General features: G+C 40.4%; 3 protein-coding genes across 5 annotated transcripts in view; all 3 read right to left on the reverse strand.

Moving 5' to 3' along the window:
- Nucleotides 1-61,320: 61,320 nt before the first annotated feature.
- Nucleotides 61,321-399,757, reverse strand: LOC134359358 (copine-8). Its single transcript, XM_063072488.1, has 20 exons — nt 399,449-399,757; nt 327,235-327,275; nt 293,213-293,259; nt 291,428-291,531; nt 273,280-273,319; nt 268,601-268,677; nt 199,280-199,343; nt 189,469-189,572; nt 185,345-185,449; nt 181,738-181,779; nt 170,479-170,554; nt 143,414-143,467; nt 135,960-136,021; nt 120,653-120,699; nt 104,653-104,834; nt 96,144-96,271; nt 87,514-87,616; nt 76,700-76,757; nt 74,417-74,490; nt 61,321-67,081 (listed from the first exon to the last, which is right to left on the reverse strand). The coding sequence occupies exons 1-20, from the start codon at nt 399,523-399,525 to the stop codon at nt 66,893-66,895; spliced, it is 1,674 nt and encodes a 557-aa protein (XP_062928558.1). The 5' UTR covers nt 399,526-399,757; the 3' UTR covers nt 61,321-66,892.
- Nucleotides 399,758-427,927: 28,170 nt separating this feature from the next.
- kif21a (kinesin family member 21A) lies at nt 427,928-570,148 on the reverse strand. 3 transcript variants are annotated; one of them, XM_063072489.1, is made up of 35 exons: nt 569,757-570,148; nt 530,194-530,416; nt 529,621-529,803; nt 528,775-528,924; nt 520,419-520,553; nt 518,567-518,734; nt 516,583-516,698; nt 512,478-512,673; nt 510,519-510,708; nt 510,024-510,087; nt 508,873-509,070; nt 499,180-499,264; nt 498,987-499,098; nt 496,465-496,653; nt 494,753-494,952; nt 491,333-491,440; nt 488,667-488,735; nt 485,515-485,732; nt 484,557-484,704; nt 482,601-482,792; nt 480,795-480,896; nt 479,144-479,309; nt 472,630-472,650; nt 469,233-469,290; nt 467,317-467,371; nt 466,706-466,932; nt 458,851-458,970; nt 454,554-454,592; nt 453,255-453,391; nt 451,501-451,681; nt 449,499-449,663; nt 438,953-439,070; nt 431,611-431,781; nt 430,686-430,885; nt 427,928-430,580 (listed from the first exon to the last, which is right to left on the reverse strand). In XM_063072489.1, the coding sequence occupies exons 1-35, from the start codon at nt 569,801-569,803 to the stop codon at nt 430,487-430,489; spliced, it is 4,845 nt and encodes a 1,614-aa protein (XP_062928559.1). In that variant the 5' UTR covers nt 569,804-570,148; the 3' UTR covers nt 427,928-430,486. The 3 variants fall into 3 exon arrangements, with proteins under 3 accessions (XP_062928559.1, XP_062928560.1, XP_062928561.1); XM_063072490.1 differs by lacking the exon at nt 472,630-472,650; XM_063072491.1 differs by lacking the exon at nt 454,554-454,592.
- A 6,306-nt stretch (nt 570,149-576,454) lies between these two features.
- The window catches only part of LOC134359360 (ATP-binding cassette sub-family D member 2-like), a 52,935-nt gene continuing 52,673 nt past the window's right edge, over nt 576,455-576,716 (reverse strand). Inside the window, exon 11 of the transcript XR_010021092.1 lies at nt 576,455-576,716. This exon is cut by the window's right edge and continues 118 nt beyond it. The gene's annotated coding sequence lies outside the window, so the exon portion shown is untranslated.

Below are 576,716 nucleotides of genomic sequence, written 5' to 3' on the forward strand. Positions count from 1 at the left end.
AAAAAGAGGTTTATACAGTGCAAAACAAACATATCAAATGTACAGTTCATAACAGTTAAGGTAAAGCACCCATAGTAGAATTGTATAAAGTTAGTTACCATCCCACCCTCCCACTACCCAACTCCAAGCCAACCTTACGATATATAGAAAAGTTGATCAGAACTTTTATCACCACAGAGCTGTATTTATAAAAAGAAGGTATATTGCCTACTACCTGAGCTATAATGTGTTTACACATCAAAAAAAAACTTAAGTCTTAACCGAAAGAAGCTGGAAGTGCAGTGTAAGTGCAAAAGAAAAAAGAGGGTTAAAACCTTAATCTAAACAGGAATCATGAAAATATTCAAGAAAAGGTTACATTAGATTAGATTAGATTATGAGGACACGCAGTCCTCTTTTATTGTCATTTAGTAATGCATGCATTAAGAAATGATACAGTTTCTCCAGAATGATATCACAGAAACACATGACAAACCGACTGAAAAACTAACAAAAACCACATAATCATAACATATAGTTACAACAGTGCAAAGCAATACCGTAATTTGATAAAGAACAGATCATGGGCACGGTAAAAAGTCTCAGAGTCGCTCGAAAGTCCCATCATCTCACGCAGACGGTGAACCTCCAGCGCCGCAAACTTGCCAATACAGCACCCTGGAAGCATCCAACCATAGTCCGACTCCAAGTCCGTCCGAAAACTCCGAGCCTCCGACCAGCTCTCCAACACCGAGCACCGAGCACCATCTCTGCCGAGTGCTTCGACCCCGGCCCTGGCAACAGGCAATAGGCAAAGCCGAGGATTTGGGGCCTTCCCCTCTGGAGATTCTCGATCGCACAGTAGCAGCGGCAGTGAAGCGGGCATTTCAGAAGTTTCTCCAGATGTTCCTCCGTGCTTCTCATGGCTGTCTCCATCAAATCAGGATTGTGCATGGCCCCCTAGTTAACACATACGATATCATTCAGAATGGCCACGCATGCTGTGTCACGCCGCCATCTTCTCCCCACACCTTTTGGAAATTATGTCCAAATTAAGAAGTAAATAATGAATCTTTACAAGGTCTAAGTGGGACATAATGTCTCTGAGCCATTGAGCATGAGTGGGTGGGGCAACATCTCTCCACTTAAGAAAGACTGCACATCTGGCCAAAAGAGAGGCAAAAGACAATGTACGATGCTTAGTCAGACTCAGATGCGTGTCAACTTCTCCTGAGGTGCCGAAAAGAACAATCAGAGGGTTAGGTTCCAAATAGCAATTAAGTATATGGGATAAACTTAAAAAGACATCTCTCCAGAATTTCTCCAAGCTAGGACAAGCCCAGTACATATGAATAAGGGAAGCCCCGCCCCCTTTACACTTGTCGCAACAGGGACTATTATCAGGATAGAACCATGATAATTTAGTTTTAGACATATAAGCCCTATGTACAACATTGAACTGTAAAAGGCAGTGGCGAGCACATAAAGAAGTTGAATTAACTGACTTGAGAATTGAATCCCATACCTCGTCAGACAGAGGAAGATTTAAATCATGCTCCCAGGCAGTTTTAATTTTGTCAAAGGGGACAATAAGCATACACTTAATGCAACTCAGATTTTTCCTCTATATTTATTGATTATGTATTTCTTCAAACAGCCATAAAGTTAACAAATTTCATGACATATGCTGGTGATATTAAGTCTGATTCTGACTCTGTCATTGAAATGTCGCTTCATAGTTTGCACTATGTCCTCTTGAATACCTCACAGAATAGTTTGTGGCACCAAAAGATCTAATTAGGTTTTGTATGCCTCCGACCTTATTACTAGCAGCAACCTCTTGTGCATTGCTACATTACTTTACATTGAATAGTTCACAGCCTATGGTATCTCTTGTGTTCAATGCTGAGGGAGAATGCAGAGCACACCAGGACACCAGCCTGCAGGATATTCAACTGAACTTTATTGATAACGCTGTTTGTACAGTGTGTGAACTCCTCCCATATGGGAGTGGCTAACTGAGTGACATAGGAAAACCACTATTAACTACCACAACAGTATCATTAGCCTTTAGGACATATTCACTCTTTCAACTACAGGACAAATGGCTGAGTTCATTTGCTCTTGTTGACTTAACCAACATATCCACTGCTTGCCATCATCACCACACGTTTCAACTCAAGAGTTCCATTTTCCAAGTTCTTGCTACTCTCACACTGTTAAGTTTGAGAATTTTTCTAAAGCCGCTATAAAAAAAGGCAATCAAACTGGCATGTAGCTAAAAGGCAACTTCTTTATTGAAGGCAGTAGCTCTCAACTGAAACCCAGTGAATGAGTACAGCATTGCATCAGTGTCTTACAGTGTGCTACAGCAGTATGTCAGTTCTTAAAGCAAATTTATACCTGAATACACAACAGTGTTCATACAAAATCAGTGAGAAATAACAATTAGCTACAATTAAAAATGTTAGGAAAGGAACATTTGGGGAAAACTTGGAAGCATTTTTGTTTTAGCATGTGAAAATGCTGAATGACGTTACAGGAATCATATATATTTTAAAAAATGAAATTGCTTCATCCTTATTGAAAGTAAGAAATGAGTGTTGAATTTGATATCAGCATGTTGCCAATGATATGGAAAACGTTTCCTGGTTTATTAATTTGCATAGATATTTCCTGCAGGACCAGAAATCATCTCAGATATAGTGGAAACTCTCTACTGTGAATTGTCTCCATTTACACTGGCAGATGCACATTCCATTTTGTCATTTTTTGATGACCCTTATTCTGATAGTTCAGATCATTGTGCATTCTGCAGGGCAGTGGAGCAGAAACCGTGGGTGTTTGTGCATTGGAATGGAAGCCTCAGGGGAATAAATCCTGTGTGTGGATGAGAAATCAAATGAAAAGCCAGATACTGCAGGACAGAACTGGCTGATATAGAAGAAATTGTAAGAGTTTTGAATGTCATTTGCAATGTTGCAAATGTTTTGGTTTGCAATGAAAATTCTGTAGGGGTATTTGGAATAAATTACAGCCACAAATCACCGTATAGCATATTTTAGTATCTTGGTATAACTTTTGTTTGATCACACGTGGTTTAAAAGAACATCTGCATGATTTCTAAGCAATGACTTAGTATTTGCTGTCAGAACAAAGGTGAAGTTAGCTGTGTTCAAAACCATTTAAATGCAAATGTATTAAACATCTGAGGAAAGGATCAGTGTTTGACTTCCAAAGACTGTTTTCCAAGAAATGCACTGCTGGCAACTTCATTAGAAACAGCCCACCCCAATACCTTTCAAAGCATAGTTGAGGACTTCAATCAAACTTCTTTGAAGAAGTCTCTTCCTAATTATTATCAGCATATAACCTACAGCACCAGAAGTCCCGACAAACTTGACCACCGCTATATGATGATAAGAAATTCTTTAGTGTTATCATTTCAGCATATCTGTCCTAGGCCCAGCACATAAGGAACACATTCTATGATTCTATAAAATCTTCCCTAACACTGAGTGATTTTTCATGTCAAGCAATAACCTTTGAAAGCCCAAAACCAGCAACAACTAATTTGGAACTACCTGAAATAAAAGGCATCATAGCAACACTTACAGTACGCTGGATGAACTCAGCAGGTCGGGCAGCATCAGTGGAAACGATGAGTCGATATTTCGGGCTGGAACCCTTCATCAGGAGTGAAGAATGAAGGAGGTGGAAGGATTTGAAGAATGCTTGTAGGTTCAGTTGAAAGACCAGTAATTTGAAAGACAAAGGGGTGGGGGAGGGGAAGCATCGATGTCATAGGCAGGAAAACAATGGGTAGTAGAAGAAGGAGGCGGAACCATGAGGGAGGTGATAGGCAGCTGGAGGAGGGGGCAGAGTGAAATAGGAATAGAGGAAGGGAGGGGGAGGGAATTACTGGAAGTTGGAGAATTCTAAGTTCATACCAAGGGGCTGGAGACCACCTAGACAGCATATGAGGTGTTGCTTTTGTCAGATGTCTCAAATGTCCTCTTTCTTTAAGGATTGTGGTTTCCCTTCTATCATCATCAATGATGCCCTCACCCGCATCTCCTCTACTTCCCGCATTTCGGCCCTCACCCCATCCTCCCACCACCACAACAGGGACAGAGTTCCCCTTGTCCTCACCTACCACCCCACCAGCCTCCGGATCTAGCACATTATCCTCCGCAACTTCCGCCACCTTCAACAGGACCCCACCACTAAGTACATCTTTCCCTCTCCACCCCTCTCCGCTTTCCGCAGGGATCGGTCCCTCCGTGACTCCCTTTTCTGCACGTCCATCCCCACGGATCTCCCACCCAGCACTTATCCCTGTAAGCGTAAGTGCTACACCTGTCCCTACACCTCCTCTCTTGCCACCATTCAGGGCCCCAAACAGTCCTTCCAGGTGAGGCAACACTTCACTTGTGAGTCTGTTGGGGTCATCTATTGCATCCGGTGCTCCCGGTGCAGCCTCCTCTACATCAGTGAAACCCGACGCAGATTGGGGGACCGCTTCGTCGAGCACCTCCACTCCGTCCACCACACCAGACAGGATCTCCCGGTAGCCACCCACTTCAACTCTGCTTCCCATTCCCATTCAGATATGTCCATACATGGCCTCCTCTACTGCCATAATGAGGCTAAACTCAGGTCAGAGGAGCAACACCTCATATACTGTCTAGGTAGTCTCCAGCCCCTTCGTATGAACATAGAATTCTCCAACTTCCAGTAATTCCCTCTCCCTCCCTTCCTCTATCCCTACTTCACTCTGCCCCCTCCCCCAGCTGCCTATCACCTCCCCCATGGTTCTGCCTCCTTCTTCTACTACCCATTGTTTTCCCGCCTAAGACGTCGATGCTTCCCCTCCCCCATCCCTTTGTCTTTCAAATTACTGGTCTTTCAACTGAACCTACAAGCATTCTTCAAATCCTTCCACCTCCTTCATTCTTCAGTCCTGACGAAGGGTTCCGGCCCGAAACGTTGACTCGTTGTTTCCACTGATGCTGCCCGACCTGCTGAGTTCATCTAGCGTACTGTAAGTGTTGCTTTGATCACAGCATCTGCAGATTATTTTGTGTTTATAAAAGGCATCAATATAGTTGACTGCATTTATTGTTGCTGATTTCTCGAGCACTGTATTCTCTTTGCTCACTTTTGTCGCGAATGAACAGTTTCATAAGGCCGCTTATGGGGAAAGTCCTGCACACCACTGTTTCAGAACATAAGATGCATAATGCTCCATTACCATTTTTAATCAGGCCAAATCTTTCACTGCACCACTCTTGAGAATCTCTGCTGCTTCTCTCATCGTTTGAATACTTTTCTTTCTTTGTGATGTATCTGACATACTGAGCGTGCTGAAAGGGGTAAACATAATTCACAAATATCTCACCGATAAACATAAATAGCAAAATTTTACTAATATAAATAAAATGGTTTTCGCAATAAGGTATTGATGGAGATGCTAAACTACATATACTATTCACTCTTATTAATGTTGAATATTCAGCGTTCACTCAGAAATGACAGTAGAAAAAAAAAAGCAGCACAAAACCAATGGCAACTGGCCCTACCATTTTCTATCCAAATACCGAGGTGTACACCAGGTCTGTGATGACTTCAAAATGTATAATTCAACCTTACGTGTTCTCGCAGTTACCTAGCCGATGCCAAGCTGGCATAATATATTTCCTGTGAAAATACCTCACTGCTCTTAGATTGTAAAAAAAATTATTCACTGCTTCATTTGGCAATAAATATTATCATTATGTAGGTTTTCATTATGGGTAGGGTTTAAAGAATCAAGGGTTGTGTCATCTTGGGCATGCTTGTCATAGATTCACCAGCCCTGACTCCCATGCATCAGATCTATCAGAGCAAAATTACATCCTGCTCAGAGAAACTTGTAAATTCCTCCTCAGAAGCATACAGGTACTGCTTTTAAATAGAGCCTGTCCCACAAATGAATCAAGCCTGACAGTATATCTCCCAGGATTATCAATACCTTACAGAAAATATCCGTAACAGCCTATGAGTTCCCCTATCCATTGTGAGCATTAACCCATCAGCGATTACAGGGATAAAACAGCGGACTAGTAAGCCCCAATTTTGACTCCAGTCACCTCATGGCAAACATGGACAATGAAATCTTCTCCAGATTACTGTCTGCAGACTTCATTCAGTTGATGAATCAGTGCTCTCGCATGGTGAGCATATAAAACAAAGTCACAGAATGTTGTCTGAATGAGCAACTAATGCATTTATCACTAAGAATTGTGATGTTTATGTGATGGTTAATGACTTATGACTGTTGGCCACTTTTGCCATTTATTATAGTCTGTGTTTTTTGGGGTTTTTCCACTCAACATTTATTTTTCTTTTTGGTCTTTTTGGGTATTTCCATTTAACTTTATTTTACAGATCATTGGGATCAGTTACACACATAGTTTCTACTTTAGTGATCCACATAGGACCATGTTCATCGCGCGCGTTGTAGAACTGAGTTGCTTTAGGGACAACTGCCCATGACATTGGTAGAAGTAAACACCAAGTACTTGTGGACGCAAAAGGTCCTGTCTTCGTACAAAGGAGACTTCTCATCACCTTGTTTAACACTACCAATCAGCTGAATGGAATGAATTAACAGCTCAAAGCTGGGCGGCCATGTGACACAGTACACCATCAATAGTGTAAACTACCACAATCTGTAATTTCATGGCCCTGCGCAATTCTCACTGTATTCGTATTATCATACCAGGGCATCAAGCCTGGTTTATCAAAGTGTACAGAAGAGTATGTTAAGAGCAGCACCCGGCACACCTAAAACGATGTGTCAGCCTGGTGAATCTGTAACACCTACATGCTAGCATAAAGGGCCCAGCATGCTATTTAATAGTTAAAGATACAATCAGTCTGGAGCATGGCAATTTCACAGTACTTCAAATAAAAATCTTTTTCTGTATCAAATACACTCAGCTACTTTCTGATAACATGTGGATTGTATCAAATTACTCAGGTTACCCAGGTATGGTTTTTTTTAATGAGGACTTCGAGCAGAATGTGATGTGAACTGTCCACTTGGCAGACCTAGCTAAAATTGGTTACACCTGCTACAGCTTATCTCTTGCACTTGAATTTTACGTTCCACCAGAAGGATGGGATGTTCAAGGTTGTTTAATTTTTACTGTCATTTATGGATGGATGTGGCAAGACTGCAATGTCAGATTCAGATCCATTGATCATGAAGTTCAAAGTAAATTTTATTATCGGAGTACTTACATGCCACTACACATAACCCTAAGATTGTTTTTCTTAGCAGATCTATAGAACAGTAACTGTAAACTGGATCTGTAAACTATAAGCACCAGGAATTGCAAACTGCAAACAAACTGTGCAAATGTAGATAATAAATAAATAGCAATGAGTAAAAAGCTTGAAATAACAAGACAAAAGAGTCCTTAAAGGATTTATAGTTTGCTTAAGAGCCGGATGGTTGAGGGGTAATAACTGTTCTTGAACCTGGTGGTGTGAGTCCTGAGGCAGCTGTACCTTCTACCTGATGGCAGCAGTGAGAAAAGAGCATGGCCTGTGTGGTGAGGATCTTTGATGATGGATGCTGCTTTTCTACAGCAACTTCTCATGTAGATGTTCTGAATGGTCGGGAGGGTTTTACCTGTGATGTACTGGGCTGAATCCACTACCTTTTGTCGGATTTTCCGCTCAAAGATGTTGGTGCTGCTATACCCAGGCTGTAATGCAGCCAATCAATACACTTTCCGCCAAACATCTATAGAAGTTTGCCAAGGTTTTCGATGACATGCCGAACATTCGCAGGCTCCTGAGGAAGCAGAGGCGCTGTTGTGCTTGCTTCTCGAAAATATTTATATGATGGGTCCAGAACAGGTCCTCTGAGTTAGTGACGCCTGGGAATTTAAAGTTACTGACCCTCTCCATCCCTGATCCCCTGATGATTATTGGCTCATGGAGCTCTGGTTTCCCTTTCCTGAAGTCTACAATCAATTCCTTGGTCTTATTGACATGGAGTGAGCTGTTATTATGGAGGAGATGTTTTTGCCAGTCCAAACTGACTGGGGACAAATGAAGAAATCCAGGATTCAATTGCACAAGGGGTTATTGAGGCTCAGGTCTTGGAGTTTACTGATTAGTTTTGAGGGGATGATCTCTTATGTTTTAGATTCATTTGGTGCTGTCTCTGAAGGGTAGGTCCACTGGCTGGATAAGTAATATTATCAGTGGAGATAGGATAAGTCATTTGGTTACAAGTACTGAGGGACAATAACTCTGTTGCTGCTGATGGCCCATAGTGTTGTTTGACCATAAGTCCATTAGATATAGGAGCAAAATTAGGCCATTTGGCCCATCAAGTCTGCTCTGCCATTTCATCAAAGCTGATCCAATTTTCCTCTCAATACCAATCTCCTGCCTTCTCCCCATATCCCTTCATACCCTGACCAGTCAGGGATCTATCAACCTCTGCCTTAAATATACATAGAGACTTGGCCTCCACAGCTACCTGTGGCAAAGAGTTCCACAGATTCACCACTCTCAGGCTAAAGAAATTCCTCCTCCTCTCTGTGATGACATCTTAAAAAGATGTCCTCTGTTCGGAGACTGTGTCCTCTAGTCTTAGACGCTCTACCCATAGGAAACATCCACTCCATATCCACTCTATCAAGGCCTTTCACCATTCGATAAGCTTCAATGAGGTCACCCCTCATTCTTCCGAATTCCAGTGAATACAGGCCCAGACCCATCAAAAGCTCTTCCTATGACAAGCCACTCAATCCTGGAATCATTTTCATGGATCTCCTTTGAATCCTCTCCAGTTTCTGCACTTACTTTCTAAGATAAGGGCCCAAAACTGCTCACAATACTCCGGCTGAGGCCTCAGCAGCACTTTATAAAGTTTCAATGTTGCATCCTTGCTTTTATATTCTAGTCCTCTTGAAATGAGTGCTAACATCACATTTGCCTTCCTCACCACAGACTCAACCTGCAAATTAACCTTTAGAGAACCCTGCACAAGGACTCCCTTTGCACCTCAGTTTTTCTCCCTATTTAGAAAACAGTCAACCCTTTCATTTCTTCTCCCAAAGTGCACGACCATACACTTCCTGATACTATATTCCATCTGCCATTTTTTTGCCTATTCTCCTAATTTGTCCAATACTTTCTGTAGCCTCCCTACTTCCTCAAAACTACCTTCCCCTCCACTTATCTTCATATTGTCTGCAAACTTTGGAACAAAGCCATCGATTCGTTCATCCAAATCATTGGCATAAAATGTAAAATAATCAGTCCCAACACGGACCCCTGTGGAACACTGGTAATCACCAGCAGCCAGCCAGAAAAAGCTTGCTGTATTTCCACTCTTTGCCTCCTGCTAGACAGCCACTGCTTTATCCATGCTAGAATCTTGCCTGTAATACCATGAGCTCCTAGCTCCTAGCAGCCTCATGTATGGGACCTTGTCAAAGTATACAACATCAACCGATTCTCTGGTATCTATCCTGCTTCTTATTTCTTCAAAAAATTCCAAGATCTATCAGGGAAAATTTTCCCTTGCAGAAACCATGCTGACTACATGGTTTAGTCAGTAATCCTTCAAAGGATTTCCGAAGAATAGATAGAGATGTGTTACAAGTTTTGATACCTTGGACTCCAGGCTTACCTGTTTCAGGAGCAATATTGTTTCCATCACCCAGTTCAGTCACCAATTTTACTTCTAATATTTACATCTTTCTCCAAAATATCAAAATAATAATGTAATGTAATATAGTTTTGCTGTTTTCTTCTACTGAATGATTCAGAGGCTGAACTGTAGGATATCAGAACTATAAACAGTGGCCTACTAATTGGAATGCAATGTTGTTAAGACTGTGCTGACCAGCGAGGGACACTTGATCTTGAGGTTCTTTTGCAATATTGGACTGGGTAATTCCTAACAAGTCTGATGTGACCGCAGCATCAGCCACACAGCAATTACATTAGTCCTCATCCACAATTTCTTCTGGAATGTTGCAGGGAAAATTAGAGCAAGTTTTCCCAGGATCAGCAATTGCTAGGTAATCTGAGACAAGTAAATCTTAGACATCCTGCATCAGATTGTGACACCACCTTTTATCCTTTTGGTATTTTAAAGCTTCTCAGTCCTCTAATTTCCCACTAACTTTTGCTTTATTATTTGGCCTCTCTTTGGTTTTTATGTAGGCTTTGTCTTCCCTTGTAAGCCACAGTTGTGTCATCTTTCCTTTCGAATACTTCTTCCTCTTTGGGATGTATATATCCTGTGCCTTCCAAACTGCTTCCAGGAATTCCAGCCATTGCTGCTCCTCTGTCATCCCTGCCTGGGTTCTTTTCTAATCAGTTCTGGCCAAATCCTCTCTCATGCCTCTGTAATTCCCTTTACTCCATTATGATACTGATACACCTGACTTCAGCTTCTCCTTCTCAGATTTCAGGGTGAAGTCAATCATATTATGATCACTTCCCTTAAGAGTTTTTTTATCTTAAGCTCTCTAATTAATGCTGGTTCATTGCACAACACCCAGTCCAGAATAGCAGATCCCTAGTGGGCTCAACCACAAACTGCTCTTGAAAGCCATCTCATAGGCACTCAAGAAATTTCCCCTCCTGGAATCCAGCATCAACCTGATTTTCCCAATCTACGTGCATATTGAAATCCCCATGACTATTGTAATATTGCCCTTTTGATATGCTTTTTCTGTCTCCCATTGTAACTTGTAGATCACATCCTTACTATTGTTTAGGGGTCAGTATACAACTCCCATCAAGGTGTTTTTACCCTTGTTGTTCCTTAGCTCTATCCACAATGATTCAACACCTTTCGGCCCTATGTCACCTCTTTGTAATGATTTGACTTCATTTTTTACCAATAGAGCAACTTTGCCCCCTCTGCCTTCCTGCCTGTTCTTTTGATACAATGTGTATCCTTGGATATTAAGTTCCCAGCTATAACCTTTCACCCATGATTCAGTGATGCCTACAACATCATTCCTGCCAATATGTAACTGTGCTGCAACTCCGTATACTGTGCCCATTCAAACACAACACCTTTAGTCCTGTATTTACCCATTTTGATTTTGTTGGACTGTTATGTTGCAACTCATCCTGTTGACTGCAATTTTGCCCTATCAACAGCCTCTCCTCATCACACATTGCCTGTGTTTGTAAATCAGCTACCTTATCTTCAACACTATTATCCGCCTTTCCTACGATACTCTTGCATTGAAATATACGCAGCTCAGGATTCTAGTCGCACCATGCTCAACCTTTTGATTCCTAACTTTGTCTGAGGTCTTACCAGCATCTGCCTCCACAACCTCTCCACTAACTGTTCTGGTACTCTGGTTCCCATCCCACTGCCGCTCTAGTTTAAACCCCTCCCAACACCCCCCCCCTCCCCTGCAGCATTAGCAAACCTTCCCGCTAGGATATTAGTCCCCTCTCCAATTCAGGTGCAAGCCGTCCCTTCTGTGCAGTAGCCATCTTCTCTGGAAGAGAGCCCAATGATCCAAAAATCTTATGCCCTCCCTCCTACACCAACTCCTTAGCCGTGTATTAAACTGTATAATTTTCCTACATCTGGTCTCACTAATATGTGGCATGGGTAGCAAATCTGAGATCACAACCTTGTTCATCCTGCCCTTTAACTTAGCACCTAACTCCCTGAAATCCCTATGCAGAGCCTTGTCTCTCATTCTACCTATGTCATTGGTACCTACATGAATCATTTCTTCTGGTTGTTCACCCTCCCACTTAAGAATGCTGAGGTTTCAATCCGAGATACCCTGCACCCTGGTACCCGGGAGGCAACATACCATCCAGGAACCTCATTATCCCCCATAGAACCTCCTGTCCATTCCCCTAACTAATGAATCCCCTTTCACCACAGCATGCCTCTTCCACCCCCACCCCACCCCCATCTTCCCTTCTGAGTTACAGAGGCAGACTCAATACCAAAGACCCAACCACTGTGACTTTCCTCTGTTAGGTCATTCTCCTGACAGTATCCAAGATGGTATACCTGTTGTTGGGGGAGATGGCCACAGGGGTACTCCACACTGGCTCCTTAACCCTTTTGCCCTTCCTGACTGTCACCCAGATTCCTATGTCCACCTCCTCTCCATACATCCTATCTCTGACCCCAGAATGTTAGAAGCTGCAGCTGGATGCACTTCTCAAAGTTGTAGTCGTCAGGGACACTGGAGGTCTCCCTGCCTTCCCACATCCCCACAAGAAGAACATTCAACTATCCTGCCTGGCATCTCTACTGTCCTAGCTGAGTAGATATAAAGAAAGGAAGGCAGGAAAAAATTTAACTTACAGCCTTGCTTTTTCTTTGCTTTCATTGACTGAAGCCTCCCTTTTGCTGAAGCCTCGAGAAACTAAAGCCTCAAGATCACCACTCTGACTCTGTCCACTCAGATGATGTTTGATGCACTTGCCCCTCCCTTCCTTTAACTAGATCTTGCTAATCAATCCCAAAAGCCAACTGGTCACTGGTCAAACTTTTTTTTCGCTGTAGTGGCCCACTGCTGCTTTTTATACTCAGGCAGTGGATGTGGTTGAAGTTGCCTTCTCTCTAAACTTTCGATGTCCAGATTGGCCACTGGTCGAAGCTCTACTGGTCTTCATCCAACGCTATTGACGATTGCATCTTCCACATCTTTATTTTCATTGTAATATCCAATATGATTGTCAATACCTTCAAATTCATTATAGTTCCTAACTTGTTGAAGTAGTGAAATCATTTCATTTTCACTCTCGGCCATTTCCAGCATCTCCAAGTCTAAATGCTTGAAACCACAGTGAGCAAAACGGTTCTAAATTGTCTCACTGCTTATTTTTCACCAACTATCAGTGACAAAAATCACTGATTTTTGAACACAAGCACACACAGCTAATGTGATCTTAAAAACTGTTCGCTCTAAGCACAGTGTCGTGTCTAGTGGCCACGCAAGTGTACGTGTCTGACGCTTGTTTGAATCTGTTCAGCAACAGAGTCCTGCCTGAATTAAGTAGAGTTGTGTTCCAAATAAACGAAGAGAATCCTGGCTATTTTTTCTATTAGATTTTGTTCTTTAAGAGTTGTCCCAAATAAGTGGCTGCCCTGATTAATTGATGGCCCAATTAATCAGAATCCACTGTATTTCCATTCACTTAGATTGTTCCCTTTAGATAACAGTATAGAACTATAGAACAAACCATTTCATAAAATCTAAATACAGAAATTTTTTTGTAATTTTTTTCTAATGTCAGCTATTTATCTATTGTTTTCATTCTTATTTTTATTATAGAACCTTTCAATAGAGAACTAAGTCCACATACGTGAGTTTTTTGAATTACTTCTTGTGATGTGGACATCACCTGCTAGTCATCTTTATTGTCCATCAATAATTGGTGGTACTGAGCAGCCATATTGAACTGCCTCAGTGCTTCTATGTGAAGATATGCCGTTGGCATTGATGGAGAGAATGTTCCAGGATTATGACGCAATAAAATTTAATGATCAACGATATATTTCCAGGTCAGGATGGTACACAATCTTTGAGAGGAACCTGAATGAGATGGTGTTTCTTTCTTCTCCTTGGTGGTATAGCCATGGTTTTGGGAGGTGCGGTCGGAGTAGACTGGGTGAGAAATTGCAGTACATTTTGTCAGTGATATACACTGCAGCCTTTGATGTCAGCACGTTTGATGGGGTGCTTTGTCATGGATGTTGGCTCATTTATTGTGACTTATTAGAGCTGCACTCATCCATGGTGGTGGAGATTATTCCATTGCGCTCTTCAATTGTGCCTTGCAGATGATGGAATTTGAGGTGTCAGGAGGTCCCACAAGGTACCCAGCCTATGACTTGTTGCTGTAGCCACAGCATTTATGAGGCTGGATCTTTTCAGTGTCCGAACACTGAATGGTAGAACCCTTAACAATGGTACTGCTATTAAGTGCTAAGAGTGGTTTGTTAAACTCTCTTTTATTGCTTTGGTCTGTGCCTGGCTCTTTTTTAGTACGAATGTTATTTAATATTTATTAGCCCAAGCCAAGCCGGAACATTGAGACTTGCTGCATAAATGCATGGGCTGTTTCAAATACAGAGCTATTGTGAATGGAATAAAATATTACACAATCAACAGCAGATATTCCTCACTTCTGATCTTAGGATAGAATGAAGGTCATTTATGAAGTACTTAAATATAGTTGCGTCAGAGAACTCCCCTGATATCCCAGGGCTGGGATATTTGACATGAGAAAAAACAACCAGCATGTATGAGGTATGACTTAAGTAGGGTTGGCAAACCTTTTTGAGAATGTGTGCCCAAATCAGCAAATATCATCTAAAAAATTTTTCTCATGTGCCATGGTAATTTTGAGCAGAGATTATTGTTGATTAATGAACTTGTAACAATAATTATGGACCTTTTAAGGAAAAAGGGTAAGTCTTGTTGCCTATTTATCTGTATTTATTGTTTTACTATTAATAAAAGTACAACAGAGATATTTTATAAAACCTGTTCAAAAATTATTAACATTAGTCTTTCAAAAAGATAACTGAAAAGTAACATTTCCAAATACTGTTGTTGTGCCTCGTATGTAACATACGAAATGTGAATGTGAAATTATAAACTTTAGTGTATATTCATACAAGGTCAAGGAAGGGAAAATGAATTTTACTCGCAATGAGACTTATGTTGCTGGACTAACAACAACAAATACTTTATACCCAGTTTATGTTTGGTTTTTTGAAGAGCTTTGCATGTGGCACTGCTAGATAATGGTCACTATTACAGTCTGCACCTGGATATGTTTTGCATTGAGTCACTGAGTTTCTAAATCTTTGGTTTATAATAATAAAGTCAATTTGATTTCTAGTGTTATCACCTGGACTTTTCCAGGTCCATAAGTGTCAGGGATGGTTTTTAAAGTAGGTATTGATAATGACCTGATTATTCATCTTGCACCATTCTACCCATTTCTCACCTCGTTCATTTCTTTCCCCAAGTCCAAATTTTCCTATGGTATTTCCATCAGCACCTTGTCCTACCTTAGCATTTAGATCTCCCATGACAATAACAATATCTTGAGATTTGCATTCATTCTTTGCTTGTTCAAGCTCTTCTTAGAATTTATCTATATCTTCATTTGTTCCATCTGTTGTTGGTGCATGTACCTGTATAATTGCTAAATCAAATGGTTGTCCTCTGAATCTAACAAGGAGCATTCTTTCTGATATTGCCCAACGTCCTAAAACACTTTTTGCCATGTTTACATCCATAAGAATTCCTACTCCATTGGTATGGGATGTTCCACAAGAATAAACTAGTGTTTTATTTCTAATCTGACATGATCCAGCACCTATCCAATGAACTTCGCTAATTCCCATGATGTTAATCTTTAGTCTTTCCATTTCATTAATCACATTGTCCAATCTTCCTGCTTGATGTAGGGTTCTTACATTCCAAGTGGCAATAATTTTCTTTTGTGTTACTTGAATTTTATGAGCAGTAGCTTGATGACGGTCGGGGATCCCCTGCTGGCCAGAATCAACCCTACCGAGCGAGGCATCTTCAGAGTTGTCTTGAAGATCCTCTTGACGCTGTTGTTGTGTGATATATTTTGTGAGTTTGACCATGGTTTTCTTAGCAAATTGCAATGGTAGTTTGCTATTGCCTACCATTGGGCAAACTAAAGAAATCACCGTTTCTCTTCCCAAATGTTCATCCGCCTATACTATAGCCGTTGACATTTGAGGTCATAGCTCATCCGCCTTCTCCATCATATGTTCAGTTACTGAACCTGCCGGATCTTCCGGTGGCCTTCGCTTGTATCCTGAGCAGGAACCCTTGCAGGTGCTACCGTTCCGGGTCAGAGCGGCCCTGGGAGCAATGAATGACAAAGGGGTAACTCCACTTTCCTCAAAGCTCTGGAAGTCCCCAGTCAGAGCCTCATCATCGGTTGCAGTTTAGAATCATACCCAGGACTGAAAGTAAAACTTAAAAGACTAAGGAAGCAAATACCTAAACAATCCCTTGACTACTTGCAATTAATTAAAGAAGAAAACTTAAGACAAAAATTTACAATTGAGGTAAGGAATAGATTGCAAAGTCTAGAAATAGAATTTGTTGAAGATGATAGCAATCATGTAGAAATGAAATTTAACTCTCTAAACGGTGCCTTGGTAGAATCAGCAAAGTCAGTGATTCATAAAAAAGAAAATAGCACAAAGAATAAATGGATGACAGATGAAATCAAAAATCTAATGGAAGAAAGGAGACGGAAGAAAGCAAATCCTATAGAATATAACTCCATAGATAAAAAAGTTGAAAGCTTATGTCAAAAAGCCAAAGAAGAATGGTTACTTTACTTTATACTTTATTGTCGCCAAACAATTGGTACTAGAATGTACTATCATCACAGTGATATTTGATTCTGCGCTTCACACTCCCTGGACTACAAATATTAAATATTAAAGATATTAAAAATAGTTAAAATTAGTAAATATTAAAAATTTAAATTATAAATCATAAATATAAAACAGAAAAATGGGAAGTAAGGTAGTGCAAAAAAAACCGAGAGGCAGGCCCGGATATTTGGAGGGTATGGCCCAGATCCGAGTCAGGATCCGTTCAGCAGTCTTATCACAGTTGGAAAGAAGCTGTTCCCAAATCTGGCCATACGAGCCTTTAAGCTCTTAAACCTTCTCCCGGAAGGAAGAGGGACGAAAACTCTGTTGGCTGGGTGATTAAACCAGGAATGTGAGCAAATAGAAAGAATCTCTATTACAGATCCAAAAAGGTTACATCAACAAATCAAGAATATCACTGATAAAAAGCTCCTCTGTTCTTCAGGTGGATGTTTGAAAGCAAAGGATGGTACCATTATCATGAAAAAGATGAGATTATGAACAGATGGACTGAGTATATTCAGGAATTGTTTGAAGACCATCGAGGTGAAAAACCAGAAATTAAGAAAAACATTGAAGGTCCAAGTATTTTAAAATCTGAAGTTTGTAATGCAGTAAATAAGATGAAGAAAGGAAAGGCAGCAGGTCCTGATGAACTAGTAATTGAACAAATTATTGCCCTTGAGGATTATGGAATTGAAAAACTTACTGATTTAATCAATGACATTTATGAGACTGGAATAATACCAGAAGAGATGAAAAAATCAGTATTTATCACTCTTCCTAAGAAAGCTGGAGCAATAGAATGTGAATTACATAGGACCATAAGTTTAATGAGTCATATCACGAAGATACTTCTAAGAATTTTGATGACAAGAACTAAAAGTAAGATACAAGCTGAACTAGGCAAAGAAGAATGAGGTTTTGTGAAAGACAAAGGTACGAGAGACACAACATTGCTGATAAGGATACCATCAGAACGAGCCATTCAAGTGCAAAAAGCTTTGTATGTTTGTTTTATCAACTACACAAAAGCATTTGATAAAGTGAAGCACAATAAGTTATTTGAAATATTACAGAAAACTCTAGATCTAGATTTGAAAAACCTCTGCCTAATCAGAAATCTGTACCAGGAACAAACTGCTGCTGTAAGAATAGATGGAGAAGTGAGTCAGTTTACGAAAATCAAGAGAGGCATTAGACAAGGGTGTGTTTTCTCCCCTGATTTATTTAATGTGTACAGTGAAACAATATTACAAAAAATAAGAGACACCTTGGGAATCAAATTTGGCAGTGAAAACATGAATGATTTCAGATATGCGATGACACTGTGTTAATTGCAAGTACGGAGGAAGAACTACAAAACTTAATTGATATAATTGTTGAAGAAAGTGAAAAAATGGGTCTATCTATCAATTGCAAAAAGACAGAAGATATGGTGATATCCAAAAAGAAGGAGAATCCTATCTGCAGGCTGAGAATAAACGGGGAAGACATAAAACAGGTACAGAACTTTTGCTACTTAGGAAGCTGGGTGACATCAGATGGCAGGTGCAACTTGGACATCAAAAGGAGAATAGGGATGGCAAAAGACACCTTTGCGAGAATGAAGGGTATACTGATCAATACTAAACTAGGCATGACAACCCGCCTCAGAGTACTGAAATGTTTATCCGGTTATGTTATATGGCTCAGAATGTTGGACAATATCTAGTAACATGAGGAAACAAATTGTAGCAGCAGAAATGTGATTTTTGAGGAGGATGCAAAGACAAAGATCATGGACAAATCGAATATCTATCAAGGATGTCATGAACAGAGCAAACACAAAAAGAGAAATAATGTATGAGATCATGAAAAGGCAATGTAACTTCATTGGGCATGTGATTAGGAAAGAGGAGTTAGAATGCATGGTAATTATGGGAAAGATTGAAGGGATAAAAGCAAGAGGAAGACAAAGACAAATGATGATGGAGACAGCAGCCAGAGAATTGGAAATGGATACCAATGAACTGATCCACTTGACCCGAAACAGGAGTGTGTTGGCCATGGCAGTCAAAGCTCAAACTGGGCATGGCACCTGATGATGATGATGACGATGATTCTTGTAGCATTAGTTTCACCAGTAATTCTACTGCTGTAATTAGACCTAACCAAGATCATCACTGAAAACAATGACCCACATGAATATGTACAATACTGTGCAAAAGTATCATATATGTAGAAGTCTTTTATATATATATATGGGGTGCCTAAAACTTTTGCATAGTACTGTAGTAATTTTATATGTATATATTGCACTGTACTGCGGCCACAAAAAATGAATTTCATGACATATTTGAATGATGATAAACCTGATTCTGATGTGGGTCTCTATTGTGGACTGAGAGTGGGAATGGGGCTGGGAGAGGGGAATCATGGTTAGGTCCCAACATCCTTTGTTCCCACCAGATTTACAAACTCGCTTTCCACTCCACATTGACAAATGTAGTACTGTGCAAAGTGTTAGGCACCCCAGCTATATATACATTAGACAGTTAAAAGTTTTAGGACTGCAATTCCAGAGTTTCAGAACCTCATTGTCTTGATTCTTCTGCTTTGATTCAATCACGAACCTATCTCTTTAAAGATTTTCTAGGTCAACTCTTAAGTTGACAATTTTTGTCTCCAAATTGAGATGCCTTGTAAATAAATTAATTGCATTTCAAAATTATCACAATCAATCCACAACATTTCCAAATTCAGTTTGTCTAATGCTACACTGCCTCCATGGTCCGGATCGGGGTCCCTTTAAATTTACCTGGTTTATGTTACAATCCAGACCATAGATTCCCTGTTTTCCCATGCCCCTCAACTTTGGTGATTAGAGGCAATTAACACTCGGCTGAACCGGTAGTTTATAGTCTCTAGCTTTCAGTTGTTCGGCGTGGGAGCGTCTGCGAAGTCATCTAAGGTACGGTGTGCCGATGTCATCTGGCCAGAGCAAGCCTAGTCTCTGCCGAAGCGAGTGCCAGTAATTCGCCTTTTCCTCACCAGAGCAACCCTGTCCAGTTACCTCGCCAAAACGAGCCTGCAAAGTTTCCTCACCGAGGTGGGTCCGTCAGTTAACCAGCCGGAGGGAATCAAGAACCGCTACTGTTTCTGGGCTGAGTCGAGAGCTCGCCACTACCCGGAGGCTCCAAGTCAAGTCCTGGCTCCGGCGGCATTCTAGCACCAAGTCAAGTCCTGGTCCTGGCGGCATTCTAGCACCAAGTCAAGTCCTGGCCCTGGCGGCATTCTAGCACCAAGTCAAGTCCTGTCCCTAGCAGCATTCAAGTACCAAGTCAAGTCCTGGCCCTAGCGGCTTCCCAGTTCTGAGTCAAGTCCTGGCCCTGGCGGCATTCTAGCACCAAGTCAAGTCCTGGCCCTAGCAGCATTCAAGCACCAAGTCAAGTCCTTTCCCTAGCGGCTTCCCAGTTCTGAGTCAAGTCCTGGCCCTGGTGGTCTGTGATTCCTGTCCTACCCCCTTGTCTGAATCCCTTCTCTGCCCCTCTCGCCTCTAGTCCTCGTCTGCAGCCCCCACCTGCACTTCGGTCTAGTTCCATTGCCGGAGCTAGATAGGTACTGTCTGGTGTTCATTCATGTTGGTCTTGTCTTGTCTTGTCCTCGCCTCCGTGGGGTAAGTCAGGCCGTCTTGCCGCTGCTCCGTGGGGGTCATGTTTTGTCTTGTCTGGTCCTTGCCTCCATGGGGGTAAGTCTGGCCATCTTGCTGTTGCCCCGCGGGGAGTCATGTCTTGTCCTATCCTCGCCTCTGTGGGGTAAGTCAGGCCGTCTTGCCGTTGCCCCGCGGGGAGTCATGTCTTGTCTTGTCTTGTCCTCGCCTCCGTGGGGTAGGTCAGGCCATCTTGCTGTTGCCCCGTGGAGGGTCATGAGTCCCGGCCCTATGTCCTGTACCCAAGGAGGGGTCCTGGCTCTCTGTTCTGTGTGTGAGTCCCGGCCCTATGTCCTGTACCCAAGGAGGGGTCCCGGCTCTGTGTTCTGTGTGTGAGTCCCAGCCCTATGTCCTGTACCCAAGGAGGGGTCCCGACTCTGTGTTCTGTGTATGTGTCTATGGTTCCATGTACCTGCTCTCCCAAGAGTGAGGCTCTGTTTTCCATGTTCCTCCTCTCCCTAGTCCATGTCATGTCCATGCCTGGTTCTGGGGTCCGAGCCCGAGGCAAGACCCAGGTACTGGGTCCTTGCCCAGTCTCGGGCTTGGAGTTCATACCCTAACCTCTTCATGTCTCCTATAGTGCTGGGAGCCGATTCCGAGTCCTAGCCCAGACCCTTGGTTCCAGCCTAGTCGTAGTCCTTGTCCAATTTGCTATTTCCTGCTCCTGCCTTGCTCTCCTGGTATCGTACAATAAACTAAATCTAAGTAACCTCACAAGATGTGTCTTGCATTTGGGTCCACCCTTGCTCCCTATGCCCCCGCCAGTGTGACAGCACTATATGAATTTTGGAATTTCTTCAAATGACCTAAATTTCCAGTTCAGGATTGTTGGACCAACATGTTTTGTAGACAGATTGACAAAACCTGTCTCCACCAATCATACTGGATACACCATCAGTTGTCATGGAAACAGTATTTTTGAAAGGTTAACGGTCAAACAGACAATTCATTTACTACTGCCTTACATATTTCAGCCCCAGTGGTGTATTGTTTCCAAGTTAACCATTTTGTTGCGTATTTCATTTCCCCTACAAAATCTAGCAGTAATGGCTCACTCAGCTGATGACATAACATCAGTGCTGTCATTAAGACAAGTTGAAAGAAATTTACATGAACTAACTAACAAAGAGAGCAGAACAACTAACATCGTTTGTTAGTTGTTCTTCTCTCTTTGTTCCCATCATAAGTATTCTACCTTTTACTGTATTTCTGATCATTGGCAAATCCTTAATCTGCTGAATATTTTTTCTTTTCTGGAAAATCGTCAAAAAAGAGCAGGAGCACACTCCAGCCATGATATTCCCTGTCACTGAGTAGTTTTCCATGTTGAGTAATAATCTTTCAAACCTCAAGACCATCAGGAACTACCTGAAATAAATGTCATCAAAATATTTGCCTGCATTTTATGTTGTTGGTTTCTTGAGAAATGCGTTCCTTTTGATCTTGCTCACTTTTATTTCAAAGCACTTATGAACAGTTTCATAAAGCCACTTTATGGAGGAAGTCGTGCAAACCACTGTTTCAGAACTTAAGATGCATAATGCTTTATTAACATTTTAATCAGGCCAGATCTTTTACTCCACCACTCTTGAAATCTCTGCTGCTTCTCTCATTACTTGAACAGTTCTGTTTCTTTGCTGGAGTATCTGACTATTTATACAAGCTGAAAAGGGATAACACAATTTTAAAATACCTCACCAATAAATCTAAGTAACATAGTTTTGCTAATATTAATGAAATGTGTTTATTGAGAAAAACTAAATATTCATGGAGACGCTGAACTACATGTTGTACTTACCGTTGCAGCCACTGAATGCCCATGTTCATTCACATACAACAGAAGGGAAAATGAACAGAGCAAGCCCAAAGCCAGCTGGCCCAGCCATTTACTACCCAAATACTGATGGGTAGTAAGGAATATCATGGCTGGAGTGTGCTCCTGCTCTTTTTTGACGATTTTCCAGAAAAGAAAAAATATTCAGCAGATTAAGGATTTGCCAATGATCAGAAATACAGTAAAAGGTAGAATACTTATGATGGGAACAAAGAGAGAAGAACAACTAACAAACGATGTTAGTTGTTCTGCTCTCTTTGTTAGTTAGTTCATGTAAATTTCTTTCAACTTGTCTTAATGACAACACTGATGTTATGTCATCAGCTGAGTGAGCCATTTCAAAATGCTGTACCCATTTTGAAATGAGCATTTCAAAACGTATCGTCGAACGTCACGTGTTCTTGCGACTACCTAGTTGGCGCCAAGCTAGTGTGAGAAACATCTCACAGCAGACAGGTTGTAAAATAATTATTCACTGCTTCATTTGGCAGTAAAGATAATCATTATGTATCTTTCTATTATGGGTGAAGTTTAAAGAACGAGAAGCAGCATTGCCTACAAAGTTTTTGCACATGCCATTTTGAGCATGTGAGCCTTAGGTCCACCGCTCCTGACTTAAGCTGTTAGGAACTTTTTCCCTTGATGTTGATTGACTTCAATTTTACTCATGCACCTTCAAAGTTCAAAGTAAAATTTGTTATCAGTGTACATATATGTCACTACATACAACCCTGAGGTGCTTTTTCCTTTGGGCATTCTGTACTTAGTAAATCTATGAAATAGCAACTGTAAGCAGGATCAATGATCAACAAACTGTGTAAATAAAAAAATAAATAAATAGCAAATATGAATGAATAGCTCCCTTACGCCACACTTGGTCAAATATGGCCTGTTGTCTAGGAAAGTTGCTCACACCCTCTTTATCTTTTTGGACCATATTTTGCCCAAGGCTGTGAATAGATCCTGAGCTGATTGGTCCTGGTGAAACCCAAACTGGATGTCACTGAGTAAGTTATTGGTAGATAAGTGTCAGTGTAAGTAGGTATGGTTGATGATAGCTTCTGTCACTTTGCTGGAGATTAAGAGTAAATTGATTGGACAACAATTAGCCAGATTATATTTGTCCAACATTTGGTGAATAGGACTTAATTAGACAATCTCACATTGCTGAGTAAATACCAGTGTTATAATTGTACGGAAACAACTGGACTAGGGGTGGCCTTGGGTCTGAGATGTTGACTAGTCCCATAGCCTTTTCTGTATACAATGCTCCAAGTCTTTTCTTGATACTACATGGAGTGAATTAACTTAGAAAACCACTGGTTTCCAGGATTTTTTCAGTACATTATTTTGTTTAATTCAACGATACAGACCAGAGTAGGCCCTTCCGGTCCTTCTAGCCACACTCCTCCAGCAGCTCCACAACCATGATTGACCCTAGCCTAATCATGGGTCAATTTATTATGACCAGTATGTCTTTGGGCTGTGGGAGGAAACCAGAGCACCTGGGGAAAACCCACGCATTCTGTGGGGAGGGCGTACAGAGAACCATTACAGAACGGCGCCTGAATTGAACTCTGAGTTCCGTCACGCCCTGAGCTTTAATAACTGCTACCCTACTGTGATGCGTGATGATGGAGATCTCAAGAAAAAGCTGAGATGGATCATTTATTTGGCCTTTCTGAATGAATGTTATTCTGAATGCTTTTGTCTTCAGCCACACCATCAGTGAGCAGGGGAATTAACTTGAAATATTCTCCTCGTATTGGATATTAAATTGTTCAACACTATTCTGTTCAAGTTATTCATCAAATTCATTAATTTCATAGCAATTTTGTGAAGCAATCCTGCTGTATTTATTCAGCTGAAGAAGCCAGAGATTAATTAAAACTTATAATTACTTATCTGAAGATTTCCTAATTTATGGAACAGCAAGAACATCTTTTACCTTACCATTTCTTATGTGTCTCTTCTTAAATAGAACATTATCCCAAATCCTTTTGCAGATCAATTTCTTTTTGTACTTTAGGGTTTTGTCTTCCTGATGTTTTTCATCTTCCTATCTCCCACTCAATAAATAATGAACAAATCTCACTGCAACACCTACTTTGTCTGTAAGAAAGAATAGAGTTAATGAGATTTTAATGCACAAAAACGAGAAGCAAATCCCCAAAATCACATGCTTAATGAAGAATTGAAAATCAAGTTAGCAATATTCCAGTTTGATTGGACCAATAGACTCCTCCAATGTCCAGAGGTCAAAGTGATTCCTACTTCCAACATTCTGAACGATGGAAGCTCATTTTTAAAATAAAAAAGTCTCTAATATGATTTCAAAAAGAGAATCATACGAATCTTGTATGTAGAATTTTTTTGAAAAATTTAATCAAAAATGTAACTTTATCTTTATATAAAAATGGCCAAAAATTGTTAGAGAATCAGTAATATGCTTTTATCAGTGTCTAATTAATCCAGCGGAGTGTAAAAGAGCCACTTGCATCAGGTTCTTCAAGGTCAAGTGTACATAACAGATATTTGCAGGCCCCTCAAGTAAAAGGGAGACACCTTCTCCCAACCTTATTGGAGTCACTAGAGTCACTCTAGATTAGTAGTAGTTAGTAAAGCCCATCTGGGAGGTAATCATGAAAAAAATTAACTCTAATCATGGTAACGCAATGTTTCACCGTGATTTATCATTTGCAATTTAACACTTGAACATTCAAGCATTCTAAACTTCATAATACATGCCAATGGAATGAGTTTCCATGAAAGGAGGATTGATGCATTGTACAGAGCTTCAGTACTCTACTGAAACTTTCATTCTTCACTCAGGTGTCTAAAGAATGAAATCAAACCTAACACAGAAGAATCTCAGATCATTGAGCTATCACTATATTTATTCACCTTCAGCAAGCTGATGGGAGTATTTTAGTTTTGAAGACAGGTGAATCCAGACTGTTCAGTGATGAGGAGATGCATATTTGACATTGCCAATCAAATTTTCTCGTCCTATCGTTAAGAAATAGATGGTGAATTTTCCAATGCTGGCCCTGATCCATTTCTGGTGATTCAATTTAGAATCAGGTTTAGAGAATCATAGCCTATGTGTTAATAATTAAAATCAAACTAATATCTCTTTTTTTTCCTATTCAGGGTTCTTTTGAAGACCCTGACCTGGAGTTACATGCTGACTTTGGTTCTTTGCAGAAATGGGACCCGCTCTCAAGGCCTCATGGCTGGCTGCTTTTCAATATCCCAAGGATGCGGCCTAGAAGACTAGTCCACCTTCAGTGTGCTGGATTTTCATGGCTCTGGAGGCAAGTGGATTCGAGGTTGGTGCCGCCGCCTGATGTGTTGTGGGAGTACACAGAAGATCGAAAGCAGTGAGCCGGCTGCTGGCTGTGTGCCCAGAGACCCGAATTCTTTGGGCACAGAGCTCGGAAAAAGTGATGCAACAGGCTTTTAACACCATAAATCAGTGAGTTGTTTTGTTATGTCTCCCCTCTCGCTGTGAAACAGGGACACCTCTTTTTCCCTTATTGGGGAGAGAGAGATTTCCCTTATTCGGGAGAGAGAGAGAGACTATGTATGTCGAATTACTGGGTGAATAGGTAGTCTCTGGGGTACTGCAAGTCTGTGTCTTTATTGATGCCTTGCTGCATGCTTGAGAGCTCGGTGCAAATGTTTTCTTGCTGGTGTGGGAGGGGGTCATCACTTCGCTGCTGATTATGTGTGGGAGGGGCTTTGGGGTTCTATCATTTAGCTGTCATTCAGTCTTTGGGGCACTCCTCTGTTTTCATGGATGTTTACGAAGAAAAAGAATTTCAGAATGTATATTGTATACATTTCTCTGACATTAAATGTACCTGCTGAAATCTATTGAAACAGATTGTATTCAAACCAGTTGCCTGGCCTGTAAGTAGTTAGTATTCCTATAAGGTGTTGTGTATTTAATGTTTCAATACTATTTGAGTAATCTGGTTGATTAAGCATTCTTAATTTTTATATCATTCATTATGGTTATATGTAAAAATACGTGAATTGCATACCATTGCTACCACGTGATATGTGAGCGCCTGGATTAGAGTAAAAGACAAAGTTAGACTCACATTCCCAGTACTCTTGTTTTTCTTTTAATTAGTTTAGTGCTTTGGAGTTACAAAACAACAAAGGCAAGTCGCAATAAGGCAGAGCCATATCCATCTACTGATTCTGATCATTTTGCAACAAGATGTAGGGAAAAACTATCCATCTTTGGAATTCACATCCTCCCCTCTTTGTCAAATGATCAATTGTATAATGTTTCTTTATAAAATTGTACCTTCCTTTGGCCTTAACATGATTATGCAAAGAGTGATTAATGTGTATTTGAAATCTTGTCTGTAAAGATGTTTATAATTTTTCTTTTCAGTAATCTTGACCAAAATGTATGATGGCCATGTATTTTCTTTGGCTAATGTTTATGCTTTCAGCTCTTTGCAGATGTCTCAAGTGTTATCATTAACCCAGACTTTAGAACTGCTAGACATCAATAGTTTATCTGTTCGATGTTCCATTGGATGACTGCTTTAACATAATTGCTACAAGTAATGTATAATTAACTTTTAAGTAGTTGTCCATTATAATGAAAGCCAATTATTATTCAAGCTCTCACCTTGAATAATACTCGTAACATACCTCATTGACAGTCATGCTGCTTTGGAAATTGTGTGAAGTTGGTTCCAAGAGCTGTTTGAAAGCATAAGCATCCTAAATAGATCCAAAAGGCTGCCATGTGAAAATGCTAATGGTTTAGTGGGGAACACACATAACCGTAAGTGCAGTGGGTGTAGCCTGTTGTAGTCATTGCTTAATCAATAAGTTGATTCAATCAGTAATTAGAGCTTGAAACAAGGAAAATGCTGGAAGCATAAATCCACACTTCTTTTCTTTTTGCTGCACTGGGGGCCCCAGTGATGTTACACCACCTGCAGCAGCTACCACACACCCTTCCACCCTTCTGTCTTCTTCCAGAAATAACAGGTTGTCCCTGGGTAATGAACAGACTCCATTTCTCCTCAGTTTTGTCCGTAAGTCAGAAAATATGCAGAATTCACTGAATATACCTCCACAGTATGAATGCTATCAGAAACCTATAAGGCTGATAAGAAAGAACTAAAAGTAGAGAGTGAGAGAAAACTGATACTGCCATTCATAGCATTATCACGGATGCATCTCACCCTAACCATGGACTTTTTACTCTCCTCCCATCCGGTAGGCGCTACAGGAGCCTCCGCTGCCACACCAGCAAGCACAGGAAGAGCTTCTTCTCTGAGGCTGTGACCCTGCTGAACCTCACATCACAGCGCTAAGCAGTACTGCATCCGTGTTGTACTGTCTCAGTACTTCTATATTTGTGTGCTGGAGCACTTTTTTATTCGCAGTTATTTTGTAAATAACACTATTCTCTGCATTTCTGGTCAGATGCTAAATGCATTTCATTGGCTTTGTATCTGTACTCAGCACAAGGACAATAAAGTTGAATCTAATCTAATCTAATAGCTAACAATGCATGCACATCCATTGGGCTTTAGGACTTAATATTGTGGAAGCTAGCTCTGATGTAAGGTGTCTATAAATCGAGTGTTCTCAATGTGGGGATGGCCTGCATATACAAATTTGTCTCCTGTGCTCTCCTATTGGATTCTCCCTTCTCCAGCCCTTTATTTCTTTCACTAATCAACGTCCCAACTTTTTACTTCCACCCCCACTCCCAGTTTCACCTTTCGCCTGCAATCTTGTACTTCTTCCTCCCCGCCTTCTTGTTCTGGCTTCTCCGCTTCCTTTCCAGTCTTGATGAAGGGCCTCGACCCGAAACATCGACTGTTTACTCTTTTCTATAGATGCTGCCTGGCCTCCAGCATCTTGTGTGTGGTGCTTTGGAATTTGAGCATCTGCTGATTTGCTCATGGTTACAAATTTGAATGTATACAAGGTGCATTAGAATTTTATCAGCCATACCATATTGAATTTTCACAGTGGGGCCCAGTAAAGGATAGCGAATTGATGTTGTTGTGTATACCTGTTACTTCATTCTAGCACTAATCCTCTCAGATCTAGCCTTCAGTGCTCCACTGCTGCAGAGAATTAATAAGCAAGGTAGACTGCAGCAGAATGAATGAATCACATAAGCTTGCTGGATTCCTGGCCTTAACCATGAGAAAATTTCTATTTGTGATCTAGTACAAATTGTACAATTACTGAGTGTTAGCCCCTGCAGTTTATGGGGTGCTATGGGTCCTGAAGCACAACACGAGTGCAGTCTATGAGTACAGACAGTTCTCATATTTAATTGCAGCGTAGAATAGGCCCTTCTGGTTCTTCAAACCACATCACCCAGCAAACCCTGATTTAACCCAAGCCTCATCATGGGACAATTTATTATGACCAGTTAACCTACCAACCAGTACATCTTTGGACTATGGGAGGAAATGGGACAACCCAGAGGAAACCAGTGCAGTCACGGGGAGAATGTACAAACTCCTTACAGGCAATGGCAGGAATTGAACCCGGGTCACTGGTACTGCAAAGCGTTGTGCTAACCACTACGCTACCGTGGCGCCCAAATCAAACAGTAATAGCCATCTGATTCTTGGGGAAGCGGGCAAGGCTGGCAAATCGACATGCACAGTTAGTCTTGCAGTCATAGAGGCTTAGAGCATTTCAGCACAAATACGGGGGGCTTCAGCCCAACCATCTATGCTGACTACACTGTCCATCCATCTTGTCCCAATTTCCTGTGTTCAGCCCATATCCCTCCAAGACCCACTTTTCTAATCCTGTCCAAGTTCATCTTAATTGGAACTATCGTACCTGCCTCAACCATTTCATTGGGCAGCTTACTATCTTGCTGAAAATAAGGCAAAGTGAGCTGGAGGTTAGGGAGTTGAGGACTTAGTGTCCCTCAAATTGATGGGCAAAGCAATCGGAACAGGGGAGACTAGAACTCCGTCTGCAAAAGCTTGTCACAAGACTTGGGCTTGGGGCAAATTCCTGTCTCGGTATATTGAGGAGTCTAGGCATATCAATGTACTTTCAAAGCTTACCTGCTCCAAGTGTGCAAATGACAGACGACCATGCCTAAACTGAAAATAATCAGGCTTCAGAAACTAGAGTGTTGTGCAGCAGACTGCAGAGGCTTGTGCAAGATGTGCAGAAGTATCCCTTTAATCTAATATTTCTCAGAAAGCAGAGCTGTGAGTGCCTGGTTCTGTTGTGACTGACCTATAACAGTGCTGACCTACAATTGTATCTGATTTGGATTATGTTGTGCAATGATTTGTTCTAGTTTTTATGCACATCCTTAATGGAAAATGGGTGATTTGATTATCATAATAGGATGTGCCTGGTCAGACTTTCAGAAAGGTACAAATTGGATGGAAAATAAATACATGCATTTGCTTTTTCCACTTTTCCTCTGCAGAAAATTATATTTTTACAATGCACAACATTAACAGAATGTAGGGGCATATTTTCCTTCGAACTATCAGTCACCTTGATATAGGCTATATAGTTTGATTAGCCAGCTTGCTCATATGGATGTAGTAGGAGGTCACTTGGTTCACCAGGTACACGCCCATTTCAAAAGAGAAAAGTCAAGTTTGACCACTTTCCTGTCTGTTGAACCGCAGTTTGGAGAAGGGCAGCCATGGTCTGTAAATGTGTAGTGCAAGAATGGAGGGTACAAGCAGATAAATTACAATGCACCCTTAACAGAATCACTTTATTGCCAGTATGTGAAACACACCAGAATTGATTGTGGTTCGATGCCAAGCATAAAACACAGGACAATACCATAACAGACAACACAATAGCAACCAATCATTTTCAAGACAATAGTGCAAACAGCCATGAGTAATCAATATTTAGCAGGACAGTCACATGCACAAATATCAATAATCAAACTTAAATGAATGTGAACATATGAATAGGCTCAATAATTATCAACAGAACAAGGGGAGCAGGAAAGACCATTTAATGCCTGTGATGTTGTGCAGAGACAGTTAGGGTATTGCACCTGAGTGAGTTTTGTTGAGAAACTGGATAGCTACAGGAAAGAAGCTTCAGAGATGACGTGTAATTCTGCTGGTGATGGACTTACAGTGTCTTGCTGATGGCAATTTGGTGAATAGGTCACTGCCAGCGTGGGTGGAATCAGCAGTAATATTTTCAGCTCTTTTCTTCACTCTGGCGCTGAACAGGTCTTTTAATGTCGGTAGCTGACAGCCAATGATCTTCTCTGCTGAATGGACCACTCACTGCAACCTGGACTTGGAGAGGGAGGAGGAGGCGGGAAACCAAAAGTGATGGAGTTGGTCACAACACTCTCAATAATGGCTGAGGAAAAATTCATCAGGAGGTGTTGAGTTTTTGAAGCTGGCGTAGGAAGAACAATCTCTGCTAGGCTTTCCTAGTGATGAGCGTAGAGTGCTTGTCCCACTTCAACGTATTGGTAATGGTCGTCCGCAGGAATTTGTATGACTCGACTGCAGACACAGCCTGACCATTAACTTCCAAGGGGAGGGACATAAGTCAGTCCTCATTACCACTCTCTTGAGAGCATTAAGCTCCAAGTTGTTATGAGCACACCATGCTGCAAGGCGGTCTATCTTTCTTTGATAGCAGGTCACATTAATTGAAATGAAACCAACTACAGTTGCGTCATCCATGAACTTTAAGATTTTAATGGATTTGTCTGTGGAGGCACAGTCATCTGTATAAAGTGAGAAAAGGAGGCGTAAAAGAACACAGCCCCGAGGAGAACCTGTGCTTATAGACAATGGATCAGACACATAGGAGCCCAGCCTTATATACTGTTTCCTTCCAGTCAAGAAGTTTGTAATCCACTGATAGATACTGTAGGGTATAGCTAGCTGGATTAGTATGCTCTGGAGCAACTCCAGAACAATAGTGTTGAAGGCTGTACTATAATCCACAAACAAAATCCTCACACAGGTGTTGGAGCAGTCTAAATGTTGATGAATGTAATGAAGGGGTAAGTTAACTTGTTACATATCCCATGGGTATCTTGTGACTGTCTTATGAGCATGATGTAATGATCTTGTGGAGGTCACATAATGTAATTTTCCCGCCAGTGTGAGGTCACATGATGACCTGTTCTCAACATGTATGAAGGAGACCCCTGATGTGACGCAGTTAGTTTTTCAGTTGAGTTGTTGTTTGCTTCATTAGTTACTCCGTTATGCTGCGTATTCATCTCATGATGCAATTTCGTTTTAAAACGGAGTTTTACCTTCTATTGGAAGGTAAAATCATTGTGCCGCCAGTTTCACCAATCGCTGCCAGCTTTGTTGGTGTATTTTTGATTTACCTTTACAGTAGTATTGGAGAGTGAAGAGTGAACCTGAAGGATCGAATAAAGTTGGAGTCGTTTCTGCGGTTTAATGAAGGATCAACTTCATTAAGTCTTTGTTAAGAAAAGTGACCTGTATCTGAGATAACTCCTGCAAGAGCGGGGAAGTTTGTGCAGTGTTCACTTGCCAAAAAAAAGTCAGTTCCTTCAAGCCGTTTTATTTCCTTCGTCGTGGATCCTTTGGACAATCAGCAGTAATATCATGTCTTCAAAGAAACCCATTTCCAGAGAAGTCTCTCCTTATTGACTGTGTAAATCACTTGGGCTTTCGAATTTATCATTTTAAGACTGTGTTCGAATTTACCACTTTAAGAACCGTTTTTGAATTTACCCTTTTAAGAACTGTTCCAGAGTTGCCGTATAGCAGTTAACTTCCGGTTATAAAGCAAGTCAACTTAGATTTATTGCATCTTTTTTTGACGAATGAAAACCGGCATGGATTAGAATAGAATTAGATAAGATAGGAGAAAATACACCCGAAGATTTTATATATAAATGGGAATCTAAATGGATACGGGAAAAGAAAGAATTTCCTATATTAAAACATTTGATTAATCTATGGGATAAGATAAATATTGATGATGAAATAAAGAAATCTTTATTAGCAAGGAGACCTTTGATTCAAAACAGACTTATTCCTTTTTCAATGGATAATCAACTTTTATATAATTGGTACCATAAAGGGATTAGATGTATAGGAGACTGTTATGAAGGAGGTATATTGATGTCATTTGAACAATTAAAGAATAAATATAAAATATCAAATAACACTTTCTTTTGTTACTTTCAATTAAGGACTTATTTAAGAGATAAACTGGGTCAAACAATGTTATTGCCGAAACCTAATGAAATTGAAACTTTAATTCAAAAAGGAAAAATTTAAAAATTTACTTCTTTTATGAATAATCTGATTCAAAAACAGACTCTTAAACAAGGAATCCATAAATCAAAACAAAAATGGGAAACGGATTTGAATATTAATATTGATGAAACAAGTTGGTCAAGACTATGTCTTGATAGTATGACAAATACAATAAATGTTCGACTCAGATTAGTACAATATAATTTTTTACATCAGTTATATTTTACACCGCATAAAATAAATAGATTTAATTCAAACCTACCTGATCAATGTTTTCGGTGTAATCAAGAAATTGGTACTTTTTTACATTCTACTTGGTCCTGTTCCAAAATTCAACCTTTTTGGATAAATTTAAGAGTTTTATTGGAACAAATTATTGGAATTCAACTTCCACATAACCCTACATTATTTTTATTAGGTGACATTGAAGGGATGAAACCGAAACTTAAATTGAATAAATATCAGAAAGAACTTATAAAAATTGCATTGGTAGTAGTCAAAAAGGCTATTGCAGTTACTTGGAAATCGGATTTGTATTTAAGTATGGATCATTGGAATAATGAAATTTTTAGCTGTATTCCACTTGAAAAAATTACTTATAATTTAAGAAATAAATATGATACATTTTTGAATATTTGGCACCCTTATTTACAAAAGATAGGATTGTGTATATAGGTTCTCCGATGATGAAGATGTTGGTCCTTTGGGGAAAGAAACAAATACATATATTAAATTTATTTCGAATCCCATGGAGCATGTGGAGACCTTCCAATATCCAATCAGTTTTTCTTTCTTTTTTTTCTGTTTTTTTTCTTTTTCTTTCTTTTCTTTTAGGTAGGGTTTCTTTTAGGTAGGATTATGTATCGGGGGAAGGGTTAAGGGGAGGGGGGAGGGTAGATATTATTATTCCATGTAATCAAGTTTGAAAATTGAATTAAAAAATGATTTTAAAAAGTTAGTCATTTGAATATTTTTTGCTATTGTTGAGCAGAGATTAATAAATGTTTGTTTGTTTTTATAAAACCTGCTCAATTGATAATTCATTGTTGCCGATCATGGGACAAACTGCATCCTCTTATAAGAAAATCAGTGGGTCAAGAAGAGGATCAGTAATGGACTTAAGGTAGGCCAACATCAGAAGTTCAAAGGTTTTCATACCTACTGAAGTCAGAGTGAATGGCTATAATCATTAAGTCCGGTGATAGCAATTGCAGGGAGGTGTTACATATTTCAGTGATGACAGGTGCTAGCTGATCCGCACAGTGCCTAGGAGAACCAGGTGAGACACCATCAGCTTTCCTAATGTTTTGTTTTTCAAATAGTTTACGAATGTTATCTTGCTTCACAGAAAGATGGAGGGAGGGGCAAGAGGCTGAAGAAGGTGAATGGGGCAGGGTGAAGGGCGGATGGTGACATTGGTGTGTTTGTGAAAGGGGGAGTGGAGGGGCTCAGCATATCAGGGTCAGAGGAAATGAGAAGGGACAGATGCTGACTGTCCTGATCATCTGGCTATAAAGGTGATTGAGCTGACGGGCCAGCGTAGGGGAGGGGAGACCCGAAGCACTTCTGTTTGAAGTTGGTAAGATTTTGCAGAAAACTCCAGGCTGCCCAGTTATTGCTGTTGAAGTCTCCCCCCCAGTCAATCCATGAAAGTGGCTGTCACGACTTTCAAAGCTTTAATAATTGGCTGTTTTGCAGAGCTATATTCCTCTCTGTTTCCAGACCTGTAGGCATGATCGTTTGCAGACCTGAGAGCCCTAAATTCCTTGCTTAACCACAGCTTACCTCACAATGATCTTTTTAGGAGGACACACACCTTCACAGAAAGATATGTAGGATGTTACTTTGTTAGCCTATTCATCTACACTGCTACACTAACCTTCCACAGGCCTTCAAGTCCGTGGATCCTGAGCAGTCTCTCAGCCTTCCAACAGCCTCAGGAGTCCATCATATTCTGATGGTCCTGGTTGGTTTAGATTGTTCCAGGTTTTTTTTATATAGCTGGGAGCATGTAAGATTAGGACATGGTAAAAGTTCCCAAGGGGTGCCTGGGGAAAGTGGCAGAAAGTCCCTTTAATATTGGTGTAAAAGTGGTCCAAAGTTCTAGAAACATAGAAAACATACAACACAGTACAGGCCCTTTGGCCCACAAAGCCGTGCCAAATATGTCCCTACCTTACACTACCTAGGCTTTACCCATAGCCCTCTATTTTTCTAAGCTCCATGTAGCCATCCAGGAGTCTCTTAAAAGAATCTATCGTTTCCACCTCCACCGCCGCCGCCAGCAGCCCATTCCACGCACTCACCACTCTCTGCGTAAAAAACTTACCCCTCACATCTCCTCTGTACCTGCTTCCAAGCACCTTAAAACTACGCCCTCTCGTGCTAACCATTTCATCCCTGGGGAAAAGCCTCTGACTATTCACACAATCAATGCCTCTCATTATCTTGTACACCTCCATCAGGTCACCTCTCATCCTCCATCGCTCCAAGGAGAAAAGGCCAAGTTCACTCAACCTATTCTCATAAGGCATGTTCCCCAATCCAAGCAACATCCTTGTAAATCTCCTCTGCACCCTTTCTATGGTTTCCACATCCTTTCTGTAGTGAGGCAACCAGAACTGAGCACAGTACTCCAAGTGGGGTCTGACCAGGGTCCTATATAGCTGCAATATTACCTCTTGGCTCTTAAACTCAATCCCACGATTGATGAAGGCCAATGCACCGCATGCTTTCTTAACCACAGAGTCAACCTGCGCAGCAGTTCTGTCCTCATTTGTGGGTCAGCTAGTCATCTGATGGTATTTGGACAGATCACATTTCATGTTACAATGGTTAAAATCCCCATAATGAAAATGACAGTTTCAGGAAACCTGTTTTCCAAAACCGTAAATGTTATCAGCCAACTGGTGTAGTGCAGATGGAGCATTTCTGTAAGGGGGAACGTAAGTACTGGCCAGGATACCAGAGTGAAATTCCCTGCATAGGTAGAATGGTTTACAATGATTGAAAAGAGCCTCTGGGTCCTCGGGGGTGGGGGGTGAGGGGGAAGAAAGAATGGTGGACATGTCCCTGCTCCATCTGTTATTTTTAAACATGCACAAGCCACATCACTTGCCAGAAAGGGCGCTATTATGATCTGCTCTAAATAGTTGGTATCCTTGGCAGTTGAGCAAAGTTGTCTGGTATGTCTGTGTTGAGCCACGTTTCGACAAAACGAAAGGCAGAATTCCAGGCATAATCCTTGTTAGTTCTGAGGTGTACATCTTCATTGTAAGAGAGCGGACATTTGAAAGGCAGGTTGCCGGGAGAGCAGTATGGATCTCCATCTCCAGCATACCAGAGCACCCGTTCATTTACCTCTATACCTCCTGGTAATGCACACTTTCTGGCCGACATCATTGCTCTCAGTCAGAAGAAGCTGCAGTGGTAAATCCTCAATATCACAGACAAACACAGTAAATAAATCCAGTGGTACTGACTCTTATATCCATGAGCATTTCACCAGTAAAATTCATCCTTGAGTTTGACAAAAAATACATACATTGATATTGTTCTTATCACTTTCTTCAATCTGTTTTGGTCAGAACAGAGACCAAAAATAAAACCTATCATTGTCATATGTATGGTAATACCACAACACTTTACAGCACCAACAACCTGAGTTCGATTCTCGCTACTGTTTCTAAGAGTTTGTACCTTCTCCCCGTGACCGAGTGGGTTTCCTGCCGGTGCGCCAGTTTATTCCCACATGGGTGTATGGGTGGTAATTTGTGGACATCCCATGCTGGCACAGAAAGTATGGCGACACTTGCAGGCTGCCTCCAGCACATCTTCAGACTGGGGTCATTGATGCATTTTACTGTATGCTTCAATGTACATGTGACAAATAAAGCCAATCTCTATCTTTATAAAAATGGGAAAGTGCAACTTCAAATTGAAAGGATCTGTTTGTAACTTATCAGAGCACAACTAATGTTCAGGAACCACGTTGAATAAAAATGTTTACTGGGACGCAAGAAATGAGAAAAATGCAGACTATTATATGGAGATTGAAAGTGGATGTACTGGCCACATGCACACACATTTTGAACAAAGACATTACAATTGGCTAACTAAGCTTAGAAATTAAAGCAAAGATTGGAGCAATCACAATAGGCATGCTCAAAAACTCTTTCTGCCTTCAATTGCATTTTCACCACCAGAAATGTTCCATCAATGGTCTTATATTTTCAAGTTGAATGTGACCTCTTTTGGAACGTAGCAACCTCTAGAATATGTCAAACAAGTACTGATATTCAGATGTGATAACAGAGGTAATTGGGAATTTTCAAGTACAGGGAAAGATGCTTCTCAAGTAATTACAAGTGACAGCCAGGAGCCCATTGTTCCAGAAAGCTGTCAATGTGGAAGAAAATATTGTACAGTCCTCCTTCACTAATTCAATAGGTTCCCCCGGCTGACATGATCACAATAAGAAAACATGATTACGTTGAAAGTCAACAAGAAAACATAAATTTAAATTTGTATATTTTATTATTGTTATATTTCCCACAAAAGTGATTCATTTGATCATTTATTCCAAGTAATCCAGATAAGGGTTGATGCTGATACGCTTAATGCTCTACATAATGACCAATATTATGAATGAGTCATGAGTGAGAAGAATTGGATGTGAATTATCTTCAATATTTAGGATGGTCTTCTTTTACTTGTACATTTTTCAGGATGTGGGCAACGCTGACTAGGCTGACGATCACAGAGTGTCAATGGCTGGTGGTGAACCACTTCTGATGAAAATGTACCTGCAGTACTGTTGGGTAGGGAGTACCAGGATTAAGACCCGCGAATAATTTAGGAGGTGTGATATATTTACAAACAAGAATGGAGTGCCATTTGAGGGAAAATTTTGTCTGCTGTTCTCGGCCTTCTTGGCAGTAGAAGTCGTGGGTTTGGAAGTGTTGCCAGAATAGCCGAGGCAGGTAACTGCAGTATATTTTTGTAGATGGTATGCCTTACAGATATATTGTACCTTAGTGTAGGGAATGAATGTTAAAAGTGATAGATGGGCTGCCAATCAAGCAGTCGGCTTTGTGTCTGGATGGCATTGAATTTCTTACAGTTGCTGGAGCCATCGTGGTCCTGACTTGGTCACACACGGTCACATAGAGTTTTACAGTACAGTCCACTATTTCAGTGCCAACCATCACACTCATCTATACCAGTCACATTTATCTGCATTAATTTCATATCCCTCTGGGCTGGCTGGTGGTGCAACAACATCGGCGCCGGACCCGGGAGCAGAGGTTCCCAGGTTCGAAACCAGTCGGGTCCGCTCCCGAGTACGCTTTCCATCCATGCCAGGTTGAGTGTCCAGATCGCAACTCGATCTCATAAAATAAAGGGAAAAATACTGCGAAAATGCCTGTGTGAGGAGTGGCTCACCACACAGTCTCTCTCTGGCTCCGCGCCTTGTAAAAGCCATGAAAAAGACATCATCATGGACGCACGCACAGACTCGCACGCATGCAGGCACACGCAACAAGAAGAAAAAAAATTCATGTCCCTCTGTGGCCTGCATCTATCCTGCCTCCATTACCTCCTCAAGGAGCTCATTCTAGATACCCCTCAGATGTATGTCAAACCTCCTTCCTCTAACCTTCAACATAGTTTCAGCCTCCCTACACAAGGAAACCAATCCTGGCTCCCTATCTTATATGTTCTTTATGGAAGTATGGAAGGCATTGGATGTAAAAAGAAGAGTCACTCACAGTGGGATATACAGTTTCTAACATACTCTTGCATCCCTGTTATGAGACTGGTCCCGTTAAGTTTCTGCTTAATGATCATGCCATTGAAGGAAGCAGAATGGGTTTGTAGTGAATTGAGGGATAAAAATTTTATTTTGCTGTGTTTATATCCACACAAGTATTTTGACCAGCATAATATTTCAGATCCTTTAACATGCATGCGATGATGGTACAGATTGTCTGGTTGGTTGAAAAATATCACAAAAACATTAATGTCATTCTGATCTTAAATCTTGATCAGTGTTAGAATGATGGGGGCAAGATTTTAAATGGAAAAAAATGTGCAAATTTGTTTCAGTAAGATGGAGATCAGTAGTCTGAGGGACTTTATTAATGGTGATTGTGGAAAGTCCATGAGGAGGGATGCGTTTTGTGGAAATGTTCTGCATTTGTAAAGGTTAATGTAGAGCAGGCAGGTGAACTATTAGATACCAGATCACTGTGTGCATGGGACATGGTTGTCTAAGGTAAGGACAGTTGTGCTTTCTGTGGAATCAGCTTCAGTAAAACTCAGTGAGGATTTTCATATTGTAGGCCAGTGAATTTTGAAAATTATGAGGGAAGGGAAAAGAATAATACTGTTTTAGTACTTAAACTTGATGCAAATTTCACACTGCAACCATGTCTTTAGTGCTAACAAAAACCTAAATGTACAAACAGGAGTTGCTAAGAGAAGTGTTAGAATCCAGTTCTTTTCCAGATTAAACCTATTTCAAATACATTGCCAAGTTTTGTTAAAGCGTGTTCTAATAATTTTTAGGCCTGACCCACAGTCAGTTGTCCTCTAGTACAACAACTTCTATTTATGCAGCACACAGAAGGCATTAGGCCACATGGCCAAAAGCTTGTGTGAAAAAGATATATCTTGTGGAGTATGTTATTTTCTTTTAAAGCTAACAATTGTATTAGGTCTAGCCAGTGAAATATAGAGCTTCAGGTGCAGGTAGCTGAAACACACGAACTGGAGGTGGAAAGTCAAGGGTTATACACAGAAAACACAGAGGTTGCAGCTGTGGTTTTATATACATGAAGTGTGTAGAGTTGGAGAAGATTACAAAAAAGGAATGGTTTCTTCCTGCATTCTCTTAATTGGTGAAGATTTAACTCTAAATCTCTGTCTTGGGATTTGTCCTTTCCTGTTTCACCTTCAGAGCTCCTTAAACTAAAAAGGTTCATAATTTCATAAATGCATTTTGTGTTGAAAACGCTTGTTTGTAAACTTTTCAGCTGTTATTGATCATTGACAACAAATTAAGAGAGTAATTTTCTGATATTACATTGGCAGCAGAGTCTCCTCCAGCACCATAACTGGATAATTTTTGGCTTTTATTAGTTTCAGATTTAAAATGTCTGCTTTCTGTTCACATCATCAGCAGGTAACCTGAAATTTGCCACCCAATTATGTCACACTACAGGCAGCTAATTAGGATCACTGATAAGATGTTGTCTTTCTTGCTGCGGGTCTTGGATACTAAAAGTGAGGAGGTCATGAATGTCAGTAACAAAGGGTGTTAGATGTACTGTGGGGCTGCTGCAGCAACCTGCATTCTTCAGGCCCGTCCATGTGGAACATGCACACTTCCCTGTGAGTTTTCTCCAAAAACACCAGTTCCTCTCCTTCCCCAATCCTAAAGATGTACCGATTGGAAGGTTAACTATGGGGAGATCAGCTGGAAGGTGGGAGTTTATCCCCTAAATTTGGACCAGCCCACCCTCTCCCTCCCACTCTCCCATTATCCACTCCTGCATTCTTTTAATTGCTCTTCTTCTTTGACCCTTGCAGCAGCGGAGGTTATTGTCTATTGAGCTAAGTGGCATTTACCCATTACTCAATGTTGAAAAAAATAACTGAGTCCCCATCTGCTCTCCTTGCAGGTCATCAGCAAGTCTTCCCCTTTAATGATCCAATCACCCATCATTTGGCTTGCAATACGTGAATGGGAGTGTGGAGTGAAAGCAGAACCTGGCAACGTGATCCAGCTGTAGCTTTCGGATGGGTGTTACTGAGAACCTATTCTGACACAACTTTTCCATTTGTCTGGCATCCACTTATAAAAGAAACAGAACTTATTCCAGTTAAATAAACACTATCAAACTTTCCTTCAACATAACCTTTGAATCTTCTAGCCTTTTATAACCCCTTTTGCACCACTGCCTCAGATCCAGACAATCTATCTAATTCACCCACAAATAAACTTCTAGTCCCATATCCTGAGGTTTGAATATATTATGTGTTGCAGTTGTGTCAAATATGTGCATGAATGCAGGAAGACCTTCACTAAACTTGCATGCATGGACTGCTTTCTCCAAGAACGTCCAGGTCATGTTGACTTTCAACTTCCATGCCACAGATGTTTAATTTTCTGCAGCAGATCTCTGGCATGTTCCCTAACTTGCTGCACATCTGTGTATCAGGGAGGTCACAAAGACACTGGATTTGTGAAGGAACAATTTTATCTGCTTTCATTTCAGTGAGAAATAGGTGTTGTCAAGGGCACTGAGACTTACTACTATTGTTAACTTACAATAAAAAAAATATTCTATTACAAAAGAGGCCAATCTGCCATATTATGAAAACAGCAACCTGTCCTAATTCCATCCTCCAGTACTAAGTCCATAGTTTCACGAATCAAGGTTTTGAAGTTCATTCCCAGATATGTTTTAAATGTGATAAGGGTGTCTGTCTTTACAATATTTTGAGGCAAGGATTAGCAGACTTCTAACACCCTCTTGCTCTGGGGGAAAAAACTCATCTCTTCTCTAGCCTCTTCATCAATTATTTTAAATAAACATTTTCAGTTTGCTAGGGGAATAAGGTCCTTCCTTCCAGGCTCTTTGGACCTCTTATAACCTTATTAATCTCAATTAAAGTCACTCCTCAGCCTCTATATCTAAGAAAATAATATCTGCTTATCCTTTCTTTCCTCAATTCTGGCGACGTCCTCCTAAATCTCCTTGGCACCCTCTCCAGTAAAGGATTGGAATTGGTTTATTATTATCACACGTAGAAAGGTACAATGAAAACCTTGACTTGCATACTGTTCATTACACAATGCATTGAGGTAATGCAAGGTAAAACAATACCAGGATGCAAAATAAAGTGTAACAACTACAGTGCAAAGCAGGTAGACAATAAGGTACAAGGTAGATTGTGACTTTAGGAGTCCACCTTATTGGACTAGGTAACCATTCTAAAGTCTTCTAACAGCAGGGCAGAAGCTATCTTTGAGCCTAGTCAAGACTTTCATGCTGTCAGGTTCTATCTTCTGTCCGATGGGAGAGGTAAGAGGAGAGAATGTAAGAGTTTGGTGAGGTCTTTAATTTACCTTGGCTGCTTTACTGAGGCAGTGAGAGGTATAATAATAATAATAATAAGGCATCCGTTAGTCTTGCAGGACCATGGATCTGCCCCTGGAAAGTCTTCACTCTCCAGGGCGCAAGGTTGTATGGAAGACCAGCAGTTGCCCATGCTGCAAGTCTCCCCTCTCGATGACACCGATGTTGTCCAAGGGAAGGGCATTAGGACCCATACAGCTTGGCACCAGTGTCATCACAGAGCAATGTGTGATTAAGTGCCTTGCTCAAGGGCACAACACGTTCCCTTGGCTGGGGCTACGAACTCACAACCTTCAGGTTGCTAGTCCAATGCCTTAACCACGTGCCCACAGAGGTATAGATAGTCCATGAAAACCAGGCAAATTCCCATGAAGCTCTGAGCTGCGTCTACAACTCTCTGTAATTTCTTTTAGCCACTGGCAGAGCAGTTACCAGGCCAAGCCATGATACATTCAGATAGGATGCTTTCTATGGTGCATCGATAAAAATTGGTAGAAGTGAATAGGGGCATGGCAATTTATTTGGCCTCCTGAGGAAGTAGAGATGTTGGCGAGCTTTCTTGGCCATGACTTCTATGTGTCAGGACAACCTGTTGGCAATAGTGACAAATTAGTAAATTTGAGACCAACTTTGATTTTCTTCTCTGGTCTGCCGGGGAGAATGGTGAATGCAGATATGGTAGTAACATTTAGGAGGCATTTAGACAAGCACTTGAACAGACATGTAGTAGAAGGATATGGACTTCTATTTGGTAGATGGAATTGGTTAGATTGGCATGGTTGACAAAGACATTGTTGGACAAAAGGCCTATCGTGTGGTCTATTGCCCTTAGTGTGTGACTCAGCTAGTGAAAGGAAGCACCCTGTTTGTCTTTTAACCACCTTATTGATTTGTCTAACTATCTTAAAAGATTTGTGGGCATACACTCCAACATTATGTTAACATACAAATCAGGAGCAGGAGTAGACCACTGCTCCACAGACTCTCTTTGGCATTTAATAGCACCACATCTAATCTAATTATTGGTCTCTTTGTTCTTCCACACTGCTTAAATATTCAGATTTATCACATATTCCCTTGTTTTGTATCTCCCCAAATGCATGACCTTACACTTTGGATAAAATAGTATTTTCTATCTTTCTGCTCAACTGACCAGACCATGTATCTCTCCCTATAGTCTAAAACTTTCCTCAATACTGTCAGACACATGGTCAATTTTTCTCTCATCTGCATTTTCTTTATTAGTCCCCCTAACTTGAAGTCTAAATTAATGAAATGTGTCGCAAAAAATAACAAGGGATCAAGTGCAGGGCACTGTGGAACTCACAGCCTTGCATTTAAAATATCCATTGCCCTTTTCTTCCTCCCAGTGAACAATTTCAGATACAACAAAAAATAGAACATCCATGAGGAGAGAAACAGAGGTAATGTTTCAGGTCAGTTGTTTCAAGCCAATGTCCTTCATCAGAACTGGACGAGTGAGAACACCAGTGTGTTTTTAAATTGCAGAGCAGGGGAGGGCAGAAAGAACAGAGGGAAATGTTTCTGTGATTCAGTGTAGATAAAAGTTAGAGATAGTCATACAAGATTTAACAAATCCATTCCAACTCTCCTAGATTAATCTGTGCCTTTCTAGATGAAGATTAATATTGTCTGAAATATTGTAGAGTATTGCCAGGCTTGGCGATCAACCAAACTCCCAAATTAATATTGTCTCTTAAAATGGATTTCACCAATGTGCCCAGCACTGAAGTTAAAACTAATTGGCCATAAATTACGTGATTTATCACTTTTTTTTAACTACTACATTGGCAATAAAAATGGTGGAAACAATCAGCAGGTCAGGAAAGAAAAAACAGTTAACATTTTGGGTCAAGTATCTTCCATCCTATTTGAGAAAGAGTGCTTCACTCCTTTGCCACAGCTGAACAGGAAAAATTGATAAAACCTAGTCTCTGCAACCGCACCCCTTACTTCTGGCAAAATATCCAGTTTCAATGTTACTTTCTTATATAATTCATTGACTAATACTTGCATGTTCCTTTGAGTATTTGTGAGAATTGCCTCCCTCTTCCCTGTAGCCTCTGCCTCCCCCAGGTGTGTCCCAGAGATATGGATGCTTTCAGGTTTCAAACCAGGGGTCCATGGACCCCTTGGTCAATGGTAGGGGTCTATGGCATAAAAAAGTTTGGGAACCCCTGTTTTAAACAGAGTGTAGATATTCTCATTCTTGTAACAGAGAGAGCAGACTGAGATGTTACAAATAGTCTGCACCTGGGCTCTCTCAACCCACTCGGCTGTTGCAGAATTAACTAGACAGCAGATTTTCGCAATGTGATATTTACTAAAATCACCTTGTAAACTGTTCATTTGCTGAAATTTATGTAAGAAATTCATCCCTGATTATCCAGTTAATGTCTCCTCTCCTATTTCACTACCTCCTCCCTCTTCTTCCTCTTTTCCTCTTTGGTAACTGGTCTAGCTCTGAGCACCTTCTGCCAGTTGAGACTATCCTAGATGGATATATACTATTATCTGTGACTATCTGGTTAATGCCTTAGACTTGAATTCAATAATCTGTAAAAAGTTGATGATCTCATTAAACAGCCTTGGTGGAGTTATCTATCCTGCTGCTTAGGAGAGAATATTAGCTAGAGAGATCATTTCCAATTCAGCACAGCTGTTACCAAGATCAGACTTACAGTGATTAGAACCATCATCGGCTTATTTATTCCACTTTATCGCAGGTGTTAGCTGAGATTGTTCTGACACTCTTATTAATTTTGTAACAGACATAAGTGCCCACTAGGTGCTGAACTGGAACCTATTTAGCCCATGGCATCCAATTAACAACAGCTAGAGGGCAAAAATATGACCATGTTGTGGTTCTTGATCTTATCTATTGATCTGTGGCTTGAACTAGAAGAGGGGTCTTTGGAACCCCTGAAAATTTCAGTGATTGTATTTCCACCATAGTGAAACTTCAGAGATACAACAGCCACACTCTGGGTTGGTAGTTTAGGGGAGATGTGAGGGTTGAGGGGAAAGAGAGACCAAGTAAAAGCTGCTCTGTCCTGTCTGAGTTGTGATATTATTTTCAGGATTATTTTAAGGAACGTTTGGGTGACTTGTCTAGCTCTTATCTTTAATAAATTCAGGGGATTCCATTTCTGAAATCTCTGTTCGCGAAGGCCAAACCATGGCAAAATACATATATTATGGCATCAGATGAAAATTTTCTGACATACGAGGGATGATTGATAAGTTCATGGCCTAAAGTAGAAGCCTCAATTTTAGAAAACCTAGCACATTTATTTTTTTCTACATTCACACACTTAGTCTAGTGGTCATGGAGCATACGGATCCCTTCTTTGTAGAGGTCGGCGTCTTGGACCTCCAGAAGTGGTCCACAGCAGGGGTGATTGATAAATTAGTGGCCTAAGGTAGAAGGAGAAGAGTTATTAACTTCAAACTTTCTGCATTTTCACTCAAAGAGTTAAATTACACATGTATGTAACGAGAGCTGTACAACTCATCTCCTTCTACCTTAGGCCACAAACTTATCAATCACCCCTGCTGTGGACCACTTCTGGAGGTCCAAGATGCTCTTGTTACATGCACGTGCAGTTCAACTCTTTGAGTGATAATGCAGAAAGTTTGAAGTTAATAACTCATCTCCTTCTACCTTAGGCCATGAACTTATCAATCATCCCTGCTGTGGACCACTTCTACAAAGAAGGGATCCGTATGCTCCACGACCGCTGGACTAAGTGTGTACATGTTGGAGGGGACTATGTTGAAAAGTAAATGTGCTAGGTTTTCTAAAATTGACTCCTTCTACCTTAGGCCACGAACTTATCAATCACCCCTCGTACTCTATATTTCAATTACTGTGTGCATATCCTGAATGTGAAACAGACTGAGGAAATTTTAAGTTAAAACAATAAATTCTAGAAATATTTGACAAATCATGCTGAGTATTTGCAGCTAACAGAAAGATCATCTGCCCTCCCTTCAGCCCGTGCCTATGGTCTATGTTAGCAGTAACTCTACAGGTGCACGTTGCCCTGTTCACTTAAGGGTATTAATTTACTGCAGTGAGAAGAATTGCTCAGTGTATTTTGTGAAGCAAATAAATATCAATGGTATGTTGGAACAACCATGGTATAATGTAAATGTCAACCGACCAGGAATTGTTACAGACTAGGCAAACTGTAGTTTGCTAAAATCCTTAAAAATTAAAGAGTAGAGAAATGAATTGGTAAAAACAATTACATTTTCTTATTCAATAATTTCACTGAGATTTTTGCAATATGATTAAAAATTTGTATTTGTCTTTTTAGCACTTTTGCCATTGCTATGCCATGACAGTGCTTAAAAAAAGCACAAGCAATATATGTGTGGTACAGTATTTCTCCCAGGAGAGCTACTAAGCTGGGACCTGGAAATGTAATACCCTTCTTTTGCAGTCTGGAACTTGGAGCTCTGTGAGCCCCTACATGCACAGGGCATCTCTAAAGATATGACATCTTTGTCTATATTGTCTGTGTAGAGGTGGCATGACAGTATTCACCGCTCCATCATGTAATATGTTCTAGAGCACATTTACAGGCTGCTTGTGCCCTCCACAGATCTCTAAGGAAGTTTTATTTTTCCAAGGTGTAATTGTGCAAGCACATACTTCCTTTTTTATATAACTTCCTTTGCTTAAATACTCATAGTCTCCCTCCTGTTAATATTATGAAAGAAATTACTACCTGATGTTTTTTTTTTGGTTCCTGTTTTTTTCATGGCACCCAGGGGTATGTGGACCAACACTGTTCATTCCAGGTCTTCATGACTTTTACTGAAAAAAAAATTACAGATTATTGCTGTAAATACCCCTCCATGGTGTACCATGTGCTCACCTTGCCTGTGATCAAGCAAGATATTTCACGGCGACAGCTGGTGGAGCCCAGTGAGTTAGGCAAAATCTGTGCCCTCAGGTCATGACCCTTCAAGTGGACAGTATAATAAGGGGTGGAACAAGAACTGACAAGTGTGGGTGAGGAAGGCAGAATGGAGGCAATGGGTGGAGGGATCAAAAGTCTGGACATGGTGGAATCTAATCAGAAAAGAAGTTGGAGAATGGGAGGTGGAGAGGGCAGATAGGAATTGCTGGGGAGTGGAACCACTGGAAGTGCATGTGGGTGATGGGCAGATGGAATGGGTAGAGGAGGAAATAGAGAAACAGTAATGGGTTGGGATGAGTGTGAGAAGGACTGAGTTGATCAAGAGGAGAAAGAAAATGGTGGGGTGGGTGTGGTTGTAGAGAGCAGTTTAACTGAAATTGGAAAATTCACTGTTCGTGCTGTTGAACTGTAGACTATGCAGGCAGAAGATGACGTGCTGTTCCTCTACTTTAGTCTCAACATGGCAGTGGAAGAGGCTGAGGACTGACAGGTTAGTGTCCCAGAACAGGCAGGGACACCTCCTTTGTTTATGGGGGACTGTGCCTGCGTGGGGGTGGGGGAAATGCAGAGAGAGCAATGAAAAGACCTGAGAGTCACAGTGAGAGTCATTCTCTGCAGAAAGGCAGAAAGGAGAATGAGGTGGATGAGATAGCTGGCAGTGGTTAATATACCCATGAAATAATTTTTAATGTCTAGTGAATACAGTAAATATTCACCCCAATGGCAGGAGGAAAGAGAGCAGCGCGCTGCGCGTGCGCAGCCCTCCGGTGATAAATGATATCGTATCCGTTAAATAGGGGCCGTGGACAATTCTGATTTGATGGAGATGGATATGAAAGCACAGAGGAACATCTAGAAGAATTTCTGAAACGCTCATTCGCTGCTGTCGTTACTGCGCGGTCAGGAATCTTTTGGAGGGAAGGCCTCAAAATCCCTGGCTTTGCCAGCTGTTGGCGACCGAGATGGAGGTCGAATCGTTCGGATAGAGATGGCGCTCAGTACTCAGTGTCAGAGAGCTGATCAGAGCACGAAGTTTTCGGATGACTCAGAGTCGGACCATGGTTGGGTATGGCAAGGAGAGTTTTTCTTCCTTCTCCCGTCTGCGTGAGATGTGGGACATTTGAGAGACTTTGAACTTTTACTGTGCTCATGGACTTCTTCATCAAGTTATGGTATTGTTGCACTATTGTAACTACATGTTATAATTATGTGGTTTTGTTAGGTTTTTTTTCAGTCTTGGTCTGTCCTGTGTTTTGTGATATCACACCAGAGGAAATATTGTATCGTTTCTTAATGCATGCATTACTAAATGACAATAAAAGAGGACTGTGTGTCTTCATAATCTAAAAAAAAGCCATCTTTTTAAAAGTACCTATTTCTTGATACTAAAGCAAATTACTGCAGAAAACTACGAAATTAAAACAGAAGACGTTGAAAAGGCTTGGCAGATAAGTGGAAAGAGAAACAAAATTAATGTGTCAGGTTGATGATCTTCCATCAGATCTGAGGTATCCAAACATGGTTTCTTTCTTCTTATTTCCTTATTATACTGAGAGCTCAATCTGTAATTAGTGAATAGATTGAAATAACTTAAAGGGGTAGATCCACAGCTTTACCCCAATGGGTAGCGTGGTTGTGTTGCGGTTGGTGCAATCACTTTATAGCTTCAGTTGATGAATCGGAACTTGAATTCCTCTGCTGTCTGCAAGGAAGTTATACGTTCTACTTGTGCCTGCATGGATTTCCTCCGGGTGCTCCGGTTTCCTCCTACATTTCAAAGATGTACGGTTAGAGATAGGATTAATAAGTTGAGGGCATGCTATTTTGGCTCCAGAAGCATGGCAACACTTGTGGGCTGCCCACCACAACCCTCGCTTATTTGATTTGATGCAAATGGTGCATTTCATTGTATATTTCCAAACACATGTGACAAATAAAACTATTCTTTATCTGTACAAAGGTATGAAAGTTAGAGAACTAAGCTTCTTGGACATTTACAAAGAAACTTGGCTCATTTTTCTTCCTTTAATTTGAGTGGAATCAAACAATCCTATTCCAGCTGCAAGCTCAAACTCTCTATTATTCACATCATCAATCCTACACGAATCCTTACATCTGGATGCAGATACAAGGAGCTCTTACCTTTTTGAATCATTATGAACCTGGCATTGACGAACACGCAATTGAATTTTAATGATATGCAAGTGACATTTCCACATGACAACAGGATATATATTAGTATGCAAATTATAATGATGAAGAGCCATTATGTGAAAAGGTAATTTTGTTTCCACTGGAGTGTTAGGGAAGTGTGAAAAAGAGATGATGAATTAGAAAGGGCTGTCTGATGTGCTGGAAAGTAACTGATTTGGAAGTATGTTTTCTCAAGCTGTGTTACAAAAGCTTTATTTTAACTATTCTGTATAAAGACATCTGATACCTTTACAAAATGGTTTATACTCAGTACAGGGTCATAGAAAAGTACAGGCCCATCAGCCCATCTAGTCCATGCCAAACCCTTTGAACTGCCTACTCTCATCAACCTGCACCTGGCCATAGCCCTCCATACCCCTACAGTTCATGTACCTATCGACAAGTCTCTTAAACATTGAATCGAGCTCACATGCACCACTTGTGCTGACAGCTTGTTCCACACTCTCATGACCCTTTGCATGAATAATTTACTCCATAACTTCCCTATAAACCTCTCACCTTTCACCCTTGACCCATGACAGCTGTTTGTCGTACCACCCAACATCAATGGAAAAAGCCTGCTTGCATTTACCTATCTATATCCGTCATAATTTTGTATAGCACTATTAAATCTCCTCTCAATCTTCTATGTTCCAAGGAAAAATATCCTAACCTATTTAATCTTTCTTATAATTCAGGTCCTCCAGACTGGGCAACATCCTTGCAAATTTTCTCTGTACTCTCTCAACCATCTTTCCTGTAGGTCGGTGACCAAAACTGCACACAATACTCTAAATTAGACCTTATCAATGTCTTATATAACTTCAACATAACATCCAATCTCCTGTACGCGATACATTGATTTATGAATGCCAATGTGCCAAAAGCTTTCTTTACAATCCTATCTTCCTGTGATGCAATTTTCAATAAATTATAGACCTGTATTCCACAATCCCTTTGTTCTACCACACTCCTCAGTGCCCTACCATTCACTGTGTAAGACCTACCCTGGTTGGTCCTACCAAAGTGCAATACTTCACACTTGTCTGCATTAAATTCCATCTGCCATTTTTTCAGCTGGTCCAGATACCACTGCAAGCCATGATAGCTTTCCTCACTGCCCACTACACCCTAATTTTAGTGTCATCTGCAAAATTGGTGATTTAGTTAACCACATTATCATCTAGATTGTTGATACAGATGACAAACAACAAAGGACCCAACACCGATCCCTGAGGCACACCACTAATCACAGGCTTCCAGTCAGAGAAGCAACTATCTACTACCACTCTGGCTTGTCCCACAAAGCCAGAGTCTAATCCAAATTACTACCTCATCTTGAGTGCCAAGCAACTGAACATTCTTGAGCAATCTCCTATGCGGGACCTTGTCAAATGCCATGCTAAAGTCCATGCAGACAACACCTACTGCCTTGCCTTCTCAACGTTCCTGGTACCTTCTTCAAAACACTCTATAAAATTGGTTAGACATGATCTTCCACGACGAAGCCATGCTGACTATCCCTAATCAGTCCATGTCTATCCAAATACTTATATATCCAGTCCCTTAGAATACATTCCAATAAATCTCCCGCTACTGATGTTATGCTCACAGACCTATAATTTCTTGATTTACTTTTAAAGCCTTTCTTAAACAGTGGAACAACAGAGGCTATCCTCCAATCGTCTGGTACCTCACTTCACAAGATCACAAGACAAAGGAGTGGAAGTAGGCCATTCAGCCCATTGAGTCTGCTCCGCCACTCCACCATGAGCTAAACTTCTCCCATTTAGTTCCAATTTCCAGCTTTTTCCCCATATCTCTTGATACCCTGACTAATTAGATACCTATCAATCTCCTCCTTAAAGACCCTCAATGATTGGACCTCCGCAGCTGTATGTGGCAATGAATTCCATAAATCCACGACCCTCTGCCTAAAAGAATTTCTCCTCATCTCTGTTTTAAATGGGTACCCTCTAATTCTAAGACTGTGTCCTGGACTTGTCACAAAGTTTGATTTAAATACCTCTACTAGGGCCCTGGGAATTTCTGCACTTGCCCCCTGCAGGGTCCAAGGGAACACTTTGTCAGGGCCTGGGGATTTATCCACCTTAAAGGCATCCATTAGTCTTGCAAGACCATGGATCTGCGCCTGCAAAGTCTTCACTCTCCAGGGTGCAGGCCTGAGCAAGGTTGTATGGAAGACCAGCAATTGCCCATGCTGCAAGTCTCCGCTCTTCACGACACCAATGTTGTCCAAGGGAAGGGCATTAGGACCCATACAGCTTGGCACCAGTGTCGTCGCAGAGCAATGTGTGATTAAGTGCCTTGCTCAAGGACTCGTGACCCTTAAACTCTATCCCTCGACTTATGAAAGCTAACATCCCATAAGCTTTCTTAACTACCCTATCCACCAGTGAGGCGACTTTCAGGGATCTGTGGACATGTACCCCCAGATCCCTCTGCTCCTCCACACTACCACGTATCCTGCCATTTACTTTGTACTCTGCCTTGGAGTTTGTCCTTCCAAAGTGTACCACCTCACACTTCTCCGGGTTGAACTCCATCTGCCACTTCTCAGCCCACTTCTGCATCTTCCTCACCGGGACAAATTTATCCCTTACATCCTGCAAGAGATCTCTAAACATCGACCACATGTCCATAGTACATTTCCCTGCAAAAACATCATCCCAATTCACACCCGCAAGTTCTAGCCTTAGAACCTCATAATTTGCCCTTCCCCAATTAAAAATGTTCCTGTCCTCTTTGATTCTATCTTTTTCCATGATAATGCTAAAGGCCAGGGAGTGGTGGTCACTGTCCCCCAGATGCTCACCCACTGAGAGATCTGTGACCTGACCCGGTTCATTACCTAGTACTGGATCTACTATGGCATTCCCCCTAGTCGGCCTGTCCATATTCTGTGACAGGAATCCGTCCTGGACACACTTAACAAACTCTGCCCCATCCAAACCCTTGGAACTAATCAGGTGCCAATCAATATTAGGGAAGTTAAAGTCACCCATGATAATAACCCTGTTATTTTTGCACCTTTCCAAAGTCTGCCTCCCAATCTGCTCCTCTGTATCTCTGCTACTACTGGGGGGCCTATAGAATACCCCCAATAGATTAACTGCTCCCTTCCTGTTCCTGACTTCCATTCAAAAGAGGATCCTACTACATTACCCACCCTTTCTTTAGCTGTAATAGTATCCCTGACCAGTAATGCCACCCCTCCCTCCCTTTTTCCGCCCTCTCTATCCCTTTTAAAGCACTGAAGTCCAGGAATATTGAGTTTCCTTCCTGCCCTGGAACCAGCCAAGTCTCTGTAATGGCCACTACATCATAATTCCATGTATGTATCCAAGCTCTCAGTTCATCACCTTTGTTCCTGATGCTTCTTGCATTGAGGTACACACACTTCAGCCCTTCTACCTTACTGTCTTTACACTGTTTATTCTGCTTCTCTTTCCTCAAAGCCTCTCTACATGTTAGATCTGGCTTTACTCCATGCACTTCTTTCACTGCTCTATCACTCCGGGTCCCATCCCCCTTGCAAATTAGTTTAAACCCTCCCAAACCATGCCAGTGAACCTACCTGCAAGGATATTGCTCCCCCTCGAGTTCAGGTGCAACCCATCCAATCTGTACAGGTCTCACCTTCCCCAGAAGAGATCCCAATGATCCAAAAATCTAAAACCCTGCTTCCTGCACCAACTCCTCAGCCACACATTCAACTGCCATCTCCTCCAATTCTTACCATCACTGTCACATAGCACTGGTAGCAATCCTGAAAATGCCACCCTTGAGGTCCTGTTCTTCAGCCTTCTGCCTAGTTCCCAAAACTCACACTTCAGGACCTCAACCCTTTTCCTGCCTATGTCATTGGTCCCAACATGTATCACAACTTCTGGTTGCTTTCCCTCTCATACCAGGATATCGTGCACCCGGTCAGAGACATCCCAGACCCTGGCACCCGGGAGGCAACAAACCATGCGGGTGTCCTTCACACGTCCACAAAATCTCCTGTCTGCTCCCCTGACTATAGAGTCTCCAATGACGACAGCTCTCCTCTTCTCCGTCCCACGCTTCTGCACCACCGGGTCAGACTCAGTGCTGGAGGCCCTGCTACCGTGGCTCACACCTGGTCGGTCATCCCCGCCAACAGTATCCAGGATGGTAAACTTATTATTTAGGGGAATGGCTACAGGGGTGCTCTGCACTACCTGTCTGCTCACCTTCACTTTCCCCCCCTCTGACTGTCACTCAACGACCTGCATCCGACAGCCTAGGTGTGACTACCTCCCTGTAGTTCTCATCTCTGACTGCCTCATTCTCCCTTATGAGTCAAAGGTCATCCAGCTGCTGCTCCAGATTCCTTACACAGTCTCCCAGATCGCCCAGCCGTACGCACTTCTGGCAGATGTGACTCTGCAGGAGAGGGGAGTTCCCCCAAGACTGCCACATCTCACATGAGAGGCACATCACCGTCTGAGGAGACATTGTAAAAACTAACTGCGAGCAAGCTTATCCTCCACCTCTTCTCGTCGAAGCCTCTCGAGTCAAAGCCTCAAAGCTCCACTCCTTCACTGGCCCACACACTCACTGGCTGCTTTCCACTGGCCGCTTCGCTTGAGCTATCCCTCTATTTATCTGTTTGAGCTTTTCAAAATGCTTGGTCACCTGACCTTGATTGCCCAATCAGCTGCTTTCTGCTGAGTCTGAGCTATTCAAATCTTGATTGTCTAATCAACGATACCATAACCTTTTATGTGCCTCTATATTTTAAACAAGTTTCAAGAAGGATATGAACAGCTCTCAGTCATCTGTTCTGAACATTCTCTGTAAGCGTGGCTGGATGGATAAAAGTTGGTCATGAGTTGAATTATTTAACATTTAGAGGGCAAAGGTTGCATTATCTGATATAATGAAAAGAAAACTGTGCCTGAGCCACAAATGTCCATCTTTTTTATTTAAATTTCGACATTAACCCTAAGTGGTGGAAAATTGCAAATGCTTATTTTCATTGAATCAGAAGCATTACATACTATATATTTCTGAGGGAAGGCCTTCCTAACTTCCCATAGCTTTTTTGGGAGATGATAAAGACAGTACCTTTTGTTAGAGATAACAATGGTGCTGGGGTGCTTGACAACAAGCTTCTCTTCTGCATTTGTCAGGGAGATCTCGCCTTCATTCTGCAATCATACTGGAATATCACATTTGTGTTCCAGTATTCATTTCAGTCAGGGAAGAATGTCAGCCATAAATCCATAGTTTGATTATTGCTCTCTCATTAACTTAACATTGCCAGTACACTGTTCAAGAATTGTCTAATTGGATTACTTGTACACTATATTTTTTCCCTATAGAATTATAAAGTTATGAATCCAACACTTAGTCTTTCTGAAGTTGTTTGTCATTGTCTTTAAGTAATCCTGACACAGAATGCCACCCTGGAATTAAAATGTAATGACTGCAGCTTGAAGACCATAATACCTATAAATCCTTGTCAGTGACAGTGACAGGATGGCTGATGATAAACGCTTTGGGATTGTATGCATGAACCAAAGTGGCAAAAAAAACATCATTGTCTGGGCTGTTCTGCCAAGTGACAGATATTGCAGGTACTGATATTCAGTCCCCATATTCCAGAGGGGGAATGTGTTTGTGATCCAAGACAAAAATGGTTCAAAGACTCTTTGACTTATTATTGAACAATGGATAGACTGATGCCATTGTGCATGCTTTTATCAACCAAGGAGTTAAGGTTTCAAGCACATAATGCCGAGGGACAGCAGAGCGAAGGTTTTTCTGTTAGAGAATGCCTTCTGGCCACATTCAGAACCTCCTTTCTTCCTATTTCTATTGGGACTAACCAACTGTGACTGCCATTTCTCTCCCGTTTTTTCTTTCACTGGTGTATTCTGCCCTGTTCAACATTGTCCCAGTAGGCCAAAAAATACACAATTCACAACAACAGGAATATCTTGCACAGAGAAAAGAATTCAACTGTCTATATGATGGCTACATCATTTCACTCCATGAAGAAACCCGCCTTTTATTCTAACCTTCATCCTTTCCAACCTTGTCTACAACTTGGACCAAAGTGCTTTCTCTCTCGGTTCTGCTGAAAGGTCTTCGACCTAAAACTGTAGCTGGTTTATTTTTCCACAGATGCTGTTTGACTAGCTGAGTTCTTCCAGTATTTATGTCTGTGTTACACACAAATATTATTATGATGGATTGTGTTTCAAAAGTGCTTGGCTTAAGATTGTCTCTTTCTTGTACTACAATACGATGCATCAAATACTCAATTTTGGGCACCACATGGTAGCAAATCAGTTGTTTCTCTCTGCGCCTTGTGGTGCAACCTTGCCATTTCTTCAGCATTTGTCTGTTTATTATGAAGCCAGAGTTACTAGCTCGATGCTCAACCCAGCATAGATGGAAACCGTGCAAGAAGCCGGCTAGATTTGAATCCAGGGCCACTTGCCTCAAAGTCCAGTGCGGATGCCACTACACCATCAGCCGGCTTTGCATAGCAGTTAGTGTGATGCTGTTACAGCTCCAGGCATTCCAGAATTCAGAGTTCAATTCCGGCACAGACCGTAAAGAATTTGTACATTTTGTGTAGATTTCCTCCAGATGCTCTGGTTTCCTCCCACAGTCCAAAGACATACCAGCTAGTAAATTAATTGGTCATTGTAAATTGTCCTGTGATTAGACTAGTGTTAAATAAGTGTGTTGCAGGGCAATGCGTCTCGCTGGGCTGGGAAGGCCTGTTCTGCACTGTATCCCTAAATAAAATGAAATTCATTATACCAAAACAACATCATTAGCAAACAATGCATTAATTATGGAGATATGAGAGATCACAGGTACTGGAATCTGGAGCAACAAGCAAGGTGATGGAGGAATTCAGCAGGGTAGGCAGCATCTGTGAAGGAAATATTTGTTACAAAATGTAATTACAAAACTTATAGATATATTTAATGAATTATTGTTGAGATAAAGTTATTAGATTTATGTTAGACAATGATTATCGAGTTAAGTTACAATCACAGCTGTTAGTGCAATGCTATCACAACTCGGGGCATTCCAGTTTGGAGTTAATCTCCAGTGCTGACCACAAGAAGTTTGTACATTCTCTCCACCAACTACATGGTGCTCCAGTTTCCCTCCCCCCCCCCCACCCCACAGTCCAAAGATGTACCGGTTACAATCAGTCTTGATTTAGTTGAATGGTAATCAGAACTCCAGGGGTTAAATATGCTAGTCCCTCTTTAATTATTAACTTAAAGCTATAAAGAATCAAAAGGGTTGGAGTGTGCACAATCATGCCTTTAAAATGTTAAAAACTAATCAGTATCTGATTAGTTCATCAGCAGCAATGCCACCATTCCCCTCCTCCATTATCCATAATACATCTTCTCTGTTGAGACTGTGCTTTGTCTGCTTCCAGTAACTAGCAAGAGGATGTTTTTGGAGGCATTTCCATCGTGCTTAAAGAACATAATGATTATTTCACAATCCCTGAGGTAATGCCATACTCGTTAAATCAATTACAACAGCTACAATTTCAAATCGCACATCTGAGCTTCACCATTTGATGCCTAACCTGAGTCATTGTGAAGTCTCTGTAAAAGATCCTGTCACACACTGCTTCCTTGGTTTTGAATGCCACATGTTTGAGAGTCACTTGGAACCTCAACAATTACAGATGAACGTACATGGTAAACATCAAGATACATAAACCATTCCAACAATCTGTTACTCTCACACACCATGCTCACCCTTGCTTTGTGTGAATGTAAGAAAAATGTAATTACGGTGGTGTCTCAAATATTATATCTGGCATGGTAACAAGGATTTGGCAAGTCTGTCTGTGGAAAAAGCCCAGTGAGTAATTTGTCCATCTCCTTTAACTCTTAAAGCAAATCAGCCTTCTGATGGGAAATAGCTGCTCTTTGAATGAATTCCATCACCATTCCCTGCACAGATTATGACAAAGTTTATTCCTCGGCATCTAAGTAACTGGCTGGCCCCTAAATGGCACTGAGGTAGAGTGGAAGCTTGGGATCCCGTTCCATTATTTACTGAAAGTGTAGGTGGATAAGGTAGTAAAAAAAGTGCTCGAAGTTGCTTATCCATTTTTAGACACTTTCCACAGTCTTAAAGCTGATGAATGTAGCATCTTTCAGAATTTTTATTTTTTCACTCTCCAGTATATTGCAGAGAGTACCTGACCAAATTTATTTTATCTATAAATTCAGTTGGTTATAAAATTCATCTGATGAGCTGCTGTCTCAATTGAAGTGGGATCACTGAGCTGGGAAGCTCCCAGTGCTGACCTTCTTGAGCTCTCACTTCAGCTGATCTTTAAATCCTGGTTGTTTCCTTTAAAGACGAGTTATTACCTGTCTGATGTGGTTGTTGGTGGTTTGTTGCATGTCATGATCTGCTGTTTGTGTTGTTCTACTGAACATGGTGGCCCTGCTACATTGGCACTAGAAAGTACACCAACCCTAATGGCTGTTCCCAGCACATCCTTAGGTTAACACAAAGTGTATTTCACTGCATGTTTTGATGTACTGTGATAAATAAATAAATTTGAATCTGATTTGCTTCAGTAATGTGCCACACAGCAAATCCAGATTTTAATACCTCAGAGTATAGCATGAGGGACAGCCACGCATCAACTAACATTGGCACTACCAGGACAGGAAGAAAACAGAGAACGTGAAAACATTAAACAGGTCAGCTCATAACTGGGGGAGAGAAACGTTCAATGTGTCAAGGTTAACTGTGTGCCTATTATGGTTAGAATTAGCATTACTATAAAGAATAACTTACAGAGATACAATGCACCTTATTATCATTATTTCTTGGTTCCTTTAACCACGGATGCTGCCGGACCTGCTGAGTGTTTCCAGCATCTATTTTTTTAAAAATAAAATCACTTTCTGATCAGCTACTGGGAGGTTGATGGGAGGTGTCCTTCACAACAAGGAACTGCTGCAATTTACTAAGTTGAACGAGAATTATCAGGATAGAAACACAATCAAAATTATTCCACTTTGATAAAAGAAAGATCTATCTTCACTCCCTGACTTTGCTGTCCTTAGCAAAGCACAAACTTCCAATTCCATCAAGGCCAACCTTCCTAGATAAAAGTAGGAGGGGCTTTGATAGGATCTGTGTTCAGAGTCCTTTTATCCATGACAGGAAGGTCTATTACTAGAGCACATATGTTTAATGCGATGTGTGTGAGGCAGAGAGTGGTAGGTGCTTGTAATGTTCTGCCAAGGGAGGTGGTAGCAGCAGATATAACATCAATGTTTCAGACACACGAACGTGCGGGGAATTGACATGAGGTAGGCAGATACCATTAGTTATATAGCCTTCATGATGGGTACAGACATGCCAGGCAAAAGACAGCATGCCCTTGTTCCTTTACTCCACTGGGTGAAGGTTATGTCTTTATTCCTTTGCTCTATTGGGTGAAGGTTATGTCTTTGTTCCTTTGCTCTACAGTTCTGTGCACCATATTCTATGAAAGCGACCCATCACAAGGTTATTGAACTATTCAAGCCCTTAGATATATAGTGCCTAAATTTTGAAATTCGTGTCCTTATTTCCTTATCCGCCCATCATCATTTCTCCCTATCTGTGATTTCCTGTTGCCTATAATCCTCAAAACAACTGTTTCCTTCCTTACATTAACTGCCAAATTTCACTGAGATTTTTAAATATCTCAGAGACTTTGGCCCTGAACTGTCCTGGCAGATTCAATTTCAGCAAGGAAATAATAAAAAAATGTATTGCATGAATAAGATGCATCATATCTCTGATTTATTGTTTAAAGTAATGCTGGTTGTAGATGAACAGTTAACCTTTTAATTTTCCAATAACTAACATTAATGTCTAAGGTGGAGTCAAACCAATCAGCCTTGGCCCTACACTCATCTCGAGAGCTCGAGACAGTAAAAAGTCATATGCATTATATTATATATTGACCACAGCTCTGCCTTCAACACTACAATTACAAGAAAACTCATCACCAAACCTCAGATTCTGGGAGTCAGTACTTTCAACTGCAACTGGATCCTTGACTTCCTGACCAACAGACTGCAACCAGTAAGGAAATGTAGCAGCAACTCCTACATGATAATTTTAAACGTTTGAGCGGTGCACGAGGTTGACTCTACTCTTTGTATATTCATGACTGTGGCCAGCTTCTGCTCCAACCCCATTGACTAGTTTCCAGATAATACCACTGTAGTAGGCAGTATCGCAAATAACAAGAAATTGGAGTACAGGAAGGAGACAGGGAGTGTAGTAACATTGTGTCATTACAACCACATTTCCCTCAATGTCAGGAAAACAAAACAGCCGGTCATTTCCTTCAGGAATGTAAGTGGTGCCTGCGCTCCTGTCCTCATTGACTGTTGAAGTTGAGTTGGTTGAAAGTTTCAAGTTCTGAGGACAGAACATCAGATCAGCAGCGCAGCCAGGAAGTTCACCAATGCCTCTACTTCCTCAGGAGGCTAAAGAAATTTGGCACAATCCCATCCACTCTTACCAATTTTTATCAATATACCCATAGACAGCATCTGCTCTGGATGCATCATGACACATGCCCACAAGAAACAGCTGAGAGCTGTAAACACTGTGCACATCATGGAAACCTACATGATTCCCTTCTATGGACTCTGTCTTTCTTGTTGCCTAAGTAAAGCAGCCAGCATAATTGAATATCCCACCCACCTGGACATTCTCCCTCCCTCCCCTCCAACTGCATCGGGCAGAAGCACGTACCACTAGTCTCAAGGACAGCTTCTATCCCACTGCTACAAAACTGTCGAATGATTCCTTGCTATGATATACATGCAATCTTGATCTCACAATCTACCTCATTATGATTTTGTAACTTATTGCTTACCTGCACAGCACTTCCTCAAGCTGTTACAGTTAATTCTGCATTGTTTTATCAGCCTTGTTCTACCTGAATGAACTGTGTAATGATTTCATCTGCACAAACCATATAGATTAGAAGCTTTTCATTGTACCTCAGTATATATGCAAAATAATAAACCAATTCCAAGTATGAAGATTACCACAGGCAGATTAAAACATTCCCTCTATTTGCATGCTAATTTTGGGATAGAAATACTTCTATGCCAGCACAGAATTAATGAAGCAAAAATCAAACCGCTGGAAGAATTCAGCAAGTTGAACAGCACCTGTGGAACTCATCCCTCCCGCCCTCTCCTTTCTGTAACACAACTATCTTCCTTCTCGGTCCAAATGCAGAGCCTTGTCCCAAAACACTGATCAGCTCTTTGCCTCTACAGATGCTGCTTAACCCACTGAATTCTTCTGGCAGTTTGTGTTCTTCTCCCAATTCCAGCATCTTATGTCTCAACAAAAAATAATGACGTCCCTGTTAGGCAAACGGTAAAACGCTACACTTCAAATAAGAGATTGGCCATTGTTGATGCTCAGAGATGTGCGATTCCAAAGATTCACCACGATCTGATTAAAGAAATTTCTATTCATTTCTGTTCTTCTCAGCCTACCAAAAATTCAAGTGCAACGATCAGTTAGGAAGACAAGAGAATTTGAATAGAGTAAGGAAATCTTATTGCAATTGTGAATCTGGACCAGGAATATTGCATGTATTCCTGGTTTCCTAAGTTAAGAACTGCAAGAATGCAGGAAAAATTCACTAAGCCAGTTCATGGTATGGCAAGTTTGCTGTATGAGGGAAGGTTGAGTAGACCTTGCCTATTTTTTTTTGATTGTTTATAAGTTATAAAATTCCTACAGGGTTTGACAGACTGGAAACAGGGAGGAAATTTCTTAAGGTTGTACTTGTCTAGCACTAGGGGTCACAGTCTCGAAGGACAGAAATGAGTAGAAATTTCTCTGGAATTCTGCACGCCAGAGGGTGCAGTAGGCTCAGTTATGGAGCCCATTTAAAGAGATAGATCAGATTTCTGAATGTCATGGGAATCAGAGGATATGAGGATGATATAAGCAAATGCTGCTGAGGTAGAAATCAGCCAGGATATCAAGCAGAGTCTAAAGCCCAGGAGGCCTACTCTTATTTCTTTGTTCATAAGATTTTCAATAATACTGTACCGGAAAATAAACAACTGTAAAATGCTTGAAACATTCAACTGCATTCATGGAGAGGGAAACAGTGTTAATGTTTTAGACAATGATTCTTTATTAATTTCAATGTAGGCTTACGTATCTTAACACTAAATCATTATTACCCTGTTGCTATTAGATGACTATTGTCATTCCCTGATGCAGGCAAGTCAGGGATGGGTAGATCTCACCATTCTCCATACGTTAAAACCTGTGGTAGAAGGTGAAAATGCTAAGATCTCCATCTGCTCACCCAGATAGGCATAAAAAAAAGTGACTGCTTGAGTCCTCACCAACATTTATCCCTACAATAATACTTAAAAACTATTATTTAGTCCTTAACAATCAGCTGCAGGACCATGCTGTGCACAAATCAGTTGATGGCTTTCCTACATTGTGATGCTGATAGTAGTTTAAAAATGTATCTGATCAATCACAGAGCACTTTGGGACATGCTAAAGGTTGTTTTTCAGTCTGAGGGAAAGGTTCTAAGAATTGGATAAAAGGGGAAATAATGCATTTAAAATAATTCTTCTTTTCAACTAATGGTCATATCAATTTTACTTCAGAAAAGAGTATGGATTGAAAATTATATAATTGTAAATACAAAAAACAGACTACAGATTAATTCTTGGTGAATTTAATAGAAATTACATATCAAAAAATAAATCAGCAATTCCAAATAGCATTCAAAACTTAATGAGTCTAATTTCCTCCTTTGAGTAGTTGCATAAAATTGCTATTTATTTTAAACTAATCCCTTCAAAATAATAATGAAAATAATTCACATTAAATGTTAAGCTTTGTAAAACCAGAGGGAATTAAACACCTATGTATGCTGTCTATCCTCTGATTTGTGTGATTTGTCAAGATTATATTTGGATTATCAGAAATCCCAAAGTTAATATACTGAATAATATAATTTACATTCAAAGCTAAACATTACACATAAACAAAGCATAAATGATAACTCTGGACAAACACATGTAAAATTCCATGGGTCAATATCTATTTTGAGGAAGTAATAACATACTTCAAAGTTTTTCCAAAGACCAGAAGAGGGGCAGGTGATATGGATAACTTAAGACATTAATTTCTGGTAAAATATCAAGATATTTTACTCAATTTGAAAACATGGATGTGCAGTATAATGCTACAAAGGGGGTAATTACATCACCACTATGTATGATAATAATTTCTGAGGGTAAAAAAATTAGGATATTTTATTTCTAGTAACAGGCATCCTCGTCTGAATCCTTGAAAGCCAAACTTAGTTATTTAAACAATTTATAAAAATGAATTTGTTGATAGTTGCTCAGCAAAGTTGCAAATCTATCTGAGGTAACAGCACGAAAGAAGTGTTTGTACTTATGTTAATTTATAATCCCAGATTTTGTGAACAAAGATTCACATTGATACAGAAGCTCTTTATAATACAGGCTCAATTTATTTTGTAATTGCTATGTCATTTTATTCTGCTCTCTTAGAGGGAAAAAAATACATTTATAGTGGATGTTATAATTCTAATTATATAACATTTCCATGACTGACTTCCTTTATTCTAGAAAAAAATACCTGATACTTTTAATAAAAAGTTCTGTTTTGCGAAGGAGCAAAAATTTACTATTTCAAAATTGAAACAAATGAAAATTGTTTTTCTTGGTGGGATTATTAACCATTTCACATTATGCAGTCTAAAATGCTGGAGAAGTTAGCAAAATAAATGATCAATGTAACACATTTTGGCAGTTTTGAAGACTGGCAATACCAGCTTCAATCAATTTTAATTTTCTAATAAATTTTATTAGAAGAGATGGTGAAATAACATTCCTGGCAGCATCAGTTTCTAAGGAAACCTGGGATTCACACCAGATCTTTAAGTGAGGTATTGCACTGTTATTTTTTAACTAGAGAATACTTGAAACTTTACTGGGTTAAAGAAGAAACAATTTTCTCCCATGATAACCACTTTAAATTAATATTGTTAATAAAAAGGGTTGCATACCCCTTATCCAGCAAGAATACCTGCAACATATCAATTTGCTGCTGCCTTTTATATAGAGTTATATTTTCCCAATTTTAATTTGACTGATTACATCTCATATTTTATTTGTGAGGTTAAATGTTACAAACAACTGTTCTTTCACTGCAAGTCTAGAGAAATTATATTTTAATACATAAACCAACTGGTAGGGTGGCCAGGTTTCTTGAGTCACAGGCACCAGAAGTCAGCATGAACATGCTTTATCATGATGGCTGTGCCACTCTTGAGTATTATGAGTTAATAAAGTTTAATATTCTCTTAAATCTTAATGACACATAAATTTTATCACTGTCTTCTTACTTAGTGTTTAACAATCATCCGGTTATTTGCAATGCACATCAAAATAAAATGTAGCTTTACATTCCACATACCCTTAATGATGCTATATAGTAGTGCTCTATACACTGAGAGGAAAGTATAATTATTGTGTGCTAGCATCCACTAAGATAACCGGTGAATAATATCTTTCAAGTCAGTGGTTCGTCTACTTCTAATAATGTCAGAAAGTAACAGTATTCCATTTACAGTTTTACTCAATATTAAAATAATCACACATAATACTTCATTAAGTAAACAACATAAGGGTTAATGAAAACAACCTGTACGATAACATGTAAAAAGTGTATAGCATTATATTTGGTGCTAAACATTCAGAGCACAGTTTTGAAAAATCACTTCTCGATAGGACTTCACCACTACAACTTGAATTGTTACATGCTTCTTTGACAAACTAAACAGTTCAGTAATATACCATTAACTCTCAGAGCTGTTCAAATACGAACTTTTAGAAACATATAAAGATAATGATAACCACTTTGATAATGCTAGTGTTATTGGAATTCCATTTGATTACAAAATTTGATGATTATGTAGGGTAAAAGCCAAAGTCTGTAGCAAAACAAACCCTAAATAAACAATCCAAACAAGTTAGTAGGCCTGATTTTATATCGACATCCAAGAAAGGATAATACAAAAAGAGGAAAGGTTGTATCTCACTTTCAGTTGTATATCAATTGTTGCTAGATTTATACCACTACATAATAAGGCCATTAGATATAGGAGCTGAATTAGGTCATTTGGCCCATTGAGTCTGCTCAGCCATTTGATCAAGGTTATTCTATTTCCCTCTCAACCCCATTCTCCATCCTTTTTCCTGTAACCATTCTATGCCTTGACCTATCAAGAATCTATCAACCTCCACCTTAAGTACACTCAATGACATGGCTTTCACAGACTGTGGCAACAAATTCAATGTATTCACCACTCTCTGGCTAAAGAAATTCTTCCTCATCTTCGTTCTAAATGAACATCCCTCTATTCTGAGTTTGTGGCCTCTGGTCCTAGACTCACCCGCTACAGAAAACATTCTCTCTGCATCCACTCTGTCTAGGCCTTTCAACATTTGATAGCTTTCAATGAGATACCACCACATTCTTCTGAATTCCAGTGAGTACAATCCTACAGCCATCAAACACACTTCATATGATAAACCTTTTATTCCTGGAATCATTTTTTGTGAACCTCCTTTTAACCCCCTCCAGTGTAAGAACACTCTTTCTTTGATAAAGAGCTCAGAACTGCTCACAATATTCAAGTAAGGCCTCACTAGTGCCTTATAACGCCTCAGCATTACATTCTTGTTTTTATATTCTAGTCCTCATGAAATGAATGCTAATATTGCATGTGCCTTCCTCACCAACAACTCAACCTGCAAGTTAATCTTTAGGGAATCCTGCACGAGTATTCCCAAGTCCCTTTGCAAGTTAGATTTTTAAATTTACTCCCCATGTAGAACGTGCATGACCACACACATCCTGACGCTGTATTCCATTCTGCCACTTCTTTGCCTATTCCCCTAATCTATCTCAGTCCTTCTTCAGCCTCCCTGCTTCTTCAATAATGTCCGCCCTTCCACCTATCTTCAAATCTATCTTCCACCTATCCACAAACTTGGCCACAAAGCCAACAATTCTGTCATCCAAATCATTATACTACAAAACCCAACCCCAAGCAGAACGTCACTAGTCACTGGAAGCCAATCAGAAACGGTTCCCTTTATTCCCACTCCATGCTTCCTGCCAATCAGCCAAAGCTCTATCCATGCAAGAATCTTTTACCCAATAATACTGTATTTTGTTTGTTTTTGCTTGGGAGAGGATAGTGGACGTAAAATCTAATGACCTTTAGGTTCTTGATACACTGATTATATGCTTTCATTTTCCCTCTTGACAAAAATATACCATCTGATAAAATAGCTCTACTACCACACCAGCCTGACAACAACATTTATCCCGCAATTTTTTTTTGGGGATGCTCAAATGGTAAAGTACACTTGGTCCCATATTCTCTAATTAGTCTGATCATAAAAATTTATATCGCAGCTAATTCTAGTGTTTAAAAAAACTATGATTTAATTTAATATCATACAAAGGAATTTGACCCACAACAGGTGGCATAAATATAGTTTAGTAAAGGTATGAAGTATACAAAAGTCAGGAAAATTTTCTTTGTTTTGAGAGCATATATTTGTATTTTCCCTATTATGATTAATTGTTTTTTTTAAAGAACTTGGATTGTTTTTGATAGTAAACATGTTATATTTCAATTTGTTTTCTGATAAAGTTACATATTAGGGAATTGCTTTAAAAAATCCATAGATTTACAGTAACATAACAATTTCTCTTTATTCTAGCACCCCTTGCAAAAGCACAATGTTTATTTTAATTGTTATTTAAAGTATAATGTGAAAAATTTCCATACAAATGCAAAACATTAAATAAGCTGAGCATTAAATTTCCACAACAACGGGAAAAATTAAAAAGCTACTACAATGCTGGCTTAAAAAAAGTTTTAAAACCATGCCTCACTGGTAAATATCCAAAGACATAATGCAAAAAAAGTTACTGTAGTGGTTCGAGAATTTAAGGCCTTTTTGTACTGAAGTTAACCTAGCACACAATTCAAAGAAAAAGTGCATTTCTCATCCAGAACTGTAAATGCTATTGCAGCATGTGCTAAAAGAGCTAAACATACACTTTACAAATTAAATTACATTTTAATAAACAGAATTCAGAAGCATAAGACCACATATTGTGCAGTTACATTTCTGGCACAGTTACCTGAAAGGTACAGGTTTGCCCACGGTTGGCATAATGTAGTGCAGCATTTCTCAAAATTCCTTATACTTCATCCAATCCAGGGTTTCCCAACCTTTTTTTTATGGCCATGGACCCCGAACATGAACCAAGCGGTCCGTGGCCCCAGGTTGGGAACCCCTGATCAAATCAAACAGGAGGCTACAGGTCAAACTTTAAAGCTTGCATCATTTTTGCTATTTTCATGCCACATCTCAGTAGTTCTTCTATCTCCAGTTTTTGTTTCTCCTTTCTTAATTTTCAGTTTTCTCTTTGTTTTCACCTCTGCATTCTTTTGAAGTAATTGCACTGTTAAAAGGATAACGTGCGAGCGGTGAGTGACTGGAGAGGATCACCCACTAACTAGGCATGAGAAACAGAAGCGCTAGTTTGTTTGTGGCAGAAGGCCATGCTGGTTGAAGAGTTAAACCCATCAGCAAGCCTCTGCTGGCCAGATTTACGTGCCCCATTGTTTGAGAGTCACCGGTGTCCTGAAGCAGGCATCTTTATCCGAGTCAGGAACAAATGGAGGTGCATCAAAGTAATAGCTCACAACAATTTCAATATTTAAAACTGTGTTTACAGGAAATGTGTGCATATAAAAAGGATTTACTTATAAAAAGAATCTATATGTAAACATTAAAAGAAAACAAACTGCTCATTCTCAATTATTAACAAGAGTTAAGGACTTCAATTCCATTTAAGCTGCAAATTCTATCATTTCCTGTTCTCACTTCTCCTTTTTCTAAAAGGATGAAACTCTGATAAGAGAATAAGGAGCTAGCCCTGCCCCCACACTCCCGCAGAAAGCTTCAGTTCCTTTCTGTTCATGCAGCCTCTCCCTATGATTTGCCTCATGTTTTGGCACCATGCAATCTGAAACACCATGCAATCTTTGATGCTTTCTAAGTAGAATGCAGTCAACATCCATTAAGTCTTTGTAGTGCAACCTGATAATAAAATACAGCTGACACATCCAGTGTAATCAGTTCAGGTCAGAATGACAATTAGGACTGACGGGGTAACTCGGTTAAAGCTGTGTCTGCAAAGGATAACCTGGGGGAGTGTATGGAGGTGGAGCAGGGGATGGTTTAATTCCTCTTGATTTCATGTACGAGAGAAACTGGTCTGGAATCTCAGCTAAAACATCCTTTGCAAGTCGAGCCATACTCAGCACATGGTTTCCAGTTCTGTCAACATAGTCACGAAAAGGCACAAACTGAAAAACAAATTTTAAACTCTGATCATTGTAGTACAAAAGGCATGAAGAAAGAAATCTACAAGCAGATTGAAAAATAGTAAAAGCTGTGCATATTGATTAATATTTTGATCATAGCTGTTTTATCATTCACTTTCCAAAGTCAGTAATCCACATTAATAGAACATATTCTAGCCAGAGAAATACAAGGATTACTTTCTTATCTTAATGGGTGAAATATCACATTCCCCCAAAGGCAATTGCCATTGGATTCATGCTGTATGAATATTTTGATCAGGAAATATACCATTTGGCAGTCAACCTTTGACAGTTGCTTAACATTCTACGTATTTCAAATGTAAATCAATAGCTGATGCAGATTAAATCAATATAGATTTCATCACCGTAACAAAATGTCATCTTAAAGCAGTTTCAAGTAACTTCCTTTGGCTGCAAGATTTAAAAGAACTGCATTAGAATTAGGGAACTCTGAAAAACTTTATCCCGGAGGGCTGTGGAGGCTTGGTCATTGACTTCATTCAGATTTATTTATCACACGTACATCGAAACATACAGTGAAATGTGTTAACAACCAACACCCCCAAGGAAGCCACTGACACGATGAAGGAAGCCCTGAACACCATCAGACATGGAGGACCGACACTGCTGCCATAAACGCCAGCAGCGTAACGGGCAGGGCTCTGCACACCCAAGTGTGTGCCGGGGGCAGCCTGCAAATGTTAGCACCACATTCTGGTGGCAAGATAGCATGGCCACAGTGCTCCACAGAACAACACAATGGATGGATCTCCCAATATTGGATGGGAGTTATGTGATATGGTGAGAATGCTGACAAACGTCGAGGCAAAAGATTGTCCCCGATCTTGGTAAGTGATGGAGCAGATTCACTGGGCCAGATGGTCTGCTCCTGTTCCTGATAATTACATTCTTATTAAGAAATCTATTATAGTACAAGTAGTTAATTAATTATGTCTTACGTTAATCCTCTCTTCCAAAATTACATAAAAATTACAAGCTAGAAATAGGCTTTATTGAACACCATCTAATTTTCTCAACTTCCTCATTTTATATTTTTAAGCTGAGCTTTACATTTATTTGGAATCAGGAATACATGCTGATTTCCCTTAATATTCCAGTATTTATTTCAGTTGCGTGAGGGGGGTCACACTGTATCATAGCTGCAGTGGGTCATTAGAATCTCTGTGCTATCTGTGTACAGATTGCCCATTCTTTCTCTCTTTTATGATGTGGATGTCCTGGGTACTCTGATATCTTCGCACATACCAAATGCAGGCTCATAGTTTAATTGTCTACCTGCCCCAACTATATCGATCAGTCATATAATCAGCATGAGTTGATCAGTACTGGAAGGTTTGTGTTAAGCGGGGGCTTGGAATTTGACTGAAAGGCCAATGTCCGTGCTTTTCACTATGGCCTCCAGAATTATTGTATGTTTTCACTGGTTGCCTCTTGTATTCAGTAGGTGCAAGAATTCACTGTGAATGTTCAAATCACAAGTCTGTTCTAGATCCCACAGGGGTTTCATTTAAAAAAGAATTAAGCGGAGAAATCTTGATGGAACCAAACAGTATGATCAGGTGACTACCACAAGGGAATATAATTTTCCAAGTATCTTAAGAAATTAATTTTTAGTTTAATATGTTTATGATACTTCGGTAATTGGAAAATATGTACACGTGACTTTAACCATTAAAAAAAGAAAATGATCTGGAGAAAAGGTTGGGAAGGTCTGTTCATTATCTTGCTACGAGACCCCATTTTTCTAAGGACGACTTGCTTCCATTCCAATTGTCTGAGTTCTGAAGTGGCTCATGCCAATGTGGAACCAATAGTCTTAGCTACAGGTGAGACACTGCTCCTGCCATTTACCATAAGACCGTAAGATATAGGAGCAGAAGTAGGCCATTCAGCCCATCGAGTCTGCTCTGCCATTCAATCATGGGCTGATCCAATTCTTCCAGTCATCCCCACTCCCCTGCTTTCACCCCATACCCTTTGATGCCCTGGCTAATCAAGAACCTATCTACTTCTGCCTTAAATACACCCAATGACTTGGCCTCCACAGCCGCTCATGGCAACAAATTCCACAGATTTACCACCCTCTGACTAAAGCAATTTCCCCGCATCTTAGTTCTAAAAGGATGGACTTCAATCCTGAAGTCGTGCCCTCTTGTCCTGGAATCCCCTACCATGGGATTTACGCTGGGATTCCAGTGAAAGGTCTCAAGATTCTCAGTGCCAAGATAAATGCTCCACCTCTATTCAGAGCTGTCCTTCAGTTGAAGAACTATCATGACTTCTGCAGACCTATAGAGAAAATTGTTCCCAACTATAAATCTGGCAAGTCAAATTATTATCGTAGCTTGGATACGAGAGATGCTCAGGTAAGGGTTAAGTGGTAAATTTAAAGAGAAAGTCAAGGCCATGGAATGGAATACTAAGGTAGTAATGATTACAGATTCTGGCAGAAGGAAGAATGTGAGTTTTATAATATTAATCTATCAATGAATAATACTAAACCTGAGGATATTTGTGAAAATATTAAATGGAAGACTTTATTCATTTCTTTTGAATTTATTGAAGTACTTCACATTTAGACAGGGGTGAATAGCTTTGATGCAATACCATTAGAAAGATACAAAAAGCCTAGCAACTCAAAGTTCCAGTTTCCCTTATGTTTGGAGAGGACAGACTAAATTAAGAAATACCGAGTGACTGATAGAGGCAAAATGATGCACAATGAAGTGGAAAGACACCAAATCAGAAAATTGCTAAGTAGAATTGGTGAGTATGAAGAAAATCTTTATACTTACCAATTTTACTTTGTGACTATGAAGAAACCAGATAAAGAACACTACTTAGACATCTATGCAGTTAGCAATGAAGGCAGAACAGATACTGAATATTAATAGTTGAAAAAGACATAACTAATAGACAAAAGTAGTTCAGAGCATGAATTTAGAAGGGTTTACTGGAGCAACTCATTATTAGAATCAACTAGGCAACATAGATTGTGATAGATGTGATCCAGTGTGATGAAATAGGATTAAGTAGCAATATCCTGGAAAACATGTTATTTTGAATGAAGTGAGTTGGAGTTTAGAAAAATAGGGGGGGGGGTGGATTTCAATAAAACATATCAGATATTGAAAGGCCTAAATAGAATGGATGTGAAGAGGAGTTTCCTATAGTGGGGGGAGTCCAGGACCAGAGGGCACAACCTCAGAACAGAAGGATATACCTTTAGAACAAAGATGAGGAAGAATTTATTCCGCCTGAGAGTGGCAAATCTGGGGACCTCATTGCCACAGAAGGCTGTCATTGGGTATATTCGAAGCAGAGGCCGATATGTTCTTGATTAGAGAAGGCAGAAGAATGGAGTTGAGAGGTTTAATAGATCATCCATGATGTAATAGTGGAGCAGACTCAATGGGCCAAATGGCCTAATTATGACCCTTTGTCTTATGGTTTTAGTACAATAAACAGAATTCAAATGTAATATATATATCTTTGATATAAAGCGTGGATTAAATCAAGAAATTTGGGAATTAAATAATTATCTATTCCTATTTCAGACATACTTCATAATTCACATTTCACTGAGTAATTAAAGACTCCAGAGAAGGCCTTCCATCAACAGCTAAGAGAAGTTAAAGGGAGTATTGGACTGAGAGAAGGTTTCAGCATTGCCTTGAAATCTAGAAAAACAAAGATGGATTAAGAACAGGCAAAGGATGACCATAAATCAGATAACTATTGAGGATTGATAGGAAGCCAAGAAGGGAATTAGGATAGACTGGTGAGTCTTACATCAGTGGTAGGGAGGTTACTGGAGAAAATTCTTGGGGAGAGCATTTGAAAAACCATGACCTAATTGAGGAGAGTCAGCATGGCATTGTGCAAGGCAAGTCATGTCTTACTAACTTGGAGTTTTTTTTGACGAGGTGACAAAAAAAGGTAAAGGTAGAGCAGTGGATGTTGTCTACATGGATTTTAATCAGGCATTTGACAAGGTCCCTCATGGAAGACTTATCTAGAAAACAAAGATGGTAAATTGTCTGTTTGGATTCAGAACTGGTTTGCCCATAGAAGATGAGGTAGTGATCAAAGGGACTTATTCTAGTTAGAGGTCTGTGAGTAATGGTGTTCCACAGGAGCAGTGTCCCACCTGTAGCTAAGACTATTAGTTCCACATTGGCATGAGCCACTTCAGAACTCAGACAATTGGAACGGAAGCAAGTCGTCCTCAGAAAAATGGGGTCTCGTAGCAAGATAATGAACAGACCTTCCCAACCTTTTCTCCAGATCATTTTCTTTTTTTAATGGTTAAAGTCACGTGTACATATTTTCCAATTACCAAAGTATCATAAACATATTAAACTAAAAATTAATTTCTTAAGATACTTTGACTGGGAACTCTGCTGTTTGTGATGTATATAAATGACCTGGATGAAAATGTACATGGGTGGGTTAGTAAGTTTGCAGACGATACAAAGGTTGGTGGTGCTGTGGATAGCGTAGAAGACTGGCAAAGATATACAGCGGGATATAAATCTGTTGCAGATATGGAAGGAGAAATGGCAAATTTAACCCAGCCAAATATGAAGTGATGCACCTTGATAGGTCAAATGTAAAGAGACAGTACTCTGTTAAGGGCAAGATCCTTACAATTGTTGATAAGCAGAGGGATATGGGAGTTTAAGTTCATAGCTCCCTGAAAGTGGATACACAGGTTGATAGTGTGGTTAAGAAGGCATGCCTGTAAAGAAGCAAAATAAAACATAAAGAGCTTCTAAAAGTCCCTAAAACTGGACAAAGAATGAAAGGGGAAAATGAGGAAATGGCTGAGATTTTACACAATATATTGTTTCCACCAAATATATAACAGTCTATAATATATAACACACCTTAGATGAATGTCGTGTAAAGTAGCCAAGTTTACTGACTGCATAAGGCTAACCAGGATGGCAAGCTATGATAATGATGTGGATAATCCATTAGTTAGTAAACTGGCGGCAAGATGGGGCAAAATTCATGAGCTATGGGATTTTACAGTTTAGAAGGAAGAACTGAAAGTCAAGTATCATTATAATATTGAGAAACCAGTACAAAAATGGGGGTTAAGTGAGCATTGTCAAAGGTAAATGGTGTGTTAACTTTATTGCAAGGAGCTGGTGTATTAAGCATTATCCACATCCATATCACAACTTGCTTCTCTGTATTAACTTTATACAGTCAGCGAACTTGGATATGTTACACTCAGAATATTCATCTAAGGTACAGTATGTTGTTTTACTCAGTTATGTACATGAATAAGGATATCTTGTTATAATTTTGTAAGGATGCAAAAAGACCACACCAGGAGTTCTATACAAAATGAGGGATAGATAAACTTGGCTCTGAATTGAGCCTCACTTGACTTTTTTCCAGTGATGCAGGCTTTACTCTATGATGACAGATTCGTTTGGAGTGGCCAGTGCTTCCACAGGGTCAGAAAGGAGGTAATGTCATTGTAATAGGGACGATTGAAGATGTATCAACAGGGTATAGATACTCAAGTGAATCAAAAGACCTGTGATCATAGGAAAGTCAGCTATAATCATATCAAAAAGCTCAAGGGACCTGACAGAAATATCCCAGCTCAGATTTCTTGTGTCCTTATCTTATTTATCTGAAGTTGAAATAGAAAATAAAGATAAAGCTATTGCCAAGTTGAAAGCATCACAACAAACAGCATTGAATTCAACTGTTTTTTTTACAAAATATGACATTATAAAACCATGATAATTTAATGGCACTATTTAACTATATAGACCACTGAAATGATTATATGCTCAAAACAGTGACCATTATAATTTGCTTTAGAAATATTATAAATAGATTAAACACACTATAGTAACTAATGAAACAAAGCAATAATTTTTCAAAATATTGTTACTTTGAAATACATTTTTCCCAATAGAATATAACAGGCATCTAGGAAGTTGCCCTAGCATTTATCTTGAGATTTAGATGAATTACTCAAATCCTTAACACACTCCCCCATCGCATTTTCCTTTCAATATATTATGCAGCATATTGTGAGTGAATGCAGGCCGAATTGTGAAAATGAAGCAGTGCACTTCTCTGTTACATATATCTTGTCACTATTAATGACATTTTGGCTCCAATATTCGGCTGTTAAGTGGGAATGGAGATATCACCACTCATTGTGTTTTATGCTGTGCTTCCAGAATTTTAATGTTCGACCTTTTCATTACTCCAGCTGTAACTTTTTACAAGCAAGAGCTATTTGTTTTGACGACTTGCTTTGAATGAATAATCGTAATTCTTTGATATTTCTGGTATGAACTTTAACATCTTCCTGGTTCAAAAACAACTGAAATAACAGGTCCCAACACTATACATACTTCAGTAAGAATATTTCCCAAAATGTAAAAGACGTAAAATTTTGGAAGTTGAATTTAATGCTGTGGCATGCACGACACTTGCTGCTTTCCCAATCTCTAGTATATTTGTCCTTATCCCTTGCACATTATTTAGTTGTGTGTAGGAGCTGAAAGCTTAACCCTCAAATTAGCAAACTTTGATAGAGCAATTTGACCACGCAATAACCCTCACCTCTCTCCATCTTCAGAAGAATGAGAATTTACATATATTTCTCATTTTTTTTTACATTAGCAAAGAGTAATTACATTTCATTTCAGACATGCTATCATTTGGAAGTTATCGCCATTTCCCTCCTTTGTGATTTACACCTTTATGAAAATCCAATAAATACAGCAGCAGATTTGCATAAAAGTAACACTAGAGAATATTCTACTGCCTGTAGAACAGCTCCACTTCAAGGTAAGAAGACTAGCCTTTCATGAACCTAATGGAAAATTTAGTATTTTCTGCATGCATTATGCTGTCTGCTCATGAAAGCACTTTTAAAAAGTGGCCAAAAATAGAGTCAATTAATGACTGGTCAAGTATTTATCCCTGGAAATCAACTAATTCTGATTGAAGAGTTCCAATTCTCTGTTCAGAGCAAATGCCCAGGAGAACCATGAACAGTGTACATAATCATTGGTTCGGGGAGGTGGACAGTTTAAAACAAAACTTGCAATAATGTGGAAAAGGAAAGAGAAAATGGTCTCTGTATTTTAGTACAGTATCATGTCATCATATCCTGCAATGGAAAAATGCATTAAGTTTTGTATTCAGTGAGTAAAATAAAAACTCCTGTAATATTTTACAACTAAGGTAAAGCAGTTTTACATCACATTAACTTCAATACATAATTCAAAACAACATCCTACTGCATTTTACCTGAACAATATCCCTCTCAGCATATCTTCCTCTTGATGATATCCTAACCTCATCCCCATCCAGTTCCTCCATTGCTGCAAGCAAAGAATCAATGATAAAGTAAGAACATTTTTCTGATACAACAAAAGAGAGCAGACACAGAATTGGTTTAAATATTGTGCTTGTACACGTCTCTGCTCCCTTCGGTGCTACTGATAACATAAGATGAACTTTAAGGCTGACTTCATTGTTGCATAACAATAGTAACTTGAAATGGTGGCTTTTGATAGCAAGAGGGGTGATTACAGTAAATAAAAAATACTATCTTCCTTTTACTAGATCTGTAACTTTGATGAAATGCACCCACATTCACTGCTGACCTGAGGTAAGGATAAGCTTATCTTTTCCAGATCTGCATTGTGTCAATTTAATGCCCAAATAAAATAGCAAGGCTTTACACACGGGATAAATAGGAACAATGTTCTCCAAATTTATTTCTTTGCTCACAAGCTTAAAATGTGACATGGATCATGTTAAATCTTCTTCTCTCAGCTCCTCCCACTTCCTCCAGACTTGCAAGCAACAGGGTGGGAAGAGGTGTAGTCAAGGTAACTGCAGAGTCAGTGGTTTGTAAAGATGTCAGTAGATAACCTGTCTCTGGAGATGGAGACAGAGATCAAGAAAGGGCAAGAGGTGCCTGAAATGGACCAAGCGATTTTGAGGGTGGTGTGGAAATTAGTAGTGAAGTTGTGAAATTGACAAGATCTATACGGGTGGAGGAAGCAGCAGCAATGCAGTCTTTAATGGAATGGAGAGAGAGTTGGAGAACATTACCAATATAGGTTTGGAACATGGGTTGTACGACATGGACAATGGAAAGACAGGCCCAACTGGGACCCCTGCATGGCTATACCTCTTCCCACTGTCACTTGCAAGGATGCTATTCCCTTCTTTCAGTTCTTCCATTTCCATAGCGTCTGCGATGTCCTCTTTTTTCTCAGAAGGAGATTCCAATCCACTACAATCAATGCAGTCCTCACCTGCATCTGCTCCATTTCCCACAACTCTGCCCTCACCTCACCCAACCCCCTCAACATAACAGAAATAGGGTTCCGCTTGTCCTCACCTACCACCCCCACAAGCCTCCACATCCAGCACCCCACTCTCCATCGTTTTTAACAGGATCCCATCACCAGGCATATCTTCCCCTCTCTGCTTTCCACAGGTATCACTCTCTCCACATCCCCCTTTTCCGGTCATCCTTCCCCACATCCCCCTCCAGACACACCTCCTTGCAACTAAATTAAATGTTACACCTCCATCACCACTATTTGGGACCCTAAACAGTCCTTCCAGGTGAGGCAACACCCAACATAGAAAGCTGTTGGTGTCACTTATTGCATCTGGTGTTTCCAAGTGTGGCCTCTTCTCCTGTACATGGGTAAGATCTGATGCAAACTGCAGAGTCTCTTCTTCGAGCACCTTTTGCTCCATCTGCCGTAACATCTAAGATCACCTTATGCCGAGCTGTTTTTATTACACTTTCCACTCCTCACTATCCACAGCGTTCCCTACTGCCTGGTTGAGACCAGATTGAAGGAACAACAACTCATATTCCATTTTGATAGCCTCCAACCAGATGGTATCAAAATCAATTAGTCTATCTTCCAGTAACCACTCCCTTCTGGGCCAATAACCCCTTAACATTTCCCCTCCTCCACTCTTCTGACCTTCCCTTTATTCCCTCGTCAACAGACATCCCCTATTAGATTCCATGTTCCATCAGCCCTATGCCTCTTCCACCTCTCATCTCCTAGCTTCTCACATCATTTCAATTCATCCCACCACATTCCTTCACCTATCACCTGCCAGCTCGTTCTCCTCCCCTTCCAGCCACCCTTTTATTCTGGCTTCTGCCCCCTTTCATTCCAATCCTAATGAAGAGTTTTATCTCAAAACGTCAACTGTTCATTTCCCTTCATCAATGCTACCTGATTCACTGAGTTTCTCTAGTGTTTTGTATTGATCCAGATTTCCAGTATCCACAGTCTTCATGAGTCAAGCAAAAACCTAATATTGCTTTTACCTTAGCTTTCTTCAACAACCTGTCTTTGTTCTAACAATATCAACTTTATGTTATTTTCCTATAAATTAACATTATTTACAGTTTAGAATAAACCAGTCATTCCCCTATGTAATTCCATTGAAAATTCTGCCTTCTCTACCTTTTAAGCATTGATGGAATCAACTAAAATAAGATCAATGCTATTCTGTACATTGACATGCAAAGTTTAAATTTCTTACCGTCAAATTCTGCAGGCCCAACTCCAACAATAATTATTGACATCGGAAAACAAGCCGCCTGAGAAGATGAAGAGAAGCATTAAATTGGAACGAAGAAAGAATCATTGAGACTTTCCTATGTTTTGAAAGGTGAATGCATTAACAATGGTTCCATTAGTGTCGTAGAAATATGCCAAGACCATTTTTAGCATACAAGAGGATCCTCAGATGGTTCACAGAAGCTTTCTAGCTGTTTCAATGATTAATGTTAAGCATAGTGCTTAAAATTTACTAAGTGTTAAACAACGTTTGCAACTTGATAGTGTTTGGGATGGTGAACTGTAGAGTTGGAATAGCTAAAATAAACACCTTAAAATAGCATTTTAAATCCTGTTATATATAAGGCATAATCACTGTAATGCTTGCACATCCAATTCTGCTTCAGAATGTTGATACCATAACACATTAATTTCTCTCCTGAAATTTATATAATCTTCAAATTTATCAAAACTAATAATAATTTGGGAATTTGTGCACTATTGAACAAAAATAATCTCTTATGCTCAGCAAAGTGAAGGAAATCTATACTGGAGAATAGAATACTTATCGTTATCTGCTGTTAGCACCAAGTGTCAGCAGCTAGCAAATCAGTCAAGTTATTGAATGAAAATGAAGCCGAATAACTTTCTCCCAGTAAGTGCAACATTTCTTTTTTGTAATTTATTTTTTATTGAAGTTCATCATCAAACAAACATTTCCATAAGATGTATTTCAGACACTGTACATATATATCTTATATTCATATTTGTCACAAATCTCCACATAATATTTATCTGAGGTATACACTTATAGAAAAGAGAGGAAAGAAAGAACAAGCAAAAGGAGAAAACTCTGAGCCCTTAATCTCTTCTTACTGAATTCCAGTATTTGGTCTTAACAGAACTAACTCATATAAATAGACAGAAATAGGCCCAAGTTCAAGTCCAAAATAAAGGAATTCAGTACGAGTACATTACAGCTCAACACCAGAAACGACAAACTACACGAGAACAATATCTCCACTTGGAAATGTCAAGTAATGCTAGAGCTATCCATCCATAAAAAGATGAATCCATTTCTCCTGTAAACCTTACAGCAGAACAAACTGTACATACCCAACCAGAACAGTGGTTCTGGCAAAGGATATAAGCTGAAAACAGTACAATGCTTGATGTGAGTAACGGCTATATAATTGTGTAAATGCAAGCACGTTTGGAATTTAAACATGTGCACTAAGCATATAGGTTTTTAAACTGTCTGAAGATTTCAATTAGTCAGTCTCTCTATATATTCTGTGCAAAGTCCAACAACTGAGCATGAATGTACTAAGATTCCCTCATCTACATAGGAGAACCTCCTCTTACAATTTGCAAGGTCCCTTGCTATTATGAAGATTTTAGACATGAGGAAGAAAGGTAAGAAAAGGGCAATTATATCTTTAAAATATTTGTAATAAGGCAAAATGTCTATTGGTTTGCTTATTTTTAATATCTTTTTCCACTACTTCAGAGTTGCTGAGGGGAAGTGGCTGCTCACCCTGTTCTCAATGTGCGAGGGGAGCTGAGGCCTCTAGTGAAGTGGAGATTACAAAGGAACAGTCATATTAAAGTCAGGCCAGCCAGTGATGACAGGCCTGACCATAATATCTGTGAGGTATCCGTATAGCTCCACACCACTGGATTAACCTTCAATTGATTACAGTAGACAGAGGACCTGGGGATGGTTTGCAAATAAACAGCATCGAAGTGGTACCACAGAAGATTTAATATCACTGGCCTATGTTGTGAAATTTGTTATTTTGTGGCAAAAGATAGATTTTTTAAAAAAAAACATCTTAAAACATTGTTGCTTACTGAAGTAGGCATGGCTCTGACTGTGGAGTTCAGCTGTAGTAGTCCTAAATGGGATTATTTGATAATTCCCTTTGGAGCTGCACACATAGAGTCTTCTCTTCTGGCACCATCTTTAAAGGCGTGCATCTCTCATAAGAGATACTTTTTTCAGTGGTCATTACAGCAATAAGAATCTATACTTAAGTAAGACTTACAAAAAAATTGAATCCATACGAAACTATATTTTGCTAAGACCCATCGACCTGCATGTGTATCATAGCTCTCCGTACCCATCCCATCCATGTACTTATCCAGACTTCTCTTAAATCTTGCAATCAAACCCACATCCATCACTTTTACTGGCAGTTCATTCCACACTCACACCACCTTCTGAGTGAAGTTCCTCCTCCAATTCCTCTCAAATATTCCACCTTTCTCCCTTAACCTGTGATCTCCAGTTCTAGTCTCGCCCAACCTCACCAGAAAAAGCCTTGCATTAACCCTGTCTATACCCTTCATAACCTTATATGCCTCTATCAAATCAAATCCTCCCCCTCCCACCCCATTCTCCTACTCTCCAAGGAAAAAAAGCCATTACCTATTCAACTTTTCCCTATCAGACTGGTTCTCAAGTCACAGCAACATCCTTGTAAAATTTCTCTGCACTCTTTCAATCTGATTGAATATTTTCCTGTAGGTAAGTGACCAGAACTGTACATAATACTCCAAATTAGACCTTACTAATGTCATATACAACTTAAACATAACATCTCAATTCCTGTACTTAATACTCTGACTTATGAAGGGCAAAGTACCAATAACTCCCTTTATGATTTGATCTACCTGTGACGCCACTTTCAAGAAACTATGGATCTGTAGTCGTAGATCAGTTTGTTCTACCACACTCCTCCCTCAGTGCCCTACAGTTCACTATGTATGTCCTACCCTGCCTTGCCCTCCCAAAGTTCAACACCTCCTGTTTGTCTACATTAAATTCTATCTGCCACTTGTCATCCCATATTTCCAGCTGGTCCCACTGCAAGCTTTGTTAGCCTTCCTCGCTGTCCACTATGTACCCCAATCTTAGCATCATCCACAAATCTGCAGATTCATTTTACCACTTTATCATCCAAACCATTAAGATACACTCAGTGGCCATTCCCTTAGTTATCTCCTGCACCTAATAAAGTGGCCACTGTGTCTATGTTTGCTCCAACCCATCTGCTTCACGGTTTGACATGCTGCGCATTCAGAGATGCTATTCTGCACACCACTGTTGTAACGTGTGAATTGGCTGAACTCACTGGATGCATTTCTGTTTATTGCAGTATTCTCTGTAAAGGCTAAAGACTGCTGGGTGTAAAAATCCAAAATACTTATATATCCAATCCCTTCACATACCGTAACTTCCAAAAACTTGCCCACCAACCTGTAACTTCTCAGCTTGTTCTTAGAGACTTTCTTGAACAATGAAACATTAGCTATCCTCCTGTCCTCCGTCACCTGTAGCTAAAGACGTTTTAAATACCTCTGCCAGAGCCCCTGCAATTTCTGAACTAGCCTCCCTCAATGTTCAAGGGGCACCTTGCCAGGCCCTAGGGACTTATTCATCCTAATTGGCCTCAGAAACAGCAAACACCTGCTCTTCTGTAATTCATACATAGTCCAAAATCTCACTATTATTTTGCCTCAGTTCTATAGACACTGTGTCCAGCTCCAGAGTAAATACAGATGCAAAACAAAAACCAATTCAAGATTCCCCCCATCTCTTTCAGCTCCATGCATAGATGACCATGCCGATCCTCAAGTGGACTAATTATGTCCCTTTCTATCCTTTTGATCTGAAGATACACACATGTCGGGGCTGGAGCTTAGGATGATGGAGCCTAAACGGCGACTCCTTTGCTTTCACCTTCAGAAGCAGCTTTATTTCTAACTTTGATATCTCTGTTTTCTTTTCAGGGATCTTTTGAAGAACGTGACCTGGAGTTACACACTGACTTCAGTTCTTTGTGGAAATGGAACCCGCACTCAGGGCCTCACATCCGACCGTTTTTCGATATGCCAAGGATGCGGCCTGGAAAACGAGCACGCCTTCACGGTGGCGGATTTTCATGGCTCTAGAGGCGGACGGATTCGAGGTCGGTGTCAGCACCTGATGTGTCGTGGGAGTACATGGAAGATCGAAAGCAGCGAGCTGGCTGCTGGCTGCGTGCCCGGAGACCTGAGCTCTTTTGGGCACAGAGCTCGGAAAAAGCAATGCAACAGACTTTTAGCACAATAAATCAGCAAGCTGTATTGTTATGTCTCCCCTCTAGCTGTGAAACGGGGACATCTCTTTTTCCCTTATTAGGGACAGACAGAGAATATGTGGTATGTCGAATTACCGGGTGAACGAGTAGTCTTTGAGGTACTGCAAGTCCGTGTCTTTACTGATGCTTTGCTGCACGCTTGAGTGCTCGGTGGATGGTGCTGATGCATTTTTGCTGGTGGGGGAGGGGGGTTCGTCACTTTGCTGCTGCTGGTGCATGGGAGGGGGGAGTTGGGGGGGTCTTTGGAGTTCTAACATTTAACTGTCATTCATTCTTTGGGGCACTCCTCTGTTTTCATGGATGTTTCCGAAGAAAAAGGATTTCAGGATGTACCATAAATTCCGGTGTATAAGCTGAGAATTTGGCCCTAAATTTTGGTCCTAAAATTAGGGGGTCGGCTTATACAGAAGGTGCCAACTTTGGAAAAACGAATACACAGAAGACAGGCCATATTTATTGACCGTTTTTGAGTCAAATACAAATGCTTATGAAATCTGCACAAAAGAAAAGATCTACAAAACATATTCAGTTTCTCAGTTTACTTGTACACACTGTTGTCATCAAATGTTCAGAGCTTGAAACTCTCACACTCTTAATTATCTGACTCTCCGAAAATCGCGTCCCATTCTTCGGCAGTCATCGTAAGGATTGTCAATTTCTGCTTCGACATCGTCATTTGCAGCTTTACTGGCTGCCAAATCTCCATCGTCTTCATCCCAAAGCAAATGATCTTCAGTGCCATCCAAAGCATTGCTGATGCTGCACTTCTTGAAGGCCTTCACAATGCACTTGGCCTTCATTTCCTCCCACGATTGCACTACCCACTCGCAAACTGTAGCTAGAGATGCGGCCCTCATATTTCCCCCTGGAGTGAATGGCTGATTTCCAGACGTCATCCATTTGTCGACGCATGAATTCTTTGAATGGTTTGTTTAAACTCACATCTAGTGGCTGGAGCACAGACGTCAAACCACCGGGGATGACTGTAATGTCCGTATTTTCAGCTTTCAATGCTGCTTTTGTCTCACCTGACAAGTGTGCTTTGAACATGTCCCAGACAAGTAGCAACTTTTCCTTCCTGAAACCCTTGGGACGTTGACGCCACACCTCTTTAACCCACTTCAAGCAACCCGCTTCGTCCATCCAGCCGCGTTCTTGAATGTAAACAACAACACCCTGCGGGAATTTTTCTTTCTTTGGGAATGTTTTCCTCTAAAAATCACCATTGGTGGTAGTTTGGTCCCATCAGCCATACACGTTAACACAACAGTAAAATGTTGCTTCTCGTGTCCAGTTGTTTTGACAAGGACTGTTTTCTCCCCCTTCTGATTGACAGTGCTCGGCAACTTCTGAGCATTCTTTGTTTTTGTCTCAACACAAGATCACATTTATTCATAAATCGGGTGCACCAACTTCGCATAGCTTTGAAATTTTCGCTGACCTCACGGTGTTTTTCGGTCCATTTCACTGCTTGAACTTGAATCATTTCTCTGGTAACAATGTATCCAGACGATCGCTGGTGATTCACCCACTCTAAGACTTTTTCTTCCAGTTCTGGCCACTGGCATGTTTTCCTGCGGTTTGCACAGTTCGTCTTTGGCATTTCCCTCAGCGTGTCCTCTGCCTTTCTCCACTCTCTCACTTGTTTCTTGTTTACACTAAACTTCTTAGCAGCTGCAGAATTACTCGTTCCTTTAGCAAAATTAACAACCTTCAGCTTGAAGCCAGCATCATATCGCATTCGTTTTAATCTTTTGTACATGGTGGTCACAAACTCAATACTGGGTAAAAGTACTGATCCCTCCACCCCGTGTTAGGTTTTAATGAAATTACAATGGGCGCTAAATGGTTTCACGAGGGTTACATTTCAGAGGATTCTTCACCATTGGGAAGCTAATCCAAAACTTCCCTCCCTGATCCAAAACCTCTACAAAAGGGGTCGGCTTATACAAAGGTAACATGAAAAAGTCACTATTTTAACCTTGAAAATGGGGGGTCGGCTTATACCCCAGGTCAGCTTGTACTCCAGGTCAGCTTATACTCCGGAATTTACGGTATATTGTATACATTTTTCTAACATTAAATGTACCTATTGAAGTGGCCACTTTATTAGGTACACCTGTATATTAATGCACATATTGAATTAGCCAATCGTATGGCAGTTTTCAATGCATATAAGCATGCAAACATAGTCAAGAGGTTCAGTTGTTGTTCAGCACAAACATCAGAATGGGGAATAATTCTTGGTGCCAGACAGAGTAGTTTGAGCATCTCTGAATCAGCTGATTCCTGGGATTTTCACACACGAGTCTCTCAAATTTACAGAGAATGGTGTGGTAAACAAAAAAAATCTAGTGAGTGTAAGTTCTGTGTGTGAAACGCCTTGTTAATGAAAGAGGTCAAAAGAGAAAGGCCAGACTGATTTAAAGCAGACAGGAGGGCGACAGTAACTCAAATAATCATGTATTGTTACAACGGTTGGCATGCAGAAGAGCATCTCTGAATGCACAACGCATAGAACATCGAAGTGCATGGGCTACAGCAGCAGAAGACCACAAACATACACTCGGTGGCCAGGAATTATCTAATAAAGTGGCCTCTGAATGTGTCTGTAGCAGCCCTTTTGGGATTCTTCTTCATCCTGTCTGCCAGAGCAACATTATGCATTCTTTTAACCCTCCTGATTCCCTCCCAAGTGCTTTCTTGCATTTTTTATATTCCTCATGCACCTCATTTGTTCCTTGCTGCCTATCTCATTTTTCTTAACCATGGCTTCAATATCCCTCATAAGTCAAGCTTCCCCAAACCTATCAGCCTTGCCTTTTATTCTAACAGGAACATATAAACTCAGTACCCTCAAAATTTCACTTCTGAAGGCCTCCACTTAGCAACATCCCTTTGCCCAAAAACAACCTATCCTAATCCACATCTGCCAGATCTGATGCCATCAGTTTTGGCCTTTATCCAATTTAGAATCTCAACCCGAGGATTAGTCCTATCTATATCTAATTTAAAGCTAATGGAATTATGATCACGAGATCCAAAGTGTTCTTGTCGACACACTTGTCACCTGACTTGTCTCATTCCACAATACAAAGTCCAGTTTCACTCTCTCTAGTTGGCACCTCTAACTATTGATTAAGGAAACTTGTTTGACAAACTCTATTCCCTCCATTTTTACAGTATGGGAGTCAAGTTAAGACCACCTACTATCACAACCTTATTTTTCTAACAGTTGTCTGCTATATCTCCACAAATCTGCCTCTCTAAATTCCACTGACTATTTATATCTGTCCCTGACAATCACTGTTAAAAAAAACATTTCTTGGCCTTTGGAGGTGAGCATTCTCAGGAAACTATACCCAAGAACGATTCACCACTTTGTGACAGGCTCACCTCTCTACATACATCCAGAAAACAGAACGGCTAGGTAGAGATATTGAGCAAACAAGAATATCTGACCTATTTCCTTGTCCCATTTATACAAAGGATTAATAAGCCTTTGAAACAAATAGATTAAGTGCTTATGCATCTCACCGTACTTGCAATTTTAAGATTGATAGACCAAAAGAAAATAAAAATGATTGGTAATGAAAAATGAGCTGGTCCTCCTTCTAACGATTATCAAACATAAGGCTGTAATAAAGGTAGTCCTCCTCTCTCAGGCACTTGGCATCAGCACTAAGCATATCTAGGTCAGGTACATCACAGCCAGAGGCAGAATACTCCGCAGCAACAATATGCATAGATTTCAAACAAGCTAAAACATGTTCCTGCAACAGGATGACATTTTGTCCATTTCCCACATTAATCAGACCATCAGTGCTTCAGGGACAATCTGGATTTGGCAAGCCAGTATAATTGATTTAAATCATTTTAAGTTATTTACGAATTTTAATTGTACATATTTTGAAATACAATTCACGTTTCATCACCTGTCCAATAGCAAAGTGGAACTTGAAATTGTGACCTTCTCTCATTTGATATTCTCTAGATTAAAAGTGTTTTGGGAAATTATTAAGCAGGAGTTTGCATTCATTATGTTAGAAGGGTCCATTCATTCCTTTAGGCTCCTGGCACAAATAACTTCAAACATGCCAGTATAATTGGCACGAACTAGAAGGGCCAAGATGGCCTGTTTCTGTGCTGTAATTGATATATGGTTATATGGTTGTTATATGGTTATATGCCATTACTGGGCTCTTTTTTTCCTCTCTCTGTTGAGGACCCGATCTTGGGGCCCAGATTTGCATTTTAATGAGGGCTCGCTGACTGTAATTCTAAGGTGGTATAGACACCCACCAGTTGGACCCTATTAAAACTGCCCTGTGTTAACACAGCATTACTGACCTCAATTTGAGTCTATTATTGTGCCATAAGCAATGAACACAGCAAATTAAAAGCAACCTTACATCAGACTGGTTAACCTACTCTATAATTTCAAACCATTGTTATTAGCTTTAAATTAGTTATCAAAATGCTTCCTGCTACTGGGAAAATGTCATGTAGCTTTTTAAAATGCTAAAAATAAGACATAAGAGTGTAAAAATAATTTTCTGACATGGTATCTGAAGCCAACACCACTGAGAATAGCAATGAAACTATAAAATCAACCTCATGAATTATTTAACTTTCCTGGCCTTGCCAGAAGCACAAAGCATCTGCTGGTATGAAGAACGACTTAAAATTGGTGGTCGCTTCCAACAAAGCAATGATAATATGACGCAAAAACATCAAAAGAATGCCAGGACTAGAAAGTCATGAAACTTTCAGGCTTTTGTATTGTACCTATGGCCAGGCAAAAACTGTTATCAGTACTGAAACGTATGGATATCTTATGAAATGTAAGATCTAATACAACCAACAAATGGATGCAGCGTAAGAGGCTCAACATAATAGCAACTAAGCTCACACCACCTCCTATAGTTCTCCAAATTCTCTCAGATATTTATCAAGCTTCTCTGTGAATGCTACAACTGCTTTCTGTCTCCACTAATTTCCTGGCAGTGCATCCCCAACCATAACCACTCACAATATAAAAGATTTTACTTTTCTCACTTTTGGTCCTTTACTGAATCACCTTCATTCTATTTTTCCATGTTTTTAAATCTCTCTGCCATTAGAAACAGTGTGTTTCTATCTGCATAGTCCGTACCAGAGGTTCCCAACCTGGGGTCCACATGGTAGGGGTCCATGGCATAAAAAAGTTTGGGAACCGCTGGTCTACATCTTGATGAATTATAAATACTTCCATCAGATCTCGTAACCTTGCAGTTTCAAGAAGACCAGCTCCAGCTTCTGCAGTCTATCCACATAATTAAATCCCTGAGATCAATTCATTAAGTATCTTCTGTACCCTCTCAAAAGATTTCACATCTTCCCTTAAGTGGATCAACATTGTTATCAGTTCTTCATATGTTTGAACATTAGAGAGTCTGTTCTGATTTTGCAGGGTGAATTTGAGGAGCTTGTAGGCATTTTTAACGTAATCACAGTGACGTAGTCTGCGTCACTGGTTTATAGGCAGGACTGATGGCAGGGGAGCTGCGTGAACAATTATAGTGAGGACTAGGCCCCAAGCCGTGCTTGCAGCCATCCAGGAGAAAGGCATCAGAGTCGGTACTGGAGGCGGTCTGGTGTGGTGTCCACGTTGGTGTCGGTGCTGCCTTCCAGTGTTCACTCAGTGGAAAACCAGGCCTCAAGTCGCAGTGTTGCCTGTCTGCAGCCGCCCAGCAGAGAGGCATCGAGTCGGTGCCGGAGGTGGTGTGGCGTGGTGTCCATGCTGGCATTGGTGCTGCCCTCCAGTGTTCGCTCAGCGAAAGAACAGCTGTATTTGAACAGCTGCAGTTGAACATGGACTCAGGAACCTGGATTATATTTTTTTTTGTATGACTATGTTTTACTGCTACCTTGTATGTGCCTTGTGCTGTGTATGACTGTTGGTATTGTGTTTTGTATCTTAGCCCCAGATTAACATTGTATTGTTTGGTTGAATGGCAATTAAACTTGAACTTGATGTGTTTTCCATAATTGCTGGTATTTGCCCCACAACTACCATTGTTACTTATATTTTAAAATTCCCATATTCTTCACTTGTAAAATTTCCATATTCTTCACCTGTTGGTTCTTTCCTCAGCTACTGTTTGCGTTTCTCCGAATACTGCCTGACCTGCCGTGTATTTCTAGCATTTTCTATCTCCATTTCATATTGTCATCACCTGCAGTTTTTTTATTACTTGCTTTAATTTACCTTGTAGATCAATGAAAACTCTTAAGGGGCCCTGCAGCAATACCCAGGGATCATCATTCAAACTTTCTCTCTTTAAAAAAGAATCCCAAGCTGCACACAAATTGTCAAATGTAGCCTCAATGATGCAGGTGCTAATAATACAAAGATTTAATTATATCATTTGTCTTATTGATAATAACTTTTTTAAAAAAGTGCATCTATAATGAAAGTTCACACCCCTTAATAAGATCAACATTCTGGGACAAATGCAAAATGTCAATATTATCTTGACATGCACATGTGATATTTAAAAGAATGCTCTTCAAATTGGACCAGACCTCTCACTTCTTAACATTTAGTAATTTTGCACACTGTAGTGCTCCAAAAGGAACAATAAATATTTGAATGTGTCATAAAACTTACATTGACAATGGACTCTTTTGTCTGTGCCATATCAGAGATGACTCCATCAGTTATAATAAGTAGGACAAAATATTGTGAACCATCCTTAACAGAGGCAGCGTACCTGCAAAAGGAAAAAAAATACATTGGAATCTCAGAAAATATTTAAGCCAGAAGATGTTTACAATTTTAGATTGAGGTTACCAAGAAAAGCACAAGAGATTCTGCAGGTGCTGGACATCCAGAATAACATACATAAAATGCAAGAGGAACTCAACAGGTCAGGCAGCATCTTCGGAGGGAGATAAACAATTGACGTCCCTTCGTCAGGATTGGAAAGGAAAGGGGAAGAAGCCCTTCCTTTTTAACAATTATATAATACTAGCACAGGTATAATGTCTAAGACATTTTCCAATATTGTAAATCACCCATAGCATGCATTGATTAAAATAGATTTCAAATCACATTGTCTAAATCCGGTTCAAAGTACAACAGGCTGAAAGGAAGAATAGCTATCAATAAAAAGAATTCATTTAGTCCAAGTAAAGATTGCCATTTTAAGTCAAATGCTTTCAATCACTGACTACTTTCCCTCTGGTACTTTACACTATTTGAACCCAAGACTTTACATTTTGATGACAATTAATAAGTTGTTTGCAATTTCAAACTGAGATGGAGAATGTGAACAGTTAGTTGGTAGTATTCCAGAATTAGTGATATATTTTAATGATTCTTGTCTTCTACCTCAGAACAAATTCATTGTAATAGAGAAGTTATTCTTGCCAGTTTTGTTTTCTTTGTATATCTGACTGCAAAGACTTGGGAAGTTGCTTTGCTATAGAGAATGTTTCCCTCCCACAATTTCCTCAGAATCTATATTTAGAGATAATATCACACTCCATGTCAATTTAATGAAAAAGAATGCTGTTGAAAACCATTGGAAAAGCTACTGAAATTCATAAAACAGAGAACAATGTGGCACAGGAACAGGCCTTTTGGCCCATAATGTCTGCACAGACCATCTAAACTAATCCCATCCATCCGTACATAATCTATACCCTTTCATTCCCCTGCCTCTACACGAGTCATTATGCTCCCAATGAACCTGCCATTTACTGTACACTTTTTCTTGCATTTGACCTCTAACTTCACACTTGTCTGGATGAAACACCATCTGAATTTCCAAAGTCACTGTGTATCCCATGTGACTTGATCTTCCAGACTAGCTTAACATGATGGAATTGTTAAATGCCGAAAATCTAATATTCATGAAGATAGCAACCACTGCTTTACCCTCAAAAAAATGTAATAAAATTTGAAAGGGCAGGACAATCCAACAAAGCTATTCACATGTGACTTAGAAAGTAGTCACAACACAACAGCCCCAAAGCGTGAGCTTGCTTAAATTTACGTCACAGTATGAAAAATTAATCTTTCAATGAAAAATGCTGAAATTTGTTTATAGACTATTAAGGAAGCCTTAATGAATGTTTATTTGCTTCAAGCATCATGTTCTGTTTTGGTTAGAACTGTTTTAAGACATGAATTCTGTATTTTGTTAAACCACTTAAACTTCCAAATTATAAAATATAAAAAGTTACAAGTTTTAAAGAAAGCAATTTATAGGTATAGGCAATTTTTATTAACATTCAAGAATAAATTGGACAGATACATGGATGGGAGGTGTATGGAGGGATATGGTCCGTGTGCAGGTCAGTGGGACTAGACAGAAAATGGTTTGGCACAGCCAAGAAGGGCCAAAAGGCCTGTTTCTGTGCTGTAGTTTCTATGGTATGCTTTGTTTTGAAAGGAGAAAAATGCACCAAGATATTGCTTCCTTTAAAATGCGTAATTTTTATTGGATTATTAATTGATTTTAACTCAAAGTACTGACAAATTTAAATACAATTCTCTCTGTCAAACTTTTAAAGAAATATTGGAATCAAATAAAAAGACTTTCCGACATCCTTTAGATTAAAAGATGCTCTCAAACTTCAGTATCAGTACTGTTCACTTAAACACAGCAGTCAGATTCACTCACAGTGTGATTCTGAATTAGGGTCAGAGACAGAACATGTTTCCATCATTTTGGTATGAATTGAACCAGTTTCTTGTAAAGGATTGTGATCATTCCTTGTTGCCATTGAAGTTATTTATATGATAACTAGTTCACCTCCAGTGTGAATTGCTCCTGTCCAATGTATTCTGCTTAAAAGAGCAATCCGATATGGTAATTATACATTTCCTCTGACATGGATAAATATTTGCTCTCACCTCTTTAGTCAGATTTCTCCTCATGTTGCAAACATTATCTGTTAAGTTAGATCCTGGACCATTCTTCCTATAATCACATGGACTTCCCTCCTTTCCTTTAAGGAAGCAATTTCCTCCCAGATTTTAATGATATACAAGTCAGTAGATTAATTGGTCATTGTTAATTGCCCCAAATTTATAGGTGGGTGGTAGAATCTGGGAGAATTGATGGGCATATAGAAAGAATAGGTTACAGAAAAAATTAATGAGGGAGAAGACTACTCTGAGGGTCAGCATTATCTCAATGGCTAAAATAGTTTCTTTCTATGTCACACAGAAATACGTTAAATAGCCACTACAACACTGCATCCTGCCAAAATCCAGCTGCTGTTAACAGTTTTTTTTTATCTTTGTGAGCTTATGGCAATGTGCTAGGTTTCATTATTTTGTTTTTATTTTGTCCAGTTTTCAGAATGTTTTCATTATCCTGCTTTGGCACTTCGTCAGGATTGAGAGTGACTTGTTTCCACTATGGTTCTATGGCTAATGAGGCAAATGTGGGGGCAGCAGACTCTTCCACAGAAGGGGTAGGTGGTGCGTGTGGAGGCAGACAGCCAGATCGTTTGTCAGGGTTTCTGCGTGCTCCTGAAAGCTGGTCCTGCACTATGAACAGCTGTGGGTGAAAGGTTCCCAGGAGTTTGCTGCCTAGTAAGTTATGAATTGTGTGCCTGGTCTGACATCTTGTTTTTCAAGTATCCTTTCCTTCAGTTGCCCAAAAGCTGTGTTGCTGCATTGAAGGCAGTGAATTTTATGATTGATATCTGCCTTCCTGAGGAGATGATTCTTAAGATAGGTGAAGTGGCCCAGTATCCAGGATCTCACACCAAATCCTTATTATCAGACAACCACATGAAAAAGCCTGGATTATTCATAGTAACAAATAAATCAAAATATTTCACTTTTTCAGATTTTAAAGACATTAAATAAAATTCCAATGAGGCAGATAACATATGCAGTGAGTGTTCTTCACTCTTCCTTTTCCAGGAGTAGGACTAATGTTTGTACCAATGCTATGAGAGCATGGTTAGGAAGTGTTGGTAGCGGAAATCTGCAGCCACAGCACATCAGGGTGGTGCTCCATTTGGCGACTGGCCACCTCTTCCAAATATTTGTCATTAGAGACTCAAGAATAAAAATTATCTCCTTACTCAGAAACAAGAGAAAATCTGCAAATGCTGGAAACCGGAGAAACACACACAAAATGCTGGAGAAACTCAGCAGGCCAGGCAGCATCTAGGACAAGTGTACAGTCAACGTGTCGGGCAGTCAAGTACAGTCGACTGCACACAGTTCTGCCGAACGGCTTCGGCCCGAAAAATCAACTGTACTATGCTGCATGGCCTGCTGAGTTCCTCCAGCATTTGGTTTGAATATCTCGTTAGTGTTTGGAAGCAATTCAGCAGAAGTAGGGATCAAACAATGATCATAAATTGAATAAAATATATCCTTAACAATTATAATTAGTGGGAGACCCTGGAGTCTCCAAGCCTCCTGGACGTCTACATCTGCGCCAGGTGCGCCGAGATGCAGCTCCTAAGGGACCGCGTTACGGAACTGGAGCTGTAGCTCGATGACCTTCGTCTGGTCAGGGAGAGTGAGGAGTTGATAGAGAGGAGTTACAGGCAGGTGGTCACACCGGGGCCACGGGAGGCAGACAAGTGGGTCACAGTTAGGAGGGGGAAGGGGAAGAGTCAGGTCATAGAGAGTACCCCGGTGGCTGTGCCCCTTAACAATAGGTACTCCTGTTTGAGTACTGTTGCGGGGGACAGCTTACCCGGGGGAAGCGACAATGGCCATGCATCCGGCACAGAGTCCGGCCCAGTAGCTTAGAAGGGTAGGGAAAGGAAGAGGAGGGCAGCTGTGACAGGGGACTCGATAGTAAGGGGGTCAGATAGGCGATTCTGTGGACGCAGTCCAGAGACCCGGATGGTAGTTTGCCTCCCTGGTGCCAGGGTCCGGGATATTTCTGATCGCGTCAGAGGGTGAGGAGCCAGAGGTCGTGGTACATATAGGTACCAATGACATAGGTAGGATGAGGGAAGAGGTCCTGAAAGGAGAATATAGGGAGCTAGGAAGGGAGTTGAGAAAAAGGACTGCAAAGGTAGTAATCTCGGGATTACTGCCTGTGCCACGCGACAGTGAGAGTAGGAATACGATGAGGTGGAGGATAAATGCGTCCCTGAGGGATTGGAGCAGGAGGCAGGGATTCAAGTTTTTGTATCATTGGGACCTCTTTTGGCGCAGGCGTGACCCGTACAAAAAGGACACTTGAATCCTAGGGGGACCAATATCCTGGCAGGGAGATTAGCAGGGGCTACTGAGGTGACTTTAAACTAGAATGGTTGGGGGGTGGGAATCAAATTAAAGAGGCTAGGCGTGAGGAGGTTAGTTCACAACAGGGGGATGGGAACCAGTGCAGAGAGACAGAGAGGTGTAAAGTGAGGGTAGAAGCAAAAAGTAGTAAGGAGAAAAGTAAAAGTGGCAGGCCAACAAATCCAGGGCAAGCATCAAAAAGGGCCACTTTTCAACATAATTGTATAAGGGCTAAGAGAGTTGTAAAAGAGCGCCTGAAGGCTTGTGTGTCAATGCAAGGAGCATTCAAAACAAGGTGGATGAATTGAAAGTGCAGATTGTTATTAATGATTATGATATAGTTGGGATCACAGAGACATGGCTCCAGGGTGACCAAGGATGGGAGCTCAACGTTCGGGGATATTCAATATTCAGGAGGGATAGACATGAAAGAAAAGGAGGTGGGGTGGCGTTGCTGGTTAAAGATGAGATTAACGCAATAGAAAGGAAGGACATAAGCCGGGAAGATGTGGAATCGATATGGGTAGAGCTGCATAACACTAAGGGGCAGAAAACGCTGGTGGGAGTTGTGTACAGGCCACCTAACAGTAGTAGTCAGGTCGGTGATGGTATTAAACAGGAAATTAGAAATGTGTGCAATAAAGGAACAGCAGTTATAATGGGTGACTTCAATCTACATGTAGATTGGGTGAACCAAATTGGTAAAGGTGCTGTGGAAGAGGATTTCTTGGAATGTATGCGGGATGGTTTTTTGAACCAACATGTCGAGGAACCAACTAGAGAGCAGGCTATTCTAGACTGGGTTTTGAGCAATGAGGAAGGGTTAATTTGCAATCTTGTCGTGAGAGGCCCCTTGGGTAAGAGTGACCATAGAGTGGTGGAATTCTTCATTAAGATGGAGAGTGACATAGTTAATTCAGAAACAAAGGTTCTGAACTTAAAGATGGGTAACTTCGAAGGTATGAGACGTGAATTAGCTAAGATAGACTGGCGAATGACACTTAAAGGATTGACAGTGGATATGCAATGGCAAGCATTTAAAGATTGCATGGATGAACTACAACAATTGTTCATCCCAGTTTGGCAAAAGAATAAATCAAGGAAGGTAGTGCACCCATGGCTGACAAGAGAAATTAGGGATAGTATCAATTCCAAAGAAGTAGCATACAAATTAGCCAGAAAAAGTGGCTCACCTGAGGATTGGGAGAAATTCAGAGTTTGGCAGAGGAGGACAAAGGGCTTAATTAGGAAGGGGAAAAAAGATTATGAGAGAAAACTGGCGGGGAACATAAAAACTGACTGTAAAAGCTTTTATAGATATGTAAAAAGGAAAAGACTGGTAAAGACAAATGTAGGTCCCCTACAGACAGAAACAGGTGAATTGATTATGGGGAGCAAGGACATGGCAGACCAATTGAATAATTACTTTGGTTCTGTCTTCACTAAGGAGGACATAAATAATCTTCCAGAAATAGTAGGGGACAGAGGGTCCAGTGAGATGGAGGAACTGAGCGAAATACATGTTAGTAGGGAAGTGGTGTTAGGTAAATTGAAGGGATTAAAGGCAGATAAATCCCCAGGGGCAGATGGTCTGCATTCCAGAGTGCTTAAGGAAGTAGCCCAAGAAATAGTGTTTGCATTAGTGATAATTTTTCAAAACTCGTTAAGATTCTGGACTAGTTCCTGAGGATTGGAGGGTGGCTAATGTAACTCCACTTTTTAAAAAAGGAGGGAGAGAGAAACCGGGGAATTATAGACCGGTTAGCCTATCGTTGGTGGTGGGGAAACTGCTGGAGTCAGGTATCAAAGATGTGATAACAGCACATTTGGAAAGCGGTGAAATCATCGGACAAAGTCAGCATGGATTTGTGAAAGGAAAATCATGTCTGGCGAATCCCATAGAATTTTTTGAGGATGTAACTAGTAGAGTGGATAGGGGAGAACCAGTGGATGTGGTATATTTGGATTTTCAAAAGGCTTTTGACAAGGTCCCACACAGGAGATTAGTGTGCAAACTTAAAGCACGCGGTATTGGGGGTAAGGTATTGATGTGGATAGAGAATTGGTTAGCAGACAGGAAGCAAAGAGTGGGAATAAACGGGACCTTTTCAGAATGGCAGGCAGTGACTAGTGGGGTACCGCAAGGCTCAGTGCTGGGATCCCAGTTGTTTACAATATATATTAATGACTTAGATGAGGGAATTAAATGCAGCATCTCCAAGTTTGCGGATGACACGAAGCTGGTCGGCAGTGTTAGCTGTGAGGAGGATGCTAAGAGGATGCAGGGTGACTTGGATAGGTTGGGTGAGTGGGCAAATTCATGGCAGATGCAATTTAATGTGGATAAATGTGAAGTTATCCACTTTGGTGGCAAAAATAGGAAAACAGATTATTATCTGAATGGTGGCCGATTAGGAAAAGGGGAGGTGCAACGAGACCTGGGTGTCATTATACACCAGTCATTGAAAGTGGGCATGCAGGTACAGCAGGCGGTGAAAAAGGCGAATGGTATGCTGGCATTTATAGCGAGAGGATTCGAGTACAGGAGCAGGGAGGTACTACTGCAGTTGTACAAGGCCTTGGTGAGACCACACCTGGAGTATTGTGTGCAGTTTTGGTCCCCTAATCTGAGGAAAGACATCCTTGCCATAGAGGGAGTACAAAGAAGGTTCACCAGGTTGATTCCTGGGATGGCAGGACTTTCATATGAAGAAAGACTGGATGAACTAGGCTTGTACTCGTTGGAATTTAGAAGATTGAGGGGGGATCTGATTGAAATGTATAAAATCCTAAAGGGATTGGACAGGCTAGATGCAGGAAGATTGTTCCCGATGTTGGGGAAGTCCAGAACGAGGGGTCACAGTTTGAGGATAAGGGGGAAGCTTTTTAGGACTGAGATTAGGAAAAACTTCTTCACACAGAGAGTGGTGAATCTGTGGAATTCTCTGCCACAGGAAACAGTTGAGGCCAGTTCATTGGCTATATTTAAGAGGGAGTTAGATATGGCCCTTGTGGCTACGGGGATCAGGGAGTATGGAGGGAAGGCTGGTGCAGGGTTCTGAGTTGGATGATCAGCCATGATCATAATAAATGGCGGAGCAGGCTCGAAGGGCCGAATGGCCTACTCCTGCCCCTATTTTCTATGTTTCTATGTTTCTATGAAATCAAGTCACAAATGAAAGCAAGCATCCAAAGAATAAGTGAAAATAAAAAGTTTGAGGATGAGAAGCACATAAATACTCACACACCAATATAGTTTTATAACCTGGAAGTAAACTGTGCACCTAATATATTTGAATGCTAATAAAGTTTCATTATCACAGCTAAACATCCTTCCTTTTGCACAACTAGTAAAGCACACAACTTTGGCAAATGGTGGGGTACCCAAGCCAACCAGTATAATTGCCCCTATACCCATAGAATAGGTTGGACTAAGGCACAGGCAGAAGGTTCATCTCGCCAAAGGTTTGCAACATCGCAAAGTTGCAGGAATATTTGGGTCAGATATTACTCATCTCTTCAATTATATATTGATAAACAAAACACCTGTATGTTCAGACTTAAGTGGAACCACAATAGTTATACTTCAACTTTATTGAACAATACACTCATTACTACTTAAAACTTTCTCTAGTAAGCTTTAAGTTCATAGCTCCTGAGGGCAAATAACCTCACAAATGGACAAAAATGAAGTTCTCTTGCTTCTTTTGGTCAATAAAGCTACAAATGTCACTTCAGAGTTAACCTTGTGGTGCTAATGTGAATAAAGTTTCTCCTCAGCTTATGAATGCCCAACTTACACACAGCCTGTATAAACAAACCAACGTCAGGGAGTTCGATAGGATAGACTTGCTGGGGACCAGAACCCCGAGATAACCTGCGGCTGGTCTGTAGTAAAAGAATATTACTAGATTCACCAGTCATCAAAATGCTGTGGTATTACAGCATTTTAAAGATGTTTTAGATTATTCTATAAACACAACCTACATGAAATGTTACCCTTCATTTATAAATGCCTGAAGTACCTTGCTACATGATTAATTACTGGAGCAAAGTTGGTTGGTCCATATAGCTGCACCGACTTCAGACTCCGATAGTATGCTTCCATAACCCCATCAATTCCCTGGCAATATGGGTTATGAGGGTTTCCGTTCTAGAAAGAAAATTGAGAGAATAAAATAAACCACAGGCTACAAATTACTGATTGGTTACAATTTTATTCCACATTAGGAAAAATATTTAAAGAAAAAGATTGAAAGAAAACATTGATGCTTAAGTTATATTAGTGCCATTGTTCCCTCTCTAAACTACGAGGGTGCATGGCCACATGGTAACTGAAATGCTCCCACGCACATAGCCTTTGTTGCCACGCAGCTGGAATTTTCTTTTATATAATGTTTCATTGAAGTGCCATGCAGTTTGTAAAAAAAATCCTGCTCAGAGCAATGGTTGATCCACACAGCTGTAAAAAAAAATTAGACGGAACGTTGATTAATGCCAAGGTAGAATTATACCAGATGTCTAAATGTTGGCCCATGGACAGTGGGGAGTGGTGGGGGGGGGTTATTTTTTTCTCTCTCTTTCTTTCTCTCTCTCTCTCTCTCTCACTCACTCACTCACTGTAAGGAGAGAGTCTGGTTTGTTGGAAATCCACCTCAATGCTTAACCTTACATATTGGGAAAACAGAGAGGATATTCTACCTGTACTGTGATATCAATGCAACATATTTAGGGGAGTCCTGGGGTTAATCTTTGAAATGTCCTCAGAACACCTTTGCACAACCTTCACAGAACACTTGCCAGCTAAGGAGTGATGTGAATCCTTTTGAAAGAGCCACTGAAGTTCTGCAACGGAATGTGAAATACTTCTCCCCCACTGAGATTCCTGTTTTGGGTACAATTAGTTTCTTCAGCCCACAGTTGATTTTGAAACAAACCTATAACTGTTTTGCCTACAAAAGACAAATAGGAGCAAGCAGAATTTGCATGTACTTGCAGGCATGAGCAGAAAACCCAAACCACGCAATAGTCCCATTTATAGTAATTGCAATGCATTGCCTGTCAGCAGACCTTCTCTGTTATACTTGAGTCAAAACAACAGGTCATTCAAAATCTTAATTCAAAGACCCTAGTCATTGCAATTTATTTTGTTTTCCTATCTCAAAGTGGTATTGGCATTTAATAGCATTTTAAAGCATTGCTTGCTTTAAGTCAACTCCTAAGCTAATACTTTAAAAGTGCTGACTTCAACACTGCAGGAATGAAAATAAAAATGGGAGGTCAAATGAGACTAGACATCAGAAGATTACTAACACAAAGAAGCAAGAGTGCATGGAATGGAGTTCTGAATACTATGATGGGGGCAGTGATTTATGGTGGTGGGTGGTGACCATAGGCATTCTCAGGCTGTTGGAACTAGAGTTTGTTTCATGAGATCACTGTCCACCATAATGCTTCCAGAGGTTATGACAGTAGTTTTGTGCAAAGAAGACTCTTCAATTTACTTGACTATGTAACCTAGGCTTACTTTCACTCCTTAAAGATTAGGGGATAAAAGCTAACGTAATCTTTGCCTGAAGTACTCATCCTCTAACTGTAGCTATGTTTAAGTCTAAGCTAATGTTTCAGTGAAGTATGATGACATAAAAATTATTTGAAAGCTCCACAATCATATAAATTATATCCAGTACTGAATACTATTATTTTTTAATTTAACTGTAACTTCTTACACGTTAATATCAGTACATCTGTTAGATGGTTTGCCATAAAACCAGATATAGAAGGAATGATCTTTACTTTTTGGATTTAGTCATGCATTTGGCACAATTTTAATGTGTGCTCACCCATAAATCTGGTAATGCAATTGTAATGGTAAATAAGGTTTAATTCCTGCAGAGTTCCCTGGCACTGCAGATACCATACAGTCTTTTAAGAGACTCCTGGATAGGTACATGGAGCTTAGAAAAATAGAGGGCTATGGGTAACCCTAGGTAATTTCTCAGGTAAGGACACGTTCAGCACAGCTTTGTGGGCTGAAAGGCTTGTATTGTGCTGTAGGTTTTTTCTGTTTTTCTTATATTTCCTCAATCCTAAAGAAGACTGCATCCCACTAACATCCCAGTGGCTCTAACACCTATCATCATGAAGTGCTTTGAGAGGATAGTCATGACAGGCATTAATTCCAGCCTTCCAGACAACCTCAACCCGCCGCAATTAACCTATCACCAAAACAGATCTAGAGCAGATGCCATCTCCCTGGCCCTACACTCACCTCTGCAGTATCTGGAGAATAAAGACACGTATGTCAGACTATTGTTTCTTGACTTGCACTCCACCTTCAATACTACAGTTCCAAACAACTCATCACCAAACTCCAGACCCTGGGAGTCAATAGGGATCGTCTGCATCTGGATTCTTGACTTCCAACCAATAGACAGCCGTCAGTAAGGATAGGCAGCAACACTTCTGCCATGGTGCTCCACAAGCTTGCACTCTCAGCCTCTTTTCAACTCCTTGTGCACTCATGAATGCATGGCCAGATGCTGCTCTAACTCCATCTATACGTTTACAAGTGGCATTACCATAGTGAGTCGTATCTCAAATAATAACGAGCTGGAGCACAGGAAAGAGATAAAGACCCCAGCAACACGGTGTCATGACAACAAAATTTCCACCAATGTCAGAAGAGTGAAAGATCGGGTTACTGATTTCTGTTAGGGGGGAGGAGGGTGGTGCACATGCTCTTGTCTTCATGAACTGTGTTGAGGGTGAGAAGGTTGAAGGCCTCCTCGGAGAAAACATCAGCAGTAACCGGTCCTAGTCCAACCGAGTGGATGCCACATCCACGACAGCTCAGTATTGACTCTACTTTCTCAGGTGGCTAAAGAAGTTTGGCATTTTACCGATGCACCATACACAGCATCCTATCTGGATGCCTAATACAGATGCTCTGCACACGACCACAAGAAACTCAGGACTGCTGTGGACACAGCTCATCACATCATGAAAGCCAGCCTCTCCTCTGTCTATGCTCTTCACTGCCTCTGTAAAGCAACTGATGACTGCTTGTTTTTGAATCGGACAGCTAGATCAACAGTTGAATTGGGCTTTAATAGGTATTTTACCAGGTAAACATATCTCTGGAGATCATCAGGACCTTTGAGGGGCTTGTGCCCAAAAGACAGCTCCTGTGGTGCCGGACAATGTTGTGAATGAAGGCCAACACAAGCACATCTTTGCTCTCCAGACAATAAAGATAGTCAAGCTGGGGAGGGAGGAGGGTAGAGTGGGAGAGGGGATGTGGTTTAGAGGAAGAAGAATGGTTTGGAAGATGGAGGGGGATGGTGGGAGGTGGTTAGAACAGTGAGGAGTGGTTTGAAGAATGGGGTGAGGGGTGTAAGGTTTGGAGGCTGGAGGGAGGGGATCAAGGTGGCTGAAGGGTGAAGCAAGGAGGAAGGTGTTTTGGTGGATTGAGTTATAGAAAAGGATGGCGAGGAGGGGTGTTTAAGAGCATGGAGTGACCTAGAGGGTGGAGATAGAGAGGGAGGATTGGTTCACAGGATGAAGAAAAGGTTTTTCAGAGAGTGGATCAGTTCAGAGGATGGAGAATGGAATGGGTGGCTTGGAAGGTGCAGGGATGGGGTGGGGTTGTTAGTAGGGTGAAAAGAGGGAGTGGGTGTTTCAGAACATGGAGGGACAGAAGGGGTGAGGTGGTTCAGAGTGGAGGAAATGGTATGGATAGCTCGGAGAGTGGACAGAGGAGGAGAGGCGCTTTGGAGGGCAGAAAGAGGGCGAGGTATGGTTTAGAGGGCGATTTAGAGGATGGTACAATCATACAAAACGATTTTTTTTGTAATCCATGAAGGTTGTATTGTTGGCAGAATTTCAGATGGTGATGAGGTGTACAGAAGCGAGTTAGATCAGCTGGTTGAGTGGTATCACAGCAACAATCTTCCACTCTATGTCAAAAAGACTGTGGAATTGATTATGGACTAGGAAGGGGAAGTCGAGGAAACACATACCAGTCCTTATCAAGGAATCAGACATGGAAGGGATGAGCAGTTTCAATTCCTGGGTGTCAACATCTCTGAGGATCTATCCTGGGCCCAGTACATTGATGCAATTACAAAGAAGGCATGACAAAGGCTATATTTCATTAGGACTTTGAGGAGAATTGGTATGTCACCAAAGACTCTTGTAAATTTCTACAGATGTACCATGGAGAGCTTTCTAACTGGTTCCATCAGCATCTGGTATGGAGGGATCAATGCACAAGATCTATAAAAGCTCCAGGAAGTTATAAACTCAGCCAAATCCATCATGGGCACTTGCCTCACTAGCATTCAGGGTACCTTCAAAAGGAGATACTGCAAAACAGCAGCATCAGTCATTAAGGACCCTCATCACCCAGGACATGCACTCTTCTCATCACTACCATCAAGGAAGAGGTGTAGGAGTCTGTAAACACACACTCCATGTTTCATCTGTCATCAAATTTCTGAATGGACAATGAACCCACGAACACTTCCTCTTTTTGCACTACTTAGTCAATTTAGTTCTTTTTATATATACTTTCATTGTTATTACTATGTATTGTAATGTACTGGGGCCACAAAACAACAAATTTCACAGTGTATGCTGGTGATATTACTGCATACCTGATTCTGATTCTTTAGGTGACTCCAATGCAACAAACCACTCTCATTATAACTGATCAATGTATATGGCACCTTCTAAGCTATTTCTGACATTAAATGATGATTGGGCTCCTATACAATGTTCGAATTGACATGCTACAAAGGCAGAGAGGCAGGGGCATGGTTCAGCTACCATTGTTGAGTCCACATGGAAGTAGCAGTTGGCTCTTCACTGACAGGGTGGTAGAGTTATGGAGTCAATTTCAACAGCAACCAGTCTTTGAATCTGAATGTGGATTGTAGATAGAGTTTAAAATGCAGCTCAGAACAATGGTGTTCTTGGAGCCACAGACTGGGGTCTATTGCAAACCAAGAAAACACCCCATTGACCTGAGATGTCTGCATATGCATGAATGCAGATCAGACAAAATGCTGATTAACATTCATTTTAGGTATCTGGAGTGTTGGCATGAAGATCTAGATGTTTGAAATTATTTGCAATTCAAAGGAAGCATCATGAATATACTGTAAGAATCGAACTGTCGTGCTGTTATCTTTGACAGTTATCACGTAAAATTGTCATTTAATATCGCATCAGAGAGCCTCTTCTAAGAGTGTCCCCAGTATGATCCCTGCTTGTGTGTTGAATAAAGACTTCTATATCACCAGCTTCAGTGTCTTCTGGTATCTTCAATCAGTCACAATCGGTGGCATGCCAACCGGACATTTCTGCAGGTCATTACCACCTCATAAAGTCAATTTCACTACCTTAAAAGCAATTCCCTTCTCTTTTCGTTTGTATATACCCGTAGAATCATGGAAACATGAGGCACAGAGAAGAGGCCATTTGGCCCATTACATTGAGTGGCACAGTAGCATAGCAGTTAGTGTAACACTTTACAATGCCAGCAACCCGCGTTCAATTCCACTGCGGCCTGTACGGAGTTTTTACATTCTCCCCGTGACCTGGAGGATTTTCTTCTGGTGCTCTGGTTTCCTCCCTCATTCCAAAGATGTGTGGTTTAGGGTTAGTAAGATGCGGGTATGTTACGTAGGTGCTGGAAGCATGGTGACACTTGCGGTCTGCGCCCAGCACATCCTCAGACTGTGTCAGTCATTGACACAAACTACGCATTTCACTCTATGTTTCGATGTTTCAATGTACATGTGACAAATAAAACTAATCTTCATTTAGTTTTTCTTTCTTTTCCCTGCCAGCAAAGAAGTTCTTTAGTTAAATCCTAGTTCCCATCTTGTGTTAAATGTCTGCTTTTCACAGGCACATCTAGCTACTTTTCAAATGGGGATATCAGCCTCAACCACCTTTCCAGTAATGAATCCTTTTTCACCTCTTTGGGCAAATTGAAATTCCCCATGTCATAAATCCATGCTTTCCCATAATTGGTACCTCTGCTAAGATTCTTCCTGTTCACCCTGTGTGGGCCTCTCTCAATTCATATATACCTCGACTAATTCTCGTCTCAAGTTTCCAAAGCATGCTTTCTATATACAGCCAGTCTCATGACCAACTGGTAAACAAAATGTTAAAACAAAGGATACCACAAATGTTGGAAAGACTCAGCAATCATTATAAGCCTCTGGAGATTCATTTTGCATTTTCAGTTTACGTACAGCATGCTTCACTACACCATTTGGGTAGCTGGTGTTGAAAAGACTAAGTACCATAAATTCACTGGAGAACTCTTGGATGCTCTTTTGGCCCTCTTTAATATGATGAGGATTCTACTTACCAGGGTTTGGTCAACATGTTATGATGGAATTTTTAATATTTTTCCCAATTTCCAAGATAGGAATATTTTTGCCAATTAATAAGCTTGTAGGAATATGAGGGTGCCAATGCACCAACCATCCCATCACCCTCTGACCACTCCAATAAATTCAACCCATTGAGTTCAGTGGGAGAGATCACTAGCAGGGGGTTTATACCCATTGTGTCTGAAAACTATATTTTGGTTTAGTAAAGCATGAGTTAAAGGTTGATACAATACACCCTCCAGTTTGAGAGGGAGAAGATAAAGTTAGATGTATCAGTATTACAGAGGGAATTACAGAGGCATCAGAGAGGAGCTGGCCAAATTTGATTGGAAGGGGACATTTGCAGGGATGATGGCAAAACAGCAAAAGCTGGAGTTTCTGGGAGAAATTTGGAAGGCACAGGATAAATACATCCCGAAGATTTAATATTCAAAAGGGAGGATGAGGCAACCGTGGCTGACAAGAGAAGTTAAAGATAGCATAAAAGCAAAAGAGGGGGCATATAGTATTGCGAAAAAACAGTAGGGAGTTAGAGGATTGGGAAACTTTTAAAAACCAACAGAACTCAACTATAAAAGCTAAAGGAGAGAAAAGATGAAATATGGAGGTAAGTTTGCCAATATCATCAGTGGATAACAAAAGTTTCTTTCAGATATACTGTATAAAGAGTAAAAGAGAGGTGAGAGTGGATATTGGACTGCTGGAAAATGATGCTGGAGAGGTAGTAATGGGGGGACAAAGCGATGGTGGATGAATCTAATAGGTATTCTGCATCAATCTTCACTGTGGAAGACACTGGGAGTATGCCAGAAACTCATGAGTGTAGTATGAAACTAATGCTGTGCCTCAGAGGTTGGTGTTGGGACCGTCTCTTTTTAAACTACATACATTTCAATAATTTGGATGATGGAATTGATGACTTTGTGGCAAGTTTGCATTGGATATGAAGATAGGTGGAGGGGCAGGTGGTGTTGAGGAAGCAGGAGGACTTGGACAAATTGGGAGAATGAGCGAAGTAGTACAAATGGAATATAGCATAGGGAAGTGTACAGTCATGCACTTTAGTGGAAGGAATAAAGGCATAAATTATTTTCTAAATGGGAAGAAATTTTAAAAATCAAAGCTGCAAAGGGACTTGGGAGTCCTCATGCAAGATTCCTTAAAAGTTAGCTTGCAGGTTGAGTCAGTAGTAAGGAAGGCAAATGGAATGTTAGCATTCATTTAGAGAGGACTAGAATATAAGAGCAATGATATAATGGTAAGGCTTTATAAGGCATTGATCAGACCTCCATTGGAGTAGTTTTGGGCTGCTTATCTAAGAAAAGTTGTGTTGGCATTGGAGAGGGTCCAGAGGAGGCTCACAAGAATGATTCCAGGAATGGAAGGGTTAACATATAAGGAGCATTTGATAACTCTGGGCCTGTACTCACTGCAGTTTAGAAGAATGAGGGCATCTCACTGAATCTATCAAATATGAAAGGTCTGGATAGAGTGGATGTGGGGAGGATGTTTCTGAAAGTGGGTGAGCCTAGGACCAGAGGGCACTGCTTCAGAATAGTCCATTTAGAACAGATATGAGGAGAGTGAATCTGTGGAATTCAATGGCACAGACGACTGTGGAGCACTGAGTATACTTAAAGAAGAGGTTGATAGGTTCTTGATTAATCAGGGCATCAAAGGATATGGGGAGAGGGCAGGAGAATAAGACAGAGAGGGATAATAAATCAGCCATGATGAAATGGCAGAGCAGACTCAATAAGCCAAATGACCTAATTCTACTCTTAAGTCTTATGGTCTAAAGACACTGCCAACCTAGATAATATGATATTTTCCATCAGCTTTAGTTCCAGCCTCTGAACTAAAAGCAAATCGTTCAAATTGACACCAATCAAACATACAGTCCGATGGATTATGGTAGCCATTTTCACATGGGTGATAATGAGTCAAATTAAGTTTCAATTGTCTGAACAAAACTTTAATTTCTGCCATGACAAATAATTTCCTCTGCAGTAAAAAAGCAGGGTAACAATAGTAAAAGCAATTAAAGCCAAATATTTTGTTGCAGTACACAACAGATACTTTTTGTAATGGAAAAAAAAAGTATTTGCAATAAGGATCTCACCAAAGCAAATTCATGTGAAATTCTTCCATCTGGAGGCAACTTGGCACCAAATCCCAATGCTGGGAACATCTTGTCACTGTCGTAGTCCTGAATAATTTCTCCTACTGCTTTCAAAGCCATGGCATAAGTATTAAGTTGATAAGGATTCATGTAATGTAGAGAAGTTGGTTGAGCAGGATGGCCTAAAATTAAAACAATTTAAAATGTTACACAATCACATATCAAGATATTAAATAACACCAAAAGTGAAAAACAATTTCCAAGCCTTCAAACTGGAATCGTCAGCTGCTGCTGCATTAAAGGAGTGATATATTGCTCCCTTATGCCAAGTAAGCTGACATTAAATAATTGCTACATGGGGTTTTTGCACTTTATAAGCCGGCTGTTGTCGTTTTCTCCCATATACAAGTATGAGAAGGCATCTTGCATATTCACAGAGGGTAACTGATGGTTGGGCTCACTGTTGCTGCACCATTCGTGTGCTCCCCACTGAAAAAGCAAATTGGAAAAAGCTCCAGTGGGTTTAAACTCAGCCAGCTTCCTCATGGTCATCAGCCTCCCCACCGTCAAGGACATCTTCAAAAGGTGAAGCTGCCTCAAAAAGGCACTCCCACCACCCAGAAAATGCTCTCTACTTATAGTTACCATCAGAGAGGAAGAACAGGAGCCTAACTGCTAAACCATTCAAAATTTTAGGAATACTTTCTTGCTCTCTGCCATTAGATTTCTGAACAGACAATGGAACCATGAACACTACCTCATTATTTTTGCTCTCTTTTTATAATATTTATAAAATTATAGTATTTTGTTGTAGTACACAACAGATACTTTTTGTATAGAATAATTTATATTCTATAAATTACAATAAATTATATATATCTATATAGATATAAATACATATAATTTATTTATTATAATTTATAGAATAGTTTATGTTTGCACTATACTGCTGCTGCAACACAACAAATTTCCTCACATAAGTCAGTGATAATAATAATAATAAAAAAAAGAGGTTTACAGGGTTCAAGTGCTTTTTCTGGGATAGCCATACAGGCTGCGATGGAGGCAGAGAAAATGGAGGGGAGGGGAGTGAGTGAGTGAGTCTGTGTGTATGTATGTATGTATGTTTGTGTGTATATATACAAGTCCTGGTGGTAGCAAAATTCAGAGGGCAACAGTGGAAATATTAATGGAAGGAAAATATTCAATGATGCTGTATATGAAACTGTAAGGTTGAGCCCAGTTTATGACAGAGCCATTGCCCCAGAGATCACAGAGATGTTGTGATCATTATCACTGCAGCCTGTCTATAAAAGGGCAGAACAGGGAGATTAACACTATGGAATCTGAGAAAATAAAAAATAGCATTGCCATAAGGATTAAAGGCAAGAAATATTCTAAGCTTTCTGCAATAACTAACCCGAAGAAGAATGAATTTGTGAATGTAAATCCCAAACATTGTTAAACACAAAAGATAAACAGACTTACTTAATTTTTTAATCATTTATAAAACGTGGACTTTATTGGCAAGGTCAGAATTTAAACACTTTCAAGATGATGGTTGAGGTGACTTCTTAAACCATCGCTTCTATGTGGTGAAGAAATTCCCATGGACATTCGACAGGGAATTGCCCAACACTTAAACCAGGTGAAGGAGTAACAATCTGTATCTGAGGCAGAAAGTTACATGGAGGAACATCCTGCTGCCCTGCTTCTTGCTGTGGTAGTTCTGGGAGGGCACAATCTATCACATGCCTCTGGGCACAGGCTATAGTAGGTCAGATTATGCAGGTGCAAAAGCAAATCTTTAGAAAGGATGGCAGCGCGTTTGGAGTCAGCAGCCTCTCAGGGCCAACCAAAGGTGTTTTTGTCTTTTCTAAACTTTTTTTTATGATCACAAGACAATGCTGGACGCCAAGAACTTTACCCCATCAGTGTGCTGCTGTTTGGCAGAAGAGCTGGAACAGTTGGACTTGATGCAGGCCGTGTTACTGCCTGCTACAGAAAGGTATGGGAGTCAGTGCGCGAAAGCAGTGGGCAATCTAACATCAAGTGGCTGTCTGTGAACACAAGACCCTGTTGGAAATTGGTAATGTAAATCACAGCAAGTCTGTTTCCTTTGTTTATTGGGGAGACCAACAGTAGGCAGCTGCACGGCCTTGGTTTTAGCAAGGACTAGGCCTCTAGTTGTGGGCTTGCCTGTTGCAGCAGTCCAGGAGGCAACATAGTTTGCCATCTATTCTGGGTTGGGGGCTGGCCCCGCCCATTGTTGCTGCCATCTAGTGTTCACTCGGTGGAAGACAAGCTGGATTGCTTGTCTCTATGTATACTTTCATCTGCAGACTGTTGAGAACTGCTTATTCTTAGACTTCGGTAGAGCTCATGGAGTGAAGTCGTGCTCTTGACTCGCTCCATTACCTCTGAGTTTTTTTTCCTATGATCAGCTATATTTAACTAACTATTAAGGCATCGACTTTTACAATAATCTGAAATAAATTGGGCCTTTTGATATTCGGATGTTTTTAAGGTCCGCTATGTCCAAGAACAGAAAAAAATGAGAAAGACGACAAACGTCCGGTTAGACCGAAAGTTACCAATCTCCCTCCGACTGAACCACCGTTGACTCTGAAAGCTATTTCAGATCTAATTCAAAGGAAAATTTCAACCTCTATAACGGAGCTGATTCGTGCGGAAATTTCAATTAATTTCCAGAAAATTGCCGATTCAATCGATAAAATGCAAACATCTATCACGGAACACCAGTTGGCTATATCTAATCTTCAAAAATCCATGCAACAAAATGAACTCAAGATGGAGAAAATTGAAGAAACAATTACTACAATGAAGAAAAAACTGGACTTTCTGACTTTTAAAAACTCTGACTTAGAATCCAGAATGCAACGGCAGAATATTCGAATTATTGGTGTTCGTGAAGCTGTTGAATCTCACAACCCTATAAAGTTTTTTTCTCAACTTTTAAAAGACGCATTCCCTACCGTATTTCCTGACCAACCACCGTCATTGGATCGGGCTCACAGAGTTCCATCATATTTGTCTAAGTCAGATAAACCTCGACATGTCATTTTACGCTTTCATTACTTTCAAGACAAGGAGAAACTGCTTCGATTTGTTCGATCTAAAGGTTACATTGATATTTTGGATCTTCAGTTCCGATTCGTGGAGGACTTCAGCAAACAGATTCGGGATCAACGGGTTTGTTACAGATCTGTGATGTCGGAACTCTACAAGACGGATTTAAAACCAGCGCTGCTCTACCCTGCGCGTTTAAGGATCCGCATGCCTGACGGAGCTTTTCGTTTTTTTGAATCTCCATCGGATGCCCAGAGTTATCTGGATCAATTTTCACCTTCAACATCTTAATCGTAATTTTTAATTATCTCCGTTTGATCGGAGGTTGTGAATCTGTCGGGTTTAATTTTTCGTTGCTTTATACGGGCAGAAAAGTTTATTTTTGATTAATTAATATGGTTGCCAAACTTTCTTTCTAACTGCGTTATCCCTTTCTTTTTCCTTGGGGATTCTGGGTGGTTATTCCCTCAGCATCATTTTGTGTATTTCCTTTGAGGCCCTAAATTTCGTAGTCTTTAATTGTACTCTTTTCTGTAGGTTTTCCTAACTAGTTTATATTAATAATTTCGTTCCTTTTTTTTTGGTTATCATAGGGTCTGTGGTTTGTTACAGTTTTCTTTATATTTTCTGGTTTTTTCTCTGTTTTATATCGTGTTTGTCTTAACTGATCTTTGTTTATTTCTTTACTGTTTTATAATTAGCTGATCTTTTTTATATTTACACTATTTTTAGGGAGCATCTATCGGAAGTCATGGGGGTAGTTTTAGTGCTTGCTTCTTTCTGGCGGGTCTGCTTTAGATTTAGCCTTGGGGTCAGGGGATGGGGGGTGGTGGGAGGGGCTTCACGTTTTAGTTTTTTTCTTCTTGAGCTATTTACATTACTGAAGCATTGGTTGCGTTCTCCTTCCCGTTATCTCTGGTTTGTTCTGTTCCCTTTCCCGGTTCGTGGGTCGAACCTATTGTCAATCCTCTTTTTTGTGGGTTGACTTTAGTGTTTATGGAGTCTATTATTAATTTTGTCTCCTGGAATACTAATGGTCTTAATCATCCTATTAAAAGGGTAAAAGTTTTTAAAGTATTCCAGAGACTTAAAGCACATGTTCTATTTTAACAAGAGACCCATGTGCGGAGGGGGGACAGACTTCGTTTCTTTAAATTCTGGAAGGGCCAACAGTTTCATTCGAATTCTAACGCTAAGATTCAAGGCGTCTCTATTTTTATAGACTCCTCTGTTACTTTTGTACAACATGATATTATCTCTGATCTGAATGGTAGATTTCTACTGGTTAGTGGTCTACTATTCAATAAAAAGGTAGTTTTGGTTAATGTTTATGCTCCCAAGATGGACTGTCCGGAATTTTATAAATCATTATTTAATCGGTTCCTGAATTTGAATGAGTTTTCATTGATCTGGGGCGGAGATCTTAATACTTGTTTATCTCCAGTCTTGGACCGTTCGGCTCCTCTACGGACCTTACCCAATAAATCTGCAACTTTGATTAACTCATTCCTCTCTGATTCTGGGTCGACGGACATTTGGCGTTTTTTGCATCATCAGGAAAAAGATTTTTCTTTTTTTTCACATGTTCACCATTCCTATTCAAGAATTGATTATTTTTTTATTGACTCTCGGTTTATCTCTTCAGTGATTAAATGTGATTATGATTCTATAACCATTTCGGACCATGCTCCACTCAAGCTTTCTATTAAGATTCAGGTTAATACGCAAAATAATAGACAATGGCGTTTTAACTCGTTGCTGCTTCAGGACTCGGACTTTGTTAACTTTATGAATGAACAGATTGATCTCTTTTTTACAATCAACTACACCAGAGGATATTTCTGTGAACATTCTTTGGGATACTTTTAAAGCTTATATTCGTGGTCAGATTATCTCGTATTCTGCTGCTTTGAGGAAGAAGTTGAAGCAGGAGTAGTTGGTAATTGTGGACAAGATTAAGGAAATTGATAAGAAATATGTTACAGCTCCCTCTGAGGAGTTGTATAAACAAAGAACTGAACTTCAAATGGAACACAGTTTATTACTTTCGTCCTCGATTGTAAACCAATTAAAGAAATCAAGAAGTGAATTTTATGTACACAGTGACAAAGTTGGTAAACTGTTGGCTAACCAATTGAAGTCTAATTATACTAAATCTCAAATTAATCAGATTTATAATCAAAATGATCGACTGATATTTGATCATGTGGAGATCAATCAAACCTTCTTTGATTTTTATTCTTCCTTATATCAGTCTGAGTCTTTACGAGACTCTAAATATATGAATGACTTTTTAGATAACCTAGATTTCCCTGAGATTTCACAGGATATGTCTTCTATGCTTGATACTCCTATTACTACTGATGAGATTAAGAATGTTATTTCCTTTATGAACCTGGGGAAAGCTCCTGGCCCTGATGGGTTTACTGTGGAATTTTATAAGTTTTTTGCACCTTCATTAATCCCTTGGTTTTGTAGGGTTTTGGAGGCTTCACTAAAACTTGGTAAACTTCCTGAATCCTTTTATAGAGCGTCAATCTCTCTAATATTAAAGAAGGATAAAGATCCTGCTCAATGTGCATCTTATAGACCAATATCTTTATTAAATGTTGATTCTAAAATTTTTTCTAAATTATTAGCAAACAGATTAGAAAAGGTACTCCCTTTTATTATTTCGGAAGACCAAACGGGTTTTATTAAAGGTCGTTACTCTTTCTATAACATTCGCACACTGTTAAATATTGTTTATACCCCCTCACAAAATGTTCCTGAGTGTGTTATCTCTTTAGATGCTGAAAAAGCTTTTGATAGAGTAGAATGGCCTTACTTATTTAAGGTGCTTGAAATGTTTAATTTTAGCTTGAAATTTATATCCTGGATCAAACTGTTATATCATTCTCCTGTGGCCTCGGTCCGTACTAACTCTTTAAGCTCACCTTTTTTCCCTCTTTTTCAAGGTACTCGACAAGATTGTCCTCTTAGTCCTTTATTATTTGATATTGCATTAGAACCTCTTGCAATTGCCATTCGAGAATCTCCAAATATTATTGGGATAACTCGTGGTTTAAAGTCCCATAAAGTATCACTCTATGCTGATGACTTACTTGTATATATTTCTAATCCTCAAAAATCTATCCCTGCTGCTTTAGATTTATTAGCACAATTTAGTCTTTTTTCAGGTTATAAGTTAAATCTTAGTAAGAGTGAACTTTTTCCGATTAATAAACAACTTCCATTGTATCATAACTTTCCGTTTAAATTGATTAATAATTATTTCTCATATCTTGGGGTTAAAATTACTTGTAAACACAAAGATTTATTTAAGACTAATTTTTTACCCTTAATTGATCATATTACTCAACTTTCATCTAAATGGTTTCCATTATATTTAACTTTGATTGGTCGTATTAATGCAGTTAAGATGTTTATTCTGCCAAAATTTTTATATATATTTCAGGCATTACCGATTTCTGTTCCAAAATCTTTTTTTGATAAAGTTGACTCTAAAATTTCTTCATTTATTTGGCAAAATAAAAACCCGAGATTGGGTAAAATACATTTACAGAAAGCCAAGAGAGATGGAGGTCTAGCTTTACCTAACTTTAGATTCTATTACTGGGCAATTAATACTCGACATATGAAATTTTGGTTACTTGACCAAGATACACTATCCATTCCTAAATGGGTAGTATTGGAATTACAATCTGCTCAGGGCTATGCACTTGGCTCTATTTTAGGTTCCTCTCTTCCTTTTGATTTGAAACGCCTCAAACTGGTCTCTAACCCGATAGTTAAATATACCTTGCGTATTTGGTTTCAATTCAGAAAATTTTTTGATCTCAACCAATTTGGGCTAGCGATTCCTATTTTAGGTAACATATTTTTTCCTCCCTCTTTCACGGATCGTGCGTTTCAAATTTGGAAGACAAGGGTATTTCACAGTTTTTGGATTTATTTTTAGATGGTTCCCTTATGTCTTTTGAACAATTATCTAATAAATATAATTTACCAAGAATACATTTTTTTAGATATCTTCAAGTTAGAAATTTCCTAAGTACTATACTTTCTTCCTTTCCAATGCTCCCTCCTACAAATATTTTAGATACTATAGTTAACCTTAATCCATGTCAGAAGGGTGCAACGGCTATTATTTATAATATTATTATGAAACTTAGGAAAGCTCCATTTGATAAGATTAGGTCAGATTGGGAACAAGAATTGAGTTCTATTATTTCCGTGGATGACTGGGGACAGTCAATACTTCCTCTATCTGTGCTAAACATTCCCTAATTCAATTTAAACTTGTTCATAGAGCACATACGTCCAAAGATAAATTAGCTCGTTTTTATTCTCATATTAATCCTTTTTGTGATAGATGTCCGGGGCAGATAGCCTCTTTAACTCATATGTTTTGGTCTTGTTCTACTCTGGAAACTTTTTGGAGAGACATTTTTAATATTATCTCAAAAGTATTGAAAATAGATATCTCTCCTCATCCTATTACTGCTATTTTTGGATTACCTAAAAATTTCCAGTAATCTCTCCCCTTCAGCCCATAGATTTATTGCATTTCTTACTTTAATGGCGAAAAGATATATCTTACAACATTGGAAAGAGCCTAATGCTCCAACTACCTTTCTTTGGTTTTCTCAGACGATATTATGCTTAAATTTGGAGAAAATTAGAAGTAATCTTTATGATTCCTCACTTAAATTTGAATAGACCTGGAGATCTTTTATTCAATATTTTCATTTAATGTAATTTTTTTTTCTCTTTTGTTCCATATTTATATTCCCTTCTTGCTTTTTTTTAAACTGTTTTTAATGGAGGTCGGGTTTGAGGACGTGATTTTAAGTTCTTTGACTCTACCTGTTTCCAAGTTAGCCCATTGCTTTGCTTTGCTTTTAGTTTAGTTTCACGGTGGGGTTTTTTTTTGGGGGGGGGGTTTCGGGGTTTTTTCCTTTTCTCTATTGATATATATATATATATATATATATATATAAATATATAAATTAGTATACTATTATTCTACCATATTATTTTTTGTTTAAATTGCACTGTTTGTATCAATTTTTTCTTCTGTATTAATATCTCCTGTAATTTCTAACAGTGTATTAGTGCCTTTATGGTTCACCCTTTGTATACTTATTCAATAAAAAGATTTAAAAAGAAAGAGAACTGCTTATTCTTGCCGATAACACCCATGCACCATTAATTTACAGCACATGCCGCTCAGGGACTTGAATTATATATATATTTTTTGTCTGTGACTGTTTGTTTACTTTCTATCTTATATGTGCTATTTGTGCCTTGTGCCATATATGTAACTGTTGGTACTGTGTTTTGCACCTGGGCTCCGACGGAATACCGTTTTGTTTGGCTGTGTTCATGGGGATTTATGTATGACTGAATGACAACTAAACTTGAATTTCAACTTGAAACCAATCAAAGGCTCTTTGTCCATAATCTCCTGCCACTGAGACATAATAGAGTGGATCATAAGTAGCCATAGGATCATAGAAACATAGAAAATAGGTACAAGAGTAGGCCATTCAGCCCTTCATGGGTGGCATAGGAAGGGCAATGGAGCAGATCCTGTCAGGGTAGAGAGAATGGGAGCATAAGACTGGGACATTGAAGGGAAAAATGGTGCCAGCAGGGTGCAAGTATCTTGGGAAGGGGAGGTGAGATGTTAGTCGCAGAAGTGATGAGTAGTTGAGGAATTTTGGGAGATGATGCAGGGAAGATCAAGGGAAAGGATGGTGGTGGGGGGGAAGTAGTTATTAGCATCTAAGAGGGTGAGAGAATGATGAGTTTTACAATTAGTAAGGATGAAAAGTTAAGGAAGAAACTTGATGAGAGGACTATTCCTTTACCTGCAGAACAACTTCTCTATGAACCAGAATTTTAAAATAACACAAGTGAACTGTAACAATTTAATTAGTTTCTATCAATCACCTTCTGACTTTCTGAACACACAAGAGTATTTACTTCAAAAGGAGAGCATTAATTAAGTGGTTTTTTTTTACAGCTCTTAATCAATTTGGATCTCCAGCTTTTCAAAATCCACACCATTAGGATCACTTTTTGAACAATAATGCAAACAATTTATATATTCCTTTCCATATATGAGTATAATTTTCTTAATACAGTCACTCAATTTTTCACTAGATAATCCTCCTCTTTATAAGACAGATAGATTGCACACAGATAGATGTTTACTGGGACTGGTTGCTGTTAAAATAGATGGAGTAATTAAACCAAGATTTAATCTGCCTCTAATTAGATAAACAAAGTAACATCTGACAAACTAATTGTACTTATTTGGAAAAGTCTGTGAACTATTAAATTTGATGGCTGTATTTCTGTATTTTCAATTTATTCTTTTATTTAGAGATACAGTGCAGAACAGGATCTTCTGGCTCAACAAGCCGCACCACCCAGCAACCTACCTATCTAACACTAGCCTAATCACAGGACAACTTACAATGAACAATTAACCAGTACGTCATTGACTGTGGAAGGAAACCAGAGTACGCAGCGGACCCTGTGTGGTCATGGGGAGAACTCCTGGAAAAAGTAACTCAAATTTCAAATTTCTTTTTAATTCCCTCATATTTGTATAATTTATATGAATGCCAGGAATTCTCGGTGAATCATTAACACAAGAGATACTGCAGATGCTAGAAATCTTGAGCAATATACACAAAGCGTTGGAGGAACTCGGCGTGTCAGGCAGCATCTATGGAGGGGAATAAACATTCATCAATTTGGGCTGACCTCCAAGAGGACCACAACCTTGTCGTGGTTTGAAGGCTTGCGTGCCTCAATGACCTGGAGAACTATGTTGGCTGGGGTCAGGGCTTTATGCTTTGGCTAATCGCAGGGTCACCCATGTCACACAGGTCAAAGGGTGGAAGCCAGGCTAAGAGTGGTCTACTGATCCTCTAGGTTTGGGGGTTTAGCTCAGGGCTAACAACCCTGAGTGGTAAAACAAAATTGTTACAGGAACAGCAATGAAGAATCCTTCTACATCTGAGTGGCCAAGGACAAGCAGATGGAGGACATTCATTGCTGCCCTACACACCAGCAGGCATAAAAAGCAGTAACTGGGCATGGGTCAGATCCATTCATCATGACAGGAAAGGAATGGAACAGAAGTCACAATAATAAAGTGGCGGGGGGGGGGAGAGAGCTAAGGAGTACAAGATGGATGGTGATAGATGAAACCAAGTGAGGGAGAAGATCGGTGGCTGCGATGAAGTAAGAAGTTGGAAGATGATAGGTAGAAGAAGTAAAGACCAGAAGAAGGAGGAATCTAATAGGAGAGGAGAGTGGACTATAACGTAAAGGATAGGAGGGTTACCAGAGGGATGTGATGAACAGTTACGGAGCAAAGAAGGGGTGAGAGGGTAACCAGATTGGGGAACGGAAAAAGAGGGAGCTGGACTAATTACCAGAAGTTAGGGAAATCACTGTTCATGCTGCTGAATTTTTCCCTGTATTTTGCAACTGATTTTTCCCTGGAGTGAAACATGATTACCACCATTTCCAGGCTATTTCGCAACATTCAGAAAATTCTGCCTGACAGTTCTGAGCCACCCATACATGACTGATGTGACTTATACACAGGTTATACACAGAATGATGTGAATCTCCAAACATTTCTCCCTTTCAAACACTGCAGGGATAAGCTGTTTCAGCTGTGATCATCACTGGGCCAGTCACATTTCAGCAATACAATGGTAGATGAGATTACAATTGATTCTCTGCTACCTTAACCCCTGCTCCTGTTCCACAGCCACAACCCCAACCCCATACCAATATTTCCCAATCCATGGATTTTAAATGAGGATTTTTATCTAGGCTCACTTTTCCCTTCCCTGACATGAAGCCCAATGCTGCTGTTGTTCCATCACGCTGATCCAGTGGCACCCCTAATACTGAAGATATTTCCATCCTCCAAGCATATCCTTCTACTCCACAAAGGACCAGTTGGTCCTCCATATCAGAGTGTAAAAGATCGCCTGAAGAAAGAATGGGAACGTTACATCTAATACCATCTGAAATGATGAACCATGTGGTAGTTGGGAATTCTGTGTGGTCCACAAGCTGAAGATGGAGCAGAGCATAGGAATGTCTACCCACCAAAGTTCTCTGCAAACTTTTCCTATTCTTTTGCAAGTACTTAAGCCGTGTGAAACTGCAACTTTTGTTTTAATCCTTTTTGGATCATACTGTAAGTTTAGGTGATGTAACAATGAATTTCTTTAGTTTAGTTTTCTTTTCAGTTCCAAAAGAATTTCAAGGACTTCTGAAGGAAGAAACACAACACTGATTTTTTTTTCAAACTCATTCACTTTGCCTCCCTGTACCTTTCAGCAAATGAACGTCACTTAAAATTAATATTACAAGTTGCGTAGAAGCCTCTAATTGATCTGAATACTTGCTTAATTTGAAGTGGATATTATTCCAGTGGTGACAAATTAACCACTTGGGCTCTCAAAGCTACAATGTATTCTACTCTCTTAAAAAAAAGGTGATGAACACATTTGAACTGCAAGAGATCCAGCTGCTTCAATAATTTAAGAACTTCTCTGCAGATGTCAGTGGGCAATTTGGGCTTCAGATACCACTGGTGAGAGGCTCAGACTTGCACATTCAGTGGTGTGTGTTATTGTCAGGAACAAAATACATAAAGACACTTTTAAATGAAGTCTAAGGTCATGATTAAATCTTCATACCAATTAAATCTACATATGTATGAACAAAGTATTTTGTGACTAATCAGAAAATATGCTTTAATTAGTGAAAGAAAACTAAATATTGACCTAACAGAAAATGTTAAAAGTGGAAAAAAACGAAGTATACTAAAATATATCAGTATGTTTGGGGATGACGAAATTAAAATTGTGCAAGTATCCTGGTATTTTAATGTATTACCGCATTGGACTGTACCCCTTTTCTTGTTCTTCTGGATGAGATAAAACTGTAATTTCATGTGCACAGTTTTAATCACAAACAGAAAATTACGGCAAAAAAATGTCCAAATATGCTCCTGAACTGGATTAAATTATTTGCAGAAAATTCAGCCTCCGATTAGTCTGACACTAAGTTTAATCATGATATATGCAATTTCTCTTGGAGAGGTCTGTGTACTTACTTAACAAATATTTTAAAAGTGTTGCTTCATCTAACAATCATTAAGAACATGGAAGAACAAACGATGATACTTAGCAATGAGACTTCAATATTGCAGTAATTTTGGTTACCAGTAAGATAAAGATCATGTACAGAAGCATGGTGGATCATCTTGACAAATGAATACGTCTCAGTCATGTATGACAACTAAACAATAAAACATCATGCTATATGATAAGAAAGAGAGATAACTGACTAAATCTCCATGGAGGAAACATTCAGACATTGAGCCAAGTGACAGCCAAGAGCAAAGTATTAAACAGCTGAAGGAAAGACACTGTAAAATAACTTCCAACACACTGACACAGATTTAAAATAAAGTAGTAAAAGAGCTGTTTTGTCTTATTTGTTATTGTCTATATTTACAGTTTACATAGGGGAAGGGTGAAGAGGAAAGCAGGAATGGGAGAGTAGATCAGGAGCGATGCCTTGTTGTATCATAATACCTTGTTAACTGAGATACTATCAGCAAGAAATCAAAATTTGCTCAGCATCATGAATGAGGTAGAGGCAGTCAGACCATTCGAGAGGGAAGGGTTTAACATCATTGAGAATAAGAGGAAACTGAAAAGACTGTTTCTAAAACTACTTTAAGTGCCATTTATGTGAGCTATGTGCTTGATCAGATACAAATTGGCCTCAATTCTCATCCATTGTGAATGACAATGTAATTGGGAGGTGGTTTCTAAATTATAACAGGAAGTGTGAAACTCCATGAGTTAACCAATCTTGTAATAAGATAATGGAACTCAAGGGAAGATTGGGATGCGGTTACCTCAACTATTTCAGAGAAGGAATGTGAGTTATTTTTTAAGATGGAGTTGATAAGTAGATTGGATCAAGATGCCAATGATGTGTAATGTTCCTCTTTCACCTTTATTTCAGAAGGGCAAACTTGGGACCACCCAAGTTTTGATTACTGCCAAATTATGTTAGAGTACAGTGGATTCTGGTTAATTAGGCCATCAGTTAATCGAGCAGCCACTTATTAAGGAAAACTCTTAAGGAACAAAAACTAATCGAGAAAATAGTTGGGGTTCCCTTCATTTATTTGGGACAGCATGCCACTTAAATGGAACAGGTGACAATTACCGAAGAGTTTCTAGCTTGCATTATTAGTGTTCACTTTTGTAATCATTAGACACTACACCTTGCTTAGAATGAACAGTTTTTAAATAGAGTCAGTTTTGTGTGTTCGTGTTCGAAAAGCAGTGATATTTGTCACAGTGAGAGCGAGCCCTGTGGAAAGTTCAGGTCAGAACTGTTTGCCCACTGCGTTTTCAAACGTTTAGGCTTGGAATGCCAGAAATGTCCAGGATTGAAAATGGAATGAATTGACTACTTCAACATTGGAACCTTAGTTAGTTATGGAAATATTTTGGATGTAAATGCACAAGGCTTGATCAGGAACTGCCTGGCCTTCATCAGTCAGGACAATGAACACAGGAGTTGGACATTATGTTGCAGTTGTATAAATCACAGGTGAGGTCACTCTTGAGTACTGTGTACAGTTTTGCTCACTCTGTTACAGGAAAGATGCGGTTAAATTTGAATGAGTGCAGAATAGATACATGAGGATGTTGCCGGGACAAGGTGGCCTGATGTAAAGGGAGAGGTTGACCAGACTACGTCTTTATTCGTTGGAATGTAGGAAAATGAAGCGCAAACTAATAGAAATATTTAAAATTTTGAGAGGCATAGCTATTGTGAATGGTAACAATCTTTTTTTCCGAGGTAAAGGAGTCCAAAACTTGAGAGCATGGATTTAAGGTAGAGGGCAATTTTTTTTTTCCATGTAAAGGGTGGTGAGTGTATGTGACAAGCTGCCAGAGGAAGTGGTTGAGACAGGTACAATAGTATCATTCAAGAAGCACATGGAGAGATGGAGCTTTCAAAAGTACGGGCCAAACACAGGAAATTGGGACTTGCTGAGCGGACACCATATAGGTAGAGACTAAAGGGTCTGCATTCGTGATGTATTGTCCCATGGTTCTGTAACTTCTAGTGCACAGAGTCACTGGCAAGGGACAAAAGCTTAGATAATGAAACATGGAAGCAAATGGTGTCATATTCACCACACTACTTACAGCTTTAATCCCATCAAAACAGCATCTAAAGGAAGTCATGTGCGATTACTCATTCTTGCCTAAAACAGCACAAATGTGTTGATGCCAGACAAAATTATCAGAACCATTGTACAATATCTCCCTTTCTGTTCCCCTTCTCAATCTGAAACTTATTCTGAAAAGAATAGGCAAATCAGAAGTTCAACAGTAGAAGTGATCCACCAAATAATGAGATCAATATGGAATGCAAAGGTTAGGACTATGCAAGCGATGCAAGACAACAGATAACATAAATCAACACTCATGGTCTTGGATGCTATCAGTGGGGTTAATACCAATACAATATACTCTGACTTTAATTCTGATAACACTAATGGAGTTATTTCTGCTATTTACTAAATAAATCCTCCAAACATTATGGAATTGAACATATAAATCAGATGAAAAATAATTAATGGTACTTATTTGATCCTGCTGCTCACCTGACTGAGTGTCACTACAGAAACCAAATGAGGAGGTAGGTTGGATTGCTGTATTCTATAGGAGCAGCTCTCAATGTTGCATGGACAGTGCAGAAATAATAAACTGGAACTCATGAACAAAACTTTTACAGAAGCTAATGACCCAGACCAGTGTGAAAAGATGATCACAAAGACACAAGGTATGGCGAGAATATCTTCTATTTAAGGGCAGAAGAACGAGGCCTCAAAGTGCGGTCAGGTCATATCCACATTAACAGCAGTAGATGATGAGGGGAAAAAGGATCAGCACCATTGCAGTCAGAAATGCAGTGGATGAATGGAGAGAGGCAGTCAAAGGAGTGCAGAAGGAAACTCAGACCACTACTGCAAGTGACGGCAGACATATGAAATGTCCCAGAAGGCTAGCTGACTGATCAGACTGGTGGCACGTATTATCACTTGCTTTTTAAGTCAACAGTTCCTCTTGCTTTTCAGCTTCCGGATGGGGAGCTCTAATAAATGTTTGATCAGGGATCTCCTTGATGTAGCTCACCAATGCGCAAGCCATGTAAGTGATATTTAGTTTGCCAGGACACTCACTTATGTGGAATTCACCAGGTGCCAGTGGTGCATCAATTAAGAAAGAGCAGGAGTTATTACAAGACCAATTCCATCAACGTGAAGCCAGTGGGAAAACAATACAGATATTCCTGCAAACGTGATACAATTTCCTGGTAATTGCTAAGATGCTCCCTTCCAGCAGCAGTCAAAGTTGACGACTAGCTCACTAAACTCGCCCATCTCTTGTCTGCTGTTATACCACTCTAGATCCTCATGCCCAGCACATTGTCCTCCCCAAACTCCTCATCCCTCTGATCTCCACCAAAGTAGCCCTTCATAAGCTACCATCTACCAGGTGATAATTCTATTTTCACCTGTTAGGAATTGTTCAAGAAACAGCTGTCTTCAAATTGAAAAGTCTCATTTCTACAAATTGCTGCCATCATGAAAAGTTATCTTTCTTGGTACCAGTCTGTACATTTAATTTTGTAAAATATTACTGATAAACAATAACTTCTATTATTCTATGCTACACATGTAAATCATCAGTACTGTCAAAGAATAATAATGTCTAATAAGTAATGAACTGATTTAAAAAAAATAAAATTTCATTCTACCTACCATTCGATGCAGTAAAATCAATGGCCACTGTGAAATTGATTTGTGTCCTAAAAGACAAAACATTGCTTCAAATTATATAACCAAAATTGTCCAATAAGCCTCTTGTATTATAAATTCCCCTATCTACTTTCATAAAGCAAATTGTAATAGAACAAAATTTATCCCTTGCACTTTTTAGATATCATCAAATTTTAAAAACATGCACACATTATATCGTGGCACTTACACAATAATAAGCAACCATACAAGAAAAGGTAATGAACTTGAATCAAGTCAGATGGAGCCATCCATTTCACTCGCTTTGCTCACAAGTATCCAGAAAACATGATCCAATAATCCTTTTCTTGTGACAAGACTCCTTGCTACTGATTCAGCAAATTGTCCTTTAATGAGCCATTTGATTCTTTTGTCACTGATTTAAAGTTCAAGGTTCAACATTCAAAGGAAATTCATTATCAAAGTACATTTAATTTTGACAAGTTACGAACAAGCTTGTCCAATCAAGAAGTTCATTTCAATTAATTGAGTGCCAGGAATTGCAAATGACCTCTTTGCTGGCCAGAATCTGGATTGCGAGCCGTGTAGCAACATTATAGGAGGAAGTTACCTACACATAAAGATTCATTATGCATCTAAACCTAAATATTCCATTCCATCTATTGATCTCTTTTCCTGTTTCAAAATACCTTACCATCTTTAAGGACACCATTGATCAATGTAGTTACCACCTCAATCTTCTCCCTAATTTGAAACTACTTATTTTGCTGCTTTAAGGTAAAATAAAGAGTAACAATAGGAGAGCTGTAAAATAATGGAGAAAGAAAACTCAGAAAAATAAGTGCGAAGGGTCAGGACTTGGGACTGAAAGGCCTCCAAAATCATTTGAAAGTAACAAGTCAGACGGATTGAGAATGAAACCAAAGACCTGCATTATTAAAACTATTGTCCCCTTCAGTGATGTTGCTTGACATAGTAAGTATTGATTATTATTTTGCTCTTCATCCAAATTCCCCTGTGAAGTTGAAGATTGTTTTAATGCAGGGGTTCCCTACCTTTTTTATGCCATGGATCAATACCATCAAGAAAGAGGTCCATGGACCCCAGATTGGGAACCACTGCTCTTGCTGTACTGTAAAGTCAGAATGTTCAGGAGGTTCCTTCCTAATTCTGAGCAAAACACCTGGCTACCACAATTATTAGACAGGAAGTTGGTCCCTCTTTGGCACGTACAGTACTCTTTATGTTCCAACTTCTGATCTTTAAAAAAATACTAAAGGATGAGGAAAAGTGAATGTGTATGTTGCTCTCGAAAACTGTCCAGCAAAACTATCCCATCCAAATGCACAATTACAGCCTCCACCTCCTTTGTTGGTCTTCCCTGCACTCCTTCACAAGATAATATTTAGATTCATCAGATTTCATTGAGAGACCTGAAAATATTAAAATGAGCATGGTCTAAAATTCATCTTAAGTTGTATATCAGTGAATGGAAATGATTCTTCATCAAGGAACTAGCAAAGACTCAGTGAGCTGATGGCATCTTCTATATTATGGGAAACAGAGGAGCTCTCGTTTCCCCATTAACAATGATTGAAATGATTTTATTTAAAAACATCAGACGGTGCTACAAAATCAGATATGGGTTCTTTCTTCTACTATCATCTTAGGTTAAAAAAACTCCAAAAAAAATCAGGTTGTTGTCTGAGTTTATCCCTTGGACACATTGGGTATAACACTTGCCCAAATGTCTGCGTGGTGAAATTCATTAACAAAGTAAGTTAAAATTATTTCAGCATTTATAGGGATAAGTCCAAACTTCATTAACTTGAACTTATTAGGTGGCAATATCTTTCGAAGATTCTATGACAGGTTCTCACTTTCTCCTGCCTTTTCCAGAAATTTCTGTCAGCTGGTGTATGAAGTACGAAATGACATAATCTAAACTATTTTCTTTTAGAAGGGCAACAGCAACACTAAGCTTGATATTACTTGGGGAAAAAATCTTGAATGCTTTTGTAAATAATTGACTTAAAGGCATACTTAAAACATTTTTCATGTATTCTCAGAAAATTAAGCTCAGTACAGAGCACGTGGTCTCCAGAGCATGCTACAGCCATCCCCTGCTTCACACTCTGGGAAGCTCACCAACAACGCATGGAAAGCTGAAACCTTCAACTCCTGCACCTGAAACTGGGCCAGAAAATATAAGAAAACTATTGCATGAAACATTGGGGTAAAAATGGCTGATTTTCCCATGGAAGATAGAAGAAATCCCTAAAATCAACATAGCAAGTCCGAAGGATAGTGAAAATGTACAAATCCAGATACATAGAACGTAGAAATCTATGTATTTACAGGCCCTTTGGCCCACAATGTTGTGCCGACCATGTAACCTACTCCTAGAAGCTGCCTAGAATTTCCCTAGTGCATAGCCCTCTATTTTTCTAAGCTCCATGTACCTATCTAAGAGTCTCTTAAAAGACCCTGTTGTGTCCGCCTCGACCACCTGCGCTAGCAGTGCATTCTACACAAATGTACAAAATAATCACCAGCTTAATTCAAACAATGCTCAATTTTTCTTTTCTGAGAGTGTTAATAGAAAGCAAAATCACTGGGGTTGTATAATAGGCCATCAACCCATTTGTAATTTAGTCACAGGCATTTCAATTCCTCCATGTTAAACCTTCATGAAAGAATGTTGTCTTATACACACCCCAGAAACTTAATATTGCTCGAAAAAGTATATCTTAATGTTTAAAACCTCATTTGTGCTTTCTGCTATTGCTGCCCCTTATGTGTAGTTACTTCAGTGCTGGTTTCTGGCCAGCTTGTGCTAAAAGCATATGAGATTTAAGCATTATGTCTGAGTTCCTTGAAGTTACCTGCAGGGCAAACAGAAAAATGCCATATTACACAGTCCAAATCCCTCATGTTATTAGTGTTAGAACATGGGTCATAGTAGAAGCACAACAAAACAGCAAAATCAGAGATCATAATATGTGAATAGTATTCTTCCTTCCATAAACCATGAATATTTTATGGATAATTTTAATCCTCTGCTTTTCTGAATGAAACCTGTGGGGCAAGTATGCTGGTAACACTATCATCACAAAGTTACAACCTACAGCAGTTCAAGCAACATCAATTAGTTTTATAAAATATTAAATGCTTTTTATGTTTAGATTCCATAATGACTCTTATGAAGCAATGTCAATGCAATTTGCATAAATCCCATTACATATTTTACACTCAAAAGATACAAAGTAAGTTGTTTCTGTTTGATATTTTTTACAATCACCTCTGCTTTACATAGAAACATAGAAAATAGGTGCAGGAGTAGGCCATTCGGCCCTTCCAGCCTGCATCGCCATTCAGTATGATCATGGCTGATCATCCAACTCAGAACCCTGTACCAGCCTTCCCTCCATACCCCCGATCCCTTTAGCCACAAGAGCCACATCTAACTCCCTCTTAAATATAGCCAATGAACTGGCCTCAACTGTTTCCTGTGGCAGAGAATTCCACAGATTCACCACTCCCTGTGTGAAGAAGTTTTTCCTAATCTTGGTCCTAAAAGGCTTCCCCTTTATCCTCAAACTGTGACCCCTCGTTCTGGACTTCCCCAACATCGGGAACAATCTTCCTGCATCTAGCCTGTCCAATCCCTTTAGGATTTTATATGTTTCAATAAGATCCCCCCTCAATCTTCTAAATTCCAACGAATATAAGCCTACTCGATCCAGTCTTTCATCATATGAAAGTCCTGCCATCCCGGGAATCAATCTGGTGAACCTTCTTTGTACTCCCTCTATGGCAAGGATGTCTTTCCTCAGATTAGGGGACCAAAACTGCACACAATACTCCAGGTGTGGTCTCACCAAGGCCTTGTACAACTGCAGTAGTACCTCCCTGCTCCTATACTCGAATCCTCTTGCTATGAATGCCAGCATACCATTCGCCTTTTTCACCGCCTGCTGTATCAGCATGCCCACTTTCAATGACTGGTGTACAATGACACCCAGGTCTCGTTGCACCTCCCCTTTTCCTAATCGGCCACCATTCAGATAATAATCTGTTTTCCTGTTTTTGCCACCAAAGTGGATAACCTCACATTTATCCACATTAAATTGCATCTGCCATGAATTTGCCAACTCACCTAACCTATCCAAGTGACACTGCATCCTCTTAGCATCCTCCTCACAGCTAACTCTGCCATCCGCAAACTTGGAGATGCTGCATTTAATTCCCTCATCTAAGTCATTAATATATATTGTAAACAACTGGGGTCCCAGCACTGAGCCTTGCGGTACCCCACTAGTCACCGCCTGCCATTCTGAAAAGGTCCCATTTATTCCCACTCTTTGCTTCCTGTCTGCCAACCAATTCTCTAGCCACATCAATACCTTACCCCCAATACCATTTGCTTTAAGTTTGCACACTAATCTCCTGTGCGGGACCTTGTCAAAAGACTTTTGAAAATCCAAATATACCACATCCACTGGTTCTCCCCTATCCACTCTACTAGTTACATCCTCAAAAAATTCTATGAGATTCGTCAGACATGATTTTCCTTTCACAAATCCATGCTGACTTTGTCCGATGATTTCACCGCTTTCCAAATGTGCTGTTATCACATCTTTGATAACTGACTCTAGCATTTTCCCCACCACCGAGGTCAGGCTAACCGGTCTATAATTCCCCGGTTTCTCTCTCCCTCCTTTTTTAAAAAGTGGGGTTACATTAGCCACCCTCCAATTCTCAGGAATTAGTCCAGAATCTAACGAGTTTTGAAAAATTATCACTAATGCATCCACTATTTCTTGGGCTACATCCTTAAGCACTCTAGGATGCAGACCATCTGGCCCTGGGGATTTACCTGCCTTTAATCCCTTCAATTTACCTAACACCACTTCCCTACTAACATGTATTTCCCTCAGTTCCTCCATCTCACTGGACCCTCTGTCGCCTACTATTTCCGGAAGATTATTTATGTCCTCCTTAGTGAAGACAGAACCGAAGTAGTTATTCAATTGGTCTGCCATGTCCTTGCTCCCCATGATCAATTCACCTGTTTCTGTCTGTAGGGGACCTACATTTGTCTGAACCAATCTTTTTCTTTTCACATATCTATAAAAGCTTTTACAGTCAGTTTTTATGTACCCTGCCAGTTTTCTCTAATCTTTTTCCCCTTTCCTAATTAAGCCCTTTGTCCTCCTCTGCTGAACTCTGAATTTCTCCCAGTCCTCAGGTGAGCCACTTTTTCTGGTTAATTTGTATGCTTCTTCTTTGGAATTGATACTATCCCTAACTTCCCTTGTCAGCCACGGGTGCACTACTTTCCCTGATTTATTCTTTTGCCAAATTGGGATGAACAATTGTTGTAGATCATCCATGCGATCTTTAAATGCTTGAAATTGTATATCCACCGTCAACCCTTTAAGTGCCATTTGCCAGTCTATCTTTGCTAATTCACGTTTCATACCTTCAAAGTTACCCTTCTTTAAGTTCAGAACCTTTGTTTCTGAATTAACTATGTCACTCTCCATCTTAATGAAGAATTCCACCATATTATGGTCACTCTTACCCAAGGGGCCTCTCACGACAAGATCGCTAATTAACCCTTCCTCATTGCTCAAAATCCAGTCCAGAATAGCCTGCTCTCTCGTTGGTTCCTCGACATGCTGGTTCAAAAAACCATCCCGCATACATTCCAAAAAATCCTCTTCCTCAGCACCTTTACCAATTTGGTTCACCCAGTCTACATGTAGATTGAAGTCACCCATTATAACTGCTGTTCCTTTATTGCACGCATTTCTAATTTCCTGTTTAATACCATCCCCAATCTCACTACTACTGTTAGGTGGCCTGTACACAACTCCCACCAGCGTTTTCTGCCCCTTAGTGTTATGCAGCTCTACCCATATCGGTTCCACATCCTCCCGGCTAATGTCCTTCCTTTCTATTGCGTTAATCTCCTCTCTAACCAGCAATGCTACCCCACCTCCTTTTCTTTCATGTCTATCCCTCCTGAATAATGAATATCCCTGAATGTTGAGCTCCTGTCCTTGGTCACCCTGGAGCCATGTCTCTGTGATTCCCAACTATATCATATTCATTAATACCAATCTGCACTTTTAATTCATCCACCTTGTTACGAATGCTCCTTGCATTGACACACAAAGCCTTCAGGCTCGCTTTTACAACATCTTAGCCCTTATACAATTATGTTGAAAAGTGGCCCTTTTGATTTTTGCCCTGGATTTGCCGGCCTGCCACTTTTACTTTTCTCCTTACTACTTTTTGCTTCTACCCTCACTTTACACCCCTCTGACTCTCTGCACTGGTTCCCATCCCCCTGTTGTGAACTAAACTCCTCTCTCCTAGTCTCTTTAATTTGATTCCCCCCCCCCAACCATTCTAGTTTAAAGTCACTTCAGTAGCCCTTGCAAATCTCCCTGCCAGGATATTGGTCCCCCTAGGATTCAAGTGTAACCCATCCTTTTTGTACAGGTCACACCTGCGCCAAAAGAGGTCCCAATGATCCAAAAACTTGAATCCCTGCCCCCTGCTCCAATCCCTCAGCCACGCATTTATCCTCCACCTCCTTGCATTCCTACTCTCACTGTTGCGTGGCACAGGCAGTAATCCCGAGATTACTACCTTTGCGGTCCTTTTTCTCAACTCCCTTCCTAACTCCCTATATTCTCCTTTCAGGACCTCTTCCCTTTTCCTACCTATGTCACTGGTACCTATATGTACCATGACCTCTGGCTCCTCACCCTCCCACTTCAGGATATCTTGGACGCGATCAGAAATATCCCGGACCCTGGCACCAGGGACGCAAACTACCATCCGGGTCTCTGGACTGCGTCCACAGAATTGCCTATCTGACCCCCTTACTATCAAGTCCCCTATTACAACTGCCCTCCTCTTCCTTTCCCCGCCCTTCTGAGCTACAGGGCCGCACTCTGTGCCGGAGGCACGGCCTCTGTTGCTTCCACAGGGTAAGCTGTCCCCCCCATCAGTACTCAAACAGGAGTACCTATTGACAAGGGGCACAGCCACAGCCACTGGGGTACTCTCTATTACCTGACTCCTCCCCTTCCCCCTCCTAACCGTGACCTACTAGTCTGCCTCCCGTGGCCCCGGTGTGACCACCTGCCCGTAACTCCTCTCTGTCACCTCCTCACTCTCCCTGACCAGACGAAGGTCATCGAGCTGCAGCTCCAGTTCCCTAACGCGGTCCCTTAAGAGCTGCATCTCGGCGCACTTGGCGCAGATGTGGACATCCAGGAGGGTTGGAGACTCCAGGGCCTCCCACATCCGGCACCGAGAACAACAAGCTGCCCTCACACTCATATTCCCCCTCTCTTCAAATAACAACAAAAAATGAATACCAAACCTTCCTCGCCTCTCCCGTTTACGCCTAAGCCCGTTCAGCTGAAGCCCTTAAGCCTTCACTCTGCTCCCGGCTCACTCCGCAAAAAATGGTTCACTCTTCATTTTTTAAATTTATTTATTGAGCTACAGCGGGCAGTAGGCCCTTTCAGGCCTTTGAGCTGCGCCGCCCTGCATTCCGCCTATATAATCCCAGCCTAATTTACGATGACAAATGAACCTACCAACTGGGACTTCTTGCGACTGTGAGGAGAAACCAGAGCACCCAGAGGAAACAGACAGGGTCACGGGGAGAATACAGCAGCAGCGGGAATTGAACCCGGGACGCCTGTACTGTAGAGCGTTGAGCGAACCACTACACCATCGTGCTGTATGGTTTTATTTCCAACGTGGAGATGGGTGTTAAGGGACAGATATTTGCCTGAAAGCTGAGTGGAGAAGGCAGCACTGACAAGAACCATTCTGATTCTTTTGATTAATTGAAGTCTTAGCTTTGGATTGCCAGTGCTACAACTGCTCAAAAAGATAAATCACAAGTTATAGTATTTCTCATTTACATAGTTGTCGTATTTAATTTCACTCCTTTTACATCATTTTAACACTGAATTCACTCCAGGTTCCCCCTACCCTACCATTATCAGGGCTTGACAATGTAATGCATGAAGTTTTACTTGATATCAGTCTTGAATTATTTTTTAACCAGCTTTGTAATCTGTTTATTTGATAAGCCACTGTAGATATGGTAAATTTTTCCAGTACATAGAAGTGGGAAAAGAAGAGCTTTTTTTACTGGAGAAAAAGAGTGATGTCATAGTGTTACAGAATCCGATATCACAGTCGATGGTGACTCTTGTAGGTCAGATGATGAACTCCGCAAATTTTGATTAGCTGCATACATTTCTGAGTGTTTGGTGGTTCAGGTATGACCAAAGTGTAGCTGATACACTTGATATCTCACAGTTCAGTCCTGTGCTATCTGTGTGGGGTATGTACATTCTACCTGTAGGTTTCCTTTTGTTGGAAAAGGGTGTAGAATTGTTATTTTCCTTGTAGTTCTGTGGGTGAAAATGCCGTGTGAATGAGAGAGGTCAAAGGAGAATGGCCAGACTGGTTCAAACTGATAGGAAGGCGTCAGGAACTCAAAGAACCACGTGATACAACAGTTGTGTGCCAAAGAGCATCTCTGAATGTGCAACGCGTCGAACCTCAATGTGCACGGGTTTCAGCAGCAGAAGACCATAAACATACACTCAGTGGGCACTTTATTAGATACAGGAGGTATCTAATGAAATAGCCTCGAAGGGTATGTGTGTAATTGTTCAGTGAATTTTCCAGTAATTATAGTAGAGAGGCTTCTGTATTTTTTGAGAAGCTTCTTAGTTTTCCTGCAGCAGGTGTCCTGCCACTTGAATCTGGCTATTCTATGGGTTATCTGATATCACTGGAATGTTATCATCTTTTTAGTCAGGGATAATTTTTTTTTGTATAAGACAACCATAACTTCCTTGTTCTCTGTTCTCTTTTGTTCACTCTTTCATTCTTGTAACACTTAATAAAACAGCCGTAAGCAACAAGTTTTTTGCCGCATTCTTGAATTCCGAACCTCTGGATCATAAAAACACCCAAATCCAACAGGAACTGGTGTTCCAGTTTCCTGAAAATGAGGCCACTGTATTGCATTGTGCTGCCGCTGCAAAGACAACAAATTTCATGACATATGTTGGTGATATTAAACCTCTTTCTGAATGGTAAGGTAATAGGCTACTGTAAACTGCCCTCAAGTACGTGAATGACAGAAGCGGGTAGAGGTAGGGGTGGAAGAAGGCGGCGGAGAATTGGAGGGTAAAGAGGAGTTGCTGGGAATGGAGGAAATGAGTAAAATGGGAACTAATGTAGGACTATGGGAATTGGGTGCTTGATCATTGGCACGGACTCAGTGGGTTAAATAGCCTGCTTCTGTATTGTTTGACTCTATTGCTCACCCGGTCAGTCATAAAGTTCTTCAATTGAAATAGCACAAAAGCAGATATTCATCTCCATAAAAAATCTTTGCTGTTTTATCCTCTGTCCAAACTCTAAATCTGCACCCTCTGGTCCTCAAGTCCTCTGCTAATGAAACCACTTCCTACAGTCCACCCTTTCCATCAACTTGTAAATCTCCAATTAAATGTTTTCTTTATCTTCTTTGCTCCAAGCAAGTTAATCCCAGTCTAACTGTGCTCTTGCAAACATTGAGTCCCACACCATTTATTTTCTCTCATTTTAGTAAGAACCAGGTATGTATCCATCCTGGTAATCCTTTAAGTAATCCTTTGTGCCCTGGGTGACACTTTAATTCATTTTCCTTGCAATTTTCAAAAGGCTGATCAAGTTTATAGTACATGAATCACTGTTTAGTTTGGTTGGAGATTGCATTATTCCACTGCTGATTTTTGGCAACATAGGGAAATGAAAATTGAGGCTGAATAATCTGATGGGCATCAAAGATCTGTGTACGAAAGTGTCACAAAAGAGCTCCTAACAGAGGAGGAGGAGCAGGAGAAGATGGCGGCGTGACACAGCGCACGCGGCCGCTCCGGAATGATATTTGTATTTGTTAAGTAGGTACTGTGCACAATTCTGATTTAATGGAGACAGACATGAGAGTGCGGAGGAACATCTGGAGAAACTTCTGAAATGCCCGCTTTGCTGCCGCTGCTACTGTGTGGCCGGAATCTCCAGAGGAGTAGGCCTCTGAGTCCTCGGCTTTGCTTGTTTTGGGAGCCGGGACGAGGTCGAAGGCGCTTGGCAGAGGATGGCGCTCGGGAGGCTATATCGGAGGCTCGAAGTTTTCGGACGGACTCAGTCGGCTGTGGTCGGGTGCTTCCAATGCATCGGCAGTTGTCAGTTATCGGTGCCTGGAGGTTTACGGCAGGGGAGTTTCTCCCTTTTTGCCGCCTGCTATCGGGGACTATAGGAGTCGATCGGGACTTGAGACTTTTTTCTTACCGTGCCCATGGTCTGTTCTTTATCAAATTATGGTATTGTTCTGCACTGCTGTAAGTCTCATCCTGAGAGCAGATGCGGCGGAGACGGAGGAATTGCAAGAAGGGGATGGCATTTTTAATTGCGAGAAGGGGATGATGCATCTGCTCTCAGGATGAGGCTTTTCATTCCAGGGCATCTGCTCTCAGCATGAGGCTTTTCATTCCAGGACGAGGGAGATGTCCTCCTTTTTTAAAGAAAGGGGCTTCCCTTCCTCCACCATCAACTCTGCTCTCAAACGCATCTCCCCCATTTCACGCACATCTGCTCTCACTCCATCCTCCCGCCACCCCACTAGGAATAGGGTTCCCCTTGTCCCTACCTACCACTCCACCAGCCTCCAGGTCCAACATATTATTCTCCGTAACTTCCACCACCTCCAACGGGATCCCACCACTAAGCACATCTTTCCCTCCCCCCCCCCCGCTTTCCGCAGGGATCGCTCGCTACACGACTCCCTTGTCCATTCGTCCCCCCAATCCCTCCCCACCGATCTCCCTCCTGGTACTTATCTTTGTAAGCAGAACAAGTGCTACACATGCCCTTACACTTCCTCCCTTACCACCATTCAGGGCCCCAGACAGTCCTTCCAGGTGAGGCGACACTTCACCTGTGTGTCGGCTGGGGTGATATACTGCGTCCAGTGCTCCAATGTGGCCTTCTATATATTGGTGAGACCCGACGCAGACTGGGAGATCGTTTCGCTGAACACCTACACTCTGTCCACCAGAGAAAGTAGGATCTCCCAAAGGCCCCACATTTTATTTCCACGTCCCATTCCCATTCTGACATGTCTATCCACGGCCTCCTCTACTGTGAAGGTGAAGCCACACTCAGGTTGGAGGAACACCACCTTATATTCCGTCTGGGTAGCCTCCAACCTGATGGCATGAACATTGACTTCTCTAACTTCCGCTAATGCCCCACCTCCCCCTCGTACCCCATCCATTATTTATTTATATACACACTTTCTTTTTCGCTCTCTCCTTTTTCTCCTTCTGTCCCTCTCACTATACCTCTTGCCCATCCTCTGGGTTTCCCCCCCCTCCCCCTTTTCTTTCTCCCTGGGCCTTCTGTACCATGATCCTCTCATATCCCTTTTGCCAATCAACTGTCCAGCTCTTGGCTCCATCCCCCCCCCCCCTCCTGTCCTCTCCTATCATTTCGGATCTCCCCCTCCCCCTCCCACTTTCAAATCTCTTACTAGCTCTTCTTTCAGTTAGCCCTGACAAAGGGTCTCGGCCCGAAACGTCGACTGTACCTCTTCCTAGAGATGCTGCCTGGCCTGCTGCGTTCACCAGCAGCTTTGATGTGTGTTGCTTGAATTTCCAGCATCTGCAGAATTCCTCGTGCTGGAGGAACACTGTATCATTTCTTAATGCATGCATTTCTAAATGACAATAAACGAGGACTGCGTGTCCTGACAATCTAAAAATAAACAGCTGATTTCTTTATCAAACCAAGAGTCATTGTTTGAAATTCACAGACCAGCACAGAAACAGGCCCTTCAGCCCACAATGTAGAGCCGAACCAATTAAATTAGTAATTAAATGGACAACTAAACTAATCCTTTCTGCCGACATAATGTCCATATCCTTCCATTTCCTGCACATTCATGTGCCTATCTAATATCCTATTAAACGCTCCAACGGTCTCTGCCTATACCACAGTCCAGGCATTCACCACCCTCTGTGTAAAAAAAATTTGCCTTGTACATCTGCTTTGAACCTACCCACTCTCATGTCCTCTGTATAAGACACTTCAACCCTGAGAAAAGATACCAGCTGTCTACTCTGTCTATGCCTCTCATAATCTTAGAACCATAGAACACTACAGCACAGAAGCAGGCCTTTTGGCCTTCCTTGGCTGTGCCAAACCATTTTTTTGCCTAGTCCCACTGACCTGCACCCGGACCATATCCCCTCTCACCCATGTACCAGTCCACGTTTTTCTTAAATGTTAAAAGTGTGCCCACATTTACCACTTCATCTGCCAGCTCATTCCACACTCCCACCACTCTTACAAACCTTTATCAGATCATAAGTAACAATGCTTAAATTTTGGTCTCAGAAGAGATGTGACTTTCTTTTCCTATACACAAATAATACAAACTGCACATCTGCAAGATCAAAACTGTAACTTGCACTGTAGTCTTGGGAGCTGGTGTTGGGTTACTGAACCCAGAGGACATATGCTTGCTGTCTAAGAATGTAGCTGCAAGACACACAGATGGCCTTATTTTTGCCAGTTTTACTTCATGGGCATAATTTAAATCTTTCTCTTGTTCCACTCTGCATTTGTATTGTCACAGTTCCTGCTTCGTCTTCATTACACTGTTCTGTCCTTGTATACTCCTTCAGTTAATGTGAAAAATATCAATAAAAATATTTAAATTGCAGTGATACATTTGCATAAATTCATTGATTGAGGAGAACTCACATTATTAAATACAAGTTTCCATTCTCTCAGAATATAGTCTTCCTCCCCACCCTCCCCCCACCCGGTCCCCCACTGAGTGCATCTACTATCTGCTTGTTAAATCAGTTTCACTAGGTGCATAACTGCATACATTGGCTTCAACACACTGAAACAGGGTGGCTTTTAAAAGTGCAGTAAAGTTAACCACCAATGATTCTGGGCTCAGTTCAGCATGCTGTCTGCATTAGCATCATTCAGCAAAAGTGGATCACCATCACAATTCATGGCTAATTTTAGAGGTTATTCAATTTATCTCTCAATCCACTCAGCAAATGTTGTTGCTAAATCATTTCAATATTTCCTCAGAAAAATATTTTCAATTGCAACAATCTCTTTCCAGTGGGTAAGTTAAATTAATTAATACAATTTCTTGAGCCACACAAATAGGCAAAATCTCTATATAATTGTTTAAAATGGCCTCTTCTCATTTTGCCAATGTTAAACATTAATTACATTAATTAAGGCATGATATTGCATTTTGGTTGACTGCTTTCTAGTGTGCAGTTAATTTGATCTGGGATAGAAATGTACAGTTCAGGGATATGAGACATACAATTTCAGTAGAAAATTTAATTTTCTGCAGTAGTATATTCTGAAATATTTCATATTTTTAATCCCGCTGTTATTTGGTTAATAAATATTTGAAGAATCCTCATTTCATTCAAATCCTTATGAATACTTCCAATTCAAGGAAATGCACAATTCTCTGCAATTATTTACTTTATCCACAATATTCAAATAATCTGATTTTGATTCCCTGAACAGGGCACACACTAGCTACAGGTCAGTCCACTGGTTATAACTGCAAACAGAAAATTTGAGTGGTTGATATGATGACTAGGGAGTAGTTTTGATACACTGCGTAAGCTGCAAACCATGCAACTGGAAGACCAGCCTATTGAATGTGGCATCTCTTCGCTGAATTTTATAGAACAATGTATTGGGCCCCCTCCTTCACGCTGAATACCACTTTGAAAGCTTTTTTATTTAGGTACAAACCTAAATGAAAAGAATCAAATATTAATGGGGTTGGATACTATGAATTAACTGTGCCCACAAAGAACTTTCTTTAACAAGCTATAGTTCAGAAATTCAACTGCATGAAAAGCTGCTACTACAATATAACATTCTGGATTAAAAGCCAAAAAAGACTTTCATTATATTTCCATATTTTTTTCTGATATGGAAATATTATTTTGTCCTGCCAGGTCTAAGGTGGCTCATTAAGCAAACCTATTGTCCCCTAATTTTCACTGTAACCTCGTCTCTTGCATTCCTATCAATTCTGCCCAGATTCTACCTCTGACCTACAACACTAGGACCAACTTACAATTATCCTATAACATATGTACCTTTCCATATGCTGGAAGAAACTGAGCACTCGAAGGAAACCAAATCAGTTTGAGGGATAACATGCAAATTCCACTTAGAGAGCGCCAGAGGTTAAGATTGAACCCCAGTCATTGTGCTCGTCATAGAAAACTACTCCAAATATTTAATTCCCTCATGCTCAACTGATTCAGTCCAAAACTGCTCAGAGTGTAACTGAGGATTTCATGGTATTACTGTGTCTCAGTTACCAACTGAACTAATAATAGGATGAAAATCAGGCTTTGCAATTAATATACTGAACGTATTCTACAGCTGTAGAATGATACAAAGCACTGATAATGTTTCTTCCATTCTGGTAGGGAAGTCACAGAGATCCAGAATGGCCAATAAAAGGTCCTAATGTGAGTAAATGGGATTAGTGCATAAAATCGGTAGAACGGATGGGATGAATGCAGGGTTGTATGAATTATACATTCTTTGATAATAAGTATATTTTTAATCATTTGAAAGGTCAAAGTGCCCTTTCTATGCTGTCTAAGTATAATTCCAGTTATCAAATCTGAAAACATATTATAGTCATCATTTTTATTGAATGGGACATATGAGCATTTTTACTGAGAAAAATTCATTCAATCATTGCAGATGATTTAAATTCAATCATTAATTGTTCAGCAAAATAATATTTTGAGTACAAGCATGTGATGTTGAATGGTGTTGATTTAGGACCAGATCCTCCTGATGTATACTAGAGTGACAAATTTCTTTAAAAACCTTAAACTCAAACTGCTGCAAGTGTGGAAGGTCTGCATAACATATGTAAATTTGAAGTTGGGTTTAAAGAAATTCACAGCTACATAGGACAGACTAACATAGCCATCAAACTTTTACTTTCTGTAGAATTGATTGGTTAGATTTATAGTTGCTTGACCCCTCCTTCCTGACGAATACTGACAATAATCTGACATTCATGGACTATCGTGATTTAAACATTAAACTGCTGCTTTAATTTAAGCTGTTTCACATTTAGGATGTGTGCGTTACACAAAATCTAAACAGAAAACATTTAAGTACTCACCCCCCTCTGATGTAATCAAGGAAAGTGCTCTCAGTTTCAACTACAAAGGAAAGCAATGTAACCTAGAGACAAAAAAATGAGATTCACGTTTTGCTTCAGAAGGAACTATTAAAATTCACACAGAAAACATCAGCAAAATCAATGAAGTATGGCAACAATTTAAGCAGGAAATTTTATATGCAGTTCTTAAATAATACAGAAACACTACAAAAGCATTCATTATAAAATTAATGCAGAGGATCAGAATCAGAATTAGCATCTGAATCAGAATCAGGTTTAATATCACCGGCATATGTCGTGAAATTTGTTAACTTTGTAGCAGCAGTACAATGATAATATTTTAAAAACTGAATTAAAAGTTATGTTAAATAAGTAGTGCAAAACAGAAATTTTTAAAAAGTAGTGACATAGTGTACATGGGCTCAACGTTAATTCAGAAATCAGATGGCAGAGAGGAAGAGGTGGTCCTCAACGGTGGGGGTCTTTAATGATGGGCGCCACCTTTTGGAGGCATCACTCCTTGAAGATGTCTCGGATACTGTATTCCTTATTTTACTCCTTCTATTCTAAGATGAGCTGTACGTGAAGTTGCTCATTAAACCAGAGTGCTCTTAAGGGGAGGGAGTTCTTAGTATAGTACTACAAATACCTGGAATTTACTTGGAATGCCAGATCAATACATTCACTACTGATATGCCCAAATCTAACCTAGACTCCATCTTGGTTAAGGTTAAACCCAGAAATGGAAGGCTCTACACAGAACTGCTGTCTTATGCTGTGGAAAATTTCAGGCCAAAATGTTGTACAGTATTCCATCTCTAATCAGGTTTAAACTGATCTGAAGCAGTATCATGAAGCAGGGAGTGATGCAGTGGGAACCATGTAACTGCATATCTGATTTTTTTAAAAATTAAATCAATGGAAAAGAAAGAGAAGGCGGCAGGAAACACAAAACCTACACTTAAATGATGCCTTTTATGACCTCAGGTCATTCTTAAAATGTTTTGTTGTCAGCTAAGCACTTCTAAGGTTAGTCACAGTACACAATATAAATAATGTGGCAGCCTACTATCAATTAACACTCATCCAGACAGAACCTTTGACAGTGCAAAGCTCCCTCCGTAGAGTAGAGCTACTAGGACTTGATGTTTCAATCCCTATGGTAAGTCGGCACTCTCGATGTTGGCAGTGGGTTTGGAGTGGTGACAAGGAGGGAGGGTAGGTACGTCACTGGGGTCATTAGGTGGGCACCCTCCTTCTTTGACGTTTCGTTGATAAGCCCACGACGTCTCCAGAGGGCTCAACGGTGCTACTGAAGTGTCAGCCTGAAATAAGTAGTTAAGTCTCTAGAAGAATATGTGACAGAGGGGTAACAATGAAGTAAAGCAGGAAAACCAGGTTAGGTGTTTAATTGACAAATGTAGGTCCCCTACAGACAGAAACAGGTGAATTGATTATGGGGAACAAGGACATGGCAGACCAATTGAATAACTACCTTGGTTCTGTCTTCACTAAGGAGGACATCAACAATCTTCCGGAAATAGTAGGGGACAGAAGGTCTAGTGAGATGGAGGAACTGAGGGAAATACACGTTAGTAGGGAAGTGGTGTTAGGTAAATTGAAGGGATTAAAGGCAGATAAATCCCCAGGGCCAGATGGTCTGCATCCCAGAGTGCTTAAGGAAGTAGCCCAAGAAATAGTGGATGCGTTAGTGATAATTTTTCAAAACTCTTTAGATTCTGGACTAGTTCCTGAGGATTGGAGGGTGGCTAATGTAACCCCACTTTTTAAAAAAGGAGGGAGAGAGAAACCGGGGAATTATAGACCGGTTAGCCTAACATCGGTGGTGGGGAAAATGCTAGAGTCAGTTATCAAAGATGTGATAACAGCACATTTGGAAAGCGGTGAAATCATCGGACAAAGTCAGCATGGATTTGTGAAAGGAAAATCATGTCTGACGAATCTCATAGAATTTTTTGAGGATGTAAATAGTAGAGTGGATAGGGGAGAACCAGTGGATGTGGTATATTTGGATTTTCAAAAGGCTTTTGACAAGGTCCCACACAGGAGATTAGTGTGCAAACTTAAAGTATACGGTATTGGGGGTAAGGTATTGATGTGGATAGAGAATTGGTTGGCAGACAAGAAGCAAGGAGTGGGAATAAACAGGACCTTTTCAGAATGGCAGGCAGTGACTAGTGGGGTACCGCAAGGCTCAGTGCTGGGACCCCAGTTGTTTACAATATATATTAATGACTTAGATGAGAGAATTAAATGCAGCATCTCCAAGTTTGTGGATGACACGAAGCTGGGCGGCAGTGTTAGCTGTGAGGAGGACGCTAAGAGGATGCAGGGTGACTTGGATAGGTTAGGTGAGTGGGCAAATTCATGGCAGATGCAATTTAATGTGGATAAATGTGAGGTTATCCACTTTGGTGGCAAAAACAGGAAAACAGATTATTATCTGAATGGTGGCCGATTAGGAAAAGGGGAGGTGCAACGAGACTTGGGTGTCATTATACACCAGTCATTGAACGTGGGCATGCAGGTACAGCAGGCGGTGAAAAAGGCGAATGGTATGCTGGCATTCATAGCAAGAGGATTCGAGTACAGGAGCAGAGAGGTACTACAGCAGTTGTACAAGGCCTTGGTGAGACCACACCTGGAGTATTGTGTGCAGTTTTGGTCCCCTAATCTGAGGAAAGACATTCGTGCCATAGAGGGAGTACAAAGAAGGTTCACCAGATTGATTCCTGGGATGGCAGGATGAAAGACTGGATCGACTAGGCTTATACTCATGGGAATTTAGAAGATTGAGGGGGATCTTATTGAAACGTATAAAATCCTAAAGGGATTGGACAGGCTAGATGCAGGAAGATTGTTCCCAATGTTGGGGAAGTCCAGAACGAGGGGGCACTGTTTGAGGATAAAGGGGAAGCCTTTTAGGACCGAGATTAGGAAAAACTTCTTCACACAGAGGGTGGTGAATCTGTGGAATTCTCTGCCACAGGAAACAGTTGAGGCCAGTCCATTGGCCATATTTAAGAGGGAGTTAGATATGGCCCTTGTGGCTAAAGGGATCAGGGGGTATGGAGGGAAGGCTGGTACAGGGTTCTGAGTTGGATGATCAGCCATGATCGTAGTGAATGGCGGTGCAGGCTCAAAGGGCCGAATGGCCTACTCCTGCACCTATTTTCTATGTTTCTATGTTTCAGATCACTCACAGTTTTTCAACATGTAGATAAAAAGGCTGAACATAATAAATATCTACGAATTTATCAAATAATGTACCAGTCAATAGTTTACAGGTAATCTGAATAATTTATAAAACATGGTAAAACCTTGCCTAGTTGTTGAAAATAGTAAATTTACAGAAATACATGCATCTGAAGAGCTGAAATGAAGAATGCAGCCAATAAGAAAAGAATCCAACAAATTTCACGGCTTATGTCAGTGATAATAAACACGATTCTTATTCTGATGCTGAGACTCCAATTGATTGGGCTTCATATACATAATTATTCAAAGATAATTCCCTTAAGAATTTAGTTTTCAATTATTCTCTTAAGACTCCAGAAAAATGTAGAAATAACTTATCTCTGTCCAAAAAGGCTAAATTCAGGGAAAATATCGTTTCAGCCATCCTTTCATGATGGATCATTAAAGTATTGATTAGCCTTGAAACATATTATTTTAACCATGCTTCCTTTTGAAAGGCTACATGTGTTCATTTACTCCTTTCCTGCCCCTGCTGGGTTTGTAGTCCTAATTAAACATCCACCTGAACACAATAGATATCCCTCACTATTAAAGATATTGATCAGGTAGTTATTTAGCATTAGTCAGTCTGGTTGACTGACAGTTCAGCATCAAAACATATCCTTCCAGCCAAGCACACCATTCCTAACTGAGTAACATATATAATTTTCACCACAATAAACACATTTCCCTCAAAAATATCTCAAACTTCAAATACATTAATGGCTTGTCCCTTTCCCTCACCACTATTATTTTGCACAATGACTGCCTGGTTATCACTTGACAAAGGCTGTTGTAACACACTCTGTGTAAATATATTTCATGCAAGCGAGGTGAAAACAGCAATTTCAAACGGCAATGATGCATCTCTGACTCGCACACATATAATTTATCCACAGGAGCTGCACATCAGCAACAGTCAAAGCTTAATTTAAATGTCAAACTCCATAACTCCATTGAAATTCAACACGGGTCACTGCAGAGTGCTAAGCTTCTGATGTCTTTTTGGATGGACTTCTGACTTTAAGGATGTGCCTTGTGGATAAAATTATTGATTTCTGCATTTCCTGTACTTCTTATCAAGACATACAGTACAGTGCAAAAGTCTTAGGCACATATATATAGCTAGGATGGCTAAGACTTTTACTCAGTACTGTATATTATGTCTTTCCAGTTACCAAATACCTCCAAGAGGTCTGCAACCTTGTCCTGGTTTGGAGGTTTGTGTGCCTCAATGACCCAGAAAGCTGTATTGGCTGGAGTCAGGGCTTTATGCTTTGGCTCTTGGTAGAGTCACCCATGCCAAACAGGTCAGGGGTAAAAGCCAGACTAAGAGACTAAGGCCAAACTCCAGGTTTGGGGGTTCAGCTCAGGGTTAACAACTCTGACTGGTCAAACAAAATCGCTTCGGAAACAGCAATGAAGAATCCTTCTACGTCTGAGTCACGCAGGACAGACAAAGATCGAGTCCCTTCATTATGTCCTAAATACCAGCAGGTGTAATGGGCAGCGAGTAAGTTACCAAATAACACAATACTACTGAGCTAATACAAAGCTAAGCACTCTTATTTCTGTTTCCCTGCCTCCTTCCTATCTTAACCAATATACAGTACTGTGCAAAAGTCTTAGGCACCCTAGCTATATATATGTGCCTAAGACTTTTACAGAGAACACAAACTCTGATTTTAAACCTCTGCTGCCTTGCGGCTATACCCTCCCATGTGAAAGGCTTCGGGAGTAAACCCTGAGGAAGAAATCCAGAGCCTCTCTGGCAACCTCTGCAACGACACTGATGCCAAGCTGTATCAGTGCTTGCCCTTCCCTTGGACTACTTAGTGATATGGAGAGGGGGAACCCGCAGTATTCCCGGAGAGGGGAATACTGCAGAACTAGTCAATTAGTCTGAGCTCAGAGGGAACCAAGGTACTCAAAGGCATCATCAGAGATGTTACATAGAACAAGGGGTGTCGTTAGGGAGCTCGAAACACCCACTGGAAAAGAAGATCATGTTTTTCTAACTTGACTGATTACTTTTGTATCGGTTTCTAATTCAATGACTAATGGAATTCAGCGTACATTATCTATGTGGACTTCCAGAAAAATTTTGTTCAGGTAAATCAGAGGAAATGACATTAAAAGACAAAATATTTCTCCTGTCCTTAAGAATTGCCAAATCAATTTTGTGACTGCATTGGAATTTGTTTGGAACTCAATTACTGTTAACAGACCTAGTTACATAGGAACAGATAGAACAATACTGCACAGGATCAGGTCCTTTGGCCCACAGCGTTGTGCTAAACTAATTAGGCTATTGACACCTAATCCCTTTTCTTGCATGCAATCCATATGCACGTGCTTTATCATATCTGCTTCTGCCTCCACCATCACCTCTGGCATCTATCATCTTTGGTGTAAAGAGCCCGTCCCATCCATCTCCTCTGAACTTACCCCTCCCCCCCCACACCTTACCTTAAATGTACACCATCGATGATTAGGCATTTCTACCCTTTACTCTGTTAAACCCTTTTTTTTTAGCCTCCATACCCTTCCAAAAATAGGGCAACTGGAATTGAATGCAATACTCCAGATGCAGCCTAACCATTGATTTATAAAGCTGCAACACCACTTTCTGACTCTTGTACATGGTGCCTCAACTAATCAAGGTAAGCATGCCATAGACAAAATGCTAGAAGAGCTCAGCAGGTCAGGCAGCATCTATAAAAAAGAATAAACAGTCAACATTTCGGCCGACGCCTGCTGAGTTTCTCCAGCATTTTATGTGTGTTACTCTGCATTTCTAGCATCTGCAGAATCTTGTGTTTAAGTATGCCATATGCCTTGTGGCCAAGTGGTTAAGGCACTGGACTAGCGACCTGAAGGTCGTGAGTTCGAGCCCCAGTCGAGGTAGCGTGTTGTGTCCTTGAGCAAGGCACATAATCACACAGTGCTCTGCGACGACACTGTTGACAAGCTGTATGGGTCCTAATGCCCTTCCCTTGGACAACATTGGTGTCGTGGAGAGGGGAGACTTGCAGCATGGGCTTCCATACAACCTTGCCCAGGCCTGCCCTGGAGAGTGAAGACTTTCCAGGTGCAGATCCATGGTCTCACAAGACTAACGGATGCCTTTATGCCTTTTTTAACCACCCCATTGACCTGTGAGCCCACTTTCAGAGATTTATGAACTTAGAACAAGATCCTTCTGTACAACAGAATGTGATCCTTTTTGGGAAATTACATTTCAGAAGTAAAAGCTTATTTTTTTAAGTGGACACATTTAATGATAAATGCAGTATAAGCAAACCTTAAAAGGAACCGAATTTATATCAGCAATGGAAGGAAGGAGATCTGGTTGTCAATTTCCCACAGATTGTAATAACCATTAAGCATGAATCAAAGTGTTTGTCAGTTTCCATTAACTAACCTCCTGCAATCACATACTGAAAAATTAGTATAGACACAGCTCATTTCTGACTTGTGTATGCAATAATTGAAAAATCATCGTCAGTTCCTCATGAAGGTTCTTCACCAGGAATTCAAAATTTGAATATTTACCCTTTGGTAAGATTCCCATTCAAGTAATCTACAGGCATAAAAGCATTTTATTAACTTCCTTGAAATAAACATTTTAGTAAGTCCTGGGTACTTCAACGCACAAACTTGTTTTGTTACTGCAAATGTAAATGAATGTGTTTTACAATGCTTTATTTTACAAAGAAAGTTGAGGTCATAAAGGAATTTATTATTAAAATAGCCAGTCTTAAGATTATGGTCCATAGATCAGAACTTCAGAGGATTTGACTTCACAAAGACTGTTTTCTGGAAGTCATGAATGTCATGATACTCAACAAATCAAATCTGGTGTTAAAAATGTTCCACTGCAGAAAGCAAGCAAGAATGAAGTTAAAATGGTGCAAGCATGAAATTTTAAAGAAGAAATTCAAATCAAGTTTGAAATTATTTTTCAAATGCACACACACTCATGCATTAACTCACAAACTGCATCAATATACTATACCTGCAGCAAAACACTTTAAATCAAGAGGCAAATATAAAATTATAAGTTAAAAGTTCAAAATATTATTCATAACAGAAGTGAAAATAATGTTAAAATAGTTATTCTGAAGTGACTTCAGTCAACTCAAACAGAGATAATTCAATAATCTCATGAATCCATTTAAAACACTAATACTTACTGTTCCAGAATTAATGTATTTTTTCTTTTTTGCTTTCTTCTTTGGATTTAGCACCTAGAAGAAATAAGTGCCAATTGCATTAGTTCATTAATTATCTCAATTAGAATGTTTATAAATGCAAAGGAGGATGTCCTAATTTTAGCATTCAAAACTAGTGAAGATTTTATCTATACTAAGTTAAACTGTATTAATCATAGATTAAAAATAATCTTATTTATAAGCTACAAACCCCATTTCCAGAAAAGTTGGGATATTTTTCAAAATGCAATAAAAACAAAAATCTGTGATATGTTAATTCACGTGAACCTTTATTTAAATTCAAAGTACAGAGAAAAGATTTTCAATAGTTTTACTGACCAACTTAATTGTATTTTGTAAACATACACAAATTTAGAATTTGATGGCTGCAACACACTCAACAAAAGTTGGGACAGAGTTAAAATAAGATTGAAAAGTGCACAGAATATTCAAGTAACACCAGTTTGGAAGACTCCACATTAAGCAGGCTAATTGATAGGAGGTGAGGTATCATGACTGGGTATAAAAGTAGCGTCCATCAAAGGTTCAGTCTTTGCAAGCAAGGATGGGTCGTGGCTCACCCCTTTGTGCCAAAATTCGTGAGAGAATTGTTAGTCAGTTCAAAAGGAACATTTCTCAATGCAAGATTGCAGAGAATTTAGGTCTTTCAACATCTACAGTACATAATATTGTGAAAAGATTCAGAGAATTCAGAGACATCTCAGTACGTAAAGGGCAAGGTCGGAAACCACTGTTGAATGCGCGTGATCTTCGAGCCCTCAGGCGGCACTGCCTAAGAAACCGTCATGCTATTGTGACAATTATAGCCACCTGGGCTCGGGAGTACTTCGGAAAACCATTGTCACTCAACACAGTCCGTCGCTGCATCCAGAAATGCAACTTGAAACTGTATTAAGCAAGGAGGAGGCCATACATCAACTCTATGCAGAAACGTCGCGAGTTCTCTGGGCCCGAGCTCATCTCAGATGGACCGGAAGACTGTGGAACCGTGTGCTGTGGTCAGATGAGTCCACATTTCAGCTAGTTTTTGGAAAAAACGGGCGTCGAGTTCTCCGTGCCAAAGATGAAAACGACCATCCAGATTGTTATCAGCGAAAGGTGCAAAAGCCAGCATCTGTGATGGTATAGGGGTGCATCAGTGCCCACGGCATGGGTGAGTTGCATGTATGTGAAGGTACCATTGACTTTGAGGCGTATATTAGGATTTTAGAGAGACATATGTTGCCATCAAGGCAACGTCTCTTCCCGGGACGTCCACGCTTATTTCAGCAGGACAGTGCCAGACCAGATTCTGCACGGGCTACAACAGCGTGGCTTTGTAGACACAGAGTGCGTGTGCTTGACTGGCCTACTGCCAGTCCAGATCTATCTCCTATTGAAAATGTATGGCGCATCACGAAGAGGAGAATCAGACAACGGAGATCACAGACTGTTGAGCAGCTGAAGTCTTATATCAAGCAAGAATGGAAAAAATTTCCAATTGCAAATCTACTACAATTAGTATCCTCAGTTCCAAAACTATTAAAAAGTGTTATTAAAAGGAAAGGTGATGCATGCCTCTGTCCCAACTTTTATTGAGTGTGTTGCAGCCATCAAATCCTGAACTTGTGTATGTTTACAAAATACAAATAAGTTGGTCAGTAAAACTATTGAAAATCTTTTCTTTGTACTTTTGTCAGTTAAATAAAGGTTCACGTGAATTAACATATCACAGATTTTTGTTTTTATTGCATTTTGGAAAATATCCCAACTTTTCTGAAAACGGGGTTTGTATTTTGTAACTCAATTTACTCAATTATTAATGGAGTTATAATACATTGAAACCACTTAAGTCATGCATATGCTCCCACTGATCAGCTTAGCAGGATATATCAGTGGTTACAAGACATGTGAGTGATTAGTCTTCCATCAACTGGGCTACAGTCCAACTTACACCAACTGGATCAGTAGTGGTTCAGTGGTTCAAAAATTGATCAGAAACTTCAAAGGCGCATGCAGTGCACTACGATTAATTTTCATCTTACATAGGTTTAACACTCTTAAAGAATGTAATCATACATTGTAGACTATTGGAAATTTCCAACTCAGAAGAACCAGTTTACGAACCAGATTAAATCTAATTGCTATATCAGTTCCTGTGGGCTGTTAAAAACTCTTGCAACGTGTAAGTACATTTGTCAATCACACAAGTATTTGTACGTACAAGTTGCTGACATAAGTAGCTTACTAAGTCTGAAAGTCATTCTTCACTCACATGAGGTCACGCATATGCTTCAGTGAATAAATGTGTTTTGTAACAGAATAATGCTAAGTCCCAGAAAATGTCTTATTGTGATGTTTAAGCGAAGTTACATGATGGAAGATAAAGTATCAAGCTAAAAGAAAAGACTTACACAAATGCAATGAAAAGTGGAAATCCAGCAGATAGGGAAAGCTATAAAAAGAACAATAAAGGTGTACAAAGAAAGTAACAAAACATGCAAGAACAGAATGTGAAAAATATACATATACATTACAAGGTATATCAATGCTAAATACAACACCTTTTTTTTAAAAGAGTAACTGAGTGGTAATGGGGAAATATGATCTACTGGATGAGATCACATCAAGTAAGGAGGAAAAGGTAGACTTGTTAAGTAAGTCATTATTCTCTGCAGAGAAAAATGGATTAAATACTAGAATATGCGTGGACCTAGGAATAAATCAATGAAAAGCTTAGAAAATTGAATAAAGTTTTTTAAAAATTGGAAATAAATGTGCTTAAAATAAACACATCCTCTCGTGTTTTCTGAACTGTGTTAAAAGAAATAGATGATGGGAATGTTAATGCATTTGAAAGTATTTTCTAAACATCTCAACACTGGATGTGAAAATTCCTAATGCCATTTTTTCATGTGAGAACAGAGGATGAAATCTGGCGACCACAACCTGTGAAACTATTAATTATGGAAAAGAAAACAGAGCAGGTAATCTCAGCTCTCAAAAGAGAGTTGAATTTGATTAAACCATGTTGTTAGAAAGAATAAGTTACCCTTTCATTGAACTTTGGAATTGCACACTCATACCCTCAAGGATGAGAATGGGAACAGAATGGTTATGGAACTATGTCTGTGTGAAGTTTTTAATGTTATTGCTAGCAATATGCATAAAACATCTGCCTTAACATTCCCATCCTACTACTAGATTCTTCGAGTTTCCGTATTGTTTATCCCTGCTCAATCCTTTTGCTACACAGCTGGGCTACAATGGAAATGTGCTTCTTGGTGTTTGTGGCTATTGACTCACTGTTGTGAAATTCCAATAATCTGGTACTCTCAGGACTTGGGTAATGCCCAACCAGCAGATTTTCCAGACTATTTAACATCAATAAACTTAGAATCCACTTTAAAAATACATTATGCAGTATTATAATAAATTTTCTGGTGAATCCAAAGGTTAAAGAAAGGTCAGAAATCTATCCTCTAGTGAGCTGAAAGGGAGCTTGTCAAACATGACAGGTAAGCCAGATGATAAACCATTGGGGATCTTTTCATACTTGAACCAGACAATGAATTACCAAAGTTTTGCTTAATTATAGTTTGCATCAACAGCACTGATTGCACTCTGAGCCCAAGCTCCACATAGCAGCCTCTAACTTCATGTCAACTTCAAACACTTATGATTGGCCCAATGGAGCTTGGCTCAATGTGCTCCTCTTCAAATGATACTGAAGATTATATCAAGAACAGACAAGCATTGTACAAGAATGAGGCTTTATGGTCTTGTTTCCCAGATGGAAATTTCAAACACTAAAGGGAATAGGGTTAAGTTGAGAGGGGAAAGTGGAAAACAGATTTAGAAAGCAAGTGTTTTTTTGAAACAGAATGGTAGGTGTCTGGCATATACTGTCAGGTGAAGTGGTGGAAGCAGATACGACAGCAACATTTAAGAGGTATTTAGACAGGCATGCAAACACAGACAGGGATATGGACCATGCGCAGGTAGAAGTGATTTGTTCGGTCTGGCATCATGATCAGCAGAGACACTGTATGCTGAAGGGTCTGTGTCTATGCTTTACCATTCTATATTCTGTGTTTTATGCAACAGAGAATGTGCAGACTCCCTACAGACAGTGCCAGAGGTGACGACTGAACCAGGATCATGGGCACTATAAGGCAGCAACTCTACTGGCTGCTTCACTGTGCTGTAAAGACAATCATCTTGTGCTCTGAATTGACAGCCACACATTCATTCTTAATTAACTAAAAAGTAAAGAAGTGAGGAATAAAAAGCATGAACAGAACCCAGAATATGCTACTTGGATATAATCATCATGAGCTGCATAATCGATCTGAAAAAATTGTTAAGGAACAAAATATATGATTGGAAAGAGAATTTACCTACAGTGAATCAAATTCCATTCACGACTGACTGAAAAGTGGGGTATCACACTAGTAACCAGTCCAAATGGAACTGGTAATTTTTTTTTGTCACGGTGCCATCAGAAAATTTCATGAGCAAAAGTTACTATCTTATCCAAAGGAAGTTTGTCCACGTCACACTGTAATCCAGCCACGCACAGCAAACCATATTATATTAATGAGAGGAGATGTGTCCCACAAATAGGAAAGAGCACATCTCAGATCACTATAATTAGCTACACACAATATAATGGAGCATAATCTGACTCTAGCTGATGGGTAAATTCATTTGGTCTCACGCCCTCATTGACAGCACCTTTGTTCTTCCCATCCCAACCCTATCATCACTACTTCCAGAAAACTAACTTCTCTCTTTCCCAATTCTGGTGAAGGATTTTTGACCTGAAACATTAACTCTTTCTGTAAATGGTGCCTGTTCTGTTGAGAATTATTTTCACACATTTAGCAGCATTGGTCTACTGACTCTTTTTGGATTTCTCTCAGTTCTCCCTTTTCATCTGTTGGATAGCTTATTGTCTATACTGGTGATGGTATGTTCAATGGTGATGGTATGTTCATCGCTAGCAGGTTTAGACTTACACAGATACTCGTATTATCAGGCAACGGATAAGGCTAACAGATAAGCCTTGGTAAGAGACTAGGATTTGAGAGAAACAGCCATACGTTACATAACACATGAAAACCAGATAAAATAAAAATAATTGAAAGTATATTTAGAGTATTGTTTATGTTTAAAGTGAGTGCATTTATTGTTTCATTTATTTTCTCTCCCACAAAGATTGGTCCTCCAGTCCACAAGTGCACCAGGATCTCTAACCAAATAGCCAGTCTGGGCTTACAGGGAGTTAAGCTTCTCTGGCTATTGCACTCTCTCCCTTCCCTGACTCCAGCAAGATGGCCATTACTTTGGACCCTCTCCTCCTGTCCCTGGCCTCACAGAATCACAACTAAGGCACCTATAAAATACAGCCATTTTTTTTTGGATCGGGACAGGAAGAGTGGCATGAGAGCTGAATTGTGAAGGAAGGCAGTTTTAAAAAAAACTTTGAGTACAAGAAGGACGAGACTGCGCAGGCGCGTGACATAGACAGGACAGTGCTGAGAGTTTAAAAAGGAGACCACCCTATACAGCAGGCAGTGGAGTGAGTGACAGCAGAGTGTAGGGCTTTGGCTCAACGGGCTTAGGTGGTAATGGGAAGATGCGTGAGCGAGGCACCAACTCTTTTTTTCCCCTTTGCAAATTGGCCTGGACAGACAGAGGAACAGCAGGGCTCACACAGCTAATGGTTTAAAAAAGTTTGTGTGTTTGGCGAGCTAAGTGGGTGAGTAAACTTATATTTCCTGTTTCATTCCTGTAGAATTAGGTAGCATGCCTGCAGGGTTCGTGCTTTATTCAGGGTGTCAGATGTGGGAATCCTGGGAAAACTCCAGCCTCCCTGATGGCTACATCTATGCCAGGTGCACCGAGATGCAGCTCCTCAGAGACCTTGTTGGGGAACTGGAGCTGCAGCTTGATGACCAACTGCTTATTAGAGAAAGTGTAGAGGTGATAGACAGGAGCTACAGGAAGGTAGTCATCCCTAGGCTACAGGGGTCAGAAAACTGGATGACTGTCAGGAGAGAGAAGGGAAATGCCCGGATAGTGGAGAGCACCCCTGTGGCTGCCCCCCTCAGCAACAAGTATCTCATTTTGGATGCTGTTGAGGGGGATGACCTGACAGGGGACGGCCCGGTGACCGGGTCTCCGGCACTGAGCCTGGCGCTGTTGTGCAGGAGGGAAGGAGGGAGAAGAAGAATGTGGTAGTTATAGGGGATTCCATAGTCAGGGGAACAGACAGGAGATTCTGTGAGCCTGATAGAGATACCCGCATGGTGTGTTGCCTCCCAGGTGCCAGGGTACAGGATGTCTCGGATTGGGTCCAGAATATTCTGAAGGGGGAGGGTGAGCAGCCAGTTGTCTTGGTACATGTTGCTACCAATGACATAGATAGGACAAAGGAGGAGGTCCTGAAGAGAGATTTCCGGGAGTTAGGAAGGAAGCTGAGAAGCAGGACCTCCAGGGTAGTAATCTCAGGATTGCTACCTGTGCCACGTGCTAGCAAGGGCAAGTATAGTAGGATCAGGCAGATGAATGTGTGGCTGAGAGACTGGTGCGGGGGCAGGGCTTCAGATTCTTGGATAATTGGGATCTCTTCTGGGGGAAGTATGAATTGTTCAAAAAGGACAGGTTACACCTGAACCCAAAGGGGACCAATATCCTGGCAGGAAGGTTTAATAGAGCTGTTAGGGAGGGTATAAACTAATTTGGCAGGGGGATGGGAACCGGAGTGATAGAGCAGAGGAGGGGGAAAGCAGAAATAAATCTAAGATAGTGAGCAGTAAAGATGTCAGGAAGGACAGGCAGATGACGGGGCAAATTTGCAGCCATTGGGATGAGTTGCAGTGCAATCAAAGCAAAAAGTACCAAATACTGGACTTAAGGTGTCATACTTAAATGCACGCAGCATAAGGAATAAGGTGCATGATCTTGTTGTACAGCTACAGATTGTCAAGTATGATATTGTGGCCATCACTGAGACATGGCTAAAGGATGCATGTCTCTGGGAGCTGAACGTCCAAGGATACACGGTGTATTGGAATGACAGGCAGGTAGGCAGAGGGGGAGGCGTGGCTTTATTGGTAAGAAATGATATTAAATCATTAGAAAGAGGTGACATAGGATTGGAAGGTGCAGAATCTTTAAGGGCTGAGCTAAGAAATTGCAGGGGTAAAAGGACCCTGATGGCAGTTATATACAGGCCTCCTAACAGCTGCAGTGATGTGGACTACAAATTACAACTGGAAATAGAAAAGGCTTGTCAGAAGGGCAGTGTTATGATAATTGCGGGGGGATTTTAACATGCGAGTGGATTGGGAAAATCAGGTCGGCACTGAATCTCCAGAGAGAGAATTTGTAGAATGTCTGCGAGGTGGCTTTTTAGAACAGCTTGTTGTTGAGCCCACTCAGGGATCGGCTGTACTGGATTGGGTATTGTGTAATGAACCGGAGGTGATTAGAGAGATTGAGGTGAAGGAACCCTTAGGAGGCAGTGATCATAACATGATTGAGTTCACTGTGAAATTTGAGAAAAAGAAGCCGAAATCCAATGTGTCGGTATTTCAGTAGAGTAAAGGAAATTACAGTGGCATGAGAGAGGAACTGGCCAGAATTGTCTGGAAAGGGACACTGGTGGGAAGGACGGCAGAGCAGCAGTGGCTGGAGTTTCTGCAAGAAGTGAGGAAGGTGCAAGACAGATATATTCCAAAAAAGAAGAAATTTTCGAATGGAAAAAGGATGCAACTGTTGCTGACAAGAAGTCAAAGCCAAAGTTAAAACAAAGGAGAGGGCATACAAGGAAGCAAAAATTAGTGGGAAGACAGGATTGGGAAGTTTTTAAAAGCTTACAAAAGGAAACTAAGAAGGTCATTAAGAGGGAAAAGATGAACCATGAAAAGAAGCTAGCAAATAATATCAAAGAGGATACTAAAAGCTTTATCAAGTATATAAAGAGTAAAAGACAATAGACAATAGGTGCAGGAGTCGGCTATTCGGCCCTTCGAGCCAGCACCGCCATTCACTGTAATCATGGCTGATCATACACAATCAGTACCACGTTCCTGCCTTCTCCCCATATCCCTCGACTCTGCAATCATTAACAGCTCTATCTCTTTCTTGAAAGCATCCAGAGAATTGGCCTCCACTGCCTTCTGAGGCAGAGCATTCCACAGATCCACAACTCTCTGGGTGAAAAAGTTCTTCCTCAACTCCTTTCTAAATGGCCTACCCCTTATTCTCAAATTGTGGCCTCTGGTTCTGGACTCCCCCAATATCAGGAACATGTTTCCTGCCTCTAGCGTGTCCAATCCCTTAATAATCTTAAATGTTTCAATCAGATCCCCTCTCATCCTTCTAAATTCCAGTGTATACAAGACAGGTGAGAGTAGATATAGGACCAATAGAAAATGATGCTGGAGAAATTGTAATGGGAGATAAGGAGATGGCGAAGGAACTGAACAAGTATTTTGCATCAGTCTTCACTGAGGAAGACATCGGCAGTATACCGGACACTCAAGGGTGGCAGGGAAGAGAAATGTGTACAGTCACAATTATGACAGAGAAAGTACTCAGGAAGCTGAATAGTCTAAGGGTAGATAAATCTCCCGGACCAGATGGAATGCACCCTCGTGTTCTGAAGGAAGTAGCTGTGGAGATTGCGGAGGCATTAGCAATGATCTTTCAAAAGTCAATAGATTCTGGCATGGTTCCGAAGGACTGGAAGATTGCAAATGTCACTCCGCTATTTAAGAAGGGGGCAAGGAAGCAAAAAGGAAATTATAGACCTGTTAGCTTGACATCGGTGGTTGGGAAGTTGTTGGAGTCGATTGTCAAGGATGAGGTTATGGAGTACCTGGAGGCATATGACAAGATAGGCAGAACTCAGCATGGTTTCCTTAAAGAAAAATCCTGCCTGACAAACCTATTGCAATTTTTTGAGGAAATTACAAGTAGGCTAGACAACGGAGATGTAGTGGATGTTGTATATTTGGATTTTCAGAAGGCCTTTGATGGGTGCCACACATGAGGCTGCTTAACAAGATAAGAGCCCATGGAATTACGGGAAAGTTACATACGTGGATAGAGCATTGGCTGATTGGCAGGAAACAGAGTGGGAAAAAAGGGATCCTATTCTGGCTGGCTGCCGGTTACCAGTGGTGTTCCAAAGGGGTCTGCGTTGGGGCCGTTTCTTTTTACATTGTACATCAACGATTTGGATTATGGAATAGATGGCTTTGTGGCTAAGTTTGCTGATGATACAAAGATAGGTGGAGGGGCTGGTAGTGCTGAAGAAAAAGAGTCTGCAGAGAGACTTGGATAGATTGGGAGAATGGGCAAAGAAGTGGCAAATGAATTACAATGCTGGAAAGTGTATGGTTATGCACTTTGGCAGGAGAAATAAACAGGCAGACTATTATTTAAATAGGGAGAGAATTCAAAGTTCTGAGATGCAACGGGACTTGAGAGTCCTCGTACAGGATACCCTTAAGGTTAACCTCCAGGTTGAGTCGGTGGTGAGAAGGCGAATGCAATGTTGGCATTCATTTCTAGGGGAATAGAGTACAGGAGCAGGGATGAGATGTTGAGGCTCTATAAGGCACTGGTAACACCTCACTTGGAGTACTGTGGGCAGTTTTGGGCTCCTTATTTAAGAAAGGATGTGCTGACGTTGGAGAGGGTTCAGAGAAGATTCACTAGAATGATTCTGGGAATAAGAGGGTTAACATATGAGGAACATTTGTCCGCTCTTGGACTGTATTCCTTGGAGTTTAGAAGAATGAGGGGGGACCTCATAGAAATATTTTGTATGTTGAAAGGCATGGACAGAGTGGATGTGGCGAAATTGTTTCCCATGGTGGGGGAGTCTAGTACGAGAGGGCATGACTTAAGGATTGAAGGGCGCCCATTCAGAACAGAGATGCAAAGAAATTTTTTTAGCCAGAGGGTGGTGAAGCTATGGAATTTGTTGCCACGGGCGGCACTGGAGGCCAAGTCATTAGGTGTATTTAAGGCAGAGATTGATAGGCATCTGAGTAGCCAAGGCATCAAAGGTTATGATGAGAAGGCGGGGGAGTGGGACTGAATGGGAGAACAGATCAGCTCATGATAAAATGGCGGAGCAGACTCGATGGGCCAAATAGCCAACTTCTGCTCCTTTGTGTTGTGGTCTTATGATCACTGCAACAAAATCAGTAAAGTCTATGACAGTGACAGCCAAGTCCAACAATCTCTTCTGAAGGTCAGCATCTAACAAACCAACAAGTAAACTGAATTGAATTGACTTTATTTCTTACATGCTTCATGTACATGAGGAGTAAAAATATATATGTTATGTCACCATCTAAATGTGCCACATGCAATCATAGTAATTTATAACAATTTATAATAACTAGAACAGTCAATGTAATATAGAGTACAATCAAATCAGCATGAGTTCATCAGTCTAATGGCCTGGTGGAAAAAGCTGTCCTGGAGCCTGTTGGTCCTGGGTTTTATGCTGCATTACTATTTCCTGGATGGTAGTAGCCGGAATTGATTGTGGTTGGGGTGACTCGGGTCTCCAATGATCCTACAAGTCCTTTTTACACACCTGTCCTTGTAAATGTCCTGAATCATGGGAAGTTCACAACTACAGATGTGCTGGGCTGTCCGCAGCAGTCTCTGCAGAATCCTGCAATTAAGGGAGGTACAAGTTGCGAAGCATCCCACTAATTGTGCTTCTATCACCTTTCAGTCCACTATCCAGACTTGAGTTTTACACGGACATTCAATTTCTTTCAGAATTATGCAAATAATTATTATTATTTTACCTCTGGAGCGAATGTGATGATGACCATTTCCACTTAATTTCCCAGCATTCCTACTGGCCTCCAAATGATGTTCTTCCCCATAAAATGCCTCTTTTGGACACTGCAGGGCAACTTGGAATATGTTGTCCCAGGAGTAACACAATGCTAGACAGATGATAGAGTTTCTTACTGTACATCATTCAGGCTTCTTTGCCATCTCAAGCCACACTACACCACCTTACATAAGAACATAAGAAATAGGAGCAGGAGTAGGCCATCCGGCCCATCGAGCCTGCCCCGCCATTCAACAAGATCATGACTGATCTGTCCGTAAACTCAGCTCCATCTATCTGTCTTTTCCCCATAACCCTTAGTTCCCTTACTCTGTAAAAACCTATTTAACTGTATCTTAAATATATTTAGTGAAGAAGCCTCAACTGCTTCCCTGGGCACAGAATTCCGCAGATTCACCACTCCCTGGGAAAAACAGTTTCTCCTCATCTCCATCCTAAATCTTCTCCCCTGAGTTCATCATGTCAACTAATTTCCAAATTCCCCAATGCCACCTCCTTCCACTCTAATACTAGTCATAAGATCTGACACATCCATTCAGCACAGACAGTCTCACCGTAACATGCTCCCTCCCCAAACCTCTACCCATTGCCCTCAGCTACAATCACAATTTATAGACATTTATGGGGAAATAATTGGAAATGCAATGCATCAAAGTTCTACACCAAGGTCAAGGATTTCAGCAAACAACATAATTTTCATTAAGGGCTGGGGCACAGTAGGAACTCTGTACTTAGCTTCAATCAACGTCAGGGAGTCCGTAACATCCAGCAAAGTATCAGCACAGATGACATTATCAAGCCCTGCACTGGGGGAATGCCATAATTTTCAGAGATAACTAAGCTTTCAAGTAGGGTGCAGTGAGATGACGGCTGTATACAGAATGAAACTCTGCAGGAACTATCAGCGATGGCTGCTCTGAAGTGTTACTGGTGATGCAAAGCTATTCAAATTGCAAATGGTAGCCATTATTTCTGTGATAACTACTAAAGGCAGCCCAATTTTATGCTGAGCATTGAGTATTCTTCATTACTGTGATTAGTGACCATAGGTAATCAAATTCAATGCCGAAAGCTAAAAAAACAAAATAAATTCACAATGCTGAACACTTCTGAACAGGCTAAACTACTGCCAATATTGTTTATAAATATATCAATTTTCAGTAATAGGGAAATCAAGAAGACTGTTTAAATTGTTAGATAGGGAAATACTAGTTTAAAGTAATCTACAATTTGTCCAGCAGTCGACATCAGAACACAAAGCTGCAGATACTGAAAACCTGCAAACAAATACAGAAAATGTTCAAAACGTTCAACAGGTGAAGCTGCATCCAGGTAGGGAGAAGCAGAATGAATGGGTTATCAGAACGGGAAAACTGAGAAAAGCTAGCAATTTTTAAACTTGTAGAGAAGGGTAGGGGAGGAGAGAAGAGGGAATGTCTTTGACAGGACACTGAAAAATGGCGTTACTTCATTTCTCTGCCTTTGTTAATTCTACAATGCTTAAATAAAGTTTACAGAAAAGCAACTTATTTTCTCTCTGGGCAAATTACATCCTAAAGGTCCTAATGCTGATTTTAACAGAGTGAATTTTTATTGCATTCACAGAAATGTGGTTGCATTCTTTATTTTAATTTGTTTATTTCTTTTTCTTTTCAGCCCGTAACTGCTGTTTTACTGTTGACAATTTTGGTCTATGCATTATATAAAGAAACAAAGGAAGAACCAGGGCTGATAGCCACACTGCTGAGTTATTCTAAGGTGTGCCTTGCAAATATATCACCTCTCTAACTTTTGTTTCAATTGTTAACTTTACAAATCTCATTAAAGAAAACTTACAAATATGAAGTTTCCTTCTGGTGATCACTCTGCAATACAGTCTAAACAACAATTTCAATGTCAATTTATAATTAAAGTGTGTCTATGTCACCAGATAATTATCCCCAGCAACAACCTTTATAAAGTTGCAGCAATTGATGCTAAAACAGAAGAAGATAACAAGAACACACAAACAAAAATGACAAGAAAGAACGTGGAGGATAATTTTACAGATCCCTTCCCAATGGACAGCTCTGCACAACGGGAGCAGTTGCTGCAAATTGGATACATTTTGCCCACAATTTTTCACCTGTTCATTCCAAGGCAATTGAAAAGGGGGCTACAGCAACTATCTGCATATAAAGAGGTTTTAATGAAAAAGGAAATCAAGATCGAAAATTTGCAGAAATTAAACTCTGACCTTGCAAGAAATTGAAAACTGAATCCAGTGAATTCCTCACAAAAAAGGAAGGAAGCAAAGGTATCGGAAAACTGTCATGTTCCACAGTTTCAATTTCTGCATTACAGGAAAATGACTGGAAAGCTTTCAGCTCTTCAGAGAGCAAATCAAATATGTTCTTATTAAGAAATGGTATAGAAGACAAAGTCATCTCGAGTGAAATGTACAGCCAGTGTGAAACAACAAAAAAATGCCAAGGGAATAGTGGAGGGATTGGAGAGATGCGGCAAAGGAGGGTCAGTAAAAATGAAATAATGGGGAATAGAGGCCTGGAGGATTCCTTCAGTAATTGGAAAATTAACTATCATGTCCACAAAATTAACAGTGAACCTACTTGCCATGAACAATGTGTTGGCAGGAAACAACTTGTTCTTGAAATGAACAATTCCCAATTCTGTCAGATACGTTACTGGCAATAAAAAAAAGTAGATGCACCACAGCAGATTTCAAGATCTGTTACGATCAGTTCAGATGTTTTACTGTTGACAATTTTGGTCTACGCATTATATAAAGAAACAAAGGAAGAACCAGGGCTGCGAACCACACTGCTGAGTTATTCTAAGGTGTAACTTGCAAATATATCACTATTATTTTGTAGAAGAAAGTTTCACTTGCTGAGTATTCGGGACAGATAATGATAATGTTACAAAAATACATTCAACTGGAATGATACTCTGACATAATCTTTTTTTGGAAACTTGACTTTTTGTTAATAAAAATGATGTTGAATTTAATTTAAACAAATGAGGGTGATAAACTTTGACTTGCAGATAAGAGTTACAACAATAAAAGTATTGACAATTTTCTATCTCTATGTCAAAGGAATCAGTGTTTTTAGTAAATATTATAAACACCTTTTTGCTGTTCCAACATGCCAACTTCATGAATAATTTCACTAAGTTTTACTCGTTGAGTGATATCCTCAAAAGTTTTGAAAAGTTTTCATGAGGGAGGAGCATGCACAGGTTCAGGGGCTAGGATAGCAGACAAGCAGGGAACAAACACCATCTCATAACAGACCCACCAACTCGTAACAAACCCAGCCTGCCAGGGGCTGGGATGAGAGACAAGCTGGGAACAAACACCTTCTCATAACAAACCCAGCACGCGAGGTCATTAATCACGCATCATCCATGTCAGCGCGGGAAGAAGATCAACTCCTCGAGCATGCAAGTGACGGTGGGCTGAAAAGTATGTTTGACATAACATCTCTGCCGGCATTCTGGATCAAAGTCAAGGCTAAACATCCTGTGATAGCTACGAAAGCACTGAAAACATTGCTTCCATTTCCAACATATCTCTGCGAAGCGGGGTTTTCTGCAATTAATGCAACGAAAACTAAATTGCGGAATACACTGGACGTAAGGAACCCCCTTCGAGTATCGCTGTCTCCCAACACCCCTCAATGGCAACATCTTGTTGCAGGGAAACAAGCCCAGGGCTCCCACTGATTCCACGATAGTGGTGTGTTGCAATGATTTTATTTGTTCATACTGGGAAAATATGTGCTGTGTGTTTAATATCCAAATGTTGCTTAAAATGTTATGATGCTGTTGACTTATAAGTGACTTATAATTGACTTATCAACTATATTCATGCGAGGAAAATATGCGCTATGTTTAATATTAAATTCTTAGATAAACCCTTTTAGAAACGAAATTGCAAGTGACTTATAGTTCGCTTATCACCAATATTCTGGTCATGATTAACACCTCCCCCCCCGCCAGGGTTGCCAACTGTCCCTTATTAGCCGGGACATCCTGTATATTGGGCTAAATTGGTTTGTCCCATATGGGACTGCCGTTGTCCCATATCTCCCCCGCTAAGGTACAGCGTTCCTATGAAAACTTTTGTGCCGAAATGGCGTAAAGTGAAGAAGCAAATACCATTAATTTACAGGTATCCCCTGCTTTTCAAACGTTCGCTTTACGCAACCTCACGGTTACGAAAGTACCCTGTTTTCGCTTTCAGAAGGTGTTTTCACTGTTACAAAAAAAAAATCAGGGTGTGATAAAAAATCAGCGCATGATAAAAAGGCGCGTGTGCCCTGAGCAGCCGCTCTCCCCCGGATTCGGAACGGCATTGCTTTAACACGTTGCATTGAGCAGCCGTTTGCAAGATGAGTTCTAAGGTATTGGAAAAGCCTGAAAGAGCTCCTAAGGGTGTTACATTTAGTGTAAAACTAGACATAATTAAGCATTTTGATCATGGTGAACGAAGTAAGGACAAAATGAGTTTGACTTGTGGAAGCTGACGAGGATGATGTTGAAGAGGTTTTGGCATCCCATGACCAAGAACTGATAGATGAAGAGCTGATGCAATTGGAAGAGGAAAGGATAACAATCGAAATCGAATGCAGTAGTGAAATGAACGTGAAGCTACTGCGTGAGATTTTCGCTGCAATGATAAAGTACGACTTTAATTTTGAAAGGGTACGTCGGTTTAGGGGATATTTGCAAGATGGTTTCAGTCCTTACAAAGAACTGTGTGATAGAAAAATGCGCGAGGCTCAGCAGTCAAGCAAGCCTTCCACATCAGCCACAGCAGATGACGAACCTCGACCTTCGACATCGAAGTGGGCAGTCATAGGAGAAGATGAGCTGCCTGTTCTAATGGAAACAGATGGCGAGATGATACCCCAGTGTCCCACCACCCCAACACCCAGGCCGTGGACAGATTCAGTACCGATTCGCGGAGAATGCAGCAGTAGCCGGGAGACACACAGCACATCTTTGAGAAAAAGGCCGAAATAAACATTCTAATTAATTAGGTGCCGCCCCACATGTAAATGTCAGCCCAGATCAGAGGCAATGCAATCGGCAATCGGCACTGATCTGAGCCAACAATTACGTGCCGGGCGGCACCTAATTAATTAGCATGTTTATTTCGGCTTTTTACTTAAATATGTGAAGTGTGCCTCCCGGCTACCACTGCATTCCTGCATGCTTCGCGGCAATGTATCACTCGGCGGCCTGGAGGGTGGGGGCCACTGCACCACCCCAACCTGCAACTCAGTCTAACACACCATCCATCATCAGTGTGCTCGGCGCTGTCCTGATTCCAGTAAGTGATACTACACTGTACATACATTATCTCTACTTTATATCGGCTGTGTAATTTTTACATGTTATTTGGTATGATTTGGCAGCTCCATAGCTTAAAGGTTACTGGAGAGCACTTGCGTGAGATTTTCTGTCGAGAGCAGCTGCGTGAGATTTTCACTTCGGCGAACAGTGCCAGCAATGATTGTGGAAAAGTATTTCTACTTTATATAGGCTGTGTATTAATCATATCATTCCTGCTTTTACTATATGTTACTGTTATTTTAGGTTTTATGTGTTATTTGGCATGATTTGGTAGGTTATTTTTGGGTCTGCGAACGCTCACAAAGTTTTCCCATATAAATAAATGGTAATTGCTTCTTCGCTTTACGACATTTTGGCTTACGAACTGTTTCATAGGAATGCTCTACCTTCGGATGGCGGGGGAAACCTGTATATGAGAAAATTTTTTGAGTGTTCCCAGACCCAAAAAGTAACCTACCAAATCATACCAAGTAACACATAAAACCTAGAATAACACTAACATATAGTAAAAGCAGGAACGATATGATAAGTACACAGCCTATATAAAATAGAAATAATGTATGTATAGTGTAGTTGCACCGAACAGAATCGCCAAAAACGATTTGTAGAAAAAAATCGGCACGTACACACATGTGCACACAGGTGCCGCGCAAGGCTTCATGGTCATGGTAGTCTTTTCGGGGTAAACACAACATATTTGATGGCTACTCTTGTCCGTTGGCAACACTCCACCCCCCGCCCCTTGCAGTCGGCCGGTCCGCAAGAATATTGTCAGTATTAAACCAGTCCGCGGTGCAAGAAAGGTTGGGGACCCCTGCCTTAGAAAACACTGGTTTAAGGTACACTTCAGCCAGTGGGATTTTAAATGAGCCAAAATTTACCATGTTTGGATAATGAGAACGTGATCTGGAGATCATGGAGTGTTTAGGTGACAAACAGTGGAAGAGGATTCATGGGGATTTTAAATTTAAATGACTTCAAATATGAAACTCAAATGACAAACTTGGTTTAGCTGAAGGTATTTGACTAATTGGAAAGCTACTCAATTTACCATAGTAATAGAATATTGCACGCAGATAAGTACAATAACTAATATTAGGTATGGAATATATACAGAAATCAAGTAAGGAAATTGTTCCTGCTGAGGAAATGAATTGATTCTGATCCTAATAAAGATACAGCAGAAATTTCAATTCCCATTTTATCACAGAGACTTGTTCATGCAAGACACACTGCATGGCCCCATATTTCTCCAAATGCATACTTCTTCAACTTCTTGGTAGAGTTTCTCATTATAGTCAAGTTAAAAATTATTTAAAACAATTAAAGTTGATTTTGAATAGTGTAATGAATTTCAAAAACTCTTGAATAAACACTACGGCTTTGACAGGCAGTGCAGTATGAGACCCAGTTTAGCACTTACATATATAGAGCTAACAACTAAAGCTGCAAGAATCTCCCACAATTTCACCAACCAGGTCAGAGCCAGTTTGGTGCACAAGTTGCAGCTTAAAGATATACATGGCATAAATATAGTCTAGTTGGCGGGAATGTATTGTTTCTAGGTAGCTTGCTACACCCAAGAATTTTGAGGTCGTGATCTTTAGGGTATAATGTAAATATTCTTAAAAGTGAGTGGGTATGAAATATCAAGATTATGATTTGATGTCACTACATGATTTACATAGAGATTAGTAAAAAATAAGCAATAATGAGAGGAAAAGAATGAAATATGAAGGGAAACTGGCCAATAATATAAAAGAGGATGCCAAAAGTTTATTTCCAGATATACCTGTATAAAGAATGTAAGAGAAGCAGGAGTAAACATGGGACTGCTAGAAAATGATACTAAAAATGTCATAACAGGGAACAAAAATGGTAGACAAACTAATTAAGTATTTTAGGTCTTCACTGTGGAAGACATCAGCAGTATGCCAGAAATCCAAGATCGTCAGGGGCAGAAGTGAGTGTAATTGCTATTAATAAGGAGAAGGTGCTGACGAAGTTGAAAGGTCTGAATGTAGATAATTCACCTGGACCAGATGGACTTCACGCCCCAGGGTTCTGAAAGAGCTGGCTGAAGAGATTGTGGAGGCAATAGCAGACATCCCACTCTGCAAAAACTCATTTCAGGGAGGTAGCACCATCAATTTGCAGGAGATTCCCGGAACTTCTGGAAGAGGTGGGATGTCTACAATAGAGTAGCTCCTTAGCAGCTGGCCAGCTAGTTTAAATAACGTTAGCTATGCTAATGAACGAATGACATCAGTTAAACTCACCTCAACATGTCTTTTACAGTCTTAACACACCATGGGCAATAGAAAAGTCACTGTTGCAAACAGTGCAGCGAGCAACACTGTCATTATTTTTGACCCCTATTAGCCAGGGGTTCTCTTTAGTGTAGTCTGGGGTGACATACGTTTTATATTTCCTTTTTTTGGAACACTCTGCCACTCTGACATTTTTTGGAACTCTCTCGCTCTTGCTCTCTCTCTCTCGCTCCCTCGCGCTTGCTTTCTCGCTCTTGCTCTCGCTCTCGTGCTCTCTCTCGTGGTCGCTCTCACGCTTGTTCTCTCGCGCTTGCTTTCTTGCTCTCGTGCTCACTTTCTCGCGCTTGCTTTCTCGCTCTCTCGCTCGCTCTCTCTCGTGTGCTCTCTCACGTTTGCTTTCAAAAAAATCAATTTCCGGGACATTGTATATAATTTGCGGGCATCAGGGAGCCACTATTAATATGCGGGAGACTCCCGGAACTTCTGGGAGAGGTGGGATGTCTGCAATTGCACTAGATTCTGGAATGGTTCCAGAGCACTGGGAAATCACAAATGTCATTTCATTCTACAAGGAGAGAGGGAGGCAAAAGAAATTATAAAAGACAAAAAAAAAATAGGCCAGTTAGTCTGACTTCTTTGGTTGGCAAGACGTTAATGTCCATTATTAAGGATGGACATTAACGAGATAAAATAGTACAAGATAAAATAGGCTGAAGTCAGCATGGTTTCCTTAAGGGGAAATTTTGCCTGACAAATCTATGAAATTCGTTGAGGAGCCAAGCAAGATAGACAAAGGGGAGTAATCCTGGGCCTCAAATTCTCTACCTAGATTTTGTTATTTAGCAGTCATTGTTTAACAGTTTTGCAACTTTAAAATACAACAGAATTACATGGAGTAGAATTTTAAGCGAGTCAATTACAGATACTGAGGAGCAACACACAAACCACCCTTCATTCAACTCAGCCTCCATGAAATTGAATACTGGTTAGCGTATAACAAGTAGTGGACACAAGCCATCAAATTTACACTGCTGCTTGAGATCAATTATTCCCTTATCAATCTATTTATGCAAATAAAAGTAACATTGTTTTGATACTGTATCAACACACAAATGCTCTGAGCACTTAAAACCTTTCCAATATAAATTCGTTTTTTTTTTATTTAAGCTACTTTTGTAAGCTTGTCAGATTTTAGTTATACTCCCTTGTTGCTGAAGGTATAGCATGGCAGTACCATTACTGGTGGGAAAATGTGATTAATGTGTGACAAATTTATATGAGCTGTTTCCATTGCAATATTGATGCAGGAATTTATATCTAAAAATAAAATTTCCACATTGTATCATTTATTACAGGGACTGAAGTATATTAAATTAATCCTTGTCCTCTAATCTCACCACACTTAATGATGAGAATTGATCCAAATTTACTACAAGTAATGTATTAGTGTGATTATGTTAATGAAATAAAGCAAAAATCATCCAGATACTCTTTGACGCGTGGAAGCCTCTGTTGAAGAGGTTGAGAACAATGGGGCCAAGGGTTTAATGATATGCCACATAACAAAATCCACATAGTCTGCACAAGTAGATGGGTCTGAATCATGTATTGGTGCACAAAAGCCTTTAGTCCGCAATTGCATTGGAGATTGTGGAAGAACCAGGTTGGCCACAGACCTGGTGTGGAACAGTGGGCACAATGATTGGTGCAGGTTAAGTAGGGTATTTTTGTGGTACTCATAGAGGATGGGGGAGGAAAGAGTTCTGGTAGGGATCAGGGCCATTTAAAACATAAAGAAAATGGTAGGCAGAGGAACCTAGGAGCATTTGTCAATAGAGAGCAGGACCGTTACAGCCTGGCATAGTTTGTTTATGGTTGGAATCTTGAAATAACATTGATATAAATATTGTATGCATCTTGCACATGTGGGAGAATTTCAATAAGTTACGCTAGTTTATCATTGTACTCAGTCTGATAGCAAATTGCATATACAGCTCTCTTCATGTCCATGCACACCAAAGTCACAGTGACCAAGATCTAACATCCAGATGCGCACTGACAAAGCAACTAGCTGCTAATTGCAATCAATTTGAATAAAATTCAATCATTATCAGATAAGAGTTTGTTACATGAGATAACATTTTAGGCCTTAGTTTCTGAAGTGTGACAACTATTAATTTCAAAAAAATGAAATTCTTAATATGTTTTAAAGTTCCCCATGGTAGGCTTATTCAGGAAGTCAGGACGCATAGGATCCAGGGAACCTTGGCTGTACGAATCCAGAATTTGGCTTGCAAATAGAAGGCAGTGGGCAGTAGCGGATGGAACATATTCTGCCTGGAGGTTGGTGGCCAGAGGTGTTCAGCAGGATCTGTTCTGGGGCCACTGCTCTTTGTGATTGTTATAAATAACTTGGATAAGGAAGTGGAAGGGTGGGTTAGTAAGTCTGCAAATGGCACGAAGGTTGATGGTGTTGTGAATATTGTAGAAGGTTCTCAAAGGTTACAATGGGACATAAACGAAGTGCTGAGCTAGGCTGCGAAGTGGCAGATGGAGTTCAACATGATTCCCTTTGGAAAGTTCAATTTGAAAGCAGTATACACGATTAACGGCAGGATTCTTAGCAGTGTGGATTAACAGAGGTATCTTGAGATCCACGTTCGTAGGTCCCTCAAAGTTACCATACAAGTTAATAGGTATAAGTTATGTTGTAAGTATAGGTATAAGTTAAGAAGGTATAAGTTATGTTGACGTTCATTAGTCGAGCTCAAGAGGTACAAGGTAATATTGAGGCTCTATAAAACTCTGGTTCGAGCACACTCGGAATGTTGCATTCAGTTCTGGTCACCTTATTCTAGGAAAGATGTGGAAGCTTTAGAGAGGGTGCAGAGGAAATTTACCAGGATGCTGCCTGGATTGAAGAGCATATCTCATGAGAATAGAATGAGTGAACTAGGGCTTTTTCATTTGGAGTGAAGGAAGATGATAGGTGATTTGAAAGAGGTGTATAGGATACATCGAGAGAATAGCCAGAGACTTTTTACCAGGGTGGAATTGCCTTATATGAATGGACATACTTTTAAGGTAATCGGAGGAAAGTATTCGGGGGATGTCAGAGATAAGTTTTTTTTTTACACAAATAGTGGTGGGTGCGTGGAATGTGGTGCCAGGGGTGATGGTAGAAGAAGATACACGAGAGATTTTTAAGATAGGAACATGGTAAATGGATGTTAGAAAAATGGAAAATGGAAGGGTATGGTGGAGGGACAGATTAGATTGATCCTAAAGGAAGTTAGAAGGTTGACAAAACATCATGGGCCAAAGGGCCTGTACTGTGCTGTAATGTTCTATGTTTCTGTTGCACTATTATTAATGTGTTTATCTATATAAGGCAAGCTTTAATGCATACAAATGTATAAAGCAATCCCACAGCTTTACCACGCATCATTTAGCATGTCACATACAGTGCTGTGCAAAAGTCAGAGGCACAAATATATGGCTAAGACTTTCGCACAGTACTGTAGCTATTTTATGCATTGCACTGTACTGCTGCCACAAAAAACCCACGAATTTCATGATATATGTGAGAGATGATAAACCTGATTCTGATATGGGTCCCTATTGTGGACTAAGAGTGGGAAGGGGGCAGGGAGAGAGGAATCATGGTTGGGAAAAGGGGAAGGGAAATGGAAGGGAGTGGGAAGCATCAGAGACATTCTGTAATGATCAATAAACCAATTGTTTGGAATCAAATGACCTTGCCTTGTATCTCAGGTCTGGATGTTTCTACACCCACATCCTCTGGCACTCTTCTTTGTTACCTGTCCCACACTCTCCCGTGGCGCTCCACCCTCACCATTTCCAACATCCTTTGCTCCCACCAGACTCACAAACTCGCTCTGCGCTCCACATTGACAAATACAGTACTGTGCTACAGACTACTTTTGTATGAAATGATTATTTAATGGGCAGATTTAAGACAAGTTTGGATAATTTTTTGTATAGTAGGGGAATTAAGGGTTATGGGGAAAAAGTAGGTAGGAGGAGATGAGTCTATGGCCAGATCAGCCATGATCTTGAGCAGGCTCTATGGGCCAGATGGCCTACTCCTGCTCCTATTTCTTAAGTCCTTATGTTCTTCCAATATCATACTGCATAAAGAACAGTCACAATAAAGCAATTATTTACAGTTCATTTGCTTTGCTTGTGGTGGCAGATGCAGTATATTGACATCGTATTAGGGAGTTGATTGCTCTACATGATGGAGAAACTCTCACTGAAATATCAAAAAGCTTTTATAGTCCTCAAATTTTTTTTGAAGATATTTTGCAAATGGTTTATTGGTTTTTGGTGTAAATGGGTGATTTTACAATCCAGTGCTCAAACAGGTGAGGTTGGGATGGATAAGATTCATGGTGGTTGGGCCAATTTTTAATATTGCTTCTGCCCACAGCACTGTGACTATCCAGCACAGTGCAGAGCTTTGGTGTGATAGACGGTATATTCAGTTCTTCCACCTAGAAAATTACACTTTTTTTTCATTTCTCCAATGTAATATACATTTGATTGCACTGATATTATTGAAAATGTTTATAACTCTCACCACCAAATGCAAAACTGCATGCAAAATTGTCCAATCTTTACATTCTAATAGCGTTCCAATTATTTGACTGCATAAAGACCGCTTTTCCAAAATTCACTCTAAATATGTGGCAACCTACAACGATAAACTCACCAGCAGACTCGACAAACTGTGCATTATTGAAAAGAAATGCATCAGAGTGATCTCAGAGTACTTCTACTTCAGTAGATACTTAACGACCTTGGTTTTAATGCCAGGGGAATAACAGTACTTTTATCTCATGAAATATGCAAAACCTATCTAACTGGCAATGCCTATAACATAATTCACCCACCCTCCAGGCCTCCTCGTGTGTCAGACTATAGATTACTGCATGTTCTAGCTCTCCCAACTGATTTCTTGACTGCTCTCAACATAAAATTTACAAATCACTAAGCAATCACCTCAAGGTAACTTCAACATCGTGACTCTCAATATTAAAAAGTTTGTAGAGTTCAGTGAATGTGGTGAAGGAAGAGCATAGAACCTGCACTTTAAAACTCTCATTACCTATAAATATAACCGTGCAAACACTGACAGTCTAGCCAGAAGAAACATTACTATCAGGTTAGGGAGGCAAGGAACAAAACCAGGCCCTCGGGGCTGGCAAAGTAATGGCAGTGGAAATCAGATGTACTGAGTTTCATTGCTTATCTCTGCTCAGTAAGGTCTTTAAAAACAAACGTGAAAGATTACCCCTCTTGTGGTTTGGAATTTGCTCAACATAAATGAATGGAATCTGTTAACAGTCATCTCAGGCAAGGCCGTTCCGATTAGTTTAACCACAAGAGATTCTGTAGATGCTGGAAATCCAGCAAAACGCATACAAAATACTGGAGGAACTCAGCAGGCCAGGCAGTGTTTATGGAAAGGGATAAAGAGTCAACGATTCGGGCGTGGAAAGAAAGGGGGAAGAACCCAGCGTAAGAAGGTGAGGGAGGGGAAGGAGTACAAGCTAGGAGATGATAGGTGAAACCAGGTGAGGGGGAAGGTAGGGGGGGACTGTGATTGGTGGAAAAGGTAAAAAGCTGAAGAAGGAATCTGATAGGAGAGAAGAGTGGACCTTGTGAGAAAGGGAAGGAGGAGGGGCACAAAAAGGAGATGATCGGCAGGTAAGGAGAAGAGATGACAATGGAGCCTCAACTGGGAATGAAAGAAAAGAGAAAGGGGAAGGAGAGAAATTACCAGAATTTGGAGAAATCATTGTTCCTGCTGACATGTTACCCTGCTGTCTGGCTACCCAGGCAGAATATGAGGTGTGGCTCCTCCAACCTGAGAGTGGCCTCATCTTGGCAGTAAAGGAGGCCATGGACCAACATGTCATCATGGGAATGGGGAGTAGATTAAAAATGGTTGGCCTCCAGGAGTTCCTGCTTGTTGCAGATGGAGTAAAGTGCTTGACAATGTGGCCCCCCAATCTATGTACAGTCTTATCATTGTAAAGGAGACCGCACCAGATGCACAGAATGCAGTAGGTGACCTCGATAGGCTTGCAGGTGAAGTGTTGCCTCACCAGGAAGGACTGCTTGGGGTCCTGAATGATGGTGAGGGAGGAGGTGAATGGGCAGGTGTAGCACTTCTTCCACTTGCAGGGAAGTGCCAAGAGGGAGATCAATGGAGAGGAACGAATGGATCAGGAAATCATGGAAGGAGTGATCGCAATGGAAAGCAGAGAGTGCAGGTAGGATTGGTAGTAGGACCCCGTTGGAAATAACAGAAGTTGTAGAGAATGGTTTGCTGGATCTGGTGGCTCATGGGTGGTAGGTATCCCTGTTAAGGCCTCAGGAAGATGGAGTGAGTGCCGATGTCCATGAAAAGGAGAAAGATTAGACTGAAGGTGCAACACCTCCTATTCTGCCTGGGCAGTCTCTAACAAATGGCATAAATACTGATTTCTCTAAATTCTGGTAATTTATCCCCATCCCCTTCCTCTCTTCCATCCTCCACTCTTGCACCCCCTTACATCTTCTCTTCTCACCTGCCTATCACCTCGCCTTGGCGCCCTTCCCTTTCGCCCACAGTCCACTCTCCTCTCATACAGATTCCTTCTTCTTCAGCCCTTTACCACCTATCACCTCCCAGCTTCTCACTTAATATCTTCCTGCCAGCCCAACTTCCCTCACCTGGCTTCACCCACCATCTTCTACTTTGTACACCTTCCTCTCCCCCTAACTTCTTATTCTGGCTTCTTCCCCTTTCTTTGAAGTCCTGAAGAAGGGTCTTGGCCCGAAACATCCAGTCATTAGTCCTTTCCTTAGAAGCTGCCTGACCTGCTAAGTTCCTCCAGCATTCTGTGTGTGTGTTGTTTCCCCACTGGAATAGAGAATATGCAAGAAGTTGACACTTAGAGAGGATAATTTGTGAAATATCGTTTCTATTATATGACGAAGGACAAAGGTAAAAATATTTGCAAGAAAAAAAGGTAATAAGGATATAGAGGTGACTAATCAAGAATTCCAGCTTACTTGGAATTTTGAGCATTTTTCCTGAGGAAGGTTTGCTAATTCAGATTTTTGGGGGGGAAGATGAACCCAAGTGGAATGTTCAAGACCATCAGTTGAGCCAAGGCAGTCTGTCTGAGTAAATGCAGAAAGCTATTTATCCCTCTGCACCTGGATTCCTGACTTTCTCATTGGGAAAGCACAGTCAGTACAAATTGGTGATAACATTTCTTCTTCTCTGATAATAAACACAGGCACACCTCAAGTAAGTGGGCTTACTCATTGCTCTAACTGCCTTTACATTCATGGCTGTGTGGCTTGGCACAGCTCAAATGCTATTAATAAATTCACCAATGACACCACTGTTGGCAGAATCGCAGACGATGACAAAGAGGCACACAGAAGTGAAAGAGATCAGCTGGTCAAGTTGTGTCACAACAATGAAGTTGCACTCAACATCAGTAAGACCAAGGAATGAATTGTGAACTTGAGGAAGGGGAAATTGGGAGAATACTCTGAAATTCTCATTGAAGGGTGAGCAGGTTCAAGTTCCTGGGCGACAACATCTCAGAATATCTAACCTGGGCCCAACATATGGATCAACGACCAAAAAGGCACGCCAGCAACTATACATAATTAGGAGTTTGAAGAGATGTTGGTATGTAACTGAAGACATAGCAAGTTTCTATATAATACTGTGGAGAGTATTCTGATTGGTTGCATCGTGGCATGGAGATGGCAATGCATAGGATCATAAGAGGCTTTACAGGGTCGTGGACATAGCCAGCTCCAAAATGGCCACAACCCTCTCCAACAACGAGGACATCTTTCAAAGGTGGTGCCTCAAGAAACGGCAATTCATTGTTAAGGACTCTCACCACTCCAGACACACCTTCTTCTCGTTACTACCATCAGGGAGGACCCTCACTCAATGTTCTAGAAGCGGCTTCTTCACCTCCACCATCATGTTTCCGAATGGTCCACAAACCCATGAACACTACCTCACTATTCCTCTATTGCACTATTTTTTATTGTAACTTATAGTAATTTGTTATTCCTGCACTGTACTGCCACCATAAGTTTCACGAGTCGTGTCTGTGATAATATACCTGACACTCATCCAACAAAAACTTTCAGTAAACCGATAAAGCAAGTTGCAAATTTTTGACCGTCAAGATAATGAAGGATCTGTGAAATATAAGAAAACAGAAGACAATGAAGTATGCAGCATAGCTGATTGAATATGAAGTTTCAAGCACTCCTTTCTGGAGAAATAAGGAAATCAAGACAACATAAAGCAAAGAGTTAAATAGATTTGGGTTTTACCTGCATCAATAAAAAGCTTATTTGCAATATTACTTGGCAACATTATTATCAATCAAAATCACAACTGGCTGGAACCAGTCATTTTTAACCCAAATATTTTAGTCAGTAAATAAAACGCAAGGACTTACCTCATATACATTGAACTGTGACTGTCCCCTGGAAAGCTCTCTGTAATTTGTGGTGAATTCTCCGATAAAGTCATGGCTGGATATCAAAGAGACAACGTGCTGTTAAATTTTTATCCTGAACCATTAACTGCCTCACGACCAACAATGGCAAGTGCAATTTACAGTCACGAATTAAAGAATAGAAATAGTTCAGTCTAGCAAAAGAGAAGATTCAACCCACATTTCTTTCTCTGGATAATCACACGTTTGCTTGATTAACTTCTCAACACCAGGACTGAGTATGCATTTTTTTTCAAATACTGCAGTAAACCCCAGTGAAAGCCATTACTATAGTTCTAATTTTTTTTTCTTGATTTGACAAAGCAAGATTTTAGCTTAAAGAGCAGTTTTTAAACTTGTGTATTGAAATTCTAAGTGATAGCATATTTTAAATGTTGCATAGATGCATTCTAACAGTTTGTGCATTGAAAAATCAATTGATTGTGCTTCCAAGAAAATACTATATGCAATGGCAAAGTATTCCCAAAATAATTGCCAAATTAATAATAAAGCACAAAATATCAGATTAAAATTCACGCTTTACAATGAAAGAGACAAGGGAAATGGAAGTAGCTGGAATATTGAAAGCTAAAAACACATGTGATTTCAAACGACAATTAGCAAAGATTTCAAGCTGTGAGTTAACAGAAGGGGATCATTGCAGGGATCCACTTCAGAGAATTGTGCAGATTGATTTGTGGTCCACTAGTTGCAAATCCTTTGATTTCAATATGATTAGCTTGATTGTTTGATTGTGGACATGTGTAATTACTGCTATGAAGAACCAACAAATACTAAATTAACAGAAATTTCACTAACAAGACATTGTGAATGTGAACGTAAATGGGCTGGAACTTTCTGGGAGGTTGCCTGCAGCTCAGCGACTTTGTGAAGGATTTTCTCCCTGCATTCCAGCAATGAACTCCTCATTGGGAGCAGTAGGTGAAGCATGAACATGTGGTACTTCCACAGCACTTAAAATGGGAACCAATGTGAATCAGAGGCAGTGGTTGCAGGAATAACAAATCTACTCATTTCCAATAGATGGAAGCAGGTGTTTACCTTGGACCCTCACATTAGGTGATTAAAAATAATTAATCTGACGTAAATGCTTTCAGTATTTTTTTATTTTTTTTAATTAATTTACTGATTTGATTTTAAAACTTTTGTATGCTTTTTAAAGTTTTAAGGAATATGACAGCCTTGGTTGCTTTTCTTTTGCCTATCAATTGTGCACGTAACTGTCTTTGGCAGTGCAGAAGGTACAGTTCTTTCAATTTTCCAAGAAAATTCAGCTATTACACTACACCCATCAAAAATTCATTTCCAGGACTAGTCGTCCAAACCCAATCAACATTCTTGCTGGAAATTTCATCAACTGAGCCTGTCCACCTTCTCGGACAATCTGAGCTTTCAGGCAATAATAAGAAAAGCAATTAAACTACAGGGTTTGAGAAATCTCGTGCATTCAACCCATCATGATTAATCCTATTATACGTACAGCCGATTATAAAATGTCTTGCACACTTGATGTCATCCAGGTTCTGAATGTTTCCATATATTGTCAAGGTGATTGGGAACAGGACTCCCCCATGTGGAAGAGCTGGGCAAAAAAGGTTGCCTAGAAATTAATCCTCAAATAGCAACAACAGACAGAATTGACTGTAGAGAATGCATGTTCTGCTCTGCTTCTGAAATTCACCACCAGCATTTAGGACTAACAACTGAATTTCTCAGCAGGTGATCATAATTCATATACATCTGCTTAGACCTTTCGGAACAATGCCATGATGACTCTCATGAGAAGTACTTTATGTGATCTATGCTCAGTCCAGGATAAATCCCCAACCAGGGTCAGGAATCGCTGCACACAATACATGAGCTCTGGCATCAGTCAGATTGAGAGCTCCCTTAAAATACAGAACTATTATCTAATGTGACCTTAGGCAATTCAAAGCTATTTTCTTCTTCCACCTCCTCTTTTGCAAATATTAAGAAGATGGATAACGTTAGCCATCCAAAGCTCATTTACAATGGACCAAGCTGCATGATAGATTAAATTACTGACACAAATAATTATGTGAGGCACCAACAGACAAGGCACGTTACTAAAGCTTTGAAATTCTCACATGACTATATGTGCACCTCAGCATTAAATTTTAACATAATCCAATTAATGCTTGTGCATCGCTAAAGAGTTAGTCTGGTTCTTCCATACGAATGGAACAACTGTCCATTCACAGTGACATGCACAAGAGGTTTGCTGATGCTATGGGTCCAGAGTGTGGGGTTGAAGACTCCTTCAGCCTTAAGTAAAGACCAGACTAGGAGTCTGAGGTTTCCATCACTCTCAAGGTAGGATGACTTTTCTCCTCATGTTCTGAAGCCTCATGACCTGCCTCCCCAATCTCTCCCATTTTCAGTAATCCTCTTTCTACTTTCCCAAATATTACCTTCCAATAATCTGTGCCACTCCAAATCTGCTGTCCAACATACACTCAGTGGCCACTTTATTAGGTACCTCTTGTGCCTAATAAAGTAGTCACTGAGCGTAAGTTTATGGTCTTCTGCTGCTGTAGCCCATCTACTTCATGATTCAACGTGCTGTGCATTCAGAGATGCTCTTCTGCATACTACTGTTGTAATGCATGGTGGCTTGGTGTGGCCTCCTGTATATTGGTGAGACCCACCGTAGATTGGGAGACTGCTTCATCAAGCACCTACACTCTGTCCACCAGAAAGCACAGGATCTCCCAGTGGCCACCCATTTTAATTCTATTTCCCACTCTGACATGTCAGTCCATGGTCTCCTCTACTGCTGCAATGAGGCCACACTCAAATTGAAGGAGCAACACCTTTTATTGCATCTGGGTAGCCTCCAACTTGATGCATGAACATGAATTTCTTGAACTTCCAGTAATGCTCCCACACTTTGCCATTCTCCATTGCCATTTCCCTCTCTCACTTTATCTCCTTACCTACCCATCACCTTCCTCTGGTGCTCCTCCCCCTTTTCTTTCTTCTACGGCCTTCTGTAATTCTCCTATCAGATTCCCCCTTCTCCAGCCCTGTATCTCTTGCACCAATCAACTTCCCAACTATTTACTTCACCTCTTTACCCGCTCCCGGTTTCACCTATCACCTTGTATTTCTTCCTTCCCTCCCCCAACTTCTTCCTCTGACTCATCTTTTTTCCTGCAGTCCTGGTGAAGGGTCTTGGCCTGAAATGTTGACAGTTTACCCTCTTTTCCACTGATGTTGCCTGGCCTGCTGAGCTCTTCCAGCATTTTGTGGGTGTTGATTGAATACTTGCCTTTTGCTCTCCTGCCTCATGATCTTCTCCCTGCAGGGTTAGCCTAAATTTTCTGTTTAATTTAACTTGCCTACTTGTAATATTATGATCATATCTTACTAGTTTGACTGCATTATGAACCTGTCACTGGCCCAGGTCTGTGTACTCTAAATTTTGCTTTTACCACTCTCCTGTTAAGATTTGCAGAATTTCTTGGCACTGTAGCTATAGACCTGATTTATCCCAGCTCCAGTACTGTCTTCTGTTCTGGCATGCACATGTATATTTGTAACACTTAAATTCATCAATTAGAGCTGACATGGAAATTGTGCCTCTGCCAGATCTTAAGTGCAGAGGGCAGAGTAGCTGAATTTAGCTTGTTGTCAGGTTCACAGCTGAAAATTGGGTATTACCTAGCACTGTAAAAATCAGAAACACACAACCATCTGTCCCATCTCCTTGAATGAACTACTCATGAAGTCCCATCACCTGCACTTTGCCCGTAGCACAAGACACAATGTAAATGGACAGAGCTGGAAGCCACCTTGTGAGAAAAGGTTACTCAAGATGTGTCTGGTATGGCTATAAACACTGATTTGTTATCATTAATATGTGACCTTTGTGCTTATGTTTCTTTATGACAATATGCACTCTGACATATCAGTGTAATGCATCTACAGTCCATGACTCCATTCTACAAGAGGCCTTGTTTCTTTCCCAGCAGCAGAGGAAGCATGGAGTGTTTTAGTTACAAGGAGAAATGGAAGAAGCTGGATCCATCTTCCCTGGAGCCCAGCAGGCTAAGTGGGGACAACCTTCAGGCTCTTAATCAAAAGAGAATCATTATATTCATTCTATTCCTGCTGTTCCCTCAACCAATGGTCTCACTTTACGGATTCTTTATCTTATTATTTCATGCTCTTGTTATCTATTGCTATTTATTTATATTTGCATTTGCACAGTTAGCTGTTCATTGATCCTGTTTACAGGAACTGTTCTATGGATTTGCTAAGTATGTCCAGAGGGAAAAATAATTTCAGAGTTGTATGTCATGACTTGCATGCACTCTGATAATTAACTTTACTTTGAACTTTGACATTATTGAGGTATATAAAATTGAAGGGTACGAACAGGGTAGACTGTGGGATATTTCCTCTCTCATCATAGGGGAATAAAACTAGAAAACACTGAATTATAACAGAGGACAAGTGATTTAGAGGGGATTTGAAGAGGAATTTTTTTTCACTCAGTGAGTAATGAGTACCTGGATTACACTACTGGAAGGGAGTGGTGTAAAAAGAATTGCTGACAGTACTGAGCAGTTTAAAACAAGCCCTTTAGTCGCCCAGGCACATAAAGCTGAAGGCCAAGTATATGGGATTAATGCAGGGTGGGGGTGAGGTTTGGCACTGTTCAGCATGGTTGTGGTGGGTTGATACGGATGTACTGCATGACTCAATGAACAGCAGATTACCCAACAGAAGGAGCAATGAGAAGAAGGGGAAAATGGAGGGAGAAGAAATGGTGATGAACTGCATTGTTAACACCACAGCATCTTCTCAGAGAGTGGCAGCAGTGAGGGGTGAACAATATAGATTTGATGGTACAAACACATGAGATCCGGCTGGAAATCTTGAGCGACACACACGAAATGCTGGAGGAACTCAGCAAGTCAGGCAGCATCAATGGAGGGGAATAAATGGCTGTCACTTTGGGCCGAGACCCTTCAGTACAAATGACTAGATGGCACTTGTCAAGGGTTGACAATGGGCACCTTAGGGCCTTTTGTAATTTATTCATGAGAATTAGATGTCATTTGCACAGCCAACATTTTACTGTTAATCTGAACTGTGATGGCCATTCAGAGTCAATCAAGCCAGTGGGTCTGGAGTCATTTATGTTCCAGAAGGCAGATTCAGAGCCAACACAACATTTTCCTGTTTCTTTGCTGTCTCACCATGATCCACCTGCCAACCTGGTAACCAGCACTGGACCAGTTTGAGACACTGGATCAGAGCCGATAGTTACCTGGGATCAGGTTATTGATCACAGGATCATAGAGCACTGAAATAAGCCTTTGGCCTACCTTGTCCATGCCAAGTGTGATGCCTAATTGTTCTAAGCCTATTTGCCTGCATTAGGCCTTTACTCCTGTCCTATCCAAGTGCCTTTAAATGCTGGAATTGTATCCGTCTCTACCAACTCATCTGGCAGCTGGCTGCTTGTTCCAAATAAACACCACTCTCTGCATGAAAACTTAATCCTCAGATTCCCTTAAATTTCTCCCCTCTCACCATAAACCTGTGCCCTCTAGTTCTGGACCCCACTGCCCCGGGAAAAAGACACTGACTGTCCTCAATTTTTGAGCAGAGAAATGCTGTCTGTGAACAGACTGCTGATATCCATGGACTGAGAGATGCTACACATGAAAAGCCAGCTTTAGTCCATCAATAGAGAGGTCCTACACAGAGCTGATGGTCCTGCATAACTAGAGAGATGGCATGCCTGAACAAATTGCTCTTTTAATGAAGAATGATGTGGGAGACATGAACTAATTTCCCTCTTTGCAGGGAAAGCCAAATATTCCCCAGCCTCATCACAGTCCCTCTTCCACTTACACACCTCTTCAATGTGAGCAGAGCCCTGCTCTCTTGGTGCAGAGAGCTGATCATGAGGAGAGCAGTGAAGACAGCAGGGTCCAGATGCCTGTCAGCTGGCTCAGCTCCAGATCTGGAGGTTGCACTGATGGTCATACGGTGTACGTGCCAGCAGATTGTTGCACGATCATCCTCCCAGTGACTGAGAGATAGCCGGGTGTGCAGGACCATAACAGTTTGTCTACTCTCTCCACCCTCCCAAATAAGCGAGTAATACAACTACCTCTACAGGTTCCCATTGACGCACTCACTGTGACCTAGGAAGAAGCTCCTGGCAATCATTCAGCAGCCACTTAGCGGACCACTTGACAAACATCAGAACTCACCTCCAAGGTGATTGAAGGGGAAGGCACCAAGGTGTTTAACTCGAAAGACAAATATTTCCGGCGAGCCATTTCTTGATTACATATTCTCATAGATAACTTTCAGTAGTTACTGTCCTTGCCTTTGGTTTTATTTGCAACACGTGGCACTTTTCAATAGGTGGAAAGAAGAGAGGGATATTTCTCAAGTAATAAAGATCACCTCACTCCAGCGCAACCTTGGCGGGGAATTTGTTGCCATATAATTCAGGAAGTAAATGACTTTGACCTTGAATGTCAATTCAATTCCTCTCAAAGCTCTTCATTCCTGCTTGATGCACTCTTCAATGATTCATTACGGCACTCTCCGAAGGAGGAGGCCTATGAGAGGCTGAAGGTATGAGCACAGTTGCATGGTGACAGAAATGCTGCTTGTTCTCAACATGCAGGATTAAAAGCTACATGATAAGGACGTGATAAATTGGTAGGTAGAAGTGATGCTGTCAACGGCACAGCATGGGAATATAGTATGAACAGAGTGAAAAGTGATCATTCTTCCACAGGGAACTCATCGATATGTATCCATCATTTTAAAATTTAGCTTTATTTGTCATGTGTACATTGACACGTGTCATTAGTGCTGACAACCGACGCAGCCCGAGGCAGCCTACAAGTGTCATCACACTTCTTGCACCAACACAGCGTGCCCACAATTCACTAAGCGCAACTTGCAAGTCTTTGGACTGTGGGAGGAAGCCAGGGCACCTAGAGGACACCTACGCAGTCGAGGGATGAATGTACAAACTCCTTACAGACAGCGGCAGCAATTGAACCCTAGTTGCCATACTGTAAAGCGTTACGTTAATCACTATACTACCTCCATCACCATCATCATTATGTGCTGTGTTATAGGACATGGGCACATGGCCAAGTGGTTAAAGCATTCGACTAGTGACCTGGAGGTCATGAGCTCGAGCCCCAGCCGAGGTAGCGTGTTGTGTCCTTGAGCAAGGCACTTAACCACGCAGTGTTCTGCAACGTCACTGGTGCCAAGCTGTATCAGCCCTTGCCCTTCCCTTGGACAACATCGGTGTCACGGAGAGGGGAGACTTGCAGCATGGGCAACTGCCGGTCTTCCATACAACCTTGCCCAGGCCTGCACCCTGGAGAGTGAAGACTTTCCAGGCTCAGATCCATGGTCTTGCAAAACTAACGGATGCCTTAGTATGACATGGGCGATCATGGTCTTGACCATGATTGTTCTTGCAAATTTTTCTACAGTGGTTTGTCATTGCCTTCTTCTGGGCAGTGTCTTTACAAGACAGGTGATCCCAGCCATTATCAATACTCTTCAGAGATTGTCTGCCTAGCGCCAGTGGTCGCATAAGCAGGACTTGTGATATGCAGCAGCTACTCATATGATCATTCACCGCCTGCTCCCATGCATTCATGTGACCCTGGTCAGGGGAGGTTAAGCCGGTTCTATGCTTTGCCCAAAGGTGAGCTGCCGGCTAGCAGAGAAAAGAAGCATCTTACACCTCCTTTGGTCGAGACGTATCTCCACCCAACCACCCAGAATATCCACCATCAACAGTGATCAGCAGACCAAAAGGTGATGTTAACATGAGCAGAGTGGTACTCATCTGAGGGAAGCATGTTTAGTGCAGAGCTCAAAATGCTTCAAATCAATGTGCTATTCACCAGGAAATACAAAAAATGTGGCTAAGTTTATAAGTAAAAGGAATAGAGCTTAACTCCTTCATGCATTGTAAGCAGTGCAATTAAACCTATGAAGCTGCACATGAGAGAATTTAATGCATCATGTGGATTCTCTCAGTTGAGTGGAGAGGTTCACTTAATTTGCAAGAACACTTTCTGATCAGGGAAAATGTTCGTGAGATTCTTCCCTCTGTACATAATTCCTTTATGATGTATGTGGGGAATTATTCCTTCCTTTGGAAGGCTCATGAAGATCATGATGTCATGCTGGAATTCTACCATCGGAACAATTAATATCTTCCTGGTCTATGATGTGCTTTATGCTCCTCATGCTAAGGGTCTCCAGACTGATCTTCCTTGGATACTTGCTGCTATCTCCTTTTGGCCAGGTTACGAAGCCTGCAGGACATCACAGTGAAGTCTCCACAATAGTTAGGTGTGTCCTCCCAGACTGAAGAACATCTCATATTCATAAGTCCAACAACAGTTATGACTGTTCCATGTCTGTTCTACCAACACTGCTCTGGATTGAGTGAGAGCAAACACTGCTAAAAACCATAGCAAGTGTGGACTTCTTCAAGATGGGAAAATCACATGGGCTCCTAGCAAACATATAGAACTGTGCAAAAGTTTCAGGCACAGAAATATAGCTAGGGTGCCTAAGACTTTTGCACAGTACTGCAAGTTCAATTTACTGCTTGCAATTTACAATTTATATTAAGAACTGTAGATTGGTTCTTGCTTGAATTAATATCTGCTATATTCACATTAGATTAGGTTAGATTCAACTTCATTGTCATTGTGCCGAGTACAGATACAAAGCCAATGAAATGCATTTAGCATCTGACCAGAAATGCAAAGAACAGTGTCATTTACAAAATAACTGCGAACTACTCCAGAATGCTCCCTAACAGCGAGCATAAAAGACACCAAGCTCATCAGGGAGCAAACCTCATTGCCTCTTATTGTACTGTGCAAAAGTCTTAGACACCCTTACTACATATACAGTATGTGCCTAAGACTTTTGCACAGTACTGTCCTTCATAAAATTCTCCTCATGCGCATCAATGACCTGCATTTTTAGGAAGCACAAACCCTTTCAGTAGGTGAAGGGATCTAGGTTACTCAGGGGAGTCTTTGATGAGACCAGATGATCGTGGCCTAAACCTTTGGCAAGCCTCAGTACATGAGATGCTGCTGGCTTTTTACTTCTCTAAAACTGCAGAGAGTAATAAACTGAGATGTTTGTCAGAGATCAGCAATAGCCACCTGAAATGATCCAGAAGCCAAGAAGGTCAGGGTTGCTGACATATTAACCTCAAAAGAGCACAGTCTAGGTAATGGAGTGAGACTTAAGTTCACCCTGCTGAATCACAGATTACTGAAGCCTTTGTAATTCTGTGAACACGTTCAAGGTTTAAAGTTCAAAGTTCAAAATACATTTATTATCAAAGAACATACAAATTATATAACCTTGAGATTCGTTGGCTTACAGGCAGCTACAAAACAAGAAACCTGAAAGAACCTCATTTTAAAAAAGACCAACACCCAATGCATAGAGAGAGAAAAAAACACACAGATTGTGCAAACAATAAAAGCAAGCAACAGCGTTCAGAATGAAATGGAGTCCATTGACACGAAGCCCAGAGCAGCTGGAGCAGGCCCATAGGCTCAGCTTGAGTTCATCACACAGCGGGGCAAATCACCGCAAATCTCACAGACGTGAGGCCCGGGCACCTGGAGCAGTCTCACATCCTCAACATTGGAAGTCCATGTACAATCTCCTGTTTCTAAATGCTCTGTGAATGGGCCTTATGTGTGCCTCCAATCCCATTGCTTCCAATCCTCTCTGATAGTCCCATCCCGAGAGTGAAGTACACATCTCACGAATGACTCTTCAAGTCTGAAAACTGTACTATTTTGCCCGTTCACAGTCCTGGCTTCCTAAAGAAATTACTCTATCTTCTTCAGTGCTATCTAACTACATTCATCACATTAGCATGTAGAGATAGCAAAGTAAGAGGAACAGCTTAGGAAATAACAAACCTTTAGCAGACATCCCACCCTGCAAAAACTCATTTCAGGGAGGTAGCACCATCAATTTGCGGGAGACTTCCGGGAGAAGTGGGATGTCTGCAATAAAGTAGCTCCTTAGCAGCTAGCCAGCTAGTTTAAATAACGTTAGCTATGCTAATGAACGAATGACACCGGTTAAACTCCCCTCAACATGTCTTTTACAGTCTTAATCCACCATTGGCGATAGAAAAGTCACTGTTGCAAACAGTGCAGCGAGCAACACTGTCATTATTTTTGACTCCTATTAGGCAGGGGTACACTTTAGTGTAGTCTGGGGTGACGTACGTTTTTTTTTGAACACTCTGCCACTCTGACTTTTTTTGGAACTCTCTCGCTCTTGCTCTTTCTCTATCGCGCGCACTCTCTCGCTTGTGATCGCTCTCACTCGCGCTTGCCTTCTCGCTCTCTCTCGCGCACGCGCGCTCTCTCTCTCGTGGTTGCTCTCTCTCACGCTTGCTTTCTCACTCTTACTCTCTCTCGCGTTTGCTTTCTCGCTCTCTCACGCTCTCTCGCTCTCTCTCTCTTTCTCTCTCGTGGTTGCTCTCACTTGCGCTCACTCTCTCACGCTTGCTTTCTTGTTCTTACGCTCACTCTCTCGCTGGCTCTCAAAAAAATCAATTTCCGGGACATGGTATGTAATTTGCGGGCAGCAGGGAGCCACTATTAATTTGCGGGAGAGGTGGGATGTCTGCTTTAGGACTGATAAAAACTTCTCTGCTGTTCAACAGTTAAAGATCTCATAGTGCTAAACCCACAACGTTGACATTTTTTTTACTACCATGGAAGAAAATGCCAAGATTTGCCCATTCAACGTTGTTTAAAGAGATTATTGATCAATCCTTGAGCATTGCAATAAGAAACATTCTCAAATTTAAAGGAATTATATACACTGCAACGCAATCAAAGAAGGTAGGTAATCTAATATAAGCACAGTTGTCAGTTCCACTGCACAGTTGGTTACTGATGGAAAATAGCAGGCGTTAGATTTTATCTATTCTGAAGGAGAAACATTAGCAACAACAGGATCTTCTTTGGTGTTTATTTGCCAGCTTTCAAGCCTAGTTTTATTTTATGAAACAGGTAAAACTGGTGTATAGTGCTTATAATACTTTTGATAAAATGGCAATGTGCATGGTGTAATTTTAATGTAAAATAATGCTTGTGATTATCTTACCTTCCATCTCTGTCCCAGTCATATACTTCCACTTTAATAGTTCTGAAAACAACATTTAAAAACGATATATATTTATAATCACCTTGAATTATCAGTAAATTCTACCTAACTTTAGATTCTATTATTGGGCTATTAATATTCGACATATGAAATTTTGGTTACTTGACCAGGACATACTATCTATTCCTAAATGGGTAGCATTGGAATTACAATCTGTTCAGGGTTATACACTTGGCTCTATTTTAGGCTCCTCTCTCCCTTTTGATTCGAAACGTCTTAAGCAGGTCTCTAACCCGATAGTTAAATATGCTTTGCGCATTTGGTTTCAATTCAGAAAATTTTTTGATCTTAATCAATTCGGGTTAGCGAATTATCAGTAAATTCATGTCATCTAGCAAAAACTATTCTTATTCGCATATTTATAAATGAACTATTAACTATGCACAGAAAGTGATATAAAGAACATGTCAAAAGAACAATGTAAAGTTTAGTACCACAGTACATCGAGGAATTTAAAGAAAATTGTAAGATGTGATTATCCAATCAGGAGGGCAAGCTGAATACTGTAGCTATCACTGAAAAGCTAAGGCACTGAGATAATTTACTGTCACATCAAATAATTATTTAAAAATATCACTTCTCTGAATAATAAGCATGAAAGTGAATGGTCACTCATGCTGTGAGTATAATAATGGCAGCTGCAGGTGCTTATTCCAATGTAAGCGTTTGAGAGGTTATAGGACAAGGTGAGATGGGTGGGGCAGCAGGCTGCATAATGATAGAATCGTCCACATGTCATTTACTCTTTGATATTGGAGCCCACAATTGCAAACACCTTCTCATGACTGGGCTTGGAAATGGTCCCTCCTGTTTATTAATCCAGTGCTAATTGTAGAGGGGAAAAAAATTTGCCCTGTAGGAGAATGAAGTGGATGAACAGCTACAATTGTCTGAAGTGTCAAAGAGTTTTGGAGGAGCTGCAAATGTGAGAGCGTGGTGATGCTTGTGGCAGCAGTTGTAGCTATATTCACCAACTTTCACCACAGTAATGATCTCATTTTAACACTAGCATACAGATACTTTATCCTGAAAACCATCCCTTCACCCCACCCAGCAAAGATATGACAGGCCAAACAATCTCCTTATATGTCATAAACTTTCTATGATCCAGGGTTCTATCAGCAGTGGCTGAGAAGATGGTTTCAAGTGGTCTTTGCATTGGTCAGCTACCTCTGAAGGACTTGCATTGTCAGTGGTTTATTTCAACATGGTGCAACAATCATGAAATTATTCAAGTTTGAAGACAGGAATTGGGGAGATCAATGGGATTTCAGCATAGGCATGTGTGTATTTACACACACACACACACACACACGAGCAGTGGGCATGAAGTTCACGCACTGATGGCACTGATGGTACTGAGACAAACAGGTTTAATTCCTCAGATGGTATCACATTAATAATCATTTCTATGGCCGCATAATTACTGGGTCAAATCACAAGGATCCCAGTACTGAGCTCGAGTTGCATCCTCTAAGGCCAGTAGCAGAGAGTACAGTGAAAGGGATGTGATTGAGCGGAAGCGTAGCAATAGCCAAAACTGGAGAGTTTACTGTGCATTTGCAAGAACACTGCTGCCCCTTTGAGTCTTACATTCAATTAAACATTTTTAAAAACTAACCATTCTTGATTCTAAGCTACATAAGTCCCTTTTAATCTCCTTATAGACTTGGATTTCCTGAATGTACCCCACATGCACTCTGACATTCTCATGACAAATAAATATTACAGAGACAGGAAACGCGCATGGATTGAGAAACATTAAGTCAGTACTAACAAGGTCAGTAACCTGCATATTAGCTTGGTTTCTCTCTTCGACGTGCTTCCTGAGCTGTGAGTATCTCAAAAATGAGTGTTTTGTTTTGGTTCTTGCAATATTGCAGGGAGGTGCTCAGATGCTAGCTTACTGACCTGCACTCATGAATTATGGGCCAATGCAATACCCTCAGTGACCACTTTATTGGGTACCCCTATACACCTGCTCGGAAAAGCCAATCATGTGGGAGCAACTCAATGCATTAAAGCATGCAGACATGGTCAGACCAAACATCACAATAGGGAAGAAATCTGATCTAGATGATAATGACCATGGAATAATTGTTTGTGCAAGACAGGGTGCTTTAATCTCAGAGCTCCTGGGATTTTCATGCACAACCATCTCTAGAGTTTACAGAGAATGGTGTGAAAAATAAAAATAAAGTTCAGTGGGCGAGAATGCTTTGTTAATGAGAGAGGTGAGAAGAGAATGGCCGGACTGGTTCAAGCTGACAGGAGGGCAACAGTAACTCAAATAATTACATGTTACAATGGTGTACAAAAGAGCATCTCTGAACGCATGACACGTCGAACCTTGAAATGGATGGGTTACAGCAGCAAAAGACAATGAACATACATAGAGTGGCCACTTTATTAGGTACAAAAGTAATCTACACTTCAGCTTGGTTTTCCTCTTCGATATGTTGGTGAGCTGTGAGCATCTCAAACACTTGTGATTCATTTTGGTTCTTGCAATATTGCAGGGACACTAGTTTATTGACTTTCATACACCAGGGGTTTAAAGCCATTTTTTACTGAAGAATCCTGGACAAATGCAATATATCAATCATTTTATGAATGCCACCATCAAAATGAAGGTGCAGACATCAGTTTCTAGTGCCCTATAGATTGATGTATGGGGTATCCAGGGAGGAGTAGCTGGTCATGTCCATTCCAGGACAGCTCTCGTAGCTTTGTTCTCCACTGGACATCATCTCTCACCTGCGGCTCCAAGTAGCTGTCTGCGTGTGACAGTGGCCACACCCCGGTACACTGCTTCGACAGGTAGGCTAAACCAAGTGAGGGTAGCTGGTGGCCTCACACCCCGGTGTGACAGGGACATGCCTAGAGTGCAAAGTCAGCTCTGGCAGACAGGGTGGACAGGATCTACAGAGAGATCCAACGGCCAGGAAGGTGTTACTGTGGAGAGTGAAGGGCGTGACAAGGCACAGAAGATGTCATGGACATCCACTGCAACCAAGGAAGACCCCAATTTGTGACATTTGTTCACACCACTGGGCCCAGACTTCTGAGGTTGAGACAATGTAATTGCCCCAGCGTAATGGCTTTTTTACTTTAAAAACTCCCACGCGGGTTTCCTGTCATATTCGGACATGATGGACAATCACCACCAGACTGATGTATGTGTTTGGGTTTCAAGACCACATTGTCAATGAAACCACATATAAATATGCAAAACAAAGCTTGCATTAAATTTGTGCATAAAGATTATTTCCTTCAATATCTTTTCAGCATTTCCCAACTATTTATCAGCTGCATTTTGATATACAAAACTGAATGACTGACAGAATCTCAAACCGAAAAGCTCAAGTATTCTCATCCTGTCTGCTTAGGAAGATGTCTGTCATCAGATAACACTGCCAGGCCAGCGCTTAATATTTATGCAAACATAATATCCTATCTGTCACCTTTTAAAAAACTTCAAATTATTTTCAAGTATCCTTGGTAACCGGCAAAATCCACACATTAATATGCAATAGATTCTTCTTACCTGTCAAAGTCACCATTGCAGAGAGCACGCACGGGGATTGTGAAGGCTTGCCACACTGGGTTCAATGTGTTCTTTACAACTTCTGTCTTGTGACAAATGGTAAATCTAAAAATACATATATTCACACATGATCTGAAATAGCAGTAATAATTTCATTATATTAATTAGCATTTATTAATATTCAGCGAAGTTAGCTTCATTAGACCAAACGGGAGATTTTTTACATTAGTGCTCTGATTACAATACTCTATATTACAGCAGCAAAAATCAGTAGTTGAGTTATGGAGACTAATTCCTCATTTGTTAATCATAACTGTGACATCATGGGACTTAAAGCGGCCAAAACATTGAACTGAACTGAATAAATAGCAAGTTTTATGCTCCGTCAATTACCCTTCATAACTGCAAAAAAATTTATTGGGAAAACCATTTCTTTGCCAGATACTGGAGACACAAAGGATTGCAGATGCTAAAGTCTGGAGCAAACAGCAAAACGCTGGAGGAACTCATCTATGGAGGGAAATGGACAGTTGATAATTGAGGTAGAAACTCTTCACCTGGACTACACTCCTTCATGCTCATTGCCCAAGCAACTTTCCTTTCAGAACATTCAGATCCTAAACTTTGAGAAAGGGCATAAAAATGATGATGGAATGCCCCAAGATAAAGTTCAACCAGGCCTCTGTCACTTACAGAGTACCACATGAAACTTACATTTATCTGGTGCTGCAGAAGCCTTGAGTTAGCTCATGTTAGAACAGGGCTACGAGAAACAACCAAAGCCAAAAGTTTTTTTTAGAGGATTTATAAACCAGAGAGAGAAAGCAAAGGATAACAGGAATTGGCTTTAGGGAGTGTGTCCCAAAACGTAATGCAGTGGCAAATGGAGGAAGAAGATTGGAATACTCTGGAGATCAAAGTTGGAAAAGTGAAACATAAAGATTGGGACTGAAGGAGGTCAGGAAAGGGAAGAGGTGGTAAAAAGAATCTAATGCTTTCCCGGCACGTGGCGAATAAACCCTTCTTGGGCTTCAAGCTGGGTACAGCTATAGATTATAACTGATGTTTCGATGACAAACTCTGCCATCTTCCTTAGGGATAATGCCTGGGTAAGTCTAGTCCAGTGGTAATTCTACCACCCATGGTTCATTCCTCATGATTGGTTAGTCCTCATCCAATCAGGTATCTGCTCTCCCACCTTTTTTTAAAATAATTGAATTCCAATTCTTATTTAGAGCAAGACCTTTGTCTTTGTTAAATCACCTTAATAATAACAGCCACCATCATGTCTCCCAACATAAGGTGGCTCTTTCTATTTTAACTAACTGTGCAAAAACTATTCCTGACATGGAGAGTCTCCCTGAGGAATAAGACAATTATGCACATCGTTACCAAAGAATGGCTACAAGGTGAAGGAAATCAATCAGGACCTTAAAAGGGCTGAAAAAAAAATCAGGAAATCTAACAACGAGGAGGAACCCGTCGCTACCACCTGTCTTCCCTACATTTAGAAACATAAAAAACCTACAGCACAATACAGGCCCTTCAGCCCACAAAGTTGTGCCACACATGTCCCTACCTTAGAAATTACTAGGCTTATCCATAGCCCTCTATTTTTCTAAGCTCCATGTACCTATCCAAAAGTCTCTTAAAAGAGCCGATCGTATCCGCCTCCATCACCATTGCCAGTAGCCCATTCCACGCACTCACCACTCTCTAAGTAAAAAACTTACCCCAGACATCTCCTCTGTACATACGCCCCAGCACCTTAAATCTGTGTCTTCTTGTGGCAACCATTTCAGCCCTGGGAAAAACCTCTGACTATCCACATGATCAATGCCTCTCATCATATTATACACCTCTATCAGGTCACCTCTCATCCTCCATCACTCCAAGGAGAAAAGGCCGAGTTCATTCAACCGTTTTCATAAGGCATGCTCCCAATCCAAGCAACATCATTGTAAATCTCCTCTGCACACTTTCTATGGTTTCCACGTCCTTCCTGTAGTGAGGCGACCAGAACTGAGCACAGTACTCCAAGTGTGGTCTGACCAGGGTCCTATACAGCTGCAACATTACCTCTTGGCTCCTAAATTCAATTCCATGATTGATGAAGGCCAATACACCATATGCCTTCTTAACCACAGAGTCAATCTGCGCAGCTTCCATGGTTTCTGGATGGATCGCCAGGATCCTGAAGAAATACTGAATTAATACTATACACAAACCCATGAAGAAGCTCAAATTACAGCTTATGTGGGTCAAAGATGACCTGGGGCTCAGGTCACAGGATTCCCTATGAATACGGAGCAGCGTATATTGACCAGACTGACACACGGTGGAAACCCACATCAAGGTGTATCCATTTGGGTTACCTGGAGAAATCGATGGTAACAGAAGACTGCATTCACTATGACCACAGGACAACTTCAACGGCACAAAACTACTGTGCCACACCAATGGCTTTTGGGACTACCTGGTAAAGGAAACCATTGAAAGAAAACTACAGGAAAAGAATTTTAACAAAGAGGAAGGTTTCACTCTAAGTAAGAACTGGAATTCAATTGTAAACAAGGTGGGAGAGCGGAAACTTGATTGACTGAGCACTTACCAATCAGCATGGACAGACTATAGGGGGTAGAAATATCACTGGACTAAACATACTAAGGCATCATCCCTGAAGAAGATGGAAGGGTTTGTAATCGAAATGTCAGTTATAACCGATACCTGTACCTGGCTTGAAGCCCAAGAAGAGTTTATTCAGAAGGGGTGGTACTTAACACAAAAAAGGACTTAGAATTGAATTTAGCACAGTGCTTGGCAGGAAACCAATGACAAGCAGGATTCAGTGTGCAACATGATGCCCACAGCAAAATATTGAATGAATTAGAATTTATATAGCCTGGAGTTTAGGAGGTCAATGAGAGGGGCAATGAATAAGTTTTATTTGCTGATAACAAAATTACATTGTTTTTTTTTATTTCAAAATATACTTTATTCAAAAATAAATATATACAATAAACCATTCAATAACTTTTCATCGTTTACATACGTTTGCATTATACACAGTACATATCCGTATTTATAGCCACCCACGTGGCACTCCAGTAGTTCGGCTTACCATATCATTTCATTGTTGAGGGGTATACTCCCCGCCCTCCGACCCCTCCCACTCCCACGGGTGGAGAAACCTATACTGTGGTCCTTCCCCACCGGGCCCTTGCGGTGGCTGCACCAAGTTTCAGTGCATCCCTCAGCACGTACTCCTGCAGTCGAGAATGTGCCAGTCGGCACCTCAGCTGCATCAGAGATGAAACCGTCAGATTAAGGTGCAAGATAAAAATTGGAGTAAAGCCCAGAACAATTAAGTATCTATTAGACATGTGGTGTCTTGATCAGAAGCTGCACTGAGTGAAATGGTAGATTTTATCTGGAAGCATAAAATTGTTCTATGTGCTCTCAATTAGTGACGCATTCTTCCAAAGCTGTGAAAGATGTTAATTAATTCATTTTTCAGTTTAATTATTAAACTACAATAAAGATTTATAAGTAATTTGTCTGAAAAAGATAACGCCTCCTGTTTGGCATGAAGCTTGTTATTGAGGTTGTCAATTTATTTAAACTATTTTCCAATCATTGGTAAAGCTTAAAGGCTGACCCTTTATTATATATGCATGAAATATATTCACTCTGAGCATAAATTACAATAAATTAAAATTATAAGAACATCTGCTGTGATAAGATGGTCATAAACTGTGGAGGCATTTATAAAGGACTGAAACAATGTGTGAAAATGCTTTCAAATTATTAATGAAGATAGAAAGAAAAAATGGAAAACAGAATGAAATTGGCAATTTATCATGTCCAGCTGTACCTACATTTTCCAACTCAAAGTTGAAGCTAGCCATAACCTGCCATTCATGACTACCCAAACAATAGCAGAAATACATAAATCTATCATAGGATAGATTAATCAAGCAGAAAAAGTAAGGATTGCCAACCTGATGTAATTTCCTTCTAATTCTGGGGCAGAACAAGCTTATTACAATAAGTCAGGACCACATGTAAATCAATGTCTGGAAGTTAATCTACAGTAAAACAAAAATCATTAATAAATCACTTACGTTCCATCCTCATTGCTTCGAAAAAATACAAGGAATGGATCTGACTTTCCAAAGAAATCTTTTTTATCTAATTTGTTGGCACAGAACTGCATCATCACAACCTCCTGGAGAAGGGAAAAAAGAGGTGTGAAAAGAAGCAACCATAACAGGTTGATAAAGCTATTAGATATTGCTTAATACTGTGTGAAAAGGCCAAGAATTAAGCAATGGGTCAGTAGAAAAGCCAAGTGAAGGGCATGTGAAAAACACATATAACAAATATCAACTTGAGTGAACATATATGTAAAAAATAAACAAATAATATATTTTGCTGAAGACCTAGATTTTAGCTTGGTTAAGACATCATATATTTAGCTAACAAATGAAGTGTGAAGAGAATTAATTATATATACTTTTTAAATTAAATCAAGTCACCACAGGATATTTTTCTTTAATAGCCGTATAGTATCAGAACATCAAAAATTATTTTAAATAAAACCAGCTTTTAATGAGTAGAAAAGCAAGGTGCTAAGATGGATCACACTGGAAAAGAGACCATGGGATTCTGATGTAAAACTAATGTGTTTTTTTTTATCTGGTACTGAACAAATTCAGAGTTTTTGATACAGCATTTATAACATGAAACCTGTAAAATGCCAGCATTGATTATGCTATTTACTGCCTTAAGGTACATCTTTCTGTTTCATAGAGTTCTTTGGCCCATCTAGTCTGTGCCGAACCATTTAATCTGCCTAGTCCCACCGACCTGCACCCAGCCCTCCATTCCCCTCCTATCCATGTACCTATCCAAACATCTCTTAAATCAAAGTTGCATCCATCACTTGTGCTGGCAGCTCATTCTGCACTCTCACCACCCTCTAAGTGAAGAAGTTTGCCCTCGTGTTCCCCTTAAACATTTCATCTTTCACCCTTTAACCCATGACTTCTAGTTATAGTCTCACCCAACCTCAGTGGAAAAAGTCTGCTTGCATTTACCCTATCTATATCTCTCATAATTTTCTACGCTTCTATCAAATCTCCCCTCAATCTTCTATGTTCCAGAGAATAAAGTTCTAACCTATTCAATCTTTCCTTTTAAATCATGGATGGATATCACCATTAAATCTAGTTTACACCAATTTGACCCACACATCTACGCTCTGTCCGCCAGAGAAAGCAGGATCTCCCAGTGGCCACACATTTTAATTCCACATCCCATTCCCATTCTGACATGTCTATCCACGGCCTCCTCTACTGTAAAGATGAAGCCACACTCAGGTTGGAGGAACAACACCTTATATTCCGTCTGGGTAGCCTCCAACCTGATGGCATGAACATTGACTTCTCTAACTTCTGCTAGGCCCCACCTCCCCCTCGTACCCCATCTGCTACTCATTTTTATGCACACATTCTTTCTCTCACTCTCCTTTTTCTCCCTCTGTCCCTCTGAATATACCTCTTGCCCATCCTCTGGGTCACCCCCCCCCGTCTTTCTTCACGGACTTCCTGTCCCATGATCCTCTCGTATCCCCTTTTGCCTATCACCTGTCCAGCTCTCGGCTCTATCCCTCCCCCTCCTGTCTTCTCCTATCATTTTGCATCTCCCCCTCCCTCTCCAGCTTTCAAATCCCTTACTCACTCTTCCTTCAGTTAGTCCTGACGAAGGGTCTCGGCCTGAAACGTCGACTGCGCCTCTTCCTATAGATGCTGCTTGGCCTGCTGCGTTCACCAGCAACTTTGATGTGTGTTGACCCATAACTGCACCTTTTGATATGGTTAGGACTATATTCATTAGAACATAGAAGATTGAGAGAAGATTTGATAGATTTATGAGGGGTATAGATAGGGTAAATTCAAGCAGGCTTTTTCCACAGTAGGTGGGTAGAACGACAACCAGAGGTCAAGGCTTAAGCGTGCAAGGTGTGAAGTATAAGGGGAATATGAGGGATGCGAAAGTGTGAAATGAGCTGCCAGCAGAAGTGGCCCATACGGGCTCGACTGCAAAGTTTAGAAGTTTGGATAGGTATATGGATAGTAGGGGTATGGAGGGCTATGGTCCCGGTGCAGGCCATTGGGAGTAGGCAGTATAAATGGTTTCAGTATGGACTGGATGGGCTGAAGGGCCTGTTTCTGTGCTGTACTTCTCTATGACTCTATAACATCTCATAATCCACCTTGGTCATCTCTAACCTGAAGTCATCAACATCAATTTCTCTAATTTCTGGTAATCGATTCCCCTTCCCCACTTTCATGACCTGCCCTTCACCCACACCTTCCTCCCTCTGGTTCCCCACACCTTTCCCTTTATTCCACGGTCCACTGCCATCTCCAATCAGATTCTCTTGTTTGCAGCCCTTTGCCTCTTCAACCTATCACCTCCTAGCTTCACATATTATTCCCAATTCCCCTGCTTACCTGGATTCATCTATCATCTGCTAGTTGCTCCTTCCCCTTTCCCACCCTTTTTCTTCCTTTGCAGACAAAGAGTGTCAGCCCGACATCTCAGCTGTCCATTTCCCTCTGTCGATGCTGCCTGACATGCTGAGATCCTCTAGCACTTTGTATGAGTTGCTCTGTTATGGCATCTGGAGTCTTAGTGTCTCCATGATCATATGACTGCCAATTCACAAGTGCCCCTCCTACTGGCCATGAATGAGAAATGTGTATTCTGTTTATTGAAACTGCAGAGTAACAAGATGGTCTCTGAAATAGACCCCATATTTAATAGCAACTAAGACAAGAGCAGGTGTTACCCTTAAATAGCTACTCCTCAGGTTCAAATCTAAATGGCTCATCAGTCAGTTGTGACATGAATAAGTCACAACTACCAAAACAGAACCAGAAAATGTTGTATGTACCCATAGAGACAGGCAGCATCTGTGGAGAGGAAATAGGGTTAAATGAGTCAAGTCAATGACCTATCAGAACAGAAGCATCACTGACAAAAATGTCAACTCTGTTTCTCTCTCCACAGTCCTTCACTTCCTGCTGAATTCTGTTTTATTATAGATTCACAGTGGCTGTAGTAACTTGAATCTTACAGTACCAACACCTGTTTTCTTTGCTTTCTTCTCTCTTTTCCTTTATCTCCTTCTAAAGCATTTTGGTTTTGGAGTCACAACATCTCTGAGAATAAAACTTCAACCACAGTAATCTTCTGCAATATGACAACAGTCCAACAATATTCAGCAGTTGTTAAACTTCTCTGGAGTTTCATGGAGATACAGGCAAAAGCTTCTTCTATCGTCAGAAAGCTGCAAGTCCACGTGGTTGGCCAGAGTGAACTACAGTTTACAAATCAGTGGGTTCAGGTGAATCAAGGACAGTGGAGACAGACAAACCAATTATCTTTGTTCTTGCCATGTGCTTGAAGTAGATGGAGATGCCCATTTTGTGAGACTGTCCTTGAAATCCTTCCACTCCACCCACCCCCACCATTTTGTGGACTCTGAATTGATTCTTGCTCTGGGATAATCTAATCCGAGCAATTGAATGTGGACACAAGGAGCTTCAGCTAATGACCCTGCCAAACCTGAGACCATTCTCAGATGAATAACTACTTATAATGTAAAGTGGCAGATTTACTAGAGAAGCAACCTGTAATCTCATCAGACTCAGTGTCCGGGTCACCTAGTTTAACTGGTTTGACCCAGTCAGAGTTGAAAGGAACAAAAAAGGTACGAGGTTGGGGGGGAGGGGCAGAAACCATAGATTAATGTTGGTTCAAACCCTGGTCCAGAGCCTATAAGTAAATGATTGAAGTAGGTCACATGACCTTGAGCCAATGGGATGGTGATCCATCAGTTCAACAGATGAGGAACACTACAAGACCACTGCAGATGAGGAGGATCCCATGGACAAGTGGAGACTGGGACTATAAGGAATACTTGGCCAGTGTAGACACATTTTTTGGGTAATGCCTATTCTCTTCATTGACTGTTCATGGAGGGTCAGGGAATTGTGGGGTGCACAAGTAGTTAGTTTGTGAACCCACATGCTTTTTGGTTGAGACAGTAAAGGTTACTTGTCAGTAAATACAGATTCTCTCTGTGCCTCCCTAATCATTATTACTAAGGGATAGATCCTTATAACAACATGCTCTTTCAAAGATCAACATCTTTTACCATATCAAAAGCCACAAAGAACGTAGAAATCCTATAGCACAATACAGGCCCTTCGGCCCACAAAGCTGTGCCGAACATGCCTTTACCTTAGAAATTACCTAGGGTTACCCATAGCCCTCTATTTTTCTAAGCTCCATGTACCTATCCAAAAGTCTCTTAAAAGACCCTATCGCATCTGCCTCCACCACCATCACCGGCAGCCCATTCCACGCACTCACCACTCTCTGCGTAAAAGACTTATCCCTGACATCTCCTCTGTACCTACTTCCAAGCACCTTAAAACTGTGCCCTTTCCTGCTAGCCATTTCAGCCCTGGGAAAAAGCCTCTGACTACCCACACAATCAATGCCTCTCATCATCTTATACACCTCTATCAGGTCACCTGTCATCATCTGTCACTCCAAGGAGAAAAGGCCAAATTCACTCAACCTAATCCAAAAAGGCACGTTCCCCAATCCAGGCAACATCTTTGTAAATCTCCCCTGCACCCTTTCTATGGTTTCCACATACTTCCTATAGTGAGGCGACCAGAACTGAGCACAGTACTCCAAGTGGGGTCTGACCAGGGTCCTATACAGCTGCAACATTACCTCTCGGCTCTTAAACTCAATCCCACAATTGATAAAGGCCAATGCACCGTATGCCTTCTTAACCACAGAGTCAACCTGTGCATTAGCTTTGAGTGTCCTATGGACTCGGACCCCAAGATCCCCCACACTGCCAAGGGTCTTACCATTTTATATTCTGCCATCATATTTGACCTACCAAAATGAACCACCTCACACTCATCTGGGTAGAACTCCATCTGCCACTTCTCAGCCCAGTTTTGCATCCTATCAATGTCCCACTGTAACCTCTAACAGCCCTCTACACTATCCACAACACCTCCAACATTTGTGTCATCAGCAAATTTACTAACCTATCCCTCCACTCCCTCATCCAGGTCATTTATAAAAATCACAAAGAGTAGGGGTCCCAGAACAGATCCCTGAGGCACACCACTGGTTACCAATCTCCATGCAGAATATGACCCATCTAGAACCACTCTTTGCCTTCTGTGGGCAAGCTAGTTCTGGATCCACAAAGCAATGTCCCCTTGGATCCCATGCCTCCTTACTTTCTCAATAAGCCTTGCATGAGGTACCTTATCAAATGCCTTGCTGAAATCCATATACACCATATCTACGGCTCTACCTTCATCAATGTGTTTAGCCACATCCTCAAAAAATTCGTTCAAGCTCATAAGGCACGACCTGCCTTTGACAAAGCCATGCTGACTATTCCTAATCATATTATGCCTCCCCAAATGTTCATTAATCCTGACTCTCAGTATCTTCTCCATCAACTTACCAACCATTGAAGTAAGACTCACTGGTCTATAATTTCCTGGGCTATCTCTACTCCCTTTCTTAAATAAGGGAATAACATCTGCAATTCTGCAATCCTCTGGAACCTCTCCCGTCCCCATTGATGATGCAAAGATCATCACCAGAGGCTCAGCAACCTCCTCCCTTGCCTCCCACAGTAGCCTGGGGTACATCTCCTCCAGTCCCGGTGACTTATCCAACTTGATGCTTTCCAAAAACTCCAGCACATCCTCTTCCTTAATATCTACATGCTTAAGCTTTTCAGTCCACTGTAAGTCATTCCTACAATTGCCAAGATCCTTTTCCATAGTGAATACTGAAGTATTCATTAAGTACCTCTGCTATCTCCATCGGTTCCATACACACTTTTCCACTGTCGTACTTGATTGGTCCTATTCTCTCATGTCTTATCCTCTTGCTCTTCACATACTTGTAGAATGCATGGGGTTTTCCTTAATCCTGTCTGCCAAGGCCTTCTCATGGCCCCTTCTGGTTCTCCTAATTTAATCCTTAAACTCCTTCCTGCTAGCCTTATAATCTTCTAGATCTCTGTCATTACCTAGTTTTTTGAACCTTTCGTAACCTCTTCTTCTCTTCTTGTCTAGGTTTACAACAGCCTTTGTACACCACAGTTACTGTACCCTAACCATCCTTTCCATCTCATTGGTACGTACCTATGCAGAACTCCACACAAATATCCCCTGAACATTTGCCACAGTTCTTCTGTACGTTTCACTGATAACATCTGTTTTCAATTTATGCTTCCATGTTCTTGCCTGATTGCCTCATATTTCCCCTTACTCCAATTAAACGCTAGTTAGAGATTCAGTCTGTTGATCCAACTGGTGGCCTCCTAAGATGTAAAGCTGAGAAACAAAGCATTTCCTTCAATCAAATGAACAGATTCAAGTAACATATTCCGTGGCTTAAAACTCATGGCCACAAATGAAAGTTAGTCAGCTAACTTCTTCTATTGTGGAACAAGAGACCATAAAACACCATGCATATCCCAGATCAATCATGAACCTGGCCAATGGACTGTGCCTTCAGTATAAATGTTGGCTACTGCTTCTCAGAACTAAAAGCATGTTTTAAAATGCTTTAAAAGTCACTTTTATACTGCTCACCACACCAGTCGGAATGTGGTTCTTCCAAGTAAAGTGGTTATTCAATTCCATTTTGTCCAGTATAATGCAACAAATTCAGAGTTCACTCTCCTCCTCCTCGGTGGGGAAACCACGTGCAGGCCTGATAAGAATTTTGCAGAATATTTCATACAAGGGTAATACTGAGCTTCCAGGTGCCTGTACTTTAATTCTCTGTCCGCCTCCACAGTGACCTCTCTGACCTTAGTCTTCTACCATGCTCCAATGGTGGATGGGGTGTCAGGGAGGGGTAGCACCTCTGGTGGGGTAACATGTTGCGTCCTTTTCAAGGCGGTTAGTCCACCTTTGGTCCCCACCTGGCACTCAGCTCTCTCCTGTGGCTCCCCGTAGCTGTTTGCATGCGACAGCGGCCACACCCCGGGCAACAGCTTCGACAAGCCGGCTAAACCAGGTGAGGATAGCTGATGGGTCTCAAACCCTCGGTGAGATAGGGAGTTGTCTATCTCAGCATGTGAAGACAGACTCCGGCGGATTGAGCAGACGAGACCAATGGAAGGTCCAACGGTCAAGAAGGCGGTCTCTGCAAGCGTCGTGGAGCGTGTAGAGCAGGACAAGACACAGAAGACGTCCTGGTCATCCACTGCATCTAGTCCCATCTCCAGCCATCTTGACTCTGTCTTGCCACTGGATCCAGATGGGAATTGGGAAGAGAGAGTGAGGCTGACGCTGCACAACTCTCCCTCACTTAAATCCAAGTGACGCGCTAGTCTTGACACCATCAATAATGGTGTCGAGGTCCTCATCGACGTACGATGGACGAACAACAACAACCATGCTCCAAGTAAGCCCAAGAATCTGCATCTCATCTTCTGTCTTGTCACACTACCATGGTCGCTACCAAATATTGGATCTGCAATTTTAGATAACCACCTTCCCCCCGCACCGTTCACTTTTCTCCACCTTTTTTTTTCAATTTATTTCTTTTCTGTCTCTAATTCTTATGGTCATTGTTCCCTTGACAATTTTATTCAGCCCTTTAACACAGACCTACCCTTAAGTCTTTCCACACCCTTTACCCTAACAACCCCACTCCTCACAACATAAAACCAAGTTTTCTCACTTTTCCTGTTCTGAAGTGGGGTCCTTGATGTTCCTCAGATGATGCTTGACCTGTTTGTGCTGACAGTAATTTACCATGTTTTTAAAGACCACTGGCGCAGACAGTTTTCATGGTACAGAACACTGCATGCATTCTCCATGCAAGTTCAATTTTAGCTACAACACTGATGTTGACTTTGATCGGTCATATCGGTTACTTCAGCAAATATGATGCTTCTCAAGTGACAAACAATCTGCTGGAAGAACTCAGCAGGTTGAGGAGCACCTGTGGGAGGAAAGGAACTGGTGATATTTTGGGTTGAAACCCTGCCTTGGGTGGTCCTGATGCACTGCTTCGGCCTGAAACTTCAATAATTTTGATCCTCTTAGTTTGTACATGAATTGGTATCGACTAGAAGCTGACATAGTGTAGCAATACAGTTGTTCCAGATGTAATCATTTTAAAGATAGGTATCACATTTAATGTGTTAATGGAATCATTATATCCTGCGATCACATGTTTTTTGAGATTATGTTGTTTATTGCTCATTTCCCATTTATTTAATTGCACTGCTATTTTTCATTGAATATAATGTGATCTTGTAACTTTTTAAATAAAACTTAATGATCTGAAATCCATAGTAAGGGTTTATGAACATGCACTGGTCTTTAGAAATTTCAAATTTAGAGTGCCAAGTGTGATTCAATATAATTTGATATCAGCATAACGAGAATAAAACATTCATTATATGGTTATTCCATTCACACTATAATTAGCTAATGTAACCCAAAGAGTATGGGTGATATTTTAAACACTTTAGCTCCATTACATTGACAGTCTCTAGAAAGCCATTACGTGAAGTGAATTATGATTTGGATGACATAATTTTTCTATTGTTTACCTGGTACTTGATGTGAACTAACAAGGAAAATAATAACCATATTTTAGAAGATGCTAATTATTGTCATAATGTTCGCGGTATCATGATGTCTTTGCTTAAATCGCATCATTATCTAGTAAATAACAGAGACATGGAATATTTGCTGAGGACCATTAAGAGTTAGCTTAACGTCCTTACACAGTACTGCAAATAAAGTCAGCAAACTACAACATCTTCTGTGTGAAATGTGCATCAAACAGGGACCTGGAATGTACGCTGACATGAGGAAATCTGCAGATGCTGGAATTTCAAGGAACACACATAAAAATTACTGGTCGAGACCCTTCGTCAGGACTAACTGAAAGAAGAGATAGTAAGAGATTCGAAAGTGGGAGGGGGAGGTCCAAAATGATAGGAGAAGACAGGAGGGGGAGGGATGGAGCTAAGAGCTGGAAAGTTGATTGGCAAAAGGGATATGAGAGGATCATGGGACGGGAGACCTAGGGGGAAAGAAAGGGGGAGGGGGAAGCCCAGAGGGTGGGCAAGGAGTATAGTGAGAGGGACAGAGGGAGAAAGAGCAGAGAGAGGAAAAGTAAACAAACAAATAAATAAATAACGGATGGGGTACGAGGGGGAGGTGGGGCATTAGCGGAAGTTGGAGAAGTCAATGTTCATGCTGTCAGGTTGGAGGCTACCCAGATGGAATACAAGGTGTTGTTCCTCCAACCTGAGTGTATGCTCACTGGCGAGTTCTGAACCAAAATTATTCACCAGACATCAAGGCAAGATGGAAGAATGAGTCTCTACACAAAATATTTGTCTAATGATTGCATTCCCTTTTTTAAGGGCTTGCTGAAAAAATAAATTTTTTTCTTGAATTGTTTTTCTTAATGGTCACATTCGTCAGTGCAGTCTATTTTCCTTCCACATATTCCTAGTCTACATGATACTCTGACAAGCTCTCAGCTCAGAATGAGTAAAGTTATCAAATATTAAGAGAAAAAAAAGTCAAAACCTAAATTACAATACTTGCCTGAGTTCCCAAAGCTTATTGTAAACTAAGCTAATTACAGAATAATTTTAACTCCTGCTGATGTTTATGGAAGGAACAAAGCAATGTTTGACAAGGTGATGCTTAGAGAAAAATGTAGTCAATCTAAGTACACATAGTTATAACTCTAATTATAAATCAAACTTTGATGGCACCTCAGGTATATTATTTTGTTTAATTTTGAAGAATGTTAATATGTTCTTACATGACAATTGCTTAATTCTTCTGCGGTTAGAATAATCGCTCCACATTTCTTTCCAGGAATTCCTCTGTTAGATTAAACAAAGACAGAAAATAAGTGCTTTCACATTGATGTATAAATTATACTAAAATAGTATTTTTTAAGATTTTGTAATTTTACTTGATCCTGGGTTATTTGTCATTATACATTTGTTTCAGTTTCATACAGCTGTAATGTGGGATTGTACATTAGTTCAAACAAAATAACTTCTACATTAACATTTTCTATTTTCTTTTTATCCATCACAATTCTTTTGTCACTCTTCAACATCGCATTATGTGTATTACAACATGACACATATGAAAATATATTTGCTACCATTATCATTCCCATCCTCTAATCTTGGAACTTGCCATTCCAATTGAAATGCAAAACACCGTCAACCATATTTTCGCTCCTATCCTTCTGTTCTCTCACGTCACCAACTAAACAAGCTCCTGATTTCATCCAGAAATTAATCCCCCTGATCTCCTTCTCCACATCAAATTTTCTCCATGGTCTTCTGAATCCATGCTAACCACGCCTACCAATCATCACACCCCTCCTACAAGTTTCTAATCAGTCTATATCCTAAATTCCAATCCCATAGTCGGCACCAAATGGGCTTGAGTCATCCAGCTGGAGGTTGCTGGAGTCTTTCCACAACAGAAGGTTAGAGTGGCAGTGGACTGGCAACTGGAAGCCTGTGGACTGAAGGGACACAGTCTCAACGATAGTCAGAGAATCTACAGTTGCTTGTTCAATGTAAGGGAGACCACATAATGAGCACTGACTGATGCACACTAAATTAAAAGTACTACAAGTCATCTGCTTGTTAAGTTCTTTCTGTGAGGCTCTCCACGGAAGTTGACTGGGCTGCTGAGTATTTCCAATATTATTTTATTTCAGATTTACTACATCTGAATTGTTCTTTTTTATCTCACAGTTCCAGCATTTTATTTTGCTCTCAGTTCAGCCTTTACTCAAATCTTCCCGCTTAGATCTCCAGCAGGCTGAGACCAGCTCAGATGAATCAGCCTTCATCAGAATTCTCAGAAAGTACCATCACCATGTATCATCACATCTCCCTAATTTCCACATTTCCCCCTTCCCTACAACTTAAAGTATGATTGATTTCTAAAATGTCCTAATTTTGGTAAGAAGTATTTGATTGTGCATAATTAACTCCTTTTCTTTTCCATAGATGCTTCCTGGCATGTTGAGTATTTCCAGCATTTTCTGATTTCATGTTGTGTATAATCCCATTGGCTGTTTTGGGAGGATCGCTTTTTGCTTGCTCTTAATACTTCATCGCCAGCTTTTTAACAATTTACACCACTGTCTATTTCGGGCAGTTAGAAGTGATCTATGTAGAAAACAAAACACCTATTTACCAACTGCTAATTTTGCCCAAATACTTTTGTGATAGGAACACCACAAAGATTAGGTCCCTCACAAAGGGAGAAATTTACAAGATTTTGAAAATGATATCCAATGCAAAAATAAAATATGAAATATGCACAATAATCATAAGCAATAAAAGAATATTTATTCCAGCACTTTCTGCTTTCACTCAAATATTCAAAGTTACTTTAGGTTATGTCATGTACAAAGTCCCAAAATTCATATTATTTATCCAAAACTGACCAGTGAAGCTTGGTTAAGAAATTGAACCTTGAAATTTTCCTGCAGAGATGAAACACAAATGAGCACAGCTGCAAGGAGCGCTGCCACAAGAAAGCAGTATCCATCATCAAGAACCCCCACCGTCCAGACCATGGTCTCTTCTCACAGCTGCCACAGGAGGGAGGGAGGTACAGGAGCCTTAGGTCTCATACCACCTGGTTCAGGAACAGTTATTACCCTTCAACCATCAGGCTCCCAACCCAGCATAGATAACTCCACCCACTTGAATCTGAACTAAATCTATAGACTCACTTTCAAGGTCTCTACAATTCATGTTCTCAATATTATTGATTTACTTATTATTTATTTATTTATTATTTGCACAGTTTGTCTTCTTTTGCACATTGGTTGTTTGTCCATCTCTATTTGTGTGTGGTTTTTCATTCATTCTATTGTATTTCTCTGTAGATGTCTGTAAGAAAATGAATCTCAAGGTAGTATATGGTGATATGTACCTATAACATAGTTCAATAAATTTAAACTACATTTAATAAACTTACATTGAACTTTGAATAATGCCAAATGTCGTTTTGCAAGGAGTGATGTGAATTGTCCATAAATTGAAAAGAAACATTTTCACAATAATAATCAAAAAGGTTTATTTTATATTGAAGAGTGATGGTATTGGATTCCCTGACTGGAAAGTCCTAAACTCATAAGAAGATTTTAAGCCTTCCCTGATACAGATATGTACAGGTACCTCCACCATAGGGATATTACGATGTATCCACTTACTCTTTGAGGACGAATTTAATTCCCTATCTAGTCTCTGTAGCAAGGTCTAGTTCCACATGCCCACTGCTTGAGTAGTCGGAACCCCTCCCAAGGAGGAGATACTTCCAGCTAACAAAGTAGTTTAAACACAGTTTATTTTAATTTAAACAAATAGTTCTTAACACATATTTACACTCACAGAGGATTTCTGACTTATGAAAGATTTCTGGGCTACAAAAGATTTACAAATTACAAAGGATTTCCAAACACAGGTACAATTCTTATGAACTAGAAGAACATATCAATGAGAAAGAGTCATCCATCACTGAAAGTGAAGGTTGAGGAAAGAATTCTAGTTCTTCTTTTTGTCGCCCATCTTTCTGTCATTCTTCTCATCATTCCTGACAATCCCCAATGCGTTCTATTATCTATACTATCTTTTTATACTACTTATAGTATATTTATTCTACTATACTATTTATGTTTATACGACCTACATCTATTTCTTACTTGATGACATCATCTGCATGTGATACTTTCTAGATACCTTTGCTGGGACAAAGTAATTCACACAGGTGGTCTAAAAGCTTCTGGCAATAGAGATCCCAAACACCAACAATTAATGCTGTGAGGGCTGACTCTCTGAGCACACAAGTACCCTAACTTGTTCCGTGTTTGAGGTATGAGACAAGTGATGTACAATAGCTACGTGACATAAGCCATTGCCTTGTTTTACGCGAATGCAGACAAGTAGAATCATGGTCACTTCGCTTCACAAATGAATTCAGCCCTCTGCTGTGGACTAGCCACCTGTATTCTGTAACATGTTGTTTGCAAAGCAAACTTCAAACTGATTGTTGCTTGCAATTTACATTAAGAACAGAGGACCAGCTCTTGTTTACAACAAAAAAACTGAGCAAAGAATACTTGTTAGTCCTTTAACTTTGACACCAATAACTCTGACCCTTTGGAAAATCATGCCGGAGTGCTAGAAAGCTGATGTTAGCAGTAAGCCTGTCGGACTCTGGAAAGTGAATATCTATCACACAAGCAAGTTGTTTAAATCATTGATAATGCTGAAGAAGTCTTGGCGGCAATATGAAGTTTGTTTTAAGTAGATTGTGCTGGACTGCCTGAAGTACTTTTCCTACTTGCAACAATGCTATCCTCTTGTCAAGAACCAGTTGAACCTGTGCACCGATACTCTAAGATCTTCTAAAGACAATAGAGGCAACCTCTATGATGTTCTACCACAATATATATTTTGGAACGTTGAAAATATATTTGTGTCACAAAAAAGTGTCCAAACTATCTTCAAAAGGTCACTCCTTAAAGATTGAACAAAACAGATAAAATGGCTTTAAAGTCTTTTCAACAAATGTAGCAATATTTATATCTAGACATCAAAATAACTTGAAGCCTTTCTTCTGATGATGATGTCTAGTGGATCCAGTATATATCCTTTCCAGTGCTTTGGGAGAGAATCTCTGTGGGCTCATTCCACAGATATAGATGCAACAATGAATGACAATGCCTTTAATAAATGGGTTGCTTATGTGCTTGTGCAGAAAGTTATATCTCACTGCACTGGATTTATTGATGTGGTCCTGTCACCAACTTGCTTTTGCATGCCCCATCCCCATAAATTAACCAAAACTGAATTTGAAGTTCTAATCCTCCAATCCTCAACAGTCCCAGGAACAGCAGTGCCCTGGATAACATCAATAGGTAGCTACTCTGTTGTAATCCAGTGGCACTCTGGCAAAGCCCCAATTCATCAGTTATCAAATATGTTAAAGCAAAAAGGTTTAAAAACTATTAAAAGATTCCAGTGAATTTTTTTAAAAAAAATACACACTATTTTAGGAGACAAACAAAATACACTAAAAAGATAAGTGCTTCAATGCATTTTGAAAAAACACTCAATGAAATGACTTAAAAATACACTTTATATTTCTCTTCCCTATAGTCACACAGTTCCCATTCAAGTGAAAAGGCTCATTTGTCCTGTACAACAGCGGTCCCCAACCACCAGGCCGCGGACCGGTACCGGGCCGCAAAGCATGCACTACCGGGCCGCGTGGAAACGATATGATTTGGCGATAGGAGTCAGCTGCATTGCTTGTTATGCCCACTGTTGAGCCATTACGCATGCGAGGTCATTACTCGCGCGTCATCCATGTCAGCGTGGGAAGAAGATCAACTCCTCGAGCTTGCAAATGACGGCGGGCTGAAAAGTATGTTTGACATAACATCCCTGCCGGCATTCTGGATCTCAAAGTGAAGGCTAAATATCCTGAGATAGCCACAAAAGCACTGAAAACGTTGCTTCCATTTCCAACATATCTCTGCAATGAATGAATGGAACAAAAACCAAATTGCGTAATAGACTGGACATAAGGAACCCCGTTCGAGTATCGCTGTCTCCCATCACCCCTCGATGGGACCATCTTGTTGCAGGGAAACAAGCATTCAGCCCAGGGCTCCCACTGATTCAGCGATATTGGTGTGTTGCAATGATTTTATATGTTCATATGGGGAAAATATGTGCTGTGTGTTTAATATCCAAACGTTACTTAAAATGTTATGATGCGATTGACTTACTTATATAACCATATAACAATTACAGCACGGAAACAGGCCATCTCTGCCCTTCTAGTCCGTGCCGAACGCTACTCTCACCTAGTCCCACCGACCCGCACTCAGCCCATAACCCTCCATTCCTTTTCTGTCCATATACCTATCCAATTTTCCTTTAAATAATATCGAACCTGCCTCTACCACTTCTACTAGAAGTTCATTCAACACTTACTTCAAGCTCCCTTGTCATCCCCTGATAATTGACTTATCGCTGTATTCATGCGAGGAAAATATGCACTGTGCGCTTAATATTAAATTCGTCAGATAAACCCTTTTAGAAACGAGATTGAGTGTATTAGGCACTTACCACCTATATTCCGGTCGTGAGTAACATCCCGCCCCCCAACAGAATCACCAAAAACGGTTCGTAGAGAACATCGGCACATACACGCATACGCAAAGCACGCATGCGCACTGGTGCCCGCTTAAGGATTCATGGTCATTGTAGTCTCTCTGTGTAAACAGCGTATTGGCTCTACTCTTGTCCGTTGGCAACCCTACCCACCCCGCCGTCCCCCCGGGTCGGCCGGTCCGCAGGAATATTGTCAATATGAAACCGGTCCGCAGTGCAAAAAAGGTTGGGGACCCCTGCTGTACAAGGTCTAACCCACGTGAGGAGCTGAAAGAAGACCCGCAGTATAGAAATGGAATCTCAGAAGGTTTCCATGCCTCCAATGAACTCCAAGGGGAGTGCAATAGCAGAGCACCATAGCCAGTGGAACGTCACCAGTTAGTTTGGGGCTTCTGAATGTGCATGGGCGTCCTAATACTTAAGGCAGGTTGTATTGCAGAAATCCCTACAAAATGCATAAATATCTGATCGACTATTAATAAGATGTCACTCACTGAAGTGAACATGCTGTCAAACCCAGCATAGATTGTATTAGTATAAATGTGTAAGCTTGTGGAATTTATAACTGAAATTAAATCAAAAGAATAACATGAACTGAAAAATATTTTGTCACTCACACACCTTGCCCTTTCTCTTCTGGGTACGACCAAACAGCAGAGGAAAGTTGAAAATATTCTTTCAGATCCAACTGTTTTTAGGCACTTTTGATTATGTCGGGTATGGCACTATTCAAAGAAAAATCAATCATTCTCCTCAATCACATGAATACTGTACAGAAATTCATTGCACTGGATTTCATCAATGTCTTCATAGCAATCAATCCAACATTTACAATAATGTCTTATCAGAGTGAGCATTGCAGCCAGCTATCCATGACAGATTTCTAGCAGGATGCCACTGATTTATATTCATTCCCTTCTTAGCCATGTTAATATAAGCCCATTTTGATTTTATTTAAAAGGATAAATAATTCCTCCCGGGAGGGGGGAGAAGATGGCTGCGCAACGACAGCGCGCGCGGCCACTTCGGTGATGAATATTTGTTATCTGTCAAGTAGGGGACCGTGCACAATCCTGATTTGATGGAGGCAGACGTGAGAGCACAGCGGAACATCTGGAAAACTTCTGAAATGACTACTTTGCTACCGCTGCTTCTGTGTGGTAACCAGAATCTCCGGAGCTGAAGGCCCCAAAATCCTCGGCTTTGCGTGTTTCAGCGGCCGGGGAGAGGTCGAAGGTGCTCGGCAGAGGATGGCGTTCGGGAGGCTGTATCGGAGAGGCTGCTCGGAAGCTCGGAGCTTTCAGACGGATGGACTCAGGGTCAGCTGGGGTCAGCTGCTTCCAAGGTATCGGCAAGTTGACAGTGCCTGGAGGTTTATGGCAGGGAGTCTCTCCCTTTTGCCGCCTGCTATCGGGGACTCGGGAGTCGATCGACTCAGGACTTTGAGAACTTTTTTTTTACTGTGCCTATGGTCTGTTCTTTATCAAATTATGGTATTGCTTTGCACTGCTGTAACTATATGTTATAATTATGTGGTTTTGTCAGTGTTAGTCTTTGGTCTGTCTTGTTTCCTGTGATACCACTCCGGAGAAACATTGTATCATTTCTTAATGCATGTATGCATTTCTAAATGACAATAAAAGAGGACAGAGTGTTCTCATAATCTAATCTAAAAATAAAATGGTCCCTTTCCCAAATGGAATAATTAATAAGTAAGCAAGCAACATATGCCAGTTTAGCATGATAAACTGTTTTTTCACTGACCTCAGAGAAGAAAAACAAACAAAAACTACACTGGATGATTCTGCAGACTTCCTATTGTACTTCAAAGAGGCTTTCCTACTTAATCTGAAGGTGAAAATAGTTTTCTGGAGCCCAATGGGATCCATTGTGAGGATAAGTATATTACAACATTGTAAACTGTAGAAAGCAGCCTCACCTGAAACTATCTGCCAACATTCTGCCAGGTACATCATCTTGTAAATTTTAAAGGCTCCACTGCCCAATTTTCACCAGCTGAGTAAGATAAAAAATCTCACACTGAAACAAAATTATATTCAAGGCTTCCTTCGGTTGTCACTTCTACTCAAGCTGTTGATCAGCTTTTGCTAATTTAGGTGAAAGGTTACTGAAAACATTCCTATTCAAATCCACTATAAAGCCACTATTTTTAGCAACCAAATGTTCTAAACCACTCTTGTCACAAAAGTATTGGTATTCAGCTCCACAAAGAAGTGAAAAGTAGAACAAAATCTTTAATAGAGAATTAACCTCTGACTACAAGAAAACAATTTGCAGAAAAACTCTACAGCCCGGGAACCAGAAATTACAGACATCCAACTTTCTTGCGAATGTGGTGTCAGGCAAACCTCATTTACGGAACTAACATGTCCTTGTGAGATCAAATCTCAATATAAGCAACACACTTTATCAAAGTTGCTGGTGAACACAGCAGGCCAGGCAGCATCTCTAGGAAGAGGTACAGTCGACGTTTCAGGCCGAGACCCTTCGTCAGGACTAACTGAAGGAAGAGTTAGTAAGAGATTTGAAAGTGGCTTACTAACTCTTCCTTCAGTTAGTTCTGCCGAAGGGTCTCGGCCTGAAACGTCGACTGTACCTCTTCCTAGAGATACTGCCTGGCCTGCTGCGTTCACCAGCAACTTTGATGTGTGTTGCTTGAATTTCCAGCATCTGCAGAATTCCTCTTGTTTGCGTTTTCAAATCTCAATATACTCAGAGCTAATAACAACCCATGTTAGGGTAATTAAATCTACTCTCAATAACACAATAGAGAAAACCAAAAGATTGCTTTAAAACAAGCAACCTTATCTGGGCACACACTGGTTGCATAAATTAGGAATTAGAATTGAAACTTCACATTAGTTAGGAAAGGATGCCTTGCTCCTGCAGATTAAAACTGTAGCTGGTAATATTGGGGTATGAAACAAGTTGGATAAATTCCCAACTCATTTTAATTCCATGCCCATTCAGTTTGGTTGCAGGCACTCCAAAGGGGTTCCAATTCATCCAGGACAATCTGATGTTCTGACCCTGACGATCCATGCTTTGAAAAATCGGTGGATTAACTACCTCTTATTCTAAATGCAACATATTTCAGTTCTGAAATAAAGCAAGTGCTGGAAAAATACTTGGCAGGTCAGGCAGCATCTATGGAGGAGCAAGCTAACATTTCAGGTCACTGATCTTCAGTCAGAACTGGGAAACATCAGATGCAGAGAAAGGGGTAGGATGCAGGTGAACAGAAGTGAATGCGTGCAAGAGGATGACAGGTAGGCGGGGTTAATTGACAAAAGGTACAATAGAACCATGTGGAAAAGTAAAGGTATTAGTTAAGAGCGATAGGCAGGACAGGAGGATTTAATTTATTTTATTTTATTTAGCGATACAGTATGGAACAGGCCTATCGAGTCGCACCACCCAGCAACCTATCTATTTAACCTAGTCTAATCACAGGACAATTTACAATGACCAATTAACCTAATAACCAGTATATCTATGGACTGTGGGAGGAAACCCATGCACACAAGAGAAAACATATAAGATTTCTAACAGATATCGCTGGAATTGAACTCCAAACTTTGACATCCTGAGCAGTATTAGCATCATCCTAGCTGTTACACTACTATGGTGCTCTATGGTAGCCACACAGTCATGGTGTGAAAGTAGGAAATTAAATAAGAAATTTGATGCAGAAAAGGAAACAAAACAGAACAGATCAAACTTTTATTCTTCAAGCTTGCATTCAACTTTGTTGGAATAGAGGATTGAGAGAAGGTGAGGATCGGAGTGGGATGGAGACACTAATTCCAGTTTTGTTCACGGAAAGCTTCTCTTAGCCGGTTAAGATCTGGAAACAGGCAGATACCCAACGTGCAAATGAAGGCAATGTTAAGACTTCCTCTCACATCCCAAAGACATGAGTTGATTAGTTATTTGATCACAGTAATTTATCCCAGGTGTGGAAATGAGTGGTGGATTCTATGGAGAGCTAAGGAGAATGTGCAGAGAATAAGACTGTTTAGGAAGGTTGAGTGCAATTGGGTGCTTGATATTTGACATGAAATCTATGAAGCAATGAACCTGTTGTGTTACCTTACTCTCTTATCAAAGCCACTGCAACGACTGCATCATAGAAGATGGAGGTAGGTATGGCTGTCACCCAATTATTATATTGATATTTATTGTGAAACAATAGAGCTACTATTTGCACAAAGCAAAGAACAGACAATGAAAACAGGGACGACCATGCTGGAATGATATGTTGTAAAAACATATCATTGGGTCCACCTTTTGCCAATATCCTTCTCATATTTAGTTAAATCCCCAATAAATCACATGATGGATTTGGCTTTTAAGACCAATACTGTACAAAATTTTGCATATTCTAACTTCTGCCAAGAATCACTTTTAATTTCCTCCTTGTTTATAACCTTTTATATTTTCCATTTGATCCTCCACTACTTGTCACATCATTCAATATTAACTGATACCCACACTTTCTTGAAGCAGCATTTCAATTGCTATGGTGTAATTTAAATAATTAGAACTACAGAAGCAAAGCCACAAACATAAAAATAGCCACGTACAAATAGCTAATTAAAGGTCCTTTGGCACTTTGAATGTTCACAAGTCTCAATAAATCAGGAAATCCTCTTCTGCATGTCCCTTTAAAGGACTATAAATTACTCAGTTTCCTACTGGTTTTATCTAACATGCAATCTACATGGTATTATTATATATTTTCCACAAGAATGACTGCACATTTTAGCTGTAGGGAACGAGTTTTAAAAAAACCTTGTCAAAGAACCAAGAAAAAAATAACCTTAGCCTCTTAATAAGATTCTCCTTGATAAGCCAAAACCTTTGCCAATACCAAATGCAATTCAAGTATGTATGGCATTTCACTATCAAACTCCGTAAGAGCAAATAAATAACAAAATACTATCACTATTTGTAACCAAATACTTTATTTCCCCTTTCTACTGCGGGTGAATTAAGTACCTCTTAGCACCTTTTGGTATCAAAACGTGCTGCTCTTCTGGTGATTTGGTGGAACTACAGATCTATGGTTTTACCCATATAATTAATGGTAAATGGTTACGTTAACCCAAACTTATGCTGCCTACAATTATAATGAAGGATTACAGGATATAAGTATCGCCAATTAGGCAACTTACCAATGCCAATTGCAATCACATTTTTTGCACGATTAGCGATTGGTTTATTTCATTAAAATGTACCAAATGTTACCAGATCTGTGTGAGAAATGATCATCTTTTGACCATTATTTTATATTGGAACATATTACTGACACACAGACAGACCGGCACCGTCTCTTCAAAGACCAGGAGCCAGTGTGCAGCTCCTTCCCTCACCTTCTTTACATCACTTCCGAGCTGGCCCACTAGGTGGAGTCTCGCCATGTCATACCACAGTGCTTCGAGGGAAAGGTGGAACTATTTTTCATCTTGCCTTGTTCCAATCACACATATATTCTGCCAAAAGACAACACACCATGTAGAAATTCACAGCCACTGTAATGAGGACACTTCTGCAAGTAGTGGGGTATATCTGTTTCATTGCACTGTCGATCACCGTCAATTCCCCTTTGTTAGGCACTTCACAACACTGTCGCCCAAATAGGAGTCAATTCAATTTTACTGATTTGTTTATGCTTGCCTTCACTAACAACATTGAGAATCCTTGTTACCTATTTCCATTGTACACCAGTGTTGAGACAGCATTACACTAAATAATGGAGGCTTTCCTATATCATAAGTCCATCTCGTAAATATTCCCTTTGCTTGGAAAGCTAGATGTATGGAGTAGATTCATCATCACACATTCTCCTACATCTGTACACAACTGATTTTATTGCCATTTCAGAATCACAGAATGGTAACTCCACAGGAGGCCATTTGGGCTGTGGAACATGTACTGCCTCATTGCAAGGGCAATCCAGTAAGTTCCATTCCCCGGCCCCTTCTCCTCAGCCCTGAAAATTCCTTCACTTCAGGTCTTCACCCAGCTCCACTTTAGACGTTACAACTGACTCTGCCTCCACTGTTACCAGGCAGTGCTGATGCCAACCATTTTCTGTGTGAAATCAGGCTTATTTGAAGAAATCTCTGCCTAATTACCAACAGCATATAACCTGTCGCACCAGAGGTCCCAACACACTCAACCACAGCTAAATAACAATAAGGAATGCAGACCACATTTCAGGAAATCTGATTACTTCACTGTCCTTTTCCTACTCCATACAGGCAGAGGCTAAAGAGCAAAGCTCCAGAGATAAGGACAACAAAGAGTGGACATGGGAGGCAGAGGAGTGGCTACAGGATTGCTTCGAGTTGGTGGACTGGGCCGTGTTCAATAACTCAAAAGTGGATCTGAATGAATACACCACGGTTGTTTCAGACTTTATGAAAATAGCCACAGAGAAGTGTGTACCCACAAAACCATTGAGAGTCTTCCCCAGTAAGAAGCCCTGGATGAACCATGAGATCTGTGATTGCTGAGGGTCAGATCAGAGTCATTCAGGTCTGGCCAAACCCAGTAAGATCTCCAGTCCAGGTTCGATATCCAGAAAGCTACCTCACGGGTGAAAGGGCAATTCTAGACTTACTTGAAGTAGCAAAGGATAATAAACAACTGTGGCAGAGCTTGAATGCTGTCACGTCTGACAAAGTGAAATCAAGTAACATAGGTGACAACAAGGCTTCAGTCCCAGATGAGCTCAATGCCTTCTATGCTCACTTTGACCATCAAAGCATGGACTCCCACATTTCACGAATTCCCACAGTCCCAGATGACACTGTGATTTCAGTCTCTGTGGCCAATGTGAGAGCATCCTTCAGGAGGGTGAAGCCATGGAAATCATCCAGCCCAGATGAGGTACCTAACCAAGTACCAAAGACCTGCCCGGAGTAATCACCAATATCTTTAACCTCTTGCTTCGGCAGTCTGAGGCACCTCCTTGCTTCAAGCAGGCTTCAAGTATTCTGCTGGCTGAGAAGAATGTGATAACCAGCCTCAATAACTAACATCCAGTAGTACTTACATCTACAGCGATGAAGTATTTTGAGAGGTTGGTGATAAAATATATCAACTCCTGCCTGAGAAATAACTTAGATCTGTTCCAATTTACCTACCAGCACAACTACAGGTCCACAACAGAGGTTATTTCATTACCTCTTCACTCAACCCTGGAACATCTGGACAGCAAAGACGCATACATTATGCTGCTCTTTACTGACTACAGCTTGGCATTCAATACTATTATCCCCTCAGAACTAACCAATGAACTTCAAGACCTTGGTCTCAATACTTCCTTGTGCAATTGGAACCTCAACTGCAGAAGTCAGTCAGTTCAGATTGGCAATAGCATCTCCACCACATTCTCCATCACCACAGGTACACCAGAAGTCTGTGCACTTATTCCCCTGCCCAACTTACTTTACACTTATGACTATGTAGCTAAGCACAACTCCAATGCCATATTTAAGTTTGCTAACGACACCACTGTCATCGGCCAAATCAAAGGTAGTGATGAATCAACATATAGGAGAGAGATTGAAAATCTGGCTGAGTGGTGCTACAGCAACCTCTTACTCAATATACGCAAGACTAAGGAGCTGATTATTTACTTCAGGAGGAGGAAATCAGTGGTCCATGAATCAGTCCTCAGTAGAGGAAGAGGGTTAAATCTTTAAATTCCTCAGTGTTATCATTTCAGAGAACATGTCCTGGGCCCAGCACTTACGTTCAATTACGAAGAAAGCACAGCAGCACCTCTACTTCCTTACAAGTTTGTGAAGATTCGGCATGACATCTAAAACTTTGACAAACTTCTATAGCTGTGTGATGGAGAGTATATTGACTGGTTGCATCACCACCTAGTATGGAAACACTAATGCCTTTGAATGGAAAATCCTCTAAAAAGTAGTGGATACGGCCCAGTCCATCATGGGTAAAGCCCTCCCCACCACTGAGCACATCTACATGCAGCGCTTTTCTTAGGAAATCAGCATCCATTATCAGAGACCCTACCATTCAGGTCATGTTGTCTCAAGACTCTCTCCACCGGGGTCAGGAACAGTTATCTCCCTCACCCATCAGGTTCTTGAACTAGTGGGGTAACTTCACTCAACTTCACTTGCCCCATCACTGAACTGTTCCCACAACCTGTGGACTCACATTCAAGGGCCCTTCATCTCATGTTCTCGATATTTAATGCTTATTTATTATTATTTCTTTTCTCTTTTGCGTTTGCACAGTTTGCTGTCTGTTGCACATTGGTCATTTATCCGCCTTGTTGGGTGCAGTCTTCATCAATTCTATTATGGTTCTTGGATTTACTGAGTGTGCCCACAAGAAAACGAATCTCAGGGTTCTACATGACACTTTGATAATAAACTTACTTTGAACGAGGAGGTGATGACAACCCTGCTGGTGAATGGGAATATAGAATTGAGATTATAATCAGACTGGTCATTATCTCATCAAGAGGATGAAAAAACTTGAGGAGTTGAATGTTCTCCTCCTGCTCCTAATTCATATGTTCACATGCATATTTCAATGCTAAATTAACGTACAAAATGCAAGCTAATATCAAAATGTAGCCTCCCATTGTGATCTAGTTCAGCGCAATTACATTGCAAAAGCTGATCAACAGCTTCACAAAAGATAACAACTTCAGAATAAAATAAATGCAGAGAGAAATGGCAGAGATGCAAAGTTGGAACACGCTGAAATTACAGTAGGCGTGAGACACAAACTTGCCCTAAGTTCCAGTGCAGACACCTAAGATCCAATCTGCGCCTTGTAAGGCATGAAAATGCCCAACGCAGGGCTCTCAAGGCCTTAGTCGACGTTCCCTCCCTCCCACCTAAGATTTAGTTACTTGAGTAGCTGAAAGATGTGGCAAAATTATGCTCATTTTCCTTCATATTCTGATGATAATTTCAGATTATTGAGATAAAGCTTAGGTGCTCCGAGTTCTATAATTGATAAATCATTCAGACATATGACAGTGGCAGATGATTCCTGTCCTCCAGTTCACTTTTGGATTCTTCACTGCGGTGCATTCCCCTGAACGTATGAACATTCTTTTTCCTTGGAAAGAGAAGCTGGTGGACATTTGCTTCTGAATCAAAATGTTATGGTTTCGAGCTCTACCAGCACTTCAAGAATAAAAACTCAGCTGCTAGATATTCTCCAGTAACCCTGTTCAATATTACTCCCTCAATTAATATCACCTAAACAAAACTTCTCAATGTTGGCTGAGAACCTTTGTTATCCAAGAGAAAATGTCACTTCCAAGTTCTTTCTAGCATTATGGCAACACATGGTTAACCAGCCCCTGCCCGAGGTGAGCTTGGCCTTATCTATTCTCATGAATTGGTATTTAAATCAAACTGACACTATTCCTTCCTCCTCTGATCAACTCAAATTAGTATTGTTCTCCCTCTTCCTTTCTCTTCACTCTGTCAATGATGCAAGCACTCTCTTGTTAACCAATAAAGCAGAATATTGGAATATACATACTATCCAATCCCATAGAAGAATGCAGATACACTCAGTCATCACTGAGTGAATGTTCATGGACTTCTACCACTGCAGCCCATTCACTTCAAGGTTTGAATTGTCATGCGTTCAGAAATGCTCTTCTGCACATCACTGTTGTTATGTGTGGTTACTTGAGATACTGTCGCCTTCCTTTAAGCTTGAAGCAGTCTGACCATTCTTCTTTGCTCCAAAAAGAACGTTTCCACTTCCAAACAAGTTCAAGTTCAGAAGTCAGCAATATCTCTGAGGACCTAACCTAGTCACAACATATTGATGCAGCTATAAAGAGGGCAAGAGAGCAGCTATATTTCATTAGGTGTTTGAGGAGATTTGGTTTGTCACCTAAAACACTCGGAAACTTCTGCAGATGTACCGTGGAGAGAATTCTGACATGCCGAATCACTGTCTAGTATGAGGGGTAGGGGGGAGGGGCTACTGTACAGGATTAAAGCAAGTTATAGAAAGTCGTAAAATTAATCAGCTCCATCATGGGATCTAGCTTCCATCGTACCCAAGATATCTTCACGGAGCATGCCTCAGGAAGGCAGCTCCCATTATTAAGGACCTCCACCACCCAGGATATGACCTCTTCTCACTGTTACAATCAGGAAGGAAGTACAGAAGCCTGAAGGCACACACTCAATGTTTCAGGAACAGCTCCTTCCCCTCTGCCATCCAATTAATAAATGGATATTGAACCCATGAACACTACCTCACTACTTTTTATTTCTGTTTTTTGCAATACTTATTTAACTATTTAACATACATACACACAAACTTACTGTAATTTATTTTTAAAGCATATTTATCATGTATTATATTGTATTGCTGCCACAAAGTTAACAAATTTCACGACATATGCCAGTAATTTTAAACATGATTCTGATATAAGGTACTCAGTAATGACTCCAATTAGGAATTTGAGGTGGAAGCACAAGCCATTTTAAAATAGGGAGTGTTTGCAGCCAGTAAAATAGAGGCACTTAATGGCAAGAATTTAATGATAATGTTCAATATTGGCACAACAACCAATCCCAAAGGAAAATGTCTGAAAAGTGTAGCCAATGAAACGGATGGTGCTCAGCAACTGTCAGAGTTTTAACTCCCACTGAGCAAACATACAAAAGAGAAAGCAATCAAGTGTTACACTTGAAGATTCTGATCAAGGAAATTGGGAGTGTGCTCTCGTAGGGAATAAATGGCAAAATGGGCTGAACTGATGAACGGCAAATTACAGGACATTTTGATTTTTCTCTGCTATGTATTTGTAACACATTAAGCAATTATCCAATCTATCAGCAATAAGAACAAAAATAAGTACCACCAGTGGAGATAGGGTTAATGTACGCTCACCCAAATTTAAAAGAACTGTGTAAACAATTAACTTTTCATACAGTTTCTATAAAAATTCTTAAAATATTATGGTTTTAGTTACAGTAATAGAATTAACGATATATGTGAACATAAATATACAAATCAATTGGGGCTACATGTAACAAGTTCTCGATTTTCATCATGAAGGTTCAGAACACAAGAGTGTCTCTGTTAAAATCATAAGGAGGCAGCAGCTGTGATCAATTTGCCTGTGGAACAAGCTAAAGGTAACTTAAATTTTATGTACTTTTTTTCTCCTCACATTTTAAGTCTTTTAGAGGAAAATATGGAAAGATTTTTAACTTAAAGTATCAAATATTTAAATGATTACATTTATATAATATCAAATATTATATGGTAAAATGCTAAAACACAAGAGATTCTGCAGATGCTGGAAATCGTGACAATACTTCTGCCCACCTTGTCACCTGTAAAAATGCCATTCCCTTTTCTCAGTTCCTCTGTCTCTGCCGCTCTTGTTCTTTCCTTTCCAGAACATCAGAGATATCCCCTTCTTCAATGAATGAGGTTTCCCTTCCTCAACCATTGATGCTCCCTTCCCCATACCTCCTCCATTTCTGCGATATCCACCTTCACCCCATATTGTCGCTAACTTAACAGGGATAGAGTTCCTCTTGCCCATACCTTCAACCCCATGAGCCTCCACGTCCAGCTTATCATTCTCTGCATTTTCCACTATCTTGAACAGAATCCAACCACAAAACATATCTCTGCCTCCCCCCATCCTCTCCTCTCCTCTTTCTGCTGGGATCGTTCTCACCATGATTCCCCTGTCCATTATCCCTCCTGACACTTACCCCTGCAAGAAGAAGTGCTACACCTGCCTATTCACATCCCCCCTCCTCTCCATTTAGGGCCTGAGACAGTACTTTCCTATCCCCATTCCAACATGTCAGTCCATGGGCTCCACTACTGCCAAAATGAGGCCACTCTCAAATTGGAGAGCAACACCTCATATTCCATCTGGATTGCCTCCAATCTGATGCATGAATATCAATTTCTCCAACTTCTGGTAATTCTTCCCTCCCCCTTCCCTCTTCTTCCATTCCCCAATCTGGCTCCCCTCGCTTCTCTTCAGCTCTTCTCACCTGCCTCTCGCCTCCTCCTGGTGTCCCTCCTCCTTCCCTTTCTCCCATGGTCCACTCTCCTCTCCTATCAGTTTGCTTCTTCTTCAGCACTTCACCTTTTCCACCAATCACCTCCCAGCTTCCCACCTTACATTGCACTCCTGCCCACCTACCTTCCCCTATCACCTTCTAAGCTTGTCCTCCTTTCCCTTCCCTCCACCTTCTTATTCTGGCTTCTTCCCCCATCCTTTGCAGTCCTGATGAAGAGTCTCAGCCCAAATCGTCAACTGTTTATTCCTCTCCATAGATGCTGCCTAATCTGCTGAGTTCCTCCAACATTTTGCGTGGTGACATGCTCAAAATTTAAGGATGAAAAAACTGCAGGGAATCAAATCTTGTGTATTATCACTTGTATATTAGCCTAATCTAATGTGTATTACATAAGTTAAGAATACATAAAATTCTGGGATTGTAAGAGAATATTTGTATTTTCTCAGCATGATATACAGCCAATAAAGATCTAGTTGGCAGCCTTGACTTGGGCATATAAGGACCATTTGCAGGTAACTCTCCAAATGGAAAAATGGTAGAAAACTGAAGTAAAAGTATAAGTAGAAAAGTGTGTTTTTGCAATTAAGAAAATCAATGGGCTGTTAAATAGCCTTAGAAGAGAAGGCATCCTTTTGGAACGGAGATGAGAAGTAATTCACTTAGCCAGAGATTGGTGAATCTGTGGAATTCTTTGCTCCAGGCAGCTGTGGAGGCCAAGTCTTCACGTATATTTAAGGCAGAGTTTGATAGATTCTTGATCAGTCAGGGCATGAAGGGATATGGGGAGAAGGCAGAAGATTTGGGCTGAGATGAAAATTGGACCAGCCATGATGAAATGGCAAAGCAGACTCAATGGGCCAAACTGGGCTCCTATATCTTATGATTTTATAGTATCAATTCTCTCTTTTGGGTAATAAAGTTCAAAAGTTCAAAGGGTCAAAGTAAAATTTATTATCAGAGAACACACATATCACCACATATAACCCTGAGATTCTTTTTCTGCGGGTATACCTAGCAAATCTATAGAACAGTAACTGTAAACAGGATCTGTAAACACCAGGAATTGTAAACTGTAAACAAACTGTACAAATGCAGATAATAAATAAATAAATAGGAATAAAGAATGAACATGGAATAACAAGTCCTTCAACTCTACTTGAACCTGATGGTACAAGTCCTGAGGCACCGGTACCTTCTACCTGATGGCAGCAGTGAATAAAGAACATGGCCTTGGTGGTGAGGATCTTTGCTGACAGGTGCTGCTTTTCTACGGCAACATCTCATATAGATGTGCTAAATGGTTCGGAGTGTTTTACATGTGACGTACTGGGCCGAATCCACTACCTTTTGTAGGATTTTCCACTCAAAAGCATTGGTGTTTCCATAGCAGGCTGTAATGCAACCAGTCAGCACACTTTCCACCAAATTTCTATAGAAGTTTGACAAGATTTTTGATGACATTCCAAATCTCCACAGATTTCTGAGGAAATAGAGGTGTTGCTGTGCTTTCTTTGCAATTATATTGGGTCCAGTACAGGTCCTCTGGGACAGTGACACCCTGGAATTTAAAGTTACTGACCCCCTCCACCTCTGGAGATTACTGGCTCAAGGACCTCTGGTTTCTCTCTCCTGAAGTCTACTATAACCCCTTGGTCTTACTGACACTGAGTGAGAGGTTGTTGTTATTACACACTCAAAATTTCAATCTCTGTCCTGCATGCTAATTCATCACCATCTTTGATACGGCCCACAACAGTGGTGTCATCAGCAAACTTGTATATGGTGTTGGCGGTGCACTTCACCACACAGTCATCGGTGTAAAGTGAGTAGATACTGATTAAACACCCGACTTAAGAGTCTGAAATCAAAGTAACTTTTCCCTGTCTCCCAGACATGATCTTCTGCATAGTACCAACTGATTTATTGTTGCATTATTATTTTCAGAAGTAGTGTCTTGCTATTCATCATTTCCAGGAGTAGTCTCTTTTGTTCCTCTTGGGCGGTGACAGATGCGACCACCTTACTTAACTGAAATTTAAACTGTGTGATACTGGATACGGTTATCTAACCACTCTTTAATGTAAATCCATGCTGCCATGGGTATAGGAGAAAATAAAGCATACTAGAATGTTACCTGGGTTTCAGCACCTAAGTTACAGAGAAAGGTTGAACAAGTTAGGTCTTTATTCTTTGGAGCGTAGAAGGTTGAGGGGGGACTTGATAGAGGTATTTAAAATTATGAGGGGGATAGATAGAGTTGACGTGGATAGGCTTTTTCCACTGAGAGTAGGAGAGATTCAAACAAGAGGACATGAGTTGAGAGTTAAAGGGCAAAAGTTTATGGGTAACATGAGGGGGAACTTCTTTACTCAGAGAGTGGTAGCTGTGTGGAACGAGCTTCCAGAAGAAGTGGTAGAGGCAGGCTCGATTTTGTTATTTTTTTAAAAATTGGATAGGTATATGGACAGGAAAGGAATGGAGGATTATGGGCTGAGTGCAGGTCGGTGGGACTAAGCATCCAGCATGGACTAGAAGGGCCGAGATGGCCTGTTTCCATGCTGTAATTGTTCTATGGTTATATAGCATCATCTGCAAATTCTGAAGTAATGCAGAAGACTTGGCACTGACACAACACTTCTTTTCTTCCATTACCTTTGATCGATAGTTTGATTGTTGCTGTTTTGGATTAGGATCACTCACCCTAGCTTTATTGAAATAGTGTACCAAGCGCACATCTACTGTAAAGCTTGGATCAATTGTGACGTGAACTTACAGCCATGCATAATGAGCAATAACCTTACATAATGAATTGCCCTTTCATGAATTAATGATATCGGCTGTCTCCTGAACTCTACTATTTTCTCAACAGAATCTGCCAAATTCCTGTGCGTAACACCACTGATATCACCAGCCTTGTCCAGACCACACATCCCATACTCGTCTCTTGGCAAACATATATAAAAAATAATGCTCCTGTAATCATTATAATTAATTGCATTTCATACACTTTTCTTTCATGAAGTTATGGACTGTAGCATATGAAAAGAATCATAAGCAGTTTCTAATTTTCAAAGGTGGTCCGCACTATACATGTTACATCGTTTTGTTCCAATAAGTAAAACAAGGGCTTCTTAGAATATGATTCAATTATTCTCATTTGAATTCTAAGAAGTGCAGTGAATTGAATTGATGAAAGACGAAAATGTAAACATTTACACTGTACTCTATTAAGCTTTTCAGAACATCACAATATGTTTCACATGAAATGAATTACTCCAGTGACTTCCTTATGCAAACGAAGAAGACAGCATGACAAGCTGAGAAGAAATGATGAACAGATCTTTGCTAATGGTACTTATGCCACTACTTGCCTTCTATCCTTTAAGCCTCTACCCCAACGTACTAATTACGAATTAGGCTGACAATGTAATTAAACTCAGGGGAACAACACAGAGCATCAGCACCTGGGATTAATGTGAGATAACAGTTGGGTGTATGGGAAGAGAGAAAAACAGAGTGAAATGGGACAGAGGCACACGAAGTGACTTTTGAGAGTGTTGAGGTGAATGAATTAACACTGCCTTCAAAACTTCAGGTTAAAGTTATGAACCAAATTTTACCAGCGCAGCCAATGGATAGACTCCAAATGGCTTTTCAGCCCTCATGAGTAACAGGTTACAGCAGATTCAAGGTCATCATCATGATCAACGTGCACAATCACTGTCTCTTCCATCTGCACCATGATTATTCTTGTCAATCTTTTCTACAGAAGTGGTTTGCCATTGCCTTCTTCAGGCAGTATGTTTACAAGATGGGTGACCCCAGCCATTATCAATACTCCTCGGAGATTGTCTGCTTGGCATCAGTGGTCGTATAACCAGGATTTGCAATGAGCATCAGCTGCTTAGACAACCATCCGCCACCTGCTCCCACAGCTTCATGTTACCCTGATTCCGGTGGGGGGGGGGGTGGGGGGGAATGTTAATCAGGTCTTACACCTTGCCCAAGGGTAACCTGCGGAGGGAAGGATCACATTCGACCTTCTTTAATAGAGACATATCTCTACCCCGCCACCTGAGATTCCAGGTAGCCCATTATTAATGAATGTTAATTCCTGTCATGTCAGACAGAAGTACAATGTGAAAGGTGACAGAAAAAATAATTTCACATTTACAGCTACGTAACTTGTATCCACTAAAAACACATAGAACAGTGCAGACCACTACTGCTTGACCCATGATATTGTGCCAACCTTTTAACCTACTCTGAGATCAATCATCCCATTTTTCAATCATCGCGTGCTTAACTCAGAGACTCTGCTTCTAATATATCTGCTTCTATAGCCACCCCTGGCAGTGCATTCCATACAAACACCACCCTAAAAAAAAAATCCTGCCTCTGACACCCCCCCTATATCTTCCTCCAATCACCTTAAAATTATGCCGCCTCATACTAGCCTTTTCTGCCCTTGGAAAAGGTCCATAGTATTTATCGTCTTGTACAACCCTTTAAGTCACCTCTCATCCGCCTTCACTTTAAAGAGAAAAGCCCTTGCTTGCTCAACCTATCATCACTAGACATCCTCCCTTTCATCCAGGCGGCATCCTAGTAAATCCCTGAACCTTCTCTAAGACTTCCACATCCTTCTGATAGTGCGGCGACCAGAACTAAACACAGTATTCCAAGTGCTGTCTAACCAGGGTTTTATGTAGCTGCAACATTGCCTTGCGGCTTGTGAACTCAATCCCGACTAATGAAGGGTAATAATGCACTGTACATATTCCCAATCACCCGATAAAATTGTGTGGCAACTTTGAGGGATCTATGGATGTGGATCCCAAGATCTCTCAGTTCTTCCACACTGCTAAGAATCCTGCCATTATCCCTGTACTCTGCCTTCAGGTTCGATCTTCCACAGTCAATCACTTCCCACTTTGCTGAAGGCCCTGCATCTGTGCTCCATTGATCAATGAGTCTATGTTGGAAGGAAATATTGAAGTATTGAAATAATTAAAATAAAATATAGACTCCAATCTAAAAGTATCAAAATCAAATGCAATTAGTGTACTTGAAAATGTTCCCACCAGCAGTTAATCACCAAACAATACATTAGATCCACAATCATTGGGATGCATCCCACTCTAACTCAGAAAATTCTTTGTTTCTCTCAATGGAGTAAGACACTGAAAGGAAAACAGGAAGTTCTGACCACATGACAGGGCAAAGGAAATCTACTTATTATATTAATAAACCATGTGAATCATGTTATTATTGTTACTCCGTGAATGGATCTGTCATGAAACAAAACTGTGTCCAATATATTGAGCTAAGTCTGAATTACCACCAACCAGCGGCCCCCAGATATTTAATAACTGCAATAATCATTGGCCTAGCTTCTTCCTATAAACTAGAGTTGAAACAATTAATCTTTTTTGACACTAGATTTCATTTACTTAACATGCTGTTCCTTCTTCCCTTGGTCTCTGAGATTTTTCTGAGCTGTGTTCCATCATTGCCTGTGGCAATCAAGTCATTTTGCTTCCAGGCTTCCTGGGGATCTCCCAGTGCCACTTCATAACCAAACCTGAAGCGAGCAAATTGGATTATTCAAGTTAGGGTTAGTGACTCACTCTGCACCTTCATTTCCTTGTAAAAAGCAGGCCGTGGTCTGCACACTATGACATAATAGTTATATGAAAGGAATACATTAAATTTAATTCTCAGTTAGTTATACCTTAACCAACAGTAAGTACTCTAGAGTAGCAAGTCAAGAGAGTGATCAGCTGCAAAGACCAAAATTTCTTGGTTTTTTTTGTGTCTTTTTTTGTGTTTAGTGTTTTGTAGGTTAAGGGCTTGGTAGGGAAACAGCAATGCCCTTCAACAGAAAATCCTACAAAAAGTAGTGGATACAGCCCAGTCCATCATGAGTAAAGCCCTCCCCCCCGACCTTTGAGCGCATCTACATGGAACAGTGCCACAGAAAAGCAGCATCCATCATCAAGGACTCCCTCCACCCAGGTGACACTCTCTTCTCACTGCTGCCATCAGGAAGGCAACAGAAGCCTCAGGAGTCACTCTACTCATTTCAGGAACAGTTCCTGAACCTGTGGAGGCAACTTCACTCAACTTTACTTGCCCCATTACTGAACTGTTCCCACAGCCTGTGGACTCACCTTCAAGAACTCTTCATCTCATGTTCTCGATATTTATTGTTTGCTTATTTATTTATTATTTCTTTTGTATTTACGCAGATTTTGTATCTTGCACATTTGTTGTTTATCTGTCCTGATGGCTACCATCTTTCGTTAATTCCATTTTGGTCCTTGGATTTACTGAGTATGCCCGCAAGAAAATTAATCTCAGGGTTGTATATGGTGACATATATGTACTTTGATAATAAACTTACCTTCTACTTTGTAATTAAGACTGTTAGACTGCAAACCACACTACTATAATCTTTATTCATTGACAACTGACCTATTATGTGGTGATACAGATCCACAGAGATATACAGTGCAGAAACAGGCTCTTCGATCCACCATACACTGCAGACCTGTACACACAGCCACACTAATCCCATTTCCTGCATTAAGTTAGTACCCTCCATGTATGGCCTATTTAAGTGTCTGCCTAATTGCCTCTTAAATGTTGTGGTTGTACCTAATTTTACCATCTCCTCTGACAGAGAGTTTCAGATATCAACCACCAGTCCTGATGCAGGGTTTCAACCGGCAATGCCTTCACTGATGCTGCCTGCTCCTCTAGCAGTTTGCCTTTTCTCTCCAGATCCCAGCACTTGCAGTCTCTCAGAGCTTACAGCAGTACAGCACAGCATAGGCCTTTCAGCCCATGATGTTGCGTCGACCTTTTAACGTACTCTAAATCAATCTAACCCTTCCCTCCTACATAGCCCTCTATTTTTCTTTCAACCATATGCCTAAGAATACGTTAAATATTCCTTATGCATTTGACTCTACCACCACCCCAGGCAGAGTGTTCCTCGCACCTACCAATCAACGGAAGAAAATACCCACCTCTGACATCCCCCTTTCCTCCAATGTTCTTAAGATTATGCCCCATCGTATTGGATATAATCCGCCATGGAGAAAGTCTCTGGCTGTTGACTCTATGCCTCTTATTGTCTTGTTCACCTCTATCGCGAGACCTCTCATCCTTCTTCACTCCAAAGAGAACAGCTCTTGCTCACTCAACCTATCCTAATAGTACATGCTCTCTAATCCAGGTAGCATGGTGGTAGATCTCCTCCGCACCCTCCCTAAAGGTTCCATATCCTTCGTAAAATGAGACGACCAGAAATGAACGCAATACTCCAAGTGCAATATAACCAGAGTTTTACTGAGCTGCAAGATTCCACACGGCTCCTGAACACAATCCACCCTGACTAATGAAGGCCTATACTCAACACACCTTCTTAACAACTCTATCAACTTGGGTGGCAGCTTTCAGGGATCTATGGACATGGGCCCCCAAGATCCCTCTGTTCCTCCTCACTGCTAAGAGTCCTACAATTAATCTTGTACTCTACCTTACAAATTCGACTTTCCAAAATGAATCACTTCACACTTTCCCAAATTTATCTCCATCTGCCATCTCTCAGTCCAGTTTAGCATCCTATAAAAGTCCCACAGTAACACATGACAACCTTCTACATCACCGACCCATGTATCATCTGCAATCTTACCAACCCACCCTTCTTCCAAATCATTTATAAAAATCACAAAGAGAAGGGGTCCCAGAACAGGTCCCTGTGGATCACCAATGCTCACTGAACTCCAGGCAGAGTATGCTCCATCTGTTACTACCACCATGCCTTCTGTGGGCAAGCTGATTTGGGATCCAGGCAGCCAAGTTTCATGGATGCCATGCCTCCCAACCTTCACATCCACCAGTTCATCTTCATCATTTTGTTTTATCACCTCCTCAAAAAATTCAAACAGGCTCATGAGGCAAGACCTACCCCTCACAAAGCCATGCTGACTATCCCTTATCAGACTATGCTTCTCTAAATGCTCATAAATACTGTCTCTAAAAATCCTCTCCAGTAGTTTACCCATCATTTTCATAAGTTCCACTGGTCTATAATTCCCAGGATTATCCCTATTACCATGTCCTGAACAAAGGAATAACATTTGCCACCATCCAATCTTCTGGTACCACTCCTGAGGCAATTATTATCACTAAAGGTGCAGCAATCTCTTCCATCGTTTTCCATAGCAACGGGGGGGGGGGGGGGAAGGCACATCTCATCTGGCCCACTAATGTTTTTCCAAGTTCAAACTTATTTTCATCTGACTGTACATACAGTATATACAACCAAATGAAACAATGTTCCTCTGGACCACAGTGCACACATAAAACATATATCATACACAGCACACAAAATATTACGATAAATAAGTTAATAAAATATAATTCAAAATGCATGTAGTGCGCAGCACAAGTAAACAGTAAACAATAAACAACTCACAGTTCTATTGATCAGACATTGATGGTGGCAGGACATTTATTAGCTTCAAACCTGAGGGAAGAAGCTGTTTCCCAGTCTGGCAGTAGTCAGTCCATGGTCTCCTCTTGTGCCACGATGAGGCTACCCTCAGAGTGGAGGAGTAACACCTTATATTCCATCTGAGTAGCTTCCAACCTGCTGAGTTCCTCCAACATTTTGTGTGTGTTGCTTCTGTACCTTCTTCCTAACCATGGTGGGTCAAAGAGATTGTGGTAGGGATCCTCAACAATGCTTTGGGTCCTTTGTCTGCAATACTCCTGGTAAGTGTCACAAATAGAGGACAGGGAGGCCCCAACGTTCTCTCAGCGATTTTTATTGTCCTCTTTAGGGTCTTGCCATGTCCTTGTCTCTTTGGATGACTTATAGCTTCCATACCATGTAACCATGCAGCCAGACAGAACACTCTCAATGGTGCTCCTTCAGAAAGTTGTTAAATGGCGGCACGGAGGTGCACACTTCAGTCTCTTCAGGAAGTGTAGTGCTGCTGTGCCTTCTTCTCCAGTGAGGTGTTGTGGGTGCAGGTTAGATCATCCTTAATGTGCACACCAAGGAACTATGTGTTCTTCACTCTCTCCACAGCAGAACCATTGACATGCAATGGAGGGTCTCAACCTGTGCCTTCCTGAAGTCTGCAATCACCTTTTCTGTCTTGTGCACACTGAAACTCAAGTTGTTGCTTTCGCACCATCACTAGTCACTGGTAGCCAATCAGAAAAAGCTCATTCTTTCCAGTCAGCACTCCTTCCAGTCAGTTAACCTTCTGTCCATGCTAGCATTTTTCTTATGGGCTCTTATCTCATTTAGTAGCCACAGATGCAAGACTTTTCCAAAGGTCTTCTGAAAATCCAAGAAAATAACATCCACTGTCTCTCCTTTGTCTATCCTATCTCTTATTTCCTCAATAAATTTCAACAGATTTTCCCTTAAGGAAACCATGTTGACTTTGGCCTTTTTGATCTTGTGCTTCCAAGTGCTATGAAACCTCAACTTTAATAATAGAATCTATACCAGCCACTGAAGTCAAGTAAACTGGTCGATCATTTCCTGTCTTTTGCTTCTCTCCCTCCTTAAAGAATGAAGTGACCTTTCCTCCAGAACCATTCTGGAATCTACTGATTCTTGAAAGATCATTACTAATGCTTCCACAATCTCTTCAGCAACCTCTTTCAGAACTCTGAAGTGTAGTCCATCTGGTCCTGATAACTCATCCACCTTCAGTTCTTACAGCTTCCCAAGCACCTTCTCATCAGTAATGACAACTACAATCACGTCTTCCCCCGACATTTGAATTTCTAGCATACTGTTGGTGTCTTCCATACCTATTCAGTTCATCCACCATTTCTTTGTTCCTCATTGCTACTCCTCCAGTGTCCAATATCCACTCTTGCCTCCTTTTACTCTTTATATATCTGAAAAAAATCTGATATCCCCTTTCATATTATTAGCTATCTTACCTTCATATTTCATCTTTTCTCTCATTTTTTTTTAAGTTGTCTTCTATTGGTTTTTAAAAGCTTTCCAATCTCTAGCTTCCCACTAATTTTTGCTGTAATGTATGCCCTCTCTTTTTCTTTTATGCTGCATTAACTTCCCCTGTCAGACACAATTGACTCATCCCCCCTTTAGATTGCTTCTCTTCTTTGGGATGAAGTGACACTGCATCTGACTTCCAGAACTTCCAGTCATTGTTACTCTTCCAACCTTCCTGCTCGTGTCTCCTTCAAATCAACTTTGGCCAGCTCCTCTCTCATGCATCTGTAGTACCTTTACTCATCTAAAATACTGATACATCCGATGATAGCCTCTTCCAATTATTCTTATTATCAAGGGATTCTTATTATTCCTTGATTGTCCTAAAATCTGAAAACCTATTGATACACATCTTAAGTATACTAACTACTGAGCTTCCACAGGCCTCATGTGTACAGCATTCCAAAATTTTACTACCCAAATAAAGAAATTTTTTCTCATCTCGGTTCTGAATATTGAACCCCAAATGCAATGTTCCCTCTAATTTGTAATGAAATGACTAGCGTGCACAAAAATCTTGTTCTGTGCTATTTTTTGCCCAGCGACAACAACCTGTGCGCACTGAATTTTTCAGTGAAAGTAAGCCTGAAGCTATTCTGAGGACAATAAGCCATTTCATTTTAAATGAACTAGCAGCTCTTTCGCACTTCACACTCTTTGCTTCTTTAGAATTCGACATAGTGAATCAACAATGTCTTCAATAAAAACAGTATAAATAAACCAGTTCCAAAATCTGTAGACAAATCATCGCAAACTCCAATTTGTCAGCTCCGTCCGCATCAGAAACTGGAAAAAGATTGTGTACCATTGTGAAATATACTTAACATGCCAATGAGGCAGAGCGTGACAGCCTTTTGTGTGCAGTTTAAATTCCTTTGTGCACTTGTAGCAAAAGATGTGTGCGTGCGCACACATGCACACCTTACAGGGAAAATTGCCCAAATGTTGAGGCAAACTCCTGGTTCCAGACATCCCAGCCACGGAAAACATCATCCAAGCATCTTAATTCTCCAGACCACTTCCCATTCTTCTCAAACTGACTGATATTAGGCCCCAAAAATACAGGGCTGAAGAAACACACAAGGCAGGCATTGTCAGCAATAGGGGCTGTGACCTCAGAAGATGTCATCCAGCACATCGATCATTTCAACAATCATATCCTCCAAAAAGCTAAAAATACAGGTCATCAGCACCTGGGGATTTGCGGGCTTTCTGATCAAGATTCTTAGACTTGAAATTGGAAGCACAGAAATCACAGAATCACTGTGATTTCTGTCCCGAAGAAGGGTCTCGGCGCGAAACATTGACTGTTTATTCATTTCCATAGACGCTCTTTGACCTGCTGAATTCCCCCAGCATTTTGTGTGCGTTGCTATGGAAACAGATCATTTGGCCCAACCCATCCTTGCCAATGGGTAGCCTTCCATATTAACCCCACAACCCAGCATTTGGCATATACTATTGCATGTCAAAACAATTCAAGTACTCATCAATCACTTATTAAATATCAATGATCCAGTTCCAATCATATTCCCAGGCAGTGCATTCAGGTACTTACCACTCTCTGGGTGAAGAAAGCCCCCGTCATACATCTTCTTAAATCTCTTAAATGCTTCGATGTCAGTATTTTATTTGATAGCATTTATGTAATATGCCTCAGGAGAATTTTGCTACATAAAGATTTTGTATAATAGAAGGGGATGTTACTGAAAAAACTATCATATATGATGTCTTCTGATCATTCGTACTGGTGAAGGTGATGAGAGAGTTGTAAAATCAGGAGTCATTGACATAAGTGGCATCACCATCACTGAATCCCCTACTATCAACATCCTGGGGGTTACCATTGACAGGAAACTGAACTAGTCTATCCATATAAACACCATGGCTACCGGAGCAGGTCAAAGGCTAGGAATCCTGCGGCGTGTAACTCACCTCTTGACTCCCCAAAGTCTGTCCACCATCTACAAGGCACAGGTAACGGAATTCTCACCCCTCGCCCCGATGAGTGCAGCTCCATCAACACTCAAGAAGCTGGACACCATCCAGTACAAGGCAGCCCACTCGATTGGTGCCCCTTCCACAAGCATCCAATCCCTCCACCATCGACGAATAGTTGCAGCAGTGTGTACTATCTACAAGGTGCACTGCAACAACACACCAAAGTTCCTAAGGCAGCACCTTCCAGACCCATGACCACAACCATCTAGAAGGACGAGAACAGCAGATAGCTGGGAACACCACCACTTGGAAATCCCCCTGCAAGTCACTCACCATCCTGACTTGGAAACATATCACCATTCCTTCATTGTCGCTGGGTCAAAATCATGGAATTCCCTCCCAAACAGCACTGTGGGTGTACCAACACCTCAGGGACTGCAATGGTTCAAGGCGGCAGTGCATCACGACCTTCTCATGGGCAACTAGGGATGGCCAATAAATGCTGGCTTAGTTGGTGACATCCACATCCCATTAATGAATAAATTTTTAAGAAGTTTACAAAACTGACAGGGCAGAATATGGGCAAAAAGATGGCTGTATGGGATGTGAATGAAGTTTTAGGAAAACTAAACACAGTCCTGTGGGGATTTAAAATAAAACCATTAAAAATGCACTGATTTGCATTAAGATAGTTCGGAATGGAAGTGTGATACCTCAGTCTGCACTGAGTAAAACTTGACACACACAGAAGCAACAGTGCTTTCCTTACTAAAGAAGCCAAATCTCATGAATGGCCAACTCAATTGCAATGCAAGGATCATCGGCTCAGACCGATAAATGAAAAGCTGGCTGTAACTGCATCTTTGTACTCACCGTCTACACCAACCCCCATTGCAAACTTCACTGAACTGGAAAACTAGGCCAGCAACAAACCTCCAACAAAACAGAGTTAAATCTGTGACCCATGCCCACCTCTTCCTAGGCTCAGTGCTCAGCAAAATGAAACTAAAATTGTAAACGCTCTGCTCAGTATCCTTGCCTCAATTCCATACTGCAATTGGACAGAATGAGTGAAAATGCTGCTTAGAATGTCATTTAATCTTTGACCAAGGGTGGTGTGGGTGTTATAAAGAAGACTCATTAATTACACAGATAACTAGCAATGATTTCCGCAGCAGAGTCAGCAAAGGAATTCTGAGCGAACAATATACATAAGCCAATCAGACGCTGACATTGTTTCCTTTCTTTCTCAAATAGTTGTCTATCAACAGTCATGACTGAACATCTGAGTACCTTTGATCTTCTGACTTTCAACGACAACGTCTTCTTTTATCTAAGAGCGGAATGCCCAAAACTTGATGGATCAATTTACATTCAGAGCACTAAATCGGATAATCCGGACAGGCAATACCAATGACATAATGAAGATGGAGAAGATACAATCGTGCAATCAACAACACAGAAAGAAAAAAATTAGTTCACTGAGTTTGTTTGCAGTGTAAGAGTCTATCAGGAGAATCATAAGCCCTTGTTAAGAGTTTTCTCTGATCCAACTGATTTAAACTTGCTTTCTGATTTTTACGTGACTCTGATCGTATCTTCTTGTCTGGAAGAAAGGAATAAACAAAAGAATGAGGGAGAGCCAGGAAGGGAAAAGAGGGAGGGGGGCAGAGGGAGTTTTAATTTGGCAGTCCTTCAATGCATTCATGCCATTAATATTTTCTGGCAGCTCCAGGAGCAGGGTTCAATACTAACCTTGGTGCTCTCCATACAGAACGTGCACATTCTCTCCATTACCATCAATATCCTAAAAGAGTTAGCAGATTAACTGGCCTCCATAAATTTCAATATTTACATATATAAATTAAACAGAACATCACATATGCAAGATTTAAATGATAATTGTGTTTCACAATCAACAGACTTCAATTATTCAACGTGGTAATTATACCAGTGTTCAAGGAGAGTAGTGTGAGCTGCCTTAATGACTATCACCCGGTAGCACTCACATCTACGGTGATGAAATGCTTTGAAAGGTTGGTCATGGCTGGAATCAACACCTGTCTCAGCAAGGATGTAAACCCACTGCAATTTGCCTATTGCCACAATAGGTCTATGATAGACATAATTTCAGTGGCTCTTCACATGGCCTTAGATCACCTGAACAATACAAACACCTAAGTTAGGATGCTGTTTGTTGACTATAGCTTAGCATGTAAAACCATCATTCCCAGAGTCGCAGAAGACTGGATTGGTAATAATATCTCCTCCTCGCCAATAATCAACACTTGCGCACCTCAAGGATATGTGCTTAGCCTACTGCTCTAATCTCTCTATACCCATGACTGTGTGGCTGTATTGGCCAGAAAGAATGACAATCCACAAATCAGTGAATTCTAATAAATCAAGAACAGTCAAAGCAGGCAGACTAATTGTCTTTGATCTTGCCGCATGCTTGGGGATGGAGGCTGCCATTTTCTGAAGATACTCTATTCTACATTTTGTGAGCTTCACATCCTGGGCTTGATCAATGTTTTAAAAAAGACACAATGATACTTCAGGTAATCTGCTGGACTGGAGATCATTTCCAAATAAGAAATTATTTGTGAGATATTCTTTGGTTGGATATAATATGCAGGTTTGTGAATGTTGAGGTTGATGCCTGCTTGGAGTGATTTGAGCTCATTGCTGATTGAGAACAAACAGTCATAAATTACCAACTGTCACTCAATGGGAAGAGGGCAATATATTGATGCTGGCTTGGAGCAGAGCCAATAACAGGGTGCTAAAGGACAGACACATGACCTGTGGCCAGTGACACTGGAATGCAATATTTGAATTGATAAGGAATGGATATAAAAGTGGATGCTTTGTGTGTGCTGGTAGCGGTAGCTTCGAAGAATAACCATCGCAGATACAAGCGTAAGCAATCCTGCGTGAAACACGTTGCGGGTGAATCGAGACAATGAGGAATGCCAGGCCAGCGTAAACTCCTTTGCCCGGGTAATACCTTTGCTATTCTTTGACTATTCAGGAGAGTCAGGGATACTTAGCGGGTGTTCACACAAGGTATTTAGTGTATGAATTCACGTACTTGTTAGTTTAAACAATGAAGGTACTTGTCAGTAAAGACAGATCTCTCTGTGCCTCACTAATCAACATTATAAAAAGTATTTTTTTTTACAACGGCTAGATATAGCTCAAATGCCATCTATAAATTTACTGATAATACAACCATTGTTGGCAGAACCTCACCTGGAGACGAGAGGGCCTGCAGGAGTGAGATATACCACTCCTAGTGGCGTGACTTTGCAGCAACAACCGTGCAATCTATGTCGGTAACATCAAATAGTTGATTGTGCACTTCGGGAAGGGTAAGTCAAGGGAACACTAACCAATCCTCATAGAAGGATCAGAAATGGAGAGAGTGAGCAATTTCAAATTCCTGGGTGTCAAGATCTCTGAGGATTTAACCTGTTCCCAACATATTGATGCAGCTATCAAGAAGGTGAGACGGTGACTATACTTCATCAGGAGTTTGAAGAGAGCTGTATCGTGGAGAGCATTCTGACAGGCATCACTGTCCAGTACGGAGGGGGGCTGCTGCACAGGATCGAAATAAGCTACAGAAAGTTGTAAAATTGGTTAGCTCCATCTTGGGCACAGGCCTCCACAGTATTCAAGACATCTTCAAGGAGCAGTGCCTCAGAAAGGTGGCGTCTCATTGTGAAGGATCCAGAACATCATCCAAAACATGCCCTCTTCTCATTGTTACCATCAGGAAGCAGGTACAGAAACCTGAAGACACACACTCAGGCACTCAGGTAGAGTTTCTTCCTCTCTGATATCCGATTCCTAAATGAACATGGAACCCACGAACACCACATCACTTTTGTTTTGTTTTGGTTTTTATATTATTTTTACTTTGTACTATGTTTTAATTAACTAATTAATATCTTACTGTAATTGATTTATTTCTATATCTATCATGTATTATATCGTACTAATTTAACAAATTTCACGATATATGCTGTGATACTAAAACTGATTCTGATTCTGAGAAAGTTCACAATCTAGTGCACGTGCAAATGTTTAAAATTCACCACAGGACGGGCAGTCATGTTAAAGTGGCATGTTACAAATCTTTTATTTTGATCTCCGTGTTTGATCTGTAGACTATGCCTTAGCATCAACTTTCACCAAAAGTTCACTTATTCTGTTGGAAAGAGTGCGGGTGAATGAGTTGGGGCAGGGGGTTGATGTTTTGCTGGTGCTTGGGTCTGGGAGGGGTGAAAGGGTGCTTTGGGGTGCATTCATTCTTTGTGGCACTCTTCTGTTTTCATGGATGTCTGTGAAGAGCAAGAATTTCAGGTTGTATTCTGTATACATTCTCTGATATTAAATGGAACCATTGAAGTTAGGTCAGCCAATACTTCATTCCTGATTTTTAAAAAAACAGGAGCGCAAAGGTTAAAGTCTCTATATCATTGCATTAATTCCGACCTCTTCTTTCAAAATCCTGTTTAATTGGTTCTTGAAGCTCCAAATTTGTGCATTAAAATAAAGGGCTAGGCACAACATAACATACAATTAAAACCAGAATTGTTGAATAAAATCATACGTAATAAATAACCATTTCAGATATTACTCCTCCTTATAGAGTTTCCAGATCCCCCATATTTGGCTTCTTTCATCCTGCTGTTATCGTGCTCCTTGCAGTCAGAGCCCTGCCCGCAGACTGACATTATAGCAGAGAGTTTTAACCACCCAAGTCTTAGGCTCCGAAATTCATTCCTGACCACTATAACACCTGTATAAAAGACATGTGTTTTCTAGCTAAAATTTCATCTCACGCTCATTGTCCCCTCCATTTAGTGTCTATCTTAGTGACTCCAATTTTATTGCAACATCCCCTTTATTTTTATTTTATTTATTTCCTAGTGCTTCATTCAACCACTTTTAATGGTTAGAAGTCAATACCTAAACACCAGTTGCCAGAACATTTTACCATCAAAATTAAATTTTGCAAAGCCTCATTTCAATCATGATCAGCCATGATCATACTGAATGGCAGTGCAGGCTTGAAGGGCCGAATGGCCTACTCCTGCACCTATTTTCTATGTTTCTATGTTTCAAAATACCTAATTCTGCAGTACAAACTTCATTGAAAATACCACAAATTTTAAACATGACATTATATTTCATCATTTTGCTGTAGTATTTTATGAGCAATTTATGAAGCGAAGCATAACATAGAAGCATGGAAAAAAAATGAGCAAGAGAACCCCATTGGCCTTGGGAACTTACACCAGCATTCATTACCTGCCTTATTTTCTATCACAATAAATTCCCTTTCTCACCGTCCCCCACTTTGTCATTTGTGTCAGAAAAGTACCATTTTCTTCTTAAATATACTCAGGAAATGTCGTCCATGGATTTTAATGGTTTAGAATTCCAAAGATTCATCATCCTGTATGAGATGAAGTTCTCTTCTGCTCGTTGCTAAATGTTTTGCTCCATTCTGTGTGACCTCCCTCATTTCAGATCCCTCCAGATAAGGAAGATATCCTCCCTGCATTCAACGTGCATTTTCAGGTCAAGAATTTTTATGCTTCAATGAGATCTTCTCTCATTCTTCTGCTCTCTAGCAAATATAGCCTTGGTCAACCCAATCCCCTATAGATGACAGTTGCGCCATAACAGGAAATTGTGGTTTATAGCTCACACACAAGGTTTGAAATAAACTCGGATAAGATCATTGATGGAGAGGCTACAGAAGGAGATTGATTAGAATCCTCAGTTAAAATCCTTGGAGCTTTGAGAAGCCTACCAGAAAGCAAATATTTCACAATGAATATAAAAGAGTCTGGCAATCTATGTTTGTAAGGGTGACATTGCAGTAGCAGCCATGTCTAGTTACACAAATGGATACAACACACAATAGATACAATGTACAGAGTCTATAAAAAGTATTCACCCTGCTTGGAAGTTGTCATGTTTTATTGTTTTACAACAGTGAATCATAGTGGATTTAATTTGGCTTTTTTGACACTGATCAACAGAAAAAGACTCTTCCAAGTCAAAGTGAAAACAGATCTCTACAAAGTGATCTAAATCAATTACAAATAGAAAACACAATAATTGACCGCGTAAGTATTCACCCCCCTTTAAAGTGGCACACCAAATCATCACTGGTGCAGCCAATTGGTTTCAGAAGTCACATAACTATTTAAATAGAGATCTGTTTTTGGAGACCTGTGTGCAGTCAAGGTATTTCAAATGATCATAGTAAAAATACACCTGTATCTGGAAGGTCCAACTGCTGATGAGTCAGTACCCTGGCAAAAAGTGCACCATGAAGACAAAAGAATACTCCAAGTAACTCCAAGAGAAGGTTATTGAAAAGCAGATGGTACAAGAAAATTTCCAACTCGCTGAATATCCCTTGGAGTACAGTTACGTCAATCATCAAGAAATGGAAAACATATGACACAGGTGTAAATCTGCCTAGAGCAGACCGTCCTCAAAAACTGAGTAACTGTGCAAGAAGGGGAACAGCGAGGGAAGCCACCAAGGGACCTATGACAACTCTGGGGGAGTTACAAGCTTCTGTGGCTGAGATGGGAAAAACTGTGCATACAACTATTGCCCAGGTGCTTCGCCAGTCACAGCTTTATGGGAAACTGGCAAAGAGAAAGCCACCGTTGAAAAAAAATCACATGAAATCTCAGCTCCAGTTTGCCTGAAAGCATGAGGGAGATGCTGAACTCAGCTGGAAGAAGTTTCTGTGGTCTGATGAAACTAAAATTGACCTTTTTGTCATAGCACATCATCAAAAACACACCATCCCTACTGTGAAGCATGGTGGTGGCTACATCATGCTGTGGGGATGCTTCACTGCAGCAGGCCCTGGAAGGCTTGTGAAGGTAGAGGGTAAAATAAATGCAGCAATATACAGGGAAATTCTGGAGGAAAACCTGATGCAGGCTGAAAGAGAACTGCGACTTGGGAGAAGATTTGTTTTCCACCAAGATAATGACCCCAAGCGATAAGCCAAAGCCACATAGGAATGGCTTAAAAACAACAATGTTAATGTCCTGGAGTTATCAAGTCAGGGTTCAGACCTCAATCCAATTGAGAATTTGAAAAGGATTGTTCACTCACAATCCCCATGCAATCTGACAGAGCTTGAGCAGTTTTGTAAAGAATAATGGGAAAAATTGCAGTGTCCAGACGTGCAGAGCTGATAGAGACCTATCCACACAGACTCAAGGCTGTAATTGCTGCCAAAGGCGCATCTACTAAATACTGACTTGAAGGGAGTGAATACTTACAGAATCAATTATTTGATGTTTTATATTAGTAATTAATTTAGATCATTTTGTAGGGATCCGTTTAAATCCACTATGATTCGACGTTGCAAAACAATAAAACATGAAAACTTCCAAGAGGAGGTGAATAATTTTTATAGGCACTGTATGTATATAAGCTATCTTATGTACTTATACTTACTGCATTTTTGTTGTTGTTGTGTTTTTGTTTTGTGCTGCATTGGATTCAGACTAACAATTATTTCCTTCTCCTTTACACTTGTGTGCTGGAAATGACATTAAACAATCTTGAACCTTGAATGAGAAAGCAAGTTTAAGAGAGGCAAAGATGAATTTGGTGATTGGGAGAATGAAACAGGGAGGGGAGAAAAACCTGCGGAAGCGGAGTAAGTGAGTGGATGGGCTGAGTGCTTCAACAACAAGGAAACATGAGGTAGGGCTTGATAATGACAAAAACTTGATGAAAGGATCATGACTTTCCAGCAGAGGTTCAGTTGAGAACATCCCTTTCAATAACAGCCTAATTGGCTTTCCCTGCTCCTGAGGATTCTACCATACTGTTTCTAACGAGAGATGAATAGATTATCAGTCGTTATTCTTGCCAAAACCCACTTGTGAAGCTCTGATCTCAGACAGTGCATAACTTGCACATTTTTGTTTCCTATGAGACAGAGGAGTAGAATTAGGCCATTTGATCCATCAAGTCATCCCCACTATTTGACAATGGGTGATTTATTTTCCCTCTTAAACCCACTCTCCGCCTTCTCCCCATCACCTTACTAATCATTATTACTATTATTCTCTGCTTTCAATATGCCAACGTTATTTATATATGCAGTTCATTCCAGTTAATTGGGATACATTGTGTCTTGAATATTTTGGCCCAGTTATGGAGCTGCCCAATTCCCGAAGTTTCATGGAAATAGTTTAAAAGGTATTAAAAAAAAGACAAACTGCCAATTAACTGAGTAACAAATAGTGTATTTAAATGAAATACAGAACAAATTAGAACACTACCAATAACATTACAGAACTATAAAACTGTACATTAGTTCCTATTAGTTATCGACGGAGGAATTTATACAGTGCATGCTGCCGTGTTCTTTTGATTGACTGTAAATGAACAAAATCAGCAGATAATGGACTGCCTTCATACAATGTTTTCAATGATTCCATCCTCCAAAACTTCATTTTCATTCTACTATTCAAGATGATTGTCAATATCTTCAAATTCTTCATAATTGTGAAATTGTTGAAGTAGTGAAATTGTTAGCAATTGTGAAATTGCTACACTCATTTAAGGATTCTATTATATTGTTATTTCATGTTTGTTATTTATTGCTATTTGTTTATATCTGCATTTGCAGTTTGTTTACAGTTAACAGTTTCTGACGTTTACAGTTTACAGTTACTGTTGTATAGATTTACTAAGTACGCCCAGAGAAAATGAATCTCAGGCTTGTATGTGGTGAGATGTATGTAAGTTGATAATAAATTTTACTCTGAACTTTGAACAATAACTTGGACTCCACAATCATACGTGGCAATGAATTCCACAGATATACCACCTTTTGGTTAAAGAAATCCCTCCTCATCTCTGTTCTAAAGGAATATCCTTCTGCTCTGAGGCTCTATCCTCTGCTTGCAGACTCCCTCACTCTCTCCATGCCTTTCAATATCTGGTAGGTTTCAATGAGATTCACCCCTTCCCCCCCCCCCCCCATACTTTGAAACTCCAGCAAGCGCAGGTCCTGAGCTATCAGATGATCCTCCTAGATTAATCCTTTCATTCCTGGGATCAATCTCGTGAATCTTCTCTGGACTCTCTCCAATGCCAGCACATAGTTTCTTCGATAAGGGGTTCAAAGCTACTCACAATACTCCAATGTGGTCTGACTAATGCCTTCCTTACTGTTGACTCAACCTGCTAGTTAAACTTTAAGAAATCCTACACCAGGAATCCTCCCCAGTCCCTTTGCAGTTCCGACTTCTGAACTTGCACTTGGTTTAAAAAATAATCTCTGCCTTTATTCCACCTACCAAAAGTACATGACCATACATCTTCATTACCTGGAATCATTCCAGAATCTAGTGATTTTGAAAGATCATTAACTATACTGGATCGTTTGTAAATGGAACAGGATAGAACATAAAGCTCTACAATGCACAAGCCTTAAAACTGAAGATGAGCCAATACTATGCACTCCATTAACTCGAGGGCCAATATATTCATTAGAATATCGGTTACACCAAGCAAATTATTAAATTCCAGTGTCATTCCTGCTTCTGCTGCACTTCACTCCAGTGCTCATTAAGCTGTGGCATTTTCAACACAATCTTATTGCCATAGAAACGATTCTGTACTAAAGTTAAGTATAGAAGACAATGCTCTGGTATAATACGTACAGGGTATGCTGCTTCACCTGGAACAAGGAAATAAGTTATACCAAGCATCAGTGCAATTCAAATCGAATTGCACAAGGCACTTCATGTCAAATTATTTGATTCAATTTTAACAGCTCACAATTCATCAACACCAAATGTGACATTTGCAGCAGAAAGGAATAAAGCAGCTCATACCAAAAGGTATGTTACACTGACTAGAATTCAAGTGTGTTCCTTAATACATGCTGTGGTTCAGGTAACATGAGTAAAGCACACTTTATTCCAAAAACACAGACATTATGCTGGAGGAACTCAGCAGGTCAGGCAGCATCTATGGACAGGAATGAAGAGTCAACGTTTGGGGCCGAGAACCTTCATCAGGGCTAGAAAGAAAGGAGGAAGAAGCCAAAATAAGAAGGTCAGGGTGGGAAGGAGTACAAGCGAGAAGGTGAAAGGTGAAGCCATGTGAGGGGAAAGGTAGGTGGGTGGGGGAGGGGTGAACTGAGAAGCTGGGAGGTGATAGGTGGAAAAGGGAAAGGGCTGAAGAAGATGGAATTTATATGATCACTAGAACTCATGAAATAAATGATTGCCTTGCAACCTGCTACAGTTTATATTATCCTTTAACATCAGAAACTATAGTTTATTGGTCAACAGAACACTTCATTTGCTGTGGTAATTTGATGTTCCCAGTAATGTTAATTGGCATTATTCATTTTAAAACCTCTAACATTGTAAGTGATGGTTTCCCAAATCCTCAATTTTAATCAGCAGAAGGAAGGAGAAGCAGAAAAAAAAAAGATTGACAAGTGATTTTACAGAAAAGAAATGGGTGAGACAGTGATAAGAAAGCTGGGCTGAAAATCAACACCATTCCCTTTTGAATTAATATATTAAATTTAAATTAGAGCTGTCATCGATTTTATAAGTTCCCTCTCTTCTTGTAGAAGATTTACAAAGTATTTGGTTGCTAGGCAAGCAAAAGAATATTCCTTAAAGGTGATCGTCCATTTTGGAAAAAAATAGTTTTTTATTTTTAAACTGTTTTGCTCACTGTCCTTTGCAACATTAAAATCCCCACAACAGTAATTTGTTTCTACAGTCACAACATGGGAAATATTTTTTATGTGGCAGAACTTATTTCTCAATTGTTTTCCAGCAATACCTAAGGTTTAAACTTACATAAAAATAACTTGCACAGATTGAAAACTACTTTTGGGATTTTGAAAACTCTGCACAATTTTGTTGAGTTTATGGTCCAATAAAGGCAGATATAACTATACCTGAATGTAAGGTCTGCAAACATCATGTACCCAAGACCTACAATAGTTGTCGGTTCCAAGACTGTTTCAAGGCATGAACATTTTTGCCATTTTCAGTTCCAAAGAAAACCATTAACTTAGAGAGTTATGTCACCCCCTCAAGCAGAACTACAGACAACACTTCTTCTAATTGCTAATGTCACCACCATGTCAAAGATTTATGCTGTCAAATCCTTCCAGAACATGTCTGTCATATCACCCTATGTGCTGGCTGCAGATATGTCCATCAAACGATGTACAGTAACTCGCTGCAAGCCATGTATTTATGAGTGTTTTCCAGACGAAAAGGGAAAATTTGTTTTCTGGGGCACAATATTTCACTGGTACTGATATCCCCAAGGGTGCAGGTGAAGTAAACAGAACATTACAACACAGTAGAGGTCCTTCAGCTCATGATATTGTTTCGACCTTTAAACCTACACTAAGATCAATCTAATCCCTGTCTCCTACATAACGCTCCATTTTTCTAAGATCTATGTGCCTATTTAAGAGTTTTTATAAATACTTCTGATGTATCTGCCTCGAACACCATCCTGGCAGAGCGTTCTACACACACACACACACAGCACTCTGTGTAAAGAACTGTACTTCGAAATCCTTTCCTATACTTTCCTTCAATTACTTTAAAATCATTTATTTATTTATTATTTTATGTCCATTTGTATTAGCCATTTCCACTCTAGCTGTCCACTTGATCTATGCCTCTTATCATCTTGAACACTTCTATCACGTCACCTCTCATCCTTCTTCACTCCAAAGAGACAAGCCCTAACTTGCTCAGCCCATCTTCATAAGACATGCTCTTTAGTTCAAGAAGTATAACGGTAAATCTCTTCTGTGCCCTCTTTAAAGCTTCCTCATCTTTCCTAAAATGAGACAAACAGAACTGAACACAATATGCCAAGTGCGGTGTCACCAGGGTTTTATAGAGCTGCAACATTATCTCGCAGCTCTGAAACTCAGTCCCTGACTGATGAAGGCCAACACACCATACACATTCTTAACAATCCTATCAACTTGCACAGCATCTTTGAGGAATTTACTACATGGACCCCAAGATCCCTCTGTTCCACCATTCTGCAATAACGCTGCCATTAACCCTGTATTCTGCCTTCAAATTTGGCCTTCCAAAATGAATCATTTCACACTTTTCCAGGTTGAACTCCATCTGCCACTTCTCAGCCCAGCAAATGCCTTGTGTAACATCAACAGCAATGCAGCATGTTGGCGGCATGCTTTTGGTCATCTTATGTGGTTTGCTCTCACTATTTTGAAAGATAACATTCACATAAGGCACCTCAGGATTTTTGTTACATTAAAAGATGTTACATAATGAAAGTGGAAGTGGTGAAGATTCTGAGTTCCTCCAGCATTTTGTGTGTTGCTCTGGATTTCCAGCAAGAGTCTTGTGTTTATGAATGTGAGTTGTCATGTAATTGCTTCTGTTGACAATAAGACCTCCAAAATGATGTCAGTAAAATGAGTGGAGGAGTAATTCACTGCATATCACATCTTCCAAACTTATTTTTGCTGTTTCTCACCAGTAGCTAAGCAAATAAAACTGCATTAAGAGTGAACTCAACAAGTTCCACATTTTTACCAACCAAGTTACTCACTTGGAGAAGAGGAGACTGTCATAGATAGTAATGTAAAAATGAGGATGGGAGGTGAGTAACTGTGCATGGCCACTTGCAGGAGACCCTGTCTTACAATGAAGTAGTTCAGTAGTCCTCAGGATCATGCATTACCACAGGCCCATGGAATTACTGCACCAAATTAAGGAATTTTACTCTTTCACAGAAGCCTTGATCCTTCTAAATTCAACTGTCATGGAGCTTTTATTTTCAGCTTACAATGTCCATAAAAGAAATTCTTTAAATTGCAATTGTTTCACAATTTTTACAGTGAGTTAATAACAAAGTACATAAATTATTACCTTTTGCCCCAAATTCTGATGTAACCAGCAAAATGAGCTGTGCACTTTGTTGTAATCACATGAGGTGGAAACAAAGCCAACATTGTGGTGGTTTTATTCCCTCCTAAAGAAGTAGGAAGTCTTACTTCCTTACGAGTTTGTGGAGATTCCACATGGAATCCCAAACTTCGACAAGCTGCTATAGGTTTTTAGTGGAGAACATACAGACTAGCTGTTTCACAGCCCAGCAAGGAAACATCAACACCCTTGAACAGAAAATCCTACAAAGAGTAGTGGGCATGGCCCAGCTCATCATGGGTGAAGCCCTCTCCCCCATTCAGCACATAGTCATAGTCATACTTTATTGATTCCGGGCGAAATTGGTTTTTGTTACAGTTGCACCATAAATAATAAATAGTAATAGAAATAGTAATAGTAATACTACTATTAGTAAATAGTAATAGTCATGGAAATAATAAATAGTATAGAATAGTAATAGAAAATAGTAATAAATAGTTAAATAGTAATATGTAAATTATGCCAGTAAATTATGAAATGTCCAGGACCAGCCCATCGGCTCAGGGTGTCTGACCCTCCAAGGGAGGAGTTGTAAAGTTTGATGGCCACAGGCAGGAATGACTTCCTATGACGCTCTGTGCTGCATCTCGGAGGAATGAGTCTCTGGCTGAATGTACTCCTGTGCCCACCCAGTACATTATGTAGTGGATGGGAGACATTGACCAAGATGGCATGCAACTTAGACAGCATCCTCTTTTCAGACACCCACGTCAGAGAGTCCAGATCCATCCCCACAACATCACTGGCCTTACGAATGAGCTTGTTGACTCCGTTGGTGTCTGCTACCCTCAGCCTGCTGCCCAGCACACAACAGAAAACATGATAGCACTGGCCACCACAGACTCATAGAACATCATCAGCATCGTCCGGCAGATGTTAAATGACCTCAGTCTCCTCAGGAAATAGAGACGGCTCTGACCCTTCTTGTAGACAGCCTCAGTGTTCTTAGACCAGTCCAGTTTATTGTCAATGAACATGAAACGCTGAAGCAGGAAAGCAGCATCCATCATCAGGGACACCAACCACCCAGGGCATGCTCTTTGCTCACTGCTGCCATCAGAAAGAAGGTACAGGATTCTCAGGATTCACACCACCATGTTCAAGAACAGTTATTACCCTTCATCCATCAAGCTCTTGAACCAAAGGGGATAACTTCACTCAAATTCACTTGCCGTATCATTGAAATGTTCCTATAACCTATGGACCCACTTTCAAGGATTCTGCATTTCATGTTTTGATATCCATTGCTTATTTCTTAATTATTGTTATTATTTCTTTCTTTTTCTTTTTTATTTGCAGTTTGTTGGGTTTTTTTGTACACTGGTTGAACACCCAAATTGGTATGGTCTTTCATTGATCCTGTGATGGTTATTATCCTATTATGGATTTATGAGTATGCCCACAAGAAAATGAATCTCAGGGTTGCATTTGGTGACGTATATGTACTTTCAACAAGTCCCAAGACAGCCTGGTCCAATGTCACAGCGGGTGGGTGTTTTGACAGATAATGACATTCAGAACATTGCAGACACCATATAAAGAAACATACACAAATAGAGGATCAAATTGGTTCAACTTTTTGGTAAAGATCTATTGGCCTAGAGATTCCTCTTCATCATGCTGGTCCTACAGCACAATTTGCCGGAGATTACTGCAGTACACACAGTAATTTTTGAGCTCAAATGAGATTAGATCCAACATGAATAAAGTTACAGAAGTCTGAAACAGAAAAAGAAAATGTCAAAACACTTAGCACAACAGATATAGAGAGACTTAATATCATTGATGTGAAACAGCCAGAAGTCGGTACCATCCATAAAATTGACTAAGCCCTGCTCATAAATGAATGACAACTGGGGATTTCCTTCAGTTTTAAAATCTGCACATGCAAATTTTGTAATTTATTAAGAAACTGATTGCTGTTCTTCATTACAACTAGAAATAATTTTGAATATTTTCAGAAGTTTCAGTCATTTAAAATCAGGTTACCAAGTAGATTGATGCTGGTCCATTTCTTTTTTCCTCAATGATCAAATCCCCTGATTAATTAAGGCCAACACTCCATACATCTTCTCAACAACCCTATCAACTTATCCAGCAACTTTGAGGGATCTACGGACATGGACTGTAAGTTTTTCTGCTCCTCCACACTGCTAAGGATCCTACCATTAATCTTGTACTCTGTCTTCAAGCTTAACCTTCCAATGTTCTGGATCAAACTCCGTCTGCCATTTCTCAGCCCAGCTCCACAAACTGTCAATGCCCCATTGTAACCCCTGACTACCTTCTACACTACCCACAACATTACCAACTAACAACTTGCCTCGTCCAAGGCATTTATAAAAAGCACAAAGAAGCAGGGGTTACAGAACAGATTCCTGGGCACCAACCATCCACAATCACCCACTGCCTTCTGTGGACAAGCCAATCCACAGAGCCAAATTTCCCTGGATCCCATGCCTCCTGACTTTTTGAAGGAGCCTACCCGTGGGGATCCTTGACAAATGCCTTACTAAAATCCATATACATCACACCCACTGCTCTACCTTAGTCAATTCCTTTTATCACTTTCCCAAAATCTCATTCTCATCTACTTTTGTGGCCAAAGAGAACGCAATGATCATTACCAAATCTTCTCTTGCTTCCCATAGTATAGCTCATCCAGCTCTGGGGACCTATCTACTCGAATGTTTTTCGAAGTCTCAGCACATTCTCTTTCTTAACAATGACATGTTCTAGATTAATAGCCTGTTCTACACTGTACTCAGATTCGTCAAGGGTGAAAAATAAAACAAAGAATTCACCAAGGACCTTCACAATCTCCTAAGACTCCAGGATATGTGTGATTTTTTTTTTATCCCTGATCAATCCTAACTCATTCTAATCATTCTCCTTTTCTTTATGTACATGTAGAACGTCTTGGGGTTATCCTTAATCCTACTTGCCAAGGCCTTGTCACGTCACCTTCTAGATCTGCAAAGAACCACTCTTACTTGAGCTCCTTCCTTCACCCAGCCACCTAAAGTCAACGAAGAGCTTCGTGAACAGTGTTGTTCCATTACAATCAACCCCCTCTGAAGCCCGCATCGCCTTGTGGAAAGACCAGCTCGCCAGTCTCAAACAACACCCAACGATGGAAATTCCACCGGATGAAAGCCTTCCCCCAGGAACTAATTGCAACTGGGCAACCTGGAAGTGCCTTAACAGACTTAGGACTGGTGTAGGTCATTCAAAGGTGTCACTAAGCAGATGGGGATTATACAACCAGCCCAACAACTTGTGAATGTGGAACTGAGCCACAAACTATGCAACATCTCCTGCAATACCCATCACTGGAGGAACCCTGTACTGTTGTAGATCTTGCCAAATTCAACAACAAGGTACAAAAATGTGTCCAGTTCTGGCTGGGCCACGTATAGACTGTCCGTGGACACGATAAGAAGCAGCTCTTTCCTGGCTACCTTATAACTCTCAAGAGCCCTGTACGATATTTGCTTCCTGAACTCTAAATATGCTTTCTTCTTCCTCTTGACTAGATGTTCTACTTCTCTTGTCAGCCATGGTTCTTGCACCCAGCCACCCTTTCCCACCTCAGTGGGACAAACCCATCCAGAACCCCATGCAAGGGCTCCCGAAACAACATCCAGATTTCCATTCTGCATTTTCACAAGTACATCTTTTCCCAATGTATGCTCCCAAGTTCCTGTCTAATAGCATCATAATTCAAACCACGCCCCCACCAATTAATTACTTTCCCATACTATCTACTCCTATCCATGTCCAAGGCGATGGTAAAGGTCAGGGATTTGTGGCCATCCAGCAATATATCTGTCACATGACCAGGTTCATTGCCTAGTTCTAAATCCAGTATAGCCTCCTCTCTCGTCTGCCTGTCTCTGTTGCTATTGGGGAAACTATAGAATATTCCCAATAGAATATTGTTCCCTTTCTGTTTCATACTTCCTCCCACACGGACTCAGTTGACAATCCCTCCATGATGTCCTCTGTGACGTTAATTTAATCCTGCTGGTAAAATGATAAATGATATTGGATTGCCTACTCAGAATGTAAACATGGTAGTCAAGGAGTGGGTTCAAGCCCCAGTTAGCCGGGCAGTGGTGCAGTGGCATCAGCACTGGGCTTTGAGGTGAGTGGTCCTGGGTTCAAATCTGGCTGACTCCGTTCACACTCTCCATCCACGCTGGGTTGAGCATCAAGTTAGCACTCTGCCTCGTAAAAAAACAGACAAAATTCTAAAGAAATGGCAAGGTTGCCACCTGAAGCACCACAAGACGCAGAGAAGAATAACATCAAGTCCCGGTGCAGAAACCGAGCCTTAGCCATAGTTTGTGATTCATTGCAGTTGTGAGGCAACGGCACATGAATAATTGTGCTTTTTTATAAACAGTGTCTACTTTCCTCCACCAATTATGAATTTGGAAGCAAGTCAATACTATGCAAATTAGATACAAACATACATAAAGTGCAGATGTTACTTTCTGAGATGAAAGAGAAATACGCCAAACTAACCAAATAAGAGCCAACATCTGAAGTGCCAAAATGATGACTACAAGAGATTGCAAATTACCAAAGGCCTGAAATCAATGCCTAGGCAACTTGACTGACATGCAGCCAAAAATATGAAAAAATATTTAAATCCACAATACATTCCCAGTTAACTCTGACTAAAAGATCCCCACGTCTTATTAGAAATACTAAAATCCAGTTCATTGTTCAAAATACTTTGGCTTGTTATTTATTACATATGCTCTTATTTCCCATCTTCAAATAACACTGTCGCTATTAGATTAAAGGTAATTACTATTTTCAGTTTGAGACAATAATCTGATGTAGCAATATTTTTCTATGCTTATAGACAGGCTCAATGCCTTATATTTATTAACTTTTCTAGCTGTACATTTAATGAATGAAAAAAATGGCCAAATATGGTTATTCTTATTCTCTCATGGGACTTGAGATTTGCTGCCAGAGCTGGTTTTTAATGTCCATCTCTAACTACCCTTGAGAAGATGGTAATGAGCTACTTTCTTTAACCACGGTGGTCTTTGCACACGAACACCTATGGTACAATTAGGCAAAGAATCCTTGATTCTGTGCAAGACAGGTTTCATGAAATTATGGTGATAGCAAGTTAAAAATCAATTTGAAATCAGAACTGTACAGTTTAGTTGATATGATTAATGATAATTGTTGATATTGATAAATACTTGAGCAAACCCAAATGTATAAAATGTATTCTAGTTATTTAGGGATGTACTGAATTGCAATTTAGATATTTTCACCATATTTAAGATATGGTTGGCTATTGGTGGACTACTGCCTTGGCTTTTTTTTTAATTTAAAGGATCAAGTATATCTGTTTCTCATTCTCACAAGATCACTCAGAATAACTACGACAATGTCTTACCTGACCTAATATAAATGAATCTTTAAGTCCAACCAAAGATAAATAATATGACAAAACTGAAAATTTTCAGCTATTACCCCAAATTTCAGACCTGTAAGTAGTAAATTTGCAGTTTTCCAAATGCAATCACCCAGAGCAGAGCCTTAGCAGACAGGATCACACACTGGGAAAATGACGGGTGCATTTGTTCAACATTGATGATAAACGAAGACCCACAAGCTATGAGATCCTGATACATACATTGTTGGGGTAAGGCTATTGAGGAGCTTTGAATTATGATGTGTGTGAATAGAAAAAAACCTGCATCACAGATAGATACGGTTGGAAAGCAAGCTTTTGGCCTTCATAAACTAAAGAATCGAGTACAGGAGTTGGGATGTTATGTTGAAGTTGTACAAGACATTAGTGAGGTCAAATTTGGAGTGCTGTGTACAATTCTTGTCACTTACCTACAGGAAAGGTATCAATAAGCTTGAAAGGGTGAAGGGAAAATTTACATAGATGTTGCCAGGACTTGAGGACCTGACTTACAGGGAAATGTTGAATAGGTTAGGACCTTATTCAGTGGAGCGCAGGAAAATGAAGGGAGACCTTATAGAGCTGGAGTTCCACCCTGGGGTCCATGGACACTTTGCTTAATGGATTTGGTCCATGGCATAAAAACAGGTTGGAAATCCCTGTTATAGAGGTACAGTATACAAAATTATGAGGTGTATAGATAGGATGAATGCTTCAGACTTTTTCACCTCAGGTTGAGTGAGACTGGAACCAGAGATCATAGGTTTGGGGTGAAAGGTGAAATATTTTAGGGGAATCTGACAGGGAGCTACTTTCTCAGAGAGGGGTGCAAGTGTGGAAAGATCTGTCAGCAGAAGTGGTAGATGCAGGTTCAATTGCAACATTTAAGAGAAGTTTCAAGATACAAGATTCGAGATTTTTTGTTGTCATTCATCAGTACAAAAGTGTAAAGGAGAATGAAACGATTGTTACTCTGGTAGCACTTAAAACCACATCAAGCATAAAAAACACAATAAATATAAATATGTAATATTAGCTTATATATGTAGACGGACTTTAAGTACATTTAAAGTTAAAGTCTGTCCTGAGCCTTGTGACCCATCAGGCCGGTGCTTATGCCGGTTTCTGTGGCGTGAAGCGACTGAGAGTATGAAACCCCCCCCCCCATGGATAGGACACCAGTCTGTCACGAGGTTAACCCCCAGCATTTGCTGGTACCCATTTTCAGCTGGGTGGACTGGAGCAGTGTGTGGTTAAGTGCCTTGCTCAAAGACACAACACACCGCCTTGGCCGAGACTCGAACCCTTGGACTTTAGGTACATAAAGAGGGTTGATGGGTGGAGACGTTGATCAGCCTTACAGCTTAGGGAAAGTAACCGTTTTCAAGTTTGATGGTGCTGGCATGGATGCTGCGTGGCCTCTTCCCTGATAGGAGTGGAACAAACAGTTCATAAACAGGGTGAATGGGATCCTTCATGATATTGCTGGCTATTTTCCGGCACCTTTCCGTCTATATGTCCTTAATGACGGGTAGGCTGATGCGTTAGGCAGTTCTAACTACCCTTGTAGAGCCCTCTTATCCACTGCAATGCAGCTTCCATACCACACAGTGATGCAGCACGTTGGGATGCTCTCAAACGCACATCCGTAGAAGGTCATAAGTACAGATGTGCTTAGTCCAGTTCTCCTGAGGCTACTCAGAAAGTAGAGGCGTTTCTGACCTTTCTTGCCTGTGGAGGGTTTCTTCTGGGACCACGAGAGGTTGTGCGAGATGTGCACTCCCAGGAGTATCAAACTACTCACAGTTTCCGCTGCTGTGTCGCTGATATGAAGAGAGGTGTGAGTGATGCAGTTTGGACGGGTACATGGATGGAATGGTTATGAACTATGCTCCAGGCGGGACCAGGCAAAATAACCGTCCAGCACAGACTGGATGGGCCAAATGGTCTGTTTCTGCACTGTAGTACTCTATGACTCTAAGCTTTCTCACTACTAGAACTTGTCTCAGGTTGGAGATGAAAGGCCTGACAAAGATCTGGTAGAATTAAGTGGAATGGACATTTCAGCTTTTTTTTTTGGCTTTGAGTAAAAATTTTCCGACTGGATCACGGAGAAACTCTTTCCAAAGAAATGATATAGATGTTATATACACAAGAGTAAAATCCTGCTTCAAATAATATGTCACAAATAAAATATTGTACGCTGAGGATGAAAAAAAGAACACAGAAAATGCTGGAAATGAATAACTGGCCATCCAAAAAGGAAAAAAAGTGACAATATTTTTGATGGAGGGTTTTATGATCTCTTGTGTCAAGGTGTTACTGCAAGACCTGGACCAGGCTGACCTCCTCTTTTGAAGAAACATAATAAAATACTGAGCACTGATGAACATTAGTGCCGTTTCAAATTCTGGACATTGTTCCAAAGTAACATAATAGATAGGTAGATAGATAGATAGATATAGTTTATTAATCCCGAGGGAAATCTGGTTTCGTTACAGCCGCACCAACCAAGAATAGGGCGTAAATATAGCAATACAAAAAACCCCAACAATCAAACACCAAGGTGCAAACTGTGCCAGATGGAAAATAAGTCCAGGACCAGTCTATTGGCTCAGGGAGTCTGACCCTCCACGGGAGGAGCTGCACGGTCGATGGCCACAGGCAGGAACATAAAGTGGATTGTTAATAAAGCAACATACATCAAAGTTGCTGGTGAACGCAGCAGGCCAAGCAGCATCTATAGGAAGAGGCGCAGTCGACGTTTCAGGCTGAGACCCTTCGTCAGGACTAACTGAAGGAAGAATGAGTAAGGGAACCCCTTACTCACTCTTCCTTCAGTTAGTCCTGACGAAGGGTCTCGGCCTGAAACGTCGACTGCGCCTCTTCCTATAGATGCTGCTTGGCCTGCTGCGTTCACCAGCAACTTTGATGTATGTTGCTTGAATTTCCAGCATCTGCAGAATTCCTGTTGTTAATAAAGCAAACTGGTTTTCGCTGAAGATGGACCAAGCTGAAAAAAATCTTGGTTATTATCCGACAGTAGTTTGAAAATAAGAGATGATAAAGATGACAGTTTGGATGAATGTTAAAAAGTACTGTTATCAAAGGAGTTGGTTAGAGGTATTCAACATCTACATCCAGTCCTTGGCAAACACCCCATTGTCATTGGCTGATTATAAATAAGATAAATAAAACCTTTGATTATTATTTTAAAATGACATACATATAAATTACATAACACACAAGATGACAGACACCACACACCGTCTGAATGAACATAGAGTGATGATCTTAAGGTTTTAGCTCTTCGAGGCTTCAACAAAGAGAGATTTTACTCAGAGAAAGCAAAGTTCAAGTATTTTCCTTCCTTTCTTTATATCTGTTCAGCTAGGTAGAGATGACAGGCAGAATACTGGAATGCTCCTCTTGCAGGATATGGGAAGGCGGAGTCCCGGACCACTGCAAATGCCAGGAGTGCATCCAGCTGCAGCTCCTAACAATCTGCATTAAGGAGTTGGAGCTGGAACTGGATGAATGGATCCTTCGGGAGGCTGAGGGAGGGTGACAGATAGGATATACAGAGAGGTAGTTACACCCAAGGTGCAGGACACAGGAAAATGGATGACAGTTAAGAAGCGGAAAGTGGTTAAGGAGCCAGTGCAGAGTACGCCTGCGGCCATCCCCCTCAACAACAGGTATATCACTTTGTATACTCTCAGAGACATGACCTAACAGAGGAAAGTCACGGTGGTCGGGTCTCTGGCACTCATTCTGCCTCTGTGACTCAGACGGGAAGGGGGAAGAAGAGACACGCTGTGGTGATAGGTGACTTGTTAGAGGAACAGACAGGAAGTTCTGTGGGCAAGAACAAGATTCCCAGATGGTATTTTGCCTCCTGGGTGCCGGGGTCCAGGATATCTCAGATCAAGTCCTTGGCATTCTTAAGTGGGAGGGTGAACAGCCAGAAGTCATGGTCCATGTAGGTACCAGTGACTTGGGTAGGATGAAATGACAAGGTTCTGCATAGGGAGTTAGGTGCTAAGTTAAAGGGCAGGACCTCCAGGGTTGTAATCTTAGGGTTGCTACATGTGCACATGCTATTAAGGCTAGAACCTGGAAGATTATACAGTTTAATACATGGCTGAGGAGTTAGCGTAGGAGGGAGGGCATAAGGTTTTTATTGGGCTCTCTACCAGGGAAGGTGGGACCTCTACAAAAGGAACAGTTTGCACCTGAACTGGAGAGAGACTAATAATCTAGTGAGAAGGGTTAATGCTGCACAGTAGGGGTTAAACTAGAGTGGCAGGGGGCTGGGGACCAGAGTGCCAGAACAGTTAGTGGAGGCAGATGTTGGTGAGATCTCAAAGTTAGGAATCAGAAGATTGAGCACTGTGCGACAAAATCTAAAAGGATAAATACAGGACTGAAGGTGTTGTATCTAAACACACGCAGTATACAGAATAAGGTAGACGAACTTGCAGCACAGTTGCAAATTGGCAAGTATGATGGTGTAGGCATCACTGAATTGTGGCTGAAAGAAAGTTATAGCTGGGAGCTTAACGTCTAAGGATACACAAATGTGTTGCTAGCATTCATTTTAAGAGGACTAGAATATATAAGCGAGAATGTAATGTTGAAACTTTATAAAGCACTGATGAGGCCTCAGTTGGAGTATTGTGAGCAGGTTTGGGCACCTTATCTTAGAAAGGATGTGCTGAAACTGGAGGGAGTCTAAGGAAGTTTGTGAAAATAATCCCAGGACTGAATGGCATGTCATATGAAGAGGTCTGATGGCTCCCAGCCTGTATTCACTGCAATTCAGAAGAATGAAGAGTGACCTCATTGAAACCTTTTGAATGGGGAAAGGCCTTGATAGAGTGGATGTGGAAAAGATGTTTCCAATGGTGGGACCAGAGGACACAGCCTCAGAATAGAGGGGTGTCCTTTAGAATGGAGAAGAGGAAGAATTTCTTGAGCCAGAGGGTGGTGAATCTGTGGAATTCTTTGCCACAGGCAGCTGTGAAGGCCAAGCCTTTTTGAATATTTAAGGCCGATGTTGACAGATTCTTGATTGGTCAGGGCATGAAGGGTTACTGGGAGAAGGCAGGAGATTGGGGCTGAGAGGAAAATGGACAGCCATACTGAAATATTGGAGCAGAATTGGGCTATTTGGCCCATCTAATATCAGAACAGATTCGATGGGCCAACTGGCCCAACTCTGCTCCAATATTTTATGGTCGTATGATCTTATTAAAAGTGTTGCAAACGGAAACTGTCTGGAAGCTGGAGTGAAATGACAAGGAACGTAGAGTTGTCGAGCACCAGCCCTGCGGAAGCTTCATGATGAATTTGGACCTCAAGCTTTCACATACAGAAGCCACAGCCATTTCCATTTCACCACCTACAGACTCAGTCATCTAATAACTGACATCTTGGCTTTCAACCCAGCACCCAGCGTACTGCCATAGGGAAAAAAAATCTGCTGGAGGAACTCAACAGGTCCAGCAGCATTTATGGAGAGAAAAGAATTATTTTGTTTTGGACCTAGATCCTGCATCAGGACAATTCCTCCCCCCAGCCCCAAACACCACCCCTCCCCAACAAATGCTGCCTAACACACTGAGTTCCTCCAGCAGTTTAATTCTTACACCAGATTCTGCCTTCTGCTGTCTGTTGTGTCTCTAGCTAGTCTGCTGCTGGTTGTTTGTACTTTGTGTATATATAAATCTCCAAATGCAAATGTTAAAGTTTATCAGCACCACCACAGAAACAAAACAAAGAACACTCTTTCACTTGTTAATCCTGATATCATTTTAACCTCATATTTCTTAATAACAAACTTTCAATTGGATGTAAGTACAATATACATGAGTCACAAATCGATAGTCAGAACTACACAAATATTCCATTAATCTCTTCTCGGGCAGAAGGTATCCACAAATTTTATGATCAGCCTGACCTAAAGATCTTTGAAACCCAGCCACCACTCCTCTGATACTGTTGAAATTGAGGATGTTTAGACCGAGAACGGGAGACAGAGCCCCAAACGTTGGATAAAATACCTTTAACGGCCCAAGGATATTTCAAAGTACTTGAAAGAATGTGATTCTTTTTTGAAGCATAATATGTTTTGATGAAGTCAAGTCACTTTTTATTGTCATTTCGACCATAACTGCTGGTACAGTATACAGTAAAAATGAGACAGCGTTTTTCAGGACCATGGTGCTACATGAAACAATACAAAAACTACACTGAATTATGTAAAACACAAAAACTACACTAGAATACAGACCTACCCAGGACTGCATAAAGTACACAGAACAATGCAGGCATTACAAATAAATGATAAACAAGACAATAGGCACAACGGAGGGCAGTAGCTTGGTAGTCCGATGGCTTGAGGGAAAAACTGTTGCATAAATAAACAGCCGTACTCCCGGCGAGTATTTCTTTGGAGTCGGATGTAGTCCAATTTAATGTCCATTGGAGAGCAGAATGGACGGGAGAGCCAGCTGGCTAGGGCTTGCTTTTTCCCTGGCACGGCTCCTGCCCGCTCGCCTCGCTTCCACTTCCTCGCACACCGCTTACAACGTCCCCACCTCCGGCCACCAGCATCAGGCGACTCCAAGAACTGCAGGCCCGATTCTCTCAGCAAGCCGAGGTCGCACAATTTAACCAGCAGATCTTCATCAAGGTTTGTTTTTGGGTGATCTCTGTATTGTAGCAGTATCTGGTAATGGTAGATAGTTGCTCTGTTATCCATTGCCCTAAACCCTAATTGTGCCTGAAAATTAAATTTAAAAACTAAATTAAAGTAGCAACAGATCCGAAAGGCCGCTGCTGCCGTGCCGCGCCGCCTGCTGGGGCCAAAGAAAACACAGCAGCCAAGTTACACACAGTAATCACTATGGGAAACAATCAGATTGACCAGATCAGTTACAGAGCAAGCAAGGTGAAAGAGGAACCAAATGGGCCAGGCAGTATCTAGGGAGGGAAATGGAGAGTCAAGGTTTCGGGGCAAGATCCTTGATCCTGATTTGTTGAGTTCCTCCAGCATCATGTTTGTTACTCCAGATTCCAGCATCTTCAATTTCCCATCTCCAAATTATTTACAGAGAACTTCCCTGGACTTTTAATACTACTCTGAGGTCTTTTACAGCTCCCAATCTACCACACTCGCTCAGGTTAGAATTTCACTCAAAGAAAATTGCCTAGAAATTCCAGTGCATTCTAACAAGCGTGTTAGATGGTCATAGCACCCAAGTATCAATGATCACCAATGATTGGCCATTAAGCTTCACAAAAAGCTTAACTGCACATCACAATGGACATAGAACCATAGAACATTACAGCACAGAAACAGGTCTTTTGGCCCTTCTTGGCTGTGCCAAACCATTTTTCTGCCTAGTCCCTCTGACCTGCACCTGGACCATATCCCTCCATACACCTCTCATCCATGTACCTGCCCAAGTTTTTCTTAAATGTTAAAAGTGAGCCCATATTTACCACTTCATCTGGCAGTTCATTCCACACTCTCACCACTCTCTGTGCGACTCTTTCTGAGGTGGAGTTCAGAATGGCTTGTAGCTATAGGGTAGGTGCAGTTGGAAAAAATGTCCAAGGGACAAAGGCAAATAATTCACTGGCATGCCAAGTGAACTAGTCTGAGGTGTTGCACTGGGAAGACCATCTTATCCCAGGAATTCCTAGTAGAAGCAGTTCAAGTCACCCTGCAGTGCTGGCGAGGGAACATGGTTGAAGTGAGGCTACTCTACTCATACTAATGTGCAGAATATGTCGGGTTTCAAGGATCACAGGGATTTTCAGAATGCCACCAAGTGTCTGAGAAATGTTTGGTGGTGCATTTCATTCCAAAATCAACTGTCATTCCAGGCAAGCACCTAAAACAGTGAAATGAGGGGAGGAGCACAGTTGTATATTTTATAACTTTCCACCTACATTAAACAGGTTCAGGTCAAAGGTGTCAGACAGGGGGAAGAGTGCATTGGTGAGAGAGGAGAATGTGTTTATACTATTTAATGTTCTTATTTCCATCACAGTTGATCAATCACTCTGACAGCTCAAGTGAAGCCATTAATAGCCTGACTCTGATGGCAGTATCTGCATGTAGTCAATGTCCACAGCTACTGCCACTGTCTCCTTACCAGCTGTTAGAGAGAGCATGGCCTCCCATTTTAAAAGTTCCTCCACACATTCCAAAACTGTGCTCGTTTTGATGAGTTCATCGATCGAATTCCTACTCCTGGAGAGGCTGAGTATTTGCCAACAGACGCAGGATACCAGCGTTAAACCATACTCTTTCCTAATAGCTTTCCAGAGCCTAATTATTCATTGTAAACAGGTAACAACCTTCATCAGATTCCAGAACACTGTAATGATCACAAAATCCCATGAAATCATATTTATAATATTAGCCCTGTGTCTCAAACATGTAAAGAATTACTTACTTTTAGGTTTCATTACATTTTATGTATAGCATCCAAGTTCACTAATGTTACCTTACAATAAGGCAAACATACTGAAACAGATCACTGGGTATCAAAGGGGAAACACTCCAAAGGCTGGACTTGGACCTCTCACAAAGCAAGGTGGGTTTGGTTCTCAGGAGTCAATGATCCAGCACCAAAACATCTCTAGAGTTTCTGAGGAGAGTGACCACAGTGCAACCTACTTCAGCTGCTCATAAATGGCCTCCCCTCCATCATTAGTTCAGAAATGGGGATGCTCACCAGTGATGACACAATATTCAATTCTATTTGCAGTTCCCCAGTAAATAAGTAGTCTTAGCAAGGATGCATTAAGATAAGTGACATAACATTCTCTGCAGTCAAAGACCATTAGCAACAGAGAATCCAATACTCGACATTCAATGCGTTACCATCACTATGACCAGAAGCAGTTAAAGCCGCCACAAAAACACCATGAAAATGTAAGCTGGTCTGAGGTAGAACATTCTGCATCAAGAAACTCAACATTAAATAGGGCAAAGCACCCTAATTGATTGACACTCCATCAAGCGTCATTAACATTTATTTCCTCCATCACCAATGCTCCATGGCTGTTGTGTGCACCTTCACCAAAAAGCACTGCAGTTACTTGTTCAGGTTTCTCTGACAGAATCTCCTGAACCCAAGATCTTTACCAACAGGAAGGTCAAGGGCAGCAGGTACATTGGAGAAGCATCCAACCATTGAAGGTTCCCCTCCAAGTCACGCACGATTGTGACTGGAAATTGTATGCCTTCCTCATCTTTTACTTGCTTACTGTGTGTTACCCCACTGGAGTTTAGGGCAGCAATGAAGGTCCTCCACCTCTACCTGTCCATACGTTTGCATACAGATATAGAAGGTTTCTTCTTTGCTGTTTCCATAACAATTTTTGAACAGTCAGGGTTGTTAGGACTGAGCTGGATCCCCAAAGCTAAAGGACCGGTGGACCACTCCTAATCTGGCCTCTACCCTTTGTTTGGCATGGGTGACCCTTCCTAGAGCCAAAGCACAAAGCCCTGACCCTAGCCAACAGAGCTCTCTGGGTCATTGAGGCACGCAAGCCTCCAAACCCTACAACAAGGTTGTGGTCCTCTTGGAGGCCCTTCCTCATCAGCACTGGTCGAAATCCTGGGACACACTATCCAACAGCACAATAGGACTTCACCAATGGACTATCGTTCACACCACTTTCTCTAGGATATATATAGTTAAGCAGTAAGTGCTGTCTTGCCAATGTTGCCCTGATCTCAAAATAAATTTAAAACATTATCTACAGCGTTCACCAGCAACTTTGATGTATGTTGTCTATAGATAATCATTTGATTTGTTGTTTCATCAGCCAATCAACACAATGGTTTAGCCTTCCTACTCACTTCATTTCCGCATTTGTGAAACAGCAAATCATCAGCTAAACCATTTACCTTGGGCCCCAAGCCAAAATCTTGATTTGTCTGCCAGAAAAAGACATGATATATAAGGATCAACCCAGAACTGCAGATTCTGCTCATGTATTAATAAATTAACCCTGAAATCTTCTGTTCTGATAATTTAGACCATCTCGATTCTGTACAACTTAAGTTTGTAACTAGATCAGAGAAACATTCTCCCTGAACAAAGAGGAGTTGAAAGTCTGAGGCTGGAGACAGTTAAATTAATTAGGTACAACTAGATTGGAAGAAGTTTGGCTCAGTTGGTGCTTGCTCCTAAAATGGAAACAACAACCAATAACCGACGGAAGAACAAAGATAGAAAACCAGAGTATTGTCAGCAGTTTTGTGCCTCTTATCTAAGACAGGATGTGCTGACATTGGAGACAAAAGAGGTTCACAAAAATGATTCTAGAATTGAAAGGTTTATCATACAAGGAGTGTTTGATGCTCTGGGCCTGTAATCACTGGAATTCAGAAGAATGAGGGGTTGGGACCTCACTGAAAACTATCAAATGTTGAAAGGCCTTAATAGAGTGGATGCTTCCTATGTTGGGGGGGTGGGGCCTAAGGCCAGAGGTCACAGCCTCAGAATGGAGGGGCATCCATTTAGAATGGAAATGAGGAGGAATTACTTTAGCTAGAGAGTGGTGAACCTGTGGAATATGTTGCCACCCCAGTCATCTGGTATATTTAAGGCTGAGTTTGATAGATTCTTAATTAATCAGGGCATGAAGGGATACGGGGAGAAGGCAGGAGACTGGGGCTGAGAGGGAAATGGATCAGCCATGATGAAATGACAGAGCAGAAACGATGGGCCAAATGGCCTAATTCTGCTGCTAAATCTTATGCTCTTATTATCAATATATACCCTCAGTGGCCACTTTATTAGGTACACCTACTCACTAATGTAAATATCTAATCAGCCAATCACATAGCAGCAACTCAATACATAAAAGCTTGCAGATCTGGCCAAGAGGTTCAGTTGTAGTTCAGACCAGACACCAGAATGGGGAAGAAATGTGACCTAAGCGACTTTGACTATGAAATGATTGTTGGTGTCAGACGGGGTGGTCTGAGTATTTCACAAACTGCTGATCTCCTGGGATTTCACGCACAACAATCTCAACTGCAGGGGTTCCCAAACCGGGTTCTCAGACCCCTTGCTGATCGGTATAGGTCCATGGCGTCAAAAAGGTTGTGAACCCCTGCTCTAGAGTTTACAGGGAATGGTATGAAAAAAAATCATCAGTGAGCTGCAGTTCTGAGGGGAATGGTCAGAGTGGTTCAAGCTGACAGCAAAGCGACAGTGACTCAAGTAACCAAGCATTACAACAGTGGTGTGCAGAAGAGCATCTCTGAATGTAGAGCACGTCGAACCTCGAAGTGGATGGGATGTAGCAGCAGGTCACAAACTTAGTGACCACTTCATCAGGTACCTCCTACTGTATGTGGTGTGTATGAGACTGCGGATCTCAGAAATTGCACTACTTTTATGCTTTAACTAAATTGTGTATTCACGTCACAGAACTAACTTACCAGCTCAGTTCAGGGAAGTATTACACCTCTACCATAATCTACTGAAAAGCTATTATGCCTCCCAATACTACTCAACTTTACAAAAACTGAAGTGAAATATTAACATCCCAGAAATTATGATTGAAATTCCTAGTTTCAATCTGTCAGAATTGGGGTCAACTGTGGATGTTGCATCCTAGCTGCTTACATGATACGCAAGCCAGGGCAGTATGATATAGAGAGCAAGTTATTGCCCGTGTAGCAGACTGACCCCCCTCACTCAGCTGATCAATCCAAAGGAATGGCAGAGACCGATATAGTTTCAATACACACCAGTAAAAAATCACCACGGCAAGTTTCAGTTATGTAGAAATCTAATCAACCATGAAGCTCTTGTGTTTTTTTTTAATCCATGAAGTTGTTCTCACAGATTAAAACAAATTAAATCATTAAATGATTTTTTTTCCCCACTTTATTTTACAGCTGTCAGTTTTCTTCATGTACTTCTTTCTTCAAAACCATCTGCTGCTTATTTTTCCGTCATGGTCCTAGATGAACTTTCAATGTTTTTCCTTTAAATCATGCAACATCTTCCAGATCTCCGGCCAAGAGCAAGAAGAATGATAGGTTTTACCAGGTTATCTAGCACTTTGACTTGTGCTGAGATCACCCCAGTCTTGAACGTACTAGGAGTTACGCAGCCTCGTCAGCTTTTGTCTCTCTGGGAGTCCAGAGATTTCCTTCAGTGTTTGCATGCTTTCTTCACAAGAATTAATGGATTATTGTTCTAGATGTAGAATGACTCGATGGTCGTTTTACTGTTCCTGCTAACAGAATTGTATTCTTGGGAACTGTACACTGTACTGCGTGCATTCCTAAGACTTTAACAGCAGTTGATGAATTTGGGGGGAAACAACTTTTCTCAAGATGTTAATGAAACAGGAAATTAACTATTATATTTACTCGTGTGATCTGTAGCACATTGGGTAGAGTTCATCTTTCCTGCCAACATGAAATCCAGAAAGTCTGGACACATTTGAATCTTTATTAAAAATGAATTTGAACGTAAGGGTGAAGGGATCATACTGAAATTATACAGGGCCTTGGTGCAATTGTCTCAGAACAGCACAAGTCCATGTGTCCCTAAACTCAGATATGTTGGCAATAAAGAAAATTCAGTAAAACTTCACTAAGTTAATTCCTAGCTTAGGGCACCATCCTATCAGGAGACATTAAGCGGAATGGAAAATTGAGGTGTAATTTCATTGTTGCATTCAAAACTTTTTGGCGATCTGGAGAAGGTAGATGTGGGATTGCTTTTACCCAGGTCATCTAGATCCCAGGATGATGATCCCAAAATAAGAGGCTAACCATTCAGGGCACAGATGACAAGATATTCCTTCACCTGAATCACTGCAATTTCTTCATCAAGAGAATTGTGGTGGGTCAGTAATTATATTAAACACAGTGACAGATATTTTTATATATTAAGGGAATCAAAGGTATATGTATTTTGCACAAGAAAGAGGTGCTCAGGTTATATTAGCTAAGATCTTAGTAAATGGTGCAGCAAATATTAAGGATTGAAAAGTATAATCATTATGTTGATTTCTTATATTTGTATACATGATGTTAAACCTCAGTTTGCGACCATGCCACACATATTCAGGTAAGTTCCCAGGCAGAAAGAGGCTGATTCTGAAAAATGCCATGAAGTTCCAGAGCTGTTTCGCCTCCAACCTTGAGACCTGATGAAGTTTCATATCCACAAGCACCTCATCCTTGTGATTAATCAGCTCTTGAATCTCTGGGTCATTCTTACCAAATCAGTCCTCCAACAACAACAACAACAACAGAGAAGCAAAGATCATCTTCATAGGTGTGGGGGATCTTGGCAGTCCAGGCAGAGTGAATACTCTAAAGCTCTTAGTGGTTCAGAGTTCTCAGTTGTTTGTGAGTCATTGCCTGTGAAGAAATTTCTTTGCAGGATCATTATACCATTTGACTTTCTTTTACAAACTCCAGTGTTCCAACTGCAACCATTGTTTGAGAGCCAGACTGAGGAAAGCAGGTCTACAGATTAGACAATGGTAGGTCTTTGACATCTGTTATTGCATCAGTGATATGGTCTTGTGGTCTTTTGCCCAGTTGACAACATATCCCAATGCATTCCACTGCCACAATCAAGGATGCTGGTGTGAGGTCTTGAACTTTTCTCTCTCAACACAAGGATGTTGTTGATGACAAGACCATCCTTTGAGCATTTTGGCAGGAATCAAGTACTATTGCTAGAAGAGCTTATGTTAAATTCAATCCACTGCACACTTGGAAATTGGTGCTTCCTTTGTCATAGTGAAATATCTTCCTACTTTCCAAATGATGAATACTTAACAACAGGAATACTCTTCACTTTGACTGGGGTTTTACACAGGCTTCAGAAATATGAGAAAGATATCTCGCTGATTTCAAAAGCTAGAGCATGCTACAGAAAAGAACTTTAGGATCCAATGCATAGCTTCCTTGGTCTTTTTTTAGAGAAAAGCAACACTGGCTCATGATGCCAAAATGAAATGAATAAACTCATGTTGAAACAAGGTATTAAAAAATGTAGCACACACTAGTGCAATAGGAAGTTTATTATTTATCCACTGACAGAAAGCACAATAACACTGGTTACTGTCATTCATTCTGTGGGGATTCTTGTTTTGTGGATGTCTCTGTGAAGAGCAATAATTTCAGGTTGTATATTGTATACATTCACTGATATTAAAATGAACCACTTGCATCATTCAAGAATTGCTCACAGTAGGTGTCTAAATATTTCCACAATAATCAAGCCAAAACTGATAGCAAGAAGTCACACTCACATCACAGAGGCCTTGGTAGTTGAAGCAGATTTCCCTTGCCATCCCTAATGATACTCTAATGGTTGCAATTGTCTGCTGGTTTGCTGGGTTATATTAATAGCTTGGAAAGTGTAGCTTTGTGACAAGATTGCAGAATTTATCAAGGGGCAGCTACCTCACCCACATTTATTGTTGGTTGGCACCAATCCCAGAAATTTAGAGCTACTGGTTTGGCCAACCAAACCCTTCTTTATCCTCCTCACTTAGTGCCATGGTAACATGGCGGTTAGTGTAACATATTACAGCTTGTTGCATCAGAGTTCAATTCCAAACGTTCTCTATACGGAGTTTGTATGTACCTCCCCAAGAACGCATGGGTTTCCTCCGGGTGCTCCAGTTTCCTCCCACTGTCCAAAGGTGTACCAGCTAGTAGGTTAATTGGTCATTGTATATTGTCCCGTGATTAGACTAGGGTTAAATAGATAGGTTGCTGGATGGTGCAGCTCGCTGGGCCAGAAGGGCCTATTCTGCACTAATTCGGTATATGAATAAAAAATAAATATGGCTTGGCATTTTATGCCTTCAAAATATGTGAAATAAGCAAAATAGAACATAACTGGCCACTCCAAACTATGATGCTGCAGTGCCTAGTTTCTATCAGATGGTCAGTATAGTTTGTCATTTGTAAGCCAAGATAGTGAGAAAAAAGATAAAAGGTTTTCAGAAAATCTTCAGTGGTCAAAGACAATTCATTAAGAATTCCCTCTACAATTTTACCTCGGTAGTTACGTTCATTACAGTCTTGAGGCATTGTATTGTATTGTGCAACTGTAACGAAACCCAATTTCCCCCGGGATCAATAAAGTATGACTATGACTATTTCTTGTGCCCTTTCATCAAGTTTCTGAACCTCTGTTTATTTTGATGCTTTCCCACCTGGAAGACCAAGGGAGATTAGGCTCAGAATCCAAAGACAATTCTCCTTTTGTTGCACCTCACCCAGTGCAACTATAGAAGTTGCTCTGAAAAGTGAACAAGCATTTCAAAGGCTTTAATTCTGCCATCAGCTATCTGGAAACAATGATATTCAAATCCTGCAGTACATTTCAAAATTGCAAGTCACGCAAAGGGTTCTTAACAGAACAACTGTCCTTAAAATTGCAGGACTTCCAGCCTCCACAATTTTCACATTATAAATGGCTGGTTCATTGAATGCTGGGACAAATAATTAATTTTTAAAATGAGTGATCCAGAGAAAATTTTGCAAGTTTTGTCCCATGAGTGCACAATGCAAATTGAATTTGTTTATCCTGAAAGCTACAAGTCATGAAATATCTCACTGAAAACAATCGATTATTGAAAGGCCTAGATAGAGTGGGCGTGTAAAGGATGTTTCCCATCATGGGGGAATCTAGAACCAGAGGGCACAGCCTCAGAATAGAGGGACATCCCTTTAGAACAGAGAGAAGAGGAATGAAGAGAGTGATAAACCCGTGGAATTCATTGCCACAGACATTTGTAGAGGCCAAGTGATTGGATATACTTAAAGCAGATGTTGTTAAGTTCTTAATTAGTAAAGGCAACATGAAGAAGACAGGAGAATGGGGTTGAGAGGGATAATAAATCAACCAGGACGGAATAGTGGAGCAGACTCTATGGGCCAAATGGCTTAATTCTACTTTATGTTGTGTGGTCTGAGTGCCTGATTTCCCCATACAAATGCATCTATGACCCTATTTGAACCCCAATAAATCTCTATTGCTACAGCGCTCTATGGTCTTTGCAGTTCTGTTGGAGCTGAAGGAAAATTAGAATTGCTTGGATTTGCCTTGAACTACAGACTTAACAATAATCTGGGAACAAAGTAGAACTGTTGAGAGGCCTGGGTGGGGCTAGTCGTCTATGGGCTAGTTGAGGCTTGTGTTGATTATGTTGTAGAAATTATCAGGAGGCCTAGTCTATGGACAGGAAAAGTTAGAAATAGTTATACAACTCTGACTATTGATCAAAGAGAAATATTAATGTCAGAAATCAGGATCAGTTATTTGTGTGATAAATATTCTTGCTTTAGTGTGGTTATCGAGTTGTTAATTAGTGAGATTTTCAGTTGATGGCTGGTTCACATTTGATAGCTTTTTCTGTTTTTCATCTAGCTTGTTTGAGGGCCTCACCAACCTGTCTACATTTCACACAGTGGTTATTAAGTTACTCAAATTAAATGTGACATATAGTTCAGATGTGTAATGGACAATTTGTGCCTGCAATTCTGTGAAATGTGATGTACGATTTCCTTATACACAATTACACTCTTGATACATTTTAATTGCGAAGATATTTGTAATTTATCTCATCTTCACCATTTACTATTTTATTGAATCTGAAGTCTTCAGCAACCACTTCCTTTCTTATGTGTTGAATATTGCTTTGCTGCATCTTAATTCCTTGTGGCATGTCTCTACATCAAGTCCAACACAAGTACAGGTTTAATAACTTAATGACCAGAAATAAGTACAAAACTGGACATGAGGATTGACTAGCCAAATTAACTTATGCACATCTATCATAATTTAAAAACTGCAATTGCTGGAAATGTAAAATAAAAATTGAAAATCCTGGAAATTCATAGCAAGTCAGACAGCATCTATGATGAGATAAACTGTTAACATTACAGAGCGATAACAGAATCTGACCTGATTGAAACTCGAGGGACTGGTTTCTCTGCAGATGACGGCAGTGTTTTGAATCAGAAAATGAGGTGCTGTTTCTCAAGCCAACACTTCATTGGAACAGTGTATAAAGCCAAACACATGGAGGTCAAAATATGCATAAAATGGAGGATTGAAGTGATAAACAACTGAAAGCTTAGGGTCACCCTTGAGGATGGAATTGATGTGCTCTATAAAGCAGTCACACAATCTGAGTTTGGTTTCTCCAATAGCCAGGAGGTCACAACATGAAGACTAAAGCAAAATACAAAATTGGAAGAGATGAGAAGAAATTTGCTGCTCCACTTGGGTGTATTTGTATCCCAATATGGTCATGAAAGGGAAGTAGTAGAGATGGAGAAGTGAAGCTCAGTGGCACTGGGGGATTGGTCCCTTTGGAATGCCAAAAGGGGAATGAGAGACACAGATGAATCTGGCACTGGCAAAGCATTGCAGCAGCAGAAATTACAGTGGATGACGCAATGAACACGGTAGCTAAGGGGAAGGGGAAACATGATCTTGTCTTTGCCAAAAGGAGATAAGGAGAGAGAAGTGGAAGAAATGGCACAACCATGGTTAAGAGCCTATTCAACTATATTGAAGAGAAAACAATAATTGACAAAAAATAAAAGCATCTCATAATTGTGATGTTTAAGATGCCATTAACAGAACAGATATGACAGAGCTCCATAAAACGAGTGAATGGAAACAAGTCCCTACAGGAAGAAGTATAGACAAGATAGCTTTGAGGGCCCCATAGATACGCAATGGATAATGGTCACAAACCTTGCCATTAGAGCATCTGAATTCTCTGATGATGCAATACACAGGTACAAACACCGTCAGTTGACCTGCACACTGCAGTTTACACTTCTCTACGGAAACAACAGCTGGAGAGTAGCATAATCCAACTGCTACATTAATTCCTGAATGACTTTGGAGAATATTTGCAGGCAACATTCAACTGAACCTCGGAACACTTCACAACCATATAAATGAGCTAGTACACAACGTGCCAGGGAAGAAGTTGGGCCCAAAAAGAAACTTTCAAGGAAAGTATCAGCATTAAATTAACAAGTTCCACATCTGTCTGTACAAAGAAAGATCCTGCCACTGCTTGTAAGGCCGTTTGTATGTTCTCCTGTGACTGTAAGGCCATTTGTATGTTCTCTTGTGACTGTAAGGCGTTTGTATGTTCTCCTGTGACTGTAAGGCCATTTGTATGTTCTCTTGTGACTGTAAGGCGTTTGTATGTTCTCCTGTGACTGTAAGGTGTTTGTATGTTCTCCTATGACTGCATCAATTTGCTCTCTCTGCTCTGGTTTCCTCCCACAGTCCAAAGATGCTCTGATTCATAAGCTAATTGGTCATTGTAAATTGTCCTGTGATTAGGCTAGGGTATACATTGGGGGGTTACTGGGCGGCAAGGCTCAAAGGGTGAATGCATTTGAGCAGAAAATCCAACAAAATGTCGTGGATGCAGCCCAGTACATCACAGGTAAAAACCCTCCCAACCATTGAGCACAGCTACATGAAATGCTGCTGTAGAAAGGCAGCATCCACCCAGGCCAAGCTCTTTTCTCACTGCTGCCATCAGGGAGAAGGTACAGGCGCCTCAGGAATCACACCACCAGGATCAAGAAGAGCTACTACCCTTCAACCATCAGGCTCTTGAAGAAAAGGGGATAGCTACACTCATTTAAGGACTCTTTTATACTTGTTATTGCATGCTCGTTATTTATTGCTATTTACTTACATCTGTATTTGCAGTTTGTTTACAATTTATAGTTCCTGATGTTTATGGTTACTGTTCTATTGATTTGCTAAGTATGCCTGCAGAAAAAGAATCTCAGGGTTGTATGTGGTGACATATATGTACTCTGATAATAAATTTTACTTTGAACTTTGAAGGGCCTATTCCGCACTGCACTTCAATAAATAAATAAATAAGTAAAGGGTTACTCTAAGGGGACCAAAAGACTTAAATAGAAAACTAGTATATTTGAAACATATCCCAAAGTGATTAGCGTACTGAAAGTTGGTGAGTCATCTTAACCCAAGGCTTGCTAGCTTGCTGAAACTAAAAGGCAGAAACAGCAGAAACATTCATCACAATGAATCCTTGCTGAAAAATTGTACAATATTAGCACATCTGTTGATCCCTGGCCATCATCTCCACTTATAGAAACATTAATTATCTGCTAAAGAGTGGTATACAGTATGTACTGTGTTTACATTTGCTACAAATACCCATGAGAATCTCTCTCACAGCACAAAGGATGTGATGACTCTGACGAGGACACCAATTGCTAGCAGTGATGCAACTAATGAAAATATATGTTTCATTTAAAAATTTGATAAAAATCTGTCAATATCTAGAATGCAACTTCCCTTCTGCCCTGCAATACCAGATACCTTTAGTTCTTAAGAACTAAACATGTTCTGTCCTCGAAAATGTAAAGGTGTACATAAAGCCCCCACTTAATAATATTTCTGTCAAAGTTTAAGTCAAGTTTATTGTCATAGGCACAGGTATACACAGGTGTAATGAAAACCTTACCTGCAGCAGCATTTCAGTCACAGTCTCATATAAGCAGCACTCTCAAAATAAAAACAAATTAAATCAATTATAGACCAATGATGTGGTCATATTCTGCTCTAATTCCATCATACAAGTTTGTAGATGATGCCACCATAGCCTCATCTCAACTAACCATCAGTTGAAGTACAGGAAGGAAATACAGAGCTCAGTGTCATAACAATAACCTTTCCATCAGTGCCAGCAAAACAAGAGAGTTGGACGGTAGGTGGAGCACAATCTCCTGTCTTCATCTACGGCACTGAAATTGAGAGGGTTCAGAGCTTCGAGTTCCTGAGAGTGAACATCACCAATAGCCTCTCCTGGTCCAACCAAGTTGATGCCATGGCCAAGAACGCTCAGCAACATTTCAGGATCCTGAAGAAACTTGGCACATTCCCATCAACTCTTATCAATGCACCATAGAAAGTATCCTATGACTGTTTGGTATGGCATCTGCTCTGCCTGTGATCACAAGAGACTGCAGAGAGTTGTGGACGCACTCAGCACATCACAGAAACAAGCCGTCCGTCCACAAACTCTGTCTATACTTCTCACTGCCTCAGTAAAGCAGTCAGCTTAATCAAAGGCCCCATCCACTCCAGACACCTGATTCCATTCTGTCTTCTCCTCTCTCTTTGGACAGATGACATGAAAGCCTTATAGCACATAGCAGCTTCTCAAGGAACCACTGTTACAAGACAATCACAAGACACTGTTACAAGATTCCCTAGAATGAGAAGATGGTTTCTTGACCTGACAATCTACTTCATTATGACCTTGCACCTTATTGTCTCCCTGCAGTGCACTTCCTCTGTAGCTGTTGCACTTCATCCTCCATTCCGTTATGGTTTTACCTCAATGCACTGTGTAATGATTTGGTCTGTATGAAGAGTGATGTAGAACAAACTGTTCACTGTACCTCAGTACATGTGGCAATAAAATACCAATTCCAATAGCAAGGAAAAAGTACAATTGGGACAAAATAATGTCATGTTTAGTGCAAAGTGATCAGGGGTCATTGTGTTATTAAGCTGTAGTGGTGATTCGTGTTTTGGATGTAAGATTTTGTAACTGTAGCTTCTCACAGGAACAAAGACTAGGCAGCAATCAAAAAGGACTCATCTTTTCTGCCACTCATGCTGCACTAAACCCATCCACATACTTTTCTGAATGTCAGTAGAGGCTTGTTTTGGCCACAATGTCTAACTAAATACATGCTGTTTAACATACTTAACACATCAACGTATCTCATGCAAACTTTTCAATCTCAAGCAGGAGTGCATGAAATTTAAATGTTCTCGCTGTTAAACAATTGCTGTTCTAAGTTTATTACTCCCATTTTGTCAGAGACACTAAATTAAGGAGGGCTGGGTCAGCTTGAGACAAGGCCCCAAAACAATGAGATTCATTCACACACAAGGATCAAATTAGGAGAGATCCTTTAGGCACAACCATACACAAAGGCCAGTCCATCAGGAGGATGGAAATCATGGACAAAGAATGCCAGTCATGAATGAGACATCCAGAATAGATTGTGCATATGCAATAACACTTATATTTAAAACAAATTCACTCATGCAAAAGATAGAAATATTGTTCCTTATGAAAGAATTTCAAGGCCAGTGTATTTCAACATCATGGGCCAACAAAGTGGACTATCTATTCAGTCATTATATGGGGTTCAGCTAAAACACTTCATAGATGCACTGATACTTTTTCTACAGTATAGGCAGTCTTTTACTTACACAAGGGGCTTTTCTAGCCTGCTTCCCTGCGAACCCACAATCTCTCCCAACGTGCAGAATGCCTGGCCGAGAAAGTCCTGAAATTGGTAAGAAAAAATAATAAACTCAAGACTATTGCAATTTAAGACATTATTGATTAAACAATCAATTGTAACTGTGGAATGAGAAATCAACTCAGGCAAGGTTCCACCCCGCGCACCCCCCCCCCACAAAACACACACACACAGCCCCAAGATTGAATAAGAAAAGCAAGTACATGGAGTTTTGCTTAGGATATCCTGATAAAATGCTTTCTTTTTAATACTTATTAAAAACGCTAGTAATCTAACTAGTGGTCTGAATGGATTGCTGTACAATCTACTCAAGAAATGGCTTAAACACAACTGGCTGGCAATACTACTCCTCCACAACTTGACAGAGGGATACCTCAGCACAGAATGACAGCTCCCAACACAGTGGGAATATGCAAGGAATGTGTACTTAAATTTACAGGTACGAAGATCATTAAGTAAATTCACAGATTCACTGATGTAAAGGAAGAAGGCAAATAAATAGAAGGGAGATCATGATATTTCTGTTCCCATTAAAATCATACTTAGTGATAAAAATATTTTTTTAAGTAAGATGTAGATATAGTTGTTTTTTTTAAAAATAGAATGGGGAGAAAACTCTGGAGGACAAGTTTGCTGGAGAATTCAGGGAGTCTGGTAGAGAACATCTATGAAGTGTTGAGGACCCTGAAGACCCTGCCCCACACTTAATAATTCAGAATCAGTGTCTTCCCCTCCACCATCAAATTTATGAACAGTGCATGAACACTATCTCATTATTCCTTTTTTCCCAGTATCTATTTTTGTAATTTTAGTGAATTTTATGTCTTTGCACTGTACTACTGCAATACAACAAATTTTATGTCATTCTAGCCAGTGATAACCGGTCTGATTCTGTACACAGGAACCTCAACGTACATGTCCATTGATCTCTGAGAGCAGCAGCACTGAAGGATAAGTGAATAGGGCAGCAATAAATGGTCATCACATCATAGAAAGGATGTGGTTGCACTGGAGAGAACACAGAAGAGATTCAGTGGAACATTGTTTGACGGAGCATTTCGGCTGTTAGTCTGGATAGACTGTGCTTGTTATCCTTGGAGCGGAGAAGGCAGAGAGGCTAGTTGACTAGGTTAAACAAAATTATGGCTGGAAATGATAGGGTAGACGGTGAGAAACATTACCCCAGCAAAGGCGTCTAGAACTAGAGGGCATAGATTTAAGGCTATGGTAGGCTACAGAGAGAAATAATCTCTTTCACCAGAGGGTTTTAGAAATCCAGAACACATCTGTGGGGGTGGTCTCACAACATTAAGTCTCTAGAAGAGTGCGTAAAACACCATGGCATGAAAGCCAGAATGGCGAGTGCTGCAAAATGGAATCAGTATAGATGACCAGCATGGACACTACAAGCTGAAGGGTCTGCCTTCAGCATTCAAAAGTCATCATCACTTGGTGAAAAACGGATGCCAGGAATTCTCCAAACCAATTAATAACCAATATAAACCAAAATAAAACATGCAGTCTGGTTTCTCTCTTCCCATCCTCTAACCTTGCAACATACAGCCTTAAGTAGGGTCAGCAAAATTCAATTTTTTGTTTTCTATTTACTTCAATTTCAATTTGCAGCGCAGGCTAAAATGAGCAAGAATTGACTGTGTACCATAATGTTCTATCAAGTGATTAAATGAATGTTTGCCTTATAAAAACACTAAATGTGCACAAGTCAACAGAATAAATCTAACGCAACACATACAAAATGCTGGAGAACTCAGAAGGTCAGGCAGCATCTATGGGGGGAAATGAGCAGTTGACGTTTTGGGCTGAAACCCTTCATCAGGTCTGGAATGGAAGGGGGTAGAAGTCAGGATAAAATATTAGAGGGAAAAGGAGGATGAGTTGGCAGGTGATAGGCGAATCCAGGTTAGGGTGTAGGGAGTGAAGGAATGATCTGAAAATCAGGTAAGTGATAAGTGGGAAGGGCAAAAGGCTGAAGGAGGAACCCAGGAGAGGACAGTGGTGATGGGCAGGCCTGGAAGGCAGGGAAGGGGAATATGCCACAACAATAAAGAGAAATTGTGAAGCGGGGGGTAAACACCAACAGTTACTAAAAGTTATACAAATCGTTGCTGATGCCGTCAGGTTGTAGACCACCAAGAGAGAGCATGAGGTGTTGTTCCTCCAATTGACAACATGCTTCAATGTGACAGTAGAGGAGGCTGTGGACGGATACGTCAGTGTGGGAATCAGAAGTGGAATTAGAATGAATAGCCACAGGGAGATCCTGGCTATTGTGGCAAAAGGAGCAAAGGTACTCCTCCATAAAGCAATGTCTTCATAATAAATCTCTCTTTGCTCAAATAGTTGTATTTGACTACCTTACATTTGTGCAAAACAAATAAGATCTCAGGCTAACTGCTCCACTTTTAAAAGGTTATCTAATAGTATATTAGTGAATTTTAATTATAAATCAAAATACTTTATTTTTAATTTTTATTTATTGAGATACAGCATGCAACAGGCCTTCCAGCCCTTCCAGCCACACTGCCCAGCGACTCCTGCTTTAGCCCTAGCCTAATCACGGGACAATTTACAGTGACCAATTAACCTACTTACTGGTGCACCTCTGGACTATAGGAGGAAACCAGAGCACCCGCAGAAACCCACACATTCCATGGGGAGGATGTACAGACTCCTTACAGATGATGTCTGAAATCAACTCCGTACTCTGACGCTCCGAGTTCGAATCACACTGTGCTAACTACTATGCTACCATGGGGCCTCATGGGCAATAGATAAAAACAAATCAACAAAGCTTGGATACTGTCAACCCTATTTTTAAGGTTGCAAAAATTGACCTTAGGTTTGTTACATCATAACTCCTGCTATTTTTCAGACTTCCAGCCTGGGATTTTTTTAAGCTACTCATCAAAAGTAGCTGTCGGTGGAGAAATTTGTATTCACACAGGTTTAAATGAATAAGTGGGAGTATCACTGAAACTGGAAATAATTCAAACAAGGGTAGACAGACTGGATTCAGAGAGGATAATATTTCCCCTAACTGAAGGGTTGAGAACAAGGGGTCACAATCTCAGAATCAAATAAGGTATTTAACTAAGCTGAAGATAATAGCAACATATGAAGATGTAAAGAAATAAAACCAAAAATATTTCCCAGGCGGACTCCAGGCATAAACTATTCAAACAATAACACTGGGTCGACAACGACTTTTGATTTCCTGCAAACTAAGTCTTCATCTCCGTGATGTGCATCGATCCTGTGAAGCACTGCAACACCAAATCCCTTCCCCTTGCTATACCTGCAGTAAAACCCCAGTGGAACACTCTGATGTTATGTCACACTAGAAGGAAGCACCTGGAGTTTAGAGTAATTGTGTACAGATTGTATAAATTGAGAAAATGATGAAAAGATCAGGTAATTCTTGCATTGAGACATTATGATGATAACCTTAACTAGCTTTATTTCTTTTTAATTATTGCCTGTTTAAAATCTGCAGGAAGTTAAATGACTTGTGTGACTATTACTTGTCCTTTGACCCAACTTCTAGTTTGACAAAACTCACTCTTCTGCAGGGATTGCTCACACTGTGATTCCCTTGTCCATTTGTCCCTCCCCACAAATCTCCCTCCTGGCACTTGTCCTTGCAGGCAGCCTAAGTGCGACACCTGCCCATATGCCTCCTCCCTCACCTCCATTCAGGGCACCAAACAGTCCTTCCAGGTGAGGCACCACTTCACCTGCAAATCTACTGGGGTCGTCTATTATGTCCAGTGCACCTGATGCGGCTTCCTTGACCCATTATAAATTGGGGGACCGCTTCATCAAGCTCTATCAACTTGTCCGCCAAAAGCGGAACCCTCCCGGTGGCCCAACATTTTAATTCCCATTCTCATTCCTGTTCCAAAACGTTGGTCCATGTGCCATGCTGAATCTCATGGGTGGAGGGACGATACCTGATATTCTGTCTGGGTAGCCTCCAATCTGATGGCATGGATATCAATTTCTCCTTCCTCCCTCCTCCTCTCTTTCTTCTATTCCTCCCTCTGGCCTCTTTCTTCTTCTCACCTCCCCTGGGTCCACTCCTCCTTCACTTTCTCCTATGGTCCACTCTCCTCTCCTATTAGAGTCCTTCCTCTCCAGCTCTTCACCTTTCCCACCCACCAGTCTTCACTTGTCACCTTCTAGCTGTCCATCTTCCCCTCCCCCCCAACCTTTTTATTCCGGCATCTTCCCCATTCCTTTCCAGTCCCGAAGAAGGGGCTCGGCCTGAAACTACAGTTGCTTGTTCGTTTCCATGGATGCTGCCTGACCTGTTGAGTTCCTCCAGCATTTATGTTGCTTTGGATTTCGAGCATCTGCAGAATTTCTTGTAATTAAAACATAGTTTTGTTGTTATCATGCAGAGCACATTCAAAGGCAATAATAATAATTTCAAATACAATAGACAAAGAGCAGCAATCGTTGTTGACTCAGAACCCTCAAGGCAATAATCACAAGCTTATTTCTGTTATTGGCCCATGTAAAACTTCGGTTTAATTGATTCATCTTACGGCATAAGATGCAAGCCAATAAAACATGATCAAAAACTAAATAATTCAGAAAACTTACATGTTCAGATAAGTTTGAACTCTTTGAATCAACATCATACCTGAAAACAATAAAAGAAATATCAGTGGATTGCACCTGCCATCCATGGTGCATGAAATAAACCCGTTATAAAGACATCAGCTGATACCTTCCTTCAGGTATTCTCATATCTCAAATAATCTCAAAACTAAATTGATCCTGACAACTGTGTTATTAAATCCAATCCAAGTTTGACAGTTGAGAAAGGAGTTTCACTATGCCGATGTTATTCTGAACTCCAGTTATATTCTGTTTTTCCCTCCTCCATCCTTTTCTTTGTCTGTCTCTCCCTCCCCAATATGCCGCACAAAATAGTGCTGTTTGGTTCACTGATAGCTTTGTTGATGAAGAGTACCAAGGTTGGGTTTCCCCTCTTGATTTCAGATACAAACACGCTACTTGATGCTGAGAGTTGTCCGTTAATTTCAACTATTCCTTAAACTCATCATGTCACACTATCTATGTACTTTTCAGACAATCTCTTCAGGCTGCAATTAATCTACTTACAATCAAATTACTTTTTAAAAAAATACAAAATTTCTTTGATTGCAGTATTCCCACTCCAAATGCAGCGTGGATCTACCAATCACAAAATGATCAGGCTCAGTCATGGGTGAAAATACAGCACAGTCCATCATAGGAACACTATGGTATCAAATTCACCCAGTCTGAACTTGCAGAAAATTCACCCAGTCTAAACCTGCAGAAAATTCTGCAGTGCTTTAATTGACCTTTCAAAAGCAGAAATAGGAAGATGACTTGTGAACTATGATCACAATTATGTTTGTGCTGGCTAAAAGTTACTTCTATGCCATTTTTCTTTTCTTAAATCATACATGCGAGGTCAGTTCATTCTACCCAGTGAGCATTTCGTCTCTAACCCAACCAAGAAATTGATGATAAATTGTATTCTTGGGCCACTGCAGGTCTCTATGGTAACAGTGCTCCCACAGTACTATTAAATATTTGCCTTCAGAATTCTGCCCCACAGGTGAAGGAATGGCCACATATTTGCACATCAAAATCGAGTGCAATTTGCTATCCTTGCTCTTCCTGGATAGATGCAGCAAGACAGAAGGGATGACAGTAGCTATATTGCATTAGGAGTTCGAAAAGATTTAGTTTGTCACCTGAAATGCTTGAAAACTTCTATAAATGTACCATTAGATTATGAGGACACTCAGTCCTCGTTTAATGTCATTTAGAAATGCATACATTTAAAAATGATACAATGTTCCTCTGGTATGATATCACAGAAACACAAGACAGACCAAGACTGAAACTGACAAAAACCACATAATTATAACATATAGTTACAACAGTGCAAAGCAATACCGTAATTTGATTAGAGCAGACCATGGGCACAGTAAAAAAAAAGTCTCAAAGTCCCAATAGCCCATCATCTCACGCAGATGGTAGAAGGAAGAAAATTCTCCCTGCCATGAGCTTCCAGCGCCGCAAACTTGCACCCGACCACAGTCCGACTCTGAGCCCGTCCGAAAACTTTGAGCCTCCGACCAGCCCTCCGACATCAAGCACCGAGCACCATCTCTGCCGAGTGCTTCGACCCCGGTCCTGGCCACCAGGCAACAGGCAAAGCCGAGGATTCGGGGCCTTGCCCTTCGGAGATTTCGGATCACACAGTAGCAGCGGTAGCGAAGCAGGCATTTCAGAATGGAGAACATTCTGACAAACTGCATCACTGTCTGATTTAGGGGTGGGAGGGGGCTACTGCACAGGACCGAAAGAGCTACAGAAAGTTGCAAAATTAGTCAGCTCTATCTTGGGTACTAGCCTCCATAGTATCCAAGATACCTTCAAGGAGCGGTGCCTCAGAAAGGCGGCATCCATTATTAAGGACCCCCATCACCCAAGGCAAACCTCTTGCCACTGTTACCATCAGAAAGAAAGTACAGAAGCCTGAAGGCACACACTCAGTGCTTCAGGAACAGCTTCTTTCTCTCTGCCATATGATGCCTAAATGGACATGAAGACTACCTCACTTTTTATTCCGTCTAGCGGAATTAGTCCTTACTCTTAATAATTTCTCCTTTGGCACTGCTCCGTCTAGCGGAATTAGTCCTTACTCTTAATAATTTCTCCTTTGGCTCCTCCCACTTCCTCCAAACTAAAGGTGTAGCTATGGGCACCCGTATGGGTCCTAGCTATGCCTGCCTTTTTGTTGGCTTTGTGGAACAATCTATGTTCCGTGCCTATTCTGGTATCGGTCCCCCACTTTTCCTTCGCTATATCAACGACTGCATTGGCGCTGCTTCCTGCACGCATGCAGAACTAGTTGACTTTATTAACTTTGCCTCCAACTTTCACCCTGCCCCTCAAGTTTACCTGGTCCATTTCCGACACCTCCCTCCCCTTTCTAGATCTTTCTGTCTCTGTCTCTGGAGACAGCTTATCCACTGATGTCTACTATAAGCCTACTGACTCTCACAGCTATCTGGACTATTCCTCTTCTCACCCTGTCTCTTGCAAAAACGCCATCCCCTTCTCGCAATTCCTCTGTCTCCACCGCATCTGCTCTCAGGATGAGGCTTTTCATTCTAGGACGAGGGAGATGTCTTCCTTTTTTAAAGAAAGGGGCTTCCCTTCCTCCACTATCAACTCTGCTCTTAAACACATCTCCCCCATTTCACGTACATCTGCTCTCACTCCATCCTCCCGCCACCCCACTAGGAATAGGGTTCCCCTGGTCCTCACCTACCACCCCACCAGCCTCCGGGTCCAACATATTATTCTCCGTAACTTCCGCCACCTCCAACAGGATCCCACCACTAAGCACATCTTTCCCTCCCCCCCTCTCTCTGCATTCCGCAGGGATCGTTCCCTACGCAACTCCCTTGTCCATTCGTCCGCCCCATCCCTCCCCACTGATCTCCCTCCTGGCACTTATCCGTGTAAGTGGAACAAGTGCTACACATGCCCTTACACTTCCTCCCTTACCACCATTCAGGGCCCCAAACAGTCCTTCCAGGTGAGGCAACACTTTACCTGTGAGTCGACTGGGGTGATATACTGCGTCCGGTGCTCCCGATGTGGCCTTTTATATATTGGCGAGACCCGACGCAGACTGGGAGACCGCTTTGCTGAACATCTACGCTCTGTCCGCCAGAGAAAGCAGGATCTCCCAGTGGCCACACATTTTAATTCCACATCCCATTCCCATTCTGACATGTCTATCCACGGCCTCCTCTACTGTACAGATGAAGCCACACTCAGGTTGGAGGAACAACGCCTTATATTCCGTCTGGGTAGCCTCCAACCTGATGGCATGAACATCGACTTCTCTAACTTCCGCTAGGCCCCACCTCCCCCTCGTACCCCATCTGTTACTTATTTTTATGCACACATTCTTTCTCTCACTCTCCTTTTTCTCCCTCTGTCTCTCTGAATATACCTCTTGCCCATCCTCTGGGTCCCCCCCCCCTTGTCTTTCTTCCCGGACCTCCTGTCCCATGATCCTCTCGTATCCCCTTTTGCCTATCACCTGTCCAGCTCTTGGCTCCATCCCTCCCCCTCCTGTCTTCTCCTATCATTTTGGATCTCCCCCTCCCCCTCCAACTTTCAAATCCCTTACTCACTCTTCCTTCAGTTAGTCCTGACAAAGGGTCTCGGCCTGAAACGTCAACTGCACCTCTTCCTACAGATGCTGCTTGGCCTGCTGCGTTCACCAGCAACTTTGATGTGTGTTGCTCACTTTTTTTTTCCGTTTTGCTCTATTTTTAATTTAACACACACAGATACTTAGTGCAATTGAATTACTTTTCTGTGTTTTTTCTTCTCTATTATCATGCATTGCATTGAACTGCTACTGCTCAGTTAACAAGTTTCACGACACATGCGGGTGACAATAAACCTGATTCTGATTCTATAGTATTGAAGAAATCCTGTAGGATGACTGAATACACCTCAGAAATGTGGTGCTAACAGTGAAATGAACTTTTAAAATGCCAATTGTGTGGCAACTCCAATTGAGCAGGGTGCTTTGTTTCCATGTTGTCCAAATGTATAAACACTGGCAGTACGCACATCCAGGGCAGGGTATTCCATTTTTCATTTGCTGTTGTACCTTTCAGGCTTTGAAAAGTCTTTAGGAAGTCAGGAGGTGAATCATCCTTCCCGATATCAAGACTGACCTGTGAGAGTAACTACAGTATTGATCTAGCCTGCTCATTTTAGTTTCTGTATAATTGTGACCCACGTTATTGGTGGCAGGGCAGTTTGGCAATCACAATGCCACTGAGTACTAAAAGTGGACAGCATTCATCGAGTCATAGAAAAGGACAGCACAGAAACATGTCCTTCGGCCTATCTAGTCTAAGCCAAACCATTTAAGCTGCCTACTCCCATCGACCTGCACTGGGACCAGAGCCCTCCATACCAATACCATCCATGTACCTATCAGAACTTCTCTTAAAGTTGAAATTGAGCTCACATACACCACCTCAGAATCCTGAGCATCAATATCTCAAGATCTATTCTGGGCCCAACACACCGCTGCAAATAAGGGGGAGGCACACTTTGTTGTCTATGCTTAGCATTTGGGAGATTTGTATTGTGACCAAAGACTTTTGCAATTTGCTATAGATGTATGGTGGAGAGAATGATGACTGGCTGTATCATCTGCTGTTATAGAAGCTCCAATATGAAACACCACAATGGGTTTCCTTCACCACCACGAAGGCCACCTTCAAAAGGCAATGCCTCAAGAAGGCACCATCCATCATTAAGGACCCTCCGCATCTGGGACATGCCTTCTTCTCATTACTACCATCAGGAAGGAGATACAGGAGCCTGAAGACTGACACTCAACATTTAGAAACAGCTTCTTTCTCTCTGTCATCAGGTTTCTGAACCTTGTTATTCATTTTTTGCATTGTTTAATTCTGAAATGTATAAAATTTTGTCTTGCACCGTGCGCTGTCACAAAACAGGAACTTTCATGACATATGCCAGCGATAATAAATCTGATTTTGGACCTGGTGGAACCCAAATTAAGCGTTAGAACCACTGCCGGATACCAAGCAAACTGTTAATTGCAGTCATATTTTCTGTTCAAAAAAGCAGAACAAATTCATTCTGGTGAATCACCATTCCACCATCGCGCACTCACGCTTCCCGCCGCTGCCTGAAAGAAGCTTGCACGTTCTCCTTGTGACTATGTGGGTCTCCTCCCACAGTCCAAAGATGTAGCAGTTGGTAGGTTAATTGGTCTTTGTAAATAGTCCCCTGATTTGGCTAAGTAGGTTGCTAGGCAGCTTCCCTCAAAGGTCCAAAAGAGCCTGTTCTTCGCTGTATCTCAATAAGTAAATAAAAGTATACTTTAAATCATTGTGCCCAATCACTTGGCAACCAGTTTTCATCCATCATTATACTTTACCTGAGTAACATAAATTCAATTTGATTATTGACTGTCCATCACAAGTCTCATTTTCCCCACTTTATTTAAGAACATTCAGATTGGAGGATTGTGACTAGTGGTGTCCCACAAGGATCGGTTCTGGGACCTCTACTTTTCGTGATTTTTATTAACGACCTGGATGTGGGGGTAGAAGGGTGGGTTGGCAAGTTTGCAGACGACACAAAGGTTGGTGGTGTTGTAGATAGTGTAGAGGATTGTCAAAGATTGCACAGAGACATTGATAGGATGCAGAAGTGGGCTGAGAAGTGGCAGATGGAGTTCAACCCAGAGAAGTGTCAGGTGGTACACTTTGGAAGGACAAACTCCAAGGCAGAGTACAAAGTAAAGGGCAGGATACTTGGTAGTGTGGAGGAGCAGAGGGATCTCGGGGTACATGTCCACAGATCCCTGAAAGTTGCCTCACAGGTGGATAGGGTAGTTAAGAAAGCTTATGTGGTGTTAGCTTTCATAAGTTGAGGGATGGAGTTTAAGAGCTGCGATGTAATGATGCAGCTCTATAAAACTCTGGTTAGGCCACACTTGGAGTACTGTGTCCAGTTCTGGTCACCTCACTATAGGAAGGATGTGGAAGCATTGGAAAGGGTACAGAGGAGATTTACCAGGATGTTGCCAGGTTTAGAAAGTATGCATTATGATCAGAGATTAAGGGAGCTAGGGCTTTACTCTTTGGAGAGAAGGAGGATGAGAGGAGACATGATAGAGGTGTACAAGATAATAAGAGGAATAGATAGAGTGGATAGCCAGCGCCTCTTCCCCAGGGCACCACTGCTCAATACAAGAGGACATGGCTTTAAGGTAAGGGGTGGGAAGTTCAATGGGGGATATTAGAGGAAGGTTTTTTACTCAGAGAGTGGTTGGTGCGTGGAATGCACTGCCTGAGTCAGTGGTGGAGGCAGATACACTAGTGAAGTTTAAGAGACTACTAGACAGGTATCTGGAGGAATTTAAGGTGGGGGCTTATATGGGAGGCAGGGTTTGAGGGTCGGCACAACATTGTGGGCCAAAGGGCCTGTACTGTGCTGTACTATTCTATGTTCTATATTAACAGTAGCTTGAAACTCTTCCACAGTCATTGTAAACTGTCCCGAGATTAGACTGGGATTAAATCCAGGATTGCTGGGCGGCGTGGCTTGAAAGGCCAGAAGGGCCTACTCTGAGCTGTATGTCAATAAATAAATAAATTGTTAATTAATTAGTTAATTCTGTAAACATGTTGAGGATGCTGGTGTGCTGCCAAATTCCATAATTCCCCAAAATCCTCCTCATGGATGTTCAATTAGGCACTGGCAAGACCTCATTACAGCATTGCAGTAACAACGAAGAAGCAAGCTGAATTCTAGTGGCATAGGTAGAATGAATGCCACTGTTATCAGAACAGCATCTGGCCGAATGTGGCAACAGGAATTGGTACCCTTCCAGAACTTATTTGGAGGAAATCTCTTCTCATTTAATATTGAACTGTCTAGCAATTTAACAATGTAGGTATCATGGGAGGCGGTGTGGTTTAACACTGGGCTTCTTCAGCATGTAGGTGCAAAATGATACTGTGTTTTCAGAGAGTACTAACAGACAGAATGTAAATAAAAAGGGGGAGCCATGGAAAGTCTATGTGATAACACAGAGAACAGTAATTAACATAGGCTTACGCAAATAAAACTCAGTGAGGCGTTTTATGTTTAACGAAACCCATAACACAATTTATTGAACTCCAACTCCAAACTAGGGCATGCTAAAAACCTTTTACATAATCACGTCAGACCAGCCTCTTAAAGCGAAACCCCAACTAAATGTTGGTGGTTGTGAATTATGTGCATTACTTCCAATGACGTTACCCTACAGTAATGTCAATGAGTGAAGAAGAAACCATTCCTGGTGATTCTCCAGTCAAATAAAAAAGAAACAAGCTGAGGCTGTCCCACCAACTGGATGACAGTCTTTGCACTTTGGAGATTGGCACTGTCAATCATATCAAAAGCTCAAATCTGACCAATAAAATCAAGGAGAGACAAGATAAATTTGACACAAATTTCAGAGAATTTTGTTTGTGTTTGATCAGACTCCCTTTCAGTCTGGAGATCACTCAAAAGGGAGGTCACTCTCCCTTCTGAAGTCAGCTCCTTCCCTCTCCACCTTATCCCCAGGCTCATAATTCAACAACGTTCTTTCTTCAAAGCATCCATCTCAATCCGCATGGTAACAGATGACTTGCGAACATCACACTCTTTCCCACCCAAGATTATTATTATGATAGCAGCACTTTTCCTCCCAAAATCTAATATGGTTTATTGAAATCGCCTCTCATTCTTCTAATCTCTGGTGAGCATATCACCAGTCTGCTTAGCCAAACCTCAAAATTCAACCTCAATTCAGGAATCAATCTGGTGAGCCTTTGCTGCACTCCTCTGTCTCAAGTATATTATTCTTCCTTTGGTGGGGAGACTAGACCTGTGCACCATATTCTATATGTGGACTCTCACAGGGGACCTATACAATTTCAGTTTGTTGACCTTTGTCTTTTATTGCAAGGAGATTTGAATACAATGTGACATTATCTTCCCAAATTGTTCATCATACTTACACAGTAACTTTTAATAATTTATGTGCAAGGACATACAACTACTTCTATACATCCTTTCAGCTCTCATTATTAAACTGAAGTACATAATTTACATTTTTCTACATTATAATCTATCTGCCAATTCCTTACCCATCATTTAGCCTAATTGCAATCCCTCATTGATGTTCCACCATAACTACGACAAACTGCACCACCAGCCAGGCTTGTGTCGATTATAAATCACCAGATAGTACACATACAATTCAACACTGATCCCTGAAGCACCCCATAGATGATAGCTCCCACAACCCAAAATCGACTTGTTTACTCTGACTCTTGAATCTTTAATCCATGCCATTAGTTTAACCCAAATCTCCTTTGTTCTAATTTGGTCCAATAATGTTTTGTGTCTCACTTTATTGGACTTTCAGAAGAGCTTCAATTGTAGTAGGTATGTTGAACAGGATCTCCCTCTCAAAGATCCATGTTGGCTCTGTTCAATCCTGTTATCCTCCAAGCACTGTTATCACTTCCTTGTACACGAGATTCCAGAATTTCCCCTACTATTGTTATCAGGTTAAACTAGTATGTAGTTCTTCATCTTCTCACTCTCCCCTTTCTTAAAATAGTAGGATTACATTTTCTATCTTCCAAATGTCTGCAGAGTCCTTAAAGAAACATAAAATGAAATGTCAACCATAAAGCCATAAACCATAAGACAAAAGAGCAGAATTACGCTATTTGGCCCATTAAGTCTGCTCCATCATTCCATCATGGCTGTTTATTATCTGTCTTGACCCCATTCTCCTGCCTTCTACCTTTGATGCCCTTACTAATCAAGAACCTATCAACCTCTGTTTTAAACATACCAGTAACTTGGCCTCCACAGTCATCTGTGGCAATGAATTCCACAGATTGATCACCCTATAGCTAAAGAAATTTCTCCACACATCTTTTCTAAATGGTTGTCCCTCTATTCTAAGGCTGCTCCCCCTGGTCCTCGCCTCCTCCACTGTTCGAAACATCTTCTCCACATACACTCTATCTAGGGCTTTCAATATTCCATACATTTCAATAAGGTCTCCCTTCATTCTTATAAACTCCAATGAGTACAGACCCAGAGCCATCAAACACTTCTCATTCATTAATCCTTTCATCCCTGGCGTCATTCACGTGAACCTCCTCTGGACCCTCTCCAAAACCAGCACATCTTTTCTAAGATAAGGGCCCAAAACTGCTCACAATACTCTAAATGCGATCCGACCAATGCCTTGTAAAACTTCAGCATTACATCACCGCTTATATATTCTAGTCCTCTTGAAATGCAAGCCTATTGCTCCTCAAGAAACATTTTAAGATTTTCTTTTTGTCCAGGGATCCTGCATTGATGCATCAACTCACATTATTACCCCAGCATGGAAATTTCACTTCTCAAAAAGTCACTGGAACTCTTAACCCCACACCACTTATACTCCTGTCAACCTCCTTGACAGACATGCACTATCCCAGTGCAGTGCTTACTTCCTCAAGGGAAGGTACTGAGCTCAAAGCTTAGGCCACTTATCCCCCTTCAAAGCAGCCATCATAAAAGTCCACCTGCAATTACAGAGGTCTGCAACTTTGCTTGACTCAATTACTGCAGCTGCTCTCATGGAAAGAAACATCTGCCTTTACATTATTCTCAGCTTAGTTATATTCTCTCTCCACCCCCAACTCATGCCTCTGCAAAGGGATTAAGCAACAATGTTTCACACTGGCCAGGAGTGCTTCATAGCGATGTGGAAACTTATTGTGTCCTCAGTGGATCTGAATATCATAGACATGGAAACTATAGGTCGTGTGGATTTGAGGTCTAGAATTGGACTCAGTCCCTACCATTCAGACCCATGCTCTTTTATAACCTTAACAATTACAGAACGGAAACAGGCCATCTCGGCCCTTCTAGTCCGTGCCGAATTCTTACTCTCACCTAGTCCCACCGACCTGCACTCAGCCCATAACCTTCCATTCTTTTCCTGTCCATATAGCTATCCAATTTAACTTTAAATGACAACATCGAACCTGCCTCAACCACTTCTGCTGGAAGCTCGTTCCACACAGCTACCACTCTCTGAGTAAAGAAGTTCCCCCTCGTGTTACCCCTAAACTTTTGTCCCCTAACTCTCAACTCATGTCCTCTTGTTTGAATATCCCCCACTCTCAATGGAAAAAGCCTATCCAAGTCAACTCTATCTATCCCCCTCATAATTTTAAATACCTCTAACAAGTCCCCCCTCAACCTTCTATGCTCCAAAGAATAAAGACCCAACTTGTTCAACCTTTCTCTGTAACTTAGGTGATGAAACCCAGGTAACATTCTAGTAAATCTTCTCTGTACTCTCTCTATTTTGTTGACATCTTTCCTATAATTCGGTGACCAGAACTGTACACAATACTCCAAATTTGGCCTTACCAATGCCTTGTACAATTTCAACATTACATCCCAACTCCTATACTCTATGCTCTGATTTATAAGAGCCAGCATACCAAAAGCTTTCTTCACCAACCTATCCATGAGATTCCACCTTCAGGGAACTATGCACCATTATTCCTAGATCTCTCTGTTCTACTGCATTCTTCAATGCCCTACCATTTACCATGTATGTCCTATTTTGATTAGTCCTACCAAAATGTAGCACCTCACATTTATCAGCATTAAACTCCATCTGCCATCTTTCAGCCCACTCTTCTAACTGGCCTAAATCTCTCTGCAAGCTTTGAAAACCTTCTTCATTATCTGCAATTCCACCTATCTTAGTATCATCTGCATACTTACTAATCCAATTTACCACCCCATCATCCCGATCATTAATGTATATGACAAACAACATTGGACCCAGTACAGGTCCCTGAGGCACACCACTAGTCACCGGCCTCCAATCTGACAAACAGTTATCCACCACTACTCCCTGGCGTCTCCCATCCAGCCACTGCTGAATCCATTTTCACTACTTTAATAAGTAGTATTTTGCTGCCATCGGGGACGTGATACAGGATCTATAGGTCCCACACCACTAGATTCAAGAAGGTTACACTACATCAGGTTTCTGAACCAGCATGGATAACTTCATTCACTACGACTCTGATCTGATTCCACAACCTCTTGACACACTTTCAAGGACTCTACAACTCGTGTTCTCAGTATGTACCATTTATTTATTTATTTATTTGTTTGCCCGTTTATTTATTCATTGAAATATTTATTTATTCCATTTTTATAGCACAGTTTGTCTTCTTTTGCACATAGGTTATTTGTCAGCCTTTCATTGATTCTATTGTATTTCTCTGTTCTGCTTGCAAGAGAATGAATCTCGAGGTAGATTGTTTATTTATTTATTTATTTACAGCTACTGCGTAGAGTAAGCTCTTCCAGCCCTTCGAGCAACCCACTGATTTAACCCCAGTCTAATCACAGGTCACTTTACAAAGACCAATTCACCTACAAACTGGTACATCTTTGGACTGGGAGAGGAAACCAGAGCACTTGGAGGAAACCCGCACATTCATGAGGACATACAGACTTTGATAATAAAATTACCTTTAACTTTGAGCCTATCAGGCATAAAACTGGCCATAAAGGAAGAGTTGATTAAAATGGACCCAGCATTATATGGCCTTTGCTGAGTCCAAGGCATCAGTAGATATTCTCCTTAGCAATCATTCCAATCCATCCAGTCTCAGTTCCTTATTTAAGAGAGCTTAATCCAACCCTTTACCCAAACTCAAGCCCTGCAGCAACCCTATGGATGTACACACGTACTGTAGTGATCATGTGATGGGCCCTACTGAAGGGGGAGGCCATGTCAGGAAAGTAGGTCTTCAAGCAGAACCAGATGCCCTACTCCTAGAAACATAAAAAGACACCTTCAAGTGTTTGAGACATCCCAGAAAACAGCTGGAATTAATCAAATTCAAAAACAAAATCTGTAAAAATTATTAATCATTAATGTTTTAAACTAACCTTTGATTACTTTTACAGATTATTTTGATTACAAACACTATTTCAACTAGCACATAAAGCTGTGCTCAACAGTGCCTGTGTTTTCCCCTAGTAACAATCAACAGACTTTACTATGCACCCAGATATGTATTTCACTCATTATTGAGGAAATAACAGGGACGCATCATAGTGGCATTTCCTTTGCCCTTATACAATTGTTCACCTGCTCTTCTTCCCACAAGAGAAATTTGCAGGAGACAGCTCAAAAATGGTGTCTTTTATGATCAAGACTATCAACTAAAAGCACTACAAAGGCTTGCAAACTGAACAGTTTTATGTTTCTGACAATGCCAGATTGCCATTGTTCTGAATATTCAAGATTGATGTGGTTTTACATTGTCCCTCTTTCCAGGACGCAAAAGAAAACATCACAGCAATTATGTAGAATGTGTGCATAGAATAAATAAGCCCACAGATTTAATTACTGCAAATTTTCACGCCACATTTTTACAAACAGAATATATTAATTTTGAAGATAAGCTCCTAAAAGACAATACTGCACGTTCACTTGATAGCAAATCAATTGTGTAAAAATAAGCAGAAGCTATTTTTAAACTATATTGAATTTACGGCTAACTAAAATTAAACAAATGCAAAGCGTAATTCAGATCAAAATACTGTTCTGCTTTAAAAATTGATCAATCTGAAATTAATCCAAATCCAATGTTAGCATTCTGCTCTCCTAGTGTTCAGCTCCACTTTTGCTCACTAGATGTAGTCTTGACTAATGAGTTGGAAGGCCATGAGTTCAAAGCTAATGACCGATTTGCTCAAGAACTTCAATGCTCTTTTATTCTCCGGAGAAAATGTTAAATTTAGGTAATGGCTAACTTGTTCAATCTAATGTTAAAAAAAGACATCATAACCAGAAGATAAGATATTTGTCCAACATCCTAGTCACTATTTGTCACTCAAATAATATCACAAATAAAAGCAAATCTTTTGGTGATTTATCTTGTTTGCTGTTTATTAGAATCTTGCTGTGAGCAATTGGCTACTGCACCTTCCTGCAAACAATATTAACACTTCTAAAGAATGTGTGAAGGATGCTCTTCACAGTCAATTGTCAAGGATTACTTGCTAAAACTTGAGACTGCAAACTGTATCTGCTGCAAGGCAATGTAAACTGTAGGTAGAAGTATTAAATTATAAAACAAGAGTAAATACAGATCAAAACACACAACATAAAACTGCTGGAGGATCTCAGCAGTTCAGGCGGATTCTGTGGAAATGAACATACAGTCGATGTTTAGGATTGACATCCTTCCTCATAGAGCTAATCACTGACAAACCTGTGGACTTCAATGCAAGCAATTATAAGGAGCCAGGGAATCCACATACTTAGTTTGTTAAACTAAGTGGGCAGGTTAAGAAAAACACGAACATTTATTTCTGGAGAACAACACTTAAAAGGCAATAAAAATTAAGCTATAACTAAACAAAGCCCTGGAATAGTTCCTGACACCATAACCTTTAGAAGAATACAATGTTCGGGAGTGCAATGTAATTATTCAAAGAGTTAAGTTGCAAGGAGGGAGTACAGAAGCTAGAGGTTATATTTGCTAAAATTATAATGTTACAAAAAGATAATTTACAAAACTGTTACAAAAAGGACATTCATGAACGCCCATTTGAGTTAGTGACGGCACCTGCAAGCAATGCAGCTGGGTCTAATCACTTTTGCGTACAGCTCTTCCATTCTTTAACGTGCTAATCAAATTCCATTTTGAAAGCCACAATAGCATCTACTTCCACCATACCATCTGATACTTCAATCCAGATGCTAATTATGGAATATATAAACAGTTTTCCTCCAAGTTATCTACACAAAAGTTGCTGGTGAACGCAGCAGGCCAGGCAACATCTCTAGGAAGAGGTACAGTCGACATTTCAGGCCGAGACCCTTCATCAGGACTAACTGAAAGAATCTCTTCCTTTACCATTCTGCTTTATTTCATATCCTCTAATTCTCAACTCTTATGAATGGAATGAGCTTCAATCTACTTTGTAGTCCCCATACTGTTTTAACCTTGAGCACATCTCTTCTCAAAATACTCTAGTCCAAAAAGAATACCAACTTCTCCAGCCTTTTTCGGAATACAACTCCCTCATCCCCATTCTTGAATATATCTCCCCATCCGTATTCTTGTACATTTCTTCTCCTCCTCCCAACAACTTTCACATCCTTCCAAAAGTGATCAAAATTGAGGACAATATTATGAATATGGCCTAAACCAGCTTTACATAAAGTGTTATGATAAGCTTGTCTGTGCTTTTCTATTTGCCAGGAACTCATACGTAGGGCCACATGGTATAAAACTGACCCTTCATCACATCAAGTCCACTATGACTATCAAGCACTTGTATACATTAATTTTACTCACCCATTTTCTCATCATTTCCTCCCAGATGCCACAACTTGCCTAGAGACTAGGGGCAATTTGCAACAGCCATTTATCCTACCAACCCACGCATCCATGGGGTGTGAGAGGACAGTTACAAGGAGAACATACAAACTACACACAGATACCATTGTAGCTGAGAATTGAACCTAGGTAACTAGAACTGTGAGACAGCAGTGCTCTACAATTTTCCTTAAAGGTGCGCCTCAAGGCTCTGTACTGGGTCTAATATTGTTTGTCATATACATTAATGATCTGGTTGATGGGGTGGTAAATTGGTGGTCAACAATATAGAGAGAGCACAGTGAAGATTTACTAGAATGTTACCTGGGTTTTAGCACCTGAGTTACAGAGAAAGGTTTAACAAGTTGCGTCTTTATTCTTTGGAGCGTAGAAGGTTGAGGGGGGACTTGATAGAGTTATTTAAAATTATGAGGGGGATAGATAGAGTTGAAGTGGATAGGCTTTTTCCATTGAGAGTAGGGGAGATTCAAACAAGAGGACATGAGTTGAGAGTTCTTCATTCTTCTTCACCCAGAGTGGTGGCTGTGTGGAACGAGCTTCCAGTAGAAGTGGTAGAGGCAGGTTTGATATTGTTATTTAAAGAAAAATTGGATAGGTATATGGACAGGAAAGGAATGGAGGGTTATGGGCTGAATGCAGGTCGGTGGGACTAGATGAGAGTAAGCAGTCAGACAGGCTGATGTTGATCAACAACTTGTTAGAGAGGGGGACAGACAGGAGATTATGTGGCTCCAGAAGAGACGCCAGGATGGTGTGTTGCCTCCCAGGTGACAGGGCCAAGGATATCTCTGGACAGATGCGCACAGCCTAAGGTTGTCATGCATGTCGGTACAAAGGACAAAAAGGTAGAAAAGGGGATGAGATGCGGCAGAATGAGTCTAGGGAGTTAGGTAAGAAGTAAGAAGCAAACCAAAGGTAGTGATAGCTAGATTACTCCAGTGCCATGTGCTAGTGAGGACAGAAATAGATATGTGTCAGTGAAATTAAACCTGATTCTGATTCTGATTCTGGGAGATTTTAATTTCCCCAGCATTTTCTGGACTACTCGGGGCCAGCGCAGAATGGAATTTGTGAAATGTGCCCAGGAAAGTTTCATGAGTCAATATTTAGAGGGTGTAGTTGAGAGGGTACAGTACTGGATCTTTTATTAAAGAATTAGGCAGGGCAGGTAACTAAAGCAGCAACAAGGGAGAACTTTGCCACTAGTGACATAATTCTATTTGTTTTAAGGTAGTGATAAAAAAGGATACGACGGGTCCTCTGGTTAGGGTACCAAACTGGAGCAGAACTAATTTGATGGGAAATTAGGTGAGATCTAATAGAGATCAATTGGGTAAACAGGTTTAAAGGGAAAGGAATAAATGGCAAGTGGAACGTGATATCAAGAATCCAGGAGCACCATATTCCTGCTGGGGTAGTGTAAACCTGACAAGTTCAGGAAAACGTGGTTGACAAGAGATATTGTGGCTCTGGTCAAGAGAAAAAACAGCAATATTTTGGGTTTAGAAGGTGAATCACTTGATGTCCATAAAAAGTTTAAGAATACACTTAAAGATGGCACTGGCAAGACACTGTGATGGTTTACCGGCAGCAAACAAAACTAACTATTCTATTTATACTTATACTTTTTGGGGACTATGATCACTGCAATCCACAGCCTGTAATTTCCCTTTGGGAGTTGCACCTTTGAACCATCTGTATAACCTGGTGTTTTTGCAGCATCCTGAAGGACTAAGTGAACTGGACTCTCAAAAATGCAGGTGTGGGCCGTGGCAGCCATTGCTGGAATGGATTTGGGGGCCGGATCAAAGCAGTGGGTCTTGGGCCCGAAAGTGAAAATGAACCAATATTTGGCCATTGCTGGAGCGGATTTGGGACTAGGTTGAAGCAGTGGGGCCCAAGAGTGAAGAACTAACCAATGTTTGGCCGATTCAAGTGATTCAAGAGATGACCCAGATTAAAAAGATCATGGCGTTAAGGCCGAGAGCAAAGGATGAGCCCATGAACACTACCTCACTACTTCTTTCCCCTCTTTTTGAACTACTTATTTAATTTAACTAGATAGATCTTATTGTAATTCACAGTTTTATTATGTATTGCTATGCACTGCTGCTGCCTAACCACAAGTATCAGTGATAATAAACTGGATTCTGATTCCTGTTTCTGACATGAAAGTAGGAGGTATTGTTGATAGTGAAGAAGGTTATTGAAGATTGAAGGGGGATCTTAATAAATTGGGAAAATGGGCTGAAGAGTGGCGAATTGATTTAAATACAGATAAGTGTAAGGTAACACATTCTGGAGTGTCAAACCAGCATGGGATTTACACCACGAATGGTAGGTGATTAGAACAGAGGAATACAAGGGATTAGTTTATTGAAAGCAGTGCTACAGTTAGGGTGGCAAAAAAGGCATTTAGCATGCTAGTCTTCATCAGTTAGGGCACCAAGTATAGTGGCCTATGTTGCAGTTATACAAATTGTTGGTGAGGCCACACTTGGAGTACTGTGTTCAGTTTTGTCACCCTGTTACAGTGATATCTTAGTTAAACTGGAAAGAATGCAGAGAAGATTTACAAGAAAGCTACCAGGATGAGAGGGAGTGAAGGCTAAGCTTGGTCTTTATTCCTTGGAATATGGGAGAATGAGCAGCGCCCTGATTGAAATATTTACAATTATGAGAGGCAGAGGCAAGATAGATGGTAACAGCCTCTTCCCCAAGGTAGAGCAGTCAAAAACCAAGGGGAAGAGATTTAGGGTAAAAGAGGTCAGAATTCAAAGGGACTTGAGGGGCACATTTTTCACGCAGAAAGTGGTAAGAATACGGAATGAGGAGGTGCTTGAGATAGGTTTTAAAAAAAGCATAATTTAAAGAAGGACTTGGATAGGTACATACAGATGCAAGTGTTAGAGGGATTTGGCAGGTGCCATGGTTGCATTGACTCATTGTGTGCTGTATTGCTATATGGCTTTCTAATATATTGAAGAATATAAGGAAAAGTTGGATATGAATTGCTGAATAGATAACTCCCCTTTTAAATCTGCTTAAAAATAAACCAAAAGTGTTCTGCTACAAATTGAAGAGGCTAGTGAGAAAATTGTCAGTTTTGCTGGCACTAGACAGTGTGACTTCTTCATTTGTAATACTGTACACTCAGTTAATATTGTCACATGTGAAACAACTTTAATACAAACACATTTGAATTTGATACCCTTGAGCTGACTGACATTGCAAGGACAGAAAATAATCACATTAAATTATGAACATACAAGTTTAATTCACATTGTATAACTTAAGTACTTTCAATTAATTCAGTAATATATCTGCAAAGCTCATTAAACAAACAGCTTTTTAAAAAGCAAAATAAAACAAGGTTAAAAGCTTCAAAAAGAAATGCAATAGCTAGAAACTAGAAGATCAGAATTTACATACTGTATTCCTTTATTTTACTGAAATCAAGATTTTCCTGCTTGGTAAACTTCCTAAAAGTGCCCTATAAATGTAAATGCTGACAATCCTCAAATTTTGACCTGCAGCTACATTATAATTTCACATTTATTGAAGTTAAAATAATCAACTTCATTTTGATTTATTTGGTTGGAAAAGCAAACTTTTTATAGTGAAATGAATATTAGTTTCTGGTTATAGATCTTCAAAACAAATGTACATACAAATCAAATCGAAGATTCTGGCGCTCTTCAAAGAAGTAATCTAGAATGAATTTTTTCACAAAGTCTGGATTCAAAGTATTGTCAATAGCTTCTGTTCTTCCATACTGTAAACAGAAATGCATGAAATAAGTGGTGCCATAAAATAACCAGTCGCATTATTCATATGGCAAATGCATGACAAGTATCAAGTGGTAAAATCTGTGTTTGTATAAAACAATGAATTAGCCCACATACTGAATCCAAGTGTCCAAATTTAAACTATATTTTTCATTTAGTGCAATGGTAAAATTGCATTCATGAAGTACAAATTGGTTTTACTGCCATAGATAAAACTATACATTAAATACCAGATATGCCAATTACAAAAGGTGTGGAGGTTAATTGAAAATTGAAGACTTAACTCAAAGTTGAGCTTGATGTTAGGGAATTTAACAGAGATTTCAAAGCATTATCTCAGTAGTAACATGCGCACAAACCAGAATGGTAGAGTTTCAATGTTGTGGGCCTGAAATTACGTTAAATGTTTGCTTTCTTCATAAAAATACCTTGCATATTGCTAAATGTCAAATCTGACACAATCCAAAGCAATTTACAACTTGAAATATAATCTTTAAGAAATCTGCCGTAAAAATATTCTTTCCTTTAATGAGCACTACATGCAAAACTGCAATAATCAGCATAGTTATGAAGGTATCGGAACACCTGGCTGTAATTGAAATCTGTTAAATTCCCCAACATCAAGCTTAACTTTGAGTTAAGTCTTCAATTTTATAATTCTAAGAAACTTTAAAATTTATAGAATTGTTACATATGGATGAATAGATGTTTGTTAATATTAAACAAATACAAAGCTTTTTGAAACACGCTAATTTTTATCTTTACTGCTAATAAAATGACCCAATTTCAGCAATCTCAAACAGCTGTGACAAGCACAGTTCATGTAAATTCTCAACAGTGATTAATTCAATACTGGGCTGAGGGTAAACTTTGCTGCTTAGTGTCACAATTTCATGCAAATTTTACCAAAAAGTTAAAAAAAAATAAGACTAGAAAGATGTACAAGCAGGAAAAACAATTTCCTCTAGCTAGATAGCATTAACTATTGTGCCTTTCACACTACAGTGTGAATTTTCCATAATTTTTCCACACATCATGATTACCAAGGCATTATACAATAATCATGTTCATAAAGTAGTCCCAAAATAGTTGTGATTATGTGAGATAAACGTTTGCCAAGACATCATGGATAAATAGGCTACTCTTCCTCAGAGATTATTTACCTCTAATTAGTATCTCAACCAGACAATAGAATTTCCATAGAAATGTCATTCTAATTTTTTGCTCTCAGATGCACAAAACATGTTTGAACCCAGGACCTTGCAAGGAGAGAGGTCTTGCCTTCTAGGAACTGGATCCCTTTGAAGACAATAAGAAAACCCTCCACCCTGAAACATTGTGTAAAGCATTGGATGCTGTAGGTCTAATCTCACACACGTAGACACAGGCCGATTTCATTAGCACATCATCAGATTAACAGAAATCCCACCCCAAAGATACGTGGGCAAATGCTCGCTCTCTCTCAAATGATTCAAAACAACAATCACTTTGTTTTTGAGAAACTTTTGGTATTAACTTGCTACAAAATAGTCTGATTTACAAAATTTACAAAATATCTACAAAATTCCCTCTGAGGAATTACTCTTAAAGACTCGATCTGTTTACCATGGTAAATCAATTTAATGATCACGTTGTTTCAGGTAGTATCAGCACTATAATCTGCATTACCTCTCGCCATTCTTTGTTTCCAACACCTTGTAGGTACAAAACGCAAACTGAAAAAAATAAACCAGACAAATGCAAAGGTTAATTACAAAATAAAAGTAGCGACATCCCAAGCAACAAACTTTATAGCTACTGCACACGGTATAAGAAAATTATACAGCATTTCCTTGAAAACAAACATTATATGCAATAATTCTAGTGACATGTCTTCTAATTACAACTATGCTTCATGATAAACATGTACCATTTTCTGGACATGGGAATATATTATGCCAAAATTCCTGCAAGGCATTTCATCTGACATTTTTTTTAAATTTACAACCTTTTACACAACACATTTTCTGGGTATGTAATATTTTTGTAAATCAAGAAATCACACGACTTTCAAAGATTTTTGTTATTGTAAAATTATCCACATTTCTTCAATTTTGCAGATCCACATAGAAAATTTGAATGAGCAGTTCATAAGTACAGAAGAAACAGTGCAGGCCTTTAATTAATGGCTTAAAGAAAACTCTGACGAGAGAAATAAATATCTTCATTTCATACAGTAAAAGTATTCTGGTGCAACTTTCTCTACATCAGTGAGATTTGACGTAGATTGGAGCACTGTTATCAAGCACTTTCATTCCATCCGCATCAAGCAAGAGTTTCCAGTGGTCAACCATTTTGATTCCAATCCCATTCTGACGTGTTGGTCCATGGCTTCCTCTACTGCCACAATAAGGCCATTCTCAGGTTGGAGGAGCAACATCTCATATTCTTTCTGAGTAGCCTCCAAACATGCCATAAACATCAATTTCTATAAAATTTGGTAATTTCTTCCCCTCCCCTTTCTTTCGTTTTCCATTTCAGCTTCCCCCCCCCACCCATTCACCTGCCTATTACCTCTTTCTGGAGCCCCTTCTCCTACCCTTTCTCCCATGGTCCACTCTCCTCTCCTATCAGATTCCTGCTTTGGCATTTTCCTACCTAGCTTCTCACCATCCTCCCTGCAGTACCCATCTACCTTCCCCCAGCTTCATCCATCAACTTCCAGCTTGTACTGATTTCCCTCTCCCCACCTTCTTATTCTGGCTTCCTGCCCCTTCCATTCTAGCCCCGATGAAGGGTCTTAACTCAAAACATTGACTCTTTTGTTCCTTCCCACTGATGCTGCCTGACCTGCTGGGTTCCTCCAGCACTTTATCTGTGCCACTCTGAATTTCCACCATTTGCAGAACCTCTTGTGTTTATAATGGCCTGCATAATGAGATTTGCAGAATTATGAAGATGAAATCTCCATATCTTTGTTTTTTTTGTGTACTATGTTGTAATTAAGAGTAATTTTGTCTTTGCACTGTTCTGCCATAAAACAATAAATGTCATTTCACAAAATCACAAGACAAAGGAGCAGAAATAGGCCATTCGGCCCACCGAGTCTGCTCCGCAATGATAAACGCAATTTTGATATTATACATTCCTGCTGCTAACCTCTCTGTCAATGCAAATGAGATTGTTCTACAAACCAGTAACCAACTTTATAAGAACTAATGAAGAGTCCCGGACCCAAATCATTAGTTATTTTTCTTCCTATAGATACTGCCTGACTTGTCGAGTGTTTCCAACATTTTGTGTTTTTAATATAGGGACAACTATTGTTTTTCTAACTCTTCCATGAGACACACTCTACCTGTAGTTGATGAAAAAGTAGGCCCCTCTGAGCAGACAGAGACCAATTAGCGCCCATTATCACTACGGCAAAGCCTCCTGCCTTTTACACTAATATGAACTGCTGATCCCCCATATGATTCAGAAATGAATACGATGACCACATCATCATTACCATCTTCAAGGGATTGCACACTTAGAATTGTGTCTGAGTGAAACTGTGTCACATTTTTAAAGAGCTATCTATACTGGGGAGCAAGAAATGGTAAGCTCATTGATTTATGTAGTTTTACCCAAGTTTTCTCATCTGTCAATCCACACCCTGTAACGTTCAATCTAAAAAAAGTCTGGAACCTGCAGCTTTCTGCCACTGTGTTTAGCCTGACCACACATTCAAACTTTCCCACTTGACCCAGGCTGTAAAACTTGGACACTTACGAATGTTTCATATGTCTCCAGCCCTACCAGCAGCAACAGTATCACCTTCCTTGTTGAGCTTTGAGTTGCAGTGTCCATAAATGGGATCTTGCCACCTGCCATCAGTAGCATTTCCACTTATGGCTTATGCAGGCTAGATAGCCACAAGTGTCTCTTCAGCTCACTAATGTATCCATCACATCTGCTGTCTGATTTTATCACCAAGCAAATGAGAGAACCCCTTTCTTTGATGAAGGATCTCAGACCCAAATGATCAACCTGCTTCTCTTTCCACAGACACTGCATGACCTGCCTAATATTTCCAAAATAATTTATTTTCACTTCACATTTCTAGGCCTGCTCTTTTTCTTTTCAAACCACATTCTTGCTTACTGCTCTGCTACAATGAGCACTGCCATAAAAAAGTAGCATCCGCCATCAAGGACTCCCATCATCCAGACCGTCTTCTCTTCACTCGCACTGTTGCCATTGGGAAGGAGGCACGGCAGCAGCCTTATGACCCGTACTACCAGCTTCAGGAACAGTCCTTACCCCTCAACCATCAGGCTCCTGAACCAACATGGATAACTTCACTCACCCCAACACTGAACTATTCCACAACCTATGGACTCACTTTCAAGGACTCCACAACTGTCGATCTCGGTATTATTTCTTTACTTTTTGTATTTGTATAGTTTGTCCTCTTGCACTTTGGTTGTTTGCCAGTCTTTGTGTGTAGCTTTTCAATGATTCTTTTATACATCTTTGTTTTACCGTGAATGTCTGGAAGAAAATGAAATCTCAGTGTTGTACATGATGACATCTACGTACTTCGATAATAAATTTATCTTGAATTTTGTTACTTCCCCAAGGAGAAACATTGTAAACCCAGTGCTGATGTGGAGTTTCCTCTATTGAAGGTAATGACTTTCAATTAAACAATGCATCAGTTATACTACATATTATAAACTCACATCTTGAAGATCAACTTGTATTTCTAAACTTAGATTGAAGATAAACTTATTTGATTGAGGGAAGAGAAGGAATTCTGGTGACCAGGGTACATGAGGTTAATGAATGGTGGTCAGGCAGATGCAAATTGTGAGCTGGAGACCTGTAATCACCGGTTCAAAATCAGATTATTTATTGAGATACAACGCAGAATAGGCCCTTCTGACGCTTCAAGCCACACCACCCAGCAATTCCCCAATTTAATCCTGGCCTAATCATGGAACAATTTGCAATGACCAATTGACCTACCAACTGGTAGATCTTTGGCATGTGGGATTAAACCAGCGCACCTGGACGAAACCCACACAGTCACAGGGAGAAAGTATAAACTCCTTACAGACAGTGGTGGGAATGAAGAGAAATTAGTTGTTTTGCAGCAGTACTACTGTGCAAAGATATGACAATCTCTAAATCATATAAAAAAATAATTAATGCAAAGGAGAAATAAGGTAGTGGCCCTGATGGTAGAGGGGAAGAAGATGCTCTTGAGATAGTGGGGGTGGGGGGGGAGTTAGTCAATTAGGATGGGATCCAATGGTTGGGCTTCACACCCAAGGAAAATTAAGAAACAGTGACTGTGAGAAATTGAAAGATTGGGCAAGGTTATGTGTTCCAAGAAGAAACTAATGGCGGCGGGGGTAAACAAACTAAAGAGAGTCTAGCACAACTGGGCCAGAGCAAGACCCACTTTACAATTCAGTGCTGAAAGACTATAAATACAGACACCGCTGAACCCTGCCATCAACCTTCAGTTTCTGGTGTTCCAAAGAAGCATGACCAATCCAGAAAATGAATAATGCCAGCAAATACAATTCATGACAAGAAATCACTAGTTAAATGTCTGCAGTGGCATGAAACAACCCAAATGTCAATGCAATCTGCTTTCCATTCTAAAGAACATCCATTTTTATATGCATGGCAACATAATCAAATATCCAGGATATCAGACATCCCACCTCTCCTGGAAGTTCTGGGAGTTTCCCGCATATTGATAGCAGCTGCATGGCGGGGGGGGCGGGGGGGAGGGAGGGAGGGAGAGGGAGAGGGAGAGGGAGAGGGAGAGGGGAGAGGGAGAGGGAGAGGGAGAGGGAGAGGGAGAGGGAGAGGGAGAGGGAGAGGGAGAGGGAGAGGGAGAGGGAGAGGGAGAGGGAGAGGGAGAGGGAGAGGGAGAGGGAGAGGAGGGGGGAGGGAGAGAGGAGGGGGGAGGGGAGAGGAGGGGGGAGGGGAGAGGAGGGGGGAGGGGAGAGGAGGGGGGAGGGGAGAGGAGGGGGGAGGGAGGGGGAGGGAGAGGGGGGGAGGGAGAGAGGGGGGAGGGAGAGAGGGGGGAGGGAGAGAGGGGGGAGGGAGAGAGGGGGGAGGGAGAGAGGGTGAGAGAGGGAGAGGGGTGTTTAGTATCTTGCAGCGCCATGGCAGAGTGTTCCAAAAAAATATATAAAACGTACTTCACCCCAGACTACACTAAAGTGTACCTCTGCCTAATAGGGGTAAAAAATAATGACAGTTTTGCTCACTGCACTGTTTGCAACAGTGACTTTTCCATTGCCCATGGTGGGTTAAATGACTGTAAAAGACATGTTGAGGTGAGTTTAACCGGTGTCATTCATTCATTAGCATAGCTAACGTTATTTAAACTAGCTGGCGAGCTACTAAGGAGCTACTCTATTGATGTCCTATGTGATGAGGCCAAACTCCCTGTAGACTTGCTTAAAGTTGTAATAGAATAAAAAAATGACTATGATAATATAAGTACATATTTTATGAGGTTGAGACTTCTGGCAAAATGCTCAAATCTGCCAAGCAAGCCACATCACAGTACAAGGAAAGTTTGCAAAAGAAATAGAAAAGCTATTTGCATTAGCATTTAGCTATTAGCATTGAGACTGCCAACAAAACACTCAACAAGGAATATATAAGTAGTTTCAATATGTAATCAAATAAATTGTGTTCTTTCATAATCAAATGTCCTGTATGCATACACCCTTGGAGGTCAACCGGAGGGGAGGGGGTGGTGGTGCTACCTCCCTGAAATGAGTTTTTGCAGGGTGGGATGTCTGAGGATATTCACTTTGTCGGGAACTAAATGTGCCATGTTTACATCTTAACCCTTCAAAAAAATAGCTCAGGAATGTTGTTGAATGAATTTGCAATACCAATAAACGTATCAACTTTCCATCAACAATCTATGTTTCCTTTTCTAACAGTCAACAAAGAGCCCACGGTTTAAAATGATTGCCGATCTCTCCTATACACAAGGTAAATTCCAGTCCTGCCTGCAGGAAGTGCTTTGACCAAGACATTTAATAGAACAAACAAACCTATTCACAATGTTTCACAAACTGGAGAAACCTGTTCTTTAGATAAGGAGGATTGTTCAAAAGTTTAGCAAACTGCAATTGCACAGGATACACACCTGTTACTGAAAGCTCTGAGCATGTGGTGCAAAGGAAACTCAGCAAACGGAAGGCAGAGTTTTCAAGAAAGGCTGATAGTCAAATGGGAAGAACCTTGTGAAGATACCACAACTAGTTGAAGCATCTGATATAGAACACTGCAGTACTGTACAGGCCCTTCGGCCCACAACATTGTGCTGACCTTTTAACCTTATCCAAGATCTATCTAATCCTTCGCTACATAAACCTCCATTTTGTTATCATCCAAGTGCCTAAGAGTCTTTTAAGTGTCCCTTATTTGTCTCTACAGCCAACCATAGCAAAGAGTTCCACACACCCACCACCATCTGTATTTAAAAAAAGTACCTCTGACATCATCCCTATACTTTCCTACAATCACCTTAAAATTATGTCCCCTTGTATTAACCACTTCCTCCCTGGGGAAATGTCCACTCCATCAATCCCTCATCATCTTGTTCACTTCCATCAAGTCACCTCTCATCTTCCTCTGCTCCAAAGGAAAAAGCCCCAGCTCACTCAACCTATCCTCATGAGACATGCTCACCAAACCAGTCAGCATTCTGGTAAATCTCTTCTGCACCCTCGGCAAAGCTTCCACATCCTCCCTATAATGAGGTGACTAGAACCAAACACAATATTCCAAGTGTGGTCAAAAGAGGAGTTTATAGAACTGCAACATTAACTTGCGGCTCATGAACTCATTCCAGTGACTAGTGAAGGCCAACACACCATACACCACCTGAGTGACAATTCTGAGGAATCTGGACTTTGAGCTCTGTTCCTCCACACTGATAAAAATCCTGCCATTAACCCTGTATTCTGCCTTCAAATTTGAACTTCTAAATTGAATCACATCACGCTTTGCCGGTTTGAACTCCATCTGCCACTTCTCAGCCCGGCTCTACATCCTGTCAGTATCCTATTGTAACCTACAACACCCTTCTACACTTTGCACACCACCAACCTTCATGTAATCTGCAAATTTACTAACCCACCCTTCTACTTCTTCACCCAAGTTGTTTATATAAAAAAAATCACAAAGAGCACGGGTCCCAGAACTGATCCCTTTGGAAAACCACTGGTCACTGACCTCCAGGCAGAATACATTCTATCTACAACCACTCTTTGTCTTCTATGCGCAAGCCAATTCTGAATCAACACAACCAAGTTTCCGTGGATATAATTTCTCCTGACTCACTGAATGAGCCTATATTGGGGAACCTTATCATATGCCTTACTAAAATCCATATGAACCACATTCAATACTCTATCTTCATCAATGTGCTTTGTTACATTCTCAAAGAATCGTGAGGCATGACATGCCCCTCACAAAGCCATATTGACTATCCCTAATCAGATTATGTTTCTTCAAATGCTCATCAGTTCTATCTCTAAAGATCTTCTCCAATAATTTACCCACAACTGAAGCAAGACTCACTGGTCTATAATTCCCAGGGTTATCCCTACTGAACAATTGCCACCCTCCGATCATCTGGTATTTCTCCTGTGGCAGGTGAGGACACAAAGCTCATCCCCAACGGCACAGCAAATTCTCTTGCTTCCCATAGTAACCTGGGATGTGACCCGTCTGGCCCAGGATTGTATCTATCCTAATGTTTTTCAAAAGTTCCAGTACATCCTCTTTCTTAACATTGATATGTTCTAGCATACAAGCCTGCTTTAACCTGCAGGCCCATTTGTCAAAGTCCTCGTTATTGGTGAATACTAAAGTATTCATGAAGGAACTTTCCTATCTCTTCTGACTCCATGCACGTTTCCTCTTCCATCTCCAATCGCTCCTACCCCCCACTCTAGTAATCCTCATGTGCGAAGAACGGGTATAAAATGCCTTGAGATTTTCCTTAACCCTATTCGCCAAGGCCTTCTCATGCCCCCTTCCAGCTCTTCTAAGTCCATTCTTCAGTTCCTTCCTGACTATTTTGTCATTCTCTATAGCCCCATCTGATCTTTGCTTCCTAAAGCTTCTTTCTTCCTCTTGACTAGATGTTCCACATCTCTCACCAACCATGGTTCCTTTACCCTACCATCCTTTCCTGCCTCAATAGAGCAAATATTTCCAGACCACATTCAAGTACTTCCTAAACAACCCCTTTATTTCAATTGTGCATTTACCCAATTTACACTAAGTTCCTGCCTAATACCATTATAATTCCCCCTCCACTAATTATTTTCCAAAATATCTGCTCCTATCCAGGTCCAAAGCTATGGTAAAGATCAGGGAGTTGTGGTCACTGCCTCCAAAATGTCACCTGACCTGATTCACTACCTAGCACAAGATCAGGTCGGCCTGTCCACATATTGTGTCAGGCGTTCTTCCTGGACACACCTAACAAATTCCAGCACATTTAAATCTTTTGCTTGGAGGTACAATCATTATTAGGGAAGTTGCAGTCACCCATGACAACAACCCTGTTATTTGGCGCTTCCCAAAATATGCCTCCTGAACTGTTCTTCAGTGTTCTTCAGTTTTGGAGGGGATGGAGGTGTCCACAGAATACTCCCAATATATGATCTCAATATATGATCCCTTCATGATGTCCTCCCTTTATGTAGCTGTGATCATATCCTTGATGCTACTCCCCACCTCTTTTACCTCCCTCCCTGACCCTTTCAAAACATCTAAACACTAGAACATCCAGCAGCCATTCCTGCCTTTATGACAGCAGAGTCTCTGTAATATTATAGTTCCTTGAAATGGCCCATGCACGAGGCTCATGACCTTTATTCCTCATATTTCTTCCAATAAAATATATGCACTTCAACCTATCCCACCGACTGCAATTTTGCCTTCTCAACTGCCTGTTCTTTCTCACAGTCTCTCTACATCTGGCATCTAACTGTATTGACCAATTGCTTCATCCTTTGACCTATCCCTCTGGTTCCCATCCCTCTGCTAAACTTACTTAAGCCCTTTCCAAAAGCTCAAGCATACCTGCCCACAAAGATGTTGGTCCCCTTTGACTTCAGCTGCAACCTGTTCTTTTTGTAATGTCATACCTTCCCCAGAGGAGATCCCAATGATCAACAAATCTGAAACCTTACCCCCTGCACCAGTTCCTCAGCCATACGTTCACCTGCCAAACACATAATCCTATTTTTAGTCTAATAGGACGTGGTACAGGCAGCAGTCCAGAGTTTACTAACCAGCTGCAGAAAGGAAAGACATTGTACCAATACGTACTACGACTTCTGCCTTTTCATTGTCCTCCTTTAGTATGCTGTGAACCCAATCTGATACGTCCCTGACCCTGGCACCTGGGAGTCTCTTTCGCACCAACAAAATCTCCTGTCTCCTCCCCTAATTACCGGATCCCCAATCACTGCTACTCTCTTCTCCCCACTTCCCTTGTCAGAGACCTGGTCATTGCAGCTTTCCTTTGTAAGTCATTCATTCAGTAATATCTAATTGTTATTGGGGGCCACAGTGGTGCTCTGTATTCATTATCTGCCTAATCCCTTTCTCTCTCCTGACAGTCACCAAGGTTCTTGCCTCCTGCAACTTCAATGTGACTACCTCTCTGTAGTTATTATCTGTCACCTCATTATCCTGTACGAGTTAAAGATCATCTAACTGCAACTCCAGTTCGCTAATATGGTCTGTAAAGACTTGCACCTAGATACACAGATCACAGACATAGCTATCAGGAAGATTGGGGGCCTCCCAGATCTCCTACATCTGGCATGAAGAACACACCACTGACCCAGGATCCATTCTCACTACTCTAGCGAGGCAAAGACCTAAAGAACTCTAGCATTAATAGACAAAGAAAGAAACTTACCTTAGCCTTAACCTCTCCTCACTGATGCCCCTTGAGCCAAAGCCTCAGCTCCTACAATGGTCACTCCACTTAAAACTAACCATTTTATTGGCCCTTGCCAAGTGCCTAATAAACCGTGATACCCCAAGCCCAGCACAAAGTTCCAAAACACCCTACTTACTTTTTAGATCTTGTGCTCGCTTCACCATAGACAAGCGACTGTTCTAACTTTTAATTTAAGTATGTCTAACTTCTATTTAACTATTTTTGTTGAAAATTATATTTTGAACATTTTGACCTTTAATTACAGGGGAATGATGAATTGGCAGATGGAATTGTTCTGTAAAATTATTCATGTGGTCCACTGACTAGAATGGAAGAACTGACAAGGCAAAATCAAATGAGAAATGAGGACACTGAAATCTGTCATACGGAAAGATGAGATAAGTGGTCAAAAATTGTGGAAATGATAAAAACGATTTTAGATAGGCAATGATTGCAGCTCCACTTTTAAAAAATAAGGTACATACAGATAAAAAAGAAACCTTGTACTTCCATGCTATACCAATCTGACTGCCCTAGTTCAAAATGAAAATAGCTCGGAAATAGCAAAGGATGAAATACTGAGCTGTGTGCCATCTTTGGCTTGCTAATTAAAGACTTCTTTGCTTTTGCCATACGTTCTTTGCAAGCAACCATGGTAACAAAAAATTTGAGAAAAATGCATCTATTTTATGAATCTAATGTTTGGAAGCACAAAGTAAACATGTTACTGCTAATATGAACTAAATTTCACTTAAGTAGAAATAATAGTTCTTTAATTCTAGAAGGGTGTGGATTTTATTTTTAATCTTGAAAAATGAATTACCTTTTAGTTTTCTCCTAGCCCTGTTGTAGGCTACCCTCAAATAATCAAAGTAACAATCTTTTTCAAAAGTAATAATTTCTACAATATCATTCTTAGTTTATTTTATTGAATTAAAGCTCCAAAACATCCTGCTTAGTTAACTTAATTCGTATAAAATCACCCTCACTGATTGAAATCTACTTAGCGTGAACTTGCATAAGAAAGATTATTCTTTCTGTTTAACTAACAAGTATAAATGGCAAGTTAAGAATAATAGCCTTATTATTCAAATTAAAATAGATGTTATAATATATGCACAAACTGTGGAAAGCTTGTAAAGAATGTGCAGAGGTTTGGAATTATGACAACGGGTTAGTTGCAATTGAGTGTATTTTTACGAGACAGGAGACCATTTGGCTGATTAAATCACATTGGCTGCCAATCAAACACTTATTTCCTCCTTTTTATTCCTCTGCAGCCTACTCCCCTACACATGCCCACCAGCTCCCTTTTGATTTCATTTGCTATATTAATGAGTGATGTTCAGAAGGCCTTTGACAAGGTGCCACACATAAGGCTCCTTAACAAGCTAAGAGCCCATGGTATTACAGGAAAGACTCTAGCATGATTAAAGCAGTGGCTAATTGGCAGGAGGTACAGTGGGAATAAAGGGAGCCTTTTCTGGTTGGCTGTCAGTGACTAGTGGTGTTCCACAGGAGTCTGTATTAGGACCGATTCTTTTTTTTATGTTATATGTCAATAATTTGGAGAATGGAATTGGTGGCTTTGTTGTAAAGTTTGCAGACAATATGAAGATAAATGGAGGGGCAGGTAGTTTTGAGGAAGTAGAGAGGCTACAGAAGGACTAGATTCAGAGAATAGGTAAAGAATTGGCAGATGGAATACAGTGTTGGGAAGTGTCTGGTCATGAACTTTGGTAGAAGAAATGAAAGGGTTGACTATTTTCTAAATGGACAGAGAATACAAAAAAAAAGAGGTGCAAAGGGACTTAGAAGTCCTTGTGCAGGATTCCCCAAAGGTTAATTTGCAGATTGAGTTGGTGCTGGGGAAGGCAAATGCAATGTTAGCATTCATTTCAAGAGGACTAGAATATAAAAGCAAAGATGTAATGTTGAGACTAGATAAAGCACTGGTGAGGCCTCACTTGGAGTATTATGAGCAGTTTTGGGCCCATTATCCTAGAAAGGATGAGTTGAAACTGGAGAGGGTTCAAAGGAGCTTCACAAAAATGATTGCAGGATTGAATAGCTTGTCATATGAAGAACATTTGATGGCTCTGAGCCTGTATTCACTAGAATTCAGAAGAATGAGGAATGACCTCATAACTGAAACTTATTGAATGGTAAAAGGCCTTGATAGAGTAGATGTTTCCACTGGTAGGAAAGTCTAAGACCAGAGGATATAGCTTCAGAATAGAGGGACATCCTTTTAGAATGGAGTTGAGGAGGAATTTTTTTTTTTAGCCAGAGAGTGGTGAATCTGTGCAATTCTTTGCCAGAGGCAGCTGTGGAGGTTTGCCTTTAGGTATATTTAAGGCAGGCGTTGATAGATTCTTGATTGATCAGGGCATGAAGGGATCTGAGGAGAAGACAGTAGATTGGGGCTGAGAGGAAAATTAGATCAGTCGTGATGAAATGGTGGAGCAGACTCAATGGACCAAAAGATCTAATTCTGTTAGGTCTTATGGTCTTACATCATCACCAATTCATTTACCAGTGCAACTTTGGGATATCAGAAACCCAAGTACCTGGTGAAAACCATACTGAGACAACACCAACAGATAAGATAGAACCTGGAACGCCCAAAGCTGCAAGGCAAAGGCATTAACTGTGCTTCCTGCGTAGCTCATGCTAGTATAGCCAGAACTTTGCGTTTTCCATTGTTTCCACAATTTGCATCTCCCACTGGCTGTACTCCTTGTGCAACACACCCTTATCTAACTAACCTGGCGAGCAAGCAGCCTGCTACAAGATCCGACTCTTTAACCAGACAAGGTTGTGGAAAAGTAGTTCAAGGGAACAACCAGACTGCCCTCGCCATCTGACCTCATTTTTGTACTATTACAAAACATTACCCAAGAATTCTATTCTTCCTTGCATATAGAGAAGTAAATATACTTTGCAGTTGTAATTCTTACATTTTAAAATTATTTCCTTCCACTCAGCAACATTCTAAGTTCCTGTCTGCACAATGAACTAAAAGACTGGAGAGCCCCAAAAGAACAATTCACTTGAGGCTTAGTGATACTCTACACTCTTTATATGGCGGTTATTCTCAAATGGGAAAATAAGCTATTTAGATAAATTAAAGCAAGAAAAAAAGTGACAAGGCTTATCCATACCTGATGGATTTTCCTAGGAAATGAATAAGGAGCGAGCAATATTCTTTTCCCCTTCACAGCAAGGCTTCCACACAGTAACTATTGATAGACTCTTAAAAATAGCATTGCTTAGAAGGAGGTCTGAAGTGCATTAATCATATTATTCATGATGAGATGAGTAACTCCTCAGGGTTTAATCACAAAAATGCTTGGAAAAAAATAAAAAATACAATTCTAGTAATAAAATCAAGTTCAGACAGCAAGATCAAATTCAGCTCAAAAATTACTTAGAATACAAGTTATTGATTAAAATTATTTTAGGGAAAATTGGGAATGTGCATAGAATCTATTTCTTCCCATTTCAGATGTGACATTGTCCCCCCTGATTGGGGGGGGGGGCGGGTAGGGGAAGTGGAGGGGGGGGGAAAGGGAGTGTCATTTTGCTTCTCACACTGGTCTTGCAGAGTGTTAGCCTAAATTTGCAACCTAGAATGTCATCAACGCTTCTATGACAGACATCCCACCTCTCCCAGAAGTTCCGGGAGTCTCCCGCAAATTAATAGTGGCTCCCTGATGCCCGCAAATCATACACAATGTCCCGGAAATTGATTTTTTTGAGAGCGAGCGTGAGAGAACGCGCGCAAGAGAGTGAGAAAGCGAGTGCAAGAGCAAGAAAGCAAGCGCGAGAAAGCGAGCGCGAGTGAGAGCGACCGTGAGAGTGAGAAAGCAAGTGCGAGAGAGTGAGAGCGAGAGAGAGAGCAAGAGCAAGAAAGCAAGCGCGAGTGAGAGCAACGAGAGAGCGCGAGAGCGAGAGAGTGAGAACAAGAAAGCAAGCACGAGAGAGAGCGAGAGGAAGAGTGAGAGGGTTCCAAAAAAAGTCACAGTGGCAGAGTGTTCCAAAGAAAATATAAAACTTACGTCACTCCAGACTACACTAAAGCGTACCTCTGCCTAATAGGGGTCAAAAATAATGACAGTGTTGCTCGCTGCACTGTTTGCAACAGTGACTTTTCTATTGCCCATGGTGGGCTAAGACTGTAAAAGACATGTTGAGGTGAGTTTAACAGGTGCCATTCATTCATTAGCATAGCTAACACTATTTAAACTAGCTGGCTAGCTGCTAAGGAGCTACTTCATTGCAGACATCCCACTTCTCCTGGAAGTCTCCTGCAAATTGATGGTGCTACCTCCCCGAAATGAGTTTTTGCAGGGTGGGATGTCTGCTATGATGAACTTCAATAAGTAATACTAGGAAAGCTTTAGGCATTTAAAATAATTCTGGAGCTGGACATTTTGGAATATTGAGGTTTGCCTGGATGAATCCAAACAACAAGGGACACTTGCGGAATGGACAAATGTACTTTGATAAAAAAAAATGGAATTGAACAAATATTTTTGAGTAGACGGGTTACAGTGCAAAACACTTCTCATTTTGCAAAATGCACTCCAGTTTTAAACATGAGTGACATTTACCTGGAATCACATGGTGCCATTCAATTTCAACCTGACTTGTCATTCTTTCTCCCTCCCCCCCCCCCCACTATGTAGTACAGATTCAGGTCCAATCCTATCCAGATTTCCAGACTACTTAAGACAAGACTGCTTCTGAATGCTCAGCAGGGCAGAAAGAGTCATTATTGATACCACGGACCAAGCTTGGACCAGAAAAACTTGTCAGCTGTGCCACTATACATTTGGCAACAGCAGCATTGCTCTCACCAACCTGAAATGTTATTTTGACCCAAAATGCCAGCTCCACTTAAAATATCAGTTTAATTATGTTTCTTTCTCCAAAGATGTCATCTGACCTGCTAAGTGTTTCCAGCACTTTGTTTTCTTCTCACCAAACATTCATTTCAAAGAAAAATGTAGAACGGGGAAAACACAACAGAGGAATTAAACAGCAACTACGTCAAAATGAAAACAAAGACAGGGTCACAGTTAGGAAAATAAAACAAATAAGGAAATATAGTCATTAAAATGGAGAGAAATTTTTTTTAATTTTGAGGTGCCAAGGGATTTGGGAGTCCTTATGCAGCATTCTCTAAAGGTTAGTTTGCAGGTTGAGTCATTGGTGAAGAAGGCAAATGTAACGTTAACATTCATTTGGACTAGAGCTACGACGGTACAAGATAGCAGCTTCTTCTAGCTCATCTGTGGAAACAGCTTAATCTCTGTCTTTGATATCTCTTTTTTTTCCCCCTTTTCAAGTGTATAGAGCTCTGTCAGTGCCCTTGACCTGCAGCTGCACTCAAACTGGTTACTTACAGCAATGGTTCCCACTCCCTGGGCTTATCAACCAGCTGTTTTTTCTAGATCCCAAGGATGAAGCCTAGAAGTCGAGCATACCTTCAAGGTGCTGAGCTTTTGCAGTCTTGTGGATGAGCTGATTCTATACTGGAATCGCCAACTGAAGCGTCACAGGTGAAAACAGAATATCGTGAACAGCGGATCAGCTGTCAGCGGTCTCTGCATTTAGTGAATCTCTCTCTCTCTCCCTCCTGATTCTCGAGTTGGAGATCTCAGTTGTGGGTGGGGGGGGGTAGAAAGAGGAACGCGGCAGACTTTAACATTGCAATCAGCGAGTTTGAGTTTTTTGTTACTCTCCCCTCTCACTGTGTGACACCTCTCCGCCCTTTTATTGGGGAAAAGAGAGAAAGAGTCTATGGCATTTCAAATTGTCAGGTGAATGATTAGTTTTTGTTGGACTGCAGATCATAGTCTCTCTTGGGGGCTTTGATATTGCTTGCTTGGTGGGTGGAGGGGTGGAGGGTACTGAGGCTTTTTAATGTAAATAAGTGGGAGTGGGGTGGAGGAGGGTCATTGCATAACTGCTGCTTGTGCATGGGAGAGATGAGTAGTGGGGGCTTTGGGGTTCTAACATATTTACTGGTCACTTATTCTTTGAAATACCTTTCTGTTTTTGTGGATGTCTGTGAAGAGCAAGAATTTCAGGTTGTATATTGTATACATCTTCTGATATTAAATAGAACTATTGAACCCAGCTTTAGCTATCACCTGCCAACATATTCCTGCCTTCTTATTTGGCTTCTTCACCCTTCCTTTCCAGTCCTCACTCCCAAGCACAGACTAATTTTTCTCCACAGATGCTGCCTGACCTGATGAGCTCCTCCAGCATTTTGTGTGTGTTGCTTTGGATTTTCCGCATCTGCAAAATCTCCAGTGTTTAAGGAAAACAGTGGATTCCAGTTAAATGGGACACACTGAAACCAATACATTTTGGCCCAATTAAGCAGCCACCACAATTAGCTGAAGTTTCATGAAAATAGGTTAAAAAGCTATATTAGAAAATAGACAAATTAGTCTTTGACTAATAAACATAGATATTTAGAAAACCTACAGCACAATACAGGCCCTTCGGCCAACAATGCCATGCCGAACGTGTTCTTACTTTAAAAATTACCTAGGATTACCCAGAGCCCTCTATTTTTCTGAGCTCTGTGTACCTATCCAGGACCCTCTGAAAAGACCCTATTGTATCTGCCTCTGTCATATTCACCAGCAGCCCATTCCACGCACTCACCAATCTCTGCGTAAAAAACTTACTCTTGGCATCGCCTCTGTATCTACTTCCAAGCACCTTAAAACTGTGCCCTCTCGTGTTAGCCATTTAGCGCTAGGAAAAGGCCTCTGATTATCCAAACGATCAATGCCTCTCATAATCTTATACACCTCCATAAGGTCACCTCTCATCCTTTGTCACTCCAAGGAGAAAAGGCCGAGTTCACTCAACCTGTTTTCATAAGCCATTCTCCCCAATCCAAGCAACATCCTTGTAAATCTCCTCTGCACCATTTCTATTGTTTCCACATCCTTCCTGTAGTGAGGCGACCAGAAATGAGCACAGTACTCCAAGTGGGGTCTGACCAGGGTCCGATATAGCTGTAACATTAGCTCTCAGCTCTTAAACTCAATCCCATGGTTGATGAAGGCCAATGCACCATATGCCTTCTTAACCATAGAGTCAACCTGCGCAGCAGCTTTAAGTGTCCTATGGACATGGACCCCAAGATCCCTCTGATCTTCCACACTGCCAAGGGTCTTACCATTAATACTATATTCTACCATCACATTTGACCTATCAAAATGACCACCATCTCACACATATTTGGATTGAACTCCATCTACCACTTCTCAGCCCAGTTTTGCATCCTATCGATGCCCCGCTGTAACCTCTGACAGCCCTCCACACCATCCACAACACCCCCAACCTTTGTGTCATCAGCAAATTTACCAACCTATCCCTCCACTTCCTCATCCAGGTCATTTATAAAAATCACAAAGAGAAGGGGTCCCAGAACAGATCCCTGAGGCACACCGCTGGTCACTGACCTCCAAGCAGAATATGACCCATCTACAACCACTCTTTGCCTTCTGTGGGATCCACATGGCAAGGTTACTGTGGATCCTATGCCTTCTTACTTTCTCGATAAGCCTTGCATGGGGTACCTTATCAAATGCCTTGCTGAAATCCATATACACTCCATCTACTGCTCTACCTTCATCAACGTGTTTAGTCACACCCTCAAAAAATTCAATCAGGCTCGTAAGGCATGATCTGCCTTTGTCAAAGCTTTGTCCTAATCATATTATGCCTCTCCAAATTTTCATAAACCCTGCCTCTCAGGATCGTCTCCATCAACTTACCAACCACTGAAGTAAGACTCACTGGTCTATAATTTCCTGGGCTATCTCTACTCCCTTTCTTGAGTAAGGGAGCAACATCTGCAACCCTCCAATCCTCCAGAACCTCTCCTGTCCCCATTGATGATGCAAAAATCATTGCCAGAGTCTCAATCTCCTCCCTCGCCTCCCACAGTAGCCTGGGCTATATCTTGTCCAGTCCCGGTGACTTATCCAACTTGATGCTTTCCAAAAGCTCCAGTACATCCCCTTCCTTAATGTCCATATGCTCAAGCTTTTCAGTCCACTGTAAGTCATCCCTACAATCGCTAAGATCCTTTTCCATAGTGAATACTGAAGCAAAGTACTCATTGAGTACCTCACTATCTCTTCCGGTTCCATATACACTTTTCTACTGTCACACTTGATTGGTCCAAATATAAATTATATATTTAAAAGAACGACAGAATAAATTTTCAGAATCAGATTTACTATCACTACCATGTGTCATGAAATTTGTTAACTTAGCAGCAGCAGTTCAATGCAATACATAATATAGAAATAATAATAAGCAAATCAATTACAGTATATATATATATTGAATAGATTAAAAATCATACAAAAAATAGAAATAATATACAATAAAAAGTGAGGTAGTGTTCACAGGTTCAATGTTCATTTAGGAATCGGATGGCAGAGGGTAAGAACTTGTTCCTCAATCACTGAGTGTGCGCCTTCAGGCTTCTGTACCTCCTTCTTGCTGGTAACAGTGAGAAAAGTGAAACTATTGAAACTACTACAGTACTATAGAATTATGTATTAATTCCTAATAACTATCAACAGGGAGCTCATCTGGTGTATGCTAATGTGTTCTTTGGATTGACTGCAAATGAACTAAATCAGTGCAGTCACTTAGATAACGGACTGCCTTCAAACAGTACTTTCGACAATTGCATCCTCCAAATCTTCATTTCAATTGTAACATTCAAGATGATTGTCGATACCTTCAAATTCTTTGTATTTCCCAACTTTTGAAGTTGTGAAATCATTTTCCTTTTCACTCCCAGCTGCTTCTGGCATCTCCACACCTAAATGCTTGAAACTGCAGTGAGCAAAACAGTGCTGAATTGCCTTACTGTTTTACTCACCAACCGTCAGTGACAAAAATCACTGCTTTTCGAACACAAACACATAAGTGACGCTATTTAAAAACTGTACCCTCTAAGCACGGTGTAGTGTCTAACAGTCACAAGACTGACATTAGTTAGAAAACGCGTGGCAAGTCACCTACCCCAATTAAGTGGCATAATGTCCCAAATAAGCAAAGGGAATCCAAGCCATTTTCTGAATTTCCTTTTCCTCTTTAAGAGTTGTCCCAAGTAAGCGGCTGCCCCGAATAACCAATGGCCTAATTAACCAGAATCCATTGTACATGCGATTTGGTTTCTAACTAATGCTCATACAGTACAATGTAATAGATCTGAGAGATTATGAAAGCTGTTATCACATAATTGAAGGGAAGAGTTATGGCTGAGACAATAGGTTACTTAAGGGCAAATAAATCAAAAAGTAAATATTTGAACAGAAAGTAATAAATTTAGTTGACAGAAATCAGTCAAAAAATCTAGGACTGGAGCTTAAATTTGGAATAAACAAATAGTAGGGATACCAACAAGTGAAGGAGAATAATGGGGCCTTGGTGTGCATATCCTGAAATACCTCAGGTGGCAGGCAGAATGAGGAATGGTCCAAACAGGTACACGGCCAGAGAAAATGACAAGAGCTGAAATTTAAAAATAGGGACGCCAATGTTCAGGGTATAAAAAATATTTGGAAGAAAGCCAGCAAGTCTAACCAAGAGGTTAAACCAATCAACAAATTTAATTGGCGTTCATGATGCAGAAAGAAGCTTGGTAATAGACAGGTAGTGTTAAAGAAACCAGTAATGTAGGCTTGGGAAAGGCACGCTGAAAGGAGACTGCAGGCAAAGGTGATGATATTCTGTTCAGTCATGTGCACTACAGGCTGTTTACCTATTGTAAGAGCAGTGTACAGTGGTGAAAGGGTCACAGGCTTCTTCAGAGGGTAAGAAAACCAGGAATGGCTGTGCATGTCAGAGTAACAACAAAGCAAAACCAGGAACCCTAGGAAAAGCATATTCAAGGAACAAAGCACAAATAAGGAAAGCAAAGGGTGGTACAGTAGCATAGTTACTTATGCTTTACAGTACAGGCATCCCGAGTTAATTTCACACCGCAGTCTCTAAGGAGTTTGTACATTCTCCCTTTTCCGTGGGTTTCTTCCAGTTTTCTTCCACAGTCCAAAAACATACCAGCTGGTAGGTTAATTGGTCATTGTAAATTGTCTTGTGATTAGACTCAGATTACATCGGAGGTTGCTGAGTGGCACGGCTCGATGGGTCAGAAAGGCTTATTTGACTCTTTTCTCAATAAATAGAATAATGTTCCCAACTTTGTTCCCAGGTTTGTAAATATGCAATGTTCAGCAAGAAATCTTAATGACAAAGATGTGATAAGGGAATAAAGTCAAAGACAACATTTTTAGGAAGTAAATCACCTTCAGAACAAGAACTAATACAGTTGAAGAGTTACAGGGAACTTAAATAAAATGGGGAAAATTAGACTTGTGACAAACAGTCTACAATCAAATTTAATTTAAATTAGACAGGTAAAGCATAATGATGGAAGAAAATCATATGCCAAATGATTGAAACTAGCAGGTATAAATACACAAAAACAGTTATTTAAAGTATACTTTTATTTAAGGGAAAAGCCTGGGAACCATATCCTGTGAGTCTCACGTCAGTTGTAAGGAAGTTGCTGGAGAAAATTCTTAGAGACAGAATACATGAGCATTTGGACACCATGGCCTAACTAGGGAGAGCCAGCATGGCTTTGTGCGGGCCAGATCATATCTTACCAACTTAACTGAGTATTTTCAAACAAGATAACGAGAGATTGAGAAGGGTAGAGCAGTGGATGTTGTCTACATGGATTTTTAGTAAAACACTTGACAAGGTCCCTCATGGGAGGCTAATCCAGAAGATTAAGATGTATGGGGTCAGCAGTAAATTAGCTGCTTGGATTCGGAACTGGCTTGCACTTAAAACAGAGGGTAGTGATTGAACAGATTTATTCGAGCTGGAAGTCTGTAATTAGTGGAGTTCTGCAGGGAACCGTGCTGGGACCTCTGCTGTTTATGATGTGTATAAATGACCTGGATGAAAATGTGAATGGGTGGATTAGTAAATTTGCAGATGATACCAAGATTGGTAGTGTTGTGAATGGTACAGACGACTGGCAAAGAATAGAGTGTGATATAGATCAGTTGCATATATGGGCAGGGAAATGGCAGATGGAGTTTCACGCAGATAAATGTGAAGTGTTGCCCCTCGATAGGGCAAATGCAAGGAAACAGTACACTGTTGAGGGAAAGACCTTTAACAGTGTTGCTGAGCAGCGAGATCTGGGGGTCCAAGTTAATAGCTCCATGAAAGTGTCTACACAGGTCATCAGGGTGGTTAAGAAAGCTTATGGAATGCTTGCTTTTATTAGTCGAGGCATTGAGTTCAAAAGTCAAGACTTTTTAAAACTCTTAACTTTATAAAACTCTGGTTAGGTCACATCTGGAGTATTGTATACAGTTCTGGTCGCCTTACTATAGGAAGGATATTGAGGCTTTGGAGAGGGTACAGAAGAGGTTTACTAGGATGCTGCCTGGTTTAGAGGGCATGTGCTATCACGAGAGGTTGGACAAATTGGGTTGTTTTATTTGGAGCAGCGGAGGATGAGGGGAGAGCTGATAGAGGTTTATATGATCATGAGAGGCATAGGTAGAGTAAACATGGGGTAGCTTTTTCCCCAGGTAGAAATGTCTAATACCATTGAAGGTGAGAGGGGGTAGGTTCAAAGGGGATGTGAGGGGTAAGTTTTTTTTTTACTCAGAGAGTAGTGGATGCCTGGTATGGTGGTAGAGGAAAAAAATACATCAGAGGCTTTTAACAGACATTTAGATAGGCACATGAATGTCAGGAAGATGAAGGGATATGGACATTGTGTAGCTAGGAGGGATTAGTGTTTGGGTGTTTTTGATTTTTTTTTTTAGCTAGTTCAGCACAACACTGCAGGCCAAAGCACCTGTTCCTGTGCTGTACTGTTCTATGTTCTATGTTCTTATTTCTTATTTATTTATTGAGAAACAGGCCCTTCCAGCTCTTCAAGCCACACTGACCAGATTTAACCCAAGCCTCATCAGGAGACAATTTACAATGGCCAATTCACCTGCTAACCTGCATATGTTTGATCTGGGGGAGGAAACCGGAGCACCTGGAGGAAACCCACGCAGTCCCGGGGAGAACGTAGAAACTCCTTACAGACAGCAGTGGGATCTCAGTAAAAGTAACAGTTGAGAAGATAACTAGAAACTTCAAACAAAGCTACAAGACAGAACACATCCTTTTCACCTCCAGCCAGCCCATACCCATCGAATAACCCTCACCCTCTCCTCAATACAAACACACAGCCCTATTTCTGTATTAAGCAAGGGCAAGGAATCAAAAACAGAACAAGGGATAGGTAGATGGCAAATCAATAAATGTTATATGAATGATGAAACCAGCTATTGCATGTCCTCAAATCCCTAGAGTGGCAGGCAGGCGAATTGGGTGGTTGACAAGAATATGGGATGCTCTTACTTATTGGACAAGGCAATATGAGAGCAAAGGGATCATTCTAGAACTGCATAAAACACTGGGTACGCCACAGCTTTCAGATATCAATATACAGTGCTGAATACTACATCAATGCAGGGATATGATAGTCCGAGGGGCAATTCAAAGGAGATTTACCAAGATATGATTATGAAGACACGTAGTCCTCTTTTATTGTCATTTAGTAATGCATGCATTAAGAAATGATACATTATTTCCTCCGGTGTGATATCACAAAACACAAGACAGACCAAGACTGAAAAAACTGACAAAACCACATAATAATAACATATAGTTACAACAGCGCACAATACCATAACTTGATGAAGAAGTCCATGAGCACAGTAAAGCCCAAAGTTTCTCAAATGTCCCACATCTCATGCAGACGGGAGAAGGAAGAAAATCTCTCCCTGCCATGCCGACCACAATCCAACTCTGAGTCATCTGAAAACTTCGAGCTTTGATCAGCTCTCCGACACCGAGTACTGAGCGCCATCTCTGTCCAAACAATTCAACCTCCTTCTCGGTCGCCAAAAGCAGACAAGGCTGGGAATTTTGAGGCCTACCCTCCGAAAGATTCCCAACCACACAGTAATGACAGCAGCGAACGGGCATTTCAGAAATTTCTCCAGATGTTCCTCTGTGCTTTCATGTCCATTCTCCATCAAATCAGAATCAAATCAGATGATGCCAGAGACGACATTTTTCAATTATAAGGCAAGATTGAATAGGCTGGGGTTGTTTCATTTGACTCAGGGAAGTTGAGGGGTGATTTAAATCAACATCTATAAAATTATTAAGGGTCCAGTAACCTATTTCCTTTTACAGTGAACTTAATACAGGTACTGATTTAAAATACAGATATTCCTTGATTGCAAACATTTGATTTATGTACTTTTACTATAATGTCATCTTTTGGATCTGTGTCTTCCATTTATAAATCCATTTCTGTTATAAAAAGTAGCAATCCACTCTCCAGCCATAGTTAACCCTGCAATACATTTCACTTGGCCATTTCAACCTTATTAAAAAAATGTTATTTCACAGAACATTTTCCTGGAACACTTTTTTTAAACAAAGTATGAAATGCCTTTAATGAGTTGAAACGTGAAGGGGCAGTAATGAAAAGAAATGTCACCTAAAGGATGGTAGGGGTTTAGAAATCACAATGGCGTGATTCAGGAAGAAGGACATACCAGATTTAAAATGCATTTCGGAAAGCAGGAGATGTGCTATAGTCTTAATGGCTTGGAACAAAAGGAGAAATGCAAGATCAAGTCTCAATAACTGCATCTCAGTTGTATGAGCACCATGGGCAAATGGAGCTTTTTCTGTGCTGCAAAACGTTCAATCTTTTTATGACATCGAGTCCACACTACAAATGAGAGATTGTACTGTAATGGCACTTTAAGTTAATAACTCATTCCCAGAATGGAATCTCTGCCAGTGCTTCAGTTCCTCACTCTGACTCAACGGCAAGAGATGGAACAAGTGAAGGCAGGAGCAAGTTATGGGACCTGCACAGTCTCAGAGCAGCTCTACCATTCCAGCTTTCTTTCCTGAAACAATATCAGGATATGCGGGAAATGCAGGTCAGGCAGCATCAGGCAGGGGAAAGATGGGCCCTAGCATTTTCGTTACAGTTTTCGTTACAGTTGCTCCATAAATAATTAAATAGTAATAAAACCATAAATAGTTAAATAGTAATATGTAAATTATGCCGGGAAATAAGTCCAGGACCAGCCTATTGGCTCAGGGTGTCTGACCCTCCAAGGGAGGAGTTGTAAAGTTTGATGGCCACAGGCAGGAATGACTTCCTATGATGCTCAGTGTTGCATCTCGGTGGAATGAGTCTCTGGCTGAATGTACTCCTGTACCCAACCAGTACATTATGTAGTGGATGGGAGACATTGTCCAAGATGGCATGCAACTCGGACACCACCGTCAGAGAGTCCAGTTCCATCCCCACAACATCACTGGCCTCACGAATGAGTTTGTTGATTCTGTTGGTGTCTGCCACCCTCAGCCTGCTGCCCCAGCACAGAACGTACCAAATCTGCTCAAAGTCCTAATGAAATACAACCACCGTTATTGTGCCTCCTTTGTAATTGTATCAATACGTTGGACCCAGGATAGACCTTCAGAGATGATGACACCCAGGAACTTGAAACTGCTCACCTTTCCCACTGCTGATACTGCAATGAGAACTGGCGCGTGTTGCCTCGATTTACTCATCCCGAAGTCCGCAATCAATTCCTTGATGTTGAGTGCAAGGTTGTGGTTGCAACAGCACTCAACCAGCTGACCCACCTCAATCCTGTACAGCGCCTCGTCACCATCTGAAACTCTGCCAATAATAGCTGTGCCATCTGCAAATTTAGAGACGCCACTTCAATCATGCAGTCATGAGCACAGAAAAGAGTAGAGCAGTGGGCTAAGCATGTATCACTGAGCTGTGCAAGTGCTGATTGTTGGCAAGGAGATATTAATTCTGATCCACACAAACTGTGGCCGCCCAATAAAGTCAAGGATCCTGTTGCACAGGAAAATAAAGGACAGGTTTTGGAGCTTGTCTGGTTATAACTGAGGGTATGATTGTGTTGAATGCTGAGTGTAATCTATAAACAGCAGCCTGATGTAGGTATTGCCATTGTCCAGGTGATCAAAGGCAGAGTGGAGAGCCAGTGAGATTGTATCCACAGTGGACCTGTTGTGGTGATGGGCAAATCATAGCTGGACCAGGTCCTTGCTTAGGCAGGAGTTGATTCTGGCCATGACCAACCTCTCAAAGCACTCCATCACAGTAGATGTGAGTGTAACTGGGCAATAGTTGTTTAGCTGCTGAGGCAGCTCAGTCTGCTCTTCTTGGGCACTGATATGATTGTCACCCTTTTGAAGCAGGTGAGAAATCTGACCTTAGCACTGAAAGGTTAAAGATATCCTTGAACACTCCCGCCATTTGACGCAGGTTTTCGATTCCCCATCAGGTACACTATCAGGGCCTGATGACTTGCGGTGGGGAGGAGGGTCCACCTTCTTGAGAGATGTTCTGACATCTGCCTCCAAGACAAAGATCACAGTGTCACCAGATGCTGCAGGGATTCAAAGAGGTGTAGTTTTATTCTCCCTTTCAAAGTGTGTATAAAAGGTGTTGCGCTCATCTGGGAGTGAAGCATCAGAGCCATTCGTGATGTTACGTTTCGCCTTATACGAAGAAATGGCCTGCAATCCCTGCCAGAACTGATGTACAACAAATTCTATCTCTAACTTTAATTAGAATTGTTTGCTCACTCTTAAAATACCCTTCTGTAGGTTGTACCTGGACTTCTTGTATAGTTCTGGATCACCAATCTTCAATACCCTCAGCAGACTACAAATCTCAAGATTCACCCATGGCTTTTGGCTTTGGTATGTCCAGTATGTTCTTGAAGGCACACATTCATCCACACAGATCTTGATGGTCAGTGACAACTGTGGTGTATTCATTCAAAGATGAATCCCTGAATATTGTCCAGTCTATAAGCACTCCTCTACCTACCTTGACCATACCTTCTTGATCCTCACCACTGGTGCTGCAGATTTTAGTCTCTGTTTATATGCTGGGAGTAGAAGTACACCCAGGTGATTGGACTTTCCAAAGTGTGGGCATGGGATGGCATGGTAAACATCCTTGATGGTGTATAACAGTTATCAAGTGTAGGCTTAGTATCTCTACTTTCAGTTAGTCCTGACGAAGGGTCTCCGCCTGAAACGTCGACTGTACCTCTTCCTATAGATGCTGCCTGGCCTGCTGCATTCACCAGCATTTTGTGTGTGTGTTGCTGGTTATCAAGTGTGTTGGCTTCTCTGGTTCCACAGGTAATATGTTGTAGGTACTTGTTCAGAGACTTCTTCAAGTTGGCTGGATGAAATCCCCTGCAATGATAGGAAAGGAATCAGAGTCCACTGTTTCTTATCTGCCGCTCACAATGCTTAACTCCACCAGTGCCTGCCTCAGGTTGGCCAGAGGCAAGACGTACACCGCTACCAGGATGATGGCAGAAAACTCTCTTAGAGGATAAAACAGACGGCATTTAACCACTAGAAGTTCCAGATCGGGTGAACGGGATTGAGAAAGAACTGCCTTTTGCATTCTCCACCTCCTCTACCTGCCCTTTCGGTGAATGGTGAGGCAGTCAGGCTGCAACACGATGTCCCAAATGACAAGGGTGAGTCATGTTTTTGTGCACAGCAGTCTCTGATGCCCTCTGGTACTGCAATCTTGCTGGGGTTTTCAATTTTATTTTCCAGAGACTGTTCATTTGCTGAATAGTTGGAAGTGGCAGTTCAAGGCCTGTGTTTCAACCGTACCTGTAATCCAGAACACCTTCCCTGCTTCCTTTTTCTTAAAGGAGGAATGCACTCGGGTCTTGAGTCTGCCAGTTTTTAGGATTGATTGATTTTTTTTTAAATCATCTTAAGATAATGCACTTACTGAAGTACTCTTGGCTGTAACCTTGGATTTCACCTATAGTAGTCCTAAACAGGAATACTTGATGATTCCCATTGGAGCTGCATGCAAATAGTCATCACTTATCAGCGCCATCTTGGACCACTAGAGGAACTCAACAAGTCAAGCAGCATCTCTGACATTAAAATCCCCAGACAAGTCCGCTGGTGTAGGACCTTACAGTCATCCTGTCATCCAGAGGTGGCACCAGAGATTTTCTCCCTACCTTAGTTGCCGACGCTGCATTTACAATGACACACCAGCAGCAGATCCTGCTCGAGACTTTCAAACTATCCATACTCGAACCAATGGGTGCAAGGGCCAAGTGATAAGCTGCCTACTTCTTCAGCCACTGCCACCAGGCCACATGAGAATCCCTGGTTACTGGGCTATAAACTCACACCAAGGGGAAGGAGCAAACAGGTTATATAGAATACAAGGTTGCAGATAAAGTTAAGAGCACAATGTTATCTTCAGTTATCTGTGCACTGCCACACATCCCACTCACTCCAACAACTGCTCAGCTAATGTCTCATGCTTAGCTCCCTGTTCTTAATGGCATAAATTGCATGGCATCCTCGATTAAAATGGGGCAAGTGTTTGGATTTTGCACAATGTGTCTGGCTGGGAGCGCAGCCAAGCAATAAGATGTGTATACTTTATAAGACTATTGGACGATTGTATCTGAAGATGAGTGAAAACACATAATGCATGAGCCCTGTTCAAAATGAGCAATGTGGTGCATTGTGATGGTGTGTGGCTGCTGTTGAGAGATGGAATTAAGCAAGTCCTTACTTTGACCACAAGATGGAGGTGATTAAACCTTTTGCAACGTTGCCAAAGGCGAGGGATCACGATGACGTACTCAGCAAGACGACAACCTCGTCCCACAGGGCTGGGTTGGCCTCCCAGATTCCAATGCACTGATTACATTGTTCCTTCCCAGTAAGTGATCAGGGTGTCTCAAGTAAAATTCAGTTGGAACTCAACTTTGCATTCCACAAGCCTGTCTCATTCTTTGGAGAGGCTCCCATCAGCAGATGCATGGAATGCACACCTCCCATTTAGCAGCTTCCATCAGTGCAAACTAAGGCTACGTCCACACTACACCGGATAATTTTGAAAACGCCGGTTTCGAGTAAAAATGACAGGCGTCCGCACTAAGCGTTTTTCAAAATATCTGTCCACATTAGACGGATATTTGGGCGAATCTCCTCCTACTGGGCATGCGCAGGGCACACAGAAAACAAGCGAAGAGGAAATTGTATACTTGGTGCGCATTTGTCCAGTTACAGACTAGAAAAACTTGAAAGGAATTGCTCTTGGCTCTCGTGCAGAAGGACTTAAAACTAAAAAAAAACAAATACTGGAGCGTATGGAGGCAACTGGGAGGGAGTTCACGGACAGTATCACCCGGCTGACGACGAACATTGAAAAACTGACTAACTCTATTGCATTAATAGAGCACCTTGTTAAATGTATAAAACATGTCTGCATCAGTGTTATCTTGTATTTCCATACAATGTTACATTAGGCTGTTACACATCTATTGTTAGAGAAGTACTTGCATAAATAGGTAAACCACCTTCATACAAGCAAGGACAGAAAACAGGGCAAAGTGAATATACTTATTTATTCAGTAAGCTATGGGTCAAAGTATTCGGTGAGTACATTTCTAACTCTTCTGGCTTCAGTCTCGTTGCCGTCTGTTCTGAAATTGTTAGATTATGTGGGGGGTTGCGTTCAAGAAAACAACGAAATGCCGCACTGCGGCCATCTGTTCCAGCACGTCATGACAGCGTTTTTAAATAGTCAAAAAAGCTCACTTTACAATTTAACTCTCACACCGTTCACACTGACTGCGTGTTATAACAACCATACGGCAGTGCTTGCGCAGTACCAAGCAGAAGCAGAGAAAGCATTGTTGTTGTGGTGTTGTCATGACAGCATTTTAAAATCTCTTCGGTTACCCTATACACACCGCAACGGATATTAGCCGTTTTCAGATTTATTCATTCTGGAGACCGTTTCTGAAAATCTCTGTTTTCAGGGGATGAAAACACCGTTTCAGTGTGGACAGAAGGTCAAAATGAAGAGAAAAAAGCTTTGTTTTCAAAATTATCCGGCGTAGAGTGGATGTACCCTAACCTTAACCAAGCTTAACCAAAGTCAACATGTATTAAGGGGACACATTATGCAACTGGCAATCATAATAAGGTGCGAGCACCTAATTAGTAAGCAAACAATTTCCAGTGTTACCCATTTCTCTATTCCTGTCAACACGATTCGCTGTGCTAATTGTTTTTCTTCGCAACTTTAAGAGCAGGTTGACTCATCATTTCCTTTTCCTCTTTGCAAACATCTTGTCTTTAGAATTCAATATCCTGGTGAGCAGTGCAGGTGTAATCATGGTGATCACTCAAGACAAAAATTGACGGGTTTCTGGACATGAAGTCATATGAGGAACATACTTAAAATTGACACTAGGGTAAAAAAAACCATTCATGATCTTGGTTAATGGCCTAATCCCACTCCTGCTTCTCAAGTTTTTCCTCAAATAGATATCCTGTCTAGTTCATGCTCTAATTTCAAGGTGATTCATTTGCCACTAAAGTTCATTCAGGTCTACCATTATCTGTAAAGTTCATTTCATCAGTTTCTTCTGCTTATCCCATGTGTCCATCCATATTCAGGTTACTAGCCATTGTCTCTTTTTCCAATTACACCACTCACACAGTCACCTTGTCTTCAACTAGTGCAGTCTGCTCCATTGTCACCATTCAGTTAAGGAACTAGTCGGCATTCAGCTGCTGCATGAAAAGACACATCTCTATTCACATCGTTGCCAGTACCGATCTCACATTTGGAAATGAAATAATTCATCAATAAAATTTCTGTCATCAACCAAATTGCCATGACAATAACATCAAAATTCAACCAGCAATATAATTGTTCAGTTGGTGTACCGGGCTCAGGTTTCTTATCACTGATATAGTTGTGAATTCTGTTGCTTTGCAACAGCAGTACAGTGTAAGATGCAAAAATAAGTTATATTAAAAGAAATTTTAAAAAATCAATAAATAGAGCAAAATAGCAGGAATGTGTTCCTGGACCATTCAGAAATCTGATGGCAGAAGCTGTTCCTAAAAATTTGGGTATGTGTCTTCAAGACTGTAACACATTACTTACAGTCCAATTGATTTTTTATCTTCTCGAGGCAATGAACCTTTAAACAGAGAATTTTATAGATAGCTAGCAAAACAAATTCAATCAAGCTAAATGGGAGAAAGGGGTAATCAGTGTAATTGTGGTCCTGATTCTAATTTTGCCGTTCTGCAACTTATTCCCCGAACTAGCATTAGTACAGAAGAATTAATAACCTACTTTCCACATTAAACTCAACTTAAATCTACCACCATTGTCATACCAGCTACACATTAATTAGTATTGAAATCAGTTATCTTCAAAGAATCTCCTTGTATACATATCTTTATACATTGAGACTGTATAATATCTAAAACATTAATAGTATATGCCAGAAGTTCCATTATAAATTTATGTAATTTTGAATTAATATTAATTGAAAATATTCAGTGATATGTCCCAAAGTTCTACCTCATAATTTTTAAATTTAAAGTTGATTTGTATCTGATCCAGTGAGGGAATGTGACAAAAAGTGATCTTAAATGCCACATTTGAAAATAGCTAATTTTTATCTTTTTTAATTACTAGAAGTAAAAGGAATAATTAGGCCAAACAAAAAGAAACGGTTTGTAATCTTTAACAGAATGAAACATATAATTCAAAATTAAATAGTGAACTTTTCAGCTAATATTCGGATTAGAAAAAAAAATTATATAGAAAATAATCAAAGTAAATGCCAGTTTGCCCAACTACCTCAAACAAGAGAAAATCTGCAAATACTGGAAATCCAAATAAAACACACACGAAATGCTGGAGGAACTCAGCAGGCCAGGCAGCATCTATGGAAAAGAGTACTGTTGACATTTCAAGCTGAGACCCTTCAGCAGGACTGGAGAAACAAAGATGAGAAATTAAAAGTTGCGGAGGGGAGGAAGAAGCGCAAGGTGATAAGTGAAACAGGGAGGGGCAGAGGGGGAATTAAAGAGCTGTGAAGTTGATTGGTGAAACAGATACAGGGCTGGCAAAAGGGGGGGGTGGAATCTGATAGGAGAGGTCAGAAGGCCATGAAAGAACGAAAAGGGTGCGAGAGGGAGGTGATGGGCAGGTAAGGAGATAGAGTGAGAAAAAGGAAAAGAAAATGGGGAATGGTGAAGTGGGGGACATATACCAGAAGTTCGAGAAATTGGTGTTCACACCATGACGTTGGAGGCTACCCAGAAGGAATACACGGTGTTGCTCCTCCAACCTGAGTGTAGCCTCACTGTGGCAGCCGAGTTCTCACACTGCTGAGCACGCCCAGAGCCCTGCAGCAGACAGCAAATCTATACCATTGTCTCCCAATCACTTACTCATATCTACAGTCCATATATAAACTGGGTGTTTGTAAGGTGTGGAGGACGTGCACTGCCTAATTTTCCTTTAGCACCATTCAAGCTTTTGGCTGAACCATTTATACAAAGAATACCCATCGGGTCACATCAAACCACATCCCCACCCCAGGCTGTACTAAATAAAGCCCGATGAGATGACACTTTTGAGCTGGTGATCCAAAGGTGAGCATGAATGGTGTGGAACATTTTCACCATTAATAATTCAGACAGGACAAAGTAACCTAGTGTGTACAATTATGGATGAAGCCAAACCATTGGGGTTATTTACATTAGGGACGAAGGTCCATCAGGAAGAACAGAAAATTTTTTTGGAGGTTGGAAAGCTGAAGTAAAGAAAAACAAAAATGAAAACCAGAACTTCTGGCAAAGCCGGGAATGTTTACTTGGTGGTCATTTCTTTTTTCGAGATTTCTTGCCCCAATGCTCTGAAGGCTGTGATACTTCAGATTTAAACTACGCTTTGATCCAAACAATTCCTTCTAAATTGCCTCAGGAACAGAGGACATTAATCCAATCTCACCCGCTCGCTCTCCCCTCTTAATCCATCAATTACACATACATTCCTCTTGCTGGTTTCCTCCACACCTCACTCCCTTTATTCCATTCTTCCCCTTTCTCCATCAAATGCCATCACCTTAGTCACTTCCACCTATCACCTTCAGCTTCCGACATCATTCCCATGCTCCCCTCCTCACTTCATGAGCTCATCATCTCCGCCCCAACCTGGAACCACCCGTTACTGGCCACTCTTACCCCACTCCCCTTCCCTTCACATACTGGCTATCTCCCCTCTACCAGTCCAGATGACCCAAAATGTCAACCCTCCATGGCTGCTGCCTAACTTGTGGAGTTTCTCCAGCATTATGTGTTTCTCCTGATTCCAGGATCTGATGTCTCCTTGATCACTTCTAAAACCTATACCACAAAAAATAATTCCCAGTTACTTTGCTTCCCTATGATAGTGCTTTAAATGGCTTGTTCATTCAGTTTCCATAAGACCATAAGACATAGGAGCAGAAGTAGACCGTTCTCTATTCACTCCAGTCTATTCATCTCAGTTTCTCTTATATACATATAGGACATATTTCTGCTTTTTCATATGCAAGTACACCATATTTATCATATTTCTTAATGAACTACTTAACTTCTCTGTCTACAGGTCTTCTAACGTGTTCTCCTTGATACGCATCCTTCCTGTTAGTAATATCACATAGTTTGGCACCATCAGTTGATTTGCACCTCAAGCCATTTATCTTGCTGGAATGATTGATGGAGCAAATATTCTACTCCAAAGATGCTTATCACTTAATCACCCTCTCAAATGCACCCTCACCCTAGGCTCCATTTAGTTCCTGTCTCTTTTGCCTCAGGAAAGGCCCAAGAGGCTTTGGTGTGTCTAAATGGTGCAAGCTGCAGCCCTTGACAGAGACTGTTCTCATTCAATTGATGGAGGTGGAGCAGGTTTGATGAAAACTGGCTCGAGGCAGAATCTGGCATCAGGAACGGAAGGGGTAAGGTTAAATGGACAGTTCCCTCTGTAACATTGCCACAGTACTGCCTCCAATCTTACTGCAATTAAAATAAATCCTTAGAAGTTGCTTCTCACCAACTGGACAACTGCTCTACCGCAGTTATTTCTAGGAAAGCATTAAATGAAGATTTGGATGTCTACTTGCAGGATTCATTTGCTCAGTTCCAATAGATAGCAAAATAGTTTCAGGAAGTAGACAATCTTGGAAAACATGAATAATAATGTCCTCATGCAAATGTCAAAGGGTGATAAAATGGCATTAATTCAGGAAATAATTCATTGAAAATTAAATATTTGATTCTTATAGAGACATAGAACTCTACAGCACAGAAACAGGCCCTTCAGCCCATTTAGCCCATGCTAAACTATTAATCTGCCTAGGTGCATCAACCTGCACCCGGACCATAGTACTCCATACCCATCAACGATATACCTCTTCTAATTCTTCTTAAATGCTGAAATCAAACCCTCATAAACCACTTGCACTGGCAGCTCATTCCACACTCTGAACCCCTCTGAGCAAAGTCCCCACCACTATGTTCTCTTTAAACATTTCGCCCTTAACCTCTCACCCAACTCAAGTGGGAAAAGCCTGCTTGCATTTGACCTATCTATACCCCTCATAACTTTGTATTCCTCTATCAATTCTCCCTTCCTTCTTCCACAGTCTAGGTAATAAAGTCATAACCTATTCAACCTTTCCCAACAACTCAGACCCTCAAGTCCTGGCAATATCCTTGCAAATTTTCTTTGCAAATAGTTTTTCTTATGGCAGAGTAACCTATGGCTGCAGTTGCTGTTGCAAGTTTGTCATTGCATTTACTGATACGGAATCTTAAAGTATTATTGCAAAGGAAGTGGAAACCACTTAGAGAGGAATATCTCATTTTCTATTTTGACTAAAGAGACTGCTGGAACCTGGAGCAAAAAAACCAAATTGCTGGACAAATTTATGTCAGGCAGCACCTGTGGAAACAGAGGAAAGTCAACATTTCCGGATGTGAACCTGATGTGGGGTCCCAACCCGAAATGTCGTTTCTGCCTCCAGAAATCCTTCAGTGATTTGCTTTTTCATCTTTCACCTCAATGTAGTTTGGTAACTCTCTTCACAGTGGAACACAAGAACATGCCGATGTCTTCTACTACACGGAAAGGTTTGTCAGCAGGGGAGCCAGAGGTACCAAAGATCATGTGGAAACCTTGTAAAAGTGTTGCAGAACATGGCATGTCCAGCAAGGGTGACTGACCTACCAGGCTGAACTACCACCATTTGATTCATGAGATCCACATGTTCACAGTCCTGAAGATTTGCCTCAATGTAAACAATGAATAACAATGCTCCCAGCACAGCATTTTACTCCAACTCCTTACATTCTACTCCATCTCCACAGGCACCATGTACATTTCATCTAATTCTTTATTGAATAACAGACAGAAACTTAAATTAATAATCTAATCTCCCTTTATTCCAGGTGATATTCTAAGTGCGTATCAATAGGTAAAAATTCTTGCCTTATTAGAGATAAGTTAAGAAGCAAGTCTGTTTATGTTGCTCATTGCAACTGGACATGCCTCCATGTATTGTTAGTGCAACAAATTTTGTTCAAATCATACAGAGAACTGAAATTTACAGTTACTTACTTGGGTCTGACTTAGAAAATGTATCTCGATCCAAAAGATTCCTGCAGGGAAACAAAACATCTCATTAAACACAAATCTATGTTTAATATTTAAATTGTAAGAATGAAAAGAGAAAATGCCAACAATTCTCCTGAGCTTTAAGCATATAGGATTGGAAATGTCTTTCAACCATCAGATTCCAGAACCAGTGTGGATAACTACACTCACCTCAAAATTGAACTGATCCCACAATCAATGCAGGTCAAACAGCAACATGATTCAGTCCTAGGTTATATACACTTTCAAGGATTCTAAAACTCACACTCTCTGTATTATTTATTTATTACTATTACTTATTGTTTATCTGTAAGTTTGCCTTTGTGTGTAGTTTTCCATTGATCCCATTGTATTTCTTTGTTCTACTGTGAATGCCTGCCACAACATGAACCTTGCGGTAGTATAAGGTGACGTACACATACTTTGATAATAAATTTACTTTGAACTTGGAATTCTGTCTAAAATTATAGGCTCAATTCATTAGAACTTTGCCTTCCTAGGGGTAAAGTTTTACCAATTGTTAGGAAGCCATCAGATAGATCAGCAGAGGTTATATCACAGGGCACCTTTCCTTTCTCCTACGGAAGGCTTAGTCAGATCTTCTGACTTGACAAGTCATCAGAATATTTATGGACAAGAGAAACATTCAGGACAAAATAAACATGGAAAATTATCTGTAAAATCGGATTATTTAAAGACTCAAGTCAAGCAGAACTGTTGAGAAGACTGTTATGACAGATATCAGTGAGGAATATCAATGCAAACTTTATAGTAAAACGCTACTCAGCAAGCTACCGAATTCACTGAGCGACTGGCAGATCCATGTGTAAAAGGGGATCAGACAGCCTTTTGGAGACCAACCATCTTTCATCTGATAGTTAGAAATTTGTTATTAACATGGTCAAATGGGTAAAAAGAAACATTTATTAAGTTTCACACATCAAAGTTGCTGGTGAACACAGCAGGCCAGGCAGCATCTCTAGGAAGAGGTACAGTCGACGTTTCGGGCCGAAACCCTTCGTCAGGACTAACTGAAGGAAGAGCTAGTAAGAGATTTGAAAGTGGGAAGGGGAGGGGAGATCCAAAATGATAGGAGAAGACAGGAGGGGGAGGGATGGAGCCAAGAGCTGGATAGGTGATTGGCAAAAGGGATACAAGAGGATCATGGGACAGGAGGCCCAGGGAGAAGGAAAAGGGGGAGGGGGGGAAACCCAGAGGATGGGCAAGGGGTATAGTCAGAGGGACAGAGGGAGAAAAAGGAGAGAGAGAGAAAGAATGTGTGTATATAAATAAATAACGGATGGGGTACGAGGGGGAGGTGGGGCATTAGCGGAAGTTAGAGAAGTCAATGTTCATGCCATCAGGTTGGAGGCTACCCAGATGGAATACAAGGTGTTGCTCCTCCAACCTGAGTGTGGCTTCATCTTTACAGTAGAGGAGGCCGTGGATAGACATATCAGAATGGGAATGGGAATGGGATGTGGAATTAAAATGAGTGGCCACTGGGAGATCCTGCTTTCTCTGGTGGACAGAGCGTAGGTGTTCAGCAAAACAATCTCCCAGTCTGCGTCGGGTCTCGCCAATATATAGAAGGCCACATCAAGTTTTGTGTTTTTACTGTTGTCCACACTAATTTTAGTTTGGATACAAATGAAGAAGTTTCTCATTCATTAATCTGGCATAGACTCAAGTCAAAGATTACAGTTCAAACAGCAACACGATTTGGCAGCAGGATATATACACTTATATTATAAATATAATTAACTAGGTCAACTAGATCCACACCAAAATATATAAATATCCATATTTTCATTTCTTCTTAATGCTATGTGTAATTTCCTTCATGAAATGTTACTGGACAATTGTAATAAAAGAAAAAGTACTATTCAGTGAATTTTAATTAATATTCATTTTTGATAAAGGAGCACGTCCAGCAAGATTAACAACTAGTGACCATCCTAATATCTCCCAAGACAGTACTGGGCACACTTTATCTTGTGAAGGTATTTCTGCAAAATCTGTAGGTAAATGTTGAATCAGCAACCAAGTAATACAAACATGTAACATTATACAGCAAATTATTCTCTGCTGTATGCCATTATTTTTTCATCCAACGGTCTCTCCACTCAATACCATAAAAGTTATTAAATGTAAACTCACTCTCATAAATCAGAATTAACTTCAAATTAACCTCATCAGACTGATCTTGATTTAGGGAAACACAAGATGACCTTCTTCACAGAAATCTAGACCATTGCCTCTCAACTCTCAGAAACAAGACAAAGCCCATCATTATTACAGAACAACATGATATAATGTTGCACCTGTCATCGAGTTACAGCACAGAAATCAGCCCTTCAGTCCATCAAGATGGCCATCAAGCACCCTTCTACAATAATCATATTTGTTCTCTCTCCACAACTTGCCCCAGATTCTAAAACTCAACACTACACTTTGAACAACTTAGATTATGAGAACACTCAGTCCTCTTTTATTGTCATTTAGAAATGCATACATGCATTAAGAAATGATACAATGTTTCTCCCGAGTGATATCACAGAAAACAGGACAAACCAAAGACTAACACTGACAGAATCACATAATTATAACAGTCACAGCAGTACAGAGCAATACCATAATTTGATGAAGAACAAATCATGAGCATGGTAAAAAAAAAGTTTCAAAGTCCCCAAGTCGATCGACTCCCGAGTCCCCAATAGCAGGCGGCAAAAGGGAGAAGCTCCCTGCCACAAACCTCCAGGCACCGACAACTGCCAATGCCTTGGAAGCAGCCAATCACAGCCGACAGAGTCTGTCCATCCGAAAACTCTGAGCCTCTGACCAGCCCCTCCAATACAGCCTCCCGAGCGCCATCGACCTAGCCCCGGCCGCTGAAACAAGCAAAGCCGAGGATTCGGGGCCTTCTGCTCCGGAGATTCCGGTTACCACACAGTAGCAGCGGCAGCAAAGCGGGCATTTCAGAAGTTTTCCAGATGTTCCTCCATACTCTCAGGTCTGTCTCCATCAAATCAGAATTGTGCACGTTCCCCTACTTGACAGATTACAGATATCATTCACCGGAGAGGCCACGCGCTAACTAACCTACTAACCCATACTTCTTTAAAACAGCAATCAATGTATTGCGTACAAGAGCTGGGACATTATGTTGAAGCTGTATAAGGCATTGGTGAGGCCTAATTTGGAGTTTGGTGTGCAGTTTTGGACACCTACATACAAAAAATATGAATATGATTGAAAGAGTACAGAGAAAATTTGCAAAAATATTGTTGGAACTTGAAAATCCAAGTTACAGGGAAAAGTCAAATAGTTTAGGTCTTTATTCTCTGGAGTCTGTCAGAATGAGGGGAGATCTGATAGAGGCATACAAAATTATGGATGGTATAGACCATTGGTAAATGCAAGCAGTATTTCTTTCCACTGAGGTTCGGTGAGATTAGAACTAGAGGCCATGGATTAAGGGTGAAAGATGAAATATTTAAGGAGAACATGAGGGAAAGCTTCTTCACTCAGAGGGTGGTGAGAGTGTGGAACAAGCTGCTAGCAGAAGTGGTGGATGGGGGTTTCATTTCAACGTTTAAGAGAAGTTTGGTTAAGAACATGGATTGGACAGCTAAGGTCCAGGTTGATGGGACTAGAGAGAATAGTTTGGCACAAACTAGATGGGCCGAGTGGTCTGTTTCTGTGCTATATGACTCTCTGACATGGGAGGAAACCTATACATTCACAGGAAGAATGCACAAAGCTGACACAAACAGCACCGGTGGACCAGGACTGAGCCCGGATCGCTGGGTCAGGTGAGACAGCAACTCCACAAGCTATGCCACTGCACTGTATGTAGTCAACCAGAGTGGGGCACAACAGCAAATGCTTTCAAAATGAAAATAATGCGGACTGAAAGATTTGGATGGTGTCATGTCAGTTTCATTCAGCTCCAGATGGCTGGTTACAGACTAGCTTGAAAACAGCTCATTTATATGTCAGAGGGTTTCCTCTTATTCTCAAAAGGTATTGGCAGACTGAATACAGGAAATCAGATTCAAAACATGCTGGAAATCCAATTTAGAGTTTGTTATATCTGATATATTGCTTTTACTACCAGCTTCAGTAGAAACACTGCATATGACTCACCAGAACAAATCTTCCTAATGATCGATAACCCTACATCAGGTTCAATGTGCCCTGAGATTTGACCAATGTTCACTCCCCCACATGAGGTCCAGCCACTGAGCCCAGTGACAGATGCAGCAGTAGAAAGCACAGATACAGATGCCCAAAAATTCAAACAGCTGATCACCATTGGAACTGCCTGCAAAACTCAGCAAGATATTGCCCAATAACGATTGCTCAGCCAACGCCAACAGCAAAATCTGCTGCAAATAATACTTCCCAGTTATCAAAACAACCGCAATAAAAGGAACACTTATCAAAAATACATGATGGCCAGATGATATTAAATGTTGGCCAAATGAACTTCACAACCGTAAAGCGCGGTAGTAGTGGTTAGCGAAGTCACTTCACACCACGAGCGATCTCCGATTGCCCCGTGACCACATGGGTTTCCTCCAAGTCCTTCAGTTGCCTCTACATTCCAAGGAGTACGGTCAGGGTTGGGGAGTTGTGAGCATGCCAAGTTGGCGCCGGAGGCTTGGCAACTCCGCGGGCTGCCCCCAGCACAATCCTCTGATTTCATTTGATGCTAGTGATGCACTTCACTTTGTTTCGGTGTACATGTGACACATAAAACTAATCTTTAGTTATTAAAATAACTGCAATAAATGCATAAGTATGAGGGGTGATTGATAAGTTCGTGGCCTACGATAGAAGGAGTCAATTTTAGAAAACCTAGCACATTCATTTTTCCTACATTTACACGCACAGTCCAGCGGCTGTGGAGCATACGGATCCATTCTTTGTAGAAGTCAGCCTCTTGGACCTCTAGAGAGTGGTCACAGCAGGGGCGATTGATAAGTTTGTGGCCTAAAGCAGAAGGAGATGAGGAGAAACTTCAAACTTTCTGCATTTTCACTCAAAGGGTTGAACTGCATGTGCACGTAACGAGAGCTGTATAACTCATCTCCTTCTACTGTAGGCCACGAACTTATCAATCACCCCTGCTGTGGACCTCTTCTACAAAGAAGGGATCCGTATGCTCCATGACCGCTGGACTAAGTGTGTACACGTAGGAGGGGACTATGTTGAAAATAAATGTGCTAGGTTTTCTAAAATTGATGCCTTCTACCTTAGACCATGAACTTATCAATCACCCCTCATATATGATAAGCAGATATTAAAAGTTGTGGAAATGAACTTTTGAACTGTAATAAATTTCCCATACTTTTGATAACCAAACCTAATGAGTTAATTATTAAAGTATGAATTGTGATTAACATTCAATCTACATTCTGTAAATTTATGTTTGGGCAGTATATATTTTATTCCTGATACAATAAATGGTTGAAAAGAAGCTCTTTTAGGTATCCCCTCAAACAACTCATGAAAGCATGAACCTTTTTTTTCTTTTAGATACACTACAAATTAACAAGCATTTGGAGTTCAATCCTCTCGCTGGGATCATTTTTGAAGCTGCAGATTTAAAAGTGTGCCCTAATGAATCCAAAAAGGGAGTGAGAGATTCAGAATAAAAGTTGCAGAGCTTAAATGGCTGAAGATATGGTCACAAGGTGAAGGTTAAAGCAGAAACAGTAAACAAAATGTAGACTCCTGGCTTGGAAGAATTTACCAAAATAAGGAGGAATAGGCCTTGAAAGCATTTACCCATTGTCAGACCGAAGCCACTGAAGGACTAGGAACACATCACTGTGAATGAAGGGAGACTCAGACAGAGGATGGAATAGAGAGAACAGAGCCTTGGCATTAACTCCTGTATCTTGAACGTAGCAGTTGGTAACTTTAGAAGGTAAAAGATGGTAATGGATTCAAGAGCAGAAGGTCAGTGCAAGTAATATTATGGATGAAAGCAACCCCTGTGAAGAAGAGAACAGAAAACTTGTGGCTTGGCACAGACTCAGCTGGGACCAGATGTCATACAAACAGCACAACATAGCCATTCACAGAAAGTGAGCATTCCTGTTAGTTGGTTTTGTTTTAAACTTCCCATCCAAACAGGCCACACCCGAGTGGAAGTATGATTATCACCAAGTTCTGGTACTTCCACAGCCACCACAATGTCAATCGCTATGTTTTCAGCTGTGGCAGATGGCCAGGCACAAATATGCAGGCCTCCATTTACCGCTAAAGGTTCAAATCTGATTATGGCTTGGAACCCTGATCAGTGATCGCTGGTGGTGTAAAGGGACTGCACGAATCACTATGCTACCATGCTTTATGGTTGTAAAGTTATTAGCAACCTGGCCCATGCACATAATGCAGACTTTTCAAAGTCTCAGTGAAACTGAGGTGAAACTAAAATCAGATCCAGAAAGGGCCGGGGTGAGTTAGAAATTTTTAAATCTGTCATGAGCAGATTAGAAATTTTCAGTCTGGTCTATCAATGAACCCCACACCATTCCTGAGCAAATTGACCTCTGAATTTGCACTGTCACACATCTTTCAAGCCGCTGGCTGAAAGAGACCCTTTGCCCACCTACCAACAGTCTTGCCTTTCGCAAAGGCTTCTGGAGTTTATCCTCCTACATAGCAAGGAATCTGAGTCATCACAGTTGCTCACTGATGAAATCATGGGTACTGGCTGGCAAACCCAGCCCCACACAACAAATTCGCAGGATGTTATAAAAATACAGGAAGGTAGTAATAAATTTGTGAAATATATTATTAACTGAAAAACAACTTCTGACTTACAAGGGTGAAATAATGTGCTTTATCGTTGTAGGTAAAAAAATACCTAATTAGGATTGGGGAGGGCGTAAAGATGACAAGATGTAAAACAGGGTATTAGTGCAATAAAATATAAAATTACACAAGGACAGAGTCAGGCAGCATAGAAACACTGATTACACTCCAGTTAATAGTAATCAATAGTCATGACTTCCATATTGTGAAAAAATCTGTAGGATTTGCAAAAAAAAAACTATTTATGAGAATGGGAGGAAAAAGGAAAATAAAACTGGTGCATTCTCGTGAAAAGAGACACAAGAATGATCAAGAGTGCACAAGGTTATAAAAGGATTCTGTCTAAACATTTGAACAGGTGGGAAAAACAGGATTAAGGTAACAGTGATTAGAATCAGGTTTACGATCACTGACACAAGTTGTGATATTTGTTGTTTTATGGCAGTACAGTGCAAGACAAAAAATTAAATTACAATAAATAAAATAAAGAAATAGTACATAAGCGAATGGCGAGGTAGTTTTCATGGGTTCGTGAACCATTTAAAAATTTGATGACAGAGGAGAAGAAGCTGCTCCTAAAATGCTGAGTGGAGATCTTCAGGGTCCTGAACCTCCTGACTGACAGCAGGAATGAGAGGAGGGCATGTCCAGGTGCTGAAGGTCCTCTATGATGAATGATGCCTTCTTGAGGCACTGCCTTTTGGAAGTGCCCTCAACAGCAGGAAGGCTTGTTCCCAAGGTGGTACTGGCTGGTCTACCACTCTCTGCAGACTCTTTTGATCCTCTGCATTGCAGCCTCCATACCAGGCAGTGATGCAACCAGTCAGAACGCTCTCTACCATACACCTGTGGACATTTGCTGGACTCTACCGAATATCCACAGACTCCTGATGAAATATAGCCACTAGGCCCAAGAAACATAAAGAAACCCTTCTTTACTCTGCAGTTAGAATGTAGAACTCACTGCTCCAGAGAAAACACATGGCAGACTGCATTCAAAGGGAAGGTGGACTTACAGGAGGGAAGGAAGGCCTACACACACTGATGGGGTGGGATGTGAATGTTGAAGCAGCTTTGCATGGAGCACAACATGAACACAGACCTGGTTGAAGAAATGGTGCAAAGCCCTACTTCTGCGCTGTATTATGCATGATTTCAACGTCCTCAGATCAAAAAAATATTGACAAAGAAAAGTAGCAATGGCCTTTAACAAAGAGACTTAGTATTGTGTCTGAAGTGAGTGGAGTCAACTTCACTGTTGCTTTGTAAATGTCCAGAATTTTATCTTACACTGGATATTTATTTGTGATGTCAAAATACAAGTCACAATATTGGATCATGTTGGCAGAATTGCACAAGATATTGCTTCCAGAACCTCACAATGCTGTTCTGACCCCTCTGTCATTTTCTGCCTCTCTGTACATTACACACTCTTTAATTAAGACAAAAGAAAATCCAAGGGGAAATAGCTGTATGTAGAACAATTCTTACATTCATGCTTTGAAGAAATTCTAAAATATACTTATTACAGAATCAAAACAGGAAACCAAGGTAGATGGAGATCTTCCACACAAAATTTTCAGGGACAGAGCAACACATTGACTATATACCTTTAGCCACTCTTATCCAGTGAAAAAAATTCCAGCTATCTTTGAACCAGAATTAAAATAACTATTATAAATTATGGTTCTCTAAACATTCCCATTGTGCATCAGAATTCATAAGGTGGTTGGACTCTTTATTAACCTCTAGAATAAATGCTCTGACAACATTTATTTATCTTTGAACATGCTGAATTCCCTGGAGTTGAACTGTACTTCAGTGCAGTCACATTCACAAAACAACAATGGCAAGATGAGCAGCTTACAGTTAGCAAACATGGAAGCTACTTTTTTACTTCTGACTCTACAGTTACACATCTATTTTTCATAGACTATTAGTACATTTATTATCCTAGTGTGTATACTATATACAACTTTATGATTCCTCTCCTTATAGACAGCCACAAAACAAAGAAACCCAACAGAGCCCAATAAAAGAGAGCAACATGCAGAGACAAAAAAAAAAACTCATGCAAACAATAAAAGCAAGCAAATGATATTCAGGACTGAAGTTTGCGAAGTTTCAAGCTTTATGTTCAGCAATCTGTTTTCCAGTTGCCAGCGTACAATTTAATACACATACAAAGGAGTTGATTTTATAAATGGTATTGTGGCGACCCACTTTCTGACACCCACGAACCAGCTCACGAAACAGCGCACGCAGGCAGAGGGCGGGCAGCAAAAAGGGCGGGAACGGGAAGGCTTTAAAGCGGGCCGCGAAGTTTGAATAAACCTCTTTCATCGCAACTCCAACTCACCGACTCCGTGTGGTTATTCTAGCGCTGTGTGTAGCACATCGCTACAGTATAATATAAATATTTAACACTGCTAAGAATACTCCATTAAGAGATTACATAACTATGACCAACTTTTTGCTTGCACTGGGACAATAATACCAAAATGCATTGCCAGAGGGAAGTATGATTAGGTGTTTTTGTAAAAGTACAATGTATTTAAAGTCCGGACATGCTTTCTCCCTATTATCTTTGATTTTATATAATTTTACTTATTGAGATACAGTGTGGAATAGGCCCTTCTAGCCCACAGCGCCTAGCTATCCCCCAATTTAATCCTAACCTAATCACTGGACAATCTTAGAAACATAGAAACATAGAAAATAGGTGCAGGAGTAGGCCATTCGGACCTTCGATGGCCCTTATTATGATCATGGCTGATCATCCAACTCAGAACCCCGCCCCAGCCTTCCCTCCATACCCCCTGATGCCCGTAGCCACAAGGGCCATATCTAACTCCCTCTTAAATATAGCCAATGAACTGGCCTCAACTGTTTCCTGTGGCAGAGAATTCCACAGATTCACCACTCTCTGTGTGAAGAAGTTTTTCCTCATCTCGGTCCTAAAAGGCTTCCCCTCTATCCTCAAACTGTGGCCCCTCATTCTGGACTTCCCCAACATCGGGAACAATCTTCCTGCATCTAGCCTGTCCAATCCCTTTAGGATCTTATACGTTTCAATCAGATCCCCCCTCAATCTTCTAAATTCCAACGAGTACAAGCCCAGTTCATCCAGTCTTTCTTCATATGAAAGTCCTGCCATCCCAGGAATCAATCTGGTGAACCTTCTTTGTACTCCCTCTATGGCAAGGATGTCTTTCCTCAGATTAGGGGACCAAAACTGCACACAATACTCCAGGTGTGGTCTCACCAAGGCCTTGTACAACTGCAGTAGTACCTCCCTGCTCCTGTACTCGAATCCTCTCGCTATAAATGCCAGCATACCATTCGCCTTTTTCACCGCCTGCTGTACCTGCATGCCCACTTTCAATGACTGGTGTATAATGACACCCAGGTCTCGTTGCACCTCCCCTTTTCCTAATTGGCCACCATTCAGATAATAATCTGGTTTCCTATTTGTCTTTACCAGTCTTTTCCTTTTTACATATCTATAAAAGCTTTTACAGTCTGTTTTTATGTTCCATGCCAGTTTTCTCTCATAATCTTTTTTCCCCTTCCTAATTGAGCCCTTTGTCCTCCTCTGCTGAACTCTGAATTTCTCCCAGTCCTCAGGTGAGCCACTTTTTCTGGCTAATTTGTATGCTTCTTCTTTGGAATTGGTACTATCCCTAATTTCTCTTGTCAGCCACGGGTGCACTACCTTCCTTGATTTATTCTTTTGCCAAACTGGGATGAACAATTGTTGTAGTTCATCCATGCAACCTTTAAATGCTTGCCAATGCATATCCACCGTCAATCCTTTAAGGGTCATTTGCCAGTCTATCTTAGCTAATTCACGTCTCATACCTTCAAACTTACCCCTCTTTAAGTTCAGAACCTTTGTTTCTGAATTAACTATGTCACTCTCCATCTTAATGAAGAATTCCACCATATTATGGTCACTCTTACCCAAGGGGCCTCTCACGACAAGATTGCTAATTAGCCCTTCCTCATTGCTCAAAACCCAGTCTAGAATAGCCTGCTCTCTAGTTGGTTCCTTGACATGTTGGTTCAAAAAACCATCCCGCATACATTCCAAGAAATCCTCTTCCTCAGCACCTTTACCAATTTGGTTCACCCAATCTACATGTAGATTGAAGTCACCCATTATAACTGCTGTTCCTTTATTGCACACATTTCTAATTTCCTGTTTAATACCATCTCCGACCTCACTACTACTGTTAGTTGGCCTGTACACAACTCCCACCAGCGTCTTCTGCCCCTTAGTGTTACGCAGCTTTACCCATATCGATTCCACATCTTCCCAGCTTATGTCCTTCCTTTCTATTGCGTTAATCTCTTCTTTAACCAGCAACGCCACCCCACCTCCCCTTCCTTCATGTCTATCCCTCCTGAATATTGAATATCCCTGAACGTTGAGCTCCCATCCCTGGTCACCCTGGAGCCATGTCTCTGTGATCCCAACTATATCATAATCATTAATAACAATCTGCACTTTCAATTCATCCACCTTATTACGAATGCTCCTTGCATTGACACACAAAGCCTTCAGGCGCTCTTTTACAACTCTCTTAGCCCTTATACAATTATGTTGAAAAGTGGCCCTTTTTAATGCTTGCCCTGGATTTGTCGGCCTGCCACTTTTACTTTTCTCCTTAGTACTTTTTGCTTCTACCCTCACTTTACACCCCCCTGTCTCTCTGCACTGGTTCCCATCCCCCTGTTGTGAACTAACCTCCTCACACCTAGCCTCTTTAATTTGATTCCCACCTCCCAACCATTCTAGTTTAAAGTCACCTCAGTAGCCCCCGCTAATCTCCCTGCCAGGATATTGGTCCCCCTAGGATTCAAGTGTAACCCGTCCTTTTTGTACAGGTCACGCCTGCGCCAAAAGAGGTCCCAATGATCAAAAAACTTGAATCCTTGCCCCCTGCTCCAATCCTTCAGCCACGCATTTATCCTCCACCTCATCGCATTCCTACTCTCACTGTCGCGTGGCACAGGCAGTAATCCTGAGATTACTACCTTTGCGGTCCTTTTTCTCAACTCCCTTCCTAGCTCCCTATATTCTCCTTTCAGGACCTCATCCCTTATCCTACCTATGTCATTGGTACCTATATGTACCACGACCTCTGGCTCCTCACCCTCCCACTTCAGGATATCTTGGACACGATCAGAAATATCCCGGACCCTGGCACCAGGGAGGCAAACTACCATCCGGGTCTCTGGACTGCGTCCACAGAATCACCTATCTGACCCCCTTACTATCGAGTCCCTTATCACAACTGCCCTCCTCTTCCTTGCCCTACCCTTCTGAGCTACAGGGCCAGACTCTGTGCTGGAGGCACGGCCACTGTCGCTTCCCCCGGGTAAGTCTTGTACGTCTTTGGACTGTGGGAAGAAACCAGAGCACCCAGAGGAAACTCACTCCATCACAGGGAGAACGTACAAACTCCTTAGAGGCAGCAGCAGATTGCCTGTACTGTAAACCATTGTACTAACCACTATGCTGCAGTGCTGCTCCATTCTTGAACACAATTCTTGAGCACTTGTCGACTTATACTTGAGAGCATGTCTAATAAACTTTTCTTCAAATATTCTTCGTTTCATCTGAAATAACACATCTTTCAAATACAGTTCACTCTCAGCTCTTCCAGAATTATTGTTTAGTAAAACTGATGCACTGTATCAATCCAATCATTTTGACTATTTAGTCTTTTATACTGTTCAAAATTTATCACAATTCTGTTTAATAGTAGCCCAATAAGTATATAATCCATTTTGACACTTCTACATTTGGGTCTTCCTGGTTGTCCAACTCAGTAAGATTGTCTTCGCTTGATGCAATTCCAAACTCACCAAAGTTTCTCTTTCCACACTCTGTGGAAATGGCAGAGAGCACATCTGTGCCAAGTGAAGTCTCAAGTACATTAATGCACCAATAATGAAGGGCAAACCATTTCATTAACAGTCATTTCCATTAGATTCTTTCACCAAGGCTGTTACAAGTTCAAAGTTTAAAATTCCAATTAAATCTATTATCAAAGTACCCTGAGGTTCATTTTATTGAGGTACAAAGCAAAACAAATTGGCAACCTGTGGGCTGCAATTCCTACCTCCAACAATCAAGATGATTTCTTCACAAAGGGGAGTGCAACCTTCAATAAGGATCATTTTTTAGCTCCTTCCCATCTCCTGCTCATGATGATATTCCATAGTCTGCAGGAACTGAACTCACATCATCCTATAACCAATGAGTCATGTGATACCACCAGTTGCCTTGAATATCTCCAAGCATATGACAGCACAAGGCCTTTCCAATAAGATTGGCTCCTCTTGTGAATGACACTGACAATTAGCAATGTCCTACCCTTGGCTCGATCAACTACTTCAGGTGGTGGCAATCCTCAAATGGATAACACAATTCCACACAAATAACTAACCTTAAGATTTATAAGATTGAGGAGTCAAAGTAATGAAGTGGAATACAGCATTTCCAGTTTCAGATACTTTGTGCCCTATTAGTATTAACTCCTTTCGGCTGTTATTGGTTACCAAAGTAATTGGGTAAATATTTTAACCAGTGAAATGACAGCCAGCCATATAGAGATACTCCTTAAATCTAATACTAATCCAAATTAATCTTAAGAGCACACAAAACCATGCATTACAAAACTTCTGCCATTGATCTATAATATCCCCAACTGTACTTGAAAATCCAAAATTTTTTTGATGCAACTCTAACTCTGTCCATTGTGAATAAACCTTCCTGAAGAACTAAAACATATGATTTGTGACAGCCTCAGCTGACCAATCTAATGGGAAGAACCAAGCCTTCATTCGCAATGTCAGTATTTTTTCACAATAAAGCTTCATCCAGCATGAGCAATTTGCACATTTTAAATGCACTAATCAGATCAGGACTACCTGTCAAATCGCAGGCGAGAAGATTCCACTCAGATAATGAACACTATGGAGGGTCAACAACGCAGCAGTGGTCTCTGCTGGACTAACGAAAGGGCAATCCAAAGATTGGCAAGAAGTTTAGCTGCACACTTGCTGGTCTTCAATTCAGAAAAGGCTACAGCTTGGCTTTTATGGGAATGACTGACAATAAGTTAACAGGAGGTCCACCCCAAAGATTTACTTTATGGACATCACAACATGACCATAAGACACAGGAGCCAAATTAGGCCATTTTGGTCCACTGAGTCTGCTCCACCATATTGTGCCATGTTCAGGAAAACCAGATGGAGAAGTGTTTTGGGTGGAGATCAAATATAATAAAGGCAAGAAGCAACTTGTAAGGGACAGGAGAGTCCATGGTTTCCTCTACTGCTGTTTTCAGGCCACTCTCAGGTTGGAGGAGCAACCTTCGTCTGGGCAGTCTCCAATCTGATGGCAAGAACATCCATTTTTCAAACTTCTGGTAATTGACCCCTCCCCCCTCAACATTCCCCATTCCTGTTTCCCTCTCTCTCCTATCTCTCTACCTGCCCATCACCTCCCTCCAGTACTCCTCCTCCTTCCTTTTCTTCCATGGTCTTCTACCGTCTCCTATCAGATTCCTTTATCTCTTTCACCTGTTAAACCTTACTTCTAATTATCACCTGTTACCCGATGCAAGAACACACCATGCTACGGGAGATAAAGCAACTGCTTCTTTATTAGTAGCTCGCTACTGGAGAGAGAGCGCACTTCTCGGGCACACATGGGATCCGTACCAGTGGGGGGAGGGGGGGTGTCTCTGTCTCTCTCACAAAGTACAGAGACACAGAGTTTTTGTATCATTTTTGTCATGTAGCAGGAAACAAGTTTTAGCTATCCCCATAGTCACATGCCCAGCAACAGTGGTATTTTAAGACAAAGACCCTTTGGTTACCTTAAAATGAGGTAGTTCCTCATTTTCCAACCGTAGTTCCACATTTTTCTAGACAGAAATATAATTATATTACCACTACCTAACTCACAGGTGCACAAGCCAGCAAAGCTTAGCTTAGTCTAATTTTTACATGTCAGCAGAACAAATTAACCTTTTACTATCTCACACCAATCAACCTCCTAGTTCTTTACTTCACCTATCACCTGCCACCTTGCACTTCTTCCTCCCCTCCCCCCATCTTCTTACCCAGACTTCTCATCTTTTTTCCCCATCCTGATGAAGGGTCTCAGCCCAAAGTGTCAATTGTTTATTAATATCCACAGATGCTGCTTGATCTGCTGAGTTTCTTCAGCATTGTTTGTGTGTATTGCCTTGGATTTCCAGCATCTGAAGATCTTCTCACGTTTGTGAAACTTATAGGAGTGGTATACCGGCCAGTGAACAGCAAAACTTCAACAACCAGGGAAGTGGCACTGAGAAAAATTCTTGGAGATGAGGGCTGACAAATTTCAGGCCCCTGCTGGACTTCATTGTTGGCTCAGAAATGACAAGTGAGACAGCTGATGTACTGGTTTTAAAATTCCAAGATTCAAGAAAGGTTTTGTTGGATTGGAAAAGGACAAACCTAACTCCTTTTTCAAACTGTGAGGCAGAAAGCACAAAACTAGAAAAAAGGTATTAGCAGCTATTTTTCAAGATATTAAATCAAAATTCAAGGAAACCAACTGGTCCACATGACTTTATGAAAAGGGAAATCATCTTTGGCCAATTCGTTGGAGATCTGGAATTCAAAATAAATAATGTAGCTTAGATAAAGAGGATCAGTGTGGATGTGTAAAAGTGCCAAAAATAATGCACAAATGCAAGATTCGCTGATTAATAATAAACTGAGTTTGGGGACAAATAGGTCTTTTTCATTTTTGCATGATGTTATATAGGGAAAAATATTGGGACCATAACACTTTACAATTCATGCAAGTTACTTAGATTAAGCCACTTAATGTACGGAAGGTAATTTTGATGATGGCACAAAGTTGAGTAAGAAAAGTAAGTGCGAAAACATCAAAAGGTTGCTAGAGATAGGTTAAGTGAATGGGCAATGATTTGGCAAATGGAATATAATGTGGAAATTTGGCAAGAAAAATAAGAGAGAAGTCTATTTTAACAGCGAGAGGCTGCTGAATTCTGAGATACAGACCAATATGGGTCTTTAGTGGATGATTCACCAAAATACCTAATGTGCAAGTCATTAGAAAGCTAACAGAACATTATTGCACATAGTTCAGGGAATTAAATAGAAAATTAGAGAAGGTATGCTTCAGTTATTCAGTTTACTTCAGGGACTGCATCTGGAGTACGGAGTATAGTACACTACTCTCACTTAAATGCAGGTAGAAATATTTTGGAAGCAGTTCAGAGAAGGTTCATTTAACTGATACATGGATTGGGCAGACTGTCTTCTGAGAAAAGGTTCAACAGGCTAGGCTTGTATCCACTAGAGTTTAGGAAAAGTGAGATGGGATTCCATAGATTTTAGAACTAAAGCTCAGTGTTTAAAAATACCATTTAAGACAGATAATAAGGCAATCTTGTTTTCACTCAGAGAACTATAAATCTTTGGAACTCTCTTCTGCAAAGTGCAAAATAAAGAATGTCATTGAGTACTTTTAAGGCACAGTTAGAATGGTTACCAGCAATTAGCCAGAGCGGGCAGTTCAGTTTACATCAGATCATCTGTGATCTTATTGAATGGCAGAGCAGGTGATCTGGAGGGGACAAATGACCAACTCCTGTTCCTGATTCATAAGCAAATTCCAAAGTTGAAATTAAAATGCACACTGCATTTTCATTTATGCCCCCATAGTGGTACTGTCATGCTCTGGTTTTGCTTTATCCAGATCTTCAATCTGCGCTCTGCAGAAACTCGTGCTCCAGATTTTCCCTTACTGCTTCCTAAGCTCTAACAGGCTTCTTGCTTTGTAAAAAAATTAATTTCTAGAATAAGGAAGAGTGAGTAACTTTATTGAGGAAACTGAATCATTGCTATACACTATGCATACTCTTCCTTTACTCTAACTCTGCCTTACAGCAATTCTACACAAGGTCTTGGACTCCCTACGTGCAATGCTATAGAAGACTCTTCTCACCTGCCTATCATCTCCCCCTGTATCCTCCCCTCCTTCCCCTTCTCCTACAGTCCACTCTCCTCTCCTATCAGATTCCTTCCTCTCCAGCCCCTTACCTTTCCTACCCACTTGGCTTCACCTATCACTTTCTAGCTATCCTCCTTCCCCTCCCCCCCCAACCTTTTTATTTTGGCATCCTCCCACTTCCAGTCCAGTCCTGAAAAAAGGGTCTCGACCAAATGTCGACTGTTTATTCATTTCCATGGATGCCTCTTGACCTGCTGAGTTTCTCCAGCAATTTGTTGGTGTTGCCTTGGATTTCCAGCATCTGCAGAGTATATTGTGACTGATAATAATATGCGATATTGTTCCATAACAACAATATTTTGTACATCCAACTTCCTGTCTCATATTTCTATGTCAGAGTCCGTGAAGCCAATCTAAATTTCCACCTGCTCTTGCCAATAAAAGGACTTAATTATTTGGGGGGTGGGCTATAATGTCATTTCCATTCTGATGAGAAGAGACAATCAGCAGCAAACCAGAGTCTGCAGATGTGTGGAGAATGCTGAGCTGATTATTAACCAGCAGCAGAAGAATGCACATCTTCACACACATTTAGCTAACACTGAGAGTACTATTGCCTCAGAGCTAAAAGGAATACAAAAAAAGCTGGCTTATACTGAAGGACTATATAACTCAACGTACTTTAAAGTCAATTAGAGGAGTGTATTAACATTTTCTGAATCCATAGGAGAGACAGAGAAAAGCTTCCCTGTGCATATTGTCAGGTGTAATCTGGAAGAGAATGGGCTAAAAATAACAACCAAGATAAATAGCACTTTGGCACAGAAAAATGTCCCCAGGCACCTCGAAGAAGAATTGGCAAATTAAATATGACACTGAGCCAAAAGAGTTACATTTCAAAAATCACCGTATAAAGGAAGGAGAGATATAGAGGTGGATGGATCTTTCAAGAGGATCACAAAGGCTTTAGGCCTTTGCAGCTGTAGGCACAAACGATGAAAGAAAATATCAAAGCATCTGAACTGAATGAGTCCGGATATAGTGAAGTATTGTGTAGCTCTGATGTTGCAAAGACAGGGAAGAATACATTTATGAAAGAATCTGCAAAAAGCATTCAGAGAATTTTCAAGTTGTGCTGCTGAGCAAATAATGCTGTGTAACGAGCACAAAATAACTGCTGTGGTGGATGGAGGGGCGAGGGCAGTGGGGAGACACACAGTTAAGGTGGTAAGTGAGATTTGATGCAAGCAGTAAGTGGGAAGCAGTGACTTGAGGTAGAACAAGGAAAATCAGCCAGGAGTGACTAAATTAAACAAATCGAGAAGTGACAAAGAGACAAATGTTTCAATAGCAGATAAACTGTGGGACAAGCAGTGGCAGACAATGCTACAAAGAGACTGTCTTAACAATGACACAGCTAAAAGATCAAATCCAGCTGAAATTCTGTACCAGTACTGGTTCAATTTCATATTGCTGCCAAGGAGAACAATAAAGTGCCAGGAAGTAAGTTTGTGACAGTAACTAAATGCACTGGCTCAGATCCTACCTGTATTTAATTCATAGGCTACACAAGACGTTCAGTGACTGTTTTTGTTTCAAAGAGAACAATGACGATGACAGATTTATCAGAGCACCTGAATGAGCAGCATACATGAGAGCAGAATCTGTATGTCACATCTACAGCGAAGAAATGCTTTGAGAGGTTGGCCACGGATGGAATTAACTCCTGCCTGAGCAAGGACCTAGACCTTCTTCTATTTGCCGACCACCACAATAGGTCTATAGTGGATGCTCTCTCACTGGTATCTGGTACTGCATTAAGGACTTGTAAATTTCTGCACGTGTAGAGAGCATTCTGACTGGTTGCAAAACCACCTGGTATGGAGGTTACAATGTGTTGAATTGAAAGAGGCTGCAGAGAATTGTAAACTCAGCCAGCTCCATCACAAGGAAAACTCTCCCGGCGTCAAAGCCACCTTCGGGAAGCAGCGCCTCAAGAAGGCTGCATCCATCATTAAGGACCCTCACCATTCAAGTCACGTCCTCTTCTCATTACTACCATTATGGATGAGGTACAGGAGCCAGAAGATGCACAGTCCATTTTTAGGAAGAGCTTCTTCTCCTCTCTCATCAAATTTCTAAATGTTTCATGAACAACCCATCAACTACCAGGTACCTGAACCAAGGGAGATAACTTTACATCATCATTGAAATGTTCCCACAGCCTATGGACTCACTTTCAAGGACTGTTCATCTCATGTTCTTGATATTTATTGATTTATTATTATTTCTTTCTTTTTGTATTTGAAGTTTTTTGTCTTTTCCACGCTGATTGAACACCAAACTTGGTGTGGTCTTTTACTGATTCTATTACGGTTATTGTTCTATTATACATTATTGAGTATACCTACAAGAAAATGAATCTCAAGTGTGTATATGATAACATATGTAACTTGATAATTTCAAAGAACACTCTTCACCGTTCCTCAATTTATTGTAAGTTATTGTAATTTCAAGCATTATACTGTACTGCTGCCACAAAACCACAAATTTCACAACATATGTCAATGATAATTAATGTGGCTCTGATTCTGATTCTAACTTAAGGATAAATTATGGCTATTATCAGGGTTGAGAGAGAAGTGGAATTACTCTAAGCTACAGAATAGCAGGAAAGCAGGATCCGAGATGAAGGTATCACCCCATCAGATTTAAATGAAGTCCGGCTCCTCCACAATGAGTTTGTGGTTGGTAAGAGGATAATTCATAAGTATACAGTCAATCTGAATAGTGGTAGAGTCAACTTGATTTAGGGGTGTAATAAAACATGGTGGGATTTGCATGAAACCGCAACGAACTCTTTTCCCAGTTAGGGTGTAAGCACAAAGCTGGGAACAATTTCTCAGACAGGGCTGAGTACCTGCAGAGAACTTCCACTGGGATTCAATCCCAAGCACAGTACCCCAGGGGGCACAGGAAAGGCAGGGGAAAAAAATACCCAGTTATACTTAATTTATTTCAATGCACAAGGATTAACAGGGAAGTCGGGCAAACTTAGACCATGGATTGGCTCTGAAGACTGGGATGTTAAAGACATAACAAAAACATGGCCAGCAAAAGGACAGGGCAGGCAGCTTTATATTCCAGGTTACAGATGCAATAGGCATAAAAGAGGTACAGGTAAGCGAAGCAAGGGTGGTACCTTTTTGATAAGATTCTTAGGGGTTCATCCAGTGAGGCCATGTGAGTAGAACTTAGGAGCAAGAAGGGGACCATCGCTCTAATTGAGCTGCATTATAGACTCGCCCACCTCGCAACAGTCAGGGGGAACTTGAGGAGCAAGTATCTAAAGTGTGGCCATAGTTCTAAGAATAATAGGGTTGTATTAGAGGGAGACTTTATTAGACTTTATTATGTGCAAAATTAGAGCAAATGGTATTGGGGGTAGGGTACTGACATGGATAGAAAATTGGTTGGCAGACAGGAAACGAAGAGTAGGGATTAGTGGGTCCTTTTCAGAATGGCAGGCAGCGACTAGTGGGGTACCGCACGGCTCGGTGCTGGGACCACAGCTATTTACAATATACATTAATGGTTTAGATGAAGGGATTAAAAGTAGCATTAGCAAATTTGCAGATGACACAAAGCTGGGTGGCAGTGTGAAATGTGAGGAGGATGTTATGAGAATGCCGGGTGACTTGGACAGGTTGGGTGAGTGGGCAGATACATGGCAGATGCAGTTTAATGTGGATAAATGTGAGGTTATCCAGTTTGGTGGCAAGAACAGGAAGGCAGATTACTATCTGAATGGTGTCGTTAGGAAAAGGGGAAGTACAATGAGATCTAGGTGTCCTTCTTTATCAGTCACTGAAAGTAAGCATGCAGGTACAGCAGGCAGTGAAGAAAGCTAATGGCATGCTGGCCTTCATAACAAGGGGAATTGAGTATAGGAGCAAAGAGGTCCTTCTGCAGTTGTACAGGACCCTGGTGAGACCACACCTGGAATATTGCGTACAGTTCTGGTCTCCAAATTTGAGGAAGGATGTTCTAGTTATTGAGGGAGTGCAGCGTACGTTCACGAGGTTAATTCCCGGGATGGAGGGACTGTCATATGTTGAAAGATTGGAGCTAATGGGGTTGTATACACTGGAATTTAGAAGGATGAGAGGGGATCTGATTGAAACATTTAAGACTATTAAGGGATTGGACACGCCAGAGGCAGGAAACGTGTTCCCGATGTTGGGGGAGTCTAGAACCAGAGGCCGTAGTTTAAGAATAAGGGGCAGACCATTTAGAACGGAGTTGAGGAAAAACTCTTTCACACAGAGGGTTGTGGTTCTGTGGAATGCTCTTTCTCAGAAGGCAGTGGAGGCCAATTCTCTGGATTCTTTCAAAAAAAGAGTTAGATAGAGCTCTTAAAGATAGCAGAGTGAAGGGATATGGGGAGAAGGCAGGAAAAGGGTACTGATTGTGGATGATCAGCCATGATCACAGTGAACGGTGGTGCTGGCTCGAAGGGCTGAATGGCCTTCTCCTGCACTTATTGTCTTGACTGGACTACCTAGAGTACGGGCATGGTAGAATTTGTGAAATGTGTCCAGGAAAGTTTCCTGAGTCAATATATAAAAGGCCTAGTAAGGAGGATGTAAAACTGGGCTTTCTCTTAGCAAACAAGCTATGGCAGGAAACTGAAGTGGCAGTCAGGCAGCACCTCTGTTCTAGTGACCACAATTCAACTAGAGTTAAGATAGTGATGGAAAAGGATTGAACAAGTCCTCTGGTCAGGCTAAATTTTATGAGAAATTAGGCAGGATCTAGCCGAAGTTAATTGGATGAAGCTGTTAGGGGGGAAAGGAATGAATAGCAACCACAGGGTTTTTAAAGAATGTGGGATCAAGAGTCCCGCTGGCTGAAGGTAAACCTTGCAAGTTTAGAGAACCTTGGCGGATGAGAGATCAGGAGGCTCTGTTCAAGAAAAATAATAAAGCATACATTGACTTTAGGAGGTCAGGGACAAGTGAATTCCTCAATGAACATAAACAGTCTTAGAATAGTCTTCAGAGGAAAATTAGAAGGGCAAAGGGAGGGTATGAGGTGGATCTGGCAGGGAAGATTAAAGGAAATTCCAAGAGCTTCTATAGCTATTGAAGAGTAAAAGGGAATAGGTATCCTTAGAGATCAGCAGGGCTGACCATGCCTCAAGCAAAAAGGAGATGAGAGGGAACTTTAATGAATATTTCTCCTCGGTGGCTACTGAGGAGAAATTTAGGGTTGCTCAAGAGATCAGGAAAACAAGTGGAGATGTTTGAAAGAACACTTGTATTACCATGGAGGACCCTGATCTCTAGGCATCTACAGCCTTACAGCCCAAAAAGGTGAATTACTTCCCAAGGCCTGACCAAGTCTATCTTTGAACATTGTAGGAGGCTGGAAGAGTAATGGCGAAGGCCACTGTCAGAATATTTGCTTCATCATTACTCACTGGTGGAGCTCTCAAAGACTGGAAGTTGGTTAATGTTGTTCTGCTGTTTAAGAAGGATAGCAAGGACAAGCCAGGAAACTGCAGGCTGGTCAGCCAGACATCAGCGGTGGGGAAGTTACTGCATGGAATTCCAAGGAATAGGATCTACCAGCATTTGATAGATTGCATCTGTTTAGGAGGATTCACAATAGCTTTGTGCTTGGAAAGTGATACTTCAAGAAACTTTTAGACCTTTTTGAAAAGGTAACTAAAATAGTAAACAAGGGTAGGGTGGTGGACGCTGTCTTTTTTGGATCTTAGCAAGGCCACTGACAAGGGCCTGCTTGGCAGGCTGGTCTGGAGACTCGGGTCTCATGAAATCCTGCACAGTTTGTTAGATGGATTGCGGCTCGAGTTATGATTATGTAAGTTATACTGAATAATTGGACAGGAATGTAGTTTCAAAACCAAATTTGTCATCAAAAAATACACAATAGATCACAAAAAAAATACTATTATAATAATACATTTTTTCTTCTCACTGGATAGACTATTGTGTCTATTTATTTGTGGCAAAAATTAACCGAAAATACATTGCTCTGGAGACGTTACTTAAAGCGGTGCTCCTTTGTGAAAGTGAACAGGGAAACTTAAACCAAATTATATTCATTCACAGCAAATTCCCATTTGACGCGAAAGTAAGCTTTTTTTCTGTTCACCAAATAAGCAGTAATGTGATGAAGCTGATCAGCTGTAACATAAACTATCATCAATTCTGATCAGATTGAATCAGAATCGGGACCTGAAAGTAAGCCTTGCAACTTTACCCTGATCAAAAGAGAACAGTTCATCATCTAATTTGTTCTTTTCCACAGAATTAAAACTGTGGCTCTTTTTTCCTTCAAGTGATAAAGAAAAGAACGATTTCTCCCGGGTAATCCATTTTCACTTATTCACCACCACATATGATGGGTTTATTTCCTGTCTAATTAGACCCTTAATTTATGCTACTTTATCTTACCTTTATGGAATAACACATCAGTTTAAGATTTCTTTATGTTCTCCAAAAGTAATTTATATACTTGGTGGTAACACAAAGAAAAAATAATGTTAAAACCAAATTTGAGCTGCCTCAGAACAGAGAAACTATACTTCAATCACACTAATCTCAGTGCTCTAGGCAATGGATGACGGAGAGAAAAATCAGCCAGAATCTTAAATCATAAACATCACCCAGTATGAAGATTCATTTGTGGACATCAGATGGGCACAGAATCAGCTGAAGAGTGATATTCCCAGTTTTCCAGTACACTTTAGCCTCATTCACACGTAGTCCATTTAGATAGAAGGCCAAAAGGTATTGAAATTAAAATGTAAATTTCTAAAACGATTTAAGTAATTACTAAGCCATAAACACTGAGCTTCTAATCACATCAATCTCTGAAAACAAGTTGTTTTCTCACACCTATGTTTAAATTCTTGAACAACCTTTGCCAATGTCCTGACACAGACGGAGACCAGAGTTAGAATAAGCTGCGATGATTTTCATCACTACACTTGATTCGTCAATACACTTTTGATGGGTTTTTGGGAATATATTTGCTCCACCTCATATTCATCCATGCCTCCAGTAACCATCATGTCTACTACTGCTGAACACAACTGAATATAACAGCAGAGTTTGCCTTCCCGGCAAATCAGCTGATTAAAATATTTATTAATAACATAACATAGACCCTTCCATTTTACACCACTCTTCTACCTCATTGTTTATCCTCCCAGTATCATTGGCTCCAAGACATTTCCTTGGTTTGCTGAGTGTGCTTCAGGAATGGGAAGCATTTTACCACAGTGCACAAGGAAGGTCTCAGGCAGATCACTGTACAAGACTATCCCACGAGGCAAACATCACTGGAGCTCCACAAATGGTGTTTGCTATCGCGCCAGAATTTGAGGCGTTTACCCTCATGAACTTGCTGTAAATCCACCAGTTGTGAACTTGACATTAGGCTTTTCCACACTGTGTTCTGATTGGACTCTATCCACCATGTGTCCAGTGATAGTATGCAAACTTTATGCAACCCCCTAGCTGTTGCACTGGACCACATAAATTTGTCCGGTGTGAAACTGGTGTGGAAACAACAAGCTGGCACATTTCAGCAAAGAAAAACAGCTCTAAGGGAGTGGAATAGGAGCTAATTTCTCAGCAATCTTTCTGCTTGAATCAAAAATCAGAAAGTATTACAATGCAATACATAATAATAGAGAATAAAAACTGAATTACAGAAGGTAAATATATATATTAAATAGTTATATTAAATAAGTAATGAAAAATAAAAATGTTAAAAGTAGTGAGATAGTGTTCATGGGTTTAATGTCTATTCAGAAATCGGATGGCAGAAGGGAAGAAGCTGAATCAATGAGTGTGTGCCTTCAGACTCCTGTACCTCCTTCATGATGGTAGCAATGAGAACAAGGCATGACCTGGTAATGGGGATCCTTAATGATAGATGCCACCTTTTTGAGGCACCACGCCTTGAAGATTTCCTGGATACTGGGGAGGTTAGTGCCCATGATAGATTTGACTAAATTTGTAAGTCTCTGCAGCTTATTTCAATCCTGTACAGTATTCCCTCCCCCACCTCCATACCAGACAGTGATGCAGCTAGTTAGAATGCTCTCCATGGTACAACTGTTTAAGTGACTTTGGTAACATACCAAATCTCCTCAAACTATAGCCGCTGTTGTGCTTTCTTTGTAGTTGCATCACTATGTTGGGCCCAGGATAGATCCTCAGAGGTATTGACACCACACCCAGATACTTGAAACTGTTCACTCGTTCCACTCCTGATCCCTATATGAGGATTGGTGTGTGTTCCCTCATCTTACCCTTTCTGAAGTCCACAACCAGCTCTTTGGTCTTACTGATGTTGAGTGCAAGGTTGTTGTTGCGACATCACTCAACCAGCTGATATATCTTGCTGATATCTTAACCAACTGATTAATTCTTGCTTTCCAATTTAACTTCATACCTTTTTCTTTAAAATAGGTTCTTCATATATTGAATGCTCCTGTATGTTAAGGGCATTGGCAAACATTACAAGTTCCTCAAGGATCTAATAACCAGAAAAGGCTTGACAAACAGATTTATTCTTTGGCATGAAGGACTACTTGTTTAATTTCTGTACATGTTGGCCAGTGAATGAAAGGGAGGCCAAGCTAGAAGTTTTTAGGGCCATTTTATTGTTCTGGCATTCATATCTGATGGCAGTATGGTCCAGAAGGCTTCTTCTTTTAAAATCAGAACAGCAAATTCAGAAAAGGCAAGTGTTCACTTACTATATTGGTCAATGGTGGGTACACACTCCAGCTTGGCCTGTTATTCACACATCATTTTAAGGTATTTGGTGGGATATGGGGCAGCACAGCAGCGTAGTGGTTAGCACAATGCTTTACAGTACAGGCGACCCGGGTTCAATTCACACCCCTGCCTGTAAGGAGTTTGTATGTTCTTCCTGAGAACATGTGGGTGCTCCAGTTTCCTCCCACAGTCCAAAGATACACTGGTTAGTAGCTTAATTGATCACTGTAAATTGCCCGTGATTAGGCTAGAATTAAATCGTGGAATTGCTGGGCAGCGTGGCTCATAGGGCCAGAAGGACCTGTTCTGCACTGTGTCTCAATAAATAAACAATAATAAGTGTCCGGGTAACTCTTGTGGAATGCCCTGCCAGGGATGGTGTAAGAGACAAGTACATAAGGGACATGCTCTTGAAACTCTGAGTTTCAAGGCACATGGATGACAGAAAAATGGAAAGCTATGCAGGAGGGAAGAGTCAGAGTGATCATAGGGTACTGTAGGTTCAAAGGTCGTACAACATTGTCAGCAAAAAGGGCTATAGTGTGCCAGTGTTTTATGATCTATCCACAATCAACACAATGTGAAGCACTACCAACAAAAATGAAAAGAGAGCCAAAGAAAATATTAGCTTCTTGTGCCCATTAATTTACTGCATTTTAATCTGAAATGCTGCTATGCTAAAACAAAAACAGCAAGCAACAGAAAAATTCAAAGCTGAAATGTTGCCAAAAAATGCTGAAATGAGAGCTAAATTTTAACATTTCACATCTCCTGTACTGCCAAACTTCTTTCCATTAGATCAGAAAATCACTAGTGAAGAAATTAGAAAATAAGTGAAATCATATTTCGTCTCCTTGTATAAAGCTGAATACCATAGCTGCAAAAAGTCTGAACCGCACTTCCTATGTACTCAGTCGCAGTAAATTCTCAAATGTTTCCTGAAAGAGGATGCCAGACAAGGAATTTGTTATCTCTTTCCCACATCGATATTATTTGCTGACAGTTTTGCCTTTACTCTTCTTTCCTGTTGCTTCAAGTAATTCCTGTTTCATGCAAAATATTTTGAACTTTAAAACCTAAGCATTCTTTTCAATTTTTATAAGAAAATCCCAAAATTTTGGATTTTTTTTTAGATTATGAAGACACGCAGACCTCTTTTATTGTCATTTAGTAATGCATGCATTAAGAAATGATATAATATTTCCTCCGGTGTGGTATCACAAAACACAGGACAGAGCAAGACTGAAAAAACTATCAAGACCACGTAATATAGTTACAACAGTGCAACAATACCATAACTTGATAAAGAACAGTCCATGAGCACAGTAAAAAGTTCAAAGTCTCTCAAGTGTCCCACATCTCACGCAGACGGGAGAAGGAAGAAAACTCTCCCTGCCATGCCTGACCACAGTCCGACTCTGAGTCATCCAAAAACTTCGAGCCTCCGATCAGTCTCCGACACCGAGTACTGAGCGCCATCTCTATCCGAACGATTCAACCTCAATCTGCGTCATCAGCAGCAGGCAAAGTCAGGGATTTTGAGGCCTTCCATTCGGAAGATTCCCGATCGCACAGTAACAACAGCAGCGAACTGGCGTTTCAGAAATGTCTCCAGATGTTCCTCTGTGCTTTCACGTCCATCAAATCAGAATTGTCCACAGCTCCTATTTAACGGATACAATATCATTTTCACCGGAAGGCTGCGCGCGCACAGTGCGCTGCTCTCTCTCCTCAATTTTACCAACTTAAAATTGATTCAAAATATTACTGTGAGAGCAAATTAAGAAATGCAAACTTCTGAAAGAAACAATATCTTGATATCTGCACCATGACATAACAAATGTGGGCACTGTGTAGAAAATGAGGCAAATTTTCTATCAAAATAATGACAAAAATAATGGCACCTATAGTACAACAGTTGAACAGGAGAAAAATGCAGAGCTAAGCACAATTTCCTAAAACTACTACCCAAATTGTGCTGCCCCACCCAAGAAGCGTGTGCAAATTGTATCTCACATTGCTTTCACTAATATTGGATTGCTGCTGATGTGCAAGTACTAATAGAACTTGTTTGGACAAGAACCCTGTTTGACAAGATTTATTTGCATTTGGAAACGCAAAGACTGATTAAGGATAGTCGGCATGGGTTTATGCAGGGGAAATCATGTCTCAGAATTTTTGAAGAGAAGACTAGGAAGGTTGATGAGGGTAGGATGATTGATGCTATCTATTTGGACATTAGCAAGCCCTTTGGCAAGTTTCCTCACTGTAGGCTGGTTAGGAATGATCACTTGGTATCAAATACAAGATAACTAATTGGATACAGAAGTGACTTTGTGGTAAGAATCAGAAGGCAGTTGTGGAGGATTGCCTTACAAATTCAAAGCCTGTGACCCAAGGAGAGCCATAGGAATCAGCACTGAATCCTGTTCTGTCATAGATATTAACGATTAGTAAATTTACAGATGTCAACAAAATTGGTGGTTTACTGTACAGTGAAAAAGGTTGTCCAAGATTACAATGGGATCTTAATCAAATGGGAATATGAACAGAGGTTGCCTAGAATGTTGATAAGGGGAAGACGGCGGATGTTGTCTACATAAACTTTAGCAAGGCCTTTGACAAAGTCCGCATGGGAGGCTAGTCCAAAAGGTTAAGTGGCATGGCATTCAAGATTAAAGTCAACTGGAATTAAAGTTTCCTTAGTGGGAGAAACCAGAGAGTGGCATTAGATGGTTGTTTCTCTGACTGGAGGCCTGTGACTAGTGGTGTGCCACAGGGATTGGTGTTGGGTCCATTGAATGAATTACTAGTTACGTGGTAAACTGGATTTGCAATTTTGCTGTTGTCACCAAGATTGACGACATAGTTGATAGTGAGGAAGGCTATCAAAGCTTGCAGAGGGATCTAGACCAGCTGGGGAAATGGACTGAGAAAGGGCAGACAGAATTTAATACTGGCAAGTGGGTAGTGTTGCACTTTGGGAGAACAAACCAGAGCAAGACTTGTACAGTTATTGATAGAGTGCTGAGGAGTGTGGGAGATCAAAGGGATCTCGGAAAACAGATCCATAATTCCTTGAAAGAGGTGTCATGGGTAGATAGGGTCACAAAGAGGGCTTTTGGCACATTGGCCTTCATAAATCAGAGCACTAATGTTTTGAAGTTGTGTAAGACAATGTTGAGGCCAAATTTCAAGTATAGTGTGCAGAGAAAACTGACACCGATGTTGCCCAGATTTGAGGGTCTGAGTTACAGGGATAGGTTGAGTAGGTTAAGACTAAATTCCCTGGCGTACAAGAAAATGAGGGGAGATCTTATAGAGGTATACAAAGTTATGAGGGCAGAATACCTGCAGACTGGAAGCCATAGGATTAGAATGAATGGTGAAATATTTCAGAAGAATGTGAAGGTAAACTACTTCAAACAGAGGATGGTGCGAGTGTGGAGCAAACTGCCTGCAGGTTCACATGTAATATTTAAGAGAAGTTTGGATAGGTACATGGATGAGAGAGGCATGGTGGGCTAAGATCTGGATACAGGTTGATGGAACTAGGAAAAAACGAGGCTGGCAGAGTCTAGACAGGCCAAAGGGCCTATTTCTGTGCTGAAGAGCTCTGTGACTCCAGGTATGGCAGACAGAATTTAGCTGAGATAAAATGATGCATTTTGGAAAGTTAAACCAGGCCAAGACATGCATAGGAAATGACAGGGACTGGGGGGTGAGGGGGACTATTGAACTGACAGACCATGGGATTCAAATGCATACAGTACTGTGCAAGAGTCTTAGACACATATCGCGACGGTGCCTAAGACTTTTGCATAGTACAGTACTGTATTTGTCAACTTGGAGCAGAGTGCCAGTTTGTAAATCCGGTGGGAGCAAAGAATGTTGGGAATGGCGAGGGTGGAGTGCTGTGGGAGGGGTGGGGACAGGTGGCAGAGAAAGAGTGCCAGTGGTGGGAGGGTGGTGCAGGTCCAGACACACACAGCCCTGAGACACCAAGCAAGGTCTTTGATTCCAAAGAATTGGTTTATTGATCATTACAGAATGTCTCTCTGGTGTTTCCCGCTCTCTCCCCTCCGAACCACGATTCCCCTCTCCCTGCCCCTTCCCAGTCTCGGTCCACAATAGAGACCCATGTCGGAATCAGGTTTATCATCACTCACATGTGTCATGAAATTTATTTTTTTTTGTAGTACAATACATAAAATTTCAGCAGTACTATGAAAAATATATGTGCACGCGCGCGCGCACACACACACACACACACACACACACACACACACACACACACGACTTTTGCACAATACTGAGTACCCATGAAAGTGGCATCACAGATAGACATGGTGTTGAAAAAGGTGTATGGCATGCTTGCTTTCATTGGCACTGAGTACAAGAGATGGTACGTACTCATGTTACAATTATACAAAGCATCAGTTAGGCCACAGTTTGAGAGCTGTATGCTATTCTGGTCACCACACTACTAAGCAATTAGGCAAGGCCGAGTGCAATAAGGATTTACAAAAAAATACTGCTGCGATTGAAGAGCTAGAGTTATAAATAGAGGTTAGATAGTCTGGTCTGTTTCCCCTGGAGCAAAGGAGGCAGAAGGATAACGTAACAGAGATGTACAACATCATGAGAAGCACAGATCAGGAAGGTAGCCAGATGGCGTGGGAGGCATTCTAAGACAGGTGGGCATAACTTCAAGGAGAGAGGGGGAGGAAGTTGGGAAATTTCTCCCCCCCCACCCCCCCAACACAGAGAGTAATTGGTTCCCAGAATGAGCTGCTATAGGAGGTGGGGGAGGCAGGAGAGGAGCAGCAAGCACTTGGACCGATACTTGAATGCAGTTAATTGGGATTTTGATACACAAGGCACAACGCTGGCAGAAACACAGGAGACTGAAGGGCCTTTTTTTAAATCTTATACAACTCTATGACTCTAAGAGGACAAGGCTACATGCAATTAGAAGTCGGGAGGAGGAGAAGATGGTGGTGCGATGCAGCACGTGCAGCCTCTCCGGTGATGAATATCTGTAATCTGTCAAGTAGGAGGCCGTGCACAATTCTGATTTGATGGAGGCAAACGTGAGAGCACGGAGCAACATCTGGTGAAACTTCTGAAATGCCTGCTTCACTGCCGCTGCTACTGTGTGATCCAGAATCTCCAGAGGGGAAGGCCCCGAATCCTCAGCTTTGCCTGTTGCTTGGCGGCCGGGGCAGGGGTCGAAGCACTCGATGCTCAGTGTCAGAGGGCTGGTCAGGGGCTCGAAGTTTTCGGACGGACTCAAGAGTCGGACTGTGGTTGGGTGCTTCCAGGATGCTGCATTGGCAAGTTTGCGGCGCTGGAAGCTCATGGCAGGGAGAGTTTCTTCCTTCTACCGTCTGCGTGAGATGTTGGGGCTATCAGGACTTTGGGACTTTTTTTTAACCGTGCCCATGGTCTGATCTTATCAAATTACAGTATTGCTTTGCACTGTTGTAACTATATGTTATAATTATGTGGTTTTTGTCAGTTTTAGTCTTGGTCTGTCTTGTGCTTCTGTGATATCATACCAGATGAACATTGTATCATTTTTTAATGCATGCATTTCTAAATGACAATAAATGAGGACTGAGTGTCCTCATAATCTAATCTAATCTAATTAAGACTTTTGAAGAGATTTTTATCAGGCTTGTATGTGGTGGCATATATGTCCTTTGATAATAAATTTAATTTGAATCTTACATCAAAGTTGCTGGTGAACGCAGCAGGCCAGGCAGCATCTGTAGGAAGAGGTGCAGTCGACGTTTCAGGCCGAGACCCTTCGTCAGGACTAACTGAAGGAAGAGTGAGTAAGGGATTTGAAAGTTGGAGGGGGAGGGGGAGATGCAAAATGATAGGAGAAGACAGGAGGGGGAGGGATAGAGCCAAGAGCTGGACAGGTGATAGGCAAAAGAGGATACGAGAGGATCATGGGACAGGAGGTCCGGGAAGAAAGACGGGGGGGGCGGGAACCCAGAGGATGGGCAAGAGATATATTCAGAGGGACAGAGGGAGAAAAAGGAGAGTGAGAGAAAGAATGTGTGCATAAAAATGAGTAACAGATGGGGTACCCTTTTTCTCCCTCTGTCCCTCTGAATATACCTCTTGCCCATCCTCTGGGTCACCCCCCCCCCTGTCTTTCTTCCCGGACCTCCTGTCCCATGATCCTCTCGTATCCCCTTTTGCCTATCACCTGTCCAGCTCTCGGCTCTATCCCTCCCCCTCCTGTCTTCTCCTATCATTTTGCATCTCCCCCTCCCCCTCCAGCTTTCAAATCCCTTACTCACTCTTCCTTCAGTTAGTCCTGACGAAGGGTCTCGGCCTGAAACGTCGACTGCGCCTCTTCCTATAGATGCTGCTTGGCCTGCTGCGTTCACCAGCAACTTTGATGTATGTTGCTTGAATTTCCAGCATCTGCAGAATTCCTGTTGTTTTAATTTGAATCTTAACTCCTTTTGATCTACCCAAGCTATCTCACATACAACTTCCTGGCTCAGCACTCCCTTGCCCAGTCTCTTTCCCCTCCTCTAACCACCATTCATCCAACCACACACTCCCACCAGATCTCCTCCCCATCACTGTTCCCAACTGCCTTACACCACACCACCCTCATTTACCTCTGCACCTTCCTTTCTTGTCAGATTCCATAGCCTGCAGCTCAGCACGACAGCACAGTGGTTAGCGTAACACTACATAACTGATCAGGGTTCAGTTCTGCTGCTGTCTGTGAGGACTTTCTCTCCATCATGCCATAGCTTCCTCCCACATTCCAAAGGCATACGGTCACAGTTAGTGAGTTGTGGGCATGCTGTGCTGGACTGGAAGTCTGGTAAGACTTGCGGGCTGCCCTGCACAATCCTCGCTGAACTAACTTGATGCAAATGATGCATTTCACTGTACGTTTCCATTTACATGTGACTAATAAAGCTAATCCCTCATCTCTTTGTTGCCTCTACCTATCACCATCTCCATTCTTCTCTCTCCCACATGACTCCATCTGCCAATCAACCAATCCTCACATTGGTCCACCTATCACTTGGCAGCTCTTGTTGCACTCCTCCTCCCCTTCACCTGTTTACACCGCCTGTCTCCCCTCTGCCCTTTCAATTTAGGTGAAACATTGTCTGTCCATCTCCTTCCACAGATGCTGCCTGTTACACTGAGTTCCTCCAGCAGCTCATTTTATTTCCTTCAGGCCAAGTCGAATTGAGTTTTCTTGACTAAAGGGCATTAGTGGACTGAGAGCTTGTCATTTTTTAAACTTTTTATCTTCAGAACTTCAAAACTAAATACAATTTCCCTAACTGTTAGTGTATTACAAACTTTCTGAGAGTTGAGCAGGGAGAATTTGCTTTGTTTATAACTTCAACCAAAGAGCACTTTCAAGTCCAGCCATCAAATAGAATGACATTCAGAATCTTGAAACAACTAGTTCACCACAAAAACTACACAGAGATATACAGTGGAAACTCAGTTTAATACAAAAACTGGGAGTGTAGCGACGGAAGTAAAACGCTGAAAGCAGTCAACTTGCCATCAAAAAGTTCATTTAGGACAGGGGCTCCCAACCTAGGGTCCACGGCCACGATGCTTAATGCTATTTCTCCAAGGCATAAAAAGGCTGGGAACCCTTGATTTACGTTACTGCCAATGGAATGCACAAATCCATATGTGAAAATATCCATCATTTAATCTTTGGCTTCCAACTATTCTAGGGTGTCTCTACTTGCATAGTTAAAAACTAACCAATTTGGGCTATTCTGGCCAAAGGAATCCAGACAATTCTTGAGGAATGAAAAGTTTATCAAAGTCCAAAGTAAGTTTTATCAGAGTACATACATGTCACCACAAGTAACCCTGAGACTCTTTCCCCTGCGGGCACATTCAGTAAATCTATAGTATACTAACTATAATAGGGTCAATAAAGTTCAAGTAGAGTGTAGAAGGAAACAAACTGTGCAAATGTAAATATAAATAAATAGCAATAAGTAATGAAAATAAATGAAATAACAAGATAATGAGTCCATAAAGTGAGATCGCAAACAACAGGAATTCTGCAGATGTTGGAAATTCAAGCAACACACATCAAAGTTGCTGGGCCAGGCAGCATCCCTAGGAAGAGGTGCAGTCGACGTTTCAGGCCGAGAACCTTTGTCAGGATTAACTGAAGGAAGAGTTAGTAAGAGATTTGAAAGTGGGAGGGGGAGGGGGAGATCCAAAATGATAGGAGAAGACAGGAGGGGGAGGAATGGAGCCAAGAGCTGGACAGGTGATTGGCAAAGGGGATATGAGAGGATCATGGGACAGGAGGCCCAGGGAGAAAGACATGGTGGGGGAACCCAGAGGATGGGTAAGGGGTATAGTCAGAGGGCCAGAGGGAGAAAAAGGAGAGTGAGAGAAAGAATGTGTGTATAAAAATAAATAACAGATGGGGTACGAGGGGGAGGTGGGGCATTAGCAGAAGTTAGAGAAGTCAATGTTCATGCCATCAGGTTGGAGGCTACCCAGACGGAATATAAGGTGTTGTTTCTCCAACCTGAGTGTGGCTTCATCTTTACAGTAGAGGAAGCAGTGGATAGACATGTCAGAATGGGAATGGGATGTGGAATTAAAATGTGTGGCCACTGGGAGATCCTGCTTTCTCTGGCGGACAGAGCGTAGGTGTTCAGCAAAGCGGTCTCCCAGTCTGCGTTGGGTCTTGCCAATATATAAAAGGTCACATCGGGAGCACTGGACGCAGTATATCACCCCAGCTGACTCACAGGCCAAGTGTCACCTCACCTGGAAGGACTGTTTGGGGCCCTGAATGGTGGCAAGGGAGGAAGTGTAAGGGCATGTGTAGCACTTGTTCCACTTACAAGGATAAGTGCCAGGAGGGAGATCAGTGGGGAGGGATGGAGGAACAACACCTTATATTCCGTCTGGGTAGCCTCCAACCTGATGGCATGAACATTGACTTCTCTAACTTCCGCTAATGCCCCACCTCCCCCTCGTACCCCATCCGTTATTTATTTTTATACACACATTCTTTCTCTCACTCTCCTTTTTTTCCCTCTGTCCCTCTGACTATACCCCTTGCCCATCCTCTGGGTACCCCCCCCCATCTTTTTCCCTGGGCCTCCTGTCCCATGATCCTCTCATATCCCCTTTGCCAATCACCTGTCCAGCTGTTGGCTCCATCCCTCCCCCTCCTGTCTTCTCCTATCATTTTGGATCTCCCCCTCCCCCTTTCAAATCTCTTACTAACTCTTCCTTCAGTTAGTCCTGACGAAGGGTCTCAGCCCGAAACGTCGACTGTACCTCTTCCTAGAGATGCTGCCTGGCCTGCTGCGTTCACCATCAACTTTGATATGCGTTGCTTGAATTTCCAGCATCTGCAGAATTCCTGTTGTTTGTGGTGCTGTCATGCTTTCTTTGCAATTACTTTCATATAATACGTCCAGGGCAGGTCCTCTGAGATAGTGACACCCAGGAATTTAAAGTTACTAACCCTCGCCACCTTTGATCCTCCAATGATTACTAGCTCATGGACCTCTGGTTTCCCTCTCCTGAAGTCTATAATCAGTTATCCAACTAAAATGGAATAAGCTTGACCTGCTCCTCACAAGCATTTGCAGATTCCGAATCAGGATACAAATGTCTAGTTCACGTGGCAGCCTATAGTGATAATGCTGGGACAGCAACCTTAAAGTGAAGAGATTATCATTGGCTGTTTACAAGACCCACTTTTTAAAATTATGGGCACGCTCTTATTGGAATTCTGATCATATCTAATGGAAATCATTTCTTACTCAACCATAACAAACCTAAGCAGACGAGCAGTTGCAGCAGTGTGTACTATCTACAAGATGCACGGCAACAACACACCGAAGTTTCTAAGGCAGCACTTTCCACACCCACGACCACTACCATCTGTAAGGACAAGAATAGCAGATACCTGGGAACACCACCACTTGGAGATTCCCCTCCAAGTCACTCACCATCCTGACTTTGAAACATATCGCCGTTCCTTCGTTGTCGCTGGGCCAAAATCATGGAATTCTCTCCCTAACTGCACTGTGGGTGTACCTACACCTCAGGATCTGCAGCGGTTCAAGAAGACAGCACATCGCCACCTTCTCAAAGGCATCTAGGGATGGGCAATAAATGCTGGCTTAGCTGGCAATGCCAACATCCCGTAAATGAAGAAATTAAATAAAAAATCCAAAAATACTGAAAATTCTCTGTTGATCTAAAAGAAGTATCTGTTGATGTACTGTAACTTACTTTGTCCAGCAACATAGTGTAACACGCTGTAAGATTTCACTGCCAAGGCTAAAGTAATGGCTTCTATGTAATGTTCCACTGCTAAGGTAATGGTTTCTCTGTAGCAGCAATGTTTGGGTTATGACTAGAGATAACCTGGCATATTAGCCAATGAGGGAATGTTGTTCTTTCTTGTGTCTGGGAGCTGGGATTTCGCAGTCTTTCGTCGGGGAGCGATGGAGAGAGGACACGAATGGAGACAGTTGGTAGACCACCAGACGGAGTGGACAGAGGAGCGAGGGTCCGAGGGCCAGCTATGCTCAGAGGTCGACGGCACAAATGAACAAACAGTGAGCTACAACGTTGCGCAATAGACTGTTCCATGAGAATGGGCCCTTTTCTTTTTTTTGTTTCTTTACTAACCATATAGTTAAATTAATAATTATAAAGCTCAATCATTAATCACATATTGTGCATTTTGTGGTGCGGGTTTGTAACTGGGCAACACATCACACAGCATCCACACAAACATGATATCTCAGTTTGGCAGGGACAGAGGCAGTTTTCCCCCAGACTACCACGGGCTGGCCGGACCCCAGAACCTGAGGGTTACAATAGTTTTCTAAGAACCAAATGGGAATCATGTCATTTTAGAACTCGTATCGTGAAATTAATTCCAAAATTTGATGACAAATGCAACAACAACAGAGAAGATATAATTACATTATAACTACATTCATCTCCATTTCCTATGTGGTAGAACATGGAGGACATCCAATCTCCCAACATCCAGCTGCAATGTGATTAAAATTATGGAGTTCGGCCAACTGCATCCGGGATACAATCAGTCTGAAGGAGTCCTCTGTCACATCTGCATGTGAACAGAGGAGGAGGAAGAACCAAGCAAGATCAGTCTCTTTCTGTCCAGAAACAACTCATCCAGCTGTAACAGCCATAATTACTACTCTGTATCCCTGTTCAAAGGCATGCACATCTTACCCTCTCCTTGCTGCTGAACAGCAGTGTCCACTGGCCCATAAAGCAAAGGCAAAAAGTCAACATAAAGAAAACATCTGTAATTAAAACTGCAAATCAAAGCATGCCATTTTTTAATAATAAAAACCTGAATAACTCATTCTCGTGCATTTCATCAGTGCCCATCTTCCCTGCCCTAGCACTGAAAAGGATGGAAATGTTTTCTATTTGGAGATACAGCATAGTAATAGGCCCTTCCAGCCCAACAAGCCCATGCCACCCAATTACACCCATGTGACCAATTATTCTACTGACCAGTACGTTATTGAAATATGGGAGGAAAGCAGAGCACCCAGGGGAAACCCATGTACTCACGGAGAGAAAACACAAACTCCTTACAGCCAGTGGCGGGAATTGAACCCCAGTCCCTGGTGCTGTAAAGCGTTCCACAAACTGCAACACTGCCATGCCTCCCCCACGTAATCTAGGCTACAGTCTCAATTAGTTCTGGGTCTCGGTGGCCTGCAACAGCTCGGCAAGGGTGTCAAAACTAAACTCACTGACGAAACCCTGGGCATAGATAGAGTGGCTGTGGGGGGGATAATTAATACCGCCATCCTGATTGAGCAGATTCACATTTCCCTCTGCCAGCTGGCTGCTCCCATCGCTAATCATCCTCTACTCTCCGCTTCCAAAGAGAGGGAAGTGTACTCAGGGTGGGTATAATGAGATTGGTGATAGCAATCCAACCAGCTGCCTAGCAGTATGTGCCAGCTGTGAGGTAAAAGTGTAAGGCCTACAACAGTGCTGTGTGAGAGTGACATGTCCCCATGTCCTAACAACATGCTTTACGGAATTGTGATTGCTCTGTACTGCATTAAGCAAAGCCCAGGAGTTTTCAGAATGTGGCATTCAAAGACAGCTGCTTGACCATTCCCGGCAAGGTCACTGAACTTTCTGCAACAGGACGTGTCTCCTGGAACTGTCTGCTAAAGTTCTCTGCTCATGGTTCCACAGTTTTCCTGTGGAGACCAGTGCTACCTGTCATGTGTGACGCCAAGCAGAGCCACCGGACAGATGATGCTAATGAGAGAGATAAGAAAGACAATGGAGAAACATTCAAAATGCTAATAAGAGAGAAGAGAGGGATTAACGGGAAAGAAACACAATTCAGATATTGACAGACCGGTTCCATTTCTGCTGGTTTGGCAACCCAGTTACGGGGTACGTAACAGACCCTATAGAAACGTCACCGCCACCTCCTGCACCAAGACCTTCTGTGCAGCAGGAGAAAAATGTCCTGTCCTGCTGAAGGGTTTCAGCCCGAAACATGGACTGTACACTTTCCCTAGATGCTGTCTGGCCTGCTGAGTTCCTCCAGCATTTTGTGTGTGTTGCTTAGATTTCCAGCATCTGCAGATTTTCTCTTGTTTGTGATCTCCACTCCCTCCAGCATTCACCATTCAGTACCTGTCACTGCCTCAAACCATGGCACCAAACTCCCTCTTTAATAGACCCATGGTATTTTGAAGGTGAGCAGCTAATTCAACTGAACCAATATGATGCACTCAAAAAGTATGTGACATTTCCCAACAGAGAAGGCATTAATTTGGGATTTGCTTCAAGGGTCCACTGGGATGCCTGCAGGCATAAATTACACGCCACAACCCTCTGGTCACTTTCACAAGCTATATAGAATCCTTGTTGATTATTACTCAGACCTTGTAGACTCCACAACCAGAGCAGCTTTGGCCTCCTTCCCCTAACGATAATTCAAACAATCATGGGTGATCTTGTACCTCAACACCTTTACATGGTACCTTCATGTTCTTTAATCTCTTCTACAGCTGGAAAACTCACTAGTCCGGCTTCATACAACATAAATGACTGAATATTTGCAACCCTCTGGATGGAGGATTCTCGAGGTCTGCAGCCCTGTAAGTAATTTCTCCTCATCTCAGTCAGGTGACAATTGTTTTGTTTGTGTAGACCTTGAATATAACAGCATGGCTTTTCTCCGGTTTACCCTCACATTCAAGGCTTGTGGCGATCAGAGGTTAACCATTCAGCTGAAATACCCAACCTGAACTACAGAATGATGAGAATGTGGGTAGAACAGGTTATAGGGAAAATTAATGGGGTGATGGAATTGCTCTGTTTTCCAGGGTCCCTTTAACAACTCTCAAGCTCTTTGGTAACTAAGTGGGTGTTCTGATGGAATCAACTCTCGGAGAATAGTAAACTGATCTACCTAAACACACACATGCTGACTGTGTTGTCCAGCAAGCTCCTCCCATCTGCCCACATGTTTGAAATTTTACAAAACTGTTGCAAAGCTGTGTAATTTTAGATTTTGTTCTTAATGCTTGGTATTGAAGTCAAATTCACATTAGTCATATTTGTTTGCTCTGTGTCCACTATTGCTCAAGGCTAGCTTGGAACAGAGAACACTGAAAAATATAGTTGACACATACCTTTCCCTCTGCCTCTAATAAAGTTCACTTACATTTGTGGCATACGTGCATTCTACAGTATTTTTGCGTACAGAGAAAAACCTCTCAACTTCCACTGAAATGCAATGAAAAATAAGGATTTAAAAATGTTTTATTAAATTGCACAAACATAACCTTCAAGCTAACCTCACTTCTGTTTTCTGTAGTGTAGCTTCTGACAACACTGCTACTCCAGCCTGCAGTGAATCATTCTTAATTGAGCAGCTCATAAATTAAACTCAGCCAGTCCCCAGATTTGATACTTCACAGTAGGTTCATGACACAATTTGTGTCAGAGGTATCAAAGTGTTGGATTCATATTTTGGGATTCAGATGCTCACACCAAGATGTCAGGTAGATGTTTTGCAGAACTTTGCCAGTGATTATCAAGCTTCCTGGGAAATTAGAAAAGAGTTGAGTGTTGCAAAGTAAAGCACAAGACAACTTAGGGTTTCTTTTTGCTCTCAGTGGCAAAGAAATGTTTTTGCAAAAAAACATCCTCAGAGTTTGCACAGACCTCCTGCGAAGGTTCATTCCTCCCCCCCCCCCCCCACCAATTCACCTGAACCAGCATGAGGAACTCAGAAAGGATCAGACGTTTCTAAACAGAGAAAGCAACAGAAATTTTCCACAACCAGACAGGTCTGCTCTGTGACCCACAGCAAGAAGCAGAGGAAAGCAAATTTTATTTAAATATTGGGATATTATTTGGGATTAAGGAACAGATAAAAGAACAAACAGAAAATGCAAAACAAATTATGCAGGAGCAAGTTTTTCAGAGACAGAAAAGCTTTTCAGTATTAATCATCACTTACAATGCTGCTTTAAGGTTTACTTTCTCTTAAAGATAGTTCTCGCTTTTATCATAAGACCATAAGATATGGGGGCAGAATTAGGCCATTTGTCCATTGAGTCTGCTCCACCATTTCATCATGGCTGATCCATTTTCCCTCTCAGTCCCAATCTCCTACCTTCTCCCTGCACCCTTCCTACCCTGACTAATCAAGAATCTATCAGCCTCAGTCTTAAGTATAACAAATAACTTGGCCTCCACAGCCGCCTGTGGCAACGAATTCCACAGATTCACCACTCTCTGGCTAAAGAAATTCCTCCTCACCTCCATTCTAAAAGGACTCCCTTCCATTCTGAGGCTGTGTCCTCTGGTCTTAGACTTCGCCACCACAGGAAACATCCTCTCCCCACCCACTCTATTGAGGCCTTTCAACATTTGATAGGTCTCAATGAGGTCAACCCCTTCTTACGATACAAAAAAAATTGCTTCATTATGGTTCTATGGGATAGATTTTGGAATTAGTGCAAAGGGTTTAAAAAGCATTTAATAGCAGTATTCAGTTTTATTAAAGTACCCTAAACACCGTGTGATCCAACCTTCCAGACCACATGGCAGGCTGGTCTGGAAGACCAGATCATATGGAATCTAGGGTGAGTGAGCCAATTGGACATAAATTTGGCCTGGTGGAAGAAGACAGTGGGTAGAAGTGAAGAGCTGTTTATCAGGTTGGAGCTCTGTGTCCAGTGGTGCACTGCAAGAATCAGTGCTATGTCATCTGCTGTTTGTCATATATATTACAGATCTGGATGACAATGGCTAGCAAATACATGGAGGACACAATAACTGGTGGTGTCGTGGAGAGTAACGTGTAATATCTGAGTTTATAAGGGGACTTAGACTAAGCTGGCAAGTGGGTCATAGAATGACAAAATGGGGTTTAACTCTGATCAGTGCAAGGTGTTGCAATTTGATAAGTTAAACCAGGACAGGACTTTAGACAGTAAACGGTCAGCCCTGGAAAGTGATGGTGAACAGAATAATGTAAGGTTACGGTAACGCAATTCCCTTAAAGTGGAGACACAGGTAGACAGTGTAGCAGAGAAGGTGATCAGCATGCTTTTCTTCATTAGATAAGGAATTGAATACAAGTCTTGGGATATCATATTATAGTTCTACAGGATGTTGGTGAGAATGTACTTGTGCTGTTTTGATTGTCAAGTTATGGGAAGGAGTGAAAAGTGAAAAGTGTGTGGAAAAGTTTCATGAGCATGTTACTAGGACTGGAAGGCTTCAATTATAAGAAGAGACTGGAGACTTTATAGAGCTGCACCATTGCCTCATGGCTCTTGAGCTCAATACCCTGACTGAGAAGACCCATACCATATGCCTTCTTAACCACCCTATCAACTTGTGTGGCAACTTTGGGAGACCTACAGACATGCACCCCAAGATGTGAGGAACCTCCTCCATACTGCTAAGAATCCTGCCATTAACCCTGCATTCCCTAGAGTGTAGGAAGCTGAGGGGTGACTTTACACTGCTTTATAAAATAATGAGGGACATAATGAGGTGAATGGCCCAGGGATATTTGGCTTGCTCATAGAAGGTGGATGGAGTGTATTCTGCCTGGAGGTCTGTGACCAGTGGCATTCCGCAAGGACCAGTGCTCTTGGTGATTATTATATACGATGTGGATGAGGGTGCAAGGATGGGGCGGACGACACCAAGGTTGTTGATGTTGTCAATAGTGTAGAAGGTTGTAGTAGGTTACAATGGGACATTAATAAGATGCAGAAGTGGGCTGAGAAGTGGCAAATGGAGTTCAATTTGGAAAAGTATGTACTAATAACACTCTGGAAGGCTGAACTTGAAGGAAAAATGCAACGTTAATGGTTGGATTCTTAGCAGAAGGATCTTGGGGTGCATGTCTATAGATCTCCCAAAGTTGCCACACAAGTTGATAGGGTGGTTACGAAGGCATATGGTGAGTGGGCCTTCTTAGTCAGGGAATTGAGTTCATGAGCCATGAGGTAATGTTGCAGCTCTATGAAACTCTGGTTAGACCATACTTTGATATTGTGTTCAGCTCCAGTCACCTCATTCTAAAGAGAATGTGGAAGCTTTATAGAGGGTGCAAAGGAGTTTAGCATGATGCATGTCTTATTTTGCTCACTCTCCGTGAAGGTCACTCCAAGGCGCTGAGGCTATGAAGTCTGCCCTGGCTGCTGCGCTCCGTGCCCACTAATATGATGAACTGATAAGCGAGGCTTTGGGCCTACTCCAGGGTTTGGATCTGAGGACTCAGCTCTGCTTGGCATGTTGGTGTTCGCTTCAATTGTTTGCATCATTTGTGTTTTTCTTTTCTTTCTCTTGCGCATCCGGTGTTGGTCTTTTATTTCTTTTTTTTAAGTGGGTTCTTTCGGGTTTCTTGCTTTGTGAGCAAGCAAACCTCAAGGCTGTAGAATTTTTACATTCTTCAATAATAAATGTACTTTGAATTTTGAATCTTGAATCTCATGAGGAAGGGTTGAGCGAGCTGGGGCTTTTCCCTTTGGAACGAAGGAGAATCAGAGATGACTTGATAGAGGTGTACAAGATGATAAGAGGCATAGATAGACCCTGACCCTGTATTCCCAGGGCAGCAATGGTGAATACCACAGGAGATAATTTTAAGGTGATTGGAGGAAAGCATAGGTGGAATGTCAGAGGTAGTTTTTTTTTGTAAACAGTGCACAATACGTATATGGAATACAAGGCTGGGGGTAATGGGAGAGGCAGATTCATTTTGGACATTTAAAGGATTTTTAGATTTGCATGTGGATGAAAGAAAATGGAGAGTTATGTGGGAGGAAAGGGTTTGATTGTTCTTGAGATAGGTTAAAAGGTTGGCAGATCATCATGGGTTGAAGGGCCTGTACTGTGCCGTATTGTTCTATCTTCTAATGCAGAGGAGTGTTAATCCATTCATTCGTCTTAAAAGCAACACCGGCCATTATCTGGGTGTAATGGTCTATTTTTTTTACAAATTCCCCACAAGGCAGAAATAATTTATTCAGTAAAGAAAATTAAGTGACAGAGAGGATTATTTTGATAGAATATTCACTGTAAGAAGAACCTCTTATTTACCTATAGAATTTGCAAGTTTGCTATCACCTCAGTGCACATTTATCAAACAACCTCTACCATAAATGAAGATAGAATTACACCTTTATTTTCAGTAAAATGCATGACAGCTGTTCTTTTATAACTGTTTCTCACTACTCCCTACTCGCAATTTAATTTCCAAGACAAATAACCTCTTCCATGTACTAAACTTCCTGTTCCAACCACTCTGCTTCTACTGGAATGTGTTTTGCAAGGAGGCTGGTTGTTATGAAATGGAGTCATTGATGACTCCCTACTGTGAAATCCAGGTAAAATCATTAACAGCTGGCAACAAAGTCATTTAAAATCTGATTGCTGAATTTTCAATTGCAGGTTTCTGAATTGCACTGCGTGGCAATAATGAGATAACATTTCTGACTGACTACATGTTAGAGGATTCTTTTAAATGAAGCTTGAGGATTTTTTTTAACTATTACATCTTATAAATCTTTAAATTATTATTTTTATATAGGTATTGAGAGAATTGTCATATACTGAATCCTCAAGCAAATTAGCTCAACAGCCTTCTCTGGGTCAAGTACAAAAGTGAATACAGCAGTCCATGTAGAACAGAATACTTGGGAAATGGGGTCAGATTAGAGATGGGAGAGAATTAATATCTGTAGTTCCCTTAGAATAACTACTTCAAAAATTGTGGGCTATACATGAAATACAGAAATCTTTTCCTTTTATTTCCACTATAGAAAAGCTGAAGGGTTATTAAAAGCTATGTTCAGTTTATTTTTTCCCAGGCTCTATATCGCACATTAGCAAAGACAATTTACTCACATCAAAACTGTTTCGCACAGTACCTATTTATCAAATTCTATCAACTACCTACATGGAAAAAAAACTCCCTGTCTACCATATCCTGTAATTCAATATGTCCTCTGTTTTCAAGGAATCTGTAAATAGTAGATCCTTGAATACAAATTGAGCTCTTCCTGACAAAATCCATGATCGTGTTACAGTATGAAAGTGAATTAGCTTGATAATCAAACTGAATATATGAATGTGGTACAGTGATGTCACCCAAACAGTGTACAGCAACCTGCACTACTGCTTTGAAACCCACTTTGGCATTTAGTTCACCTAAATTAAGATAAGTAATTCTGTAATAGATGTGCAATGGTTACCAGAACAACAACCAGATAGTTATTAAAACCAAATCTGATTCATTTTATGCTCATCAGGGGAGGAAATTTGCAACCTGAACCAGCGCAACCGATCTGCACCGCCAGCCCCACCAATGTAATTGGGTCTTAACTGCCTCCTCGATTCAGTAGACGGGCAAATAAATGCTGACATCGATAACGACATTCTCACCCTGTGAAAACATTTTTTTCTAATTAAAAAGTCCTAGGGCAAATGCTATGACTGGGAAAAGCCTTAAAGCATGGCACAGTAGTGTAGTGTTTAGCACAATGCTTCACAGTACAGGCGATCTGGGTTCAATTCCCACCGCTGCCTGCAAGGAGTTTGTACGTTCTCCCTGTGACTGCGTGCATATCCTCCGGGTGCTCCTGTTTCCTCCCGCAGTCCAAAGACATACCGCTTGGTTGGCTGATTGGTCATTGTAAACTGTCTTGTGATTAGGCTAGCATTAAATCAGGGGATTTCTGGGTGCCGTGGTTCAAAGGGATGGAAGGGCCTATTCCACGCTGCATCTGAATAAACTAAAATAAAAAAAATAAATGGCCTTATACAGCCCCTAGTGCCTGGCCAGTAGACAAGGTTGCTTTCATGGTCTTTAACCTCTGAGGAGAGCCAAAGATATTTTAACCTGGGAAAAAAAATCATTCATCTGAGATCTTCCAACCTGGAGAGATGCCAAGCAAAGGAACCAAAGGGCCATTAATATGCTTTTCAATGCTTGGAATTCCTTGAACAAGGTAAAAATGACTCACAAAGTTATCACATCCGAGCTGTTTCAGGATAAAATGAAGACAAAGTCATTGTTGAAGCATGTTAAGAGCTTTGGCAGTCTCAATAATTTACTGGAGAGGGGATCAACATTTTAAAATGTTCTACCCATCATCACTTACTTTGGGAACAAAGGCAGGTTATTCTGTTCATTGTTGCTTGATTACAGTAAGCAAAGCTAGCTTCCTCATTTAGGGTCTAAGCACAATTGAAGTACACGGGTTATCAAATTGTGGCTTTCTTGACTGCAGTGGGTTTGGGCCAAACGCATAATGGTTCCTCACTTGGGAAGAAATCTGTGGGGCTGAAAGATATCACAGGTCACCTTGTTACAAGACAGGTGAAGGATGGAACAGTACATTTCAGTACTTTAAATTTAAATAATGCACAAGTTCAGAATAATGGACTGTTGTTTACTTTGTTGGCAGTAATGGCACCATTAGACATAAAACACTGGTTCAATCTAAATTCTATAAATCACAAAACCATTAACTCAGACTTCTGGCTGCCACTTATTTCCCATTATTCATGGTGGTGGTTCATAACAATTTTCCTTTTCAATGCACATTAAACAAAAACAACACTGAAATATTGGGCATCTGCTGTAGTATATTCAGCTAAATGTGAAATCACTGTAAGACCAACGCTCAGAGCTGATCTAATTCATTGTCCCTCCAATTTGAGCCCTTTACTGTCCTGAGACTGAGAGTTAGGCTATCTCTTTCAATGGGTCTCAGTTTTGCCTTTTCCAATATAATCATTTACTACTAAATTTAAATCAACCATTAACTAACAATGTTAGTGCCACATTACTACAGGGAGTGTGACCGGAGTTCTCCCACCAATGTCCGTAAGCAGTTTGTGCATTCTCTCCTTGACTGCATGGGTTTCCCTATGTGTTTTGTGGTTTCCTCCAACACTTCAAATATGTACGGGTCAGTTGGTCCCTTGTTTATAATTGGTTGGCACGGATTCGTTGTGCCGGCAGGGCCTGTTACTGTACTGTATCTCTAAAGAAAAATAAATACATGCAGCAGTGGTTTTTCTCCAGTGGTCCCCAACCACTGGGCCACGGACCGGTACCGGGCCGCAAAGAAATGATATGAGTCAACTGCACCTTTCCTCATTCCCTGTCATGCCCACTGTTGAACTTTAACGCACGCGAGGTCATCAGTCAGGCATTAACCTGCAACTACTCGATGAGTAAACAAGTAAGGTCGCTTGAGAGTTTCTTTGGAAGAGATGGTAGGACATAAAAGGCCTAACGATGATGACAACTCACAGACAGCTGAGGCTGAGACTGCAAAAATAAAGGAAAGCTTCCTTCAACAGAAAATACGACGAGTCGTACATAAAATATGGCTTTATTGCGACTGGTGACTTGCACGTTCCAAGTCCCCTGTGTGTGATACGTGGAGACAAGCTGTCTAATGAGGCAATGAAGCCCTCAAAACTGCTTCGGAACCTTGAGTCCAAGCACCCTGCACTTAAAGACAAACCCGCTGAGTTTTTTGAGCGGAAAAAACGTGAGCAAGTGGGACAGAAGCAAGTGCTGAGAGCCACCAGCTCCACAAATGCTGCTGCTCTGAGAGCGTCGTACTTAGTGGCTAGCCGTATTGCTAAGGCTAAGAAGCCTTTCACTGTTGGTGAAGAATTGATTCTGCCTGCTGCCAAGGATTTGTGCCGTGAACTGTTGGGAGAAGCTGCAGCTAACAAGGTGGCACAGGTTTCTCTTGCAGCTACCACAGTTTCAAGGAGAATCGATGACATAGCGGAGGACATCGAAGCACAGCTGTTGGAACGGCTTAATGAGTCTGGTTTCACTACCCGAGTCAAAGAGGTTGCTCCTGAGTGCCAGTCTACACACTGTGTCACACACAGGGAAATGCTGGCTAGCCGAAAAACGTCACCTGATCATAACAGAGTATTGAGTGACGTTGTTGAAGTTATCAATCACATCAAAGCAAAAGCCCGTAACTCACGTCTGTTTGAGCAGCCTTGTGGGGAAATGGATGCAGAGCACAAACGTCTTCTCTTACACACTGAAGTCAGGTGGCTATCAAGGGGGAAGAGCCCTGGCCAGGGTTTTTGAGTTAAGAGAGCAGCTACAGAGATTTCTTTCAAGAAAAAAGTCACCACTGGCAGCCCACTTCAGTGACGAGGAGTGGACAGCAAAACTCTCTTATCTGTGTGACATCTTCAACCTGCTCAATGAACTCAATTTGTCACTTCAGGGGAGAATGACAACTGTCTTCAAGTTGGCAGATAAAGTGTCTGCTTTCACAGCCAAACTGGAACTGTGGAGACGGCGAGTGGACAGGGGCATATTTGACATGTTCCCAACATTAGCTGGGAATTTGGGAGAGACTGAGGCTCACAGCTGGTGCGCAAACACCTATCTTCGCTGTCCACAGAATTTGAGTGTTACTTCCCAACCGCAAATGACCCAAGACGTGCAAATGAATGGGTCTGTGACCCATTTGTGAATGTCCCTGGTGAATCATCCATGTCAGTGCAAGAAGAAGATCAACTCCTCGAGCTTGCAAATGACGGTGGGCTGAAAAATATGTTTGACATAACATCTCTGCCGGCATTCTGGATCAAAGTCAAGGCTGAATATCCGGAGATAGCTAGGAAAGCACTGAAAACGTTGCTTCCATTTCCAACATCATATCTCTGTGAAGCAGAGTTTTCTGCAATGAATGCAACGAAGACTAAATTGCAGAACAGACTGGACATAAGGAACCCCCTTATGACTTACAATTGACTTATCACTATATTCAAGCGAGGAAAATATGCGCTGTGTGTTTAATATTAAATTCGTTAGATAAACCCTTTTAGAAACGAAATTGAGTGTATTAGCCACTGATAAGTGACTTATAGTTGACCTATCACCTATATTCCCATTGTGATTAACTCCACCCCCCCCCCACCCCCAGCTCAGCCAGTCCGCAAGAATATTGTCAATATTAAACCGGTCCACAGTGCAAAAAAGATTGGGTCCCCTGCTTTTCTCTGTTTGACTTTGAGACATTGCACATGGTCAGTCAGTGCCTTAGCATATATTGGATCGACTCATCCCCGCTGTACCTGTGTAAAGCAATGCATGATTTGAACAGATACAGGATACTCTGCACACTGCATAACCTACTCCAATTCCTACCTTGTTCAATGAAGAGACAGATATAGTACTGCCCTAATGTTCAGTTATACCAAATGCACTCCTTTCATGTAATGGAGGAGAATATTCTCATTAATTTATTGGGACCATAGAATCTGATCTCAATGAGTTAATCTGAATGCTAACCACATTAAGAAAGTTCAAACAGAAAGCATAAGGGCTTAACAACTCTAGTTAACACAAAAATTAACAAATCCGGGTGCTCTGGACACCTTGGAGCCCAATGCTTATATATAACTTGGAAACATGGAATACCAAGGGAGACCTGGCGAACCTCTTCAACCTAGAGAGCCTAGGAAGAAACCAGAACGTTAACTGGAGTAGCTCGGAACATACACTCAAAATGTAGGCTTGGGATACTCGGAACACAAACTCAGGACATGCACTTAGAAGAGGAAACACCCTTGCATCCAGCTGACAGCAACTGTTGTACCTCCAATGGGTTCATTGGTTATTGGGGTCCTTCTGTCACAGTGTGCATTCGCAATGATTGAACCTGGGTGAGGAGAAATGACAGAACTCCAATGTAGAGACAGAAACAGTAGAGTTTATATATAGGAATTCCAACTGAACACCAGTGGCTTGATCCAGTGACACCACAAGAAAAATTATTCTCAAAACAAGGACCCCACGATAACTGCTGATCAGGAGTCCACTTCAAGTAATCTTGACAAGATTAAACATAAAGCATAAACACGAGGAAATCTGCAGATGCTGGAAATTCAAGCAACACACACAAAAAATGCCAGTGAACGCAGCAGGCCAGGAGGCCACCGGGTCCAACACATAATTCTCCGTAACTTCCGCCACCTCCAATGAGATCTCACCACCAAGCACATCTTTCGCTCCCCCACTTTTTGCTTTCCACAGAGATCGCTCCCTACGCGACTCCCTTGTCCATTCGTCCCCCCCATCCCTTCCCACTGATCTCCCTCCCGGCACTTAGCCTTGTAAGTGGAACAAGTGCTACACATGCCCTTACACTTCCTCCCTCACCACCATTCAGGGCCCCAAACAGTCCTTCCAGGTGAGGCGACACTTCATCTGTGAGTCGGCTGGGGTGATATACTGCATCTGGTGCTCCCGGTACAGCCTTCTATATATTGGCAAGACCCGAGGCAGGCTGAGAGACCATTTCGCCGAACACCTACGTTCTGTCCACCAGAGAAAGCAAGATCTCCCAGTGGCCACATATTTTAATTCCACATCCTATTCCCATTCTGATATGTCTATCCATGGCCTCCTCTACTGTCAAGATGAAGCCACATTCAGGTTGGAGGAACAACACCTTATATTCCATCTGGGTAGCCTCCAACCTGATGGCATGAACACTGACTTCTCTAGCTTCCATTAATGCCCGACCTCCCCTTCGTACCCCATCCCTTACGTATTTATATTTTTCTTTCCCCCTCTTTTTTTCCTCCCTCTGTCCCTCTCACTATAACTCCTTGCCCATACTCTGGGTCCCCCCCTCCTTTTTTTCTCCCTAGGCCTTCCGTCCCATGATCCTCTCCTTTCTCCAGCCTTGTATCCCTTTTGCCAATCAACTGTCCAGCTCTTGGATCCATCCCTCCCTCTCCTGTCTTCTCCTACCATTTCAGATCTCCCCCTCCCGCTTTCAAATCTCTTACAATCTCCTCTTTCAGCTAATCCTGACGAAGGATCTCGGCCCGAAATGTCGACTGTTCCTCTTCCTATAGATGCTGCCTGGCCTGCTGCGTTCACCAGCATTTTTTGTGTGTGTTGCTTAAACAGAAAGCACAAGGGCTTAATAACTCTAGTTAAGACAACAATCAACAAATACAGGTGCTCTGGAAACCTCAGAGTCCAACACTCTCTGGCTCACCTCAAGGGCCCGCAGGGCTCATGACAATGTGCAACCATGAAAGTAATTGCTGATACCAAGTTGTGAAAGCCCCATCACAAACTGTTCCACTTTTTAAGGGACACATCCAAAATGCTGGTGGAACACAGCAGGCCAGGCAGCATCTCTAGGAAGAGGTACAGTCCACGTTTCAGGCCGAGACCCTTCGTCAGGACTAACTGAAAGAAGAGCTAGTAAGAGATTTGAAAATGGGAGGGGGAGATCAGAAATGACAGGAGAAGACAGGAGGGGGAGGGTTGGAGCTAAGAGCTGGGAAGTTGATTGGCAAAAAGGATACAAGGCTGGAGAAGGGAGAGGATCATGAGATGGGAAGCCTAGGGAGAAAGAAAGGGGGAGGGGAGCCCAGAGGAAGATGGAGAGCTGGCAATGAGTTATAGTGAGAGGGACAGAGGGAGAAAAAAAAAGGGGAAAAAATTTAAAAATATATTAAAGTTCTGGTCAATTTATCGAACAGCTCAGTTTTTATTGTGTACCAGTATCAAACTTTGCTGCAAGACATTCTCATGAACCACATTGGTTTATTTTGTTACGTAAAAAGGGGTTGCCTTAATATAATTTGTTCTTGCAGTGAAAAGCTGTAAACTCTAAGCATCCCAAGCAACTACTTAGTGAATGCACAGCCCAAAGAATGAGTAGAATTTAAACATTATTGTATCATGGCATAACTTAAATCTTGTAGAAATTGAACATTACCTTTTTGGTTTTGAGTCCTTTGCTTTTAGGTAAAACATTAAAAATTCCATTTACCTTCTTTAAAAGCCACAAAAACAGGTACTTCTACATTTGATGATCATGTGCCTGATTCCTAATGCATGTCTCCTTGTCGTAACAGCCCTTTCAAATGACTTGAGACTTTTCCTGCACCAGCTAATCTGTCCACCTGTTATCCACACTTAATGTCTTTCCCTACAAATTTAATATTGGGTGCTATTTATAAAACCTATGCAAAATTTGTGCCTGTCCTTTTTTTTAAGTGAAATACAAATCTACAAATTATCCAGAAAACAATCCCTTAAATCACAATATTTTTATAATAGAGACAGAATTAAACTATGGTGTGTGTGACTCCACCACTTGCAGACTCAGAAACTGGGCCAAACAACTGCAGGCGAAGTCACTCTCCTCCGGTTTATTAATAGTAAAATGGTATCATTAGTGAGGAAATGGTCTACAAATTTACTGCTAATTCTTGGATTGTTCACAGTAGTACCTGGCATCTACACAACAATATGTAGTGGATTACGAGGATATAGATTTATCCCAGTTTCACCATAGGCAATTTTTTTCTGCAAGGACCTAATCCTTTCTGATTGACTTTTACAGGACAAAGTTTTCTCCACAAAAGGAGCACAAAATACAGAAGGGTCCAAATCTATTCAGGTTTAAGAGACTTTCTAATTATTCCTCCCTTCAGTGCAATATTTATTTTAGTCTAGGAGGAGGCCTTTGGCACACCCTCAGAGCTTGTCAGTCCAGGGTTTGGAAGCAGCATGTAGTTAGTTTTGTTGAGAGAATTATTTATGGTTGACTCTAAACAAAGAATTGATAATTATACCACAATTATAACAAAATAATTACCATCATTATACAAGGCAGCAGCCACGGAAAAATTTGTTAATCTGATTAAATTTACCGTGTCCATATTGAAAAGCATAAATCAACATCTCATTAGCAAGTATAATTAATCCTTGAGAAAAGAAACTGAATGTCACATGTCATAACCTCAGGGCACTTTAAAGAACTGAAGAGCCAAAACTACAAAATGTACTGTATTGCCACTGAAGAAAATGTAGCAGCTAATTTGTAAACATCAACACCCAACAATCAGCAACTGAGAGCAGGAACAGTTTTATTATTACTAACACAGCAAATTATGCTTTCTACCACTCAAAAGTGCCATAAATTTCTTTACACCTACTTAAGAGCAAAGACATTCCTCAGTTTATTATCTCAGCCAAAGCAGAGTGCAGCATTCTCCTCGATCCTATTTTGGAAAACTATTCTGGATTATGTGCTCAGCTCTTTAAGGTGCAAATTAAGCCCAGGACTTTTTTTAAAAATTTGGTTCCAACATATCGATGTAGTCATAAAGAAAACATGACAGCGGCTATACTTTATTAGGAGTTTGAAGAGATTTGGTATGTCAACAAATACTACTCAAAAACTTCTATAGTTGCACCATGGAGAGCATTCTGACAGGCTGCATCACTGTCTGGTATGGAGAGGCTACTGCACAGGACCGAAAGAAGCTGCAGAAGGTTGTAAATCTAGTCAGCTCTATCTTGGGCACAATCCTACAAAGTACCCAGGACATCATCAAGAAGCAGTGTCTCAGAAAGGCAGCATCCATCATTAAGGACCTCCAGCCCCCAGGGCATGCCCTTTTCTCACTGTTACCATCAGGTAGGAGATACAGAAGCCTGAAGGCACACACTCAGCAATTCAGGGACAGCTCCTTCCCCTCTGCCATCCGATTCTAAATGGACATTGAAGCTTAGGACACTACCTTACTTTTTTTCCAATATGCAGCATTTCTGTTTTTGCACATTTAAAAAAATCTATTCCATATATGTATTTGATTTACTTGTTTATTTATTATTATGTTTATTTTATTTTTTTTTCTCTCTCTGGTAGATTATGTATTGCATTGAACTGCTGCTGCTAAGTTAACAAATTTCACGTCATATGCCGGTGATAATAAACCTGATTCTGATTCTGATTCTGATAAACCCGAACCCAAAATTCCAGCCTGACCTGCTGAGTATTTCAGCTGCTTGTGTACTGGTTTGCAACATTACTTACACAAAGAAAGAAAAGATGTGTGATGAAGCAAAGAGTAAACTAAGGAGGACAACTACCCACAGCACATTAAACTTCTGACTGAACAGTCCTAAGGCACACCAACAGGAAGCCAGCAGATTCTTCAACAGTAGATTACCATTTAATTAAGTATTCAAAATCTTATGAAGTATCCTGCATTTTTTAAAAATATTTGCTAAATATAGTGAAGTAAGATAGTGACAAAAACATATTGTTATCTATCTGGCATCACAACTGAAATAAGACTTAATAAGCGTACCTTGTTTTTATATTGAGCAACAAAGACAACTGCTTTAATTATTAACCTCTTACGATTGAGATTTGACCTACTGGCCACTAATATTCACATCCGCAACAAAAACAAGTATACTTTTCAACTCAAAACAACATTTGCCCTGCAAACTGCTTAAGTATAAGATGGTAACAATACCATCTTAACAAAATGTTAAACATCTGGGGCAAGAGAGACTGGAATCTGGAAAAAATCTGGGACCAAAAACCAAGGGATAAATAGCATTTTTCTAAAGACACATAGAAAAATGACTGGAAAGGAAATTGAAGCATTTTAATAATTCATGAGCCATTCAAAACAATTATAGTCCAACATTATGATCCCAATAAACTATAGGGCTCCTTCTAATGTAGTCCTTAATATCAATGCCCATTCTCAGAGTTGACAAATGGCTTTAAACATGTATACATCTTAAAACCAAATTAACTAATGGAAAAAGAACAACTAATAAATTGTGAAATACAGAAATAATAAAATTGCTATTGTTGTCATCTACCCATTTCGCAACCCTATGGCTTATATACCCATTTTTCAACCCTATGGCAAGCCTACAGACTTGAACTACTGCACAGAGTCTTGTCATCTTCAGAAGTTTTCGGATGACTCTGCCATAGTTGGATGCATCAGCAAGGGAGATGAGGTTGAGTACAGGGCTACTGTAGGAAACTTTGTCACATGGTGTGAACAGAATTATCAGCAGCTTAATGTGAAAAGACTAAGGAGCTGGTGGTAGACCTGAGGAGAGCTAAGGTACCAGTGACCCCTGTTTCCATCCAGGGGGTCAATCTGGACATGGTGGAGGATTACAAATACCTGGGGATACGAATTGACAATAAACTGGACTGGTCAAAGAACACTGAGACTGTCTACAAGAAGGGTCAGAGCCGTCTCTACTTCCTGAGGAGACTGAGATCCTTTAACATCTGCCGGACGATGCTGAGGATGTTCTACGAGTCTGTGGTGGCCAGTGCTATCATGTTTGCTGTTGTGTGCTGGGGCAACAGGCTGAGGGTAGCAGACACCAACAGAATCAACAAACTTATTCGTAAGGTCAGTGATGTTGTGGGGATGGAACTGGACTCTCTCACGGTGGTGTCTGTAAAGAAGATGCTGTCTAAGTTGCATGCCATCTTGGTCAATGTCTCCCATCCACTACATAATGTACTGGGTGGGCACAGGAGTACATTCAGCCAGAGACTCATTCCTCCAAGATGCAGCACAGAGCGTCATAGGAAGTCATTCCTGCCTGTGGCCATCAAACTTTACAACTCCTCCCTTGGAGGGTCAGACACCCTGAGCCAATAGGCTGGTCCTGGACTTATTTCATAATTTACTGGCATAATTTACATATTACTATTTAACTATTTATGGTTCTATGATTATTTATTATTTATGGTGCAACTGTAACGAAAACCAATTTCCCCCTGGGATCAATAAAGTATGACTATGACTATGTCTTTTGCACCACTAAAGCCAACATGTCCTTTTGGGTCACTTCCTCAAGTTACTAAAATTAAACAGACAATGCAGGAATTGCTTAACAGGTCAAACAATGCTTATTTTGATGAAACATCATTGACCTGAAATGCTAAATCTTGTTTCTCCCTAACTTCCAGATTTTTTGTATTTTAATTTCTAGTTTCTGCTCTTTTGTGTTTACTTTGACATTCTTGAGTTACTGCCTCAGTACATATCAGTGTCCAACAGGATTCATTAACCAGTCAAACTTGGAACTCTGCAGGTTTTCTGCACCAGTAAGTCCTCTCTCCCCTTGCTTGGTCTATGAATGATCACCTATTTCTTGCTTTCTATCCCATCTTCAGGCAAAGCAAAGCTTGTTGCATGACCAGATTCTGGAAAATACAAACCAGAAACAACTCGCCCGTTTCATTATTGTAGAAGACAGGTTAAATTATGAAGGAGAGTGCAACTGTACATGAAGCACCTCAAGGATAGTTTCAATTATTGAAATATTTTTTAAGAAACATGAAACAAACTGATTTTCTGCATCCCAAATCAGGATGCCAATCGGGATTATAATTAAGAAGTTCAGAATGACCTAGGAAATGAAAATACAATCTATATCAGTGGCAATATCAACATATAAAGGTAGGTAAATATAAATACAGGTGATCCCCATGGGAAGGGGGGAAATGCAGGCAGGGGGCATTGGGGAGGTTGCATTCCCAGAAAACAGGCCATATCACAGTTTTTTTTGTAAGAAGAAGCCATAGCATCAACTCATGTGTGAAGAAATGAGTTGGAAGAAAACTATTTTGTGTTCCACATAACTTTATAATCAGGAATTTTTATTCCATATCCCAGAGTTTTGGAGGTGATTTATGAAGTCCACAAGGGTGTACTTCTGTTAGGCAAACCTCTTGGGTCATCTGGACTGCTCTTTGAGGAACAGGAACCAATGCACTGTTGTCAAAATGGTTCAATATAAAGTTAGAGAGAATACAGAAACTTGATGCACAACACATTTTCCGTGACAAAGTTCAAAGTAAACTTATTATCAAACTACAAAAATCACCATATATCACTCTGAGATTCAGTTTCTTTCAGGCATTCACAGTAGAACAAAGAAATACAACAGAATCACTGAAAAACTTCTCACAGAAACTGACAAACAATCAATGTACAAAAGACGACAAACTGAAAATACAAAAAAAATTTTTTAAAATAAACAGAAAATTATTACTGAGAATATAAATTGTAGAGGCTTTTAAAGTGAGTCCACAGGTTGTGGAATCAGTTCAGAGTTGAGGTGAGTGAAGTTATCCACACTGGTTCAGAAGCCCGATGCTTGAAGGGTAGCAATTGTTCCTGAAGTCAAAGGAATAAGAATGACCTGGCCAGGACAGCTCAACACAATTCAGAGAAAACAGAAATCAAACCTGTGTAAACAGGATTGTTGTCAAGATACGGGAGATTTTCAAACAGTGAAGGCAGTATAGAGAAGTACCAGAAGACTGAAGCACAACATCAAGTATTTAAATTACAAGGAGAAGCAGAAAATAGATTTTCAACCCAGAAGGAAGGCACAGACTCAGTCTTAAACAGTAGTTGAGGAATATGTAATGCTCCAAATAGTTAAAGAAGGGGAAATTCATTCTCATTAAAGATAATTCCTGGATTGAGATTGGGAAAATCTTCTGTGTATGTGGAATGATCAACATCTGAAACGGACTTCTGAGAACCGTAATCAACATTTACTTCCTAATCTTAAGGTCAGGAATTCTCCCATTCAAATAAAGGAGGATTCCAGTCTCATATCAGGTCAGACTGACATGGGAGTGCAGATCTACATTCCCCCGTGTGACTCTGGAGAATCCCAGCATGTGGAGTCCAACAAGGGAGCAGAGCAGGTGTGCCAGCATTATGTTGTTCTACTCATGCTGGGCCTACAATGGGGCTGCAGAAATCCCAAAGGTACCTGCAAACAGATGAATGCTGGAGATTCCCTTCAGAGTTATTGTCATAACTAACCCGACTTGGGCAACTGTGCTATGTCAAAATGTTAAAAAGGGTTCAGACGTGTATAATAAACTGCACAAAACCCAGACATAACAAGCATTTTCTATCCAATTAAGTACTTTTAAAGAATGGCACTCACTGCTGTAAATAGGAAAACAGAGTTGTCAGTTTGTGCAAGGCAAGCTCCCCACAAGCAGCATTAGCAGAATCAGGATTGTTATCACTCTCTTATACAATGTGAAATTCGTTGTTTTGTGGCAGCAGTACAGAGCAAAGACATAAAATTACCATAAATTACAAAATAAACAGCACAACAGAAGGAATAGTGAGGTTAAAACAAAGTAAAGAGGTATAAAACAATCATTTGTTTCTAGGCTATTGGCCAGTAGATATAAATATTTGTCAGGAGAAATGGGTAACAGCTCATCAGTTCTTTTAAAGAACAGCTTTAAAATCATAAGACCATGAGGCATAGGAGCAGAATTAGGCCATGGGATCCACTCCACCGTTCCACCATGGCTGATTGATCACCCCTCTCAACCCCAACCTCCTGCCTTCTCCCCGTAACCTTTGACACCCCGATTAATCAAGAGCTCTATCGGCTGGTGGCGCAGTGGCATCAGCGCTGGACTTCGGGGTGAGAGGTCCCGAGTTCGAATCTAGCCGGCTCCCAGTAAGAGCTGGTGATCTCTTAAAAAAAACACTCACCCGGCAGAAGGCAATGGCAAACCACTGCTGTAACTTGCCTCGTATGCAATTTCCCAGTACGCCAGAGCGGCGTGGAAGGAAATTGTCCGCTAACTGGAAATAATTCCGGATGCAATATATCAGCTTCTGCCTTAAATATACTCAATCACTTGGCCTGTACAGCTGTGTCTGGCAATTACTTTCACAAAGTCACCACCCTCTGGCTAAAGAAATTTTTCATCACCTCTGTTACAAATAGAAGTCCCTCTATTCTGAAGCTGTGCCCTCTGGTCCTAGACTTCCCCCACTACAGGAAAAATCCTCTTCCCATCCACTCTATTGAGGATTTTCAAAATTCGACAAGTTTCAATAGGATCTTTCCTCATTCTTCTAAACTCCAGCGAGTACAGGACTAGAGCCAAATACTCCTCATATGTTAACCCTTTCATTCCTAAGGTCATTATCGTGAAGCTCCTCTGGACCTTCTACGATGCCAGCTCATCTTAGGTAAAAGGCCCAAAACAGTTCACAATACTCCAAGTGCAGTCTGACCAATGCCTTATAAAGCCTCAGCATTACATCCTTGCTTTTGTGTTCCAGTCCCCACAAAATGAATCCGAACATTGCATTTGCCTTCCTTACCAACGACTCAACCTGCAAACTAACCTTTAGGGAATCCTGCACGATGACTCCCAAGTCCCTTTGACCCTCTGAGTTTTGAATTTTCTCCCCAATTTCCCAACAGTCCATGCCTTTATTCCTTCTACCAAAGTGCATGAATGTACACTATATTCCATCTGCCACTTCTTTGCCCATTCTCCCAATCCGTCTACCCTGCTTCCTTCATACTACCTGCCCTTCACGTATCTTTGTATTATCCATAAACTTGGCCACAAAACCATCAGTCCTTTCAACCAAATAATTGATTTAACATGAAAAGAAGTAGTCCCAAAACCAACCCATGCAGCACACCACTAGTCAAGAACAGCCAACCTGTAAAAGCCCCCTTTATTCCGATTCTCTGCCTCCTGCCAGTCAGCCAATCTTCTATCCATGGTACTGTCTTTCCTGTAATACCATGGGCTCTCCCCACCAATGGGGGGGGGGGGGCGGGGTTGGAGAGAGAAGAGGGATTATTGAGGGAGGAGGATTGCTCTGTGAACTGGTTATACATTCAATGGGCAAAATGTCCTCTGCCTATGTTGTACAGAAATACAAATGTATGAAAACTAGCAGAAGCACCTGAAACTGCAGATCCTGGAATTTAGAGCAACAAACAATCTGCTTGAAGCAGGTCAATCATAATCTATGGGAGGGGTGGAAAAGGAGGGGGAGAAAACTGAATCACATTTTCCATCTATAATAAGGATTCCTTTAATATCATTGCGTTCCTTTGTTGGAAGCAAAAGATGAATGTAATTTGTGTTCCTCAAGTAACTTAAGATTAATAATTACAAGAACTTACACTAGCAGAGACCACCATTAACCCAAGGATGGTTTGACATCAACTATATTTGTTGATTTGGGATTTTCAGTCTGTAATCTCCACAAAACCGCTTGGTGTCTCAGCTAATCATTTCCTAAAAATACATTTGAAATTAATGAAACAAAAAAATTTAATATCATTTTTGTATCTGATATTCAGTAAGAATGTTGATGAGAAGATTCTCTTATTCAACACAAAAATACATTTAGCATCATGAAGTGAAATATCTTCAACATCAAAAAGATTTTAAAGATAACAGTGTACATGTACTAAGGTCGATAACTGGAAATAGTCCAATTTGTTGAGGGACTCATACACAGCTGCCCCAAATCTACAGCACAGTGCTCACATACTTATAACTGTAAATATTAAGATTAAGACAAAGATTAATCAAAGATGACCAAAGAACCCCAATTAAAATTAGGATTGTACATCACTTTTAGGGTAAGGAGACAAACCTTTATATAACATTCCAGATGCAAACTCACCATGGCTCTCTATAATTAGAGCAGAAGGTCCATATTTTACTACAAGACTCAAGTGAAAGGCCAAAAATATTATTTGCGTTCTCAGTTGCTTACTGAACCGAACGTTAAATTTTAATGGTCTCCATCCAAGCTGACCCAGGTCCCTCTGAACACCAACGCTTACCAATGTCTCAATTAAAACAAATACCTACATTTCAATTTCCTCTATCGGAAAATCTCATATTTTCAGTTTATATCTCAAATCCTTGTCCATCAAGTTAAAGTGCCAACTATCCACTCAAAGACCCTCTGAATGTTTGTGCTGGCCATGACGCCTAATTAATCTCATCTGCCTACACATGATCCAATTCCATTCATGTGCCTAAGTACCTGTTAAATGAAAAAACACCCACACCAACTTGGGTGTTCAACCAGTGAACAAAAGACAACAAACTGTGCAAATATAAAAAGAAAAATATAAATAATAAATAAATAAATAAGGAATAAATATTGAGAACATGAGATGAAGAGTTCTTTAAACTATTGACTATTTTTTGAGCTCCCAACAGTGCAGTGGTTAGAGCATTACTTTACAGGACCAGTTATCAGTGATGGAGCTCAATTTCCACCACTGTCTGCGAGGAGTTTGTACATTCTTCACGTGACCACCTGGGTTTTCTGGTCCCCCACCCCCCCCCACATTCCAAAATGGTACGGGGTTACGGTTAACGAGTTGTGAGCATACTATGTTGGTGTCTGAAGCAGGACAACACTTGCGGGCTGCCCTCAGCACATCCTTGAACCACGCTGGACGTGGACGTTGATGCAAGAATATGCATCTCACAGTACGTTTCGATATATGTGACAGATAACGCTAATCTTTATAAAGAGATATTCTATGAAGACAACATATATCTTCCCACTTTCCTGTTCTTCTGTATAAATTATCTGGCCTTGGTTTGCTAGTGATTCACATTAACTTCACTTAACTCTTATAAGTTTTCTTCATCTGCTTCTATGTATCCTGCCAGACTGCTCTCGTATTCTACTTTACGTTTTCTTATATTTTCAACTTCGTAGAATTTTGAACTTTATTGAATCGTCAGGTTTACTCATATGTGGACAAACTTTCCTTTGATCAAATGACATCTTTAACTTGTATTGAGTGCCCCTGCCATGCTTGCTTTCGTTGGTTGGGTTACTGAGTATAAAATCAAGGATGGCATGATGCAGTTACATGGAATATTTTGGTTAGGCCACATTTGGAGTATTCTGATCATCCCACACTATGGGACAAATGTGGAAGCTTTGGAGAGAATGGGGAATAGGTTCATGGGGATTACTGCCTGAATTGGAGTTTAGTACCAATGCATCTTATTTGCCTTTCTTGTGATCGCAATACTCCACTGGACATTGTTAATGTGGAGTGTTGCAATTCCAATTCATTTGTTTATTAAAGGATATGGCCTTGGCCTCAAGATGCAGCAGAAGACAAGCTGTGTTGTGTTCGACTGCAGACTGCTGCAACAATCATGGACTCAGGGACTTGGACTATATTTTTTCCCTGTGTGACTGCTTTTTACTGCTATCTTTTATGTGCTAGATGTGCCTTTGGCTGTTTATGACCGTTTGTACTGTGTTTTGCATCCTGGCCCCGGAGTACAGCTGTTTCATTTGGCTGTATTCATGTGTGGTTGAATGACAATTAAACATGAACATGAACTTGAAGTGGCAGTGTGCAAAAGGTCCTCTACCATCCTGCTTCCCCTGTCCAAAAACATCAGCTCAGCAAAATTCTCATACACTGGATGATAAGCAAATGAATGTTATCATCCAGACCAACATCCCCAGGATAGAACAGGCCGTCAATTGTTGAATAATTGAGATTTAATGTTCTGCCTTTGAAGAATCAACTGAGGTAAACAAGACACTATTATTTAGACTCCAACAGAGAAAACCGTTTTTTTTTTAGTTCAGAAAGGATTAAATGAAGTAAAATTTCAGATTTTTCCCACTAAAAAGATAGTGTTACCTTTATTTTCCTCTCCACTATGAAAGATGATAATTCACATTATGCATGGCTCAACAGATGTTAGAAACTCCATGGTTACCTGACATTATTCTGGGATGAGTTAAGCAGGTGGTGTCAGGAGATAACAAGACGTTCATTCGAACACACAGGGTATGTATTATAGCTATTCTCAACTGTATTCTCAACAATAACATAAGAGTTTAACTTACACCCAGTCGTTGGCAAAGTAGTCTGATAGACTGTCTCATTTAAAAAGAGCTGCCCTATCCCAAAGTGTATTCTCACCAGTTTTGGCATGCAAAAGGCAAATAAAATCCACTAATTGAGACACTGTGACCAAGGCAAATACCCCTTCTCCTTCTATAATAGCATACTGCAGCACCTGCTGTAAGATCGGAGTTCAATTCCTGCCACTGTTTGGAAGGAGTTTGTATGTTCTCCCTGTGACTGCGTGGATTTCCTGTGGGTCCTCCAGTTTCCTCCTATATTCTAAAGATGTACAGTTAAGCAGTTAAGGTTGGCGCTGGAAACATGGTGACATTTGCAGGCTCACCTCAGCACAATCCTCACTGATCTGATTTGACGCAAACAACACACTTCACTGTATGTTTCGATGTACACGTGACAAACAAAGCTGATCTCTCTCTAGCAGCTTCTGACCTGCAGAAATTAATTCGAAATTTATCTCTTTAAGGGCAAAGGTTCCCAACCTGGTGTCTGCGGGCCACTTGCTTAATTGAAATGGTCCAGGGCATAAAAAAGGTTGGGAACCAGAACCCCTACCTTCGAGCCATTTCAGCCACTGAGCACTGAAAACCAGTCAGAATGTCCTCACATCCAAATCCTATCCTACGATTAGGGTCCTATGTACATCATAGGAACCAATTTGCAATTCAAGGGAATCTACCATCTGAAATAGCTGGGCATTGCAGCGAGTCTCTCTGAGATCCCTCAACTCCACGAACTTTCCTGCAGCAGGTAAGGATAGGTGGCGATCAAACTCTGCTCCCCAAATAATCTTACCTCATATTCTGAAAAGAAAGGAAAAGGACCAGTGATACTACCTTGACACAAAACATCAACTGTGGCTGCTCAGTGTTTGCAACATTTTCTGTTTTTGTTCAAATTTCCAGCATCAAGTCGAACTTATTGTCATATGCTTAAATACAATAAGGCTGAGGTAGAATGCTACTTGCAGTTACATCACAGGGACTTTGATACAAACAGCACAAAGGAGCTAAGCTACAGTATTCAAGACAATGAAGAAAAAATGTGCAAAAGATTAGTGCAAGAAAAACAAGAGACAAGTCCGCAGTCGAGCAAGAGGTGGCCTGTAGTGTTACACTGCTGAGTCAGGATCTGCACTGGCTGTGTGGAGGCTTCAGCTGGTCAACACATTGCAGGTTGCAAAATTAAGACATGTAGATCTGAGATTTCAGGTTAGTGATCTTGGACTGAACTCACTTTACTGATTGGAGCTAGCATTCTGAAGTAGCGGTTCACTGTAAATGGTTCCTACGCTGGAAAGATTTTAACTTAATTGTTAGTTTCCTTCTGGTTCCCTTCTTCTTTCTTTTAGATGTGGGAAAGGATCATTTGGGTTTCTGATTTTGAAAACTCCTTATCCGGACTACACTGGAACTTGAAACTGCTCAGAGCGATTTCGCTCTTACGAAGGGTATTTATCCAAAACATTAACTCAGCTTCTCTTTCCACAGATTTTTATTTTTAAAATACACACACACAAAATTATAAGTGGTGTGCAAAACTTTTGCATTTGTAGTCAATACGTTCAGCCGTGTTAACTTGTTTTTAAAACTATAGTACCATTGTCACTCATGTGCCTCCATGGAATGAGTCACCATTTCTACATTTGGGGTGCTTCCTGACCTGACTCAGCTCCCTTATGTGCAACAGTTCTTCCTCAGAGGCTTTGCATTGGCGGCACCTAGCTAAAGTGCAGCCTACATCAGGTACTCCTACGTGGCAGTAGATGGCACATCTTTAGTCATTTGCCTAATCAGCTGAATGTTTTCCAAGATTTTCTGCTGAGTCCTCTCTTAGGGTGTATTCTGGAGTTAGGTTATATGACAAAATGTTAACTTCAGCAACCAGTCTTTAGAACTGAACATGGATTGTAGATTAAATTTAAAATGCAGCCCTAGGCAATAGGTTCCTAAAGCTGTGTAATTGGAAAAAAAAACAGACAATTCTAATTATCATTAATTTGGTGTATCTGCAGCATGGGTGCGAAGAAAGAGGTGTGAAATAATATGTAATTAAAAGGAAGCATTGTAGATACGTTGTAAATATGGAATTGTCCTTTGATCTTCAGCATATAAAATGCCATGTAATATTGGGTCGAACAGGCCTCATCCTTCAGAGATTGTCTCATTTTCTCAAATAAAAGGCTACTTTATATCTACCAGCTGCATCTCTCTGGCGACTCTGTTCACATTACAACAGTCTCAGCACAGTGCTAGCTTCCATTTCGCTAATGCACAATTAACAGATTATGGTTGAGATTTCGAGGTTTGAGATTTCTAGCCTTTCTAGTATTCTAGTATCCATTTCAGTAATAGAAATGTTGTTATATACTGAAAATTCAACTAAATAGCTATGAGAATCGGCCATTGAGCTGAATGGCCTAATTCTGCTATGTCTTATGGTCTTACAATGGCATAATAAATCAGACATGATGGAATGACAGAGTAGGTTTGATGGGCTGAGTGGCCTAATTCTGCTCCGATGTCTTCTTCTTTTTAAATCTTTTTATTAATTTTCCAAAGTTATAAACAAAATAACAATGTTGATACAGAGAGATTGGAATAATCTTATTTTTAATAAGCATATACAGAAAAGATTCCAAATAATACAGGTATAATAGACTTCCAAACTCATGATGCAATTAATCATAGAGAAAAAAAAGAATTAAAAAGAAAAAAGAAAAACCCCAAAAAGAAACCAAAAAAAGAACTAAATACTAAACCCAAAAAAGCAAATGGAACAAAACAAGGCTAGACCATTATCTTAATTCGAACTGCTCCAATGTCTTATGGTCTTAAGGATGAGAATCACTGATGTATGTCCTGGATTTTGTTGTTTTGTGGCAGTAGTACAGTGCAAGACAAATTAAATTTCATAAGTTACAATGCACAGGTAGTGCTAAAGACAAATAAAATGGTAGTGCTCGTGGATTCATGAATCTATAAAAATAATGATCAATTTATATTCATTGGGGATCAAACTATCACAAAATCAAAACAGAAATTCATTCAAGGAATAAATGGAAAGATGATACTAGAACCAGCAAGCAATGCAATCACCGAATATTGCAAGCTTAAGAGCCAGGACTAGGGAAAGGAAGCAAACTAAACAACTCCTCAAAGTTTAAGTGAATACAGAGAGGATTCCAATTAGATTGTTTCAATGATTTTATTGCAGCTAATAAAAGTAACTATAGTAAAATAGAAAAAGCTATCAGAGCGAACCAAGCAGGTAAGTTAGATGAATAAAAGTTTTTTTTGCGCACTAAGAAATGTTCCAATGAAACTTGTCATGGAAAAAGTCACTATCTAAAGCAATTCATAGATTAAGAGGAAACACATGCTTCAATTAAAGAACAACATCCCTCATGGCAAACAAACTCCCTGACTCAATCCAAAATCACTGAAGAGTGTCTCAAAGGCATACTCACTCCATTAAAACAAGGAGAGAAACCTCGTTTTACATTGTTTACCTGTGTAAGAGTGGCCCCTTGACTGTCCACTATCACATCCAATAGGCTGCCACTGTAGCACCATGCTGGCATCAGCTTTGTAAGGTGAGTGCTTGAGATCTTCCATTTACCACATTTGTTTCTCCAAAATAGACATATTTTCATTGCTGCCCACATTTACAGACTACACTGGACAACAAAGATTTTGCTTTCTGAACACCTTTGGGTGTGTCTTATGGATTTTGGGCTGCTGACCATGAAAATCACCATGAATTTTCCCTATCACACACAATTTTATTTTAAAATCAGCTATATTTGTTATTTCAATTCAAGTCAGAATAACTGATGCCAAGGTTAAGGAAGGCATTTTGTTGGTCCACAAATCAAACAGGTCATCAATGACAGGCAACTCGAGAAACTTTTAGTGGGACGGGAGAAAATCCCATGGAAGGCATTCAAAGTTGTTGCTGAAGATTTTCTTGGCAACTACAGAACACCAAATTACGTGCAGCTGGTTGACAACATGCTTCAAGCATACAAGACTATGAAGTGCAAATGTCACTAAAGATTCATTTTCTGCATTCACATTTAGACATTTTCCCTGCAAATCCTGGCACTGTCAGTGACGAGCACAGTGGAAGGTTTCACCTGGACATTGTGGTCATGGAGAAACGGTATCAGGGCAACTGGAATCCATCAATGCTGGGTCACTCATACAAAAAAAAAAGAGGCCTTCCTTCTCCACGAAATGCAGATGAAAAATAGTCCCAGCAGTATATTCTGAAAAAAGGAAGCCAAGTCACCAAAACTGTTCGACAGGTATGAGATGAAAGAAAGAAAAACATGGTAAGCATGAGAAGAAATAGGAAAGACTCAGTCTCTAATTATTGGGTAATCAGGTGCAGACGCCAAAGAGAAAATGGCAAATGGCTACAGCTGATATCTTTGAAAATATAGCTCTGTTACTTCTCCAGACCTTTAAAGTCAACATCAAAGAAAAATAATTACCAACCCGCCTCGTTTCATCAAATTAGTGTAGCATGTGTTTGACAATAGTTCCAGTTTCACACCACCACTTGGAAAGGGTAACGGGAGGCCATCCGATGAGCAAGGTGATGAGAATATTGGTCTGATGAAATCTATTAGGAAGTCTGGAAATTGTCCAGTTTTTGCAATTTTTGATTGAACTTCCCTTTTTCAAATTGTATACCACAAAACAATGTTTGCAGCAGAAGAAACTTTAGGAGAAAGGAAGGAACAGAGTAAGTGCCCAGCAAGAGTTCGTATCCTCATTGGCACGTCCTGGATGGATACCAAAGAGCATGGCCCAAAGGTCAATCAGAAACCCAAAGGTCAAGGCCCAATGACCAAAGACCCCAATCTGCAAATCTCTGCAAGTCCAATGGGGAAGCTGAAGGCCCAACATCTGCAAATCCACAAGTCCACTGGAGGCTGAGGGTTAGAGGATTGTACAAGGGTGGGCAAGTGGGAGGGAGAAACAGGACTTTTTGTGCTGTTATTGCTTTGTCACTTGGTATGTTCTGTTGTGTTGTTCTGCTAAGCATTGTGGGTGTGCTATGTGCGTGCCAGAATGTATGGAAATATGTGTGAGCTGCACCCAGCACATCCTTGGATATGTTGGTTGTTAACGAAAACGACCCATTTCACTGTACCCATGATAAATAAATCTAAATCTGAATCCAAAAGCGAATCTGAGGTATAGTACCTCTAGCTACAGAATTTAGAGTCCAGCAAACAATGACTGGTCATTCCAACTTGTGCTTTTAACTTTAGAAGCAAAGATGGCTTTCTGTTCCTCTCGTTTTGCTGCTCACAATTTAGTTAAGCTGCCAGAGGGTTATTTCATGAAATGAAAGCCATGATTAATGTAGCATTCAATAGTTTAATGAGGCGTTTCTTCTTCAGAGTTCTTGCTACATTTATCATGCAGTCTACAATCCTTAAGTGGTAGATTCTCAGATTCAAATCATGATCTGTACCCTCATCGTTCTCAGTAATTGAAAGATATGTTCATGTTTGTCTTGCTGCAAAACATCAATATACCCGCTTTCCATCATAGGGGGTTATTCCAGGAAAGTAGATGAAAGATAAAAGACCAGTCACCACCCAACTGAACTACAGAGCAGGCACAAGCAACCAAGCCCTGCTTTAGTTGCTTATGTACTTCTTAATTCAATTTTCCCAACTCCACTTTCAGTTATGTCACATGCTGATATACGTATCTACAACTTTAGAAAATATATTCTGATTCAAACGTTTTTCTGCTGTACAGAACCACATCAAAATAACAGCTGGGTGCCAGAGACCAAGTCCATTGGCTGTGCCATATGGCTCCATCAGCTTTTTCTTTCAATATGCAGAACTCCATGGCTCTTTTCAGCAAAAGAATAAATCTTCCTGCAGTATTCTACGGTAGATTTTAATTAGTTGGACATGAACCACAAAGAATCTGGTCTCCGATATCATCATAGCTGAAACTGGTCCTCCCATCGGTGTTCATTAGGAATCTAGCAACAAAGATGCCTTGCTGAAAACTCCCTAAAGGAATATTTGTTGATAGCTAAGAAGGATTTTTATAAACAACACATCAATCTCCATTTTCAGAATATCCTTTCCCCCTTTCTGATTAATGTGTCTATTCTAATTAAGATAACTCAAACATGAAATCTTCCAAGGCTTTTGGGCAATGATTCCTCCATATTAGCGTGGCTCAGATTAGCAAGATATTGCATTGACAGACTGCATTCACATACACATGTTCATTGTGCCTTGCACATCCAAAACTCTTGTGTCAGTTTTGGTTTAGCATCAGAGAACACTACAGCACAGAAACAGACCATTCAGCCCATCTCGTCTGTGCCAAACTGTTATTCTGTCTCATCCCATCAATCTACATCCAGACCATAGCCTGACATAACCCTCCCATCCAGGAACTTATATAAATTTCTCTTAAATATTGAGACTGAACTTGCATCTGCCACTTCTGCTGGCAGCTTGTTCCACACTCGTATCACCCTCTGAGTGAAGAATTTCCCCCTCAGATTCCCTTTAAATATTTCACCTTTCATCCTTAACCTATGACCTCTAGTTTGCACCTCAGTGGAAAAAGCCTGTTTGCACTTACCCTAGCTATTCATCTCAATCTTGTATACTTCTCCCCTCATTCTCTTACACACCAGGGAACCAAGTCCTAACCTATTCAACCTTTCCCTACAACTCAATTCAAGTCCAGGTAACATCTCTGTATGCTTTCAATCTTATTGATAACTTTCCTGTTGGTAGGTGACCAGAAACGAACACAAAACTCCAGATAAGGCCTCAGCAACACCTTATGCAATTTCAACATAACACCCCAACTCCTATAGTCGATACTTTGATTATGAAGGCCAATTGCCAAAAGCCCTCTTTATGACATTACCTATCCGTGATGCCACTTTCAGGAAATAATGGGTTTCCAAGATCCTTCTGTTCTATCACACTCCTCAATGCCTTGTGTAAATCCTACCTTGGTTTGCCCTCCCAAAGCGCCTGCATTAAATTCCATCTACCACTTATAGCCCACTTTTCCAGCTGGTTCAGATTCCACTGCAGGCTTTGCTAACCTTCTCGCTGTCTCCTACACCTCTATTTTTGGTATCATCAGCAAATTTGCCACACGACCAACACCAACAGCACACCACTAATCACAGGCCTCCCTCAGAGAGGTAAACATATACTTGCACTCTCTGACTTCTCCCGTGAATCCAGTATCAATTCCAAAATACTATCTCATCCTGAATGCCAAGCAACTGAACCTCCTTGACCAGTTTTCCATGCAGGACTTTGTCAAAGACCTTGCCAAAGTCCATGTAGACAATATCCATTGGCTTTCCTTCATCAAGGAAATCATTGTTTGTGATATTTTTGAGAGATAGATCGTCACAATTTTATGAGACAATTAAGTAATTTTTGAAGTATCATATACCATAGAAGCAGGCTGATGAAATTAGTGTTTCAGTAATGTGCATCAATTTTCTGAGCAATCACTGTTCCTACTGCATTGCCTCTGTTGTATGATGTTCATGATTGGCCATTTATACCAAACTGAACCCATCCTACAACAATATTAATGGACATCAACTCTTGTTGCCTAACATTGAGAAGTTATTTGCATCCCCGTCTTGGTTTTTAAACTGTAAATACATATTACAGTGTTACATGAAAATTAATCCTGGCAAAGATAGCTGAGTGAGAGTGAGAGCAGTATAACTAGAAAGCATGTGCAACTGAGAAGCATGCCTCCCCATATTTAATACAACATATTTTAGCAACACTAATTATTCACTCATCTGTGTACAAGAACCCTAACTTCACCATGGCATGTTATTTCAAGGATTTGACTGAAAGATGCATTGTCTGTGACGTTGGTTCATGAAGTGTTTGAAGGTGTTTAACAATTACAAACGTTCCCAGAGCCCCATGCACTGGTGGTACTAAAGTGCAACTTCCTTCACGTATTCTTAAAGCCTGGAACGTGGAACATTGCAGTAGGTAGCAGACCTTTACAGACATTTGTCTAACCTTCTGAATATTTTCCAACATCTCCTGCTGAGGTTTCAGCACAGTACTGGCTTCAACTTGGCTAATACACAATTAACAGATAATGGTGAATTTCAAGGCTTGAGATTTTGTTATCACTAGAGAACTAGAAATGTTGTTATATACTGAAAATTTCAACTAAATATCTATCAGAATCAGCTGATAAGCTGGATGGCCTAATTCTACTACATCCTATGGTCTTATAAACGGATAATAGATCAGCCATGATGGAATGTCAGAGCAGACTTGACGGGCTGAATGGCCTAATTCTGCTCCTATGTTTTATGGTCTTAAGAATCAGAATCGCTGACGTATGTCCTGAATTCTGTTTTTTTGTGGTAGCAGTACAGCGCAAGACAAATTACATTTCTATAAGTTACAATGCAAAGGTAGTGCTAGGCACCCGATGAAGTATCTTGGCCTGAAACATTGAGGGTTTATTCCCCTCCATTGATATTGCCACAGCTGAGTTCCTCCAGCATTTTGTGTGCGCTACTCTGGATTTCCAGCATCTGCAGAACCTCTTGTTTATGATTTTCCCAACAGGTATGTGACATGCAACTGTCCTAGACCACGTTGAATAATGAGTTGCTCTTGCAAATAATCAAGCATTCATTAGCAGATTAAGGAATATCCAACCCAAAGTTAAAATCTCAAAGTTCAAACTTCAAAGTAAATTTATTACCAAAGTACATATATGTCACCATACACTACCGTGAAATTCATTTTCTTGTGGGCATTCTCAGTAAATAGGAAACCTACACAAGAACAGGCAGTCAAACAACAAACATGCATAAATAATATAGAGAATATGAGTTGTGGAGTCCTTGAAGGTGAGTCCATAGATTGTGGAACAGTGAAGAGAGTGAAGTTATCACACTGGTTTAGGAGTCTGATGGTTGAAGGACATTAACTGTTCCTGAACCTGGTGGTGTGGGACCTAAGGCTCCTGTACCTTCTTCCCAGTGGCAGCAGCCAGAGGAGAGCATGTCCTGGATGGTAGGGGTCCTTGACGATGGATGCTGCTATCTTGCGACTGCTACTAGCAGACGTGCTCGGTGGTGGTGGTGGTGGTGGGGCGGGTTCCTGTATTGAAAATCTGATCACATTCCAGCAACAGCTTCCCTTCCGCGTTTGAACTGGCTTAATTTGTTGTCTGAGAAGGAAGAGCTGGGCTCAGTGGACAGCTACCCAAGAGAAAGCACTAATTTCAAATTGCGATCAAACACTTATTGTGAGGTCATATGCTTCCGTTTTGGAATTACTAGAGCATTCTGTTACAAATGGGAAGTCACGATACGAATCGGACACATAAGAATCTCGCCTCCAAAATTAGATGTTTTCTCGTGTTTTTTTAAAATTTAAAATGACTGCACAAATAATTAGATCAGCAATAAAGAGTGCTTAGAATATCCGTGCATGTAAATAAACAGCAAGTCGAGGTCTAAGGGCATCACTTTTATGAAGAAAGATGCCAAGAATGTCGGTTTAAAGATACAGGCTCCTGCTCCCTACGACCCCAGAATACAATACGCAAAAGTGCTTAAAACTAAAACTATTTAATAAAATGCCTTAGGCTGGAAAACAAAAGACTTCCTTTAAAAGTCCGGCACCACAGGAGTTAATATACTGAACAGGGAAATTCCTCCGCTTATTGGCAAGCGATGTGTGATAATTCCCAGAGCTGACGCCTCGATAACTCACGGATGAGGAACAGGGAGAGGTTCGGACACCCAAGCCCCGTCAGTTCAAAACACCACAGCATCAGTTCAGTTCCTTTCTCAGCAACGAATCGAACCGTACTCCGTCTTATCAAAAACACCGTGATTAAGATGCGATAAAAGTTGTCATTTCTTGCCCACCCCACCGACACCGTCACCTGAGAGACACTTTCCTGTCAACTTTCCAAGACTCAGTTTAACACCTTTAACTTCAAACACCGATCACTCAGAAAGATGAGGAGTAAACGATTTGTACGCGAACCGAACAGGACCTCGGACGCCTTCCCACGTTGTGAAGGAAGGCAGAGAAGCGGATTATAGTTCTGACTCGACTTTCCCCAAGTCATTCCCAGTGTCTCACTTTAATCGGACGCTCAGTCACCCATACGCGGGGTGGGTGTGAAAGTGAACCGCTACAGACACTTCGCGCTCAGCTGGTGCTCGCGTGCTTTTACGGAGGGGGGGGGCGGAAGGGCGGGGTAGGGGGTTGTAGGACATCCCTTACCTGCAAGAAATGGTGATCTCCACTTTCGTGGCCGGGATGTTGGCATGCAGAGGATCGAAGTCTCCTATGGACGCCATATTACTGAAGCCTTGCACGGCGTCTCCCAGCCGAGCCCCGAAGCACTGAGCGCCTCTACTCCACAGCTCGGGTTAGCCTGTGCCCGAGTGATGTCACTTCATAACAAACACAAGGAAACGTCCGCAGGCGAGAGAGAGAGAGAGAGGAGGGAGAGGGCGAGGAGAGGGAGAGCAATGGCACTGAGCTGTATCTGCACCAAAAATCCCAACTAGCCCAGCTCAGAGGAGGAGCACTGGCAGGCATTTTACTCAACGGTGGAGGCGGGGGGGGGGGGGATTTCCAAGAAATTTAAAGAGAGGATGTGAAAAGTACACTATCATCCCAGAATTATTTGAACTGATCAACTTGTCGATGACACCTTCGCGAACATCACAGAAAAATACATAAACGCCACTAACGCTCGCGATAGTGTGTTATATACAATTGAAAGTCTTTCTTTATTCAAAGGCCCACTCGACTGGAAAACAGCGTACCAAAACTATTTGAAGAAACGCAGCAATTCATTACGTTTCTTCAAACGACAGATACACTACCACAAACTTTGTTATTGCAGTAATCTTTTCAAAATATAAAATCTAATAAAAGTCAGTGCTTGCAGTTCCGTGGCGAATTTCGGATTAGATTATGGACATATTACAGTCCCCGTGACTCTGTTCTGTGCTGACAGTGTAAACTTTTTAATGAAGTGAGACCTAAAACACCAATCCACTTCCGGTGGGTTTTCCCTGTGTCTACGGGGAATTACCTGCTTCACGTGGACGACGCCAATGCTAACGAGCTGGGGCAAAATCTGTCCCAACATGAATAGAAGCATCTGGACACGTCTTATGAGAAATTATTTAACATATGATATAATAGGCAATAATCTACTACGATAATAGGATGAAGTTATTTTTTGTTTTAGTAATTCACAATCTGGCCACTGTTCACTCCTGTGTGGCCAATTTAAGATACATTTGGGGGACATGTTCGTCGGATTTGTTTAATGCGCCGATTTCACACCCCCATTACATTTCGTGAGATCGATGGAACATCGCAAACATTTTTTAAAGTGCGTAACAAGAAGCGATTTTTCACAGATCGGCGTGGAAAATGTGAACAAATAAATAGCAGGAACGCTGATGCACATGCAGAAAGTAATTGGTCAGGAGTTAAAGGGAGAAATACAGATTTCGACAGTAACTGGTTTCTCTTGTTATTCTCTTGCTATCGTATACACGTCATTGAAGTTTGGTTCAAAAAAATTATCTCCAAACACCGATTAACTAGAACACATTTTCTCCCAGACTTATCTGATAACATTTGCACCACTATCAGAGAAATCTGGGAGGAAAGGTGTTTAGGAAGAAATGTAAATGATAAATATTTTACTTCATCAGTGTGGCGGATTATCTTTAGTACAATCAGCCAAAACAAACCGCAGCCGCGAGATTGGCTGTCCTTTTGCTGGCGGCTGTTAATCGGTCATTTGCAAGAACCGTCCGTTGTTGACCGCAAAAAAGTTGATAGCATTTGAATGAGATGCAATATGCCACTCACAACAGGTATAGTTAGAATGTTCTTGGGTCAGATTTTGAAACAGACGGCTGCCTCGAACGTCATTTTCACTGAACTTCCTATTCTTTTCACTGGTGTGAGCATAGTGGTGGATGCAGTGCCACGGACAGCTCTAGGAGCAAAATTTTGTCGCGGAAGGTCGGCGAGCTGGATAAAAATAATAGATCAGTGGGATAGCAGGGTGGGGGACCTAACAAAGGTAGGAAGGCGTTTATAATCAAGGTGGTGGAATACGGGAGAAAAAACAATTACAGCTAAAGGCACAATATGTACATTTGCCGCAACGTTTGCAGCAAAGTAAATGTTCCAAGGTTATCAAATGAAAGGGGAAAACGACAATATGCTGGAATTAAAGCAGAAACCGCTGGAAACACTCAGCAAGTCAGAGACTGCATCTGTAGAACGAGAACGGGAGTTAATGTAATAGTTCAAATGCCATTCACCGGATGAGGAAAAGGTGAAAAGTTGTTTTAAGTTGCAAAAAGGGATGAGAAGGAGACAGCGAAGGGAATGTGTGTGATAAAGTGAATACCAGGAGAACACAACGTTTTCAGCGTTCACTGAATGAAAAGCAGTAAGCGGATTTTTTTACAAGCTGGCAAAATGAGCAATGACACCTCAAGATTTCAAAATGTTCCTTTGGAGATGTTCTTCTTTTGGACTACTCTCATTTAGCTAATAAGCACAACATGCAACGGTCAGCTGGAGGAACAGTTCGTCATTTTATCTTGGCACGGCACAGTCCTTAGGACTTAAATTTACCAATTACAGATTGTTGCTTGTGTTCAGAAATGGCGTGTCATCCACCTGAACATTAGTTCATTTTTTGTTTTCTCCCTGTACAGGTGCCGTCTTCAGGGTATCTGGGAGTTGCAGTAACTGTGCGGTTTGCAATCTGACAGGGCCAACGAAGTCCTCCTCCAACCCCATCCAAACACCCCTATGAATCGATTATGTAGACAGCACTGAAAGCATGATATCACCCAGCCAATTTGCATTCTATCAAAAGCAATCCTTCTGTTCACTCCACTCCTCCTCTCTGTGAACAAACTTGCTTTCTCACTTTTCTTATTACAAAGAAAATAAATTGACTTGAAACATTAAACAGCCAGTTTTGACATTAGGTCATTCATCAGCAAGATTACCCACACAGATGCTAACTGACCAGCTGAGTATTCTCAGCCCTTTGTTTTATTTGAAAATATCAATGTGGACCTCAGCATCTAATACAGATGTGTTTGAAGGGTTATCAGGACTGTGAGCTGAATATTGATGTTTAGAAGAGAAAGATAAAATTGAAAGGGAGTTGACCAGTAATCGCCCTGAAATTAAAATAAGAGAAAAAATGTTATCCTGGAAAATCAAGAGGATGAGTCAGCTTGAAGAGGGCCAAGGAACAACAAAGGAAAAAATATACAGGTTGGGGCTACTAGTACTGGGCATACATCAGGAAATGGAGGGGGGGCATATAAAACAAATAAAACATCATAGAAAGCTCTTCATTTTCATACTCTCTAACTCTATGAAATTTGCGGTGAGAGTGTGGAGGCTTAGGATCTAGGGCTTTCCCAGTGTATGTGATGTATAAACTCTTCTCAAGCTTCCATCTGGTTACAGGTTTTGATTACAACCAATGTTTCAGTGACAAACTCTGCCACCTTCCTCTTTCGCATCGTCCCTGGCAGAGTTTGTCATCAATACGTCGATTATATTCGAAGCCCGAGAAGAGTTTATTTGTGAAGGGTTAGTCTGAGAACAACTTTCAAGTCAATTTGAATGTGAAGGATCTAAACAAAAAACAAACTTCTTTGACTTAATATTTTGCGATGAGAATGGGGGTATATCTGTATATATCAGACCTCCTGGGATCCAGGACATGAGCTGATTTTAAAATAGATTTGAAAGTGAGTTAGCGTAGTCTGAAATTGGGGCAATGGTAGAAACATAAGAAAACCTACAGCACAATACAGCCCTACATGTGCTGAACATGTACTTACTTTAGAAATTACCTAGGGTTACCCATAGCCCTCTATTTTTCAAGGCTCTATGTATCTATCCAGGAGTCTCTTAAAAGACCCTATCGTATCCGTCTCCACCACCATTGCCGGCAGCCTATTCCATGCATTCAGCACTCTCTGCGTAAAAAACTTACATCTCCTCTGTACCTACTTCCAAGCACCTTAAAACTGTGCCCTCTCATGTTTGCTATAGTCTGAAATAAGAAAACTATACTCAGTTAATTAGGATTTTCTATAATGTATCAAATATGGATGAAGGAAATTAATTTGCATGGTTATGAAGGGTAGGGTCTAACTGAAGTCAATTTAAATTGAATGGACCAAAAAATCTTCTCCTGTTGGTAACAGTTCGGTGGAGACACAAGAGAATGCAGGCTTGGAACATGGAGCAACAAATAAGCTGTTAGAAGAACTCAGCAGGTCAAGCAGCGTCTGTGAAGGCAAAGGGGTGGTTGATGTTTCAAGTCACCCCTCCCCTGCCTTACCCCTCCCTCTTAACTTGTTATTCTGGGCTATCTCTCTTCTACACTTTTAGTCCTGAGGCAGGGCCTTTGCTCAAAACATCACTCATCCCTTTGCCTGCACAGATGCTGCCTGACCCACCAAGCTCTTCCAGCAATTTGTTATTTTGCTCCAGCTAACAGCATCTCCAGTCTCTTGTGTCTCCACAGAACTGCTACAAACAGAAGAAGGTATTTCAGCTCAATCAGCACAAGTTAGCCCGTAGATTTCCTCCAGCAGTTTTTTTGTTAAATGACAGTTGTGTGACTATGGAACTGTTGAGGGTGGATTGGCAAAAGTGGATTGAAAAACTGGATTAAAAGATATGCGAGCTACATGTAAAAGATTGCAGACAGCTGTTGATCTCAGGGGATCATGGGTTTGTGCCTCTGGTGGACGGTGTCCTCTCCAGGGCGCAAGCTTGGGTGGGAAGATTTGAAGAACCGGCTGTTGCCCATGCAGCGGGCTCCCCCTCTCCACATCACTGGTGTAGTCCAAGGGAAGGGCAAGTGCCGATACAGCTTGGCACCAATGTCGTGGCAGATGTTGCCAGAGTGAAGTTGTAAACAACATCAAACTGGCTTAGAGACCACGGCTCCAGATTTCTTCTTCGGGGTTTACCCCCGAAGCCTTTCCCATGGGTGGGTATGGCCGCAAGACAGCGAGGTTTAAAATCAGAGTTTTCCTTCTCCTTGGTGAACTGCCATTCAAGGCTGACGAGCCCCACCTGCCTGAAGCAACTGGTTTTGAGGGGCCAGTGGTCCGCCTTTGTCCCTCCTTTTGTCAGTAGAAACAGTTCCGTTGGGCCTAGTAGCTAAGCCAGACGTGAAGGGCAAGAGTTGGACTTGGTTGTCGGAGGCTGTTAGTGACACACGCCATTTGGAGCACTTTATAAGTAGTGGAAGCTTATCCCCACCACCACCCCCGGCTATGACAACCTTAGAAACCAAGAAGATATGTAATGAATATAAATTCTCTCAAGGGATTGAAAAAATCACAACAAAATTGAATGCAGCGAACAAAGGGGTTTAAAGATACCATGAGATTTAGGAAGAGATTTATAGACTTACTGCAAGGAGTAGTCAGCTTGAGGATTGGGAAAATTTTAGAATCAGCTATGACATTGAAAAACAGGGCAGATAGCCGACTCCTTTTCTTTCTCTTTTTTTGTTCTTTTTCTCCATTAAATTTTGAAAGAGAAAATTTGGAATAAACATGGTAATGAAAAAGAAAGTATAAGGAAGCTAATATCAGTTTCCACAGCCCATGCAAAGAAAAAAATTGATAAGCAATGATTACTTGCAGACAAAAACAGGAAAAAAACAACCCATGAAAATCTAATAAGGAAATGGTAAGTAATTCACGCCAACACAAAACAATAGAACTATTCCGGAAATATTGAAGGACCAAGTTTCACTGAGAAAAATGAACACATTCTTGATAAAGAAAATTGTACTGGAAACATGAATGGGACAAAAAAATGAACAAATCTGAACATAAAGGCCTACATCATAATTCCTTTTTTAAAAAGTGATGACAAAAATAGAAGATGCAATTGTCTAGATTTTCAAAAATATTCTGTGCAGATTTTAAGGTAGATATCAAAACTCTGTAACTCACTAAAGGAGAAAGTGGGAAACAGGGAATTTAGGCTCAGTTAGCCTGACATCATTATAGGAAAATTCTAGAATCTATTGTTAGCAGCAAGTTACAAGGCACTTTGAAATCCTAAGGTAACTGGGTAGACATTTTGAAAAGGAAACCACACCTGAGAAATCTGTTAGTGTTTTTAGAGGCAGTGACTAGTCAATTGGATATGTGGAATGAGTGGATTGCATTTGGACTTCAGAAGCGGGTGATAAGGTGCAGAGAAGAGATTATTGTAAAAAAAAAGGAGACTTAATGGTATTGGGGGGTAATATATAAACATGAACTCATTACCTGGCAAAAGACAGTTGAGATTAATACAAACCCCATTTCCAGAAAATTTGGGATATTTTCCAAAATGCAATAAAAACAAAAATCTGTGATATGTTAATTCACGTGAATCTTTATTTTACCGACAAAAGTACAAAGAAAAGATTTTCAATAGTTTTACTGACCAACCTAATTGTATTTTGTAAACATATTGGGACAGAGTCATGTTTACCATTGTGTTACATCACTTTTCCTTTTAATAACACTTTTTAATCGTTTTGGAACTGAGGATACTAATTGTAGTAGATTTGCAATTGGAAATTTTGTCCATTCTTGCTTGATGTAAGACTTCAGCTGCTCAACAGTCCGTGGTCTCCGTTGTCTGATTCTCCTCTTCATGATGTGCCATACATTTTCAATAGGAGATAGATCTGGACTGGCAGCAGGCCAGTCAAGCACACGCACTCTGTGTCTACAAAGCCACGCTGTTGTAGCCCGTGCAGAATATGGTCTGGCATTGTCCTGCTGAAATAAGCATGGATGTCCTGGGAAGAGACGTCACCTTGATGACAACATATGTCTCTCTAAAATCCTAATATACGCCTCAGAGTCAATGGTACCTTCACATACATGCAACTCACCCATGCCGTGGGCACTGATGCACCCCCATACCATCACAGCTGCTGGCTTTTGCACCTTTCGCTGATAACAATCTGGATGGTCGTTTTCGTCTTTGGCACAGAGAACTCGACGCCTGTTTTTTCCGGAAACTAGCTGAAATGTGGACTCATCTGACCACAGTACACGGATCCACAGTCTTTCGGTCCATCTGAGATGAGCTCGGGCCCAGAGAACTCGCCAGCGTTTCTGAATAGAGTTGATGTATGGCTTCCTCCTTGCTTAATACAGTTTCAAGTTGCATTTTTGGATGCAGCGACGGACTGTGTTGAGTGACAATGGTTTTCCGAAGTACTCCCGAGTCCAGGTGGCTATAATTGTCACAGTAGCATGACGGTTTCTTAGGCAGTGCCGCCTGAGGGCTTGAAGATCATGCACATTCAACAGTGGTTTCTGACCTTGCCCTTTATGCACTGAGATGTCTCTGAATTCTCTGAATCTTTTCACAATATTATGTACTGTAGATGTTGAAAGACCTAAATTCTCTGCAATCTTGCATTGAGAAATGTTCCTTTTGAACTGACTAACAATTCTCTCACGAATTTTGGCACAAAGGGGTGAGCCACGACCCATCTTTGCTTGCAAAGACTGAGCCTTTGATGGACGCTACTTTTATACCCAGTCATGATACCTCACCTGCTACCAATTAGCCTGCTTCCAAACTGGTGTTACTTGAATATTCTGTGCACTTTTCAATCTTATTTTAACTCTGTCCCAACTTCTGTTGAGTGTGTTGCAGCCATCAAATTCTAAATTTGTGTATATTTACAAAATTCAATTAAATTGGTCAGTAAAACTATTGAAAATCTTTTCTTTGTACTTTTGTCAGTTAAATAAAGGTTCACGTGAATTAACATATCACAGATTTTTGTTTTTATTGCATTTTGGAAAATATCCCAACTTTTCTGGAAATGGGGTTTGTAGATCATTTTCAAACTATAATGAAAAGGTTACTACAAGAATCAGCTTCAATTATTTATTATATATTATTGAGGAGGCCAACAAAGGTCTGTTGACAACATAAGGGTAAGAAACTAAGCATTAAGGAGGCTTAAAAGGGATCTACAGTCTATGGTTTAAATTGAATTGGCATGAGTGACACAGGGAATAATGAAGTTTTGCACTCTGGAAGAAAAAACTGAAAAGCAGAACATATTTTAAGAAGTGAAGAGTCTGAGAACTATTAACTTTCAATCAGCCATGAGTATTCTTTTGGATGAATGACAAAAATAATGAGTAGGCATAATGAGTCATTAACTTCACCGCGGATAGTCCCAAGCCTGACTGCGAAAGGAGGAGGGTTGGGCATAGGGCTATTAACTCCATCCCATAAAATCCCAGGGCGACAGAAACACTAATAGAAACTTTATCAGTGTGATTTATATATAGTGCTACCTTATTTTGATTTATAATAAGTATCTTTATGAATTCTGTATTTATGTATGTGAAATTTAATAAAAATATTGGAAAAAGAAAGAAACTTCAAATACCTCATCCTTGGGATAGAAAAGATACACCAAGAAGATGGATGATACCGGGGGACAGTTTGAAAGACTAGCCCAGGACAGAAGATGTTGGTGAGCTGCTGTTGGCAATCTCTGCCCCAGTAGGGCTTAAGAGGGAGAATAATAACAAGTCATGAGGAAAGTAAAAGGTCTTATTGTCTTTTCTGACAAGGAGATGTGTATAAACACACAAAATCATTCAGGTCCCTGCTGAATCCACTCCTGGAGCATTGTGTACTATTTGGCCTTCTGGTCAAGGAAGGATAGAGTTACATCAGAAAATATGTGATAATGTTTAACCAATCTGATTTCTGGCTGGGGGGAGTTGTCTTTTAAAGAAGAACTGGAATATTTCCTACAATTTAGACAATCTTATAATGATCAAATTGAGTTTGAAAATTCCAAGAGATTTATTGCAGGTGGGGGGTGGGGGGTCTCAGGTTGAATAAGTAGGGAGCACAGTCCTAGAATAAATTATCTGTCATTTAGGAATGAAATAAGGAGAAAGGGCTCAATGAGTTGTGAATTTTTTAAGTTCTCTATCCAAGAGGGCTATGAATACTCAGTGACAAGGATTTATCAAGCCTAGAGAAGCTTTGGACATGAAATGAAACAAAGGAAATTAGGATAGAAGATGAAGGTGGATTTGAAGTGACCTATGATCCTAGTTGAATGCTAATTTTTTATTTAAGGTTAAGCAACAGACCAACCAAAGCTATTTTTTTACAACAAGAAACAGATTAAAAAATCACAATGTTTGCCAACTTAATATCATTAGATGTCAAGATTATATTCAATGTATTGTGAACACACTTAAACATACATAACAATACAAAGGGAAATTTTGCATTAAATTTCTACATTCTTGGTGCCCACAGTTTTAACTTGAAAACAGAAGAGTATTAGAAACAGGTATTGGAGAAGGCTCTTGAGTTAGGGCTCTCAATCGTTCAACACAATTGTAAGTGATCATCAATCTCAAACCTGATTCTCATGCTCATATCTTTTGATTTATTTAATATCCAAAAATCTATCAATCAGTTTTGAACAATTTTGACCCCCACTGTCCTTCAGGATATAAATTCCAAAGATTCACTATCATATAGTCCCTTTCAATGAGACTGTTATCCCTCAAGGTGCACTCCTCAGCCAAAGGAAACATCCTCACCAAATCTACCCTGTTGAATTCTGAATGTTTCAATGACGTATTATCTCTAAAATACAGAGACTAAATTATTCAGGCTCTCCTCATACGAGAGGCCCATCACCCAAAGAACCAAGCTGGTGAATCTCTGCAGCATTTCCTCTATATCTTTGTATAAATTTGGAAAAATAAATTGCATCAGGTATGATCTCATCGGTGTGCTTTATATTTGTGGCAAGAAATTTTTGCCCTTATATTCAAATTGTCTGGTAATGAAGGCCAATGTACCATTGGCTTTGGAGCAGCCTGATGCATCTGAACGCTAGCTTTCAGGAACTTGCATACATGAACATTTCTCAATCTCTTGCTATTTACATAGTACTCAGAATTTCTATTTTTTTGCATTTAAGTGGATCATTTTGCATTTTTTCATCCTGTACTCCATCAACCATATTGTCATCCACTCATTAGTTTGTCATCATTTTTATGAAGCCTCTTTTCTTCATCGTAACTTTGAAAAAACATCTTGGTTTTATATTGTCAGGTAGCTTAGAAATATCCTATTTGGTCACTCAGCCAAATTGTCAACGTAGATTGTGAATAGTGAGGTTTAAGCACTGATCTCTGTTGTAACAGCCCTCCCCCTGTCCCGTCACTGCCTTCCAGCCTGACAAGACCCTGCTGTTCTTACTTTGTTTTCTATCAATTTACCAGATCTTAGTTACACTATCCTCTCTTTATCATTGCTTATTAATTACACTGTGGAAAATTCTGAATTGTTAATGAATATTGGGTGTATTATTGAGATGTTAGCTAAACATAGAAACATAGAAACATAGAAAATAGGTGCAGGAGTAGGCCATTCAGCCCTTCGAGCCTGCACCGCCATTTATTATGATCATGGCTGATCATCCAACTCAGAACCCTGCACCAGCCTTCCCTCCATACCCTCTGATCCCCGTAGCCACAAGGGCCATATCTAACTCCCTCTTAAGTATAGCCAATGAACTGGCCTCAACTGTTTCCTGTGGCAGAGAATTCCACAGATTCACCACTCTCTGTGTGAAGAAGTTTTTCCTAATCTCAGTCCTAAAAGGCTTCCTCCTTATCCTCAGACTGTGACCCCTCGTTCTGGACTTCCCCAACATCGGGAACAACCTTCCTGCATCTAGCCTGTCCAATCCCTTTAGGATTTTATACGTTTCAATCAGATCCCCCCTCAATCTTCCAAATTCCAACGAGTAGAAGCCTAGTTCATCCAGTCTTTCTTCATATGAAAGTCCTGCCATCCCAGGAATCAATCTGGTGAACCTTCTTTGTACTCCCTCTATGGCAAGCATGTCTTTCCTCAGATTAGGGGACCAAAACTGCACATAATACTCCAGGTGTGGTCTCACCAAGGCCTTGTACAACTGCAGTAGTACCTCCCTGCTCCTGTACTCGAATCCTCTCGCTATAAATGCCAGCATACCATTCGCCTTTTTCACCGCCTGCTGTACCTGCATGCCCACTTTCAATGACTGGTGTATAATGACACCCAGGTCTCGTTGCACCTCCCCTTTTCCTAATCGGCCACCATTCAGATAATAATCTGTTTTCCTATTTTTGCCACCAAAGTGGATAACTTCACATTTATCCACATTAAATTGTATCTGCCATGAATTTGCCCACTCACCCAACCTATCCAAGTCACCCTGCATCCTCTTAGCATCCTCCTCACAGCTAACACTGCCGCCCAGCTTCATGTCATCCGCAAACTTGGAGATGCTGCATTTAATTCCCTCATCCAAGTCATTAATATATATTGTAAACAACTGGGGTCCCAGCACTGAGCCTTGCGGTACCCCACTAGTCACTGCCTGCCATTCTGAAAAGGTCCCATTTATTCCCACTCTTTGCTTCCTGTCTGCTAACCAATTCTCTATCCACATCAATACTTTACCCCCAATACCGTGTGCTTTAAGTTTGCACACTAATCTCCTGTGTGGGACCTTGTCAAAAGCCTTTTGAAAATCCAAATATACCACATCCACTGGTTCTCCCCTATCCACTCTACTAGTTACATCCTCAAAAAATTCTATGAGATTCGTCAGACATGATTTTCCTTTCACAAATCCATGCTGACTTTGTCCGATAATTTCACCGCTTTCCAAATTGTTATCACATCTTTGATAACTGACTCAGCAGTTTCCCCACCACCGACGTTAGGCTAACCGGTCTATAATTCCCCGGTTTCTCTCTCCCTCCTTTTTTAAAAAGTGGGGTTACATTAGCCACCCTCCAATCCTCAGGAACTAGTCCAGAATCTAACGAGTTTTGAAAAATTATCACTAATGCATCCACTATTTCTTGGGCTACTTTTCTTGGGCTACTTCCTTAAGCACTCTGGGATGCAGACCATCTGGCCCTGGGGATTTACCTGCCTTTAATCCCTTCAATTTACCTAACACCACTTCCCTACTAACATGTATTTCGCTCCGTTCCTCCATCTCACTGGACCCTCTGTCCCCTACTATTTCTGGAAGATTATTTATGTCCTCCTTAGTGAAGACAGAACCAAAGTAATTATTCAATTGGTCTGCCATATCCTTGCTCCCCATAATCAATTTACCTGTTTCTGTCTGTAGGGGACCTACATTTGTCTTTACCAGTCTTTTCCTTTTTATATATCTATAAAAGCTTTTACAGTCAGTTTTTATGTTCCCTGCCAGTTTTCTCTCATAATCTTTTTTCCCCTTCCTAATTAAGCCCTTTGTCCTCCTCTGCTGAACTCTGAATTTCTCCCAGTCCTTAGGTGAGCCACTTTTTCTGGCTAATTTGTATGCTTCTTCTTTGGAATTGATACTATCCCTGATTTCTCTTGTCAGCCACGGGTGCACTACCTTCCTTGATTTATTCTTTTGCCAAACTGGGATGAACAATTATTGTAGTTCATCCATGCAATCTTTAAATGCTTGCCATTGCATATCCACCGTCAATCCTTTAAGTGTCATTTGCCAGTCTGTCTTCGCTAATTCACGTCTCATATCTTCAAAGTTACCCCTCTTTAAGTTCAGAACCTTTGTTTCTGAATTAACTATGTCACTCTCCATCTTAATGAAGAAATCCACCATATTATGGTCACTCTTACCCAAGGGGCCTCTCACGACAAGATTGCTAATTAACCCTTCCTCATTGCTCAAAACCCAGTCTAGAATAGCCCGCTCTCTAGTTGGTTCCTCGACATGTTGGTTCAAAAAACCATCCCGCATACGTTCCAAGAAATCCTCTTCCTCAGCACCTTTACCAATTTGGTTCACACAATCTACATATAGATTGAAGTCACCCATTATAACTGCTGTTCCTTTATTGCACACATTTCTAATTTCCTGTTTAATACCATCTCCGACCTCACTACTACTGTTAGGTGGCCTGTACACAACTCCCACCAGCGTTTTCTGCCCCTTAGTGTTATGCAGCTCTACCCATATCGATTCCACATCTTCCCGGCTTATGTCCTTCCTTTCTATTGCGTTAATCTCATCTTTAACCAGCAACGCCACCCCACCTCCCCTTCCTTCATGTCTATCCCTCCTGAATATTGAATATCCCTGAACGTTGAGCTCCCATCCCTGGTCACCCTGGAGCCATGTCTCTGTGATCCCAACTATATCATAATCATTAATAACAATCTGCACTTTCAATTCATCCACCTTGTTTCGAATGCTCCTTGCATTGACACACAAGCCTTCAGGCGCTCTTTTACAACTCTCTTAGCCCTTATACAATTATGTTGAAAAGTGGCCCTTTTTGATGCTTGCCCTGGATTTGTTGGCCTGCCACTTTTACTTTTCTCCTTACTACTTTTTGCTTCTACCCTCACTTTACACCCCTCTGTCTCTCTGCACTGGTTCCCATCCCCCTGTTGTGAACTAACCTCCTCACGCCTAGCCTCTTTAATTTGATTCCCACCCCCCAACCATTCTAGTTTAAAGTCACCTCAGTAGCCCTCGCTAATCTCCCTGGCAGGATATTGGTCCCCCTAGGATTCAAGTGTAACCCGTCCTTTTTGTACAGGTCACGCCTGCGCCAAAAGAGGTCCCAATGATCCAAAAACTTGAATCCCTGCCCCCTGCTCCAATCCCTCAGCCACGCATTTATCCTCCACCTCTTTGCATTCCTACTCTCACTGTCGCGTGGCACAGGCAGAACATCTATTTTCACTTTCTGGTCTAAAGTAGGGGGGGGATTATGTATTGTTTCTATTTACCAGAACACTGCACAGGTTGTCCAGCCGTAGGCATTAAATTGGCCCATGGCCTCCTCTTGCGCCATGATGAGGCCACCCTCAGGGTGGAGGAGCAACACCTTCTATTATGTCTGGGTATCCTCCAACCTGATGGTATGGATATTGAATTTCTGTTCCCTTTAAAATATTATCCCCCTCCCCTCTTCTTCTATTCCTCACTTTGGCCTCTTCTCATCTGTCTATCACCTCCCCTTGGGTCCCCTCCTCCTTCCCTTTCTCCTATGGTCCACTCTCCTCTCCCTTCAGATTCCTTTTGCTCCAGCCCTTCACTTTTCCTACCAACCTGGCTTCACCTATCACCTTCTGGCTATTCTCCTTCCCCTCTCCTCACTGTCTTATTCTGGCATCTTCCACCTTCCTCTCCAGTCCTGAAGTTGGGTCCGGGCCTGCATCTTCGACTGTTTATTCATTTCCTTAGATGCTATCTGACCTTCTGAGTTCCTCTAGCATTTTGTGTGTGCTGCTTTGGATTTCCAACATCTGCAGAATTTCTTGTGATTAAGTTACAGCATTGCTACTGTTCATCTTTTTCTGTCGCATTCTGCTTCCAGTCACTCTTACTTGTTGGTGTTACTTTCTGTCTGCAGCTTATTATCAATATATCTGCAAGTAGCTTCAAAGATAGCCGTGCTGTCACACCAAGAGCATTGAGCCTGAATGACTGAATTGGACAATTATATTTCTTTTCTAAAACTATATGAATAAAGAATTTATTTGCATGAATATTAGCAGATGAGTGCCATTTTGCTATATGAGGCCAAACATTTTAATTCTGATTCTCAATTCCGTTCCAACATCTTGGTCCAAGGCCTCCTCTTGTTCCAAGATAAGGCCAACCCCAGGGTGGAGGAGCAGCATCTTTTATTCCATCTGGAGAACCTGCAATCTGATGGCATGAAGATCAAATTCTCCTTTTGGTAAGTAAAATTTCCTCCCCCTCCCCTCTTCCCCACTCTGGCCTTTTATCTCTTCTCACCTGTCTATCTCTCCCCTGTGGGTCCCTCCTCCCTCCCTTCCTCCTATGGTCCACTCACTTCTCCTATCAGATTCCTTCTTCTCTAGCCCTTTACCTTTCTCACCTACCTGTCTTCACTTGTCACCTTTCAGCTAGACTACTTCCTCTCCCTCACTTTTTATTTCTGGCGTCTTCTCCCTTCCTTCTCAGTCCTGATGAAAGATCCCGGCTTGACCTGTTGAGTTCCATCCAGCAGTTTGTGTTGTTTCCTGTATGGGTATTTTCCCCATTTCTGTCTTTTCACCACTTTGCGCCGAAGTACAATTCTGTGGTTCCTCATGAATGCAGCTAACCTTTCTTTTTGAATATTGCTATCTGTTCTTCTTAATTAATGTTTTTATTTTCCTTTCTTTTCCAATATCATCTGTTTGGAAATGAGACCAACATTTTTATCCTTTTCCTGCCTGATATGATGCTGGTGGAAGTTTTTGCTATTACTAAATGGTCATGAGTAGACACAACCCCGTTGTCCCTGTGCTATGTGCTTGCCTGAATGCTGGTTATTTTATTCTTAGCTACGTACGTGCCCTTTACTTCTGCCTGTTACTAATGAGAAGGTACATCTCAGAGTTGTATACAGTGACATGTATGTACTCTGATAATAAGTTTTACTTTGAACTTTTGAGTAGGTGTAAAGGTTAGCTGTTGAGTGTGTCAGAAGGTAACAAATAAGAATTAGGCCTAAGATTGCTGCTGTTTACAATTTGTACTAGCAACATATCAAAATAAAAACACAACAGAGTTTCTCAGTTTCTAGCCAACAGCAAATTAGGTTAGTTATCAACACTGAAAGCAACTGGAACATATTACAAGTCACTACACTGAGGAGAACTATAACATATTGCAAGTCACTAATAACTTTCAGAATGGGTATATAGTTGGGAAATGATTTGCAAAATACACAGGAGTATATTTAAAGAAGTATGAAACTTTAGTTGGAAAATAAGAGCTGAGTGGGGTGGAGCACAAATACACAAAACAATACGGGTTGCAACAACAGTCAATAAGGACATAATGAAAGATAAAGCAATAGGAACAAAATTAAAAGTTATAAAATCTTGTAACAAAAATTGATTACATCACTTTTGAAATACTATGTATCATTATTGTTACTATAATGTTAAAATAACTGAGGGTCTGGAGAGGGAACAAAACAAATTTGTTAAATCAGGCTGAGGTTATACTGATCGGGAAAGCATGCACTTACTCAATTTTCTTTTGTTAAAATAATACTGAAAGGTAGCCAAAGAGTTCTTTAAACTTTAGAACAAACAAGAGCCTTTCCACTTGTGAGAAAAAAAAGTAAAGGCAAAGAATAAAAGGTAGTCATCAAAAATTAAGATAGATAATTTGGAAATAATTCTTATCCCGAGAGATGAGTGAATATAGAATGAACTGGAACAGTGCCTTTGGGGTGAATACTGAAGATGTATTTGAAATGGAGTTAAGAGAGTAGAGAAGAATTGAGTTATGATGACAGAGCCGCTTTGAAGTGTATGGAGGGAGGATAAAAGTAGGTACTATTAACTCAGTTTTGCCAGAGGATTGTCCCTTTTTATGCAAATATTATTCCTCTACTTGTTCCATTCTCATACTACTCTAAAACATGTATCTGTTCACACCAGCATGTTCTCTGCTTCCTTATGAGTATTGTTTTGATTTAGAGTTCTGTTTCTGTCTGCATTGTTCATTACTCTTCTCCTTCCTGAGTGTCATTTCCTTTAGATTATGGCAATATTCTCCGCTGAGTCAAAAAGTTGTGAGTCCTTTTCTACTTAGAAACAGTCTAGTACAATGCTGAGGGCCTGTAGCACTTGACACAACTGGGGGGAAAAAATACCATGGAAAAATATTGGAGAACAAGGATGTTATTCCAGTCAGCCTGACCAATATTTATCTGATGATCAGTGTTATTAGATAATTTGGTTTTGTATTCCTGACATTTGGGTGGGTGCACAACGCACAAATTCGCTACATTTCCTGTTCTACAACACTGACTACATTCCTGAATAAAACCTGACTAGTGATAAATCAGCATGTGATATCCAGAAACTGTGTGAGGAACTATGTAAACACAAGCTTTTGTTTCTCTCTCTCTCTCCCCCCCCCCCCATTCCAATGTTTCTGATTGGTTTATCTGTTTGCATCCAGCTGTGGTTCCTTGATTATTCTGAAACTTGTTTGTGTCTGAATGATATTATGTTTCCATCTGAAACATGTTACTCTAGTCATATTAGAAAATAGCTTCTCTGTTCCAGTATTTTGCTCTGCATTCTTTCAGTATCTCTTTTTACATCCTTGTTACTGGGTAATATTGGTCTCCATTGACTGGGTATTCTTCAATGACTCACCTCCTGAACTTCCACAGTTCTTTCTGCTTCTACGAACAAAAATTGGGAATGTGATAGAATTGTCTCCAAGTGCTGAGACGAATGCAGTTTCAACAACATTCAAAAATCTCAGCATCATCTAAGATAAGTAATCCTTTGATTGTCCTATCATCCATCATCCTTAACATTAATCCCCTGTTCCAATGGGGCACATTGCAGTGCATTCAGCATCCAGTAATTCATCTATGCTACTCGAGTAGCACCTCCCAAGCTCACAGCCTCTCCTACCAAGGTAGACAAGGAGAGGATGTGTTTTGTAACATCACCATCAAAAGATTCTCTTCCAACTTCCCTCATTATGACTGGTAACGTTATTGTTCCTTGGTACCATTGAGTTTAAAAGGGGGAAAAAAATCTGCATCAGAATTCAGGGCCAATTATTTCTTTCTCCATGTTCTCATGATGAAACTTCTTAAATACAAGGTTTTATTTCCAAACATTTAGAAGTAAGGTGTTTGCATTAACTGTGGCACTCAGAAGTTGCAATTGGTGGGAATTCTTTAAGTGGCTTTTCAAAAATATTAATCTCAGGTTATGTTTAGTGCAGAGATTCCATAATTTTTTTAAAAATAAAAATTGTCGTAGTTCCATGGATTTTCTTCGTACATTTCTTCACCGGCTCGACAGTAACGAAAATTTTATCCATCTATGGCTTGAACCTTGACAGTTTACTTAGACTATTTAATTTCAGATTCACATTTTTCTTTTTATGCAGATATGGCTTCTGCTTTTACATTCGAATGTCTTAACTTTAAATATTTCTCCTTCATTCTTGATTCCATCACCAAGGAACCCATAATGTAAATTTCTCAGTTCTTGGCACAGGTGTTGAATGGGTATTACCACAATTTTTGATTTTTGTAACTGAATATTTAGGTTTTTTAAAAAGTAAGTGGTAGAAAGCCTCAGAAAGTTAATATTCAACTCTGCATTATTTCACTGCAATGTTTTTTTAAAATTTTAAATGTGATTAATACTTCCCCTTTTTGTATGAAGCAAGATTTACAAGTGAATTTGTCAAAGTGGAATATACGATGGCACAGCTACATTTGTTTCCTTACTTTCTTCCTGCTCTGATGTTGCAGTGTACATCAAACCAAATATATAAGATTGCCTCAAACAGCAAGAGAATTGCAAGGTACTGACGTTGGAGTAAATATTCTTGCTGAGATTTTTCTGAGTTGTCATCAATACAGGTTTTGAGTGCCACCCAATGGTTCAAGTGTGCTATGGAGTATAGAAAAGGAAGGATCAACTAGTGGCTTGTTCCAACATTGTAATTTCATTTTCAACACACAGAAGGGCAAAAGACCCTCAGAAATCTGCAGTTTTGATTAAATAACTCAACTTCTGTTCTACTCCAGAATCCATGGAATGAAATACATTATATAATTAAGATAATATGTTCTTTTTTGATCAGTTAGAACTGGAAATGGTAGTACAAATGAGACAAGTAGATCCTATAAGACAAGTTGAAAGTGTGATGATTGCAAGCGGATGACTTTTATGTGGGATAGACTTTCTTGCTTGGGAAAATCTTATTAGATTGTTAATCAGATTTAGGATTTGGGGTTTAAAGACAAGGATTGGTGGTCAATCAGAATCTGAGTGAACAATACAGAGCACAGACTATGATATTGCATTGGAGTACAGTATTGGATAATATACTATCTAAAATACAGAGGAGAGTAGTTGTTCTTAAAGAAGTGCAACATTTGAGTCCAGATATTACAAGGACATGTAGAAAGGTTTAATTAACACTGGAACGTTAGTATGGCCAGAGATGGCTAAGGTTATGAGCTACCTACTTATGATAGGATTTAGGATCGGAAATTATTATTCAAGCGGATGCTAGTTGCAAGTAGTGTAATTTTAACCTGAGACAGTGACAAGAGTGGAAAACCAGAGGTATAGAACTGGTGTTTTTTGTCTAAGGAAGTTGCAACTCATTCAAGGATGAATACCAGACATGTAGTCTAAGAACTAAGTTAATAAGTTATGGGATGCAATGTAAAGTTATAGTTGTGTAATATTACAAGTGTACCATTTTGAGGTTAAAAAAAAAATCAAGATGAACAAACGGGTGAGGAAAATAATTTAAATTTCATGGATCTGCAAATATCTTTAAGTGATCATTTAATAAAGACGATATATTCATATTTTAGGCCTCATATCCAGGTGCAAGAAAATCAAGAAAAAAAATCAGACATTAAGATTTCCCTTGAACAGCTATAAAGAGCTTGAAGAATCAAAGTAGTTTCTGAATTAATTAGATCTTTATTTCATCATGGCTGTAACCTTATTTTCTGAGGCAGGAAATACTGCAAGCTCTTGTTTTTTTTTGTCCCAGTGGTGATAATAAACTAAGATTCTGACAGTTATTCTCATAAACTGTGTGCTCCAATATTACATCACACTTTGCCAATCCCTACACAACTTATTTTCAGGGGTTGTGCAAGAATTTAAATTTGATCACTTTTGGATGGACACTTTAAATGTGTATTAAATCCACAAATGCATCCTTGGGCATAGCTAATACCTTTGCTGTCTTACACTTCAGCACCTCCACTGGTTATGGTGCTGACCTACACTACAGTCATCTTTCTTTTGCATGGGCACTTTAGCCATTAAGCAACAACTCAGTTTGTATTTTGAAATGTAAACAGTAATTGCTTTGGGATGTTAGAGTGTAGCATGATGATATCCCCATTACTGTGAATCATTGTGTATTCAGAAGGTTGTTTTTGAATACCCCAGGTGCACCCTGGCAGTTCTTAAGCTCCTATTCTACATTATATCACATCTGCTAAAATCTATGTAAACCTGGTTCAGAGATGCCCATTATTTACATAAAGCCAGGAATCTTTAACTCTGTGTTTGTCTGAGGACACACTGTCTGTTGAACTTGCTAACACATTAGCATTAAATAACACCACCATCTGCTTTCTTTGATGATTGAGGAAGAACCCACATACAATTTCAATGAAGTCATAATTTCTGATGTCTTAGCCAATATTGAACCATCAAACATTACTTAAGCAAAAGACAATCTGTCATTGCCATAGTATAGTTTGTGGCAGCTTGCTCAGTGTGATTTTATGTGCTCAGATACCTGTGAATCACTCAAACACCCCAAGGTCATAGAGGGACTGAATGTTTTACTTTCTTGTTCAATGACAATGTTTGCTTAATATTGTTTAATTGATGTGAAGGGAACATCGGGGATAGCTTTCACTGAAGAAATCAACAGCAGGAAATTTTGCAGCTTCTGAGGACCACATGGAAACAAAAAGAAACTGGATACAAGTATCTGGATTAAAGCCAAAATACTACCCTGCGGAGTCTGTTCCAATCTCCCAGTAAGTATATATATTTGAACAGATCCAACAAAAACTAGGGCAGTTTTGTTTAGCTGGAAAATGTGCTCACCTTAAACTCTAATCTGGATTCTTCCTAAGTGCCATAGTTTGTCAGCCAGGTTCACTGTCCCAGAAAGTAACTGTAGTCAGTCTTTATGCATGGCTTCCAATGCTGTATGGTAGGGCCTTGATTTAAACTGCAGTATAAATATTGACTGGACTTTAGGGAAAGGGGAGATTAGACTAGAGGTTCCTCCAAGCTGAGACACATACTTAATGGCCACTTAATAGCAGTTTGACCAGAATGGTTCAAACTGCCAGGAAGGCTACTAGTTTAAATAGCCACGTGTTATTACAGTGCTCTGCAGAAGAGTATCTTTGCGCACCACAACAAATCTTGAAGTAGGTGGCAGGAGCAGCTGAAGACCACTGATGTACACACAATGAACACTTTACCTAATAAAGGTACCACTTGTACCTAATAAAGTGTTCATTGTGTGTACATCAGTGGTCTTCAGCTGCTCCTGCCACCTACTTCAAGATTTGTTGTGGTGCGCAAAGATACTCTTCTGCAGAGCACTGTAATAACACGTGGCTATTTAAACTAGTAGCCTTCCTGGCAGTTTGAACCATTCTGGTCATTCTTCTGTAATCTCTCTCATTAATTAGGCATTTTTGCCCACAGAACTGCTGCTCACCTGGATGTTTTATTGTTTTTCATATCATGCTTTGCAAACTGTAGAGACTATGTGTGAAAATCCTGGGTGATCAGCAGTTTCTGAGATACTCAAACCACCCCATCTGCCACCAACAATCATGCCATGGTCCAATTCATTTCGATCACATCTCTTCTCTGTTCTGATTTTTGGTCTGAACAACTACTAAACCTCTTAAACTTTTCGATGATTTTAAGTTCCCTGGCCCCCACCGCTTTATTTTCACCATGGATGTCCAGTCCTTATATACTTCCATTCCCCCATCAGGATGGTCTCAAAGCTCTACGCTTCTTTTTGGATTCCAGACCTAATCAGTTCCCCTCTACCACCACTCTGCTCCGACTAGCGGAATTAGTCCTTACTCCTAATAATTTCTCCTTTGGCTCCTCCCACGTCCTCCAAACTAAAGGTGTAGCTATGGGCACCCGTATGGGTTCCAGCTATGCCTGCCTTTTTGTTGGGTTTGTGGAACAATCTATGTTCCGTGCCTATTCTGGTATCTGTCCCCCACTTTTCCTTCGCTACATCGACGACTGCATTGGTGCTGCTTCCTGCACGCATGCAGAGCTCGTTGACTTTATTAACTTTGCCTCCAACTTTCACCCTGCCCTCAAGTTTACCTGGTCCATTTCTGACACCTCCCTCCCCTTTCTAGATCTTTCTGTCTCTGTCTCTGGAGACAGCTTATCCACTGATGTCTACTATAAACCTACTGACTCTCACAGCTATGTGGACTATTCCTCTTCTCACCCTGTCTCTTGCAAAAACGCCATCCCCTTCTCGCAATTCCTCCGTCTCCGCCGCATCTGCTCTCAGGATGAGGCTTTTCACTCTAGGACGAGGGAGATGTCTTCCTTTTTTAAAGAAAAGGGGTTCCCTTCCTCCACTATCAACTCTGCTCTTAAACGCATCTCCCCCATTTCACGTACATCTGCTCTCACTCCATCCTCCCGCCACCCCACTAGGAATAGGGTTCCCCTGGTCCTCACCTACCACCCCACCAGCCTCCAGGTCCAACATATTATTCTCCGTAACTTCCGCCACCTCCAACGGGATCCCACCACTAAGCACATCTTTCCCTCCCCCCCCCTGCATTCCGCAGGGATCGCTCCCTACACAACTCCCTTGTCCATTCGTCCCCCCCATCCCTCCCCACTGATCTCCCTCCTGGCACTTATCCGTGTAAGCGGAACAAGTGCTACACATGCCCTTACCACCATTCAGGGCCCCAAACAGTCCTTCCAGGTGAGGCAACACTTCACCTGTGAGTCGACTGGGGTGATATACTGAGTCCGGTGCTCCCGATGTGGCCTTTTATATATTGGCGAGACCCGACGCAGACTGGGAGACCGCTTTGCTGAACATCTATGCTCTGTCCGCCAGAGAAAGCAGGATCTCCCAGTGGCCACACATTTTAATTCCACATCCCATTCCCATTCTGACATGTCTATCCACGGCCTCCTCTACTGTAAAGATGAAGCCACACTCAGGTTGGAGGAACAACACCTTATATTCTGTCTGGGTAGCCTCCAACCTGATGGCATGAACATCGACTTCTCTAACTTCCGCTAAGGCCCCACCTCCCCCTCGTACCCCATCTGTTGCTTATTTTTATACACACATTCTTTCACTCTCCTTTTTCTCCCTCTGTCCCTCTGAATATACCTCTTGCCCATCCTCTGGGTTCCCCCCCCCCGTCTTTCTTCCCGGACCTCCTGTCCCACGATCCTCTCGTATCCCCTTTTGCCTATCACCTGTCCAGCTCTTGGCTCTATCCCTCCCCCTCCTGTCTTCTCCTATCATTTTGGATCTCACCCTCCCCCTCCAACTTTCAAATCCCTTACTCACTCTTCCTTCAGTTAGTCCTGACGAAGGGTCTCGGCCTGAAACATCAACTGCACCTCTTCCTACAGATGCTGCCTGGCCTGCTGCGTTCACCAGCAACTTTGATGTGTGTTGCTTGAATTTCCTGCATCTGCAGAATTCCTGTTGTTAACTACTAAACCTCTTGACTATACATGCTTTTTGTACATCGAGTTGCTACCACATGATTGGTTAATTAGATATTTGCATTAATGAGCAGGTGTACAGGTCTACCTAATAAAGCAGCCACTGATTGTAGTATAATGCTTTTTTTTTCCCAACATACTGATTCACATGCTTCAATTTAACAAGAACTCTGATTTGAAAATAGATCCTCATCCAGAATGTCAATTGTTGATTATTCATTTATTTGCTGCCTAGTTTAACCAAGAGCTTTTAGGATTTTCTCTACATTATTTTAGTTATGGTAAAAACGATTTTATAAAACAAAGGTCCCATGTAAGTTTGTAAAGAATAGCTGCTTTACAAATGAGCTTTTGTAAAAGGTCAATATTATGATCCAAAAAGTCTTAAAAGTAGTAAGGCAGTAAAAAAATTTGAGAAAAGATTGCAGGCTATTCCATGCAAGGATGAATGGCTAAGAATATTCAATAGAATACAAGAGTGAACGCAAGACTAGAGAAGGTTGCAGAGTTGCAAGGCCGAGCTTGCAGATGATTACGGTTAAGGCTGGAATTTTAAATTCTACTTACTGGAGGAAGGGGGAGCTGATGCAAGACAGTAAGAAATGCAAATAGAAATAGGTATAGATGGGAAGTAAGAGTTATGGACTACTTGTAACATTTGGAGACTGTGGACTGGATACTGGTGGGAAGAAATGTGCTTGATATAAATAAGTTTAGATCTGATAGAAGTGTGGATGTGATGTTAGTGACATGGGGAGGAAGGCAAGGACAAGTGGAAGAAATGTTGCTGAGATGGAATTGATCATGCTTGATCATAAATAAATTGAGTTCAAGAACTGATAATCTATGGTGAAATTGAAGCCCAATGATTGTCTCCTTGGCAATTTTGAAGAATCTAAAGCTTGAAAATTTTGGGATGATGGTGACCTTGGCTGTCATAAGTAATCTTGCTCTTAGAAGATAGCACACATCTGTAAATCTGCAGTTAGTGTAATTCAACAACATCCAACTGGGCTTAAATGTTTCTGAAAATAAATACCAGAAATCTAAAATAAGAACAGCAATGCTGCAAAACAGTCAGCATATCAGACAGTACCTGTAAATAGAGAGACAGAGTGTTAACATTGCATGTTGAAGATTCTTCATCAGAACTGGGAAAATGAGAAAACAAGTAGTTATAGGTTACTAAGATGGCAAGGAAATGGATGGATAGGAAAAAGCTAATATCTATAGGGTGCAGACAGTGTCACAAGGATAAGCTATTGAGGTCAAGTTGATGGGTTAATGGGGCAACTAGACAGAGACGAAGGAAAACCAGACAGTGAGGAAAAATAAAACAGAACTAAAAAAAATACAAATGCTGATGATTCCAGCAAATGACTGACTGACTACTGCAACCACTAAAAGAGGTAATCAGGCCCATCAGTTTCATGCTAACTTCAAGGGAAGCAATCCCATAACATTTCTATACACTTCATTCCTTCTCTTACTTTTCTTTAACCCTGTAACCCTTTCTCTTATGTATATCCCTCAAGCCCTTTTTGATTATTTTGCCAATTACCCACACTAGGGGTAATTTTCTGCAGTCAGTCAATGTACTAGCATATCTTCGGGTCCATGGGAGGAAACAAGTGCACCTAGAAGAAATCCATGCTATCACAGGAACTTGAAAATTCTAGACAAAAACCCAACACCAGCATTAAACCCAGTTCACTGAAGCCATGAAGGTATTTCTATTCCATTTCTCAGAAAATTTTACAGTCCATTACTGCTTGCAGTTAGGTGTAAACAACATGCAGGACGACAAGTCATAGGGAAACTATGAACAATATTGCTAAGTAACATCTAAGCCCTACCAAGACGAGTTTCATCGCCTATCCTTAACATTCAAAGCATTATCATTTCTGAATTCCCTCCCATTAACATCTTGGTCATCTTCGCTGACTATAAACTTATAGGATTGGCCATATAAATAAGTGAAGCTACAAGGCAAGTCAGAGGCTGGGTGTTCTGTAGTGAGTGAGTTACCCCATCCTCCTATAGCATAAACAAGGCATGACAGAAGAGAGACAGCAGATGGAATATACACATTTTAGTGTGAGTGCATCAAGCAACACTCAAAAAGTCTGGCATTGATGGGACAAGGAAGGCAACTTGACTGGCACATTATCCAGCATCCTAAACATTTACCCACTACTTCTTTAGCATATCTCATGGCAAAGTATACCATCTATACAATTCACCTTTGATAGAACTTCCTGAACCAGTCAGCTCTACTATCTAGAGCAGGGGTTCCCAACCTGGGGTCAACAGACCCCTCGGTTAATGGTAGGGGCCCATGGCATAAAAAAAGATAGGAACCCCTGACCTAGGATACAAGCAAAGCAAGTGGATGGCACATGATCATCTGCAGGTTTTCGTCCAAATAACACACCATCCCAACTTGAAAAGATCTTGCCATTCATTTATTGCAACAGGGTCTAAAATTCAGAGTATCAAGTCAAGTGTAGCAGTTTCACCAAACGGCCACCATTTTGTCAAGTCTAAAATGGGAAAGAACAATAAATGTTGGCATTGCCAGTGATACTTACAACCTGTCCATTAAATTAAAAACTAGATAGAAAAATGCTCAGGATGAACAAAAAAAAATTCTGACAAGAACTGGTTTCTACTAGCTAATTGATTTCTACCAACTCAGTCTACCACATCAGAGCAGACGATTCCCTGTTCGACCATCAGACAAGGCACAAGTAGATGTACCTTACACTGGATACTGATCCATTCTGAAAAAGAACAAAGTTTAAAAAAATGCACATTGCAATAATGGAGACTTTGCTCAAGACAAATCAGTGACACGGTTAGCAAAAGATAGCTTGTAGGCTTTGCATATAGAGTAGAAAAACAAATGCATCTCCATACTTAAAGAATAGTTTTGAGCAATAATTGAAGCATTGTTGCATAGCTTGAAAGTAATGACAAGAGGGAAATGCCAGGCTATGAGGTTATAGGTTATGGTAGACTTTTCTGCTGCTGCTAATAGTCCACAATGTTTCATGAATGCCAAGTCTCCAGCTTCACCAGTCTAAATGCAAAACTAGTTCAAGTTCATTATGACAAATATGCAATATGGTTGAAGAATTTTCTAAGAAGTGATTAGTTTTTTAAATTCTTACTTGACATATTGCTTTCATATTGATAGGTTATCCCCACTGCATAAGGTTTACATTTATTCTCAGGCTAAATATATTATTTATGGAAAACAAGCTTTTTAAAACCTTAACAACAGGAATTCTGCAGATGCTGGAAATTCAAGCAACATACATCAAAGTTGCTGGTGAACGCAGCAGGCCAGGCAGCATCTATAGGAAGAGGCGCAGTCGACGTTTCAGGCCGAGACCCTTCGTCAGGACTAACTGAAGGAAGAGTTCTCTTCCTTCAGTTAGTCCTGACGAAGGGTCTCGGTCTGAAACGTCGACTGCGCCTCTTCCTATAGATGCTGCCTGGCCTGCTGCGTTCACCAGCAACTTTGATGTATGTTGCTTTTTTTTAAAACCTTAATTATTTTCACAGCTAACAATGAAACCGTTTGAGGCTGAACTTCACAAAAGGTGCTGGAGGAATTTCAGGCAGCATCTGTAAAGGGAAATGGATTGTTGACATTTCAGGTCAAGACCCTTCATCTAGACTGGAAAATAAAAAGAGGGGAGATATGCCAGCACAGAAAGGCAGAGGAATGGATGGACCAAGAGCTGGCAGGTGTTAAGAAATCCAGGTAAGGCAGAGGGGTGTTAGTCAGATGAAAAAGGGGGCGAGGGGAATTCGAATTACATCAGAAACAAGGGATGCGATAGGTGGGACACAAAAATGGTGGAATCGGATAGAAAAGGATGGTTGAACATCAGACCTGCAACTATCCTATTGAGCTTTATCAGAATTTCATCCAGGCATGTAATATTACCACTTATTTTTCTAAACTCTGTATCAAAATATACCCAGCCTGCTTAATCACTTAACTGACAAGCATAAGAATTTCGCTGTACTACCTCTATTGCATCCTCTCTGCAACTGCCAAGCCCACACAACCACCTACTTTTGTATCATCAGCAAATTCAGATTTATTATATATTGAGCAGAATCCCTTGCATAATTGCTTGGGAACTGCTTCAGCTTCACTCTCACGGCTGGATTCCATCTCTGAGGAATCTGGTATTACAATGTAATTGTGAAATCAAGTTTCCTCAAAATCAAAGCAGAAGTTAAGCTTATGGATGCAAAGCGCAATGACTGTGTAGTATTTCAGTTTTGCTATTAACTAAAGATTAATCAGGTAAAGGTGAAACTTTCTGTTCTTTAAAAAAATGCTATGACATTTTTTTTGGAAATATGGTTGACAACAGAAAGAAGGCATCTGAAAGCTGCATCTTTCCTTTAGTAGTACACTGAAATGTCAATCTTAATTATATTTGAAATTCCAGAATGGTTATTAAACCCATGGCCATCTGTCTTCAAAGGGAAAGTTAAGAGGCAAGTTGATTGGAACATTTAAATGCTTCAGCTGTTCCATTCATTCACACAGTATGCACCAGATGGGATAAATTTTAAATTATCTCTTCATATGAAACTAGTTTAATTCTTTTGATATTGTTTCAGAAGCATGAATGCTGAAATTATTCCTAAAGCACTGCCATATGCAAGCTGAATACAAATCTGAATTTCCACTCTTGAATAACGAAAAATATGAGGTTTTGTTTGTATTGTGCCACACAAAATATCTATTTCACTGAAGTTTCTATAGACCATACAAACCTTGAGGCTATTTGTCATGAAAATATTTCATACATAATGCAAACAGCTGCCTTGAAAAACCAAACAGCTGGCACTATCAGCTGTTATTTTCTTTTCCAGATAGAAGGGGGAGAACTTAAGCAGTGAGGGAACAACTTATTCAGTGATAAATGACTATTTTACATAGAATTACCTTGAACAAAAATAGAACATAACACACTGCAGATAAGTATAAAATGTGCCTAACTTCCCTAAAATTACAAGAATGATAAATTTTATCTCCCCCCCCCCCCAAGCATTCTTCAGTTACAACATGTAATCTGTTCAGAATAGCTTCTTTGTCCAACCATCATAAGGTTGGTGGAATTGTTTTGTAATAATAAATGATAGCATCTTTGCTGGGAAGAAAATTAGTGTCTTAAAACAGTTCAAAATAAAGTTTACCAAGAAAACACATAGATCAAAAAAGTACTATCTCAAACTGTTATTACAATAACCTTTAAAGATTTATTGGTTGTCTTCCAGGAGTAAAAGGCATGGTACTTCACTACAGTAAATTTTGTAAAGATCAACGGTCCTCACCTGACATGTTAGCTTTGTTTCTGTAAGCAGATTACCTGCTGATTTTTATATTGTATATTCTGTTTTGATATTTTAACAAGATGCTATTGATATGCTTACAGGGGAATTAAGGAGAATCGGGGGGGGGGGGGTGTATGTGGAGACGGACTAGGTATTCAGGCAGTGATATGCACCCCACTACTAATCTTCAAACATGTTAAAGGACTCATGCATATCTGTTCAATGTATCATTCTTGAAGGGTCAAATGTAAGATCCTGTACATATTAATGTGTGATTATAATAACTAAGGAGACTGGATAAATTGATTAAAAATTAAAAATATTCCCAAGTGCATAATTACTCTTCTACAATTGAGATTGGTGGCTCAGGAGAAAAAGGGTACCTCTACAGAGAGCAGGACTGCAGAGACGATTCATTGGAAACCTACCAGTCCCGGAACAGTTCAGTCCCCCATTTCCTCTTTGGCAAGTAGATCCTTTCTTGGGCAGGGACAGCAGAAATGCCCACGGTACTACAGTTATATATTTAACATCTACCAGCAATTATGAAAATGTAAATGTTAATCAGCTTTGAGCTATGGTCAAAATTAATTGGATTTACTATAATTTGGCAGAAATCCTTACTTCAGCAGTTAAAGAAGATGCTTTCTACCTTGGAACATTTTTTTACTTTTTAAATCTACCATATTTTGTTACAATTTAATCTATGAAAAGACCACCCTCTTCAAAATGTATTTTAGTAACATGCACAATGCTTAAAATGTACTTTGAACTCAATTACTTGGGTCTCAATTCAAAATATAATTACATAAAATATCCAATACAATCTCAATTTTTAGAGTACAGTACTTCTGTTCCTTTCAATAGTTATTTTAAGCCAGAGAGTCTGTTCAATAGAAAATGATAAACCCTTTATTTAAAAAAATACCAAATATGATTTCTGCAACAAGGAAATTAACATTTTAAATATGTCAGTGTTACAAGCTTCATACGGTAGGTCAACATTCTGGTTTTCAGAAGCTCAAAGTAACTTTTCAACTCAAATTCAGAGGTGAATGAACTACCAGTTCCTTAATAGCTGAAGGAGTCGACTTTGAAGGGTGTTTAAAGCATAAATCCATCTAAGATGAGAACACGTTGATCATACAAAATTGCTTGTAGTAAAGCACTAATTTTGACACCAAGATGTGGAAATGGAAGCAAAAATTTATGTATGCAGATTCTTTTGGTTATTAGGATGAAGGCCTGTAACTTCCATTACTCAGCCTTAACATAAGAGACCATAAGTGTTGTAATCTGAAATTACATAAAAGTATTTTACAATATTATTTATAATATGTTGTAATATATTAATAACTTTAACTAATTTACACTATAAATCAGGAAACATTGTGATAAAAAACATTAAGATGCTGTGTTCAGTCAACCCATTGTATGACTTGTTTTGATTCTATAGGTTATGTTGACATATCATGTAACATTTTCAAATTGAGCACACATTTCTTTATTTGACCATTTGTTTACAAGCAGCCTTGATAGACAGCAAATAAAACCTAAATCTGATTGAAAGTGGTTATTTACATAAAATTTTCAAAGAATTAGTAAAATCACAATCATTCAAAATCTAAAGCTAAATAAAATATATCCCATTTAGTTGTCTACTTTCTACAACCTCTGGAAACAAACCAGGTACAATTTAACACATTTGTCTCAAACTCACTATGTACAGTGCATTTCCACTCAAGGTGAAACTGTCCAGTTACCTGCTGTTAATGCAAGTACGCACACATTTCTCACCATTAATATAGCAGCATTTTATCCACTCAACTGCAAAGGCCATTTCCACTTACTTGGAAGAAAACAGGCTGATAGTACTAACAGTATTGTCTCAACAGTGAGTGACAACATCGTAATGATATAAATGGGAGTATGCAACTTAAACATCGTAAGACAAATTCTGCAACGAAAATTTAGTGACAGAATGAGAATACTGCTGCATAAACAGATATCGCCAAATCCTGTCTTTAAATGTAATGCAACAGCAATAATTCCAACTAGAAATGAACTCCATACACAAGTACAGACATTTAGGTCCATGGCTGCAGCATCAATAAAACCGACACAATTTTCTAGGGCAATATCACAGACTAAGTAGATAGCAATTCCCATTAACTGCATAGAATTATTTGCGACACATGCTTTTTGCTGCAAGTCTTACTGCTCTGAAAGCTACTGTAGACTGAATACATTAAAATAGCTCTGCAGAGTGAAAAGCCTTTTCACAATTTCTATTCACACAACAGTCAAGCTTTTGGTATGTTATCTTATGGAGTTGCTCTTTTATCTGATGCAAATGCGATACATGTATGAATTTGACTGATCAGAACCGATGAAACTCTGCAACTTCCAGCTGCATTCAGCCCAGTTAGAACTGCTTCCTCAATCACAAAAAAATCTATACACCAATGGCCAATGTTCCTTTGCCTTTTGCAGTGTTCAGCTGCTGTTGATATCATCATTTAAGTCTGCAGTTTCCAACATCTGTCCATCTGATTGTCTTCGAGTACTCCAAATTCTCACAGTTTGGTCACTGGAAGAAATTTTTTTGCAAATGTTTTATTAAAGATACTTTAAAGTTAGAAATGTATACATATTGACTGGTTCTGAAATCTTCAGGGACAATCTTTGTACTTACTCTGAAGCAGTAAAGATGTGGGTCGAGTTGGTGCAAATGGCATTTATAGGACTGTCATGGCCTCTCATCTCCCCAAGTGGTGAAAAGCTGTCTACAGTCCAAAGCTTAAGGATGCCACCCCTGCAGCCACTGAGGAGAAACGGCCGGCCTGGTACAATTCCCAAGGCGCACACCCAATCCTTGTGAGCATTTGGAACTTGCTAAAAACAGAATTATGCCAAGATCTTGAGTCAAGCTAAATATCACGGTTTAGAATCAAGAAGAGAATAAACCATTACAAAGGGTTGAAATAGGTGGCCACCAAACAATCCTTTTTTTCATGGCGAATGGAGTGAATGTGCTCAACAAAGCGATCCCCTAAATGTTACAACATATGCCAATGATATTAAACTTGATTCTGATTCTGATCTATGTTGGGTCTCACCAATATAGAGGAGATCGCACTGCGAGCAACAGGTAAAGTAGATGGCCCCAACAGACTTCTAGATGAAGCATTTCATCTGGAAGGACAGTTTGGGATCCTGAATGGTGGTGAAGGAGGTGGTGTGGGGTAGGTGTAGCACTTATCCTGCTTGTAGGGGTAAGTATCAGGGGAGAGATCACAGGGGAGGAATAAACAGATAAGAATGTCACGTAGAGAATGATCCCTGTAGAAATTGGAGAGTAGTGGGGGAGGGGTAGATGCGCTTAAGTGGTAGAATCCCATTAAAGATGACAGAGGTTATGAAGCATGATGTGCTTGATACAGAGGCTCGTGATATGGTAGGTAAGACAAGGTCACGTAAACTTAAATAAAGGTGAAAAATTCTATCTTCCTGAATATGGGGGCATTTCCCAAACCATATTGAGCAAAAACAAGATTTCCTTTTGTTAGGACCTACTTGTCAACATGCAACCTTACATTAAAACTGTTGTGTATTCATACCTGGAACAGTTCCTGCTGGGCCATGTCCCACTTTTTTATTCCATTATCTCTTGATCCACTAAACAAGCTGTCACCCAAGATCGTGAGAGATTCAATCCCGTCATAATGTGGTGGTTCAAAATTGTGTGTAGGGCTTACAGTCCCAATGGCACCTTCTGTTACTTCAAACATCTACAAAGGGGTACAAAATAATATCTATATATATTACTTAGTTCACAAGTGTCAAATTAACTAAGGAAGGTTAGTGATTGCTATGGCTGAACACTGTGAATACATTTCAATAAAGAGGATTCTACAATTAACCAATGTAAAAAGCTTCTATAGCTGCACAGTTGAAAGTGTCCTGACTGGTCCAGTACAGCAATTCATTTGCACAGGAAGCTGGAGAGAGTAATGGACTCTGCCTAATACATAAAGGGTATATCCCTCCCTACCATCGATAGTATTTCTATGAGGCATTGCCTCAAGAAGGCAACATCCATCATCAAAGATCCCCATCATCCAGGCCATGGCACAACCTGGGTCAGAAGCTCAAAGTTTAGATCCAACAACATTGCAGGAACATTGGCAAGTTGCTAGGTCAGGATGTTCTGTTGTTTGGGTTCTTGACTTCACTTGTCCTTGAAGGGGAGCGTTACATCTCTCATGACAGCCTGAGGGAAATGCTGAATCATGTTTACAAATATGGTGGAATACAGTTCTGCTGCTACTAATCCAAACTTCATAGTGGCCTAATTTTGAATTCCGTAATCTAGTCCCATTCCTCTCGTCAGGCATTATGTGCTACTATGAAAGGTTGAAAGATGATATTCTGCTGCTTCCCTGCAGATAAAACTTCCAATGTTATGCAGTTGCCATTATCAAGATTTAATGGAGACTTCCGGTAGCGCTCATGGAGTGAAGTCGCGTTCTTGACTCGCTCCATTACCTCTGAGTTTTTTCTCTCTATGGTCAGCTATACTTTAATTAACTATTAAGGCATCAATTTTTACAATACTTTGAATTAAACTGAATTCTCTGACAATTGGATGATACTGAGATCGGCTATGTCTAAGAACGGGAAAGACGGCAAGGATGGTAAACCTCCGGTTAAACCGAAAGCTACGGATCTCCCTCCGACTGAATCACCGGTGACTTTGGAAGCTATATCGGAGTTAATTCAGAGGGAAATTTCAACCTCTGTTAGGGAGATGATTCGTACAGAAATTATGGGCTCTGTTAAAGACCTGATTCATATGGAAATCTCAACTAAGTTCCAGAAAATTGCCGATTTAATTGATAAGATGCAAACATGTATTGCGGAACATCAGTCGGCTATATCTGGTCTTCAAAAATCCGCGCAACAAAGTGAGCTTAAGATGGGGAAAGTCGAAGAAACAATTAATGTAATGAAGAAGAAACTTGACTTTTTGACTTTTAAAAACTCTGACTTGGAATCTAGAATGCGACGGCAGAATTTACGAATGATTGGCGTCAGGGAAGCCGTGGAAGCTAACAACCCTATGAAATATTTCTCCCAACTTTTAAAAGATGCATTCCCTACTGTATTTCCTGACCAACCACCGCTACTGGATCGTGTTCACAGAATCCCATCATACTCGTCTAGGTCAGATAGACCTAGGCATGTTATCTTACGTTTTCATTACTTTCAAGACAAGGAGAGACTGTTTCGATTCGCTCGATCTAAAGGTTTCATTGATTTTTCGGATCTTAAGTTCCGATTCGTGGAAGATTTCAGTAAACCAATCTGGGACCAACGGGTCCGTTACAGATCCGTGATGTCGGAATTCTATAAGATGGATTTAAGACCAGCGCTGCTGTACCCTGCACGTCTAAGGATTCGCATGTTAGATGGAGCTCTTCGTTTTTTTGATTTTCCATCGGATGCCCAGAGTTATCTGGATCAACTTTCATCTTCAACATCTTAATTGCCTTTTTTTTAATTTTCTCCGTTGATCGGAGGCTGTGAATTGGTTGGTTTTAACTTTTCTGTGCCCTATTTGGGCAGAAAAGTTTACTTTTGATTTCTTAATATGGCTGCTAAACTTTCTTTTTAACTGCGTCATTTCTTTCTTTTCCCAGGGGATTCTGGGTGGTTACTTCCCTTTTGTCATCTTACGTATTTCCTGTGCGGCCTTAAATTTTGTAGTTTTTTTTAAATTTTATTCTGTTTTGCTTTTTATAATCATTTTATGTTAATAATCCTATTTTTTTTGTTGCTGTGTCTATTCATGAGTTTGAGGTTTATTGTGGTTTTTTTTTAATATATACTTTCCGGCTTTTGTTCTGTTCTGTGTGTATTTTAATTGAGCTAACTTTTTTTTACTTATTTTTTACTGTTTTACAATTAGCTGATCCTTTTCATATTTATACCTTTTTTTTAGGGAGCGTATACCGGAAGTCATGGGGGTAGTTTTAGCGCTTGCTTCTTTCTGGCGGGTCTGCTTTAGATTTCGCCTTGGGGTCCTGGGGTGGGGGGCGGTGGGAGGGGCTTCACGTTTTAGTTTGTTTCTCTTTGGGCTATATACATTATTGAAGTATTGGTTACGTCCTTTTCCCCGGTATCTTTTGTATGTTCTGTTTCCTCTCCGGGTCTGTGGGTCGCGCCTATTGTCAATCCTCCTTGTTATGGGTTGACTTTAGGATTTATGGAGTCTATTATTAATTTTGTCTCCTGGAATACTAATGGTCTTAATCATCCTGTTAAAAGGAAAAAAGTTTTTAAAGTGTTCCGGAGACTTAAAGCACAAATTTTATTTTTACAAGAGACCCATGTACGGAGGGGGGACAGACTACGTTTTTTCAAATTTTGGAAGGGACAACAATTTCATTCGAACTCCAATGCTAAGATTCGAGGCGTCTCTATTTTTATAGACTCCTCAGTTACTTTTATACAACAGGATATTATCTCTGATCCGAATGGTAGATTTTTATTGGTTAGTGGTTTATTATTTAATAAAAAAGTAGTTTTGGTTAATGTTTATGCTCCTAATATGGATTGTCCGGAATTTTATAAATCATTGTTTGATCAGTTTCCGAATTTGAACGAGTTTTCATTGATTTGGGGCGGAGATCTTAATACCTGTTTATCTCCAGCTTTGGACCGTTCGGCTCCTTTACGGACTTTACCTAATAAATCTGCAAATTTGATTAATTTTTTCCTTTCTGATTCTGGGTCGACGGACATTTGGCGTTTTCTGCATCCTCAGGAAAAAGATTTTTCCTTCTTTTCACATGTTCATCATTCCTATTCAAGAATTGATTATTTTTTCATTGATTCTCGTCTCATTCCTTCAGTGATTAAATGTGATTATGATTCTATAACCATTTCGGATCATGCTCCACTTAAGCTTTCTATTAAAATTATGGCCAATATACCAAACAATAGACAATGGCGTTTTAATTCGCTGTTGCTTCAGGACTCGGACTTTGTTAATTTTATGAATGAACAGATTGAGCTTTTTTTTACAATTAACCATACAGAAGATATTTCGGTTAACACTCTTTGGGACACTTTTAAAGCCTATATTCGGGGTCAGATTATTTCGTATTCCGTTGCTTTGAGGAAGAAACAGAAGCAGGAGGAGATGGTAATTGTGGACAAGATTAAAGAAATTGATAAGAAATATGTTATGGCTCCTTCTGAGGAGCTATACAAACAAAGAACTGAACTTCAAATGGAACACAGTTTACTACTCTCGTCCTCGATTGTAAACCAATTAAAGAAAACAAGAAGTGATTTTTATGTTCACAGTGATAAAATTGGCAAGCTGCTGGCTAATCAATTGAAATCTAATTATGTTAAATCTCAAATCAATCAGATTTATAACCAAAATGATCGATTGATATTGGATCATGTGGGGATTAATCAAACCTTTTGTGATTTTTATTCTTCTTTATACCAATCAGAGTCTCCTCGAGATTCTAAATATATGAATGATTTTTTAGATAAGTTAGACTTCCCTCTGATTTCACAGGATATGTCTTCTTTATTAGATACTTCCATTACAATGGATGAGATTAAGAATGTTATTTTTTCTATGAATCTGGGGAAAGCTCCTGGCCCTGATGGGTTTACCGTTGAATTTTATAAATGTTTTGCTTCTTTATTGATTCCTTGGCTCTATAAGGTTTTTGAGGCTTCTTTGAAACTTGGTAAACTTCCGGAATCTTTTAATAGAGCATCAATTTCTTTAATACTAAAGAAGGATAAAGACCCTGCTCAATGTGCATCTTATAGACCAATATCTTTATTAAATGTTGATTCTAAAGTTTTTTCTAAGTTATTAGCAAATAGACTAGAAAAAGTACTTCCTTCTATTATTTCGGAAGACCAAACGGGTTTTATTAAAGGTCGTTACTCTTTTTATAATATTCGTACATTGTTAAATATCGTTTATACTCCCTCACAAAATGTTCCTGAGTGTGTTATTTCTTTAGATGCCGAGAAAGCTTTTGATAGAGTAGAATGGCCTTATTTATTTAAGGTGCTTGAAATGTTTAATTTTAGCTTGAAATTTATATCCTGGATTAAACTGTTATATTACTCCCCTGTAGCCTCGGTTCGTACTAACTCCTTAAACTCACCTTTTTTTCCTCTCTTTCGTGGTACTCGACAAGGCTGTCCTCTTAGTCCCCTATTATTTGATATTGCATTAGAACCTCTTGCAATTGCTATTCGAGAATCTTTAAATATTACTGGGATAACTCGGGGATTAAAGTCCCATAAATTATCACTCTATGCTGATGATTTACTTTTATATATTTCTAATCCTGAGAGATCCATTCCTGCTGTTTTAGAGTTATTAGCACAATTTGGTCTTTTCTCAGGTTATAAATTAAATCTTAGTAAGAGTGAACTTTTTCCGATTAATAAACATCTTCCCTTATATTATAAATTTCCATTTAAATTGATTAATAATTACTTTTCATATCTTGGGATTAAAATTACTTGTAAACATAAAGATTTATTTAAGACTAACTTTTTACCATTAATAGACCATATTACTCAACTTTCATCTAAATGGTTTCCCTTATATTTAACTTTGATTGGTCGTATTAATGCAGTTAAGATGTTTTTTTTGCCAAAATTTTTATATGTGTTTCAGGCATTACCAATTTTCGTTCCTAAATCTTTTTTTGATAAAGTTGACTCTAAAATTTCTTCATTTATTTGGCAGAACAAGAATCCGAGACTGGGTAAAATACATTTACAGAAAGCTAAGAGAGATGGAGGTTTAGCATTACCTAACTTTAGATTTTATTATTGGGCTATTAATATTCGACATATGAAATTTTGGTTACTTGACCGGGACATACTATTTATTCCTAAATGGGTAGCATTGGAATTACAATCTGTTCAGGGTTATACACTTGGTTCTATTTTAGGTTCCTCTCTTCCTTTTGATTCGAAACGTCTTAAGCAGGTCTCTAACCCGATAGTTAAATATGCTTTGCGCATTTGGTTTCAATTCAGAAAATTTTTTGATCTTAATCAATTCGGGTTAGCGATTCCTATTTTAGGTAACATATTTTTTCCTCCCTCTTTTACGGATCGCGCTTTTCAAACTTGGAAGACTAAGGGTATTTTACGGTTTTTGGATTTATTTTTAGATGGTTCCCTTATGTCTTTTGAACAATTATCTAATAAATATAACTTATCAAGAATACATTTTTTTAGATATTTACAAGTTAGAAATTTCCTAAGTACTATACTTACTTCCTTTCCAATGCTTCCTCCTATATATATTTTAGATTCGATAATTAACCTTAATCCATGTCAGAAAGGTGCATCGGCTATGATTTATAATATTATTATGAAACTTAGGAAAGCTCCATTTGATAAGATTAGGGTAGATTGGGAACAGGAATTGGGGCTTACCATTTCTGTGGATGATTGGGGGCAGATTTTACAATTAGTTAATACTTCCTCTATTTGTGCTAAACATTCCCTAATTCAATTTAAAGTGGTTCATAGAGCACATATGTCCAAAGATAAGTTAGCGCGTTTTTACTCGCATATTAATCCTTTCTGTGATAGATGTTCGGGGCAGATAGCCTCTTTAACTCATATGTTTTGGTCTTGCCCTACTTTGGAAACTTTTTGGAGAGATATTTTCAATATTATTTCTAAGGTATTAAATATAGATATCTCTCCTCACCCTATTACTGCTATCTTTGGACTACCTAAAATTTCTAGTAATCTTTCCCCTTCAGCCCGTAGAATGATTGCATTTCTTACTTTAATGGCGAAAAGATGTATTTTACAACATTGGAAAGAGCTTAATGCTCCAACTACCTTTTTTTGGTTTTCTCAGACGATTTTATGTTTGAATCTGGAGAAAATTAGAAGTAACCTTTATGATTCTTCATTTAAATTTGAACAGATTTGGGGACCTTTTATTCGATATTTTCATTTAATGTAATATTTACCCTTCTTGTTTTTTCTTCACTGTTTTAATGGAGGTCGGGATTGAGGACGTGATTTTAAGTTTAACTCTGTTTGGTTTCAAGTTAGCCCATTGCTTTGCTTTGCTTTTAGTTAGTTGCACGGTGGGTTTTTTTTTTGGGGTTTTTTTTTCTTTTTTTTTCCATTGATATATATAAAATCTAGTATACTATTATGTTATCTTGGTTTCTTATGCTTAAATTACATTGTTTGTAGTATTTTCTTTTTGGTATTGTTATCTTTTGGAATTTTATTATACTTTAACATTGTATTAATGTTTATATGGCTTACCTTTTTTGTATACTTACTCAATAAAAAGATTTAAAAAGAAAGAAAGAAAGATTTAATAAACAAACACCGCTGAATTTTAATGTGATATACATTAACAATTTTGCTTTAAAATAGTTAATTTTAGGCAAACATCTAGTTAATTTGCATATTTGCTGCTGCCAAGATTTCAACTGCTTTTAAATGTCTCTGATAATCAAATATTTAAACAGTTAAAGTGATATAAATATATTAAAAGATACGTAAGACTGTGTTAAAAATGTTAAGCATAAAGGATAAGGAAAAAAAAAATCACAGCCTTGAATTGGACCATGCAAATTGTACCCTGCCCCAAAATTTAGAAAATCTGAACCTAATCACTGCACCCACCACCTGTCATCTCCTGGACCCAACTTTAGAGTCTGCTAGGATCTAGTTTGCTCCAAATCACCAGACTGCAATGTGCATATTCAGAGACAGATTTGTGGTGACTCATGCATTGCAGTTAGCCAGTGATTCTCTCTGGAACTGCTGGATAGCAGGCTGCACAATCTGGTCGCTTATTTTTAATGTAAAGTCTTGCAGAAGAACTCATTTTTAAAAATGGTGTAAAATTGTGAATTTTACCTTTATGTAGTGATCTTTGGACCCAGTGATAATTAAATCTTGTCCATTTGCAGTTTGGTCAACAGTAAGGCACATAACTGGACCCAAATGACCAGTCAACTTTCCAGTTGATTGAAACCTTCAAAACAGAAAAAGCTCTTTAATCACTGTAAACACATTAACAATACCTGGATGGGGGTGGGAGGAGACATTGGAGGGTGATAGCAACTTACCGTTGTCCCTGCAAGTTTTAATAGAGTTATACAGCATGGAAACAGATCCCTGGGCAGAACTTGCCAATTTGCCTATCTGAGCAATCCATTTACCTGGATTTGGCCCACATCCCACTACCATTCCTATCCACGTAACTGTGTGATGGTATATTAAAAGTCAATCAGAATGGAAAGCTTTCTCTATAAAAGCTGGAACAAAATACAGAAGTGGTCAAAATACAGGGTCCCAATTCTGTGTTGTTTTAAGAAACCTAATTACTTCTTTACAGCAACATTTGCACAAGTCTAGGAAGGAGCAGGTTACAGTTTTGCTGGAGGATTATGAGTGGTTGACTGTTAACAAAAAATTGATAATTATACCACAAAATAAATCCCACTGTTAAGCAAAGCAACAGCCACGGAAAAACCTGTTGTCATTAATATCGTAAAGCATAAATCAACTTCTAATTAGCAAATATGAGCAGCTAACTTGCATAGATAAAAATCGACCAATCAGCAACGGATAATGAGCAGATGATCAGCTTTTAATATTAACACCCAAGAGAAAGTGGTAATTATATTTCTCTCCCCACCACCAAAAAGTACCAATAGATCTTTTACATCCATGTGACAGCACAATTGTTCTTCAGTGAACATCTCAGCTGAAGGATAATGCAGAATTCCCTTTGTTACTGCCCTGGAATACTGGTCTTGATTCAGTGCTCAATTTCAAGTACATTTTAAATCCAGCATCATAGTAATGGAAACCAAAATGATAGGTCAGAAGATTGAGCAGTTGGCATAAATGTAGGTGCAACATGTGGAGAGACTGTGAGGAAGAATAGGCAGTGGACAGGGTATAATTACAGTCAGGTGGATGGGTTGATGTGTGTCTATTTTAACAAAAGAATTATCAGAAACAAGGGTGATGAAATTAAGTTTGGGTTAGTGCATGGACATACGATATTGTGGCCATTACAGAGAGTTGGCTGTCACTGGGCTAAAATGTTCTGGGGCTTATGTTTCAAAATGGATAGGGAAAAGTGGTAAAAGGAGGAGTGGGGAATAAAATCACAGCTGCAGAGAGGAGGAAATCATGGAGGGATCATTACTGAGCCAGCGTGGGTAGAAATCAGAAACAGGAAGGGAGCAATCACTCTATTGGAAGTATTCTACAGGCCTCTCCCCACCATAATAGCAATAGAGGCACTAAGAACACATCGGAAGGCAGATTTTGGAAAGGTGCAAAAATAACAGGGTTGCTGTCATGAGTGACTTCAACATTCCTAAGGATTTATGACATATGAAGACAGGCTGACCAGAGGAGACGCCACACCTGATCTGGTACCAGACAATGAATCTAGTCAGATGATATGTCTTTCAGTGGGTGAGTATTTCGGAGACAATGATCACAACTCCCTGACCTTTACCATAGTCTTGGACAGGTAAAGAAGCAGACAGTATGGGAAGTATTTAATTGGTTGAGAGTAAATTTTGACACTACAAGGAGTGTAAATTGGGAACAGATATATTCAAGAAAATGCACAGTGGAAATGTGGTGGCTGTTTAGGGATCACTTGCATGGGGTTCTGGATAGATTTGTCTTATTGAAGCAGGGAAAGGATAGTAAGATGAAACAACAATGGTTGAAAAGAGATGCTGAATATCTAGTCAAGAGAAAAAAAAGAAGCATACTTGATGTTTAGGAAGGATCAGACTGGGCTCTACAGTATTATAAGATAGCGAGGAAGGAGCTCAAGAATGGACTTGAGAGAGCTAGAAGGGGACATGAGAAGACCTTGCTGTGTAGGATTAAGCAAAACCCTAAGGCACTCTACACATATTTGAAGAAAAATAGGATGGTTGATACGCGCCTGGAGTCAGAGGAAGTAGGAGAAGTCCTTAATAACCACTTTGCTTCAGAATTCAACAGTGAGGGGGATCTTGATGAATGTGATGATAGTGTAGAAAAGGTTAATATGCTGGAAAATATCTATGTCAAGAAAAAGGATGTGCTGGAACTTTTGAAAAATGTTAGGATAGACAAGTACCCGGGACTGGAGAGTTTATACCCCATGTTAATATGGGACATGAGAGAAGAGACTGTTGTGCCTTTGTGATGATCTTTGCGTCCTCACTAGGCACAGGAATTGTACCAGAAGACTGGAGGGTGGCAAATGTTATTCCTTGGTTAAAGAACGTTAATAGGCATAATCCTGCAAATTATAGCCCAATACCCATTGCTCCATTACCTCCATTCAAAAAGGATGCTCCTCTATTCATCTTCCCAACCTCTGAGGTCAGATTAACTTGCCTATAATTTCCTTTCTTCTGCCCATCTCCTTTCTTGAAGAATGGAGTGACATTTGCAATTTTCCCGTCTTCCGGAACCATTTCAAAATCTTGTGATTCTGGAAAGATCATTACTAATGCCTCCACAATCTCTTCAGCCACCTCTTTCAGAACTCTGGTGTGTACAACATCTGGTCCAGGTGACTTATCTAGCTTCAGAGCTTTCAATGTCCCAAGAACCTTCTTCCTAGTAATGGTAACTTCTCACACTTCATGACCACTGACACCTGGAACTCCTCTATACATCTAGTCTTCCACAGTGAAGAGGAGTGATGCAAAATACTTATCCAGTTTTTCCACCATTTCCTTGTCCCCCATTACGACCTCTCCAGTGGTCCGATAGCAACTCTGACACCTCTTTTACACTTTATGTAACTGAAGAAGCTTACTTTCATATTCCATCTTTACCTTCTCAATGACTTTTTTAAGTTGCCTTCTACTGCTATTTAAAAGCTTCCCAATCCTCTAACTTCCCACTAGCCTCTGCTCTATAATATGCCCTCTCTTTCGCTCTTATTTTGGCGTTGACATCCCTTGTTAGCCATGGTTGTGAAATGTTGCATTTAAAATACCTCTTCCTCTTTGGGATGTACATGCCCTGTGCCTTCTGAATTCCCTCCAGAAATTCCAGCGACTGCTGCTCTGTCGTCATCCCTGCCAGTATTCTTTTCCAATCAATTCTGGCCAAATCCTCTCTCATGCCTCTAATTTCCTTTTCTCCAGTGTATTACTGAGACATCTGACTTCTTCTTAAATTTCAGGGTGAAGGCGATCATATTATGACCACTTTCCCTTAAGGGTTCTTTTATCTTCTCTCTAATCAATTCTGGTTCACTGCACAACACCCAATCCAGAATAGCTGATCCCCTCGTGGGCTCAAACAGGAGCTGTTCTAAAAAGCCATCTTATATGTATTCTAGAAATTCCCCCCCTTGGAATCCTGCACCAATCTGATTTTCCCAATCTATTTGCATATTGAAATCCCCCATGACTATTGTCACATTGCCCTTATGGTATGTATTTTCTATCTCCTGTTTTAACTTGTAGACCACATCCTTACTACTGTTTGGGGGCATGGGTTTGTATACAACTCCCATCAGGGTCTTTTTACCATTGCAGTTCTTTGGCATTATCCACAGCGATTCAACATCTTCCAACTCTATGTCAGCTCTTTCTAATAAGTTTATTTAATTTTTTACCAACAGAGCCACACCACCCCCTCTGCCTTCCTGCCTATCCTTTTCAATACAATGTGTATTCTTGGACATTAAGCTCCCAGCTATAATCTTTTTTCAGCCATGATTCAGTAATGCCTAAAACATCGTACTTACCAATCTGTAACTGTGCTACAAGTTCATCGATCTTATTCTGTATACTGTGTGCATTCACAAATAACACCTTTATTCCTGTATTCACCCTTTTTGATTTTGTCCCTTTTATGTTGCAACTCATCCTGTTGACTGCAATTTTGCCCTATCATCAGTCTCTCCTTGCTAAGTCTCTGTAACACAACTACCTTATCTTCAGCGCTATCATTCTAGTTCCCACACCGCTGCCAAATTAGTTTAAACCCTCCCAAACAACTCTAGCCATCCTGCCTGCAAGGATATTGGACCACCTCCAGTTTAGGTGTAACCCATTCTTTTGTACAGGTCTAGCTTCATCAGACGAGGTCCCAATGCTCCACAAATCTAAACTGCTGCCCCTGCACCAGTTCCTCAGCCGTGCATTCACCTGTCAAATCATCCTATTCTTACCTTCACTGGCACTTGGCACAGGTAGCAATCCAGAGATTACTATCCTGGAGGTCCGTTTCTCACCCTTCTACTTCGCTGCCTAAAATCTCTCTTCAGGACATCCTCACCTTGTCTACCTATGTCATTGGTGCCAATATGTACCAAGACTTCTGGCTACTCACCCTCACCCTTGAAATTGCTATGTTCATGATCCGAGACACCCCTGATGCTGGCACCAGGGAGGCAACATACCACCCGGGTGTATCTTTTTTCCCCAGAGAACTTTGTCTTTGTTTCTCTGAAAAGGAAATCTCCTATCAACACTCAGGTCCTCTTCACCTCTCTACTCTTCTGAGCCACAGCACCAAACTCCATTGCCAGAGACCCAGTCACCGTGGCTCCCTCCTGGTAGGTCGCCCTCCCCACCAACAGTATCTAAAGTTATATACTCATTATTGAGGAGAATGGCCACAGGAATACTCTGCACTGGCTATGCATTTCCCCTGCTTCTCTTGACAGCCACCCAGTTATCTGTCTTTTGCAACCTAGGGGTGATTACCTCCCTGTATCTCCTGCCTTATCACCTCCTCATTATCCCGTATGAGTCGAAGGTCATCAAGCCGCAGCTCCAGTTCCTTAATACGTTCTCTCAGGAGACCTGTAGCTCAGTACACCTGGTGCAGATGTGTTTATCTGGGACTGCAGGTCTGCCAACTTCCCATATCCCACATGCAGTACAAAATGCTGCCCCAGAGCCATTCTGACTATACTATGCACTAACAGATGAGGAATGAACAAATAAGAATACAGAGTAATTTACCTCACCCAAACCTGCTGAACCAAAGCCACTCTAAAGACTGGCACACTCCAAAAGAATGGCTGCTCTGCTTGCACCTGCATTACTTGTATTCTCCCTTTCTAATGAAAGCCTCTTGCGGACTGGTCATTTCTCAACTCAGAGGAAGTGCCGCGAAACTCTGCTTTTGAAATCTCGATTGCTGCCCTGATTAAAAAGTAGCTCTTTTCAGACACCCCTGGTGTAGATTGTCCAATTCCACGAAAGGGCTGTATCAAGCCATACTGTTTTACATCTAACAACACACACAAAAGTTGCAGGTGAACGCAGCAGGCCAGGCAGCATCTATAGGAAGACGTACAGTCCATGTTTCCGGCCGAGACCCTTCGCCAGGACTAACTGAAAGAAGAGATAGTAAGAGATTTGAAAGTGGGAGGGGGGAGGGGGGAGGGGGAGATCCAAAATGATAGGAGAAGACAGGAGGGGGAGGGATGGAGCCCAGAGCTGAGCAGTTCATTAGAAACATAGAAACATAGAAAATAGATGCAGGAGTAGGCCATTCGGCCCTTCGAGCCTGCACCACCATTCAGTATGATCATGGCTGATCATCCAACTCAGAACCCTGTACCAGCCTTCCCTCCATACCCCCTGATCCCTTTAGCCACAAGGACCATATCTAACTCCCTCTTAAATATAGCCAATGAACTGGCCTCAACTGTTTCCTGTGGCAGAGAATTCCACAGATTCACCACTCTCTGTGTGAAAAGAAGTTTTTCCTAATCTCGGCACTAAAATGCTTCCCCTTTATCCTCAAACTGTGACCCCTCATTCTGGACTTCCCCAACACCGGGAACAATCTTCCTGCATCTAGCCTGTCCAATCCCTTTAGGATTTTATACGTTTCAATAAGATCCCCCCTCAATCTTCCAAATTGCAACGAATATAAGCCTAGTCGATCCAGTCTTTCATCATATGAAAGTCCTGCCATCCCAGGAATCAATCTGGTGAACCTTCTTTGTACTCCCTCTATGGCAAGCATGTCTTTCCTCAGATTAGGAGACCAAAACTGCATACAATACTCCAGGTGTGGTCTCACCAAGGCCTTGTACAACTGCAGTAGTACCTCCCTGCTCCTGTACTCGAATCCTCTTGCTATGAATGCCAGCATACCATTCGCCTTTTTCACCACCTGCTGTACCTGCATGCCCACCTTCAATGACCGGTGTATAATGACACCCAGGTCTCATTGCACCTCCCCTTTTCTTAATCGGCCACCATTCAGATAATAATCTGTTTTCCTGTTTTTGCCACCAAAGTGGATAACCTCACATTTATCCACATTCAATTGCATCTGCCATGAACTTGCCCACTCACCTAACCTATCCAAGTCACCCTGCATCCTCCTCACAGCTAACACTGCCGCCCAGCTTCGTGTCATCCTCAAACTTGGAGATGCTGCATTAATTCCCTCATCTAAGTCATTAATATATATTGTAAACAACTGGGGTCCCAGCACTGAGCCTTGCGGTACCCCACGAGTCACCGCCTGCCATTCTGAAAAGGTCCTGTTTATTCCCACTCTTTGCTTCCTGTCTGCCAACCAATTCTCTATCCACATCCTTACCCCCAATACCATGTGCTTTAAGTTTGCACACTAATCTCCTGTGTGGGACCTTGTCAAAAGCCTTCTGAAAATCCAAATATACCACATCCACTGGTTCTCCCCATCCACTCTACTAGTTATATCCTCAAAAAATTCTATGAGATTCGTCAGACATGATTTTCCTTTCACAAATCCACGCTGACTTTGTCTGATGATTTTACCGCTTTCCAAATGTGCTGTTATCACATCTTTGATAACGGACTCTAGCATTTTCCCCACCACCGATGTTAGGCTAACCGGTCTATAATTCCCTGGTTTCTCTCTCCCTCCTTTTTTAAAAAGTGGGGTTACATTAGCCACCCTCCAATCCTCAGGAACTAGTCCAGAATCTAAAGAGTTTTGAAAAAATTATCACTAATGCATCCACTATTTCTTGGGCTACCCCCTTAAGCACTCTGGGATGCAGGCCATCTGGCCCTGGGGATTTATCTGCCCTCCCTACTAACATGTATTTCCCTCAGTTCCTCCATCTCACTGGACCTTCTGTCCCCTACTATTTCCGGAAGATTATTTATGCCTTCCTTAGTGAAGACAGAACCAAAGTAGTTATTCAATTGGTCTGCCATGTCCTTGCTCCCCATAATCAATTCACCTGTTTCTGTCTGTAGGGGACCTACATTTGTCTTAACAAATCTTTTTCTTTTCACATATCTATAAAAGCTTTTACAGTCAGTTTTTATGTTCCCTGCCAGTTTTCTCTCATAATCTTTTCTCCCTTTCCTAATTAAGCCCTTTGTCCTCCTCTGCTGGACTCTGAATTTCTCCCAGTCCTCAGGTGAGCCACTTTTTCTGGCTAATTTGTATGCTTCTTCTTTGGAATTGATACTATCCCTAATTTCTCTTGTCAGCCACGGGTGCACTACCTTAACTGATTTATTCTTTTGCCAAACTGGGATGAACAATTGTGGTAGTTCATCCATGCGATCTTTAAATGCTTGCCATTGCATATCCACCGTCAACCCTTTAAGTGTTATTTGCCGGTCTATCTTAGCTAATTCACGTCTCACACCTTCAAAGTTACCCTTCTTTAAGTTCAGAACCTTTGTTTCTGAATTAACTATGTCACTCTCCATCTTAATGAAGAATTCCACCACATTATGGTCACTCTTACCCAAGGGGCCTCTCACGACAAGATTGCGGTAATTAACCCTTCCTCATTGCTCAATACCCAGTCTAGAATAGCCTGCTCTCCAGTTGGTTCCTCGACATGTTGGTCCAAAAAACCATCCTGCATACATTCCAAGAAATCCTCTTCCTCAGCACCCTTACCAATTTAGTTCACCCAATCTATATGTAGGTTGAAGTCACCCATTATAACGGATTGGCACCATATGAGAGGATCATGGGACGGGAGGTCTAGGGAGAAAGAAAGGGGGAGGGGGGAAGCCCAGAGGACGGGCAATAACGAATGGGGTATGAGGGGGAGGTGGGGCGTTAACAGAAGTTAGAGAAGTCAATGTTCATGCCATCAGGTTGGAGGCTACCCAGACGGAATATAAGGTGTTGTTCCTCCAACCTGAATGTGGCTTCATCTTTACAGTAGAGGAGGTCGTGGATAGACATATCAGAATGGGAATGGGACGCGGAATTAAAATGTGTGGCCACTGGGAGATTCTGATTTCTCTGGCAAACAGAGCGTAAGTATTCAGCGAATCTGTCTCCCAGTCTGCGTCGGGTTCCGCCAATATATAGAAGGCTGCATCGGGAGCACCGGACGCAGTATATCACCCCAACCGACTCACAGGTGAAGTGTTGCCTCACCTGGAAGGACTGTCTGGGGCCCTGAATGGTAGTGAGGGAGGAGGTGTAAGGGCATGTGTAGCACTTGTTCCGCTTATAAGGATAAGTGCCGGGAGGGAGATCAGTGGGGAGGGATGGGGGGGCACAAATGGACAAGAGAGTCACGTAGGGAGCGATCTCTGTGGAAAGCAGAGAGAGAGGGGAGGGAAAATGTGCTTAGTGGCGGGATCCCGTTGGAGATGGCGGAACAATCCATGTTCCAAACCTATACTGGTATCTGTCCCCCACTTTTCCTTCGCTACATCGACGACTGCATTGGCGCTGCTTCCTGCACGCATGCTGAGCTCGTTGACTTCATTAACTTTACCTCCAACTTTCACCCTGTCCTCAAGTTTACCTGGTCCATTTCCGACACCTCCCTCCCCTTTCTGGATCTTTCTGTCTCTATCTCTGGAGACAGCTTATTCACTGAAGGCTACTATAAGCCTATTGACTCTCACAGCTATCTGGACTATTCCCCTTCTCAACCTGTCTCTTGCAAAAATGCCATCCCCTTCTTGCAATTCCTCCGTCTCCGCCGCATCTGCTCTCAGGATGAGGCTTTTCATTCCAGGACGAAGGAGATGTCCTCCTTTTTTAAAGAAAGGGGCTTCCCTTCCTCCATCATCAACTCTGCTCTCAAACGCATCTCTCCCATTTCATGCACATCTGCACTCACCCCATCCTCCCGCCACCCCACTTGGAATAGAGTTCCCCTTGTCCTCACCTACCACCCCACCAGCCTCCGGGTCCAACATATAATTCTCTGTAACTTCCGCCACCTCCAACAGGATCCCACCACAAAGCACGTCTTTCCCTCCCCCCCCTCTGCTTTCCACAGAGATCGCTCCCTATGCGACTCCCTTGTCCATTTGTCACCCCCCATCCCTCCCCACTGATCTCCCTCCTGGAACTTACCCTTGTAAGCCGAGCAAGTGCAACACATGCTCTTATACTTCTTCCCTCACTACCATTCAGGGCCCCAGACAGTCCTTCCAGGTGAGGCGACACTTCACCTGTGAGTTGGCTGGGGTGATATACTGCGTCTGGTGCTCCCGAGGCAGCCTTCTATATATTGGCGAGACCCGACGCAGACTGGGAGACCGTTTCGCTGAACACCTATGCTCTGTCCGCCAGAGAAAGCAGGATCTCCCAGTGGCCACACATTTTAATTCCATGTCCCAGTCCCATTCCCATTCTGATATGTCTATCCACAGACTCCTCTACTGTCAAGATGAAGCCACAGTCAGGTTGGAGGAACAACACCTTATATTCCGTCTGGGTAGCCTCCAACCTGATGGCATGAACATTGGACTTCTCTAACTTCTGTTAATGACTCACCTCCCCCTCGTACCCCATCCGTTATTGCCCATCCTCTGGGCTTCCCCCCTCCCCCTTTCTTTCTCCCTAGGCCTCCCGTCCCATGATCCGCTCATATCCCTTTTGCCAATCAACTGTCCAGCTCTTGGCTCCATCCCCCCCCCCCCCTTGTCTTCTCCTATTATTTTGGATCTCCCCCTCCCCCTTTCAAATCTCTTACTAGCTCTTCTTTCAGTTAGTCCTGAATGAAGGGTCTCGGCCCGAAACATCTTCCTATAGATGCTGCCTGGCCTGCTGCGTTCACGAGCAACTTTTATGTGTGTTGCTTGAAATTCCAGCATCTGCAGATTTCCTTGTGTTTACATCTTTTTTATTTGGAGGCATGATGTATAAATAAAAGACAGAAGTTGGTAGAAACACTCGACTGCTCAGACAGCAACTGTAAGGACCAGAGGTAACGTTAGATCAAGGGACCCAAAATGTTAACTCTACTTCTCTTCCAATGGATTCTGCTTGACCTACTGAGTGTTTCCAGCATTTTCTATTCTCACTCCAGATTACCATCATCTGCAGTTCTATGGTTTTAAAATTCCTTACAGCTCATTTTCAATGAATATGAAGATGCTGAGGTTAACTTGCTGTTCAAAAAGTAGAACAAGCTTTGGACCACAAAATTGGAATGAATATTCAAAATAAATCTCAAGAATACCTTTTGAGATCCCACATTCGCACCGAGTTACCAGAAGCAGCGTAGAGGAACATGCCCGTGGAATTAAGTGCAATTTGATTAATCTGATTTTCTCCAGGTGGGATAGTAACTGCTCTGTTTTTTGTGCTTGCACAAGCATCCCCCATTGACACCTGGCCTGATGACCTGAAAAACACAAAAATTAGATTTTACATATGACATAATAACACTCACAACATGCTGGAGGAACTCAGCAGGTTGGGCAGCATCCGTGGAAACAATGAGTCGACGTTTCGGGCCGGAACCCTTCGTCAGGACTGTAGGGGGAAGGGGCAGAGGCCCTATAAAGAAGGTGGGGGAGGGTGGGAAGGAGAAGGCTGGTAGGTTCCAGGTGAAAAACCAGTAAGGGGAAAGATAAAAGGGTGGGGGAAGGGAGGCAGGGAGGTGATAGGCAGGAAAGGTGAAGAAAGAATAGGTAGTGGAAGGAAGTGGGACCATGAGGGAGGTGGTAGGCAGCTAGGGGAGGGGGCAGAGTGACATAGGGATAGGGGAAGGGAGGGGGAGGGAATTACCGGAAGTTGGAGAATTCTATGTTCATACCAAGGGGCTGGAGACTACCTAGACAGTATATGAGGTGTTGCTCCTCCAACCTGAGTTTAGCCTCATCATGGCAGTAGAGGAGGCCATGCATGGACATATCTGAATGGGAACGGGAAGCAGAGTTGAAGTGGGTGGCCACTGGGAGATCCTGTCTGTTGTGGTGGATGGAGTGGAGGTGCTCGACGAAACGGTCCCTCAATCTGCGTCGGGTTTCACCGATGTAGAGGAGGCCGCACCGGAGCACCAGATGCAATAGATGACCCCAACAGACTCACAAGTGAAGTGTTGCCTCACTTGGAAGTACTGTTTGGGGCCCTGAATGGTGGCAAGAGAGGAGGTGTAGGGACAGGTGTAGCCCTTGCGCTTACAGGGATAAGTGCCAGGTGGGAGATCCGTGGGGAGGGACGTGAGGACCACTGAGACGCGGAGGGGTCGATCCCTGCAGAAGGCGGAGAGGGGTGGAGAGGGAAAGATGTGCTTAGTGGTAGGGTCCTGTTGAAGGGGGCGGAAGTTGCAGAGGATAATGTGTTGGATCCGGAGGCTAGTGGGGTGGTAGGTGAGGACAAGGGGAACTCTGTCCCTGTTGTGGTGGCGGGAGGATGGGGTGAGGGCCGAAGTGCGGGAAGTGGAGGAGATGCGGGTGAGGGCATCATTGATGACAGCAGAAGGGAAACCACGATCCTTAAAGAAAGAGGACATTTGAGATGTCCTGGAACGGAAAGTCTCATCCTCGGAGCAGATGCGAGGGAGACGGAGGAACTGGGAATAGGGAATGGCATTTTTGCATGTGGCGGGGTGGGAAGAGGTATAGTTGAGGTAGTTATGAGAGTCAGTGGGCTTGTAGAAGATGTAGAGAGTCAGTGGGCTTGTGATAATAACACTTCCTTTAATACTTTTTAAAAGCATCTTACATGAAAAATAACATCTTTTAAAAATATGACAGAAAACATCTGCTAAGCAAAGCTCTGCCAAAGCTGTTGTTGGGTGGGGCACTGCATAGTATCAGTAACAACATTTCTCAAATGTCAAAATATTGCTTCTGTATCCTATGCCATATGAGGAGATAGAGCCAGGGCCTACCATTTGGCACTCCAACCATCTAAAAGACAGAGCTTTTGTGGTCTTCTATCACCCTCCCCTCTCCTATCAATACAATACTTCTAGTTTCTCTGGGGGGCGGTGAAGAGATGGGGTCTAACATCAAACCATTAGCTGCATTAACCTGGACAAGCCTATATTTGTCCATCATCTCAGACAGGAATAGAACCATAGTTCAGAACCCTCGAAGATGCGTATCATTAGTACCTCAAAACTTAGATTTAATACAGCAATTTATAAATAAGTTTAAACTTGTACATCCAAACAAAATATCCTTTTCAAAAAGCCTACTAACTTTAAAATTATGGTCAGAATGGATACTTACGTCAGTGTTCGAATACATTTGGCAGAATCTCGGATGTCCCACACCTTAATATAAGATGTAGAAGCAGTAAACACCAAACTCGAATAGCTGCAGTATTTGACTGATACCACATTATTAGGATGTCCACCAAGTGACATAATCTCTTGTCCTGTTACAAGATTCCATACTTTACATGTCCGATCTGTCAAAAATTTACAAATAAAAATGCAGTCAGCTTGCCATCCATTATTGCATATCAACATACACCAGATACTCAGATTTAAAATAAAACTAATGTCAAGAGGGTCAGAGAGAACAAGAGGAAAGATCTCTGATAACATGCAGACTAAGGAGATGGAACACCAAGCACTGGTGATTGCACAGGCTAAGCTATGAATGGAGACAATGAATTGCAGTATATCTGAAGTGCAAGAACAATTGCTGGAAATGTGGGAGACAACACTGAAATAGATGATTATATGAAGTTGCTAAATTAATTTTTGAGATTCCTAGGGTGCAATGTCCCAAGAAAGAAGATGACATGTTATGCCTTAAGCTAACAATGAACTTCATTGGGACAGTGCAGGAAATCAAGGTGGAATATGATGTAGCTTTGAAATTCAGAGTCAATGTTGCAGACTGATTGGAAGTGGAATACATAATATTCTTACTAACTGTAACTTGATTGTTGGAATCAGGACCAGTATTTGAAATTCTACTAAATAATACACCAAGACAAATAGAATAAACAGATATAAAAACTTTGGTTGACATACGAAAACACTAATGATGCACTAAATGGCTGTAGAATGGAGAGCAGAAAACAATTCCAGAAGCTTTGCCTCAATTAGGACAGGTGAGCTTTAAAAGGTTTTCAAAGGGATGGTCAAAGTTGAATAACTGACCAGATGGCCTGTGGAGAACTGTTTGCATATATAGCAATTACAATTACTCTACTTGATACAGAAAACTGTGGCATTTCCCTCTGAGAACTAATTTTTAAACTATTACAGTAAAACTGCTACAATTTTTGTTGTCAAAATTATTCAAATTTAACTAGCAATCCCTGGTGCAACAGCCAAGACAATCTCATATAGAATTTATGGACCTGACTTACTTGGGAACTGTAAGGGGGTGGGGAGAACAAGGAAATCTTGATGATATCAGGCAATGGGTACCCTTCAAAATTTAATGGCAGAACAATACATGTTTATTTCCTTTGCCTCCCCAGCAAATGAACAAGTTAATAGGCTGGTGTATAGTAGGCAGAATGTTCCGCAGAAAGGGGCCACAAGTCATCAAAACTTGAGTAATGCTCCCTGAAAATCAACAGAGCAGAGGGCCCCTCTGAACATGACAGGAAGTGAGAGAAAGACACTCCTATTCTTCTCAACCAGTCACAAAGAACATTAAAAGTGGATTCTTCTTGATTCTATCACGTTGGGTTTTCCAAAGTACAGAAGTTCTGGTTGGCAACTGCATAATCTGGAGCAAGCTTCAAGAGAGAGCCTGACTTCTTTATTATTGATGTGTCCTATCTGCAAGGGAAAGGCATTCTCTCAGCAGGCTCCCCTGTACCAGAAAGAACTGGGCAAAGATGTCTGCCTCAGTATACAGGGTGGGGTCACAAAACCCTTTGAATTTCAAAGCCATCGACGTTTGGCCTATGGATGAAGAGGAGGAGAAATTGCGAGAGGGTCAACATTGTGGTGCTACCAAGGTCTATGACTTTAATATAACCTATTATTTCCTGTTCAAACAGGTTTTTCCCATACCTTTTGCTCCTGTGAATAGAAGATCATCTGTAGCATCTAGACACAATACTGCTTTGCTGTGGCCTTCAGCTACATGAGTACAGTAAAGAGGTGTACCCCTGTTGGCTTTGGAGCTAGGATACAGGTTAATTATACCCCTGGGAAAAGAATGATAAGAAAAAAGATTGAGTCATACAGTAAAATGCTATGTTACAGAATCACAAATATTAAGGACAGTAAAATACTTCCATTACTTGCATTTTTAATTAATGACATGTTGGCTTGCACACTAATTTTACTTACTTTATTTTTTATAATTCAATGCACTTTATGCACACACTAAATATAAAAATAAGTGAATGATTGTTCTGCTTTAGTGAAGAGTAAAGCAATTCCCTATTTTTGGAAATTATTTATCAATATTTGCAAGTTTTGTGTCAGCAGGGTTGAATTTTAAAATGAGCATATGAGCATGATTTATTATTTATTACCATTTTATCAAAGTGACTGATGAGCTAAGATGTGCCTGACAGATCTTTTTGAAGATTTAGGGCACATTCTCTTTCTAATGTTTCTCCCCCATCCCCCGTGCCTCTTCTCATTAAAACCACGGCTTATGCCAAGTTAGAATTTCATGGAAGAAGGCAAGCGTTCATCAGTTCTCCTACGTTATTTTTAATTATTCTGCAATAGAACAGTAATAACGAAATAAGTGTTGTACCTTCAAATTAATTAGTTAGGACAAAAACATTAATATCATAAAATTATACAGTACAACTTGAAGGTTGTATAATCAGAATATCAGTCAAATTTCTTGTTGCAGGCAAGTTAACTTGTGTAAGTAAACAAATTTTTTAGTTTTCAGAAATAACATCATGCAGCTCATTTCACCAATTCTTAATTTTGACTGAAAGCCAACATTTTTGTTTCTCCCTCTTGGGCCTTAATTATCTTGTAAGTTCATTGAAACAAAAACATGCACGTCACACCATTACACTTTTAATAAGAGGTAAAGCTTGAGCACCTGTGAATGGGAAAAGTCAACATTATCCTTCAGCAAAGCATTTCAAAATTTATTTAGTGCAAAAAGCAAAATAAAACTAAATTCTGCAAGCAAACCCAAAAGCAGGGTAAATCATCTGAAAAAGCTAGAAAACCAATTTTATGCTCAACACAAAAACAGCCAATTTGCAAAGACCACCCACAAACATTTCAGTAGCCTCAAGAAGCTGATGGCACCATTAGCATGCAAGAAATATTAAAAGCAATGAACATCACAGCAAAATCTGCTGAACTTTGAGTGACAAATAAATGGTGTACCTTTGTACCTCCGAAAGAGAGGAGTCGCTTTCGTCTGACCTACAATAAAACAGTGAGGGAATTGTGGAAAGATATAGAAGAGGAAATATCAGGAAATTAAGCTCTGCATAATGACTGAAAAGTAGCCCTCAGTTTTCTATTTTGGTATATAAAATTATTTTGGAAAACAAACTACACATCATTTTAATTTATTACACTTCAAGTGTTGCAGAGTCCAAAACCTACAAATCCAAGAGCAAGGAAAAGAAATTAAGAGCAGAAAGAAAGGAAACCAAGTGAAGGGACACATCAATAGGACTATGTTCAGAAGGGAAAAAAAGAATGAGACACCAGAATAGGATTTGCTTATAGAATTTCCAAAAAAAAAATCAATTTATGAACTGATTATAAACAATAAGTTTAATATTAACACTGGCAATTCTCTGAGATACTGAGATTTGATGAAATTGCATTATACCACAATTGCTGCACTCTTCTAATTTAATTGAGTAAAAAGGCTAAAGGGGGTCCTTACTAATGTTCAAAAAGATGGGTTAAGAACAACAAAAGACAACTTAACACAACGTCCTGATCTGCAATCCACTTTGGTGGCTTTTAAAAAAGTAGATTAGCATAGTAATATGCCTATGACAGTTCGCAAGGCTAACTACCTTCTTAAACTTTGCTGGGACTCAATCTACAAATCAACCATTCTCTAAGCTTTTGCCCTCAAGTATAAAGTGGAGAAATGCTTGATTTGGGAGGAAGATCACAAACAGAAATTGAAGTAACAGTTAGTACTTCCCTTCCCTTTCCAATCAAACCATCAGTGATATTGGCTCAGGTAAAAGATTGACCAAAAATTGTACAGATATGCTTCACATTTCAAATAGGCTCCAATTTCCATTTTCTAAAGATATTACCTTGTTCCATTTCACATGAATGTCCTGAAACACAGGTAAACCTGCAAATTGTCACTGAAGTGCTGCCACTGGGTCAAGGCTGACACCTAATGGCAAAACTTAAAACTGAAATTCATGAGGCTGGCAGCAACATACTTTGCTCACTATAAGTACTTGAGTTATTAAAGTAACAATTGAAAATGAGATATAAAACTAAGAATCTAACATTAAAAATATTAAATATTCAGTGATTCCCGCACTGAGATGCAATTTTTAAAAGCAGAAAAGTGTGCTTGCTAGAAACTACAAACCTGATTAGAGCTTATTAATTGATTGCAACCAAAGGTGGTAATATTAATACAAGTGTATAAGAACATCAGTCAGCTTGGGGCCAGGTCATCAATTCAGCAGTTTCTGAAATCAGAAAAATGCCAGCACTGTGCTCTCGAGTGCACTCATGTCCTCAGAGCTCCAATATACAAAAATAAAAATCAGTTTGTCATTGGAGATTATGTATAAAGGAATGGAATTTGGCATACTGTATATTGGCAAAATATTTAACTAGTGTTAAATGATTTCCATAACATAACAGATTCGACTGTATTCAGTGGGGGAAAACAGGATAGTCCCACAAAGGGATTAAACACTTTCCTCATTTAAGGTTACATAAACTGCATCAGGGGAAGAAATATGACACTGTACAAATCTTAAGCTCTTTGTACAGTTGTGTCTTTCTCAAGTTAATTGTAACTAAAGCAGCTATAAATTGAAGAACCAGGTACATTAGTGTATAATTATGTCAATCTACAGAAAACAATTGTTGCGGAAATTGCAACCAAGTGGAGACTATTATTAGAAGAAAACTGGAAAAATGAATAGAAACGTACTTTACATTGTGGAAATAATATCATAAAAATCAACTCTTTTAGTTCAATATTTTGGATACATCTCAATAGGCAACACTTGTCACATTCCTGTCTCCCTTCAAAGGATCACTCAAGTGAATTACTGCTTACTGAACGTTTTATTTGATTGCAATGATCAGAATATTAATGCATTAACCAAATAAATAAATGCAAGAAAAGCTGCACAATTTCTAGTAAAATGCATAGAGATTGAGCTAATAAGTACTTCTGTACATCTTTTTGGAGATATCCTTAATGATTACAAAAAGGGCTCTGAACTATGCAACGGAAGTGTTCTTTTAAGGAACTACTTCAAAAAGCATTGTCACATTTGAACTAATTTTAAACAACAAATTATTAACTTCAATAACTAGTTATATAGTTTAGTACTTTGAAAATTTTATTAGACCGAATCACAGGTAAAAAGTAGATGAACAGCAAAAGTTTTATTTCTGACTAAATCCAGGAAGAGATCAATAATTTGCTTAGGACAAATACCATACAGAAATTTTCCATAAGTTCAGACTTCACTTCATAGAAAGGGCTGACCAACCTGCAGAAACTGTTTCACGTACAGAACGCGGGTAAAATATTGTGTGTAACATTTGAAAAGAGAGAATTATGTTAACTTCAATTATAGGTCACTGGGAGACCAAACCTGAAGTACTGTGTATGGTATTTTGCTCCAAAGTTGTTAATGCATGGAAGCTGTTCAGATACATGGAATGGTCAGGTTGTTGGATGAGGAAAGCTTTGCATAGGTAGGGCTTTGACTCATCCGGAGTTTAGAAAATAGACCAAAGTGTGTGTGTGTGTGTGTCTGTCTATACATACAGACACACACACACATCACCACCCAGCAATCCACCTATTTAATCCTAGCCTAATCACAGGCCAATTTACAGTGACCAATTACCTACTAACCGGTATCTTTGGACTGTGGGAGCACCCAGAGGAAACTCATGTGCTCACAGGAAGGGTATACGAACTTCTTACAGAGGACAGTCAATTAAACTCTGAACTCCATTACCACAAGCTGTAATACTGCTGCACTAACTGCTATGCTAGGCTTCAGGGGCTCATTGACCTACTCCTGGTTATATGTCATACTGTGCTTTTAATTTTCCTGCCCTATTTTGGCAGTTAACTTTTACAGCAACATTTGAACTCCAACAACAACAGTGGGGACAAATCCAATTGAGATCGGTGATTAATTTAGAAAACTAAAATATTCACAAAACTGGACTTAGAAAAATGAATAATTTATTTTCATTTATTGATGGAATGTGGCATCATTTTTTATCCCTTTCTTTGACATGGTACAGGAGGGCTAGCTCTTTGAATCACTGCAATTCTTGCTCCCAGTGTTAATGTGTAGCAAATCCCTGCAATAAAGGTAACATTTACGGCACGTAGCTTAGAAGAAGGAAAACATTCTTGGTGGCATTCCTGCTGCCTTCGTCTTTTTAGTGATGGAGGTCATGGATTTTAAAAGTTTTGCTGAAGCATCTTGTAGATGATGCCCATGGCAGCTACTGGTGGTGGAGTGACTCAATATGTATGGAAGTAGACAGATCACCAGTCAAACAGGCTACTTCGACTTAGTTGGCATTACAGTTCAAGTTTCGTTGGAGTGGCACTTCAGAATTGTAAACAACAAAAAGATATCGAGTCATACTGCAGGATGAGTGCTGTTGGTCCAACTAACTTTGCTTTCAATGTAAACCATCAAGACATAGTGGGAAAACTGTTTTGTGAAAGCAGTGCTGCCCATCAATAGTTAAGACTATTACCCTCATCTTACCTCTGGAATTCAGTTTTCTTCTCTGTTTGAAAGCACTCAAGAAATTGGACTTTGAGGAGTAAGTTACTGGTGATTGGTATTACTGATAGTATTTGCACCAAAATAAATGGGAGAACATTTAATAATATCACATAAATGAAACATTATTTCCACTTAAAGGATGTAAAAAGTAAATTGAAGTGTACAAAATAAATGTGGCAGACCATGCTTGTGATGTGTCTACATCAAGAGGGTTTGAGTTTAATAGGTAAGAAATTCAAAGGGGGATTGGGAGTACCGAAATCCAGAATGTACTGCCTGAAGGAACAGAGCAGTCAAGTAATCTCACAACATTTAACAGGTCAGCATCTGCGGAGGGAAATAAAATTGACGTTTTGGGCTGAGACGCTTCATCGGGACTGGAAAGGAGAAGGCAACTGTTTATTCTCCTCCACAGATGCTGCCTGACATTTTGAGTTCCTCCAGCACTTTGTGTGCATTCAAAAAATCAAGCATCTGCAGAATCTCTTGTGCTCACAAAATTTAAGTTACATCCAGAGAAGCAAATTTTACTTAAGCAGCAATTTTACACTGTTGCTTAAATAAAAAGTGAAATACTAAACAGCTGTGTTCTTAAAAATGTAAAGAAAAAGAAAAATTGCAAATGGTAAAAAAGAAGTGACATGTATAAGCTACAAAATTCATAAGTGCTTCATCATGTTACTCACAGTTTTTGCTCTTTAACCTTCAATTTATCTCCAGCTAAGTTCCCTCTGTCATACAACTTCCTCCTTGATAATGGTGAAGGTTCAGGTATTTTTCTTTCTGTTCCTGATGTTGGTCGTGAACTAAAATAAGACCAAACGTTATAAATTATAACATCATTGATCCTTGGGTATAACATCCAAACTGCAAAATTCTAATACTTAATAGCCAGAACACAAATTAATTTGGATGCTTTAGTTGTATATTAGCGCCCAATCCAGCTTCTAAAATGCTTACAAAATGAATGCACAACAAAGTTAAGTAATACTTTCTGTGGGTCATTTTCTTCATGTCTTCAACAGGCTATTAATGAACTTCATAAAAAAAATTATGTTTCAAATTAAATAAAAATCTGATGGAAAAATGTATTTTGTTTTACCTTCAACTTGGTTCCAAGTCAAAATCTGCACTTGATGCTCCGAGGACTGGGGATCATTCTGTTTACTTATTCTACAAACCAGCTTCTTGGACCTAAAATATTACATATAGCTGCCCTCTGCCCTTCACCACCATTGTCTGCCTCTTAAAACAGCACAATATCCAAAGCGACCATGATAAAGCCAAAGTTAATTATTGCAGTAATACATGCAAGTAGCTCTGCATATTCTAAGCTAAACGCAGTAAGTTTCCAGTAGGAAAGATAACAACTACAAACATAACAGGTAAAATAGTTCATTTTATAAATGCCTATTCTAATATTTTATGTAAACCTAATGCATTTTAATTGCAATTAATTTTCTTGGCCTAAACTTTTTCAATGCAGAAAACGCAGTGTAGCTTCCTATAAATTATCAAAATTGAAAAAACTGTTAATTAACATATCCATTCAAACCTACCAGGGTATAAAATTTGTCTCTATTAAACGTTCTAGAATATATTCATTTCAAAATTAAGGAATAGGAAATAATTAGAAAGCTATAAAAATTAATTTAGGCCTCAGTAGCAGAAAAAGAATATTCATATCAGGTTTCTAAATAAATAACATGAAAATTAATTTATGTCTAAAATATGACCAACTCTTGAAACATCAGTTACATTCTAAATTATATTTTCAATCTGAGTATGCTGCTTATGCTGGTAGATTTAAATTTTTAATACTTAGCTGCTCAAACATCCATTTTACTATCATGTTTTGATGAAAAGTAATAATCTCATAATCGAGAGGTTAAGAAAAATAAAGTGAATACAAAAGTTCTCTTTCTACACTTAATAAATTTAAGGCCAAATTTCTCAAAAATAATTTTATTACCACATAAAAATGAGACTTATGTCAACAAGGGCACTCACTTGTACAAATTCCACTGATGATAATCTTGTATCAGTGAAATTTGAGCAAGTGAATGCCCTTGTTGGTAAGTCTCATTTTTATGTGGTGATGAAATGATCTGAAGAGATTTTGGTCTTAAACTTATTCAAGTTGTACAAAAGGCTACAATCTTATTTTCCCTTAACTTCCCAAAGTTATTTCATTGCACTGGTAATATGTACAATGGCAAAAGGAAAAGCTGACATGGATCCTTCGAAGTATAATATTGAATAGCAAAAACACATAAGAATTTGGCTGTGGTGCAGAACCATATTTGAAGAAATATCTCTTAAAAAGTCTGAAAATAAATAAAAGGACCAGAGGACAATAGAATTAATGGAAAAGATGAACTTGAATACTTGGTATAGCTTTTCACATCCTAAATAATGCTGCATTTAGTTCATTTAAAATCAATTGGATTCTTTTGATAAGTTACTGTTGAAGCAGACTTAGCCATGTGTCAAGTACCCTGAGCAGATAAATGGCTGGATCCAATTAAATTTACTCTAGAGCAGAGTAGCAAATACTTCTTAGATTATTTGTGAATTCAGCAAGAATTAGCAACCAACCCCAGACAAGAAAAAGTAAAAGCAGAAAGCAACTTTCCATATTCGTACAACAATTTTAAAACTATGAACTAGCATCTTTGGGACGAATTGTAGCAAACAAAAAAAAAGATTCAGTATAAATGAATCAAAGGCAAGTAAATAGATCAAGAATATGAGTCGCAACATTGGGAATAAAGTTTACGGGAATAAAGTTAACGTCATTTCATAATGGATTGGCTTTGTACAACATTTCATTAAACAAGAAGGAATACATCATATATATATAAATCTTTTCAGTTTATGGTGTCTAGGTATAACGGCTGTGAGCGTAATAGTAAACTGATCTTTAGAGGCCAAATAATGTTCCAGGCTCTCTCATATGAAAGCTCACGTTTCTGTTTTAAAGGGCTTTTTAAGTCAAAGGTGCACCCCTTCCCCACAAGACCCTTTTCATTCTTAAATGAGGGCTTCTGTATAAATTACAGGTAAAAAAAAAGGAAATAGTATGCCCAAAAAGATAACCCAGAGAACATACAAGGATGAACTTAACTGGCAGTTGAATTTTTTAAATCTAATTGTAATACAGCCTATAAATGAATTGTGCCAGATGATACCAATATTTATGTCACGATTTATTTAACAAGTTTTCTATTTTGTGCAGAACAAATTAAGGAGAGGATCTGTGTTTGAGTATGCGGCAAATACAGCATGAATTTCTTAGAATTAACACCACATCTTAAATTCCCAATAAATGGAATCTAAATGTATTCTTGTTTAAAACCTTGAAATTTAAACTAAGTTATCCTATCTCCTTTCTAACTAATTAGTTGATAAAAAAAAATTACAATTAAAATAATCCCTGCAGATATAGAAGGTAAAAGAGAGCAGAAGTCATGGCTAATATTGGAACTGGGTTTGCCACCTCTGGCTTGAGTGCATTTTCAAGGTTTCAGATCACAATTTCTCACCCCATCCTCAAATCCCTACAAATAAAAGGTCAGAAACTACTCCTACTGAGGATAGGCTCGTACTGATTGAAGTGCATAAGCACAATGGTCTTCGTATAACTTGAAGATTTATCAGCTTCTTGTTTAGAAATCCAGTTGAAATGAAATGAACCAAAAAAAAAGCTTTGTTAGCCATTTTCCTGAGATTAACCTTTAAGTGTGGGTAATTTCAAAAAACTCCTTGATAGAAACACTGGCATAGGAGGAAGAAAAAAAAAGTTTCACAAAGGAAATTGAAACAATTGAAGGAACGATTGGAGAAAAAACTTCATGACACCTAGTTTTTATTAGATACAAAAACAACGAGTTTGTAAAACTTGAAGTACAAGGTTTCACTTCCAATAACACTGGAATGCAAGGTGCTTCCACGTGAAGTGGTTTAACTTGTGTGAGGTAGGAGATCACTGTCCTGATGAGAGGGATTTAAATTGAAGTAACAGGGATGGAAGGAAAAAGAAATAAGAGAAGTTTGGAATGAAAAAAAGCAAGCCAAAAACAAAACAGATATGGTAAAATATTCACAAGAAAAAGAAAACTGGAAAAAACAAATTCTAATTGTTCCTCCAAGTACCAGAAGAAAATAGAGATTCAGAGTCCACACAGTCTATCCCGCTAGCATGAAAAGCATTAATATGTCGACTTGTAGATGAGAGGGTCACTGTTCAACAGAATTTTATCTGAAGTAGCCATAATACCATGTTGAATGAGTTAGGTATTGTGGATGGGAATTGAGGCAAGACTGATCAGAATAAGAATCAGTTATCACTGGCAAATGTTGTGAAATACGCTGTTTTGCGCAGCAGTGCATTACAAAGAACTATAAATTACAATAAGAAATATACAGTGCCTATAAAAAGTCTGTACCTCCTTGGAAATTTTCATGTTTTATTGTTTTACAACATTGAATCGTAGTGGATTTAATTTGGCTTTTTTTGGACACTGATCAACAGAAAAAGACTAAAACAACAGGAATTCTGCAGATGCTGGAAATTCAAGCAACATACATCAAAGTTGCTGGTGAACGCAGCAGGCCAGGCAGCATCTATCGGAAGAGGCGCAGTCGACGTTTCAGGCCGAGACCCCTGACGAAGGGTCTCGGCCTGAAACGTCGACTGCGCCTCTTCCTATAGATGCTGCCTGGCCTGCTGCGTTCACCAGCAACTTTGATGTATGTTAACAGAAAAAGACTTCTGTGTCAAAGTGAAAACAGATCTCTACAAAGTGATCTAATTACAAATACAAGACATAAATGATTGCATAAGTATTCCCCCACCCCTTTAATATGACACACCAATCATTGGTGCAGCCAATTGTTTTAGAAGTCACATAATTAGTTAAATGGAGATCACCAAGTGCATTTCAATTGATTGTAGTAAAAATACACCTGTGTCTGGGAAGGTCCAACTGCTGGTGAGTCAGTTTCTGGCAAAAACTACACCACAAAGACAAAAAAACACGCAAAAAGGTTATTTAAAAGCACAAGTCAGAAAATGGATACAAGAAAATTTCCAAGAAACTGAATATCCCTTGGAGTACAGTTAAGTCAATCATCAATAAATGTAAAAAATACGGCCCAGTTGTAAATCTGCCTTGAGCAGACCATCCTCAAAAACTGAGTGACCACGCAAGAAGGGGTCTAGTGAGGGAGGCCACCAAGAGACCTATGACAACTCTGGAGGAGTTGTAAGCTTCAGTGGCTGAGATGGGATAGACTACACATACAACTGTTGCCCGAGTGCTTCACCAGTCACGGCTTAATGGGAGAATGGCAAAGAAAAAGCCACTGTTGAAAAAAAAACTGACATGAAGTCGCGGGTAGAGTTTGCCAGAAGGCATGTGGGAGACTCTGAAGTCAGTTGGAAGAAGGTCTATGGTCTGTTGAAACCAAAATTGAGTTTTTTGGCCATCAGACTAAACACTATGCACATCATCAAAACACACCATCCCTACCGTGAAGCATGGTGGTGGCTGCATGATGCCGTGGGGTTGCTTCACTGCTCCAGGCCCTAGAAGGCTTGTGAACGTACAGGGTAAAATGAATGCAGGAAAATCCTGGAGGAAAACCTGATGTAGTCTGCAAGAGAACTGCAACTTGGGAGAAGATCTGTTTTCCAGCGAGACAATGACCCCAAGCAAAAGCCAAAGCTAAACAGAAATGGCTTAAAAGCAACAAAGTTAGTGTCCCAGAGTGGCCAAGTCAGAGTCCAGACCTTAATCCAATTGAAAATTTGTGGCTGGACTTGAAAAGGACCGTTCTCTGTGATCCCCATGCGATCTGACAGAGCTTGAGCAACTATGTAAAGAAGAATGGTGAAAATTTGTAAAAATAAAATTAAAGAGAGAATAAGAAAAAGTGAGGCACTGTATGTATGTGGGTTTATTGTCCATTCAGAAATCCAAAGGTGGTGGGGAGAAGCTATTCCTAAAACATTGAGTCTGTGTCTTCATGTTCCTGTACCTTCTCCTTGATGGCAGCAATGAGAAGAGGGCATGTCCTGGGTGATGGGATTCCTTAATGATGGATGCATCACCTTTTGAAGCTGGCCTCAATGCTAGTGGCCATAACAGAGCTGGGTAAGTTTATAACTTTTTGCAGCCTTTTCCGAGTCTGTGCAGTGGCACCTCCGTACCAGATGGTGATGCAACCAGTTCGAATGCTCTCCATGGTATATCTGTAGAATTTGTGAGAGTCTTTGGTGAAATACCAAGTCTCTTCAAATTCAATGAACTATAGCTGCTGTCATGTCCCCTTTGTAATTGCATCAATGTTTTGGGCCAGGATAGTTCTTCAGCGATGTTGACACCCAGGAACTTGAAACTGCTCACTGTTCCACTGCTGATTCCTTGATGGAGACTGCTGTGTGTTCCCCTAACTTCCTCTTCATGAAGTCCACAATCCATTCCTTGGTCTTAATGATGTTGAAAGCACAGTTGTTATTATGACACCACTCAACCAGCTGATCAATCTCACTCCTGTACGCCTCCTCATCACCATCTGAAATTCTGCCAACAATAGTTTTGTCATCGGTATAATTTATAGATGCGTTTCAGCTGTGCCTCTCCACACAGTTGTGGGAGCAGAGAGAATCGAGCAGTGGGCTAAGCACGCATCTTTGAGGTGCGCATGTGTTGACTGTCATTGAGAAGGAGATGTTATCTTCAATCTGCACTGACTGTGGTCTCCCAATGATTAAGTCCAGGAACCAGTTACAGAGGAAGATACAGAGGCCCGGATTTTGGAGTTTGTTGATTATAACTGCAAACATTCTATCATTTTCCTGAGCTAATTGTTGGCTGACTAGCATTAAACATATCCTGAAAACAAATTTTTATGAACGCAATTTATACCACTGAAGGAAGTGGAGTAGAAATATAGATAAGTTAAAGAAAGAAATAAGAGCAAAATAATTGGATCTTTAATATGTATTAAAACTTTGCTTTCAGGACCATAAGATGTCTCTGTCTTTTGGACATCATGATACTTCTTTAAGAGCTCTTGTTTTCTCTCATTAACTAGTGTGCCACAAGAAAATTGGGTGTAAAGGTTGATATGATGGATTTTAAGAGAGTATAATAACACAAAAGGTGGTAAAGCAGAATATAGAAAAAATGGCAGTCCCAAGGTTTGATAAAATCATGAAAAAAGTTTTAATTCCAATTTTTTTTAACTTAAGTGAATAAATTAATGGGTGATGGGTGGAGGTATGTCTCTACCAAAGGAAGTGTGGAAGTGTAAAGCGCTCCTTTCCTCTGTGAGCCTGCAGGTCACCCTTGGACAATGCACCTGCTTAGCACCCTCCCCCACCGCCCCAACCCCAGATCAGGGTTACGTGAAAAGCAATGGGAGCAGGTGGAGGATGGTCATATGAGTAGCTGGTACATAACACAAGTCCCGGTTATTCCAGGCAGACAATCTCTGAAGAGTATTGATAATAGCTGGGGTCACCTGTCTTGTAAAGACACTGCCAAGGCAGCAATGGAAAACCACTTCTGTAGAAAAACTTGCCAAGAATAATCATGGTTATGGATAGAGAAAAGAATCAGATTAAAGACAGACAGAAGACCATCATCGCCCACATCATACGACACAGCACGTAATGAATAATGAATGAATGAAATTAAGGGCAAGGTGAAATAACATGAAAAACTATTGCAGGATAAGAGTATTTGAGGCAGACACAATACCATTTAAAAGATAATTGAATTGAATAAATATATGGACAGGTAAAGTTTAGAGAGGTACATGCCAGATGCAGGCAAATTCAACTAGCTTAGTTGGGCATCTCTGAGTCCAAGGGCCTTCTTCTATGCTGTATTATTCTACGACTTTATGAGAGGACACCAAAATACTTGAGCAAAGCATCTGTCCCCCCCCACCCCATACAAAATTGCATTGAGATAAAAGGCACGAGGAGAAAATGATGCAGTTAGTTAACAACCATAAGCAAGAGAATTATACTTTATAATTTGGAGAACTTGTGGCAATAAAAGCACTGATTTAGACCAATGTGTGTGTCGGGAGGGGCGCAGGGGTTACCAAAAACAGCAAATATTCGAACACTCATAGCAATCATTCACATCTTACTTAATAAATTCAATAGTAAAGGGCACTGTATATAATTTCTCTCTCAAAATTCCCAACAGCCATATTTTTATTAGAGATAAATTAATAAATTACCATCAGATTTTATGTTTGGTGATTAAATTTATTTTAATATTCAAGGGGAACTTTGGATAAGGACAACCCTTACAGAACCTCCATTTCTGGGTATGTTTCTAGAGTTGTGAAGCTTTTATAAATCAATTATTTTTACTTTAGCATGGCATTCATGCAAAATAAGGAATGCGAAGTATATAGTTTTAATAACAATTAAGAAAAAGATAGAAATGCCACAGTAAACCAACGCAGCACCATGCAACATGCTGAAGTAATTAGTGTATGCCAGGCAGAACTTACATGCTACTGCCAAGTCTAAGGGGCAAGCCAGATGGTGATGGCAATATCTCTTTTTCCCTAGCTGAAGCAGCATCAGCCTGTAAAGTCCCGTCCTTCTCAAGTTCTTGCACCTCTGCGACAGGCATTAATGGCACAGGCATAGCAAGATCTCCTGCAACTATGTCTGAGGCAGAATCACTACTGTCTGCATAAAGCAATTCCATTTGTGTTGCTGTTCTTCTTCGTGCCTGTACAATAATGTGCAGAAACATTTAAATTTCAATGTATTATTACAGGTTAAATTTCAGAAGAGCGTAGTTAAATTGATTTACAATGACATTTAAATAACCATAATAAATAATAATTAGAATGAATTAAAGTGTAATTTTCAACCAGTTCAGCAGAATGGATTCCACTGGTCAATGTCTAGAGCAACTTATGAAGCAACAACTGATCTTACAGCAAATACTATTTTAAATCTGTATGTGAATCTTAAATTAGACAGCACTGTAATAATAATCTGATTTTAAAAATAACATTCAGATGGTCTCTGTAGTAGTTGCTGTAGTAATACCCTCTTGCTGGTAATTCATACTAGGCCCAAGCTGGAAAGTGACAAAAGACTCAAATACCTTATCCTTTGGTTTTAGGTCACCTGTTAACTTCATAAGGTCAGAACTCGATGAACTGCGAAAATACAAAACATAAAAACACAAAGAAATTAATAAAATTCCTCATTAGATCATGATTTTAATTGAGCTGATGTTGTAACTGTGCATTCAATAACTTACTCTATTAACTTAAATAGGATTTAACCAATTAAATGATCATCAAAACTACTAGTACCCAAGTTACCTATTTGCTGCATTTGAAGAACAAAGATTTAACTAGATCATTTAACAAATTCCTGTCTCCACAAATTTAAGTGCTTTGCAGTTTCAACTAAAAATGGTAATATAAAATCCATACTCATTAATCCTAAATAATTTAACAACCTTAAAATCACCCTGCACCAAATTATCCTGGATCAGGTCCACCACCTTCCCACAACCACTTGGGCAAGATGCAAAATACTCAATTCAGACTGCCCAAATCAGTGGGTGGCAAAATCTAAATGGTGACTTGGACCAGAATGCTGACGTTGTGCTGAGGCTCTTTTCCCAGACTGACTGACTCACTCACTAATCAAGGTTGCATAGAGGAGCTTGGGCTTCAGTCCATGCTGATATATAATTTTAAAGACAAAATATAGCAAGGGATAGTCTCTCAGGCTCGAGCAAAACATGAATACCCAAGAAGGTTGTTTAAGGTAACAACAGAATGTAGATCTGATAGAATGTTATATAGGACACTGGCAGGTGGAATTTATTTCCAATAAATGCAAGGTGATGCTTTTGGAAAGTAAAATAGATAGGACATGTACAGTATATGGTAAGGCTCTTTCTTTATTAATCTTTTTATTGATTTAAAAGGAGCATAAAAACAATCAAGAGGAGAATTATCTCAAATATATATATATATATATATATATATCTCAGTAACAATACAAACCGAGATTAAGATAGACATTGTCAAAATCATAGATATTCTTAAACTAGTATAAAATATATAATAAAAAATGAAAACAGCAACTCTCCTCTTATCAGTTATGAAGAGAAAAGAAAAAACATTGAGTAATGGTCAAGTTCAACATGTGATTGCTTAAGACAAGCTTGATGTTTAGCCACCAGTGCTGCTGAGTGTATTATCCATCTTAGCTCCCCTCTCCCTGAGACGCCATCATGATAGAAGTCAGCCACTGACAACTTGATTCACTCCATGCACTAAAGGGTTAAGAGCACTGGTTAAAGCATGGAATTCAGATAACATTTCAAACATTTTCTGAGAAAAAAGAGACCCCAGAAGCTGCAAAACCATTAACCAAGCTGTTGTAGTTTGAATTCAGTACAGGCATCTTCCCAGATCTATCTTTTCCTGTTCACAAAAGACAGACTGGTTACCAGACAGTCCACTCTCAAGGTAATGAAAGATGTCATCTGCAGGCCTATCAGAGAACATGATAACCAACAACCTGTTAAACAAATGCAGAATTTAAGTTTTGCTTGGTTTATTCTGCTCCCTTCCCCACAGCCTTGCTCCAAACATAAACCAAAAAGCTGAATTCTAGGTAGGGAAGAGTGACTATACTGAGTTACTACTATCAATTCTTAAATAGAGTAAGGAAAGTTGAAAAAGTGACAGGTTCTTATGTTAACACTACCCTGTTGAGAATACTGCACGTGTCAACAATGTATTACAATAGAATTAACTGATAGAAAGATGTTGTCACATTAGCAATGATATAATTTCACCAGCTCTCAAATTTGTTCCCCCAAATTTAGTCAACATTAAAAGCAATTTGGTGTCTCCAAGTCAATTTACATCCTTAAAACGACATTTTTACTTCTTGTACAGCCAAGTACTTATACAATTTTTAAATTAAACAATAATAACTTACTAGCTTGCAATAAACTTGCAATATGCTTTAATGCTTAGTACATCATCTCACCTGCCTTCCATTCCAGGACTGGTTATATTTTCTTCTTCACTGCTTTCAGCTCCATCTTCTATAATTTGGTAGAAAACACATACGTTACCCTTTCAATTTGCTTTACAATTATACGATAATTCACAGAAATTGTAAATGTTTACGAACTTAAAATACATCTATAGTTACAATCACTGTGCATTTCATAACATCTGTGCAGAAGGTCAGAGATACATTGGTGAGGTTTACGACAGTAATCAAGGTGCATGAGAAATAAGCAAAACGTATGCCTCATACCAGCATACTACACATTTTGTAGTCCAGGCATTACAAAGTCCATGAACTCCACATGACCTTTTCTCAAGTGTATTTATGAAGTAATTTTAATTTCCCAGCTAAATAACACCATCAATATTACTATACTTGGAAATACAAAAGGACAACAGGTACAAAAGACTTTCTGAACAAGTTTACATCAACATCATATCACCTTGACTTGGATACACTTCACTACTTCTTTATGGTAATTCCATCCAACCCCCAAAACATTCCTTCGAGCAGCACTGAAAGATTAATGTCAACTGTTGTTTATAGCATAACCAAAATGGGAACACATTCTTCAGATCCCATTATATACAGGAGTTTAAAGTACAATTTAGACAATAAAGGCAGGTCCTGGCATTAACTTTTATACCACAAATAGAACGGCTGAAACAAAAAGAAAGATGCTTATAATTACTATTTGCCATGGATTTACAAACAAAACATCTGCTGCTCATTTTCAACTTGTAAATTTGAAACAAAAATAAATGCAATTGTCTTCATGCACAAGGAATCTGCCAGTTATTTTGGCCTGAAATTCAATCACTCTGCAAGAATTCCAGTAGACTGGTCCAAACTCTACTGGAACTGCTCTTCCCTCACTATGTTTTCACTCTCCAAGCGGAATACTTTAAATGGGGTCTTGTGTATCAATCAACATTACACAGAAGTTAGTATATGACTTACAAAAAAAAGTACGAGGGGTGATTGATAAGTTCATGGCCTAAGGTAGAAGGGGTCAATTTTAGAAAACCTAGCACATTTATTTTTCAAAAGAACTCCCCTCCTACATGTACACACTTAGTCCAGCAGTAGTGGAGCATACAGATCCCTTCTTTGTAGAAGTGGTCCACAGCAGGGGTGATTGATAAGTTTGTGGCCTAAGGTAGAAGGAGATGAGTTATTAACTTCAAACTTTCTGCATTTTCACTCAAAGAGTTGAACTGCACGTGCATGCAACGAGAGCTGTATAACTCATTTCCTTCTTCCTTAGGCCACAAACTTATCAATCACCCTTGCTGTGGACCACCTGGAGGTCCAAGATGCTCTCATTACATGCACGTGCAGTTCAACTCTGAGAGATAATGCAGAAAATTTGAAGTTAATAAATCATCTCTTCTACCTTAGGTCACAAACTTATCGAACTTATCAATCACCCCTGCTGTGAACCATTTCAACAAAGAAGGGATCTGTATGCTCCATGACCGCTGGACTAAGTGTGTGCACATGTAGGAGGGGACTATGTTGAAAAATAAATGTGGTAGGTTTTCTAAAATGGACTCGTTCTACCTTAGGCCATGAACTTATCAATCACCCCTTGTATTAGCTCAAAATAAAAGACACTTGCGTGTTTGCCCTGTAATAACAATCACTTATTTTCTGCCAAAGTACTCTCTATTAGTGCTGGTGGATAACTGGTTCAAGATTACATGATACACACTGGAATGTGCATGGGCTGCAACATAAGAGTAAACAGACAATTGAAGCATAACATACAAATTGATCGATCCATTTCTAAGGCTTGAAGGCCTGAGCTGTAGGGTGAAGTTGGTCAGTTCAGGTCTTTATTCCCTGGAACATGGGAAAATGAGCAGTGACCTTACATTAAGTGTCTAAAGTTATGAGAGATATAGCAAAGGAGGATAGTAAGAATCTTCTCCACAGGGTACAAGAGTCCAAAACTAGAGGCATAGGTTGGGTGAGAGGGGGAAAAAATTAATGTTAGCTGAGAGTCAACATTTTTATCCAGAGAGTGGTGAGTACATCTAATGAGCTGCCAGAGGAAGTAGTTGAGGCAAGTACAATAGTATCATTTAAGAAGTATTTGGATAGGCACGTGGAAAGGCAGAGCTTCGAGGGGCACAGAAAATTGGGGCAAACTGGCTGGGCACCAAGGGCATCATTGGGCTGAAGAGCTTGTATCCATGCTGCGTTGCTCTTTGATTCCAAAAGGAAGTAATTTCTACTTGACATGTTCCAGATGAAAAGACCAGAAATTAATTCCCTCTGAAGTCAGCCTTTTTTAGGTTTCTAGATTTTCTGCATTGCTTGTTTTTCCAACAATGTTTCTCATAAAATGATCACTGAGTATCTTCTAAACAATGCCCAATTCAAGTCTAAAGTTTCCCAATAGCTGAATTCTGTTCCCTTTGGAAGATATTAATCTCACACCATAAGGGAGTGTTAGAGAACTGTTTTACAGACAAGTTTCACATTTCCATTACTGGATGTAATAAAGCTAATAATCAAAAATATCTGACATTATTTGAAAAATCAGACAAAGTTCCACTGCTTTCTTTGATGGAAGATCTAGAAGGGAATTCTTTTGGAACAAGGATTTAGTTTACTTAAGTCTACAATGCATTTTAAATATAAAGCAAACTTATTATTCAAATTTTGACATTTAATAATCTAAACATCAGTTACACAAATACAATACACATGATTGTAATTAACTTTACAATCCCGAGTAAAAACAAAACATAATAATTCAGGAGACAAAGACCAAAGTATTGATAGTGATCAAGAACAAGACAATGAATTACTGTTGAATTTAACTCTACGGATTGCTAAACATAACCCATGTTGCTTCGTGGTTTGGGAAACCTTTCTCCAAGTTGCAAGACGTTTATGAAAATTATTCATCTTAATTTTAAACAAGAGATAATGACTACAATTTCCAGTTTGTATGCATCAATTTGTGTGTTTTGGTTTAGTGTAAGATACCTCCAAAATGATACATTTATATCAATTGTACTTTCACAATAAATCTTAAGAAAGAATGAAGTTAAATAAAAATGAACAGATGAAAGGATCCAGGGCAACAGTGTGTTGAACATTCAATGTGAATGGAGTCAACATTTTGCCACATTGGTCAGTTGTTAACTTCTGGAGCATGTGTATACAAGGATTCAATGGTACATGATGCAAAAGGTGAGTGAGTCTGGGAAAATAATAATCTGCATTCATATCCCATTAAATGTTGCATGCAGACTTTGAACATTAACAGGTGTTATGATGGATGCAGCATTGTTAGCATACAAGCATATTTAGTAAGACATGCAGTTACACAAAACAGTTGCCGCAATTAACTTACCCATAGGTATGCTATCTAGCTCTGTGTAAATAATAGTAACCGGGAAAAAGAAGAGCAACAAACCAATCAAAAGGAGTCCACTATATATGAACAATATCCTATTGTCAACAAGAATGAACCAATGTTGAAATAAAATTACATCTGAAATAACATTTATTGTCTGCCTTGACAGAAATGCCATGGGTGAAAATATCATCTGTGCCCAAAAATAACAACTTAAAATAGATTGATGCATTATATTTGGTGAACAATACTGGATTATTAATTTTATTTCTATGCATAGAAGTACTTGTGTTGACAAACTGAGAAATACGAATTAGTATTATTGCAGGAGCTCACACTGAAATTTTATCCTTTATATTCACTCATTTTTTTTTTAACTTTGCCAATGTGAAGTCACAATTTAAACTACATACTGTAGGAACTGATCAACAAGGTTGAAGCTGTAATGTCTGGCAAAAATCATTAAAATTAATAAAAGATTGAATTCTGAGGTTGAAAATCAATGCTGAAAATACTCAGGTCAGGCAAAATTTTGGAGACAAGATGCTGATCTGGATTTTCTTGTGAAATCCTGCAAAACTTTCAGCATTTCTCCACTTAGCAATCAGACAACCCAGCACTTCTGTTTCTGTGGAAGCACCAAACTTCAAGGTCACTGTTGCTGCCAGTCTAATTGCACTCCAGTCATTATGGACTACTCATGGAGTTCTAGCTGTTAAGCTGGGAAATCAGTCTAGTGCGGATTCAACAACAGGACAGGAACATCTTGGGATGAGTGCAGTGAGTTTCAGATAATTTCCAATTTTAATTAATGTTGAATCACAAATAACTCAATTGTTTAAATGACAAATATTTCAAAATTTTATTTCAAAATGCAATAAAAAATTTATTTTAAAGTTTTTGAATTTAAACCAAAAGATAGTTATAACAGCTGGTAAGGCTGGCATACAGCTTAACCAACTGTGAAAGCATATGTAGGTGGAACTTTATTCTTGTGCGTTGAGTACCTTCATGGATACATTAAGATCTTCAGCATTATATGAGCTTATTTTAGAACAAGTAAAAGTAAACAATTCACAATTTGATACCTTATTAATTACTCCTTGATAAAGACTTCAATTATTTTACTAGTGATCACTCAGCTTTATACTAACCACTAGTTTGGGAAAATACAGAGATATCTGTATTTGAGATGAGTTTAAGCATCTACATTGCAAAGTTTTAGTTCCAGATTACTCCAATGATTAATTTGGCAGTACTACAAATTACAACCCAAAGACCATTGATATGACTGTCAAAATTTGCATGGATGACTAGTATGTAGATTAGAGTTTACCAATCAACTGTCAGTAAACAAAAATCAGATTAACATGTTAAAGACTAAATCTTCCATAGTAACAATTTCACGTCCCGAGAAAAATTCTTGTAGTATGAATCCTCAGTGAATTATACTTGAGGGTACTGCAGTAGGTCATATAAACATCAGGTTTACTAATGTATACCAGATCTGTGGCAGCCTTTCCAAGAGATTAAATTAAGCAAATTATGACAGCCCCAGAATTAAGGACCATTCAAGATGGAAAAAATGTAATTGGTAAAGCCCATTATTATGTAAGAGAAAGTTTGTGAAACCAAACTATAAGAGCAAGATAATCTATTGCACTGGGACTAGCCTCCTTTATCTCCACAAATCATTTTACAAACGTGAGATGTAAAGACGGTTAGAAACTGATTGCTATGCATAGTGGCAATGATCATCTAGCTGCATAAAATGTTAATCCAAAAAGTCTGACCTGCAAAAACAAAAATAACTCTTTTCCCAAAGACTTCTTACATAAACTCTTCACTGCATGATGTTGGGGGAACCACAAAATTCTTCAACAAAATGGTCCCAGAAAAATCTTTCTTCTTGAGCTCTTACCAGCAGTCACAAGTCTATTAGATTTACTCTCAACTTGAAGAAAGCTATTAAGAGTAGAAACTTGAAATGTTGGTTAGTTTCTCCAATGGTCATTGATTTCCATTTTCCAAAACCTAAAATCAGAAGTTTCTGGCTCACAATTTCAAACCCAATCTTCTTTCATTGCCATCCATAATTTTGCCCTTGTAGTCCCTTGTCCATACATTTGTGCAACAAACGAGTTAAATCTTATCATTTGACTCCTGGAAGGTACCTGCTTACTAATTTAAACGATGAACCTCCAAAACATTTATTTTGCCAATATAACATGTCCAAAGAGTGAGAAAGATCCTGGCAGATTGGAAAACTACAAATATAAAGCCAATATTAAAGACAGGTGAAACACAGGTAACAAGAATTAGTTGACCTAGTAACTGCCCATTGGAAATTGTTGTAATACATAATTAGGTAATTATAGAAATCTTAACAATCATAAAACAAATGTGACTCCTGATTTAGAAAATGTGAACTGTGTTTGATAAATTGGTTAACTTCTTTGAGGATGCAACCAGCTGGATAGATAAAGTGAACCCCATTAATACGTACATTTGGCGTTCCAAAAGACATTTAATAAAGTGCCATATGAAATGTTACCAAAATTAAGAGTCCAGGACATTAGCCCTAGGGGGAACATAACAGCATGGAGAGAAATGGCTAACAGAAAGAGTCAGAATTAATAAAATTCAATTTAGGTTAGGCAAACTGTAGCTGGCGAAGCACCGCAGGGATCAACATTGAGGTCATAGCTATTTAGCTATTTAGCTAAATAATCTTCCAGAAACAGTAGGGGACAGAGGGTCCAGTGAGATGGAGGAACTGAGCGAAATACATGTTAGTAGGGAAGTGGTGTTAGGTAAATTGAAGGGATTAAAGGCAGATAAATCCCCAGGGCCAGATGATCTGCATCCCAGAGTGCTCAAGAAATAGTGGATGCATTAGTGATAATTTTACAAAACTCGTTAGATTCTGGACTAGTTCCTGAGGATTGGAGGGTGGCTAATGTAACCCCACTTTTTAAAAAAGGAGGGAGAGAGAAACCGGGGAATTATAGACCAGTTAGCCTAACGTCGGTGGTGGGGAAACTGCTGGAGTCAGTTATCAAAGATCTGATAACAGCACATTTGGAAAGTGGTGAAATCATTGGACAAAGTCAGCATGGATTTGTGAAAGGAAAACCATGTCTGACGAATCTCATAGAATTTTTTGAGGATGTAACTAGTAGAGTGGATAGGGGAGAACCAGTGGATGTGGTATATTTGGATTTTCAAAAGGCTTTTGTCAAGGTCCCACACAGGAGATTAGTGTGCAAACTTAAAGCACACGGTATTGGGGGTAAGGTATTGATGTGGATAGAGAATTGGTTAGCAGACAGGAAGTAAAGAGTGGGAATAAACAGAACCTTTTCAGAATGGCAGGCAGTGACTAGTGGGGTACCGCAAGGCTCAGTGCTGGGACCCCAGTTGTTTACAATATATATTAATGACTTGGATGAGGGAATTAAGTGCAGCATCTCCAAGTTTGCGGATGACAAGAAACTGGGTGGCAGTGTTAGCTGTGAGGAGGATGCTAAGAGGATGCAGAGTGACTTGGATAGGTTGGGTGAGTGGGCAAATTCATGGCAGATGCAATTTAATGTGGATAAATGTGAAGTTATCCACTTTGGTGGCAAAAATAGGAAAACAGATTATTATCTGAATGGTGGCCGATTAGGAAAAGGGGAGGTGCAACAAGACCTGGGTGTCATTATACACCAGTCATTGAAAGCGGGCATGCAAATACAGCAGGCGGTGAAAAAGGCGAATGGTATGCTGGTATTTATAGCGAGAGGATTCGAGTACAGGAGCAGGGAGGTACTACTGCAGTTGTACAAGGCCTTGGTGAGACCACACCTGGAGTATTGTGTGCAGTTTTGGTCCCTTAATCTGAGGAAAGACATCCTTGCCATAGAGGGAGTACAAAGAAGGTTCATCAGATTGATTCCTGGGATGGCAGGACTTTCATATGAAGAAAGACTGGATGAACTGGGCTTGTACTCGTTGGAATTTAGAAGATTGAGGGGGGATCTGATTGAAACGTATAAAATCCTAAAGGGATTGGACAGGCTAGATGCAGGAAGATTGTTCCCGATGTTGGGGAAGTCCAGAACGAGGGGTCACAGTTTAAGGATAAAGGGGAAGCCTTTTAGGACCGAGATGAGGAAAAACTTCTTCACACAGAGAGTGGTGAATCTGTGGAATTCTCTGCCACAGGAAACAGTTGAGGCCAGTTCATTGGCTATATTTAAGAGGGAGTTAGATATGGCACTTGTGGCTACGGGGATCAGGGGGTATGGAGGGAAGGCTGGGGCAGGGTTCTGAGTTGGACGATCAGCCATGATCATAATAAATGGCGGTGCAGGCTCAAAGGGCCGAACGGCCTATTCCTGCACCTATTTTCTATGTTTCTAGAGTTATTAATGATTCCCTGAAGGAAGGATTGAATATATTGCTACCAATTGTGCTAGCAGTACAAAGATGGCGAAAAAAATAAAAGTAGCAATAGGTCATTTGAGTGGACAAAAATTTGGTATCTGCAACTCAACTGAGGTCATTCAGTTGCAAGACAGAAGCCAAATATTATTTAAGTATGGAAACAGCACAGAATGCAGCTATTCACTAGGACCCCTATGTTCTTGCATATGAAACAAAGTTATCATATAATGGTATACTGGCTTCTTTTACAAGGAGGATAGAAATAGAAATGCCTCGGTACAATATGGCATTGATGAGAACACTCTTATGATCTCTTCATTTGAGGAATATACTTGCAATGGAGGGCGTTCAGACAAAGGCTTATTTGGTTTTTTTTAAGAAAATGGAGCGGAGTGAGTCCATATTCATTGGCATTAAGAATGAAAGACCTAAAATTCTAGTTTTGTCAGTATTTGAGTGAGTTTGGTTGGGTACTGGTATGAAAATTTGAATGTATTTTTTCCAGAACAAGGGGTTCCGATGGAATTCCTTATCTCAGGGGATCATGAATCTTTGAAGACCACTCCTCAAGAGAGATGAATGAGGTAAAATTAAAAACAAAAACAGGAATTCTGCAGATGCTGGAAATTCAAGCAACACACATCAAAGTTGCTGGTAAATGCAGCAGGCCAGGCAGCATCTGTAGGAAGAGGTGCAGTCGACGTTTCAGGCCGAGACCCTTTGTCAGGACTAACTGAAGGAAGAGTGAGTAAGGGATTTGAAAGTTGGAGGAGGAGGGGGAGATCCAAAATGATAGGAGAAGACAGGAGGGGGAGAGATAGAGCCAAGAGCTGGACAGGTGATAGGCAAAAGGGGATACGAGAGGATCATGGGACAGGAGGTCTGGGAAGAAAGACAAGGGGGGGGGGGACCCAGAGGATGGGCATGAGGTATATTCAGAGGGACTGAGGGAGAAAAAGGAGAGCGAGAGAAAGAATGTGTGCATAAAAATAAGTAACAGATGGGGTACGAGGGGGAGGTGGGGCCTTAACGGAAGTTAGAGAAGTCGATGTTCATACCATCAGGTTGGAGGCTACCCAGACGGAATATAAGGTGTTGTTACTCCAACCTGAGTGTGGCTTCATCTTTACAGTAGAGGAGGCCCTGGATAGACATGTCAGAATGGGAATGGGATGTGGAATTAAAATGTGTGGCCACTGGGAGATCCTGCTTTCTCTGGCGGACAGAGCGTAGATGTTCAGCAAAGCGGTCTCCCAGTCTGCGTCGGGTCTCGCCAATATATAAAAGGTATATAAGAGGTAAAATTAATATATTTTTGTTCCAAGAGGGAATCAAGGGTTTAGGCAAATTGGATGGAAAATGAATGCCAAGATCAAATTAGTATGTAGCAAGGTTGGAGGACTTATGTCTACTCCTGCTCTTCTTTCTTGTTATGATGTTAATACTGTCCTGTTCAAAAAAGCACATCAAGAGCCTTTGCAGCCAAACCATGTAGTCAACCAGTTTAATAACGGCATAGTTGTTGGTTTGCACAGGATCTGTTGAGATGGTACAGCAATTACAAATCACAATGGAAAAAGGAGAATTTGTATGTCAGAGCCTCGTGCTCCTTTTTGGGGTAACTTTCCAATAGGATAACAAGTACTACTTCATCACTGACTGGAAATCCAGGACAAAGTCCCTTTCTTCGTGACCTTCAGCTGATCCAAAAAGCTCATAGTCTTGGATTGTTTGAAGTCATTAGTTTTAAGGGAACTAATGCCTGACAATATGCTATTTCAACATGACCTAAAAGTTAAGTATTTTGAACTTAATTAAAATGCCTTTGTTACATTAACCCTGAGGGATGCATCTGAAAAGTTTAACTTACATAACCAGATAAATTTGATTTATAATTATTTTGAGTTATTTTTCCAAAGCAAATTTATTGACTGGATTTATCTCAACATATACCAAAAATACAAAATTTAATTCCAAACATATTAATTAAAGATGCCAGCAACTGTGCAATTAAATCTTAATGTCATGCACTGGAAACAAAAAATGCATGCAAATATGAAGATGAGTACAGAACATTTACCTTGTAAAGCATTTCCAAGTAAAGCTTCAAGCTCTGGATTAAATTCAGCTTTCTCTTTCAACATATGGAGTAGCAGTTGATTTTGAGTTGAACTGTTAATTTCTATTTGCTTTACTCTGCCTTCTAGAACTTTAATCTGAGATTCCTTTTGAGCAGCTTGAAGACCCTAAGACCAAACAAAATATATTCTGAGGTCTATTCTTTAACATAGTTAAAGCACATAATCAAATCACGGGTTATAGTCTTCCTCAACCTCAATAAGGATTGAAAAGTTATTCCAAATCTTAATTTGTTCTTGAAGAAGGTTGTCCAAAACCATCAAGACTAATATTAAAACTAATCTTTTTCATCCTAAAATGTACCATTTCTATTACAAGAAGTAAAGCTAGGGTCAAAGTTCTCCTCTGGTGGGGAAAAACATCTCAAACTGTATACTTTTAAAAACCCACAACTTGAAAAACTCTAAAATTTCAGGCTTCAATGCCAAAAAAAAAATCCATCACAAACCACTTAGTGAGGAATTCCATGAAGTCCAGTACTGTTCAATGACTATTTTTGTTCAGGATGTCAAAGATTATAAACCTGAAGCATTCATTAGCTGGAAGTCAAATCTCAAACAGAAGCAAAAACTGATACTTTAGATTAAAATCTAGAAACCTCAGCAGCAGTGAAGAAATATACTTAGTTAATAGAGCTCCAGATAAAGAACACAAATCATTCATTAGGTATGTATAAATAACCCCCAATATATTTGTCGCTATTTTGAGTAATTATTTGTTTTAGTCACCCCAATAGCAATCTATATTAAAAAAAATTGAATTATATAAGCAGAAGTCAGTGATGCATAAAACAAACAATTCACATTCTCAGATACTGTTGCAGTCAAATTATTAGAAAAACTAGGGACAGAGTAAATAATTTTATTGATAGATAATTTTATCAAGAATTGCAGCAATTTATGAAGGGAGGTCATTATCCAGTGAATTCATTATCACCAGATAGAGAGTTGATGAATGGCATACTTAATGTTGTTTACATGGCTTTTACCAAGAAGTTTCACAATATCTAACATGGGGATCGATCGGAGAAATTGAAGTTCATAAGATGCTAGGAAAAGTTGACTAGAACTTAAAGTGAAGTTCAGCGTGAGTTGAAGTCAATGCTTTTTTTGGTATACATCAGTGTTCCGGATTTCCATGATCAGGTATTTCTCAGTTGCGGTTGGTACAGTAGCACAACAGTTGTTGTTGCCGTGGCATAGTTCCAGCGATCTAAGATTGGATTTGAACTCAAGTGATGTCTGTACGGAGTTTGCAATTCTCCCCATGACCAAGTGGGATTTCCCTGGATGTTTGCTGCTTCTTATGTCCCAAAGACATGCTGGTAACAGGCTGTTGCAAACTATGCATACTGTCAGTGGAGAGCAGGGGAATCAATACGAATCATGGGAATGAGGGAGTAAAGACAAATGGTCTAACGTGGCTATGCTACACACTCAACCTTTAACTTCAAGAACTTCAGTACTGAATAATGGATGCACCAGAGGTTACATTATCCACCAGAGGTTTCCACTGCTGACCTATTAATTTTAGTCTTATATGAAGACTAACTGACTTAATTTAATGGGGCCAAGTTTTGATCACAGATTTACCTTATTAATAACCATTGTGAGAAAGTGATCCAACATGTAACGAGCTTCTGTCAAAGTACAAGAACTGATCACTGCTGAAACATCCACTGTTCTTCCTTCCTCCTGCAAAATGAAATAAAATAATCCTACTGTTTTCAGTGTTGGAGAATGAAGAATAGTTCTCAAAGCAAATTCAACCTAAAATATTAACTTTCTTTTCACAAATGCTGCTTGATCTGCTGAGTGTTACAATATTTACTATTTTTATGAATGCGCACCGTGTGGGAAGACATATTGACAAAATAGAGAAAGGAAAGAAAAATAATCCATTGAATCAGCTGCACAGAGAGCAAAAGACTGTTGGTATTTGTTTTTGCCAATTAAGTGCATCTACACTTGACGCTGTGTAGTTCTGAAGAGGTTCATTCAAGCATATCAGTGTTAGAATATGCAGACAAGTTAGTACAGCTGCTTTCTGTATCAACTAGATGAACCTATTAATGGACCATCACACCTCACCCCCACCAGCCCTATTATTGAAAATATTGTTACTTGAAGCACACAGAAAAAGCCGAGGAACTCATCAGTTCAGGCAGCATCTATGGAAATGAACAAAGAGCCATTGTTTTAGGCCGAGACCCTCTTTCAGGACTGAAAAGGGGAAGATGCCAGAATAAAAAGGTGGTGGGAGGGTAATGGGGCTTAGCTAAAAGATGATAGGTGAAGCAAGGTGGGTAGGAAAGGTAAAGGGCTGGAGAGGAAGGAATATGAAAGGGGAGGAGAAGGAGGAGACCCGCGGAAGGTGATAGTCAAGTGAGAAGAGGTAAGAGGCCAGAGTGGGGGAAAAGAAGAAGAGGGGAGGGAGAGAGGATTTTTTTTACCGGAAGGAGAAATCATGCCATCAGGTTGGAGGCTACCCAGACAGAATACAAGGTGTTGTTCCTCCACCCTGAGGATGGCCTCATTGTGGCATGAGAGGAGGCCGTGGACCAATGGGAATTAAAATACTTGGCCACTGGGAAGTTCCACTTCTGGCAGATGGTGTGAAGGTGCTCGACGAACCAGTCCCCCAATTTACCACAGGTCTCACCAATGTAGTGGAGGCTGCATCAGGAGCACCTGATACAATAGATTACTCCAACAGACCAGCAAATTAAGTGCTTCCTCACCTGGAAGGACTGTTTCGGGTCCTGAATGGAGGTGAGGAAGAAGGTGAATGGACAGGTCTAGCACCTTGGCCGCTTGCAGGGATAAGTGCCAGGAGGGAGATTAGTGGTTATTTGCTACTTGTTTAGTTAGTTACTTGCTTTCCTTGTTCATACACAGTGTGCACATATAACTAACTTACAGAATGAAACTTCAAGATCTAGGACCCTAATGATCTATTTTATGCCACAATTTGGAATTATGGGTCCAGTTAAATGCCTTGATCACCACATAGTTTTAGTCATAGTTATAATGGAACTATTATTGTGCAAAATCTTTTTAATCTTTAGACCACTGCATGTTCGACAGTGCAAGGGAAACTTTGTTCAAGTGATGACTTCTTTCCTGAAAGCATTGAATTCATTAAACTATTGGCAAGAAATACTAAAGTTAAGGGCAAATGCCAATAGGCATCTAATGTGCACCCTTAAGTTGAATCTAAGAATTAGCCACATGGTTTCTGAAGAGGTACAATAGATTTTTAAAAATCTTCACTCTGTTCCATTTATACTTTGGTGTGGAAGAATGATGAACCGTAATTAAGGAAGTCACTGGAAATTATATATACAAAAAGTTATTTTTCTGTCAGAAACACCAAGAAAAAATAGTAAATTGCCTTACCTTTGCTTCCTCCATCTGCATTATGTTGGCTTGGCATTCAGAAATACTATCATTAACATAGTCAATATTTGCACTAAGTGATTCTGTTTCTTCACTAATGCTATGAATTGCTTTATCATCTACACAGTCCAGTGCAAACTTTTCTCTTCTTCTATTCAGTTTCTCTCGTCTTTTAGTCAAATCTTCACGTTGCTGTAATTTTAATAATGAAAGAGAAACATTTGAAGGTTGCGAACCAATAACATTCTGAAATATAACAATACTGCTCTTCATGCTTGCTGCATTGCTTGATGCTAATACAAAGACGCACTAAATACATTGGATACCAGTTAATTGGGGGGCAGCCACTTATTTGGGACATTTTTTTTTCATTTGAGCCGTTAGACTCAACACCGTGCTTAGAGCAAGCAGTTTTTAAATAGCTTCAGTTGCGTGTGCGTGTGAGTGTTGTCACTGATAGCTTGTGAGATATAAGCAGTAAGACTGTTTTGCTCACTGTGGTTTTAAGCATTCAGGCGTGGGGATACCAGAAATGGCCGGGAGTGAAAATGAAACAATTTCACTACTTCAACAAGTTAGAAACTACAAAAAAATTGAAGGCATTGATAATCATTTTGGATATTACAATGAAAATGAAGATCTGGAGGAAGAAATTGTCAACAGCATTGTATAAAAGCTGTCCATTTTCCGCATAATGTGTCTGCATTGATTTTGTTCACTGTGTACACTGGATGAATTCCTCCATCGATAACTATTAGGAACTAATACACTGTTTTATAGTACTGTGCTAGAATTGGCAGTGCTGTAATTTGTTCTGTATTTCATTTAAATGCATAATTTGTTACTCAGATGTCTTCTTTACTCCCTTTTAACTATTTCCATGACAGTTCAGCTAATTGGGGCAGCTACTTAATTGGGCCAAAATGGTCTCAATATATCCTAATTAACCAGAATCCACTGTACCTGTAAGCTTACAACTTAACATTACAAGAGATGTGTAAAAATACATCAGCATTCTTTACTCTACTAGTCAGCCAGCAACAATATGATCTAGTGTCACCTACAGTATAAACAAAATTGTCAGGTGGGAGGGATGATGATCAGGGTCTGTTGAATTCTAATTAGCTGCCTGCAATAACTTTTATCAGCCATTTGCTAATGGAAATAAATAATAAAATTTATAAAGGCAAAATAAAATTTCAGAGGTATTAATCAGATCAAGAAGAGATTAAAAATAATTAGAACATGCTAGAGAAAAGCAAGATAATTACAAGAATTTTACACAACTTATCAGCACAAGAATAATACTGCAAATTCAAGATATTTTCTCCTTCATTAAATCAAATAGAAGAATTAAAACATCCTCTCAAACCAGGTGTGCAACTTTGGCATTTTCAAAAAAATATTCAGCCTGTCGAAGCAAGCTGTTCACAGATCTCAAATTGTCAATGCACATAATTTTACATTCAAAGTTAAGATTGTCAGCTGTTTGTAATTAAAATGCAGTATGCTGAAGTAGGCCTTACAACTTAAATTCACAAAATTAACATCTTTGAGAAACATTTACATCATACAACAAATTATAGTTATTCGTCCAAGAGTTATTTGTGAAAGCAACCATGACCAATCTACAGCATTTTACTTTATCCATATAATTTATGACACACAGAATCAGAATAAAGTTTAATATCACTTGCATACGTCATGAAATTGAAATTCGTTAAACGTTACAGCAGCCGTACAAAGCAATACATGATAAATTAATGTAGAGAAAAAAAAGGAAAAATGAGGGATCATTATTTAACTGGAAAGAAAAGAAACAATTTACCATGCCACTGATCATTAGTGCAAAGCAAAAACACAAGCAGCAATTTAAGAAGTTTCTTGCAAATTCTAATATTCACATTCAAACGAAAATGGAAATGGAGCAAAAACAATAATAAAAAAAACTCTTACCTTGAGAAGTCTATTCATATCAGCTTCCATGTTGGCAATGGTCATCCTTTGCATAATTATTTCAGTAACCCTACGTTCAAGTGACTGCCATTTCAGCCTTGCTGCTCTTGAAGTATATGTACTTGCAATTTTTCTCTGGTATTTCTTTCTGTAATTGATCAGAAGTAATCTGTTATTCCCCAGCATTGCTTCTATATAATTTATGAACTGTCAGGACAAAGTTAATATATTGAGATAATGTGGAAGGAGAAAGTCAACAAAGATTTGTTATAGCTAAATAGTGCCTGTGGTAGTTAATTTGAGATGTTTTGTTGAGGCAAGTGAGGTTTGATGAGGTAATTTAGATGCAAGTGTAACCTTTCAAAAGGTTTGGGAACCTACTATATGGTGGGTTGGAGAGGGGAGGGAAGCAGAGTGAAGAACGTAGGTAGGTTTGTGGTCTGAGTGTTTGTATGCTTCAACTTGCCAAAACTCAAGCTGCAAGTTGCATACAAATTTCTATATCCATGGAGGGGTTGGGTGTAGTATGTCATTGTAGCCTTAGCTTCACTGTGAGCAACCTCAGAGATATTCCCAGGATGACCATTATTTGTGAGGAACTGTGGTATTAAGGGCATCAGGAGTCTATTTTTCAGTCTCCTTTAGCCAATGTAATTTTAGTTCTGTAATCAGGTGGATGTAAAAAATGTCCAACTTCCTGCTTTCTCATGAGGACTGTTTATCAGCGGTATCACATAGTCATTTGCTGGAAGGGCTCAGAATGATTATAAATCACAGGAAATGTATTAAATATTTATCCAATGTGAAATGAATCAATTACCCAAGGGATTAAAGTCAGAATATTTTAGACTCTAGAACATTTTGGGTCATATTAAATCAATTATAAAGGCCAAAAAAATCACATCCAAATTTTGTTCCAATTTGAAAATTCCGAAGGATTAAAAAGTGTCAAAAATACCTCAAGCCCCCATTTGTCTTGTCTGCTGGAGCACCCATGGTCCGGGAAGCAAGATTTCTCCCTTTGTACACACCAGTGAAGTTGGTAGTTCGGTCATGATCGGTGAAACCGGCGTGAGATTGTGACTCTGAAACAGGATCTGGCAAGCTCAGTTTACGGCTCACTCGCCCAGCTACTTTATCCGACATTGGTTTTGAAAGCTTTCTAAGTGCTGTTACCTAAAAGGCAATAACAAAATGAACTTACAGTTCAAACTTGTCCTTACAAACAACCAAAATGTGCCGAGCCATTTAAACTGTTCACTCCCATCGAGCTGCACCGGGACCACAGCCCTCCATCTGAAAAATACTAGGCAATCTTTCCTTGGCTATTTCAAGAGCATCTCAAACTGAAAATGCCACTGTCATTGAGGACGAGCGCTCTGGATACATAGGAACATCAGTTACACAATCCCATTTCAGTTGCAAGCAATCCTTCATTTTCAATTTAATGTCAGAGAATGTATACAATATATTTTATTCACCAATAGATTTCCCTACCCAAAGGCATAGGAGTATATTTACATTAAAAAAGGCTGAGTTTTCCCTGTACAGTTTTTAGAGCTCATTGGAAGTATGCTACAAATGTCAGCATCATCCAAATACTAAAATAAGTAATTTTTATTTTGAAGTTCTGATATTTTCCTATCTGAATGAATAACATTTAAACAGATTGTCTGGTTATTAGCATCATATTGCTATTTGTGTGAAGCTACTATACTCAAACTGGCTTTTTAATCCCTGTATTTCTAAAGTAGTACACTTTTAGAAGTACTCATTCAGCTAATTGCTTTAGAGCAGGGATGGCCAACCTATGGTGCATGCGCCGAAAGTGGCACATTGGATGATTAGAAATGGCGCATTGCACCACAGTGATAATTAAAAAAAGCCTACTCATGCAAAATGTATTAACCAAAAACCGATTTGTAGAAAAGAAAAATCTATAACAGGAATTTAAGTAGATTAGAGCTAGAAATGGGTTTTACTGAGAATAAATCTAAATCTTAGCAATTATTTTTACGATTTTATTATTTCATGCACATCTTTTGACAAATGTTATCTTCTTTCACATTAATCTGTTTTCAGTTGAAAAAAAATGTACAAGGAGTCAAACTACGAAAGAAGGACTTTTGTTCTGCAGTCGTTCCATAACTGTTCAATACGTTTGATACTTGTTTGATCCTGAGGTGCCAGGCGTCTGCACCAGCGATGCGTCGCAGGTTTTTGCCAGTCAGTTTACAATTGGTATACACTGAAATTTAGAAGGATGAGAGGGGATCTGATTGAAACATATAAGATTATTAAGGGATCCGACACGCTAGAGGCAGGAATCATGTACCCGATGTTGGGGAGTCCAGAACCAGAGGCCACAGTTTAAGAATAAGGGGTAGACCATTTCGAACAGAGTTGAGGAAAAACTTTTTCACACAGAGGGTTGTGGATCTGTGGAATGCTCTGCCTCAGAAGGCAGTGGAGGCCAATTCTCTGGATTCTTTCAAGAAATAGTTAGATAGAGCTCTTAAAGATAGCGGAGTCAAGGGATATGGGGAGAAGGCAGGAAAAGGGTACTGATTGTGGTTGATCAGCCATCACAGTGAATGGTGGTGCTGGCTCAAAGGGCTGAAAGGCCAACTCCTGCACCTATTGTCTATTGACACTCGTGCGCTACAGAGTTGTGCTTTGTTCGTCCTTTGCGAACATTTACAGTTTTGTACTTTTTTAAAAAATTAAGCCTTGTTTTTACATTCAGTTACTTATCACAGTGCAAAAGAAAAGCAGAAAGTTGATAGTATGCGTGAATTCAATGAACAGTGGGAAAATGAGTTCTTATTTATAGCAGGTCTGTCAGGAAAACCGTTGTGCATTGTTTGTGAAAACATTTTCTCACATAATAGAAGACATGATCTTAATAGACACTGTAAAACACAACATCAGACTGAAATAGAAGAAAAACTGAAGCTAGTACTTGGGTCTGAGTTACGGAAAGAACATGTGATTAAGAAAAAGGAAGAAATCTGAAGACGACAAAATATATTTGTTAGAAGTCTCATTAAGGTAAGTAATGTTTATCTTGTTTTTATATTAAATCAATATATCATGTAAAAATGCTAAATATGTCTATATTAACATACTTTTGCAAGAATTGAATGAGGGTACAAGAATTGTATGGCACATCCGAACTCGTGCATGAAAAAATTGACACATGGAATGTAAAAGGTTGGCCACCCCTGCTTTAGAGCATCTGAAATTTATTTAAATACAAACGTTTTTGATTGAAGCATGAAAAAAATTGTGATACAACTTAAATTCACATTTTCCACCAAGCTTTATTGGTATTCTAACTTTACACCACTACTTTCTCAACACTTCATCCCTAGATTCCATGGGTAAATTTTAAAAACTTCCTGTCTTAAATATGCTCAAACATACATTTGTTATTTTGTCATTCACTCTCATGTCCAAACTTGCCCCATCTGATGTCACTGACAGGGACAGAAACAAATTATTTTGTACCTGGTTAATGATATTGGAATTCAAGAAGACACCTGAAGCATGCTCTGAACTTTATACAGGATTTATCATTCAACACTCTTTTGTAATAGCTACAAATAATCAAGATCTAGAACACAATTATTTAAGGTATATTCTGAATCAAGAGAGCTGCACAATTTTACCTTGCAATTTAAGCTGATCATTGTGCAAACAAGACAGGGATAACTCATTTGAGATTTCCATTTCAAAAAACATTTTCCAAGAGTTTTCAATCAGAAAAAAAAACACATTGGTAAACTCCAATTGTAATAACAACTCTTTACAGCATTTTTGTTCACAACATTGAAACTGATAACACAGCTTTATCCATATTTACTTCACAAGACCCCTTAATTTCACGATTCTTATAATTTACAAAGCCTTTGCTACAATTTGCGCATTAATTTCTCAAATGTGATGTTCTCATTTAGTTGAATCATTTTACTGCTATAAACAATACTGATCATGGAGTCATATAGACAATGACATTCTAATTTTCAGCATATATAAATTTCAGCTATGTCTTCCATTAATCTGAAAGAATATTATATACACAGACAAAATGATGAACAAATGGCTCACCTCCTCAGTTTTGCGCTTTAGAATTATTTCTTGTTGCCGCTTCTTAGCTTCCAGAATTTTCATTTGATGCTGAAGGGGGATAAAAGTGAAGGGATATGAAGGGCTGTGCTCTGTTATATGTTCAGAAACTCAAAAAACTTGCCTTTTGTAGTTGAAGCAGGCCAAAATAAAAAGAACGAAAACTTGCAGTTTTATATTTCTAAGAAGCCCATACATAGTGTTGTGCATATTTTTTTCAGGTTCAAAAACTAATTTGAATACACAAATATTGCAGCATTCAGAATTCTGCACAACCTCTGTTGAATGACAATAGACATACTTCTTACCACAGTACTGTGTTAACATGGGGTGGAGATACATTTCTACCAAAAGAGGTGCAAGGTGCTCTTCTCTCCACTAGCCTAAAGGTCACCCTTGGGCAAGGTGTAGCACCTGCTTAACACCTCCCCCTCCCCATCACGATCAGGGTCAAGTGAAGCCACGGAAGCAGATGCTGGATGGTTGTATGAGCAGCCAGTGTACAACACAAGTCCTGTTTATGGGACCACTGATGCCAGGCAATCTCTGAAGAGTACTGATAATGGCTGGGGTCACCAGTCTTGTAAAGACACTGCCCAGAAGAAAGCAATGGCAAATCACTTCTGTTGAAAAATTTGCCAAGAACAACATGGTCATACAACATAGCATGTAATGATGGTGATAACTATGTTCCAACTAACATAGAAATTAAAATATGCTGCTGAGCATCTTCTACTTTTAAAAAATTTGTGTCACAGTCGTAAATTTGTTCAAAGAGTAAAAAGAATGAATAATAAATAGTAGCATGCTGTTGATCATGATAACCTTCAGATTGAGGAAGACTGTGTGGAGTGCATGATTTCACTCACAGATTTGCTAAAATCAGCAAACTTGTGAAGTTCCTTAATGTGTGACGGATTGAGGCACTAAGTCAGAGTTACATGGCATTGAAATATGGCTATTCATCGCACTGTGTCTATGCTGATCATCTTGTCTATCTACTAATCCCACTTGCCTTTGTAATGTACAGAATCTATCAAGGGAATAAAATTTGACATTCTTCTCAACATAGCTATTTGCAAACCCCACAGTAGAGTGGCTGAGAACACTGAAGTTAAGGGATTTACTGGCTTCACATTTGTTGTGGGGTGGTATTTTAAACTGGATTTGAAGCTGAATATATCTTATTGGTCAGAATTGGGGGGTGTGTTGCACCAGTTACTGAAAACAAAGATACACATACTTTTCTAAGAAATGCATATAATATTGGATCATTTTTCTCAATAAATCAATTAATAAGTATCCCACACAAAATGTTGGAAGAACTCAGCAAGTCAGACAGCATCCATGAAAAAGAGTACAGTCGATGTTTCAGGCCGAGACCCTTCAGCAGGGCTGGGGAGAAAAAAAAGATGAGGAGTAGAATTAAAAGGTGGGGGGAGGGCAAGGTGAAACACAAGGTGATAGGTGAAACTGGAAGGGGGAGGGTGAATTAAAGAGCTGTGAAGTTGATTGGTGAAAGAGGCTGGAGAAGTGGGAAATCTAATAGGAGAGGACAGAAGGCCCTGAAAGAAAGAAAAGGGGAGAGGATGAGAGGATGCCCAGAGATAGGCAGGCAATGAAATAAGGTGAGAGAGGGAAAAGGGGGTGAGGAATGGTGGTTTGGGGGGGGGGAGGGGAGAGAGACAAGACGAGAAGTTCGAGAAATTGATGTTCGTGTCATCAGGTTGGAGGTTACTCAGGCGGAATATAAGCTGTTGTTCCTCCAACCTGAGTGTGGCCTCATTGCGATAGTAGAGGCGGCCACGGATACACATATCGGAATGGGAATGGGAAGTGGAATTAAAATGGATGGCCACTGGGAGATCCCGCTTCTTCTAACAGATGGAGCGTAGGTGCTCGGCTAAGTGCTCTATCAATCTATGTTGGGCCACACCGGGAACAGCTATGACCCTAACAGACTCACAACTGAAGCGTCACCTCACCTGGACAGACTGTCTGCAGCCCTGAATGGTAGTGAGGGAGAAGGTGTAGGGGCAGGTGTAGCACTTGTTACGTTTGCAAGGATTTTTATTTTGCAAATTGCTTTCCCCGACATATCACAAAGAAGATAGAATTCCATAGGCAGACATTTCCGAAGTCTCTCAAGTTATGAGATTAGTTGCTTGAGGACTTCAAATTTGAAGCATCAGATTAATGAACAGCAAATATATTTTGATTTTGGTTAATTCAATGACTAGTGATAAATTAACAATAATGTCTGGCAGATTAGCATTTCTAACCTTTCAGGTTGTAAAGAAAAAAATATCAATTGAAAATTTTAGGCAAATACAATAAAACAACATCCAAAACAGTGAAAATGACCACCTTCTCTTACAAAAATAGGCAGTGTTACAGGATCTCCAACCAATAACACAAAATCAAATTCCCAGTTACTGATTTTTTTAAATGGCGAAAAGTACAAGATAGCACAATAACATTTTAATTAGATATACTGTAGGGAATCTTTCAATCTAGGGTACAAAATGATCTAATGCAAAAATATATTACAAAAATGCAAAGTTCAAAACATTAATTTCAATTTCTTGAGTATTAGAACTGATCTCATCCTTCTGACAATGAACATTTTCAAACAACTCAATACTCACTTCTTGCTTGCGATGATCTTTCTTCAACTGAGCAATTTCTCGGTTTCTTCTAGATTCTGTCATTCGAGCACGTTCTTGTTCTTCCTTCATTTGTCTCATGAGACGGACCTTCAAAACAGCAAGAATGGACATTGTTTCTGAATGCATGTTTTCTGAATGTCACCATCATCCTTAATTACCTTCTTCAATCTAGGGCTAGGTAATGTTTGAGAATAAGAAATTTAATACTTGTATCAGGTCCAAGCATTAGCCCTTCTTATTCTATCGCTGAACTCAGCCATACTTGTCGTTACTGAGAAGACCATGAACTTGTAAAAGTTACTATTAATGGACCCACATACGATTTCCTCCCATCATACTTTTCTCCTTTTTCGTTGGTTTGCCTTACATGTGATAAATCAAAGTTTAAAATGCATGCACAATTTTAACATTGTAACATCTATTATAAATAACTTATCCACAATCATCCTCCTCTGAGACATCCAACATATCCATCAAGACAGAGAATGTCCATATAACCATATAACAATTACAGCATGGAAACAGGCCATCTTGGCCCTTCTAGTCTGTGCCGAACTCTTACTCTCACCTAGTCCCACCGACCTGCACTCAGCCTATAACCCTCCATTCCTTTCCTGTCCATATATCTATCCAACTTAACTTTAAATGACAACATCGAACCCGCCTCAACCACTTCTCTGGAAGCTTGTTCCACACAGCATGTCAGCCATTTCTTAAAGGAATTGGCAAAGATGCAATTTTTTTTAATAAAGCACCGACAGGAACAATACCGAACAATACAAAACTAGCTGCTGGAAATCTGAAATAACAAAAAATGCTGGAAACACTCAAGTCAGACAGAATGTGCAGAAAGAGAAACAATAAACTTCCAGGTCCTCAACCTTTCGTTAAGTTCTGGCAGCCAGCTTCAAAATGTCATTGTTTCTAACACTTTCACTTGGTCAGCAGGATGCAAACAAATTTAAGGTGCAATCAAGACTAACTTCTGCCCACCTTGCATATCAATTTCCATAAAATACTAACAATAGTATTTAGTAATATTATAGGGAATCATGACACAGCTTTAGTGGTACTTAAATTACATGCCAACATTCAAAAAGTGTACAGCTTAACAACAGAAGCACATTTACTGTTTCTATCAACTTTACCTGTCTTCATATTTCCCTCAGACACAAGCCATGCTTCATTAGGTGGGTGATGAAAAAAAGGAAATTGCCTTCTTTTAAAAACTCACAAGAGAGCATAGGCCATCAACTTTTTACTGTTGATGTTTCTGTAGCAGGCAATGTCTTTTTCACGAGGTCGAGTTGCTAGCTTGATGCTCAACCCAGCACAGATAGAAAGAGTGCCTGGGGAGCCGGCTGGGTTCAAACTCAGGAACCTTCGCTCCAAAGTCTGGCGCCGATGCCACTACGCCACCAGCCGACAGGGTGGGTGGTGAGGAGGTGAAATTAACATTTGTATTTTCAAGCTGATCAACACTATGGTGACTGAAAGGAATAGGCTTTAATATTTAAGATTTTTTTTCCTACTATTTCTCCTCACGTGAAGTGAGGCAACGCTTTATCTGTGAATTTGTTGGGGTCGTCTATTCTGTCTGGTGCTCTTGATGCAGGCTCCTTTACATTGGTGAGACTTATTGTAAATTGGGGGACTGCTTTGTTGAGTACTTCTCCATCGCCAAAAGTGGAACTTCACAGCGGCTAAACATTTTAATTCCCATTCTAACAGGTTGGTACATGGCTTCCTCTTGTGCCACAATGAGGCCACCTTCAGGGTGGAGGAGCAACACTTTGTATTCTGTCTGGGCAGCCTCCAACCTGATGGCATGAATACTGATTTCGCCTTTGGGTAAAAAAAAAATTCCCTCCCCCTCCCCTTCTTTTCTATCTGCATTCTGGCCTCTTACCTCCTCTCACCTATCACCTCCAGGCATCATCAATGGAAAAGAGTACAGTCAACATTTTGGGGCAAGAAAGGACTGGATAAAAAAAGATGAGGAGTAGATTTAAAAGGTGGGGGAGGGGAGAGAGAAACACAAGGTGACAGGTGAAACTGGGAGGGGAAGGGATGAAGTAATTAGCTGGGAAGTAGATTGGTGAAAGAGATACAGGGTCGAAGAAGGGGAGAGTCACATAGGTGGGGATAGGCCAAGGAAGAAAGAAAAATGGGAAGGAGCACCAGAGGGAGGCGATGAGCAGACAAGGAGATAAGGTGAGAGAGGGAGAGGGATGGGGACTAGTGAAGGAGAGGGCGGGGGCATGACTAGAAATTCCAGAAATCGATGTTCATGCCATCAGGTTGGAGGCTACCCAGTAGAGGAGGCCATGGATAGACACATTGGAATGGGAATGGGAAATGGAATTAAAATAGGTGGTCACAGGGAGATCCTGCTTCTTCTGGTGGACGGAGAGTAGGTGCTCGGTGCAGCTGTCTCCCAAACTACATCAGGTCTCACTGATATACAGGAGGCCACCCCAGGAGCACTGGACAGAGTATATGACCCCAACAGACTCACAGGTGAAGTATCTCTTCACCTGGAAGGACTGTTTGCGGGCCCAAATGGTAGTGGGGGAGGTGGTGTAGGGGCAGTTGTAGCACTTGTTCCGCTTGCAAGGATGAAGTGCCAGGAGGGAGATCAGTGGGGAGGGATGAATGGACAAGGGAGTCACGCAGGGAGGGATCCCTGCAAAAAGCAGAAAGTGGCGGGGGTGGGGGGGGGAGAAAAGATGTGCTAAGTGGTGGGATCCTGTTGGAGACGGCGGAAGTTCTGGAGAATTATGAGCTGGACGCGGAGGCTGGTGGGGTGATAGGTAAAGACAAGAGGAACCCTATCCCTGGTAGGGTGGCAGGAGTTTGAGATAAGAGCAGATATACGTGAAATGGAAGAGATATGGTTGAAGCCAGCGTTGATGGTGGAGGAAGGGAAGCCCCTTTCTTTGAATGAAGAGCCTCATCCTGAGAACAGATGCGGCAGAAATGGAGGAATTGAGGGGAGGGATGGGTCTGAGGAACTTGGATTTCCAGTATCTGCAGATTCTCTCTTGTTCATGACTATCACCTCCTCCTGGATCCTCTCATCCTTCCCTTTCTCCCATCAGATTCCTTCCTCTTCAGCCCTTTACTTTTCCCACCCACTTGGCTTCACCTATCACCTTCTAGCCATCTTCCCTACCCTCTCCCCCCACCTTTTTCTTCTGGTATCTTCGCTTCCTTTCCAATCTTGAAGAAGGGTCTTGGCCCGAAACATAGACTGTTCATTCATTTTCATTGATACTGCTGAGCTGCTGAGTGATTCCAGCATTTTGCCTGTGTGTATTTTTATTTCTCCGCAAAATTCCAAGCCAATAAAGAAATAAATTTAGTGTGTTATAGCCACCAGAAATAAATAAACTCTACCTTGGTTTTCTTCATTTCTCCCACTTCCTGCTGCAGTTTCTTCAACTGTTTTTCATACTGCAGTTGATTTTTTAGTAAACGTGCATGTTCCTTTTGGGCAGTATGCAACTTCTGCAGTTCTTTGTTCATTACTTGAAGCTTTTTCTCATATTCTGATTTAATTTTATTTGCTTTTTCTTCAGAAAAACTTTCCATTGAACCTAGAATAATCAAAGTTTTAGGTTTATCTTCAACCTAAAGACAGATACTTCCTATCTACTCTGATCATTTGCTGCATCTATTATGTTTTTTGAGGATGTAACTATGAAAATGGACAAGGGAGAGCCAGTGGATGTAGTGTACCCGGACTTTCAGAAAGCCGTTGATAAAGTCCCACATAGGAGATTAGTGGGCAAAATTAGGGCACATGGTATTGGGGGCAGAGTACTGACATGGACGGAAAATTGGCTGGCTGACAGAAAACAAAGAGTAGCGATTAACGGGTCCCTTTCGGAATGGCAGGCGGTGACCAGTGGGGTACCGCAGGGTTCAGTGCTGGGACCGTAGCTGTTTACAATATATATTAATGATTTAGATGAGGGAATTAAAAGTAACATTAGCAAATTTGCCGATGACACAAAGCTGGGTGGCAGTGTGAAATGTGAGGAGGATGTTATGAGAATGCAGGGTGACTTGGACAGGCTGGGTGAGTGGGCAGATGCATGGCAGATGCAGTTTAATGTGGATAAATGTGAGGTTTTCCACCTTGGTGGTCAGATCGGTAAGGCAGATTATTATCTAAATGGAGTCAAGTTAGGAAAAGGGGAAGTACAACGAGATCTAGGTGTTCTTGTACATCAGTCACTGAAAGCAAGCATGCAAGTACAGCAGGCAGTGAAGAAAGCTAATGGCATGCTGGCCTTCATAACAAGGGGAATTGAGTATAAGAGCAAAGAGGTCCTTCTGCAGCTGTACAGGGCCCTGGTGAGACCACACCTGGAGTACTGTGTGCAGTTTTGGTCTCCAAATTTGAGGAAGGACATTCTTGCTATTAAGGGAGTGCAGCATAGGTTCACAAGGTTAATTCCCGGGATGGCAGGACTGTCATATGGCGAAAGATTGGAGCGACTGGGCTCGTATACTCTGGAATTTAGAAGGCTGAGAGGGGATCTTATTGAAACATATAAGATTATTAAGGGATTGGACACGCTGGAGGCAGGAAGCATGTTCCCGCTGATGGGCGAGTCCAGAACCAGAGTCCACAGTTTAAGAATAAGGGGTAGGCTATTTAGAATAGAGAGGAAAAACCTTTTCACCCAGACAGTGGTGGATATATGGAATGCTCTGCCCCAGAAGGCTGTGGAGGCCAAGTCTCTGGATGCTTTCAAGAAAGAGATGGATAGAGCTCTTAAAGATAGCGGAATCAAAGGTTATGGGGATAAGGCAGGAACTGGATACTGATCGTGGATGATCAGCCACGATCACAGTAAATGGCGGTGCTGGGTCGAAGGGCCAAATGGCCTACTCCTGCACCTATTGGCTATTGTCTCAAGTTTGTAGAGTCAATTACTCTTTATATTAGGCATTAACACAAGAAACTGTTTATTGCTTTATAAATGCCTTATAAGATGCTGAAAAGAATACAAGTTGAAAAGAAAATGGATTGACAATTTGACCTGTCAATTTGTAATCAAAGCATGATGTCAAAAAATCATTTTTGCTCTCTATCCTACCCAGGTTTTGAAGAACACGGTCTCTCTCCAATTGGGTGTCCCGGATTTTATTTTGCAGCATCATTAACTTTTCCTCATACTGTTGTTTCAGTGTCTGAAGTCGTCGCTGGCTATTTTCCAGTTCATCAATGAGCTTCTGCTTAATTTCTATTTCACAGGTAATGTTAGCCAGATCTGCCTGGAAATTAGCTATGGAAATAAGGAAGATTGCTTGAGTAACAAGAGTGATTGAATATCATAAGCATGAAAAACTAAAATATTGTTTAAATCTATGCATCATTAGATGGGAAAGAAAAACCTCAGAATTCCTTTGTTGCTTTTGCACAAATGATCAAAGATCAAATATTTATCACAAAGTATTGGTCTACCTGCCCGAACCAGTAAATTCAACGACAAACCCAAATACTGATCCAACTGTTATCACCAAAATAACAATATTTTAAAAATGAGCTGTGTACTCCTATGTACTTCTCTGCCAATACAGGGATTATAATTGGCTATTAAATTGTCTATTGCAATACATACGTGTACCAAACATGGCAACAGCACACTCAAGCCCCAGTCATTCACCAACTTACATTATGTTCATCCCCATCATTCTGGAAGTATTTTGCTTTATTTTATTTTCTTTCATAATCTTAAACATGTTTATTAGACCCATTTCTTTGCTTCTGCATTAGAATCAAAGCCTGAGGATAAACATTGACTCTTGCAACAATCCCCATGTCCAGGAAGGAAAGAAAAATGGCTCAAGTGCCTGAATCCAGCTGAAAGCACAAACTGCAGCAAAACATTGGATAAGTAAGAATGCATTTGAGGAGGAGGAGAGAGGGGTGGGTTGAGAAGGTGGAGAAAGGAATGGGTTGTTGCATGCAAGTTAAAAAAAACAATTTCTTTACCAGCATAGGAACTAACAAAGGAGAACTGTAAGCAGAAAAAGAGGAAACAAAATCTTATGTTACCTACTAGCAGAATCAGGGAACACATCAGAAACTATTGTGAAGGTTGTAGTCACCAAGAACATGTGTAAAAGACTAATGTAATTGTACAGAGACAGCACAGATTTATTAAAAGAGAAATCATGTACAAGAAACCTTCTCAAGTTCTTCGAGAATGAATTTGGTTTAATAGGCAAAGGGAAACCAGATAATATGGTGCATTAGATTTTCAGAAGACTCTTGCCAAGGTCCCACACAGGCTGGAGCACATGGAAATGGGAGCAAAGTACCAGTAGTGAATAAGAACTCGTTATCAGACAAAGCAAAGATTGTGGACAATATCCTCCTCAGGTTGACAGCCTGTGACAAGTGGCATTCTACAGGTATCAGTGGTTGGTTTCCAGTTATTCATAAACTGTAACGATGGCTTCAAAAGCCAGAAGTTCTTTTTTCAAGTTTAGAATGATACAAAACAAGGCAACTTAGTGTATAGTTTGGGTGGTGGAAAATGTAAAGAGACTTCTAAAGACATGGAGACAAGCTAAGTGAGTGGCAAGAACTTGGAAGACAAGATAAAATGTGCAAAAATATGAGAACATCCGATTTGGTGTATATAGATAAAGATAGAGTACTGGAAGAGACTACAATAAAATTCTGGGAAAACTCATCTGGTCAAGTAGCACAGAGGCAGTCTTAACTGCTGAGCTTTCCCAGCATTCTTTCTATTTAAGATTTCCAGCATCTGCAGTTTTTATTTTAATTTTTTGTTTTTAAACTGAAACAGGATGGGAAATGCTGATGCTCTTAGAGAAAATTACCATGCAGATGAAGCAAACAATAAGGAAGGCAAATGGTAAGTTGGCCTTTATTAAGAGAGGATTTGAATACAGCAGATGTCTTCCTGCAGTTCTTCGGGCATTGGTAAGACCACACCTGGTGTATTCTGTATAGTGTGCAAATACAGACATACTTGCTGCAGAGAGAGGGCGATAAAGACTCATCAACCTGGTCCCTCAGAGTGCAGATTTACCATATGAGCAGAGTTCACAGAATACAAATCTAATCAGATTAGAGTTTAGAAGAATCAGAAATCTCATTAAAATTACAAGATTTCTACAGGACTCAGTCATAGAATAAGGTCTAATCTATTCAGAACTAAATGAAGGACAAACCTCTTCACTCAATAGATGGAGAATTTTTGGAATTCTTAACATTAAAGGTTATCCAGTTCATCGAAAATTGATCAGCAGCATTCTGGATATTAAAGTTATCAAGAGGCAGAAGGACATGTCAGGAAAGTGGAGCTGAGATAGAAGAGGTGTCACAATCCTTACATATGGCAGAACAGGCTCAAAGGGCTTTTTGCTGGTCACATTTCTCATGTTTGCATTAAAGCAGGTATGAATAGGTTGTTATTGGCAAGAATCAAGACCTTCTATTGTTCAAAACATCATAATCCTCTACAAACAGTGTGCTCAAACTTACTTAAGCAAAGCCCACGAATCAAAATCTTAGATAAACAAAGCCAGCTAATCATTAATCTAAATAAAGGCTAGGCGGCAATAGAAATGTTTAAGGCATTACCTTCTTCATCTATTTCAGAGTCAGATTCATCCGAACTTTCACTTATTTCAACTTCATCCTCTTCAGCATCTTCTTCATCCCCTTCATGATCGCTGTATTCCTGACCTTCCTCCTTCAAAAGCAATATCTGAGTCACTTACTTTAATTTGATGAAAATGTCAAATTACTTTTGGCTATTTAAACTTAGGTATACCTCCTCCAAGTCATTCTTTTCTTTCTCTTCCATGTCTTTCTCTTCTGATTTCTCCCCTTCATTAAAAATCTCCTCTTTAGTTAGGCTGTGCAAAACATAATATGAATTACATTTATTATTTAAGATGTCACATCAGTTACAACATTTACACTTCTTCTGATATCAATTAAAATTAAGAGGTTGCACACCCCAATCATGCAAGTGATAAAAGTACAAATATTAAGATATATATGTCACCTTCTTACAAATTCAATGCCTTGAAAGAGAGTATTCAGCCCACACAACTATTTCCACATTTTACAGTTTCATTTTCTACATTTTAAATATATTTAAGGATTATTTTTGAGCATTGTGCCTCATGTCAAATCAAAAGGAAAATTCAAAACCTGTCAACAATTTACTGAAAATTCTGAGTCTGATAAAGAATCCATCCCCTTTGTAATAACTACGCTAACTTTCATCGGGTGCCATATACGTATTACCTTACCAATACGCCCGATTTGTCGATGTAGAAAATGGAGGATCACCTGAATACAACCCCTCTCTGTAGGGTCCAACAGTATGGTAGATTTTCAAAAGACCAAACCAAAATCAGCATTTAAAACACGTCACAGAATTGATAGTAGAGAAGCACAGATCTGGGGAAGGGTACAAAACCATCTCAAAAGCACTGAACATACCTTGGAGCACAATGCGGTCTACTGGGAAACCACAGTGACACTGCCTAGGTCAGGCCACCCCTCAAAACTTAGTACCGGACAATAATGGTATGTGTAAGAGAGGCTGTGACACCAGAAGTCACTGAGTGAGCTCCAGAAATCAGTGGCTGTAACTTGAGATGAAATTGATACCTCCACAATCTCTAAGGTCTTGCACACAAAAAAAATGTATTATGAAAGAGTGCAAAAGGAGAAGCCCTGGTTTGGAAAAAAAAACAGATCCTTGCCTGTAAAGACATTGTAAAGCTTCATTAAGATACTGTAAAGATGTGGAAGGTCTTATGGGCTGATGAGATTACAGTGGAACTTTTTGGCCTCAACAGTTAAGTGGTATGTGAGGTGTAAATCTAATACTGCACATCAGCCAGGTAACACCATCCCTACTGTAAAGTATGGTGGAGATAGCATCATACTATGGGGATGCCGTTGAGCAGCAGGGAATGGAAATCTGGTCAGGATTGGTAGGATCTAACATATAGTGAAGCTTTGAGGAAAGAGAAGCAGAATAAACGGTGTAAAGGTAGTAAGGTAGAAGGGCTGAAGTGTGTGCACCTCAATGCAAGAAGCATCAGGAACAAAGGTGATGAACTGAGAGCTTGGATACATACACGGAATTATGATGCAGTGGCCATTACAAAGACTTGGCTGGCACCAGGGCAGGTGCCAATATTCCTGGATATAGGGGGGGGGGGCGGGAAGGGGAGGAAGGGTGGCATTACTGGTCAGGGATACTATACAGCTACAGAAAGAGTGGGTAATGTAGCAGGATCCTCTTTTCTTTCTTTCTTTTTAAATCTTTTTATTGAATAAGTATACAAAAAGGTAAGCAATATAGACACTAATACACTGTTAGAATATAATAAAATTACAGAAGATATTAATGCAAAAAAAATACTACAAACAATGTAATTTAAACATAACATACCAAGGTAACATAATAGTATACTAATTTTATATATATATCAATAGAGAAAAGGATCCCCCCCCAAAGAAAAACCCACCATGCAACTAGCTAAAAGCAAAGCAAAGGGCTAACTAGAAACCAAACAGAGTTAAACTTAAAATCACATCCTCAATCCCGACCTCCATTAAAAACAGTAACAAAAAACAAGAAGGGTATATATTACATTAAATGAAAATATTGAATAAAAGATCTCCAAGTCTGTTCAAATTTAAATGAGGAGTCATAAAGATTGCTTCTAATTTTCTCCAGATTCAAGCATAATATCGTCTGAGAAAACCAAAAAAAGGTAGTTGGAGCATTAAGCTCTTTTCAATGTTGTAAGATACATCTTTTCGCCATTAAAGTAAGAAATGCAATCATTCTACGGGCTGAAGGGGAAAGATTACTGGAAATTTTAGGTAGTCCAAAGATAGCAGTAATAGGGTGAGGAGAGATATCTATATTCCATACCTTGGAGATAATATTAAAAATGTCTCTCCAAAAAGTTTCCAAAGTAGGGCAAGACCAAAGCATATGAGTTAAAGAGGCTATCTGCCCCGGACATCTATCACAAAAAGGATTAATATGAGAATAAAAGCGCGCTAACTTATCTTTGGACATATGAGCTCTATGAACAACTTTAAATTGAATTAGGGAATGTTTAGCACAGATAGAGGAAGTATTGACTAATTGTAAAATCTGCCCCCAGTCGTCCACGGAAATGGTAAACCCCAATTCCTGTTCCCAATCTACCCTAATTTTATCAAATGGAGCTTTTCTAAGTTTCATAATAATATTATAAATCATAGCCGATGCACCTTCCTGACATGGATTAAGGTTGATTATAGTATCTAAAATGTACGTAGGAGCAAGCATTGGAAAGGAAGAAAGTATAGTACTTAGGAAATTTCTAACTTGTAGATATCTAAAAAAATGTATTCTTGATAAGTTATATTTATTAGATAATTGTTCAAAAGACATAAGGGAACCATCTAAAAATAAATCCAAAAACCGTGAGCTACCCTTAGTCTTCCAAATTTGAAAAGCACGATCCATAAAAGAGGGAGGAAAAAATGTTACCTAAAATAGGAATCGCTAACCCAAATTGATTAAGATCAAAAAATTTTCTGAATTGAAACCAAATACGTAAGGTATATTTAACTATCGGGTTAGAAACCTGTTTAAGGCGTTTCAAATCAAAAGGAAGAGAGGAACCTAAAATAGAACCAAGTGTAAAACCCTGAACAGATTGTAATTCCAATGCTACCCATTTAGGAATGGATAGTATATCCTGGTCAAGTAACCAGAATTTCATATGTCGAATATTAATTGCTCAATAATAAAATCTAAAGTTAGGTAATGTTAAGCCTCCATCTCTCTTAGCTTTCTGTAAATGTATTTTACCCAGTCTCGGGTTTTTATTCTGCCAAATAAGTGAAGAAATTTTAGGGTTAACTTTGTCAAAAAAAGATTTTGAAACAAAGATTGGTAATGCCTGAAATATATATAAAAATTTTGGAAAAAAAAACATCTTAACTGCATTAATACGACCAATCAAAGTTAAATATAAAGGAAACCATTTAGATGAAAGTTGAATATGGTCTATTAATGGTAAAAAGTTAGTCTTAAATAAATTTTTGTATTTACAAGTAATTTTAATCCCAAAATATGAAAAATAATTATTAATCAATTTAAATGGAAATTTATAATATAAGGGAAGTTGTTTATTAATCGGAAAGAGTTCACTCTTACTAAGATTTAATTTATAACCTGAAAAAAGTCCAAATTGTGCTAATAGCTCTAAAACAGCCGGGATGGATTTCTGAGGATTAGAAATATATAAAAGTAAATCATCAGCATAGAGTGATAATTTATGGGACTTTAAGCCCCGAGTTATCCCAGTAATATTTGGAGATTCTCGAATGGCAATTGCAAGAGGTTCTAATGCAATATCAAATAATAAGGGACTAAGAGGACAACCTTGTCGAGTACCTCGAAAAAGAGGGAAAAAAGGTGAACTTAAAGAGTTAGTACGGACCGAGGCCACAGGAGAATGATATAACAGTTTAATCCAGGATATAAATTTCGAGCTAAAATTAAACATTTCAAGCACCTTAAATAAGTAAGGCCATTCTACTCTATCAAAAGCTTTCTCGGCATCTAAAGAGATAACACACTCAGGAACATTTTGTGATGGAGTATAAACGATATTTAACAGTGTACGAATATTATAAAAAGAGTAACGACCTTTAATAAAACCCGTTTGGTCTTCCGAAATAATAGAAGCAAGTACTATTTCTAATCTGTTTGCTAATAACTTAGAAAAAAAACTTTAGAATCAACATTTAATAAAGATATTGGTCTATAAGATGCACATTGAGCAGGATCTTTATCCTTCTTTAATATTAGAGAAATTGATGCTCTATTGAAAGATTCAGGAAGTTTACCAAGTTTCAATGAAGCCTCAAAAACCCTACAGAACCAAGGGATTAACGAAGGAGCAAAACATTTATAAAATTCTACGGTAAACCCATCAGGGCCAGGAGCTTTCCCCAAATTCATAGAGAAAATAACATTCTTAATCTCATCCATGGTAATGGGAGTATCTAACATAGAAGACATATCCTGTGAAATCACAGGGAAGTCTAAATTATCTAAAAAATCATTCATATATTTAGAATCTCGAGGAGACTCTGATTGATATAAGGAAGACTAAAAATCACAGAAGGTTTGATTAATCCCCACATGATCAAGTATCAGTCGATCATTTTGGTTATAAATCTGATTAATTTGAGATTTAGCATAATTAGACTTCAATTGATTAGCCAACAGTTTGCCAATTTTGTCACTGTGTACATAAAATTCACTTTTTGTTTTCTTTAATTGGTTTACAATCGAGGACGAGAGTAATAAACTGTGTTCCATTTGAAGTTCAGTTCTTTGTTTATATAACTCCTCAGAAGGAGCTATAACATATTTCTTATCAATTTCCTTAATCTTGTCCACAATTACCAACTCCTCCTGCTTCAGCTTCTTCCTCAAAGCAGCAGAATACGAAATAATCTGACCACGAATATAAGCTTTAAAAGTGTCCCAAAGAATGTTGACAGAAATATCCTCTGTATAGTTAATTGTAAAAAAAAAGATCAATCTGTTCATTCATAAAGTTAACAAAGTCCGAGTCCTGAAGCAACAGCGAATTAAAACGCCATTGTCTATTATTTTGTATATTGGCCAGAATTTTAATAGAAAGCTTAAGTGGAGCATGATCCGAAATGGTTATAGAGTCATAATCACATTTAATCACTTAGGAAATAAGACGAGAATCAGGATCCTCTTTTGAGTCAGTATGGGTGGAAGTCAGGAACAGGAAAGGAGCAGTCACTCTATTGGGGGTATTCTATAGGTCCCCTGGTAGCAGCAGAGATACAGAGGAGCAGATTGGGAGGCAGATTTTGGAAAGGTGCAAAAATAACAGGGTTGTTACCATGGGTGACTTTAACTTCCCTAATATAGATTGGCACCTGATTAGTTCCAAGGGTTTAGATGGGGCAGAGTTTAAGTGTGTCCAGGACGGATTCCTGTCACAGTATGTGGACAGGCCGACTAGGGGTAATGCCATACTAGATCTAGTACTAGGTAATGAACCGAGTCAGGCCACAGATCTCTCAGTGGGTGAGCATCTGGGGGACAGTGACCACCACTCCCTGGCCTTTAGCATTAGCACGGAAAAGGATAAAATCAGAGGGGACAGGAAAATTTTTAATTGGGGAAGGGCAAATTATAAGGCTATAAGGCTCTAGAATTTGCGGGTGTGAATTAGGATCATGTTTTTGCAGGGAAATGTACTATGGACATGTGGTCGATGTTTAGAGATCTCTTGCATGATGTTAGGGATAAATTTGTCCCGGTGAGGAAGATAAAAAATGGTAGGGTGAAGGAACCATGGGTGACAAGTGAGGTGGAAAATCTAGTCAGGTGGAAGAAGGCAGCATACATGAAGTTTAGGAAGCAAGGATCAGATGGGTCTATTGAGGAATATAGGGAAGCAAGAAAGGAGCTTAAGAAGGGGCTGAGAAGAGCAAGAAGGGAGCATGAAAAGACCTTGGAGAGTAGGGTAAAGGAAAACCCCAAGGCATTCTTCAATTATGTGAAGAAAAAAAGGATGACAGAATTTAAGGTAGGACTGATTAGAGATAAAGGTGGCAAGATATGCCTGGAGGCTGTGGAAGTGAGCAAGGTCCTCAATGAATACTTCTCTTCGGTATCCACCAATGAGAGGGAACTTGATGATGGTGAGGACAATATGAGTGAGGTTGATGGTCTGGAGCATGTTGATATTAAGGGAGAGGAGGTGTTGGAGTTGTTAAAATACATTAGGACGGATAAGTCCCCGGGGCCTGACGGAATATTTCCCAGGCTGCTCCACGAGGCGAGGGAAGAGATTGCTGAGCCTCTGGCTAGGATCTTTATGTCCTCGTTGTCCACGGGAATGGTACCAGAGGATTGGAGGGAGGCGAATGTTGTCCCCTTGTTCAAAAAAGGTAGTAGGGATAGTCTGGGTAATTATAGACTAGTGAGCCTTACGTCTGTGGTGGGAAAGCTGTTGGAAACGATTCTTAGAGATAGGATCTATGGGCATTTAGAGAATCATGGTCTGATCAGGGACAGTCAGCATGGCTTTGTGAAGGGCAGATCGTGTCTAACAAGCCTGATAGAGTTCTTTGAGGAGGTGACCAAGCATATAGATGAGGGTAGTGCGGTGGATGTGATCTATATAGATTTTAGTAAGGCATTTGACAAGGTTCCACTTGGTAGGCTTATTCAGAAAGTCAGAAGGCATGGGATCCAGGGAAGTTTGGCCAGGTGGATTCAGAATTGGCTTGCCTGCAGAAAGCAGAGGGTCATGATGGAGGGAGCACATTCAGTTTGGAGGATTGTGACTAGTGGTGTCCCACAAGGATCTGTTCTGGGATCTCTACTTTTCGTGATTTTTATTAACAACCTGGATGTGGGGGTAGAAGGGTGGGTTGGCAAGTTTGCAGACGACACAAAGGTTGGTGGTGTTGTAGATAGTGTAGAGGATTGTTGAAGATTGCAGAGAGGCATTGATAGGATGCAGAAGTGGGCTGAGAAGCGGCAGGTGGAGTTCAACCCAGAGAAGTGTGAGGTGGTACACTTTGGAAGGACAAACTCCAAGGCAGAGTACAAAGTAAATGGCAGGATACTTGGTAGTGTGGAGGGGCAGAGGGATCTGGGGGTACATGTCCACAGATCCCTGAAAGATGTCTCACAGGTGGATAGGGTAGTTAAGAAAGCTTATGGGGTGTTAGCTTTCATAAGTCGAGGGATGGAGTTTAAGAGTCACGAGGTAATGATGCAGCTCTATAAAACTCTGGTTAGGCCACACTTGGAGTACTGTGTCCAGTTCTAGTCGCCTCACTGCAGGAAGGATGTGGAAGCATTGGAAAGGGTACAGAGGAGATTTACCAGGATGCTGCCTGGTTTAGAAAGTATGGATTATGATCAGAGATTAAGGGAGCTAGGGCTTTACTCTTTGGAGAGAAGGAGGATGAGAGGAGACATGATAGAGATATACAAGATAATAAGAGGAACAGATAGAGTGGACAGCCAGCGCCTCTTCCCCAGGGTACCGCTGCTCAATACAAGAGGACATGGCTTTAAGGTAAGGGGTGGGAAGTTCAAGGGGGATATTAGAGGAAGGTTTTTTTACTCAGAGAGTGGTTGGTGCATGGAATGCACTGCCCGAGTCAGTGGTGGAGACAGATATACTAGTGAAGTTTAAGAGATTACTAGACAGGTATATGGAGGAATTTAAGGTGTGGCAGGTAGGGTCCGAGGGTCGGCACAACATTGTGGGCTGAAGGGCCTGTATGTGCTGTACTATTCTATGTTCTATGTTCTTAAAATGAATGTTGCTAAATACAGAGAGATTCTGGATAAAAACTTGCTAGCGTCTGTCAGAAAGCTTAAACTGGGGAGGAACTTCATTTTTCACAGGACAATGACCCAACGCACACTGCCAGAGCAACCATGGAGTGGCTTCAAATGAAGAAAATTGACGTTCTGGAGTGGCCTAATCAGAGTCCTGACCTTAACCCTAATTGAACATCTCTGGCATGACTTCAAGATTGCTGAGCACCACCACTATCTAACAAACCCAGCACAGCTTGAGCAACTTTGCAAGGAGGAATGGGCAAATCTTGCACCATCATGTTGTGCAAATCTAATAGAGACTTACTCAAAAAGACTACTGGCTGTAGGACCTGCAAGAGTTGGTTCAAATAAGTATTGAGCAAAGGTGAATGAATACTTTTGAATTGCTAACATCTCAGTTTCTGTATTTCTAGTTTTTCATGCTTTACCATTTTCCATGGTTTTTTGGCTCTACTGTGAAAAAGGAGCACATGATTCACAAACAAAAATTGTCGGTTAAATTGATCAGAATCTCTTAATGGAATATTCACTTATGTGAACAAAGGAGAGGCTGAATACTTTTTACAAAGCACTGTATGTTATAAATGCAATAACTGAATGTATATATGAAGTTAAAAACGCAAACAACAGGAATTCTGCAGATGCTGGAAATTCAAGCAACAGTCCTGACGAAGGGTCTCGGCCTGAAACGTCGACTGCAAGGGTCTCGGCCTGAAACGTCGACTGCACCTCTTCCTAGAGATGCCGCCTGGCCTGCTGTGTTCACCAGCAACTTTTATGTGTGTTGTATATATGAGGTGGTGATTTTTTATTTCCCTGCACAGTAAGAGTCACAGGTTTTGTTATCAGCAAAATACAAATTATCTACGTATTACATGGACCTTTGCTTCTTCAAGTGAACAGTTGCAGTTGTCTGTTTGCAAAACAAAAAAAAACTTGCACAGAAATCACATCTTGAACCACCGTATTAAAATACATATCCTGTTATAGTAATAAAATATAGCTGAAGTACATGTTTTTAACCACTAATATTCCAAAACCATTTTTAATGATTGAAAATAAGCTTCATGACTTTAACTGAATTCCAAGTGCTTTGGAACAGAAATGACTTACATTGTGATGGTAAACTAACAAAATATTACACTGCAACAGGAAATTTTAAACTATGGTTACAAAGAAACCACACTTAAAATGCAAGCTATGTTATTTTTGCCAATATGAAACTGCAATAAAGATGAAAAAAAGAAAAATTTCTCAATCCAGAATATATCAAGGCAATAAAGGAGTGAAAAATTAACTTAATATAAACGTGTGCAAGTTAATTTTTAACTCAAGAAAACCACATCCAAAACCAGGATTTTAAAACATGGGAAAGTTTAAGACTGAGGAAAAAAGTCAACAGTTTCTCCGGCCAGATGTCAATAAACCGCCAACTGCCCACCTCCTTCAGATTTCCAATTCTTCTTTAGAACTTTGAACATGATACTCTGTTCCACAAATCAGTCACTCTCTGTAGAAGTTAAACTTAAATATTCTACATTGTCTTCCTACTTCTAAACATGAGTCTATGCCGTCCAGGTTCAAATATTGAAGAGGAAATTTCTTATAGTAGTCCATCTCTAATTTTTCCAGTTCTTGCCTAATAGCCAATTAAATAGTGATGCTAAGACCTGTTCAAATGTTGTCCTCACTCTAGCTTGTCCTTGTGACAAGAGGAGACCCAATCAAGAGAGAAAGAATATGACAGACTAGATTGTATATCAAGTTGATGGGGGAAAAGGTGTGCATTGGTAAAATGGTAAAATGACAAAATGAACAGAAAGCTACAAAAACTTGCTAAGATAAAAACCCTATCTGAAACATAAAATTTAATACAAATATTTAAAATAAAAGAATATTTAACATGAGAAGTTGAATTTACCTCATGCACACGATTAACTGAGACCCACAAAGAAACAAACTATATTTGGAAAAATCCAATTGAAACATAACATTGCTATCCACATCCCATTAACAATAAAATGCATTACAGCAATTTAATAACTGTAGGCGATATTCAGGAACAACGCACACCTTTTTTTCTTTTTTTTCTCCTTTTTCTTGAGCTTTTCCAAGTCCTTTTTAGCCATTTCCAAGACATCCATTGTATCCTTTTCTGAACCAAGGACTGAACCAGAAAAAGTACCATTAAGATATGGGGGTCTTGCTGAAGCCCTTGAAAGGTTACGACGAAGGTTTTCATTCATAGCTTCACTCTCAAATAGTTTTGATCTAAAATAATAAAACAGTACAAGGCTAAGAATGGAACTATGGGTTAAGAGATAAATACTAGAATAGCATGAAATACTCCACAGAAATGTTCCGTGGAAGTTGCATGAACAATATAGAATGCAAATAGTATTATGAGGAGACTTCAAGGACCATCTTGCAGTTACTTGCTAACTGAATTTTTTTTTAATATAAGGTGCATCTTGCAATGTAATATTGAATTCATTGTGCAATCTGCTTGAAAGCAAAAGGCCAGTGATCCTCATTCTTGGGAAAATTCCACACATTTTTCACTTTCTAACATAATCTTAGAGGGTATCATAAATTCAGAGGTTAAACCACAGTTATATGAAACATTGGCAACACCACACTATACAGCACTTGTCTGCTTATTTAAATGTGGTAATGTACTTGGAACAGTTAGAGAAAATTCAATCTAATACTTGGAGCAGGTAGGAGGTCTTAAGAGGAAAACTTAGAGGGCTAGGTTTGCACTCATTGCAGTTTAGAATTATAAGAGACATTAATAACACACAAAATTATGAGTGATCCTGATAGAGTGGCTGTGAAGAGGTTTCTCCTTAAGTGAGAATCTAGAACTTGGGATTATTGCTTAAAAATAAAGTGATACCCATTTAAGACAAGAACAAGGTGAAATCTTTTTCAAGCATTTTAGATCTTCAGAACTCTTGACTTTAACAATATTCAGACAATGCTTCTACTACTCCTTAAGGAAGACAGAAATAGGTTCTTGAAAAACAACAGGGTAAAACAATGCCCGAGCTAGATGTGAATATGGAGTTGAGATTACAATCAGATAGGCCACAAACTTACTAAATGATGGTGTAAACTTGACAATCCAAGTTTCCTACCTCTACATAAATTTTTGTCTTTTCTCAAAAATGGTGTGTGTCAATATGCATGTATCTTCATCTTAAAAATGAAATTACAGTTACCTGAGATCTTCAACTTCTTTGATATAATTCTGGATCATTGCACTAATTTCTTCATTTCCATCTCCTATAATTTGATATGATAGAACACTTATATCAGAACAATTTAAATGCAATTAAATTATTATCAGCTGGGGATGTGAAATATTTCAGAATCTCACACCAGCTTTAACAATTGTATATATTTCTCTCCCACTCTCCCTTCAACTCTAACGTGAAAAGGATGTGTGAGGTCGTGGGGATTGGCCATGATATGGGGGTTTAAATATAAAAGTTCCATAAGGTTCACTTGTTCGAGTTTGCTTTCGCTAATAACGAGTTTGGTCATCTTTGCAGTGGATTTTCAGAATACCTCAGGAAAAGAGGAATTGGCTCTTGACCAGATTATTTGGGAATACGTAATCATAGATTTATACCATTAAATCACAATGAAAAATTGTCAGGAACAAACAGCATAATTTTTTCCAAATTTTGAATTTTAATAAGTTAAGAGTTTACCTGATTTGGCAAGTACTTGAATGACCTGATCACTGAGAAGTTGTGTTACTCTTGCCCTCAGTGATTCTATAGTTTCTTGCATTGCCTTTACCCTCATTCGCAGATTATTGTTTTCAGTTTGTAGCATGGAATTTTCATGAAACATATCATTAATACTCTCCACACCATCATCTCCAATTATTCTCTTGCCCTAACAAAAATAAAGAACAGTTGATTTGATTTAAAAATCCAAGCTCATCTCAGATTTCTCTGACATTATGTTCCAGCCTGGTCAGGAAGAAGATTCTTCTGGCCATACCACTTTTTTTTTTTAAGTACACATGGGTCCTACTCACCTCAAAAAGACCACAAATACATAATATTATACAATCATTATTTGAATTGTAGGAACACTGCTTCTAGTCTCCAAATTCCCACTATTGATATTTGCTTCAGTCAACTGTCTTTGATTAAAACAGCATGCCTAAATATTAAGTTCAGCTAAAGTCGGGATCTATTCTCCAGTACTCTACCCACCATCAACATTAAACTGACTTGACTCAAACTTATTCAGTGCATCTCTCAGGCTGCTGTTTCGCTCACCACTACTCGCAACCAACTCTTTCCATTCCCACAAGACCATGATAACTCCATGAGATTTTAGGGCAAGAACATGACAGAGAAGGTGCGTAGATGTGCAGACAACTAGAATCACACACAGGTCTGTGGATGGAGCAGAAAAAAAATGGGGCCAGATTTGCTCAGAAGTCAAGGTCCACAGCAGGACAGGGATCAGACTGGAGACCAAGGCACTGCTGGGAAAGTAGTTGGATGTGGCTGAGGTTTGGGGTGAAAATCTGAGTTGAGATGTTCATGGAGGATTGTAAGTGTGCAAGATCAAGCAATGAGAAGATGATCTGTGGTCTGAAATGAGGCATTAGACAGGATACCTGTGATTATCTTTGCATCACTCTGTCCAAGTGACACAATGTGACCAATGAGAATAGCAAGTACTGTGTTTTATCCTCACAACAGCAGTAGGTAACCTGAAACTCACTTTGAATGGTTTTGTCCTCATGAGACTTAATCTCTTGCACAGTGGATGAAGAGCAAAATAAAGTACTCTCGTAGATATGGCCAAGTATCACAATAACTCAGGAGTGCTCAACACCATTGAAAACAAAGCAGCTAAACAAATTAGGACGCTATCCGTCAAAATATCAAGTCCCTTCACCACTTGTGTCCTATTATCCAAAGCACGATATCACTAGCAGCTGCCAAGCATATAATCATCCAGGCCAAGAAAGAACTTGGTATAATCACTACCAGAGATTACACAAATATGATACCATTTTATCCATTCTTTTCAGCCATAGGATGAAAAACACTGAGGACAGGCTCAATGCAGCAGACTGCTGCGGAAGCATCTGCTCAAGCACAATTAAGACGGATGATAAGTACTTGCATGGTCAGCGGCGTTGATATCATTACACCAAAAATTACTTAAACAAAAATTGCATGAACTGAATACAGTACAACTCTGCCTGTCTCAGTTTCTCGCCCTCTGCTTAAGATATCTGGACCCCATGTTTTCTTTAAAATCACCAAGCTCACTCGAAAATGTATAACTTTACTGTGCAACATTTTTTAAAAATTGTGAATCAAGTGTGCTGGGATAAACAAAAAAGTGTAAGTACTGTGGAAAATCTGCCTGAGAATGAAGGATTATTGGTGTTTTATTGCAATGGTCATCTGAAAGGAGTTGAGAATATGTGGACATTACTATGCAGTCAGAAATTTTAACTGTGCAGAACCATTAACTCACCTGGTAAAGTTCCTGCATGATCTCAAAAATGAGTTAATCCGTTACTCAAGTTTCTGATAGAAATTACAAAGAGGTGACTTCCTATACTGTGCAGAATGAAAAATATCCAGGAGACATTCAGGATTCCCTTCAGTTTTTCCTTAAAATTTGCTTACCGTCTTATACTCTGTAAGTTCCATCTGGAGTCGTGCTATTTCACCTCGGAGTGCATTGATTTGTTGGCTTGCCCTGTCTTGGTTAACCATCACTTTATTTTTGATGTTTCGTGCACGATTTGCATATTTCAATGTGTTCAAAGTTTCCATGAAATCACGATCTGATGGACCAACACATGCGATCATAACCGTCTGGCTGCAAAAGAAAACTCGATTTACTATTGAAGTACATCTCCTGGATCTCACGCAGTATGTTTGTACACATCCATTTAAGTACCCAACTAATAAAGCCATGCAATAAATTTAGCAATGCCATTTAATCAAAGCACAACTTGCCATTACTATATCTTTATCAAATCATAGTAATTGGACAAAAAAATTAAAAATAATTTCCACTCAAGTGATTCAGTATCTTACAACTGTTAATATGCATTTCCTTTTAACTTATTTGAACACACACCACCTACAGATTTAGAATACTGGCAGGCTATAGAAATACTTCCACCATAAATGATCTTCCTACAAATCCCAAACAGCCAGATAATTTGAGAATAAACTATACAGCAAGGAAAAGATGGAGGGGAATTATTTACCACAATGTCACTATTTGTAAGCTGCTTGATTGCACATCAGTTTTGGTAGAATTCTCCGTTCCTGGCTATTGATAGCAACCCTTTATCATCTGCCTAGCATTTTTATTTGATCATTTAGTGCAATATACAAGTTTAACATTCCAGATAGTTCTCTTGGAACTAACAGGTATCCCTATCGCCCTTTCCAATGCATATACAATTATTTTCAGCACAATCTCATAGGCTGATGGGTCTGTCCGATGCTGCATTGTTCTATGTTTATAGTTCAGAAATTTTACCAAAACATACAATTGGAACAGAGGCACTTTTAACTATGAGATTTCATAATAATATGCACCAGTTGTAATAAAGCCTTTGAAGCATAGAACAGAGTACTGCAGCACAGGAACAAGCTCTTTGACCCACGATGTGCTGAACTAATTAAAGAATATCTGATTACAGTGGTTCCCAAACATTTTTGGATTAATGGCCTCTTGGTTTCCAGACCACATCCCCAGCACCCATGCTCCTTCTCCAGCCATAATATAAAAACTATAAAGAATTTTGATTTACGATCCACAGTGAAAGAAAATCGGAACTGCAGATCCAAAGCAGTGACAAATAATTGCAAATTCAGATCAGTGACAAATAATCACAAAATTATTCAAATCTACTTAAAGCTACAAATAAAATTATTTATTCAGTTACAGTGAAAACAATTCTCATCGACAATTTTAAGAGCGTACATTAGTCGTCCAACTATTCACTATTTCATTGCTTTTTCACCTTTCAATGAGATGGATGGGCTTGGTGCAGTGCTTATCACCTTCTCAACATCAGGCTGAATGTCACTCAGAAGGAGTCTGTTTCATCACTCTGAAAGAAGTTGGCCGACTGCATGCACTGAGACCACGTTCCACTAAGAATGATATTCGAAAGGCGATAAAGAGCATCTAAACCTTTTTCCATAGTGCAGGGCGGTGTTCAGAGACTTCTTTCTGCAACCAAAGTCTTGATATTTCATTTCTGAACCTCAGCTTCAGTTCAAAGTCCTTTTGTAGTGAATTAAATTTTTCCCTCTTCCTTCCTGTTAATTCCTCATTACAAGTGTTCAGGAATGAATTTATTACTCAAGTTGAAATTTGGATCATGAGAAGATCCTGAAATCTCTTCGACATTTCTTTAGGCAGCTTATCCAAACGGGCACAGTATACTTTAAGATTATTATCTGATTTTCTTTCTTTTTCTTTCAAATCAAAGAGACTTGAAAATTAGAAAAAGGCCGCAACCACCAATGTTGCACTTAAATAAGATCAACTTGAACAGAAACGTGGAGACCACTGATCTGACTTTGATAAGATTCATATCACTTCCTTACAACTGAAGATTGGTTTCATAAACTTTGCAAATAATTCTGACAAATCAGCAATGTCTTATCTGATTATTCTTGAGTTGATTACTGAATGAAGCATTCGAGTCTTCAAAGAATTTTATCACAGTCTCAAAGAGTGTATAAAAGTGTCTCAGGCAGTTTCCTTTAGAGAGCCATCTAAACCTCTTGAAATAGTCAAGAATTGAGAGCACGGGACTTGATTTTATTTTCCTCTGTGATAACAGTATTTAATGATTCGTGCAGCGGATTACTTAGGTTTTTCTCAACGAGATCTTGTCTGTGAATTACACAGCGCATGGTAAGTAAGTACAGGTTTTTCTGAGAAAGTAATAACCTCTGGGTAGCGTCCTGTCATTGACGGTGTCCCATCTGCAGTACAAGTATGAATGTTGGTGAGTGGAATGTCATTCTCTTTGCAAACTTGCTCAACAACCCGAAATATTGACTCACCTTCGTATCTATTTCTAGTTCCCTTACAAATAACTTCTGAATTATGCTTTCCTCTTTTACAAAGCAAACATAATCAGGAAGCAAAGATTCATTGTCTGGCAAAGTTGACTCATCCAACTGCAGAGCAAATTCTGTTGTCCTAAGTATGTTCACAACGTGTCTTCCACATTCTCACACATTTTATTTGAACAGAATTGTCACTGAGCGGAACTGCTTTAATTATCTGGTCTGGTGAATTATGGAAAACCGTAACTCAGAACCTCCCTTATTTTTGGCAGGATCAGTTCTTCGCGAATTGTATGGGGCTTTCCAGATTTAGCAATGAGCAATAAAATGTTGCATGAAGCAGGCAAGCCATCACACCGATCTGTTGCAAAAATGCTGGCAAACATGTTTTGAGGTGTTTCCCATTTCTTAAAGTTTTCATGAAGTGACTGAAAAAGTGAATGAAAAAAGCCAAATTTTTGTTTGCTTTATCAGACTGTATTCTCTTCAAGTGTTTAAGGAGCCTGGATTAAGTTTCTGCTTAGATTTAGAAATTAATATTTATGCTGAGAAGTATCATTTGCAGGAAAAACAGAATTATTCATTAATGTAACACATACAAAATGCTGGAGGAGCTCAGCAGGCCAGACTGTACTACAGAACAAAGTACGGTCGATGTTTTGGGCTGAGACCCTTTGGCAGGACGTCCTACTGAGTTCCTCCAGCATTCTGTATGTGTTGCTTGAATTTACAGCATCTGCAGATTTTCCCTTGTTTATCATTCATTAACAATGGGCCACGTTATCCTTTATTTCTTCAATCATTACACTAGATGCAGCACCAATGACATTCCAAATGAGATCAATTTTATAGTTTTAGAAATAGTCCAAATATCTAGACTGAGAAAGCACGTTATTAGGAACCAAATTAACTACCTGCTGAATTTTCCATTGATACAGGAATGTTACAGTGTGCCCATTCATTAGGTTTTTCTTAAAGAGAAAATTCAACAAATTTAGAAATATTAATTGAACTTGATTTTAATTCAACTCAGATGAACATTAATAACATACTGTCATTATTTTAACTGTTTTTATTTACCCAAATGGCTTATTTTCTACGCAACGAGGTACCGAAATTCAACATGTACTATTTTTAAGCCTCCTGAAAACACAAAAGAAGGAAAATCATCTCTTTTGAATGACAATTTCTTTTCAATTTTCAACATTACTATGTTGTTATATAGCCAGTCTGCTTTCTAAAACCTTAATTAACTAATCGTTTGTTTGTTAAGGTCCTTCATGGAAAGGAATAATGAACAGGATATCCTGTCATCGTCAATAATTTTCAACTTGATTAAAGTCCTCCGAGACAAGAGTTTCACAATTCATTACCTATTTGGTAGATATCCACAATGTACAATTGGGTATGTGTTAATACAAATGGATGATCACTTTGAATACAAGGTCATGAGAATAGTTCAGGTCACAAAATTAAGATTCAATGATGATTGGTTTATAAGCTCAAGCACTTTGGAAAGGTTGAGAGCAATTGTTTAAAATTAGCAGATGGCCCTTCAATTTCAGCAACCAGAAAAATGCAACCTTGCCATTGCCCAACCTTCTCCCATAAAAGAATCACACAAAGTAGACATAAACAAGACCCACCTTAAAAATGATCTAATCAATCTACAGTGAATACCTACCTATTACCCCCCAAAGAATCTTGCAGCAATCGGGTTAGTTTCGAGTCTCTATAAGGCACATGAGTTACTCGCTTACTTTTATCACCAAGTGCACTAATGACATTTCCAAGGGCCAGCTGAAAAACAAGTTTTATAACTGAATAATTAATGTTTTCAAAAAAAAGGACAGAGTTACAAAGGTGCATTTTTATCCAAAAATTATTTTGTTAGCTGTTAACATTTTTTAAACTCAAGACAAATAGCAGTGGAAATGAGTAAGCATACAGTTAGTATTTAAAACTACATGGTCAGGATTAATTACTGTAAGCAAACTTGACTGGACAAAGAAGTAAGCAGACTCAGCCCTTGAAATTTTGATAGATACAAGGACTTTCTAGACACGAGAATATCAGAAACATCAAGACAACAAGTCATGATTGAAGGTTCCACTGCAGTGGTATGAAAACATCTATATCAATGATATTGTTCAAGATTGTTCCACTGTCAGCATCATCTTGGAGCAAAGATTGGCAGAGTCAGCAAATTTTATGACACTCTTATAGGGGCTCGGAAGGTTTTCATAGCCAATACCACTAAACTAAGTTTAACATTAACTACACATTACTGCTTATAGAAACTCGTTCACAAATTGATAGCTGAGTTTCTCATGTAAAAACAGTGACTATAATTTGAAGATAATGCCTGAACAGTTATTCACGTTTATTTGAAATCTTGGATTCCGTGTAGTTTTCATAAATTTGCATGTAATTACAACATGGTCTTCCCAATACTGAAGAGCATCAGTTTTTTCAAGTTTTGTCTCGCAGATCCATTTATACAGCTGGTAATTTATATAAACAGAAGAAATTCTGCAGATGCTGGAAATCTAAAGCAACATAGACAAAACGCTGGAGGAGCTCAGCAGGTCAGGTAGAATCCATGGAAATGAACAAGCAGTCAAGGTGTCGGGTTGAGACCCTTCTTCAGGACTGGAAAAGAAGGGGGAAGACGTCAGAATAAAAAGTTGGGGGAAGGAGAAGGAGGCTAGCTAGAAGGTGTTAGGTGAAGCCACGTGGGTGGGAAAGGTAAAAAGCGGGAAAGGTAAAAAGCAGGAGAGGAATGAATCTGATAGGACAGGAGAGTGGACTACAGGAGAAAGGGAAGGAGGGTGGGCACCAAGGGGAGGTGATAGGTAGATTAAGGAAAGGTACGAGGCTAGAGTGGAGAATAGAATAGGCGAGGGGAAGGATTTTTTTTAAACCGGGAGAAGTTTATATTAATGCCATCTGGTTGGAGGCTACCCAGGCAGAATATAGGGTGTTTCTCTTCAATCCTGAGAGTGCTCCATTGTGCAACAAGAGGGCATGGACCAACGAGAATGGGAATCTGAATCGGAAATAAAATGTTTGGCCTTCTTCTTCTTCTCCGTCTTGTTTGGCCACTGGGAAACTCCGCTTTTGGTGGATGGTGCGGAAATGCTTGACGATGCAGTCCCCCAATTTATGTCAGGTCTCATCAAAATAGTGGAGGCTGCATTGGAAGTACCAATTGCAATAGATGACCCCAGCAGATTCGCAGGTGATGCGTTGCCTCACCTGGAAAGACTGTGTGAGGCACTGAATGGAGGTGAGGGAGGTGGTGAATAGTCAGGTGTAGCGCTTTGTCAGCTTTCATGGCTAAGTGCCAGAAGGGAGAATAGTGGGGTAGGACGAATGGACAAGGGAATTTCACCCGAGTCAACTGAACCTGTGAGGAACCAACAAGAATCCAGGTGCCAAACATCTAACCTTGTCACATAACTGTCACTTAAAAAAAAAGTGTTTCTAAATGTATTTAATTTGTACATCATATCTGCTGCCAACATCCATAAAACCTTTTGACTGTTTAACCACGTTTCGACATAATTTGCACACAAAATAGACATTGCCTGTTCAAGCTTACAACTCTCAACTGTGACCATATATGACAGTACGATTTTCAAAAGTATAATTCAACATGTACTTACTAGACCACAGTTAATTGAAATTCCTTCCTTTGCTCGTTCTCCAGTTGCTCCTGTACGCTTCAGTCGTTCTGATCCTGCGAGGTCAACAAAATGGAACTTGGCTGTCAGGGTTTCAAACTCGTTCATTTCTCTTGATTCACTAATTACTTTGTTATCTATCATTTCATCCTGAAAAAAATCAAAACAGTTAATTTGTGTCAATTTGAAATATGAAGAAATGTAGCACAATTAAGAACTTCAAATTGAACTGTGTAAATTGTCTTAAATTATAATGTTATCAATTTCAATTTACAGGAGTTAACTGGACAGCATACTCGCAGCAAATTCATTTCTCATATTTTGTGGATTTGATTCTCTATACTACCAACACCTGCATCCCACAAACCCAACTATATATTTTTAGAATCAAGTAAAAAGGAAGCCTCATTTGGAAATCATCATTTTCAATGACCACATTAAAGATGTTCTTAGGATCCTCTGGTTCACTTAAAACATTAAATAAGAAATTTAAAAGAGAATATACAAATTCTATTTTAATTGCTGCCAATTTTATCAAGGCTAATATATGTTTAGCCAGGACATTGTACAACCTTCAGGACTCAGTGCAATGCAATGAACTCGCATTACCCAGTTTTTAAACGTAATTTTCTCTTCTAATCGTCCTTCTTAATCAAACAGGCAGATGCACTAACAGAATTACTACGGCAACCCTAGACTCTTCCATCAGAAATATTTTCCTTCATCCTTCCCCAATCTCCTCTCCAACATAAATTTAACTTGCTTTCTCACTTTCACAGTTTTGACAAAGGCTCTTAAGCCTGATATATGAACCACATTTCTCTTTCCACAGTCACTCTGAAACTACTGAGTGTTTCCAGCATTATGTTATTATTTCAAAGTCTGTGGACTTATGATTTTCTAAAGTGCATCCATCTTTCCCATCTACCTTAAGGTAACATACGCACAGTGGTCATTTTATTAGGTACATGAGCCCAGTCTTGGATGGTCTTCTGTTGCTGTAGCTCATCCACTTCAAGGTTCAACATGCTGTGCATTCATTGATGCTCTTCTAAACACCACTGTTGTAATGCTTGATTATTTGAGTTATTGTCACCTTCCTGTCAGCTTGGCTATTAACCAGTCTGACTATTCATCTTTGACCTCTGTCATTAACTAGTCATTTTCATCCACAGAGGTGCTGCGCTGGATGTTTTTTTTTGTTTTTTTCTCATCATTCTCTGTAAACTCTAGAGGCGGTTGTGTGCGAAAATCCCAGAAGATCAGGAGTATCTGAGGTACTCAAAATACCCTGTCTAGCAACAACAATCATTCGATGGTCAAAGTCACTTAGATCACATTTCTTCCCCATTCTGATGTTTGGTCTGAACAACAAATGAATTTCTTGAACATGTCTGCATGCTTTTATATATTGAGTTGCTGCCACATGATTGACTGATTAGATATTTGCATTAATGAAGTACACAGGTGTAACTAATAAGGTGGTCACTGATGTAAATAATCCCATATTTCCCCAAATTGTACATAATCACTTCTCTTTAATCTATAGAGCATTTAAGCTCCAAAGGCATACAACAGTACTGCCCATTTTCTTTTATCTAAAAAAAGAACTCTAATTTTAAAAATTCATTGCAGCCTTAATTTTATCTGAACAAGATAGCAAGTTACTTATTAGTCTCTACTAAAAACTTGTAAAATACAATTCGCAGAACAGATTTAATTTTCCTAAATAACAAAACTGTAATGATAAATAGAGAAATGAAGAAAAATAAAGTTGAAGAAAAACAGCAACAAATTTGATCATATTAATAACTGACAGATGTTAGGAACTTACATTATCAATTTTGATGCAGACTCGCATCTGACAGATATGTATTGTGAAAATAGCATGGGAGCGAGAACTCTGAACATTCATCTGGGTGCTAGCAGTTGTACGAGAAAGAGCTCCCAGTTTAAGGCATTGCAACATCTACAAAACAAAGGAGAATAGATATCAGATCATAAATCTGCAAACAAGTCTTTTCAGCATTGCTGTGCTCATGGTATTTGTTTTACCAAAAACAAAGCAATATCTAATTTATGTTTTGATTTAAAAATATAATTTTCCCTTTTGTGATCATTCTTTACCAGTGCACTCAGCAACTGGTGGTGAAGGGGTAATATATGTATTAAGGTTCAATGAAAAATGAATCCCTTAAAAATTGTATATAATTTCTATATCTATAGAAAAGTGTGATTTGGACCATTTACTAAAATGCTGTATGTTTTGTTACCAGTCCCTATCGGGTGATCAGAGGTGGAGAGGGTCAGCAATTTAAATTCTTCGGTGTTATCATTTCAGAAGACCTGTCCTGGGCCCAGCATAGAAGTGCAATTATGAAGAAAGCACAGCAATGCTTCTACTTCCTTAGAAGTTGGCAAAAATTCAGCATGACATCTAAAACTTTGACAAATTCTATAGGTGTGTAATGAAGAGAATATTGACCGGCTGCATCATAGCTTTGTATGGAAACACCAATGTTCCTGAATGCCAAATCCTACAAAAAGTAATGGATACGGCCCAATCCATCACAGGTAAAGCTCTCCTCTCGATGGAGCACATCTATACAGTGCGTTGTCACAGGAAAGCAGCATTATCAGGGACACCCACCTTCCAGGTTATGCTCTCTTCTCACTGTTACCACCAGAAAGGAGGACTAGGAGCCTGAAGAGTCACACCACCAGGTTCAGAAACAACTGTTACCCCTCAACCATCAGGTTCTTGAATGAGAGGGGATAACTTCACTCAACCTCATTTGGCCCATCATGAAACTGCTCTCACAACCTGTGCACTCACTTTTAAGGACTCTTAATCACATGTTCTCAATGCTTATCTATAATATTTTTTTTCTTTGTGTATTTTCAGATTTTTTTTGCACAGTGGTTGTCCACCCTATTGGGCGTGGTCTTGCATTGATTCTATTATGATTTATTGAGTATGCCCACAAGAAAAAGAATCTCAAGGTGACATATATGGACTTTGCAAATAAATTTACTTTGAAATAGTGTGTCAAGCAGGTTTATGAGATAAATGCAGCATACAACAGCATACACTAATTCCATATCTAAAATACAAATGAAGAGTTATGGTTTACATGTTAAGTCCAAGATACTGTTGGTCTTCAAAACATTTAATGTATTTCAATACATACTGTATGATACACAAAAATTAAAAAAATTACAAAACATTTTATTCAAGTGAGAGGGCATTCAAAAATCTTTGAAAAAATCAATAACATCCCAAGGTCTATTTGTATATAGTCAATGTTTTACAAATTTGCTGTACAGTGCATTTATTTTATTAGGATCACTCCCTTTTGTCTCTTTCTTCAGTTTTAACACTTTCAGCAGCATCAGAACTTAGCATCTGCAAGGGGTCTGAAAATTTAGATTGACATCATGAATTTCACATCCACATCTACAAGCAGCACCTGAAGATCTTTCACTTCCAAGTTCACTTTTCCAAGGATCCACTCAGTCACATGAACACTGATCCACATGGGGCTCATCACTACCCAATTAGTCTCAAAGCCTGCATCCAAATTGGTGTTTGAAGTAAAAATACAGTAATTTGCCTTTGAGAACTGATTGTCAATTGATTGAGAATCATCATCAGAGGTAACCTGGAGATTTTTTTCTCTTTGATCTCAACAAAACCTTGTTTAAATTCCCTGAAGATGCATGACCAGCAGTTGTCCCAGAACTTTATTTCAGATTTCCAGCATCAACAGTACTTTGATTTTGCTTTCAGTCTTCTTCGTTGCCAATTTGCTGTTGTACATTGGAATTGTCATATGCTGTTACACATGCCAGAAACATTATTATTTAACAACATTTAACAAATATTTTCTCTGAAAAACAAAAAGAATGCAAGAAGTTGCAAAACCAGAAAGCGATGCACCTCAAAAATTCATTAATGGTAAACAAGCAAATCTGAATAGCCCCAAAACTCTGCATTTATGGAGCAGGTTAAAGCACAAATCAGATGCTATGCAATACAGTTTCTTCAATGAAAGATACAATAGGAAATATGTACAGAAGGTGACACTGTCAGAACAAATGCAAAAGAGGTGGCATTTGCATTGTGGATGCAAATATCTTATAATTCAGTGTCTTATTTAAGATTATATTTGGTTAAGATATTTGTTTTAATTCACTGAGGTTGAATGGAATGTTGTTCCTAACTAAGGGTACGTCCACACTACGCCAGATAATTTTGAAAACAAAGCTTTTTCTCTTCGTTTTGCCCTCCCGTCCACACTGAGCCGGTGTTTTCAGCCCCTGAAAATGGAGATTTTCAAAAACACTCTCCAGAGTGAATAAATCTGAGAACACTTACTATCCGGCGTAGTGTGTACAGGGTAACCGGAGAGATTTAAAAATGTTGTCATGACAACACCATAACAACAATGCTTTTTTTCTGCTTCTGCTTGGTACTGCGCAAGCTGTTATATCGCGCAGTCGTTGTGAACAGCGTGAGAGTTAAATTGTAAAGTGAGCTTTTTTGACTATTTAAAAACGCTGTCATGACGTGCCAGAACAGATGTTCATTGTTTTCTTGAACGCCACCGGCTAACAATTTCAGAACAGACGGATGAGACTGAAACCAGAAGGGTTAGAAATGTACTCACCAAATACTTTGACCCATAGCTTACTGAATAAATAAATATACTCACTCCGTCCTGTTTTCTGTCCTTGCTTGTATGAAGGTGGTTTACCTACTTATGCAAGTACTTCTGTGACAATAGATGTGTAACAGCCTAATGTAACATTGTATGGAAATACAAGATAACGCTGATGCAGACATTTTATACATTTAACAAGGTGCTTTATTAATGCAACAGAGTCAGTCAGTTTTTCAATGTTCGTCATCAGCTGGGTCGTACTGTCCATGAACTCCCTGTCGGTTGCCTCCATACGCTCCAGTATTTGTTTTTTTTTAGTTTTAAGTCCTCCTGCGCGAGAGCCAAGAGCAATTCCTTTAAAGTTTTTCTACTCTGTAACTGGACAAACGCGCACTAAGTATACCATTTCCTCTTCGCTTGTTTTCTGTGTGTCCTGCGCATGCCCAGTAGGAGGAGATTCGCCCAAATATCCGCCTAATGTGGACGGAGATATTTTGAAAAACGCTTAGCGTGGACGCCTGTCGTTTTCACTTTAAACTGGCGTTTTCAAAATTATCCGGTGTAGTGTATGAATCTCTCCTGTGACGTCACTAAACAAGTCAAGTAAATTTGCTTTTCACAATCTGAAGGGACCATTCCATTTGCAACATTTTGATTTACTCTGAATCACCCCTTTCATTTCCTTTGCATTTTTATCTCTTAATTTCTCATGTATATGTTGCAAACACACCCAATAGGTAGAAAGGATTTAATTAAATTCATTATGCTCTCGTTATTCAAGACAACGTATTCTCCTCTGCCATGAACATCCACACATCAACAACTCGTCAAATTCAGCTTCCAGTTACCCGTACCTTTAATTGTCCATTATATTCCCATTCGTGCCGCTATCTCCTAAACCATTACAATAATGTTCAAAGCAAGCATAATGAACTGTACCTTATCTTAAAAACTGGTACATTACACCCTTAAAGAATCAAAACTTTATTCAGCAACATCAAGTAATGATTGTTTTATTCTCATTTTCCTCTTCTAAACCCAGCTTCCTTTAAAAGACCAAATATTATCAGCAATTTTTCTTCCACCATCAACTCTTCTGTCATTTACATCATTCTTGTCTTCCACTAAGGGCTTTCCCTTTTGGATATTTCTTCCTTTGCTTGCTTCCCTCATATCAGTTACTCAAATCCCTAACTTTTTACAGCTTAAGTGTCTCACATCTGTCTCTGCACGAGCTGCAGCTGTCCAAGAGCCTGGTATTTAATTTTAGAATTCCAGCATCGACCATATTTTGATTTTGCATTCAGTTTTCTTGGTTGATCCCTGAATTTTTTTTTGTTCTGCGTATGCATGCATCTTATTATTCCGTTGCTTTATCAAGTTAATATCAGGTTGGGAAGCTTGTTTTAATTCACAGCTGTTGACTACTAATGAAAAAAACTTAAGCTGAATTCACCAAATTGCAAATAATGGCACACCAAAACTCTAGAGTTGTACATCATTGCTTATCTGAGTGATGTCCTTTTCTTCCCCCCCAGTTGTTAGAATGATGAATAGAAACTAATATTGAAATCAACAATATTGGTATTTCAGTACAATTTCCTTCACATTTCTTGTTCAAGCAGCTGATAGTCACATCAAATATGATAGACTGACCCTTCTGCACATCGGGAAGAGCATTTACCCACTATGCGCCCCTTTTCTACACTGGGAACTCCTGCTTACATGGGAGGCTCATTTATTACAATGCCTCTACCTCAGAAGCGGCACGAGAGGCAAGGGGGAAGGGCCGGTGTCCTGCTGAGGTTGAGACAGTGTGCTAATCGGTCGCTGCTCACTAGCATACTCCTGGCTAACGTTCAGTCCCTGGACAATAAGCTGTGTGAACTGAGAGGCAGAATCTCCTATCAACAGGAAACAAAAGAATGTAATGTTTTGTGCTTCATAAAGACCTGGCTGATGGAGAAGATACCGGATCATGCCATTGAGCCCTCTGGGTTCTCCCTGTTCTGGGTTGAACCTCTCTGGGAAGATCAAAGGTGGGTATGCTTCATGGTCAATAATGCTCGGTGTGACCCCTTGGTGCGTGCATGCCCTCAAATCCTTTTGTTCCCCAGATCTGGAGTATCCTGTGCTGCTGTGTAGACCTTTCTGGCTGCCTAGGGAGTTATTATCACAGCTGTGCATATTCTATCGCAGGATGATACCGACCTGGCTCTCAAGGAACTGTATGAGACCATCAACACCCTGGAGACTGCATACCCAGAGGCTGCCTTCATCATCACCAGTGACTTTAATCCAGCACCACTGTATAAAGTCTCTCTGAAGTTTTGTCAACACATCCAGGTGAGCACAAGGGGAGACAGCATACTCGACCACTGCTACTCTCCCTTCTGCAACACTTACAAAGCACTCCTTTGTCCCCCAGTTGGAAAGTCGGATCACTCCTCCATCTTGTTTCTGCCGATGTACAGGCAGAAGCTGAAACGAAGGGCGGCCATTTTTAAAACTGTCAACTGCTGGTCTTCCATGCTGCAGGACTGCTTTGATGAAGTCTTCCATGATAAGGATGTCTGCCGACCTTCATCCAGAAGTGCATCGAGGATGTTGTCCCCCATGAGTTGGTCAGGGTCTACCTAAACCAGAAACCCTCAATGAACAGCTCCATGCAAGCAGCATATATCATGCGACACAGAGCTTATATTGCTGGTAATCAGCAGGAGCTCAAGAAATGCCGCTACGATCTGCGTAAAGTCATCAAGGCAGCGAAACGACAATTCAGGGAGAAGATCAAGACACAACTCTTCACCAACAACACACACACAGCTTACAGCAATGTCTGCACACCATTGCAGACTTCAAAGCCAGGAGCAGTGGTGCTGCCAACATTGCTGCCTCTCTCCCAGATGAGAAAAATCTTTTTTACGCTTGGTTCAATATTGCCAACACTGAGCCACTGAAGACAGCTGCCAAAGCAACTGTACCTCAGTCATCTCTGAGGCTGAAATACGCGGGCATTTTCAATGAGTGAACAGTCACAAGGCTACAGGACCTGATGGCATCCCAGGGTGGGTACTCAGGATATGCGCGGCACAACGGCAGGTGTGTTTACAGACATTTTTAATCTCTCCCTCTCCAGTGTCAAGTACCCTTCTGCTTCAAAACATCCACCAAGACCAAGTCTGAATGAGTGGAGTCCTGTTGCACCCACTTCAATAATAAGCAAACGCTTTGAGAGGCTGGTCAAGGACTACATCTGCTGGACTACCATTCCAGCTGCTACCATCCAGGAAATGGTACCGCAGCATAAAAGCCAGGACCAACAGGTTCCGGGACAACTTCTTCCACCAGGCCATCAGACTGATTAATAATTCACGCTGATACAATTGTATTTCTGTTATAGTGACTGTCCTGTTGTACATACTAGTTATTACAAATTACTAAAAATTGCACATTTAGACAGAGACGTGTGTGAAGGATGCAAGTAATAAAGTCAATTCAATTCAATTCTTCAATTAATGATAACACACATCTGCATATGCAAAAGAAAAAAGCTTGAAAGCTTAAATTGTGTGAGCACTTCAAACTTCATGAAATCTCATTTCCAAATCATTGAGAAACAAATCTGAATTAAAAGTGGTAGAAACCTTTACTTTCACGTTTCTTAATACTGAAAAGCATGTTAAATACTTTCTCCTTCTTCAATTGCAGATTAAGCAAGCCAGAATACGTTAGGTTTAACCATCCACTATGCCATCTAACATCTGCAAAATTTCGTTCTTTCCAGAATAGGTGCATAGAATAGCATAGGCAGCATAGGATAAATGGATCTCTTTGCAATTTTTTTCTTTGCAAATCCTCAACCAAGTAAAGGCATTATATGCAAAAAACTGAGCCATTGATCTCAACCCGTTGTCTCTGCTGAGTATGCACATTATACCAACTGCAGCAGTGAAGCATAACTGGTCTCATTGTTTGCACACAAGAACATTAAAGACACTCTTCCTGTTCACCATTATTTTCCAGTGAGTGCCACGAGACAGAATAAATATTTTAAAGCAGCATTCAAGTTCAGTTAAACAGAATTAACTTGAAGAATGAGATAAACACAACCCATCAGAACCTTCAAACAAGCAAAGGATAGCCCAATCACTTGATGGGATTTTATATATGTTGCCTTAAAGAATTGACAAACGTACAAAATGTGTGGACTGTTTTCTAAATAGGGGAGCAAAATCAGAAATCAGAGGCGTAAAGGGACTTAGCAGTCCTAATGCAGGATTCCATAAAGGTCATCTTGCAGGTTTAGTCTGTGGTAAGGAAGACAAATGCAATGTTCACATTCATTTCATGAGGACTAGAGTATAAAAGACCGCACTTGAAATATGGTAAGCAGTTTTGGGTCCCTTACCTAAGAAAAGATGCCCTGGCTCTGGACAGCAACCAGAGAAGGCTCATGAGAATAATCCCGGGAATGAAAGAGTTAACGTATGATGAGCATTTGACAGCTTTGGTTTGTACTCGCTGGGAATTTTGAAATAAAGGGAAGAATCTCATTGAAACGTATTGAATATTGAAAAGTACTGGTCATGGAAAGTGGGAAGGTCCAAGACCAGAGGTCACGGCCTGAAAAAATAAGAATGTCCCTGAAGAACAGGGATAAGGAGGAATTTCTTTAGCTAGAGGTAGTGAATTTGTGATATTCATTGTCTTGGACGGATGTGGAGGCCAAATAACGGTGCATATTTAAAGTGGAGCTTGATAGATTGTTGATTAGTAGGGGTATCAAAGGTTACAGGGAGAAGACAGGAGAATGGGGTTGAGGGGGGGGAATAAATCAGCCATGATGAAATGGCAGAGCAGACTTGATGAGCCGAGAGGCCTAATTCTGCTCCTGTGTCTTATGGTCAAAAATGCCAAGGGCAATGTCCTAAAAATCTATTCCTTGTCTATTAATATTGCTTCAAAAAATCATTTCAGAATTGAGGTGTCATGGTCATGTAGTGGTTAGCATAACACAATGACAGAATATAATAAGGAGGCTGTACTTTCTCCCCATGACTGCATGGGGTTTTTTTTGAGGTACTCTGGATTCCCTCCACATTCCAATTATAGATTAATTGGTCATATGGGTGTAATTGGGTAGTATGGGGTCACTGGGCCAGAAGGCCTGCTACTGCACTTTAGTTTGTGTAATTTAATAATGCTTCTTATGAAAGTAATTATCAAATGAATCTGTTTGAAACAAGTAAGGATGGCAATATTTTCCATAAAAAACACAGAAAAGGTGTTTTAAAGGTACTTTTTCTCTTGAGGGAAATGTACAAGTAAATGAGTCATGTTTAAAATGATATTCCATTTACTTCTGTTCAACATATTAGCTTAAATGCAACATTTCAACTAATTTCGATGTCTGAAATTTGGTCCATATGATACAAAATACAATTCTCCAATCAAGATAAAATTGCCCTCCTGGACACCAATTTTTGCTTACCACTGATGCCTTGAATTTTAAAACAACCTCACCTCTGTTTCTGAGCTTATCATACGTGTTGTTACTCCTACAGCGTAAATTCCTCCACTTGCATCTTCATGGATTTTAATATTTGACTTTTTGTGTCTTGCCTCAAGGTCACGAATTGAATCAAACAGATCTAGAATTTCTTCATTATAAAGCTAGAAGAAATGAAAAACAATACAACTTTAAAATTTGCTTTTAAACGCCTATGTATCAGCTTGAGAAATAAAGTACTTAAAAAAACTGATAAGACTGTGACACAAGATGAGGCTTGCAAGTGATTAAAAACAGTTTTGTTTTGGCTGTAGTTTAAGAAAAAAAGTACACCAATAAGCAAGGAATTCCCATTTTTAAAACAGCCAGATGCTTCTTGCATACATTTTTTCTACTGTACTATTCACTTCCACTGCAAACTTCACGGTTATTTTTGGCCACCTGTACTTTGAGTTTCGTCTTCTTCCTAATTCTGAAATACTATGCCCTTCTCACGCTCCTTCTTTGGTCGTCTTGTCCAAAGTTGCAACATAGCCTCATTTAATCCAGACCGGTGTATTAACTCCTTGATCTTTCACCTTCCTTTAACACTTTTGAGTTACCCAAATCCAACCTAATGTTTGATGGCATTTCCAGAAATATTCTAGGTTTCTGATTTTTACTTTAAAAACAATTATTTTCTCAACTATTTGAGGATGCATTAAGTCTTCTGTTTTTAAAAAGAGCGTTGATTGAATCGAAATTTATTATATCAGTTGCTTACCTTTCAAAAACATGGACAACCTCCAAAACAATTCTCTAATTTACAAACCCTGAAACCAAGAGCAGCAGATCTTATCTTCAATTACTTAATTACATACCTCAAGAAATTGAGCACTGACTTTAAACTCTGGTGGTGGCAGTCCTTGTTCAACAGCAGTACGCTTTTTTTCCTCAATACCATAGTAAAGGTGTTTGACAGCACGTGGAATTATACCATGCTCAGCATCCGTGATGTTAACATCAAATCCAGTCCCCATGGTATACGTCTTCCCAGATCCTGTCTATAAAAGGGAACAATTTGCCTTAATTAATTACAAAGTATCTGATACTTCACAAAAGCAGAATCAGTTTTCATCTGGATTCAAGTTAGCTTTATTGGCAACAATAGTTATAAACTCTCCCTAAATCATCAGCTCCATGGTTCAGATTCTCAAACTATTCACAAGAATACATTATGGCAGAATGCCATGCTCCCAACGTTAATTTCACCTTGAAGAATGTAAACAGTGCCAAGTAACTTCCTTGATATTTCAAGAGGCAAAGGCTGATTGAATATTTGTGCTCTTCAGCAAGATTGCTCAACTTAGTTATTAAATGTCACATTGATTTACTGCCACCATCAGCACTATTGTGGACAATAGCATTCTTAAAAAGTACAATATAACACTCACTTGGCCATAGGCTAGAACAGTGGCATTATAACCTTCCAAGCAGCCATCAATAAGTTTTTCTACACACTTCAGATAGACCTCTTCTTGCTGAGTGTCCATGTCAAAAACAAAGTCAAAAGTAAATGCCTTATCCTTTCCAAGAACAACTTGGGGCTCTCCAGGTATAACCGATGTACAAATATGGCATCCCTCTATCTTCTCTTTAGCCAACTGTGGACGAATTCTGCACAAAAAGAAAGAAAGATATCCAATTGGTTTAGGGACATGAAAATTTCAAGATCATATCACAATTGGTGCTTCAAGCACGTCTTCCAAAAAACAATTTGACTGCATTAAGGAAGATGACTTCAACTTTTTAACCAGTGATCCAAGAATAAATTTTGCAAAATGATGTACTTCTGGAGCATTTCTACAAGTATTTTAATTTTGCCAAGACCCTTCATCAGAACTGAAATTGAAGAGGCTAGTGGGGTGGTCTGCCACATTATCTATTTAATGATACAAATAAAAACTGATCTAAAATTATGACAAGATAAAAATTGCCTATACTGATGCAGTGAGAAGAGCGAGTGACCTAAAGCTGGAGAATTTGAGAAAGACTGGAAAGCTATAAGAAAAGCCATTGAATTACTACAATTGTACAGAAGCTCACAAAAAATATGCAGTATGGAGAGGGATGGTAAATTAAAGTGGCTGCCAACTAGTTGCTCAGAGGGCACTGCATTTAATGCTCAAATGCAAGCAACATGATTTTTCAAGCAACAAAATTCTCAAGGACAAAGGAGGTCAGGCAGCATCTATGGAAGAAAATGGACAGTTGACCTTTCAGGTCAAAACCCTTCCTCAGGACCAAAAGTCTTTCTTGTGTCTCCAACTTGATTCCTCTGTTTGTAAAGCCGACTGATGAAGGTTATCCATCTGTAGTATTAAATCAGATTTCCTCTCCACAGATGGCATCTGATCTGCTGAGTATTTCAGCATTCTTCATTCAGTTTTAGGTCTCAGCACAAACAATCAGTTGCATTTAACAGCTTTTACACATTTCTTTGGTTACTCTTTCACTAATTGCCTACATTAAATCTATCAGATAGCTCCATAAAAAGTACAATTGCATTGGAACACGACCTCACCTAAACAAATATTTCATTTGTCTTAATTATCCTTCTCCTGTCAACTTTACCACTTAAAATACTCTTGTTTTCACTCTTCCCACTTCTCATGGCTTGGGAGTCAGAAGCATAAACATTCTCCTCTCCCATCCTCCAGAGCTCCTGAGGTGTTTTCTCGAACTTGTTTTCATTTATATATTTGTCATACTCTGAGTTTTGGCATTTACATAGTGCTAGATGTAAAAGGAAACAGTTCTGATCAGGTGGTATTAAACTTTGTATTGGTAGAGCTGCACTAATGGATGCAAGTCAGGAGTATTCCAGCAGACTCCTGATTTATGCCCTGTAAGATCCAGCCTCTGATCTGGTTTGGTAGCTATAGAATTCATGGGGTTGGTTTAGTTCAGAGATGGCAACTGCAGGTCTATCTTGACATGAATTACCTGGGATTGCATGAAGTAAAGACCAAATGTCCGCACTGGGATTCAGCTACAAACACAAGTTTAAACACAATTATAGCAATGTACAGTAGGTTAGGAAGCAGCTGTAAAGTTGATGTTACAAATATAATCAAGTGCACAGATACACGCTGACCTACTCAGTATCTCCAGCAAATTGTGTTGATGCAATTGCCATCCACAGTGGTAGGTTCAAAAATATCTTAGAAATGGTAACTAAAACACACAGCTAAACAACAAAGGAAAAGAACTAAGATTAATTAGATAACTGATACAAACCTAATGAACTCCAGGAACTTCAATGACCGACCAAGAATTTGGAGAAAATGTGACAGGATTTTAAATGAAAAACAAGGAGGGAGAACAAAAGAAAATTCAATAGGATTGCGCAATGCAATAAATGTAATGTTAATATTTCACATTCCTCAGTAGAAAAACTAAAATGACAAGATGATTTTGCAAGTGTTAACAACCTGCAAATGATTAGGTTTGGAACAAGGTATGCACACCACAAAATAACAATCTTGGATCCTCGTGCTGCCTAAAGACCAAAATAATAATCCTGATATAGTCATTCAACTAGCAGACAATCACATTTTCATCCACATACTTGGAAGCAGGACTCTGTTCCAACAAGAATTTTATTACTGATTGCCAAGGAGCATCATCTCTTTAAAAAAAATCTTTTTTTTGCATTTAAAAATTACAACACAAACATCAAATAGCTTAAAAACATGCACAAATTTTATGCAGCGCAAAAACTAATTAAAAACTAATTTTAACGCAAACAACAGGAATTCTGCAGATGCTGGAAATTCAAGCAACATACATCAAAGTTGCTGGTGAACGCAGCAGGCCAAGCAGCATCTATAGGAAGAGGTGCAGTCGACGTTTCAGGCCGAGACCCTTCGTCAGGACTCACGAAGGGTCTCGGCCTGAAACGTCGACTGCACCTCTTCCTATAGATGCTGCTTGGCCTGCTGCGTTCACCAGCAACTTTGATGTGTGTTGCTTAAAAACTAATTTTTAACACTCTGGAACATGAATGATAGTCAGGTGGGAGAGAAATAAAAAACAAGTTCTTTCATTTATTCTATCATGTTTCTTGGATTTACTGTGTATACCCACAAGAAAATGAATTTCAGGGTTGTATACGGTGAAATACAAGTACTTTGAACGTTGGGTATCTTTCTTGAATTCTTGTCTAAATCAATGCTGCTTTACTATGTATTGTCCTATTAGTTTATTCATGTCCCACATGCTGATCATAGTATTTATTCAGATGTCAATAAAGCATAACCATGTAAAAGGAGCAAGAGGAAAAGACAACCCCAGAAGAACTAAACAGAAATAAACAAAGTACAGTAGATTCCGGTTAATTAGGGCAGGGGTCCCCAACCTTTTTTGCACTGCAGACCGGTTTAATATTGACAATATTCTTGTGGACAGGCCGACCCGGGGGAGGGTGTTGCGGTAGGGTTGCCAACGGACAAGAGTAGCAGTCAAATACGTTGTGTTTACCCAGAGGAAGACTACAATGACCATGAAGCCTTGCGCGGGCACCAGCGCGCATCAGTGTACGGTTTGCCGATTTTTTTCTACAAATTGTTTTTGGCGATTCTGTTCGGGGGCGGGTGTTAATCACGACTGGAATATAGGTGATAAGTGGCTAATACACTCAATTTTGTTTCTAAAAGGGTTTATCTAATGAATTTAATATTAAACACACTGCGCATATTTTCCTTGCATGAATATAGTGATAAGTCAATTATCAGGGGAAGACAGGGGAGCTTGAAGTAAGTGTTGAACGAACTTCCAGTAGAAGTGGTAGAGGCAAGTTCGAAATTATCATTTAAAGAAAAATTGGGTAGGTATATGGACAGGAAAGGAATGGAGGGTTATGTGCTGAGTGCAGGTCGGTGGGACTAGGTGAGAGTAAGTGTTCGGCACGGATTAGAAGGGTAGAGATGGCCTGTTTCCGTGCTGTAATTGTTATATGGTTATATAAGTCACTTATAAATCAATAGCATCATAACATTTTAAGTAATGTTTGGATATTAAACACACAGCACATATTTTCCCCATATGAACATATAAAATCATTGCAACACACCAATATCGCTGAATCAGTGGGAGCCCTGGGCTTGTTTCCCTGCAACAAGACGGTTCCATCGAAGGTTGATGGGAGACAGCGATACTCGAAGGGGGTTCCTTATGTCCAGTCTATTCTGCAATTTAGTTTTCGTTGCATTAATTGCAGAGAGATGTTGGAAATGGAAGCAATGTTTTCAGTGCTTTCAAGGCTGTCTCAGGATATTTAGCCCTGACTTTGATATAGAATGCCGGCAGAGATATTATGTCAAACATACTTTTCAGCACACTGTCATTTGCAAGCTCGAGGAGTTGATCTTCTTCCCGCGCTGTCATGGATGACGCGCGGAAAATGACCTCGTGTGCGTTCAAGCTCAACAGTGGGCGTCACAGGGAATGAGGAAAGGTGCAGCTGACTCATATTGCCAAATCATATCGTTTCCTCGCAGCCCAGTAGCACATGCTTTGCAGCCCGGTACCGGTCAACGGCCTGGTGGTTGAGGACCGCTGAATTAGGGCACATCGGGACCAGGCACATTTTGGCCCAATTAAGCAGCTGCCCATTTTGGCCGAAGTTTTATGGAAATTGTTAAGATACAAAAAAGACAAACTGCCGCTTAACTTAATAACAAATTATGCATTTAGATGAAACACAGAACCAATTAGAACACTAATGCTACTACAGTACGATAAAACTGTATTAGTTCCTAATAGTTATCAATTACGCTGCCATGTTCCTTTGATTGACTGTTAATGAACAAAATGAGCACTGGCACCTTGTGTAGATAATGGGCTGCCTTGATACAACGATATCAATCATTACATCCTCCAAATTTTTACTGTAATATCCAAGATGATTATTGATACAATAAAATTCTTTGTAGTTCCTAACTTGTAGTGAAATAGTTTTTCTCAGTCCTGGTTGTTTCTGGCATCTCCAAGACTAAGTGTTTGAAATCGGAGCACGCAAAACAGTTCTGAATTGTCCAACTGCTTATTTCTTGCAACTATCAGTGACAAATATCACTGCTATTTGAACAGAAACACACACAACTGATGCTACAGGTCGATCCTCTATAATCTGGCACCACTGGGACCTGAGGAGTGCTGGATTAGTGAAAAGGCCAAATTACAGAAGGATCACATTAAGCAATAGCTAATCGCCTCATCATAACTTTAAAATGTCATGTAAATCAGTACAAGTTAGATAATAATGAAACAGAAATATTAAATGAGTAGCAAGTGAAATTTTAATAAAGTAATATACTGTACAGGCACAGATAAAAGGGTACAGGTAAATGTACAGGAATTAACTTATACAGAACAGTTGTGCACTTCCACTTCTAAAGTGAGACATTTAATATACCTTCAGGCAAAGTTACGTGTCTGCAAGTGTGGGGTTATCAGGATCATCAACATCTTCATCTTGAAAAATGAGTGAAGCATTAGGAACTGGTGCTGAAACTGGCATAACAGTTTCTTCAAAAACTGTTGATGTTGGTGGCAGCACAACTGGGTGAGCAGAAGCAGAAGTTGGAGAAAGGAGGTCTTCTATACGCCACATTTCACACGACCACCAGGCAGTCAGGGATTCGGCAATGGGCTCTTCCCTCTTCACTCGCAGTTACTGAGGGAATCCTCATTAGTTTCTTTTTCTCCACTTAGTAATATGCTTAAATTCAGCGGGTCACCACGTCTGATCTGAGGTCATAGGCAGAAGAGAACAGAGCGCCAGCCAGGCGACGCTAGAGGGCAGTGCGCGACTGCCAGCAGGCAGGCAAGAAGGCGGACCGACCCAGCACGCACCAGCTCCCCCGCTGCTGGCGGGCGAGACGGGCGGGTGCTGGGCGGCTGTGCCTCACGCAAGTGATATTAATAAATGCAGGAAAACAAGCAGGAATCGCCTGTCTGTGCTTACAAGAGTGCGCCAACACGTGAACAGATCTAGCGCAACCAAAACAATGCGCAGCAGATTAGTATGGTGGCCCGGGAAATTTGAAATTGCAATTGCGCGGAAAATTTGAAATCAGTGTTGGATTATCGAAGGAACCGGATTACAGGTCGTCGGATTAGTGAAGGTCCACTGTATTTAAAAACTGCTCTATCTAAACATGATGCAGTGTCTAACAGCCACACAAGTGCACATAACTGATATTGGTTAGACACTGTTCGACAATAGTTTCCTGTCCCAATTAAGTGGCAAAGTGTCCCAAATAAACAAAGGAAATCCCGGATAGTTTCTTGATTAGCTTTTGTTCTTTAAGAGTTGTCCAAAATAAGCAGCTGCCTCGATTAACCTATGATCCAAATAACTGGAATCCACTGTGAATATCACTATTGCTTTTCATACCAAAAAATACTTCTCCGTTCTCTTGACTGTATATCCTCGCGTTCTGTCACTTGTAAAAGTCCTATTCCTTTTTCTCAGTTCCCCTGTCTCTACTGCATCTGTTCTCGGGATGAGGCTTTTCAATCTGAAATATCGGAGATGTCTTCCTTTTTCAAAGAACAGGGTTTCCCCCTTCTACAATAACTGATGCTGCTGTCACCTGCATCTTACTAATTTCTACACATCTGTACTCACCCTATCCTCCTACAGTTATAACAGAGATTAATTTCCCCTTGCCTTGGAACTTGTTCCTGCAAACATGAAAAGTGCTACACCTCCTCCCTTGCCACCAGTCAGGGTCCAAAAGAGGTCTTTACACATGAGTTGACACTTTACCTGCGAATCTGTCAGGGTCATCTATTGTATCTGCTGCAGCACCCTCAACATCAGTGATACCCGATGTAGACTGGGGACTACTTTATTAAATACCTTTGCTTCATCCACCACAAAAGTGGGATTTCCCAGTGGCTACCTATCGCAATTCAACTTCCAATTCTCATATGTTGGTCCATGGCCTCCTCTACTGACATGATGAGGTCACAATCAGGTTGGGGGTACAAGATCTCATATTCCATCTGAGTTGCTGCCAACCTGATGGCATGAACATCAATTTCTTCAACTTGCAATAATTTTTCCTCCTCCCCTTTCTCTCTTTTTCCAGTACTCATTAAGGTTCCCCTCTCACCCCTTCTCTTATCCTCTTCTGCCCATCAACTCTCTCTGTGACCCTCCTCCATCCCTGTCATGCATAGTTCACCTTTAGCCCTTTATCCCTTTCACCTATCGTCTCCCACATTCTCATATCACCCCTTTCCCATCCTGGTTTTACCTATCACCTGCCAGCTTGTACTACTTCCCTTCCACCCTTGTAATTTTGGCTTCTGCTCCCTTCTTTCTCATCTTGATGAAGGGTCTTGGCCCAAAATGTCAACTCTTTATTTTCCTTTGTGGATGCTGCCTGACTTGCGTAGTCCCTCCAGCATTATGCATGTGATAATTTTATTTCTTTTTCCCTTTGAGGAAAAAGAATCACTGCGTGGATACAATTATCACTTTTCTTAACCCCATCATCCTCAGCATTTAGGAGATGTAGTCAATAATGGCTACTGGCATTCTGTCTAGCATTACTCTGCCAGTAGCCCAAAATGGTCTTGAAAACAAAGGGGTTTGTAAACAACTCACTGACACATGTTGGGTGCAAAACCTGGTGTACCAAACTCTTCAAGTTTTCTCAAAAGCTGAATACTGTGTTCCCATTTTGAAAAAAAAATTATGGCAAACTTATCAACACCCCATTTCACCTCTCAATTATAGAAAATCTATCACTGTTTCATGATTACTTGTCATTTTATACATATTCAAAGGTTTCAAAGGTACAATATACATCCTGAAATGCTTTTCTTCGTAACCATCCACGAAAACAGAGTGCCCCCAAAGAATGGACAGTTAAATATTAGAACCCCAAAGTTCCCCCCCCAGCTCCCCTCCCTCCCGTAAGTGGCAGCAAGCAAAAATCCCCCCTCCCTGCACCAAAAAAAAAGCATCGGCACCTGCCACTAAGCACTCAAGCATGAGCAAAGCAACAGCAAAGACACAGACTTGCAGTACTCCAAAGGCTACACTGTTCACCTGGCATTTGACATACCACAGGCTCTCTCTCCTCCTAAAAAGGGAGAAAGATATGTCTCCATTTCACAGCAAGAGGGGAGACATAACAACTTGCTGGTTTATGATGTTTAAAGTCTGTTGCGTTGCCTTTTCCGAGCTCTGTGTCCAAGATCTCGGGTCTCTGGGCACACAGCCAGAGATCTTCTGTCTCCAACGACACACCGATCTCCTGCAGAGGTACTGACCTCTAATCTTCCCATCTCCATAGCCACGAGATCCCGGGCTCCGAAGGTGAGCGGAGCTCTTAGGCCAAGCCCTTGGCGTGCTGAACAATGGCCAATTGTTAAGAAACTGGAAGAAGAGCTTGAACAGAAAACAACTTGTTTTTGACCCATGTTAAACAGGGCTTCAAACTGCAACAGAGGATACACACTTCCGTCTACAGTCCAGGTACTAGTCAGGCCAATTTTATCACCTGATGAACATGTGGCTCTTAAAATTCTCATGGTTGCAACTATGAAAACCTGCTCAAACCAGACAACACATCTTGGAGTTACACTTGCTCTGCAGTAAGAATTGGACCACTTCAGTGAACAAAATTAAAACCGATGAATTTGTTAAGTTATAAAAGGCAACAACTCATTCAAATGTACTGTACATTTAAATTTATTCCACTTCTATTAGCACATTAACACCTCCTTCCTCCGTTCTTCCTAAACACACAAAAATGCTAATGATTTAATTTCAAGATAACTGCTGGTCTATATGCAACCTCTTACATATTTGAGGAGATGATGCTCCAAGATCGGTGTCAGCAAGAAATAAAAGAAGATGGCTTGAGATTACTGTCATCTATAGGTCATAAGGATGATCACAAAATACACGAGCCAGAGGTTTGCCTTTTAATTATTCTGATCTTGTTGAGAGTCAATATTCAAGTTATATAGGTGTCAAAACATCTTTTATTGTTCAAAACAAATTGCACATATTTTAGAAGCCGGAATCTATAATAGGAATGCAATACAACATTCATAATACCTCTACTTGGACACCGATGCAACACCATCATTGTTTTAATAATATTACAATGCAAATCGTTTAACACTATGACAAGAATACATCACTATTTATCTCAATAATACTGAGTATTTGCTTGTTGACAACAGAACAATGTTGCGCTCAATGTCAAAGACTCCATTACAAGTTGTACGGTTCAATGAATGCTGCTAGGGTTACAAATCAGAAATAAATGCATTAATTTGAATTGTTTCCAGTATTTCTATTTCATAATTTAATAAGCTTATAATTCACCTTACAATTTCAAAAATCAAAAACAAAAAGGTATATGCTATCCCTGAACCAAAGTAGACTCCAAAGATGTTCAGACGCTCATATAATCCGTGATTAGCGGATTCCCCCGTTCGTCACATTCCTTAGAGTTGCTAACTTTTAAAAAAATTTCAGTCAGCTCACTTTTCTCACATAATATTTCATCATGATATCTTTTCACTAAAATGATTATTAGCAACAGTGCACTGGAATTCAATACCAATCCTGTCCATTCCAATCCCACCACCAAAGCAGCTGTACATCAGAAAATGACCAATTTATCCTTAATGTTTTCTGTTAATCTTCCGTTTATGCATATGCTGAACCCTTTGGTCTATTTGTAAATGGGAGACGTTTCCACCATGAAGGTAGTGTGATTATGCCTGTGTTATTTTCCAAAATTCTCAGTTCTGAAACAATCAAATTAGAAAGTAGCAAATGTAATATTACTTTTCAGAATAGCAAAGATATAGAATACAGCCTGTTCATTCTCTGAAATCAAATTAATTGTGTTACTCATCATCCAAGTCATTTGCTTATTTTGTTTCATTTTTTAACTTGCAGTAAATTAGTGGTTTCGTGCAACTTCATAATATGTATTCCACTGGAATGGAATCAAAAATGAACTAGTCTGATAGCTTATTAACATTTCTTGAGTAAAAGGCTCAACTTGGCAAGGTGCTAAACAACCTCAAAATCAAACATGATGCCTGGCTTGAAGGTTACGTTGAGGTGCTCAAAACTAGATTCCAGACTTTCATGTGAACCAGAAAAGGGAAAAAAAAAGTTTGCCGGGGAGGTCAGAGGCAGCAAATACCAGAAGGATATTTCCAAAGTAATAGAAATAAAAAAGTTAATTAAAACTTCAGCCTTGCATCAATTTGTAGCTCCAAGCCCAAGATCAAATCTTATGCAAGTAACTCCAGAGGGGCAGTATTATCATGAACTTTACAAAGACAAAAAGCATGTTGCTTGTACTTCAAAAGTACCTAATCAGAGAAACATTGCTTTGGGATATCCTAAAAGGTATATGAAAGTTGTAGATAATGCCTGTTGAAAATCCAATCTTAAATTAATCAGCTCTCCCATTTACTTTCACTTCAAAGAAATTTGATTAGATTTGAAAAACAAATGCTCAAGTACAAACATGCTGCTCAGCCAGTTCACATGGTTTACTCTGGGTAGTTACTATGACTAATGGGTTCTGGGACTTCTCAGAAAACATTCCATATTTTGTATCTTACCTATTCTAAAAAGTAATATTAGTTTTACTACCCCTCCATATCATACTGCCCAGGCTTGCATATCTAGACAGTTAGGATGCATTATCCATGGTGAACTCTGACTGACGGGGGCCTCAGACTTTTTCTAATCTGCTTGTTTCAGAAGGGTGAGAATTTTGGAAAATAACACAAACATAGCTATTCCAATTTTTAAGAATCTAAAGATATACCCCATCAAGTTCAGGGTTTTATCATATTTTGGTTGTTGAAATTAGAGTACTTTCTCCAAATATTCATTCTCATTAAATCCTTGTCTCTACCAAGTACAATATATAATCTCAACTATATCACTATAATCAAATCCGGCTCAGTCAGAAGGACATGTTGGGAATAGAACCAGCCTACTTGAGTTGACATTCTTGGTGCACAGTTAAACTGAGATACAGTGGATGTACTGGCACATGAAGCACTCATGAGAATTTTTAGAAGTCTGGTTCTGTTCTGATAACTCCGAAAACAAACATATTGAAATTGACATCATCCAAGATCCCCAAACAGCCAAAGAAATGCGAGCCAACAGAATTCAAAGGTTAACTGAAGAGGTAGCCAATCAGGACCAAGGCAAGCAAATGCCTCTGGGAGGACTCACCGTTATAAACGTGAGCCCTCCCAGCGAGGAATACTAACAAATGTAACAAGCTAATTGCCAAGCTTAGCTAAGACTGCAACATCAGTCTGCTTCAGCCTGAGCTACCAACATTCACCATCATCCTAAACTAGCCAAAAAACAAGATGCCAACCTGTTACAGCTTTAACACTGAACTACATGCCTATTCAACTGCAAGAACAAAGCTGTAACATGCCATAACTAATGGATCAGATCAAAGTCTTGCAGTCCCGCCTGATCTAATTGACAATGGAGATCCACAACCAAACAGCCAAAAGAGGGATGTGTCTCCAAGGCAATCACTAGCCTCAGTGATGGATTTCAAGTACTAAAACAAGGCTGAAACATTTGAAAACACGTTTACCCAGAAGTGCTGAGTGGATGATCCATTTTGGCTTTCTCCTGAGATCATTATCACAGATGTTAGTCTATAGTCAATTACATAGAAAACCTACAGCACAATACAGGCCCTTCAACCCACAATGCTGTGCCGAACACATCCTTATTTAGAAATTACCTAGGATGACCCATAGCCCTCTATTTTCCTGAGCTCCATGTACCTGTCCACGAGTTTCTTAAAAGACCCTATTGTATCGAGCCCATTCCACGAACTCACCACTCTCTGCGTAAAAAACTTGCCCCTGACATCTCCTCTGTACCTACTTCCAAGCACCTTAAAACTGTGTCCTCTCGTGTTAGCCATTTCAGCCCTGGGAAAAAGCCTTTGACTATCCACACGATCAATGCCTCTCATCACCTTGTACACCTCTCATCCTCCGTCGCTCCAAGGAGAAAAGGCCGAGTTCACTCAACCTATTCTCATAAGGCATGTTCATATTCCAGTCAACATCCTTGTAAATCTCTTCTGCACCCTTTCTATGGTATCCACATCTTTCCAGTAGTGCGGCAACCAGAAATGAGCACAGTACTCCTAAGTGGGGTCTGACCACAGTCCGACATAGCTGCAACATTACTTCTCGTCTCCTAAACTCAATCCCACGGCTGATGAAGGCCAATGCACCGTATGCCTTCTTAACCACAGAATCAACCTGCATAGCAGCTATGACTATGGACTCGAACCTTAAGATCTTTCTGATCCTCCACACTGCCATTACCATTAATGCTACCAGTCTTACATTCTGCCATCATATTTGACCTACCAAAATTAACCACCTCACACTTATCTGGGTTGAACTCCATCTGCGACTTCTCAGCCCAGTTTTGTATCCTATCGATGTCCCACTGTAAGCTCTGACAACCCTCCACACTATCCACAACACTCCAACCCTTGAGTCATCAGCAAATTTACTAACCCATCCCTCCACTTCCTCATCCAGGTCATTTATAAAAATCACGAAGAGAAGGGGTCCCAGAACAGATCTCTACGGCACACCACTGGTCACCGACCTCCATGCAGAATATGACCCATCTACAACCACTCTTTGCCTTCTGTGGGCAAGCCAATTCTGAATCCACAAAGCAATGTCCCTTTGGATCCCATGCCTCCTTACTTTCTCAATAAGCTTTGCATTGGGGACCTTATCAAATGCCTTGCTGAAATCCATATACACTAAATCTACTTCTCTTCCTTCATCAATGCGTTTAGTCACATCCTCAAAAAAAGTCAATCAGGCTTGCAAGGCACGACCTGCCTTTGACAAAGCCATGCTGACTATTCCTAATCATATTATGCCTCTCCAAATGTTCATAAATCCTGCCTCTCGGAATCTTTTCCATCAACTTAACAACCACTGAAGTAAGACTCACTGGTCTATAATTTCCTAGGCCATCTCTACTCTCTTTTTTGAATAAGGGAACAACATCTGCAATCCTCCAATCCTCCGGAACCTCTCTTGTCTCCAGCGATGATGCAAAGATCATTGCCAGAGACTCAGCAAACTCCTCCCTCGCATCCTAGAGTAGCCTGGGGTAGATCTCGTCCGGTCCCGGTGACTTATCCAACTTGATGCTTTCCAAAAGCTCCAGCACATCCTTTTTCTTAATATCTATATGCTCAAGCTTTTCAGTCCACTGTAAGTTATCTCTATAATCACCAAGCCAGGCAGCATCAAAAAAGATGGCACCGGTAACTGGCGACTTTGCGCGTGCTCTCCCGAGCAAACTGCCCTCTCCACTATCCTATACCCAAGAAACCCTTCTAAACCTCCAATCTGCTACATCTAGCAAGATCAACAACACCCTGGTGAAGCTACTGACCCAGCTGGAGACCACCGCGCCAGAATTGCTTCTTAAACTCCGGACTGCACCTGGACCTGACCAGCAAGGCCCACCACGCTCCCGGAGACCCGTGGTCTGCTACCGTGCCGTTGCGCTTGGAGACACGGCCAATTCCGACCAGCACCTCTCTGGAGCGGACGACCACACAGAAGTGATGGCGGAGACCTCAAGGTGCCCCAGACGCTTCCCTGGAGTGACCACCGTAAAACCCCATTGGTGGACATCCACAGCTGTCGGAAGTGAGGTCTTCGCTGCCGATCTCAGAAATCGAGCCCAAGACTTGGCTGGAGCGGAGGCCTCCGCAACCGTGACTCGGCTTACGGACTTCTTTCAGCCAGGAGCCCGGCCATCCGGGATTAAGTGTCGGCCTCGGGGCCCGACCCAATTGACAGCCCAGGCCCCCGGCAGCTGGAAGTGGCAGTGGAGCCTCCCCTATCACTCAGCCTGACCCAGCGCGCCCAACAGCGCGACCCGCCGATCGATCCCCACGGGATGCGTCCACCAACCTCAAAGAGCTGACAACAACACACTGCATCGATGGAAACCTGAAAAGATGCACTATTTACTGAGGAAGCGTGGGAAAAGAGCTGGGCTGCTGGTCAGATTGAAGCTGAGGGGCTTCAGGGTCCCTGTGCCCACCATCCTACTAGCTAATGTGCAAGCCACAGAGAACAAGGTGGATGATCTTAAAGGGAGACTCACCTACTACAGGGAGATGCAGAACTGCTGTGTATTCTGTTTTACTGAGACCTGGCTCTCCTCTGCCACTCCAACTGTGCCATCTGACCGGAAGGATTTTCGATCCATCGGATGGACTGCATGGCATCTTCAGGCAAGACGAGGGGAGGTGGTGTCTGCCTACTGATCAACACTGCGTGGTGCTCGGACACAGTAGCACTGACAAGCTCCTGCAGCCCGGACTTGGAACACCTGTCGGTGAAGTGTCCTCCCTACTATCTGCCACAGGAATTCACCTGGGTCATACTGACAGCGGTCTACATTCCCCCTCAGGCGGACGTGGAGTGTGCTCTGAACATACTGTATGCCAACATCAGTGAACTTGAGACCAGGTATCAGGAGGCTTTGCTCATTACAGCTGGGGACTTTAACCAGGGCAACCTCAAAAAAGGCACTGCCAAAGTTATACCAACATGTCTCCTGCCCCACAGAAACTGAAGCGGGAGGTCACGGTGTCAAAAATAGTGTCGCGTTGGACGGAGGAAACGGATGAGATCCTCCGTGACTGCTTTGAATCGGTGGACTGGTTAGTACTCAAGGACTTGGCAGCTAACCTTGATGAGCAGGCCTCAGCTGTCACGGACTTTATTTGGAAATGCACGGAGGACTGTGTGTCTCGCAAGACGACCCGGGTATTCCCTAATTGGAAACCTTGAATGAATTATGAGGTCAAGTCCCTTTTAAAGGCTAGAGCTGCGGCTTTTAGGTCCGGGGATACCAACCGTTACACGGAATCCAGGCGTGAATTCCAGAAAGCCATTAAGGACGCCAAGAGGCAATATCGAACCAAGTTGGAAGCTCAGGCTAATCAGAGGGATACCAGTAGACTATGACAGGGTCTAAATGAGATCACCAGGCGCAAAGAAAAGGCTGGGAATATCAATAACTGCGGCGCTTCTCTTCCTGATGAACTTAACGTATTCTAACAGAAGAGGAGCGTCATGCTCCCTCCAGATGAACCGGACCTGGTGGCATCGAGATTTATCGTCACCGAGGACGTTAGAAGGGCCTTCCTGAAGATAAATCCAAGGAAGGCGACGGGCCCAGATGGCATCCCGGGACGGGTTCTCCGGGCCTGTGCAAGCGAGCTAGCTGGAGTGTTTGCTGACAGCTTCATCTTCAACTGCTCCTTGCTTCAGTCTAAGATCCCCTCGTGTTTTAAGAAGGCAATGATAATCCCAGTGCCAAAGAAGAGCAAGGTGGCATGCCTGAATGACTATCGACCTGTGGCTCTGACATCAATTGCTATGAAGTGCTTTGAGAGATTGGTTATGGCACACATCAACCACAGCCTACCAGCCAACCTCGACGCTTTGCAATTCGCCTACCGGAGCAACAAGTCAACGGCAGATGCCATCTCTCTGGCCCTACTTTCTTCCTTAGAACACCCGTAGAATAAAGACGCATACATAAGGCTCCTTTTCATTGACTACAGCTCTGTCTTTAATACCATCATTCCAAATAAACTGATTCCTAAGCTCCAGAACCTGGGCCTTAGCACTCAGATCTGCAGCTGGATCTTCAACTTCCTCACAGACAGGACCCAGTCTGTAAAAATAGGGGACAAGCTCTCCTCTACAATCACTCTAAGCACCGGTGCCCCACAAGGCTGTGTACTCAGCCCCCTGCTATACTCACTGTACACCCATGATTATGTAGCCAAGTTTCCATCAAACTCAATATATAAGTTTGCTGATGACACAAATGTAGGCTGTATCTCGGGTAATGATGAGTTTGAGTACAGAGAGGAAATTAAGAACCTGGTGGCATGGTGCGAAGACAATAACCTATCCCTCAAAGTCAGCAAGACGAAGGAATTGGTTGTTGACTTCAGAAGGAGTAGTGGACCGCACGACCCAATTTACATTGGTGGTGCGCAAATGGAACAGGTCAAAAGCTTTGAGTTCCTCGGGGTCAATATCACAAATGACCTGACTTGGTCCAACCAAGCAGAGTCCACTGTCAACAAGGCCCACCAGCGTCTTTACTTCCTGAGAAAACTAAAGAAATTTGGCCTGTCCCCTAAAACCCTCACTAATTTTTATAGATGCACCGTAGAAAGCATTCTTCGTTTTCTTTTTCAATCTTTTTATTAGTTTCAATATCAGATTACAAAAAGTACATAATAATTGGGATTATATTAATTGATAATAATTATTGGAATTTACAGTCAGGTAACACATGGTTAGAGACATCCCAAAATCACACAGATTAGCAACAAAATATATAAGTTGTATACATAAAATATAAAAATACCATAAAAAAACAGAAAAAGAAAAAAAAAGGAAGGGCTATTTTGATACCTCAGATAGAACCAACAGTGTCGCCACTTCGGCTCCTCTCCCCATATAATAAAATCACAAAGTAGATTTGGCAAGGGTCAAATTACATCATGTGGAAGTATTGAATAAACGGTCTCCAAGTCTCATCCAATTTAATAGATGGGTCAAAAATGACACTTCTAATTTTTTCAAGATTTAAACAAGATATAGTTTGAGAAAACCAATGAAATGTAGTAGGAGGATTAATTTCTTTCCAATTCAATAGTATAGATCTTCTGGTCATTGAAGTAACAAAAGCAATCATCCGACAAACTGAAGAGATCAAATAATGTTTTTCTATCATTGGTAAACCAAAAATGGCAGTATAGGATGAGGTTGTAAATCAATATTCAAGACAGTGGAAATAATACCAAAAATATCGTCCCAATATTTCTTCAATAAAGGGCAAGACCAAAACATATGAGTTAATGAAGCTATCTCAGAATGACATCTATCACATATAGGGTTTATATGACAATAACAACAAGCTAGTTTATCCTTAGATATATAAGCCCTGTGTACAACTTTAAACTGTATCAACGCATGTTTAGCACAAATAGAGGAAGAATTAACTAATTGAAAAATTTTTTGCCACTTCTCAGGAGGTAAGCTGAAGTTCCCTTTCCCAGTCACTCTTAATTGTATTGGAAACATCTGGATTTATTTTCCTTATCATATTATAAATAATTGCTATTGAACCTTTCTGAAAAAGGTTTAAATCCAAAATTTTTTCCAATATATCAGTGGAATATGAAATCGGAAAGGTGGTAAGAACAGTACTTAAAAAGTTTCTAATCTGTAAATATCTAAAAAATGTGATCAAGGTAAATTATACTTATTAGATAATTGTTCAAAAGACATAAAACAATTATCTGAAAATAAATTAGAAAAATGTTTTCCAGACCAAATATGCTTGATCCAAAAAAGAGGGTTGAAAAAGAAAGTTGGATATAACAGGGCTAGTTAGAATAAATTGATTCAGTCCAAAAAAATTTAGAAAGCATTCTTCTAGGGTGCATCACAACCTGCTATGGAAGTTGTCCTCTCCAAGACCGAAAGAAGCTGCTGAAGATCGTGAACACAGCACAGCACATCACACAAACCAATCTTCCGTCCTTGGACTCACCGCACGCTGACGGAGTAGTGGTGCCAGGATAATCAAGGACATGACCCACCCAGCCAACACACTTTTCGTACCTCTTCCCTCCGGGAGAAGTCTCAGAAGCTTGAAGACTCGTACGGCCAGATTTGGGAACAGCTTCTTTCCAACCTTGATAAGACTGCTGAATGGATCCTGACCCGGATCTGGGCCATATCCTCCAAATATCTGGACCTGCCTCTCGGTTTTTTTTGCAGTACCTTACTTTCCATTTTTCTATTTTCTATTTATGATTTATAATTTAAATTTTTAATATTTACTGATTTCTACTATTTTTAATATTTTTAATCCAGGAAGCAGGAAGCGCAGAATCAAATATCGCCGTGATGATTGTACGTTCTGGTATCAACTGTTTGGCGACAATAAAGTATAAAGTATCTATAGGAAGAGGTACAGTTGATGTTTCAGGCTGAGACCCTTCATCAGGACTAACTGAAAGAAGAGATAGTAAGAGATTTGAGAGGGGGAGGGGGAGATCAGAAGTGAAAGGAGAAGACAGGAGGGGGAGGGATGAAGCTAAGAGCTGGAAAGTTAATTGGCAAAAGGGATATGAGAGGATCATGGGATGGGAGGTCTAGGGAGAAAGAAAGGGGGAGGGGGGAAATCCCAGAGGATGGGCAAGGAGTATAGTGAGAGGGACAGAGGCAGAAAAAGAGAGAAATAAACAAAACAAACAAACAAACAAATAAATAAATAGATAAAAATAACGGATGGGGTACAAAGGGGAGGTGGGGCATTAACAGAAGTTAGAGAAGTCAATGTTTATGCCATCAGGTTGGAGGCTACCCAGACGAAATATAAGGTGTTGCTCCTCCAACCTGAGTGTGGCTTCATCTTGACAGTAGAGGAGGCCGTGGATAGACATATCAGAATGGGAATGGGACGTGGAATTAAAATGTGTGGCCACTGGGAGATCCTGCTTTCTCTGGCAGTCAGAGCATAGGTGTTCAGCGAAATGGTCTCCCAGCCTGCGTCACGTCTCGCCAATATACAGAAGGCCACATTGGGAGCACCGGACGCAGTATATCACACCAGCAGACTCACAGGTGAAGTGTCGTCTCGCCTGGAAGGACTGTCTGGGTCCCTGAATGTTGGTGAGGGAGGAAGTGTAAGGGCATGTGTAGCACTTGTTCCGCTTACAAGGATAAGTGCCGGGAGGGTGATCAGTAGGGAGTCTACTAGGAGCCTACGGACTCTCACAGCTACTTGGACTATTCCTCTTCTCACCCTGTCTCTTGCAAAAATGCTATCCCCTTCTCTGTCTCTGCTGCACCTGCTCTCAGGATGAGGCTTTTCATTCCAGGACGAAGGAGATGTCCTCCTTTTTTAAAGAAAGGGGCTTCCCTTCCTCCACCATCAACTCTGCTCTCAAACGCATCTCCCCCATTTCACGCACATCTGCTCTCACTCTATCCTCCCACCACCCCACTAGGAATAGGGTTCCCCTTGTCCTCACCTACCACCCCACCAGTCTCCGGGTCCAACATATAATTCTCCGTAACTTCCGCCACCTCCAAGTGGATCCCACCACCAAACACATCCTTCCCTCCACCCCCCCCACTTTCCGCAGGGATCACTCCCTACGCGACTCCCTTGTCATTCATCCCCCCCATCCCTTCCCACTGATCTCCCTCCCGGCACTTATCCTTGTAAGCGGAACAAGTGCTACACATGCCCTTACACTTCCTCCCTTACTACCATTCAGGGCCCCAGACAGTCCTTCCAGGTGAGGTGACACTTCACCTCTGAGTCGGCTGGGGTGATATACTGCGTCTGGTGCTCCCGATGCGGCCTTCTATATATTGGCGAGATCCGACGCAGGCTGGGAGACCGTTTCACTGAACACCTACGCTCTGACCACCAGAGAAAGCAGGATCTCCCAGTGGCCACACATTTTAATTCCATGTCCCATTCCCATTCTGATATGTCTATCCACGGCCTCCTCTACTGTAAAGATGAAGCCACACTCAGGTTGGAGGAACACCACCTTATATTCCGTCTGGTAGCCTCCAACCTGATGGCATGAACACTGACTTCTCTAACTTCCGTTAATGCCCCACCTCCCCTTCATACCCCAACCGTTATTTATTTTTTATTTTATATATTTTCTCTCTCTCTCTCTTTTTCTCCCTCTGTCCCTCTCACTATACTCCTTGCCCATCCTCTGGGTTTCCCCCCTCCCCCTTTCTTTCTCCCTAGGCCTCCCGTCCCATGATCCTCTCATATCCCTTTTGCCAATTAACTTTCCAGCTCTTAGCTTCATCCCTCCCCCTCCTGTCTTCTCCTTTCACTTCTGATCTCCCCCTCCCCCTCTCAAATTTCTTACTATCTCTTCTTTCAATTAGTCGTGACGAAGGGTCTCGGCCCGAAACGTCGACTGTACCTCTTCCTATAGATGCTGCCTGGCCTGCTGCGTTCACCAGCAATTTCTAATGTATGCTGCTTGAAATTCCAGAATCTGCAGATTTCCTCGTGTTTGCCTACTATCACCAAGATCCTTTTCCATAGTAAATACTGAAGCAAATTACTCATTAAGTACCTATGCTATCTCCTCCAGTTCCATACACACTTTTCCACTGTTACACTTGATTGGTCCTATTCGCTCATATCTTATCCTCTTGCTCTTCACATATTTGTAGAATACCTTGGGGTTTTCCCTAATCCTGTCCGTCATGGCCTTCTCATAGCCCCTTCTGGCTCTCCTAATTTTATTCTTAAACTCCTTCTTGCTGGACTTATAACCTTCTAGATCTCTATCATTACCTAGTTTTTTGAACCTTTTGTAAGCTTTTCTTTTCTTCTTTTTCCAATAGCCTTTGTACGCCACGCTTCCTGTACCCTACCATCCTTTCTGTGTCATTGGAACGTATCCATGCAGAATTCCACACACATATGCCCAGAACATTTGCCACATTTCTGCTGTACATTTCCCTGAGAACATCTGTTCCCAGTTTATGCTTCCAAGTTCCTGCCTGATAGCCTCATAATTCCCCTTACTCCAATTAAACGCTTTCCAAACTTGTCTGTTCCTATCCCTCTCCAATGCTATGATAAAGGAGATAGAATTGTGATCACTATCTCCAAAATTTTCTCCCATTGCGAGATCTGGCACCTGACCAGATTCATTTCCCAATACCAGATCAAGTACAGCCTCTCCTCTTGTAGGCTTATCTACATATTGTGTCAAGAAACCTTCCTGAACACACCTAATAAACTCCACCCCTTCTAAACCCCTCACTCTCGGGAAATGCCAATCAATATTTGGGAAATTAAAATCTCCCACCACGACAACCCTGATATTATTACATCTTACCAGAATCTCCCTCCCTATCTGCTCCTTGATGTCCTTGTTGCTATTGGGTGGTCTATAAAAAAAAAACACCCAGTAGAGTTACTGACTCCTTCATGTTTCTAACTTCCACCCACAGAGACTCAGTCGACAATCCCTCCAGGACTTCCTCCTTTTTTGCAGACGTGACACTCTGATCAGCAGTGCTACGCCCCACCTCTTTTGCCTCCCTCCCTCCCTGTTCTGAAATATCTAAAGCCTGGCACTCGAAGTAACCATTCCTGCCCTGAACTATCCAAGTCTCTGTAATTAGATTCAACTTAGATTAGATTCAACCTTATTGTCATTGTGCCGAGTACAGACACAAAGCCAATGAAATGCAGTTAGCATCTAACCAGAAATGCAAAGAATAGTGTGTTACGTACCCCGTAACTGGGTTGCCAAACCAGCAGAAATGGATCACTCAGTTGGAGTCTGGATTACTAAAACTAAGAAAGTTTTATTAAAGAAACAAGCAACACAGTACTCTAATCAAAAGGATAATAAATGCAACAGTTCAGCAATGATAAACACACATGTACACAGAATTAGGATAACAGGATCAATCAAGCTCTATCGTCGTCTAGGGGTAAATGACCAGTTTCAAAGTGACGCAAAGTTCAGTTCAATTGAATTCAGTTCAGCTCGCAGTAATCACTGCCGTGGGAGATGGACAGTGGGGGGAAGGAGAGAGAGAGCAAAACGAATGAATATTCAAATGGCTTCCACACAGACCTTCGATATTCTTCGCAGTCAGCTTTCGGGCGAGCCCTTTGTGATATCTTCTGAGGTCACCGACTGTGACCCCTCAGTTTCCAGATATGATCGTCTCTCTGCGGTGAACCTGGCACCCAGACAAGGGCGGACACACACCAGGTTCCCGCTGATCATGCCTTTCCACCCTGTGCGTCTATGGCTTGGTCCCGCGACCAGCCTGCCAAAACTTCCCACCGACTTGTGGGAGATGCACTGCTTCCAGGGTCTTGTTACCTCGGGGTGTCGTGTGTGTCTTGCCTTAGCGAACCTGTCCCTTTTTATCCCCCTGCTGGGGTATCGCCTGTCCATCACTTCAAACAGTTCAGGGTTCAAAGGGGGAGCCGATCTTGACAGCTCTCCTTCCGTTAAACTCTCCCGTCCCTTCATTAACATCTCCAAATGCTGCTCCATTGTTTTCCTTATCTCTCTTTCCCCTGAAGACAGGTAGCAGACCAACTGCTGATCCCACTGGTGCCAGCACAGGACAGCTAACATCTTAATCTATGTGTATTCTCGTCACAAGTGTTATTTACAAAATAACTGTGAATAAAAAGTAAGTGCTACAGCACACCAATATAAAAGTACTGACACAGTACAATATGGGTGCAATACTGCTTAGCGCTGTTATGTGAGGTGAGGTTCAGCAGGGTCACAGCCTCAGGGAAGAAGCTCTTCTTGTGCCTGCTGGTGCGGGAGCGGAGGATCCTGTAGCGCCTACCGGATGGGAGGAGAGTAAAAAGTCCATGGATAGGGTGAGATGCTTTCTCGCCCTGCCCAGGCAGCGTTTATGGTAGATGTCCTCAATGGTGGGCAATTGGGTGCCAATAATCCGTTGGGCAGTTTTCACCACATGCTGGAGTGCTTTGCGGTCCGATACGGGACAATTGCCATACCACACTGAGAAGCAGTTGGTGAGTATGCTCTCAATGGTACAGTGGTAAAAGTCCATCCATATCCTGGGACAGAGGTGAGCTTTCTTGATGCTCCGCAGGAAATAAAGGCGCTGTTGCACCTTTTTTTAAAAAAAAATCAGGATGGAGGAGTTCAGGGACCAGGTGAGATCCTCAGAAATGTGGACACCAAGGAATTTGAAGCTTGATACACGCTCCACTACAGCTCCGCTGATGTAGATGGGGACGTGAGTGAGAGGGTGAGAGTGGAGGAGAGGTTGTCTAACTTAACTGATTGGGGTCTGTTGGTCAGAAAGTCCAAGGCCCAATTGCAGAGGGATGAGCTGATACCAAGCTGGCAAAGTTTGGCAATCAACTTGGAGAGGATCACAGTATTGAATGCCGAACTAAAGTCAATGAACAGCATTCTGACATAAGAGTCATCAGAGCTCCAAGTACTGATCCATGCTCTAAGCTCATCCGCTTTGTTTATAATACTCTTTACATTAAAATACACACATCTCAAACCACCAGTCTGAGAGCATCCCTTCTCTATCAGCCGCCTATCTTCCCTCTCGCACTGTCTACAAGCTTTCTCTATTTGTGAGCCAACCACCCCTTCCCCTGTCACTTCTATTCGATTCCCACCCCCCAGCAATTCTAGTTTAAACTTCCCCAATAGCCTTAGCAAACCTTCCAGCTGAGATATTGTTCCCCCTCGGATTCAAGTGCAACCCATCCTTTTGGTACAGGTCACACCTGCCCTAAAAGAAGTCTCAATGATCCAGAAATCTGAATCCCAGCCCCCTGCTCCAATCCCTCAGCCACGCATTTATCCTCCACCTCATTCTGTTCCTATACTCACTGTTACATGGCACAGGTAGTAATCTCGAGATTACTGCCTTTGAGGTCCTGCTTCTCATCTTCCTTCCTAACTCCCTGTAGTCTGTTTTCAGGACCTCCTCCCTTTTTCCACCTATATCATTGGTACAATATGTACCACGACCTCTGGCTGTTTTCCTTCCCACTTCAGGATATCATGGACGCGATCAGAAACATCCCGGACCCTGGCACCTGGGAGGCAAATTACCATCTGTGTTTCTTTCCTGCGTCCACAGAATCTCCTGTTTGACCCCCTAACTACAGAGTCCCCTGTCACTGATGCCATTCTCTTCTTTTCCCTACCCTTCTGAGCCACAGGGCCAGACTCTGTGTCAGAGGCGCGGCCAATGTTGCTCCCCTAGGTTGGCCATCCCCACCCCCCCCCACAGTGCATGATATTAAGAAAACAATTTGCACCCAATCTACTTTAAAATCAAAACCTACCAGTATCATGACAGGTATTGCAGATCAGGCATGGACTTACTCAAATAATAGAGGAGGCTTAAGAGACAACATCACCTCCGCCTGTTCCTTCTGTCATGTTAGACTCTTAAGAACACAGCAAATTCCAATTTATTCTCTCAAAATACAACATCATCTAGTCTCAGTTTAATAGAATTTTCAAAAAGCTTGTATTATGAAGTTTTGTTAACAATCTGAAAAACCCTATGAAGTGCAATTTATTTATTTTTTTACAATGACCTCACCAAAACCAAAAGAGAACTAAAAGTTTCTAAAAATGCATTAAGAAGCTATAAATGAAATTCAGTTTTCCCAATGTAAAGGATTTAAATGTTTTTCATCCTAAATCAATGGAAACTAACAGCATTCTATTAAATGAAATTGGATATTGTCACTTTGGTAGTCAGGCATGCAGGACACATATAAATAGAAATCAAACTACAGCGATGTGAATGCCAACATCAAAGTAGAGGAGTAATTGCTGGAAATGCAGAGTTCTGTTAAATTGAAGCAGAAAGAGTTAAAGCTATTTAGGAGTGTATTAGAGTGTTGACATGATAAACCGCATCAAGTACCATTTAAAGATCAATTAGGGTTAAGGAAGACATGATTTAGAATCAAAGATGCCATTCAAAAATTCAGTAATTGAATAAATAATATATTTCAGACCTTGATGCAGAGGATATAGAACAGTACAGCACAGGAACAGGTCATATAGCCCAATGTGACTGTGCCAAGTTTGAAGGGAAAATAAACTAGCCCTTCTTTGATCGTATATGATTCACCTGTCTCCATTCCCGGTATATTCACATGCAGTTCTAAAAGCCTCTTGAACACTTTCAGAGTTGGAAATATATCTTTGATGGAGGTAATGTTCAAAAGATGAGCATGGATACAAAGTGAATGTTGCCTCCTGTCAATGACTATCAGATTACACAGACTGGGTCTCGGTCACCACCAAGGCCTTGTCGCACCCCATCAGATAACTTTCTGGTGTGGAAAATCTGCCGGTTCAACCCTCAATTAGACCAAATAATTACAGGCTTAGGGGACCACAGCTAATAAACAAAATCAATTGAATATCAAATACGATGAGTAAGGAAATCAAGAGAAAATAGATAACCTCATCTATGAATGACATAATAGGCACGGCTATGGATGGTGGGGGGGGAATCTACAAATCATTTTGTTAGACTAAGGGGTTGGATAACTTAAAACTGGGTAACATTTAAATAGAAGAGGCAGTAAGATGACAGCTTTTGGCCATACTCTTTCTATACTGTAACAGACACTTAAATCTGATTAAGATATGCTTAACTCTACATACAAAGACATTAGATTAATCCTTATCTGGGCTACAGTTTATAAATGGTTGACATCACAGAGTCCAAAATAAAAGATTACACTTTTGATAATGCATTTTGGATGAAAAAGTAAAACCTATGTGTTGCTCAGTTTACTGCTTAAGATTAAAATTATCTTGATTAGATTTCCTATCTTAAAGTTTTTCAATGCTCCCTGCTTCATGGCAGTGATAAGTCAGTCAAAACCCCAAACAAACAAAATGTTCAAGGTTCAACTTTCTTAAAACTGTTGTAGGAGGAAAATATATCAATTCTGGAAATTGTTCAACTCACTGAGGACTTGAAAGACAACCCTCATCACAAATGCAACTTACACAAAACCTTCTATTATTTCTTTTAATCTTGTGCTGAAAACTTTTAAAAAAAACTAGAAAGCCCTGAAAATATTCAGTATGTCAGGTACCATCTGTAGAGAGAAAAAGTTTTATTTCAGTTTAATAAACAGGATTTGAACAAGTTTCAATCTGCAGAGAAAAATTTGATGACATGAGATCAGGGAGGGGTAAATAATAGACAGGAGGGATTGCCAATTTCTTTTGGATTGAACTATTAATTTGACAAAACAATCATCCAGATCAAAATCACACCCATATTTGACATTTTGAAACTTGCTGTTGGGTAACAAGCTAACTAAATCAAAATTAGGAATTCAAGCCACCGAGGACTGCTTTAATTCCCATCGGACTTCTGTTAGAACTGTGATCAAATCCAAAACATTGGCTCATTCTCCTTTGCAGGTCCTGAACATTTTATTGATTTGAATTCTAGCCTCCAGTTACCATAAATCCACAATTTATAATATAAGGCTGGCATTTCATACCCTCAAGAAGGTGCACTTGAACCCCCTTTTTTGAACAAGGGATGCTTGTAGGCTCCCCCAGCACACCCTCAGGTACATTGGTTGTTAACATAAATAATGCATTTCATGATGAATAAACATGAATCTTGATTCCAGCACTGGAATACTGTTGCAGTCTTGCTAAATAGAATTAAATATTTTTTTGCTAATGATTGCACATTCTCACTTCTGAAATGATGGTGTTAGTTGAGGCTAGGATACTGCTCTGAGTACCTCCTGCAGTTGTGTCCTGTTACTGCGATAATCTAATTTGGAATATATTTTACTATTCCTTGATTAAGCAGAATTGCCCAGTTGAGTAGCAAAATGAACTTGCTGGAGTACAATAGGGTATGTCACCAATGTGATAATGGTATTGTTAAATAAAATGACTACTTCAAAGAAGTTGTTCAGAAACAAGAACCTTTTTTTTAAAAAAACAGAATCCCGAGTTTGAATTAGGGCTCAGACATTGAAAGGAATCAATCAGTAGTGAGTAGCGTGATATATACAGTTTTGCGGCTCATATCCTGATTTAATGCAATTCAATTTATTTAGAAAGGGTGGAGGGAGAAAGCTTTTTTACACACTTGATTCTGTCTTTCAAAGACAATCTTTAATGTAACATATCACTTTTCAATGAGAACTCAGCCCCTGAAGACAGTGCATACAACTATTTACCCTGCTTTAAAAATGCGTTAAGTATATGTAATCTTCAGGACATTTTTGCAAATCATCTCCATCAGTCAACAATCAAGTGCTAAACGAAAAAAACAACATGAAAAAGCTAACTGCGTAATCTATTTGACCCCAGAAGCTTAAGCATGCATGAAGAATTTCTGCCATTAAGAGTGCAACAAATGGAAATATCAACACAGCGATTGGCATGATGCTTTACGGCTCTGGCTGCAAGATCAGGATTCAATTCCCACCACTATCTGCATGTTCTTTCGTGACCGTGTTTGTTTCCTCTGGGTGCTCCGGTTTCTTCCCACATTCCAATGTTGTAGGGTTAGTGAGTTGTGGGGAGTATGCTATGCTGGAAGCTTGGCATCACTTGCTGCCCAACACAACTCTTGATTTGATTTGACACAAATGACACATTTCACTGTATATTTCAATGTACATGTGACAAATGAAGCTAATCTTTAAGAGGAGTTCCTATACTACCAAAAAGATGGAATAGCAAATGACAAACATGAATCAACCTTGTCTCAGTGGTAGCATTATTTCGCCTGAAATGAAGTATTCACACGTATTCAGATGAAGTATTTTCATGGTCCTTTGAGGCCACGTGAACCCTTTCCAATTCATACATACTAGCAACTCTTCCTTCCCCTTCAGCACTGATGCATAAACAAAACAAAATAATTCACAGAACTTGAATTTTCGCTGCTCAGATCAATGCAACTGAAATTTTCTTATTTAAAGTATGGGTTTCCTTCAATTCATATTCTTCATACAGATGCAAAAGCATCATATCAACAATAGGGAGAATCACATTACTGAATCCGTAGCAATCAACAGCAAATGGCCAAGGCAAAAGGCATTCAGGTTTATTTAATCACATGTACATCCAAACACTCAATGAAATCCTATCCTTATTCCCCTCCCCGCACCTTTTTATTCTGGCGTCTTCCCCCTGCCTTTCCAGTCCAAAAGAAGGGTCTTAGCCTGAAATGTCAACTGAATTCATTTCCATAGATGTTGACTTGCTGAGTTCCTCCAGCATTTTGTGTTTGTTGCATTGGATTTCCAGCAGCTGCAATTTCCAGTGTATACAATGAACTGCAGTTTGCATCAACAACCAACATATCCAAGGATGTGCTGGGTGCAGAACAAGACAAAAGCAAAAAAAAGCTCCTTCCCCACCTTCACACACACAGGCCTCCAACTCCAGGAAAGAAAAAGTCCTTTTAAAAAAAAAACAAACTTCATCTGGGAAGCAAACCATGCTAATTGCCTGAAACATCCACAAGTTCAAAATAGGATAAAACTTAATTTACTTATCGTGCAAATTAAAGCGATTAAACAACCAGAAACCACAGGGAACACTTAAAACCATATTACAATATATTCACAAACCTAAACTGACTAGTCATTTCAGAAAATTAGGTATGCCATTAAAAATATTTTTTTAAAAAAGACAGTATCATGCACAAGTATCATTTGTTGAAACTATCCCAAAGAGATTTTCACTCATGCAGAATGGCCTTTCAATGAAAACTTGTGGCTTGAATTTTTTTAATTGAATGAAACGAAATAGTTATCTGCAGAGCTGTACAGTAGATATGCTTTGATTCAGAGCCTGCTGAATGCTACTGTGATCTGTCAAGCATTGGTCACTTGTTAAAAGTCCGATCACCAGAGATGCATCTGGAAAGAGACAGATGCACTGCTTCCACAGCAATAACTTAAACTAGTACTGCAGGTCCAACCAAGGAAACAGGAAAGATAAGGAACAAAAAACAGTGTTAGTAACAAAACAAAACCTAGCATGACAACGAGAGAAAAATAATGGGAGGCAGCAAATTCTGCAAATTCCTCGTCAGAGACGGAGGAGGAATACATCTTGAAATATGTATTATTGAAATAATTAACTTTATGCGGTTTTGGGGGAACAAAAACAATGTTAATTGCACGTTAACCAAATTACATTTCCAGAGTATATAGTACACTTGCAGTACCTACACCCTAAAGCATTAGTTACAGTCTCCTACCATCACCCACCCACCCCCAGCACTTCTATGATAGAGCTGATGACATCAAATACCGATTTACTCCCAAGAAGTACCCAATGTTTACTTCCCTTTAGAATGTATGCTCCCATTATTAGGTGCCCCCTTCTCATCTTCAAGATAGATTTAGGTTAATTGTCCCATCAAAAAGTGTGTAATGAAAACATATCCACGTGAATCTTACAGAGTAAACAACATACATGGTAATAATAAATATAACAAGTGGAAAACAACAAAATGATGCAAAAACTGTAGTGCAAAAACGAAATGTTAAATGTCAAGAATGGAATAACCAGAGATAGAGTTAAGAGTATGAGAACACAACAACATTGCTGGGAAGGGGTAAGAAAGAGATAACTGGTTCAGAAAAATATGAGCAGTGGGGAGAAAGCTGTTCTTGAGTATGCCTGATAAAGTACATGAAGCAGATGTGCTTTCTTGATCACCACCGTATGAAGGGAATAGGTGATGTTACTCATGATATGGATGCCAAAGTACTTGAAGTTGTCAACCATTTCTACAACAGACTGGGTGATAAAGACGGCGTAGAGTTTGTGGCACCCACTTCCTTAGGTCAATTAACTCATTCATCTTGTTGACATTAAGCAGTAGGTTGTTTTGTTTTGACACCATGATGGAGTTCCAGATCTCTTTCTTTTACTGTCTCCTCATTGTTGTTGACCTGGCCAATAATAGTGGTACTTGAATAATCAGTTGGCATTGTATCTTACAAAGATACCACACAGTCATGGGTACACAGGGCATTGAGCAGGGGACTGAGCACACAACCGTGGGGACCACCTGTGCTGAGAGTCGGGGTAAAATTTTATGACCAATTCTGAGTAACTAAATCAAATGTACCAGTCAGGAAGTCAGAAGTCAGTAGCATTTGGTGATGCATAATGACAAGGTCTAGGAATTGAGGTGACTTTATATAGTATCATGTTGTTGAAGGCTGAGCTGCAGTCAAGGTATAGTATCCTGACATATGCACTCTAATTGTTGGAAGTGATCCAGAGCTGAATGTGGTGAGAGGCAAATGGTACCTACTATAGACCCCTTTTTCCTGTATCCAAGCTGCAGGGGATCTATATTAGCAGGGGATTGGCACTGATGTGGGCCATTACCAAATTCTCAAAGCACTTCATTGTGGTCAATGTTACAACTACAGGCCAATAGTCATTGAAACAGGATACTAATTATTTTGGTTTTCTCAACATTTTATTTAAACATAGAAAAAATTCTGCCAGTTATAACCACATTTCCATTCAAATGGCAAAACTGCAATTTCCACCAAGCAGGAGAGAACAGCCAAGGGAAACTTCAGTTTTTCCAGCTGAAATTTATTTAGAAAATCACACAATTCCTCAACTGCTTAGAACAGTGCATACATTATTCTTTGATAAACAAATGCTGACATTTTTGTTTCAAATAACTGCTGACATCCTATAACTGACACAGCTTTTTGCAAAATACAAATTAATTCCAACTAAAAAGCTAACAAAATCTGAGATAGTTTCTTGTCCGAATTATGAAATGAGATCTTTGGGACCCACGGCTAGTCATAAATATGTTTCTGTTCAATTTCTTAGATTTACCGTAGTCTTCATCCCATTGCAACTTAAATGGTTACTTGAACAAATGTTGCACAACCCAATTTAAATTTCCTGTAACTTAATTCTTGCACTATTTTCAATTTCTGCATATTAGTTGCATTGCTTAAGGTAATTATTTGTATAATCAAAATTATATTTAGTATAATACCAACATTAGTATAATCAAAAGCAGTTTCCGCACATTGACACAACTTACAAAATGTTTTCAGCACGGAAGGCAATCATTCCACCCATCAGATCTGTGCTGGCTACACACAAGAACAATCCAGTTAGATCCAGATGCCTTGCAAATTCCTTCTTGTCAGATCCTTAACCAGCTCTGAATACTACAGATGAATTCTATGACTTCCTCAGCCTAATTTTATTGCAGAATTAGAATCACTGACTTATAGGATCGAACATTTGTTGTTTCACAGCAGCAGTACAGTCCAAAGACAAAGAAATTAATAAGTAATTAATAGGGCAAAAATGGAATAACAACAATATTCATGGATCATTCAGAAATCTGATTGCAGAGGGGAACAAGTTGCTCCTAGATCATTCAGTGTGTGTCTTCAGACTTCCTTCTTGAACGTGGCAGGACTAGATGATGAGGCCTCTAGGTAATGGATAGCACTTTCTTGAGGCACCACCTTTTGAAGATGTCCTCAATGCTGGGGAGGGTTGGGCTTATGATTGAGCTGACTGAGTCTACATCCCTCTGCAGGTTCTTGTGATCCTGTGATGCAAACAATTAGAAGCCGCTTCATCGTACATCTATAGAAATTCTCAAGAGTCTGTGGTGATGTTCTAATCTCCTCAAACTTCCCAACAAAGCAGCGATGTAAGCATGTCTTCTTTGTGACTGCACGGATACACTGACCCCAGATATATCCTCTGAGAAGTTGATGGCCACAGACAAAAAAACAGGGCAAGTAGGAATTACTCCTTGTGTCATTTTATATTGTGTCATTTTGTGTAATCTTCATATTAACTTGATCCAACTACTGATAACAGTTTATCTATCTTCAGTCTATATCTTTAAGTACCCCTACCCAATTCTCTCGCAAATTCCTTTTTTTCCATGAAAAACAGCTTCAGCTTCTCCATTCCATTGGCTTCCTCATCCACATTTCAGAAAGTCATTCTGCATTCTCTGAAGCCTCTACACTTTTCCCCCTCCAGTGTAATATAGGGAAATAGGCCTAATTCTGACAAGCACCATCCCACCCTGCAAAAACTCATTTCAGGGAGGTAGGACCATCACCCCCACCACCCACAACCCCATATTCCCCCCCCCCACCACCCTGGTCGACCTCCAAGGGTGTATGTATATAGGACATTTGATTATGAAAGAACACAACAATTTAATTGATCTCATATTGAAACTATTTACATATATATATTCCTTGTTGAGTATTTTGTTGGCAGTCTCAATGCTAATAGCTAAATGCTCATGCAAATTGCTTTTCTATTTCTTTTGCAAACTTTCCTTGTACTGTGATGTGGCTTGCTTGGCAGATTTGAACATTTTGCCAGAAGTCTCAACCTCATAACCTCATCTGTGTCAATGAATTTGTTAGTTTTGCAAGACATCAGATTCACAATTATATTATATTATCATGGAGTCTTTTTTTATTCTATTACAACTTTAAGCAAATCTACAGGGAGTTTGGCCTCATCACGTAGGACATCAATAGAGTAGCTCCTTAGCAGCTTGCCAGCTAGTTTAAATAACATTAGCTATGCTAATGAATGAATGACACATGTTAAACTCACCTCAACATGTCCTTTACAGTCCTAACCTAACACGGGCAATAGAAAAGTCACTGTTGCAAATAGTGCATCGAGCAAAACTGTCATTATTTTTTACCCCTATTAGGCAGGGGTACACTTTAGTGTAGTCTGGGGTGAAGTACGTTTTATATTTTCTCTTTTTGGAACACTCTGCCATGGCGCTGCAGGACAGTAAACTGAACTGATGGACAATGAAAGAGAAAGAGAGGTCGACTATAAAGCCTGCCCTCAGAGAAAACTGATATCCACTTCGCACAAAGAAAGACCAATCAGGATGCTCTCTCTGTCATTCTCTCACTACGTCTGTCACTTGCTCTCTCTGTCTCTCTCAAAAAAAATCAATTTCCGGGATATTGTATATAACTTGCGGACGTCAGGGAGCTGCTATCAATACGCGGGAGACTCCGGAACTTCCGGGAGAGGTGGAATGTCTGTGTTTCATTCAAAGATAAAAGAACATAAAAATGCTGGAAATGTTCCGAGTTAAAGCACCTGAGTTAATGTTCAAATCTGATGAAAGATTATTGGCCTAAAATGTGAAGTTTTCTTGTCCTTAACACATAGCCTGATTTACCATTTCCATGATTTTCATTTTATTTCAGTTTTGTAGCATCAAGTTTTTTTTGTTTCTCTTTTACCAAAAGTCCTTTCCTTGCTCAAACCATTGTTCTGTACTCTTGACTTTATTGCCCCCATATTCTTTTTTCTTCCTGCCTGGTACCAACTTCCAGGGAAATCAATTCCAGTAATCCAGGAACATTCTTGACCTTGGTTGCTCTGTGTAGTTTACATGTTCTGCCTATGACCTTAAGAGTTTTCTCCAAGTGTTGCCATTTTCTCCTACATCCCAAAGAAATGCCAGTTGGCAGGTTAACTGGCCACTGAGAATTGCCACTAGTATGTAAGCGAGTTATAGAATTGGGAGGGAGCTGGGGAGTTGGAAATGTGGAGAGAATATAAATTGGATTAGATTAAATGGGTGGAAGTTGGTCAGTGCAGACTCAGTAAGATGAAAGATCAATTTTCAAAATGTACATTTTCAAAATAATATACTTCCCTACAGTCTGAAGTAACCTTTCACTCCTACACCTCCTATTACTTCATTTAGTTTTCCATCAATGCTGTTACAGTCCCATTTATTGAACAGCCTGTTATATGGTAATTTATCAAAAACTTGCTCAGTTCTATCCTCACTCTTTCCTAAACATTTTCCATCACCAAAATCACATTTACCAGCCTGAAGTTACTGTTTTTAATCTCTACATCCTTATCTGAATATTTCTAATCACCTATACTTCCTGTCAGCAACCAAGGATGCATTGCATGTGGACTTGACAATTTATCCACCTTAAATCTTCTTTGAACTTCATCAATTTTATCCCATCCAGAATTAGAACAACATCTTCCTCTGCTGAGAGCCAGTAGCCTTATTTTTACTACCCATCCTCATCTCACCACTTTCCTTAGTCATCTTGTGTCAATCATCTGTGAAATGCTCTTCTTAACTTTCCTGAAAGGTCTTGCTTGAACTCCCTCCACCTGTCTCCCTCATGGGAATGTATTAAGGCTGTAACTGGAACAATGTTCCAACAAAACTCAAAAATGTGACAGCCAACGACTCATCTATCCAAACCCTCTTCACATCTTTAACATTGTGTTTACTGATAACAGATCTTAATGTTCCTATGATTAATCACAGGGAGTGTAAGCCAGCTGGCCCAGTTCCACCACCTACTGTGGGCTCGACTGAAGGATGTCTGTACCAATATCTGTAGAACAAGAACTGATTAACTTCCAAATCCTAACAAGTCAAGATTTTGTTACTCTACACAGTCACACTTAGCAACAGTTTAACAACAACTGCTGTTAAGCACTGACAATAACCCTTTTTCATTGTTACTTTCAACACCATATTCAAATATTGTGTCCAAATCTCTTGGTTTGACTGCTTTGCCTATTAAAAAAAAATTGATATCTGCTCAGTGCCAAGTAAAGGCTTCATGTTGCTGGTTTTTGAAGCACATCAAGGCACAGACCTGGGACAGGGAGGTTGGTGCTGAAATAACTGGATCAAACACCCAAACTATTAAGGAGGCTCCTGTACTGAAGAGAAATGTTAAACTCAAGTCAAATCTTGTACTTCAATTTTTATCCTCTCTATCACTGCCAGACAAAAAGTATAATCAATCCCCTGCACTTAAAAACTAGAAAGCCACTTTTGCTTAATTGTTTCTATTCAGATTGATACTGAACACGGACGATAATAAACTGAAGAATCTGTGCTTTATATAAAACCAAAGAAAATCATCAGCGTCTGATTGTGGTTGAAAAAAGCATTGAAACACAAAGAGGAGTAGTTGGTCAAACTGCTCATCCTAAATCTGCTGATCCTGCAAAACAAAGTTGCTATAAACTCAGCAGATCAGACAGCATTTGTGAAAGGAGAAACAGAGGGCTATTTCAGATTGAAAACCTTTAAATCAGAAATGGGAACGTAAGAAAGCAAACAGAGTATCAATGACAGAATGGGTCCTTTGCTGATGAGCAGTTGATGAAGCCACTTGATTGACAGATTTATGACAGAAGCTGGTACCTGGAATAAATGGACACGTACAAACTGCAAAGCACATATTAGAGTTCTGGGAAATGCCCGTCAGATCAGTGAGCATCAGCTGAGAAAAAATGTGTTGGTATCACAGGTAGATATTCTACAGAACCGGTCAGTTCGGATAAAATGTAGAAAGTGAGTTAGTTGAAGCTGCTGACTTTCACCCAGATAAGGAATTCTGAGCAAACAGTATAAGCTAAAATGATAAAACAAGACTTTCAAAAGCAAAGATAGCAAGCACTTGTACATCGCATTTCAGAAGCTCAAGGCACTGAAGAAATATGATGCTAATTTAATTATTAACCAGTGATACTGAAATAAAAGTTAGCCACATGGAATTAAGTTACAGAACAGCCATCGCATCACTGCAGAACAGATAAAGCTCCAAGGGAGTAAACTCCATATTAAACAACAGGAATTCTGCAGATGCTGGAAATTCAAGCAACATACATCAAAGTTGCTGGTGAACGCAGCAGGCCAAGCAGCATCTATAGGAAGAAGCGCAGTCGACGTTTCAGGCCGAGACCCTTCGTCAGGACTAACTGAAGGAAGAGTGAGTAAGGAAACTCCATATTAATGTTCCTTTGTTAAGAGATTCTAACCTACTGTTTGGGAAGAACTGGAGTGAAATAACTGACTAAAATTGCTAATTACAAACCAGGATTTATAGTAAAAAGGCATCCTGAATGGTTTTCAGAATTACCTATTTGCTCTGAAATAAGAATATTTTGGAAAAGGTTGATCAACGGATCATAAATTCCAAAGGCATCATACCAAGGCTGTTGCACAACTGAAATAAACATTTCCTCTCCACAAATACGTGGCTTAATCTTCGAGAACTTCCAGCATCATTTTTACTTTATTAATTTGATGCATTAACAATAAACAACTGATTTAACAGAGTTAAGGTTATTAACGCACAATGCCATAGACAAATCAGAAATTAACAGAAAGTAAGGAAAGTATTTTCGGTAGACAGTTGAATGAAGATGGGCTGTCTAAACGTAACAAAGAGTGCCTTATAAGATACTATATGCTTGATATTTAACACAAAACGCTAAACATTTATGGAAACTAGATTTCTGAGGTAAAATAGTACATTAATACAATGCATACTATTTACCTCATCAGCACAAGTCACTAACTATACTTCAGCAGTAAAACAGGCATCAGTCTGTACAAGGAGCTGCAGTGCCAACAACAGTATAAAATGAAACTACACAATTGTTTCTTTGAGAACTCACATTTGTGTCAGTCATTGATACAGAAGGCAAGATTCTGATTTCCCTAATTAGTCGCAGGCTCTCATCTATCAATTAGTAAGATACTTGGGCCTTCCAAAGTACAAAATAATTTTTCCAAACATTCTTCCATGGCATGTTAAAACTCAACATGAAAATATCGAATCAAGCAAAATTCTAACACCATTGAAAGCCACAGGGCAAACCAATTATCATAGCAGCAACAGAATTTTTGTACTGCGGTATTAGATATCTGATGCTTAATTTTTTGATGGAAAAGTTCACCATGATACTTTGATAATGTTTGAGATATTTAAGAAATCAAGGGATACAAGATTAAGCTGGAAAGTGAGGCTCAAAGTATCAGTCATGATCTTACCGAATGATAGGAAATGAGAGCAAGTTGCTGAAAGGTCTATTTCTGCTTTTGTTTCTTACATGAATGAATGGGCTTTGAAGGTTCAATGCCCTTTCTGCTGCTTGTCAATATCTTACAATCACTTTCGCCAACACCGTTTTAAGTTAAGGCACAACTACAGTAATGGTTTTATTTGCTGTACAGGACCTGAACAGTCATATTTTCAGTCTCACCAAACACCAAAGAGGACTGCACAGCTGCATAGCAGCTTGTGCAATCACTTTATAGCACTGTACATTTTCCTCATGACCAGAAGGGTTTCCTCCCAGATTTCAAACTGATTTCACTGTAGGTTTCAATGTACATTACACATTAAACTAATCTTTAAAAAAACTTTGAAGATGGCCAATGAAGTCCCACTTCTAGTTTAAATTTTTTGTGCCATATTCTAAACCAAACAAAAAAGTTAAATTCAGAAGCAAACTATAAAATGTCAAGAATTCCTTTTCTCCCACAGATGCTGCTTGATCTGCTGAGTTCTCCCAGCAGACTGTTTGCAGCAAAAGAATCAGCAAGTCACATCTGTGGAGTGAAATCTATCCAGTATAAATTTTTAAAAATTCCACTCCACTTTTGTAATTTCTGACAAAACTATTTTGCAGAATGAAGCAAATAGACATGACAATTATATTTTTTAAAATGGTTCAGATTCTTCTTCTTCTTCTAAAAACAATCATTCAATGAAGAACAGATGAATACACCAATTTATTCTATTTACTTCAAGTACAGGTCGACCTTCACTAATCTGGCACCATTGGGACCTGAGGAGTGCCGGATTAGTGAAAATACTGAACTACAGAAGGATCACTTTAAGCATAATCAGTGCCGGATTATCGAAGGAACCAGATTACAGGTCGTCAGATTAGTGAAGGTCGATTGTACCTATTTTGATTATTAGTATACAGAATACCGCAAATAATCTAATTAAAGGATTTAAGTAATTTTGGAAAATGAATACCATTAACTAGGTTCTCCAAAATTCAACATAACAACTCAAAATGTAATACATTTGGAACTCCATGGTGGAGATCAGCTGCACGCAGAAATGATTGAAGAATTAATTCAAGGGATGACTCTTCGCTGCCTTTGGAGATAACTGGTCTATAATAAGTAGTTTCACACTTTATGTTCAAAGAGCTCATTTGAGAGTGTATTGAAGCGACTGCAGTTTCCTTTTAAATTGCCGGACCTTTCCTAAAATTTAATATTGGACAAGTAAAGGCATGCTGTTCAAAGTAAGACACAAAACCTGCCGGAGGAAAGGCTGGCAATACCAAACCCTAAACAAGAACACAAAAGTAGTCTCAAAATGCTTTTTCGACTGCATAACTTGAAAGATCACAAGCACACACATCTTCTGAAATGGGCCTAAATGCACCAAATGCAACAAAACATTTGAGAAAGCATTAATGAATGGAATCTGATTTCAAACCACAAAAGGAGATACAAAAAGTGATCAAATACCCAGTTAAAGGGTTAGATTAAGCAACGTCAAAGGCACCAAGGGGCTGCGGAAAGTCAGACAGATAATTGAAAATCTTCAGCAGAAAGGGCTTTGCAAAAGTTACTTTATTTAAATACAACATAATATACACACACATATACTCAAGAGGCCAAAATTCAAGGACCACAGATATTGGAAAATTAGCAGATCAACAAGAACAAAGGTGCAAGATAGGGTGACCTGGTCCAAGTGAGAACAAATGCTGCAATGTTTTGGATGCACTTTATTTAATGAAGAGCAAAGCCTATCCAGGAATGTTCTAGAATTGCAAACTGTAAAAGGGAGCAAGTGTGGCAGTGGTTTTCCAGTAGATTATTGGAGGCTTGAGCAAAGGTCAATTAGGCTCAATGTTACATTAATAGTGGAGGTAGGTAAATGAAATTACAGAACCAATGGCTCTCCTGAAAGCATTTTTTTCCCATTTCTTGTTGAAATCAAGAGAAACAGCTTGGACATATTTGAAACTATACCACAGGAATGAAGAATAGTTTTCGATGCAAACAAGGCATATAGCATTCTGCACAACATAGATGTCACTGTAAATATAGCCCACAAGGCCATTCAGCCCATCATGTCTATTTGAAAAAAAGCCCCCAAGCCTCACCCTACAGAATCAGCTCTTAAATAGTCCATTACAAAACATAACACCTAATTTTGCACACAGAGAAAATTGTGTGCCCGAATCATTGCAATAGACATCTCAAAACATGATCCTATTATACATGTATTAGATAAGCCAGGCAGCTTGGCTACATTTGTCAGCTAGGGACAGAGTTGGAATTTTCAGCTAGGCAACAGAATGTGTGTGGGATTCAAAGATAATGGCTTCAGTCAGAGCAACATTTTGTCAGTGGAAACTCCAGTACTGCATTTATACAAAGAACAGGCAAGTCGTAGGCTGTGAAGTAGGCAGCATGAGATAATGAAGGTCCTGTAAGGTAGAGCTGGATGTCATCAGAAAACACATACAATTAATACTGTGTCTTCACAGGATGCCGTCATCAATGGACAACATCTTATTTTCTCTCCAAAAATCACTACATTGTGCACAATAACATCCATCGTTTTCTGGGAGGAGTGGGGGTGGAGGAGTTGATATCATGTGATTGGAGAGATAAACACTAAAACAGCATGAACCTGCATAAAACCGTGTTTATACATTAAACAGCCTTGCTTTTTTAAAAAAAAATTTGCACCCACAGTTGACAAGCAACTAGAATGATGTAACAGAACAACCATTCGGAATATTTGAAATCAAACCATAGAAATAAAAGATAGCTCACTTTGAGATGAGACAAACTACTTAGTACAGTAACATGCAACGCATGGAAAATAATTTAAGCATAAAGCCGATCAGTCTATTAAGCCTTAAAAGAAATCTAACTAGCTTAACCTCCGCGTCCAATGCTGGATATGGTGCTTTGTGGCTCTTAGCTTTTCAAATGTGCATTCAAGAACTGCCTAAATATGATGAGGATTCTTACCTCTGCCATCTTTAAGGCGGCCAGTTCTAAAACGCTGCATGTAATGTTTTCTCATCTCGAATCCTTCAAGCAATGACTTGAAATCTAGACCTCCTTGCTTCTCTCTCCCCTCCCTTTTTATTCCAAACCCATGAAAGTGTAGGCTAAAAAATAACAGTTTCATCCGACCTTCTTTGCTCATCGCTGAAAAAAAATCCAATCTACCGGCATATTTCAGAAGGACATAAAATGCTATGTATTTGAATGACAAGCAATCGAAGATTTAGCTAGCAATGTAAAAAACACGATGCGCGGCGGAAAAATAGATAACCTGTCCACACGGCCTTACCTGACAGCCACTCTGACGGAGCAGTCATCCTGACCAGGCGCCGCCATTGTACCGACTCGGTTCAGAGAGCAAGCCTCTTAAAATAAAACCTGGAGCGGGGGAATGAGAGCCACTCAACGCACTGCCTTTCTCCCTGCGGATGGGAGGCTCTGCCGGGAGCCCATCCGATGTGGAGCCGGGCAAGATTGAGGCTGGACGGAGCCAGACGACGTCCTTCTCATCCCCTCACTAGAACGGGAGGTGAAGGAATGGTCGCCGGTCACCCCGTCGGCGCCGTCTACAAAAGCTCCTCCCACCCCCACGATAGCGCCGCCAACGCCGCCGTTTCAGCCCCGCCGTCGATCCGCAATGCGCCGCCGGAGCCGAGCCGAGCCGCACAGGGGGGCGCGAACCGCCCGACGCGGCCCCTCCCCCCGCCTCTCACTATTGGCTGAGCCGGCTACGGCCCAGCCCCGCCCCGACCTCAGTATCGTAGGGCAATGGCGGCCACCCTCCTGCTGCGGAGCAAGATTTTAAAAAAGAAACCCCCACGGACGAACGACTGAAGCGCCTTTAATGTTAAACCGGGCAAGCGGAAAAAGTAAACAACCCCAACCTGAAGCAAAAAGGGGGGGCCGAAAGGGCCAACTTCGCCTTGATGGATGGCAAGTTGTCCAATCAGAGGGTTGGCTGTTGCGTGACGTCCGCCAGGAATTGATCAAGCACCTGGCAGGTGGTAGTGTGGCGCGGCGCGGCTGTTCGGCATCCTTGGCATGATCTGCCGCCAACCTGACAGGTGCCATCACAAGGGTAGCACGGCAGTCATGCAAGGAAGCACCTCTGCTTTCAAGTCGTGCATGGGATCGTATCCGTCGGGAAAGCGCTTACTGATCCGGTGGGTTTATTTCGGTCTGCTCGTTTAAAAGTCATAAATAAATAAAACCTAATATATTGCTAGATGCACAAGTACATGTAGTAGACAGGTGCAATGAAAAACTTGTTTGCAGCATTAAACAACAATATTTTTGTTTTAAACAAACATTTTAAAAAAACAATTAAAACAAAAAGTCCATTTTAGGTTAAAAAGTAATTAAAGTAAATTTAGCAATTAGGGTCTTGCCGGTCGGTGCAAGAACTGAATCATTGGATGCAAGTAACTATCCTTGAACCTAGTGGTGGTATGAATTTCCTGCCATGGCAGCCGCAAGAAGATGGGATCTGGTGGGAATCGTTGATGAGAGACGTTGCCTTCTTGAAGCAGCGCCACCTATGCTAATGGTAGAGAGGGATCTACCGTGCCGTACTGAACTAAATCCCGATTCTCTTCAGCTTCTTATGTCTCTGCGCATTCAAATTTTCGTACATAGACAGAGGAGCAGAATTCATCTGCCCATCGAGTTTGCTCCGTAATTCAATTATGACTGATCCTTCTTTTTCCCCTCCTCAACCCTAGTTACCGGCCTTCTCCCCGTAACCTTTGATGCCATGTCCAATCAAGAATTTATCAATCTCTGCCTTATATACACCCAATGAGCTGGCCTCCACAGCTGCCTCCGGCAACAGATTCCACAAATTCACCACCCTTTGGCTGAAGAAATTTCTCTGCATCTGTTTTGAAAGGGTACCCCTCTGTTCTGAGGCTGTGCCCTCTTAGCCTAGACTCTCCCACCATGGGAAACATGCTTTCCACATCTACTCTGTCTAGGCTTTTCAACATTCAAAAGGTTTCAATGAGATCACCCCTCATCCTTCTGAATTCCAGCGAGTACAGACCCAGAGCTATCAAACATTCCTCAAATGATAACAGTTTCATTCCTGGAATCATCCTTGTGAGCCTCCTCTGGACCCCCTCCAATGCCAGCACATCTTTTCTAAGATGAAGGGCCCAAAACTGTTCACAACACTCAAGGCGAGGCTTCACTAGTGCCTTCTAAAGCCTCAGCATCACATCCTTGCTCTTGTATTCTAGACCTCTTGAGATGAATTCTAACATGGCATTTGCCTTCCTCACCACTGACTCAACCTGCAAGTTAACCTTAAGGGTGTTCTGCACAAGGATCCCAAGTCCCTTTGCATCTCAGATTTTTGGATTTTCTCCCCATCTAGAAAATAGTCCGCACATTTATTTCTACTACCAAAGTGCATGACCATGCATTTTCCAACATTGTACAAACCCCATTTCCAGAAAAGTTGGGATATTTTCCAAAATGCAATAAAAACAAAAATCTGTTATATGTTAATTCATGTGAATCTTTATTTAACTGACAAAAGTACAAAGAAAAGATTTTCAATAGTTTTACTGATCAACTTAATTATATTTTGCAAACATACACAAATTTAGAATTTGATGGCTGCAACACACTCAACAAAAGTTGGGACAGAGGCATGTTTACCATTGTGTTACATCCCCTTTCCTTTTAATAACACTTTTTAATAGTTTTGGAACTGAGGATACTAATTGTAGTAGATTTGCAATTGGAAATTTTGTCCATTCTTGCTTGATATAAGACTTCAGCCGCTCAACAGTCTGTGGTCTCCGTTGTCTGATTCGCCTCTTCATGATGCGCCATACATTTTCAATGGGAGATAGATCTGGACTTGCAGCAGGCCAGTCAAGCACACGCACTCTGTGTCTACAAAGCCACACTGTTGTAGCCCGTGCAGAATCTGGTCTGGCATTGTCCTGCTGAAATAAGCGTGGACGTCCCGGGAAGAGACGTCACCTTGATGGCAACATGTCTCTCTAAAATCCTAATACACGCCTCAGAGTCAATGGTACCTTCACATACATGCAACTCACCCATGCCATGGGCACTGATGCACCCCCATACCATCACAGATGCTGTCTTTTGCACGTTTCGCTGATAACAATCTGGATGGTCATTTTCATATTTGGCACGGAGAACTCGACGCCCGTTTTTTCCAAAAACTAGCTGAAATGTGGACTCATCTGACCACAGCACACGGTTCCACAGTCTTTTGGTCCATCTGAGATGAGCTCGGGCCCAGAGAACTCACCGGCGTTTCTGCATAGAGTTGATGTATGGCTTCCTCCTTGCGTAATATAGTTCCTTTCTTTTTAAATCTTTTTATTGAATTAGTACACAAAAGGTAAACCATATAGGCACCGATACACAGTTGCAATACAACTTTACAAGAGATATTAATACACAAAAACAAGTTAGTACAAACAGTGCAGTTTAGATATAAAATAACCAGGTAATATAATAGTATACTAATTTTCAAATATGTCAATAAGGAAACCCCCCCCCAAGAAAAACCCACCGTGCAACTAAACTAAAAAGTAAAGCAAAGCAATGGGCTAACTAGGTATCAAGTAGAGTTAAACAACTTAAAACGATCACATCCTCAAACCCGACCTCCATTAAAAACAGTTAAAAAGCAAGAAGGGAATGTAAATGGCCAGAGAAAGAAAAAAAAGTTACATTAAATGAAAATGTTGAATAAAAGGTCTCCAAGTCTGTTCAAATTTAACTGAAGAATCATAAAAATTACTTCTAATTTTCTCCAGATTTAAACATAGTATCGTCTGGGAAAACCAAAAAAATGTAGTTGGAGCATTAATCTCCTTCCAATGTTGTAAAATACATCTTTTCGTCATTAAACTAAGAAATGCAATCAATCTATGGGCTGAAGGGGAAAGATTACTGGAAATTTTAGGTAATCCAAAGATAGCAGTAATAGGATGGGGAGAAATATCTATATTCAATACCTTAGAAGTAATATTAAAAATATCCTTCCAAAAAGTTTCCAGAGTAGGACAGGCCCAAAACATATGAGTTAAGGAAGCTATCTCCCCATGACATCCGTCACACAAAGGGTTAATATGAGAATAAAAACGAGCTAATTTATCTTTAGACATATGTGCTCTATGGACAATTTTAATTAAATTAGGGAGTGTTTAGAACAGGTAGAGGAAGTATTAACTAGTTGTAAAATATGCACCCAGTCATCCACCGGAATAATAAGACCCAATTCCTTTTCCCAATCTGACCTAATCTTATCAAATGGAGCTTTCCTAAATTTCTTAATAGTATTATAAATAATAGCCGTTACACCTTTCTGACATGGATTAAGGTTAATTATAGTATCTAAAATATATGTAGGAGGTAGCGTCAGAAAGGAAGAGAGTATAGTACTTAGGAAATTTCTAACTTGGAGATATCTAAAAAAAATGTATTCTTGGTAAGCTATATTTGTTAGATAATTGCTCAAAGGACATAAGGGAACCATCTAAAAATAAATCCGAAAACCGTGAAATACCATTAGTCTTCCAAATTTGAAAGGCACGGTCAGTGGAAGAGGGAGGAAAGAATGTGTTACCTAAAATAGGAATCGCAAGCCCAAATTGATGAAGATCGAAAAATTTTCAGAATTGAAACCAAATACGTAAGGTATATTTAACTATCGGGTTACAAATCAGTTTACAGCATTTCAAATCAAAAGGAAAAGAAGAACCTAAAATGGAGCCAAGTGCATAACCTTGAGCAGATTGTAATTCCAATACTACCCATTTAGGAATGGATAGTGTATCTTGATCAAGTAATCAAAATTTCATATGTCGAATATTAATTGCCCAATAATAGAATCTAAAGTTAGGTAATGCGAAACCTCCATCTCTCTTAGCTTTCTGTAGATGTATTTTACGCGTAATACAGTTCCAAGTTGCATTTCTGGATGCAGCGACGGACTGTGTTGAGTGACAATGGTTTTCCGAAGTACTCCCGAGCCCAGGTGGCTATAATTGTCACAGTAGCATGACGGTTTCTTAGGCAGTGCCGCCTGAGGGCTCGAAGATCACGCACATTCAACAGTGGTTTCCGACCTTGCCCTTTACGCACTGAGATGTCACTGTAGATGTTGAAAGACCTAAATTCTCTGCAATCTTGCGTTGAGAAATGTTCCTTTTGAACTGACTAACAATTCTCTCACGAATTTTGGCACAAAGGGGTGAGCCATGACCTGTCCTTGCTTGCAAAGACTGAGCCTTTGATGGACATTACTTTTATACCCAGTCATGATACCTCACCTGCTACCAATTAGCCTGCTTAATGAGGAGTCCTCCAAACCGGTGTTACTTGAATATTCTGTGCACTTTTCAATCTTATTTTAACTCTGTCCCAACTTTTGTTCTGTTGCAGCCATCAAATTCTAAATTTGTGTATGTTTACAAAATACAATTAGGTTGGTCAGTAAAACTATTGAAAATCTTTTCTTTGTACTTTTGTCAGTTAAATAAAGGTTCACGTGAATTAACATATCACAGATTTTTGTTTTTATTGCATTTTGGAAAATATCCCAACTTTTCTGAAAATGGGGTTTGTATTTAATTTGCCACTTTCTTGCTCATTCTCCTAATCTGTCTAAGTCCTTCTGCATCCTACCTGTTTCCTCAACACTACCTGCCCCTCCACTAATCTTCATATCATCTGCAAACTTGGCAACAAAGCCATCTATTTCATCATCTAGATCATTTACATACGGCAGAAGAAGTGGTCCTAACACTGACCCCTGCAGAACACTAGTCACTGGCAGCCAACCAGAAAAGGATCCTTTATTCCCACTTACTGCCTCCTACCAGTTAGCCAATGCTCTAACCATAGAACACTACAGCATAGAAAACAGGCCATTCGGCCCTTCTAGTCTGTGCCGAAACTCTATTCCGCAAGTCCCACTGCTCTGTACTCAGTCCATAACCCTCCAGACCTCTCCCATCCATGTATCTATCCAATTTATTCTTAAAACTTCAGAGTGAGCCTGCATTTATCACATCAGATGGCAGCTTGTTCCACACTCCCACGACTGAGTGAAGAAGTTCTCCCTAAACCTTTCCTCTTTCACCCTAAAGCCACGTCCTCTCATATTTATCTCTCCTAATCTAAGTGGAAAGAGCCTACTCGCATTTACTGTGTCTATACCCCTCATAATTTTGTAAACCTCTATCAAAAACCTTCTCATTCTTCTATGCTCCAAGGAATAAAGTCCTAACCTGTTAAATCTTTCTCTGTAACTCAACTCCTGAAGACCCGGCAGCATCTTAGTAAATCTTCTCTGCACTCTTTCAATCTTACTGATATCCTTCCTATAGTTAGGTGATCATAATATGCTGCAACTAACAGGGAGAGTTCATTTTTTCCAGTATTTAACTTCTATGATAGTGAATCAATTAGTGCCTTAGTAGTGATTTTGTAGGTGCAGCACTTTTTTTTTAACAGGAGGTACCATTTTTAACCCGAGGACAACAGGGCTTGTCTTTGACTCCTGAACACGAACAACGACCCTACTCACAGTCTTCATCCCCTACTGGAACCTCTGAGATGAGCAACCTGAAGGCAGGTTCAGGTTTTCCAAATATGTAATCATTAAGATATTTTATGGGCTATTCTCTCATGTTTCAACTATTCTCTCCAGAGCTGTCAAGTAATATTAACCCTCAACTCTTTCACAACAGGATCAATCCAAGTGGCTGCAACAGATCTCTCCATCGTCTCTCAACTTGCTGCTCACTACTTCATTAGAGATATCAACCAATTCACCCCTCTCTAGGGAATGTCCTAGTCCTCCACTACTTTGATTTCGGTGAACAGGTGCCATCTAGAACATGGACTTCTCACAAGTGCTGGCAGCCATTAACTGCACACCTTAAGGGCACCCTTTAAAAATTGAAAATCAGTCAGGAAAGGCTTCCATTCCCTCAATTTAAAGGTCATTGTAAATCAAAACATGCTCATTATGGTGACAACACATTTCAGAAAAATACACTGAACACATTCAGTTCCTAGCTCTACTCAGAGAGATGGATTGAAGAGGATAGGAGCTATTCTCTACATCATTTGCTCCTTATACCCAAATACTTAAATATTCAACAACTGAATGGAAATACTATAAGATCCATGAGAAAAATAGAAATATAATATACAGCCAAAGATTGTCTGACATTGAGAGTCAGTCTAGCAACAG

The sequence above is a fragment of the Mobula hypostoma genome, chromosome 20 (assembly GCF_963921235.1).
Source record: "Mobula hypostoma chromosome 20, sMobHyp1.1, whole genome shotgun sequence".
NCBI classification, from domain to species: Eukaryota; Metazoa; Chordata; class Chondrichthyes; order Myliobatiformes; family Myliobatidae; genus Mobula; species Mobula hypostoma.

Coding starts and splice junctions, on each gene's coding strand:
- LOC134359358 (XM_063072488.1), bottom strand. CDS start 399,525: ATGGCGTCCATAGGAGACTTCGATCCTCTGCATGCCAACATCCCGGCC. Junction 268,678..273,279: donor GTTCAAACTTATCTGAACAT/GTAAGTTTTCTG, acceptor TACCAATTTCAG/GACTTTCTCGGCCAGGCATT. Junction 199,344..268,600: donor AGGCTAGAAAAGCCCCTTGT/GTAAGTAAAAGA, acceptor TTAATCTAACAG/AGGAATTCCTGGAAAGAAAT.
- kif21a (XM_063072489.1), bottom strand. CDS start 569,803: ATGGCGGCGCCTGGTCAGGATGACTGCTCCGTCAGAGTGGCTGTCAG. Junction 499,265..508,872: donor GAGAAAAAAAAGAAAAAAAG/GTGTGCGTTGTT, acceptor TGTTTTGCACAG/CCTAACTAAAGAGGAGATTT. Junction 482,793..484,556: donor ATATGAATAGACTTCTCAAG/GTAAGAGTTTTT, acceptor TTAAAATTACAG/CAACGTGAAGATTTGACTAA.